Here is a 512,100-nt window from a genome sequence, read left to right as displayed (position 1 = left end):
TCATGAAGATATCAGTATGGTACAGGGAAACATGTAAAGCCTGTTCGACAATATGAAGAATTAGTATACAGATATGATGTAGCAATATCAATACTCCCATTTCATCTACATCCTCTTCCATTTCCATAATATTGTCCTCAAGTACATCGCCCTTGTATAGACCTTCTATATACTCCTTCCACCTTTCTGCTTTCCCTTCTTTGCTTAGGACTTGTTTTCCATCTGAGCTCTTGATATTCAAACAGGAAGTTCTCTTTTCTCCAAAGGTCTCTTATTTTTCCTGTAGGTGGTATCAATCTTTCCCCTAGCTTCTACATCTTTACATTTGTTCTCTAGCCATTCCTGCTTAACAATTTTGCACTTCTGGTCAATCTAATTTTCATGTCCATGAAACTTTGAGATGATTCTGCCTGTGAACATCGTACGTAAAGTTGCCATTGTCTCTCACGTGGCACATGCATCACGCTGGAAATAAAACAGTCATATCAGTGCCGTGTCTATGTAATTTTGGAATCTGGAAAATCATCAGTGGGCCTCTGTAATGTTCTGAATTGACTGTGGCTGTGTTTGGTGTGATTCTAAAAAACCTCAATTCCAATAATCCTGGAGGTCGAAACACCACACCAAAACGTATCCTCCTCACTGTGGAGGATATTTTATTTTATTTATTTATTTATTTTTTTTTTATTATTATTATTTTTTTTTCTCACTGAGCATATTTTGCCTGTTGATATGGTTTGTCAATTCAGAATGTGCCTGATCTGACACAATGAGGTTGAGAAGAATGTCCATTTTGTCCAGTAGGGTGATGTCTGTACTGAATTGTCTCAAGTGGCACATCCACACCCAGATAGTTTATGAGTCATCTGCATTTTGCACAGATGATAAGTTAAATTACTCTGGCGAATGCAACACACACACTTCTGTATGAAAAAATATGAAACTACAGTACGTTTGTTTACTGATTGCCTAGGACTCCTGTCAATAGGATTACGTATCCACTCAGTGTTTTCTGGTGTCCACACTGTCCTCACCCTTCCCGCTGGCTCCTTATCGTAACACTTGTGGTAGCATAAAACTGATCAATCGACTTCCAAACTGTGTTCCATCCTGGTACTCTTCCATGTTTCTCAATGTTGAATTGCTATCGAAACTTCCACTGCGTAGCTATGATATTCGTCTGGTAAACTTCTGGAGAGTAATTAATTTCTGAAAAGAAACAAAATCCTCCATGATGCACAGTTTGGCTTCAGGAAGAACAAAATCACAATGGCTGTTATATACAAATACATACACTCTGCCCAAGATGCTCTAGACGAAAAGCAATTGGGGTGTTTGATGTCAGAGACCATAAAATTCTACTTGACAAACTGCAGTCCTGTCTCATCAGAGGCACTCTCTGAAATGGTTCAGCTCACATTTGACAAGCAGGAAACTGAAAGTAGCAATAAAATACAAAGATCTCAGGCATATCAGAACTTACTACTCTGATTATGGAGACATTGCACAGTGTGTGTCCCCAAGGTTCAAAATACTTGGACCTATTTTATTTCTTCTCTACATAAATGACTTACTATTGAACTAGTGCTTCAGTACTGGTACACTCTTTACAGAGGATACCATTATCCTTCTGAGCAGCAGAAGTAACCATAACACAAATAAGATCACCTTCCTGAACTTTCATCTGAGAACCAAAATCTTTATGCCAGACATGAAAGTACATGGGTCTGAAATATCCTCCGCATCAGAGACAAAACTTTTAGGCCTGTGGACAACTTGAAACAACAAATGAACACCAGAAAAACTAACAGCAAGCTGAATAGTGTGACCTTGCATACTGCAAAAGTCCAGAGCCTGTTCACACTCTTTACTATGCACAGTTTCATAGCTTAATACAATATGGTATCATATTCCAGGAAGACTCCCCACATAACTCATTCTCATTCAGTAGAGAACTTTGGGAATAATGAACAATGAAAAGCCAACTGACAGCTGTAGACCTCTCTTCCAAAAGCCACTCATTTTACCTCTTGCCAGTCTGTACATGTTAGTAATGTACAAGTTCGTAAAAAATGTGTAAGTTTGTAAAAAATAATGTTGCAAAATTCAGCAAAAATGTGAAGGTCCATGATCATGGCACAAGAAAGAAAATGGAAGTACATGTTAATTGTACCTCTGACATTACGAATTCACGGTCTAATAAAGTCATTCAACATTACAACAGACTGGCAGCAGAAATAAAAAAGGCACAAAGTCTCTGTCTTTGTTTCATGGGGATCTAAAAACCTTTTTGCTTGATCTTTTCTTTTATACTGTGTCTGAATTTTTGGTCCATATGCATGTGAATAAATATGAAACTAATTGCAGGAATGATTTTTGTGAGAGAAATAAACACTGCTGCAAAATATGTGTAAAATTTTTTTATGTTTGTACTATCTGCAACTATGCCAATTGCATGCTTTACTTTAAGTGTTGTGTGTGTGTGTGTGTGTGTGTGTGTGTGTGTGTGTGTGTGTGTGTGTGTCAAACTAAAATATCATTGTAATAAATAATACCTTCATAAAATGATGTAATTTCTCATCACATAACCTAATGTCATCAACTATCACGTTATACTATGACTTGTCCAACTTCATAATGTGTGTTTGTGCATCACCACGTGTACCTTTGTACAAGAATAATTCAGAGGACAAAATAAAATAAGTAAACGCTTTGAGTACACTGATGGGAGGCCAGTATATTCCACAGAAGAGGCTAACTCAAAATCAAATTTATTTACAATTGTGGCAGAAACAGTTTTTGAAAGTGTGTTATGTAAAATGACATACAAGGTCCAACCTATAAAGTATTATTAAAAAGCCGAATGAGTTTCCCTGGTAGGACTAGGTTCTCCCCGAAAATGAATTCTGAGATAGTTCCCTCTAAGTCAGGCTTGATAGTTGAACGGAGGCCAAGCAGCACCCATGGAAGTGCTTTGGACCAGAGGCAGTTGTGGCACCCGAAGGAAATTTTCAGAGTGCGGTGCCACCGTTCCACTAACCCTTTGCTTTGTGGGTGGTAGGCTGTGGTGTGAATTTTCTTTATGCCACAGACGTTACATAAAATGGTGAACAGGGAAGACTCAAACTGCTGAACCTGGTCGGTGGTGGTGGTGGTCGGACAACCGAACCTAGCAATCCATGAGGAGATAAAACCCTTGGCCACGGTCTCGGCAGTGATTTTAGGTAAGTGAACTGCCTCTGCCCAGTGGAACATTTGGTCAATTGTGGGTAGAATGTATCTGTGGCTCTTCAATGGTGGAAGAGGACCGATAAGATCGATATGTACGTGCTGAAATCGTCCTGGGGGGATGTTGAACTTGCCCAGTGGTGGGTGGTGTGGCGGCCGATTTTGTTGCATAGGCAGGGGCACAGCTGCATGCTCAGGTCTGACGGTCCCGTTTTATATTTTTCCAAACAAAACGCTCGGAGACGAGCCGTGTAGTGGCGCAGATGCCAGGGTGAGCGAGGTTATGCAGAGCGTTGAAGGCCTGCTGGCGCAGGGGGGAGAGTAATGGGCGTAAGGTACCAGTAGAAGAGTCGCACCACACCTCATCCACAATGCCGGGGAATTCAGCTTTAGTAAACACAAGAGATGTTTGAGGGTCCATGAGGAGAGCTCGAGATTCCTTGTCGGGGGCTTGTAGGGTGGCCAGGTTGGATGTCAATGATGTGTGAAATAGTATTGATCTGTGAGAAAAAATCTGCAGCAACGTTGTCTGTGCCTTTGATGTAGTGAACATCGGTTGTGAATTGGGAGACTAAATCAAAGTGGCGGAAACGCCGACGGGGTGGGTCCTCGGGAGGGAGATTGGGGGGGGGGGGGGGGGGGGTTGCAGAAAGCGTCTACCGTCTACTAGTGGTTTGTGATCCGGGAGGATGAAGAACAAATGACCCTCCACGTCGGGGCAGAAGTGTTTGACGGCCCCATAGACCGCAAGGAGTTCTCTACGGAAAGCGGAGTATTTCTTCTGAGCTGTTGATAGTTTCTTAGAGAAGAAATGAAAAGGGGAAACCGTGTCTGCCTTGCGTTGCTGTAGTACCGCTCCCATTGCAAAGTCACTGGTGTCCTTAGTGATGAACAATTCGGCCGAGGGGTCGGGGTGGGCGAGTGTCACGGTGTGAGCTAAAGAAGTCTTTAATGCATTGAAAGCCTCCAGCATGAGTGCAGTCCAGCGAATGGGTTTGAGTCCTGTAGTCTGTTTACCTGACAGTGAGTCTGTCAGTGGGGCCTGTACAGTGGCGGCAGAAGGCAGGTGACGACAGTAGTAATTTATTGTGCCCAGGAAACTTCGGGGTTCTTTGTAAGTAGTGAAGTGACGGCCTGCACATAAGATTTGGGAGGCTGTATTCTGTCGGTGGAGACGGTGTAACCCAAGAAAGTGACAGAAGGCTGGCGCAACTGGAATTTGTCTTTGTTGACCTTGGAAGTCGTTGGAATTCAAGGTCTGGAGGACTATGGATAAATGATATTCATGTTCCTCAGCTGACTTGCTGAAAATGAGTATGTCATCCAGATATGCAAAGCGAAACTCGAACTGTCTTAAGATGGAGTCAATGAAACACTGCCATGTTTGTGCCACATTTTTTAGGCTGAATGGCATGAAGCTGTTTTGGAACAAACCAAGAGGCGTGATAATAGCTGTTTTAGGGATGTCTTCCAGCACTACGGGAACCTGGTGGTAGACACGTTTACAGTCAATAACATTAAATATTGTAGCACCCGATAACATATGAGTGAAATCATTTATGTTAGGCATGGGGTAATTGTCCATGATGGTACAAGTGTTCAAATGTCTGTAATCACCACACATTTGGAAAGAACCGTCATGTTTGAGGACGAGGTGAATCGGTGAAGACCAATTGGTGGCTGACGGTTGCAGGATAGCTGCCTCCAAAAGTTTGTTAATTTGCTGCCGAGCCGCAGGCAACTTAATAGGTTTGAGCCGCCTAACCTTGTGCCTAATAGGAGGCCCGGCAATGGTAACTAACTGCACGCCAAACTTATCATTGCCCTGACACGAAGTTTTTGGACGAGTAGGGTGTGACGGGGCATAGCTGTTAGCAGTCTGAAAGTCACACGCCTAGTACATGAGCGCGGCGTGCACTTGTTTGGAGAGGGTGGCTGCGAATGCAGTGCGGAGTGAGTTGGAATGCGCGGAGACTGTCTGCTGTCAACCTTGCACTTGGTAGCCGGTGCAGGTGAAAGTGACGTTGGCATCGCACATAGAACAGCGATGGCCGCTGAGTCACGTGGCTGGTGCGCGAGAGAGGGGGAATGATTATCAACAAGCGGGGTGGCTGCCTGCATGGTGGGATTGGTTGTATCGCGAGCACAACTGTCATTATAGGCACTGTTTAAAATGCGTGGCACTGAACGTGGTGAATGCGTCGGGGTTGCGGAGTCTAACAGATGCGAATCGTCACACGCAATTAATGTGTTTGGACTAACCAGATGAGTATCCGAGGTTCTGTCTGCTGGAGAAGCTCGATTAGGTGGTGGAACTGTGGACTGCAGTTTCAACAGCGAGGTACGAGCCGCGACAAGCTCATTGTAAGTGTGTGTTATGCGTTGTTTCAGCTCTTCATTTTCCTGATAGAGTTGTGCCGCCGAGTCGTATTCTGAAAGTAGGTTAGTGACACAGGTCACAATATTGCCTGCGAGGGCAGAGCACTCGCATACTAACTCACATGTCACGAGAGTAACAGAGTGTGGAACATCAGTGTGGGAGCACCGTATCTGAGTGTTAATGGGACAGTGTAGCACTGAGCCCTCAACTACGTTTGGAGAGGGTTTGTAATGGGACAAAAAGTCCGTACCGAGAATTGGTTTACAGATGTCGGCAATGTAGAAAGTCCACGGAAAACTTAAGAGAATGAGATAGGTGCACTGTAACTTTAACGGAGCCTAAGGTTTGTAATGTTGACACGTTGACAGCTCGTAGAAGTGACCTCATCGGTGAAAAGACGGGGGCCGCCATCTATGTATGTATGATGGACACGTCAGTACCAGTGTAGACTAGGAAAATGATCCGTGAGAAAATGTCAGTCAAGTACAAACGACCGCTCGGCAGGGTGGACGAGTAGACAGAGTGCAGTGTATGAGGACGCCTGCGAGGTTTTCCGCAGGACTCGGCGTCTTTTAGGTCCTGCGGTCGACTTGGGTGCTGCCAAGGTAAGCAGCACTTCTTAGCATTATCGCCAAAAACCTTATGGTACCAGCAGTATGGATGAGCTGGATGTGGTGTTGGTGGTGACTGCGGCAGCAGAGGAGACTTGTCCTCATCGATTTGCTGTGGTTTGTATACCGGCACATGTGGTGTGTGGGTGATCCTGGAGTGCTCGGACGGTAGAGAGAGTGAGCGGATGCTGCCAGGTGATGTAGAAGCCATGGAGGCAGAGCGAGCCCTGCCTATGCCAGCAGACGGCCGGAAAGTGGGAGCAGTTGTGCCAACTAATGGTGAGTGGTAAGCTGGCTGGCATTGTCCTAGCAATGAATACAGTTGGCCTGCAATGCGGAGACGAGAGCCGATTGACTCGAAGGAGTGCGGTAGCAGGTGGATCTGTAGGTCAGTAGGCAGCTCGGCAGACCACACAGCCTACAGTGTGATGCCCGGCATGGTATGCTCATTCACAAGTAACTGAAGGCGGCACCAGAGTTGTGATGGGGTTTGGTCCTTGTACAAGATCTTGATTATTAATTCTTGTGGTGAGCAGGCAAGGCATTTTATGATCTTCTTCTTTGCGAACTCGTATTTTGGTGGAGGTGATGGCGACAGGAGTAGAACGCAAACTAAGTCCGAATGATCACTGAGGTGCATGACGAGGCACAGGAATTTAGAGTTGCCATCGGACCCGTTATACAACTTGAAAAGATGCTCGACAAGCCAAAACCATGACACTGGGTTGTCCTTGTATAAAGGTGTCAGCTTCGGCAGATGACCTGGGGGAGGGGACGAAGGCAGCTTTGGTTTCTCTTGGAAAACTGGCTGGTCTGCGACGGGAGAGACTATACAACAGGCCGGCACAGTAGGCGCAGGTGTGTTTCTGGTGAAAAGGTCCATAGCAATGGCAGGTTGCATTGTCCTTGATGTGTTGCAAAAACACAACGCGGTTGACACGGTCGGTACTGAGGGAACGAGCGGTTGCGTGGTAGGCATTGCGGTCCCGTAAACTGCGCCGTAGGCTACAGGCGCTGATTTGAATTGACCCACCCTGGAAATAATGCGGAGAGGCCGGTGTGGCAGACTCAGGCGGTGCTGTGGGTAAGGCGAGTGACTGAGTGGCCGCAACCGGGGCCCCCATGTGAGTGCAGGGGGGGGGGGGGGGGGGTCGGTAACTCGTATGACCAAAGCTTAAGTTGTTCTTCAATGAGCATGGAGAATTGTGCAAACTAAAATGTTCTTGATTAGTTTGCCAGTGAGGCAAAACTGGAACAGGTCACGGTTGATAGTAGCCAGGTGCGTTTTGCAATAATGGCGGTGCTGCACACGGCACGACAGTAACTGTTGTTTCGGCCCGTTTAGATTGAAAGTACGTGTGTGAATGTAGATTGCTTTGAGCATTATACGATCAATTGGTAGGGACACAGTTCTGAATATTATTCACTTCACACGTTCGCGAGCACAGTCCAGCGACATGAAACCCGAGTCCATTGTTTGTGTTAGCGGTGGAGCACTCGACCATTGTAGAGTGACAGAGTTTGAAGTTAACGTGGCTGGAGATCGCGAATCACTGTGAATTAATGTAGATCTAGTCGTTGGCAAAGAAATGAAGATGTCCGGCGATCGTTGTTGGGCTTCCAAATCTTTGAACAAAGCATTCGGTGATGTGGCCATGGCGGCGTGGGCATAACCTGTTGGTTGCGCGAAAGATGTACAAACTTCGGGGCCACCAGTATGGGAACAATATTTGAGTATCGGTACAAGGAATAAACTGTCCCCATTAATATCTGCACATACATATATTTCGACAATGACCATACACATGCACACAGGACAAGGTACAAGAACAGACTGACTTAACATAGCGGCTCGGATGAGTGATCTGAGTCCCAAAGATTATGTTGTTCGTGGTCGATATGACCTATTGACGCTACACAGTGTTTCTAGAATGTCTCCATGACCAAGTATTAGATTTCTATCGCCAAGGAAATGAGTGATTGGTGGAATGTTCTGACTGTTGCTTTCAGTGATTTGGTGACTATGTTGAAAAATGCTATCATGTATCTTGTCACTTTGGAGTGTTGTGCGGCATTCAATAGAAGTTACTTAGTGTAATTTTCCTAATTAAGTCCTGTAATACAAGTCCCTACCTGTCACTCCTATAAGGACCATGAGGGTGAGATTAGACAAAATCACAGCTCGCACTGATATATTTAAGCAATTATTCTTCGCACATAATATGCAAATGGAAGAGGAGGAAACCCTAATACATGATAAAAAGGAAGTATGTTTTTTCATGCACTTCACTGTGGTTTGCACAGTACCTATGTACAGGGTGACAATTATTGAACTATATGAAAAAAATTGGCATACCTTCTGAAGAGTTTGTGTTAGAACATTCAAACTGCACAATTGGCCGTGGGGCAAGATGGGAATTAGTATGCATGGTTTGGCAATGAAGCCCACTTTTGTTTTGATGGGCTCATCAACAAGCAAAATTGGTGCATCTGGGGCACTGAGAATCCGCATTTCACGATCAAGAAGTCTCTTCACTCTCAACAGGTGACTGTGTGATGTGCAATGTCCAGTCACAGAATAATTGGTGTGATATTCCTTGATGGCACGGTGACTACTGAACAGTATGTGAAGGTTTTGGAAGATGATTTCATCCCCATTATACAAAATGACCCTGATTTTGATAAGGTGTAGTTCATGCAAGATGGAACTCGACCCCATTAAAACAGAAGAGCACTTGGGGACCACATTCTGGGTCTGGGGTACCCAGAGGGCACTGACATGGGCCTCGGTTGGCTGCTATATTCTCCAGATCTGAACACATGCAATTGCTTTTTGTGGGGCTATATTAAAGACAAGATGTACAGCAATAACCCCAAAACCATTGCTGATCTGAAAACAGTCATTCAGGAGGTCATCGACAGCATCGATGTTCTGAGGCTTCAGCGGGTCACACACAATTCCGCACATGCCATAACCTAAATCTGAGTATCTGTAGGGACGTTTACATGTTGAATAAAGTGTGTGCACACCATAGTGTAACTAATTTACGTTTTTTTGTATAGTTCAATAATTGTCGCCCTGTACATGCAGATTAAAATTGTGTCAGATCTGGCTGTAAACTAGATTGGGGTTGTTCGGGGGAAGGAGACCAGACAGTTAGGTAATTGGTCTCATCGGATTAGGGAAGGACGGGGAAGGAAGTCGGCTGTGACCTTTGAAAGGAACCATCGTGGCATTTGCCTGGAGCGAATTAGGGAACTCATGGAAAACTTAAATCAGCATGGCCGGGCGTGAGATTGAACCGTCGTCCTCCTGAATGCGAGTCCAGTGTGCTAGCCACTGCGCCACCTTGCTCGGTAGCTGCCTTTCATGTGCAGCACTATTACTGACAGATGCTTAGACAGAACTCACAACCCACCCAAACAGCTCCTGCTTTCCATGTTTGAGTCCTGGTCCAGCACACAGTTTTAATCTTTCAGAAGTTTCATAACTGTACATATTGCACTACAGAGAGCCATTCTAGAAACAATTCCCTAGGATTTGGGTAAGTCACTTTTCCACAGTATCTTTTCTTTCAGGGGTGCTAGTCTCAAAAGGTACGCAGATCAACTGTGAGGTTTGCAAAGTAGGAGAGAAAGAGAGGCATGGGCAGAAGTGGAGCTGTAAAGGCAGTCATGAGTTGCGCTTGGATAGCTGTCAATAAGAACAGTGCTCATAAAAGGCAAGGTTCCTGGTTTGGTACCTGGCCTGCGTACATTTTCAATTTTCTATGAACTTCCATAACAGCACACACTGCTGCACAATGAAAAATTCATTCTGTAGATCGACTATATGTTTGGTGTCAAGGGCCTTTTGGTCACAACCTTTAATTGTTAAATTAGTTCATTCCTCAATAACCGTTCCTGTTTCTCTTCTAACTGTGCAGTATATTGTTTATACTATATTTTCAGAATTATTAATCTTTGATGTGCTTTGCAAGCTATTTTAATTTCTATTACTCTTCTCAAAAAAGAACAGAACCTTTTATAAGATGAAAGCGGTTTGCATGCCTATCCTTATGCTGGCCATTTTGTATTACCATCTCTTTCTGCTACATGATGTTTTAGTGCCTGGTGTTCTCCAACTTTCCTCTGATACATCACTGGTATCCCATACTTCACAGTTTTTGTTAGTGAAGAGCTGTTACAAGCAGAAAGAAATCTACTTACAAATGCAATGAATTTAAAATTTATATTCATTATCTCATACAGCTATCTGTTGTGAGCTCATCAAATAGTTTATACTTGACATGGAGTACTTATGTGGTTTATTATTGTTAACTGTCTATTGTAACCTACATCTACATTCATACTTTGCAAACCACTGTGAAGTTTGCGGCAGAGAGTACTTCCCATTGTACTAGTTGTTATCCATTTACAACTGTATGAAAATTAAATTTGTGCGTCTATTGTTGACAAAGGCCAATGGCCGAAAGCTACGTATGTGAAAGTCTTTTTGTTGTGTCTATCAGCGACTCAGCATCTCCACTACATGGTGAGTAGCAACTTTTTTTTCTCATAATATTGTTGAAAATTAAATTTGTTGATTTCATCCTCACATACAAAGATGTTGTCTATTAAGGTGCTACTTTCCTGCACAATTCTGGTGAGAAAGCTTATAACTGGGTTTAAATTGTAAGTATTAATTAAAATTGGTACGTAATGTTTTACTTAGGCTACTTCAAAAAATTAAATTGAAATTACCACAGATTATTATTTGTCTCTAAGACAGGCAGGTTACATAATACTGTTTCAGATTTTTGTAAGAACTTTTGACAGTTTCCAAGTGGGGCTCTGTAATAGACAATAATTATAATTGTGCCATTTGGAAGTATGACTTCACATGCCCATGCTTCTGTGTGGTGTTCCACACAAAAACTAGTTGTAGGATGTAGAAAAATTTCTGCTACCAGTTACAATAAAAGATTATTTATTCATCACATGACCGGTTTTGGGCTTGTTCCCATCCTCAGTTGTTTATACATTTATGTACACGTTTATATTTCTGGAAATCGATACAGATGAAGTACCTTTATTATAATTATGCTGTGGTGACAGTTTTTCTATTCAGTTGCACATTTGTTACCATTTTCATGTCCATGTTTCAATATTCTAAAATTTAGCTGCATATTTCACTACTGTGTCATGAACTTGTGATATACACTGTGTTTCCATTCAAACAAGTAAGTTATTGTCAAAGAAGAGGAAATTATTAATGAATCAAAAAATATAATCCGATCAGCCAGAAAAACTTACCCCACTTCCGGGGTAATGATCAGCGGAATGATATACAGGAGGTTGGTGAGTGACAATTACATCAATCAAATCAACTCCAGAATTAATGAGTGTTGTGACAGACTAGGTGCTATATTTATAAACTCAAGTTTTTGGGCAAGGAATGTCTAGCCAAGGATAGACCGTATCAAAACAGACTATATTCGATGACCTTAAGCAAAATGTTTATGGATGCTTGTAAAATCATTAAAACTAAGGGAAACTAATATTTACTGGAGAGGTAAAAGAAAAATGCCTGTTAACTGAAAAGAAAAATGCTGAAGAGTGTCTACGAAAGTGTATGCCTAATACCATTAAAACGAGTGAAAATTCTTATTTTATGCACCAGAATATAAATGGTTTAAATTCTAAATCTTCCAACAGCCTAAGCTGCAAACTCGGTGAGTTACAAATTCTTCTCTCAGAATGTAAAAACATTAAAATTATTTGTTTAAATGAACATGGGTTGGACCTAATACAATAAATATTTTAAATAAAATTTAAAATTTCAATGTTGCAAGCAGCTACTGCAGGGAGAAAAGATCTCACAGAGGTTTCTGCATACTCCTGGACTCTTCTATAAGCTATGAAGTGAAAACATATTTTAATTATTTAAATGAAGATTGCATATTTGAAAGTTGTTGCATAGAGCTTAAAGACCTTAATATGTTAATCATTTCAGTTTATAGAATTCCAGAAAGGGCTTTAGTCACATCATTCCTCTCTAAATTACAGTGCTTGCTAGATAAACTAAAGAAAGAAAAGAAGAAAAAATTGTAATAGCAGCAGATTTTAATATCTTGTTGTTGTTGTTGTTGTGGTCTTCAGTCCTGAGACTGGTTTGGTGCAGCTCTCCATGCTACTCTATCCTGTGCAAGCTTCTTCATCTCCCAGTACCTACTGCAGCCTACATCCTTCGGAAGAACTTTTAATATAAACACTGAAAATGGCAATAACGAATCAACAAAATTTATTGCTTCAATTAAAAAGTCTGGCTTTAAACTAAATTTTTCTGAATTCACCAGAGAAAATATTCACTCATCAACATGCATTGACAACATTATAACAAAGAAGTACTTTGATAATGTACATAAATTCTGTCTAGACTTCGGACTTTCAGATCACTCAGCCTTGTTTGTCTCACTGCCAAAAACTGATAAACATAATATAAGGAAAACGTGTATCACAAGAAGTTTCAACAGAACAAATATTGAAATATTCTGTGAGGAACTAAGTAAAATTAAGTGGTGTTTCGAGGATGGTGATTCAACAAATGAAAACTTTTAGTACATTCTTAAACAGTTTTCTTGAAGTAATTAATGAAAATTTTCCACAAAGTTCATATCACAACAAAACATCAAGTAAGATAAGATGAATCACACCAGGAATAAAAATATCCAGTGAGAGGAAAAGGAAGCTACACAATCAGCTGAAGTACAACAAAGATCCTAATTTTGTAAAATATGTTATACACTGTAAAACTATTTTTTAAGTTGTGAAAGCTTCAAAACATATGGCAAATAAAAAATTCATTCTAGGGCAGAAAAATAAAACAAGGGTAGTATGGTCTGTAGTGAAGTTTGAATTAGGTGTCCAAAATCACAAGCAAGACATTTCAAAAATCAAATTTAAGGAAAAAATCGGTTGTAAACCCAGCTCAAATATCTGAGTGCTTCAATTAGTACTTCATAATGTAGCAAAATCTGATTTAGACATAGCAAACTATGAGCAGAAAGTAAATAGTTTTGGGTTAAAAGACAATACTGAATGATGGGACCAGTCCAGGGCGTAGATGGACTCCTGGATGGACGCTACCAAAGGACGGTGAGGGTAGCACTTGTCGATAGCTTGTAGGCTGCTCAACGAGTCCGTACACAGAAGAAACGATTCCCCGGGGCTTGAACGGGTATACTGAAATGCACGAGAGATGGCCACCAGCTCTGCAGTGAATACACTGCAGCCATTGGGCAAGGAATGCTGTTCAAAATGACCTCTGTGGACGTAGGTGATGCCAACATGACCATCAGCCATCGATGTAAACCAATTCAGAGCCCTGGAACACATCAAGAATTGAGAGGAAGTGACAGTAGAGAGCAGCAGGAGTAACTGAGTCCTTAGGGTCATGCAAAAGGTCCAGGTGAGTCTATGGCCTAGGTGTACACCATGGAGGTGTATGCGGATGAACCTGGATGGGAGGTGGTAAAGGGAAGGACTCCAGTTCAGACAGAAGGGATCGTACACCAACCACAGTCATTAGCGCTGACCTGGGTCGCTGATGTGGGAGATGAACTGCCACAGGTTGAAAAAGGAGACAGTAATTCGGATGCTCAGGAGAATTATGAATGTGTGCAATGTGGACCAAACTCATTCTAAAAGCTCCTGTCGCTAGGTGAACACCACAGTGGTGCACTGAGTCGAGTACACACAATACTGAGAGCGCCGCCAAACCATAAACCAGACTCTCATAGTCAAGGTGAGACTGAACAAGGGCTTTGTAGAGCTGCAGCAGAGTAGAGCGATTTGCATCCCAGTTGGTGTTGCTCAGGCAGCGGAGGGCATTGAGTTGCTGTCAGCACTTCTGCTTAAGCTGACGAAGGTGAAGTAGCCAAGTCAATCGGGTGTCGAAAACCAGTTCTAAGAGTCATTATGTCTCCACGACAGTGAGTGGATTGTCATGAAGGTAAAGTTCTGGTTCCGAATGAATGGCACGATGCCAACAGAAGTGCTTGACACACTGGAAGTCATGGGCGAGAGCCCATGACTGCGCCTCGTGGATGACTCCCTGTAGGTGCCGCTCAGGAACACCAGTATTGGTGGAGCAGTACGAAAAGCAGAAGTCGTCTGCATACAGAGAGGGTGAGACAGGCAGCCCTACAGCTGCTGCTAGACCGTTAATGGCCACTAAAAATAGTGATACACTCAATACAGAGCCTGCGGGACCCCATTCTTCTGGATATGGGGGGAACTATTGGAGGCTCCAACTTGGACACGGAAAGTATGGAGCAACAGGAAATTCTGGATAAAAATTGGGAGCGGGCCTTGGAGACCCCACCCATATAATGTGGCAAGGATATGATGTCGCCAGGTGGTGTCATATGCTTTGCGCAGACCAATAAAAGACGGCAACAAGGGGTTGGCATCTGGAAAAGGCTGTTCGGATGGCAGACTCGAGGGACACAAGATTATCAGTGGTAGAGTCCCCTGGCGGAAGCCACCGTGATATGGAGCCAGTAGGCCACGTCACTCCAGGACCCAACCCAACCACCGACACACCGTACGTTCCAGCAGCTTACAAACAACGTAAGTGAGGCTAATGGGCTGACAGCTATCCACATCAAGAGAGGTTTTGCTAGTTTTGAGCTCTGATATGATGGTGCTCTCCCGCTAGTGTGATGGAAAGATGCCAATGCACCAGATCTGGTTAAAGATGATGAGGAGATGTTGCTTGTAAACAAATGACAGATGTTTAATCATCTGACTGTGGATCTGATCCGACCCAGGAGCTGCATCGGAGCAATGTGTAAGTGTGCTGAGGAGCTCCCACTCCATAAATGGGGCATTATAGGGTTCACTGTGGCATGTAGTGAACAAGACGACTTCCCTTTACATCTGCCGTTTGAGGGTGCGAAAGGTAGTTCTCCGAAGCAGAGGCTCGAGCATAGTGCTCAGCAAACTGCTCCGCAATTGTGTTTGCGTCGATACATAGCACACCATTGATGTTAATGCCAGGGACACCTGTTGGGGTCTGGTACCGAAAAAGATGTCTGTTCTTCATCCAGACTTGGGAAGGTGACATATGGCACCCAATGGTTGACACATACCTCTCCCAACACTCCTGTTTCCACTGTTTTATAAAGCTGGCGTACACAGGCATGGAGCTGCTTAAAGGGTATCAGATGCTCTAGGGAAGGGCATTGCTTATGTCACTGTAGAGATCACCGACACTCCATATTTGCCTCAGTGACTTCCGGCGACCACCAAGGGACTGTCTTTCGCCGGGGGCGCCCTAAAGAGTGAGAGATTGCATTTTCTGCCGCAGAAACAATTGTGGTAGTCACCTGTTCAACCATCACATCAATGTTATCATGGGGGGAGAGTCAACGGTGACATCAGAGGTGAAAGTTTCCCAGTCCACCTTGTTTAAAGCCTATCTGGGCAGGCGTCCGTGGGCCAGATGCTGGGGCAGTGACAGGAAGATGGAGAAGTGGTCACTACCGCACAGGTCGTCATGCGTTCTCCAGTGGATAGATGGGAGAAGTCCTGGGCTGCAGATTGATAAATCAATGGCCGAGTAACTAGTTTGAGCCACACAAAAATGGGTGGCAGTCCCAGTATTCAAAGGGCAGAGGTCGAACTGAGACAGGAAAGTTTCGACGTATCTGCCTCGGCCAGTAAGCACAGTGTCACCCCACAAGGGGTTATGGGCGTTAAAATCTCCCAAAAGTAGGAAAGGTTGAGGGAGTTGATCAAACAGTGCAGCTAATACATTCAGGGGTGCTGCACCACCTGGAGGAAGATAGACATTGCAGAGAGATATTTCCTATGTCATCCGTATTCTGACAGCCACAGCTTCAAGAGGGGTTTGAAGGGGCACAGGTTCACTACAGACTGAATTTAGGACATAAACACAAAGTCCACCAGCCACTTGATTATAGTCGCTATGGTTCTTGTAATATCCCTTATAGCCGTGGAGGGCAGGGGTCCGCATTGCCGGGAACCAGGTTTCCTGGAGGGCAATGGAGAAAGCAGGTGTAAAGCTTAACAGTTGTTGTAGCTCAGCCAGGCAGTGAAAAAAAACTGCCGCAATTCTACTGGATGATATCATTGTGAGACTGGGAAGGCATGGAACATTCAGTGAGGCAGTTTACACCTGATAGTCACCTGTTGCCAACAACTTTTTGCCTGAGCAGTCTATGTCCATTGTGTCTGAGGGTCCGGCGAGATCCGGGTCCTCAGCAGACGCCAGAATCTCCACCCCATCCTCAGACGCAGAGCTTGTACATAGCAGTGGTGTGGCTGCCACCGGAAGTTCCTTGTTCTTGGGGGTCTTCTTTTTCGATTTCTCGCACTGTTCCTTGGGTTTCCCTGGCTGGGAAGACTTCACTGAGTCAGTCTCTGCAGGGTTGTTGCTCCCAAAGTAGGTGGTGCGGGAGCAACAGGGAGGGAAGTGGTCTCCACCATCAAGGGGGCAGGTGTAGTCTCCCATTTTGGAGAGGCGACAGGAATTTGAGAACTCATAGTGCTGGCGTATGAGGTCATAGCCACAGGATGCAGGCGCTCAAATGTCCTCTTAGCCTCAGTGTAGGTCAGTTGGTCCAGGGTCTTATATTCCATGATTTTCCTCTCTTTCTGTAAAATCCTACAGTCTGGCAAGCAAGGTGACTGGTGTTCTCGGCTGCTGCACAGATGGGAGACAGGGCACATGAAATACTGGGATGCAATGGACGTTCACAATCTCGACAGGTGGGGCTGGAAGTACAGCAGGAAGACATATGGCCGAACTTCCAGCACTTAAAGCACTGGATCAGGGGAGAGATATATGGCTTGACATCACAGTGTTAGACCATCACTTTGACCTTCTCAGGTAATGTGTCACCCTCGAAGGCCAAGATGAAGGCACCAATGGCAACCTGGTTATCCCTCGGACCCCGATGGAACGCTCAGGACGAAATGAACATCTCACCTTCTCTGCCGCCACTGCCGACGATTCATAACTGTCTCTGCTGGTATTGGTGCCCTCCTCAGCAGTTAGGGTTCAAAGCGGGACCCAGCTCCTGTGCTGTCACACCCATGCCTCTGCCACTGTCACCTCCATCGCAGCCAGCATTGCTTTTTCAGCCATCTTTGCTTCAGCCTCCTTCATTGTTGTTGTACTTGGATGTGGAAATAGAAGCCATGCCAGCATCACCTGTCCTGCCATATGGTCACTCACAGGAGGGCAGGTACCACACCTGTCAGCACTCATGCCACTTCTGACCCTACGTACAAGAGACAGCACATTGCGGCAGCAAAGTGCTCACTTCTTTGCAAAGGAAGAGGAGTTAAAAGGAAGAGGAGTGCTGTAACTACCAGATTTGTATGTGTGCTGCTTCGTAGTTCATGCTTGAAGTTTGTGTTTGATTTGGCCACTACAGGCCACTCAGCCTGCTAGTACAATAGCAGTTGCAAGCGCAACCTGCTGGCTGCACCCCCTATTAGAATACAGTCCAGAGCACACGGATCTTCTGGCCACTTGTGTGCTGTCTGTTGTATGAACTGTGCCTCTAACGTTTTTATGTTTTTCCATGTAATAAAGTTACAGTGTTCTTGAGTTAGAACAAAAATGTTCAGGGAAAGACAGGATACAGCAGCTTAGGAATCAAATAAACAGGGGGTGCAAGAAAGCCAATGTGAAATGGCCGCAGGTAAAATGTGAGGAAATCAAAAAAGAAATAGTCGTCAGGATGACTGAATCAAGGTACATTAAAGTCAAAACAACCTTCTGTGAAATTAAGAGTAAAAATATCAACATTAAGATTTAAGCAGGAATTCCACAATTAAACCCAGAGGAGATTGTGTATAGGTGGAAAGAATACAGTGAAGGCCTCTATGAGGGGAAGGAACCAACTAATGATATGACAGAAGAAGAAATGGGAGTTGATATGGCTAACAGGGGATCCAATATTAGAGTCAGAGTCTGACAGAGCTTTGGAAGACTTGTGATCAAATAGGGTGTAAGGCATAGATAACATTCCATTGAAATTCCAAAAATCATTGGAGGCAAGTCTCAACCAAATAACTTTTCAAATTGGGTTGTAGAATCAATAAGCCTGGAGACATATCATCAGATTTTCAGAACAATATCATCCACACAATCCCGAAGACAGCAAGGCAGATAACTGTAAAAATTATCGGGATTACTGATGATAAAAATACACAGAAGAATCAAAAAGAAAAGTGACAGTCTGTTAGTTGATGATTAGTTTGGCTTCAGGAAAGGTACAGGCACCAGAGAGGCAGTTCTGGGTTTGCGGCTGATAATGGAAGCAAAACTTATGAAAAGTTAGCACACACGCATAGGATTTGTTGACTTAGAAATAGCATTTGACAGTGTAAAATGGTGCAACATTTTGAGAAAACTTGGAGTAACCTATATTGCCATAAATATGTCATTTGCTTCAAATGATCATGGAAAGGCTCCAGCTGTTATTCTGATTACATGTTTTTGTGCAATTAATACTATTTCCTTAATGATGAATAACACCAAAATATGATGCCATATGAAAGGAATGAATGAAAATAACCACAGTAAGCTAATTTACTGACACATTTATCAACAATCCTAATAGTGTAAGTAGCTGAACTCAAACATTTCAGTTGATCATCAATGAGTTTCTTCCAATTCAATCTTTCATCAATGCATGCAGCCAAAATTTTGGAATACTCTGCTTTAGCCACAGATTTCTGTTCAAACTATATATTTATTAAAGGTGTTACATCATTTACTGTACAGAACTGTATATGTTGTGTTTTTATTACAATTTAACAAGACACTATTTGTAAAGAACCAGTTGAAAGACATTATTTACATTTTACTCAGCTAATTCTTGTCTGTTGTATGTGATTATTGTACACTACTGGCCTTTAAAATTGCTACACCAAGAAGAAATGCAGGTGATAAACGGGTACTCATTGGACAAATATATTATACTAACACTGAAATGTGATTACATTTTCAGGCATTTTGGGTGCATAGATCCTGAGAAATCAGTACCCAGAACAACCACCTCTGGCCGTAATAACAGCCTTGATACGCCTGGGCATTGAGTCAAACAGAGCTTGGATGGCGTGTACAGGTACAGCTGCCCATGCTACTTCAACACGATACCACAGTTCATCAAGAGTAGTGACCGGTGTATTGTGACGAGCCAGTTGCTCAGCCACCATTGACCAGACGTTTTCAATTGGTGAGAGATCTGGAGAATGTGCTGGCCAGGGCAGCAGTCGAACATTTTCTGTATCCAGAAAGGCCCGTACAGGACCTCCAACACGCGGTCGTGCATTATCCTGCTGAAATGTAGGGTTTCGCAGGGATCGAATGAAGGGTAGAACCACAGGCCATAACACATCTGAAATGTAACGTCTACTGTTCAAAGTGCCGTCAATGCGAACAAGAGGTGACTGAGACGTGTAACCAATGGCACCCCATACCACCACGCCAGGTGATACGCCAGTATGGCGATGACGAATACACGCTTCCAATGTGTGTTCACCACGATGTCGCCAAACACGGATGCGACCATCATCATGCTGTAAACAGAACCTGGATTCATCCGAAAAAATGACATTTTGCCATTCGTGTACCTAGGTTCGTCGTTGAGTACACCATCGCAGGTGCTCCTGTCTGTGATGCAGCGTCAAGGGTAACTGCAGCCATGGTCTTCGAGCTGATAGTCCATGCTGCTGCAAACGTTGTCAAACTGTTCGTGCAGATGGTTGTCTTGCAAACATCCCCATCTGTTGACTCAGGGATTGAGACGTGTCTGCAGGATCCGATACAGCCATATGGATAAGATGCCTGTCATCTCGACTGTTAGCGATACGAGGATCCAGCACAGCATTCCGTATTACCCTCCTGAACCCACCCATTCCATATTCTGCTAACAGTCATTGGATCTCTATCAACGCGAGCAGAAATGTCGCGATACGATAAACTACAATCGCGATAGGCTACAATCCAACCTTTATCAAAGTCAGAAATGTGATGGTACGCATTTCTCCTCCTTACACGAGGAATCACAACAGCGTTTCACCAGGCAACACCGGTCAACTGCTGTTTGTGTATGAGAAATCGGTTGGAAACTTTCCTCATATCAGCACATTGTATGGTGTGGCCACTGGTGCCAACCTTGTGTGAATGCTCTGAAAAGCTAATCATTTGCATATCATAGCATCTTCTTCCTGTTGGTTAAATTTCGCGTCTGCAGCACGTCATCTTCATGGTGTAGCAATTTTAATGGCCAGTAGTGTACTTTGACCATCAGCAAGAAAACTAGGTCTGAACTGTTTCTTTCAGTGTTCTGCACTCTTCCAGTAAAATATTTATACACTGTCCCACTCATACAGTAATACTTACATTTATGTAGAAGAATTCCACCATTTACACAATCAAAAGCCTCTGAGAGATAAAAAAAAAAGTCCCAATGGATGATGCTTGGTTATTCAAAGCATTTAACGCTTGATCAGTGAAAGAAAATGTAGCATTTTCTATTGAAATGTCTTTCTGAAAACCCAACTGATAGTTGGCATTTTACAATTATGTGATACAACAAAAAAGCCTAAGAATAGTAAAATACTTAATAGCATATACTTCACAACAAAAAAGTACACCTACAAGCCATTGGCAGTTATGCAAATGATTAGAGTTGCAATTCTCTCTGACTGATAGAATGAACAGCAGAGTGCATTAATGTTGTTCGTGTTTCGTGTTGTTAGCAAGCCTGGAAGGGTATATTAGGGAACAGTGTCAGATGTTGAGAGACCACTGTGAAGGATACAGAGATGTTGCATATTTGTGTGAAACACTGTAATCAGAATATGACAGGGGCCTCACTGTGGGTCTCTTTAGCTCATTTGGACAAGTCATGAAATATCCAGATTTGTGGGGTATTCAGATGTGACAGCAGTCTGTTGTGAACTGCAAGGGAACCCGAGGGCAAGCATACTCCACGTCATGGTTCCAGTCAACTACACCTGACCACCACAGTGGAGCATTATTGTACTGTGCACCAAGCTCATCGTAACTCCTACACATGAGACTTTCCAACCAAATCAATGCATGAGAGCAAGCCAGGAGGTGCAACATCATACTGATACATACAAGAGCAAGTAATGGACTCCTTGCAACATTTTGTGCTATCCCACACCACTGATTGGAGAATAGCAGCAGCAGCAGGACTAGGGAATAATCAAACTTTGCACAGCCTGTCAGTAACACAATACAAGCAGCTGCATTTGGAGTGGTGCCATGACTGGAAAACATGGACTGCTAATGAATTTTGTTGCACTGTGTTCAGTGATGAATTGTGATTCTGCACTATCCTGGGTGACCATCGTCATGGGGTATGGTGTGACCTGGGGAGAGGTCCAATTCTTCAAATCTTTTGGAGAGGCACAGCAGGCACCATGGTGTGGGGAGCCATTTTGTATGATTTTGGGTTATAGATCGTAGTGATTGAGGGAATTCTGATGACACAATGGTACATCAAGAACATCCTGTATCCTCAGGCGTTACCTGTCATGAGACACTATGCAGTTTTTCAACAGAACAATGCTTATTTACACATGGCATGTTTGTGTATGAACTGTCTGTGTGATGTTGAGGTACCCCTGCGGCCAACGAGATCCCCAGACCTGTTCCCAATAGAACACTTGTAGGAATAGTTCAGGCAACTGCTCCACTCTAGTGCCAATATCTGGAATACCAAGGAGCATTTACAACAGCTGTGGCAGACCTTGCCTCAAAAGAGGCTACGGCTTTATGAGACTTTCCAACCAAATCAATGTGTGAGTGCAAGCCAGGAGGTGCAACATCATACTGATAAATGGGCTCATACTGCCAAGTTCTTTGTAAAATTTATTTGATTTTGTAATCACTACAGTAACATTAATATGCTCTCAACTCATTAAGTTTCACTTTGTTTCCTCCTCACCTTCTGGGTGCTTCACTTTTATTGTCAGATGGTGTATAAAGTGACTTTTCCAAGGACTGTGTTTCAATTTGTAGATGACTGAACATTTTAATAGCCACTTCTGTAAAACTGCCCCACGTCTTGGACAGTCAACAGCTCGGCAAGTCTGTGTTTGCCTTATTGTATGTCTTATAATCATCAATAGCATTTATGCTGCTGAATGTTTCATGGCTTTCCTTCATCTACATTATACAGTTGAAGACATACTGATAGAAAATCACCACCACCCTCATGTGAGGATGAGTTTACAGTGGCCGTGTTTCCTGCTTGATGTTATAAGACTTCCTGCCCCCCCCCCCCCTCCCCCCATTTTTCTTAGTAATAGTCCTTTCTTGCAGTCTGCAGAGCGATCCCATATAGGGAAAGACAAGTAATACAGAATATGTAATGTACAGAACCAAGAGGATTTGATAAGAACTTAAGATCAAGAAAAAGTGCTCAGATTAAAAAGGATGTAAGGAGAGAGTGTGTGTGTGTGTGTGTGTGTGTGTGTGTGTGTGTGTGTGTGTGTGTTCACATAGTGAGGAGGAAACCTATAAAATGACACTCATTCACCCATTCCCACTTCATTCACATTGACCCACACAATTACTCTATCTCACAGGCTTCAATATAATGGAGAAGGGTGAAAGGTACTGCACATGGGATTAAAACAGAAGTAAAACCACAGAAGAGCTAAAATAAAGGGAAATGTGACTGGCTGACAGCTTACAACAAACATGGGTGAGGCAGTCACCCTGTCAACACCCTAAAATTTGTGGAAACAAATTGTTCAGATCACAAAACCACATTCTTTTCAAGGTCACTTAAAATAGAGGGCAGATCTGACGGCAAATTTGTCACTGCCCTCTGATCCGAAAATAAAACACGGTCTAGTAAATTTGGCACACAGTGATTTGTATGCCACAACATCACACACTGGAGGGTCATCGCGCCGGAACAAGAAATCGTATATCAGAGGACTGTGACCTATGTGAAGGCAAATAAGGTGGACCTCATCTTGTCTTTGTGGCTGGAAGGAGGTATGCCATGGCCACACAGTGGGGTTTACTATACACAGCTTATTATCAATCACTTCCAGCCACTCAGCTTTACATCGACAAACAACTTTGTAACTCAACAGCAAGGTGATAGCATGCAGGGGGATAGCATGCCGAAATAACTGAGAATTGATACACGCTTCCTTGGCTGCTACACCTGCCCCTTTTGTTCTCCGCAATATCCATGTGTCCTCGTACCCATCAGAAAGACAATTCCTTTGCTACCCATTGTAGTTGAAGGAGGGTGTCCTAGATATTCTAGACTACTTTATCTGCTGGGTACAAGCATTGTAGAGAGTGAAGGGCACTCAGGGAATTGGAACAAACAAGGAATTTATTACTCAAAGTATGACTCATCTGATCCAGTGCCCACAGTAAAGTCTTGAGGCGGCTGGATCTTGAGGACACGACCAAGGAAAACAACAAAGCAACCACAGAGACCCCACCTCATTTCGACTCATCCGTAAAGGCAGCTGAAAAGGTTAAAATGTCAGAAAATAAAGTATTAAAATCATATGCAGGAGTGCAATCTCTCCTGTACGGCACCAAATCTAAAATTAGTCTGGGCTTCTACAGTAACCACATCGGCAGGTAGTTAAAACCCTGGATTTGTGGTTGTACATGCTCCATACCAAGTGACTCCAGCACATGCTGCATGCGGATCCCAAACGGGCTTGTCGCTTGTGGATGATTGGAGAAAAGGGATTCCAGAGGCAGGCAAGCAACAGTGTGGTATGCAGGTGAAGTCGGAGCTGCAAGGAACTTACATGCCTGACGCATCATGAGGAGCTGGCACCAGATGATGAGTAGCATTTCCTGCAAACACAAGCACAGGGGCAGTCCCGTGCTAGGAGTTTTAATTCCTCCACATTTGTCCTGAACCCTTAATGTTCCACTGCAGGATTGGAGCCATTTATCACAGGGGTAGCACTTTCATCCCGAATTACTGCTCTGGAGTGGAGCCTACAATGAGTGTAGGCTGTCTTTGGGCGAGATGATTGTCCCAGTCTGACATCAAGGTCCATTGCCGCTGAAGAAGATTCAAGTGAGACGTCAGATAGGATGACACCGACATCGTCAGACTGTGTGCTTCCTGTCACTGTCAATGAGCGTTTCTTCATCGTCTACTTCGACTTTTTTGTCTGAGGCAGCTGTGGAGCCACAACTCGAGATGTGTTGGCAGTGTTGGATAAGATGCCATTGACATCATTGGGACTGTGTACTTTCCATCTCCGTTAGTGAGCAATTCTTCATCTTCAACTTCAATTTTTTTGTCTGGGGCGGCTGCAGAGCCACAGCAGCGGAAGTGGTAGTGGCAGTGGTGGACAGTGGACAAGACTTGAATGATCTTTGGAGGGGCAGGAAGTTCCATAGTGTCAGAAACAACGGCCTTTTCTGAAATACTGGAGGGTATGAGGTAACGGGCGAGTTGTGGTGCCCTGAAAATATTCTAAGTTCAGAGTTGGCGTGGCCGTGCGGGGGCCTCTCGGTGGGCCGCAGCTCATCGGTGGCTGGTGGTGTAGAGCATCGGCCAAAGCTGGAAGGGTAGAACCAGCATGTGGTCCAGCCGAACCGCGTGGCTGGAAATTCCATGTTGACACTGTGACGAGGACTGTGCTTTGTGTCGATGAAGGAGATTTGTATGCTGGGAGTGCCACAGATGGCGGACTTTGTGAACACATAATGCCAAACATTTCACAGTTGATGTAGAAATTAATAATAGCCAGAAGAATCATGATATCTTCAAAAAGAAACATTTACATTACCATTACTTGCATGATGATTCTGATGATGCAATCGCATTTTCAATATCTTTATTAGTTTAAAGTTCAGTATCTGAGTGTAAATTATACAAGTAACACCCAGCAACAAATTTCCAAAATCTAAACAGTTCATCCGATTTTGTCGATCGACGTGTCTTTAGAAAGCTATTAGGTAAACCTAAATTGGTATGAACTACAGGCATATAACTTGAATAGGACATCAGTTATTGGAGGTTAAAGTCGAAAATTACTATTGATCACATCAGGCCATAAGTACTCCACAGTTACATGAAAAAAGTTTTGTTTATATCCGATATATAGTATTCATGAAGAAATTGGTTAAATATTTACTGTGTTATAGAAAGCACAGAGACATTAGGCTACTGGCCTACCTTTTGTTTCTATACCTTTAATATATGTTTATTTGATTTGTTTATGTATTTAATAATGCTTGTTAGAGCGTGTTTATGGTCCAGCCGTAGGAATATTTATTTAATTTCAAGTTATTTAAATGAAAATCCAGTATTTCGTATGTGTTTCAATATGTTTGTGAGTGTGCGTCGGCTTGAAGAAATGGTGGGAGCGCTCTAGCCAATCACAGCACTCGTTAATGGGGAAACTGGATGGAAGTGGAGTAAGAGTGCTGGATAGGACAAGGGATGCTGGACGGGTAGCAGGATGGTCAGTCGCAGGAACTACGTTGGAGAGTGGGGCAGTTCGTGTTTGGTCGCGGGAGATAGAAATATTTCTTAGTGCCGGCTTGTGCACTTGTGATATTTCCGTGGCTTCTGCAGTGAAGATGTAGTATGCGTTTAGAAGTGAATAGCGTGCAAGCTATGTTGTTGTTCATAACTAATTGCATGAAGTAGGAATCATTTTTTCCCTGTTATTCAACTTATATTTTATTTAATTGCTGGACCATCGACACTAATAAGTGTTTGCAGTAATAAACAGCTTTTTTAACGGTACTTCTGCTATCATACTCGATATTTAAAGTCATCAAAAATAGTACCTGCAGGTTTTATTTAATTGCAATCTTCCATTTATAAATTTCTATGTCATATTCAAAATTCGCAATTGCCGAGTGATAGGAACCTTTGACCATTCGGTTCATGTGTATATTCATATTGTATACTGTAGACTCAGCGGTATTTGGCTTGTACTGTGGCAACTACATATCCCAGCCCTTAGACGATGAAACCAGCCAAAACTTTCAATATTTTGACTCTGAGTCAGAGGGTACATAGTTGAGGGCCACCCATCACTTTTTCTATTTGAAAGTCTGCAGGGGTAGGACAAGCTTCGAAGTAACTGCAGCAACACAAGTGCACTAACAAACATGGGTACTAGTGCCGACACTAGCAACCTCCACTTGTGTAGCGGCATTGATTTTCTGCACTGACTGAGAACGAAAGCAAAGGAAGCAGAGAATGTGGGCTGCTGTATGATCTTGTATATCTTTTTGGCTTCACCATACGGGGTGTGCTTTGTTGTTTTTATCTCCTGGATCTTCCAGTCTCTAGGGAACACAGTGCAGTCACTACTCCAGACAGGGTGATCCCCAGAACAGTTGACACACTTTGGAGGAGAACAACAACCAACTCTGTAGAAGGCATATTTACCACATTTGCAACAAGTTGCTTCTCCTTTACAACCAAGAGCGTGTGCCCGAAGTGCTGGCATTTAAAACACCACATTGGGTTCAGGAAATAAGGCCGTACACTTGTGAAGGAAACGTCTCTTGACATGCTCTGGAAGTTTGGTGTTGTGAAATGTACGGATAAAAGAGTCTGATTTGACAAGATCGCCATCCACCCTTTTCATAATGTTTTGCAAATCGACAGTGCTTTCCCAGAGCCACTCAGCTTTCAGTTCTTCTTGAAGAAAGGCAACTGGACCCCTGGAAGTCAAAACACCTTTGCTGTAGTTCAAGGCGGTGTACTGTTTAGTTGCAATTGCAAACTCCCCGAGACATTCTGGAGGTTCTTGTTTCGACCAACAGGAGCCCATTGCACAAGAGTTAAACAGATTTTAAGAATCCAGCAATGCTCTCTAAACTTTTCTGTATGTAATATGGTGAAACCTTATCAAAACTGCCCTCTTTCTTTTAACTATTATAAACACATTCTGACAAACAGGATGTATTCTTTTATCACTGACTGAGCCCTCTTGTTAGAATGAGTGTCAATACTTTCCAGTGGTCCACTATTCCTGCTGAGAGGAGGAAGGGAAAATTTTGAAGGATTGTGTCTAGACAAGCCTTATACAATTGAGCTGACAGGTTCCCCAAAGATTGCCTGCTAATGACTGTTCCCTCTCAACAGCCACACATCTCATCAGCATGCAACACACCTTGTGGCTAAGAGGCTTTTACCATCCTCATGAATTGGGCAGTCAAGCCAAGATCCATGTTCACTGTGACACACAATGTTCCACTTCCACACTGCATGTGCTCGCTGAAGCATGCCCAGAGCTTGCAGTGACATAGGACTGGAGATGCTTACTAGTCCCTCTGCTCAAGAACCCCAGAGTCACCAAGCCCATGCTCAGCAAACAAATGCCGAGTCCCCGAGTACAAACATGTAAGACGGGGATGCAGTTTTATGCCCCTACTGTTAAATTTATACATCAAAGACACAATGACAAAAACAACACACACACACACACACACACACACACACACACACACAGTGAATCATGTCTGTGTAATCCTCTCACACACACACACACACACACACACACACACACACACACACACACAGTGAATCATGTCTGTGTAATCCTATGTCAATCCAAGAGCTTCACCCATTAGGTGTCTAACATTAAACATGCAGCTGTTGGTTGTGTACCATTTGTAAACCTGTCACAAATAAATAAGTTAAATTCTCTTCCTTTATCAATATACTCCTGTCACCAGCAATGTTTGGGCCCTTTATCAACACACTTGTTTTGTCATCATTTGTCGTCAATATTCTTTACACAAGTGGTCTGCAGTGGCTGTTTTTACCTGTTATGTGTACCTTGACCCGCTCCACATCCCAGAAAGACCTAATTGGATTTACAGATGCGGGAATTAATGATTTTTTGGGTACTAGCCTAGTTACGGCACGATTACCAAGAACAAATACATTGTCCAAACAGATCTGAGAAGGCTATTAATTTAAAACACGTACGTAAGTATACAAAAATACCGTTGGCATTTTATGGCAGTTTGCAGACAGTAATGACAGTTAACTGAAGACAAATTTAAGAGCGCCATCAGCTGCTGATGGTGTCTTTCATTAAACACATTTCAGCTATGGTGCACTATCTTGTATATTTAATTAAGAAACTCGATGCGATGATTTCAGTCCTCGATTATATTTGCGTAGCAGTTAAAACAAACAAAAAGTTTCAAACTGTACTTTTAAATAGTCTTTCGTGTCATGTTGTTAAGGCTAGCTCGCTGATTGAAATTCTTCGGATGGTTTCTTCAAGTGTCGCAACATAAGAAAGCTTCCTCGGCACCAAGTCAGTACAAACAATCTTAGCTGAATTTTAGACGGAGAAAACTGCAGTTATTGACATAGCGATATTTTTACCCATGCTTACCGTCCAAGACGGTCATTTACAAATTTCATATCACCCTCTCTTCGCAGTGCATATCGATACACATAAACATTCGTTATAGAAAGCACCCTGGTGTTCGTTACGATTTTGGCGCTTAGCATTGCAACCAACATTAACCCAAATTTAATCGCCCATATTTCAGTAATTTTGTATTTTTGTCGTATTTATAATGCGTGAAGAATTGTAGTTACGTTCATAAAATATTTTTATTATTTTTAAAACAAGTATTCTCGTTAGAAGGAAGTGATAGTGATGCAACAAATGGTGTATTCAAACTTCCCCAAGATATGGTGGTATTTCTGAACGAGTTCCAAGTTTGAAGTTGATTTAAACGTACTGCCGTGCTGGTCATTCTGTCGTGAAGAATTGTGCAAATTTTTGAGAGCAGTTCGACGTTTATTTTTGTTAAAATGTCTAGCAAGCATATTTATTACTCGGAAAAATATTACGATGATGAATACGAGTATAGGTGAGTGAAGTGAAATGTGTATATTATATCTCGTCAAGAGTGTTGGAAAGCGCGGTCGTGTAAGTTTTCGTAATGTTGTTTATAAAGTTTTAAAAGTATTAATTAACGTCAGAGAAATTCTATAGATAGATAGAGCCTATACTGTGTTATTGTATCTTTTATCAGCCGTCTTCGAACAAAGGGAAACTAATGGTTAATTTTTGAAGTTGCTTAGAAAGAATAGGCATCTTTCCAGGTAAAGACAACTTTATATTTGATATCGTGTCCGTTGTTCTGAAGCATTTATACAATTAATTTGATGTTATTCGTTGCGTACGAATATCATTTATCCAGCTACAGATAGCATGTCGAGATGTTTTGGTGTGCTGTTACTTCACTCATTGAATCTCGGATTTCGGTAGATATTAATCTTGTATTTATTGTAGATTCTGCTTATAAGTGAAATACGCATTAGATTTACTTAATACTCAGTATGGTAGATCGCCATAGTGTGTGTTGTACTCACCCCTAATAATAATAATGATAATAATCATTTTATGAGGTACCAGTAATATATTACAAGCTACGACATTGTCGCGAATAATTAGTTGCAGACATTGTTAGACTCCATTTTATTACAAATCGCACTTAAGAACTACGCAGTTTGTAAATCATATGGATGTATTGAATAGTGACTAGCAACAATAGTCATAGCTATATGCCAACGGCAGGCTTTTATTTGCACAGCAGGATAAAATGTAATCTGAAACTTCGATTTTTTTTTTTCCCTTAGTTTTGTATTATGTACGGCGAGAAGTTAAGTCAACTCTTGTTTTAGGATTATTAAATAGCATGCCAGTGTTACTTAATTAGTTCTCTACAGCATTTGCTGTTTACTAGTGTGTTGTAGTAAGGTCCTACTGTGCAGCAAATATCTCTTGATTAGTCGAAATTGATGTTAGAAGTGAGGCACTTTGTGTATTGTACGAACTTCATTTCTTCTTATTCACCAAGTTTGGGGCTGGGACACCTTGTTTGTTTTGTTACATCTTACGTATTATATTTGCTTCATTGTCTTTCTCAGAACATGTCTTATTTAGTGAGCATTGAGATTGGGTCCACAACTGTGACGAATTGTTTAAATGGTTTAATGCATGTGGCAGCTGGTGTTTAATTGTTTACTCTATCACTATTAGTTTGCTACATTTTTCCCCTGCTGTTGGTGGTATATCTAGTCCTGCTATTAGTGATATGTTCTCTGTTGCATTCTTTAATTGATGAAATGAATTTTCATTTCAGATTGTTCTTGTTTCACGAAGGTCTTTCTTGGGATCATGTGTCCCTAGCCATGTGATTCAGGAACTTATTCACCTTATATGATTATGAGTCATTTGGCTCTCTTTTCATTACTAATTTCAGAGTTCATTCAACAATGTTAATATTAACTGAGTTGATATGAGTGAGCCAGCTGTAAACATTAAGGAAAGATAGAGGGGGGGGGGGGGGGGGGAATGCAGCACTCTGTTTTGTGGTGTTAGAAACACTCAACACTCTCTCTCTTTGTGATAACAGCAAAAAAATTATAAACTGTATACAGAATTGATGAAAATTTGAGCCATGTAGTAGACCCCATGAAAACATTGAGGTTTGGTTAATTTTTGCTTTATTAAAAATAGCCAGATTTGGTGACACACAAATCTGTAAATTATGTAATTTACATATTTGCATTCACTGATGGCCTATAACTGAAATTTTGGGTTCACTCCTTAGGCAAAAACTATTTGTTGCAGAAAAGAAAGTAGCCACTAATTAGTATTAAGATTAGAGACCACACATGCACATCTTGCCGATATCTCTTTAAGCTATTGGGAAATTCAACAATTTTCGCAGCTCATTTATTGATGAAATATGTATCATACCAGTGCTTCTATTTGGAAGCAGAATTTTTGAAACATACAAAATATTACACACTTAAAACAGTGCAAATGATATGGGAGGATATTTTGACACAATTTCTATCTATATTCTAACCTGCGATTATATTATGCCAGTGTTGTACAGTGGATCATTGAACTCCAATAAAAGCAGGTCTGCATGAAATTGGGAAAGAAAGTAAAAATCGATCTCTCTCTCGGCTTCAGTCAGTCCATCTTGTCCTCCGACCCCAATCGATCTTGTTCTTCCCACGCTCTCTCTCTCTTCATCCTCCTCTTTGTCCATTTCTTCCTCCCCCTTGCCATCTGTCTCCTCTATTTCCCACTGGCCAAATGCCCTTTTCAAGGTTGTCAGACTGAGCGAGGTGGCGCAGTGGCTAGCACACTGGACTCGCATTCGGGAGGACGACGGTTCAATCCCACGTCCGGCCATCCTGATTTAGGTTTTCCGTGATTCCCTAAATCGCTCCAGGCAAATGCTGGGATGGTTCCTTTGCAAAGGCACAGCAGACTTCCTTACCTTCCTTTCCTAATCCGATGAGACCATGACCTCGCTGTCTGGTCTACTTCCCAAAACAACAACAACAAGAAGGTTGCCACAGGTTCTGGAAATCAGGGAAATTTGAAAAAAGTGGAAAATCTTGTTTTTGTTTCAGTAGCTGAAATGGTTCGTTTACTGAGATCACATGCATTGCTGGTGGCTTGGTATAACTGAGTACGTGCGCTGCTTCCCTACTCACTCATTACTACTGCTTCAACCATTCTCTTCAGCTTGCGTTCAGTGCTGCTACCACTTCTTGCCACTAGCCTAGCAGCTGCTGACGAGAGGCAGGGAGGCATGAACTGTAGTTTGTTTGGATGCGAGTCTCAGATTATAGACACAGTGGCCAGAGACACAGTTGCATGAGTTGTGTCTGAGTATTGTGTCAATCTGTGTGTGTTCTTGTTTTATGACAAACGCTATAGCTGAAAATTTAGTTGTGGGAGTGTGATTGCCTTTTCTGCATGCCTGCTTGCCGCAGTGGTAACACTAGTTCTCGTCAGATCACCAAAGTGCTGTCGGGCTGTGCTAGTACTTGGATGGCTGACCATCCGGTCTACCGAGCACTGTTGGCAAGCCGGGTGTACTCAGCCCTTTTGAGGCAAACTGAGGAGCTACTTGATTGAGAATTAGCGGCTCTAGTCTCGTAAACTGACATATGGCCGGGAGAGCGTTGTGTTGACCACATGCCCCTCCATATCTGCATCCAGTGATGCCTATGGGCTGAGGATGACACAGCAGCTGGTCGGTACTGTTGGGCCTTCATGGCCTGTTCGGGAGGAGTAGAATGTCTGCTACTCGGCAGTTATCTTTACAGTGAGTTGCTACCTATGCTCATTGTTATATTCTCAGAGTATTTGAACAAGTTATGTGTGGAATGGATTGATCAGAATGATCTCTTTTCGTCAACATGTCTGCGGCTTGTGAATAGCTGGCCACACAAGTGGATTTCCATAAAGGGCCAAAACCACAGGCCATTTCTGTGGGTATCTGTAATCGATTGGGCCTGCTGATCTGAAGCCCTTCAGTTCCAACTAAAGTGCAGGCCTGCCCACTGGATCTAGTCTCACCGATCTTCCTGCAGGCCAGGTGTGTGTGTGTGTGTGTGTGTGTGTGTGTGTGTGTGTGTGTGTGTGTGTGTGTGTGTGCAGACTTACGAAATAGGGATGCCTTTCAAATTGACAGAGGAATACGCCAATATGGTGTTTATTTATGGAAATGTGATGTTAATGCTACGGCTGCAGTATACGAATATCATGTATGTTATTCATAGTCGGTAAGAGCACACAATACATGACGACAAGATAAAGATATTATGGATGCTGTTCGAGGTAGCCCGGGTACCAGTACATGATGTATCCATCAACAGTAAGCCATTTCACAACCTATGGTAAGCCATACACAGAAGTACAATAATCTGTATCCTTACCGTAAACAAAAAGTGCATCATTTACTTGCAGGAGATCCTGCCCTTTGCTTGGAGCTGTGCAACTGGTTAAATACTAATCGGCAGTTGCACAAATACATTTTATTTACTGATGATGAGGCACAGTTTACAGGAGATGGTATAAACAATTTACATAACAAGCACATATGGTCTGAAGCAAACCCACATACAACAGTGCAATTCAATTTCCAGCAGTGATTTAGCATAAATGTGTGGTGTGGTATAATCAACACACACTTTATTGGACCATTCATTTTCTCAGGAGACTAACTTGCGAGACATACTTAACAATTCATTTCACGAAGAAATGCCCTGCATGCTCGAAGGTGTTGCACTTGCTACATGATTGCAAATATAATGTCATCATGATGGCAAAGCTGTTACTACACATTTAAATGAACATTTTCCCCAGGAACGGATTGGCCATGGTGCTACACGTCTGTGGCCACACAGCTTGCCTGATTTAACACCAATGGAGTTTTGTGTATGGGGATGGATGAAAGACATGATTTATGAGGACAGTTGATACACGTGAGGCATTACTTGCTTGTATTATGAATGCAATAGACGAAATTAAGAACAACCCTGTGAAACTGAAATGAGCAACAAAATCTGTTCATATACTTGCGGCCAAATGCATTGAAATCGATGGAGACTGTTTTGAACATTTATTGTGAAATTGTATGCACACTGTACAACATCCTTAACACTGAGCTTTGTTTTTTCTGGTTTACTATGAATTCACGTGTGCTATGGTATTAATAAAAGCAGATTATCTTGCACATTCATACAGTTTCAGTAAATGTTACTACCATCATTTTTTCCAAAATTAAATTTTCTATATCTTCTGTTGAAAACTTTGTGAAGTTGTCTGGAATTTAAAAAACAAATCGGGCGAAATTGTTAATAAATTAAAAATTCACGAAATTACATCTTTGCTTCTCTGGGTGTTCTGGGAAACTATGCAGACACTCGTTTGGGACATGTTTTATTAGATTCACTAGATCAGTAACAAAAAGTAAATGGAAATTGTGGTTTACCTTAACCCCGTACAGTTTTGCGATGGCCTCCTATTAGTGAAGTTTCTAAATTTCAGACAAAATCTTCTATTAGCTAGGCAACAATGCAAATCTATATAGAAGGCTTTTTTGTAAGTCAAGCAATGCAGTGTCAACCTGAGTGTAACAGTCTGTTCCCTTCCTCTGATTGAACATAGCACACTGAGATTGACATGGTCAGTGTTCATGAAAACCATGTTGCTTTCAAAATAAAAGAGTAGCTTGGTTTCTGGAAAAGTTCTCATATATGGGGAAAATATTGTTTTTCTGATCTTGAGTCTGAAGATTGGTTTGATGCACTTCTCCGCACAATACTATCCTGTGCAAGCCCCTTCGTCTCCAAATTAGTGAAACTTACGTTCATGGGAACCTACTTGCTCTATCCATTCCTTGGTCTCCTAAAATTTTTACCCACTAAACTTCCAACTGATACAAAACTGATGGTTCCTTCATGCCTCAGAATGTGCACTGTCAACCAATCTGTTCACAAAGTCAAGTTGTACTGTAAACTTTTCTCCCCAATTCAGTTACCAGTCTCCTTATTGGTTATGCAATGAACCCATCTAATCTTCAACTTTCATATGTAGCACCGTATTTCAAAAGCTTGTATTCTCTTCTTGTCTATACTTATTGTCCACGTTTCACGTCCCTGCAAGGCTAGACTCCAAATAAATATCTTCAGAAAGAAATTTATATTTGATGTTAACTAATTGTTTTGCAATTTCTAAGTGTGATGTTGCCTTGTTTATTGTTGCAAACAAAACCTTCATTGTGAATTGAAGTCACTTAAAAGGGAAAAAAGTTGATAGCTTAAATTTTTGCTGCTCGTGCAGTGAAACTTCATCATCAGGCATGACATTTTAATTTTAGTTCCTTACTAATAATTCTATTGGCAATGCATTCTGCAGATAGTCTCCATATATATACACTACGAAATGTATGTTCAAATTATATTATTGTATGTGTTTCAGGAGAGATGTCATAAACATTGAGATGCATGGAAAAACTAATTTCGCTTATAATGGAGAACAAATTACTCAGACTATATCAGATATTTAACACATTTTCTCATCTGTAGAAAGAGAGATTTGAAGCATATTTTATGTGCAAGCCTGATTCTTTAAAGAATAGGGTGTGGTTTTTGTGGTCTGTATCTAATAGGCTACTTCAGATGGAAAGATCTTTTTTCATCATAACACAGATTTTAAAATAATAGTAGTTTCTGATATGATATTACACTTAAATCTAAGACATAAAATTGCTTCAAAATATCCAACTTTTTCACAAGTCTTTTTTGTAATATCTACTATATCACCCCTCTTTATGGTCAAAGTTTTTGTTTTTGGATTCATGTTCAGGAATTTATCAACAATTTCTAACATTTATTGGAAGTTCCAACTGCCTGTTGTGGATAAGGCTATAGTAGAGTTTATGGGGTGTAGATTCTATTAGGCTAGCTAACTCCATGAAACCTGATAAATGACAGTGCTGCTCGGTATGCTTTCTGACAATTTCTGTTAAAACATATGGAGCACTTCAGTCAACAGTTGTTGACACAGGTAAAAATACGTAAATACAGATAACTTGTTTCACCCAATAATTCAGATTCATAGTATATTAATCAAACATAATTTTTTATGTAGAAGCACATGGGACAAAAAAATTATACCTCCTAGGAGATAGCATGCAAATACTGTATCACACCACCTCTAGCCTTTATAAAGGCTACTGTCAAACAAGGAAGATAGTCTGCAAGTTCATTCAGGTTTGACATACCCAGTTATCAGATCTTGTAGAGCTACCAGAAAGTGGCGATGTGGATTGCAGAGTTTAATCTGCTGATCCAAATAGTCCTAGATATTTTCTATGAGAATAAGATAGGATGATTTAGTAGGCCAGTTGAGATGCGGGTAGGGTGCCAGTGTGTTTGGCAAACTAGGAGTGTATTAATGCAACCCTGAACATGGCTGTCGTCACAGAAGTGACCACATCATACTCGCCATCAAGTGTGAAAGAAGGGCCAGTACATCATCACCAAGAATGTTTAAATATATATCCTGTTTCTTGTTCCCAGTAAATGGAATGAGTGGGTGCAAGTTATGGTATGAATAGCACCCTCTACATGTCACAGAACCATCTCTGGTCCAAACTAAACCCTCGACACACCAGATTAACAATCTCATTGGGCCTTCAGTGCACTTGATGCCTTGTATCATTTATAGAGAGGTAAAACTGTGGCCCATGGAACCACACTACAATCCCAGTCACCTACTCACCAGTTTCTGTGTTTGGCCGGCATGCAGCTTTGTGCTGCAGTGAGCAGTGGCCTGTTGCAAGTAATCAGATTCCATTGCATGCAATTCCTTTCTCAACATTTACTCGGGGAAATGGTTTAGATGGACAAGTGTTCATTGCCAGCCACAATTCTTGTCTAGTTTGAAACTGGTTATTCAGAACAAGGTGCGACACTCGTGTGGTCACCCTTTTGGTTAGCATATATGTGCAGCCACTGTTCCTAACACCTTGTTGCATATTTCCAAGTGGTACACTATTTTCTGTACACAATTGGACAGTCGACAGTGATACGTAAACAAATCTAGCAATGGGGTAATTCCATGCCAAATGGCGTAGAGGTTCCGGCATGAACATCATGGGTTTTGGTGAAATTTTGTGTGAACAGTCACACGTTTCCAATGAACATTGTGAAACAACGAATCATTAATTCACTGCTTCTGGAGATCAATCTTTTGTTTGACCCTATAGTGCAGCTATTGACAGTGCACCTGTGAGTTTACTTGTGGTAATATTCTCTTGAAAGAGACAAAACTAAATTGTGTCATACAGTTTTTGCACTCTTATGTGAAATAACGAAAAAAAGATTTTCTGAGTGATTTGTGTATGCTAATTTAAAGCAAAGTTGGCCAAAAAAAAAAACATGAAAAAAATAGTGAAGTTTTTTTTTACTTGTCCACAAGTAATTACAGGACACACCTAAAACTTTGAATGTAAGAACTTACCAGTATTAGGTCGTAAAGTATAAAAGTTCATTCTCCTACTGCTATTCAATAGTTTACAAGTTAAGGGCAAAGTTGAAGACTTAAAATAAAATAAAAAAAATTGATATTTTGGCCCAGTTTTACAAGTCTTTTGCAAACTCTTTTTAATCGTTTTCATTTGAAAGACCTGTTCTAAATCCCCAAAAAAATGTTTAGTTTTTCAACACGAGCTTATAAGACCCTAAAAACAAAAGGTGGAGGTGTATTAGACCTGTATTCTGTTAGTACTTTGATTAAATCTGACATCTTTTATGTTCTACGATTGTGTAGTATTCTCTGGGGAAGGAGACATCAAAAGCCTTGATGACCAGAAAATGAGATACAGGATGAGTAACTCCAAAAACTTGAGGAAAAAGGTATCTTTTGTCATGACTACTCATGACCTATTTCAGTCTGTTTTTCTGCTGTAACTACAGAATCAAACTGGTTATAAACTTCACAACGTAATTGTACATTACCAAGGCAGTGGATATCGTGGTAGTAAAATGGTTGCATAACAGCTGCAGCCCACATCATAAAAATAGCCTGCAGGTTTTACACCACTGTCACATTGCGAAAATTTTAGTAAAGTTCACAACAGTCTTCCTGTCATTTTATGGAATGGATTCATGTTATAGAGAATAATTAGTATATCTTTTTATTATGTAATGCTCTGTTGATATGCTACTGTAATTCTATTTTGAGGTACATTGTAGACCTGGAAAAAATGTATAAATGTTTTGGTATGGTTTGTAGTGGCTTAGCCACAGCTGGTTCCATTTGAAGTGAGAAAACCAGCATCCCCATCGCCGTGGGGCCACACCCGATAGTGCAACAGCAGCCATGTGAGAGTTTATTACAGGTTCCCAAAACCTGACAAAGGTTTCTTACACAGCATCCCAAGCACATATGTTTTTATAAGTATCAGAGGCCAGAGCTTAAAGAAGTCTCTTTTAGGATCTTAAACTTATTCAATTTTTTGTAGGTTTCATTTATTTACTGTAGGTCATGAGGAAAACCGTACTGCTGGTCAGATGATGTCACTGATGGTATTGCTTGGGAAGAAATTTTGGTAAGCTAGAACCCAAAAAATTACTTTTCAAATAAGATTACTTCAAATTATTAGAACCACAAAAAAGATAAACCATTTTTTGTTCGATTCCTTATTCCATTTACTTTTTTATAAAAAGTATTGTAGAGCTGAAAGCTGGAAAAAACTATTTACTTACAGTTTTTCACAATTGTAGAATGTAAGATGTCAGATTTAATTTTTAGTGCTAGTGACATATGGGCACATCTCAATGCATCTGTACCTTGTTCTTTTTTAGGGCCTTATATGCTTGCGTTGCAAAACCAGATCTAGTTCTTTAGGTGGTTTACAGTTTCATCTTTCTAAAGAAAACAATTTAAAAAGTTGGCAGAAGACTGTTTGTACAAATGGACCAAAAAATAGCCATTTTTGGCTTTCTCCTGAGCCAGTTTTTGGCAGACTTTGCTTCAAATTATTCATATACAAATCACTCGGGAAGTCTTTATTATTCAGCTTTAGTGAGCACAAAATGTTGTACACAGTAATCGAGTTACGTTGCTTTCGAGAAAATATTACTTGAGATATTATGTCTCAAAGTTGCTGAAAACTCAGTTGCAGTATTGATAGGTGCGCTAGGGGGTCAAACAGATGACTACATCTTTGAGTATTGAATTAATTATTGATGAAGTTTCACAATGTTCATTGGGAACATGTGTGAATATTCACACAATTTCAGCAGAAAACTGATGGTCATGTGGGAACTTTCCAAAATTAGACCAATTGGTGTGGAATGGCCCAGCTTCATTCAAGTTGTGATGAAGGTATGTCCAAATATGATGGCTTCTTTCTGTCACGTCTCCACGTTGACCCACGTTACTGCGTAAATCACAGACAACCGTCTGTCACAAGCTCTCCACTTCACTGCCATGACTTTCGTCAGTGGTCGAGGGGCACATGTCTGTCTCATTCCAGTTTTACATCATCTACTTTGGTCCATGTTGGACAGTGTGCTGTTTTAAGAGGGTAGCAATTTCGAGTGAACTGACATTAACTATGCTTCAATTCTTATTCTGTCATTTTTGTAGTTATTTTCATTTTTGTATGTTTCAGGCCTTATATCCACCATATATCATCCTGGTTCAATTAACATACATATTTCCATGTGAACAGAACTGGCAGTCTTTGGGGATTCTCGAATTCTAATTTAATCCACTGGATCTTGCTGAAAATTGGCCTTCAGTGTCATTTGAAATTGTAGAAATGGTGGTCGTCGTCGTCTTCAGTCCTGAGATTGGTTTGCTGTAGCTCTCCATGCTACTCTATCCTGTGCAAGCTTCTTCATCTTCCAGTACTTACTGCAACCTACATCCTTCTGAATCTGCTTAGTGTATTCATCTCTTGGTCTCCCTCTACGAGTTTTACCCTCCACGCTGCCCTCCAATGCTAAATTTGTGATCCCTTGATGCCTCAGAACATGTCCTACCAACCGGTCCCCTCTTTTTGTCAAGTTGTGCCACAAACTCCTCTTCTCCCCAGTTCTATTCAGTACCTCCTCATTAGTTATGTGATCTACCCATCTAATGTTCAGCATTCTTCTGTAGCACCATATTTCTAAAGCTTTTGTTCTCTTCTTGCCCAAACTATTTATCGTCCATGTTTCACTTCCATACATGGCTACACTTCATATAAATACTGTCAGAAACGACTTCCTGACACTTTAATCTATACTCGATGTTAAAAAATTTCTCTTCTTCAGACGCTTTCCTTGCCATTGCCAGCCTACATTTTATATCTTCCCTACTTCGACAATCATCAGTTATTTTGCTCCCCAAATAGCAAAATTCCTTTACTACTTTAAGTGTCTCATTTTCTAATCTAATTCCCACAGCATCACCTGACTTAATTCAACTACATTCCATTATCCTTGTTTTGCTTTTGTTGATGTTCATCTTACATCCTCCTTTCAAGACAGTGTCCATTCCGTTCAACTGCTATTCTAAGTCCTTTGCTGTCTGTGGCAGAATTACAATGTCATCGGCGAACCTCAAAGTTTTCATTTCTTCTCCGTGGATTTTAATACCTACTCCAAATTTTTCTTTTGTTTCCTTTACTGCTTGCTCAATACACAGAATGAATAGCATCGGGGATAGGCTACAACCCTGTCTCACTCCCTTCCCAACCACTGCTTCCCTTTCATACCCCTCGACTCTTATAACTGTCATCTGGTTTCTGTACAAATTGTAAATAACCTTTCGCTCCCTGTATTTTACCCCTGCCACCTTTTAGAATTTGAGAGTATTCCAGTTAACATTGTCAAAAGCTTTCTCTAAGCCTACAAATGCTAGAAACGTACGTTTGCATTTCTTTAATCTTTCTTCTAAGATAAGTCGTAAGGTCAGTATTGTCTCGTGTGTTCCAACATTTCTACGGAATCCAAACTGATCTTCCCCGAGGTCGGCTTCTACCAGTTTTTCCATTTGTCTGTAGAGAATTTGCGTTAGTATTTTGCAGCTGCGACTTATTAAACAGATAGTTCGGTAATTTTCACATCTGTCAATACCTGCTTTCTTTGGGATTGGAATTATTATATTCTTCTTGAAGTTTGAGGGTATTTCGCCTGTCTCATACATATTGCTCACCAGATGGTAGAGTTTTGTCGTGACTGGCTCTCCCAAGGCCGTCAGTAGTTCTAATGGAATGTTGTCTACTCCTGGAGCCTTGTTTTGCCTCAGGTATTTGAGTGCTCTGTCAAACTCTTCACGCAGTATCGTATCTCCCAATTCATCTTCATCTACATCCTCTTCCATTTCCATAATATTGTCCTCAAGTACATCACCCTTGTATAGACCCTCTATATACTCCTTCCACCTTTCTGCTTTCCCTTCTTTGCTTAGAACTGGGTTTCCATCTGAGCTCTTGATATCAATACAAGTGGTTCTCTTTTCTCCAAAGGTCTCTTCAATTTTCCTGTAGGTGGTATCTATCTTACCCCTAGTGAGATAAGCCTCTACATCCTTACATTTGCCCTCTAGCCATCCCTGCTTAGCCATTTTGCACTTCCTGTCGATCTCATTTTTGAGACATTTGTATTCCTTTTTGCCTGATTCATTTACTGAATTTTTATATTTTCTCCTTTCATTAATTAAATTCAATATTTCTTCTGTTACCCAAGGATTTCTATTAGCCCTTGTCTTTTTAGCTACTTGATCATCTGCTGCCTTCACTACTTCATCCCTCAGAGCTACCCATTCTTCTTCTACTGTATTTCTTTACCCCATTCCTGTCAATTGCTCCCTTACGCTCTCCCTGAAACTCTCTACAACCTCTTGTTTAGTCAGTTTATCCAGGTCTCATCTCCTTAAATTCCCACCTTTTTGCAGTTTTTTCAGTTTTAATCTACAGGTCATAACCAATAGATTGTGGTCAGAGTCCACATCTGCCCCTGGAAATGTCTTACAATTTAAAACCTGGTTTCCAAATCTCTGTCTTACCATTATATAATCTATCTGAAACCTGTCAGTATCTCCAGGTTTCTTCCATGTATACAACCTTCTTTTATGATTCTTGAACCAAGTGTTAGCTATGATTAAGTTATGTTCTGTGCAAAATTCTACCAGGTGGCTTCCTCTTTCATTTCTTCCCCCCAATCCATATTCACCTACTATGTTTCCTTCTCTCCCTTCTCCTACTCTCGAATTCCAGTCACCCGTGACTATTAAATATTCATCTCCCTTCACTCTTTTATCTCGTCATATATTTCATCAATTTCTTCATCATCTGCAGAGCTAGTTGGCATATAAACTTGTACTACTGTAGTAGGCATGGGCTTCGTTTCTGTATTGGCCACAATAATGCGTTAGCTATGCTGTTTGTAGTAGTAGCTTGCCCGCACTCCAATTTTGTTTTTATTCATTATTAACCTACTCCTGCATTACCCCTATTTGATTTTGTATTTATAACCCTGTATTCACCTGCCCGAAAGTCTTGTTCCTCCTGCCACCGAACTTCACTAATTCCCACTATATCTAACTTTAACCTATCCATTTCCCTTTTTAAATTTTCTAACCTACTTGCCCGATTAAGGGATCTGACATTCCATGCTCCAATCCGTAGAACGCCAGTTTTCTTTCTCCTGATAATGACGTCCTCTTGAGTAGTCCCTGCCCGGAGATTGGAATGGGGACTATTTTACCTCTGGAATATTTTACCCAAGAGGACGCCATCATCATTTAACCATACAGTAAAGCTGCATGCCCTCGGGAAAAATTACGGCTGTAGTTTCCCCCTTGCTTTCAGCCATTCACAGTACCAGCACAGCAAGGCTGTTTTGGTTAGTGTTACAAGGCCTGATGATCAATCATCCAGACTGTTGCCCTTGCAGCTACTGAAATGCTGAAATGGCTGCTGCCACTCTTCAGGAACAACACGTTTGTCTGGCCTGTCAACAGATACCCGCCCGTTGTGGTTGCACCTACAGTACGGCTATCTGTATCACTGAGCCACACAAGTCTCCCCACCAACGCCAAGGTCCGTGGTTCAAGGGGGGGGGGTACAAATGGTAGTATCGTTGAAAAGATGGCTTGTGGCTTGTAGTTCCAATGAAGAGCTTGCTTGACATAAACATTTCACACACTATTGTAATTAATAAAAAAAAATAAAAAAATAAAAATAAAAAAAAGCTACCTTAGCTGAAGGCGACATTTCTCAGAGTTTCAGCAGTTACTAGCAGAGTGAACAGTTGGCAATTTGACAGCTTTAGTTGAAATTGTATATTCATTCCTGAGTAATAGCATAACAACACTGACATACATATTGAATTGTAGCAGACAAATTTCTATTTTGCACTGAAGTCTAACTAATAATCTATTGAAATTCCCTCAAACAGCATATGAAGTTTTGGGTCTGCGTTCCTGAACAGAGACTACAAAGAAAATATGGATATTCACAGGAGCTGTGTGTTTAAGATATTATAGTATGTTCCCCATAAAACCGGTACACCTCATGTCCAAACAATGAACTGATTAAAAAAGAATAGATAATAGGACCAAAAAAAATCCTTCAGTTGTCTGTTTATATGAGATGCTTGAAGTGGTGGCCATTGGCATCCAAGCCACTTTCAAAGCAAATCAATTAGAGATGTTTAACCGGTACATGAGGTGTAACAGTTTTATGTGGGACACTTTTTACTTAGTGGTTGATTCTTTATTTTCTCACGACGTTGTAGCTGATCAGTGCAATGGGGGTGTACTGGTGGTTTATTGTGCCAGCAGATCTCTTTCAATGATAAGACGTATTGCTATAGTCCCACTGCTCGCTGAAATATTGTTCCAACTGGACACTATATACTAGCACTTCACCCATGTGTGATGTTTGCCTCCTTTATTTCTTCGTTGATTGTCCTTGGTGTTGAGGTACTGCGTTGCTATACTGACTGAAAAAATAGGGGGATGGAAGTTCAACACTTACTACTTTAAATGCTGTAGTAGACAGTTGCACGGTTGAGTTTCACTTCAGTCTCTACTTTTCCCTGTTCACCATCCCGCAATATTACAGAGTTAATATGGCCAGTAAACTATTGGAATATTTTGATAAGCCACATTAATAGGTTGCAGGCGAACATCAGCAGACTGCTACGATAGTTTACTGTTATACATCTAAGAGCAGTAAAAACCAAAGCACACAGCTCACAGCTCTTACAGAATAATACCCTACATATTGAACAGAAACTGTCATTGTTTTAACACACGACCTATTGGTGTAACACTTATTTCATGGTTAAGTTGAGGCATTGTTGTTGACCTAACCAGCACAGGTTTCTCGTCTGAAAATCTGCTGTGGACTGACTGACTAGAGCTCAAAACCGTGCCTTTATATATCATTATAATAATAGGTACTGAAACTATACATTGTTTGATGATTAATTTACAGAAATTACAATTAAAACATAACACATAAATTTAGCTGTGTACATAGAAAAAATGGGTTTTTAAGTTTCTTCTACCATGATGGTTAAGCCTAATTGTTTGTTTAAATGATGAAATTAACAGATATAGTTACGGAAACAATACTTTTCATGCTATAACAAAATATATTAACTAGGAATAGTCGAAATAAATTGGAAAATCAATTGCATGCATAGCACTAAACACAAAATTAGACTTGGTGCTATATCCTTTAAAACTGAAGGCCAGCCTTTCTCTTTTATTAAAATGCAGATTATACTTACTTATGTTAATGGTAATTAGTTAAAATGCAAAAATGAGTTTTAAGGAGGCAGATGGCAAAACAAGAGGAAGTAAAAAGATCACAGCTTGCTTCGTCTCATAGGGAATGTTCAGTCTACTGAATGGGTGCTAATTTTATATGCAAATATGAGTTGATTTAAAGTGTCATTACTAGAAAATACTTTCGAACAGGCTTGAAATGAGTCCTTATATTCCATACCTGAGGGAAGTATGTTCTTCTCTTGTATTACACAGTATATTACTCCTTGGAGTGTACAAATAATAAGCACACTTCACTCTCCTGTGTTCCAGTCCTATGAAGTTCCAAACCTCTTCCATAAGAGCCAGACTTTAACAAAACCCTACGGGTACAATTTGGCAACAAATATTAAGTGCTGTCCTCATCTATTGATAATGTAAAATGTCAATCCACATATAATCATATTTATTTTCTAGGCCAAACACACAGTTCTTGAGATGTTTCATGTTCTAGAAATTTGTTAAATTCTGCAATTTTCTGGAAGCTTCCACATTGTTGCAAAGACTGTAATATTGTTGGAAGGTTGTATGTAAAGACAGTCCAGAATAACAGCCGATTTAACTAATTGAGATGTGGTGTAATGAGTTGTTTTTATTCTGTTTTTATTTCATTACATTGGCCCAAGAGAGAGACTGCATAACTAATGTTGTATCTTCTCCTTTTCAGGATAAAAAGCTTCGGTAAATTTTTGAGACAGCAAAACTATTACACTAAAGAAATTAGGCACAAAAGTTAAAAAAAGAACATTGTGAAACTTGTTAACTGAAAAACGGTAGTTTTACTTTTCAGAGAATGTACTACTGTACGATACTAATCACAGTAAACGAGTAAAAATTTCTAGGACTGACAATTTTCACCCCCTCAAGGGGGCACATCTCTTTTGCATGTACACGCTTGGCCACCATGGGGCCCCAGCCATTGCAGCGCTTCTCCCCTTTCTGTGCTGCAAGACCATCCTTCTACTATTCCTTTTCCCCCCCTCTGCATTTCCATTGGTGCGAACTATGCTTGCATTTGGTTATGATTTTGGCCTCTTTTCTTATTCATCTTCTTCTTCCCTCTCCTGGCACTTAATACAACTTCTCATGCTTCACAGCATGGTCTTTATTGATGGGTCTGGCCTACCATTTCTCTTCCAAATTTTGCGAACTGCAAATCGTGCAGGGAAGGTAGCCCAACACGGTGCACATTCCATTTTTTTGTGCCCCTATTTGCACCCTTCCTTTCTGGCAAAAGTAATAGGCCCAAAACCGAACACAGTAGCCATCCCATTGGGGACCAGGTAACAACTTGATGGTAAATTCAGACCACAATGGGGTTTGCACTATTGGTGCATGTGCTGGAAACACAACACATATGTAAAAGAGTACGGGCAGTGGTTACCCAGCCAGATAGCTATTGCTGTAGCTGGGTGGCACGTATAGGGAGATCGCCTGTTTGGGGTGGGTAGCATCAAGGTGGAGGACTCCGTGAATAAAGCAGCTCAAACTTTCTGCCCCTGGTGACTGCAGGGCCCCAGCAGTATTTTCTGAAGGGAAGGATTACTGCAGTGCAGAGAAATATGACATTACAATGTTTCCCCCCTGGCTACACCATGGGAGGAATGTATCATTAAGAAACAAGGCCAGAAATACTCCTCAAAGTACTTAGTGTGCTTACTTGCTCTAGGACTGATGAGAATTCCTTTTTGGCCAGAGGTATTCTTCTTTATTGAGCACCATGAGGATATGTTTGGGAAAGTAGTTCAGATCTTATGCGAACAGCATCCCCTGCTGATAGCAGGTGCTGCTTACCTGTGACAACTGGGTGACATTTGTGTAACTATAACTATTCCCCGCCCCCCGTAAGTCCCAGAATGGTGCAGAGTATGGTCTTCCACTGTGACATCATTTTACAGACGAATGAAGAATTACATGCAGATTTGGAGTGTTCAGGTGTGCATTTTGTCTGTTGTGTGTACCAGGCCAAAATACAGGATGGAGCAAATCAGTGGCCCAGATGAGAGGATAAGATTGTATGTCTACATCTACATCTACATTTATACTCCGTAAGCCACCCAACGGTGTGTGGCGGAGGGCACTTTACGTGCCACTGTCATTACCTCCCTTTCCTGTTCCAGTCGCGTATGGTTCGCGGGAAGAAAGACTGCCGGAAAGCCTCCGTGTGCGCTCAAATCTCTCTAATTTTACGTTCGTGATCTCCTCGGGAGGTATAAGTAGGGGGAAGCAATATATTCGATACCTCATCCAGAAACGCACCCTCTCGAAACCTGGCGAGCAAGCTACACCGCGATGCAGAGCGCCTCTCTTGCAGAGTCTGCCACTTGAGTTTGCTAAACATCTCCATAACGCTATCATGGCTACCAAATAACCCTGTGACGAAACGCGCCGCTCTTCTTTGGATCTTCTCTACCTCCTCTGTCAACCTGATCTGGTACGGATCCCACACTGATGAGCAATACTCAAGTATAGGTCGAACGAGTGTTTTGTAAGCCACCTGCTTTGTTGATGTCCTACATTTTCTAAGGACTCTCCCAATGAATCTCAACCTGGTACCCGCCTTACCAACAATTAATTTTATATGATCATTCCACTTCAAATCGTTCTGTACGCATACTCGCAGATATTTTACAGAAGTAACTGCTACCAGTGTTTGTTCCGCTATCATATAATCATACAATAGAGGATCCTTCTTTCTATGTGTTCGCAATACATTACATTTGTCTGTGTTAAGGGTCAGTTGCCACTCCCTGCACCAAGTACCTATCCGCTTCAGATCTTCCTGCTTTTCGCTACAATTTTCTAATGCTGCAACTTCTCTGTATACTACAGCATCATCTGCGGAAAGCTGCATGGAACTTCAGACACTAGGTTATTTATATATATTGTGAAAAGCAATGGTCCCATAACACTCCCCTGTGGCACACCAGAGGTTACTTCTGTAGACGTCTCTCCATTGATAACAACATGCCGTGTTCTGTTTGCTAAAAACTCTTCAATCCAGCCACACATCTGGTTTGATATTCCGTAGGCTCTTACTTTATCAGGCGACAGTGCGGAACTGTATCGAACGCCTTCCGGAAGTCAAGGAAATAGCATCTACCTGGGAGCCTGTATCTAATATTTTCTGGGTCTCAAGAACAAATAAAGCAAGTTGGGTCTCACACGATCGCTGTTTCTGGAATCCATGTTGATTCCTACAGAGTAGATTCTGGGTTTCCAAAAACGACATAATACGCGAGCAAAAAACGTGTTCTAAAATTCTACAACAGATCGACGTCAGAGATATGTCTATAGTTTTGCGCATCTGCTAGACGACCCTTCTTGAAGACTGGGACTACCTGTGCTCTTTTCCAATCATTTGCAACCTTCCGTTCCTCTAGAGACTTGCGGTACACGGCTGTTAGAAGGGGGGCAAGTTCTTTTGCGTACTCTGTGTAGAATCGAATTGGTATCCCGTCAGGTCCAGCGGACTTTCCTCTGTTGAGTGATTCCAGTTGCTTTTCTATTCCTTGGACACTTATTTCGATGTCAGCCATTTTCTCGTTTGTGCGAGGATTTAGAGAAGGAACTGCAGTGCGGTCTTCCTCTGTGAAACAACTTTGGAAAAAGGTGTTTAGTATTTCAGCATTACGCGTGTCATCCTCTGTTTCAATGCCATCATCATCCCGGAGTGTCTGGATATGCTGTTTCGAGCCACTTACTGATTTAACGCAAGACCAGAACTTCCTAGGATTTTCTGTCAAGTTGGTACATAGAATTTTACTTTAGAATTCACTTAACGCTTCACACTTAGCCCTCCTTACGCTAACTTTGACATCGTTTAGCTTCTGTTTGAGAGGTTTTGGCTGCGTTTAAATTTGGAGTGAAGCTCTCTTTGCTTTCGCAGTAGTTTCCTAACTTTGTTGTTGAACCACGGTGGGTTTTTCCCATCCTTCACAGTTTTACTCGGCACGTACTTGTCTAAAACGCATTTTACGATTGCCTTGAACTCTTTTCATAAACACTCAACATTGTCAGTGTCGGAACAGAAGTTTTCATTTTGATCTGTTAGGTAGTCTGAAATCTGTCGTCTATTACTCTTGCTAAACAGATAAACCGTCCTCCCTTTTTTTATATTCCTACTAACTTCCATATTCAGGGATGCTGCAACGGCCTTATGATCACTGATTCCCTGTTCTGTACATACAGAGTCGAAGAGTTCGGGTCTGTTTGTTATCAGTAGGTCCAAGATGTTATCTCCACGAGGTAATTTTCGGATAGTGCACTCAGTATAATGTCACTCGATGCTCTCGACAGTTTACAATTACAATACAGATTGCTGCTTGGTCCCCACATGTCCTGACTTTGCCCCGCACCCTTTGAGGCTGTTGCCCTTTCTGTACTTGCCCGATGCCATCTAACCTAAAAAAACTGCCCAGTCCACGCAACACAACCCCTGCTACTCGTGTAGCCACTTGTTGCGTGTAGTGGAATTTGTGAATTTGTGGCAGTTTTAACTGAGGAGGTAAAGACCTTCAGTTACTTCCAACAGGATGGAGCAACTACCCGTACAGCTGGCCGAACCTGGAACACATTTACGCAGTCTTCATGCGTGACAGTTATTAGAGGTCAGTCTGCTTGCAGCCCTAGCTAGCTGTCCAGGTCTCCTGATCTGTCAGTGTGCGATTATTTGGTGTGGGGCGACCTCAGGTCTAGGGTGTATTAAAACTGCCCTCATATTCTTAAATAACTGCAGTAGAACATTTCAGATGAGATTGCAGCAATTCCAGCCGTCACGTCTCAATCCACCTTCAGAAACTTGCTTACCAAGGCCCAAAAGTGCCAAGAGATGAATGGAGCCATGTTCAACACTTGATATAGTCAGCTTAGTACTATATTTCCTATCCTCTGTTCTGTTTCTTTGTGCCCTTGAACTCTGTTGTCTTGGCCACTTTTATTTGCCTCACCCTGTACAATAGGGATGATACTGGGGCCTTCATCTTCACCTTTGAAGACAAGGTCAAGGTATATTGTGTTGATGCAATTGGTTCACCTCTTACTTTAACAACAGGCAACAAAAGGTCATTATTCACAGTGTTGAGAATGGTTGTGGTGTGGGGCATGATCAAATGGGAGTTGCCCCAGCGATCAGTGTTGGGGCCACTCCTGTTCCTTATTTATAAAAATGATATGTCCTCTAGTATTACAGGTAACTCTAAAATATTTGTGTTTGCTGATGACACAAGCTTGGTAGTAAAGGATGTTGTGTGCAACATTGGCTGGGTTCCAAATAGTGCAGTTCATGACATAAGTTCATGGCTTGTAGAAAATAAAATAACACTAAATCACAGTAAGACTCAGTTTTTACAGTTCCTAACACACTGTTCAACAAAACCCGACATTTTAATTTCACGGAATGGGCATATGATTGGTGAAACTGAACTGTTCAAATTTCTAGGTGTTCAGATAGATAGTAAACTGTCGTGGAAAGCCCACGCTCAGGATCTTGTTCAAAGACTTAATCCTGCCATTTTTACCATTTGAATGGTATCTGAAGTAAGCGATCATTCGACACGAAAATTAGTCTACTTTGCTTATATTCATTTGCTTATGTCGACCCCTGTTCACTAGTCTGGGTATTGTGACATTGGCCTGTACTGTCGTTTCTTGTTAACAATATCAGATTATTCCTAAGAAAAAGCAACTTTCACTCAGTTAATACTCGGCAGAACTCCAACCTGCATTTGGATCAGACTTCCCTAACTCTTGTGCAGAAAGATATGCATTATACTGCTGCATGCATTTTGTCATCTACCACAAGAATAAACAGTAAACCACTTTCTTTCAAATCGAAACTGAAGAGTTTCACATGGGTCACACCTTCTATTCTGTTGAGGGGTTCCTTGGAAAATTAAGGCGATTCTTATGTTACATTGTGGATTGCATTTACTTAAACTTAGGAGTGCTTGGCTTCTTTTTTTTTCCCACAAACATTTTATTTTTATTTGTTATTACTTTCATGTTGTAATTTCATGTACTGACACATTCCATGACCTTGGCGATTTGGTCCTATGGAACTCTATGTGTAACTAAAAAACTACTAAAATAAACATGAAAAACGAACTTTGAAGGTTGACCTTTCATAGCATTTGTTACTCTTTAAGTTACACCAATCACAAATGTGCCAATAAATTTTTAGTGGCATAAATGGCTGATCTCCCAGATCCGAAAGTTTTCTAAGCAGCTGGTCCTCAAAGTTGCTTGTTTCGAATGAGCTTCAAACTGTCAGTGCTTTAAGAAATTAGGCATTGATTCTTCCACATAATATCCCTTTTTACGTAAAAGGAGATTTACTTTGACAGTGATGTTTACCATACTACAAATTGCAATATTTTTCCCATGGCCTGTTAGAAATGTAAATAGTTCTGACGCCACACTCATCGGAACCAATTCGTTGTTACAAAGTAATGTGTAAAGCCCCTACACAAACCAATTAGCTGACTTGCAGGTTGTCTGAAAGACCAATTTTGTGGCAGCCTATGCAAGTACTGACTGACTGCACTTGAGCGATTATCGCGCCATTCTCTTAAGATTTGTTTGCTGTGAGTTGTTTATCTTGAGTTAATTCTGTTTATGTGCTATGAGATCCAGCTTGGTTTTACACAAACTGTCTTGGCTTCACTGCCTGCAACCTCTGGGGCCCCCCCTGCGGGTCCGGGGGTTAGAATAGGCCCGAGGTATTCCTGCCTGTTGTAAGAGCCGACTAAAAGGAGTCCCTCCCCCTCAAGGGGGTAGTTAGCGCCTGCGTCCGGAGACGGATGGTTCCGTGACCTGTATTTGTGGTCATTTTGGTTTTTCACTTCTCGTTTCTTCCTTCCTTTGGTTGGTTCTATTCTTTGTTCTTCTCCATCTCACTGTCTTCCTTACTCTTCTCCTTGCCTTCTTCTCCTTGCCTTCTTCTCCTTGCCTTCTTCTCCTTGCCTTCTTCTCCTTGCCTTCTTCTCCTTGCCTTCTCTGGTCTCCGCCTCGGCGTTTGAGACAGTCTGTCCTCTCCCTCTTCTTTTTCCTCTTCTTCCTTCCTCCCTGTGCGCACCTGAAGGCCGACCCACGCGTTCGCACGCGTAGCTGGTGATGGGGTAACGCGTAATTCTCCGCCCTGGGTAGACAAGTCAGGCACGCACGTACCCCCTGGTAAAGGCCAGGCCCAGGGAGGGGTGATTGCCTGAGCTGATACCTTCTGACCATGCCGGTTGGTCCCTCCGCCTGTTTCTCGGGAGGTGTGACCTGAGATGTAAACATTCACCTAAGGCGGGAGTGCCCTCCGAGAGGGTCCCCACAAGGAAGGAGCGCGCCATCGGAGACGCTGGCAATCGTGGGGGATTCCTCTGCAATGGATTTCTCGTCTTCTCTCTCGACTTCTGCCCACAAACGGAAACTTGACCAGCCACCAGTGACAAAAGTACTACCGCCTACCCCACAGTTCCTCGTCGTTTCTCAATCTGAGGACGGAAAGGATTTTTCCTCTGTCAACCCTTTCGTTATCCAGAAGGGCGTAGGTGCCATAGCCGGAACTGTTAGGTCTTGTACCAGGTTGCGTAATGGTACCTTGTTACTAGAAACTCAGAGCGCCTTTCAGGCACAAAAACTGCTTCGAGCCACTCTCCTGTACACGTTCACTGTCCGGGTGGAGGCTCACCGAACTTTGAATTCGTCTCGTGGTGTGGTTTATACTAGATCATTCGACGGATTGACTGACGAGGAGATTCAGTCTTTCCTCGCTGAGCAGGGCGTGACGGCTGTCCATAGGGTCATGAAAAAGGTCAACAATGACCTTGTACCGACCCGGACACTTTTCTTGACCTTTGATAGTGTTAAACTGCCATCGCGCATCAAAGCGGGCTACGAGGTTATTCCTGTTCGCCCCTATGCCCCGACACCTACGCGCTGCTACCAGTGTCAGCGTTTTAATCACACTCACCAGTCTTGTTCCAATGCGGCTAAATGTGTCACTTGTGGCAGGGATGCCCATGAGGGTGACTGTCCACCTCCGTCTCCTCGATGTGTGAACTGTCAGGGTGACCATGCAGCGTCCTCCCGCGACTGTCCCATCTATAAGGAAGAACGCTGTATCCAAGAAATTCGGGTCAAAGAGAGAGTGTCCAGCTCGGCAGCTCGCAAGCTATTTGGTAGTAGGAAGCCCATGCTGCTCCCAGCGGGGAAATACAGTACTGTCCTCGCCTGTCCTCGGACTACCAGGGAGGTGGCAACCCAGACGTGCGATCTGACCTTCAGCACCACGGTCGTCCGTTCGGCCAGTGCTAAGATCGCGCGGTCGACGTCTCCTCTTCCTCCCGTCACCACACAGACACAAGCCCCTTCATCAGCTTCTGCCAAGACGAAGACCCAGAAGTCAAATGCACGGGCCTTCAAGAAGGAACCGTCCCGTGCAGACTTCCTACGTACCTCGAACTCCCAGCCATCGACCAGTACTTCCACCAAACGACCTTCCAAGAAGGCTCATAGGAAGCACAGTTCTTCTCCGCCACGGCGCATTTCTTCTCCTGCACCACCCAGCGGTTGCCGCCCCATCTACTGATAGCGGCGGCAGTGCTCGCTCGAAGCCGGGCCCTCAGCGGCCTTCGAGGTGACCCCTTCTTTCATCTTCCTTTTCTTCTTAAGATGGCACTTTTTACTGGAATATTCGCTGCATTCGCTCCAACCGAGAGGACTTGAAGTTGCTGCTCCGCTTGCACCATCCGCTCGTCGTAGCCCTCCAGGAAACAAAGCTATGCCCATGCGATCAAATTGCCTTGGCACACTACACCTCTGTGCGTTTTGACCTACCCCTGTGGTAGGTATTCCGGCTCATGGAGGGGTTATGTTGCTGGTCCGGGATGATATTTACTACAATCCCGTCACATTGTACACCGGCCTGCAGGCAGTTGCCATCCGAATTACTCTCCCCACTTTTACATTTTACATTTGTACCGTTTACACTCCATCGTCGTCTGCTGTTACCAGGGCAGACATGATGCAAATTATTGCTCAGCTGCCTGCACCATTTTTATTAACTGGAGACTTCAATGCTGACCATCCCCTTTGGGGCTCTCCAGCATCCTGCCCGAGGGGCTCCCTGTTAGCAGACCTTTTCAACCAGCTCAATCTTGTCTGCCTCAATACTGGCGCCCCCACTTTTCTTTCGGACACATCTCATACCTATTCCCATTTAGACCTCTCTATATGTACTACCCAACTTGCACGCTGGTTTGAGTGGTATGCACTTTCTGATACATATTCGAGCGACGACTCCCCGTGTGTTATCCATCTCCTGCAGCATACCCCCTCTCCGTGCTCCTCTAGTTGGAACATCTCCAAAGCAGACTGGGGGCTCTTTTCTTCCAGGGCGACCTTTCAGGGTCAAACCTTCACAAGCTGCGATAGTCAGGTCGCACACCTCACGGAAGTCATTCTCACTGCTGCTGAATATTCCATCCCTCACTCTACTTCTTCTCCACGTCGCATACCAGTCCCCTGGTGGACCGTGGCATGTAGAGACGCTTTACGTGCTCGTCGACATGCTTTACGCACCTTTAAACGCCACCCTATAGTGGCGAATTGTATCAATTATAAACGATTATGTGCACAGTGTCGTCGTATTATTAAAGAAAGCAAGAAAGCCAGCTGGGCTGCTTTCACAAGCACCTTCAACAGTTTTACTCCTTCTGTTGTCTGGGGTAGCCTGCGCCGGCTATCTGGCACTAAGGTCCACTCACCAGTTTCTGGCTTGAAGGTCGCGAATGACATCTTTGTGGCCCCTGCGGATGTCTCCAATGCCTTCGGCCGCTTTTTCGCAGAGGTTTCGAGCTCCGCTCATTACCACCCTGCCTTCCTCCCCCGAAAACAGGCAGAGGAGGCTAGGCCACCTAACTTCCGCTCCTCGATTCGTGAAAGTTATAATGCCCCATTCACCATGCGGGAACTCGAAAACTCACTTGCCCGGTCACGGTCCTCCGCTCCAGGGCCTGATTCTATTCATATTCAGATGCTGAAGAACCTTTCTCCTGCGGGTAAAGGTTTCCTTCTTCGTACTTACAATCGCATCTGGATTGAGGGACATGTTCCCGCATGCTGGTGCGAGTCTATTGTTGTACCGATTCCTGAGCCGGGGAAGGACAAGCACTTGCCTTCCAGTTATCGACCCATCTCACTTACCAGCTGTGTCTGTAAGGTGATGTAGCGAATGGTTAACTCTCGTTTGGTTTGGCTGCTCGAATCTCGACGCCTACTTACCAATGTACAATGTGGATTTCGTAGGCGCCGCTCTGCTGTTGACCATCTGGTTACCTTGTCGACCTTCATTACGAATAACTTCTTGCGGAAGCGCCCGACCGCGGCTGTGTTCTTTGATTTGGAAAAGGCTTACGACACCTGTTGGAGGGCGGGCATTCTCCGCACCATGCATACATGGGGCCTTCGCGGTCGCCTCCCTCTTTTTATTTGTTCCTTTTTAATGGATCGACAGTTCAGGGTACGTGTGGGTTCTGTCCTGTCCGACACCTTTCGCCAGGAGAATGTGGTGCCACAGGGCTCAGTTTTGAGCGTCACTCTCTTCGCCATAGCGATCAATCCAATAATGGATTGCCTCCCAGCTGATGTATCAGGCTCCCTTTTCGTGGACGATTTTACCATCTATTGCAGCGCGCAGCCTACGTGTTTCCTGGAGCGCTGTCTTCAGTGTTCTCTTGACCGTCTTTACTCCTGGAGTGTCGCCAATGGCTTCCGTTTTTCTGCCAAGAAGACGGTCTGTATTAACTTCTGGCGCTACAAAGAGTTTCTCCCACCGTCCTTTCATCTCAGTCCCGTTGCTCTCCCATTCGTGGAGACAACAAAATTTTTAGGTCTTACATTTGACAGGAAACTTAGCTGGTCTCCGCATGTGTCATATTTGGCTGCCTGTTGTACCTGTTCTCTATATGTCCTCTGTGTTCTCAGTGTAATGTCATGGGGAGCGGATCGAACCGTCCTACTTCGCCTATATCGGTCGATCGTCCGCTCCAAGCTGGATTATGGGAGCTTCGTCTACTCCTCTGCACGGCCATTCATCTTACGCCGCCTCAATTCCATACAACATCGGGGTTTACGTCTTGCGATCGGAGCGTTTTATACTAGTCCCGTCAAGAGTCTTCATGCTGAAGCTGGTGAATTGCCACTCACCTACCGGCGCGATATACTGCTTTGTCGGTATGCCTGTCGGCTACTGTCAATGCCCGACCACCCGTCTTATTGTTCCTTTTTTGACGACTCTCTCGACCATCAATATGGGTTGTATGTCTGTGCCCTGCTAGCCCCTGGAGTTCTTTTTCGTCGCCTCCTTCAACACCTTGATTTTTCACTCCCTGCAACCTTTCGAGTGGGCGAGAGCCACGCGCCACCTTGGCTCCAGGCTCAGGTTCGTGTTCTCCTTGACCTCAGCTCGCTCCCAACGGAGGTTACCCCCGGTTCAGTATACCTTTCCCGTTTTGTCGAACTTCGTTCGAAGTTCATTAATATGACCTTCATTTATACAGATGGCTCTAAGACCAATTACGGGGTCGGGTGTTCTTTTATTGTCGGGGCACAAAGTTTCAAATACCGGCTCCATGGCCATTGTTCGGTCTTCACAGCTGAGCTCTTTGCCCTCTACCAGGCTGTTCTTTACATCTGCCGCCACCGACATTCTGCTTATGTCATCTGCTCAGATTCCCTGAGCGCACTCCAGAGCCTTGATCCAACGCTCTCTTCAGCAGCTGGTGGACGACGGTTCTCCGGTTAGCTTTATGTGGGTTCCTGGCCATGTCGGTATCCCTGGGAACGAAGCTGCAGATGCCGCGGCCAAGGCTCCGGTCCTCCAGCCTCGGACAGCTTCTTGTTGTGTCCTTTCATCAGATTGTAGCAGGGTCCTTTGTCAGCGCAATTTATCGCTGTGGCATGCCGATTGGGCTGCACTTATGGACAACAAGCTTCGGGCCTTGAAACCTCTTCCCACGGCTTGGCCGTTCTCCTCACGCCTTTCTCGGTGGGAGGAGGTCGTTTTGGCCCGGTTACGAATTGGACACTGCTGGTTCAGCCATCGCCATCTGCTGACGGCTGCGCTGGCGCCAGCGCTGTTCTGCCCATGTGGGCAATTGCTGACGATCCGCCACATTTTAACGTCCTGTTCGGATATTAACACACTGAGTCTTGATCTTGGCCTGCCATGTAGTTCTTTGTTTTATCAACTTGACAAACCTTTCTAAGGACATTTGATTATGCTGTTTTTCTAATCCTATGCCTGTCAGTCTGTCTTTTATTGTGTTTTCCCTTTTAGTTGCCGTTTTAAACTTGTGCCTCACGGTGCATTCCTAACGTAGTCTGGGCGCTAATGACCGTTGAAGTTGTGCGCCCTAAAACAAAACAAAAAAGAAACTGGGGCACCTGCTGCCCCCCTCCCCCTCCATTTGTATTAGGCTTACTCAGGCATGCAGGGCTCTGCCTGGGTCAACAGTTGTTTCCCTAGCATCTCTTGGGATCCTTATGGAACTGTCTCGTGAAACTACTGACGGGACGGGTGTACCATCAGGCAGCACCTACACCCACACCTCAAAGAAAGCTCGGTTGGTCAGTCCTCCTGAAAAGAAGCCTCAGAGTAATAGTAACAGGGCATTAGTATGCAATAACACTTCCATTGTAATAAAGTGAAATGGGGGAAGCTTTGAGAAGATATCCGATTTCTATGTTCACAAGGCATTGGAAGGTATTTCTGGGTGTCTGAAAATTGTCAAAAGACTTCATAATGGAACACTTTTAGTTGAAACTGCTAATTCCAATCAAATATCTAAGCTTCTGGGGCATAAGGTCTTAGGTGACTACCCAGTCGAGGATGAAATGCTCAACACCATTAACTATAGTAAGGCATTGTTACCTGCTCTGATATAATGGAGGTGGACCCTGCAGAGTTACATGAAGAGTGGAAGAATGTGGGCGTCACGGAGGTGCAGAATTATATGTGGAGAGTCAATGGCAAATTGGAAAAATCCGCAACGTTTATTCTAACATTTAGTACTCCCGAATCACCGGAACATTGCTGGCTATATCCGCCTTAAGGTTCGCCCGTTTGTCCCTAACCCCATGTGATGCTATAAAATGTCAAACATTTGGTCATACCACTATGAGATGTAACAGGAAGGCTACATGTGAAAATTGTGGAGGCTCCGCTCACTAGTCAGGGACTTCTTGTACACTTCCTCTGAAATGTGTAAACTGATCTGGGGATCACTCAATGTGGAGCAGAAAGTGTGGGGTTTACAACGAGGAAAAGAAAATTCAAGAGTTGAATGTAGAGAGTCGCATACCCTATGGTGAAGCTAAAAAGGCTTAGAAAGCCATGCAACCACCGGTTTTTGCTACTTCATTTGCATCAGCCCTTAAGACACCAATAGCTAAGTGTGATGACTCCACACGAACTCGGACCGCAGATTCCAGTATGAGCACATGCACTTGTTGATGTCCAATTGCTACTGGTGTCGTTCAGAAGCCGTTGGCAGTAGGCTTACCACCTAAGCCACATAAGACTCCCCAACATCAGAAGCCAACTAAGCCATCCCGCAACCCAGGCAGCCTCCTCCTACTGTCAGTAAAGAAAAACTTCCTTCAAAAAACCTTCGGATCGATGAGCTCTCTCACTATCTGATGGCGACTATGCTTTTGAGGATATGGGCCTCCAGTCGGAGGAACCAGAGAACACGGAACCGGCTAATGTCCCCCCTGACCTCTCTGGTAAATTACCACCTCTGAGGGAGAAAGAAAAGACCCACCATCGCTAACCAGTGTCTTCCATAGAGACTTCGGCGTTGCAGTGGAATTCGAATGGATATTGCTCACATTTGGAAGAACTGCAGCTGCTGGTCCAGGATAAACCGTTCTGCAGTGCTTACAAGAGACGCATCTTAGTCACACACACACACACCTGCATTACGTCCCTATCACATATACAGGAAGGACGATACTACTGGAGACAGGGTTAAATTTGGTGTGACTATTTTCCCTTGATGACTGATGCCACTCCTCTCGTGTCTCTCTTACCACGACCATGCAAGCAATTGCTGTGCAAGTTCTCGCACCTTTTACTATCAGTGTGTTTTTTGTACCTGCCCCAAGATTGCGCTTTGGATGCAGACGCACTGGCAGACCTCTTCCAGGCACTCCCACGCCCATTCCTCCTTGTGGGGGGGACTTCAATGCCCACAATGTGCTGTGGGGCTCGACTACAACTTGCTCGAAGGGTCGGATGATCGAGCGACTCGTCCATTCTGAGAATATCTGCCTTCTGAACGTGGGTCAGGTGACTCAGTTTTCCACAGTTACAGGGTCTTCTTCAGCTATTGATCTTTATTTTTGTTCCCCAGCTATAGCAGACTCAGCTCAGTGAGAAGTGGCTCCAGATTTACATTGTAGTGACCACTTCCCAGTGTGAATTCGTCTGCCACCTAGGACGGTGGCCAGCAGGAGATCACACAAGTGGCTGGTACAAAGGGCAAATTGGTTACAGTACACTTGACAGACTATTTTTGAATGAACGGATTGTGCACAGGAGGTGGTGGCCCATATCACTCACGAGATCCAAAGGGCTGCCGCGAGTCCATCCCCATGTCTAGCAACCACCTCACCCGACAGCCGATACCATGGGGGGTGGAATGACTACTATCGATTGGCAATCAGGGCCAGACAGACAGCTCTGTGGAACTTCATTGTCCAACTGCAGCCAATTTTCATGTCTTCAGGTCCGCGAGAGCACATGCAAGGTGAGTGATCAAAGAACAGAAGAGGGTTCCTTGAGGGAATTCACGATTTCATTAATCGGTCCACTTCCACTGTGCACACAGTAATCAATAAGACTGATTTCAGGCAGACTTGGTGGACACGCCAAAAGACATGGCTCATGTTTTAGCTAAACACTTAGTTACTGTTACTCTGTTATCCAGACAAGCTCCTGCTGTTCAGGTATTCAGTTGGACTGCAGAGATGAGGAAGCTCAATTTCTTCTTGCGTAATGACGAAGTCAACAACCTTCCAGTCTCCATGTGGGAACTGGAATCAGCTTTATCTGCAGCCAGAGTGACTGCTCCAGGACCTGGTGAGATCCGCTATACCATGCTTGCATCATCTGTGCCCTGAAGCGGAAGGTCAGCTCCTATCTTGTTTCAATCAGATCTGATTTGATGGACAGTACCCCACGACTTGGAAGGAAGCAATATTAATTCCGTTCTGGAAACCAGGCAAGGACCATAGTGCCCCTAACAGTTAACTGAGTGTTGCCCTTCTCAGTTCTATGGGTAAGACTCTTGAACGCATGGTCAACCACTGCCTCGTGTGGCTGCTAGAGTCCCGAGCTCATCCGAGCCGCTCCCAGTGCGGTTTCAGGTGGTATCGTTCCACTGTTGACAACTTAATTCTTCTGGAGACGGCGATACTGGAGTCCTCCTTACACCAAAAACATGTAGTTTGTGTGTTTTTTGACCTTGAAAAAGCATATGACACCACTTGGAGTTACAACATCCTTTGCCAACAACTTTGTTTTTGTCTGTTTTAAGTATGTACCATAGTTTTAGTGTTATTAATACAGATGGATCCCAGCAGGAGAATGCTCTCGGTTGGTCTGTGGTTTACCCTGATAGGGTTTTTACAGTGCGTCTTCCAGAACAATTTCCAATCATGATGCGGAGTTACATAGCATTCTGGTGGCACCTGAGAGGGTTCACAGACATCACCATATGAGTTTCTTGTCTGTTTCGACTCTTAGTGCACTGCAAGCACTTCAACAAATGTATATGGTAGACCTTCTGATTCAGCTCATCCACAACTCCTTACTGCGGCTCCAATGCCGTGGCAAGGAGGTGACCTTTTGTTGGGTACCTGGCCACATTGGGATACAGGGTAACGACATGGCTGACAAAGGTGCCAAGGAAGCATGTTGGGATGTTGTTGTCCATCAATGTTCCATCCCGTTGCACACCATTATCTCATTTTCTGACAGATGCATTATGCATCAGTGGGAGACTGAATGGTTGCAGGTGTCAGATAACAAACTGCGGTCGCTCAAATCTACCACAAAGGCTTGGTGGGCTTCGTGTCAGCCTCGCCACTGGAAGGAGGTTTTGCTTACCAGACTGTGCATCGGGCATGGCCCTGTCATGCATGGCTTCCTCCTCTGGTGAGCGGATCTACCATTCTGTGAAGTTTGTGGCATACTGCCTTCAGTTCAGCATATTGTGGCTACGTGTGTCCTGTATACTGATATTAGGGCAGCCCTTGAACTCGCTGGAGATCTACCCACCATTCTCGCAGATACCAATACCAGTGTTAACAGAGTGGTGAAATTTTTTTGAATTGTTGGGCCTCATCCTTACACTGGTGGGAAAGGCGGCAGACTTCAGTACGTTCTCAACTGCTCCGCATATGGGGACAGCCTTTGTCCCCACCCATGAGTCTTCATGTTGACTTTTCTTCAGGGCACTGATGACCATAGTGTTGAGTGCTCCCTCACCCCAAATAATAATTATTATAATAATAATAATCATCATCATCCAGGCTGTTGATTGTTAACATTGATACCCATTGGTGATTGTCCAGGATCTCCTTTCTGAACTCCAAGCTGGTTGTCTTTGTACCCCAAGCCCCATTGGGATCCTAGGAGATTTTTACCAGTTGGCTAAGTTTGCTATGAGGATGCCATATTGGAGGTTTGGGGGGGGGGGGGGGGTTACTGAACTGACTGACCTTTGGTTGTCACACTGGAAGCTTGAAATAAGGATTAGCGTGCCATGGTCTCTTCAGACTAACTGTTAGCAATAAAGGAACTACAACCATGTGACAACCTTCCTTCTGTGCTTCTTGTAGTGGATATATCGTTCTGTTCGATTCCTGTTAGCCACACGAGGATGACGTGGCCATATCCTATGATGTGAGGGTCCACCCCACTGTCAGTGTGGTGCCCACATCCTACTGGACTGCCCTGATTTAGCCTTCTTAAATTTGCTGACACACTCTGCCTTTGGTGTTAGTAGATGACATGAAAGTGACTGATCCGGTTTTAAGTTTTACCCTTGAATGTGGTTTCTACTCCTCTCTGTGAGGTAGGGCACTTTGGCACTGTGAGGATTTTGAGTGATGCATCTTCATCTTCTCTGACCCAGGGGGGCCCATGGCTGCCCTTGCACAGTGGTCTAGCCTGGCTCCACCCTTCCTACCTTTTAATTTTCTTAGTCTCTCCTTAACTTCTTACCCCGTGGTCATCCTTTCATGAGATTTTATCAAGTTATCTCTGTTAAGTTTCTTTGAGGTAATGGAGAGTGAGTAAAAACCAGCTGGACACAGAAGGTGCATCTCCCATCGCATAATATGCTCCAGGACCTCCAGTTGCGTTTTGGGCGGAGCAACTTGCCACTTTCACACTCTTACCCCTCTCATTTCTGCCTGCTTCTATCTCTGTTTTATTGATTTTGGTTACAATCAGGTTCATCAGCTTGTCCTGCGTCCTGCCTCTCTGAGGACTCTTCATGGCTTATAGGATCAAGGGACTGATAGTTTGGCCCCCTTATTCTCGTTGCTTCATCCATCCACTGACAATTTTTGAAGAAAAAAATTAGATTTTTAATAAAGAAATTAAATGGCTACAGCAAAAGAACTTGAGCGCATGTTCTCAGACCAAAGATACAGTTTTAATCAGAAGGTCTTTTAACTTTCAAGTAAAATATAAAGAAAACAGAATATTGATGTTGACTCATTCCAGAGACAGAGCATTTTAATATTTTCTCAAAGGTGGGGCTTCAAAATTATTAACAAAGGTGACAACATTGGCAGTGTGTGTTTCAGGCCAGTGATATGTTTAGGCAAAACAAAAAATACAGGTTTATTACTTTGTCATGAATTTCAACATGTGCTAAATGCAATAACATCTGAGGCTATTAAGATTTCCTGTCTCAATTGATATGGGCTTATTCATGATGAAACTGGTTAAGTGTTAGATTATCTATAATTACTGACAAACAGCCTGATGGCTTGCTGAATCTAGTTCTGTTACTGTTTGCTTTCTCTACCAGTTCAGGCACTTTAGCTTTATATGTAGTTTTGGTTTCCTGCATCTCATTCGCTTAGGTGTAGGGATTTAGCTCTTCACTGAATTTTTAAAAGTTGCATATTCTTTTTACTGAGTGGGATGTCAGAGACACAGCACTTTTTATCTGTGAAGAATGGCTTTAAAATTCCTTTTACGTTTCCTTGATCTTGTTTTCTGTAGATTCTCGGTAATTTAAGGCAAATAATTTTAATTGTTGTTATTTTGCCACAGCATCTTTGCAGCTGCTCAACAAATATTGTCTGTGTTTGTCCTCAGTATCTAGTGACCTCATTATGGACAGGATGTTGTTTCTCAAACCTCTTGGCCTCCTTCGACGCCACATTCTGTTTGAGGGAACACTTATTGCAAGTGTTGGTTTTCAGCTTTTGTGACTTGCTGGTTTTCATCTGGTAAACAGATGCTGTTTCTATCTTAATGCTGTCGTAAAGTGTATAAACAGAAACAGAAAATAAGCTACATAGGTTGGTAAAATTGTTAACTTATCAGATACACATCCTGTGTCAGTTTTTACAAATCACTGTTTCCGTGGGAGCAAGATCAGAAGAGAACACTGCAAATATTTATGTATTATTAAAATAACATGGCTGGCTGTACATATTAAATTAAAACTATTCCTTCAAATCTGCTTAAATAATATTGTATTTAAATGTATTTTATCTTATTTAAAAAAGAATTTGTAGTTTTACTTGCTCATTATTGTTGTTTCTTTGTCAGTTTCTCCTAATGAGTTTCTGTAATGTTTCAGGCATGTAGTGCTACCTAAGGAAATAGCAAGGCAGATTCCAAAGACACACCTATTGTCTGAAGCAGAATGGCGGAAGTTGGGTGTGCAACAGAGTAAAGGTTGGGTTCACTACATGACGCATGAACCAGGTATAAGTGCTTTTATGTTTGCTTTAGTTTTAAGGAAACCAATGTTTAAGATTGATAATGAAACTACAGCTACAGGTGTTAGTAAAAGTGTTTGTGTACCAGTTTAAAAGTGGGATTCCCCCCCCCCCAAATAGGTTTGCACCAAAATTGTTGTGAGGACGACGAGAATCCTTAAAGTTGGGCCGTGATTGTAATAGATAAAGGTTGTGTGTGCTGTTTAGATAACTTGTGGTGGTGAGATCATTGAAACCAATGCACACCTGTGGAGATATTTAGTGTCTTATTGCATTATCACTTAGTGACAAAGACTGGCAGGGAGGCAGTTCATTGTATTAAGCAGATTAGTCATTGTCAAGTTAGGACTCTTTATTGGTAGGTTGAATGTATACTAAAATAAGGTGAATTTAAAAGATGGATGGAAGTGATTCATATAAGGAAGGGCCATGCATATGGTAGCAGATATACCCGATTTAGATGTAGGAAGAAATTTGTTTCCATTTCCTTTCTAATTGCTTGTTACTGCTCCTCCTATCCCCACATTTTGTTCTTTCTTTTCCTCCTCCTCCTCCTCCTCCTCCTCCTCCTCCTCACATACAGTATTTTTCCCTATTCCACCTTGCTATATTGTTAAAAGCATTCATGATCTGAATTTTTCAAAAGAAATTGTTAGAGGACTTTGCTGTTTAAGTGTGTAGGTTTTCGCTATAATGGGGCACTGATTTTCAATAAAAACTTGTATAGGAAAAATTTCCCTCTGACGTGATTTCAGATGATACCAATGTTTCTTTAAATGGCTTTCAAATGATACAAAATCTGTATGATTCAAAATTTCTATGTGTGTGCAGCTATTTTGTGGTGGGAGAATGTCCATTTTAGTGCTCTGCATATTATTTTCAGTGTCACTCATGGAGTTAACACAGGAGCATTTCTAGATTAAAAATTTTCAAAATGTCAGATAGGGTCAGTGTGTGAATCAGTTAATAAGGGGATTGTGTCCAGCATTTGTGGAGGCTTCTCCTTGTCGTGTCGTTGACTCACTTAATTCTAACTTCACAAAAACCATCTTCGTGGTGGTCGATTTAGGAATCCATCAACTGCTGCTACTAATGAGTTTGTTTGTGGTTCAGAGAATGATCAAACACCACATCCACCCTAGTGTAGGGAGTGAGGTGTAAGTTCTTAGTAAGGAAATTTTGAGATGCCATAGTTTACAAATCAAACATAAGATTAAAGTTCTGCCAATATATACTTAATTAAATTCTGGAAAGTCAGAACCCATATTTGACATCATACATTGTGGTAAAATGTGCGTGACTCAGTTTTAACTCTGGTAAGAAGTGACTGTTGTACCTCTAGATGTTTTCCAAATAGCCTTGGCCAGTGAAAAAAAAATAAATAAATAAAATAAAATAGTGTGAATCCAAGGATAGTGTGTACATTCTTCATAGCAAATGGGCACTGTGACAACTTAACCATTCCTTGAGAAAGTAGGACATTAACTACAGACTAAAATGTTTCTGCATATTTAGTAGAAATAGCCAAAGCTGAGCCAGGGTGCTATTTCATTCCTTCATAACATTATGCAGATTGCAGTGGAGTCAAAATAAAGATTTCTTGAAGAGCACTGAATCCACTCACTTCCATATTCCAGATCTTTTCCTTCAGAATATGAAAGAAAGCCATAGCCATCATTTCAAGACTCTAGAAGCATCTGATGTCCAGTGACCATTTTTACTAATGAGGAATTGGAGAGGATACACAAGTGTGGACAACTTTCAGGAGAAGACTTAAGAAAGCTATGTGATTAAATTGTAACAAAAGCAGGAATTTGCATTAATTTCTGAAAATCAACACTGAACCATATAGTTTTAAATTTTAGAAAGAAGGATTCTGAATTGGTAATACAAGGTGTTTTAATGGCATAACTGCTTTCAAATCAACTATGCATTACTTTGTAATTCACAGATTTAAAAAGTAATTCTTATTGTTTCACACCACATACATTTATCTCGGCCATAGATATTGTTTTGAAACTGATAAAATGAAACGGATATTTTCATTTTGACCATTGATGAAATGCTGAAATTTTCTTTTTGATAGGTGCTCATGAACTTTTTGGAACTGGACTCTGGTCTGATAACAGAATGTCATCTTCTGGTTTCTGTACAAACATTTATTAATTTTATAGGCTCACTGATGTCTTCACAGTTAAAATTTATTAGTATTTACTGCACTTACTGTTGTCAAATAGAAATGGCATTACATATGCATGTATGAAATTGATGACAGCACATTATTATCTTATTGCATTCAGAATGGCTGTTATATTTTGTTAACACATGAAGCATTGTAGTCCTAAATTATACAGATACATCTTGTTTCACTGTTCCCTCTTCCTCTCCCCTGGGTCTGTGTCACCACTGTTTCAGAATATCAGCCATACAACATTGCTTACAAAACAAGTCATTTGATATCGAGATATTAACATACAATTAGTTGTGAGGGATTTTGTTAGTTTATGAGAGAAATTTTGATGTACAACTTGTTGCAGAACCACACATACTACTATTCAAGCGGAAAATAACTACGCCACCTGAAGAAAGAGTTCAAATCAATGGTGACCAGTAATGGGAGAAGATAACTCTATGCAGCTGGCGGGTTGAACTGTTTCTTGTATAAATGGTACTGCTGTTGTTGCTCTGTGAGCCTCGTTATAAAGGTTTGAAGGACGAGACTGGTGTTGTACAGTGGATAGTACCTGCAGGCTATGACTGTGTGTTTCATTTCTTTTCGAGGTGGAGTTTGTGTTTTTATTATGTTTCTTTAAATTCTGTACTCGCAAGTTTGTGAAATTTAGTAGGAATTAGTAATTGTTGAACTCCATATTTGACTGGAATGCTTTTAATTCAAATGAATTAAAGTTCTAGCTGCTTTTAAAGCAACTCTCTTTTATGGGTCTAAAAAGACCATAGTAACTGCATGACCATCAGTTTTGAAGCAGGAAGTGTTGTGGTTCCTTTAATCTATGAAGATTTTATAATTGTGTGTAAAGAATGTAAAAACCAGATCAGATGTGGAACAACAAATTGTTGGCTCTTACATGCCTTCACCACCTATGGGCTGTCAGATGTGTTGTCTGCATGAAAATAGTTTCAGTTGTATTATAATTATGTGCTTAACAAATTTTATATTAAAATCTGTTATGCTGTGTTTTAAAGTACAGCATTCTTGAATAATTTTAAAATAAGGGGATGATAATGAAGTGGTAAATGTCTGTATATTTTTATTGTAAATAAAATGAATCTCATCTGGAAAGTAAACTGCTTCAGTGTACCTATTTATTCAAGAAATGCTGTACTTCCATAAAAATATTGTTTTCTGTTCATAGTTTTTAATATTCATAGATAATTATTTTGTATCTTCTTGTGCTGTCATAATAAAAAAGTTGATGGTAAACTTGACTATGATGTTACTGAAGTGGGAAAGAGACCAAAGACTGACTGATTTAGTCTTTATTATCTTAACAGAACTAATAGATGTAACTGACATTTCATGGGATAATGAAAAATGTAAAAGCAGAGTTTTTTGCATGTATTATGTTCACATGTCAATTGTAACTATGAAAGCTATTGATTGTGCTTTACCTGGCAGCATCGCCAGGCAGATAAGTCTGTTTCCTTTCATATTAAACACTGACTGTATTCACAATGAAATATATTAACTTATATCTTCATCCATCCATCAATCAATCATGAGGGAAACCTTTGACTCAGCTGAAACTGCTACTTGGCAAATACAGTTGCAAAACATTTCACAGTATTGTGATGTGTGTGTGCCTCCTGTCATTCAGTTAACGGTGATTGGTTAGCATCACTCAGTTTTCTCGTCCTGGGATTTTCATTATCATAATATCACAACTCATTTTGACATAGTATTGAATACGACAGAAGAATGGTTGTAGTGGCATTATCAAAGGCCTCAGCTGACTGTTTATTTGAAGTACATGCACACAAATCTGTGACCACTGGGACAGATGAACCCTTTTTCTTCCCAGTCATCAATCTTTTGACTAGTTTGTAGCAGTCCACCAGTTTCCTCTTCTGTGCATCTGCCCTAACAGTGGCTGTGATTATATGGTCAGTCAAGGCCATAAACTGAAGGATATTGCTGTTCTGCTGTGTGCCAGAGTGCTAATAAATTAAGGATGCCTGAATGGCTCATAATGTGACACAAAATGTTGTCTCACTGGATGGTAATATCACTTTTAGCTGAGAAGATAATGTGTTGGTTGAGGATAATTGTTTGTAAGAACTACAATCTGGAAACAAAACCTTGTCATCACTTCTTTGTCATTATAAGTGGCAAGTGAGACCATGGAAGAGTGCTAAAATTTGAAAGTGTGTGTGTGTGTGTGTGTGTGTGTGTGTGTGTGTGTGTGTGTGTGTGTGTGTGTGTGTGTGTAGGGGAGGGGGGGGGGTAGCAATTGTTGTAGATGTACGTCACTTGTAATCCAACATACAGATGCTGTTTTATGTGCAGTGAGTAACAATTTTCCACATAACATAGCACCTGTTTCATATATGGGTTATTAATTGGTAACTGCTACACACTAAAGTCTTCTACTAACACCTTCTGAAGTATATCAGATAACATGGTTGTCACAGTTTTCGGTAAGAGCTAATTTTATGAAACTATATTTTTTGCTATTGTCCATTGCAAATTGAGAAGTAAATTTGGTTGTTTTATTGGGGGGGGGGGGGGGGGGGGGCAGACACACTTTCATTCCACTTACGCATGATCAAATATCGTCACACCACAAAACCATCCCATTGCTCCCAGTGTATTTCTTCCGTTCTTCTCATTCAACGAACTTGCACTGTGTTATCCAGTTCTCCTTAAAACCACCTAATGCTTTCACTCGCACATCATCCTAACTGATGGCAGGTGAACTACTGTGCCCATACCCTCCATCCAACAGTTTCCACTTGCTCTCTCCTGTTACTGTCTCCTAATTCATGCCCTCAGGTCACCTTCAGGGTGTTCCACTTCTACCAGCTGCCAGTGGTGCCAGCCCATGTACTTGTCACTTCTTCCGCCTGCATTCCTAGCTGGCATACCGGCTATCTCCCTGAGCCATCAGCACCCAGTACCTCTCCCTGCCTCCCTCTCCCTCTGTCCACCCCATCGACACTATCCAGACCACAACCAGTACACCTGCCAAAAAAATACTATTGGCACTGTTCATGTATCCAGCACCATGTTAAGGCCATAGGTGTGCTCACTTGAATGCATGTTACTCTGTTGTCAAAGAATAACTCCAAACACCAGCAAGACTTTCCTGTCTTTTGTGCTTGTCTACAGACAACTCGGAGCTGCTGCTTTTCAGTTAGTGGTCTCCTTTAACCCTAAAGTATTCAGAGCTATTAAGGTAGCACAGGATTTTGTTAACCAGAATATAAAAACTTGTTTTATTGTACTTTGTAATGCCGTATACAAAAGTTACACTTTTGAATCGTCTACAGTTGATGACATTTTCTTTTCCAAAGCATCATTCACTTAATTCTTCAGCAATACAGGGCGGTTGTAATTAAATTTTCAGTGTGAGCCAGTTTAGACAGAAAACTATTACCATAAGGGTACCCAGCTTTATAGGAACAATTCCTGTGTGATATCATGGGCTAGAGTAGACCTGTGGCTATTCCTTGGCTACTGTAAGTGGTGACTAATAGCCTTTTTTCTTTAGTCTTGATTTTACCCTGGTATTTTGACTATTCTTTGGACTTATGAAGGTTTTTCACTCTTCTTGCTTTAACACTTTTTTCCTTGCTCTTTTTAATTCTGGTCCCCACTTTGGGTATGACCCCCCCCCCCCCCCCCCCCAACTTTCCAAATTTTACAGAAGTGTGGGCAGCTTGAGGAAGAATTTCTTACTGTGGTGCATTAACTCTCCACTGTGCACTGTTATCTTTTGAACCTACCAATTAAGTGGCTCTATTTTTGCACCTGAAATCCAGTGTGGTAACCATTTCACAGTGGTGGGGTTGTCATGTCCCCTCTGTGGTAGCCCCCCTTACAGTGCAGGGATTGCACTGCCGATGCCCCAGCTGTAGCTTCCCTGTGTCAGCTGAGGAGTAGGTACCTATTCACTTCGGGGTACCAGGACTCGGCAACAGCTGCTGTACCAGGTGGCCTTTACCTTGGTGGGGTGGTGCCCACAGGGAGACCCTCTGATCAGAGGGGCATACGGGCAGATGATATGCATTGAAATGGATTACACTTAATGGTGACGGTGCCAACACTGCCCTTTCAGTAGTGAGAAACAGTGATTTTAATGCAGAGGTTTACAATCCTATGGCATTTCAGTCCTTGACCATGCCTCAAGACAAAAGGCAGGTAAGGAGAAATGGAAGTGGACAGTTTCCTGAGTCCTTGGTTTGTTCCCAAACTGACAGCAAATGTTTCACAACAACGAAGCCACTGTTTTTCGTTGAAAATATTGAAGATCAGTTTGAAGAGCTTGCTGCAATAGAGAAGTTCAGAAGGGGATCTTTTATGATAAAAAAAAAAAAAGGGCATGCTAACCAATTGTAGGCACTTCAAGCCTGTGTCGAGGTAGGAGATGTACCAGTTACAATTTCTTTTCATAGCAAGCTCTGTAGAATTCAGTGTTATTTGACATGAGAACCTTTCGCTACAAACTGAAGAGGAGCCGTGTACTAATCAGGTGTGGTGTGGCGTCCATTTTGTTTGCCGCACCCAGAGGGGACCCAAGGATAATAGTGGACACTGGAGCTTTTGTCCTAGCCTTCGAAGGCAACAGTGTGCATGAGAAGGTTGTCATGGTTTATAGGTATGATTTTGGGCTTTATTTTTCTCCTCCGATGAGATATTTTAGGTGCTAAAGATTTGGACACATGTCCTTCCACTGTTCTAACCAGGCTGTATGTAGGGCATGTGGACAGGTGTCCCATGAGGGCAGCTCTTGTGACCAACCCCACAATGTGTCAACCTCCTAGAACTGCACCCTCCTTGTTCACCGCAATTTTCAGTGTTCAAGAAGGAGAAGAAAATTGAAGAGTATAAAATCCTTGACCTCCTGTCTTCTCAAGATGTAAAGGAAAAAGTTTGAAAGACTTTATCCAACTGATATGGCCTCAAATTTTGCGACTAGTGTCGAAATCCGTATTGACAAGGTCTCGCATGACACGTCCTATCCCTGGTCATATTTCAGGCATGCTCTACAGTTGGGGAAGGGAAAGCACCCGCACGTTGTACACATGCACGCAGTGGTCCCACTTCTTCCAGTGCGGCCAGAGATACCCAGTCATCCTCACCGTCTTCAGGTACAAGGACACCTGTCAAGATACAGCCTCTTAAAACAAGGGCCAGCAGCCAAAGGCTGGGGGCCGGAGAAAAGTACGGTCCTCTGCTCCCAGAAGGTAAAATGGGGAAATCTTCACAAAAATCAGTGTCACAAGGATAAGCAGAAAGATAAATTACTTTCGGAGGCTTCAGATGTTCTGCTGCCCATTCCTCCAGAGGCCGAGCCGATGTACACTGACTGGTTCACACCATCAGGTGGACTGCGACATGGCAATGACGCAATCGCACCCCTATTTTCCATATACCCTATTCTCAGACGTGACTCCAACACTCCTTCAATGGAATCGTAATGGCTACTATTGCCATCTGACTGAACTAGATTCATTTAATAGCTACTTACTCCATAATTGGCATAGCACTATGGAAACACTGTCTATCGCAACACATCTCCCTGTTCTGAAGAAGTACAAACTGTGCTGTACTAATCGTGTTAATGTCGAAAGGCGTCATATGGGGGTGGGGGGGATCTGTACCTTCATACACTGTGATACTTCTGGGTGGCAGGTGCCCCTTACTACTGCCCTCGAGGCTTTGGATAAATTCTAGTGTCAGATACCATCCTTCGGCTTTGACCAATGCCGTCATACGTAAGGCAAAGATGCTGCAATGGACAATCTATGAATGAATGGAACGGATCATACTGGTAAACAAACGTATGTAGCATGCCATAAAAGAATACATTTAACATGACTATTATTTACCCACGAATTTCATTTAAATGAGTTGAAGATGACTGAAATAAATAAAAACAAGAGAGCAATTATGAGTGCATATATTATATTACATTTTCCACACGGGTGCAAAAATGATCTAAATAATGAACCATCAAATAGTTGGAATCGGTAACTAGAAGCAACCTATGTAAGAGTTCATTTCTAGTTACTGATTCCAACATTACTGTTTCTTGCGCAAGCCTGGAACCAATAACTATACTACACGGAAGTCACACCGTATACAGTAGCTCCAAAACAACACTCAGTAAAAGTGATACATCAGGAGTGAAAGTAAAATTAAGAGCTTTATAGCAAAAATATCGAAAAGGAAAACAAAAAGTGGCTGCTTAAAAGGAACTTACTGCATATGAGCTTCCAAAGGAGTCAAAGATTGAGGCAGACAAGAACGAAATAAGGAGGTAACAAGAAATAATGTTACAAGGTCCTTCTGTAACAAAAGAAGCAAAAATCAGAATAACTAATGGAAAAAAATAAGAAACACGAGGTATCACCCAAATCAGTTCTTCCTTACCACCTGCCCTCAGATGCAAAATTTTAAAATAATAATAATAATACCACAAGTCAATCACATAAACCCTCCGGCAAAGACACAGCAATACCCTTTGGCCCACCATTATAACCAGAAAATATCAAACCGACAGACAAACCTTCCTCCAGAGAAATGAAAAAAGTAGCACTTGCACAATACAGTAACATAAAGAAAGCAACGTAAAATGAGGAAAAAACTATCAGACTCACCAACATCTAACAAACTAAACGAGGCTTGTACATTTTGCTGACTACTTTCATAAATGCAAGAACTAAACAATAACCTTTAGGAATACTTTCTTCCAACAGTATTCATCTAAATGGCCTTGCAACACTGAAAACCACCTTTTTCCCTGCGTGACAAAATTTTACAGCCCCCAATACCCTACGGTAGTATTAGTACATGCCCCCGTCTTATAATCTTTAAACTGAATATTGTGATTCATGACCAAATGATGACAACCTTTCACCCAACCCCTTGTACGAAGCAAACCCATCCGACATGACTACAGAACTTTCTTCCACATATTATTCTATTAAAGATGTCAAGACTTCCTTTGTCCGATTTGGTACAACCCTAAATACAACATCAGCACAATCTCCTCCAGAAACTACTACTCCAAAGCCCAACAACCTCGTGCCCCATTTCGTACTTTCTCTTTCCAAAATGTGACTCATCTACTTAAACTATAACCCCAGCCCCCACCCACCCACACAATGACCCCCATACCCAGCAGACTTCTCTACAAAATGAGAACTGTCGACTGCAGTGCCACACGAAACCCCTGCTTCACGCGTGACAGATTTGCAAGAATATTCATAGCATAAATAGTAGGTTAGCATGACAATTACTTCTAAATTCAGCCTCGATCTTTGAACCACATTCCCCTGCATATGTATCTCCGTATGTTATTTTTTTCTGCTCCTCCACAAGTATTCGTCGGAAGTTCGTGATGACGCAACCTTCGTCAAAGCCATACAATTATCACAGACACTGCACTTGCAGAATTCAGCAGTGACTCCGAGTGATTGCAAAAATTTACAGTTGATTTACGGTCACTCATTTTCTGAAGCAGAATTTTCACAGTAAAAACAATTGACTCGACCATAACGAACAGCGTGAGAAATCAACACTTTATAAATCAGGACTACTTTCATAAACAAAAGATGCCGAAAACAAATTACAAGATGAAAACAAAACAATCTACATCGAATTTTTAATATACGCGTGTAACGAGGAAAGCCAGAGAAATCATTGAACGTTCATGGACAGCAATCTGCAGCACAAACAAAATTACATCACACATTATGTCATTTGTCAAAGCCGACGAGTGGTATCGGACACTAGAATCAACCCGAGGCCTTGGTCAATTATGTCTACCTGTCAGTTTGTACGACAATATGTAAGGTTTGGTTAACCCCAATTGGACCTTTCCGATATCACAAGCTGTTTGAGTTAGTGGAACAGCTGCATCCTCTTTCCTCCTATTGGGGGACTTGAATGCCCATAATCCTCTGTTGGGTGGCAACACTGTCTTGCGGAGCCTGAGTACTAGAACACCATCTTTCGAAATTGGAAATTGCCTACTCAACATTGGAGTTTCAACACATTTTAGTGTGGCCCACGGAGCATACTCGGCTATTGATGTCTGAGTTTGTAGCTCGATGTCTTGCACCTGATTCAGTGGCTTGTTCATGGTGATCTTTGTGACGATGGCCATTTTCTAACTTCTCTCCCTCTTCATTCACGAACATTTAGAACATGCTCCATGTTGGTAGCTTCGGAAAGCCGACTGGCAGGCTTTCTCCTCTACAGCCACTTTTGCACCCACTTGTGTGATGGATATCAGCAAAGTGGTTAGGATATTATTGATATTATTATTGATGCTGCAGCATCAGCAATGATACCCTATTCCTCCAGCTCATCCCAATGACTATCATGGAATGCTGCAGAGTGCTTCAGTGGCACAAACACCATCCTTCTATGGATAATTTAACAGCATTCAAGAGACTCAGAGTGAATGTGTGGTTTTTAATAAAGAAAAGGAAGTAGGAGTGCTGGGAGCAATATGTATCATCTATGCCACACCACACCACACTCCCTCGTCCCAAGTATAGACTGAACGCCACTGCATTTGTGGCAGTCTACCGTCCACAGTGGTTCCTAACATCCTTGTCAATGATAACATATGTACTGATTCTGTGGTACATGTCGAATGTTTCAGAGCACGCTTTGCTCAAGTAATTATCATGAAGTAATTACCTTCCTCATTTCCTGTCCCAGAAACACCTTATTGAGCACCACCTGCTACCCCTCCATGCACCCGGCTCTCTCTCTCTCTCTCTCTCTCTCTCATATAATGTCTCTTTTATTCAATGGGAGCTTTGTAGCGCTTTGGCAGTGTCAGGACACTGCCCTTTAACCCAAAAAAATCCATGGCCAAATGCTCAAGCATCTTCATGCAGACAACAAATATAACATTGTCGTGCTTTTTAATCATATTTGGCGGGAAGGAGAATTTCCCTCTCAATGGTAAGAAGGTATTATTATTTCTATCCTGAAACTGGGAAAGAACCCACATATTTTAATTAATTACCAGTAAATCTCTTTGATGAATGGGCTGTGTAAGCTATTCAACCGAATGTCCAACTGCCGTCTTTGTTGGTGCCTTGAAGCCAGAGGGCAAATGTCACGGTTCTAGAGTGGCTTTTGGGCTTTCCAGTCCACCGCACATCGTCTGGTTTGTCTGGAATCTACAGTGCGCAATGCTTTCGCCCATTGTGAACACCTGATTGCTGTCTTCTTTGACCTACAGAAGTTGTACAATGCCACCTGGTGACATCACATCCAATCTACACTGCACGAGTGGGGTTTCCAGGGCAGTTTACCCATTTTTATCCAGAATTTCCTATCTCTCTCCCTTTGTCAGGTCAAGATAGGTTAGACTCTCAGCAACCAATATTACCGGAAACGGGAGTCCCTCAGTGATTGGTTCTGAGTGTAACGCTGTTCGCTATCGCCATCAGTGGTATTTTGAATGCAGTGGGTCCTACAGTCTCTCCATCTCTGTATTGGGTGATCTTTGCGTGTATTATGCCTCTGCATCACTGCGCACTGTTTAGTGCCAACTTCAGTGGCCTGTCTGGAGAGTGTATGACTGGGCTCTGAATCATGGCCATCAGTTTTCTCCTGCAAAATCATGAGTTGTGGTTTTTTTGCCAACTCCGGACTGCGCACCTGCACCCTGAAATTTGCCTTGGTGACCAGTTACTTTAAGTCAAAACTTTTTCAGTTCTTAGATATTTAATTTGACAACAAGCTAACTTGGCTGCCACATGTCTGCTGTCTGAAGGCAACTTGCATGAAGAAACTAAATGGTCTCCATTTTCTTACTAACTCCTCGTGGGGTATGGACTTCATAGTCCTGAGATTTTACAAAGCATTGATTTTATCCCACCAGGACCATAGATCCTGCCTATGGATCAGCAGCACCATCCATACTGATCTTGTTGGATCCTGTTCACCACAATGGCATGTGGTTGGCAACGGGGGCTCCCTCTCTACACCTTCTGAGGTCTGTACCCTGTCATGTGATTTGTTGGCCTCTTTTGTGGCCCCAAGAAGTATGCTGATCCTACCCTTCTCAGACATCTTTTTTGTTTGATCCTCCACAATTATTCTAATAAGGTATGCATCTACATGGACAGATGGCAAGTCAACAACAGGGTCGGTTATGCTTTTGCACTTGCAAGGTGACACGAGAAGCACACTCTGCGAGTGCCTGTAGTGTATAGACTGCAGAGTTGGTCGGCATACCTCAGGCTTTGCAGTACATCAGATCCCTGGCCATGATGAACTTTCTGATCCGTAATGATTCCACGAGTTGTTTAAAAGGCATATCCCTGTGTTAATCCCAAAACTATTTTGGTCGCCAACATATAGGACCTACTGGTTGACCTCTACAGCTCTGGAAAGACAGTTACCTTCATCTGGACACCGAGGCACATAGGCATTCCAGGAAAAGAATTCACTGAGTGTGTGGCAGATACAGCGATGTAGGGTTTGGAACAGGCATTACTGTGCCTTATAGCTGGAGACTGTCAACGTATGTCTGGAGAAGGTGAGCACGGCTTTACTCATAAAGCCATTTTATCACAACAGCAGCAATAGTGCTGCTGCTGCTCTTTGAGAGTATTGATGTGTTAAAGGAATATGGAGAGGTCCTCTTTCCACACTGGGGTTGAAGAATGTGATTTGGATGCTCAAACTAACTGGTGATTTGGGAATTAGTTCTGGGCAAGGCCAATAGTCAACAGTTACATTGTTGAAGTTACGTTGCCATGGTTGAGAAAGCTGGATGCAATATGCTATCAAGCAGTGCATGAGCTTAGTCAAGACAGCTGAACACTCCGTGGTCCACTGTTTTGGGCAGCAGTAGAGCGTGGTCATAACAATGAGCAATGTTCATAACCTGTAATGTAAACGTGTGCAGTTAACTAATGTTAAACCCGTGTGTGAAAATTAAAATGTATTTCTTTCATGGTCACTCGTTTGTCATTGGGGCCCTCTCAAGTAGTGAATATTTAATTACAAGTAACCTGTATGTTAACAGAGCAGTATAAAATATCTTTTAGTGTAAATTTTACTCTATGATTATTTGTCCACCAGTGACACCCAAACATTCTGGCATGCTCTGTAGAAAAATCTTTCCATTGATTATTTTGTTACGAAATAATTTTTCCTATTGTGCGTGTGTTTTATTTGTGGCCTCATAAGTGTTAGCTACACATAATCAAGACTTGGCAAACTTAAACCAGTTCTGTCAGTTGCATATTCAAGACAGTATTATTTTCAGAATTTAGATATTTAGACAAATGGTAGTGAGTGTACTGAAGTATTGCTAAGTGTCTCCCCATCGTCTTTCTTAAATTGGTGGGGTAAGTGGCTGAAGGCTGAATGGGAAACTGGTTCTGAGAAGTACGAAGTGTTGTAACAATGTTTTGGAGGCACTTTGTGTCACACAGAATTGAGATTGGTATAACCATTTCAAAATAGACAAGAATCGACTGATGATGACTTGACATTTTGGTTTGGTGTCAACTGGCCTTACATCAGAAAATACATGCAATCAAATTACTAGTGTTTGAGCACTTGTTTACCCACTGTGAAAAGTCTTACATGAAATTAAAAGTATTTGAAGAATTTGGTATAATTTGGCTCCACATATTTTCTTAAATTGTGGTTCTTTCTGCAAAGGTTTTACTGTGACATATCTCTGTACTTGGAAATTGTTTCAGTTAATTTGCAGTGCCCTTTATGACTTTTTGGGGCAAGTTCATTGAGAGCAATTGCTGTAGACAAGTTAAAAATTTGGAGAGTGGGTTTAACATTGTTTGTAATGAATATAAAAACAAAGATTTCAATGTCAGTATGTTACCACGTTTTAATAATTTGTTTCTCAAGTATGTGCAGTGTTGTCCTGCTTAAATATGACATCGGCTTTTTGGTAACTGTGATGATGTCAGAAACAACTCCAATGACCTCTTATTCTATTTTCTCGCAGGTGACGGTGACCTTCCTAATGAATACAAACAAAAACTTAGCCTCAGTAGTAGAATGTGAACTGCAACGTGGTACTGTATGAATTTACTTTAGATGCATGCTCAGTGCCAGAATGTCTTGGGTAACAGTATTAGCACCACTGAAATTCAGCTTTCTAAATGTACTTCACAGATAAGAAGAGGCACTATGTGATCTCCAGTGACTATAAACTTTTCAGGAGAAATAACTTGGAAAAATGTTGGATTGTCCTCTGAGCTGATACTTATGGGGAAAAATTACTATGGAGGCAAGACAATATTGCAGGGCTTTATGATGTTAACACAGCAGTGCTTCTTAGAAAATTGTATACGGGGGAAATAAAGTTAAACAATGAACAAAAGATTGTTTCACATGCATACCTTGTCCTTGTTTTGTAATTCAACAAGTTGTCCAGTTTAAGATGGCGGATGTTACAAATGGCGAGGGTGAAAAATATGTATAATATACAGATGTTGCGGTTTTTATAGTGCTGCTAAATGTATTGTGCATCATATTATCACAAAAATAGAGGAAAGGAGGAAGTAGAAACAGTTTAAACGTAGTGAACCGTAACCACTTAACAGGCTGTATTGCCTGTGGACCGTGAAGTCGACCAGTTTCAAGATGCATTTGATACATTTCATAGTATAGATAATGTTGATAATGTGACAGTTCCAGAAGTTAAATCTGTGAACACTAAATGTGATATACAACAGTACATCCTAATACGGAAATATATCACACAATGGCCGCCTGCAGTAACGAAAAATAGAGTACTTTTCTTCAAGTATGTGAACAAACATGGAATAAGCCCTGTTACTGCAACAAAATAGCAAGAAAAGGTGTAAGTTGTACAAAATGTAAGCGGAAATTCCATTACTCGTGTACTATTACTACAAATAGAATGAAAACTTGGAAATGCATCCAGTGTTTTCATAATGAATATCACGATCTGGACCCCACGGAAACCTGTGACTGTGAATGCGAAAAATTAAAGAAGGTGCTCAAAACTGTACAAGAGGAATTTATGAAGGTGAAATCGGTGATATGTACACTAATGACCTACAGAGACAAGAATCGTGTAGTGAACATGTTTACAATAGTGTAGAAAAGGGACAACTGAGCATAAACAACAAACTAGAAGTGTCTGTACTAAAACACGCTCTTCCACACAGAGTGCATAACGCTGGACAATGGATACCGGTAACCACAATCACCAATGAAAGCAAGTCTACATGTGCCTCCTTGGAAAAGCAATCATAGTCGCAGAAAAACAGTCACTAAGGCGAAAACCGAAAATATACATTGCCTCTGATAAGTCATGGCAGAAAATATGCTGAAAACACGATAAATCTAGCTAGAAATGATTACTAAATTGAAGGAAAGGTAATGCCTGGAGCCCCAATGAGTGAGATACTTAAAAAATGCAGTGACTTACATAAAACTGAATAAAGAAGACTATGCTGTTATCTGGGCTGGTGCTAATGATGTAGCCAACATGGCACTTCATTCACTGCAAAAAGCACTGTCAGACCTACAAAATACAAATGTGATAGTAGTGGGAATTACTCACAGACATGACCCGGCTGATCGGTCTTGTGTAAATCAAGAAATCAACAGCACAAATAGAAAATTAAAAAAAAATAAAATAATAATAATACTAGGCTCTCAAAATGCAAAATTCATTAATACACCTAATAGCAAAGAGCTATATACCTCACATGGGCTGCATTTGAATGCAACAGCCAAGGAACTTATTGCAAAAACGTTTCTAGAGGTAGTTAACCTGAAGAATAAGGATAACAAACCAGTGATTGAGCTCAAGTGGAAGAACATAACTGTAAATAATGAGGTAATGACTGTAGCTTTAGCAAATAAACCATCAGCATGTGCAGCTGAAAAGAAGACATCCCACAAGCAGCCAATCCAGATAGCAACTAAAGAAAAAAATCTCCCAAAGATCCCTTAGGAAATGGAAACACAAATATGGACACTAAATAAACCTGCAGTATGTATAGATGAAAAGAAGACTTCCTACAAGCAGTCAATCCAGATGTCAGAAAGAAGAATCGAGCACGAGCAAAGAAAATTCCAACATGCTGTGTACGTAGATCAACACGAAGAAAGCAGTCACTGCAGAGAAGTCAGGATTTTTGGTGGGATCAGACTTGTTGCAACACCATGTAAAGGAGACAGTGAAGATCAATGCTCAGGCAAGTACTACATCATCATCTTACATGTTAACAAGCAACTAAGGAGATGGTATCAGTGGATTAAAGAAAGTGACCAGGCCTAATACTCCAAGCAACTGTGTGAGGACAAAGAGTCCCCAAATAAATACATATAAAGACAAAATATTTACTTTTTTACAAATCAACATCTATTGCATTAGAAATAAGATTTGAGAATTAGAACATTTTTGTAATGATTTGTTGGTGGTCGTTATATGTATATCTGAACACTGCTAACAATTGAGCAAGTAGACGTAGTTATCCCTCAGGGGTATGTTGTGGCTGATATGTGTAGAAAGCAGAGAAAGAATGGTGGTGCAGGTATTTTTGTAAGAGAAGGAGTGAAATTTTCTAAAATTGATGTAACAACTTATAGCTCAGAACTACATGCAGAGTTCAGTTGTGTTAAGCTGCTGGATGATGACATAATAGTAGTTAGCCTATATAGATCCCCAGATGGTGATGTTAATCTATTTATTGAGAAATTTGATTTATTAATTAAGAAAATTTTGAAATTTAAGACAAAAATTGCTGTCTGTGGAGATTTCAACATTGAAATGGCTAACACAGACAAACAAGTCACAAAAATATTTTTGAATGTACTAAGATCATTAAAATTATGCTGTACAAATAAGTGTCCTTTTCGTATGGATGCATGTTTGGACAACATTATAGTTAATTTCATTGAGGAAGATTTTAGAGTCACATTTGCAGGATTCTTGGGTTCTGAAACTTTATAAGAGGCAGCCAATTAAAACTACCGAACCTAACTCTGTACTGTTGAGAGAGGACAAAAAGAGTAGTACATTACACTGTTTATTGATAAGTTAAGGAAGGAAAAGTGGGACTGGCTACACAAAAGTCAACCAGGAAAATTGGGAACAGAAATAGCCTTTGATAAATTTTCTGAGAAATTTGTAGAACTATGGTATTCTTGTTCTCCATTGACAAAAGCTAGAAATACAAGGAAACCTAAAAATAAAATGCTTAACTGGTTTACCGAAGAACTTTCTGAAATTGGGAAAACTTGCACACATTACACTGGATTTACAAGCATGCTTGTATTCACGGGACTGAGCAGAGAGAGAGAGAATTTATAACTAATATACCAAATCCAAAAATTTCTACAGAACCAGCTCCTCCTCGCAAAAAAACTAGCATCTGGAAAGTACATAGAAAGTGCTCCCAGTAAATGCAAGGCAGCATGGCAAATTATAAATAAAGGTCTCACTCCCAAACACACTCAAGTGCCTTTGATGGATCCTGAGTTACTAAATAACTTTTTTATTAATTCAGTTAAGGAAGTAACAAACAGTAGTAAAGAAACAAATTCTTCCGCAACGGACCTGCTGGCTACGCCTCTGCCCAATGAACATGTATTTCACTGGAATCCTATCACACCTACTGATATTTTAAAAACTGTGGTCAAATTTTCAAATTCAAAAAGTATGGGTTGCTACTGGATGTCCAGTTACATTATTAAAAAAAACAATACACTTAATATGCTCACCATTAGCCAGTATTTTCAATAAATGCATAGAATTTGGAGTTTTTCCTAATACACTCAAGATATCTAAAGTCATCCCAGTTTATAAAAAGTGGAATAAAAAACTGCCTGAAAGCTATCGACCAATTTCAATTGTGCGTATATTGTCAAAAATATGTGAGGCACTAATGCACAACCAGCTTACTTTGTAACTTTCAGTTTGGATTTTGCAAGGGAAAAAACACAACTGTTGCTGTTTTAGAAATCATTGATCGAACATTGTTTGCTATTGAGGAAAAAAAAAAAAAAAGTATCACTTGTATTATGTGACTTAAGCAAGGCAGTTGATTGCATTCCTGTTGACACCCTACTAAAGAAATTGGAATACTATGGGTTGCAAGAGAACACAAGCCATCATCACTTCTTACTTGAACAACCGGAAACAATTTGTTTCAGTCAGGAATTTGCATTCTTCCTTGTTACACAGATGATAATACACTGTTAACCTCTCATCAGAACATCTCTGAACTCAATCACATAATAAAAGAATCTCTTGACATAGCTTTGGACTGGTTTACTGCTGATAAACTTTTACGTAATCCCGATAAAACATAACAGCTTATACTAGGCACGACAAAGGATATAGAAACTAAACCAGTAAAACTAATAGGTATTCACATTGACTCAAAACTTAATTGCCAAGAACATATCAATCATGTCTGCAAAAAGATATCTCAGGTATCATTTTTCTTTTCGAAATTAAGGGACATGGTAAGCAAGGGTTACCTTCGGACGACATACTTTGGACTTTTCCAATTGCATATATCATATGGCCTTATTATATGGGGACATTCTTCCCATGTCGATAACATTTTAGTTTTGCGTTTAATTCGTAAGACAAGTCATTTGGAACATTGTCGTCTGGAAATTCTCACAAAGTAAACCCAACTCAGAATTTTCAATAAGTTACCAGTCTTTGCTCGGACTACGGATATAATTGGTTTTAAACATAAGTGGTACAACTGGTTAACAGATCACCCTTTTTATAATATTAAAGAATACTTTGCTTTACCAGATTATTATATTAACTTTTAAAAACTGTTACTTTTAATTGTATTATTAAGTACTGTGTAAACTTTGTAGAACTAATATTTAATGCTACACTTTGTACTACTGTGCGTTGTATATATTTTATCTTGTATCAAATTGACAAAACCCATATCATTGTGAAATGATTTATGGTGAATAAAGATTCTTGATTCTAATAATATCACAAAAATGGCCCTTTGTTTGCAAAAAATGAGGTAGAAGATTTTATTCTTTTATCTTGTGTATAAAGCTGAAAGGATATTGAATCCATGTTTTTGACCTATGAAACCATCGGGACAAATTTTTGTGGCCAAAAAACCAAGAAATTTTGACACTTTTTTTAGGTTTTCGCCCATTACTCGGAAACTATGTATCATACTGAAAATGTTAACCCTACCAAAATGAAAGAGAATTAAATTTTGCATCAGATGACCTACTTAAATGTAAAAAACGGTGCAGCCATTTGGCTGCAGTCAGTTGTCAAAGTTTGTTCCTTTTTAGCAGCTTAGTTAAAAAGTTGGCTCCAATGCCTGTAACTTAAAAATGGCTACTCGAAATGAAGAATGTCAAGTTATCAGAGTTGTAGAGCATGAAATTTAATGTTAAAAATCATCTAGTTTTCAGTTTTATGCACTATTAAGCATTCATTTACTTGCAAGTCAAAGGAATTCAGATTTATTATTATTATTATTATTAGTAGTAGTAGTAGTAGTAGTAGTAGTAGTAGTAAAATGAATTTTCCAATAGGAAGACATAAATCTGCCCTACCTTTGGTATGAGGTCTCTTTAGATCTTCCTTGATTGACCTGACCGAGCAAGAGGCATGCAGTAGTTAGCACACTGGACGCTCATTCAGGAGGACAGTGGTTTAAACTCATGTCCAGCTATCCTTCAGGCAAATGCTGGGATGGTTCCTTCGAAAGGACACAGCTGACTTCCTTCCCTAATCCAATGGGACTTATGACCTTGCTGTTTGGTCCCCTCCCCTAAATCAACCAACTGACATGTTGTAAACAGCAGAGACTGCCATCCCCTGCATGCCTTTGTTATTGTATCCACTGTTAGCGACGCCTAGTCATCCTGTGTTGTGTGAGGGATGCATTCAAAACTCCTTGTGTCTTGTGAAATTTCCATTCCTCATTTCAGCTTACTTTTGTTGTGTGTTCAGTGCAATTAAAATGAATACTCCAAATCAGATGGTGGTGTCTTTTATATGTGGTGGCAATTTGGCAAATGGTGATGTGGTTCAAGTGAAACAGAAAGGACTGGAAACACTATTACACTCCAGTAAGGATAGAAAATTGCAGCACTTCGTAAGTTATTAATGGGTCTGGCTGAAGTTGAAGTGTTCAGTGCGTGTCAGACTTAGTACAGTAACAAAAACTGGTTAGATCTTTGGCAAAAGGCCCTGCACTGTCAGTGTTGAATCTCCAATTATAGAAGAAGGCATTTGGTTTTAATAAAGACTGATTTTATTGTGGTGAGGAAATTGATGAAACTTAGCAGACTTCCCTATGCAAAGCAAAATATTGTTCATAAAGTGATGAAACTTGAATTAACAGTAGCTATTATTCGGATCGCTGAAAGGCGAGGCGATGACTTGGCTTGCAAATTGTTGGAGCGTATCTGTGATGAGGACCTTGCTAAAATGCTTGGTGTCATTGGTTTTGTCAGAGGGATTTTTGCCCTCCAATAAGGGGTGGAGGAAAACATCCTAAGGAAGTCTTGGATCCACACAGATAGATGAAGCAATTGTAATGATTTCTTCCTACATCAAACAGCCAGAAGAGTGCCAGTTTACTTTGCAGGAGTTAGAGGATCAAATCATGAATGGCTGGGAGGAAAATGTAAGGACCATAAAAATCTGACTGTTCTGGAAGTATGATGATGAAATAGTGATTGTTGGCAGACATAAAGAGTACAGTTGTGTGTTTCAAAAGTACAGGCTATAAAATACTGCCTGTAGCAAGCTATCAAATTCTCGAGAAGAGTGTCTGAGAATTGTATGTGCCATTACAGATGTACTTCATGAGGACCTCTCCTCACAGGTCTCTGAAACATCACAATACCATCCCCACCCCCCATCTGATGATTTCTTGCCAGATGTCCCATCGGCAATCACTGAATCATTGCTCCACTTCTTTGAGTCTTTGATTTTGAAAAACAAACGATGAACTCGTAGAGAAATGGCAAAAGTGTGTTGTTTGTCATGTGCAGTGATTTCTGCAGTAAGGCCATTGTCATTTCTATCTTCACTATTGAGTGGGCTCAGTACATTCATGTACTAAAGGTTCAGATCAAGACATACTGTTGACCTTCTTAGTGCAGTTGCATTTGTAGCTCCATATATGGAAGTTTCCCTATTTGAGATCACACAACCTGAGCATCCTCACATAATCAGTGAAGGATTTATCCAGATCATCTCTGATAATGCTGATTTTTTAACATCTGCGCGATTGACGGGTTGAATATTTTCCATTCCGTGTGAGGAATAATGGCAGTGTCTCCTTGCAAAGCTATGGAGTCTGACAAGAACATTGATCGGGAAAAAAGACATTCAGCTTCATGTCTACTTAAGTGATGCTTCACAAAGGGGAACAAAGTCTTCTGAAAGATCTCATCATTTAAAGACGCCAGGTTCTTAATCAGATATTTTTTCGATGAATATACAGGTGCTGCAGTCACACAGAAGTTTCTCGCAAATAAGAGCAACAAGAAACACTATATTTTTATGCTCAAAGAAAATTTGAGGATAGACATACTCAAGTGCTACTGGAAGAAGAAGGTGCGTATTCCTTAATTGTGGAAACAGCTATTGCCCAAGTTGCTGAGTCTGGAAGTGTGGCAATCGTAATTGAGGATATTGAGGTGCTTGTTCTCTTAATGTGGTGAGGAAACAACTTGTACTTCTATAAAACAGGAAGAGGGAAATCAGCAGGAGTGTGGTACTCTGGTAATTTTTCAATTTCGATCCTGCATTTGCCCTTTTCAGTACTTCCTTCACAGGACATGATACCATATCCATTTTTCGTGATCAAGGAGATGGGAACTTAATAAACCTTATGGAGCAACAACCACACCTCAAAGTGCTGAATCTGTTAAACCTCAGTCTTTCAAAGCTTAATAGCACAGGCAGGAGAACAACTGATTTTAGCAGTGTATGGGAATTACAACTGCACCAATTTAGGTGAGCTCAAGTACGAGCTTTGTGTAAAGTCTGCCCTGAGAAAATCTTTTAAACGTGAAAGGTCTTACCAACATCGGACACAGCAAGGTTGCACTCATTGCGATGCTACCATCAAGTGCAATCTTAGCTGGAGAAGAGAAACTGATCCATGCCAATGGGGTTGGACGAGAAACTTATCAGGCTTGTTTCCCATAACGATGACAAAAGATGCTGCACCATACATGCCACTGAAAATGGTTTCTGGCACATGTAAAACAAAATTCACAGCAGTATGTGGGTGTCTCAAATCTGGACTGAACTGCTGCTCGTTGTGCAAACACTGTTGTGGCTTACCTTGTGAGAATGTCCCCAAAGTTGGGCTTGACAAGGACAAGGATAAGGAAGAGGTAGAAGGTATGTTCGAGGATGAGGAAGGTGGTGAAGATGCCGCAAATGGATCCTGAAATTTGGATGCTGGATTGGGAGATACTGCAGTCTTCCTAATGACCTTGATGGAATCGAAATTTGATAAAATGTTAATATCTTATTTAAATTGTTTTTTTAAAGCTCTCATGCCCTTTTATTGCTCATGTGTACAAATTTATTGACTATCACTGTGTTCTTTGTTTTCATTTTAGCAATCTACTCTTACCAACTAAGGCTACTCTTACCAACTAAGACATGGATAAAAACGAATAAAAATACACACGAATGAAGAAAATAGAAAAGATATACGTAGAGAACACATATGTGCTCATTAGAGAGCAGTCTTCCCACTGGAAGCCTCATTTCATTGAATAATTTTGGCTTAAAAGAAAAACAACAAAATGGAATAACTTTGGCTTTCAAGTACATGAATGCTTAATAGTGCTTAAAACTAAAAGGCTAGATGATTTTGTAACATGAAATTTCATGCTCTACATCTTTGATAACTTGACATTTTTCATTTGGAGTAGCCACTTTTGAGTTACAGGTGTTGTAGCAGACTTTTGAGCTAAGCTGGTAAAAATGAATGAACTTTGACAGCTGCTTGTGACCAAATGGCTGCACCAATTTTGACATTTAAGTAGGCCAGTTGATGCAAAATTTAGTGCTCTTTCATTTTGGTATGGGTAACATTTTCAGTAGGATGCATAGTTAATGAGTAATGGGCAAAAATCTGAAAAAAGTGCCAACATTTCGTGGTTTTTTTGGCTACAAAAAGTTGTCCTGAGGGTTTTGAAGGTTGAAAACTTGGATTCAACATACTCTCAACTATTTATACACAAAAAATAAAATCTTCTGCCTCGTTTTATGAAAGCAAAAAGTATCTCATTACTGGACTAAAGCTGATTTGCTCTGACAAAAATTTTATGTGTGGCTATCTTACGTGGCTGCTGCAGTTAAAGGCTTTTCAGTAATGTATTCACAAGACATAATTTTTCTCAGTACTGCGGCCATTTTCAAAGTTAAACTAGTGCAAATGATCATCTATGACTGGAAGATCTTTACTTCCCACTTTGTTTGCCTGTACATTGTCAACGATAGTCCACACAACCAAATGATCACCAATAACTAGATATCAGAAAATATTAGGGTATGGAACATCTTTCACAGTTGAGAGAGATGTAATGTTTGTTATTCTGAACTAGCCTTTTCCAGTGTGTTTCACATATCTCATACCACTCAGAGACAGCAAAGGACTTGGAAGAACAGTTGAACAGAATGGACACTATCTTGAAAGGAGGATATAAGATGAACATCAACAAAAGCAAAACGAGGATAATGGAATGTAGTCGAATTAAGTTGGGCGATGCTGAGGGAATTAGATTAGGAAATGAGACACTTAAGTAGTGAAGGAGTTTTGCTATTTGGGGAGCAAAATAACTGATGATGGTCAAAGTAGAGAGGATATAAAATGTAGACTGGCAATGGCAAGGAAAGCGTTTCTGAAGAAGAGAAATTTGTTAACATCGAGTATAGATTTAAGTGTCAGGAAGTTGTTTCTGAAAGTATTTGTATGGAGTGTAGCCATGTATGGAAGTGAAACGTGGACAATAAATAGTTTGGACAAGAAGAGAATAGAAGCTTTTGAAATGTGGTGCTACAGAATTATGCTGAAGATTAGATGGGTAGATCACATAACTAATGAGGAGGTATTGAACAGAATTGAGGAGAAGAGGAGTTTGTGGCACAACTTGACAAGAAGAGGGGACCGGTTGGCAGGACATGTTCTGAGGCATCAAGGGATCACAAATTTAGCATTGGAGGGCAGTGTGGAGAGTAAAAATCGTAGAGGAAGACCAAGAGATGAATACACTAAGCAGATTCAGAAGGATGTAGGTTGCAGTAAGTACTGGGAGATGAAGAAGCTTGCACAGGATAGAGTAGCATGGAGAGCTGCATCAAACCAGTCTCAGGACTGAAGACCACAACAACAACAACAACAACACATCCCACTCAAATCACATGTCTCAATTTACACAGTATTCACATCCTCACTTTGAACGCTTATTCCCTCAATTATCGCATCTTAAGCTGCCAGTTCTCTAACTGTTGCCTATGATCTTCAGGATGTTCTTCCTTTGATGTAAGTATATGCAGAAGGCAGCCAGGGATTGGAGTGGGAACTGCATCAGAAAGTCTCCTATAATTACTCTTCTACTATGGCTGATCAGCAATATTCTTCATTCTATGAAGCTGTGAATGTTTCCACTAATAAAAGCAGTACTGTGAGAGGGGTTGTAGTAATAACCATAGGGGCCTGATGTTTATCAACTCTGTTTATTATAGGTACAGTAGTTTGATACTTAAAACTAATAAATAATCATACAGCATTTGCTAAAGTCATAGTATTGTCTTCTTGTGGTCAGCAACATAGTACTACATTTGGCTTAACTAGAGGTTTTGTGGAATTGTGGGAAATCACTTCTAGAAGTGTGTGAGAATTTGTAATCACTAAATACACCATACTCAAGAGATTCCAAAAAGGGAGGGAGGGGGATCTAGTGTTCATGAAAAGTTACACTAATTCCCTGGGTGCTGCAGTGTTTTCACTGCTTATCTGCAGTCAAAATGGTTACAAACGTTTAGAGAACCATGCTGAGATAGTGTCCTCAGTATTTCCTGTTGCTTCCTCATTCAGCCCTTACTGACCTGCAAGATTCTATTGCCGATTTCAGTTTCCCAATGCACAGACATTAGTGCAGTATATGTGCCCGTCATCGCTCTCAAATTCCCAGGAACCCCCTCCCCTTCCCTCTCTACTCAAAATGCAGTGAGATCACAATAGTAGTGTACGGTTTGTCTTTGAAACAAGAAAACCAATAACAGCTAGCTGATTCTGAATTCACTTCTACGTGATAGAGGTATTGTAGTACACAGCCTTGCTATAATGTAGGTGTGTACATCTACATATAATCCCAAACACAAGCTGAGAAAAGAAAACACCAGTTTCTGTGCTAGAAAGGAGGAGAAAAAGTATGAAATTTCTAGTTTGGAATAATATGCTTTCTATGATTGAGATCTTCTCGAAGTCCAAGGGCCTAAATCAGAGCCACAAGTATATGTATAATAATGTAACAAACTGGAGAGATGAGGATTATCTTGGTGCAATCGCAGGCTGCTGAAAGTTGATTCAGTTTGCAGATGTTTTTGGAGCTTTCCCACTTTCATCTAACCATATTTTGACTCTGGGCTACACTTTAGCTAACCAATCCAGAACACACAGCTTTCAAAATACATGTTATTCAACTTCAGCCATGTCAGTTGACAATAAAAAATATAAATCGTGAAAGTGGTGCAGTAATAAAGCCATTCATGTGAACAGATGTGAAGTCTTATAAACCAACAGTACTATAAATGGAAAAGTTGAATATGTCTTTCTTAAAGTTTATTTCTTGTTTCTCCACTTCAAGAGGTATTAATGTGTCATTTTTTTGGTATAATTGAGTATGTACTCAGTCAATCTGACTCTTTTCCAATTTCAGATTTTTGATATTCAATTTACAACTAACATTTTCGGAGTATGAATAAATAATTTTGTTAATATTTTCTAGCTTTATTTTATAACTTGTTGGATAGTCTGGATTGAACCATATGAGGATGTAATTTGAGATTGTTGAATATTAATAACACAAAAAGATGTACTTTGCATTATTGAAATATGCTTGCCGTTTAGGTGCCTAAGTAATCTACCTTAAGATAACTAAGATTGCTGCTCCCATTCCATGGGACAGTTGTATTCCGGTCTGAGCTGCTGGAGTTGGCAGTCATGTACACATAAAGTGTGTTTGGTTGTGTGAATGTCTGGTGTGTGTTTTTATTTTGCTGACGAAGGCTGTGGCTGATAGTTTATGTCTTTTAATTACTCCTGCCTGCAATGTAATGTTTCATCTTTGTGGTAAGTAGCAATCTATCTTTTCCTACATTGTTGATATTCCAACCTGGAAGTTTCATTGTGTTTTAAGATAACTACTAACATTTTGAAATACAACAAGTTTTCTATACTTCTTGTCAAATTTAGTTAATGGGGCAAGACACATTTTCAAATTCATTGTGTTAGTTATATCAAAATTGACAAATTTTGAATCTTGACCCCTCTTGGAAAAATTTCTGTGGGTTCCCGTGTTCATAACACATGTACCCAACAATTTTACATAAGCTCATTACCAAATCAAGAAACTAACATTTCTTTAGACAAGGATGGTATAAGGTGCAGACACTCGACTCAAGTACCTCAGTTCCTGAATGAGATTTTCACTCTGCAGCGGAGTGTGTGATGATATGAAACTTCCTGACAGATTAAAACTGTGTGCCGGGCCGAGACACAAACTTGGGACCTTTGCCGGAAGTGTCACCTCAGTTCCTACTTTCCAAACTTCACAGAAGCTCTCCTGCAGACCTTGCAGAATTAGCACTCCTCGAGCAGCAGCAGGGTCTTACAGGTTGCTATCAGGAACTTGTAGGCTTCCATGCCGTTGGCTTATCTGCCATTCTTTTTCCTTACGACAGTTTGGCTGGAGAGTGAGAGGCTCACGAGAGCGGCTTCGGCAACACTTCCTCGCTTTTGTGTCACTAATGCAGACATGTGTAAGGCTTTGTTCCTTTCTTGGATTTCTCCTTGGACCTACCAGTTGTTGTGCCAGTTAGCTCTGCTCCAAGAACATGTGTTGCTTTCATTCGACAAAATGTGTAAACTGTTGTAAAATTATTACCATTAATGTACATGTCTTTGCCATGCATGTAGAGTTTTATTGATGTCATAAACAGCCCCCTCAGTCTTACCAGGCTTGGGTGGCTGAATTCTGCGGCCTCAGTTGCAATTGTCAGTTTGTTACTGATGCTCATCACGATCCCTATGCTGATTCTATGGTCAGTGACATCATTTGGTTGACTTCTGAGAGGGGGTGTATCAAAGGACACTACAGTTCGAGAATCCATCTTTCGCTGAAGTGTTAAATATTGCTCAGTATTTTGAGGTATCTCATTCTGCTGGTGATCAGATGGCCACTTGGAGTGACATTGCTACACTGGCTCATGCTCATGGTCGTCAGGCTTCAGTCAGTTCCCAGGGAGGACAATGTGGCTGCCATACAAATGTGGCCTCCGAGCCACACTGGACAGTAAGGTGACAAACAATAATAAACACATAATTAAATTTTCACTCTGCAGCAGAGTGTGTGCTGATATGAAACTTCCTGACATTAAAATTGTTTGCAGGACTGAGACTCAAACTCGAGACCTTTGCCTTTTGCAGGCAAGTGCTCTACCATTTGAGCTACCCAAGCACTTGCCCATGAAAGGCAAAGGTCTTAAGTTCAAGTCTCAGTCTGGCTCACAGTTTTAAAAACCTTTTGGTCAGCTTTGCCTCTGTGACGAATTTAAAATTTCAGTTAGTGCTCAATCTATCATTGGCACCTGCTCTTCGCCCTGTCCAGATGACTTATTGGCTGAACTTGCTTTGGGCCAGTTTTCTCCAAAACTAATTTATATGAAGCCTATTTACTGGTTTCATTGGATGAGGATTCTAAGTGGCTTCTCGTGATTAGATTAACATGTGCTCTTCAGGTTGTATCGATATCACCACTTACATTTGGTGACGCTAGCACCTAGGTGATTTGTTTCACTTTTTTTAAAACAATTTTTGATGTCCCTTCCGAGCTGCGATGACATTATCATGACAGGTGCATCCACACAAGAGCTCTTATATAAGTTAATGAGTCCGGAGCCGTGCTGTTGCTACGGTCGCAGGTTCGAATCCTGCCTCGGGCATGGGTGTATGTGATGTCCTTAGGTTAGTTAGGTTTAAGTAGTTCTGAGTTCTAGGGGACTGATGACCACAGCAGTTGAGTCCCATAGTGCTCAGAGCCATATAAGTTAATGCACCTTGTTCATGGTCTGACATACTACTTGGTTGAAATGCAACTTGGCCAAGTCACAATTTTTTCAGCCATCGATTGTGTATTTGGGGTTTGAGGTTTTTCAAGATGGTGTTAAGCCTTTATGCCGTCATGTTGCCACTGTCACAGCTGTGCTTTGCCCTACAGATGTCAAAGAACCCCAAGAATTTTTTGGTAAAATTGCTTCCTATCACAAGTTTATTCTGGGTGCAGCTGCGTTGGCCCACCCCCTCTCCAAGTTGCTCTGCAAGAACATTCCTTTTTAGTGGATGCTGGCCTGTGAGTGCGCATTCATGCTTTTGATATCTAAATTACATTCTGCTCCCTATTTGGCTACTTTCCATCCTCACCCTTGCCTTATTTTGGCTATGAATGGTTCCGAACATCTGGTAGCTTATGCGCCAAAAATGCTCAACTCTGCTCAGCAACACTACTCCTAAGTTGAAAAGGAAGTGCTTGCTATCGTCTAGGCCTTCAAAAAGCTTCATGTATTCTTGTGTGAGTCTAAGTTCCACCTCATTAATGACCACAAGTCCTTGCTTTCATAGTTTAATCCTTCTGCTCAATTGTCAAACGAAGCAACACATTGGCTGCATCAATGGGCCTAGTTTCTATCTCACTATAACTACAAAATACATTTTTGGCCTACCATTCCATATACGAATGCTGATGCACTGTCTTGGCTTCTTCTGATACTTTGCATAACTATTTGCTCTTCTTCATTGCCTTGCAGTATTTGATGGCGTTCTCATAGCTATGTATGGACTATCGTCCAGGGTTGTGATCTCAGTCACTCTATGGCAAGATATGCTCTGACAGCTACATCAGGGACATTGGGAGGTCTCGCATACTGAGTTATTGGTACATTGGCACATTGGGTATCTTGTCGCGGCCTGCTGTTGTTGTGTTGCCCAACAGACAGTAGTGCAGGCGAAGCTCTCTCCGTGGCCCACACCGCAGCATCACATATCTTATCCAATGTCCTTCTATGACAGCCATGGCTACAATTCAGGCCCCCCTCTAAAATTCTGCCCATTGAAGCGCTGCCTTACGTGCTTATGGCAGATAACAGTCCACAGTTTATATCTCAGATGTTCCACGATTCCTGCACCCCTCAAGACATTTGCCATGTAACTGTTCCTCCTTTCATCCCTAATGTAATGGTGAGGTGGAACATCTTGCCCACATGTTTGAGTTTCAAATTAAGAAGTATGTTGCGAACTCCTCTACACCGTGACACACTTCTGGAGATCCTACAGTTTTACACTTGTGAGGGGTCGGAGTCTGGCCAAGATGCTCCACAGTTACCAATCACCCACCCTCCTACATCTGCTCAAGCTGCCCCAACAATGCGCCAGCACAGCTTTCATCGCAGTTCACTTGTGGCTCCGTGGTGTTGGCTCGGGGATGTGGCCACTGACCACAGTGGTCCACAGCTGCTGAGGCTGCTGCCTCAGTAGTGTGCACCAGTGATGGGCTGGTGGCACACCGATATGACCAGCAGTGTCCTTGTGCCACAGTGATGGCTGCTGGCCGTCCACCTTTGCCTCCTCCCTTAGCACCTGTCCCAGCCTTGTGGCGTGTCCCTGCTGTGGCAGCAGACACACCCTCCTTGTGGATGTTGCCACCTCCTATCTTTCCTCTAGGGTCCAGCTCCCCTGGTGTCTGCTGCCAGGCTTTCCCGATGGTTCTTCAAGTCCTCCCACACTGGTGCCCCTGACCGAGCAGCTGGTGCCAGAAACGTCAGCACAGTTTCACCATGTTGACAAACTGGACATCCAGATACAATTAGCACCCTTATCACCAGTCCTCTCTTATGGTAGTTTGCAAGGGATCAGCTGCCACGTGTGTCCATGGCCATGCCACTTCTTCCCCCACTCAGTTCTGGCGCTGCCATTGTCACCTGCAGCGTCCGCTGCAGATACTGTGGATGATTCAACAGTCACCCCAAAACCCTCAGCAGATGAGTGCCCTTTCCCCAAGGAAATAAAGATACTACAACCCTGTATGTAATGTTCAGATACATGCTGGCACATTACACTTCGAATATTCTGCTGATAGCATCTGCGTGGGCCAGCCACCAAAGGCCACTAGCAGTGTGCCATATGACTTGTGCGCAGGGCACAGCATCTGCTGCATCATTTACCAAGCCCTCCTCTTTATAAGTGCAGTGCAACAGGCACTTGTTCACGTGTTTATATTTATTGTCAGCAACTGTTTTTATCATTACCTGGATTGTTTCAATGTATGTGTCTGTGTTCTGAGCTATTGTTTGCTTGCATGTGAAAGAAGAATAAACTTCAGTTCGTTGTGGTTGTGCTGTTGTTTGTGTCTTTACAGTATATACAGACCTGTTTCTTCCTCTACTTGCCCCACATGAAGCAACAGCTGTCCCGCTGTATTCTCTTTTGTGCAAGCTTATTGATGACTCAATGCATCTGCTATTTGAATGTCTCCTTTACTCGTAAATTATTTAAATTCTGTTAGAACTTTCCTTACTAGATTAAAAGTGAAGTTTGTTTTTATTGTTTTCTTCAAAAGTCTTCAGTAGTGGTTTTCTTAACAATTTTTGTGACTGTACATAGCTTGATTTAAGAAGGGGGAGACGAAGACCTCTCTTAAGGATGATGTGTCACCATTAAGCAGTTTAACACAAGGTAGCTGAAGTAACAGTCTGCAGCGTGAAACAAGAGAGTAGTTGTAGCTTATGCATAGAACACCCTTTCTGGACTCAAGAAATTAAATGTACTCATTGTCACAATCTTAGTGAGATTACAAGAAAAAAATCAAATGCATTTTGCCAGGCTGAATTAGTAATTGATCAGTTGCCAAAAATAGCTGCCATGTGCAATAAGATCAACTGTCACTTATTAAGTCTATACACCCTTCTGCATGGATTTGCTTCAAATGTGAACAGACTGTAATAAAATCTAGTTCACTAGCTTTGGCAAGGCTCCCTTCATGGATGTCAAACACAGGAAGCCTGTTTGAATTCCCATTGAATGTGCATTGCTTGGTTTTAATTTATTTTATTATAGACTTTTTCTGTGGAAACTTGCAAAAATACAATAAATAACTTTGTATTTGCGACATGTTTCAATAGGCAAGAACTAGCTTCTAAGGTGCATTGAGAGGGGCTAGCCAGATTTATTTATTTATTTTTTGTCAAAGACTGTAGCACAAGTATTGTTGGCACTAGTGCTATAGAGACACAACATGGGTATTATTACGGAAATATCAGGACAAATTATCTGAAGCTAGATTTATAAAGTTTTATATTATGACTGATGTTTCTGTAACAGAGAGTAACACTGTATTTGGTAAAAGATTAGGTAGGTAGTTTGACAAATTAGAGTGGTTCAGAACAAAAATAATGTATCAGACAACTGGATGGAATAAAGTTTTATAGAAAAGATATAAAGACCTTAAAAAGGCGTTAATGCACACTATGTTTGATTTATCACATGTACATCATTCACTAATTTTTCTGCAGATATGCTCCATTTTAAAATCATGACAATAAATTACCCATGAGAAATACCTGTAGGGTTTCAGAGTTAAATATGAGCTATTAGTAACAATTTAATGTTTCTTCCACAAAACTATTTTTTCTTTTTATAATGAATGTTCCACGTTATTATGTGTCAGTAAATGGAAGAATTTTTTTCATTACTGATGTTAGTTCATGGAACCTTGTCACTGTAACAGTCCCATCAGTATTTGGCAATGGATGTGCGTTGCTTAATCACTTCATTCCTGTGCTTCATTTACAACACTGTCAAAGAGTTCATCTTGAGCACATTGCACACAAAACAATTATTTGACTCCATACTCTGAAAAATCTTACGTTTCTCATGTTTGAAGCACTATTTCTCATGAAACAGTCATCTCACAATTTCACACTCTTTCTTCATGTTTGGGGTGGCCTGCTCGTATCAACATGGACTTCTTGTCGGAGTCGTGGTGGCAGTTCCCTGTATATTGCCTCTGGTACATTATCTGTTAAACGAAAAGAAATAAAATTAAATGAAAATTACAATTACACATCTCCATAACAGAAGATGTTCTAAGGAAATCATTTTATTGCTGTAAGGTATTGATGGGACCAAGAATCTGAAAGAGGTGGGTGGGGGTGGGGGGGTGGGGGTGGGATGTGGGGGGGGGGGGATAGCAGAGGCCATTGCCATTTGTCTAATTTCATTTAACTTCCGTTACAGGAAAGCCATTTTCTTACATAATGCCAACTACCATATGTTTTCCTGTTGTGTGCTACTAACAATATTCTCGTTTACGTTTTTAAGTAGGTGCCAAGGAAAAGGATGACATATCTGAAAACGAGTAATTTCTTCAAAAGTAATTTTCTTTTGGCGTACTACAGTCAGGAAAATTCAATGACTGGTTTGTAGTATGTCTGTAAGTGCATAAAAAATCGATAGCTGAGAGGGCTTATTCACGACGTTCATTCATCATTTCTTTTCAAGTGCTTCCCTCTGTGACTTCCTTCAGTAATCTTCATGACTTACATTTGGTTACTTAATTTAAAGACCTTGATGTCATTTTGATGGTGCAAATGCAGCTACAAGTATAATCTCCATGAAATATTTTTGAGTCCACAAAATTCATTTTTGTCTTCTTGTACTGAATTTAAGTAGTGTTCAAATACTTCCATTTATGCTCAGTAACATACAGAAAAGTTGGGATGGGTGTAAGTAGTTAATTTTAAATTAATGGAAGAAGCTCAAAAATATAAAATTCTATGTTCTGGATGAATTCACTTTGCTGATAAAAGCTATCGAGCCCACAGCAGGCAATCATAAAGATAGTGCAGGTGAATCAACATAATGATGTTTTTTGTAACATGATTGTGGAATGGCAAACAAGAGCAGTCTCAAATCCGCTCATAGCTGCATTGAGAATATCACACTTAAGAAAGAGTACACCATATTCTCCGGACTTTTTATCGCCTTATTGCTCCACTTATTCCCACACCTGAGGAAACTTGCTGCTGGAAAACTTTTTGATCATATTAACAGGTTATGCAGTCACAGATTAATGTTTTGTGGACTTTACATAATTGGCCTTCAGTATTTGAATCTCTCTACTGGACAAAATCCGTTGACCTAAAATGACAGTACACTGAGAAATAAATGCATTTTTGATCTAAAAATACAGTCTTTTTCACTCCAGATTGAGAACTTTTCATCTACATACAACTTCCAGGTTGTACGCCTAATTTTAAGACTAACATAACAAAAAGATTTTGTATGAAAATGGAAATTAATGTTACGTCTTGAGTACAGATCAATTCTAAGTGAACTCAGTCATATGGAAGCTGGGTTAGTGATTTCATTTTTCAATGTTACTTAATATTAAAATTACAAGTTCATGGATTTTTAAATCAAGACAAAAATTCTGCCAAGTCAGATTTTGCTTTGTGAGTACCTGCTAAAAATGCTTATTGACATATGTTATGGAGCCATGCTGTCCATCAATTTCAGGCTTTTCGTGTCTGCCATGTCAAAGTTTTGACTGTCTTAGTTTACTGTTTTCCCAGTCTGATTAGCTAGGGCTAATTTTTTTGTAAATTATCTTCGTCTATCCAAGAAAATCCCTATTTTATGTTGTCTCAACACTTCTTAAATTATATGTTTTCCTCCATGGTATCACTTATTTTCTGAGCAGTGCATATAATTAGACTATTGATAAAACTATACACATTTTCTCAAACATCAAAATCAATCTTGACAAAGTAAGCTAACCTCAAAAAATCAGTAAACTTTTGTTTCTTCCATTAAATTAGTGTATGGCAAATTTATTTGATTGGTTGAGTGCAATGTTCAGTTCACCTGCTCACATTGTAGTTTTGAAGCAACAGCTTTTGGCTCTCCATGACTTTGTTGTTTGATTTCAAGTGTCTTGATCTTCTGTTCTGAGGCTTTTTCACGTGACTTGGCTTCATTTAAAAAATTATAATGATTTAACACAGGTAACATGAAGAACACATCATCAGATCTGTTTCTGAGTGTGAACACCAGTGGAGTCTGTGCACTGTACAACCTTGAAACTCAATTTTACCATTGTTTCTTAAAATCAACATTTTTCTGTTCAGTTTATAATGCAGTCTTCCCACAGCAGACATTAAACACTTTTTATCCTATTTGGTTGTGCGCGCATGTGTGTGTGTGTGTGTGTGTGTGTGTGTGTGTGTGTGTGTGTGTGTGTGTGTGTGAGAGAGAGAGAGGAAGCAAATATTTCTACTCTGATAATTGTGTTGCTACTGACTTCATAAGAAGCACCTTTAAGTTACTTCTGGACAAAATAATAGTATTTTGCGATACTGTGATAAGTTAGATTGCTACATAATTTAGTTTCGAGAATTAATTCCTGCTACAGAAAGCATCTTCACAAATATAATTAAATATATTTAAGGTAAGTTTTTTTTTGTTATTCCTTGCATTTTTTGTCTTGTTTGATAGCTACATAAAAGGGAAATATTGACTTAACTTACCATTGCATCTGTACACGAGATCTGACCATATTATCATTTCTTGAGAGAAGCAGAAAACTCCTAGTCTTCCACCCTTTAGAGATGAGTCGTAGATGTTTCCAGAGTCTGCTACCATATGCTCTCCTTCAAATATACGAAGACGGATGAGTCCTATTCGTGGACGGTGAAGCAGCAGCCAGCGATATGCTACTTTCTCTTTCCAACCAACATTTCTTGGATCTTTCCACAATAACTTCACCTGTTAATTAAAACCATGACAATATAATCTAATTGAAAAAGTTTTTATTCTAATGCAGTAAGTGGAGAAATATCTTCCTAGTGGTGTTTGATGTCAGAGAACTCAAACTAGTTAACTGGAGTTCATTTATACAAATTGTGCTAAGTTAATGAGCTCTGTTATATACATTAACTTTTTGCTTTCGTGTTCTTGTGATTAAACTTCAGTGTATACAGAGGTGAGTGTGTTTTAAAATGTCCGAAACAGAAACATAAGTGCTACAATTTGATAGAGAATGCGTCACACACTTCTTGCTTTCAGTGCACACGCATGCATGTGTGTGACAGTTGCATACAAAACCTACAAATTTAGTTAAAAAATCTTGCTTAAATGAATTTTTCACAGTAGCTTATACAGTGTAGTTAGCCAATAACTATTTTAGGAACATGCTAAGACTTATCACCAATTTAAGGAGTCCAGAGACCATGCAGATTTTAAAAATTTGTACCAATATCGTCTCATCATGACATGAAATGCAGGGCTAATCAGTGGAAAAATCTGTGTATTCTCTCTTGTCAAGATATGATAGGTTTAGTTAAACTTTAACTTTTTGACACAGTTATGTGACATGGTTGGTGGTTTCTGTCAGAGGAGATACTATTTGTAACCAGAAGCTCCCCTATTCAGATGAGTAAGAAAGACATCCATCAAAGAACAATGGGTTTGAAAATCACAACTTGTTCATTGGTCACAGCCTCTCATCCTGCCACTTCCAAGTATCTTTACTCCTCATCTGTGTAGAATGAAATACAAGATTATGTCAACTGTGATGATATTTGGTCCCCAAAGCATCTTTAGATGCTGTATCAGCTGGTTCATTTGTCTAGATTTTCACATGTCTTGTCACCTAGAAGAAAGAGATCGACCTAACCTGTCCTTGCTGAAGAATGAAAGCATCTCACATGTTATGAAACACTTACTGTGTTAGTTACACCTGACTAATAATGCAGTGGCACTTACTGAATCAGAGCAAAAGTATTTACACTGCTCAAAATTGATGTGCCACCAGTGCCTAGGCATGTTGACTGTGACATGGCTAGCAGGCCGCAGCCGATGCACACCCCTGATGCCGTATGACTGCTGCTGGCCACGGCAGAGCCTTACACCTAATGCCGTTTGCCTGGGCTGCTGATGAAACATCCAACACTAAGTGTGCAGTGAAGCAAAACTGCTGAACAGTCAATATGATTCCCTTGGTTAGACTCATCACTTTAAGTGTTTGTTAAATAATGGTGCTCCATTTAGATGTAAGATCTGGATTGGAAGAAAAGGTATCTCATTCACTTTCCTGTTTTCCATGAAATCTAAAAATAACTTGAAGGCTATCAGTAGTTACTGGTCATTTACTCACCTTGTAACATTATAAAATGTTCCTATGAAGTGATGCTTGCATAGAAAAAACCTCTTGTGAGGGCACCTGCTGTAGGATCATATGAATAATTGTGGAGTGATACCATCTGAGGTGAGATTGCTTGTGTGAATGAATGATGTGTGTTTCTCTTTTCCTGATGAAGGCTGTGGCCCATAGCTTATGTGTAAATGTCTCTTAAGTGTACCTGTCTGCAACTTAGCATCATCTTTACAGTAAGCAGTAATCCATCTTTTCCTGAAGTGTTAATATTCATACCTGGAGTTTCCATTGTTTGATATATTAAATTTAGTTATGATTACTATGCTTGAAGTCAAAGTGCTATGGTCTAGATGGAGGTAAAAAAGCGAGTATATGAAGAGATTTAATATGAAACTGTTTTGTGTAGATGATCTGCTAAACAGGCCATTTTCTGGTAGATCTTTGGAGGAGAAAGTGATGTTTAAAGAATTAGGTAGATCTCCTTAAAATGTAAATCTAACAACTAAGGGGTGTGGGAGAAGGCTTGATGATTTGGCTTACATAACACTGAATATTTCAAAATAATTGCAAAATAATTTTGATCGGCTTCTTCATTGTCTAGAACTAATCTATAAGCTTGAATACTAAAACCCCATGAAAATCTTAAAAAGAAAATGTTTGAGAAAATTGGAAAACAGAAAAACTCCCAAGAGGGTAGAAGGTGGCTTTGATACATCCACATCATAACAAAGGTAATAAACGAGATGTTTACAGCTACAGAGGAATTTCTTTGCAATCTACATCTACATGTACATCTATACTCTGCAAACCTCTGTGAAGTGCACGGCAGAGGGTACGCCCCATTGTACTAGTTATTAGGGTTTCTTCCCATTCCATTCACATGTGGACTGAGGGAAGAATGACGATTTGAATGCCTGTGTGTGTGTGCTGTAATTATTCTTATCGTGTCCTCACCATCCGTATGTGAGCAATACATAGGGGGTTGTAGTATATTCCTAGAATCGTCATTTAAAGCCAGTTCTTGAAACTTGCTTAGTAGATTTTCTTGGGTTAGTTTACACCTGCCTTTAAGAGTCTGCAAATTCACTTTCTTCAGCATCTCAGTAACACTTTCCCACAGGTCAAACAAATCCATGACCACTCGTGCTGCCCTTGTGTGAATACATACAATATCCCATGTTAGTCCTACTTGATGTGAGTCCCACACACTTGAGCAATATTCTTGAGTGGATCACACAAATGATTTGTGAGCAATCTCGTTAGTAGACTTGTTGCACGTCCCCAGAATTCTACCAATAAACCAAGGTCTATCACCTGCTTTACCCATAAATGAGCCAATGTGATCATTCTATTTCATATCCCTACAAAGGTTACACCCAGATATTTGTACGAGTTGGTCAGTTCCAACTGTGACTCCTTGATGTCATAGTTATAGGAAACTATGTTTCTTTGTTTTGTGAAGTGCACAACTTTACATTTCTGAACATTTAAAGCAGTTGCCATCCTTTGCAACACTTACCAAGATCTGACTGGAAATTTATGCAGCTTCTTTCAGACACTACTTCATTATACGTCATCTGGAAAACATGTGAGGTCACTGTTATTGCCTGCAAGGCCATTAATATACAACATGAACCACAAGGGTCCCAACGCACTTCCCTTGGGCACACCTGAAGTTACTTCTACATCTGATGATGACTCTCCATCCAAGATAACATGCTGCTTCTGCCCTACAAAATGTCCTCAATCCAGTCATAAATTCCACTTGATACCCCTTATGATTGAACTTTTGACAGTAAGTGTAGGTGTGGTACTGACTCAAATGCTTTTTGGAAACTGACAATATTGCACCTACCTGACTGTCTTGACACAAAGCTTTCAGTATGTAATGTGAGAAAAGTGTGATTGGGTTTCACATGATTGATGTTTTCGAAATCGATGCTGGTTAGCGCTGAGGTCATTCTTTTCAAGATATCTCATTATGTTTGAACTCGGAGTATGTTGTAAGATACTACAACATGTCAATTTCAGGGATATGGAACAGTAGTTTTGTGGAGGACTTCTACTACCCTTTTGTAGATGGGTGTGACCTGTACTTTCTTCCACCTACTGGGCATGGTTTTTTGTATGGGGGATCTACAGTAGATCGTATTTAGAAGAAGGGCTAACTCATCCACAAATTCAGGATAGCATCTGATAGGAATTCCTTTGGACCCTGGAGCTTTGTTCAATTTGACACAATTTCAGCTGTTTCTCAATACCACTGACACTAATACTGATTTCACTCAGCTTTTCAGTGGTATGAGGATTAAATCGGGGCTATTCTCCTGGGTTTTTCTTTGCCAAGGAACATTTGACAACTAAGTTCAGCATTTCAACTTTAGCTTTGCTACCCTCAATTTCAGTTCCTGTGTCATTCATTAGGGGCTAGACACTAACTTTGGTGCCACTAAAAATCTTTACATATGACCAGAATTTCCTTGGATTTTGTGAAATGTCATTTGACAATATTCTGCTACGGAAGTCATGAAGGCTTCACACATTGCTCTCTTGAAAGCCAAACATGTTTCTTTCAGCATCTCTCTGTTTATAGTTTTATGCTTTGTTTTACACTCATTTTGCTGTAGTCTCTGTTTCTTTTAAAGTTCCTTACAGTGACTACATACCATGGAGGGTCCTTCCCATTATGATATGTTTTACTGGGTACATATCTATCTAGTGCATGGTCGACCATTCTTATAAACTTGAGCCATAATTCTTCTACTTGCTCCTGCGCTGTACTGCAGGTTTCAAGTTCCTCACTGAGATATGATACTACTGATTTTTGTCTCGTTTACTGAACATATGTACCTTTCTTACTGTTCCATATATGCCTTTCTTATTGTTCCAGAACCACGTCTGTTCCCTGTGCAAGATACTACTACTCTGCATTACCTGAAATTCTGAAATTGAATCTCTGGCTCTCCAGTGCTTGGAGGAGCATTACAGACACCATCTTCATAAGTTATCCAACCTATTGACATCCTACTGCCACACCGGGGCACCACTTCCAACCCTTTTTGTACCCACAGTGTTCCTCCTTGTCCACCCCTCATAGCATCTAAACCCTATGTAGCCATCCTTTTCAACTTGCCCATCCCCCAAAATTCCCTACCAGCTCTCCACAAAATCCAGAGCCAAAACATTCCCATTACACTGTTTTTACCCTTCCATCAGAACCCTCAGCTCCACGGGAGTTTCAGTCCTATCAAAAGGCCTCACTTTTAGCTCTCCACCCAAATTTAACTATGCTGAATTTATCAAAGACTTACCCTCCTTCTCCCAGTCCCTGCAATGGATACAATTCTTTGTTGCCAATCCCTCCAATCAAATCCACCATAATTCCAACATTGAACCCTGCCTCTTCCAGTTCATACCAGCATCCAACCATGACCCTCCCGCCCCACTCCCTCCCTCCCACCTAACCACCTGCTGGTCACCTTCCAGGAATTCCTTACCTCCAACATAGCCTCATCATCCTTCCCCAGAACACCAACCTTTCAGTAGAAGAAAGAACACCCATGTACAACCTCAAAACAAAGTGTGACGTAATCATACTACCCACAGACAAAGGTTCCACCACTGTTGTTACGAATCGCAGTGACTGCCTAGCAGAAGGCCTCTGCCAGTTATCTGACTTCTCCACCTATAAACTCTTGCCAGAATGAACCCATCACAAAAGTCTAACACAACCTCCAATCCCTGCTTAAAGCCTTAGGCCCTTCCCAGAACATCTCCCCTGAACCCATTTCCCTCCTCAACCCTATGACACCCTGCACACCCACCTTCTACATGCTCCCCAAAATCCACAAACCCACCAATCGTGGACATCTCATTGTGGGTGGTTATTGTGCCCCCACTGAAAGAATTTCGGCCCTCATTGACCAGCTCCAACCAATTGTCTGTAATCTAGCCTCCCACATCAAAGACAAGAACCACTTCCTTCACCGACTCTCCACCATCCCCATCCATTTACCTCCTGGATCCTTACTCATCACTGTTAACACCACCTCTCTATGCACCAACATTCCTTGCGCCCATGGTCTTACCACTATTGAACACTGCCTTTCCCAATGTCCTTCAGACTCCAAACCTGCTACCTCATTCCTCACACACCTTGCTAACTTTATCGTAACCAACAACTATTTTTCATTTGAAGGGAAGGTATATAAACAAATCCGTGGCACAGCAATGGGCACCTGCATGGCACCCTCTTATGCCAAAATTTCCATTGGCCATCTAGAGGAGACCTTCATATCCTCCCCAAACATCAAACTCATAGTCTGGTCCACGTGAAATGATGATATCTTCATGATTTGGAATTGGGGACAAGACACCCTACCTCCTTTCCTTCACAACCTCTACACCTTCTCTCCCATCCATTTCACATGGTCCTCCTCAACCCAATGTCCCACCTTTTAGATGTTGATGTCCTCCTCTCTGATGGCTCTATCCACACCTCTGCCCACATTAAACCCACAAACCACCAACAGTACTTGCATTTTGACAGCTGCCATCCCTTTAATACCAAAAAATACTCTCATGCAGCCTGGCCACCTTGAGACAGTGTATCTGCATTGATGACAACTCCCTTGCTCAATATACTGGAGGTCTCACCAAGGCCTAAACGGATAGGCACTATCCACCTGTCCTAGTCTGCAAACAGATCTCCCATGCAATTTCTCCTCACACCTGCAATCCTCCCACCACCCCCAAGAACCAGCCACAAAGGAGAGTCCCGTTCATCACCCAGTACCACCCCAGACTGGAACAACTGAACCACATCATTCACCAGGGCTTTGATTAGCAATCATCATGTCCTAAAATGAGGCACATCCTACCCAAGGTACTTCCCACCATTCCTAAAGTGGCGTTCCATTGCCCACCCAAAACTGGGGCCAAGAGCAAAGTTGACCACTCTGCAGCACAACATGCAGCTGAACATAACACACTTGATTTCAATGGCTGCTTCACTATCCGACCCATCAGGATCCTTCCTTCTACCACCAGCTTTTCTGAACTGCGCAGATGGGAACTATTGTTACAACATAGTCTCCTCTCCCGTAATTATTCTTGCCCCAACCAACAGTAATATACTGCCCCCACACACTCCACTCAGCAGTTTCCACCACTTCTGTCCTACATCTCCTCCCCAATCTCATCTGCCACCTGTTTATTTGCAGCCCTCTGCTAATGCATCCACCTGTATTTCCCCACTCCTCTCCTTTTTTGCTCCTTTTCTATCCCCACCTCCCTGTCCCCAAACCTTCTGATGCTGTGCCTGTTGGCATTCTAGTCCCTGCACACTCCACCAGACAGTGTTTGTCTCTCTCCCCACCTGTACACTATTATCCCCACCTCCTCCAGACTGCTGCTTGCTTCCCACATGATAGTTGCATTCCAATCAGAGATGCTGGAATTGGTGGTCATGTGTGTGAGAGGTGTGCTTGCTGGTGTATGTGAATAGTGGGTCTCTCTCCTGACTGATGAAGGCTGTGGCCGAAACACTATTTAATTGTGCCTGTCTGAACATAACATGTCTTCTTTATGGTAAGTAGCAATCTGTCACTTTCACATTGTTGACTTTCTTGTTGTTTTAGTTGTCCTTTGTATTTTGGTAATCACTGTTGTCATAACTGCATCATAGTCACTAATACCAGTTTTGATGTGGACATTCTCAAAGAAGTCAGGTCTGTTTGTTGCATTAGATTCAATATATTTCCATCATGAATGGGGTTCCAAACTATTTGTTCTAGGTAGTTTTAGAGAAGGCATTTATTAATGTTTCATATGATGTCTTATCACACCTACCAGTAATGAAACTGTTATTTTCCAGTTGATTGTTGGATGATTAAAGTCTCCAGCAGTGATTACAGTATGACTGGGAAACTTAAATACAATTGAACTGAGGTTTTCTCTAATGTTTTCGGTTACATCAGGAGATAATTCTCGTGGGTAATAGAAGGATTCAGTTATTTTATGTCTATCCCTGATACTGAGTCTTGCCCAAAGAATCACACTTGCTGCTTCAATTTCTATGTTGATGGATTTGAATTTCTTCTCTACTACGACAAATACACCACCTCCATTTCCCTCTAGCCTATCCTTTTGATATATGTTTAATTTTTCTCCAAAAATCTCACTGCTATATATTTCAGGTATCAACCAGCTTTCTATACTGAGTATTAGGTGAGCTTGACTGTTTTTACGGAGCACTTCGAACTCAGGCACTTTGTTGTGAATAATTCAGCCATTAACCAATAGATTTTTAATACTTTCACCTGCAGGAGGCATTTCTTTTGATCTTACACTGACAGTCCTGGTTTTTCTACAAGTGTCATTATCTGGATTAGATGGAGAGTCACCTAATCTAAAAAAAACTCTTGTGTGCTCCCACACACAGTCCACTACCTGGATAGCAACCTCTGAATGTAGCACACACCTGATTCATTTTGGGGGAACCTCCAGTTCTTAACTGTTTGCCACAAGTCCATGAAGTCACAGCCTCGCTTGTCACAGAACCTTCAAAGTCTCTGGTTCAGTCCTTCCACTCAACTCAGAACCAAGGGGCCACAATCAGGTATGTGGACAATGGTGCAAATTGTGAGCTTGATTGAAACCCTGTGTGCAAGGCAGATCTTCTCAACCTTGTCTGCCAGTCACTGGAATGATCCAAGTATGACTTCGGAGCCCAGATGACAGGCATCATTTTTTCTGATGTGTCCCACAATCTGCAGTTGGTTGCATTCTGTTACCTCAGTGGATGCTGGAATAGCCTCTTCAACATGTGGAATGAGGCCCCCGGGCACACACTCTGAGTGCATCTAGTGTCCTTTCCTGTCCCTTGTTGCCATTTCCTAGACAAGTATGATCATTCACTGTACATTTGAACTACCTTTTTGCCTTTGCCTCCATTTGACACTGGATGAAATAGATTTCTTCAAAACAGTTGAAGTCCACTGGCTCCGTTTCAGTCAAAGACGGTACCTTGAACTTGTTGGTTAGGTAGTTGCATGTAACATATTTTCCATCATTATACTAAACAGAGTATTAACAACACTGGAGAGCAATTTAGGTGAATATCAGGGTGATTTTAGGAAGGGCAGATCATGTTGTGGACAAATATTTAAACTGAAGTCAATCGTTTGCCACAGATTACTGAATTCAAAAGCTTTTTGTTGATTTTCCAAAGGCCATTGATTCCTTTGACAGAAACTATAAGTAAAGTAAAACTATATGAGTGGAAACAGGTTGATACCCCTTGCAAGTTCCTATAATATATTGCCTGAGTGTGCCGTAGGAAAATGAAAAATGCTCTCTAAAGCTTTGCGCATGGAGTACGAGGGATTTGTGGGAATTGGTTTTTTATTACTCACAATGTTGAACTATTAATAACAAAATTTAAATATATTTAAACAGTTCAATTTATATTCATAAAATCAATATATTCAATTTAGTTACAATTATAATCCTTGTTAGTGAAAAGGCTGTAGGCCACCACATTGTAGCAAATTGGTAAAATATTGCATGAGCCGCTACTGGTTGACAGCAATCCATTCATAAATACATTAAATTTATAATGACATCTTTCACATATGCACCTCTCTCCAGTCAGCTTTTTGCAGGAATACCTTGAAACTGTTTGCTGTCTGTCCATTTGTTACTCCGGTTTCCATATCGTTCACTGAGGTCAGATAAGTTATTTGGTGTGGCTAGTTGTGCATGTTCACCTATCAAAATGTTGTATATAGTTGTCCTACTTTCTTGGGTATTTAGGTGGGAAACTTAAAAACGGAACTCATATTATAAGTGATAAGTAACTTTTTTAAATTGTTTCTTTTATCTGAATGTTTCAGGAAATTAATATTAAAATCTCCACAGTTTATAATTTGCTTTTTTGTATGCTAAGTAGTTTAATAATGACTAAAAATTTTTCTATGAATATTTGGAAGTTTCCCAGTTGGGATCCACATTCTATAATAATTATAAGTTACTTAAAAGATAGCAGCAATTCACAAACACGTGCTTCCAGTTGTTAATCTAAGCAGAAACTACTGGTTTCAATAGATCTGAACTTGATTTTGTTTTTTACGTGTATCTCAACCTCTCCTTTGTCCATATGTCCCATATGGAAATGGGATGCTAATTTATAGCTGTACATGGATTCCTGTATTTACACAGTGCTCAGGCAGAAATACTATATCAAATTCCTTTAGGTGTTCTAGAAGCTGTAAACAGATAAGAAATTCATTAACTTTGGTTTTTAGTCCTCTAACATTTCATGCATAGCTGGGAGCTGCTTCACAGTTTTCTTTTGTACGTGATACTTCATTTTTCTTAATTTCCTTTAAAAACAAGGGTAAATGTGGTATTTAAACTAAGGGAAAGCTCACCTCTCATAATTGTAACCACAGGAATTTTAATACTGGTGATTTTCAGCTGACAGTTCAACAATTCATAATTCATCTTTCCCTTTCTGATTATAGTTTTTAATTTATTTATTTAAAAATTTCCAACATGATGAAGTTGAAGAAAGCTGGGAACAAATTAAATGTGGTGTATATAAATCACCAGAAAAGATTGTTGGGAAACTAAATCCAAAAACAAGAGGTAACGGACTACGGAAGATGTTATTCAGCTTATCAAAAAGAGAAGGCTATGTAAAAATGCAGCTGACCAACAAGGAAAAGGTGAATAAAGAGGGCTATGGAGTTTATCCAATAGATAAGCTACAAAAGCCAAAGAAAGTTTTCTTGAGGAAATGTTCAGAGCAGTGGAAGAAAATATGCTAAATGGAAGAAATGATATAGCATACAGAACAGATTTTTTAAATTATTTATTATTATTATTATTTTTAACAAATGCAAAACAATACTCTCAGGTAGAAGACAAAGAGGGGAAACTGCTGTTTGGTGAAGGCATGGTGCAAAGATGGAAAGAATACATTGAGCAACTGTGTATTGGAACACCTTTATTGGAGGATGTAATACAAAAAGAAGGGGAAACTGGTGAAGACAACAAAGGAGATGACATTCTGCAAGAAGACTTTGAGAATTTTTTATTGATCTACAGGAGAACAAGACAATGGGATTAATGATATCCCTGCAGAACTAATCAAGAATATTGGTGTCATTTGAGTTCCAGAAAAGCATCATGGTTCCTACACTAAAGAAGGTCGTAGCTACAGAATGTGAACAGTACCAAACCTTAAGCTGAATATTGCATGCATCAAAAATTCTCATAAAGATAATTCTGAGGAGAACTGAAGAGAAGTTGAAGATCAGATTGGATTCAGGAGGAGACTAGGAACAAAAGAGGCGATTCTGCCACTGAGGCTTCTTATCGAAAAGCAAATACAGAAAAATAAAGCACCTTATACTGTCTCTATAGACCTGGAACAGGCATTTGATAATGTTATCTGGCAAGAGATGTTCAGAGCGCTGAAGAAAGAAAGTCTAAAATACAGAGACATGTGGTTGATACTCAGATTTCATAAGAATGGAGTGGCTATGTTTAGCAGTTTTCATCAGGAACAAGAAGCAAAAATTAGAGAAGGCATGAGACAATGATGTGCAATCTCTTCTCTTATTTTCAATGCTTACATCCAAAGAGCTATAGACTAAGATTGCAAAATTGCTGAGGCGAGGATCAAAATTAATGGGCAGAAGACAGACATACTGCATTATGTAGAGGATATTGCTATGATCACAGAGACAAAAAAATCTCTAGAGAAGGTCCTCAGTACAATTGAAAGGCTTTTTCATAAATAGTTCAATAAAAGAATAAACAAGCAAAAGAGTAAAGTGATTGATGGTATGCAGTAATGAAGAAGAATATGAACCTTTAAGAATATGAATTGGAAGAGAGGAGCTAGAAGTGATAAAGAGTTCACCTATTTGGAAAACAGGCTCACAAGGGATGGCAGAAGCCAAAAGAAATTGTGAGCAGAATACAACAGGCCAAAAATTGCATTTAATAAGAGAAAAAACTTACTCAATAGTGAGAACATCATTCTTGAAATAAGGAAACAGCCATGAAAGCATTTGTTTCGAGTGTGGCCCTATATGGGTATGAAATCTGGACAAAAGGAAAACAAAAGAGAAGAAAAGGACACATTTTCAGACACAACAGCATCAAAGGAACAATAACAGAAGGAGCTGTTGAGGGAAGGCATTACCGGGGCAACTAAGGAAGACATACGTGCAGTACATTATGTAGGATGTCGGATGCTCTACACAGGTGGAAATAAAGAGGATGGCAAACAGAAGAGGAGAATGGCATGCTGCTGGAAACTAACCTCAGGGCTGAACACTAAAGAGAGAGAATAAATTTAACCAGTAAGATTAGGCCTTCTCTTACATCTAGCTAGGCATTCTACAAATTTTAAATTACATTACAAAAAAGCATCTAACATAGAATCCAACATTCAGAAATTACTATGACACAAATAACACAAAGGGAGCACAGATTATATTCCTTCATGCGAGGTACAACAATGAAGGTAGATTTAAAGCAAGCAGCAATGGGCATGAGAGAAGGATGGAATCAGGAGAGAAAGAGGAACTGGATGAAACACAGTTAACGAAGATAGCAGAAAAGGAAGTGATGTCACTGATTGAGAAATGAAAAGAGAAATGAGCATACTTGAGAAGATGTGTGCATTTACTTTACTGTTTTAGCAGAGGGATACTGGCCCTATATGTTGATTTTCTGGGGAAATGTTATGAGGTTGAAAGAAGGAACTGCTTCAGCTGCTTGTTAAAGACAATAGGGTATTGAATTATGCGCTGAGTGAATGGTAATTGGTTCCAGAGGTAGACAGCTGTAACAGACAGGGAATTTGTGAATGTTTTTGTTTTATGGATGAACACAGCTAGGTCACCAAATAGGTGAGCCCATGTGCTTAGATCATGATAACATGACAGGTACTCAATCTCTGATGTGAGATACTGTGATTCAAACACACTGAGGAGCTCCTATCACCTGGCCAAGGCTAGCATTAGATTTTGCACCACTAAACAATTATTTCTTGTATTTGCTAAAATATTTAGTTACTCATATAAGAAGTAAGGGAAATTACTGTCAATCTAAACAGAGCCCACATATCTGGCCATACCAGATAAAACTTGGATGTGGCGGTACCCCAAAAGTTCCTTGCTATTAGCTGGTTTACCTTATCAACTGTCCACACCATTGGCAAGCAGCTTACCTTTTGCAACAATTATTTTTATCCCCTGCAAATCCTAATGTTTACCATCCTGTCGATGTAAGTGTCAAGATAAGATCCTTACTGTCTCCAATGCTACAATTGGTTGCTTAAGCGAGTCCAGGACTTGTGGCATGAACATTCCTCCAGCTTGGAAATCCTATTTTTTTCCCCATAACTCAAACCCAGCTAACAACTCAGTGAAGGGGCTCCCTTAGGTGCTTGGGATTTGGCACCAAACAGGGGCACATGTAGGTTTTGAAAATTATGAATGTAGTCAATGCTATTCATATTGTGAACAGGCTCCCCTGATCTTGATATAAAGATTCGACGAACATAGTTGCTCATATTATAAGTGCATTTTGTAGGAAGCTTAATGATTTCCAGCTAACCAGGTAATGAATTTCTTCCTGAATACAAAACAGAATATAGATAAGGAATATGCAAATAGCAGCTACTGGAGGGAATCTCAGGTGCACTTAAATGTATGTAGGGCCTAAGAAATGATAAATTCTTAACTTAAATTTCATCTGTTTCCTAGAAACAGAAGCTAAGAACAATGGATTGCCACAGCAGATGTTCCAGATTTCAAGAACTGTATTTATTTAACTAGAATTCAGCATGGAGCAAAAATTTTATTCAACTGAGGTATAATGAAGAATTTTAGTTTTCAAAGAACACGGAACTTTTTTCTTCACTTAAATTGTTATTTATTTATTTTCACTACTGGATGTGGCTTATGAAGCCACTGTATAGTGAATATTTGTACAGAAAGGCATACTTACATTACTGATACAAAATACAAACTCGATGGTGTGAAGGTAAATAAGTGGAAAAAATAATTAACTTTAAATTTGCCAATTTTCTAAATTGGCAGGATCTTCACAATCTGTGTCTCAATTTGTGTTGGTTTACAAGCCATTAAAGGTGATTTGACAGTCTTGACTTTTATTTTGTCCATATAAGGTGGAAAATATGCCCAGATATAATGATGACCCAAGAATAATCTCTGTGTATATGTAAAGACAGAAACTAACAAAATAAAATAATTAAAAGATACTATGAAATGAGGAGTCCTAAAACTTTCATTTCAGTTAGTGTGAAGGTAATATGAATAATTTTATCTGCCAGTGTGGAAATATAATGAGTAATCTTAACTTGTATTGGTAACGTAAGTATGCTTTTCTGTACAGATAATCACAGACAGTGGCTTCATAAGCTGAAACTGGTAGTAAAAACAAAAAAATAAAAAGCTGCCTAAATGAAGAAAAAAATTCTGCATTTGTTCAATAAATATTTGGTCATGGTACCCTCAATGAAGAAGATGTGAAACAAATTAGTTTTCTCGGGAACGAGATTTTATTGCAGTAAGACAAGGAAATGTGTTGGATCAAGGATCAGAAGTGAGGAGCTATAGTTCTGACAGTATGGTTATAATACCATTACTAACCTGATTTTCTGTGTCTCCTGTATGCCAGAGTGAGTTCCTCAGCATCTGTCCTGGTCCTGTGCTGGAATCCACCAGTTTCAGCTGAATACCTGGTTCCGCAACCGCTCGGAACGGTGTAGCTTGCCAATATGTCTGTGTATTCTTCTTCCACATGACTGTATAAAATTTGTGATTGTTCTGATAACTGAAAAAGATCATTAATTTGTAATGAAAATCACAAGTAGGAGGAGTTTGTTGGATGAAACTGACTGTTGGGTTGAATCTCTAGATTTTAAAAATACGACAAAGATTTTTTTAGGTTTTCAAACTATGACAAAGATTTTGTATGTTCCCAAAATCCAGAGAGATTATCACAGTCCACTAATTTCTCCTGTCAAAGTAATTTAAAATTCTGCAACTCAACTTCTGAACTTATTTTTAAATTTCCAAGTCTATGTGCCCTGCTCCCAAAGTTCCTGTATTGATGGCTTGTAGGCGAATTACCCTCTTGCAGAAACATTCGTTATTTACTTTAAGTTTCAATAGATTAGTATTATTACAGAATACATTCATTTCTCTGATTCGTATTTCTTTGCCTGAAGGATTGAATATTTTTGGTAATGGAATACTGTTACACTAAATTCTTAGAGAACAGCAGCTTCAGAGGTTATTTCTTAGTACCATACATCGTTCTGTCACTCTGCCCATGCCTGAATGCATAAGACTGCTTGCTGTAGAGGCAGTCAGTCAGTCATGCCACGTAGACAGTTCGAAAGGCTATAAACTGTTTCTACAAAGTGCTTCTCACTGAGAAGTTAGTTATGAACTAATAAATAATAATAATAATAATTATTATTATTATTATTATTATCATTTTCTGGAACTGTTTTCTCCCATAGTTGATTCCATTTGGAATATAAACTTCACCAGCTAATCCTGTTCTCCCACCAGCTTTCTGTGATTACTCTGGTTCAGTTCTCATCTCTTTTGTCAACACACTCCTTCACACCTTTCTTTTGCCTCTCTATCCCTTTGTCTTCCCTTCACATTTACATTTCATTTATATTCTTGGGAATCTCCTTGTTTTCTGTTCTCTTTAAGTGTCCATGCCATTCTAGTCTTGATGTTTCTGTTCTGCTCTTGGAGGGTCCCTCTTTCACTATTTCCCTTACCCTTTCATTCCCCATCCTATCTCTCCTTGTTACTCCTAATCTACTTCAGAGGAATTTCATTTCATATGCTTGTAACCACGCACATGACACTTTGAAAGAATGGTTTTGCCTGTATGCCGCATTCACTGATTCTTTTATTTCTTCCATTCTCCTCTATCACACTTCCCAAGTACTTGACACTCTCCACCTTCTTGAACTGTTCACTTCCAATCCTTATTCCACTAGTTGCTTTATGTTTGTTTTTAGTTGCAACCAGAATCTCACATTTGTTTGCATTAAATTTCATTCCAGGCTTTCTCACAGTTTCATCCCTAGCATCCAGCTGTTCCTGATTCTCCTCCTCCCTGTTAACCCAGATCATCAAGTCATCTTTGAGCACCATCACTTTCATCTTGTCTTCTTCAGTCTTTTCTGCCACCTTAGTCATTATCTTATCCAAAACCACAATGAAGAGGATAGGTGACAAACCTTTGTTCAGATTCTAAAAAAACTAAACTCCACCCAAACAGGCCATGAAGTCCCAATAGTACCAACCAACCTCTTTGTCATCCTCAGCCCACAGGCATCACTGGATGTGGATATGGATGGGCGTGTGGTCAGCACACCGCTCTCCCAGCCTTATGTCAGTTTCCGAGGCAAGCCACTACTTTTCAAACGGGTAGCTCCTTAGTTTGCCTCACAAGGGTTGAGTGCACTCTGTTTGCCAACAGTGCTTGGCGGACTGAATGGTTACCTGTCCAAGTGCTAGCCCAGCCCGACAGGGCTTAACTTTGGTGATCTGATGGGAACCAGTGTTAACACTGCAGCAAGGCCATTGGCTTGTTCAGACTTTGCTTTCCAGAATACTTTCACAGTGTGGTGTCAGTGTGACTTCCCTGTAGTTTCTTCAGTCCCTTCCTCCCTTTCTTGAACTTAGGGATGATTAGTGCCCTCTTCCAATATTCTGGAGTCTTTTCCTCATTCTGCAACCAAACTTACCACATGATACAGCCACTGTTTCCCAACCTCCCCCTCCTGCCTTCACAATTTCAGCATTTACTTCATCCATTCCTGGTTCTTTTCCTCCTTTGATTTTGTACAGTGAAATTTCCATTTCTTTCTATGTCAGGACCTTCACTCCCCACTCCCTCCTTCCCAGAGTTTACTTCTACCACCACTGTTATCATCATCTCCAAGTCTGTTCGGATTTAGCAAGTGTTCAAAGTACACCTTCCACATTATATTCAGTATCTCTTTGTTATAAACGTCTTTCCCATTTTTATCCATCATTGCATCCTCTCCTCTTACTTTTGACCTTTCCATGTAACTCTTTCTTACCTCTGCTGCTATTTCCTCCCATCATATTTGTCCATTCTTCCATCCACTTTCTTATCTCCTCAGCCACTGTCTTATTTGCCTCTTTTTTCCTTTTTCTTGTACTCCTCTTTTGCTAATTATGATTTATGAATAAATCATCTCTCTGAAATAAATATGTTTTGCAGCTTAGTGTATAAAGTAACCTATTGCAAAATATTCATTATATTATTACATTTAAGCCTTGTAAACAAATCAGAATCGGTATTTCTCTCATGGCAAACCTTATAAGTATTTGAATTGTTAGAGGCTTGCAGTCTCGTTTTTTGTATATATAAACTGTCTTTATGTGCACATGTATCTCTTTTTAAGTTTCTCCAAGCTTTTGTCAAAATACGCTGTAGCTGAATGATGCTCATTTGATAACTATGTGCTTATGCTGCACTGATCAACTTAAGCTTTACTTTTTATTTTTCAAGTTCCAATGCAAATAAGATGACATTAACTTTAAACCAGGTCTACCTCATGTTCTTGACACCTCCTCCTTCGTTCTTGATTTGGAAGACAAGACATCACAGTTAAAGAAAACTAAAATTAACAGCATTTAAATTTGCAGCTTAACAATAATGGGCACATTATGTAACAAAGAAAATTGTCTCACTGACCTGAAAATGAATCCAACATAATCATCATCTATTTCTGTGTCAATGAAGAATGTTCCTTCAAAATCTACTCCGCCAAATTCATCAAATCCTGTTAAGGGTAAATAAGAAATCCACATTAGAATTCAAATGCTTCATGTGTGCTAGTCATTAAAATACTGAGCAAAAGAATACCTAAGTATCACTGTAGATTCAGGACATTCTGAAATCATCATTTTGTGCACCAGACGCATACATATATGACCTGATGTTTTCCCATATATTTCTTGCTTGTAGACTTCTCAGGTGTTCAAATGGGTTATGTCATAATTACTTCCCAATATTTTAGCAAACAGACTTCTTGCCATCTTCAGGTGGTCCCTGACGAATACTGCTCGGCTCCTGTCAGTGCCCCTGTACATGCCTACTGTTACCCCCTCCTCCACTCCTATTGCTATCTGTGTGGCTATCTGTGTGGCCACTGTAGTGGATGGTGATGGCAGTGGGGGTATCTCCCTGGATGGAGAGATGTCTGCTTGTGGCTATGATGGATTGATAGGCACATAAATGTCATTTACCCCTAACCCCTCAAACCAAAATTTTTAATTCCCTAACAATCAAACAATGGAAAATCCAAGATGTAATGGAGGCAGTGTGGTTTCAGTTGCCTGGGACTGCAGTCGTGTGTGTGAGTTGCGTTTGCATTAGTGTGTACGTGCGTATGTGTTTTGACAAAGGCCATTGGCCAAAAGCTCTTGCTATGCTTATCTACGACTCAGCATCTCTGCTATATGTTTAATTCCCTAACACATTTTCTATGAGTCACATGAGTTTGCAATGTGTGGTATCGCAGATACCTCTTGGCATGCTGCACTTGAATTTACATTACATAACAAAGCTGTTATTTAAAAACAGAAAATTTAAGTTTTAGTTACAAATATGTATGTGTGTAAATGTACATGCCGTAGCTAAAGTAAACAGAAAAGGTTTGAACAATGTAAATTTAACACTGGCAGCTCTTTCAGAAATAGGAGATTCTTGTTCAAGGTATGGGACAGTTACTGAAGGTTATAAGTACAGAACTATGGATTATGGATTATGGATGGGTAAGTGTCAGACTAGAAATCCAAAGGTTCGGGTTAAGTTGTCAGTAAGTCCTAGGATTTTTTCCATCTCTTATTGCTTCTCTCATCTCTGGTACATTGATTTGTATGTGTGAAAAATACCAGCTGAGCTGTAGTTTGGAGTCCTGGGAAAGGTATAGGTCTCCTTATTGCATTAATTGATCTAGACAGTATTGTTGACTTAAGTTAATAATGATTGTAGGCTCATTTTAAGAATTTATTTCTTCTGTTAATATATGGAGAGTTTAGGTTACCGTCAATAACTGCTGGTAGTTAATGCAGTATGTATGGAAGCAATTTCTTACATTTGATTTGGTTCACTAACAATTCTAAAGCTTTTGGCCACTTAGCTTTTTATGCCATAGTTGCTCTAATTTCTAAGTTGTTTAGCATCGAGCTTTACTCGCATAACCTGTACGGTCTGCACAATTCTTTTTTTTTTCTCTCTTTGATCAAATTTTTATGCTGTTCACAAACTGCAACAACTTCTAAACTTCTCACGCTAATTAAGGCCATAGCAACATGGTGTTTTGCTAAATGTACTTCTGACCAGAAAACGATTCTGGGGTTGGAGCCCAAGATTTTTGTTAATCATGCCTTTTGCATTCTTATGGTGATATTTCCTTGGAAACTTTCATCCCCTGACATATTCTAACTGGGAAGTGAAGTACCAGTTTTCATAGATTTATCTTTAATAATTCTTTAATGTAGCAAAATATTTTTTTAAAAATTTTCACCCTCTATTTCACCCCCTTACAGGCTGAATTTCTAAAAACATGAAACATGTATTTTTATTTCTAACAGAGAAGCCAAATACAAATTTTCTTACGTTTAGCTTAAAAAATGCTTGCATAATATAATATTTCGATAAAAACTTTCGTCCCCTATTTCACCTCCACAGAGACTGATGTTCCAAAAACTGTGAAACATATATTTTTTTTATTTTGAACTAAGAACCCAAGTTCAAATTTTTATAATGTTAGCTTTAAAAATGCCTTCATAAAACTTTTCATCCACTATTTCACTACCTTTGGGGATTGAATTTCCAGAAACAGTGAAACACATATTTGTTTGCTTCCGAACAAGAAGTCAAATGCCAATTTTTACAGATGTAGCTTTAAAAATGTTTTATTAGTTATTTAATAATGATTTATTTTCGAAAGAAACCTTCACCCGCTATTTTGCCCATTTAGTGATTGAATTTCCAAAAATGCAGAAACACATATTTTTTATTTCTGACTGAGGAACCAAACACTAATTTTCATAATTCTAGCTTTTAAACTGTCATAATAGTGACATATTTTCAAAAAGCCTTTCATCCCCTTTTCAACTCCTTAGGCATGGAATTTTGAACAGTGCATTCTTAAATCATACCTACAGTACAAGACCAACATCCACTTCAAATTCCTTAGTGGTTTGGGCTGGGCAATGATGAGTCAGTGAGTGAGTCAGTCAGTCAGGACATTGGCTTTTATCTATAGAGATTATTCAATTTTTAACGGGAAGAAATAAAGAAAGGTCATCTCACTTTACATTTGCAGTTAGTTGTTGTGCTCTTTCTCTCTGTCCCCCTATCAGTTTGATTTATCTGTCACAATCAAGCATCTTCCTGCTTCCTACCCATTGGGCCAATGAAACAGTTTGGGTTAACTTGTGTTTTAATTCCTTTTCCCCAAGATAATAATCCTATTCAGCTTTGCACGGTGAACTGTAGTTTTACATCCTTATCTTTGGTCATAAAAATGCTATGGTTCCACATGATTCAAATTTGTTTAATTTTTTTATTAACAGTGGTATTATATAACTCTAAAACAGTAATGTATTTAGTAAAAAAAATGAGTGTGCTATCTATCTGACTGCCTGGCATATACAGAACTAGCAATAATATCTGGACTGTAGATTCAACATATGAACTCATTCTACATCTTTCAAGACTCTCTTTCTGGCTACGATGAGCGAGACGGCACTAACAAACAGCTGAATCAGACCTCTTCCTCGTAGTCTACGTTACACATTTCTGATTTACAGTGGTGGATGGTAATGGCAGCAAGCATTTCACAAGGCCCAGGAAGCACTGGAGAGTCATGTTCTTATGTGGCCACTCAACAGCTGCTTACAATTCAAAATCGGCCCTTGATCCAGTGCACAAACCACCCTCCTGACAATTTTCCTGACATCTATATAGTATTTCTTGAACCACCCAAACACAATCCAGATGTAATAGAGTGGTCCAATGCACAGCTAGAAGCACAGATCTCCAGCACACATACACATAAGGGTGCATGTGATCCATTAAAAGGTTCCATTGTGTAACAGTGTACACTAAATTAACCATGACTTATTACAATTCCATACAGTTCTAACATGGAGCAACAATCACACAAGCCAACTGTCATTTTATGATGATGAAGTTAATGAGCATGTTTTGAATTTATTTCTAAGTTTCCAGCTATGTTTATAGGTGCAGAACATTGCTTGAATGAATATTAGCTTACAAAAGATTGCATCATAAATTCTATTAATGAGTAAACTGTAGCTTTTGTAAAAGTGACAGAACTTGTGAAGGATTCTGAATAATTTTAAAGTTGTGTAAAATTAAAGGGACAAAATACAGGATAATTCAAAATGAATATGGTGGTTACAAATGACTATAACTGTTTAACACATAGCAATACATCAGTAAGAATTACACAGAATTTAAAGGAAAGTTCAATGCTTTGGATAACAGCAAGGAATCAGAAGCCGGTATGTAGATACACACATTTTCAAATCACCACCTTCAAACATGTTGTCTTGGTCACACTGGATGTGACAATGCTGTATTCTGCTCTTGGCCACATGGATCTTCGGATCTGACACTCATGGGTCTCTTTGTATGGGGTTGTGTGAAAGACCTTGTACATGTGCCTCTTTTCCTGAAAACATTTCTATGACTCAAAAAGTGAATTTCTAATGTGGCTGCATTGGTGACATTGAATATGCTTCAGAATGCATGGCCTGAAATGGCATATCCTAGTGACCAAGGGGAGTCATACAGAACACTATAAATTAAGTAAAAAATTTTCAACTTTCTCTTAAATTCCCTGTTACTCTTATTCATTTATCACTGTGCACTGAATAGTTATAGCCATTTCTAATTGCCAATTCATTTTGAATAGGCCTGTATTTTGTTTGCAATGGGACACTTCTGTTCGACGTCAACTACTGCTGATACAACAGGTACATTGTGAAATTAAATTTCTTAAAATAAAATTGGGGTGATGGAATATGTATTGGACCATTAAAGCACTATTTTATCCACAGTCATCAGTTAACCATTTGAAGAACATATCTCAGAAACAGTGTGAAGTATGGAAAAGTAAAACCATTATACAGGGTGTTAGGGATGTAAGTGTAGATGTTTTTATTGATGACTAAGGACAGTGCAGTGAACAACATTACATCACTATTTACTTTGTTTGTAGACTAAGAATTGTAGTCACTATGAGACGTAAGCAATTATTGTTTATTTTTCCCAAGTCAGCAGGTCAGATACTGAAGTGTGGATGCAAAATGGATAATCTATACTGACATGTGTAGTCCACTCTGCAGCACAGTTACAACTGTGCAGAAAACACCAGGTAGTAAATTATGCGATGAGTATGTGGGAAGACTGTTAGATAAAAGGAAAAAAGTAACTAACACACTGAAGGGGGTACACATTAAGGTACCAGGTATCACAATATCTGTACTACGTCCATAACACTCTGTGTTTTAAAAATGTCAAACTTAAGGAACTATTTCTTTCCTTCTTCTAACAATGAAAGGTTGTTGAAATCTGACTTCAAAATCCCTTGTAAAGTCCAGTGTAATCTCAACAAGAAGCAGCTGGCAGAGTAGTTAAGGCACTGGACTGACAATCAGGCGGAGAGCATTTAGCATTACTATCTTGCCCACCTGGTTTATGTTTCACTTGGTTCCTCTGTATGTTTAAGGTTAACACTAGGATGGTTTCTCACATAAGGCCACAACTGAATGTAATGCCTCTAAATAACCCCACTGTCAATGAAGCATTAAATCTTCCTCTTGTATATTCACAAAATCAGTCTGGCTTTCAGAAACATAAAATTACAATATGTTATCAGCAAAACTGTTGCAAAAATTAATTTTTCTTTAGTCCATGGACATTAAAGAAAGTGTGTATGATCTTATTAAGGACAGGTCATGCTGTGAAGAGTCCTTGCTGTTCTATCAATTGCAAAAGTAAAGAATAAGGGTTGTCCACAACAACTGTTTGTATTACTTCCATCAAGAATGGGTATAATATTCAATAGAGTAGATTTTTTTCCAGTATATGGGAACATAGTAATGCAGCTACAATGCTAGTGAGAATATTAAGGAAAATAAATACTAATGAAAGCCTTGCTATAATAAGAGATTTGATACTCAATAGTTTTGAGTTTACTTAAATAGGTCCCTCTGATTCCTGCCAAGGAGATGATAAACCAGCCATGCAGATGGACAGGACTTTGTGTAGTTATTTTTTATGATCCATAAAACAAAAGCTTTTTTCTTAAATCTGGCAAAACTTCACTAGGAAAACATAATATGGATAACTTCAAGTATAAGCCTTTAAAGAATCAAACGGGATAAACAAGTATGCTGTAGCCTGACACAGGACACTCAAAATTTTTGGAGAGACTCCAACAAGTGGCACTGTGGTTGGAGAATATTTGCGTATCTACTTTTTCATAGATGGTGAGCTCCGTTATGAATATAAGTCTTTCAGGAAATATATTTTGTATCACAGATGAATTCCAAAGAAAACTGTTGATGGCTGGAAAAACTGTTTTGAGCTTAGTAATTTATATTAAGAGTATTTTTGAAAGTGATCTCCTTACTAGTAAACGTATCTGCATTTAATTACCATTTTTCTCTTGAGGCTTTTGTTTCCAGCACCAAAAAATTGTTAAACTTAGTGACCAGTAATTTTTAACTATGTCTAGCTGTCTCATTATTGTTTTGGAAGTGAATTTTATCTGTGCTGAAATATGTGGCTTCTGTTTTGTGAGCCCCAGAATATTTGTGCTCCATGTTTGTAGCTTATTCGGACCTCTTTTGGGCATATAATTTGCTTTTTCCCCAACTGTATTACCGAGTAGAATGTGAGTGTCACAATATTAGTTGTTAACAGTTCTTTCTTCCCCTCTTTGACTTTTTGGGATTAATGCTAGCCAAGATATATGGACAAAACCAAGAAGATGGACCATAATGAAAAATAAATAAAGAGGTTTTAAATTCACACAAAGAATGATGCAGTTCCAGTACAGTCTGTAGATATACACAAAAATCATTCACAGTATTGTTCTTTAATTTATGTTTACCCTCTGCTGGTTACCACACAGTGTATGACAATGGATATTTTTTGTTCCACTATCATCATCTACCTTCCCATCCCTACTTTCCTGTTCCAGTCATAAATTTTACACACAATGAGCACATACTGTGAAGCCCCTGTATGGGCATAAATTTATGTGGTTTAAGCATTGCGGCCATTTCAGGAAATATATCTGGATTGAAGTATTAAACAATTACTAATGTTTTGTACAATTTTTATGAACACAAATAATGAAAGGAGTTAGGGTAACGACTCACTATATAGATGAGGCTTTGAATGGTCAAGAGACACATAAACAAGATGGCTGAAAGGATTGCTGACTTACTGGACAGTGTCCTTCTTCTTCTCTCTCTCTCTCTCTCTCTCTCTCTCTCTCTCCCTCCCTCCCTCTCTCCCTGCCCCCCCCTTTCCCTTTCCTCAGCACTTCAGTTCACTTTGGAGGAGCTGTGTTGGCTGGAGTGAGAGAGAACAGATGTGGAGGAGGAATGAAAATTGGCTGAGAGTTGAGAGGGACAAGGATCAGGATGATAACATAGCATTTGTGGGCCTGCTCTGGAACAAGGATCAGGATGAGAATGTGGCTTTGGTGAGCCTGCTCTGAAACAGGCAGGTTGTGTTGCAAGTGTCACATGATGAGATGAAGGAATGTTTGGTAGGGGGCAATAGAAAAGAGGAGGACAGAGACTATCGAGAGGAAAATGTCTGTGGATGATGGGATGAAGTGGGAGGCTTGGGGACAGGAGTGAAGGTGGATGTGGGCAGGAAGTGGTAGAGGTAGAGATCGAGAGGATTTTGGGATTGAAGGATGTGCTTTAGGTACACTTCCTGTCTATGTATTTCATGGAACCTGTTATTGGAGGGTAGAGTGACATGGGATGCATACTCAAGTAGCCATTGATGTTGATCATATTTTGCTCAGCAGAACTCCGGTTTTGTCCACAATCTGATGATGGCAGTTAATTCTGATGGACAGCTAGTTGGTGGTCACATCCACATAAAGGGATGTAAAAAGTTAGAGGGGCACAGCTGGTGTATGACATGGCTGCTTTGACAGGTGGTTCTGTCTCAGGATGTGCTGGACAGGTACATAGTACAAGTCCTGCAGCAGGTTCTTTCACAGAAGTATGGGCCCATGTGGCAAAGGGTTGGTATTAGGCACAACATAGAGATGGACCAGGGTATTTTGTTAATTGGGTGGACAGCAGAATACCTCTTTTGGAGGGGTGGGAAGAAATTTTGGTAAGATGTTCCTCATTTCCAAGCATGGTGACAGGTAGCTGATGTCCAGGCAAAAAATTTGCCTAAGTTGTTCCAGTATGGAGGCAGTGCTTTTGGAGTTGGTTTATGGTGATGGTTGGAGAATTAGGGGCTTGTGTGAAAATATTATGGGAGATATGTTCACAGACTAGTTTTGGAGGATAGAGCCTGTAAAGGCCTTAGTAAGATCTTCAGCTTACTGGGGAAGAATTGCTTATCATTACAGATTTGATATCTGCAGTTGGCCAGACTATGGGAGGGACTTTTTAATTTGTAAGGAATAGCAGCTATCAAAATAGAGGAACTGTTGGTGGTAGGTGGGCTTGATATGGGCAGAGGCTCTTATGGAGACACCGGAGAAGTGGAGTTCAGTTTCTAGGAAGGCAGCATGCTGGGCTGAGGAGGACCAGTTGAAACAGATGCAACAGAAGGTGTTGAGGCTGTGGCTCTGGTTTTGCTTTTGTCTTGGCCATGTGTCCTGGTCATGAAGGTACCATCTATGGACCTGAACAAGATGGGAGTGGAAGCTCCAATCTCCATCCAGCCATTATGGAATAGGATTCCATAGTTTTTGCTAAAATACTTCAGGCAAATGCCCATATGGTTCCTACTACAAAGCCACAACTGACTGCCTTTCTGATTCTTGTCAAACTAGACCTGTAAGCACATAAATGGCTGTATATATAAATTACATCTTTTCCCCTTTATTTAATATCCTTTAATAGTGGTCCACATATGAATATAACTACTACCACTACTATTATTAAAGAGAAGTATATGGTTAAGGATGTAGTTGGTCAGGTGTACCTGTATGAGAAATGAGTGGTACTTTTGAAGTTATGTTGACTTTGCTGACAGTTGTGTTCTGCAGCTATGTACTTATTGGTCTTCTACCTTTATATTAATTTAATATTTGTTTTATCCTTGATTCATGAAACTGACTTTCCCTGGTCACTCTCAGGGCTAACTTAGGTATAGAAAAGTGTCCAAGAAAAAACTTGTCTGCTGCTTGGAGAGTCATCGTGATGCAGTTTGTGTTAATTCTCTTTGAGTATACTAACTCACTTACTACTGTATTTAAGACTCTGTGACTTACATAATTTTTCTTTATTGTATAAACCTGCTTGCTCAGGAATCATGAGGTATTTAATCCCTGCAAGCTCCCATCACCCACACAACCACAAACATGCAGCTTTCCTTTCAGTGGTGTATTGCCTCATATCTGTTCCATCATCTGAATCAGCCTTTTGAACAGAACTACAGACCATCAATTATATTGCTTCTAGCAAAGGCCATAGCTTTGCCTTGATTGATAATATATTATGAAAAAGGAAAATGTCTAAAATTACACCACTTCTGTACACTGGCCAACAGCAATTGGTAAGTAGGTATAAAGCCTGCTGCAAAATCCCATATATTGGCAACATTTCAGACAACTTTTCAAAGAAGTTAGTCTCACAACTGAAGACCTGCATTTCATAGTACCAATAGCATATTAAAATTTTTATTCAGTAGTAAAGACAAATTGCAATATTTGGCATGGAGTGGAATGTGTAAAATCACATGCAAGCAGTGTGAAAAAGTATATATTGGTTGGCGAGGCAGAACTGTGGTAACTAGGCTATCTGAACATGCAAGAAGTTGGAGATTAACAAAGAAAGGTTCTAGCTTTGCCAGTCACCTTTTAACAGAACACCATTCATATGTTGTAGAATGTGAAGTTTTATGCTCTCTTACAAAAAGCAGAGACCCTACTGGAAGTCAACAGACACGTGATCACGTGATACATATAGCTAGCTTAGCATTAAATGATCAGACTCAATTTCCCTTTTCCCCTTTGTTAAAATAAGTTTTTGTTACAAATAATGGATTCTCATTGTCAATTAATCTTATTTCTCAACAGTTGTTAAATGTATCTCCACATAAAAACTGGATTCCCCTGTTTTTTAGTTAATAGTGTATAATCATTTCTAAGTGACAAAAAATGTAATGTTTTCTTATGTAAACACTCTGCCATTTTTGTATCTTCTGTGCAAATAATATCTGTGTAAGTTGCACATCATGTTTAGCCATCCTTTTGACATACAGCTAGCTGTCTCTTGAAGGTGGCCTAAGAAGCTGAAAGCCAGTGCATGACCAAATAAATGTAATTTTGCAGAAACATTGTGAAGTGTTTTCCTTTTTAATATTATCATCATGTGGTGCCAAGCACCAACAAAAAATTCAGTTAAGATCCTGCCCACAGTACTATTCTATAAGACAAGAAAGGATATACCAATCCAAAATACACCGTTCAGAGGATTTCAGGTGTAAGGTATCTAACGATTAATCTCTTTAAAATCTATAGCTTGTTGCAGACATGATCAACTTGCTGTTACCATGAAAGTCTGCCATCTTCATGTAAAATGAAGACCTTACACCCTGAACAAGCTTTTGACAGGATTTCATCATTCGCAGTATTCTATTTGAATCAGTATGTTTAAAGTGGGTAATATTTGTTTTTGCTGCATTAACTTTAAAATTATCACTTACAAATTGAACTTTTGATTTTTAATGGAGTTTTGAACCTCCTCACTAAAGCTGGGCTCATTGCTCATCCAAAGCCCAAACATTTCATTATCATACATAGTAAATGGAGCCTCATTGCCTACACAACTTGGAAAATCATTCACATAACAAATGTAAAGGAATGGCTCTAAAATGGAGACCTAAGTGACACTAAAATTTATGTTTCTTCTTCTTGGTCATCTTCTCTCTCTCTAGTACTTCTCTATTATCACATATAATTCATGTACACTGCTCATCTTTTAAATATGTTTCTAGAAACTGTATGGGTTTTCCAGTGACACCACTCATTGCAAGATTTGATGAAAGTGGATCTACTTCTACTTCTACATCTACATCTATACACCTCTGTGAGGCCCAATTGTACCAGTTATTAGGGTCTCTTCCCGTTCTATTCATTTAGGAGCAAGGGAAGAATGATTGTTTGAATAACTCTGTGCCTGCAGTAATTATCCTATAATCTTCTCCTCAGAATCCCTATGTGAGTGATATGAGAGATACGTGGATACATGGGGGGTTGGGGGTTATAGTATATTCCTTAAGTAATCATTCAAAGTCAGTTCTTGACACTTTGTTAACAGACTTTTTTGGGATAGTGTACATCTATTTACAAGAGTGCTCCAGCTGTTTCTTCAGTATCTCTGTGACACTCTCCCATTTATTAAACAAACCTGTAATAGTTCATACTGTCCTTCTCTGTATACACTCAATAACCCATGTTAGTCATGTCTGGTACAGGTCCTACATACTTGAGCAATATTCTAGAATCAGTCACAAGAGTGATTTGTAAGCAATCTCGTTTGTAGACTGACTGCACTTTCACAGTATTCTGCCAACAACTGAGCCTATGTGATCATTACATTTCATATCCCTACAAAGTGTTAAACCCATGTATTTGTAGGAGTTGGCCAGTTTCAACAGTGAGTTATTGATATTATAGCATACTACGTTTTTTCATTTTGTGAAGTAAAAAATTTTACATTTCTAAATGTTTAAAGCAAGGTGTCAATCTCTGCACCACATTGAAATCTTATCAAGATCTGACTGAATATTAATGCAGCTTCTTTCAGATTGTTCTTCATTATAGATAACTGCATCATCCACAAAAAGCCTGATTTTACTATTAATATTGTGTGCAAGGTCATTAATATACAAAATAAACAGCAAGGGTCCCAACACACTTCCTTGAGACACACCCAAATTTACTTCTATATCTGATGATGATGCTCCAGCCAAGATAACATGCTGTGTTCACCCTACCAAAAAATCCTAATCCAGTCACAAATCTCACTTGATACCCATTACAGTCTTACTTTTAACAATAAGCATAGATGTGGTACAGGGTCAAATGATTTTTGGAAGCCAAGAAATACTACATTTACCAGACTGCCTTGATCAAAAGCTTTCGGTATGTTCTGTGTGAAAAGTGTGAGTTAGGTTTCACATGACTGATATTTTCAGAAACCATGCTGGTTAGCATTGAGGAGATCATTCTATTCAAGATATCTCATTATGTTTGAGCTCAGAGTATATTCTAAGTCTACAACAAATCAACGTCAAGAATATTCAACAGTAGCTAGGGGATCACTTCTACTACCCTTCTAGTAGACAGGTGTGTTCTGTGCTTTTTTCCAAGAACTGGGCACAGTTTTTTTTTTTCTTCAAGGGATCTACAACAAATTACAATTAGAAGACGGACTAATTCAGCTGCAAATTCAGTATAGATTCTGACAGGGATCCATTGGGCCCTGGAGCTTTGTTCAGTTTTAACGATTTCAGCTGTTTCTTAAAACCACTGACACTAATACTTACTTCACTCATCTTTTCATTGGTATAAAGATTAAATTGGGGCAATTTTCCTGGGTTTTCCTTTGTAAAGGAACATTTGAAAATTGAGTTACGCATTTCAGCTTTTACTCTGCTACTCTCAATTTCAGTTCTTCTCTCATTTGCTAAGGACTGGACACTAACTTCTTAGGTGCCACTTACGACCTTTACATATGACTAGAATTTCTTTGGATTTTGTGAAATGTTATTTGACAGTATACTGCTATGGTAGTCATTATAGGCATGGCGCATTGCTCTCTTGAGAGCCAAAAGTGTTTCATTCAGCATTTCCCTATTGGTAACTCTAAGCTTTGTTTTATGCCTAATACGCAGTAATCCCTCTCTCTTTAGAAGTTTCTGTACAGTGACTATATACCATGGAGGTTCCCTCTTATTATGAACTGTTCTACTGGGTACAAAGATACATCCCGTGTGCTATCAACTATTCCATCAAAAACTGCTTGTTATATTATTGTGTTCCAAGATGCTTTTTAGCATTAGTCTCTCAGTCACCTACCTGAATGTTGAGATTAAGGTAATAGATCTTTTTTGTGTTAAGGTTTGACAACAGCCATTTTCAAGTTGTCAGGAAATACACTTTCTTCAAGCACACAGTTTAGTAGATGAACTAATGGTTTCACTAACTCATGTTTACACTTAGTCTGTAGAAATGGAGTAATTTCCTTTTAGCCTGTTGACTTTTTATTTCTGAGTTTATCAATCAGTTGCAGAAAATCATCTGTACCTAATGCAGTTCTGTTTGCTAGCTGTTTCCTTCATGTGGATACTGAGTGTACTGTTTGATTTAGACATCAATTTCAGTGATATCTATGAAGTAATCTTAAAAATATTGGTAGCTAGAAAGGAATCATAAATGTCACCATTATTAGTAATTAACTCTATGTTATTAATATTAATTTGTATTGCATTCCTCTAATTTGATTTAGAGTTGACCAACAAGGCTCCAAAATGTTACCTGAAGATTGTATCTGTTGGCTAATACTTTCTGTTTTTAATCTCCAGGTCTTTTTGTGAAATGATATTTTCACTGCTTGTAGTATTCTTTCCATAACTCAGTGCAGTCAATAGTGTATACTCAATTTAATGGCACAGGTTTTAATCGTACATTTGGGTTTTTATGGATGTTAACTTTTTTTGTATATGAGATGGTACTGTTAATGAGTGCAGCCAGAACTTCCAAGCGAGTGTTTCATTTATTGTTGGTCCAAATGGTAATAATTACAGAGTATGAGATTCTGCATGGAGATGGTATTCATTTGTACTTATAAATTTTTATTGGTTTCAATCAAGTATTACATTTGAGTTCAACATAAATGATCTGAGAGGTGACCATTTATAGTGTCGGCTGCAAGCAAGGGGAAAGTAGAGCATTAATTTTTCCTGAGGGCATGAAGCTTTACTGAATGGTTAAATGATGATGGTGTCCTTGTGGGTAAAATATTCCGGAGGTAAAATGGTCCCCCATTCAGATCTCTGGGCAGGGACTACTCAGGAGGACGCTGTTATCAGGAGAAAGAAAACTGGCGTTCTATGTTTCGGAGCATGGAATGGGAAATGGATAGGTTAAAGTTAGATATAGTGGGAATTAGTGAAGTTCAGTGGCAGGAGTAACAAGACTTCTGGTCAGGTGAATACAGGGTTGGTAAATACAAAATCAAATAAGGGTACTCCAGGAGTAGATTTAACAATGATTAAAAAAACAGGAGTGTGAGTAAGCTGCTACAAACAGCATAGTGATAGCATTAATGTAGCAAAGATAGAAACGAAGCCCACACCTACCATAGTAGTACAAGTTTATATGCCAACCAGCTCCGCAGATGACAAAGAGATTGATGAAATGTATGATGAGATAAAAGAAATTATTTAGATAGTGAAAGGAGACAAAAATTTAATAGTCATGGGTGACTGGAATTCAATATTAAGAAAAGGAGGAGAAGGAAAAGTAGTAGGTGAATATGAAATGAGAGTAAGGAATGGAAGAGGAAGCTGTCTGGTGGCCATTTTCACAGAGCATAACTTAATCATAGCTAACACTTGGTTCAAGATAATGAAAGAAGGTTTTATACATGGAAGAAGCCTGGAGACACTGGAAGGTTTCAGATAGATTATATAATGGTAAGACAGAGATTTAGGGACCAGGTTTTAAATTGTAAGACATTTCCAGGGGCAGATGTGAACTCTGACCACAATCTATTGGTTATGAACTGTAGATTAAAACTGAAGAAACTGCAAAAAGGTGAGAATTTAAGGAGATGGGACTTGGATGAACTGAAAGAACCAGAGGTTGTAGAGAGTTTCAGAGAGAGCATTAGGGAATGATTGACAAGAACAGGGGGAAAGAAATACAGTAGAAGATGAATGGGTAGCTTTGAGAGATGAAATAATGAAGGCAGCAGAGGATCAAGTAGGTAAAATGATGAGAGCTAGTAGAAATCCTTGGATAACAGAAGAGATATTGAATTTAATTGATGAAAGGAGAAAATGTAAAAATGCAGTAAATGAAGCAGGCAAAAAGGAATATAAATGTCTCAAAAATGAGATCGACAGGAAAAATGGCTAAGCAGGGATGGCTAGAGGACAAATGTAAGGATGTAGAGTCATATATCACTAGGGGTAAGGTAGATACTGCCTACAAAAAAATTAAAGAGACCTTTGGAGAAAAGAGAACCACTTGTATGAATATCAAGAGCTCAGATGGAAACCCAGTTCTAAGCAAAGAAGGGAAAGCAGAAAGGTGAAAGGAGTATATAGAGGGTCTATACAAGGGCGATGTACTTGAGGACAATATTATGGAAATGGAAGAGGATGTAAATGAAGATGAAAGGAGATATGATACTGCGTGAAGAGTTTGACAGAACACTGAAAGATCTAAGTCGAAACAAGGTCCCGGGAGTAGACAACATTCCATTAGAACTACTGATAGCCTTGGGAGAGCCATCCCTGACAAAACTCTACCATCTGGTGAGCAAGATGTATCAGATAGGCAAAATACCCTCAGACTTCAGGAAGAATATAATAATTCCAATCCCAAAGAAAGCAGGTGTTGACAGATGTGAAAATTACCAAACTATCACTTTAATAAGTCACAGCTGCAAAACAGTAACACGAATTCTTTACAGACGAATGGAAAAACTGGTAGAAGCCGACCTCGGGGGAGATCAGTTTGGACTCCATAGAAATGTTGGAACATGTGAGGCAATACTGACCCTATGACTTATCTTAGAAGATAGATTAAGGAAAGGTAAACCTACATTTCTAGCATTGGTAGACTTAGAGAAAGCTTTTGATAATTCTGATTGGAATACTTCTCTTTCAGATTCTGAAGGTGGCAGTGCTCAGATACATGGAGCGAAAGGCTGTTTACAATTTTTACAGAAACCAGATGGCAGTTATAAGAGTTGAGGGGCATGATAGGGAAGCAGTGGTTGGGAAGGGAGTGAGACTGGGTTGTAGCCTATCCCCAATGTTATTCAATCTGTATATTGAGCAAGCAGTAAAGGAAACAAAATAAAAATTCAGAGTAGGAACTAAAATCCATGTAGAAGAAATAAAACCTTTGAGGTTTGGCTATGACATCGTAATTCTGTCAGAGACAGCAAAGGACCTGGAAGAGCAGTTGAATGGAATGGAGAATGCCTTGAAAGGAAAATATAAGATGAACATCAACAAAAGCAAAACAACGATAATAGAATGTAGTCGAATTAAATCGGGCGATGCTGAGGGAATTAGATTAGGAAATGAGACACAGTACTAGATGAGTTTTTCTATTTGGGGAGCAAAATAACTGATGATGGTTGAAGTAGAGAGGATATAAAATGTAGACTGGCAATGGCAAGGAAAGCATTTCTGAAGAAGAGAAATTTGTTAACATCGAGTATGGATTTAAGTGTCAGGAAGTCGTTTCTGAAAGTATTTGTGTGGAGTGTAGCCATGTATGGAAGTGAAACATGGACAATAAATAGTTTAGGCAAGAAGAGAATAGAAGCTTTCAAAATGTGGTACTACAGAAGAATGCTGAAGATTAGATGGGTAGATCACATAACTAATGCAGAAGTACTGAAAAGAATTGGGGAGAAGAGAAATTTGTGACACATCTTCACTAGAAGAAGGGATCAGTTGGTAGGACCTGTTATGAGGCATCAAGGAATAACCAATTTAGTATTGGAGGGCAGTGTGGAGCGTAAAAATTGTAGAGGGAGACCAAGAGATGAATACACTAAGCAGATTTAGAAGGATGTAGGTTGCAGAAGTTATTGGGAGATGAAGAGGCTTGCACAGAGTAGAGTAGCATGGAGAGCTGCATCAAACCAGTCTCAGGACTGAAGACCACAACAACAACAATTTTAACTCATGGCATGCAGAGAACAGATCGTCGCTCGTAACTGCAAAAAAATTCGTTGTGTATAATTTGTGTGCTCATAATTTGTTATAACATGGAAGTGAACTTCCTTGTATTTAGCTATTCCAGTGGTTAAAAGTGCAAGTAGATGTTTTGTCAGCATCTTTCACCATAATGACAAGACATATATTTTTATTTGTTTCGGGATGTCATAACTTAAGTAACCAGACAGAATGTAATAAATATTGGTATTCTAAAATGTCTTCCTTACTTTCATAACATACATACCTACAGCTAGTCCAGGATCACTGTTCATTGTTTGTACAATTTCTGCACCTTTATTATATATTACCCAGTTTGGATCTATTTGTGAGTCACCTTCAGGGTCCAGAACCACTGTTTGATATGTCCTGGAGAGAGATATAGTTTTTTTTTTATTTCCATGGTTACAAATAGGAAAAATTACTAAAAAATTAATTTAATGTCATTGTTATAAAAAATTCATTTATTTTTCATGAACATACATTAGCTTTATTGGTAGTGAAACATTGCTAGATATTATGTGTCTGTAACTGAGAAATAACTATAAAATAAAACAAAAAATAGTTTATTTTAAATGAGTGAATAACTTGTGTACTTGAAACCTGGCTCAAAGGAGAGGTAACCTGACAGGGTTGTGGTGTGGTGGAATAGTAATGAATAATAAATATCAATTTATTCATCTCACGATATACATTATTAATCATCTGATTAATAATTCATTTTCATAAAATTATAGCTAATGAAATGGAACACTATTCTTAAATTTTTGAGAATAAATGATTGATCAATCAAGTTTGATGTATGATCTGTGAAAGTGTTGTTTATTCATTGTCTGATTTCTGGTTTGCTTGTTGATAAATTGCTTTTTTCTGCAATAAATATGATTATCATTACACAAGAAATTAGCGTGGATATTTATTTGCGAGTGTTGATTTTGCCTGCATTAATGGTGACCCTGATATAAGAGTAGTTTTACGGTACACAAGTATTTTCTGCATCTCGCAAAATACGATTTTGGCACGGGGGTGCACATAAACAGTTATACACCATTGGCAGTGGAAACCACCATCAACAGCAAGAGATTTAGGATTTGGAACTCTTTTCACTTGCATAACACTCAATGAATGCAAGGCCATGAGTCAATCCAAACTTGGAGCAAGAGCAGTCATACATTTTGAGTACCCACACTATGCCTGGAAGCGACATCAAACCAGATCTGACAGGTTACTGATTCCGCTACTCTCATCTGTGTCATGGCCACACACAGGTGTTAAAGACTTTCTCCCCACCAGCTTGTGCAGTTCTTCTGCATCATGATTACAATTACAGGCCCTGCCATTTTCACCTGCACAACCGGAAACATGGTTCATGCTTGTGGAAAATGTTTTTGTTCATTGGTGGGTCACTGAAGACTATGAACAGTTTACACTGATGATCAGCAACCTGGGCTAGTATGTGACCACTTTAATTTCAGGCATTATTTTGCCCCCACCTCACCAATGATCCTACCTTGCTCTCAAAATGGCTAAACTATCTCATGGAGAGGTTAAACAAATGCTGTATCATGAAAGGCTTCATGAGAGCTTTGATGATTTATTGTAACATGCATGGCAAGAACAGGTGCCTTCACATATTCAGCTATCTTTGAATGTGCATGAAGGGCAACCCTTACATAGGTTACTGCAGGTTGCTGATTGGGTGCATGCAACACAAGATTTGACTGCTATGGTGGCCATGGCGTCAACAGCTACCAATGTTCCAGCCGACTACTACTGACAACTGCCAAGCTCACATGAAGACATGACATCTCACTGTGCCGTCACCTCTTACTGACACTCAAAGACCGTAGGTGAAAAATTCTGAAGTGTAAGTGCCATGGTTGAGACGATGACCAAGCAGGTTGTTACAACTATGGACTGGTCTTAATGAAAGCTCTAGTTCACACCATTCTTCCATTCCGCAGTCTCAAGATCACAGACAATTCCAAGCTAGTTCTACTAACATCTGCTGGTATCTAGACATCTTGGATCTCATGCTATGAAGTGTACAAAGCTGTGAAACTACTCATTTGTGACCTGGATTTGGCACAACAGATCGCCACACCTACAAATAACACTACCACCAAAAGGAGTGTAGTCTCATGGCTGTAGTCTCATCGGCAGATATGCCACTTCTAGCAGTACAGCATCTGCTCAGACAACTAAAGCACTACCACCTCCTGTGCACATTACAACATGACAGCGGGTACACATTTTGGACAAAATTTCTGGTTTGGTTTTCTTGATTGACACTGGCTGCGAGGCACCTACTTCATGTGCAACTGATGTAATGTCTGATGAGTTTCTACGTTTAATGGCTATAAACAATTCCATTACCCTCTTTAAGCCAAAAGATCTGATGATTGATATTGGTTTTGCTTCCCATTTCAAGTGAACTTCTGCAATTGCCAACAATGCTGTCTATCTTAGGTGCTGATCTTCTTTCACATTTTGCATTTACTGTGTACTTGACAAATGCGTGTCTAATAAATGGGTCTGTCAGTTGCAAAGTGATTGAGCTCAGGGTGATTCTGCTGTTGACATGCTGAATATAGTCGACATTATAAGCACACAGTTCTCTCAGGGCACTATCATTGTGCATATGATGGAGGTTTCATTGGTGCCACAGAGGCTGATGCAGCATTGCAGAGTTAAGCACCATACCATGCACCATATACAGGGTGTTTAAAAAATGACTGGTATATTTGAAACGGCAATAAAAACTAAACGAGCAGCGATAGAAATACACCGTTTGTTGCAATATGCTTGGGACAACAGTACATTTTCAGGTGGACAAACTTTCAAAATTACGGTAGTTACAATTTTCAACAACAGATGGCACTGCAAGTGATGTGAAAGATATAGAAGACAACGCAGTCTGTGGATGCGCCATTCTGTACGTCGTCTTTCTGCTGTAAGCGTGTGCTGTTCACAACGTGCAAGTGTGCTGTGGACAACATGGTTTATTCCTTAGAACAGAGGATTTTTCTGGTGTTGGAATTCCACCGCCTAGAACACAGTGTTGTTGCAACAAGACGAAGTTTTCAACAGAGGTTTAATGTAACCAAAGGACCGAAGAGTGATACAATAAAGGATCTGTTTGAAAAATTTCAACGGACTGGGAACGTGACGGATGAACGTGCTGGAAAGGTGGGGCGACCGCATACGGCAACTACAGAGGGCAACGCGCAGCTAGTGCAGCAGGTGATCCAACAGCGGCCTTGGGTTTCCGTTCGCCGTGTTGCAGCTGCGGTCCAAATGACGCCAACGTCCACGTATCGTCTCATGCGCCAGAGTTTACACCTCTATCGATACAAAATTCAAACGCGGCAACCCCTCAGCGCCGCTACCATTGCTGCATGAGAGACATTCGCTAACGATATAGTGCACAGGATTGATGACGGCGATATGCATGTGGTTTACTGACGAAGCTTATTTTTACCTGGACGGCTTCGTCAATAAACAGAACTGGCGCATATGGGGAACCGAAAAGCCCCATGTTGCAGTCCCATCGTCCCTGCATCCTCAAAAAGTACTGGTCTGGGCCGCCATTTCTTCCAAAGGAATCATTGGCCCATTTTTCAGATCCGAAACGATTACTGCATCTCGGTATCTGGACATTCTTCGTGAATTTGTGGCGGTACAAACTGCCTTAGACAACACTGCGAACACCTCGTGGTTTATGCAAGATGGTGCCCGGCCACATCGCACGGCCGACGTCTTTAATTTCCTGAATGAATATTTCGATGATCGTGTGATTGCTTTGGGCTATCCGAAACATACAGGAGGCGGCGTGGATTGGCCTCCCTATTCGCCAGACATGAACCCCTGTGACTTCTTTCTGTGGCGACACTTGAAAGACCAGGTGTACCGCCTGAATCCAGAAACAATTGAACAGCTGAAGCAGTACATCTCATCTGCATGTGAAGCCATTCCGCCAGACACGTTGTCAAAGGTTTCAGGTAATTTCATTCAGAGACTATGCCATATTATTGCTACGCATGGTGGATATGTGGAAAATATCGTACTATAGAATTTCCCAGACCGCAGCGCCATCTGTTGTTGAAAATTGTAACTATTGTAATTTCAAAAGTTTGTCTGCCTGAAAATGCACTGTTGTCCCAAGCATATTGCAACAAACGGTGTATTTCTATCGCTGCTCGTTTAGTTTTTATTGCCGTTTCAGATATACCGGTCATTTTTGAAACACCCTGTAGGTATGACTCCAGGCCCACCTGTTTCACAATGCATCTGCAGGATTGTACCAGAATGCCTAATAGAGACTAAAGCAATCTTTGAAGAAATACTTCAGTTGAGTTATACATTGTTTCAACAGCCCAAGGGCATCTCATGTACCTGGTCCAGAAGAAGGATGCTTTGTGGCATTCTGTGCTGAATAATGTGAAATGAATGCTAGCAGTTTATCAGACAGGTATCCCATACCTAATACCAAGACTTTTCATGTACTTTGGCAGGCATAAATGTTTTCATTGTTCTGAATAGCCTCAAGGCTTGTAATCAAATTCTGGTAGTGCCTAGTGAAACACCAAAAACAGTAATGATTATGCATTTCGATCTTTTTGAATTCTTGTTAAAGACATTCAGAATCAAAATCACTGCTAACACTTGGCAACATTTAATTGGCAAAGTTTTGCCAGGACTAACATTTTGTTTTACATATTTGTATGCTGTTCTATTATTCTCGTCTAATGCTCAGTTACACAACAGAGATGTTCATGAAATACAACAGAGACTATGAAGCCATGGCATTGTATTAAACGAGGATATATGCATCACACGCAAAAGTGAAGTAGCTTTTTTCATCCATAGGGCCTTGGCTCATGGTATCTACCCACTACAAGAGAAGATACCCATTTTACATGATCTTCTGAAGCCAAAGGATTATGAATAGTTGAGATGTTTTCTGGGCATGGTGAATTTTTATTGCTATCATCTTCTGGCAACATTTTACATTCAAAAACCTTTGATGAACTCACCTCCAGTCACAACACCAAGGACAAACGAGCACTAACGTGGACTCCAGAAATGGACAAAGCTTCCAGTGATCTCATGGAAGCAGTGCTACTTGCACACACTGTACCCTCTACACCACTGGACTTTGTTGTAGATGCTAGCCAAAGTGCAACTGGAACCACTCTATATTAAAAATTCTAGGACCATTGGCAGCTGTTAATATTGTTTTTGAAAAAATTATATCCAGGACAAAGAAAATGGAGTGGTTTTGATAGAGAGCTGTTGGCACTTTATGAGAGCATAAGGCATTCCCATCCTCAAATTGGAGCTTGGCCAATGATGACCTATGCAGGCCATGTTAGACATCTTACAGAATGGCAAATGCTGCAAGGTATTTATCAAGAGAGGGAAACCAATATGAGTCATACCGTCACCACCTTTGGATAGCATACCAACAACCACAGTTATGCAACACCCTGACACACCCATATGGACACTCACAACTACAGTGTCAATGTCCAGTTGCTCACCACTGACCACACTTTTGACTACACCTAAGTTTGCATCAGTGCTCCAACCAACTGCCCATACAAGAGCCAGATGATTTTTCCCATAGTAAAAGTGATGATCATCATACAAAAAATTAGCACGGCTACTTTAATTGGGTATTAATTCTGCCTACAAATTAATGTAATTTTTCTTAAGAATGATCAGTTATCATTATAGAATCAGGCTAACAACCTATGAAATCCTGCTTAAATTATCAGTTGATCCTTCATCAACTCTTCCACTGAGTAGTAACATTTATGAGTATCAGAGTATGTACGTACATGGCACCCTCCTATGTCAGCTTGTTTATGGGGCATCTAGAGGAAACCTTCCCAGCCTGCCAAAACCCAAACACCCTGGTCTAGTTCAGGGTGGCTGGTCATATCTCCACGGTTTGGACTTAGGACCAAGAAACCCTAGCCTCATTCCTTCACAACCTTAACACCTTCCTCTTCCATGCACTACACTTGGTCCTCCTCAGTGCAGCTTGCCACCTTCCTAGACATTGACCTCCTCCTCTCTGATGGCTCCATCCACACCTCTGTCCACATTAAACTCACGAACCACCAACAGTACCTGCATTTTGACAGCTACCATCCCTTCCCTTCTCGCCACCCAACTGGCCTTAATTTACATTAATTTCTTCTGTCTCAGCATTTCTTCACTGTAACTACTCTTTGATTCACTCAGTTTTAGTTTTCTACATCTGTCATTAGCTTTCCCGTCTATTTTTCACTGCCCCCTTCCCACCTCTGTTATGTACAATGCACTTAGCTTTTCCCTTTTACTAACCCATGCATGATGTTTAAGCTGTAATCTCTGTCTGCATATTACCCTGTCTTCCATCTTTAAGCTCTCAGGTATTCAAATCTCATACAATGCAGTCCCCAGCAATCAGTCTTTTCTTCTCATCCTGTATGGTAAGTCTCCCCTGACCTGTGGTTCTGGGTGACTTTCTCAAAATCTACCCCTTTTCCTAGACCTCTCTAGTCCTCTTCCTTCACCCCTATTCCTTTCCCTTCAACCCTTCTGCCTCAAGAAGGAGACACTGGCTCCGAAAGCTTGCCAATTACATCCGTCTTTTATGTGTGTATTCTGCCAGCACTTCGAGAGTATATTTTTTATCTATCCCATTAAATGACATTATTATTGTTGTAATCTTCAGCATTCTTCAGTAGTATTTCAAAAGCTTCTATTTTCTGCTTGTCAAAACTGTTTGTCTTCTGTGTTTCTCTTGCTTTCAAGGCCACGTTCCAGACAAATACATTCAGAAAAGCTCTCCTAACACTTCAATTTATGTTTGATGTTTATGAATTTCTCTTTATCAGAAATTCTTTTCTTCTTATTGCCAGTCTGAATTTTATATCCTCTCCATTGCGGCCAATTTCTGTCATTTTGCTGCCCAAACAGCAAACCCCCATGTGCCTCATTTCCTAATCTAATTCCTGCAATATCATTTGATTTAATTTGACTACATCTGTTACCATTGTTTTACTGTAACTGATGTTCATCATATAACCTCATTTCAAGACACTATTCATTTTGTTCAACTCATCTTCCAAACCTTCTGTCATCTTGGTAGGATTAAAATGTCATCAGATTACTTTCACTTCAGGTGATCTTTATTTTGTACCAAAATCATAGATCACTTACTGTGTGGCATACATTGTATAATAGATGTCAAAACTAAATTTGAAAGCAAACTAAAAGTTTGCATGTGAACAATTTCTTCTATTTCACAAACAGATTTATTTTGATATTTAATGTATGCAGTGCAAATAATTGTATACTTGCTTTCATTACTGAACTAATTTTTTTTTACTGCCTTATACAAACACATCTGTAACTGATAATATTTAAATATGAGTTTATTCCATTTTATATTGTTATATCAGACAACTGGGACATGGAACACTCAAAATATATAAATTAACCTAAGGGAACTGAAAGAATTGCAAATGCAGGAGTGTGGTGCACCCTGTCATGTAACCCTGCTGAAAACTGATCTTGCTGCACAGCAGCCTAACTTTGGTGTTGACTGTGTATAGTTAGTACTCCCTATGGTTTCAGATTGAGCAGATGTGCTGTCTTGTTGTGTACCATTTTGAGCAATAAAGTAATATTATTCCATACTGTATTTTGTTGTACGTCATCTGCACCGTACCCACTGTATGGATCTACATTGGTGACCTGCTATGACTGCGAATTATGGCAAGTATATGCTAAACTGGATACTTCACATCAACAGTCCAGTCATTGTGTAATTATTGTGCATTGCAATTCACAAATTACACAAACAAGTGCAATGCCATAGTATGCAATACTGTAAACTGACTTCCAAACAAAGTGTATTCTTGAAAAATGACTGTGACACTCACCAGTGAAGTGTGTCGACAATTGCTGACAACACCAAACAATGGTGTACTGTGATTGACTTATTGTGGGTGTGATTATGTTGCACCCCAACTGTGCAAGCAGCCCATACTGACCAACTAGTATCTGACCGACTGTACTCACGATCACCCACTATGAATGATGACTTTTCCATGCCATGTGAACTGATTTTTGATCCAGTGCCGATGCGGCTGCCTACACAGACACACAGTCTGCCTGCATTACCACGCCCCTACATGTACGGAAATGGGACTTTTGCCTATATTACCACTACTAATTCTTCCATGGCAAAACAACATGACCACCCACAGATGTTACCTTCAACTAAATCAAGTGTTCACCTCAAGCTACTGCCATTTCATTCTGATCAGCCCTTCACATGGTTCCTCTTATTGGGCAGCATCCTTGCCACCCATGACGTCACCAGTGATGTTACAATATTCATCACGGTACTCAGACACTTGGGTGAACCTGCAGATGTGATAAGCATCATCCTTGCACTTCCAGTGTACAACAAAAATTCTTCAATACAATCAGTACTTCTGCAATGCCTCTCCAGGGCACTAGAAGAACAACTGCAACAAATGATCTATAATGAACAATTAACAAGAAGGATCTTGTGCGATGTGTTACAGAATTGAGCTTGTCCCCTCATACCTCAACCATTTTGGTAGATCATATTCAGCCACCTGCACAACTTGTCACATCCTGGTGTTCAAACACGCCTTATTACAAATAATTTTTTATGGCCAAACATGAAGAAAGATTGCAATGACATGGACATGGCAGCCAACATGCCTTGTTAGAAATAATTTTTTATGGTCGAACATGAAGAAAGATTGCAATGAGGTGGACATGGCAGTCATCAATCACACCTATCCCTGACAGTATCCTCACAGTCACCATTCCTAGAACTTCACACCTGTCCACCACTGCAATTGAGGACCATGAGGTCAAATCCTCACTAGCTGACCCTATCGGAATGCCCCCAACAACAGATATTCCATAACAGTCCTGCTACGGCTGGACAGTGACCACTTACATAGCAAGATTACCGCCTTGATGCTATGCAATGGAAACCAGGCAATCACACCTTCAACACCTATAGCTCAGATGCTGTCCTGTCAAGTGACCATGCACATCGCCCACCACCACACCGTCACACAGATGTCATCTTATCGCACTATCACCTGTCTCTGGCAATTGCCTTTCCCCAGTACTCCACACTACAGGGAAAAGGGGGGTGGGGGTGGGAAGGGGATGCTCTGTGGGGATGACACACTATGTAACCCCTTTGACAACTGATCTTGCTCCACAACGGACTGTTTTAGGTGTCGATTGTGTACTGTTAGTATGCTCTATGATTTCAGATTGAGCAGACATGCTTACTTGTTGTGTACTGTACCATTTTGAGCAATAAAGTAATATTACTCTGTACTGCATTGTGTTGTATGTCATCCACAAAATACCCCATCATATGGACCTACAGCAGTAAGCATAAAGTTGTCTATGTATATTATAGCACATAATATGTAATCCTATATGATTGACTGGTAAGATCAATGTAACACTCATAAGATGATTAATTAATTTCAGTAAATTACCTGAAATCAGTTGAATATATTTTTGAGTTATTTGGGCAGTTATCTAAGTAGTTAGGAACACTGTCATTATCAAAGTCATCTTGACAGATATCTCCAATGCCATTTTCTGTAAAGTAAAAGGAAACAGACAAAAATCATTATATTAGAAAATATTTCTTTCTAACACCTTAGGTAGAATGGCAAGAATAATGTTATGAGAAAATTAACTGCATCAGGTTACTAACTGTCAAGATCTTCCTGATTTCTGTTTGGAACCAGAGGGCAGTTGTCTTCATTGTTGGGGATTCCATCATCATCTTTGTCAGGATCGCATTCGTCTCCCCGGCCATCTCCATCTGTGTCTAGTTGATCACTGTTTGGTATCTTAGGGCAATTGTCCACATTGTCTTGAATACCATCTCTGAAATAAACAAATGGGGCATTTGACTGATGGGTATAAGATTTTATTAGATTTAGTTGAACAGTGTTTAGCCTGCCTGAAGACATGAGGGCTTATTTCTCAGACTTCAAACAAAACTTTCTGGTTAAATTACCTTGAAAAGTTTCATTAGCAAAGCCATCATTTACACAAAATACCTCAATTCATATGTACAATATCAATATTTCGTGAGTGTTTTAGAATTTCAAAGTGATAATCTCACTAACTGGGTATGAGACAAGTATTCTGTATTGTGCATGTGTACAGCTGTTTGTGAAAATTGCAGTTCTTAGACTTTGCAAGAATTGAAGCATTAGATTGATATGGTTCATTAAGATCTCTAGATGATTACTTTGGCATCAGTACTCAAATCATTGTATAGCAAGTAGTAACTGTGAGCAAGTACTAAGTACAAGTAGTGAAGAGTGAACTCTGAAACTGGAGGAGTGATTTCCAAAGCTGTACCATGTCTCTTCACGGGCAGCAAGTGCATTAGGAAAACACTGCATGAATGTAAATATCTTGTCTATTCTACTCCTGCTATATGATAAACTGACAGTTGGGAGTGTTAAAGTGTCATATGATGCGGCATTTGCAAAACTGAACTTATAAACAGGCAATCTATCACAGATCATTTAGTCAACTACTCTATACTGCTGACTCACTTATTCATTCATTGCGTTTTGTAGATGCAATAATGAAGAACAACCTTCAGGGATGTGGAATGAGTTAATGAATATAGAAACAAAGTGAAGCAGAGTTGTGGACTGCATTGGTAATCAATTGTTAAACTGTAGTAAGCTATTTGTACTACTCAACTTACATTTTACATGCTAGAATTAATATGGAAAAATGCTACTTTCTCATTTATATTAAATAGCTGCTGCTTAAGGTCTATGTGACAACATTGGTATTTGTCTTAGAAAAGCATTTATAGACAAGGTGTGATCAAAAAGTAATGAGAATTTTTTAATTTCAGGAGCTTTATACACCGATTTTCAATTTTATATTTGTATATATTTTTAAATCTTGTTGGTACACATGTTCCTGATGTATGTTTGCATTTTCAGCTGTTTTGAATGTTTAGTTTATTGCAGACAGTCAAAAAGGTTTTACGTATTTTCAAGTGCTCAGTGAATTTTGGCTTTGGAAAAAAATCGATCAAAGAATTTGCATTAAATTTTTCTTCAAAACAGGAATAAAGAGCAGAACCACATTTGAAATGTTGATTGTGGCTTTTAACAAATCTGATATGAGTAAGACAAGAGTTTACAAGTGGTATAAATGTTTTAAAGAAGGCTGAGAAGACATTGAAAACGCTGACTGCCCTGGATGCCCTAGCACATCAGTTACTGACAACATGGAAGAAGTAAAGAAAATGGTTGTGGAAAGTCACTGAATCACTATCAGAGAGGTTACTGATGATATTGACATATCCTTTGGCTCACGCCAAACAATTTTTTTTATGTTTTTGGCATGAAACATGTAGCACCAACATTTGTTCGAAAATTTTTGAATTTTGACCAAAAATTACATGGCATAGACATCAATCAGGAATTTCTGAATGAAATCAACAGTAATCTGGAATTTCTAAAAAAGGTTATAACAGGTGAAAAAACATGGGTATATGGGTATGGCATCAAAAGTGAGGCCCAGTCTTCCCAATGGAAACTGCTTGAAGAGCCAAGACCAAAAAGTTTGACAAATTCAACCACATGTGAAGGTTCCTCTCACTGTTTTATTTGAATACAATGTAATAATGTATCATGAGTCGCTGCCTTATGGTTGAATGATCAGTAAAGATTACCAATGGTGAGTTACATGCCATTTTCTAGCAGCAGTCTGAAGAAAATGACCAGAATTGTGGCAAAATCACTCATGGAAATTGCGTCAAGATAATGGTCCCACTCACACCTCAATGCTTTTTCATGATTTTGTGCCAAAAAACAAAACTGCCATCTTGCCTGGCCACCATATTTCTGGACATAGCATCCTGCTGTTTCTTTCTATTCCCAAGGCTGAAGAGAACCATGAAAGGGCATTGTTTTGCCATAACTAATGAGATAAAATAGGATCACTGAAGAAGTTGAACACCACAATGAAGAGTGAGTTCCAAAAGTGCTTCCAAATATGAAAAAGTGATGGCATAAGTGTATTATATCTGAAGGGGGATTACTCTGAAGGTGAAAAAGTTGACATTGATGAATAAATGAAGGTTCTTCAAGAAAAATAAAAATTTCTGTTACTCTTTGATCTCACATCGCACTTTCTGTAAGACTAGAGGCCTGATTACAATGAGCATTGCTACTTGTCATGTATCTAATGGGGAGCTTCAGGACTTCAGCCTAGATATTCACACAAGTAGCAGAAGTGGCTAATAATGTATGATTTTACTTCTGCATTACACTGGTTAAGTTGTACTGACAGAGTTAGTGATTTCCCAGCAACACTACTCCACAGGATACTGCCCAGTCTCACATCAATCCAAATTATTGTAGAAATTTTCTGTGGCTGGTCGATGTCATTCTTTAGCATTCACTTATTTCTGATAAGTCTTCTGTTTAAAATCTGCTATCTCTTAGGACACTGACATCCGTAGGAGTTTAAACTCTAATTTTTCTTCCTTCCCTTGTTTAGCACATATTGAACTTGACTGCCTCAAGACTGTTCTGACAGAATCCACAGGGAATGAAGTGGGTTGCACTGAAGGAATTACAGAGTGAGGAGAAAACTAAAAAAATTCTCAGATAATGCTATGCCATGTTCAGGGTCATATTTCTACTTATGATCACTGCAACAAATTCCTCAGCACAAAATTATTGTTTAATGTCAAGAGGAAAGTGAGCAGATTTTGTATTACAAGTAATCTGCATGATAAATTTTGATCCCTTGCTTCAGTTTTCTCATAAACTAGAGTATATTTATATGTATAGAGAAACTGAACTCTAGATGGACTTCCAGCAAAGTGATCTTTCAGCCTTTTTCTTGAAGCGTTTGTGAATATAATTTTGGAATAGTAGTAATACCTATGTACGCATAAATTTATTTACTTTATTTATTTATCAGGTTCCATGGTACTGTGTGAGCCAAAATTACTTGCTCTCGTACTATATAGAACTGATTAGACAATTTACCAGGTGCATTCAAAAATTATCAAACGTCCTTCTTTTTCATGTAAACCAAAGAAGCACAGGAGACTTTCTTCCGAAGAGATGTGATAGGGGCATTTATGCACAGTCATGAATTTTTGTCCACCAGCAGAAAGCATCATATGCTGGCCAAATAGAAACGATTTGCAAGATTCAACAGGCTTCCAGAAACAATGCCACGAATAAGTTGTGGCTAAAGGAGTGGTATAACTGCTTCAAAGGTGGCCCCATATCAGAGGGCAGCAAACCATAATCAGGTAGACCCTCAAGAAGTGAAATGATGATGTATGCACTAGACAGCCATACCATCACAAAAGAACACAACCAGAAAGTCCTTCAACACCTTCATGAGTCTTACAGTGCAAACTACTGGATCCGTGAGCAGTGAAAACTTGGTAGCACCATCATGATAACGTATTTGCCCATTCTATACACCTGATTCAGACTTTCCTCACCAAACACTAAGTTCCTGTGATTCATGAAATGTGTTTGCAATTATATGGACAACCATCAGCTGTATAATTTAATAATGACAAAGAAAATTTGTGCTGGACTGGGATTCGAACCTGGATTTCCCACTTATTGCAAGCAGTTGCCTTATTATTAGGCCATCGGAGCACACTTCATGGCCAGATCCAAACTTCCATATGTCCCGTGGCAGCATAGGTATACATTCTGGGTATTCATAAATTTTTAAATTCAGATAAATATGAGAGTTTGAAATTAATAGCATGTGCTTTATAACAGTCATATTTATCCAGATATCACACAACTTCAGTCAATAATAATAGTAATAATAATAATAATATGCACAACTTGTCAGAAAAAAGGAAGAATTGTTTATGTAGAATTTTTTGTTTTGTACATAATTAAGTAAAATTTATGGCAAGAACAAAATAATGTTTAAGCTTTTGGCTACTCTCCATTTCACATTTTTGAGTAAGTGGGAGTTTTTGTGCTTTTTTATTTTTTTAGTACAAATGTACAGAATCCATAATTCACATATTAGTTAAAAAATTAACTTCCATGCTGAAAATCAGGTATGCTTCATGTTCAGCCCATAACAGCAACTTACAATTATTATACACTTCTTTGTTAAATGTTCGCTTGTAGTCACACTTATTTGATTTTGTCACTTTCTCAACGGATCTGGTCTGGGAGGCCCTACTTCCTTTGTGGCTAACTTTTCTTGGTAATTTTCTTTTCTGTTAGCACTTAATACAGGTTCAACAGAGTTCATGTTGATGGTGCACAGGAAAGCTGATTTCTGCACAGTAAACAACCAACTCCAAACACAACCTTCCGTTTGTGGAAATTATTAAATTCTAGTAGTACTATCTGTCAACAAGGTCACTTGACTAGAATACAAATGAAGTCCTGAGAGCCGTTAAGGACCAAAGCACACTGTCTTTGACCCCCACATTTAAGTGAATATCAGAGAAATGCATGAGACAGCTTTTCGGGGAATGTTCAAATATGTGTACAATTTGGGTCTACAGTACAGATAAACCTGACCTACCATAAGCTCAACAGATGGCAGAAGAATGAACAAATGCTACAGCCTAACACTCAGCAATGATGTGCTTTATGGTTCTCAGTGCCTCAAATGGATTACAGTATGATAAAATCAAAAAATTAATATACTATATCTCATTGAGAATCCCACAAAATAGATTTTTCTGTCAGTATAACTATAAGATATACTGATGTCTGATCTAATTTTACTGCATAGTGAGTGAATTGGCATATCTGTGGACTGTGCTACCACCTAGTGGGATTTATGCCAAGTGACCGTGGTTGAAAGTCTGTTGCAGTGTGCTACCACCTGGCGGCATTGACATGAACTTGTAGTTGAGTGGTAAGGGCTAGCAGTGCATTCCATGAACCATGCACATTGTTTATAAAATCCATTTGTGTTTGGTCAAAAGGCAATTACATCATGCCAGTTGTACATGTGCCGAAGCTTTTTGAAGTGTGCACAAGTGAAGGTGTGCTCGCGACCCTGATGCCAAGTTCACTAAGTCTAGAGGAGTAGTGTACACAGGGTGGTAGATTTAGTGCTGTGTATTTCAGATTACTGCATCTACATAATGTTTAACAGCATTCATAGAAAAATCCAAAAAATCTGCAAGGTGTCAAAAGTTAGGGTGTTCTTGTACTATTACACAACAGCCGCCACTGTATATATCACCAACCACGTATCTACAACCTACACTTGTACATCCATTAAGTATACTCCTGTACAGGGGAGACATTTTAATTGAAAGTCGCTTTCTTAGTGTCTGTGGATAAATACAATATTGCAGTGCCTGTATTGTTCAGAAGTACAATGCAATGTTCCTTCAGACATGCATACTTCTGAACAACACAGGCCATCTGCTGCGTGATCTGATCAGTTTAGGGTGCAATAGTGTGTTAAAGAATGGATTCTGCAAATCTCACTGATATTTTCAAATCACTAAATAAGAACACATTACCAAACTTAACAATTTTGCCACAGGGTTGATATCTACATATGTGTGTGACCAGATCTTTTCGATCAAAAAGTAGGGGAACTCTGACTTTCTTTTGTGTATGATGAATTACTATTTAGACACAGTTCAACTGTACAAAAAGTATGTTTTATTAAATTGATATTTAAATAAATTTAAAAGGATTTTTTAAACTGTCTATGTTGAATCTTCTTACAGGGTTGATGCCTTTACAGAAATGACTACCCAACTCTATTATGCATGGCAAGATTCTATTTCATGGTGTAAGGCAATCACCTCAGCTCAGTTGGAAATTGTAATACTGCACCCTACACTCTTGGCATGAGTTGAATAAAACCAAAAGAAAGGGGTGATGAATCACACAGACAAGTTGACTACACAACAGGTCCTGCTTGAACCATATGATGCTCTCCAACCTTAACTATTAATATCATTCTTGCATCAACATTGATGACCACACAACAGGTCCTGCTTGACCCATATGACCTTGACTATTAATATCATTCTTGCATCAACATTGAAACATACTGGAGCTTTATGACACTGAAGCCAGAGGCTGTTGTCTACAGCAAAAAGTACTGCATCCAGTGGTGCCATTAGTGTGATATGAGGATTATCTACATTTCCACCTAAAATCAGTAACAGAAGCTTCTGTTGATGAGATCTAACAGCAATCATATATAGATCCTCATTGTGTACTTTGAAGAAGAATAAATTACTGTAAAGATTTATAACATACTGTGAAATCAAGAGATTCTTGTGCCTGTACTTTCTGAAGATGGTAAATGTGTAGGGTGTATTACTACAATACTGAATGTTCTCATAGCATTCCTCCCAACACCAACATGCTTTAAGCCAATACTCTCTGTTTTTTGAAGGCTTTGATAAAGCACAGCAAAGGTACTGTGTTCTGGAAATACCCTGCTGGGAAACTACTGCTTGTAGTTATGACAAGTATCTACTCAATTGCCCTACACTTCACCATAACATGCACTGATGAACCACGACATTATGACCACTGCGTACTGCAAAACTGAACACTGGTTATTGGTATTGCAAGCATATAACACAGTGCAGAAAGTATGTAAGTAGAGCAGAGGTATGTGAGGAATCATTCAAACAGCAATACAAACTATAAACAGGGAGACCCACTGATGTAAGCAACTATGATAAAGGGCATATTGTTATGGCTTGCCACCTAGGAACCAGCATCTTGAAAATGGTAAAGCTGGTCAGCTGCTCATGCACTAAAGCTGTTAGTGTCTATGTAAAGTGGTTGAAGGATATTTAAACCACAAGTAGGTAACAAGGTGGACATCCAAGTCTCACTGCAGAACATGGAGGTCAGAGTCTTGCCCACTCTGCAAAGCAGGATAGGCAACGAAAATGTCAAAACCAAACACACAGCATTGCTGCTGCATTGCATTCCAAAGGGAGATCAGCTGAATACTAAACAGCCATAATATTTTGGATCATCAGGGTACTATTATCTTAATACAATACCAAAAAAATTGTGGTTGGAAAACAAATAATGAAAGGGAAAACGTAATCATTATAGCAGCATAGTATAGTACAATATAGGAGAATGAAAGATTTTAGCAGCAAAATACATACAATATTCTACTTTGAAATCTAGACAATGATAAAAATTTTAAGCGGCAATTTCCTTCATACCATGTCTTGTTGTTGTGTGCACCATAGTTCACACAAAATTTTCTTTAATGTTAATCTCGAATTATGCAAACATATCAATCCCTCATTGTAAACATGCTAAGGTCCCAGAAGAATTGTCTGTAACATTGTCCTGGCTGCTATTCTAGAATGTGTGCTTTATCAATTTTTGCTGTGTTATCCCATAATATTATAGGGAAAATATTTCTTTTCTTTTCATGATTAAGATGTATTTATGTCTTGTGTTGGTGACATGGTATTCAAAATGGAGATAACCATTAAAACTCTGCAATTTTGGAACATTTATAGACAATTAAGAATACTTAGAGGATAAGGCATTCTACTTGAAGTGTTCAAAGAACAACTAATGTCCAGAACATAAAAATTTCAAGGTCATATCTGAATATTGGCAATTTCATGGATTCTCCAAATTATGAGGCTAGCCATGGTGCTGCATATACAACTTAGTTAGCAGGCAAGAGGCAAACTCAGCTGAATTTACAGAAAGGAAGAAAAATTGTGACACTAAATCATGCATATAACCAAAAGATGCCATGGAGGTCTTGAAAAATTAAATAAATGAGTTCCTTGTGCTGTGAAGTCATCAACAATACTCATCTATGCTATTGACATTTCACTAAGAATTCTGTATCAACTTATCTTTTTACTATTCACTTGCTGTTTACACATGGGTACTATAAATAAGTCATCTATTTTCAAAGCTCTATATTTTGCAGAGTATTACATGTCTAAATGTTCTATGAGTGGCCTTCTGGTCACACAACATCCAAGTGGCAGTCAAGTTCAACCCTCACCTTATGTAGCAATGTCCTGTCAGTTTTAATCACAGCAGCACTGATGTTTTCTTGGGCTGTTCTAGAGTTCTTTGGAGTGGGGATACATAAACAAGGTCCTTAATGTACCTCCAAAGGAAAAAGTCACAAGGCACTAGGCCAGGCAACCCCATGGCCAAGGGAACAGAGCCACATCACTTCACCACTACACCCAAACCAACGATGCAAAAGTTCATTATTTAGGTAACGGCAAATGTCAGTGCTGCAATGAGATGGTGCCCCATTCTGTAGAAAGATGAAATTCTTCTCACAGAAGAAAAATGGCCTGTACAGCTTCATCTGTGACTGCACAGAAAACATTACCCTTTGGCAAGTCTCATTCATGTGCCACAATTTTATGAGGATTTTCACTGCCCTAACTCTCACATTGTGGCAATTAACCTTTTCAGCTAAATGGAAGATTGTTGTATCGTTGAATATCCTCCTGGAGGTGAAACGTTCATTCTCAAGTGCTTCCTGCATTGTGATGCAAAATTGAAGGCATTGACCATAATCTTCCAGGTTTAATTCTTGTGCAAACTGTAGATAGTACGGTTTGAAATGTAGCCACGATCCCAAAATCTTCCACACAGTTTGTTGTGGTATTCCAAATTGGTGGCTTGTACAGACTATTGTTTTTTTTTTTTTTTTATTTACAGAGACAACCAGTATCCATCAATTGTCAAAACCAGTGTATCATGCTCTCCTTAAATGACAGTTTTTTCCCTAATTCCTTCTGAATGCACACTGCACCATTACAAAGATAAACATCTTGCATATTTCAACCCAAAAATCTCTTTTCTTGCTTTGTTACCAGTTTATCAATGCACTGTACTCGTTAATGCTAACTAGTGGACACAAAGCAAACTTGGTGAGTTTATAGTTCTGTTCATGTATCAGTCTTATTTGTACACATAATACTTTGGAAACCAGAGAACTTTGAAAATAAATGAATCATTTGTAATAGCCCTGTATAACAAATGATCCTCACATTCACAGGTTTTACATGCTTTTTTTCATAAAAATGTTTTTACTTGCATGCTGATTATTACCTTCTTCCATTCCAACGTTAATAATGGAGTACACATTGTTACAATAATGACACGCCCTGAATGGAAAATAGTGATGATTATTATAACAGACCACAAGTTATCAATAATAGCAATAATATGGGTTACTAAGTGATGGATAAGTACAAAAAAAGGAAAAATTATTGTCAGTAGGGGAGGGGGGTGAAGGGTACCAGCAGTATGTAGACAATCTAGGTATTACATCTATGGAGTTGTTTTCACCAATTACATCAATAACTTTCAGGATTTCACTGGATTTTTTAAAAAAAATATCCACAATGACACATAATTCTATGAAGGAATACATGTAAGTTATTACCTGTCTCTATCTATATCACTGTCACACACATCACCAACAAGATCTTTGTCAGCATCCATCTGATCTTCATTTGGAATTTTAGGGCAGTTGTCACACACGTCACCAATGCCATCACTATCTGAATCCCTTTGGTCTGAGTTTGCTTTCCTGGGACAGTTATCATACTGGTTTGGTATACCTGCAGATTAATATTTTGCCTTTAACACAGTTGTATATGATATATCATCTACAGCAACCAGTGCAGGCATGAAAATGTTTATCATTTGCTTCAGATTCTTGAATATAATTTGAAAATTTTAATTTGGATATCTCAAATTTCATATTTTTCTGAGAGAAGACAGAGCACACTCCAAGAGCCCTTTCACAAAATTAATCATTTAATGTGAATAAACATATAACTTCACTACTTTATCATAGCTCCTTTGTGCAAGCTATTCTCATTTGTTCAGGTGACATATAATAATTCAGAGAACTGTAGTTTCGATAATCAAATACTAATACATCAGCCAGTTTTTCTACATTTTGTTTATAATGTTATTGTAGTATATAACCAAATGAATACCATCATTATCCATATCAGCATCACAAGCATCACCAATGCCATCTTTGTCCACATCTTCTTGGTCATAGTTTGGAATTGTGGGACAGTTATCACAAGCATCGCCCTGCTTGTCACCACCATTTTCTTCAGAATCTTCCTGGTTGGGATTTGAGACCAGTGGACAGTTGTCCTAAATTTAAGCAAATGAATGAGTTTTTCTACAATACTTACTATAGAATAAAGTTATAGGCACAAGTAAAGTTGAAAGGAACAGTCACTGCTCTGTTTCTGATTGTACATCATATTCATGAGTGTTGATTTTCAATTGAAATGATAATGAAGAAGAAGAAGAAACTATTTCTGTCACAGTGATTGGATACAGTTTCTTCTTCACTTTTATCAGCAATTAAAATCAACATTAATGAATACATCTTACAGACGACAACACAGTTATATTTGAAAATGATTTATCTGTTTGCTTTACAGACATCAAAACTTAATCTACCACAGGAATGAATTTGTGTGATCTTAATGTTTTAAAAAATTTCTGTTAAATGTGTGAATAACAAATGTTCATTTTTGGCACCTAACTATATCTGCCCATGTCATAACTGATAACATAATGTAACTGGATAGATTAAAAAAATCTATTCACCACACGGTGGCAGGAGAACATACACAAAAAGGTTTAACTTATGTAAGCTCATAGAGCCACCTTTCTGTGTGTGTGTGTGTGTGTGTGTGTGTGTGTGTGTGTGTGTGTGTGTGTGTGTGTGCGCGCGCGCGTGCGTTTTCTCCTGCCACTGCTTGTTGAGTAGAATTTTTTATCTATCCAATTACATCATATTGTCAAGAATTGATTATTTTCATTGTTACATTATCCCATGTCATCACTGAATTTTTCCAGAGTTGCAGCTATTTCTGTTTTATGAAAATGTTTCTAACTTACGTATTGCAAATTTTCATTAATGTCACCATCAGTACTCATAGCTGTGCCTTACAAGCTATAATACATTTTAACATGTTATTCAAGCATTAAGATGTGTTTGGTGTATTAATAATGACAAATTACATACGGGGCTGTTTGGAATGCCGTCATTGTCAGCATCTCTATCACATATGTCTCCTTCACCATCACGATCTGCATCTTCTTGACCAGAGTTAGGAATGCCAACACAATTGTCCTGTTAACAAGGTAAATCACTATATGTAATAACCATGGCATTATATCTCACTAGGTGTACATAGAAACTAAAAAAAAAAAAATGCTATACCTTTCGGCACCTGGAATCTGGGCAACCAAGGTCATAATCTGGCCATCTATCAAGATCAGCATCAGGGCCACACACATACCCATCTCCAGCCCATCCTATCTTACACTGAAAAAAATGGAATATTGCATTTCATTAACAATGGTTTGTCAAGAACATTGTCAGAATCTCTTAAAATAATGGTGCTATTTAAAAAAATGAAGACAAAAATGGAAACTTGGATCAAAACATTGCAAGGCAAAGATATTAGGCATCAACTGTTGAAATTACTATAATGATTAAAAAAACTGTTGACTTTGTTTTACCAAAATTGTTTCATTATAAAAGAAAATTTTACTGTTCTCCGTACATATTATCTTAGATACTCATATTTAGTTTATGTCTTTAAATATTACGTAACTTGTGAGAAAGTATGAAAAGTTCAGTAATTTTTGAAACTGAAATTATGAGATCTATTTTATGTATCTGGTAAGGTGGAAGTAGGAGAGGAAGGAAGGATGGTCAGAAGGAAGGAAGAAAGAAAGAAAGCAAACATGCATTGATATTATAATGATGTAAAGGTCAAAATAGAGCAATTGCACTTACTGGAGGATGGAGGAAAGTATTGAAGGAACTGTCTCAACATTCACATTAAAAAAAAAACGTAAATCAGGATGATCATGTGGAGTTTTGAACACGTCTCTTACCGAAAATGAATAAAGTAGCAAACCATACTGCAACTGTAAGAGTACATGTCAATGGAGAAGTGGAATAGAGTTTCTAATGCAGATATATAGTTCCAGCAGTCATTTTGAGTTCATTTGCCAGCAGCAGTAGCAGTACCTGTTTGTAAATAATGTTCAGGTATACTTCTGTGAAAAAATGAATAGTATCAATATATTTATTTGTGTTGGATAGTGTGTATTGACTTTTTCTAAGTGTCTGTGTCTGTTTAGAGCATTTGTATTGATCAATCTGACTTTTTAGAACAGTGATACGCAGGAGTAGCATTGCAGCAGTGTGTAGATTGATTCTAGCAAATGTTTGATTTAGTGTTAGATTTCTTCTTGTATAGATGAACTCTGGTTAAGGATTAGTAGAGACTTTGTGAGTGGATGCAGGGAAAACCGACCACTGTCCAGGAACAGTTGGATGCTGTGTTCACTACTGTTAACTTCTTTCAGGCTGCTGCCCATGGCTGCAGTGACATTGAGGCCCTGAGGCAAAAGCTGTCGGACATCTGGTGCCTATAGCTTCACCTGGATCTGTGAATTCACAAAACTTTCTGATATGCACTACTTGGCCATTCCATATTCACTGTAGTGGTCAGCATGTGAATCTCTGGGTGGAAAGCAAAATGGGTACTGGTGGGAGGGCTCCCATCTTACATCTTAAAAACATGTTTGAGGTCTTGTCCACTGCAAAAGTATATATTTGAGCCAGTATGGAACATTTCACCTGTTGGGGTCTGGGGCTGATCTTCCTATAAGATAAGGAGAAGTGCAGAGAGTGGATTTGCAGTTCACTGGGAGCTCCAGTATTAGGTGGGTGATGGAGACCTTTAGGGAAAAAGCAGGAACTTTGAGAAGGAAAACCAGTGTCCAACCTGTTTGCTTGCTGGGCATCTCATCCAAAGAACTGGAGTCTCCACCAGTGGCTATTCAACATAGTGGGTGAACTCAGCTGCAAATCATGGCTCATGTCTGCACAAATTAGCCTGCCTCATAGGCAGTGATTAAACATACAAGGTATGGGATACCTGTTCCTCTACAATGTTGGGAGGGTAATTTTGGTCTGTGAAGGCCTCAGTGAGACCCTTGGTATATTTGGAGAGGGCTGCTCATCACTAAGTAACAATGGCCATGGGTGACTAGGCCACATGAAGGGACTTCTTAGTATGGAATGGGTGGCAGCTATCAAAGTGGTGGCATTGCTGGTTGTTGGTAGGTTTGATATGGGTGGAGGTACCAGTGTAACCATTCTTGAAGTGGTGGTCAACATCAAGGAAGGTAGTTTGTTGCATTGAGGAATTCTGTTGAGGAGGACTAGGTGAAAAGAGGGGGGGGGGGGGGAGGGGAGGAGGAGAAGGTGTTGAGGTTCTGAAGGAATGTTAATAAGGTGTCCTGACCTTCAGTCCGTATCACACAAATGTCATCAGTGAATCTGAACCAAGTGAGGGGTTTGGGATACTTAGTGGTTAGGAAGGATTCCTCTGATGGCTCATGGGTAAATTGGAATAGAATGATGTCATGTGGGTGCCCATTGTTGTACCACTGATTTGTTTGTAGGAGGTGCCTTCAGAGCAGAAGTAATTGTGGATGAGGATATTGGTGCCTGAGGATACTGAATATGGTGACGAGCAAGGAGGTTGTAGGTTTGGAGTCAGTTGCACACTGGGAAAGGTAGTGTTCAATAGCAGCAAGGCCATGGGCATTAGGGATGTTAATATAAAGGAAGGTGGCATCAATGGTAATGAGCAGGGTGCTGTGTGATAAAGGAACAAGAATTGTGGAGAGTTGGTGGAGGAAATGGTTGGTGTCTTGTATAGGAGGGTAGGTTACAGTTAATAGACATAAAGTGCAGGTCCATGAGAACAGAGATGCTCTCAGTGGGCGCACAATAACCAGTCACAATGGGGGTCCTGGGTGGCTGGGTTTATGGACTTTAGGAAGCAAGTGGAAGGTAGGAGTGTGAGGAATGGTACAGTGAGGAGAAACATAGACTCAGGGCAAAGGTTCTGGGATGGGTGTAAGGATTTGAAGAGAGTCTGAAGATCCTGATGAATTTCTGGAATGGTACCACAGTGGCAATCTTTGTAGGTGTGTGAATCAACAGCTAGTGGTGTCCCTCTGCAAGGCAATCTCTGCAGTTTAAAACCACAGTGGTGCAGTTTTTGTCATCAGGCAGGATTATAAGCTCATGATCACCTTTTGGTGGTGGATTATGCTTATTTCTTCATATGTAAGGTTAGTTCCTATGTTGAATGATTTGGGGAATGATGGGGAGACAAGGTTTCAGGTTAAGAGATTCTGGAATGTTAACAGGGTTTGATGTGTGAACAGTGAGTGTGGATTGCGATTAAATGGAGGAGTGAATGAAGTCAGGCATGGCTCAACATTGGCTTTGGGTTGAGTCTGATTAGTAGGGTTCATGATAGAAAAGTTTCCACTGTAGGGACCGGGAGAAGGAGAGAAGGTCTTTAACAAGCCCGGTATGACTGAATTTTGGAAGTGGGGCAGAAGATAAGCCACAGGGATTATCTGGCAGAGGAATGCCACCAGCTGTCACATTCTCCCACAAAAGTATCTGTCCATTCCAGAATTGCTTAATCTTAGATCAGGATCTCCAACCAGTTTGGAGAGTGGTTTTGGTCCGTTTCAGTGAGACCCATGACATATTTGGAGATATACAGATGGACAGCTTGTCACTAAAGATGCAATAGCCATGGATGGCTAGGCTGTATGGAAGGGACTTCTTGGTATAGAATGTGTGGTGGCTGTTGAAGTAGAGATATTACTAGTGGTTGGTAGGTTTGATACGGGCATAGATACTGATGTAGCTATTCTTGAGATGTTGGATTCATCCACCTACAAACAGTGTCACAGTGATCCCATTCCAGAAATTCTACAGGATCTCCAGTTCCTCAGATCCTTTGTAGCTGGACAGTGAGAATATGGGAGGTGGTAGGTGACTACAGAGACAAGGCACAGGAGACTGGACTGGAGCAGACGTAGAAAAATTCTTGAGATGGAGTTCACAATCTGGGAAAGTGGCTTGTTGAGCTGAGGACGACCAACTGAAGTGAACGGAGGGAAGGCTTTTTGGTTCTGGAGGAATGTAGATGGGGTATCCTCACCCTCAGTCCAGATCACAAAGATGCCATCAACTAATGTGAACCAGGTGAGAGGTTTCGGATTCTGGGTGGTTAGGAAGGATTCCTCTAGATAGCCTAAGAAAAGGTTGGCATATAATTGTGCCATATGGATGTCCATTGCCATACCACAGATTTGTTTGTTGGAGATGCCTTCAAAGGAGAAGTAATTGTGGGTGAAGATATTATTGGTCATGGTCACCAGGAAGGAGGTTGTAGGTTTGGAGTCATTCACACCCTGTGAACACTAGTGTTCAATACTGGCAAGGTCATCAGCATTAGGGATGTTATTATAGAGGGAGGTGGCATCAATAACGGCAAACAGAGTTCTATGTGATAAAGGAACAGGAACTGTGGAGAGATGATGGAGGTAATGGTTGGCAGCTTATGTAGGAACGTAGGTTACAGGTAACAGACTGGAGACGTTAGTTCATGAAGGCAGAGATTCTCTCAGTGAGGCACAGTAACTGCCACAATAGGGCATCATGGATCTTTGGGTTTATGGACTTTAGGAAGCATGTAGAAGGTAGGAGTGCAGGGAATGGTATGGTAAGGAGAGACATAGACTCAGGGGAGAGGTTCTGGGGTGGTTCTAAGGATTTGAGGAGAGACTGGAGATCTGTTGAATTTCTGGGATGGGATCATTGTGGCAGGCTTTGTAGGTGGTGAATGTGACAGCTGGTGGCATTCCTCTGCCAGATAATCCCTGTGGTTTAAAACCACAGTGATGGAGCCTTTATCAACAGTTAGGATTAACTGGCACCATTATATGCCAACCTGTCCTTGGGCCATCTAGAGGAATCCTTCCAAACCACCCAGAATCTCAAACCTCTCACCTGGTTCAGATTTGTTGATGGCATCTTTGTGATCTGGACTAAGGGTAAGGACACCTGATCCACATTCCTCCAGAACCAAAAAACCTTCTCCTCCATTCAATTCGCCTGGTCCTCCTCACCCCAACAAGCCACCTTCCTTGATGTTGACTTCCACCTCAAGAATAGCTACATCAGTACCTACACCTGCATCAAATCTACCAACCGCCAGCAATACCTCTACTTTAACAGCTGCCATGCATTCTGTACCATGAAGTCCCTTCCATACAGCCTAGCCACCCACGGCCGTCGCATCTGTAGTGATGAGCAGACCATCTCCAAATATGCCAAGTGTCTCACTGAGACCTTGAAAAACCAAAAATTACTCTTCAAACCTTGTACAGAAACAGATATCTTGTACTGTGTCTCTCCAGTCACCTGCCACCTCCCATATTCCCACCATCCAACCACAAAGCAGCACCCAGGACTGGAGCAGATTTAGAAAATTTCACCTGGTGGCAGTCTTCAGCAATCCATCTTCCCCTTGCATCTTGTGTGATAAGTCTCCCCTGACCCAGTATTCTGGTTGAGTTTTCCATGATCTTCCCATACCCTAAACATCATCAGTCCTTTTCCTTGATCCTCCTTCCTTTCCCTTCAGTCCATCGAACAGAAGAAGGAGCCACTGGCTTTGAAAGCATACATCTTTCCATAGCTTTTATATGTGCTTATTCCTGCCACTGCTTGATGAATAGATTTTTTATTTATCCAGTTATAATAAAAATGCAATTTCTGGATCATAAAATTTAGAACAACAAAATTTTAACCTCAGTTGTTGGATTTAAAGAAGCTTAGAGATCAAAATAGCAAAACAGTCTTCTGCAAGGTAGAAATTTTGATTAAAAATAATTTTTGAAATAGAAGGTTTTCTGAAAAAATGAAATATTTACAAAAAAGAGTAATTAAAGCACTTTTTACAGAGGTACATTATTTTACAAACAAATAGCTATTTGCTAATTGGAAATCCATGTGTTCTGTAGGGATCAAAAATGACTGTCTAAAAACAATTTATTTAAGGTATTGAATAGAAATTCTTTTGCATTTAGAAATCATGAAAGTACTTAATGAACATTGAAATTTCGTGAAGATTGGCCTCAATAAGAAATTTTATCTTTTCGCATAACTGTGGCACGTGTATTATACATGTGAATGGAAAAAGAAAACTGTATTTAATGAGTAGGGATGTAGCAAATGGAGGCACCACCATCTTTCTACATTTCAAGTGGCATGCTTAAATTCAGGCTTAGACAATTATCTGGTGATTGTGTGTGTGGATTTGTTGACGACTGATATCAAGTGGAGAACTGTAGTACCTCTTGTAATAATCAGGCATGCACTACAAGCTGCACTTGGTTACAGGAGTAACAGAGTACAAGTAGCATTCATATGTTGGTTTCTTAAGATAGAGAGATTCAATCTGCAGCCCTGATAAGTTACATTTTGATTTTGCAGAGGAAAGGATATCAGATCATTAACTACAGAGAGAAATATTCATTGTAACAGTTTGGAGAAAGAGAATGTTAGTATAGCATTAACTGCAGGAATGTCCATGGAGAGGTCTCAGAACTAGCCTCACTTATAAAGTAGTAACAATGAGCACATAGTTTTAGGGACAGAAAGAAGGATGGAACCAGACCTCAATAACAATGAGACTGGCATGTATATTACAAAGCTAAGCTGGAAGTCAATGGTGGAAGTGGGTTTATAGCTGCAAAAAATGTGATAAACCCAACACAAATACTTTGGTGAACATAAGCGTTAAAAGATGGATCAAATATGGTAATCACATGCTTTTATAGACTGTCTGCCTCAGGAGCAGCAGTGGCAGAACATTTTGGGGAAAACTTTGAGAATGTTGCATGAAAAATTTTCTGGTCATTTTACTGTGTTATGGAGCTGTATGCAGTAGGAAATTCATGATTAGAGTAAGTAGACAGAAAATTGTGTGAAATTGTTGTAAATGCCTTGACTAGTTAATCAGAGAACTTGTGAGGGTAACATCTTAGATCTCCTGATTACAAACAGGCCCAGACTTTTCTACTTACTTAACACAGACCAGGGATTCCATGATTATAATGCCATTATGGCATTAGTGACTATATTTGTATATAGAAATATGATGAAAGGTAGGAACATGTTTCTGCTTAGTAAGTACTTGAAGCCAGCCATGTCAGAAAGCTGCTCCAAAAGCTAAGAGAACTTCACTCCAGGTTGAAGCATAGCCAATATCTTGTAGACACATAAAAAGTGAACAAAGCCTAGATTAGTATTAGGAGAGCCTTGTGTGGAGCGTTCAATGAATTCAAAAGTAAAATTGTGTCTGCTGATCTGGTAGAAAATGTTTTAAGAAAAAGACTTGGTCTTACATTAAATCAATAAGCAGATCAAATCCATCTGTTCGGATACTCTGTGGCCACTCATCAAAATGAAGGGTGACGGAGAGACTACCAAAACACAAAATCCCTTGTTTTGAAACTGTTTCATTGAGGAAGATTGTATTGCACTTTCACATATGAATCATTGCATGAATGTTAAAATGATGGGTATTGAGCACATGACAGGAAATCAACTAAAATTGCTCAACAGAGGTAAAGCTACTGGACCTGATGGGAGACCTATACAAGTTTACATATAGTATGCAAAAGAACTTGCTGCTCTTGTAAATGGCACTCTACCATAGAGCACTGGAGGAACAAAGCATTCCTGGTGATTAGAAAAATATGCAGGTCATTCCCACTGTCATCAAACATGTGCATGAGACTGATGTAAGTCTGCTCTGGAAGCTATTATGGTTTTTCTGGAGACCAAAAATCACCTGTAGGAATCAACACAGATTTCACAAAGAAAATCAAGTCAGCTTGCTCTGTTCATTGATGAGACCTAGAAGGCAATAATTACTGGTGATGCCCTGTTCCTTGACATCTGGAGGGCATTTGAGTCAGTTCCAAACTGTTGCCTAATGAACAAAGCATGAGTATTGAGAATATCAGACCAACTTTGTGACTGAATTGAAGTGTTCTTAGCAAATTGTACTTAGCATGTTGTTCTTAATGAAGATAAATCTTCAGACATAATACTAACTTCAAGTGTACCCAGACAGAGTGTCATAGGACCATTATCATTCACTATATGTACAAATGACCTTCAGGATGATATCAGAAGCTCCATGAGGCTATTTGTCAATTATACTGTTGTTGAAAGAGAAGTCACAACACAAGAAAACTACAGTGAAATGGAGGAAGACCTACAAGGATTGACACCTGACGCTCAGATAGGCTGTTCACCCTCAACTTAAGCAACCTCTAATGTAGCACATAAATACAGTACTACGGAAAGGATATATTGCTACTCACCACATAGAGGAGATGTTGAGTCGCAGACAGGTAGAATGTGTGTGTGTGTGTGTGTGTGTGTGTGTGTGTGTGTGTGTGTGTGTGTGTTTTGTTGATTTCTGACAAAGGCCCTGTTGGCTGAAAGCTCACTTTCCAATGGTCTTTTTTTTTGTTGTGCCTATGTGTGACTCAGCATATCCGCTATATGGTGAGTAGCAACTATCCTTTTTATAATATTGTTACATTCCATGGAAATATTGAGTGGATTTCTGCTGATACAGATTTAACAACAATGATCTTTTTTTACCCTGAGCTGTTGTACATATCATCTTACCTCACATTCATAGCCATTACTGCGCTTCACGCAGTCTGCATTCGCATCACACCTTGTGGAATCAGGACATACACCAGGGGCTAGGTGACAGCCCATTGTCTGGTTTCCTATATAACCTGGATTGCATTCCCCACACTGGAAGGAGCCCTGCAATAAAAAATAATATTTTCATTGTGTTTTTTACATTTCTTAAAAATAAGTAAATACTATTGCCTAATGAACCTAGTCACATTTTTTGTAGGGAATACATTTAACTACTACATCACAAGAGGACTGTCTCAATGGGAACATTACACACTTGTTGGTTGATAAAAAAAGAGATCTAGCAGAGCTAATGAATAGGCAAGTTTCCTTTTTTACCAGTGGTGGAAATATTTTACCGGATTTGTGAAGATTGTAGAAAAGAGGAAGTTTTGCCAGATGCTGTGGCAGTTTGTTCTGACTATTTAAAATTATCATTAAGGATTATACTCAGATCTCTTTGATGGAGTACCACTGAGTAGAATGGGAGTCTTTCCTTCAAAAAACATTGATCAGATGGCATGCATCTGAAGTGACTGTAATACTGTAATCTGATGTTCACATTACATTTCAATGGTCTACTGCTGGGCTCCGCACACCTCCCCTCCCAGCCCCCCACGTCCCCCCCCCCCCCCCCCCACTCGCACACAAACACAACACAAATAAACAAACCAAGAAATGAATGAAAAAAATCTTTTTTTATCTTGTTGTAGATGCATAATTTTTTTATTACTTTATAGTAATTGTTTTGATTTAGCACACTTGCCTGTGTGTTAGTGCAGACAGAATTGGGTACACAACCACCATTGTTACCATCTGCACATTCATCAATGTCCACACAGCGCTGTCGCCGTTGGTATGCTTCATCCAGTCCAAAGCCTTCCCAGCCAGCACTTCCAGTCATGCCTTTCGGGCAAGGACCACAGCGGAAACCTCCAGGTAGGTTGTAGCACCTGGCATGCGGATCACATGGTTCTGCCAGGTCACACTGTAATAACAAAATTATTACAAATGTGCTGACTGACAGTATGTAGAGTGGTATAGTTCACTATTTTACAAAATACCATAAACTGAGTTTTTAGGTACTGTGTCAGCAACAGGTAACAGAATGAAACAACTCAAGATATTAGAGCTTTATACAGAGTGCTTCAACAGATCTAATTAATCTACAATAATGAAAATTGGTAACTGCTGTAAACAAATGTATGAAATTATTTACTTTTTCTCTCTTTCTCATCATAGTATTGCTGGGATAAAAATATTTCCATTGTTATTCCAGATTTTACTGCTCACAGAAGCTAAGGATTGTGATAATATTTTATCTAGAAAGATTTTATGATTTTGAAACTGCCAGTCACTTTTTAAAGATCACATAACAAAACCAAAGAAATGACAGAAAAAAACTGAAGACTGACCATAAAAGGCCATAAATGTACTATGTAAAAAATGGAAAAAAATCTTTATAATTAATGACAAGAAAAAGCAACTACATAAAAAATTATGTGAATAAATGGAAAGCAAAGTAGAAGAGAAAGGGTAGCAAGATAGGACATGGAGGGCAAAACAAATCAGCAAACAAAATAACAGACAAGTAGATAGAAGGGCAGTACATTCATTCAGTCTTCATGTCCTGCAGATCTCATCATAAAGGACACCATTCAGAGATGTAGAACAAGTGACAGTACACATTAATAAAAAGAAAAACTGTCAGAAAGAGCTTTAATAACTCATTATTGTCAAACTGATGCACATTATTTGTACTTATTCAAACTAAATTTAACACAGTAGAATTTATAACTGATCCAGTGCTTCAATAAACAGCAGATTCTCCTCTCTCATATTAAACACTTGCCATTTGTCTCTCATTCTTGGCTTAATATCTACATTTGTGAGCTATTCCTCTCATGACCCGTGTTTACTAATTACTCAAAGAGTGTACAAGAGAAATGTCAGCACTTGTATTGTAATTAGGCTACAGTGATATCAAATTACAACTACAGAGCTAATCATACAACAACAATTTGGAATTTATTTTTCTGTTTTCTGTTGCTTTTGTGTAATTCACAGTTCAACTGAAACTGATTTTTATTGTTAGCAAGAAATACAAATGTGTTGTAAGAACTGAGGCCTAAGGTATATTTTTTATCTTATTTAAATTCATAGGATTCTCAGTTTATTCCTTTGTATCAGTGGGAGCTAGTTGAATATTTTTGCACCATAATTTAAAATTATGTTCTGAACCATAGGTAAGGAAGCACAAAGTATGCTGAAATTACTTTTTTCTGTTATTATTGTGTTTGTGTAAATTGCAATGAAACTTAAACTGAATTTTATTGTTAGCAAAAAATGCTGTTGAGGATTGAATCTACTGAGAAGAGAGTGCAAAAAAAGAAAACTCCTTGAAGAGATCTCACAATATTTGCAGTTATCTACTTCAAACAGCATTCTTATCACTTGCATTATCTAAAATAATGCTTTTTGAGCCACTGTGGCTCTCTGGTTGTTGATTCTCCACTTAAGTGCATGGTTTGTCCCTGAGGGTGTGGCAGATGGGTATTAGCGTGCTCTGGCAGTGATTGGAGGGAATCAGAAAGTTAAGTCCCGATTGCGATGAAAAAATCAACATGGAGAGGAAGCGGATTGCTTTGTGGTTGGGGGCAGAGAGAGAGAAAGGGGAGCTGCTTGTTTGCCATGAATCCAGCAGTTAGTACCTTATGTCACTGAAGTACTGCTGTTGGTTTCGGTAAGATTGCTACATGTGGAGCCAAAGTCACATGTTTAGGTAAAGTTGATTGCTTCTGTTTCTAGTGACATAAGATCTTACCTCTGACTTATACCTGCAGTGGACTTGTCTCTAACATAATAGCAAACTTCTGAATAAATCATTAGTTGTATGCTGCAAAGGGTAAAGAAAGTGGGTGGTATGTTTGTCTGTTCCTGTGCAGTGACGTCAAGTGATTTGTCATTCTATTAAATTTCTGCTTGTCATATGCTGCCATTTATGTGCTTCTCCTGCTCAGAAGCCCCTTGTGGACAATTATTGTATGTAACATTTAATATAATAGATTAAGTGTTGTATGCATTCAATTACTCCAAATTCATAAATCTTGGCATTTGTACAGCTCTGCAGTAAGCCAGGACAATAATCAAATCTGGTCATTTAAGTGTTTTTAAAGTTTGGTTTTGAATTTATATTTGTATATTGTACTACACTAGGTCAGATGATCTCACATGGGGTTAAATTTAATGTTTTATTCTATCTGCCTTTGTGTGGAAGCATAACTTCATATTAATTATAATATGGTTCATGTGTATTCACGTGAAAGCACATATTTCTTCTCAGCTTTTGGTTTGAATTTGTGGTCATTTGTAAGTCAGTGGGTCGGGCTGGCAAAACTGCTGAGCCCTAGCCCAGACTGGTGGTTGAGCATCTTGTGATCACCTTTCTCTATGCATTTCCTTTCCTGTTTGGTGTTTTGTGGCCAGCCGGATGCAATATGACTATGATGCAGATGAGCTTTGCCCACACAAGAGGTTCCATGGTCCTGGGTTCGATCGCAGAACTTGTATCCAAGCCATGCTATCATCCGGGAGTTCTGAGATAGAAGTTAAGTTACTTTTTGGATGTTTTTCAGATATTTTGGCACCAGCCACTAGAGTCCAAGCACCGAAAGAGTCTGCTAGTCCTAATGTATCAAGAGACCAATCAATATTATCGCCATTAGTTTTTGTACCCTTATTGGGCCCACTGTTTACCTTGTTCTTTCCCTTTGTGGCAGTTGTACTGGCGATCTTATTATCCTGTTGATTTAATAGCAATGTAACATTCATGTACTGCTGAGTGTTTGTATACCAGAAATTGTTCCGCCTTGCTGCTTATGCTATCATAAGTTTAGACCTTACTTTGTTCTGTAAAGAGGTTGAAGCCTTAAGTTCTAATTTTTTCTGATAAAATTCTTTTCTAGATTCTTACCAAAGATTAAATTAACATTATAATTATAGTTAATAAATTGTTTTTTTTTTTAATTTTTTTATTGGGATTTAAGTACTTTATATGTCGACTGATTGTTTCTTAACTCAGAGCATGCAAAATCTTTGTTCATATTTATTAATATTGTAAAATTGTTTGATGACCATTTTGCCAAAGATATTTAATCACTGAGTGAATTGTTAAATTGTGTAATACAAGGGTGAATGAAGGTTTGTAAATCCCTGGTCCAGCCCTTCCCAAAATTCCTGCTAGTCACTATTCACTTTCTTTATTTTTGCCATTATCACACTCTGGTTTTCTGTTATGAAGACTGATCTACAGAGTATCATGTAATGAACTTAGCTTCAGATCATTTATGATTTTCTTTTGAGAATTCTACATCAAAATTAAACTGATAGATAGCTAGCAAGTTACTCTATCACTTCTATACATAATAATGTTTATTTTTGAAACTAATGAGTGTTGATATGTAGACAGTTCCTGATGGAGTAAATCTAATGCAGCTATAATGAGGCTCTATGAAAACAGGGGCGGGGGGCTGTGTGGAGGGGAGCACTACCCCAGAAGTCAGTACCACTACAAGGGGCCCGGATGTCTCTGTTATAAAGTAGTGGAAAGGTCACATGGGGCACTCAATTATGCCGTGTGGATTTCTTTCTTTTGCGAGTTTTCCTCCTTTTCATAATACTGAGTTCACTGCTATACTGTAAAATAAAGGAAGACATTTCACAGCTCACAAAGGGCACTTGCTGACAACAAGGATTTTTGCCAGAATGATTTTCTGCTAGCCAGTAGAGAAAAGTGTACATCCTCTGTCACAAGTCCCATTTAAATTTTGTGCTTTTATTATGCTGCATGAAGAACTGTGATAGGTCAACAAAGCATGTTATTTATTAGAATGTTGAAAGAAAATTTGACAAGCTATTGGCACTTTTAAGTACTAATCTGGAACATAAACACACCAGAATATGAAATTGTATTCCTCTCCCTGAGAGGCAAGCTGTGATGCCTCAGTCAAGTACACAACTGAAAACTACTTGTTAGAATACATTTCTTTGCTGTTAAAAAGGAGCATAATTTGAAAAAGGTCCTGGAAAACTAAATTAAAACACAATAAATTACTTTTACCTATCTCAGCAAGTTAAAACTACCCCCTTTTCACCCAGTCAACCACAATACAAATGAATCTAAAAACAAAGATGATGAGACTTACCAAACAAAAGCGCTGGCAGGTCGATAGACACACAAACAAACACAAACATACACACAAAATTCTAGCTTTCGCAACCAATGGTTTTTAGATGTATTTTTCCCACGTGGAATGTTTCCCTCTATTATATTCATAACAATACAAATGAAAATATTCAATACTGATATGAATTAATGCATTCCACTAACACTAATGAAAAGCACCTGAAATCGCATGTACTTATGTTTCCTTTAACAAAAGAATATCTATCTGTTATTAGATGCAGGACTTGTATCAGCTGAGGCTTATGAGAGTTCAGCAAGGGAATATATTGAATGATCACACTGTAAATTCTTCCAAAGCAGGTGATCCATTCTTGTGTTTTTCAGCTATGTATCCTGAACCAGAGGATTGTTCATTGCTCTACTAACACAAGTAATATTTGACAGTGAATAATTGAGTTCAGAACTCACCACTTATGTCAAATGGAATATTGATTTTCTCAGACTTCTTTCTAACCTTCCTATGTGTCAAGCCAATAAGCCACCTGACAAGGTCTGAGTAACAGGCAGGAATGTATGTGGTGATCAGTCCCTGCTCCTTGGTATTCATTACTACAAATAGCAGACACAGCACCTTCATGGTGTGTGAAACACCATGTTTTACTGCACTGTTGGCCAAAAAATGCAACCCAATTTTGATGCCTCTTTATGTATAAAAATGTCTTCTATCAGTTGTCTTTCTTGCATGGCCTCTGCATTTCCTTCATTCCAGTCCATCCTAGGTCTACTTATTATCTGCCTTCCTGGATGTCTCCATGCACCCCACACTTTCTGAGGTATTCTGTCACCATCCATACATCTCATGAGCAGAGAAACCAGCACAAAGGACATGAACAGTTGAGACTTTTTTCTTTAGCTTCCAATGAAGGAAACTCTCAACACCAAATGATTAAGATTCTAATCTATCTTATACCATCTTTGCTATTGTTGCAGATTCTTCAGATTTTTTTTATTTTCATTTGTTTTTTAGTGAAAAGGTTCATGGGTCGATATGAAAATGTGAAACAGCATGTCCCATTCTAAAGGAAGTGTCACTTTCTCTCTCTCTCTCTCTCTCTCTCTCTCTCTCTCTCTTTCTCTCTCTTTTTTTACATAAATAGTGCTCTGTAAGACAAATAATTCTAAAGCCAGTACAAGAACTTGTCTGATTTGCCTTCATATTACAATGAATGAAACAACACTTTGGATCTGCAATCCTTATGGCACTGAACTAATTTATGCCATTAAAGAAACATTCCTTAAGCAGAACAGCTCTTAATGACTTCATCCACAAAAGAAAAATGATAAACATTGTGGTTATTCTTAATAACTATTGCCAATGCTCAATACTGTTTGCTTTCACGTATAATATCAATTTTGCTGTGAAGCCACCTTTATTCAATGGCAGCTGTTTGTTAATCATATCATAAGTGACAATCACTGGTGTAAAATAGACATGTTTCAGACCTTACGATTCTATGAAATGCAATAAAAGTGATAATGGAAAACCTTTGGTAGAATATGAATAATGGAAAAAGTAAATGGCTCAACTGTATGTTACCTTCATTTCTTCTATTATTCAAATGCTTTAAATGGGAAGATAATCTAGTATTATCAACTATATTGTGTATAATGATATGCCTCACCTCATCAACATCCACACACAAACTTCCATTACCAGTGAGTCCCACTGGGCATGCTCCACAACGGAAGTATGGAGGCTCTTCCCAGTTGACACAATGCACACCTGAAGTAGCAATAGAAAACATGAAAGTTTATTTATCATGCATTAAGTTATACTAAAGTAAGTAAAGGAATAATTTGCTTTGGTTGGTTCATTTATCTTAGTCTACTTCTCTTCACACCAGTAATTGTTCCAAGTACAAAGTGTTCCACCTCTGTGTTTACTATGAGTTATTCTGGAAGATTTGTTTTTAATCGTATGATGATTTTATACAATATACAGTTGATATAAGGCAAATGGTTTTATACAATATACATATGATATAAGACAAGATTAAACTTTAGAGTCCATGTTTTTCAACCAGTTAATTAAGCTGGGTGTGAGAGTGAACAAGTCATCGGGAATTCCAGGGTATGAATGAAGTGGACTGCATTGGACTAAATGTTCAATTGTCTGCTCTTCTTGATTACATTCACACATCGGTGAACTGATCCAGCCCCATTTGTACCTGAAGTAGCTACAACAACCATGTCCAGTCCTTAACCTGTTGAGGTGGCACCAAAGTTTCCTCGGTAGGTCAAAACCTTTTGGCTTCTTTGTGGGATCAAGGTGATGGGCTCTTGTTCCCAATGTTTTTGTTGACCATTCATGCTTCCAGCTTCCAGTTAGATCAAAACCATCCACAATGAGTTGTCCTGCAGTAACACTTGCTGGTCTTTTTGATCGCAACCATTGCTGTAGCGGATGACAGAATTCCTGGTGCAGTGGTAGAGAAGGTGATGCATAGATTTTCTTGGCCCCCTCATTAGAGCTTGTTTCTGACTTAAGTGAGGTGGAGGGATGTGATTCAGTACAGGTAACCAGTGGCATGGGGTTGATTTGAAGGAACCAGTAATGCAGCGCATTGTGTCGTTAAGTTTTGTGTCTACCTTCACACGACTGATGCCAGTTAAACGCAGACAGTCAACAGAGGTTCCCCAGGTGGTACCACTGAGCTTATGTAGTATGTTGTTTCTTGCAGCAACTTTATGAGAAAGCTTGATGATGTGCTCTTTGTAGCTCAGGGTTCTATCTAGAGTGATTCCGAGATATTTTGGGAAAGGATTGCACCTCAACATTTGTCCATTGAGCAGAACTCTTGGTTTGTAGTTCACCACACGACTCGCTAGATAGAAACAAGAGACTTCAGTTTTTCATGTGCTTGGGATCAATCTCCAGGTCTTAAAGAAAGTTGACATCTTCTCCAGATCCTCCGTAAGAATTCGTTCACCATCTTCGAAATTATTGCTCTGTGCTACCAGTTCAGTGTCATCAGCATAGATGAATTTAGTTGATATTGTGGTTGGTAAATCATTAATGTATAAATTGAATAGTGATGGGGCTAAAACAGATCCCTGTGGTAGTCAATTATTTAGTTTCTGTTTGTGGTTTTTAAAGCTGCCTAGAAACTCTTCAAATTGCCTTTCACTAAGCATGCTGGATATTAGATCCACAATTTCTCGACTTGGTACAACTTGCAGTAGCTTGTAGATCAGTCCCTGTCGGGCAAGAACTTGATCGGTTCAGCTGCGTCCTTGCCTGAAGCCAGCTTGTTCAGGAGGGGTAGCAGCCTCTGGAAGATGCATCTGCTGTATATATTGCAAGAAATATCTTTGTATTTTGCCTCATGCCCACATGAGGAGAGGGGGCAAGAAAAAATGGTGGGAGAAGGCAGTACATGATTAGGACAGGGGAGGAGTGGTGTGGACAGAAGAGAGAAGGGGAAAGGTAAAATGAGACAGTCGGAAACAAGTTTATGCCAGGGAGATTGCCAGAGTGCAGGATATGCTGGAGAGACAAATCCCATCTGCATGGTTCAGAGAAAATTGTGCTAGAAGGGAGTATCCAAATGGCTCACACAGTGAAGCAGCTGTTGAAGTAATTTGTGCTGTGGTGTGCAGCATGCTCAACTATTGACTTGTCGAGTTTGTGGGTTGTCACAGTCTGGCGGGTCCATTCATGTAAGTAGACTTGTCATCCTTACATAGAATTCAGTACAGTAACTGCTGCACACCTCATACACAGCATGGCTGATTGGACACATGGTCCTGCTTTTTGTTTTACAAGAAATCCCTGTGATTTTGGCAGGGCATAGTGGGTGAGTGTATGGGGCAGGTCTTGCACCTGGGCCGACCAAGGGGGACTGACCCGTGGGGTGCAGGGTGGTGAGTAGGACTCAGATGGACAAGGGTATTCTGCAGGTTGAGTGGGTGGCAGAACATTACTTTAGGTGATGCAGATAGGAATTTGGGTAGGCAAGACAAGAGCAGATGAGAGATAGTCAATGCACTGATGAAGAATGTGGTTGAGCTTTTCAGGGCCAGGGCAATACTGAGTGGTCAGGGGAGTACTGGCTGGTGGCTGGTTAAGAGGAGGATATGACATGGGAGGTCCGTTTATGGATGGACTGGATAAGATACTGTCCTTCAATAAATGTTCTGGTAAGGTTATTGGTATATTTTGAAATCTCCATCTTTCACTGCAGATGCAAAATCCACAGACAGTGAGGGGTGTAAGGAAGAGACTTTTTGACATGGAACAGGTAAAAGCTGTTAAAGTGGAGCTCTGTTGGTGGCTGGTGTGGTTGATATGAACAGACATATTGAGTCTGTCATGTACCTTACTCCATGAAACACTCTGCAGATGTTTGGAATTTAATGCAGCACACAGTTTCGAGCTCAGGAACTGTATGCTGTCATATGACTGGAAACAGGTCATTGCTCCATGAATACTGTGACTTGGCTAAAAGCCAAGGGGAAACTTAAGTCATTACATTTATTGAGAACATGCAGCTCCACTGTGTAATATAATGATGATTAGCATACTCCTGTACAAAATATTCCACAGGTAAAAATCTCATGTTCTATGGAGTGGTAAATCCTTTCATTATGCTGGCAAGTTGAAGACTTGAAAGGAGAAATGGATAGGTTGAAATACGATGTACTGTGAATCAGTGAAGTATGGTGACAGAAAGAATAGAATTTTGTGTCTGTTGAGGAGAGATTTGTCAACACTAAATCAAACAGGGATAATGCAGGAATAAGTCTTATAACGAACAAGAAAATAGGAATGTGGGTGAACAGGGCCTGTTTGAGAATATTTTTCCACACAAGCAATAAACCATTGCCCCATCTCCCCCCATTTGCCACTCAGGATCTTTAAAAATAAATATAAATCTTGTGAGCATGGAACTGGATTATTCTCAGAACTAATTATGATACATCCTGCATACAAATTTTGCACTAGGGATGCCTAAGGTGCCCTCTCAGCTTGGTACCCCAAATAGCCACTTGTTATCTACTATGAACAATTAAGTATCATATCTAAGTTAGAAATGAAGTTGTGAAGCCCTACAGTAGTAAAAGTAAATAGGCCTATTAGCTCTGCAGATGACAAAGTAAAATAAATTATTCCACAAGTTAATGAAGACAAAAATACCTCCCTTTCATAACCTTAAACTCTCAAAACTGCAGTTTGATTTCTCAACAAGTTGCACATGACTTTTTGTGCCCTGTATTTTATCCCTGTTATCTTCAGAATTTCAGACAGTATATTACTGTCAACATTGCAAAAGCTTTTTCTTAATCTAAAAATGCTACAAATGTTGGTTTACCTTTCTTCAATCTATCTTCTAAGATAAGTCGTAGGGTCAGCATGGCCTTGTGTTTTCCTGCATTTACAAGTATTTCCATCCTTCTGTAGATAATTTGTGTTACTATTTTTCAACCATGACATATTAATCTAGTGGTCTGGTAATACTCATACTTTTGTGATTGTTACATATTTTGACAAAAATTAACTGTAATACACTCTATGGACATCAAAGTTACCAGGGATGAAACACACAGAATGAAAGGGTATCAACAAATTGTTCAGAAACCAGATTCCAGTTCTAAGAATCAAAGGGCATGGAAGGGAGGTAGAAACTGAGAAGGGAGTCATGCAGGGTTTTAGTGTGTTCCCAATGTTATTGATACTGTACACTGAACAAGCAGTGAAGGAAGTTAAGCAGAAATATGGAAACGAAGAAGATAAAGTCTTTAAAGTTTGCCGGCTTCATAATTCTATCAGAGATGGCAAAATGCTTGGAAGATCAGTGGAACAAAATGGATACTGAAGTGTGATGAAAGGAGATTACAAGTACCTACATAAGAGGAAAACAAGGGGACTTGGATTGAGTGTAGTTGCATTAAGTCAAGTGATACTGAAGGAGGTAAATTAGGAAATGCGATGCTGAAAGGGCAACAAAACAATTGACAAGAGCAAATGTAAGGAAGATATACTGTAATAAGTAAACTGACAATAGCATGAAATGTATTTGAGAAGAAATCTGCTAACAGTGAATATAAATTTGTGTTAGGAATTATTTTCTGAAAGTACATGTTTGCAGAGCAATCTTATTTGGAAGTGAAACGTGTGATAAACAGTACAAACAACAAGAGATTGGGAGATTCTGAAATCCAAGTTCTTTGTGATGATCATGATTTTGTCTTTTTGATATTGATATTTAGTGTTACTGAGTTACTATGCTGTAGGTCACTGGGGATTGGCATTGCACCATCATCATAGCAGATGGTGATGATCCAGTTTCAGTTCTACTTATTTTCCATTTACATGTACTCCAAAGCCTTTTCAATCATTGCATCTGCATAAAGGTTGAAGTAAAAGTGGAGATAGCATGCTTCCCTGCTTCAGTTTGATTAAAGTTGCCACCTTAATTTGGTTTTAAGTTTTCTTCCCTCCATTACCAAATTAACTACTTCATGATGCCTATTCTCCATATCTTACAGATGTATTATTAGAGTAGCAGAAACAATCCAATTCCAAAACCAACTTTCCCCTGTTTAAATAAAAAAATGACTTCACCTGGATGACAGGGGTTTGAATCACAGCTTCCCCGAGGTTTGCATCTCTGACCATCACCTGTGTAGCCTCGTGGACATGAGCCGCACCGGAAACCCTCTACTGTGTCTACACATTGAACACCTGAAAACAAGATTTTTACCTTATTTCTAGTATTCAAGTGATGGACAAATAATATTAAGCAATGTATAATGATGGTTTACTGTTAGTACAGCATAGATATCAATTTTCTAAGATTTGCTATCTTTAATTGTGTGTGCCAGATTTGTTTCACATCCCCAAAGGTTCTTTTTCTTGATGAGGTACACATCTACATCTACATCTGCACACGTGAGGTGCATCACAGAGGATACTTCCAGCTGTGCCAATTTTTTGGTTTCCTTTCCATTCCATTCACATATGGAGTGTGGGAAGAATGATTGTCTGAATGCCTCTGTACATGCAGTAATCTTTCTAATCTTATCCTCATGATCCCCATGTGAGTTATATGTAGGGGATTGTAGTATACCCCATAGAGTCATCTTTTAATACCGGTTCTTGAAACTTTGCTAATCGACTTTCTTGGGATACTTTACGTTTATCTTCAAGGGTCTTCTAGTCCAGTTCCTTCAGTAAATCTGTGACACTCTCCCAAGGATCAAACAAACCTGTGACCATTCATTGTGTCCTCTGTATATGTTCAATTAGTCCTATTTGGTACGAATCCCACACACTTGAGCAATGTTCTGGAACTGGGTGCACGAATGAAGAGTAAGCTATCTCCTTTGCAGACTGATCGCACTTTCACAGTATTCTACCAATAAACTGAAGTTTACCATATGCTTTACACATGACATATTTGTATGAGTTTGTGACGAAGCAAGCTGGGATATTTTTACTTCCCCTCTTGTTTTGCCATCTGCCTCCTTAAATTTGTTTTTTTCACTATAAACTAATTACCATTAACATACATGAGTATAATCTGCATTTTCATAAAGGGCCTGAATTTTGGTCCCTAGACAGTCAGTCCATGGCCGAGTTTCAGACAAGAAACCTGTATTGGTTAGATACTTGGCAGTATGTGGCAGCACAATGCACCTAATATGAAAAACATGTGATTTTGGGGGTGTTCGGATACTTTTGATCACACAGTGTATGTAAGATATTTTAAAATATACTGAAACTTTATAATTACATTTTATTAGCCTTATTCATGTACTGAGCGAGGTGGCGCAGTGGTTAGACACTGGACTCGCATTCGGGAGGACAATGGTTCAATCCCAGGTCTGGCCATCCTGATTTAGGTTTTCCGTGATTTCCCTAAATTGCTCCAGGCAAATGCCAGGATGGTTCCTTTCAAAGGGCACGGCCGACTTCCTTCCCCGTCCTTCCCTAATCTGATGAAACTGATGACCTCGCTATCCCCCCAAACAACCCAACCCTTATCCATGTAACCTGTATATGGTACATGATGATGATCATGATACCATCAGAAAAATGATAATAATAATAATAATAATAGCTTTCAGAATATAAGAGTTAAAAGTAAAGAGATGTTTGCAAATATCAGTTATTGTTTAACAGCTTATATTATGCAAGGTCAAAAAATAAAAATAATTTACTTTTCCCAGAAACAAATACTAGATATACACAATATACAAAATTTCTTACTGTCCAAGGTGAAAATAAATCTCAAATAGAATCTACAAACTGATAAAAGGGGGAAAAAGTTAAATGTATTTTATTTTTGTTACAAGTATGAACAATTTGCCAACATGTGGACACACTACCAGCAAATTCTGACTGCATTTGACCATTTAGTGTCTCATGGGACAATTTAAATAATATAGGAATTAATACTGAAGTATATATTGTGCAGAAGTACAGTACAGGAGTACTGTGGGAAGCTGGTAATGAAACCTCACTCAGACACTTAGACAAACACATATTTTCTCATGCCATTATATTGTATTCTTAATGTTATTTACTTTCAGAAATAAATCTTAGATTAAATAAGCTGTTACACACACACACACACACACACACACACATATATATATATATAAAAACAAAGATGATGTGACTTACCAAATGAAAGTGCTGGCAGGTCGACAGACACAAACAAACACAAACATACACACAAAATTCAAGCTTTCGCAACAAACTGTTGCCTCATCAGGAAAGAGGGACGGAGAGGGAAAGACGAAAGGAAGTGGGTTTTAAGGGAGAGGGTAAGGAGTCATTCCAATCCCGGGAGCGGAAAGACTTACCTTAGGGGGAAAAAAGGACGGGTATACACTCGCACACACACACATATCCATCCACACATATACAGACACATGCAGACATATTTAAAGACTAACTGGAGATCTGGTATGAAAAAATGCGAAAAAGTGTTGGTTAAGTTGATCCTGTGGTGAACTTGGGTTGGTAGACAGCGATGTGCATGAAGGTTAGGTGGTTGTGTTGCCGCTAAAACACGTTAAAGGACGGAGAAATTCGGGAAAATTTCGAAAAAAACGTGTAAATGTATTAAAAGGCGTGGTGTTGTGGTGAAAGATTACGAAAATGGGGCTAACAATTGTAAATAATGACGTTAAAACCTGTGGAGAGCGGCTAAAAATGATCAGTGATGTACGAAAAACGGAAGTGGAAATAAAGTAAAAGTTATTAGAACTAGCCGAAATGGTTGTTTAATACGTGAAGGCAGCTGTTATTGAACTAGAAACGGTTAACGGTATTGTCGAAAGCGCGAAATAAAAATTTTTTGGTTATGGTTTGGCAGTGGGTTACGTATTATAGAGTATATATAGGCGGGATAAATTTGTATTACGGTAAAAAGGGAAGGTGAATAGAAAGTGAGACTACTGGTAAACGCAGAAAGAGAAAATAAAGAGAAAATAAGACGACAGGAAAGATTTCAAGATGCAACAGCGACAATAACAAACGTAATTGTTGGGTTCAAATTAATGATATGGTTATAATAGAGGGAAACATTCCACATAGGAAATATATATCTAAAAACAAAGATGATGTGACTTACCAAATGAAAGTGCTGGCAGGTCGACAGACACAAACAAACACAAACATACACACAAAATTCAAGCTTTCGCAACAAACTGTTGCCTCATCAGGAAAGAGGGAAGGAGAGGGAAAGACGAAAGGAAGTGGGTTTTAAGGGAGAGGGTAAGGAGTCATTCCAATCCCGGGAGCGGAAAGACTTACCTTAGGGGGAAAAAAGGACGGGTATACACTCGCACACACACACATATCCATCCACACATATACAGACACATGCAGACATATTTAAAGACGATAAATATGTCTGCATGTGTCTGTATATGTGTGGATGGATATGTGTGTGTGTGCGAGTGTATACCCGTCCTTTTTTCCCCCTAAGGTAAGTCTTTCCGCTCCCGGGATTGGAATGACTCCTTACCCTCTCCCTTAAAACCCACTTCCTTTCGTCTTTCCCTCTCCTTCCCTCTTTCCTGATGAGGCAACAGTTTGTTGCGAAAGCTTGAATTTTGTGTGTATGTTTATGTCTGTCGACCTGCCAGCACTTTCATTTGGTAAGTCACATCATCTTTGTTTTTAGATATATATTTCCTATGTGGAATGTTTCCCTCTATTATAACCATATATATATATATATATATATATATATATATATATATATATATATAGAGAGAGAGAGAGAGAGAGAGAGAGAGAGAGGGAAACATTCCACGTGGGAAAAATTATATATAAAGACAAAGATGAGGTGACTTACCGAACGAAAGCGATGGCAGGTCGATAGACACACAAACAAACACAAACATACATACAAAATTCAAGCTTTCGCAACAAACTATTGCTTCATCAGGAAAGAGGGAAGGAGAGGGAAAGACGAAAGGAAGTGGGTGAATTTTGAGGTTTTGGAGGGAGTGGAGCTGGAAGTGGGAGATGGAGTAGATGGGAGAGACTGGGTTTGTGTGCAATGAGAGGTGGTTGAGGTTTGCTGGAAAGGTTGTGAAGGGTGAGTGAGTTGCCTTTCCGGAGGTGGGAAACCAGGAGATTGGATAGTTTTTTGAGGTGGAGGGTGGCATGCTGTTCTAATTTACGGTTGGCCTGTAGGAGGATGCTCTGAACAGCCGGTGTGGATGTGGGAGAGGAAAGATTAAGGACTTTTATTAAGGATAGGAGTTGACGGGTGTGTTCATTGGCTGAGTTGATGTGTAGGTGAAGGATTAGGTGGGTGAGGGCAATGGATTGTTCAGTTTGGAACTGGTATAGGGACTGATGGAAGGAACGGTTGCAGCCAGAGATGGGAACTTTAAGTGTGAGGCCTTTGGGGGTAATGCCAAATGTCAGACAAGCCTGAGAAAATAGAATATGGGAGCGTAATCTGGCTAGGGCAAAGGCATGTTTGCAGAGGGAATGTAAATAAAACTTAATGGGGTCGTTGTGGGGGTGTTGTGAGGGTGACTTGGTATTAGAAGGTGGAAAGTGTAACATGAGGTGAAATGAAAATAAAAATATATGGGGAGAGATAAAGGTGAACCGGAAAGTAACTGGAGATCTGGAATGAAAAGAGGCGTTAAGGTGTTGGTTACAGCTGGGCTATGTTGGACTTGGGTTGGTAAACAACGATGTGCATAAAGGTTAAGTGGTTGTGTTGCCGCCAAAACACGTTAAAGAACGGAGAAATTCGGGATAATTTCGTAAAAACTGCGTGTAGTATATTAAAAGGAGTGGTTTTGTGGTGGCAGATTATGAAAATGAGGCTAACAATTGTCTGACTCGTCTTTCCCTCTCCTTCCCTCTTTCCTGATGAGGCAACAGTTTGTTGCGAAAGCTTGAATTTTGTGTGTATGTTTGTGTTTCTTTGTGTGTCTATCGACCTGCCAGCGCTTTTGTTCGGTAGGTCACCTCATCTTTGTTATATATATATATATATATATATATATATATATATATATATATATATATAAAACAAAGATGATGTGACTTACCATACGAAAGTGCTGGCAGGTCGATAGAAACACAAACAGACACATACATACACACAAAATTCAAGCTTTCGCAACAAACTGTTGCCTCATCAGGAAAGAGGGAAGGAGAGGGAAAGACGAAAGGAAGTGGGTTTTAAGGGAGAGGGTAAGGAGTCATTCCAATCCCGGGAGCGGAAAGACTTACCTTAGGGGGAAAAAAGGACGGGTATACACTCACACACACACACACACATATCCATCCACACATATACAGACACAAGCAGACATATTCAAAGGCAAAGAGTTTGGGCAGAGATGTCAGTCAAGGTGGAAGTGCAGAGGCAAAGATGTTGTTGAATGACAGGTGAGGTATGAGTGACGGCAACTTGAAATTAGCGGAGATTGAGGCCTGGTGGATAACGGGAAGAGAGGATATATTGAAGGGCAAGTTCCCATCTCTGGAGTTCGGATACATTGGTGTTAGTGGGAAGTATCCAGATAACCCGGACGGTGTAACACTGTGCCAAGATGTGCTGGCCGTGCACCAAGGCATGTTTAGCCACAGGGTGATCCTCATTACCAACAAAGACTGTCTGCCTGTGACCATTCATGCGAATGGACAGCTTATTGCTGGTCATTCCCACATAGAATGCGTCACAGTGTAGGCAGGTCAGTTGGTAAACCACGTGGTTGCTTTCACACGTGGCTCTGCCTTTGATCGTGTACACCATCCGGGTTACAGAACTGGAGTAGGTGGTGGTGGGAGGGTGCATGGGACAGGTTTTACACTGGCGGCGGTTACAAGGGTAGGAGCCAGAGGGTAGGGAAGGTGGTTTGGGGATTTCATAGGGATGAACTAAGAGGTTACGAAGGTTAGGTGGATGGCGGAAAGACACTCTTGGTGAAGTGGGGAGGATTTCATGGAGGATGGATCTCATTTCAGGGCAGGATTTGAGGAAGTCGTATCCCTGCTGGAGAGCCACATTCAGAGTCTGATCCAGTCCCGGAAAGTATCCTGTCACAAGTGGGGCACTTTTGTGGTTCTTCTGTGGGAGGTTCTGGGTTTGAGGGGATGAAGAAGTGGCTCTGGTTATTTGCTTCTGTACCTGGTCAGGAGGGTAGTTGCGGGATGCGAAAGCTGTTATCAGGTTGTTGGTGTAATGCTTCAGGGATTCCGGACTGGAGCAGATTCGTTTGCCACGAAGACCTAGGCTGTAGGTAAGGGACCGTTTGATGTGGACTGGGTGGCAGCTGTCGTAATGGAGGTACTGTTGCTTGTTGGTGGGTTTGATGTGGACGGACGTGTGAAACTGGCTATTGGACAGATGGAGGTCAACATCAAGGAAAGTGGCATGGGATTTGGAGTACGACCAGGTGAATCTGATGGAACCAAAGGAGTTGAGGTTGGAGAGGAAATTCTGGAGTTCTTCTTCGCTGTGAGTCCAGATCATGAAGATGTCATCAATAAATCTGTACCAAACTTTGGGTTGGCAGGCCTGGGTAACCAAGAAGGCTTCCTCTAAGCGACCAATGAATAGGTTGGCGTATGAGGGAGCCATTCTGGTACCCATGGCTGTTCCCTTTAATTGTTGGTATGTCTGGCCTTCAAAAGTGAAGAAGTTGTGGGTCAGGATGAAGCTGGCTAAGGTAATGAGGAAAGAGGTTTTAGGTAGGGTGGCAGGTGATTGGCGTGAAAGGAAAGTACAATTTTATCCCGCCTATATATACTCAATAATACGTAACCCACTTCCAAACCATAACCAAATAATTCTTATTTTCCGCTTTCAACACTACCGCTGCTATGAAATCCACCATTTCTAGTTCAATAACAGCTGCTTTCACGTATTAAACAACCATTTCGGCTAGTTCTAATAACTTTTACTTTATTTCCACTTCCGTTTTTCGCACATCACTGATCATTTTTAGCCGCTCCCCACAGGTTTTAACGTCATTATTCACATTTGTTAGCCCCATTTTTGTAATCTTTCACCACAACACCACTCCTTTTAATACATTTACACGTTTTTTCGAAATTTTCCCGAATTTCTCCGTCCTTTAACGTGTTTTAGCGGCAACACAACCACCTAATCTTCATGCACATCGCTGTCTACCAACCCAAGTTCACCACAGGATCAACTTAACCAACACTTTTTCGCCTTTTTTCATACCAGATCTCCAGTTACTTTTTAGTTCACCCTTATCTCTCCCCATATATTTTTATCTTTCATTTTCATTTCAACCTCATGTTACACTTTCCACCTTCTAATACCATGTCACCCTCACAACACCCCCACAACGACCCCATTAAGTTTTATTTACATTCCCTCCGCAAACATGCCTTCACCCTAGCCCGATTACGCTCGCATATTTTATTTTCTCAGGCTTGTCTGACATTTGGCATAACCCCCAAAGGCCTCACACTTAAAGATCCCATCTCTGGCTGCAACCCTTCTTTCCATCAGTCCCTATACCAGTTCCAAACTGAACAATCCATTGCCCTCACCCACCTAATCCTTCACCTACACATCAACTCAGCCAATGAACACACCCGTCAACTCCTATCCTTAATAAAAGTCCTCAATATTTCCTCTCCCACATCCACACCGGCTATTCAGAGCATCCTCCTACAGGCCAACCGCAAATTAGAACAGCATGCCACCCTTCACCTCAATAAACTATCCAATCTCCTGGTTTCCCACCTCCGGAAAGGCAACTCACTCACCCTTCACAACCTTTCCAGCAAACCTCAACCACCTCTCATTGCACACAAACCCAGTCTCTCCCATCTACTCAGTCTCCCACTTCCAGCTCCACTCCCTCCAAAACCTCAAAATTCCAAGCAACACAATCTGGCACCACAACACCCTAATTCAGTAGTTAACCTTTCCTCCAAACCTCTCTCCCAATCCGAAACCTCTGTCCTATCCAAAGGCCTCACCTTCAGCCCCACTCTCAGATTCAACCAAACAGCCCTCGTCAAAGATTTACTGTCCTACACTCGTACTCTCTGCTGGAAGTATCACTTTGCCACGAAGATAAATGATCCTAATCCTACCCCTAATGATCCAACTCCCCAAGACACTATCCAAATTGAACCCTGCCTGGAACAGTTCCGTCCTCCGTCACAGCGGGACCCACCTCCTCTTCCTCAAAATCACCCTCTCCAAACCTTCCAGGAATTTCTGACTTCCAGCCTTGCCTCTCAGTCCTTCTTAAGAAACCTTAATCCTACTCCCAACATCACCACTGCTGAAGCCCAGGCTATCCGTGATCTGAAGGCTGACCGGTCCATCATCATTCTTCCGGCGGACAAGTGTTCCACGACGGTGGTACTTGATCGTCGGGAGTATGTGGCTGAGGGACTGCGTCAGCTTTCAGACAACACCACATACAAAGTTTGCCAAGGTAATCCCATTCCTGATGTCCAGGCGGAGCTTCAAGGAATCCTCAGAACCTTAGGCCCCCTACAAAACCTTTCACCTGACTCCATCAACCTCCTGACCCCACCGACACCCCGCACCCCTACCTTCTACCTTCTTCCTAAAATTAACAAACCCAATCATCCCGGCCGCCCCATTGTAGCTGGTTACCAAGCCCCCATAGAACGTATCTCTGCCTACGTAGATCAACACCTTCAACCCATTACGTGCAGTCTCCCATCCTTCATCAAAGACACCAACCACTTTCTCGAACGCCTGGAATCCTTACCCAATCCGTTACCCCCAGAAACCATCCTTGTAACCATTGATGCCACTTCCTTATACACAAATATCCCGCACGTCCAGGGCCTCGCTGCGATGGAGCACTTCCTTTCACGCCGATCACCTGCCACCCTACCTAAAACTTCTTTCCTCATTACCTTAGCCAGCTTCATCCTGACCCACAACTTCTTCACTTTTGAAGGCCAGACATACCAACAATTAAAGGGAACAGCTATGGGTACCAGGATGGCCCCTTCGTACGCCAACCTATTCATGGGTCGCTTAGAGGAAGCCTTCTTGGTTACCCAGGCCTGCCAACCCAAAGTTTGGTACAGATTTATTGATGACATCTTCATGATCTGGACTCACAGTGAAGAAGAACTCCAGAATTTCCTCTCCAACCTCAACTCCTTTGGTTCCATCAGATTCACCTGGTCGTACTCCAAATCCCATGCCACTTTCCTTGATGTTGACCTCCACCTGTCCAATGGCCAGCTTCACACGTCCGTCCACATCAAACCCACCAACAAGCAACAGTACCTCCATTACGACAGCTGCCACCCATTCCACATCAAACGGTCCCTTCCCTACAGCCTAGGTCTTCGTGGCAAACGAATCTGCTCCAGTCCGGAATCCCTGAAGCATTACACCAACAACCTGACAAAAGCTTTCACATCCCGCAACTACCCTCCCGACCAGGTACAGAAGCAAATAACCAGAGCCACTTCCTCATCCTCTCAAACCCAGAACCTCCCACAAAGAACCGCAAAAGTGCCCCACTTGTGACAGGATACTTTCCGGGACTGGATCAGATTCTGAATGTGGCTCTCCAGCAGGGATACGACTTCCTCAAATCCTGCCCTGAAATGAGATCCATCCTTCATGAAATCCTCCCCACTCCACCAAGAGTGTCTTTCCGCCGTCCACCTAACCTTCGTAACCTCTTAGTTCATCCCTATGAAATCCCCAAACAACCTTCCCTACCCTCTGGCTCCTACCCTTGTAACCGCCCCCGGTGTAAAACCTGTCCCATGCACCCTCCCACCACCACCTACTCCAGTCCTGTAACTCGGAAGGTGTACACGATCAAAGGCAGAGCCACGTGTGAAAGCACCCACGTGATCTACCAACTGACCTGCCTACACTGTGATGCATTCTATGTGGGAATGACCAGCAACAAACTGTCCATTCGCATGAATGGACACAGGCAGACAGTGTTTGTTGGTAATGAGGATCACCCTGTGGCTAAACATGCCTTGGTGCACGGCCAGCACATCTTGGCACAGTGTTACACCGTCCGGGTTATCTGGATACTTCCCACTAACACCAACCTATCCGAACTCCGGAGATGGGAACTCGCTCTTCAATATATCCTCTCTTCCCGTTATCCACCAGGCCTCAATCTCCGCTAATTTCAAGTTGCCGCCACTCATACCTCACCTGTCATTCAACAACATCTTTGCCTCTGCACTTCTGCCTCGACTGACATCTCTGCCCAAACTCTTTGTCTTTAAATATGTCTGCTTGTGTCTGTATGTGTGGATGGATATGTGCGTGTATGCGAGTGTATACCTGTCCTTTTTTCCCCCTAAGGTAAGTCTTTCCGCTCCCGGGATTGGAATGACTCCTTACCCTCTCCCTTAAAACCCACTTCCTTTCGTCTTCCCCTCTCCTTCCCTCTTTCCTGATGAGGCAACAGTTTGTTGCGAAAGCTTGAATTTTGTGTGTATGTTTGTGTTTGTTTGTGTGTCTATCGACCTGCCAGCACTTTCGTTCGGTAAGTCACCTCATCTTTGATTTTATATATAATTTTTCCCACGTGGAATGTTTCCTTCTATTTTTTTAATATATATATATATATATATATATATATATATATATATATATATATATATATATATATATATATATATATCAGTATGGTTTTCCTTTTTTTAAGTATGGTATGAGAATCTCTGGTAGAATTTACAGTATATATAAACAGAGGTGTTGAGTCACCAAAATGCACACAAACATGACTAAAAATTTGGCTGTCTTTTGGATGAATCTTTTTCTGAGCCGTGGAGTGGAGAGGGGAGATAGGTGGCTGGGAGTGGAAGGAATTTTGAGGAAGGGAAGCTGGCAGTTGGGAGGTAGATAGCAGTTGCATAAGAAAGGAATGTGGGTATGAGTGGCAGCAGATGCGTAGCATAGAAATATCTCACAGGTACCACCACAAGTGAATCCATGCAGTGCACAATGATGGAGATGTGACAGTGCCGAGGAGGAATGGATTGGGGTGGGTGACAGAACAGAAGAAGGGGAGACTGTTAGGAAGAGGGTATGGGTAAATGATGAGTGAAAGGTGACATTGTGGAGGTGGGTATGAGACAGGGTGCTCCCAGAGATTAAGACCAGGAGGATTATGGGAATGAAGGATGAGTTGCAAAGGTAACAACCATATATGCAATTTAGAGATACCATTTAGGAGGGGAGGATCTAGATGGTACACACTGTGAAATAGCCATTGAAGTCAAGCATATTGTGCTTAGCAGCATGTTCCACCACTGGGTGATCAGCCTTGTACTTGGCGAGTTTGCTGGTGCCCATTCATTCGGGTGGTCACAGTTGGTGGTTATGGCCACATAAAATGCTGCACAGAAAAGGCAGCAAAGTTCATATATGACATGACTGCTTTCATAGGAGGCCCTGCTTCTGATGAGATAGGATAATCCTATGACAAAACTGGAGTGGAGTGTGCTGGCTGGGTGTACCAGTTAGGTCTTGTGTTTGGGTCTTAAACTTGGGTACAACCTATGTGGCAAGGGTTTGGATGTGGTTGTGGATCAGGGATGTATCAGAATATGGATTGGGTGGGCAGCAAGTGGTGGGAAGGGTTGTGGGTAGGATGTTCCTTGTTTCTGGGCACAATAGTAGTCAGTAGCTCTGATGAAGGATATGGCTCAGTAATTCCGGCCCAAGGAATACTTACTTGTGAGGAAGGTGCTCCCGCGCAGCTGGTTCTTGGGGATGGTGGGAAGATCAGAAGTGTGTGAGCATATGATACAAGAAATCTGTCTGCTGGCATCCCCCATGCCCATGATCTTGCCACTTCTGAACCCTTTCTCAATATCCTTCTGGCTCTAGATCCAGCATCTCATTTCTTCTACATCTAACTAATTACACCATCATACATAAATGTTTCTCCTTTGAGGGGATGATATACAAATAGTTCCAAGGTGTGGTCCTCTCATGGCACCTTCCTATACCAACCAGTTTATGAGGCATCTAGAGGAAACCTTCCGAACTTCCGAAAACTCCAAACGTCTTGTCTGGTTTGGGGTCAGTGATGAGATCATGATTTGAACCCAGGGCCAAGACACCCTAATGTCATTTCTCTACAGCCTCAACACCTTCTGATCCAAGTGGTCCTCATCAGCCCAATGGGCCACTTTCCTTGACATTGAGCTCCACCTCCCTGATGGCTCCATCCCTATATCTCTGTTCATATCGTATTCACTAACCATCAATAGTACCTGCATTTTGACAGCTGTCATCCCTCCCAGACTAAAAACTTGCTCCCTTTTATCTGGCAATCTGTGGGCAGCGCATCTACAAGGACAAGAACCCCCAGCTTGCTATGCTGAAGATATCACTTAAACAATCCCTGACAAGCACTATTACCCAGACCTAGTCTACAGACAGATTTAATTTGCTGTATCATCACATTCCCCTAATTCTCCATCCAACTCCAATAACAGCTGCAAAGGAGCACCCCCATCATCACCCAGTATCGTCCCAGACCTGAAAAACTGATCATATCCTTCACCAGAGCTTTGGCTATTTATCATTATGTCCAGATCTGAGGAACATTCTACCCACAGTTCTCTCCATCACTCCTTAAGTGGTATTTATGCAGTATCCTGGTCCATCCCCATGAAATGCCCAGTTCCAATCCCTTGTTAATTATGTCACACCCCTGTGGAAGACTGAGTGCAAGACATTTCTGATACACCCACCCAGTAAGTTGTATTCCAGACCCATCACTGGCTTGTCATATCTCATCAGATCATCAGAGGCAAGACTGTCTGTGAAATCAGCCCTATCAGCTTTGCTGAAACTGGTGCATATTTTATGTGGGTATGATGGCCAACCAGCAGTTGACCTGAATGGAAGACTACTTCCAAACAGTGGCCAAGAACAGAGAAACCACACAGTGGTGGAACACACTGCTGAGAACAACATGCTTGATTTCATATGCTGCTATGTATATGGAAGTTGTCTTTGCAAACAATGCTTTGTTTCCATAATCCTCTTGGTAATCTCTGCTAGCTTCCTGCCCCATACACACCACTGCTCTGCTCTAAAACCCTAACTTTACTCATCTAGCACCCACAGCTTCTTCCATGAAGCCTCCTCTTCCTCTGTTCTGTCATCCTCTCCCAACACACTCCTCCATGTAATCATCAGGTCATCATCATTATGAGCTCCTTGAACTCACCAGGGCCAGTATCATTGTGGCATTCATATCCCATGCACTTGCTGCCTCCCTCCCAGCCATCACAGCCACCAGACATATTTTCTGAACTTTGCCTCTTGGACGTTACCTTGACAGATTTTCTGCTGTAGCTGATTCTCTCTAACCAGCATTCCATATGAGCAATCTATTTGTGACTTTGCCTGATGTTGCTCACACCTTAGATAATAGGCCTATGCATAGCTCAGTTTAAAAGAATAGCTAAATAATTTCATAGAGTTGAGTCACACATTTCTGCTTTCATGCCCATCAGCTAATTCGCTGCAAATAATAACCTAGAGTGTGATCCTGCAGTCAAATAGTCTATTCATTGACTAGAATGGTGAATTAATAAAATAAACAAATATAATTAAACAAAAAAAGGTAAATGAATAATTAATAAAAAGGTTTCTGTTCTAAAATCTGTAAATGATGTAAACAACATCAGAGAACTGTGTTGAATAGTGTTTATTCAATAAAGTAAATCTCAAACAAAAAGAAATTGGCCATATGATAACCAGTTATCATACAGACTGAAAGATAACCTTATAAAAGCCAATAAAGCTGCACTGAGAGTATTATGAGAATGGTAGCAGAATCCCCAAGCCAAATAGTCATCCAAAATCAGCGAAAATTTAAGTTCCATTCCATGAGAGCACCACAAGAAATATTCACCAGTTCAAAATAATTTGGAGTTCAGTATAACATTTTATACTGACTACATGAGAAATAATGAGTAGGAACTCATACCCTGTCTATTCTAAATTCCTTAATGTGAGTGGAAATGTTAAAGTTCTGCATTGGAGCACATTCAGGCCTTGCGAAAGTTAGAGTCCCTTCAAAAGCTGATACATTTCAGAGGCCAGTCACCACCCAGAATCAATCACCTACATGATCAAGTAACCCATGTTACCACAGACAGGTCTGCCTTTCTCCAGATCTCAACGTAAAGTGTCAAGAATTGTTACCTTGACCCCGCCCCCCCCCCCCCCCCCCCCTGCTAAATTGCGTCTGCCGCTGCTTGATTCCAGTAGTGTTCCATCACTGCCTGCTTTCCCCACAGGCTGATGGCTGTCCCCGTCATAATAAATCATTCTTGTGTTGTACAGACATGCATTTGACTCAGCTTGACTGCTTTCTGTACTAAAATAATACATTGTAGTGATATTTAAATAAAGAAAAATTACAACTATTCTGTCACACCAGACTATTTAAAACATGCATAAATAAAGGTTTCTTTGTAAATGAAGAAACCAGAATTCTTGCACAAGTATGTGCAAATGACTACAAACTGTTGTAAAAAATAATTATTTATATCTGCTTGATAGAAGTGTATAGTGAATATTTGTGTCAGGGAACATATGTGGCTGACCACTTCTAAATTACACTGCTTTTTCATATTGACTGTAATTACTTTTACTGGAGTTATTGGCAATAATAATAACATATTCCTTAAAAAAACTACACAAGAACAAGATATAGGTATTCATCCTGTTTGCAGTTGCTGTGTTAATATGGAGGACAGGATGATCTCACAAACATTTACATAATGAAAAAGATATAAAATGTGCAATAAATCAATAAAAAATAGTTACAGATACATAACTTTCAGTGATAATAGCTACAGTGCACTGCTATCATCATAAAGATGATACATTGAGTTGTAGACAGACACAATGAAAAGACTGTGACACATTTCGCTTTTGACCAGAGCCTTCTTCAGAAAGGAAAACACATTTACACAAGCAAGCACACCTCATACACCCATGACTGCTACAGGGTGTTTCAAAAATGACCGGTATATTTGAAACGGCAATAAAAACTAAACGAGCAGCAATAGAAATACACCGTTTGTTGCAATGTGCTTCGGACAACAGTACATTTTCAGGCGGACAAACTTTCGAAATTACAGTAGTTACAATTTTCAACAACAGATGGCGCTGCAAGTGATGTGAAAGATATAGAAGACAACGCAGTCTGTGGGTGCGCCATTCTGTACGTCGTCTTTCTGCTGTAAGCGTGTGCTGTTCACAACATGCAAGTGTGCTGTGGACAACATGGTTTATTCCTTAGAACAGAGGATTTTTCTGGTGTTGGAATTCCACCGCCTAGAACACAGTGTTGTTGCAACAAGACGAAGTTTTCAACGGAGGTTTAATGTAACCAAAGGACCGAAAAGTGATACAATAAAGGATCTGTTTGAAAAATTTCAACGGACTGGGAACGTGACGGATGAACGTGCTGGAAAGGTAGGGCGACCGTGTACGGCAACCACAGAGGGCAACGCGCAGCTAGTGCAGCAGGTGATCCAACAGCGGCCTCGGGTTTCCATTCGCTGTGTTGCAGCTGCGGTCCAAATGATGCCAACGTCCACGTATCGCCTCATGCGCCAGAGTTTACACCTCTATCCATACAAAATTCAAACGCGGCAACCCCTCAGCGCCGCTACCATTGCTGCACGAGAGACATTCGCTAACGATATAGTGCACAGGATTGATGACGGCGATATGCATGTGGGCAGCATTTGGTTTACTGATGAAGCTTATTTTTACCTGGACGGCTTCGTCAATAAACAGAATGGCGCATATGGGGAACCGAAAAGCCCCATGTTGCAGTCCCATCGTCCCTGCATCCTCAAAAAGTACTGGTCTGGGCCGCCATTTCTTCCAAAGGAATCATTGGCCCATTTTTCAGATCCGAAACGATTACTGCATCTCGGTATCTGGACATTCTTCGTGAATTTGTGGCGGTACAAACTGCCTTAGACGACACTGCGAACACCTCGTGGTTTATGCAAGATGGTGCCCGGTCACATCGCACGGCCGACGTCTTTAATTTCCTGAATGAATATTTCGATGATCGTGTGATTGCTTTGGGCTATCCGAAACATACAGGAGGCGGCGTGGATTGGCCTCCCTATTCGCCAGACATGAACCCCTGTGACTTATTTCTGTGGGGACACGTGAAAGACCAGGTGTACCGCCAGAATCCAGAAACAATTGAACAGCTGAAGCAGTACATCTCATCTGCATGTGAAGCCATTCCGCCAGACACGTTGTCAAAGGTTTCGGGTAATTTCATTCAGAGACTACGCCATATTATTGCTACGCATGGTGGATATGTGGAAAATATCGTACTGTAGAGTTTCCCAGACCGCAGCGCCATCTGTTGTTGACAATTGTAACTACTGTAATTTCGAAAGTTTGTCTGCCTGAAAATGTACTGTTGTCCCAAGCATATTGCAACAAACGGTGTATTTCTATCGCTGCTTGTTTAGTTTGTATTGCCGTTTCAAATATACCAATCTTTTTTGAAACACCCTGTATCTCTGGCCATTCAGGTCAGAATGCAATGGTTGTGTGTAAGACACAAGCAGAATTCTGATGTGGGGCAGGGAAGGGGGAGAGATAAGATGATAAGATGATACAGGAGGCAGGAGACAGAGCTGCCTGTAAGAGTATGCAAGGACTAGATGGCAGCAGGACAAGGCTGCTAGGAGCAGTGTTGGGAGGCTACGAGGGAGGGTTAACAACGAGAGGGGAAACAGACAGCAGAAAAGAGAGGGGCAGAGAACTGGGAGGGGGGGGGGGGGGGGGGTGCATTAGCAGACAATGATGCACAATGAGGGTGCGGGGGTTGTGAACTGAAATGAGGTGTAGGACAGAAGTGATGGAAACTGTTGGGTGGAGGGTGTGGGAATTGTAGGTTACTGTAGTGTGAGGCTAAGATAATTTCAGGAGGAGAGAATGTGTTGTAAGGGAAACTCCCATCTGCGCAGTTCGGAAAATTTGGTGGTGTAGGGAAGGATCCAGGTGGCCAGGGTTGTGAAGCAGCCACTGAAATCCAGCATTTTATATTCATCTGCGCATTGTGCCACAGGGTGGTCTACTTTGCCCTTGGCCACAGTCTGGCAGTGGACATTCATCCTGGTGGACAGCTGCTTGGTAGTCATACCAATATAAATAGCTATGTAATGATTGCAGCAGTGCTGGTATATGACACGGCTACTTTCACATGTTGCCCAGCCTCTGATGGGGTAGGATAAGCTTGTCACAGGACTGGAATAGGAAGTGCTGGGTGGATGGATTGGGCAGGTCTTGCTTCAAGTCTTTCACAGGGATTTGATCTTTCTAGCGAAGTGTTGTGACTAGGAGTGGCATGGGGATGGACTAGGATGTTTTGGAGAATGGGTGGGTGAGGGAACACCACTTTAGGAGGAGAGGGAAGGATCTTGGATAGGATGCCCCCCATTTCACAATGATAGATAATCAATGCTCTGATGAAGGATGTGGTCCAGTCAGGGGGTTTTTGGGTAAAAAAGGGGCACTCCTTTATACCTGGTTCTTGGGGGGGGATTGGGGTTGGTGATATGTCACAAGAAATCTGTTTGCAAACTAGATCTGTGGGATAGTATCTCTCCGTAAAGGCTTTTGTGAGACCTTCACTGTACTGAGCAAGGGAGTTCTTGTCACTGTAAATACACTGTCCCCAGGTGGCCCAGCTATACAGAGAACCTTTTGGCATGGAAGGGATGGAAACTGTTGAAATGTGGGTACAGTTGGTGGCTTGGAGGTTTCTGTTACCCACCCAAACCTCCACAACATCCTAGACCATCACTATGTCACTCCCAATCCCAGCCCCTTGCCGAAAGGATCATATCCCTGTGGAAGACCCAGGTGCAAGAATTTCCCAATCCACCCACCCAGTAATTGCTATTGCAGTCCTGTCGCAGGCTTATCTTATTGCATTAGAGGCCAGGCTACCTGTGAAGGTAGACACATCATATGCCAGCGCTGTTGCAATCATTGCACAGCTTTTTTATTGGTATGAGTACCAGCCATCTGTCTACCAGGGTGAATGGGCACTTCCAAACTGTGACCAAGAGCAAAGTGGACCACCCTGAGGCACAACATCCCTCCCTCACAGCTTCCAAATGCTGTGCCTGGCAGCCTTGTCCTGCCGGTATCTAGTCCTTGTGCGTTCCCCAGACAGCACTGACTTGTCTTTCCCCACCTGTACCCTGCTGTCCCTCCCTCTTCTCTGCTCCACTGTGGATTGCTGGCTCCATTCAGTCAAACACTCTTGTGTTATGGCTGGAGTGGTTGGAGACAGCAAAGCTGTATGTGTGATGTGTGCTTGCTTGTGTAAATATGTGTGTGTGTTTTCCTTTCCAAAGAAGGGGTTGGACCAAAGCTCGACATGTAACAGTGTTTCTGTTGTGTCTGTCTGAAACTCAACATTTTCAAAACTGGTCTTATATAGGATGAAATCTGTCACAAAGAAATAACAGGTAAATAAAAGTTCATTTCGAGGAAGAAAATCTCCCATGCAAGTCAAACAGAAACTAAAATGCATATAATTATCAATACCAAAACAGAATGAACTGAATAAAACAGTTAGTAGATGTTGGCAAGCATATTGTCAATGAACAGCTCTTCTGTCTTGAAAATGCATGGCCTGACAACTGCTGAGAATTTTCATTTCTTGAGCCCTGTACACTTAGCTAAGCAAAGTTGCATCAGTGGTAAGGTGTTGAACTTGCATTCAGAAATAGTGAGGCCGACATCCTGCTTAGCCATCCAGATTTATGTTTTCCATGTTTACCGTAAACTGATTAAGGTGAATGAGAGGATGAGCCCTTTGGAAAGGACATGATCATTCTCCTTCCTCATTATGGTTATATCTAACTTTTTACTTGATTTCTAAGGAACTTGTCACTGACAGGACAGTAAATCCAAATAAACTTTTCTTCCATTTTCCTTCAGTATTACACTGAAGTATCAGTCCTTAGTGCTCTGATTGTCTTCCTGTTAGCTAATGATTACTGCACTTTTGACAGCTGTATGTAAAAATTATGTAAAAATAGATTATTCACATATCTTCCTGTTAGCTAATGATTACTGCACTTTTGACACCTGTATGTAAAAATTATGTAAAAATAGATTATTCACATAGCTATCAAAACCTGAACGGCTTCCTTTCTTTCTTTATGGGTAGTTTAGAATTGTCATTTTTATTAAATCATAGGACTGACAGCCTTTGATTTTTGTAATTCATAAATCACTTACGAGCTCATAGTAGACCTAAAATTTTCTACTTTTTGTAACAGATTACATCAGACTGAGCTGTAAAATTCACATGCCCACTCCATTAATCCCTTTACATTTTTCTGGCGTTAACATTTGTGGATCTGATGGTTACATCACTATTTCTCTTTCCATTAAGGCTACTACTAAAAGCAACATATGCACTTCTACATTACATTATTAATTCTTTCACTTCCAGCTTTGAATCACATAAGAAAAGCACAATATTTATAGCTCCTGTAATTTAACCCTAGTAGGACAACATCCTGCACCCCCTCTCCACTCCCTCAAAAAACCCTCCACTATCACCCATTGGCAAACAGGGCAAGAATCTCTCTATTCTCTTATGAAGTTTTTCACTAACAACTGCCTACAATTCCCGAAAGACAGTAGACATCATAAAAATCATAAAAATGATGTAGCCCTGTTTTGGCACATAAAGAAATGAACTGTGCAGTTATAAAACTATTCTACTTTCTTCCCAGGGAATTAAAATTACTGGTAGACAATAGAAATGATTACAGAAATAAACTGCAATCAATTTTGCTCAGCTTCTCTTTCTACTCATGAGATAAGTTTTATTTTATCTTTTCTCCACTGATCAAAATTTTTAATTTCTTTGTACTTTACATGAAAAATAACTGCTAGAGCATATCAAATCTACAGTTAACGTTTTAGTTAAAATAGCTATTTGTTTTCTAACAAAGCTCCAAAGATGATATAGGAAAGTGCGATATAGGTAAGTGCATGAAAGTTTTTTTACACTTTTTGTAAGCTGCAAATTAATGGGAAGCTAATTTCACCAAAGAGGATTGTGATACAGAGAAGCATACCATCAAAACATGTAGTTGAAGGATACTGGTAATCCTGTGAAATTCTTGATGCCAAATATAACATGTGGCATTTAAATGCTTAGTTTAGATTTAAATATAAGATATTATCATTTTTGTGGTCTACAATCTGAAGACTGGTTTGATACAGGTCTCAACACTAGTCAAACATGTACAAGTTTCTTCATCTTTGCATAATTATGGCAACCTACATCTATTTTAAGCATCTCATTGCATCCAAGTCTTGATCTGTCTTGATCCCTCTCCCCCAAATATTCCTCCAAGTTTTTTTTCCCTAAATTTGATTCAATTTATCTTCATAGGTATTCATTCTAACTTTCTAATTTTCAGCATTTTTCTGTATCATTACATCTGAAAAGCTTCTATTCTCTTACTGCCTGTAATGTTCACAGTCCACATTTCACTTCCACATAAGGCTACATTCCAGACAGACATTTCCAGAAAATACTTGCTAATACTTAAAGTTATATTAGATGTTAATATATTTCTTTTTTTATTAGAAAAGTTTTTCTTCCTATTGCTAGCATAAATTTGATGTCCACTTTACTTATGTCATTGCCAGTTATTTTTCTGGCCATTTAACAAAATTGATCTACTGTTTTTAGTGTTTTGTTTCCTAATCTACTTTCCTCAGCATTGTCTGGCTAATCTGACTACATCACGTTGCCCTTGTTTTACTATTATTTGTGTCCATCTTGTAACCTCTCTCTGAGACTGCTCATTCTGTTCAACTGATATTCCAGGTCACTTGCCATCATTACCAGAATTACAATATAATTGGCAGTCCTAATAGTTTTTATTTCTTTTCCCTGAACTCTTAATTCCTTTCTCAGATCTCTCCTTTGTTCCTTTTACTGATTCTTAGGCACAGATTGAATAACATGGGGAACAGGCTACATCTCTGTTTCACTCCAGTTTCAAATATTAAAAAACTGTATTGTATCTGCTTTCAGTGTTTTATATTTGTCAGTACTACAGGTATAAAAGAAATCACTGCAAAGGTGACATTACAGATATCATTACCAGTAGTGTTGAAAAATATCACTCCAGCTATCAGAAATACAGAAACAGAACATCATTAGAATTCATAGTGTTGTCCCATTTTTGCTGCATATGTATCCTGGTAAGTTGTGCAGAGCTATACTCAAGAGCTAAAATGTAAGATTATTTCTGCCTTCCCCTACCCCCAAATACATTTTAGTGTCACTCCAACTTTTAATGAGCCATAGACACTTACATTTTTAATAATAAAATAGCTCCTCTAATAGTGCACCCTTCAGACTAACTGAGACTTCTCCATTGAATCATTCTGGTGGAAAATATATGTATGATGCTGCATCACACCTACACTAATGTGCCTTCAAATGCATATCCCAATATGCCACAGAGCTCATTCAGTTAGGTGTCTGGAGATTTTTGGCCACACAATGTCATTACCAGTTTATCAAATTACATGTTCTTTGGAAGTAGAAAAAATAACTCTTTCATATGATCAGCCTATGAATAGGTGTCCTTTTCTGGCTGGAATGTTATGTGCTGCTTTTCTGATCATAGTCCCATTCACATGGGCAAGCAACTGAAATGTATCCCTTGTAAACATTGACTGTAGTTTTCTAAAACCTTCACCTTAAAGGGACACCAGTTGTTTCTCCTTTTAATATTTGGCACTGGAATAAGATTCAGGGAAAAGGGGATGGGTTTGAGGAGGGGAGCAGTATCAAAGGATATGTTATGTTTGTGGGAGAATGATCACCAGCTGCAGTGGGTGTGAGGGTATGTTGACAAACCAATTTTACATTACCTTCTGTTAGCAATGCAATGCAAATAATTTCTGTCAACAATGTTATGGCACAGGTTTGTAACGCTTAAAGAAAACTAATGTGTCAGTTGGAGATATGTAATATATGGTTTGATACTGCAGAATTACAATAAATTGAGTCTACAAAAGTTAGAAAATATGTACAATTTTATTCCAGTGACCTACACTGCTCGACAACTTGTAAAGAACAGAGATATTGTTGGGCAGAAATAATCACAAGCAATGATGGATGACATGAAACAGCACATACATAATAGAGATGGAGTGATATATTTATAATGAAATATGGTGTGGTACAGATTTCACCATATGAGAACGCAGGGCAACAGACATAAATAACATTCATGTTTGACATAGGTCAGATTCCCGACATAAAGTTTGGTATCACCTCTCAGTAAGGAATACAATCTCTACCCGTTATTCATGCTAGTTATGAAACAGTTGAGGTCTCCTTGGGAGATGTTGTCCCATTCCTCTCTCAAGGCGGTTTTTAGTTCTTGCATGGTTCAGAGTGGGGTGTGTGATGAGAAACACATCTGCCAAGAGCATCCCATGCATACTCTACAGGTTTAGGCCCAGAAAGTAAGCAGGCCATTCCATGAGTTCAAAACTTCACATTCCATGGTGTCAAACACTTCCATCATTCCCATGTGGTTGGGCACTGTCATCTGCAATCAGAAAATTGGGACCTGTCGCACCCCGAAACAGATGGACGTGTTCCAGAATACTGTCCCTGTAGTGTCGCTGTCCTTTAATTGTACCTCGCCCAAATATATACAGCGGTTATCGGCCATTGTGCGTAATGCCTGCCCACACCATGATGCCTAGGCCAAACCGGTGATGTTCATGAACATTCTGTGATGTGTAATGTGTTCCATTCTTTCTCCACACTAAGTGGTGGCCAGCATCACTTTCCAAAGTGAAGTGATATTTGTCAGAGAACATCACTCTGCACCACTGCTGTTGACCTCGGCCAATATGCTCCCTAAAAATAAAACCAATAAACTCTTTCATGACAAAAGTGTGGCCGAAGTGGGATGCATTTAACAAGCTTCTGAGCAAACAAACAAGCCTGATTTAATTGCCACTAAATGGTAATGGTAGAGACATGTGTACCAATAGTGGTTGCAAGGTCTACAGTGATCTGACTAGGAGTGAGGTGTTTGTTACTTTGCTCATCCATGATCATAAGCACTCAAATGACATCTTGCAGAAATGTTGCCATACCACACAGAATTTTGCACTGAGCAGTTCCACAACAACCTTTGTCAAACTCTATACAGGATGAACTGTCAAATGCAAATGGAGTGTTCGTGCACAGGCTTCACTGCAGTTAACATGTCCTGCCCTCTACATTTGCTTTTACTACCATTGATCAAGTGTTCTATAGCAGTTGTTGGTTGTTCTGTAGCAACCGGTAGTTGTTCCTTAGCAAAGGTCAGTTATTCTGTAGCAATTGTCAAGCAGTACATTATTTCTAGTGCTGCACAGTCACATGCGCACAATTATAAACAGTATTATTACCTTCAATTCAAAACTGCTAATGGTTAACTTTCTTCCAGAGAATCAGGCTGTGTGGCTGCAGGGCTTGTAGTATGTGCTACGTGGATAAACCAGAAATGGAAAATACAGACTAATAGGATGAAGGAGAATAAGGAGGCCCAAACCAAAGGGAATGACTTAGACTGATCTCTAAAGGTAGGCATAGCAGGCAAAGCCTAAAACATGAGTGCTGTACCTGGGTAGCAGGGGTTCTGGTCGCAGGTGACGCCAGGCTTGCAGGAGCGTCCATCACCGACGTAGCCAGAGGGGCAGCGACCGCAGCGCACGCCCTCCTCCGTGTCGTAGCACTGCACGCCCGGAAAGCACGCCTGTGGGTTGCTGGCGCACGTCTCCCGCAGCTTGGCCGCTGTCAGCAGTACACAACACACTGTCTGTCAGCCTTCAGTACTTCTAATACTCTACTTAAGTTACAAAATCTCTCACAACATTACTGCGTACTTAATAGTAATTTTACAAAACTTGTATTTCCACTGCCTTGTAATCTGTATATATGATGAAATACAGCGTAGATTATCACTAGCCTTAAATACACCAGAATATCACCATCTCGTGGAGATAAGTTGGAAATTTGAAGTTTTGCAAGCAACCTCAATTTGAATAAAACTCTTGACGTTTTGACATGTATATCAACATCATCATGTGCATACATTAAACTAAATCTACATCTGCATTGCAATAAATAGTGCCAGTGTGGAACTGTTATAATGAGTGAAAATATGTGTTCTATCATGGTCTTCAGACAGACATGATTACGAGTGTTAATTAGGAGATTGACTCGTTCTACATCTATACTCTGCAAGCCACCTTGTGGTACAAGCAGGAAGGTACATTGTCTAACCACTGTCACTTCTCCCCTTTCTTGATCCAGTCCTGATTGGTGTCCTGGAAGCAAGATTGTTGGTAAACCTGTGTGTGAACTCAAATCTCTCTCATTTTACCGCCATGGTATTTTTGTGGGTTGTACATAGAAAGAATAAACTGACTTTTCTAGGATGGTATGTTGTCAGAATTTAAACAGCAAACAACATGGTGGATCAAAACTACTCTCTTGCAATATGTGCCACTGGAGTTGAATAAACATCTCCATGACATTTTCACACCTACTAGACAAACCTGTGATGAAATGTGCTGGTCTTCTTTGGATCCTCTCTATTTTCTCTATCAATACAGTCTGCCAAGGATCCCAGAATGACAAGCAATCCTCAAATAATGGTCAAACGAATGTTTTGTAAGGTACCTCCTCCTTAGTGGGCTACAGTTCCTCATGATTCTTCCAGTGAAGCTCAGTCTCACATCTGCCAATCCTACAATTAGTTTTTATGGTCGTTTTACTTTAAACAGCACGCAGCATGTCATTCTCAATGGAGAGAAGTCTTCCGAAGTAAGAGTGATTTCAGGTGTGCCGCAGGCGAGTGTCATAGGACTGTTGCTATTCACAATGTACATAAATGACCTTGTGGATGACATTGGAAGTTCACTGAGGCTTTTTGCAGATAATGCTGTGGTGTATCAAGAGGTTGTAACAATGGAAAATTGTACTGAAATGCAGGAGGATCTGCAGCGAATTGACACATGGTGCAGGGAATGGCAATTCAATCTCAATGTAGACAAGTGTAATGTGCTGCGAATACATAGAAAGATAGACCCCTTATCATTTAGCTACAAAATAGCAGGTCAGCAACTGGAAGCAGTTAATTCCATAAATTATCTGGGAGTACGCATTAGGAGTGATTTAAAATGGAATGATCATATAAAGTTGATCGTTGGTAAAGCAGATGCCAGACAGAGATTCATTGGGAGAATCCTAAGGAAATGCAATCCGAAAACAAAGGATCTAGGTTACAGTACGCTTGTTTGCCCACTGCTTGAATACTGCTCAGCAGTGTGGGATCCGTACCAGATAGGATTGATAGAAGAGATAAAGAAGATCCAACGGAGAGCAGCCTGCTTCGTTACAGGATCATTTAGTAATCGCAAAAGCATTACGGAGGTGATAGATAAACTCCAGTGGAAGACTCTGTAGGAGAGACGCTCAGTAGCTCAATACGGGCTTTTGTTAAAGTTTCGAGAACATACCTTCACCGAAGAGTCAAGCAGTATATTGCTCCCTCCTACGTATATCTCGCGAAGAGACCATGAGGATAAAATCAGAGAGATTAGAGCCCACACAGAAGCATACCGACAATCCTTCTTTCCGCGAACAATATGAGACTGGAATAGAAGGGAGAACCAATAGAGGGTCTCAGGGTACCCTCCACCACACACCATCAGGTGGCTTGCGGAGTATGGATGTAGATGTAGATGTAGAAATCAATCTGTATGCATATTCATAGATATTTAGTGAATGAGACTACTGGCTGTGACTATTTGGAAGCCGTGTACTTGCACAAAAATTGGTCTTTCCACCTGTTTACATGCAGTATGTACATTACGTTTGTGTATTTTGAGAGTCAACAGGAAATCCCTGCACAAAGCGTCCATCCTTTGCTGGTCTTCCTGCATTTCACTACAATCACTCTCATGGTGCTTCCGACATTTTCCGATGGTGATTTATGTGTATATTGAGAACAATAATCATTGTACAACACTCCCTCGGGTACGACTGAAGTTACTAATATTACATATGATGACATCTCTCTGTTAACAATGATATCTTTGCCCTGTTAGCTACCACCACTAATACTGAAATTGCAGGTTGTCTTTATACATATGACACAAAGCAGCACAGTCCACAGGTTTTCGAATGTACAGGAAAGGCTGACCAATCGACGAGCTTCCCAAATTTAAACAACAGCTCAAACAGTATTTATTAGATACTTCCTTCTATTTTGCAGAAGAATATTTCAGTAGAGTTAACTGTAATTGATTTTTTCATTTACTAATTTGATGTGCTATTGTGCATTACGATACTCACAATCACTGTTAACATTACTTTGTCTTTCATTTAGCTATTAAGATCTACCATATTTTTTAATGTAATTTTTCTATACCTATTAATGTGTATGTTGTCTTATACCAAATATCCTCTTGCAAGAGGTACTTTTATGTATTCCTTTTGTATTATTTGTAATAATTCTGACACATCCTACATCCATGTGAGTGCCTCGTAGTATTGGATTTTTGGGATATAAATAAATAAATAAATAAGTAGTGTGTGCCTGGCAGTTGTGAGCCACTCCAAGACTGCAATGGTGCCACAGAGCATGACAGGCCAGCATTGTTCCAAAAACTGTCATGTCATCCTCTTTATAACCATTGAACACCGTTTATCTTATTTGCTCGGAGTAAAATCCCCACTAAGTGTACCTCTGATTTCTATTTTGTGCAGTTGTTCAAAACCACCTTCATTTCCAAATAATCAATAACTTCTCGTGTGGACCAATTTACATGATTCTTCGAATTATGTTTTGTGTTGCCCCACAGGCAATTTGTCTACCTACATTTGTTTTATGCGGTGTACAACAACAGTATGATTGTTTTGTCCTCCACAAATACAGCCACATTCAGTGGGAGTACTGAAGAACCCACCTGGTACTCTAAGACTTACGAGCTCTTGAACAGTATGTAATACACAATAAGACAAAAAAGAAGGACTCACCATGAAGAATTATCTGAATAGATCGGAAATGGGTAGAAGTCACATACATGTACAGACAAACGAACGATTACGATTCAAGAAAAATTGGATGATTTATTCAAGAGAAAGAGCTTCACAAAGAAGCTAGTGAATAATGTGTTGGTCCACCTCTGGCCCTTATGGAAGCAGTTATTCGGTTTGGCATTGATTGGTAGAGTTGTCCTTCTGAGAGATGTCATGCTAAATTCTGTCCAATTGCCCCGTTGGACTGTCATGATCACAAGATGGTTGAAGGGCTCTCCCCATAATACTCCAAACGTTCTCATTTGGGGAGAGGTCCGGTGACCTTACTGGCCAAGGTAGGGTTTGGCAAGCACAAAGCCAAGCAGTAGAAACTCTCGTCATGTGCGTGTGGGCATTATCTTGCTGGAAATTAACCCTGGATGGCTTGCCACGAAGGGCAACGAAACAGGACGTAGAAAATCGTTAACGTACAACTGTCCTGTAAGGCTGTTGCAAATGACAACCATATGCTATGAAGTGAAATGGAACCCCAGACTGTCACTCATGGTCGTTGGACCATGTCTTGGGCGACAGTCAGGCTGGTGATCCAATGCTGTCTGGGGCCTCTCCAGTCATGTCTTCATTGGTCATCGGAGCTCAGTTCGAAGCAGGACCCATCACTGAAGACAATTCTACTCTGGTCAATGAGATTCTAGGCCGAAGATGTGTCTGGAGATGCCTCACACAGCGATAGGATACCAACTTAACCGTCGCCCGCCATAAGGCCCGACAGGCAGGAGTGATGGTCTGGTGCCATTTCTTTTCGTAGCAGGACTCCTTTGGTGGTCAACGATATTCTATACCCTGTTTTGTTGTCCTTCACACAAAGCCATCCTGGGCTTACATTTCAGCAAATCTAACACTCGCCCGCACACATCAAGAGCTTCTGCTACTTGTCTTTATGATAGTCAAACCCTACCTTGGCCAACAAGGCCCTTGGATCTGTCCCTAAATGGGAACGTTTGGAGCATTACGAGCAAGACCCTCCAAGCATCTGGGGATCTTACAATCTAACGCGCCAATTGGACAGAATTTGGCACAGTTTCCATCAGGAGGACATCCAACAACTCTATCAATCGATGGCAAGTCGAATAACTGCTTGCATAATAACCAGAGTTGGACGAACGTGTTATTTACTTGCTCAATTTGTGAAGCTCTTTCTTTTGAATAAATCATCGCATTTTTCTTGAATTGTACTCAGTTTGCCACGTGGAGTGGCCCCGCAGTTAGAGGTGCCACGTCACAGATCGCGCGGCTTCTCCTGCCAGAGGTTCGAGTCCTCCCTCGGGCGTGGGTGTGTGTGTTGTTCTTGGCATAAGTTAGTTTAAATAGTATAACACTAACGACCCTTCGGGATTCACACACATTTGAACATTTTTTAACATTTGTAATCATTTGTTTGTTTGTATATGTACATCACATCTACCTATTTCCGCGGCATTTGGATGATTCCTTCACGGTGCATTGTCTTTTTTGTCTTAGAGTGTATTTTCCGAATCTTTAGATAGGTACTGAACGCTGGTTTCACTGCACACCTGTAGAGAACATGCCTAGTACACTACTCATCAGCATGTGTTTTCCACGGAGGCAAGAAGTGCCCTTCGCTTTTTGTATGTGAAAGTGTCCGGGATTGTTTGTATCTGCAACGCTTTTCATTGTACATGAGTCTTAAAAATGTCCAAATTGGAGATGATCATAGTTGAAAATGGTCCTGTATGAGGATGTGTTCAAGACACGTTTATTTTGAATAGGGCGACCGAAAATTTGCATATAGGCATATATGGCATAACCATGTAAGCGAGAGAAAGTTAACAAAAGGTTTGAAATTATCTGCAAAATTGAAGTGCTCTCATTATGAAACACTGGATGAATATAGTCTGGGTAATTTGTGCTTTGTTTTAACCAGAAGCTGGTTTTACACGCATCTCAGCGTTTATGACGCCATATCTCCCAAACTATGTGTCATATAGTTATGTAGTTTTGCAGGTACATTCAGTGGTACAGGTGGATGCTGTCTGCAAAATGTGTTATGAATACAGGTAGTAGTCAAACTTCATGCCTGATGCTGCTATTTTACTGCATGAACAGCCGAAAATACAGTAAGCGATAAAGGTTTTTCCTTTCATCACTTAGCACTGGGTGTCAGCGAGAAGAGGTTTTGTGAAGATTTGCAGTTGTGTGTAAAACTTCTTGTAAGTTACTAAATGCTCTCGTTCTCAAATACTGAGTGATTACATTGCGCAACATAATCAAGGGTCACTCTTTTGAAACCATGTAATTGACCCCCGTTGCAACGTGGAAGTTTGAAATTTAGCTCAATGGTACATACAAACTTCCTCTGTAATGGTGGAAAAGCATGATGCTCTGCGATGTCACCCTCAGGCTCCGCGGCGCTTCAAAAGTAAGGTGTCGACACACGTGAAAAAACGACCAAAGTTGAGAAGCTTATGCGAGGTGTAAAGTGGATTAATGATATCACAATGGCTCCAAATTTCACCACAATTCTGCCCAACGCCACCGTGGACGTGTCAAATGGTGGGAAAGCCAACACACAGCGTCTTGCCCACATTTTGACGCCTCTTCGATGGATGTCAGAACCGTGATGATGCCCAGCGGTGGAATCACGCTGTTTCATTATGGGTGGCCGAGGAAAACATTTCAGACACACTGCCGCTCAGAATCAGTCACTTTGATTAATGCACTTGGTGTTTCCTGAAGCTTGAGTGATATTTGTGATGTATATAACCTTTAAGATACTTTGGCAGTTGCTCATGTTCTACGAGGGGCGTTCAATAAGTAAGGCAACATATTTTTTTCTCTGCCAATTTCAGTTGAAAAAAATGTGAATTTGCTTTGGAATATCTTGGAATATTCCCTTTTCTGCCCCTACAGTTTCCGGAAGTTCCGATAGGTGGCTGCACTATAAATGGCGTCTGCAACAGAGGTCGTTCCAAGCAGAGTGCTGTCACTGAGTTTCCTTTAGTGGGAAACCAGACCATCACAGATGTTGTGAGTCGTTGGCCGAGGCGTCTCTTATCATCGCAACAAGGTCGCGCAAACCTCTCCCCCATGTGCCGGCCGACCGCACACTGCTGTGACTCCTGCGATATTGGAACGTGAGAATACTCTCATTAGATGTGATCTACGGATCACAATCAAACACCTCGCTGCCCTGCTGGGCAACGCAAGGCCTCACACAAGTCTGCGCACGCGAGATGAGCTCAGAAAACTTCAATGGACTATTCTCCCTCATCCACCCTATAGCCCGGAACTTGCACCTTCTGACTTCCGTCAGTCTGGCCCAATAAAGTGTGCTCTTTGCCAGAGGCACTACTTTCATGATGGAGAGGTTATTGAGGCAGCACGACATCAGCTCTAATGTCGACCAAAAACTGGTACCATGTGGGCATTCAGCCCCTCCCAGTAAGGTGGCTTAAGCCTGTCGCGTTGAACAGAGGTCATGTTGAAAAATAGTATTTTGTGGCCAAAAGAGGGGGAATAATATGATGTATTGTAATCCTGAATAAAACCACCGTGCTTTCAGAAAAAAATTGTTGCATTAGTTATTGAACGCTCCCTGTGTGTACATCAAGGTTTTAGAGCTGAGATAACACAAATAATATGTTGGTTGGCTTGTGGTCGCCTAATGATTTTGGGCTCTCATTTTTGGATATTGGTCGAATTAAGCTTTTTAGTTCTCATTAGGATATGTATCATTAACGAGAGAGAGAGAGAGAGAGAGAGAAACTGAAGATGTTTGTGTGAACTGGAATAATAAGTTACGGTCAAGTATATTTTCTTGGTGATCCCAACGTTTCATCCCCATCTGTGGAAACATTATCAGAGGGATCGTGGCTTTGATTTACTGCAGACAGTGACTGTTCAGACTAAAAGATTTCTTTCTCAACATTAACCCTGAGTCCGTGGACAAGCAAAAACTCCCTTCCCTCCACATCCTTTCTCTCAGAGGGGCCAGTTTTGCTACATGGTGGGAGGGCCTTTCCAGAGTTTTGAACACAAAGGAAAGAAGCCCGAGATAGAGTGAAGGTCTTAAATGGTCCATGAAGCCTGCTCGAATGTCATCTACATCTAAATGGATACTCTGCAAATCAAATTTAAGTGCCTCGTCGAGCGAACGGTTGTATATGATTGTTAAGTATGGAGCATCAGCATACTCCGAAAGGAACCTAACTGGTATACAGTCTGGACCAGAAGACTTGCATTTATTAAGTGATTTAAGTTGCTTCACTACTCCGAGGATATTTACTTCTACGTTACTCATGTTGGCAGCTGTTCTCGATTCGAATTCTGGAGTATTTATTTCGTCTTCTTTTGTGAAGGCATTTCGGAAGACTGTGTTTAGTAACTTTGCTTTGGAAGCACTGTCTTCGATAGTATCTCCATTGCTATCGCGCAGAGGAGGCACTGATTGTTTCTTGCCGCTAACGTACTTCACATATGACCAGAATCTCTTTGGATTTTCTGCAAGGTTTCGAGACAACGTTTCGTTGTGGCAACTGTTATAGGCATCTCGCATTGAAGTCCGCGCTAAATTTTGGGCTTCTGTAAAAGATCACCAATTTTGGGGATTTTGCGTCTGTTTTAATTTGGCATGTTTGTTTCGTCGTGTCTGCAACAGTGTCCTGACCCGTTTTGTGTACCAAGGAGGCTCAGCTCCGTCGTTTGTTAATTTATTTGGTATAAATCTCTCAATCGCTGCTGATACTATTTCTTTGAATTTAAGCCACATCTGGTCAATACTTATATTATTAATTTGGAATGAGTAGAGTTTGTCTCTCAGAAAGGCGCCAAGTGAATTTTTATCTGCTTTTTTGAATAGGTATATTTTTCGCTTATTTTTCGAGGAGTTGGGGATTACAATATTCAGTCTCGCTACGACAAACCTGTGCTCACTAATCCATGAATCGGTTTCGATGCTGGTTATTAACTCAGGATTATTTGTTGCTAAGAGGTCACGTGTTTTTTCACAACCGTTTACTATTCGCGTGGGCCCATGAGCTAACTGCTCGAAATAATTTTCAGAGAATGCGTTTAGCACAATTTCGGATGATATTTTATGCGTACCTCCGGAATTAAACATGTATTATCGCCAACATATCGAGGGTAAATTAACGTCACCACCAACTATTATCGTGTGAGTCGGGTACGTGTTTGAAATCAAACTCAAGTTTTCTTTGAACCTTTCAGGAACTGTATCATCTGAACTGTGAGATCGGTAAAAGGATCCAATTATTATTTTATTCCGGTTGCCAAAAATGACCTCTGCCCATGCTAACTTACAGGAAGTATAGTCTGTCGGTAAACTGAAGAGCGAGCGCGCGTGTCCCCACTCTGCCTACCCTGCTACGTCACAGGGCGCTTCTACAGGCTGTTTGACCACGTAGTACAGTCCCTCCCGCGGCGCGCGCTTTAAATCTGTGGCGACGCCGTGTACAGATACGTCCCGGCTGCGTTCATTTTTAGACAAATGCTTTGAGAGTATAAGGAAAGCAAAAGACGATAGCTTCTTTGAAACAAAACTTTTTAGAGTAAATAATATTAACATAAGAACGGAAGTGATTCTACTACAAACATAGAACCAAATGCCTATTCATATGAATGTATGTTCCTTTATTCGTAAGATGAACCAGATATGGTGCAATCAGTCTGTAGAATTTAAGGCTTATTCTTACTTTGTGTTTCTACTAAAAGGTAGAAGTTTTCTTTGAAGGGCTGCATTGAAACTTAACAATTCTTGCAACATGAAGAGTGTTCAAAAAGTAACCAGAAATTTATAATTTCGTGTGTTTTATTAGTTCGATTCGCACTGCTTTTTTTGGCACAGTCTTCGTAAACATGTCTGAAAAGTATTTCCAGGTAAATCCCATTTCACGCAATGTTTTGTGTAAAACATCTTTCTGCAACGAAAATGTATTTTTTGTTGCACGCCAGTAAGTAATTCCCGCAATGTGGCCACTATTTTTTTGTTTATTTAAAAAGTCCTCCATCGTTTGTCGAATGACCGATTTTGTGAAACTGTCTATAACGATGGGTTTCCTCCCTAAATTATTAGTTTTTCTTCGCGACTATTACAGTAAACCATGAGCCTTGTTTTCGGGTTCCTTCCTTATGCGTCTTATTGTGGCGAGGCTGACGTTTGCACAAACGATTGGGACTGGTAATATTAGCGAACAGTTCTTTTTGTGTAGCCTCCTTAACACACGCTGTAATAACGTTAGAGACGATCGAACGCTCGTTCTCCGCAAATATCTAGTCTTCTTCGTATTCTGCACATTTTCTTGCAATTCAGGGCGATTATGCATTACTTCCGGATACTGAAGTATATCAGTGAGTATACAAAGTTAGCTGACTGAGATTGGCAACTGAGATGCCACGAACAGAAACGACGTATATCACTGCACGCCGAACTACACCGCTGGACAGGTAACAGGCAACTGATTTTGGGTGGCCCTGTGGGCCAGTGGCAGGTTTCTTCCGGGAAGGGCCACTTCCCCCACCAAAAGCGCTGCTCGCTCTTGAGTTTACAGACAGACTATATCTGCTTCAATTTCGCGACAAGTTAAACTACTTCTAACAGCAACAGACACGCTACCGCCAACCGTGTTTAGCCCATCATTTCGGAACACCGTTAGGTTCTTCGCAAAAATTTCGGCTGAGCTTATATCCGGCTTTAGCCAGCTTTCAGTGCCTGTAATGATTTGAGCATCAGTGCTTTCTATTAGCGCTTGCGGCTCTGGTACTTCCCCAACACAGCTACGTCAATTTACAACTGTATCTTCGTTCTTCCTGTGTTCAGCCTGCTCCCTTTGTGACTGAAGCCCTTGTTGTTTTTCCGAGACCCTCTAACCTAAAAAACCGCCTGGTATAATGCTGCCCACGAAAGGCAGAGATCCAGATGTGAATCGGACACCGCCACATCATTTTAACCTGTCACGCATAAGCCGGCAGAAGTGGCCGCGTGGTTCTGGCGCTGCAGTCTGGAACCGCGAGACCGCTACGGTCGCAGGTTCGAATCCTGCCTCGGGCATGGATGTGTGTGATGTCCTTAGGTTAGTTAGGTTTAACTAGTTCTAAGTTCTAGGGGACTAATGACCTCAGCAGTTGAGTCCCACAGTGCTCAGAGCCAAAAAATGTCACGCATAATCAAAAGAAATATTGCATGTATTTAATCCATGTGTGCTGTTCAGTTGGGGTGCCGATAAACGCAAATGCTGTATCACAAATGGGAACGACAGTAGTCATGTTGTGGGGATGAATACAACATATGAAGAGAGCCTTATAGGGTTGTGACAACCAATGAGGGCAGTGCAGAGAGGTACTTACAGCGTTGGCAGATGTCGCAGTGCTCCAACAAGCTCCGCAGGTACTGGATTTCCGTCCGCTGCAACACACATTCCATCATCACTTTGTTGCCATGGACTATGATAACATACTCACCTGTCAGTTCACGCCTTGATCAACTCCTTGCATTTTCACGGTCACCTGGTGTAAGTATGAAACAGTTTTAGAATGTGGTAGCAGCATGTTTACTTCCTCTCAGAGAATTTAGTAAATTGTGTTCTCACGTATTTTGCTTCGTTATTGTATCTAGCTCTTTTGTGTGTGCTCCGTGGGGACAAGTGAGCCAAAGCTGCTTGGACATGGAACGACTCACTACATATCATTCCATGTAGGCTTTCAGGGCCGGCGTCTTTATCAGTAAACACTTCCGGGCAAGTTGCCGTGGTCGATCTGTAGAACTTCTTCTCCCTGACGTTTCGTTCTCAACTACGGAGAACATCTTCCGAGGTGAGTCGACGACTGGCTGCTAGGAGCTGGGGCCGCCGCTTATATAGAGATCGTAGGGGGCGCCACCACACGTCACGTGGCGTCGATGTGCAGCTATCTCTGGCTATCGTCTGTTCTCTCGATTGCAGGCAATCGATTGTCACGTGATTGATGCAACGTCGACCGCCATATCTTATCCAATTTTAATCCTTCTTCTTTACGATTAAAATTGTATTGATGTTTGTGGATTTCAATTGCCTCTCTATACATACGTGTATAATAGTGCGACGTCCTCGCTAGCACGCTTGTTTCACCAAATTTTATTTCGTGATCTCCATCCTTAAAAACATGTTCCGCTACTGCCGATTTGTCGATATGTCCCAAGCGACAGTTTCTTTTGTGCTCCGTCAACCGTGTATTGATGCTTCTTTTTGTAGTTCCTATGTAAACCCTGCCACAACTACAAAGGTACACATACTGATCGCTACCGCCATAAGAACTCAAACCACGACCCTAGGCAAAAGAGGGGAGTCATAAAAACACTAGTGGATAGGGCCAATAATATTTGTGAACCAGGCTACTTACAAGAAGAACTAAATCATTTACGAATGGCCTTTGCGAAAAATGGTTATACGAAAAACGAGATTAACCGAGCACTTCACCCAAATAGAAAAATGCCTAAAAATAGGAGACAGCAACAACCATCAGCTGGAAAAGTATTTCTTCCGTTCATCCATAATATCACGGATCGAATTGGAAAAGTACTAGCCAAGTTTCAGGTAGAGACCATTTTTAGACCTACTAAAAAAATTAGTGAATGCCTAAGATCAACAAAAGATGCTCGTCACCCCCCAGCCACCCCAGGGGTATATAAAATTCCGTGTAGTTGTGGCAGGGTTTACATAGGAACTACAAAAAGAAGCATCAATACACGGTTGACGGAGCACAAAAGAAACTGTCGCTTGGGACATATCGACAAATCGGCAGTAGCGGAACATGTTTTTAAGGATGGAGATCACGAAATAAAATTTGGTGAAACAAGCGTGCTAGCGAGGACGTCGCACTATTATACACGTATGTATAGAGAGGCAATTGAAATCCACAAACATCAATACAATTTTAATCGTAAAGAAGAAGGATTAAAATTGGATAAGATATGGCGGTCGACGTTGCATCAATCACGTGACAATCGATTGCCTGCAATCGAGAGAACAGACGATAGCCAGAGATAGCTGCACATCGACGCCACGTGACGTGTGGTGGCGCCCCCTACGATCTCTATATAAGCGGCGGCCCCAGCTCCTAGCAGCCAGTCGTCGACTCACCTCGGAAGATGTTCTCCGTAGTTGAGAACGAAACGTCAGGGAGAAGACGTTCTGCAGATCGACCACGGCAACTTAGCCCGGAAGTGTTTACTGATAAAGACTCACTACATAATTCACAGACTGCTGATACAGTCACACACACACACAGGAAAGAAACAAGATAGGCTGTAGTACGAGGTGCGTGTGCTGAGATCTCCGATTTTTTGTCAGGAGGCACGAAACGCGCGGTTTGCCTTAAAACACGAGAGCACTCTTTGTGTATGATGACAGCGCTGTTGTAGCACACTAAACTTGCATCAGTTGCGGCGACAGTGAGTACTGATTTTGGTGTTTGAAACTGCGACGTCTTCATCACAAGAACACGATGTAATCACTCGTTTTCTTCACTATCGTGATGTGACACCCATTGAAATTCTTCGCCAGTTGGCTGAGGCATTTAGTGGTGGTGTCATGAATCTGAAGAAAGTGCGTTCGCGGGTGTGATAGTTCAAAGAAGACCGAGCGTCGTGTGATAACGAACAAAAACGACCTCGGTTTTATACCAGTCACGCCGACAACATAGTCACACGAATGGCGACAATTGATTTAGAGGGTTGCCGATGCGATATGAAAGATGTCGCCTCCGTAGTTGGCACTTCCGGGATCTGTGCACACAATCCCCTCTGTTGATAAGAAATACGTGAAGTGTTCTTCAGGTGAGTGTCGTTGCCACGAGTGCTGGCTGACGAGCCGAACGCTGAGCGCATGGCAGTCTGTAATTTCTTTTCGAAAACTTTTCAGATACAGTCCCTTTAGGGGTTGGAAGATATGTCAAATGTGTTTTTGGAATTCTTACTAAAGAGTTCAAAGTGTGTGCTCAACCTTCGAATGTATCTCCAGAATTTGCTGAAGACATTATAAAAACTTGCTCTGTTTAGCACAGTCTTGCTCGGTATCGACACAGATACAGATTCGAATACATTCTGAGTAACTGTGTGTAATGTGGACATACCAACAGACCCAATACAAGCGGAACGAAACGTAAGTGATGCTCGCCAATCGTCGTCTTTTCTGAAGAACGTCTGCTTTAATTTTCTGCTAGTTATCTGAATATTTCTCACACTCCATGTTGCATATCGATGAATGTTTTCAGCTTCAAAGACGAAATCTTCTGTATAGACTTTCATCTCTGGCTAACTACCCTACTACCAAATGAGAATGAGCAGCAGTCCCAAAACGTCACGGGCCGACAGTTAACGTGCGGCTTTACCCGCTACTTGGCCGGCCATCGGCACCACCGAGTGGCGTCCTGTGAAAGTCGCGTTTGGAAGCAATGTTACGCCAGTGGTAGGCCTGTGCCGCTTCTGCGCCACCGGTGGCGGGAGTGCACCACTGAGCGCCATAGAAGCGCGGTGGCCCTCGCTGCACGTCAGACGGTGCCTAGTTAAACAAATGAGAGAAGTGCTACTCAGTGAGAAGGCGGGGCAAAGAGCAGGCTCTCTGGAAACCAACAGTTATTCTACAGTTCTACCTGGTGTTAGGCGTCGAAAACAGAAGCCGGACTTCCTTTCCCAATTCCAATTGTCGCCCTTGAAGAGGACGTTCTGGACAAAGAGTAGCCCAGCCTACACCTTTCCCAGTTTGGGCCTCCTGTACCATTCTGTCAGCGCTGAATACTCCAATGAGCTCCCTATATAATCATAAATCACGAGCGAAGCCACTCCCTATCCGTGTTTTCGGGAATTTCGAAACACGTTACTCAGAGCACAGGAAGTTCTGTCAATAAAGCAATAACTAAGCAAAGCTGAAGCCCTCCCCGTTGGCCGTGCGGTCTAATGCACGGCTTTCCGGGCAGGAAGGAGCGCCTGGTCCCCGGCACGAAACCGCCGGCGGATTTGTGTCGAGGTCCGGTGAACCGGCCAGTCTGTGGATGGTTTTTAGGCGGTTTTCCATCTGCCTCGGCGAATGCGGGCTGGTTCCCCTGATTCCGCCTCAGTTACAAAAAACATAAAAACATGGGGGTTACACTCGTCTGCTGTGAGACGTTACGGGGGGGGGGGGGGGGGGGGTCCACCGGGGGCCGAACCGCACAATAACCCTGGGTTCGGTGTGGGGCGGCGGAGGGGTGAAGTGGACTGCGGTAGTCGTCGTGGGGTTGTGGACCACTGCAGCTGCGGCGGGGACAGAGCCGCAGAGCCTCTAGGCCCTCGGTTAACATACAATACAATGCATACAAGCAAAGCTGTCTTGAAGCAGTATATTCATATCATATATAATGCTTTTAAATAATTTAACGTTTTACGTTTCCACTAGTACAAGATTACTCACTGCATTGAAAAAGTTATTGTGCTACTAATTGCAAAATTTTTACACTTACCTGCCGCTCGATTTCGTCTCTAAGCTTCTTAATTAGCGTTGCGAGTTCGGTAAGTGTTTCAACAATTGCTGAAAAAGTGAAAGAAACATGTGACTGACTAAGGAATTGCAATACCGATAAATAACTATTCAAATATTGAGATACTACATTTAAACTTATATAACAACGTTACAGTATCATCTAAACTGATTTGAAATATTACGTATGGGATCCAATTTCTCGCATCTTGTTTTTCTCAGAGAAAAAATACGGTAAGGATATGTTAAAATTTGAACAATGCCTATGTTGGGTTGGTGAGCTGCAGTACAGATAATGCATCATTCGATCTGTGTGAACTGAGAGCGGGAAACACAAGAAGCTCAACAATAAACTTAAGGAGTATGATAGGGAGTAGATTAGAACAAGTTTCAAACAGCATCCCGTAATCTCTGAAGTGTCGATCGATTAGGGCATGACTTAATTTACAAGATCTTACCTCATGTGTTTCACTACATACCAATATATTGCATATTGTCTCTTTTTGCATTTACATAACTAAACAAAAATATATGAAGTAAATTGACCTCTTGGTGACTGCCTCTTAAAATAGCATTATCGCATTTCTCATACATGTTCTTTTGGAACCGGGTTTTTTGCTCGAACCATAATGAAAATGTTATCCAGGTCATATTTTGAAAACCTGCACCATAAAACGCAGTGGAAGCTTTTTCGTTCAGAAGATGATTTTGATTGCTAACTGCTGTGGTTGTTTCAAGAACTACTACTGTTTTCTTTTAATAGTTGTAATTGTTGGTAGAACTACTGATGTTTTCCAGGCACCTCTTATCTCGGTTTTCAAACAGCGTAATAACGTTCATGAACAGCACAGGATCATCATGTTTATCTTCAACAGCTTTCCAATTTGCAATTTTTCTGTTCGTCGGCGACATTAACTTGAACAACCAGAAAATTGTGTTTACAGAATGCAGCTGATACGGAAGGACTTAATTGTTGCTGAATTAATTTGATTTAAAAGGCGGAAACAGAACGGTCTTTCATTTTAACGCCATGTTCTGGTCTTTTACTTTTCTCTTAGCTTCCCGGCAATGTTTACTTTTTTCTCTTTGTCAAAAACATACAGTTTTACAACAGGCTCAATGGAGACAGTTGGAACACGTTAAATTATTGTGTTCAACGACTTATGTGAGAAGAACAATGTGGTCGAAAATTGTTAAATGGTTTCTGAGAAACTTCAGAATATGAGCCACATGAGGCATGAATGTAAATTTTTAACATCTTCGTTACATTACATCTCAAATTGCTCAGATGTAAAATGAAGCTAAGAATTGAAAATAGGTACTAAAATGTAATATGATGTGGAATTTATAACTCTTACGCAAATCTATTATGAATAAAGAAAACTCAACATGACAGTAAAATCGGGAGAAAAAAATCACTCAGTGAGAATTGATCTTGTGGCCCTGGAATTTGAAATCGAGTATTCTATCAACTCCGCTACCCAGAAACATGTGCTGTCCTTGTTAAATAATGTTCCTTGTTAACTACTCCACAATAAGATAAATGTCTGTTTACTTCACATAGGCTAGCAGAGCAGATGTCCACAGAAAAATTGATACGCTTTTTTAGGCTCTTAAATTAATATAACATGAGTCTGTATGTTTCACACACCCTTATACACTAAGATAACAGCTAATTAGATCAATTCTCCCGCTTCTGTCACATGCTAGTTAGGTCCAAAGTGGTTACCACGTAAGACGAGACGTCCAACTGACCGATGGCCGTACTCAACTGTCGGCCATCCAGATGCAAAAGATTGTCGCTACTTTCTTTATTTAGCTTTAGGTTCTGTAGGCATGTGAGGAGACAAAAATCTTCAGAATATGAAACATCAATGAACAATCTGAGACACTAGTAACCAGAACTTCCGAAGCACCTGAAGTGATTTCTAAAATGTAGGACATCAGAGCATGAAAACGTATTGTTGATTTTAGTGCAGACTGAATCCTGGACAGTTTAACGGAATTTCATTAGTAAATTGTGAAATACGTAGACTAAGGCCTTCCAGTCAGTTTACTGACCCAGAATAATGGTGAACACAAGGGTTTCCAACACAAATCTGCTGTGTTGTTGTCCTACTTTGTGCGACTTGTGTTTGTCATCTGTTGGTACTCAGGTATTATGTTATCAAAATTATTGCTTCAGCTGATAAATTGCGTAGAGCAATGTCCCATTAAACTTCATAAGTATCTGTGTGAAAACAGCTTCCCAAATTCAGTGTTTTTACTTCGGCAGTGTCACGGAGTCCAAGCGAGCAACATGGAAGTACCAAAGGGGGGGGGGGGGCAGTTGATCAATATGCAGGCCAAAAATGACCTAGATGCAGTCATTTAATAGTCACCAGTAAACCCCCGATTCTTTAAAGAATCGAACTCCCATTTGTAAAACAACACCAACGTCTTAGTACTTTACAAAGGGCTTAATGTGTTAAACATTTGACGTTAAGAATGAAAGAGCGAAAAAGTTTGAAAAAGGTTGAAATTGTGCTTGAAGTTCGTTGGAGCTTGTTAGGTGTTCTCATTATGAAATACTGGACGAATAGAGTCTGGGCAATTTACGCTAGTTTTTCACGCATCTAAATGACTATGACGTCACATCTGCTGAACTATGCGTCGTACAACGATATAATTTTGCAGATACATTCAGTGGTACATGTGAATACTGTCCGCAAAATGTGTTGAAAGTAGAGTTGGTAGTAAAGATGTGATAAATTAAAATGTTATTTCTGGTGCTAACGTTGTACTGCATGAACAGCGCCGGCCGAAGTGGCCGTGCCGTTAAAGGCGCTGCAGTCTGGAACCGCAAGACCGCTACGGTCGCAGGTTCGAATCCTGCCTCGGGCATGGATGTTTGTGATGTCCTTAGGTTAGTTAGGTTTAACTAGTTCTAAGTTCTAGGGGACTAATGACCTCAGCAGTTGAGTCCCATAGTGCTCAGAGCCATTTGAACCATTTTTTTGCATGAACAGCGAAAATGTACTAAACGATAAAACTTTTTCTTTTATCATTTTGTGGAGCGTGTGTGTGTGTTTGTGTATGTGTGTGTGTGTGTGTGTGTGTGTGTGTGTGTGTGTGTGATTTTACAGTCTCCTCAGGGAGGTTTAACAGAAGTTCAGAGAAAACGCACAATGAAGCGAAACCTGTGCATCTGATGCTGTTCATGCAAGGCAACTGCTCATTTCTCGATGAAGAGTGAAACACGCCGTGTGAAGAGGACCTTAATAGCCTGGCGACTGCAAGAGAGATTGAGAAATAATTCTGTTGAAATACAAACACTCGCTCTGCACCTAATCTATTGTTCCAGATAAGGGATTTTTTTTTTTGTTCATCATAACCTAGATTGTCACGTAATAAAAACTGGTTCTAGTATAGCATAACAGACAGTTCTGGCCATAACATTAAATTGATTGAAATCGTCTGTCTCTTTTCATGCGTATCGTTTTACTTCAGTTTGCTCTATCAGCTCTCAGTCTCTGCTTTTGCTTTCCTTTTTAGAAATTATGTTAAGCATTACACACATTTATTGAAGGTCAGAAGCAGCAGTTACTTGTAATGACATAACAGGGCTTGGAGGGGATAGCTTCCTTGAACTAATTTCACCAAGCGTTCTACGAAAGTGCTGTTTTATTTATTTTGTTACACTTTGTTTAAAATCATAAAAAGAAGTAAGGAATCTTGGTCGAAGTAAAAGGTCAAAATATCTCGATACATGGACTAGTTTCATTTATAAGATGGAGTTGTAATGAATAATATACATATATTAAAGTGGGTGTATGTGTATGTTTGTGTGCTCCACATCTCCTCCTAACTCACTAGATTGATTTCTACAAAATTTGGTACACATACTACTTATTGTCTGGGAAGATGTACTGTTGGTGTAAGAACCACCTAGCTCTAATAGGGCTTGGGATGGAAAGGTTGGTAGCCCCTGAAATCTAAGCTGTCCTGCATAACAGGTATGTTGTGTGGGTAGCATCAGAATGTGTTCCAGGGGCCTATGCAGATGGGTATGGTTGAATAGGGAGAGGGTGAGGAGGAGGTGGGTACTGAGAGGGAGAGGACGAGATTGACAGAGAAAGGGCAGAGAATGGATAGACTGATAGAGGTGGTAGCAGGGACGGACAGAAAGAGAGAGGTGGGAGTAAGAAATGATCACAGGCAGGGAGAATGGGGAGATGGACTAATAGAGGAATAAATGCCTGGGGTAGTCCCAGGTACTCAGCTATTATTAATTAATCATCACATTAATAAAGAGAATGGAGAACTTTCAAAATACTTTGCCTTGACAAATTCATACTTTCGTAAGCACACATAACTATTTGATATCCGTATCTGCTTTCTGTTCCATTTTATTTTTGTAGTGAATTTTGTTTTTGTGTCTTTAGCCTTTCTAGAACTGGTAACCTATGATGGTCCACAGTAGCTATTTTGATGAATCTTCCACAAAATTAGCCTTCGTCATAATTTGAAAGTATGTAGAACATAATTTGGATTAAAAGACTTGTTGTAATTGAGACATACAGTGTTGTTGATGCCATAACAATGATGTTACACACCACCATTGCAAAAGTGCTGTCTCAGTTGTGCTGAAGAGTATGGGCTATATCACTTCAAACTGAGTAATGATATGGTATGTTGATAATAACGATTTTGTTAAGTTTTTCTTTGTTATTGAAATCTTAATTTACCTCACACATTAAAGGAAGCTGCGGACCTGCAACTGTGGACGAAACTACATCAGATAAGGCAAGATTATATACAGAACTTGTGGATTTAGGTATATACTAATAGGGGCTCGATTAAATGTCAGAAAATAAACGTAGGTAAATGTCAAGATGTAGGTGCGTGATTACAGTCAGAAATTTGTGTACAATCAACATTGATGTTGGTCATCAATAATTACAAGTCACTGAAGAAGAAAATAGAGACACTGAAGTGCCGAGTTTTTACTTTTGTCTGTCTTTCTCTAAAGGACTGTTCTCTAATGACATTTGAATCTCTGCATAAATAACGCATTCTGCTGCCTTTTACACAAATATTTTCAGCTACTTTCGTACACCGTGTCATTGCAACATTGGCGAGAAACAAATACGCAAATTAGCGTATTTTGTGTATGTTCACCCAACAATACCATAGGACTATGTTCTGTTTTCAAAGTACAGAAACATGCAGTAAGAAAATTATTCCAGTGCTCGCCCAAGTTCGTCATGAGAAGAGCTTTCTTTAGAGTCAGTTATTTTAACGACCGTGTTACAGTATTTATATTTTTCGATAACATATGTTGTATACAATCGGTTAGGATTTACAAGGAATAATTATATGTACTATTAAAATACAAGAAGAAAAAATGCAATCAACCTTCATTCAAACTGGCTTTAGCTCAGAAAGGGATTAATTATGTTGATAACAATCTTTTATGATTTAACTAATGGTGTATAATGACTGACGGATAACAAAGCAAAATTTGAAAGTGAGCTATAAAAGTTCCTTTTAGGGAAATTTTTCTATTTCATTTTTATAAAGGAACTTGTACTTATCTCTGTTAGTAAACTAAATTTTTTATATGTTAACTGGTCTGAAAGTGGTCAGCATTGAGCCACATTTAAATTCAAATTTATTGATGTGTAAACTGACTTATTACACATCATTATCATACATCATAAAGTAGCCTATAAAACATCTAACTAACTAACTAACTAATGACCAATTCCGCCAAAACGGCAGATTTGAAAAGTGAGTGGGTATTTCATTTTCATCACTTAACGATTATGTAAAACAAATTGTAAAAATGCTTACCTCTGTCATCACAGTGCGATATTGGAATGTCACCTGAAAAAGAGAAAAAGAAATAATTCAAATGTCATATATACTTAGTTAATTTTGCTGCATAAATTAGGATACATTTCCACAATAGAAAGTTATTTGTTTGGGACCAGTTCACATTCTTGATAGCTATAAACTGATATAGTGATATAGTGAGAATCGTGGTAACTTCACTATAATTATTGTCTCTGAATAAAACTTCTTTCCAGTTTGTCTCACTGCTTATTTCTTTCAGTTACCTTTTGTACTATACTGTCGGAGTATTACCATTTATGGTCCAAATTTCATTGAGCTATGTTACTTGGCAGTGACACGTCATAAGAAAATTACTTTTGTCCTCATGTTCTGCACACGTCTGTATTTTGGCACTGGTGGGAATGGCTACCAATGCAAATCAATCATGTTTTGGGTTGACTATAGCACTTTGTATAAAGAGGGAAAAGGAAGCAAAATGATGGTCCTTGGGATGGTTGAAACTGAGAGATAAATATAACCACGAAACTCGGCTAAAAAAAAAAAAAAACACTGCAGTCAAAACCTAATGATCACATCAACTTTCTCGGAACAGGCAAGCAAACCTTTAATAACTTGTTAGAGGTAATTCGTCCACACAATCTAAAAGAATACAGCTATGTGAAAATCTGTTACAGTTTCTCAACGATTATCCATAACTTTGAGATGTCTGCCAACTGGAACAGAGTTCGATGATGTAAAATTTTATGCTGCATTGCACATCATACACTTAATTACATTATTGTGGAATCTCGTAAAGCAATAAATGAAGTATTAAAAGACAATATTATTTTTCTGCACTTTCGCATATATGTCGTGCCTAGAATATTGATTTTTTCATTATGTCTTCCTGTTTAATATTTGGATGAGAAAGATGCAGATGCCATTTTGGTAATGGCCTTTGAACTTTGGTTCGCATGCATTTAGTCTTTTGTTCTAAGTTTAAAAAATTGTAGAAACTCTCGACAGAAAGAGATAAACTGCCGTAAGAGTCTTTTTAGCTCGAAATGCATGGCGAATTAACAACATTGGTACAATCTGTCGTCAAGAAGCAAGCAACTGACTGTTGTTGACAACTGCAAGCGTAAATGGTAGAACTTGTTTTTCAAATCAGCCTTTGATCAAAATTTCTCTCAAGCACGTCATAGGTCTTGTTTGACAAACACATCAAACAAAGCAACACAATGCCAAATAATTAGACAAACAAACGAAATTTGTTTGACAAATTGTTTGATCGTCATCGGGGGGGAGGGGGGGGGAGGGGCTTTTCAGCTGTGTGGTTTGTGCTTAGGTCGGTATTACACTATCACATTTCTTTGTCAAAGATTTTATCAAAGATGTGATCAAATATTCCGTCAAATATATTTGACAAAGATCTTTGACGTAGCGCTAGAAGGGGTATCACAGTCATCATATTTTTTGTCAAAGTTCAAGATGGCTGACAACAACAACTTGTTATTAACCGCAGCAGTTGCACGTACCACAATTGCACTGTGTGCACATGCGAAAGAGAAGCGGTGGAAAACAAGGAAACATACCTGGGTGAAGCCGTGGGTTTTATGACGACACGATAAAAGCATTCAACAAAACTTATTACATGAGCTTATAGTGGCGGACGTCAAGTCGTACATCAATAACTTAGGAATGGATGAGAATACATTTCTGTATGTGGTCAACGAAGTGTATCCTCATATCACAATGAACAGTATTCACTTAAGAACTGCAACATCTGCAGAAGACAGGCTCACTGTAACACATTACAGGAGAGGGTTAGGTTAGGTTAGGTTAGGTTAGGTTAGGTTAGGTCAGGTCAGGTCTTCAATCTTCGTAATCTATTTTTGTATTCAGGGTGCCTCACGTTGTAAAGCGCCTTATCAGCTTCATACATCTCTATTAATTTTGTAGTTGTTGGCACACACCAATTGTATTTACTGGCAATGTTTATAAAAACATTACAGACGACAGAATGCAGCGATGCAGCGCTCCATGTGGTAACATGTCACATTGCAGTGAACAGAAGACAAGCGACTTCTTTGATCAAATCTGCAGCGAGGCCCTAGATTTGATCAAATATTGGACGACATTTGAGAAAGTTCCCTATTGCACCATCATATATCTTTGACAAAGATATTTGACACCAGAAATTTGATAGTGTAATACCGGCCTTAGCGACAGTCAGCAGTGGGAAAGACTTGGCGCCGTATACTCACTGCGTCGTATGATGTTGGGCGTGATGTCGTTGGGCACCGGCTGGATGGCCTGCATGATGTTGGAGGCCTGCTGCTCGGGGCAGTTGTTGCGGTTGAGCGCCGAGCGCAGGCCCATGCTGTCGTCCACCTCCAGCACGTAGCGCCGCTCCCGGAACTGCACACACCAGTCAGTCACAAACTGTAGCAGGGCAGCTGGCTGTTTGTCTTTATTATTGGCGTTTGGTGTACATACACTTAGGTGACAGAAGTCATACGATAGTGATATGCTCATATACAGGTGGCGGAAGTTTTGCATAAGCGAGACGTAAAATGGTAGTGCACTGGGGGAGCTCTCATTTGTACTAAGGTGATTTATGTTCAGTCCATGTCAGAAATCTTTACGAATTTCATTATTTCAAGATCCACAGTGTCAAGAGTGGGCAGAGAATAGCAAATTTCAGGCATTAGCTTTCACCACGACAACGCAGTAGCTGACAACCTTCACTTAACGACCGAGAGCCGCAGCGTTTGCGTAGACTAGTCAACGTTAACAGACAAGCAACACCTACATCTACATTGATACTCCGCAAATCAAATTTAAGTGCCTGGCAGAGGGTTCATCGAACCAGTTCACAATTGTCTATTATTCCAATCTCGTATAGCGTGCGGAAAGAATGAACACCTATATCTTTCCGTACGAGCTCTGATTTCCCTTATTTTATCGCGGTGATCGTTCCGCCCTATGTAGGTCGGTGTCAACAAAATATTTTCGCATTCGGAGGAGAAAGTTGATGATTGGAATTTCGTGAGAAGATCCCGTCGCAACGGAAAAACGCCTTTCTTTTAATGATTTCCAGCCCAAATCCTGTCACATTTCTGTGACACTCTTTCCACTTTTTCGCGATAATACAAAACGTGCTACCTTTCTTTGAACTTTTTCGATGTACTCCGTCAGTCCTACCTGGTAAGGACCCCACACCGCGCAGCAGTATTCTAAAAGAGGATGGACAAGCGTAGTGTAGGCAGTCTCCTTAGTAGGTCTGTTACATGTTTTCTAAACCCATGTTGACTGTGTGTCAATAGATCGTTTCCTTCGAGGTAATTCATAATGTTCGAACACAATAAATCCTGCTGCATATCGACGTTAACGATATGGGCCTGTAATTTAGTGGATTACTCCTACTACCTTTCTTGGATATTGGTGTGACCTGTGCAACTTTCCAGTCTTAGGGTACGGATCTTTCATCGAGCGAGCGGTTGTATATGATTGTTAAATATGGAGCTAATGCATCAGCATACTCCAAAAGGAACCTAATTGGTATACATTCTGGACCAGAAGACTTGCTTTTATTAAGCGATTTAAGTTGCTTCACTACTCCGAGGATATTCACTTTTACGTTACTCATGTTGGCAGCTGTTCTCTATTCGAATTCTGGAATATTTACTTCGTCTTCTTTTTTGAAGGCATTTCGGAAGCCTGTGTTTAGTAAATCTGCTTTGGCAGCACTGTCTTCGATAGTATCTCGATTGTTTATAGCGCAGAGAAGGCACTGATTGTTTCTTGCCGCTAACTTACTTCACATACGACCAGAATCTCTTTGGATTTTCTGCCAGGTTTCGAGACAAAGTTTCGTTGTGGAAACTGTTATAGGCGTCTCGCATTGAACTCCGCGCAAAGTTTCGAGCTTCTATAAAGGATCGCCAATCTCGGAGATTTTGCGTCTGTTTAAATTTGGCAAGTTTGTTTCGTTGCTTCTGCAACACTGTTCTAATCCGTTTTGTGTACCAAGGAGGATCAGCTCCGTCGTTTGTTACTTTATTTGGTATAAAACTCTCAATTGCTGCCGTTACTATTTCTTTGAATTTAAGCCACATCCGGTCTACACTCGTATTATTGATTTGGAATGAGTGGAGACTGTCTCTCAGGAAGGCGTCAAGTGAATTTTTATCTGCTTTTTTGAATAGGTATATTTTTCGCTTTTTTCGAGGATTTGGGGATTACAATATTCAATCTCGCTACGAAAACCCTGTGTTCACTAATCCGTATATCGGTTTTGATGCTGGTTATTAACTCACACACTGTGTGAAATAACCGCAGAAAGAGAATGCGGCGAAATTTTGCATTAATGGGCTTTGGCAGCAGACGACCAACGCGAGTTGCTTTGCTAACAGTACATTGCCTGTATTTCCTCTCCTGGGCACGTGACCATATCGGTTAGACCCTAGACGACTGGAAAGTAAGCTCCATAATGGTGTTGGCTGTGTTTACGTGCAATGGACTGGGTCATTGACTGCATTCCCCATTCATGGGGTTCATATTCCCAAATAACGATTGAATTTTTTGTGAATGATAATGACCCATGTCACAGGCCTCAGTTGGTTTGAAGAATGCTCTGACAGTTCCAGCGAATGATTTGGCTACCCATCGAGCCTTTATGGGACATAAACGAGAGATTATAACGCTTGCCTGTTTTATAAGTCACTCTTCGCTAACAACCGAACCTTATTAAGTCCTGTCATGGGAAAAGCCACATATGACACTAACTTTACACGTATGATGAATAAACGTACCGTGAAACAAGCTAATGTTACCCTCTGAGAGGATTTCGAATTTTGACTGAGCCTGTATCTAATGGACAAAGGTATTGTACTATAATTTTGAGTATAGTGAAATTAACAGAAAAACTAAACGGACTTTAACCTTGGAAGTTAATGAAAGTGGTAAAAATCATATGTGAATGAAAAAACGAACGGTCGCCAGCCAAATTAGGCACATTAATTTGGAAATATACGTTTAAGAAAATTGAACATTGGTTATTTAAGTTACTTCCGTTGATATTTCCCTTTGAATAGTGCACAGGATGCAAACTGACTCAGGGCACTTTGAGCTGTGAGTAGCAGCAGTTGTCAATAACGCACACACCAGTAATTATGGAATGCAAATTCGCACCAAGCTCGTACTAATAACAGCTACGCTCAAAATCACTACTTAAACCAATACTGAAATGTTACTGCATGAAGAGTAGAACTAAATTTGGACATGAGGAGCTTCTATCTCAACTGACGTGAGGAAAACACGAATAAAGATACAGGTAAATAATGTCATAAATACACTGCTTATACTCCTCTTCATATATCAGTTTTCCTTAGCATCAGTAATAGTCCAATTATCTTTCTAATATGTGGAGAATATGATGGGGACCCACAAACTAGTATACTGTCACTAGTCAAAGTCTATGATTATTTCAGTAAAAAAGACTAATTCAAACAAAGCTACTCCTTCACTTCACTTGGAGTAGTCCACAATTTACTTTGCAGGACAAAAAATCCAACACTGAGCTCAATTAACTTCGGAAAAGGAACCATTCATGATAGAAATCAAAATACTACTACCTTTAAAATGAGCTTAATTTATTTATCTTATTTACCACCTATGAAGCAGGTATTTTAGACAATAACATTTACACAATCTGGCACTGTATTCCTGCAAAACTCTACTTTGCAATAAACTAAGAGTACTTTAGAAAAATCCTATCTAACTCCACTTTTGTGGTTTTACCTTCAACTTTTACTATCCCTTTTACATTTAACAAAAAAAATCTCTTTGAAACACTTGAATACAAGAACTGTTCATTTAAAACAGGATACTCGGTTTTAGTAGTACTTAGGAGAGGACCCTGCATAGGTTCGTGATCAGGATAGAAGATATGGTTCCAGACACAGATTTATAGTATTTGGATTATTATTAAAACCACGCACACACAAATTAACTGGTCCACGCACATATACATAGATGTATGTATGAAGTTAGTAAAGCAGTGGCGAAGTTTTGGTGGCAGGCGACATGGCGGCTAATTGTACTCATGGCTCTTGATGTTTGAATGCTCTATAAAATCTCTTCTTGGCGTGGGATTTTCAACATATTAGAATCATTCCTACTTCTCGACAATACCAAATAATGGCCAGATCCACATCCCGGACAAAATCCTTTGCAAAGCGGCTTCCAGTTGTCTCTCTTAGCACCGTCGAAGTGTGCCGTGCTACTGCTAGCCACATACTGCGTACCGTTCACACCAAGAAGCCGCCCAGTTCGACCGCCAAAACCACCTTTGACATCGCGCCATGCCACTTCCGTTGCGGAGGGACTTCCCTACATCTTTTGTATATATTACAAATACAGATACAAATGCCCTAAGCACGAACCAGCTTCCAATAAACATTGTCTTTCTCATAAACATATACATATTATAAAAATTTATTATTTTAACAAATAATTATAAAACTCTAAATTTCCTGTCAGAAATCAATGACTTTAACTAACACAGAGCACACACTCCGTAATTGCAGATATAGCAGATACACAGTTACATAGTATAAACCTACTTATAATCGATATAAGTGTTACAAGGTCTCTTCATTGCACAAAATGCTGCACCGGCAACACTTTCTCAATTATGAAATGGTATAGAGTCAGTGTGGCTCAGTATTTCTGCAGGTGACTTCCAACAACTTGTTGAGTCAAGTTGAGTCAAGTTGCTGCAGTACAGCGGCCAGAAGGAGGCCCGACACAATTTTAGGAGGTATTCCATGAATTTTGTCACCTCAGTGCACAATGCAATCGCTACCCTATCAAATGTCCGGTATTTCTGCCGATTAAGATAATGCACAAGAACATACAGAGCACATAGCATCTGATCTCATATCACGGTAAAATGTTATCATAATGGGCAACAAATGCAATTATTTTACAATTCAGCCTCGGGTCACTCAAATGGTGTCACTACCAGTTTTGTCTTATAATAAATCATCATCGGATGATTCGATAAAAAAAGAAAGAAAAGGCGGAGGAGTAGTAAAAAACTTGGAAACTAGATTACAAATCAAATTAACGTCTGCGAATATACCACTGTACCTACCTGAATACGTTACATACTGATTCGAATAGGTACCCACAGCATAACTATACATTTCTAAATTTCACGTCTATGATCAAAAACTTGTTAGATCCTCAAACTACCGGTTTTGGTCAGCTATGACCATCTTCAGATCTGTTTTCAAAACATGTCCTGAACAGTAGCACTATTAATACGATGACTCTAGTACATACTATATATATATCTGTGACGATGCTGGCGCTGATTTTGTGTTTATCATTTGATGATGTCAATATGGCTCCATTACATTAGAACATGTTTATAACAGATCTGAAGATCGTAGTTGCTGACCAAAGACGTTAGTCTGAGGACCTAACAGGTTTGTTATCACAGAAGTGAAATACAGTAATTTATTCTACACTTTCTGGATCACTGTTCTATTTGCGAGCATGTAGTAGCTTGTGAAACATAACCATACACTACCTCATCAAAAATATGCGAACACCATAATGAGGTGTGTCTCCACTTCTCTTTTTTTGACGGCCTGCAGTGTGCTTGGAGAAAAGGCAGTTCAATCTTCCTCAAGAACCGCAACCAGAAAAGGTAGTGATGTTGGATACCAAGGTCTTGAGTGAAGTCGACGTTCTGACTCACCTTGCAAGTGTTCCAGTGGTTCAGGTCAGGACTCTGGACAGGCTAGTCCATTTCAAGAATGTTACTGTCCATAAACCAATGTCTCGCAGATGGTGCTTTGGGGGGGGGGGGGGAGGGGGGGGAGGGTCGCTGCCCCTCCCACCCATTGCCTCCAGGGTGCAGCTCAGGGAGTGATGGACAGGTACATGCTGGGAATTCGTGGGAGGGAAAGGGAAAAACAAGCAAATGGGTGAGCTAACAGACTGGAATGGTAGACGAGGTTATGACTACGATGAAATTGAAGTGGAGCCGAGAGGAATATATAACCATATTAATGGGCCGCACAGGTACGAAGGAAGTTCTCTAGTGATTGTGAGTTCCAAGATGTAAGAAAATATCGAGACGCAGACGTAACAGAAGATAAGCAGATGACATTATAAGCCACACAGGAGACGAAATGGTTGTACATAGTCACGGACCGTTAGGTGTGGAAAAGTCTAAGAGAGATCTTCATGCAGCAACAGATGTCAAATGGCTGATGACGATAAATGTTGAAAGATGAAGTCGAACCTGTAAAATTTACTCTGCATCAAACAAACCACACCTGAACCATTCATATACCTTCGGAAAAGACTTCCTAACACTTTAATTTATTCGGATGTTAACAGATTTCTCTTATTCAGAATGCTTTTCTTGCTGTTGCCAGTCTGAATCTTATATTCGTTCTACTTTGGCCATCATCGGTTATTTTGCTGCTCACGTAGCGGAATTCATCGTCTACTTCTAGTGTCTCGTTTTGTATCTTAATTCCCTCAAGATCACCTGATTTAATTCGACTACGGTCTACCCTTGATTTACTTTTGTTGATGTTCATCTTAACGGTTTTCGAGACATTATCCATTCTGTTCAAATACTCTTTATAGTCCTTTGGCATCTTTGGCAGAATCACAAGGTCACCAGCGAGCCGTGAAATTTTCATTTGCTCTCCCTGTACTTTGACACAATGTTTATATTTTTTACTGGCTTTCTTCCGACAGACTGAATAACATCGCGGATAGGCTGCAAGTCTGTGCCACTCCATTCTCAACTACTGCTTCCCTTTCCTGTCCTTTGTCTCCTACAACTGTAATCTGGTTTCAGCACACGTTGCAGACCACCTTTCGCTCCCTGTAGTCCTGCTACCTTCAGAAGTGAGCCATTCCAGCAACTTCTCTGGCTGTTTATGTCAGAGAGGCATGCCGTGAGTGCGGCGTGGCTGTTGTTATCTGTGGCTAAGGAGGATATCTATATCTGCACTGCGACGTCGGCCGGTGTGCAGTGTCGCTGAATCTGCCTGAGGATGAGGAAGTGAACACACTGTCGGCTAGAGAGCGTCGACAAGCAGAGAGCACTGATCGTCGAAGGCAGTGCCGAGCTACAGGCAAAGACTGGACTGCAGGCTGTTTGCCTGCTACTTTTCGCTGCCGTGTACGGGATACGACGACCGGATTGATGCAGTGAAGCTACAGGCAACGATTGCAGGCTGCCGCTACTTCTCGCATCTGTGTACTCAGGACGGCACCCGGGTTGATACTACGCCTTTCAAAAATGGCTCTGAGCACTATGGGACTGAACATCTGAGGTCATCAGTCCCCTAGAATTTAGAACTACTTAAACCTAACTAACCTAAGGACATCACACATATCCAAGCCCGGGGCAGGATTCGAACCTGCGACCGTAGCGGTCGCGCGGTTCCAGACTGAAGCGCCTAGAACCGCTCGGCCACAGCGGCCGGCACTGCGCCTTTCACGCTCCGACAGGGATGCGAAAATGTCTTGACCATGTTAGCATGGTGCTCAGCTGTGGTAGCAAGAGGATAGATGGCGACCAAACCAGTAATCGCTGGAGTGATATTGTCTGTTTTTCATGGTTCACCTTCTGTCTGTTTTCTTGCTTACTGCTACATGCTGCTATAGCAATGTGATATTTACATAAAGTCTGGTTCATCAGACGTTGTTTAGAAGTCCTTGACACTGATTAGTTCTTTGAGAGACAGGGAGGTTCAGTGGCATATTGTAAGGTGCCTCTTTCGTGAGGAAGACATTTTTACCAGTTTTAATAAATTATTGTCTCTTATTGATGTATTCACGATAGTTAGGAAGTGCTGTAGTGCGTAGCCGGCGATGATTCGGAGAGCATTTCCCACACTGGCTGGTTAGGTGACGAAGCAACCATATGTCATGCGTAGTGGGGTGGGGTTCGGCGCTGGACCGTAGCAACAAGCGTCAGCCTGGGAAATATGCGTGACGGGAAGTTCCGCCATCTTGGCGCCAAAGTCACCGATTTTGTTTATTTATATTTAATAATTAAAGTCATTTATGACAACATGAATACTAGGAAGAGCCTCTGGATGTTTAAAACTATTTATCATAATTTTTCCTCGTTAAAATTCACACCAGTTCATTAACAAATGCATATCTTAGTAAGTACTAACTTAGTCGGAAATCCACGAACTGTGACGAAACTAGTAACAGATACGGACTGCGCGCCAAAGTCAGCAGTCGGCGTTAAGAGCTCTTCCTGTCTTGTTCGATGGTAGCCGTGCACTCGGTTACGAGTAGTTTGTGACATGAGTGTTTCATTATTGATTTAATAGGAATAAAAGTGATATTACGGCATTCTGAATGTTAATTTAGAGTAAATAGATACCCCAAAGTTGATCGACAGCAATTTCAGATAATTAGCTTCCATCGACAGAGACATCCAATGCGCCAATGAAGAATCTGCACGAGACGACATTTACGAGAGCTGCACCCCGCACAGGTAGGAGGAAATCCGACGACACGACCCACCAAGGCGGATCAAGGAAGGTCCGACTTACACTCGCAAATTCCGGGTGTAAATGCTGACCAGTTATACTGTACGTCACATATACCACCCTCTACGGACTCGCGGCTAAGCTCAGTAATAACAGTATCAGTTTAATCGAGGAGATCTTGCAATATGAATGATGTTGTTTTAAGTTATCATTGTGGTTTGTTAAGATGTTGTCCTTTCAGTTGTGTCTTTTGTCATATTTTATGTCATGCATTCTGTCGCCTTAGTCATACCTCTTAGCATGAACTCGTACTTTGTGGTACTACAAATGTCAGTCCATTTGTCTTTGGTACGAAGGTAATCCCAAAAGTAAAGTCTCCTATTTTTTTATAAGTACATAGACCTGTTTATTTCTACAATGGTTTACAGCTTGAACATTTAGCTATTTTTCGACATAATCACCATTTCTGTCGATACATCTTTGTAGACGCTGTGGCAGTTTTTGTGTGCCCATGTCATACCAGCTCGCCGCCAGCTCCCCGGCTTTGGCGAAGAAGGATGCCGCCACTGGCGTAATTATTGCTTGGTCTTAGGTGTAAAGTGGTATGCCCAGGTTTCGTCACCCTGGCAAATGGTTCAAATGGCTCTGAGCACTATGGGACTTAACTTCTGAGGTCATCAGTCCCCTAGAACTTAGAACTACTTAAACCTAACTAACCTAAGAACATCACACACATCCAAGCCCGAGGCAGGATTCGAACCTGCGACCGTAGCGGTCGCGCGGTTCCAGACTGTAGCGCCTAGAACCGCTCGGCCACCCCGGCCGGCCGTCACCGTGACAATTGAGTCCAGAATGTTGTCCTGTTCGGCTGCAGAGCGGTGAAGAAATGCGCGGGAAGCATCAACTCTTTGCCGCATGTGGTCCTCAGTCAGCATGTGTGGCACCCATCTTCCGGTAGTTCAATGTTTCCTTTCAAATTCTCTGAGCGCTGCTTCGGGAAGCCTCAGGAACCAATGTGCAGAGATCATCCAGGGAGATCCGCCAATCTTCACGCATGCATTGCTCAACCTTCAACTCTATCTCCTCAGAAATTGATGGTCTCCCGCTCCTTTGTTCGTCGTGAATTTCGGTCCGACCAGCTGGAAATTCTCTACACCCTTTACGAACATTTTTGACATCCATGCACAACTCACCATACACTTCCGTCAATTGGCGATGGATTTCAATCGGCACAGTGCCCTTTGCGTTCAAAAACCGGATAACTGCGCACAACTCTCACTTGGCAGTAACATCCAATGGGAACTCCACTCTTAACGGCTGCCAAGCCAAGAGTGAGCGCCCCAGCGCGGCGTGTGCTGCTGTTTACACACAGCACGTGAAGCACTCTTCACAACAGTGTGACCAACTGCCACACAGAGTTCTGTACTTATAAAAAATCGGAGACCTTACTTTTGGGACTACCCTCGTATTAGTAAGGCCTTTGTTTTGAATACTAAGATTTCTTTTGCCCCTTGTGTAAAAGTTTAGCTTTTACTGATTACACATGTTGTAGCTGTGTCCTTTAAGTGACGTCAAGGAATCTCATGTCTGATTGGATGTTTAATTTATGAAGGTTGCCACCACTTGCTTGCTTTTAAATATTTATTGCGCAGTTAATGCCGAAATCGCTTGGCAGATGGTGAAATATATGTGACAGCTACTGATGCAAGATTTCCCCACTTAACTGTTTTGAGATTTAGTGCTCTAGCTGTACTTAGGCACTGGGAAAGGTTTAATGTATGTGAGGCCTACTGATATATGTTTGTATGTATGTTTTTGGAGTGGCGTGTCGAAGAGTGGCTTTAAAGGAAATCGAGTACTAACTTCTAAACTGTTCTAGTGACTTCTAAACCGAAATAGCTGCCTTTGACAATTACCAAATGCGATGAAATGCAGGTTGCTTTTAAACTGTGTTGTGATCGACGATGGTGTAACTCCTCTTACAATGAAGTGTCATACGACGATGTGTTAATCAGTAAATGACAACTTGAAATTTATGTCCTATAAAACAATCAGCACACTCCACTGCGTATTTATAAAGTGAAGTTACTCATAGAAGTCCAGTGTGGGTTGTAATTATCGTATGGCAACGAAACTTTATAGATATTCTAATGCTTTAATGTAGAACCGATTTAGCCTGAAAACAAAAATAGTTCCAATTTTGGCCACCAGTTGGAAATCTGCTGCTGTGAATGCTAGAAAGATGTACAGAAATGTTTCCGCATGTAATGGATTAGGAATGGGACGTGCCAAGAAAATGTCAAATAAGTGAGAAAGGCATACTGTTCATGTTATTATTGACTGCCATTTATATAATTTGTTCAACAGGAGCAATGGAGACGTCAACGAGATATTGTACAGCGCCACATTTTCATCTGATGGCCAAAATTGTAACTAATCTTTTTCCAGAGTACGTCGGTTCCGCATTAATGCATTATAATATCTACCAAGTTTCGTTGGCACACGACAATTACAGCCCACACTGGACATCTGTGACTAGTTGCACTTTAATTATAACCATCCTCTAGAAATGCTGTCAGTGAATCTTCTAAGCTGTTGGGGCTACAGTTTAGATCATAGGTTAATTCTGCTATGATTGCAACTATACAGTGAAAGTGTGGGTTGGAGTTTCCACTTGCAGTGGGAGAGCTAGAATATGTTGTAGTTGACAGGATGAATTAATGACTGGAGTGGGAAGGCGGTTAAAACTGCCCTGGGAAAGGGTATGGAGTATGTGGAGGGATAAGGAAGGTGGGGCAAGATGATACTGGCACTGAAGCAGGCTAGGGTTTTCGAAGATAGATGTTACAGTGGGGGGTCGGGAAGATAAGATTGGCAAATCTATTTCAAAATCTGTCATATTGATGGCTTTTTATGAAAACTGAAAGGAGAAATTATGTTGTTAGTTTTGGCAATGGGGTGTTGTTTTTCCATAAGGCATTTGATGTTACTTTTGTGTGTAGATCTGGTCTGGGTGCTGATGGTAAGCACATAGATATTTATGAAATGTGACTTGGTGTCAAAAATTAATTGAGTAGTCTTGTTACTTAATTTTAGGTAAGCCACATGCATATCTTAATTTAGCTGTTCCTTATAAGATAGTTTACTCTTCATTTCTCGTTGGAGCCATAATTTTGCTGCATATTGTCTGATGTGAGGTACCAGCATTGGTTCTGCTGAAATATTCATGTTGACATAGGCTGGGATGAGTTTCTTCTGTAAACAAACCATACTGAATTTCACACTTTCGATGGCTTATACCATTTTCATTGTTATCCTTACCTATTTCAGCGAGTTACCCATATTGGTGTATGACATTGAAGTCCATAATATTTGTTCTTTGGGGCCCACTGTGTAAAATATGTCTTTTAATGACATCATTATTATGAATAATAGCCAGGTCCTCTGCAATGTAAATGGTTTCTATTTTATATCATTCATTTATATCATCACACAGCTATGTATGCTGTTCGGTATCCTGGACGATATCATCCAAGTGTCCGGACCGATCGCCGGATAGTTGCGTTATTTAAGGAAACAGGAAATGTTCAGCCACATGTGAAACGTCAACCACGACCTGCAACAAATGATGATGCCCAAGTAGGTGTTTTAGCTGCTGTAGCGGCTAATCCGCACGTCAGTAGCAGACAAATTGCGCGAGAATCGGGAATCTCAAAAACGTCGGTGTTGAGAATGCTTCATCAACATCGATTGCAGCCGTACCATGTTTCTGTGTACCAGGAATTGCATGGCGACGACTTTGAACGTCGTGTACAGTTCTGCCACTGGGCACGAGAGAAAGTAAGCGTTCTATTTGGCGAAGAAGCGTCATTCACCAACAGCGGTAACGTAAATTGGCATAATATGCACTATTGGTCAACGGAAAATCCACGATGGCTGCGACAAGTGGAACATCAGCGACCTTGGCGGGTTAATGTATGGTGCGGCTTTATGGGAGGAAGGATAATTGGGCCCCATTTTATCGATGACAATCGAAATGGTGCAATTTATGCTGATTTCCTACGTAATGTTCTACCGATGTTACTACAAGATGTTTCACTGCATGAGAGAATGGCGATGTACTTCCAACATGATGGATGTCCAGCACATAGCTCGCATGCGGTTGAAGCGGTATTGAATAACATATTTCATGCCAAGTGGATTGGTCGTCGAAGCACCATACTATGGCCACAACGCCTCACAACATGCGTCAGCGCATTGTCAACGCATGTGCGAACATTACGGAAGGCGAACTACTCGCTGTTGAGAGGAATGTCGTTACTCGTATTGCCAAATGCATTGAGGTTGACGGACATCATTTTGAGCATTTATTGCATTAATGTGGTATTTACAGGTAATCACGCTGTAACAGCATGCGTTCTCAGAAATGATAAGTTCACAATGGAACATGTATCACATTGGAACAACCGAAATAAAATGTTCAAACGTACCTACGTTCTGTATTTTAATTTTAAAAAACGTACCTTTTACCAACTGTTCGTCTAAAATTGTGAGCCATATGTTTGTGACTATTATAGCGCGAAAAAAGTGGTCCAACTAAAACATTCGTATTTCTTTACGTACTACACGAATATGTAATAAAAAATGGGAGTTCCTATTTTCAAAAAAAAAAAAAACAAAAAAAAAAACGCAGTTGATATTCGTTTGACCTGTGGCAGCGCCATCTAGCGGGCCAACCATAGCGCCATCTGGTTTCCCCCTTCAAGTTAGACAAGTTTCGTTCTTTGTAGTTTTTTCATTGACGCTTATTTCGTGAGATATTTGGTCCGGTCACGATCAGTGGACCACCCTGTATATATATATATATATATATATATATATATATATATATATATATATATATATATATATATTGATCCGGCAGCCATTATGGATTACATACAAAAGAATTACAGACCTTGACTGTGAGCGGGCATTGAGGAAGCTGTTAATTTGTTCCGGACCAGGATTCGAACCATATATAAGTGAGGACGGCCAATGATCTCTTCAGTGCAGATGCACATCTGTCTCGAATTCCTACGGGAGTTGGCAAAATGCCGCGAGTAATGAGGATAATGGGCAAGGGGCATTACATTAGTAATGTGGCGGATAAGGCGAGAATTTGGCGTGCTGGGGTAGTTCGTGTAATTGCAATGACCACTGTGTCTGGATGGCTTAGTGGTCAGAGTGTCTGCCAAGTAAGCAAAACACACGGGTTGGAATCGCGGTCCTGCATAAATTTTCAATTCTCTCCATTGATTTCAATCAATCCCCTCTCCCTACCAAGATCTTTAATTCCTCCATCATGTTTGTACTCCAGGAAGGTAGGGACACGTGGGAATTTCGTTAGATATGCAGGATACGAGCACAGATGTCGCACCATTGTCGATAATACGCTAGTAGGCAGTGTGTCACAATAGTTCACACAGAGGAAACGCGCCCGTACACACGTACACACAAACAGACACAGAGCGAAGAAACAAAAGAATGTGGGGAGTACTCACGACGGCGAGACGCGGGCTGCGCTCGAACATGTCCCTGAGGCTGCGCGGCGTGGAGACGATGCCCAGCGAGACGCAGTCGACGAAGAGGGCGACGTGCGCGCCGGGCTGGCGCTGCTGCACGTCGAGCACCACAGAGCGCAGGATGGCGCCCTCGCTGAGCGCGTCCACCGTCAGGTGCTGCGAGCGCGCGCGCCCGTCCTCCACAGTCTCCACCACCACTGCGGGCACGCGACACCACGTCAGCGCCGCTCATCCTCACACTATCACGGACTGCTCAAAATATGTCAACGCCAAAATCACAACACATTACTATTCCTTATACAGTGTAACGATCAGGTTGGCATGTTGTTGTTGTTGTGGTCTTCAGTCCTGAGACTGTTTGATGCAGCTCTCCATGCTACTCTATCCTGTGCAAGCTTCTTCATCTCCCAGTACTTACTGCAACCTACATCCTTCTGAATCTGCTTAGTGTATTCATCTCTTGGTCTACCTACGATTTTTACCCTCCACGCTGCCCTCCAATGCTAAATTTGTGATTCCCTGATGCCTCAGAACATGTCCTACCAACCGGTCCCTTCTTCTGGTCAAGTTGTGCCACAAACTCTTCTTCTCCCCAATTCTATTCAATACCTCCTCATTAGTTATGTGATCTACCCACCTGATCTTCAGCATTCTTCTGTAGCACCACATTTTGAAAGCTTCTATTCTCTTCTTGTCCAAACTATTTATCGTCCATGTTTCACTTCCATACATGACTACACTCCATACAAATACTTTCAAAAACGACTTCCTGACACTTAAATTCATACTCGATGTTAACAAATTTCTCTTCTTCAGAAACGCTTTCCTTGCCATTGCTAGTCTATATTTTATATCCTCTCTACTTCGACCATCATCAGTTATTTTACTCCCCAAATAGCAAAACTCCTTTACTACTTTAAGTGTCTCATTTCCTAATCTAATTCCCTCAGCATCACCCGAGTTAACTCGACTACATTCCATTATCCTCGTTTTACTTTTGTTGATGTTCATCTTATATCCTCCTTTCAAGACACTGTCCATTCCGTTCAACTGCTCTTCAAAGTCCTTTGCTGTCTCTGACAGAATTACAATGTCATCGGCGGACCTCAAAGTTTTTAAATGGCTGAATACACGTCCTGTGTCAAATAATTTGAAGCCGCATTAACCATTAATAGACCGCGACTGTTTCAAAAATATGAAAAAGTTTTCAAATATCACCACTAGGTGTGATCCTGAACATCAACGTAGACAGAAAACCGATAAATACAGACTCTGTCATTAATGACTCTTCCGCACATCCAAACTCACATAAGCAAGCTGCATTTAGATCCTGCTTAAACAGAGCACAGGAATTCCCACTTAATGCTGATGACTATGAGACAGAAATAAACACCACCAAATACAATGCCCACAGCAATGGCTATCGCGAACACGAAATAGATACAAACAACCTTGCAGGTAGGGCAACCACAGCTATGAGTAATCATTTTGGGTATTAATAAACCGCTTCAGCTGTATTTTGTCCTTTATTATTGGATCACTACCGGTTTAGCGGCACTGAAAGCCACATCTTCAGGAGAACATACAACTAAAACAGAGCTAAAATGCTCAGAACTTTGTTCTGACGGACAACGAATGTTAGGTACCAAGTTCCGAGTTTTTAAGCTCTATATGTTTACCTGAAGATGTGGCTTTTACTGCCACGAAACCAGTACTGATCCAATAATAAAGGACAAAATACAGCTGAAGCAGCTTATTGTTACCAAACATGAAATAGGTACACTTTCACAACCCACAGCTAAAAACAAAAGCATACAATATAATTGCGTAGGCTTCCGTGGCCAGAGTCAGTCGACATAAAAGTTTTCTGGGTTTGGTACCGCGTCATAATGTAAAACCTACTACAGCTGGAGAAAAACCAACGTTTCCGCCACGATTGCAGCGGCCTTCTTCTGGGTCTAATGGCCAAACCCAGAAAACTTTTATGTCGAAAAGCAAACGAACTAACGTTTCTATCATCCGTCTCCGCGGCCCCCGCCACACAGGACACAAAAACCTAAGTATGTAACGACACCATATTAAGGAGTCATTTCAGACAAAACAGCCAAGCTATTAGAAAAGACAGATATCAGGATCACTTTTGTCACCAACAACAACTTTAGAAAGAAAGTGGTCCATGACATGATACAACCTAAAGAGAAAATCAGCAAATCAGGAATTTATAAAATTACATGTAGTCATTGCAACAGATACTATATTAGCCAAACGGGAAGAAATTTTAAAACCCGTTTTAAAGAACACATTGACTGTGTCACACTGGATAAAGCTAATAAATTAGCTGTAGCATAGCATAAAACTGAAACAGGACACAGTATTGCAATAGACAATGCCCTCAAAGCAGGAGAGCAGGAGAATAGATATCTTGGAAGAAATCGAAATATTCATCCATGGCCATAAGACGAAAATCGAGATCCTAACTGAAATGACCAAAAATCCACATTTCTTAACGAGTCTAAATTCAGTTCTCTTAAAATAGCAAGGACATGACATGACGATTATTTGAGTACAAATTCCATAAATATTTTTGTAATTCTTAGAACAAAAAACTGTCACAGTCGCACACTTTGGCAACCAAAATCACTGATACGACAGCAAGACATGAAGAAGACATTGCCACTCACAACACTAGGACCGACATATCGATAGTCAAATCGAAACCAGCCTTGTTTTGATCGCCATCTTGTTTTGTGCACGGTTCATTTGTTTTGTGCTAGCGTGTTTTAAAGTCACACCTGTGTAGTTTGTGAACAATAGTGAAGAATTTCAAGAGAGCCATGGAAATAGCGATACCTCAGTACTTCACAAGAAGGCTGCCACGCCGCAAGAACAAAGTAAGTGATTGTTTTTTACATCTGCATCTACGTGATTACTCTGCTATTCACAATAAAGTACCTGGCAGAGGGTTCAATGAACCACCTTCAAGCTGTCTCTCTACCGTTCCACTCTCGAACGGTGCGCGGGAAAAAACGAGCACTTAAATTTTTCTGTGCGAGCCCTGATTTCTCTTATTTTATCGTGATGATCATTTCTCCCTATGTAGGTGGGTCCCAACAGAATATTTTCGCAATCGGAGGAGAAAACTAGTGATTGAAATTTCATGAGAAGATACCGTCGCAATGAAAAACGCCTTTGTTTTAATGATTGCCACACCAATTCACGTATCATGTCTGTGGCACTATCTCCCCTACTTCGCGATAATACAAAAGGACTTTTTCGATGTCATCCGTCAGTCCCATCTTATGTGGGTCCCACACCACACAGCAATACTCCAGAATAGGGCGGGCAAGCGTGCTGTAAGCAGTCTCTTTAGTAGATCTGTTGCACCTTCTAAGTGTTCTGCCAATGAATCGCAGTCTTTGGTTGGCTCTACCCACAACATTGTCTATGTGATTGTTCCAATTTAGGACATTAGTAATTGTGATCCCTAAGTATTTAGTTGAATTTACAGCCTTCAGATTTGTGTGACTTATCGTGTAATCGAAATTTAGCTGATTTCTTTTAGTTCCGGTACTCATGTGAATAACTTCACACTTTTCCTTATTCAGGTTCAATTGCTACTTTTCGCACCATACAGATATCTTATCCAGATCATTTTGCAATTCGTTTTGGTGATCTGATGACTTTACAAGACGGTAAATGACAGTATCATCCGCAAACAATCTAAGATGACTACTAAGATTGTCTCCTATGTCGTTAATATAGATCAGGAACAACAGAGGGCCTATAACACTTCCTTGGGGAACGCCGGATATATTTGTAAAAGTTTTCATGTGAACAGCAGGCGAATATACAAAGTGATATCGCCTCTTACTAGGTTATCCTTCTCTCTCCCCGCATGATGATCACAACAGTTATGTAATGAAAATTTAATATTTGTATACACTGATGTTAAATGTTTTTGCGTTGCCACTACAGCCTGATGATGAGGTAAAACCTCGAAACATGTAACTTCCTGCAAAATAGTGGCAAATTAAGGTAACGATGACGGAAGTGGGTAGCGATCACGTACCCTGACCACAGAGGCTCGACATTATTGAGACCTGGCAACTGTTGAAAAATGGCTCTAAGCACTATGGGACTTAACATCTGAGGTCATCAGTCCCCTAGACTTAGAACTACTTAAACCTAACTAACCTAAGGACGTCACACACATCCATGCCCGAGGCAGGATTCGAACCTGCGACCGTAGCAGCAGCGCGGTTCCGGACTGAAGCGCCTGGCAAGTGTGATGACCGGGGGAGAGGCGGCACGTGGTGCTCACGAAAGCAGCACTGGTCGATGTGAACAGTGAGAACACGGACTCGGAATACGGCATCACCATTCGGGAATACACATTGTACCATGGGTCGGACCTCATCCCCCAAAATGGTCCCAAATTCCTTGACAGTACTGCGACCGGCAGAGTATCTGTGGTGGTCGATGGAATACCACGACATGGCTGTCCAACGCATCACTAGGCCCCTGTCGTGATTCATTATTGGCACGTAAACTCGACCAAAAGTTGAAAACACTGTGAAACAAGACTCATCCGACCAAATGACACTTTCCCACTGATCCACAGTCCAGCTTCTATGGCTTCGACACTACGTTTTCCTGTTATGGGCATTTGCATCACTGATGTGTGGTTTTGGAGTTCCAGTTCACTGCAGTTCCCTTGCTTATGCAGCACCCTTCATGTTGTTTTGGCGCTGACAGGATTCCCGAGTGCGACATTCAGTTCTGCGGTGACTTGCGCAGCTGTCGTCCTCTTAGTTTTCGTCAGAATCCTGTTTAAAGACCGTCCGCCACGATCACTCAACACTCACTTCCGTCTGCGTTGTAACTTAGCGGAGATTGTTTTTCCGCTTCCCTGTACGCAGTATAAATCTTCGATATGGTGCATCTTGAAACGACAAACACTTCAGCTCGCTTGGTTACGGAATCACTAACAATACGAGCACCAGCAATTTTCCATCGCTCGAATCCACTTAGCAGCGGCGTAATGCACTCATAACTATACAGAAGACTTTTCTGACCACTATTGTCACATGCAACGCACTGAGGTCGTTGCAGAGGTGCCGTTCGTGGTCAGAAATGGCTCTGAGCACTATGGGACTTAACTGCTGTGGTCATCAGTCCCCTAGAACTTAGAACTACTTAAACCTAACTAACCTAAGGACATCACACACATCCATGCCCGAGGCAGGATTCGAACCTGCGACCGTAGCGGTCGCGTGGTTCCAGACTGTAGAGCCTAGAACCGCTCGGCCACTCCGGCTGGCCGTGGTCAGACACAACAGCGCAAGCGGCAGGTTTGGCTAACTGTAGCATTTATGCTCAACCATGCTTTGCTGCATGCCATTGTTGTGTTCCATGTGTGGTGAAACTGATTTAGCCAAAAACTAATTCGTTCCATTTCACAATTAGAAAAATCGACGTGTTTGTCACATGAGACACTCAAATTTGCATATAATGAAAGCTTGTTATTTATAATAACCTGCCAAAACATTACATGTATATAATCATAGCTACGATCCGAGAGCTTTTCTGAAAATATAGGTCGCGAATGAAAATACAGTATCATCATTCATTTCATTGCCACTGGGACTATTTCAAAATATCCACGTCAAGATACCAATTGCACACAAATGTTCCACCCCTCATCCCATTGGAAAATGAAATGGCGGAGATTTTTTTTCGTATTGTTTCTGCTGACGACGACGTTAATTAAAATAACCGTTGATGACTGCCCGTCATTCTGATAAACGTTGGTAGCGAACGGGTTAAACCTAGCATCTTTTCCAGTGGTGCCACTTTTTCGTAACATCGCCATTTACAACCAGAAAAGAAGAACTAAGAAACAATTTAATCCAGAGTCAATCGTTCAAATTGTAGTGGAGTGTGCGCTGTTATCTACATCTACATCTACATCCATACTCCGCAAGCCACCTGACAGTGTGTGCCGGAGGGCACCACTTCCTTTGTTTTCTGATTGCATTTCCTTAGGATTCTTCCAACGAATCTGTCTGGCATCTGCTTTACCGACGATCAACTTTATATGATCATTCCATTTTAAATCACTCCTAATGCGTACTTCCAGATAATTTATGGAATTAACTGCTTCCAGTTATTGACCTGCTATATAGTAACTAAATGATAAGGGATCTTTCTTTCTATGTATACCCAGCACATTACACTGGCAGATTCAGACTGTGTGCAGGACGAGATTCGAAGTCAGAACGCCGCCTTTCACGAGCAACGTACTTCCAGTGCATGTAAAAAGACCCTTCCCAACTTCCCCCCACCAATTAAAGCTGAATAAAACCGAGACGGGTCGAACCAGTCGATGTATCGATAAACACTCGTAATTTCGTCTGCCTGGAGAGAGAGACAAAACACTCATTCCCAGTCGATAAGCACTGCCTCTATTTATTGCAACTACACTGATGCGGAAATGGAAACTACTATTGTGTTATTCCCCACTCTTTTGGCTCCACAACCATATTTTCCAACATAATTTGCGTTCAATGTGACGGCCTTACGCCACCTGGAAGCCCGCAACGTACCACTCTACTGGTCGATGCCGGAGCCCACGTCTTTCTGCATCGATAACCTCCCAATCATCCACGTACTGCTTCCCGCAGAATGCATCCTTCATTGGGCCAGACAGATTCAAGTCGGAAAGTGCAAGATCCGGGCTGTAGGGTGCATAGCGAAGAACAGTCCAATAAAGTTCCTCTCTGGTGCACGGACTTGTATGAAGCCTTGCGTTATCATGGAGGAGAAGAAGAAATTCCTTCAGTTTCCAACAATGCAGGAGCAACAGTTGTGTGCGACCGGTCGATCAGGGACAGGTGGGACTGGTTTGCGCCACCGTGTTGCGATGATGATAGACCCCTCACCCAACACCTCATCGTGGTTTTCTTCTTCACTGCCAGATCTCCATAGACGTTCTGCAACCGCCTATGAATATCTACATCTACGCCTCGCAGGGTAGCCGAGCGGTCTCGGGCGCCATGCCACGGTTCGCGCGGCTACCCCCGTCGGGGGTCCCAGTCCTCCCTCTGCCATAGGTATGTGTTTTGCCCATAGCGTTAGTTCTTTCAGTAGAGAGAAGTCTTCCGAAGTAAGAGTGATTTCAGGTGTGCCGCAGGGGAGTGTCGTAGGACCGTTGCTATTCACAATATATATAAATGACCTTGTGGATATTATCGGAAGTTCACCGAGGCTTTTTGCGGATGATGCTGTAGTATATCGAGAGGTTGTAACAATGGAAAATTGTACTGAAATGCAGGAGGATCTGCAACGAATTGACGCATGGTGCAGGGAATGGCAATTGAATCTTAATGTAGACAAGTGTAATGCGCTGCGAATACATAGAAAGAAAGATCCTTTATCAGTTAGCTACAATATAGCAGGTCAGCAACTGGAAGCAGTTAATACCATAAATTATCTGGGAGTAGGCATTAGGAGTGATTTAAAATGGAATGACCATATAAAATTAATCGTCGGTAAAGCAGATGGCAGACTGAGATTCATTGGAAGAATCCTTAGGAAATGCAGTCCGAAAACAAAGGAAGTAGGTTACGGTACACTTGTTCGCCCACTGCTTGAATACTGCTCACCGGTGTGGGATCCGTACCAGACAGGGTTGATAGAAATAGAGAAGATCCAACGGAGAGCAGCGCGCTTCGTTACAGGATCGTTTAGTAATCCCGAAAGCGTTACGGAGATGATAGATAAACTTCAGTGGAAGACTCGGCAAGAGAGACGCTCAGTAGCTCGATACGAGCTTTTGTCGAAGTTTCGAGAACATACCTTCACCGAAGAGTCAAGCATTATATTGCTCCCTCCTACGTATATTTCGTGAAGAGACCATGAGGATAAAATCAGAGAGATTAGAGCCCACACAGAGCTATACCGACAATCTTTCTTTCCACGAACAATACGAGGCTGGAATAGAAGGGAGAACCGATAGAGGTACTCAAGGTACCCTCCGCCACACACCGTCAGGTGGCATGCGGAGTATGGGTGAAGATGTAAGTCTAGGGACCGATGGTCTCAGCAGTTTGGTCCCATAGGAACTTACCACAAATTTCCAATTTTTACATGTACATTGACACTTCGCAAGCCACCGTACGGTGCAGGGCGGAGGGTACACTGTACCACTGCTAGTCATTTCCTTTCCTGTTCTACTCACAAATAGAACGAGGGAAAAAACTACTGTACACCCCTCTGTATGCGCCCTAATTTCTCGTATCTTATCTTCGTGGTCCTTAGGTGCAATGTATGTTGACGGCTCCATAATACTTACGTGTTGTTCGAACCTACCGGTAACAAATACAGCAGCCTGTCTCTGAATTGCTTCAGTGTCTTCCTTCTATCTGACCTGGTACGGATGCCTAACACTCAAGCAGTACCCAACAACAGGTCGCACCAGCGTCCTATATGCGGCCTCCGTTACAGCTGAAGCATTCTTTTCTAAAATTCTCCCAATAAACCGAAGTCGACCAGTCGCCTTCCCTATCACAGTTCTCACATGTTCTTTCCAGCTCATATCGCTTTGCAACGTTACGCGCAGACATTTAAACAACGTGACAGGACACTAGTAATACTGATACGAACATTAGAGCTTTGATTTTCCTACTCATCGGAATTAAATTATATTTTTCCACGTTTAGGGCTAGCTGCCATTCATCACACAAACTGGAAATTTTGTCTAAGTCGCCTTGTATCTTCCAACAGTCACTCAACTTCGACACCTTACCGTACACCACGGCGTCATCAGTGAACAACCACAGTTTGCTGCCCACCCTTTCCGCCAAATCATTTGTGAATATACAGAACAACAGCGGTCGTATCATACTGACCTGTGGCGCTCCGGACGATACCCTTGTCTCTGATGAACACTCGCCGTCGAGGACAACATCTGTGATGCTCTGGTTTTCCGCCAAAACAAACTCAATGACAGCTCTCTGCTTGGAGAGCACCTCCTTTACAGTCGCCATTTTGAATGTTAAGTATAGTACCTATCGGTACTTCATGAAACTATAGGGGCTGAAACGGGAGTATTCCATGATGTCCTACAAGAAGCACCGCATTTTTTCAACTGAAATTGGCCCAGAAAGAACGTGTTGCATTACTTATTGAATGTCCACCTTAGTTCTACACGTTCCCATATTGTTTTGGTCAAAGTACTTCAGAGTTGATGCCATATCAACTAACTAGGAGCACGTAATAACAAACTCTTTAGTTAAATCAAACCAAGTGAGAGAGTTAAAAAGTATACTTCTCATTTAGTACTGCTTCCCCGTTCAAGCCAATAAATTTGATTTTCTATGCCAATATTCTTCTGATGCCAGAGAGCGAGTATGATAACTACTGTGTCCTGAAATGACCTCAAGAACGTTAAAGCACACTGCCAGTAAGGAAATCCACGCTAACTGCGTACATTGCTTCTCTCTGTCTCCCTGCCTCTCTCGGTATGTCTCACTTCTTCTTATTGTCTTTCTCTTTCTCTCTCTCTCTCCCCTCCCTCGCCCTCTCTCTCGCTCTTTCCCACTATGTCACTCCCGCTCCTCTCTCGTTGTAACGGGGTTTAGCTACGTCGTAATTCAATTTGTTTCGGGAGTAATTGCATTTGAAACACACATCAAACAACACTAGCGAATGACGCAATGACAAACGTATTTCATACTTTGTATACTTTGTCGTAGACACCAAGCGAAGGGCCGCGCGGGATTAGCCGAGCGGTCTGATGCGCTGCAGTCAAGGACTGCGCGGCTGGTCCCGGCGGAGGTTCGAGTCCTCCCTTGGGCATGGGTGTGTGTGTTTGTCCTTAGGATAATTTAGGTTAAGTAGTGTGTAAGCTTAGGGACTGATGACCTTAGCAGTTAAGTCCCATAAGATTTCACACATACCAAGCGAAGGGGCGCAGTGGGAAGACACTGGCCTCGCATTCCTGCGGATGGTGATTCACATTACCTTCCGCTCATCCAGAGTTTCGATGTTTCTCCAAGTAGTTTAAGACATGTGCCGTGATGATGCGTCGGAAAAGAGCTTCCCATCCTTTTCCATCCTAGTTTTGGCTCCGTCTCTAACAACCTCGACGTCGACGCGTCCCGAGGATCTTTCTTCCTTCCTTCCTTCATCGCATGCATGCATGTCAATGATTTAATCAGTGATTCAGTTCCCCCCTCGATTGTTTCTTTCAGATACGTACGAAGTAATCCTCCTGGCCTGTAATACTTCGGCGGGCCAGCATGTGCCGGCGTGGATGAGACGGATGTCAGCGGACTCCGCTAACGAGCCCGACGTGACATGCCGGGCCTGCGTTCTTGGCTGAGGTCACGGCCGGCAACTGCAGCGCCGCTGATGGAGATAAAACGATGCCCGCCGAGGTTTCCAGCTTTTTGCCAGAAGCGAGTGTTTTGTCATCCCGTGACGCCACTGCCATATTCTGCACACGGCCGCAGCGACGCCGCTGGGCCAAACGCGGACTGACGACTTGCCCAAGCAGGGTGCCCCGTAGCACTACCGACTCCTTCTGAACCACGTAATCCATTTGACTGACAAACAGAACTTCCGTAGTTTGCCGTGGATTATCTTAGGTAAGCTTGTACTACGCTAGTTTCCCTACTAACTTGCCGGCCGCGGTGGTCTAGCGGTTCTAGGCGCGCAGTCCGGAACCGCGCGACTGCTACGGTCGCGGGTTCGAATCCTGCCTCGGGCATGGTTGTGTGTGATGTCCTTAGGTTAGTTAGGTTTAAGTAGTTCTAAGTTCTAGGGGACTGATGACCACAGATGTTAAGTCCCATAGTGCTCAGAGCCATTTGCTTTGAACCTACTAACTTTGGTCAGTTAAGATCATAACTGCATTACCTGTACGTCAGGTGTGTTGCATATCTATCGGGCGTTACCTCATTCCAATCGCTTTTCCTGCGTATGCAATCAGTGTCTTTCTGGATTCCTATAGAAACTGAAAGTGGTGAACTGTCTAGAAGCTAAGAGTGGGTATACAAAGAGCAGTGTAAACTATGGAACATTTTTGTTCTTCATTGTTATCCTCGTGACTGATATTCAAAAAATATCAGTACTTACAGGAGTAGACATGTTTGATTCAGGTTTTATTCGAAAATTGTTGATTTGTAACGGGAAACAAAAAAGGTGTTGTAGAAATTTTTTTAAAAAATACAGATTTATCACGTAGTATTAGAAAACGCAATTTCATCAAAAACAGATAAAATTAAAAGAAGACAAAAACATATCAGAAATTGCTTAAATACTTCCGCGAGCTCATATAAAACATGTTTCTGCTATTGCTAAACACTTTCGTATTTATCAATATAATAGGAAACGCTTCCCTTCGATCATGACGAAGAACGTTCTGTTGACTACAAAATAACAACAATAATTATATACATTTTTTGCTTTTGTGCAAGTAAACTGTACTTGTATAAAAATAATCGTTTTGGTTACATAAAACGGCAAAAGTTATGGGAGTAGGAAATTTCATATGTACTTATAAAATGCAGTTTATATTTTGTAAGGATGTAAAATAGACACTGCACTAACACTGAACCATGTAAGGTTCTAATCATGTGCAAAACAAGCTATCAAAAAATAGTTCCTTTCTCACACGTTCATTTATGTTTCTTTTTCTACCAGTGCCACCATTACTACGAGTAACCATACCACTTACTACATCATTTATGTAGTGTGCCAAAACTACCGAACTCTAGTTTTGGTAGAGGGCAGTCCTTTTGGAACCTTCAAGTGTGCACAAAACAACGAGAGGCACAAAAAGTGCTACTTTTTAGTAATCATTAGCCTCTTAATAGACAGGTAAACTGGGTAATGGTCTAGCATGTCTAGCATCCACGTGGTATGACCACAAACAATAAACGAACTATCTAAGAACAAGGGCAACAACCAAAACACTGACATACTCATAAATTAATCACCCTCGGTTCTAAATTTGGCCACACTGGAAACCAAGATTCAGCTGAAGTTTGGAAAATTTTTATTGTGATTACTGGTGGAGATCCTAAGTCCAATTCTACATAGTTTGTGAACTGTAAATTTTCAAATAATTCGTTTGTGTAAACACTTGACCCACTTCTTTTGTATAGATCCTTGTAGAATGACGCATAGTACAGTAAATGATCCATCCATTCATATGTTCAGCCTGTCATTCTATTGATTGTGTGTGTCATTTTCAATCTAATCTAGGTAGATTCCAATGAATTTGCCTGCCCAATGAGGTGGTCTTCTATGACCTCCTTCGTCGCCACTAGCCATTCCTGTCAAGATGTCTTATTCCAAGAAAGAGCTTCTTACGGTGCAATGAAAAGATCTATTTTCAACACCCTACCTTGAAGGCTAATACCACCACCGCCTCCGAATTATACTGTTGGCACTACACGCGCTGGCAGATGACTTTCACCGGGCATTCGCCATACTCACACCCTGCCATCAAATCACCACATTGTGTACCGCGATTCGTCACTCCACATAACGTTTTTCCACTGTTCAATCGTCCAATGTTTACGCTCCTTACTCCTAGCGAGGCGTGATGTGTGGCTTATGAGCAGCCGCTCGAGCATGAAATCCAAGTTTTCTCACCTCTCGCCTAACTGTCATAGTACTTGCAGTGGATCCTGATGCAGTTTGGAATGCCGGCCGCGGTGGCCGAGCGGTTCTAGGCGCTTCAGTCCGAAACCGCGCGACTGCTCCGGTCGCAGGTTCGAATCCTGCCTCGGGCATGGATGTGTGTGATGTCCTTAGGTTGCTTAGGTTTAAGTAGTTCTAAGTTCTAGGGGACTCATGACCTCCGATGTTAAATCCCATAGTGCTCACAGCCATTTGAACCCTTTTTTTCAGTTTGGAATTCCTGTGTGATGGTATGGATAGATGTCAGTCTATTACACATTACGATCCTCTTCAACTGTCGGCGGTCTCTGTCACTCAATAGACGAGGTCGGCCTGTACGCTTTTGTGCTGTACGTCTCTTTACGTTCCCACTTCACTATCACATCGCAAACAGTGGACCTAGGAATGTTTAGGAGTGTGAAAATCTCGCGTACAGACGTATGACATAAGCGACACCAATCACCTGATCACGTTCGAAGTCCGTGAGTTCCGCGAATCGCTCCATTCTGCTCTCTCACGATCTCTAACGACTACTGAGGTCGCTGATATGGAGTAGCTGGCAGTAGGTGGCAGCATAATGCACCTATTATGAAAAAACGTACGTTTTTTGGGTGTCCGGATACTTTTGATCACATGGTGTAGCAGCAAATAAAATATAAAACAGTATCTCTCGTGTATTAATATTAGAATAATGTGAATTTCATACAATTTGTTGAGGCTGCAGGACAGCATACAGAAGAATATTCAGTGTAATTTAGCTCCTTATGTCATGAAGTATATTCGTAATATTCGTCATAAGATTTTCTGTGAGGAGTTTTTATTCCATACTGTGTTATGCACAAAGTGAATAGCAACAACAGTTAAATGAAATTCGGTTTCCAGTTTTGTAGACAGCGTACTTGCCATGAACTTCGTGAATTTCAGACTGCTGACAGAAAATTGTTAGAATAAAAATGCAAGAGAGAGGGAGAAAGAGGTCTTTTACCACTTTTTCCTTCTTTTAAGGAATATAGCGTTTAACGTCCCATCGTCGACTATGCAATTAGAGACGGGGAGGAGTAGTGAAACAGACGAAAACGTTTTCGTGTATTATCTTCTCGATTACTTGCTTATTGAGTATCGAGAGTTGAATGTTTTACTGGATTTAATTATTTGAATATCACTGTTCTGTCCTTTTGGGAACAAAATGTGTATAAGCTTTATGCTTTAATGGTTTATTTCGAGTTAAATGTGGGAACTTGTAAACGGGGAGACAGAGCTGCTCAGAAGTAAAAAAAAAGGTGTTATATTTTATCTTCCCTTTGGCAAATCCACCAGTACGCTTCGCTTCCCATTAAGGAGTTCTCTAAAAGACACTCAAAAAATATTACTGCATCTACGTTAGACACATGTTATTCATTTTATCCACTATGCGTATCAACATTTACACTGTCCTATGGTAGCGTGCCTTGCCTGATAATGGTGGTACACTGTCGAAACGTACTGTGGATGAAATAAAAACTTGTCACTGACACAGATACTACAGTATTTTCGTTCAGATTAAGAGTCGCAGTCCCCACAACACAACTCATAATGGATGAAATTGGCATTAAGCTTATTATAGCTGAAAACAGTCAAATGCAGCTTCTTCTCGCAGGCTGACAAAACATTGAAACAAAACAGGCAACCCCTTCATATGCCTTGTCCTAACAAGTGCGACGAGTTCTATGATAACGAGTGTCTGTAGGTGGCTGTAGCCGTTAGAAAACTGCTGACGAAAGGGAGAGTCATTGCTTCAAACGATAGGTGGGCAGTACGGTAACGTGGCGTGAGAGATCGCGAGCTGAGATTCACTTTGGGGGTAGTGCCGCCTCAATGCACCGCCTGCGTCTTTCGAGTAACCAGACCTCGTCACCATTTCTAATACATCTACATCCAAATCGAACCACCTTCACAATTCTCTATTATTCCAATCTCGTATAGCTCGCGGAAAGAATGAACACCTATATCTTTCCGTACGAGCTCTGATTTCCTTTATTTTATCGTGGTGATCGTTCCGCCCAATGTAGGTCGGTGTCAACAAAATATTTTCGCATTCGCAGGAGAAAGTCAGTGGTTGGAATTTCGTGAGAAGATACCGTCGCAACGAAAAACGCGTTTCTTTTAATGATGTCCAGCCCAAATCCTTACCATTTCTGTGACACTCTCTCCCATATCTCGCGATAATACAAAACGTGCTGCCTTTCTTTGAACTTTTTCGATGTACTTCTTCAGTTCTATCTGGTATGGATACCAGTAAGGATACCACACCGCTCAGCAGTATCCTAAAAGAGGACGGACAAGCGTAGTGTAGACAAAAAATGGCTCTGAGCACTATGGGACTTAACTGCTGAGGTCACCAGTCCCCTAGAACTTAGAACTACTTAAACCTAACTAACCTAAGGACATCACACACATCCATGCCCGAGGCAGGATTCGAACCTGCGACCGTAGCGATCGTGCGGTTCCAGACTGTAGCGCCTAGAACCGCTCGGCCTCACCGGCCGGCGTAGTGTAGACAGTCTCCTTAGTAGGTCTGTTACATTTTCTAAGTGTACTGCCAATAAAACGTAGTCTTTGGTTAGCCTTCTCCACACCATTATCTGTGAGTTGCTCCCAATTTAAGTTCTTCGTAATTGAAATACCTAGTATTTAGTTGTATTTACGGCTTTTAGATTAGACTGATTTATCGTGTAACCGAAGTTTAACGAGTTCCTTTTAGCGATCATATGGATGACCTCACACTTTTCGTTATTTAGGGTCAATTGCCACTTTTCGCACCATTCAGATGTCTTTTCTAAAGCGTTTTGCAGTTTGTTTTGATCTTCTGGTGACTTTATTAGTCGATAAACGACAGCATCATCTGCAAACAACCGAAGACGGCTGCTCAGATTGTCTCCCAAATCGTTTATATAGATAAGGAACAGCATAGGGCCTGTAACACTACCGTGGGGAACGCCAGAAATCACTTCTGTTTTACTCGATGACATTCCGTCAGTTACTACTAACTGTGACCTCTCTGACAGGAAATCACAAATCCACTCACATAACTGAGACTGTATTCCATAAGCACGCAATTTCATTACGAGCCGCTTGTGTGGTAAGGTGTCAAAAGCATTCCGGAAATCCAGAAATACGGAATCGATCTGAAATCCCTTGTCAATAGCACTCAACACTTCATGTGAGTAAAGAGCTAGTTGTGTTTCACGGGAACGATGTTTTCTAATCCCATGTTGAGTGTGTGTCAATAGACGGTTTTCTTCGAGGTAATTCATAATGTTCGAACACAATGTATGTTCTAAAATACTGCTGCATATCGACGTTAACGATATGGGCCTGTAATTTAGTGGATTACTCCTACTACCTTTCTTTAGTATTGGTGTGACCTGTGCAACTTTCCAGTCTTTGGATACGGATCTTTCGTCGAGCGAACGGTTGTATATGATTGTTAAGTATGGAGCTAATGCATCAGCATACTCCGAAAGGAACCTAATTGGTGTACAGTCTGGACCAGAAGACTTGCTTTTATTAAGTGATTTAAGTTGCTTCACTACTCCGAGGACATTTACGTCTACGTTACTCATGTTGGCAGCTGTTCTCGATTCGAATTCTGGAATATTTACTTCGTCTTCTTTTGTGAAGGCATTTCGGAAGACTGCATTTAGTAACTCTGCTTTGACAGCACTGTCTTCGATAGTATCTCCATTGCTATCGCGCAGGAGAGGTACTGATTTTTTCTTGCCGCTAACATACTTCACATACGACCAGAATCTCTTTGGATTTTCTGCCAGGTTTCGAGACAAAGTTTCGTTGTGAAAGCTGTTAAAAGCATCTCGCATTGAATTCCGCGGAAAATTTCGAGCTTCTCTAAAAGATCGCCAATCTTGGGGATTTTGCGACTGTTTAAATTTGGCATGTTTGCTTCGTTGTTTCTGCAACAGTGTTCTAACCCGTTTTGTGTAGTTCTCTTTCTGTACAGTGGGATCTCAAACAACTGTGAACCCCTTTGTGCTCGACAGCATCTTCGGAGTATGCTGACGCATTAGCTCCATATTTAACAATCATATACAACCGTTCGCTTGACGAAAGATCCGTATCCAAAAACTGGAAAGTTGCACAGGTCATACCAATATTAAAGAAAGGTAGTAGGAGTAATCCACTAAATTACAGGCCCATATCGTTAACGTCGATATGCAGCAGTATTTTAGAACATACATTGTGTTCGAACATTATGAATTACCTCGAAGAAAACGGTCTATTGACACACAGTCAACATGGGATTAGAAAACATCGTTCCCGTGAAACACAACTAGCTCTTTATTCACATGAAGTGTTGAGTGCTGGTGACAGTAAGAATTTTCCCCAGTTTGGTCGTCAATAAGCGTAGACAGCGGCAATGGGTGTCACGCTTCACACACACACACACACACACACACACACACACACACACACGCACACTCAATTGTGAGAAGTCGTGCAACAAGTGTAGCGTGTCGCGCGCGCATGCTGGGTCCTCTCACCGCCCGTTTAACACGTTCCGTCAGCGCCAGCTAGATCGCACACAATTGCCTCCGACGTCACGGGTCCCATCGCCACCCGAGAGGCAGGCGGGAACTTCTTGCATTCGCGAGCAGCCGCGACTGATGAATTGTCTCATCGAAGGCAGGCTGACCTACAACCTCCCTTCCTGTTTTGCCAGCAAGAATGGGGTCTAGGCCGGTACGCATGGCCCGTCGTAAACGTCCCGAGCATTCCTGCTACTTGTACTGCCGTTAGTCAGTCAATCTCGGCCTCGACTTTATTTACACGTTATCACTGACGTACATTCGAGAATTTGTGGGAGTCCGGTTCGAAAGTCAATGTCATTTCGTTATAGACTATTTTGCTGTTATCTGTTTCTTAGTGCCGTCTTTTATAGTCGAACGATGTGCGAAGAGGGATAGAGAAAGGATTATCGTCAACGAATACTTAGATCTTCAAGATGGTTTCCGTAGGTGTTCTACTCGCCCAGTTCTACAATTCAGTCGCACGAGTTTGTGCCTTTTTCAAATAAGAATTAAAAAAAAAAATCCATTGTCGTTTTGGCGTCATGTTTAAGACGCTGCTGGCAGTTAAAATTGGAGCATCAGAAGGATAGCAAATAGCGAGGTTTTAGTTTTTGTGCTTATACGAACCGTATACTAGGAAGAATAGATGGTTAAATTTGTAGGTGGTCTGATTTAGTACACACAGTATTACCAATGGACCTAACCCGGCTGGGGACGGAGTTGAACTGAGCTTGGACGACGATACGGGTATCTACACCATTCCGTGTAGCTTCAGCTCTATTTCAGAGCTGATCAATCAGAGTAGCTGGCGATTGGTGGCGCGCCAGTCTTTCAGTAACCCAGGACTTGATGTTCACGTGCTGGCCAGTGTAATGGTTCTTTATTTACGTGACCATTACGGCACTCCAACCCCTGTTCTCGATACCAGTAATATCGTACTTCTTTTCCGCGAAGTAACAGACATATTTCTGTGATAATACTCACATTTGGTTTTATTAATGTATAGGTACTCCGATGTATCTATATATTACAGTGATATGGTTCTTGTGTGTATTCATTTCTGTGATACTGTTGAAATCTTTGACTTACTTGTAACCGTTTTGGCGCGAATGCGCACAGAGCAGTCTTCGTTTCACTTTGCAGAAGTTAAGTTGTTATTTCGCTTTGTAAAAGAACAGTCAAATCTTGTGTTTGGTTGAAGTGGAAATTAAATATATGAAGATTGACACAAAACTGTTTTCTTGATGATGTGACAATTAAGAAGAAGTATATGTCATTGTTCTGATCTGGGATTGTTTGATCATTAAGAATTTCCTGAAAAACGCATTTGTTAGGTCTTCAAATATTGCTAAAATACAGATCTGGACCTTCTAGCAGTTAAAGTGGAATCACCCTCAAATCAACAAGATGAGCCACAACAACTTCGACGAAATGTACGTGGGAATCCATTCAAGATAAGTGCCAAAATTAATCACTTTTTTACAGTGACTTCATTATTTCCATTCTGACGATACCATCCACAGTCAATAACCTTGTTGTTGCCCGATAAAGCGAACATATACTGCGTGAGCAACATTATTAATCTGATTTCTACTTTGCAGGTGGTGGTATTGTTAGACCAGGCAACGATCGAACACCCTTTGTATTGAGATAGGTGTGGGCAGCATGGGCGACATGCGGTCTTGTTTTATCTTGTTAAAAGATAACGTCACGGGGACGTGGAAGACAGGCACTAACACGTCGCAAATGTAAAGCCTGCTGTCATAGGGTTCACATCGGTTTGCTGCAGAATTCTTGAAAATATTCGATTCGAATGTAATAAATTTCCTTGAGGAGAGACAGCGTCTGTCCACAAAGTAGCACGGATTAAGGAAGCGTCGTTCGTTCGAGACTCAGTTCACTCTTTTCTCACATGATATCCTGCGAACTATAGATGAAGGAAAAATAGGCAGATTCCATATTCCCAGATTCCTGGAAAGCATTTCGCACAAGCCTCACTGCTAACTGTTAGCGAAGGTGCCAACATACGGAATATGGTCGCAAATGTGTGAGTGGTTCGAAGACTCCTTTAATTAATAGAATCCAGTACGTTATCTTCTACAGCGAGTGTTCGTCAGAGGCCAGAGTATCGTCACGAGTGGAGCAGGGAAGTGTGATAGGGCCGCTTCTGTTCTCTATAAACATCAATGATTTGAGAGACTGGGTGAACAACAATCTCCGGCCGTTTGCTGATGATGCTGTGGTGAACTGGAAGGTCTCGAAGTTTCGAGATTGTAGGAGGATACAAGTTAGCTTAGACCAAATTTGCAGTTGGTGTGACTAGTGGCAGCGTATTCTAAATGTAGAAAAGCGTACGTTAATCCAGATGGGTGTGAAGAACAGTCCTTCAATGTTCGAATACGGCGGCAGTAGTGTGCTGTTGGACACAACCACGTCGATTACATATCCAGGCGTAACACAGGAAAGCGATATGAAATGGAACGTGTGCGTGGGACGGTAGTAATGAAGGCGAATAGTTGATTTCGGTTTATTGAGGGAATTTTAGGAAAGAACACTACTGCGACCAGTTCTTCATCTACATCTACATGATTACTCTTTAATTTACAATTAAGTGCCTGGCTGAGAGTTCATACAACCACCTTCAAGCTACTTCTCTGCTGTTCGACTCTCGAACAGCGGACGGGCAAAACCAACACTTAAATCTTTCAGCTCTGATTTCTCTTATTTTACTATCACAATCATTCCTCCCTACGTCACTGAGATGAAATAAATTATTTTCACACTCTGAGGGGAAAGTCAGTGATTGAAATTTCATGAGAAGATCCTGCCGCATCCAAAAACACCTTTGTTTTAATGATTGCTACTCCAATTCGGGTATCACATCCGTGGCACTCTCTCCCCTATTTCGCGATAATACAAAACCAGCTGCGCTTATTTGAACTTTTTCGATGTCCACTGTCGATCCTTTCTGATGCAGATCCCACATCGCACAGCAGTACTCCAGAAGAGGACGGACAAGTGTAAGCAGTCTCTTTAGTAGTCCTGTTGCATTTTGTAAGTGTTCTGCCAATAAATCGCAGTCTCTGGTTTGCGTTACCCACAACATGTGATCATTCCAATCTAATTTATTCCATTCAAATTTAATTTATTCGTAACTATTCGTGATTTATCGCGTAACCCAAATTTAGGGTATTCTTTTTAGTAGTCACGTGGAAGATGTCACATTTTTTATTATTTGGAGTCAACTGCTACTTTTCACACGGTACAGATATCTTGTCTAAATTGTTTTCCGATTTGTTTTGATCATTTGATAGTTTTATAAGACGAGAACTAACAGCATCACTGCAATCTAAGAGAGCTACTCAGATTGTCACTTAAATGATTTATGTATATCAGGAACAGCAGAGGGCCTATTAACACCTCCTTGGGGAACGTCAGATATTACTTCTATTTTACTCTATGACTTTCCGTCAGTTACTACGAACTGTAACCTCTCTGGCAGGAAATCACAAATATAGCCGCGCAACTCAGTCGATATTCCATAGGCACGCAGTTTGATTAGATGTCGCTTGTGAGGATCGGTATAAGAAGCCTGCCAGAAATGAATAATTCTGGGATCATTTTGACATTTCCTGTCAATAGCACTGATCGAAAAAATGGTTCATATGGCTCTGAGTATTATGGGACTTAACATCTGAGGTCATCAGCCCCCTAGAACTTAGAACTACTTAAACGTAACTAACCTAAGGACATCACACACATCCATTCCCGAGGCAGGATTAGAACCTGCGACCGTAGCGGTCGCTCGGTTCCAGACTGAAGCATTGATCACATAACGAGAATAATGAGCTAGTTGTGTCTCACAATAACGATATTTGCTGAATTCGTAGTGGCTGTTTGTCAATAATCATTTACTACGAGATAAGTCATAACGTTCGAACATAGTCTGTGTTCAAAAATCCCGCTTCAAATTGACGTTAAAGATATGGGTCTGCAATTCAGTGGATTACTCCTATTTCTTTCTTGGATACTGGTGTGACTTGCGCAACTTTCCAGCCCTTAGGTAAGGATCTTTCAACGAACGGTCGGTTGTACGTGACTACTGAATATGTAGCTATTGTCCCAGTACACTCTGAGAAGAATCTGACTGGTAAACAATCAGGACCGGAGACCTTGCCTTTATTAATTGATTTAAGCTGCTTTGGTTCACCTAGGACATCTACTTGTGAGCTACTCATGTTGGCTATTGTTCTTGACTCGAATTCTGGAATATTTACTTCGTCTTCTTTGGTGAAGGAATTTTGGAAAAGCGTATATAGTAATATTGCGATAGTGGTACTGTCATCAGTAATATCACCATAGTTACCGCAGAGTGAAGGTTTTGATTGTGTCTTTCCGCTGGTGTATGTTACGTACGACCAGAATCTCTTAGGTTTTTCTGCCAGATTTCAAGACAGAGTTTCGTTGTGGAAACTATTAAAAACATCTCGGACTGAAGTTGGCGCTAAATCTGGAGCTTCTACAAAACTTCGCCAATCATGGAAGTTTTGCGTTATTTCTAATTCGCCATGCTTTTTTCGTTATATCTGCAACAGTCTGAGTACTGCTCGATTGTTCGGGATCCCTTCTACATTGGGTTAAAGTACGACATCTAAGTTATTCAGAGGTGGATGGCTAGGTCTGTTACCGCTAGCTTCGACCAACACGTGAGTATTTGCGGAGGTGTTTGGTGAACTCAAGTGGGAATCCCTGGAGAGAAGACGGCGCTCTTTTCGCAGGACACTACTGAGAAAGTTTAGAGAAATTGACCGTAGAACAATTCTATTGCCTCCAAAGTACTTTCCGCGTAACGACCACGAAGACAAGGGAAATTAGGGCTCGTACGGAGTCACATAAAGATCTGCTCTATTTACGAGTGAAACAGGAAAGGAAATGACCAGTATTGGTAGAAGGTACCCTCCACCACGCACTGTACGGTGGCTTGCGGTGTATGTACGAGGGGCGTTTGAGAAGTCAGTGCAAAGTGCGAGAGATGGTACCACCGGCGCTTATCGAGGTCATGTTTCGTTAGTAGCATCTTTGGAAAGAACGAACACCAAGTTTCAGCCATATTGGTCTATTTCTTTGTGTTTGGCATTCGTGTGAATCAAGGAAGTCGAGTGATTGTCAAAAAATGGATCAAAAAGAATTTCGTGTGGTGATTAAACATTACTTTATGAAAGGTAAAACGACTCAGGAGACTAAAGAGAAACTTGATAAACATTACAGTGACTCTGCACCTTCGATTAGAACAGTTTATAAGTGGTTTCAAAATTTTCGGAGTGGCTATATGGGCACAAGTGAGGCTCAACGTTCTGGACGCTCTGTGGAGGTTACGAAATCCATGATATGGTGATGGATGACAGAAGAGTTAAGGTGCATGAGATTGCTAGTGCTGTAGGCATTTCGAATGAACGGGTACATAATATTTTGCATAAAAATTTGGACATGAGAAACCTATCCGCAAGGTGGGTTCCGCGATTGCTCAACTTGACCAAAAACGGAATCGTGTGAAGTCTTGCAAGGATGGTTTGCAGATGTTCAGCAGGGATCTGCAGGACTTTAAGCGTCGTTTCGTCACTGTGGATGAAACATGGATACATTACTGTACTCCTGAGACCAAACAACAATATAAACAATGGGTCACCAAGGGAGAATCTGCACCAAAAAAGGCGAAGTCCATTCATTCGACCGGAAAGGTAATGGCGACTGTCTTTTGGGATTCGCAAGGGATAATCCTCATCGACTGTCTGGAAAAGGGTAAAACTATTATAGGTGCATATTATTCATCGTTATTGGACCGTTTGAAAACCGAGCTGCAAGAAAAACGCCGGCGATTGGACCGCAAAAAAAGTTCTTTTCCATCACGACAATGCACCAGCTCACACCTCAGCAGTTGTGGTCGCAAAATTAATGGAAATAGGATTCCAATGCGTTTCACATCCCCCCTATTCTCCAGACTTGGCTCCCTCTAACTGCTATTTGTTCCCCAATTCGAAGAAATGGCTGGCGGGACAAAGATTTTATTCAAACGAGGAGGTGATTGCAGCAACTAATAGCTATTTTGCAGACTTGGACAATTCCTATTATTCGGAAGGGATCAATAAATTAGAACAGTGTTGGCGAAGCGTATAAGTCTAAAAGGAGACTATGTCGAAAAATAAAAAAGGTTTACCCCAAACACGTACGTAGTTTTTATTTTTGCCCGGACTTTTCAAATGCCCCTCGTATGTAGATATAGGTCTCTTAATAGTTAGCTATGCGAATCAGAAATGTCATTACGCCAGGCGCATAGCCCGTATGACTTTGACGATACAATCTGGCACGTTTCCTCTCCTTGGAGACTTCACAACTCGATGCGTCCGCCGCGATGCTGTGCGCAGAGCAGGGACGCGTGTGTCCAGTGTTGTTGCTGTTGTGCTCACCGCTGTCGGCGCAGCTGTCTCTGCTGCCGCGTGGAAGGAAGCCACGGCAGTGGCCGCCGTGTTGGCAGAGCGTCGTGCCGTACACAGCGTTCTCAGCGCTCACGGGAAGTGTGAAGCACTGAGGAACTGCTTCTTTTGCGCGACTCCGCTCCATGCCTTCCTGGGACGGAATTCCCTCAACAGCGGCCGATCGGGAACGAGTCAGTGAGTGAGGGGCGGGGGGTCAGCACTGACAAGCTGCAGCAACGTCAGTCTCTTAATGAGAGAATTGTGAGTTACGAGGCGGGTCAGACACCGACGGTTCCCTTTGCGCGGAAGAGGGTTGTAAACAACGTTGTTTTTGGCCGGTACTCCAATGACAGAAGGCTTTGAGGAGTGATGAGTCGAGATGGGCCTTACATGGATATTTGTGATCCTAGCAGACGCCTAATGAGCCAACTGTGTTAGGCCGAATGAAAAATTTGGTGCAGATGGTATGAAAGTCTGCGCCTGTGTTTCCTAGTTAGTGTTACTAACGGTATAATGTGTGCAAGTCTTTATAAGAACGTTTCACAGAATAAAGTTCTCGTCTCATTCAAATGAAATGAGCCGGCCAGGGTGGCCACGCGGTTGAAGGCGCTACAGTCTGGAACCGCGCGACCGCTACGGTCGCAGGTTCGAATCCTGCCTCGGGCATGGATGTGTGTGATGTCCTTAGGTTAGTTAGGTTTAAGTAGTTCTAAGTTCTAGGGGACTGATGACCTTAGAAGTTAAGTCCCATAGTGCTCAGAGCCAAATGAAATGATATGGTTTCAGAGACATTTTCAAGTCTCAGACATTAATGATGTATATATGCAGACTGAAGCGACGAATGAAAATTTGTACCAAGGCCGGTATCCGAGTGTATGTCTCCTTATTAGGGAGACTACTAACCAATACGCCACCCTGGTATAATGGGTTTGCACAACTGCACGGACTACCCTAGCACGCCTCCGTCCTCAATACAAATTCCCATTCATGTCTCAGCCCATTTGGTATTCTCCCTAACTGTAGCGCATGCAGCTGTGCAAAACCATTGTGCCAGGGTGGCGTAGTGGTTAGCACATTTGCCTAGTGAGCAGGAAACCCGAGTTCGAATTCCAGCCTTGCTACAAATTTTCATTCGTCATTTCACTCTGCACGTTGTTCACGCTGCTGTCTGAAGAGTGCCGGCCGCGGTGGCCGAGCGGTTCTAGGCGCTTCAGTCCGGAACCACGCGACCGCTATGGTCGCAGGGTCGAATCCTACCTCGGGCATGGGTGTGTGTGATGTCCTTAGGTTAGTTAGGTTTAAGTAGTTCTAAGTTCTAGGGGACTGATGACCTCAGATGTTAAGTCCCGTAGTGCTCAGAGCCATTTGAACCATTTTTTTGTCTGAAGAGAATTATATGCATTTCGTTAAAACCCTTCTGCGTGTTCTCGCGCGTCACCGTACGAACAAAATACCACAATCGGCGAGAGCGTAGTGGTGAACGTGGCAAAGTGAGGGTCCTTCACCTTACAGAACAATGCGACGCGCGACTAAACAAACTGTACAGATGGGTCCTGCTCGAAGGATAATACGTCCCCTCAAGACTTTTGTGCTCTACCAATTATTAGCAAGCTTTTTAGTGTACGAATAGTCTCCCTTATTGCTTCTCCTTCTGTTTTATGACCAATCAGTGGTATTTTACGGACAGTAAAAGCTCAAAACATAGAGGTCAGAGGTCTTACAGCACCCACAGGAATATATCGAACTACTGACTCGCGGTAGAAACAGTAGTTCTGTGTCCTTCATTAAGGATGGGAAGGCATTTCATCTTAGGACTTTCAGAAACTGTTTCTCCATTGGCAGAATCACACAAGATTTCAAAATAAATTACTAGTTTAGGCCATACTAATGTTAACAAGATCTAAAATAAAACTTAAAATAAGTAAAAATGGAGTTGCACAACTCCTGTATAAAAGACAAGCATGTAATATACAGTGATAGCGTTTTTGGCTGAAAAAGCAACTGATTACTGACGAAAAATACTAAGGAAGCCACATTTTCAATGAAAATGTTTTAATGGAGCGTGTAAGCGTACCATACCTACCAACGTCGAGTTCTCTTAGAACGTGACATAACAGTTATTGGGTGTCGTAGTGTTGACAATGCGACGATGCGTTTTGAGATAGTGTGTCGTTTGATTCGCTTGGACGTAGTCAGAGTTTTGAATTGGACAGAGAGGAATGGCGTTACGTCAGATAGTAATGAACATAAAGTGTCACATTAATACAGACGATAAGTAAAGCAAGAGAAGTTTGATAAGAGGAAAAACATTAATTTATAAATGCACTGAAAATATAATAATATGGAGATATTACAGAAGCAGTTTTCTTATTAAAACTGGCACTTAAAGCCAACATTGACGAATGAGTAACAAAAAACAGTAATTTCATACACGACGTTTCAACAACATTTGGGCGACAATAGACAACGATACTAGCCACAGTAAAAAAAAGTACATTATTGTAACAATAGAGACAAGTGCAAGTGCTAACTGGAACTGCTAGGGTGGAAACAATAAAAATCAAACTGACTGTAAATCGAAACAATAACATGTGATGGATACTAGCCGTATGGTCCCAACTCTTAAAATTTCCGTGTTTACTTAGAATATAAATTCTACCTTCCAACTAAATTAATTCCTAAGACTTTTAATTAAAATTGCTAGCGCTAATGTCTATAAAATATAGGCCAAATTAGGGGGTAGAAGCTGCACGTCACATGTGGCCTGTGATTGAAAAAGTGCCATGATGATCTCTCCACTGGCAAAAGATTCCGGAATAGTCCCCCATTCGGATCTCCGGGAGGGGACTGCCAAGGGGGGAGGTGACCATGAAAAATACGTTGAATAACCAACGAAAGGATGTATTCTACGAGTCGAGGGGCGTAATGTCAGAAGTTTGAACGTGGTAGGGAAGCTAGAAAAATCCGAAAACGGAAATGTTATGGCTCAATTTAGATATAGTGGGGGTCAATGAAGTGAAATGGAAAGAACACAAGAAGTTCTGGTGAGATAACTACAGGGTAATATCAACATTAGCAGAAAATCGTATAACGAGAATAGGATTCGTTATGGATAGGAAGGTAGGGCAGGGAGTGTGTTACTATGAACAGTTCAGTGATAGGGCTGTTGCCATCTGAACTGACAGCTAGCCATCACCGACAACGATAATTCTTGTACACATACTTATGTCGCGAGCTGAAGACGAGACGGAGAAAATATATGAGGATATTGGACTGGTAATGCAGAACGTAAAGGAAGATGAAAATGTAATAGTCACGAGGGATTGGAATGCAGCTGTAGGGGAAAGAGCAAAAGAAAAGCTTTCGGGACAATATGGTCTTGATACTAGGAATAAGAGAGGAGAAAGTCTGATTGAATTCTGTAATAAATTTCAGCTAGTAATAGCGAATAGTCTGTTAAAGGATCACAAGAAGAGGAGGTATACTTGGAAAAGGCTGGGAGATACGGGAAGATTTCAATTGGATTACATCACGGTCAGGCAGAGATTCCGAAATCACATCCTGGATTGTAAGGCGTACCCAGGAGCAGATGCAGACTCAGATCACAATTTAGAAGGGATGAAGAATAGGCTGAAATTTAAGAGACTACTCAGGAAGAATCAATACACAAAGAAGTGGGATACGGATGCACTAAGAAATGAAGAGACACACTTGAAGTTCTCTAAGGCTGCTGATACTGCAACAAGGAATAGCTCAGTAGGGCGTTCAGTTGAAGAGGAATTGACATCTCTTAAAAGGGCAGTCACAGAAGTTGGAGAGAAAAAACACAAGCACAAAGAAAGTAATTGCGAGGAAACGATGAGTAACAGAAGAAATATTTAAGTTGACCGATGAAAGAAGGAAGTGCTAAAATATTCAGGGAAATTCGGGAATACAGAAATACGAGTCACTCAGCAATGAAATAAAGAAATCGAAAAACAAGTGAATGTTGGAAGGACTGACTCAGCATATAGGAAAGTCGAAACAACCTTTGGTGAAATTAAAAGCAAGATTGGTAACATTACGATTGCAGTGGTAAATGAAGAGGAGAGGTCACATACGTAGAGAGAGTACACTGAAGGCCCCTACGAGGCGGAAGACGTGATAGCAGAAGAAACAGGAGTCGATATAGAAGAGAAATGGGATTCAGTATTAGAACCAGACTTTAAAAGAGCTTCCGAAGACTTGAGATCAAATGCGACAGAAGGGATAGACAACATTTCATCTGAATTCCTAAAAAGGCTATTGACGTTGATGTGTAGCATATACGAGTCTGGCATATACCATCTGACTTTCGGAAAAACTTCATGTACACAACTCCGAAGAGCTGACAAGTACAGAATTATCGCACAACGAACTTAACAGCTCGTGCTTCCAAGTTGCTGAGAAGAGTAAAACACAGGAGACTGGACCGCATCAAACCTGTCAGAAGACTGATGATACAAATAAATGTAAAACTTGCGAGCGTCACGTGAATATATGCTAAGCGCGTAATGGGCAAATGATGAACTGTTACGCATTAACTAAACATATGTAAATGAAATGGTAACAAACAGAAATAATTTTTGGCATAGTAACCACTTAAAACTGCTCTAAAAATCAAGTACGATAGGATACTTTAGTGGAAGATGATACGTGTTTCTGACAAGAGGCTACACTGCACACAACTGCTTAACACCTGTAATTAAAAATCCATGCAGTGCAGAATATGTGATGCAGTCTTTACGTGATAACTTAAAAAATAAAAATATTTACGTGTGTACTTGTAACTATTTAGTTCACACACACCCAACTTATGCGAAAAGCACATGCACAGTTTATCATTTATATATGCAGTTCTCGACATTCAGTTTTGTTGACGATGTTATTTCCTCTGAGTAATCTGCTACTTTTTTCGGTGTGTTATATTATCGCAGAGTTTTTCTTTTCTATAGTTTTGACGGAAGATCGTTAGCTTCAGTTTTACTAATTTCCATTTTTTACTTCTTGTAGATGTGAAATATAGGTCAGGACCATCTGAAGATTATCGACGACGACAAAATGCGGTAATTTCTGCCCAAAATTGTGATTGAGTCACTGAATAACCAATCTTTTTTAGAAACGTTTTATAAATCACAGACCAGTCTCTGTTACGAAAAGTGGTGTATCAGAATTTAGTGGAATGGCTTCTGAGAAGAAGAAACTCTGTAATAGCACCAAAAGCTATTAGCTTCGCGACAGTCGTCTTTGGAGGCGAACAGCTCTGGAAATTTCTGGCACGTGCTGCAGTTTGGTAGTAACACGTGGCGCGTTTCTTTCGGTTGCAGCGGTGCGCCTGCCGTAGCGACCGCCCTCCAGACACTGCTGCTTTGCGGCGCCGCGCCGGCCGGGCGCTCAGAGCTACCAAATTCCTCGTGGGAGACCACTTCCCTGCTTGCCGGCTTCTCGCGGCTTCGAGTCTCGCCTCGGGAATCCGTTTCGTCTTTCAATGCGCCTTTATCACGTGTCCATGCCTACGTACGAACGACAGGGATGAATATCGTCTAGGGCCAACTTTGGAGATGCCTGGGCAGCCGAAAGGAAATTTTTTAAAGAAAAAAACCAGTTTTGTTTCGGTCTTCCCCTGTTGACGCTCAGGACAATCTTCCATGCTTCGTATCTCTTGTGTTGATCATTCTCTCTTCGGAAATGACAATTGTAAATTATGAAAAGAGAAACACCCGCCTTCGGTGACAAATCTGGTTTTTAAATTAAAGGCGAAATGCATTTCGAGTTCTAAAGGCCCAGCTTTAGGTGCTTAACATCATTACGTCTTCAGTATTTGTGCATAGCAGTGCCTGCTGGTTCTATTAGATAATTCTCTATGTTCTGAATGACGCTGCGTTTTCGACGTACATATTCGGTGTTAAGAGGTTGAAGGCGAGATTCGCCTGATGAAGGATTAACGTACATTTGTTGTGCAGACATGTTATGAATTCTTATGAGATTAAAAAACACCTCTGCAAGGAAAAACACAAATACAGCAATCTTCCTTTGCGAGAAAACGGCCACACTCTTTTCGTTTTTGAAACTTGGAAAGAAGGAAAGAGAAAAGTTATGATTTCACACCGCATCGACGACAGGTGCATTAGGGGCGAATCAAAAGCTCTGTTGGGGAACGTTCGGGGTCTTAGAACCAGTCCGAGCACTCATGTTAATAGATTTGTGGAAACCACGGTGAACATTAATCACGATGGTCTTAGATGTATTTTAACCGAAATCCTCACGAAGGTGAGACTAATCTGCTAACTATTTTGGCATATCGTCGTGGAAGGTTATCAATAGCGGAGCACGAGACAATGGGGCAGAAATCCTTACATACAGTCTCACTTTGGCGCTTGGTATACAGGTTGCAGATCGTTAACGTCAGAGCAGAGTAGGGAATACGAACCGAACCAGGCAAAATCTGACCAGCACGCGTAGGTCGGAAATGCACAGTTGTGGAACTTGGACCATAAAACGTTAGGCAATGAGTTAAGAGCGCGGGGAAATGTATCGGTTAAAAAAATTGCTCCACGTAAAACCTGTAACGTCGAAGAGTGGAGCTACGGATGGTTAAATTAGCTCAAGTTACTTGTTAAGCTCAAATGGTTGGCGACTGGAATCTTTAAATTCCTATCCATGGTTGGTTTTGGCAGGGGCAATCTCTCTTTGACGTTCACCACATGGGGCCTGTCTACGGATGAACTGCTTTAGAAGAAGCATTGCAGCGAGGTAGCTGACATTTGGCACGGCAGGAGCAATGTCTTTAACACCAAAATGCTTTTATTTTTGTAATGTAAACAGCATATTCATAAAATTTACTTGACGAAGTAGGTCAACAACTGATGATAAAGAAAACAGAAATTACATCTTAAACATTCTCGCTGTGTCAGATGCCATTTTTTACAGTGAGTGCTCTATATTTTTGCCTCCAACATTGCTATAAAATTGACATTCTCAAAGAAATGATGTCATAGAAATACTCAACAATCCTCAGTTGGGAAGCTGTAGGAAAAAGTTGTGCGTCGCGAAAATGCACAATCTGAGAACGTACGACGAGACTTTGACAAGTAAGTTACACATTATTATGTCAAGCCAAGTAACTTTTATTGAATGCTGCAATGTACTTGAAAGTGATACAGATACATGGCACTATTTTTTAACATAATCGCCAAATCACTGTAAACAATGGCCAGAAAGTTCTTCCAATCGCTCAGTTCCTCGATGATAGAAATCCGCTCCTCGGTCACGGAGCCATTCGAGAACTGATGTGTAACCGTCCTTGTCGTTGGAAAATGGGAAATCTCTTTCTACCGCCCCCCCCCCCCTCTGATATTCTTTCAGCTTGCCGAAAAGAAGGAAATCTCACAGTGCAGGATGTGGACCGTGTGGTATGGTGGATCAGCATCAGCCACACATGCGCGGCCGCCGTCCAACTGCTGCCACTGTTTGACTAAGGCTGTGCGCGACATCGCATTTCGCCGGAACTTTGCGGTGAACCTGTGTGTGCAGTTTAGACGTTTTGCCCACAAGAACCGTACTGTTCTCCTGCGTACTTCAGCTTTCGAATGTGTTTCCAGTTGCCGCTCCACTTCAGTTGCACATTGCGATGCGCTTGTTGTCCGTACCGCAGTAGGATCACCTCTGCCGGGAACAAGGAACATACGAGTATATACTCTCTCCTGACAATGTGACACTCCTGTTGCGCAATGGCCTAAGCGTGGGACGACATGAGTAACTTACTTTATTAAGTCATGTCAAGAGAACGATACTTTATCCTTCCTACAGTTCGCATAGTGACAACAACAACAAAGTTAAAATTTAGCGGTGTACTGAGACCATTCATTCTTCGTGTACTCCGTCCACGCAACAGGATGGGACTAAATATGCATAATATGCCTCGCTATAGTGTTTGTTGGGGTAGCGTGTGTGAACGTCTTCGGATATGGAACAACTGAATGAATCCTTCTGCCATCCATCAAATCTTTGTCTCTGTTTTTAAAGCCAGAATTAGCCTATTATTCTAGCTAGGGAGGGGAAGATATGAACTGTTGTCTACACAATGTGCACTTAAGTAACCAAGGAGTGACTATTAGTTCTAAACAAACACGAGTAAATGTCACTTATGTCGAGTAATGAAGACGGAGAGCGTGTCAAGTGAACAAGTGCCACAGGGGATCATGTTGAACTGCAGTGTGATGTCACTCAGAGCAGAGGACATTTCAGCTCCGACATGACGCGCACAAGATTTGTATCTCATTTTCTGGTAAGAGGGTTAGCAGTCTACGCCACATCTGCCAGTCATTTGCAATTATTTCCTCCGTGACCAAAGCAAGATTGAGCGGAAAAAATACCCGCTTAATCTTAAAAGTTTCGAGACTGGATTAATAAAAATAGAGAAAAGTTAAGATGGTGGTTTTAATACGTCACGTATCTGGTTTAGGAATGCCGACTGTATTCCATTATTATTTTAGTGGTATTTTACTGAAGTAACGAATTTAATTAGAAATTTATTGGGTGAGATGGTTTAGGACTAGGTTTTTATTAGTAACCAACCATATTTTCAGCTGATCATTCAAAACTGAATGATTCCCTGAACTGAGTTTTTACTTGAAGTATATAAACTGCCATTTAGGTGATCAGGTGTACTCTTTCTCATATCGTTTTGCTCAAAATACTTCATAAGTGATGCTTCACCGAGGATTTAGACAAATGTGATCACTGTCAAATTGATTTTGCCGATTGGAATGAATCATATCATTGATCCACTATATATCTCTACACTATTGGACAGATCGGGATTTAATTCAGAACAATGGCGCCCGGTATTTCTGTCAGAAATTGTTAGAGCTGTGTTTTCCCGCCATTGAGGGCTACGTACTGGCCAAGAACCAGGATTCGGACGGCCTATTCTTCAGTTGTAGCACACTCGCACTGTTAGATATTGGAGCACATTTATGTTCAAGCCGTGCTAAACGACCAAAGCGCCAGAAGACGTCGAAGGGTGTAGACAGTATTTCCTTAGGTGTGTTTGCATTGAAGGTTCAACTTGAACCACCGTTAGTAACCGAGCATCGAAACGAATGTTCATACTCCTTGATTAAGTTTTCTTCGTTAGCATCAACTCTAGTTAATAGTGAAATAATTGCCAGGCGCGTGTCGTAGGACCATAAAGACAATGAACATCAAAACAGAACAAATTTTGGAAATAAATGGCAGTTAAAATGAAAGCAACATGTAACCGGAAAAGTTTATTTTCAGTGCAGTGATTGTAATGAGTGACCATTAATTTACAATGGATTCTGACATTAATGCAATTTGAGCAGATCGTGAGTATACGCGACCGTTTAATTCTCTTTTCCAATTAAAGTGGAACTACGTTTCACATTTATTGACTGTGCAGTTATTTGTCCTGTAAGACTGTGTTAAATACGAGGGTTGAATGAAAAGTAATGCGCCGACCTTCGTTAGTTGGGTTTGGATGGGAATATTTTAATAAATCAAATGCAGAAATAATCCTTAGAATGTGATCTTTGATTACCAATATTCACTTTTCCACATAATCACCAGACAATTGGATAATTTCTGCCAACGATGAACAAGTTTTCTGAAGCCGTCAATGAAGAAGTCGACACTCTGTTTCCGCAAACACAGTCTCACAGATCTCTCAACGACTTCATCAGAAGCATAATGATGCCGCCGCAGATCATCTTTCATCATCGGGAACAGATGGAAGTCAGACGGTGCTAAATCTGGAATGTATGGAGGCTGCCGTACGGTGGTGCACTTTCATTTCAGGAGCCAGCATCTGGGGTGCCCAATGCGTACAGATCTTCCGATAGCCAAGTAAAGCAATATCGTGATCCACACGTTCTTGTGAAATGCCGACTGTGCTTTCAATTTCTCTCCGAGTGATACGACGATCGTCCTGAATCAATCTGTCAACATTTTGCTTGTGGAACTCGGTGGTTGCGGTCACAGGCCGTCCAACTCTTTGTTTGTCACGCAGGTCAGATGTTCCCGCCTCAACACCTTTAAACTTACCCAACGACGCAAAGTCCTCACATCAACAAAAGCACCATAGACTGCTTTCATTCTCTGATGAATCTCCCTTGGGGTGACACCGTCTGTTGTTCAAATGGTTCAAATGGCTCTGAGCACTATGGACTTAACATCTGAGGTCATCAGTCCCCTAGAACTTAGAACTACTTAAACCTAACTAACCTAAGGACATCACACATATCCATACCCGAGGCAGGATTCGAACCTGCGACCGTAGCAGTCTCGCGGTTCCGGACTGAAGCGCCCAGAACCGCTAGGCCACCGCGGCCGGCACCCTCTGCTGTCAAGAATTCAATGACTGGACGTAACTTAAATAGCATTGACCGACCATCTGCGCAGGGTTCCATACTTTACACTGTAACAACACAACCGTTCACTGCTAAGGCTTCCCGCCAACTGGAGCTGTAGAGAAGAGGCTATGGAACAAGCAGGTACCTGCCGCATACCAATGCTGCCAACTGTTGAAGAGTTACGAAGGTGGAGGCATTACTTTTCAGTAAACCCTCGCTTCTTCATTAATTTCTAAATTATGCAGGAGGCAGATGTATTTAATAACATCCAGACAAACAGAAGTGTTTATTGCTACGGCTAATATTGTCCATTTAGAATAATCAATACCAAAAGCACTTTTCACGCTCATAATAGCGTTGAAGTATCTCAGTCAGCATCTCAGTGATATCTTCCATAAGATTGACAAATTAGGCAGTAGATAAGCTGGTTTACCCCGAACAACGAAGGTTGAGTTAAATCGAAGATTATTAAAATATAGGTGTCTGAAATTTTGAGCTTCCGTCTGACAAATGCAAAAAGAAAGTTGAAGACTTAAATTTTCAACGATCAGTTTTTTTCTGTAACCATCTACATCAATGAAACTTCCTGGCAGATTAAAACTGTGTGCCCTACCGAGACTCGAATTCGGGACCTTTGACTTTCGCGGGCAAGTGCTCTACCAACTTCTTTTTTTCATGTTTTTTTATTTTCTTCATATTTTCTTTTTTCCCCTTTTTTTTGACCACTTTTTTCCCTTAAAAAAACCCCGTAGGAAAATGGAACTAAAAAAAAACCTAAGTGCCACCGCCACTTTTCATCCTATAACAAAAAATCTGATCCACTTCAGGCGTTGGCTCCTGAGTGAACTCACCCCAGAGAGTTGCCTATATACCAGGGGAAATATAGGAAATCAAGGTTAGGGCTATCCTTTGCCACTTCTTTTTTTTTATACATGATTACATTTGGGGAACGTGTACAAATGAGAATTCTAGTAACTAAGTGTTACCAGTAAGTGTTACAACAACAAAGGTGGCATAAAAGAGCAATCAAGAAATAAAAATATAAATCACTGATGTAATTCCAACTAAAAGGTTCTTCAATAATGTAACTGGTTCCACTTGGAGCCTCGCCATCGTTATCTGATATCTCCAATAGCGCCTTTGAAGGGCATCTGCAACGGAGGCATTCTGCTTCGCTAGTGCCTCAAGGAAAACAGTATCCTTGCAGCAGCTTGTCTCTTCCTTTGCTCATGGCTGACAAGGCAGAACGTTGAGCCGTTAGTGTGATGCGGCACAGAACATTAACCGCAGCTTGGCACTCCCCAGCTGAGTGGGGGGTTAACGAAAACGCTGCGTAATTAATTTGCGAAGAGCGTACGGTATTTCGGTGTGCGTTCGAGGGCATTGTGAGCATTTTGTAGGAACCACCAGTAATCAAGCTGCTCTTTCTCTCCGTCGCTAAAGATGTAGGCGACGGTAAGTCCTTTGAACCATGTAAGCGCATGATATTTTGCAGCCGGAAAGTAAGTTTCATCGGGACAGAGTAGGGTCTGAGGGTCAATCATATCAGGTGTGACCCGGAGGTAACAAGCCAATATCTTCTGTGTTAGTCGCCAAACTCCGGACGATGATGCGCAAGTAAAACGATGTTCATCGGTATCCAAACGGTGACAATCTGGGCAATAAGGGGAGTCTGCCAGTCCAATAGTGTGAAGTCGCTGTCGTGTGGAATATTTTTTGTTGGCGATCTGATACCACTTCGAACGCACCGTGGATGACAGAAAGTTGTGGTGTATCGTTTTCCATACTCTTGGCCAGTGAACCGTAGGGTACTTTTTTTCCACCACGTTATGGGGAACAGCCCACAGAAGGTTGGTATAAAAATCTTTCGCCTTTGGTGGACGTGTGGCGGAGAGGTTCGAGCTGACATAGCTGTAATCAAGAATGAAGGTCGATACATGGGAGAGCTGTGGTGCGACGTGCGCAACCGACATCGGCGGGACGCTAGGGACTAGCATCAGAACCTGTAGTAAACGACCCGTGAGAGAGGTATATTGACTTTTCCATCGTTTCCTCATGTTGCTCATGTAAAGGGCAGCTGCTCTCGCCCTGACGTTGACCAATCCCAGCCCTCCTTTGTGCACTGGGAGGGTAAGAGTGTCGTATTGTACTTTAAAGATATGACCTGCGGAAACGTGGTAACTGAAGGCCGCTTGAAGCCGGCGACCAATCTGCAGCGGTAGTGGGAGGACCTGTGCCACGTGGTTGAGTTTTGATGCTACGTAGAGGTTCAGGTATTCAACACGTTGTAGCTGATTCAAGTCCCGGAGCAGGTTCTGTCGCACCATTGCGCGTATGATCTGTAATAACCGTCGGTAGTTTGCTGCGGCTGTTTTACGTACATCTTTCTTGAACGTGATTCCCAAATATCGCAGATCAGAAATTGGTGGGAGGGGAGCGAGGGCTTCCGGTCCGAGACCACGCCCAATATCCAACGCCGCCGACTTGTTGATGTTCAGAAGACTGCCTGCGGCCTGTCCGTATCGCTCAATCCAGATTAGTACGCTTTGAACTTCGTCATTGGAACGAACCAGCAGTAGCAGGTCGTCAGCGTATGTCCTATAGCGAAAGGTGACGTCCCGCAACGTGATGCCAGATAGGCGGTGGTTAAGGCCCCCTAGGAGTGGCTCGAGTGCGATTGCATAAAGGTAGGTAGAAAGGGGACAACCCTGTCGTAGAGACCTCTTAATGGGTACTGGTCCTACCGTCCTTCCATTGACCTGGACGTGTGAGCTGGCTGCGGTTCAAGACGCCGTAGGGTGTCGATGAGGCCCGGGGGTAATCCCATACAGTCCATCACTCGTAGGAGGAAGTTGTGGTGCACTCTATCAAAGGCGCGGTTGAAATCGACGGAGACGATCGCCGCTCTCAGACGGCACGCAGAAGCGATCGATATTAAGTCTCTGCAGTCACCGGTGGCCATGTGTATGTTGGCTTCTCCCCCCTGCGACGTCTGTTCTGGAGCGAGGATCATCGGCAAAGTCGTCCTAATACGGCTCGCCATAATCCTGGTGAAAATCTTGTAATCGGCGTTCAGCATTGTAAGCGGCCGATAGTCGTTAATCGATAGTCGTTAATCGATAGCCCTCCACCTGGCTTGTGTACCGGTATGAGAAGACCTTCTACAAACGCTGGCGCCACAACACAGTCTGGAGACATAAGTTCGCGGAACATTATAACCCAGCGAGGTATCATGATGTCACGGAAAGTCCGGTAGAATTCGATGGGCAATCCATCAGGTCCAGGAGACTTATTGGCCGCACCTTTGTCCACGGCGTCTTCGACTTCCTCGAGTGAGATTTCCTGTGTTAGTGCATTCACGGTAGCCTCGTCGATAGTACGTGTTACCTGCTGTAACACTTCAGTAGTGGCCTCGTCATCGACGGTTCTTTCCTTGTAAAGATGACGAAAATAATCCTCCACCGCCTTTACTATGGTTGCTTGGGTCGTACATAAGCGACCGTCGTGTGTCCTGAGTTGTGTGATTAAATGTTGGCGTTGTCGGCGCTTATCCGCCACAACGTGGTGCATAGTGGGTTCCCCTGCAACCGTTCGGTCGTGCCGTCGCGAGCGGACTACTGCACCTTCTAGTCGGCGCTTCGTCAATGGTAGTATGTGAGCCTTGATTCTGCTTTGGTCATGTTGTCTCTCCGGGGAAGGGGGTAAGGCGTCGAGGTCCCTGAGTGCCGCGTAGTAAAAATCGAGGGTCTGTCGATGCCACGCAGTCACGTCCTTGCCATATTGCATAAGTGTCCTACGGATTGCTGGTTTGGCACAGAGGAGCCACCACTCCAGGGTCGAGGTGTATCGTGGGTGGCGGCGTTCACAGTCAGTCCACGTTGCTGCAACTTGCCGACGGCAATCCAGGTCCTGGAGACGAGTTATGTTGAGCTTCCAAAAGCCATTGCTGCGCCAGACTTGTTGGGGGCGTAGGTGCATAGTGCAGATATAGGCACTGTGATCGGAATAGGCTTGAGGCCATAATTCGGCGTCCACCACACCTTGTGTGAATGAGATTTTCACTCTGCAGCGGAATGTGCGCTGATATGACACTTCCTGGCAGATTAAAACTGTGTGCCCGACCGAGACTCGAACTCAGGACCTTTGCCTTTCGCGGGCAAGTGCTCTACCAACTGAGCTACCGAAGCACGACTCACGCCCAGTACTCACAGCTTTACTTCTGCCAGTATCTCGTCTCCTACCTTCCAAACTTTACAGAAGCTCTCCTGCGAACCTTGCAGAACTAGCACTCCTGAAAGAAAGGATATAGCGGAGACATGGCTTAGCCACAGCCTGGGGGATGTTTCCAGAATGAGATTTTCACTCTGCAGCGGAGTGTGCGCTGATATGAAACTTCCTGGCAGGAGAGCTTCTGTAAAGTTTGGAAGGTAGGAGACGAGATACTGGCAGAAGTAAAGCTGTGAGTACCGGGCGTGAGTCGTGCTTCGGTAGCTCAGTTGGTAGAGCACTTGCCCGCGAAAGGCAAAGGTCCCGAGTTCGAGTCTCGGTCGGGCACACAGTTTTAATCTGCCAGGACGTTTCACACCTTGTGTGAGATCTTGTGACACATATATGCGGTCAAGTCGGCTGGCCGAATGACTGGTAAGATGAGTGTGGCCAGAGCGGTTACCGTGGACTTTTTCCCACGTGTCGCACAAGTGAAGTTCTTGGATCATCGCACCCAGTTCCGGACAAGGCATGTAATGTGGGATTTGGTCCTTGGGGTGAAGTACGCAATTAAAATCGCCGGCGAAGACGCTGTGGTCGTATCGTCCAAGGAAAAGGGGAGCGACATCTGTGGAGTAGAATCTGGCGCGGTCGTGACGTCTTGTGGTACCCGACGGCGCGTAAACATTAATGAATCGGGTGTTGAGTGCCGTAAATGCTATTCGTCGCGCGGAGGGAAGAAACGTGACGTCGGTAACTTCAATACCTTCACGCACTAATATTGCCACTCCGGTGTCTGCAGGGCTACCGGGCGTCACATGTGTGGCGTAACCGTAAAAGTGCGGAAGTGCAGTCGTTTTCACTTCTTGTAGGAAAGCGAAGTCAACTCCCATGGCTCGTATGGTTTCTTTCAGAAGTTGGATCTTGACAGGAGAACTGATCATGTTGATATTCATTGTCGCCAGGCGGTAAGCCTGGCAACGCGTTGTTTGGGCGCGGTTATCCATGTTGAAGTTGGAGAGAAGCGAACATCGGAAGTGATGTCACGCCCCGCCGAACGCGGTCCTCCTTGTGCTGCTTATGCTGCATGATCCGGCGGCGCCTCAGCTGGCCGCGGATCGGGATCTTGTGTCTCGACGTCCTCCGCCCACGAAGCGGGCGCGGATGTCTGTTCATGTTCCATAGCCTCGGAATGTTTGATAGTAAGGGACCGGGCGACTTCGCTGCCTGCACTGGTACCTTCCCGCTGCTCACTGTTTCTGTCAATGGGCTCATGGTCGAAAGCTGCATGTTTTTCTGTCTGTTCTGCAAGGTTGGAGTCGGTGGAAACAGCCTCAGCTTCGCGGCTGGCTTCTTGAGTGGTCAGTTGTTCTTCCCCGGCCGAGTGCGAACCGCTGTGTTCCGGCACGGTCCGACGACGGCGCTTTCGGCGTTTCGGTGATTGCTGTTTCCGTACATGGCCTTCATTGTCAGAAGACGGCACTGACTCACGCTCCGCCGGAACAAACGCTTCGGTCGGTACAATAAGGGAATCAATTGCCATCTTGCCGGCGTCAATGTCTCTCGCGTTCGGTAGCTCCAGAGTCGTAGTACTATTTTCCACCACTGGCCAGGTCGGCGGATCATCCAGGTTTTTGTCCGTGGAAAGTATTCTTGTACCGCTGAAGCGGTCGGCCGTGTCTGTTGTGTGGAGAACGTCGTGTGCGCCGCCGCGTAAGTCACGGGTAGAATAGTCTTCGCCGCTGGTGGTGCAACGTCCTTCGGTGGGAGTTGTGTGATCCGACGCTGGAGGCACTCGGAACGAAGGTGACCTTCCTTGCCGCATGCGGAACACGTCTTCGGCTGGCCGTCATAAATAACTATGGCTCGGCGTCCTCCTATCTGTAGATAGGATGGCACGTGTCGTTGGAGATCTATGCGCACTTGGCGTACTCCATTGAGTACTGGATACGTCTTAAACTGGGTCCATTTTTCAGCCACGTGTTCGTGTACCGTGCCGTAGGGGCGGAGCGCCACTACAACTTCTGCCGCCGGGAGTTCAGATGGAAGTTCGAATATGCGTATAGTCCGCAGTCCCATTGCGGCATGGCCGACCTCGACGTTGCCAACATTGCCATCTGCGTGGCAGAAGCGGAGTTCTTGTTTCATCTCACGAAGCACCTTGTCGCATGTAGATTCGTTTATGAGCTTTACATAGACCGTGCTACTGACGATCGAAAAGTGAATGCCGACGATGTCGGCAGCCGGGATCTTGGCTTCCTCTTTTAAAAAGCGTTCGACTTCGAGCGCCTTTGTTCGGGTAAAGTCGTTCCGAAATGTAAATTTCAAGGTTGATCTTCTGTATTGGTTTGCCATGGTCTTGTAGCGCTACGGCGTCACGTTAGTGTCGGCCGAAGAAAGTAAACAAGGCGCGCGGGCCCTCTCTGACAGCGGAGAGCACACACCGCACGTCTGCTTCGCTCGGCTGCGAGAGCCGCACTGACCAACTGAGCTACCGAAGCACGACTCACGCCCGGTACTCACAGCTTTACTTCTGCCAGTACCTCGTCTCCTACCTTCCAAACTTTACAGAAGCTCTCCTGCGAACCTTGCAGAACTAGCACTCCTGAAAGAAAGGATATTGCGGAGACATGGCTTAGCCACAGCCTGGGGCTGTAAACGTACGGTGCAGTTAAAATTAACCATTCGCTATAATGCAATGGAACAATAAAGTTTGCAGTTACCGAAAATGAAGCTGCAATGGGCAAACGTAGACAATTTTACTGATACGTTGAGCAGGAAATTAGTAATCACCGTGCATACTTTCAGTTAAATAATAATAATTAGCACTAGAAATGAGGGCATTTTTTGTTCGTCGCAAATAATTTACCTTTACTGTCTCCGTTAACACCGTTGCTAGGGCCCCGCTTCACGGTGTTATAAAAACTCCGTCGTGGGTGCCTCATAACAGTTAGGACGCAAGCTTCGCTTTATTCGCTGTTCTCATTATCGTTTATCAGAGTCTCAACATTAATGTATTCTTAGTTACAGCTGCGGCGAAACTGAACAAGGGAGTATACGCAGGTGAAACTCATTGACCTCAATTCGCCATACTTCCTGCTTCATTATTCGTAGGCTAAGGTGTTTTGCATGTGAGCTGACAATAACGTATCTGTGCACGTATAATTTCTTTCGTCATTTATACTTTTTGATGGCAACTTGGAAATGAACAGCGTGACGAAACCAACGTCAGTTTTAATGTTGATGTTCTGCTACTCAAGCGTGAAATCTGCAGCAACAGAGCTACGTGTGGCCGTCTCGTCGTTGTTTTTCGGTGTAAACGTACGGCTTCCTGGGCGCCAGGGGCCGCTCTGGTCTTGAAATAACCGCAAGTTGCAGTCACGACGCTGTTGGCAGGCCGCTTGCGGATGGCCGCCGGAATTTTATTGTTCTGCGGCTAATTGTTTCCGAGGCCATTGTGGGGAGCTGCACGCCTCTGGGGAACGATTATGACGCGAGGCAAGCAGAGCAGCACGCGGCCAGTCCGCGTATTGTCTGCCAGTTCCTCTGAACAATGGCCTGGTCCTGTCTGTTCTTTTTGACCACAATTACTGTCTTGTAGAACTATGTTCTGTTTTGTAGAGAGTCACACTCCACTTATTTCTGTATTAATTCGATCTTTCTGTCGTGTTTAACAAAGTCGGTGTGGCACCAACATAAAAAGTAGCCTTAAGAAACAAGTCCGTAGCATATCTGTGTAAACAAGGTCTTGTTACATTTTCCAATCTACAATGAAATTTGGATGTTGTTGTTGTTGTTGTTGTTGTGGCCTTCAGTCCGAAGATTGATTTTGTGCAGCTCTCCATGCTAGTCTATCCTGTACAAGCCTCTTCATCTCCGGATAACTCCTGCAACCTACAGTATATTCTTTTGAACCTGATTTCTGTAGTCAAGCCGTGGTTTCCATCTATATCTTTTATCCACAATACTTCTTGCCATTACCACATTGACGATTCTTCGATGCCTCAGAATGTCTCCTACAACTGCTCCCTTCATTTATTTAAGTTATGCTATAACTTTCTTTTCTCCCCAGATTGAGTCTTAACTTCGCCAATAGTTATCCAAACTATCCATACAAACTTGAGCGTTCTTCTGTACTGTTTATTGGTTCAAATGGCTCTGAGCACTATGGGACTTAACTTCTGAGGTCATCAGTTTCCTAGAACTTGGAACTACTTAAACCTAACTAACCTAAGGACATCACACACATCCATGCCCGAGGCAGGATTCCAACCTGCGACCGTAGCGGTAGCAAGGTTCCAGACTGTAGCGCCTAGAACCGCTCGGCCACTCCGGCCGGCTCTGTACTGTTTATCGTTCATGTTTTACTTCCTTATAAGCCTACACTCCAAATACCTTCAGAAAATACTTCCTGAAATTTGAGCCTAACCTAAACGATTAAAGGATCTATCATTCGACGCTCCATAGAAAGGACAGTTTTGTTCTTATTGATGACAACATCTTCCTGAGTAGTTCCATCTGGAGATCCGAACGTGGGATTACTTTACCTCCGAGATATTTTACGCAAGTGCATGAGAGGATACAATCGTCATTAAGGCCTACAATAGAGCTGCATGTCCTGGGGAAATTAAGAACTGTCGTTTCCTCTTGCTTTCTGCCATTCGCAGTACGAACATTGCAAGGCCATGTTGGCTAATGTTACCATCAGACAGTCATCCAAACCGTTGCCACTTTAACTACTGAACGGTAACTGCACCTCTTACAGAGTCAAATTTTATTGTGGCCTCTCGAACGAAGTTGCACGTTGAAGTAAGGGAGTCACCCCCAACCCGGGGAGGTTCATCGTTCGTCGGGGGTTGGCCGCTGTAGTTAGTTACAGTTGTTTCACTTTGTGGTCTAAGGCAAAACCACGAATTTCGTACGAGAAACATGTGATAAGATTCGCAATGTAAAGTAGAAAGGAGCAGGTAATGTAGCAACAGTGCTGGTAACGCAGAAGCTCTCCAGGACAAAGAGGAACAAGGGAGGAGATACGTTTCATAGCTGCCACTGCGAAAGACTATCCGCACCTGAATGCAGCGTCAGCCCTCGGCAGCATGTGGTCTATATTAATTACTCGAATGAGGCTGGAGGCTTTTTTTTTGTAGCAAAAATGTTGACTTTATGCGGTTCTTCTGGCCTGTACCACTGCCAGATATTCTCTTCATACACCTTGCGAATCTTCCCTTCCACCATCACTTCACTACAGTTTTCAGCTGAGCCATTCTACGTATGTCGGCGATACACTATTTTCTATATCAGTTATTTTTTTTTCATTGACTCGTTGTAGAACATCTTCGTTCTTTACATGATGAATTCATCTCATCTGCAACATTTTCCTGCGAATTGTTACCACACACGTAGCTCCAAGATCGAAAATCACGATAATTGTCTTGTGCAACCATGCACAAATATTCTTCGTCTCCACATAGTCAAATCATTCTTGTAGGAGCACCAGTTTATGCTTAGAGTGCATGGAACACGGTTGAAGCCGATTTGTTCGTTTTGATCGGCTTTGCGGTGGTGACACGAGAAAAGAGCTACAGAGAAAAACGTTGTGTGTGGGACCAAAGATTAATAAAAAATGTTCAAATGTGTGTGAAATCTTATGGGACTTAACTGCTAAGGTCATTAGTCCCTAAGCTTACACACTACTTAACCTAAATTATCCTAAGGACAAACACATACAGCCATGCCCGAGGGAGGACTCGAACCTCCGCCGGGACCAGCCGCACAGTCTATGACTGCAGCGCCCCAGACCGCTCGGCTAATCCCGCGTGGCAAATGATTAATAAAACGAAAAAATTATTATTACATTAAGCTACACTGAGCTGATCATATACCTACAACGTTGGTATAATTACCCCAGCTGACAATAAAAGTGAAGCACCCAGAAGACATGGTCTGATGTCAGTGTACTTCCTACACGTACACACCATCGGCGGGTATGTAAATGATTAGCGTTGCAGTTCGCTGTGGCAAATAGAAACGTCACCAGAGTGCAGTGTTTACCAAAGAAAAATCACCAAACAGCGTATGTTTTCAAAAGTTGTTATTTTAGTAACACGAGCAGTTTCGGCGTCTCATTAACGCCATATTCAGGCCCCTGTGCATTCCATGTATAGAGAAGCAGATACGTATATCGGTGCATGCGTAACAGGAGCAATCAATACCTGGATTCCGCCAATTTTTTGTGAAGCGTGTACTTCGAAGACTTGCCAACGAGAGTGGTTGCCAAGTCTTCAAAGTACACGCTTCACAAACGGTTGAAGCTGTTAAAGTTCTAGTCGTCTCCCAAACACACCGTCAACAGGAATCAGATCGGTGAGGGGAAATTCGTACGTTCCCTTTGTGAGTCGTTGGGCAGGCATGGAGTACGCACCCTCTGGCGGCAGCAGGGACACATCGCGGCTCCGTGCTGTGTCGTTGCAGTTGGCTGATGAGAGTCGAGTTCTGGACTCCGGAGTGCGAGCAGTATGTCCTGTGCGTCGCAGTACAGACTTGGCGGTTTAGAACGTATGGTTCGCTGGTGAAAAGTGTTTGTGATTTCTGACATGTTGGGCACGGCACCTTATTGAGGGAGCCGCTACTAAATCTGTTTAGCAAGCGTCTAAAGACGCAGTTCTACCAGGTACTGTAACCTAATGTCTGATAATTCTGCCGTTGGCTGCAGTGATAGTGCTATTTTAGTTCCATAGAAATCTGTTAAGACCTGTTGTCTCTTGTGGCTAGTTTCAGGTAAATATTTTAATGGTTAATTGTGATGTAAAGTGATGTAAACTATATAGGGTGAGGAGGATTGTTTGTTTATGAGTCAGCATGATAATGGAAACAGGCAGATATTAATACCAGCTAACCTTAAACAATTTTGTCTGGGATTCAGACCTGGAGCCATCGATGATTTTTTTTTAAAAAGAAGCTATTGTCCTGAATTTCTAAAATTGTGCCAGTTTTTCAATTATTTCGTAGCTCTGCTTTTGTTGCAAATTTTTTTTGGGAGCTTGTGTTTACAGCTGCTGATGTGCTCCTCTTGTTTCTGTTACAAGACATTTTTCGTATTGTAGTTAACTGTTTAAAGTTGTTTGTTTATTTGAGCTTGCGACTCAAAGGTATTTCATTGCGTTGCTCGAAAGGGCGATCTGGTAAGGTTTGGTGTTTTTTTATTTAAACAAATGTACAAAATTTTATAATTGGTAATTCAGCTCAGTCAGTAATCGATCTTGTCCTTTCATCCTAGTGCTTAGTACAATGTGCCATCGTGAGTGAAATTCACGTCCGTCATAACACCGAACTGAGCATCACGTTGAACTGTCTGGTTACAAACTTCGCGTTTTGCAACTACGTGTGCAGTATGCCAAGAGTTTCTTTGTCTCATTAACTGTAACTAGTTAGTGTTATAGAGTTTTAAGATCCCTGAATACCGTCTTGGGATCAGAGAAGGTAATAGAAAGCTATATGTGACCCAGATAGCACAGATACCATTCCATTGTGGCACACTAATGTAAAAAATGGTTCAAATGGCTCTGAGCACTATGGGACTCAACTGCTGAGGTCATTAGTCCCCTGGAACTTAGAACTAGTTAAACCTAACTAACCTAAGGACATCACAAACATCCATGCCCGAGGCAGGATTCGAACCTGCGACCGTAGCGGTCTTGCGGTTCCAGACTGCAGCGCCTTTAACCGCACGGCCACTTCGGCCGGCCACACTAAGGTAGCTGGGAGTAAAACATGATTCTATATTCACATGCACGGCTCATTGTGGGGTAGCGAAAGTAAAGGTGCGTGCCTGGAGTAACATCGTCTGCAATATTACTGGTAGCCGTTGCCCTATGCCTCAATAAAGTAGAATACGCAGCACCAGTCTTGAGGAATTCCACTCATACCAAACTGACACTTCCTTGAACGACACGGGGCACTGTTTAACCCTAAACTTGCCACTAGCTGTATTTACTGTGGTACGTCTTGTCAAGTGCGTAGCAATTTTAAACGATGTTCTGTTAAGATTAGCTCACAACGAGTTTTGACACTTAATACAGCATATGATGCTGAAATTACTTGGCAAAAAATCGCACTTAAATCGTTTCAGACCAACACTAAACTAGATTACGTAGAAGATGCTTTATAATGCGACGCAACGAGTAGTACAAAATTATTGCGTTAAACTGTGTAGGGTGATTTCAAATTATTTACTTTTTTACGGAAGGTGCAATGAAAATGTGCGGCCTTACTTTTAGGAAACTTTCGTCATACACGAAAGCATAAAATATCTTATACTGACGTGGGCCTGGAAATGATTATTTTGAGTATCAAAATCCTTTGTTACAACTCTTCATGTCATTTTTATCATGTAAAGTAAGCAGGAATAGAATGTGCCTACATACCATATGAAACTCTTTCTTAACGAAATTCCAAAATACCCATCCTTGACACTTACGTATGCATCAATCTGGCTTTGTATTGAATCCCTCACGTGTTGAATATCCTTGGAATATTGATACGGTTGCGCAGTTTTCCATAATACGGGCACGAAAATTGTTTGCAGACTTGCACCGGAGTCTGATACACTATAGCTTTCAACTGCTCTCAGGAGTGTAAGTATAATGGGACGAGTCCGTAGAATGCATAGGCCACGGAACTGGTCTACTTTTTCCTATCCATCAGCTAAAGAATCTCAAAAGCCGAACTGAGGAGGATTTCCATCGTGCATGAAATGCATGTTTCGTCACACAGATAAAAGCAAATCAGGTAGAGTGTTCTCAAAGAAAGTAAGTTCATCCGTTGACCTGGATTGAATAACATGAGACTAACAAAATGGATAAGCTAAGGCAGTCTGTGGTACAACAAAGAAGCTCTGATCAAGTGCTAATGTGCTATAGCACCCTGTAAATGTCGCACTTAATTTATGCTATTTCTCTTCGAATGTGATCACAGAAATCGCATTAAAAGTACGCCATTTCTCTTTTGAATTCGTGCTGTTAATCAAATAAAACGGACGAAGACGTGTTTTCCAGCGCTCCCTCTGCGATATCTAAGACCGATTCGGAGAAGAAACGCAGTTAACGTTTTTCGAGTGCACATGCTCTGACATGACGTCATCCCTTCCGGGACCACGAGTGCTAAATTTCTCATACCACCAAGTCAGTATTTTTCTCTGAAAGTGCGTGTAAAGTATTATGCAAGCATAAAGGTTTTTTGAGGAGTAGTTGATACAGCGGTGCTGTGCCCCAGTGGTAACCGGCACGGTAGCTCAGCGTGTTTGGTCAGAGGGTTAGCGGCCCTCTGTAATATAAAACCGAAGTAAGTGGATCAATGATGAACTTGAACAAGCGTCATGGGACATCCGCACCGGACAATATGACGACCAATCACAAACAAAATTAGGTAAAAAGAGTGTAAGAACTAGCTATTCGTCGGTGTGAGTTCGATTGCCAATGCTGCCATCTTTTCTTAAAAAAAATATTTATTTATTGCAATGTTAAACTGTTAATTATAGAATTTAAAAATATTGAAGCAGATCAATTTATATACCTCAAATTAATGTAATCAATTTAGTCACCTACGATTACTATCCTTGCAAGTCAAAAGACTATAGGTTGTGGTAAAACAAAAGTGAGTATACGAGGAAATTTAATATGAAAGTATTTTCTGTAGATGATCTGATTAAGAGGCACATTACCAGTTGATATTTGGAAGAGGAAGTGAAAGAGTCAGGTAGATTTATTTCAAATTTAAATCTAACAACAGGAGGACATGGAACGGGGCTCGCTGGTTTGGCTTAGGCTGAATAAACAGAAACAGGCAGAGGCCCCTTTCAAGTTACTAGAATATTTGTCATGAGTTGGCAGTAGCAGAACGTTAAACGCTCTCTAAACATTTGCGGGTAGAGTACAAGGGACTTCAGAGCAGCAGCCAGCGCATCACTGATGTGCGCAAGTGGTCAAGATACTGACTGACATTTCCTTGGCTTGGGTTCGATTCCCACTATTACCAACACCTTTTTTCATTAAGTTTTATTCCTCACAATGTTAAATGATTAATTATAAAATTTAAATCAGTTTATACACTTAATATTAATATATTCCATTTAGTTAGGTTTACTAACCTTGTACGTGAGTATACGAAGAAATTTACTATAAAAGTGTATAAAAAGTGTTGGATCTGCAGGTGTGATGTGCGCAATGCAATTTTTGGCTTTCCATATTTGTTATTCGGGAACAGCGTCCAGAAAAAGTGAAAGATCTAGGATATATTAATGCATTACTATAAAATCATAGCGTATATCATAAACATATAAAAAACTTGATGTTAGTGCATTCGGTAACGCTAATGACGCAATAATATTAAGTCGTGCCTATCATGGCGACATAGTGAAACACAATCTCTTTGTTACTGTAGTATTGTAGCACACTGGTAAAATTTTGCGGGAGCAACTCGATGCCAGTGCCATTCTCGTGGGCAGCAGCAATAGACAAATGCTTGAGTGCGGTGTGAGACCATGTGACGTCGCCTGGGCCCCGTTACGTCCCTGGCCGCCAGCAGGGGCGCCTGGACATGTAACTAGCAGTTGGCTTCAGGCAGCAGTGTACACAGTTCAGAGTACGAAGAACTGGACTCAGCCAGTGGACAGTTTGAATCCGCTACAGAAAGTGAACAGGTCATGGTTGTGTGCTATTTCGGAAAATATAGTTTTGACTGTCTGGATGATTTGAAAATGGGTGCAGGTAATTCGAAATTTGTCATCAATTAAGGAAAAAGTGAATGTTGCTGCTTCGGCCGTTTCCATATCATGCTAGTTAACACAAGTTGCTGTCCTACAGTTAATCGAACATGGTGGAAATCCAGACATAATTTGCATTAATTTCTGCTGTAATGGTATTACGTGATAGATTCAGTTCTCGAAATTGCTGGAACTTCTTGTAAAACTGATTTAACACTTAACTTATGTAAAATGGCTACCAGTGTAGAAACTTGCATCTGAGTTCAACATAACTTGAGAGAGCGCATACGAAATTGTAGCGTTCTGAGACAGTTTCAATGTTCGGCGAAAGAAACTTGGCTGTGAGAAGCAAAGATGCTGCCCATCCACAAATATATTCCAGTAATTGTGATCCTTGATAAATAAACCGCGGTAGCTTTCGTCTTGAACGTGACAGCGAATATAAAGATGTAGTTAATGTGTAGTAAATGATGCGTGCCGTCTCCTTGTGTGTTGAAGCGTCGGTAGCCGACGATGTAGAACTAATGTAATCCGTACGGAATGACGTAATGTTAACTGATGCCACTGCTTGCAATAAGCACTTTGATAACTATTCGAACATTGCAGTTTTTCGTGTGTGTTACACATTTCACTCAGATGGAAACCCAGTTCTTAGCAAAGAAGAAAAAGCAGACAGGTGGAAGGAGTATATAGAGGGTCTATACAAGGGTGATGTACTTGAGGACAATATTATGGAAATGGAAGAGGATGTAGATGAAGATGAAATGGGAGATACGATACTGCGTGAAGAGTTTGACAGAGCACTGAAAGACCTGAGTCGAAACAAGGCCCCAGAAGTAGACAACATTCCATTGGAACTATTGAGAGCCTTGGGAGAGCCAGTCCTGACAAAACTCTACCATCTGGTGAGCAAGATGTATGAGATAGGCGAAATACCCTCAGACTTCAAGAAGAATATAATAATCCCAATCCCAAAGAAATCAGGTGTTGACAGATGTGAAAATTACCGAATTAACAGTTTAATAATTTCAAATGGTTCAAATGGCTCTGAGCACTATGGGACTTAACTTCTGACGCCATCAGTCCCCTAGAACTTAGAACTATTCAAACCTAACTAACCTAAGGACATCACACACATCCATGCCCGTGGCAGGAACGAACCTGCGATCGCAGCGGTTGCGCGGTTCCAGACTGTAGCGCCTAGAACCGCTCGGCCACACCAACCGGCAGTTTAATAAGTCACAGCTGCAAAATACTAAGGCGAATTCTTTACAGACGAATGGAAAAACTGGTAGAAGCCGACCTCGGGGAAGATCAGTTTGGATTCCGTAGAAATGTTGGAACACGTGAGGCAATACTGACCTTACTACTTATCTTACAAGAAAGATTAAGGAAAGGCAAACCTACGTTTCTAGCATTTGTAGACTTAGAGAAAGCTTTTTACAATGTTGACTGGAATACTCTCTTTCAAATTCTAAAGGTGGCAGGGGTAAAATACAGGGAGCGAAAGGCTATTTACAATTTGTACAGAAACCAGATCGCAGTTGTAAGAGTCGAGGGGCATGAAAGGGAAGCAGTGGTTCGGAAGGGAGTGAGACAGGGTTGTAGCCTCTCCCCGATGTTATTCAATCTGTATATTGAGCCAGTAGTAAAGGAAACAGAAGAAAAATTCGGAGTTGGTATTAAAATCCATGAAGAAGAAATAAAAACTTTGAGGTTCGCCGATGACATTGTAATTCTGTCAGAGACAGCAAAGGACTCGGAAGAGCAGTTGAACGCAGTGGACAGTGTCTTGAAAGGAGGATATAAAATGAACACCAGCAAAAGCAAAACGAGGATAATGGAATGTAGTCGAATTAAGTCGAGTGATGCTGGGGAATTAGATTAGGAAATGAGACACTTAAAGTAGTAAAGGAGTTTTGCTATTTGGGGAGCAAAATAACTGATGATGGCCGAAGTAGAGAGGATATAAAATGTAGACTGGCAATGGCAAGAAAAGCGTCCGAAGAAGAGAAATTTGTTAACATCGAGTATAGATTTAAGTGCCAGGAAGTCGTTTGTGAAAGTATTTGTATGGAGTGTAGCCATGTATGGAAGTGAAACATGGACGATAAATAGTTTGGACAAGAAGAGAATAGAAGCTTTCGAAATGTGGTGCTACAGAAAAATGCTGAAGATTATATGGGTAAATCACATAACTAATGAGGAGGTATTGAACAGAATTAGGGAGAAAAGGAGTTTGTGGCACAACTTGACAAGAAGAAGGCATCCGTTGGTAGGACAGGTTCTGAGGCATCAGGGGATCACCAATTTAGCACTGGAGGGCAGCGTGGAGGGTAAAAATCGTAGAGGGAGACCAAGAGATGAACACACTAAGCAGATTCAGAAGGATGTAGGTTGCAGTAAGTACTGGGAGATGAAGAAGCTTGCACAGGATAGAGTAGCATGGAGAGCTGCATCAAACCAGTCTCAGGACTGAAGACCACAACAACAACATACACATTTCAGAGCACGTGCTCGACAGTGAAGTCTTGTCACACGGTAAACCTTTCTTTCTGCAGTTATTGCTTTCATGTTTCTCCACGATATACCGGGTAATTCAAAAAGAAGAATCAGATTTCAACTGATAATTTCAGACAAACAATGAAAGATAGAAAGTCATTGCGCTTGTCACTGGATAGAGGAACGTTCAAAGACAGTATATCATACACTCAACATGAGTACCATGCGTTGGTCGAGAAACATCGAAATGATAGTCCATTTCATCTCACACGCGAATCATCAGTTCCCTGTTTATTGAATCGACAACTTCAACAATTCGGTTTCTCAGCTCTTGGAGAATAGCTGCCACAGATGGGACAAAGACTGTCTTTTATGTACCCCCACAGAACAAACATAGCAAGGTGTGAGATCTCGTGACCTGGGAGACCAAAAGCAATGAACAAGATCTTATTGTCCACCTCTTGCAGTCAAACGTTATGGGATGATGTTAATAAGATACCCCGGCACCTCAAGGTGAAAGTGGGGCAGGGCGCCGTCATGCATAAAAATGAAGCCATCAAAATCTTCGTGAAGTTGAGGAAACAACCAGTTGTGCAGCATGTCCACCTATGAATGGTCCATAAAATGGTGAACAAAAACGACACGAAACATATTCAGATTCGGTGAGTGTCTTTCATGTACGACGACGACGGTAGGATTTCGTGACGCCCAAATTCTTGTATTATGGCGGTTATCTTTACCCGACGATGAAACTTCGATTCATCGGCAGAGATGAATCTTTCGGAAAAGTGACCTCTGCCATATCCTGGAGAAATGAAGTGCACAATTAGTACCCTCTGTTACGGTCGCCGGAACGCAATTGCTGTAGTAACTGCAATGTGTAAGGCTCCATATGTAGGTGTCATTTCAGAACACACCACACCGTTGCATGAAATTACTGGCTTATCGGTCTCGTAAACTTCCGAGGGCTCTATGTGAACGCATTTCGGATACACTCGACATTTTCATCAGACGTGCGTGGTCGAGCAATGCTCTTCCCTCAGCATACGCAACCAGCTTCAGTCACAAATCTGCTTGTGCAGAGGCGGCTTCTTGCTCAACCAACGGCGGAATGCACGCTGAACTTGAACAGTGGACTGACTTCGCGAAATTTCAACACACAAAATGATTTCTGCTGTGATGTAGCCGCCGTGTTGCTACAAACGAACATAAGCGCTGCTATGTCAAACCTTTGTACCTTCCTCGGTCCAGTGACTTGCGCAATGTTTTTTTTTTATAACTTGTGTCTACTAAACAACTGAAATCTGTTCTTTCTCTTCATTTTGAATCATCCGGTAATAGTTCACGATAGGATGCACTTGCACACTGGTACACAGTTCAAAGTAAGTGCTCATTATTGGCCGGCCGAAGTGGCCCAGCGGTTCTAGGCGCTACAGTCTGGAACCGCTAGACCGTTACGGTCGCAGGTTCGAATCCTGCCTCGGGCATGGATGTGTGTGATTTCCTTAGGTTAGTTAGGTTTAAGTAGTTCTAAGTTCTAGGGGACTGATGACCTCAGAAGTTAAGTCCCATAGCGCTCAGAGCCATTTGAATCATTTTGCTCATTGTTGAAGTAAACTAACTCGGTAAATCCGCCTTTCTACAGTCACTGCTTTCATATTTATCCACAATATATCGTATGATGATGAAACGCGTATTGACACGTGGCAGTCCGTGTAGCGCCTATTAAACGGACCCATTAATAAGTGTGTGTCTGCACTATTCCAGTGTTGCAGCCCTTATAATCTAGCGCGAAAAATTAATCCATGAAGCATAACATTTAAATACACTTTGTCCATTATTTTCACACTCCGCTATACGCCGAAAAACAGTTTGTACATCCGTAGTTACACATTCGCCAGCCATACGCACAAATTCGCCATCCATACACGGAAAGCAGCCAACAACCAACCATCTCCAACTGCCGTCCCCCGATTGTTACAGCGAAACACGCTACTTATCGATACACATCTAAACTCTCACTTTTGTAGGAAATTATCAAAATTAAATCTTGCTATACGTTTACAATTTAGGCGTAGAGTAGGAAGCTGGGTAAAGTAGTCATCCTAAAAAAAAGTGCCGCTTTTATCCGACGCCATGTCATAAGTGAGCCTATGAAAAATATCTGTATAAACTGCATATATTTTGTAATTATAAAACAATTATATTACTGTACAAATCCATCTTTTGCAGTAGATAAGTGAGTTTAAGTGAAAGTTTGCAAGATGGTCACTTTGCCCGGTAGGTAGAGCAAAGTGCCCAGAGACAGAGAAAAGAAAAATTAAGTCAGATGAAGTAGAATCTGGTATTATAAGGGGTTATGTTTGGATTTCTCTTCCTAAACCGCGTCATTCAGTCCTGGCCTGCTATCTTTTTTGCTGAAGGGGTCTGATAGATTCTTCCACTCAGCAAGCTGAAACGCCATGTGGCGTAAATCAGATAATGATATGTCAAATTTTCTTCGTTCCATGTCAAAATAATGGTTAAGAAGCTCTTCCTCTTGCTATTGGCAGAATTCACATCTTGGAGTTGCCAAGAATATTCTTGTATTCAGCAGCATCACGTTTATTTGAAGAACTCTTCTTTTAAGTGTGTTTCTTGAGACACTGAATAGTTTGGTTGCTGTAGAAAACCGTATATTTTCTCTTCTTACAGCTTCCAATGCCTGTTGCACAGCTTGAGAATCCAGTGAGCCGGCCGCGGTGGCCGAGCGGTATTAGACGCTTCAGTCCGGAACCGCGCGCCAGCTACGGTCGCAGGTTCGAATCCTGCCTCGGGCATGGATGTGTGTGGTGTCCTTAGGTTAGTTAGGTTTAAGTAGTTCTAAGTTCTAGGGGACTAATGACCTCAGATGTTAAGTCCCATAGTGCTCAGAGCCATTTGAGCCATTTGAATCCCACGAGTGTTGTTGTGATTTTCTTAAATAGTTTGATGGCGTCATAACACACACCTGTAATACGAGAACATAACTTTTCACTAAATTGTTGATACACTAATTGCTTTAGTAGACTTATTTTAAGGAGGAAGCACCTAAGTGTTGACTACGTGGTTGAGAGGGGGATGAAACCGCACCACATTTAATCTTCCAATGTGAAGTACGGGAAGACAAACGACACAGAATAATTACTGACTAAACTGCGTAAAGGGTCCTAAACGTTCATGAACCAGGCTGCAGCAAACTCCAAGAGAATAAAACGAAAGTGGTCACCACTACATTACAGTGCAGTATTAATGTACTATGTTGACAGGTTTAGAGCGTTTCGTTCACGGTACCGTGCGATTGGTGTCACGTGACGTAACGCGTCCAGCCAGTGTCGGTCGCCCGGCTGTGAGAGCGAGGTGTCAGTGGGACATCACGGCGCTGCCGCGACCCCCGCAATTGTCGGCCGATGGGGAGCGCAAGGAACTGGGCCAGCCGGCACTTATATCGAGACAGGGCAGGCACCGGCATCCACTTTGCTGGAGGATGGCCTCCAGCTACAAGAAGCGGTTTCAAAATTTGCCAAACCGTTCTGTTATCGACTGCAAGGTCGGTCACGCATATACCGTCTGAGCACGATCGTAAATATTGCTTCTATTTATCCAGACTAGGCGAGCTGCCTACGGGAAATCCTCTTATCGTATCCTACAGCTTCAGGTCACACAAACTGTGTCACGATCGGTCTCGACTTCTCAGTAAGTCATCATCAGATGTTCTGTTTTAAAGGAATAGTCGGGGAGCAAAGTACTCGGAATCTAGCATCAAACATACATCTAGACACGAGTGGAAGCACTTGAAACCTGTACATAACAACTCGTCAACTGAACAGGCCGAGAGGCGGTCAGAATACGAACACATCTGCTCTGCGATTGTTGGAGCTGTTGTCTGCAGTTAAGTACGTAGAAGTATTCAGATGGTACTTCTTGAATCAGACGTATGGAATTAAAAGTCAAAAATATTCGGAGAAAAAGACTTCGGGAAGTGAAAAGTAATGTCTTTTGGTGTGGTAAGCTAGACCTGCACTAGACATAACATACACTACTGGCCATTAAAACTGCTACACCAAGAAGAAATGCAGATGATAAACGGATATTCATTGGAAAAATATATTATACTAAAACTGACATGTGATTACATTTTCACGCAATTTGGGTGCATAGATACTGAGAAATCAGTACCCTGAACAACCACTTTTGGCCGTAAAAACGGCCTTGATACGCCTGGTCATTGAGTCAAACAGAGCTTGGATGGCGTGTACAGGTACAGCTGCCCATGCAGCTTCAACACGATACCACAGTTCATCAAAAGTAGTGACTGGCGTACTGTGACGAGACAGTTGCTCGACCACCATTGACCAGACTTTTTCAATTGGTGAGAGATCTGGAGAATGTGCTGGCCAGGGCAGCAATCGAATATTTTCCGTATCCAGAAAGGCCCGTACAGGACCTGCAACATGCGGTCGTGCATTATCCTGCTGAAATTTAGGGTTTCGCAGGGATCGAATGAAAGGTAGAGCAAAGTGTCGTAGCACATCTGAAATGTAACGTCCACTGTTTAACGTGCCGTCAATGCAAACAAGAGGTGACCGAGACGTGTAACCAATGGCACCCCATACCATCACGCCGGGTGCTACGCCAGTATGGCGATGACGAATACACGCTTCCAATGTGCGTTCACCGCGATGTCGCCAAATACGGATGCGACCATCATGATGCTGTAAACAGAAGCTGGATTCATCCGAAAGTCTGGAACCGCAAGACCGCTACGGTCGCAGGTTCGAATCCTGCCTCGGGCATGGATGTTTGTGATGTCCTTAGGTTAGTTAGGTTTAACTAGTTCTAAGTTCTAGGGGACTAATGACCTCAGCAGTTGAGTCCCATAGTGCTCAGAGCCATTTTTCATCCGAAAAAATGATGTTTTGCCATTCGTGCACTCAGGTTCGTCGTTGAGTACACCATCGCAGGTGCTCCTGTCTGTGATACAGCGTCACGGGTAACCGCAGCCTTGGTCTTCGAGCTGATGGTCCACGCCCTTGCAAACGTCGTCGAACTGTTCGTGCAGATGGTTGTTGTCTTGCAAACGTCCCCATCTGTGGCCGCCCGATCCGTTACAGCCATGCGGATAAGATGCCTGCCATCTCGACTGCTAGTGATACTACGCTTTGGGATCCACTACGGCGTTCCGTATTACCCTCCTGAACCCACCGATTCCATATTCTGCTAAGAGTCATTGGATCTCGACCAACGCGAGCAGCAATGTCGCGATACCATAAACTGCAATCGCGATAGGCTACAATCCGTCCTTTATCAAAGTCGGAAACGTGAGGGTACGCATTTCTCCTCCTTACACGAGGCACCACAACAGCGTTTTACCAGGCAACGCCGGTCAACTGCTGTTTGTGTATGAGAAATTGGTTGGAAACTTCCCTCATGTCAGCTCGTTGTAGGTGTCGCCACCGGCGCCAAACTTGTGTGAATGCTCTGAAAAGCTAATCATTTGCATATCACAGCATCTTCTTCCTGTCCGTTAAATTTCACGTCTGTTGCACGTCATCTTCGTGGTGTAGCAATTTTAATGGCCAGAACTGTACTTGGCGCCCGTCTGGAGACGCAGTTAATTGTAGCCTTCCATTCCAACAATCAGGACCTAAGTTTGCTCACACTGCGAACACTTCTCTTGTCTCCTTCAGTTGACGACTTGCTATATAATGTACAGTTAGTTAGATCTACAATTTTGTTTCCTAGTGATTTACTAGTGGCGACTGCCGCAGCGGCGGCCAGACCCCAGTTCCGGGGAGGTCTGGTCTACCCACGTGCATACCGGAAGGCGGAAGCAGCCTCTTCTGAACTGTAGAGGAACACGCCTGCGTGTTCAAACTCATCCCACTTTCCTATTGCCCTCGTCAGTACTGAGAAATCCGTTGTTTAGTGAACGTCCATTGTAACAGTCCGCGCAGTATACGGTGTCCGACGGGCAGTGACAACTTTCCGTCCAGTGTGCTGGGCGAATTCATTCGTTTGTTCTGAAAGGGTGGCAAAGGAGTGTTTTCCACCTTTCGGCCGGTCAGTGACGACAATATCCAGACGCACGCCCTCCAATCTTTCTCAAACGATTTTACAGGAACTATTCGGTGAAAAATTAATTTTTGCTTTACTTATACCTCTACATGTCAGGTTCATGATGATGTGCCCATTATCTCGAAAATGGTTGTGATGTTTACGTGGGAGTAAGACACTGCGTGAAATTCGGAAAAGTTTGCAATGCAAAGTAGAGGTCGCTATGACTTTGAGTTTGGAGCATTTCACGTAATATGTCGTTGCATATGAAATTTAGCTAACATACTGAATTTTTCTTTAGACTTGGATAGAGGTATCTGTCTGTCACCCATCTCGAGAAAACTAACCTGACGTGGCACACTCATTTGTGATCGCGCCGCGCCAGTGATAAAGCCAGAGTGAAACATTCACAACACTCAACATGGATATCTAAATCAGATTTTTGCAATGATATCATGTAAACAAGAGAGTATTTTACCGTATCCTTATTATGTAAAACTTCATTATCTACCGTGTTATTCCACTAACTACAGACTTTTTCGATGAATGAATGTATTTTTTAAGGACCGTCGATGGCTGATGAAACGAGAAATGATACGGGTTTTGGAACAAAATAAATGAACATTACACATTTTTTTGTACCAAGGATGTGCTTTTTCATGAGCTACTGACCTTACTTTTGCTCAGTTCATCACTTAATAAACTTAATAGACCGCTATTTCAAAATTCTCGCACAGTTGTGTCTGCACAACATGTTAATGTGGTAAGACAGTGAAAACTCCGCTGTGTTTTAGCAAAAGAAACAAATTATAACATGGCAAACGGAGAAATGTGTAGCTTTTGCTCAAAATTCACCACTCACGACGCTTCTCTGAAAGATACAAATGGTCAACAAGCCAGGCGAAAATAAATGGCTGCATTTTCGGCGGTACTCTTTTTAGATACAAACCAAAGCAGAGGTGACAGCAGATCTTTTTGATAGGTCACTACGTAGGTGTGGACGTGGAGGGCCCCGAATTAATATTTACAAAAATGTGAGCGTAGGCTTCTGTTCGAATGGCACTTCCCCTCCACTGCTCGGCATTTCCCCTATAGTGGCTGTTCATACTCGTAGCCCCCGCGACCACCGCTCTCCAGACGTGTACCCTGCCGTCTTCGCATCTACCGGCCACGGCATTTTGTGCGGACCCGCACATACAGCCTCGTGCGTTTGTAGTCGTTTCTTTCCGACGTGAATACCGGGCTAGTCCCACGTCCCGCATCAGTTAAACAACTAGCAAACTTTTAGAAAACGCTCGCACACTTTGACGCAGGATGAGACTAGATACAAAAATGGTTCAAATGGCTCTGAGCACTATGGGACTCAACATCTGAGGTCACCAGTCCCCTAGAACATAGAACTACTTAAACCTAACTAACCTAAGGACATCACACACATACATGCCCGAGGCAGGATTCGAACCTACGACCGTACCAGTCACGCGGTTCCGGACTGAAGTGTCTAGAACCGCACGGCCACCGCGGCCGGCAGACTAGATACAAACAGATGGGACACGGGTTGGGGTGGGGAAGGTGGTGAGAGGGGGGGGGGGATGACAACAAGGGCATCCGGCCACCCTCTACCGCAACATTGAAAAAACCAGAAATTAACATGCCGGCGACAGGACAGGAAAAAGAAGAAGTAAACGTCCGTTGTTCCTAGCAATTTTCTACTCTCTTCAGGTAATTTTAACAAAACTGTTGTAATGTCAGTTAAAATGAGCATAAATTAAGTATAAGATGACGTTCCTTTACTAACGAAACTTACCTATATTTTGAATAGCGGTAGCCATGTATGGAAGTGAAACGTGGACGATAAATACTTTGGACAAGAAGAGAATAGAAGCTTTAGAAATGTGGTGCTACAGAAGAATGCTGAAGATTAGATGGGTAGATCACATAACTAATGAGGAGGTATTGAATAGAATTGGGGAGAAGAGGAGTTTGTGGCACAACTTGACAAGAAGAAGGGATCGGTTGGTAGGACATGTTCTGAGGCATCAAGGGATCACAAATTCAGCATTGGAGGGCAGCGTGGAGGGTAAAAATCGTAGAGGGAGACCAAGAGATGAATATACTAAGCAGATTCAGAAGGATGTAGGATGCAGTAAGTACTGGGAGATGAAGAAGCTTGCACAGGATAGGGTAGCATGGAGAACTGCATCAAACCAGTCTCAGGACTGAAGACCACAACAACAACAACAACGACTTTTCTTAAACCGATCGTGCTGCTCCAGTCTTGGACACTACTTTTGTGCCCACCCCCTGACATGTATTCGGTTCCACAGACCAGACTGCAGCTGTCTCTCATTTTTCAGACGTTGCTGACAGAATGTCTATTACAAAGAAATCAAAATGAGGGGACAATGAAGGAAGCAGTCATGGCGTATTACCTGAAAAAATTCAGCACCAGGGAAGCAGCAGGGCACTTTTCTGTCGCTCAGAGCTCAATAGGAGCTCCTGTCGTCGGCCTTAAAGAGCGGAAAGCACGACAATAGCACCTTCTTCGGGCAGATTTAGAAAAACTTCGCTTATTAACTGGTAGGTGACCTAATCGAACATCTTCAACATTCAGGGATCTACGTATTTTTTGCCTTTAAGCAAAACAGAATTTTCAGAATTAGTTTGCGATATACTGTAGCGGAGCATTTGAATTTGCTACATGAATTCATCAGGAACAAGAAAACGGCAGGCAATAATTTTTTTCAGAGTTTCATGAAGTGGGCCAAGGTTGTCAGCCACCGAAGAGAACAAGATTTCAAAAGGGAGCAATGGGTTCTATCTTTGAAGTAACATGACAACACTGATACTACCGTTCTGTTTAATTTTATTTCCTTCTTCGTGTTTGCTGTGCTTTGTTACCCACGCAGTGTGTCCAGCATTGGGAACAGACAGTTGAAGCATATCGTTTCAAGCACTTTCTAAAATGTAATTAACGATATTAAAAAATGACTTTTTTATTTTGCGATTTTTAATATTAATGTCGTATATTTATTTTTACAGCGAAAGACTTTATTGTTATCCGGTTAAACAAAAGATTCTCATGAAAGCGCAGAGAGGTTTCGTGTGTCCGTAGTGGAACAACTTCCCCTGTACCCTTTTCTTCCCTTTTGAACGTATTATCTGTTGAAGACTTACTAAAAATTGGAAATGGGTCACGACAGACTACTACTATTTATGTGAGCCGAAGCTGGGAAATGCAGCTAAAGAATTTCGTTACTTCCGTTTCGTTTACTTGTCCAAGAGCAGCCTGTTCAAAGAAACGACGCATAATAGTTCGTTTATTATATACCGTAGGAAACTTGTCAAAGAAGCTTTGATTTACAACTAGACGCTGTACAGGTGTTGAGCTACACTAGCTTTGTCGTATTTTCAGTTGCGTGAGAAAGATAATTTTCATTTCAGACTCTCGACAAATTTCTGTCCTATTTGGATTTCAGCATGTGGCAGAACGCTGGAGTTTCCATCAATTTGTGGTTGATAATACGGGAGAAGTGAAGCCGACGCACGCTTACTTGGAGAGCGAAAGGATGGGCTAGAGGGGCAGGAATGACACTGCCTATTTCTGTTACGTGTTTGTCAGCCTATAACTCCAAAAGTTCGAGTCTAAACTTATCGTAGGATTTTTAAAGCAGTTCAAATCTCAAAGGAAGTCAAAGGCATACGACCTCCAGTGGAACCATGCGTAAGAAAGCACTGCGGTGTTCAAACCGACAGGGAGGCTTACGACAGCTTTTGTCACGAAGTCTTAAGTTTTTACTGACAATGAACGCAAATAAAGGGTGTAACAAAGACAGTGGTTTCATTTCAAACGTTATATTTAAGCGCCAAGATTTAGAACAACGAGCACATCTCGTTAGCACGCATTCCTTGAAAGAACAGTTTACAACGCCGTTAGTCAGAACTTCCTAGAAAGCCCTCTACCTCGGCAGTTGTGCTGGTTAACTCCATCGACAGCACTGGGTGTGGGACAATCGGTATGGAACGCTGGTCGAAAGAACATCGAGCTTTTGCAATTGAAAAGCTTTGAAATGTGGTGTTTTTCGGGAACCTTCGACGCCGACCAGAATGCACAAGTTTCGCCGCGGAATGCAGTTATGAGATGAGCCAGGCACGTCAGAGTAACAGTATATCCTTAAAGCAAACTAAATGCTACGCTACGTGCAGTTGACGCCCTATGCAGATGTGTGCGGGGTATTGCATCTTCCCTACAAGAGGTAATAGAGCAACATTTAGTGCTCGCTTATCTGGAGGCACGTCGAAGTCTAGATTCTGTAATGAGCTTCTGGTGATAGGAAAAGAAGTGATCTTAGGGTGTTATTCTCCAGGAGACTCCATCTTGGTTGCTCAGCCACTTTGGAAACTAGGGCATATATAAAAAGCAGGCCACAAGTGGTCCATCGGGCTCTCCCGGTCGTTATGATGGTTTTCTTTGACCGGAGCCGCTACTATTCGGTCGAGTAGCTCCTCAATTGGCATCACGAGGCTGAGTGCACCCCGAAAAATGGCAACAGCTGGTGGCGGCTGGATGGTCACCCATCCAAGAGCCGGCCACGCCCAACAGCGCTTAACATCGGTGATCTCACGGGAACCGGTGTATTCACTGCGGCAAGGCCGTTGCCGCGCATCTACAAAGATGAGATAAAATGATTAAGACAGCACAAACGCCCAGTTCCCGCGCGAAGAAAATCTTCAACCTGGCTGGAAATCGAACCCGGAACCCCGCGAAGTAGAAGCAGTGATGCTAACTATTAGGCTACGAACTGCAAACTTTGGTGATAGTAAAACACGTACCCAATTTCATAACATCTAAAGAGGTCTATTTTGATTTGTACGACTACGAACACTAACAAAATTCTCGATGTATGGCATCTAGTAGTCCACATAATCACGATGACAGAACTATCTCTTTATAGAGAGAAAAATAATACTCTGTAATAACGATAACACCTTCACCTGTATGCAATTTATTGACGACCAGTGTTGGTGAAACAATCTTCAGGTCCTCTACAATGTGTAGTGACCAAGTAGTCGGTGGCAGAAGACCATATAAGACCATTATGCTTTTAGTTTGGCCCGTAACGATCAGCGTCTCTCGTCAGTGGTGTATACCGATGTAACACATCTACTAAGAGTCAAGTTGATGTGATGCAGCCGTATACAAAATAGGCGAAAGACACTGATGGTGATGGACTTACACCAGCAGCATAACTCTGTTTTTCGACTGAAAACGTGACCACGAGAGGAACTGAACATGGTGAATTGTACCACCGAAACCGCTCATAAATAAGTAAAAACTAATACATCCAGCTGAAGGTATTATCATCACTGCACATAAACTTAGAAGCTGTTGCCCCAAGAAGTTGGGTGTACACAAAAATTTTCTATGTCTTTCTACCTGCTGATTGCAGTATTCTTGGCCACAAATTTTTACGACGAAGTTGGCGACGCTGTCACAGTAACGTCAGATCGTTATGTTGTAACAATTTGTTACGCAGCAAATGAGCCGCATAAATATCCACATGAAACTTTTATGGTGTCTACAGGACCGTAAAATTACTCATACACCCAGAAAGCCTTTGAAAAGCCAAAGCAGAATGTTTACAAAGCACTTTCTTTCGCGCTTTTGTCATGCAAACTAGCCATCCGCTTCGCCCGATTACCGGGCTGACATGTTTTCTTTTCTGATTCCTTAGATTTAAATGCACTTTGCGGCCTGTCAGTATTCAGGACTTGACAATATGCATACCGAAGCGACAACAGCAAGAAGCGACAAGCCTCATGACTTTATGGCGAGTGGGCGAGCTCGCGCAGTAGTGGTTGCCTGGTATTCATATACGAAAATGACACATGTAATAGATATTAGTAAGTACACTACTGGCCATTGAAATTGAAACACCAAGAAAAAATGCAGCTGATAAACGGGTATTCATTGGAAAAATATATTATACTAGAACTGACATGTGATTACATTTTCACGCAATTTGGGTGCATAGATCCTGAGAAATCAGTACCCAGAACAACCACCTCTGGCCGGAATAACGGCCTTGATATGCCTGGGCATTGAGTCAAACAGAGCTTAGATGGCGTGTACAGATACAGCTGCCAAAGCAGCTTCAACACGATACCACAGTTCATCAAGAGTAGTGACTGGCGTATTGCGATGAGCCAGTTGCTCGGCCACCATTGACCAGACGTTCTCAATTGGTGAGAGATCTGGAGAATGTGCTGGCCAGGGCAGCAGTCGAACATTTTCTGTATCCAGAAAGGCCCGTACAGAACCTGCAACATGCGGTCGTGCGTTATCCTGCTGAAATGTAGGGTTTCGCAGGGATCGAATGAAGGGTAGAGCCACTGGTCTTACCACATCTGAAATGTAACGTCCACTGTTCAAAGTGCCGTCAATGCAAACAAGAGGTAACCGAGACGCGTAACCAATGGCACCCCATACCATCAAAAATGGTTCAAATGGCTCTGAGCACTATGGGACTTAACATCTATGGTCATCAGTCCCCTAGAACTTAGAACTACTTAAACCTAACTAACCTAAGGACAGCACACAACACCCAGCCATCAAGAGACAGAGAAAATCCCTGACCCCGCCGGGAAACGAACCCGGGAACCAGGGCGTGGGAAGCGAGAACGCTACCGCACGACCACGAGATGCGGGCCCCATACCATCACGCCGGGATATACGCCAGTATGGCGATGACGAATACACGCTTCCAATGTGCGTTCACCGCGATGTCGCCAAACACGGATGCGACCATCATAATGCTGTAAACAGAACCTGGATTCATCCGAAAAAATGACGTTTTTCAATTCGTGCACCCAGGTTCGTCGTTGAGTACACCATCGCAGACGCTCCTGTCTGTGATGTAGCGTCAAGGGTAATCGCAGCCATGGTCTCAGAGTTGATAGTCCATGCTGCTGCAAACGTCGTCGAACTGTTCGTGCAGATGGTGTTGTCTTGCAAACGTCCCCATCTCTTGACTAAGGCATCGAGACGTGTCTCCACGATCCGTTACAACCATGCGGATAAGATGCCTGTCATCTCGACTGCTAGTGATACGTGGCCGTTGGGATTCAGCACGGCGTTGCGCATTACCCTCCTGAACCCACCGATTCCATATTCTGCTAACAGTCATTGAATCTCGACCAACGCGAGCAGCAATGTCGCGATATGATAAACCGCAATCGCGATGGGCTACAATCCGACCTTTATCAAAGTCGGAAACGTGATGCTACACATTTCTCCTCCTTACACGAGGCATCACAACAACGTTTCACCAGGCGACGCCGGCCAACTGCTGTTTGTGTATGAGAAATCGGTTGGAAACTTTCCTCATGTTTGCACGTTGTAGGTGTCGGCACCGGCCCCAATCTTGTGTGAATGCTCTGAAAAGCTAATCATTTGCATATCACAGCATCTTCTTGCTGTCGGTTAAATTTCGCGTCTGTAGCACGTCATCTTCGTGGTGTAGCAATATTAACGGCCAGTAGTGTATTTTGTGAACAATATACACGTAATAACATGTGGCTGTAATTCGTCATACTTAAATATTTCCCATTCGGGAGGACGACGGTTCAATCCCGTCTCCGGCCATCCTGTTTTAGGTTTTCCGTGATTTCCCTAAATCGTTTCAGGCAAATGCCGGGATGGTTCTTTGGAAAGGGCACGGCCGATTTCCTTCCCAATCCTTCCCTAACCCGAGCTTGCGCTCCGTCTCTAATGACCTCGTTGTCGACGGGACGTTAAACACTAACCACCACCACCACTTAAATATTATGTCTGGAGTGGGACACTGTTTCTGCTTCACCCTCTGCTCTATACACAACGCACTGCATCTTCCGTCTTCACCACAACGACGGGAGTTGGGAGTTTCTACAACAGTTTTTAATGCACTCGATGTGAAGCCCAAGTGTCCGGGCGGTAGTAGCCCTCTCGACAAGTTCTCGTAATGTAAGAGCAGTATCCTTTTATCATCTTTACGAAATAATTTTTAATGTGGTTTGCGAGCCGCTTCGAGTCTGGGAGCGTCTGAGCTGCAATACAGGGTTATTACAAATGATTGAAGCGATTTCACAGCTCTACAATAACTTTATTATTTGAGATATTTTCACAATGCTTTGCACACACATACAAAAACTCAAAGTTTTGTTAGGCATTCACAAATGTTCGATATGTGCTCCTTTAGTGATTCGGCAGACATCAAGGTGATAATCAAGTTCCTCCCACACTCGGCACAGCATGTCCCCATCAATGAGTTCGAAAGCATCGTTGATGCGAGCTCGCAGTTCTGGCACATCGTGTCTGTTCACTTCACCATTAAGAAAAAATTGTTCTTTCATCACTGAAAAGAAGTTTCGCACTGAACGCATCCACTTCCATGAGCTGTTGGAACCGCGCCGAAAATTCAAAGCGTTTGACTTTGTCATCGGGTATCAGGGCTTGTAGCAATTGTAAACGGTAAGGCTTCTGCTTTAACCTTTTCCATAAGATTTTCCAAGCCGTCGGCTGTGGTACGTTTAGCTTCCTGCTTACTTTATTCGTCGACTTCCGCAGGCTACGCGTGAAACTTGCCCGCACGCGTTCAACCGTTTCTTCGCTCACTGCAGGCCGACCCGTTGATTTCCCCTTACAGAGGCATCCAGAAGCTTTAAACTGCGCATACCATCGCCGAATGGAGTTAGCAGTTGGTGGATATTTGTTGAACTTCGTCCTGAAGTGTCGTTGCACTGTTATGACTGACTGATGTGAGTGCATTTCAAGCACGACATACGCTTTCTCGGCTCCTGTCGCCATTTTGTCTCACTGCGCTCTCGAGCGCTCTGGCGGCAGAAACCTGAAGTGCGGCTTCAGCCGAACAAAACTTTATGAGTTTTTCTACGTATCTGTAGTGTGTCGTGGCCATATGTCAATGAATGGAGCTACAGTGAATTTATGAAATCGCTTCAATCATTTGTAATAGCCCTGTACTTCTTGCTGTATTTGAGCGATTGGCGCCGCGAAGCTGCTAGCCCTTGAGAGTAGAGGTATACAGAGGAGTTGCTTATTTATTCCCACTCCACCGTCGCTTATGACTCCGGACCATCCGAAGGCATCTTTATTTCTGAATGAGGAGGTGTCACGCAGTGCGTGAGTGGGAGTGTCTTGTTATTTGCCACGTTTTACGATTGGTTCACTACCTATCGCGGCTCAAGACTGTCCGAGTAGTATGGCTACTACATCAATGCCTCTGACCCGACAGAATTTGTCTTCCGGTTTTTTTTCCCCTAGGGCGGCTGACGTTTCTACGCCCGTAGAGCCCACTCAGATGCAATTTTCTGTGCGGGTTTACTCCCTCAGACAAGGGCTAAGCTGCCTCCACGCCAGCACCGCCGCACTCGCCATCCGCCTACGCCCCTGCTGCCGGCGAAGTGTTCACTAAAGGGAAGGGGCGTAAATAATGAGTGGTATTAAGCAACACAATATGAAACGTACAGGGTGGGCAAACACAAGTGGCCCCAACGAGTGGATACGGTTGGACGTGAATGTACGCGTATAATGTGTGCGCCCACGACACAATCCACCCCGCTTCAGAGCGTAGTGCGGACTGTGACAGTGTGAGTGGACCACTGCAAAGGGGACGATGGCACTCACAGTGGTGCAGCGTATGTTCGTTGTAGAAAGATATGTGACAGCGAACTCGTGGAAACGGTGTGCTCAGTTGTGATCAAAATTCTTCTGGGTATTATGCCGCGTCATTGCTAAAAACTAACAACAATAATAAACTAAAACCGACGTTTCGGCCTAATTGCAACGGCCTTCCTCAGGGCACGCGGCATAACACCCAGAAGAATTTTAATCACTATGACACCAGCCGCGGAAGCCTACGTTCTTATAACAGGTGTGGTCAGTTGTTTGCTGAGAAGTTTAATGGTGTCAAGTGACAACAAAGAATGCCATGCAACGCTTAGTCCAAAAATGGCGTCAGACAGAATCTGTTTTGAACAAGTAAAAAAAAAAAATCCGAAACGTACCCGCACACCGCAAAATGTGGCTGCAGTTCACCAGAAAATGCTTCATAGTCCTACCAAATCAACCCGACGCCGTTCGCAAGAGGCCAGCATATCACGTCGATCACGCAGATGAATACTCCACCTGTACCTGCACATGCATCCCTACCGAGTGTCTACTGTTCATGCATTAAAATCAGCAGATACTACTCAGCGCCTCCCGTTTTGTGAGTGGCTGTTCACTGAGATAACAATGAATGGCTTGGACGTGGATCTGTTCTTCACGTCTGACGAAGCCTGGTTTCATCAGAGTAGTTATGACTGTTCACAGAATCACAGGTCCTGGAGAGCGGAGTATCCGCCTAACTTCCATGAAACCCCATTGCATGACTAGACGGTGGGGGTTTGGTGTGCGATGTCTGCATGCCGCGTTATTGGTCCTATCTTTTCATCAGCCGCTGACTTCGGCGCGTTGCATTGCCAACATTTTGAGACCATTTATGGCAGCATTAACGGTAGGCTTAAAATGTGATGGGCATAACAATAATCTCTATAGACGGAATTGGCAGTTAGCTTGTTCCCTGGAAGCGAAGGAGAAGAATACTATGATGAGCTTCTGTTTGTTTTACGGGGAGAGGAAATAAAAGCTTTGAGGTTTTGCGAAGAGATTGTAATTCTGTCAGGGACGACAAAGGACGTAGTAGAGCAGTTGAACAGGATGGATAGTGTCTCGAAAAGACGCTACAAGATTTACGTCGGTGAAAAAAAGAATGTGATCGAATTAAATCAGGCCATTCCGAGGGAATTAGATTAGGAAATGGGAGACTAAAGCTAGTGCATGAGAGTTGCTATTTTTATAGAAAAATAACTGACGATGGCTCAAATAGAGAGGATGTAAAATACGGACTGGCTGGAGGAAGAACAATAGTTCAGTATAAATTTGACTGCTAGGGTGTCTTTTCTGAAGGTATTCGTCCGGAGTGTAGCCTTGTACGGAAGTGATAGGAGGACAGTAAGTGGTTCAGACAAGAGCAGAAAAGAAACTTTTGAAATGCGGTGCTACAGAAGTATGCTGAAGGTTAAATGAGTATATGGAATAACTAAGGAAGAGGTACTGAATCGAAATGTAGGAAAAGAAATGTATGTAACAGCTGGACTAAAAGAATGACTCAATTGAGAGAACACATTCTGAGGCATCAGGGAATCGTCAATTTGCTAATGGAGGGAGGCGTCTAGGGTAAGCATTGCAGATGGGCAGCAGCGCATAAACACAATAATCAGGTTCAAATGGTTCAAATGGCTCTGAGCACTATGGAACTTAACATCTAAGGTCACCAGTCCCCTAGAATTTAGAAATACTTAAACTTAACTAACCTAAGGACATCACACACATCCATGCCAGAGGCAGGATTCGAATCTGTGACCGTAGCAGCCGCGCGGTTCCGGACTGAAGTGCCTAGAATCGCTCGGCCACCGTGGCCGGCCAAGAATCAGGCTCTAATCGATGTAGGTATCAGTAGTTATTCAGAGATGAAGATGCTTGTACACAATAGACTAACGTGATAATTGATCAAATCTGCCTTCGGACTGAAGATAACAACAAGACGACCGACGTGGTTCGTTGAGACAAAGCATCTCTATTATGTCTCTATAATTTGGTCATTTTACGTTTGAATGACAGGTAATTAGTTCTGTGTACCAGTCATTTGTGAACTACGGATGTTAGCGATAGCTCCGTAAATATTGGTTTACCTGAAAAAATTTAACGTAACATTTTGATTCCTTTCTGCGTTATCTGTACATCGTTCGGTTTTGTGTACACGCCAGAAAGTCAGCCTGTACGAACTATATGGGGGGCAATACCCTCTTTGATACTCGATCAGTTAACTGAATCACTCTCCCATTCTATGTACTCGTAATTTATCACATGTCTTGCGTTGCATATGGACTTTGTTAATTCCTGCCTGCATTACTGATTTACGTGTCACATGGTTGTGCATTGGCAAGAACTACACATATATCTATCTGCATGGTTTTGAATTAACTGTGAAAACCGTATATTTTCTTTCCTTTAAACTTCCTTGGCCATCAATTTGAAATGAGATAACTTTTATTCTATCGGTGTTACATGATAGTGCATTGCAAAATGCAGTCTTCTACCCTACAACTGAAACTATTGCTACCCTTTGGGTCACATTTCAAGTCTCAGGTTTTCTCTCTGGCACTGCCCAGGTATTTATTTACCTTCCAATCCTCCATTAGTTCATCTCTTCCTCTCTCTTATGTCTGTCCTCCTCTCCACCAGTCTCTCCAGACCCATGGCCGCTAGTCCACACACCGCCTGCTATGCATTCCGATACTACCTGCGGAACACACTGGTCCTGCAGGAAATAGCCCAATAGCCCACTCGATTCCCTGTGAGGTTCACAACAAGGAGGAACTAATTTTTAAACCCCCTCCCCCCCACAACTGTGGGAGGAAGATGTCCTCATCCTCACGACACTTCTTCCCAGACAGTAAGTGATATGTGTGCCAAGTCTGGATGGAATTGATCAAAGAGTTTAGCTGGGTATATTGAACGTACGAACACATAAATTTTTGTAATGTACAGATAACTGAGTACCTGGCGTTCCGTGGGTACGCATTTATTCCACTCTTCTATTGGTCCATCCCCTTCTTGCACCTCTCTGTCCATCTCCTCTTCTCACCTTCATCTGCCCATTATCCTCGCCCTCTCTCTGTCCAACTCCTGCTCCCCCTCTCTCTGTTCATCGCCTCTTCCTCTCTCCCTGTCTTTCTCATCCTCCCCCTCTCTCTGTCCACCTCCTCCTCCCTGTTTCTCTACTCATCCCCACCTCCCCTCTGTCTCTGTCCATGTCCTCCTCCCTCCCCTCTCTCTCTCTCTTCAGCGCTTCCTCCCCTTCCCTCTATCCATTTCCTCATCCAACCTATCTGTTACCATCTCCTCCTTCCGTCTGTTTTTCCATCTACTCCTCACCCACATTTCTCTGTCCGTCAACCACACCCCAAGAGGGCATTGTTGGTTCTTACTCCCAAAATACTTATTTCCGGATAGTAAGTAACATGTGTACCGTTCTTTGTCGTTCCAGGGGTTCAGGAGAAGATTTGGAACATACATACACGCATACATATATAGATACATACAAGGTGACAATTATTGAACTATATGAAATAAAATCGTCATAACTTCTGAATCGTTTGCACTAGGACTTTCAAACTGCAGGGTTGGCAATGAGCAATGATGGAAATTGGTATGTGAATATGGTTTGGCTTAGCGACGAAGCCCACTTTCATTTGGTTGGGTTCGTCAATAATCAAAATTGGCGCATTAGGGACTGAGAACCGCTTTTCGTGATTGAGAAGTCTCTTCACCCTCAACGGGTAACTGTGTGATGTGTAATGTCCAGTCACCGAATAATCGGTGCGATATTCCTTGATGGCACTGTGACTACCGGACCGTACATGAAGGTTTTGGAAGATGATTTTTTCTCTGCCATCCAAAGTGACACTGGTTTTGACAATATGTGATTCATTCAAGACGGAGCTCGACTCTACCTAAGCAGAAGAATGTCTGATGTCCTGGGGGAGCGCTTTGGGGACCGCATTCTGGCTCTGGGGTACCCAGAGGCCCCTGACATGGGCCACGATTGGCCGGCCACGATTGGCCGCCATGTTCTCCGGATATGAACACATGCGACTCTATTTTGTGCTGCTATATTAAAGATAATATGTACAGCAGTAGCCCCGAAACCATTGCTGAGCTGAAAACAGCCATTCAGGAGGTCACAGGCAGCATCGATGTTCCGACACTTTAGCGGGTCATGCAGAATTTCGCTATTCGTCTGAGGCACATCATCACCAACGATGTCACGCGTATCGAATATCTGTAGAGACGTTTAAATGTGGAATGAAGTGTGTGCACGCCATAGTTTGTGACTAATTTATCTTTTTTTTTTTTTTTTTTTGATACTGTTCAATAATTGTCACCCTGTGCATACATCCATTTTTATAATACAGGGTGTTTATAAATGAATATCGGGGTTTTAACGCTTTATAATATTTATCACATTAAACTTATAGTTATAAATGATATGTCAAATGAAAGAGCAACTCAAACAGTTTTACCATGATGGTGCGACACCTCACTGGCGTAGCAAAGAACGCGATTGGTTGAACTTTACTGTACCCAAGCGCCGGATAGGCCGCAAGGGGCACAATGACAGGGCTTGCTTTGCATAGCCTCTACGTTCACCCATCCTAACGCCATGCGATTTTTTCCTTTGGGGCTTCATCAAGGATCGTGTGTACGTGCCTCCGCTAGCAGCAGACCTCCCTGAATTAAGAAACTGCATTGAAGCAGCTGTTGCTACAATCACTGAAGACACATTTATCAACGTCTGGGAAGAACTTGACTACAGACTTGATGTGTGCCGTGTGACAAATTAAGGTTCTGAGTAAAACTGTTTGAGTTGCTCTTTCATTTGACATATCATTTATAACTGTAAGTTTAATATAATAAATATTATAAAGAGTTAAATCACCGACATTCATTTATAAACAGCCTGTATGTGTGGATAGAAAAAAATGGCTCTGAGCACTATGGGACTTAACATCTGAGGTCATCAGTTCCCTAGAACTTAGAACTACTTAAACCTAACTAACCTAAGGACATCACACACATCCATGCCCGAGGCAGGATTCGAACCTGCGACCGTAGCGGTAGCGCGGTTCCAGAGTGAAGCGCCTAGAACCGCTCGGCCACACCGGCCGGCACGTGTGGATAGAGATAGGTTCCCATCCCGTACAGGAAATTTGCAGTCTGTCGCAGTTGCTGCTCTGAGAGACGCTGTACAAGTTTGTGCAGAAATATATCTAATCATTGTACAACCAGCCTCCTTGAGAGTGATTTTCGCAATACTTCCTAATAAGTTTGCTACGATATTATCAACGATTTTTCAGTAATACATGGTTCAATTAACGGCACTATGTTTGCTTTCATTACGTTTTGCGATTTTCTGTAACTGTTTAACTGTGTGTGAAATCTTATGGGACGTAACTGCTAAGGTCATCAGTCCCTAAGCTTACACACTACTTAAATTATCCTCAGGACAAACACATACATCCATACCCGAGGGAGGTGTCGAACCTCCGCCGGGACCAGCCGCACAGTCCATGACTGCAGCGCCTAAGACCGCTCGGCTAATCCGGCGCGGCGATTTTCTGTAACATTCTATGTTTTTTGCTATATCGCCCTTAGAATTTACGTGGGTGATTATTGGATTCATTATAAGGCGTTGTTTCTTCTTTGAGGGCAAGACAGGTATACCTTGCACTAATAAAATCGAGTTTAAAAAGCACTAGACACAAATTCATGAGGGTCACGTGTGTCCTCCTGAGTGTTGTAAATTTCGCGAATATTGTAGTATTTTATTTTTCGGTATAACATTGTCTTCCACTCGAAAGGACTTCAGGCTGCCATAAACGCCTGCAGCGGCAGGGGCAGTGGTACGGTAACCCCGTGGCTGCAGGGGCTCTCGAAGCGGCCGGTACCTATACTGGCGAGGCTGTAAAGGTGGACGGCCTGTCCGCGGTGCGGCTCTGGTGGGAGGGCCGGGGTGACGTTTACTGCCAGGAGGGGGCCGGCGCCACCAGCGCCAGGTTTACGACGCGCCGCCCACGCAGGCAGCCTCTGCCTGTCCAGAGCCGGCGCGCTGAGTTACGGCGGACGTCGAAAGGGACGGCCGGGGGACCTCAAACGACCAGCTGCGGTGCTGGTCGCGGAAGTCGCACCTCAGTCAGCACGCTGAAAATCAGCTGGCGGGCTGGTCCACTGCCTTTGTGCACAATAGTCCGATCCCATGTTCTTGCACGTAAACAAGGCCCAGCAATAGTCACATCAGTAGTGGCGGAATTGCCGTCTACGCGCCCCTCACCGCTGCATTGTCCGTACATCTGCATCTACACGATTACTCTGCAATTCACGAATAAGTCCCAGACAGAGGGTTAATCGAGCCACCTTCAAGCCATTTGTGTACCGTTCCATTCTCGAACAGTACTCTGGCTCTGAGCACTATGGGACTTAACATCTTAGGTCATCAGTCCCCTAGAACTTAGAACTACTTAAACCTACCTAACCTAAGGACATCACACACATCCATGCCCGAGGCAGGATTCGAACCTGCGACCGTAGCAGTCCCGCTGTTCCGGATTGCAGCGCCTAGAACCGCATGGCCACCGTGGCCGGCCTCGAACAGTGCGCGGGAAAGACGAGCGCTTAAATCTTTCTGTGCGAGCTCTGATTTCTCTTATCGAGATGATCAGAGCTGTTTCACAGAGGAAGACCGCACTGCAGTTCCTTCTCTAAATCCTCGCACGAACTAAAAAATGGCTGACATCGAAATAAGTGTCCAAGAATTAGAAAAGCAACTGAAATCACTCAACAGAGGAAAGTCCACTGGACCTGACGGGATACCAGTTCGATTCTACACAGAGTACGCGAAAGAACTTGCCCCGCTTCCAACAGCCATGTACCGCAAGTCTCTAGAGGAACGGAAGGTTCCAAATGATTGGAAAAGATCACAGATAGTTCCAGTTTTCAAGAATGGTCGTCGAGCAGATGCGCAAAACTATAGGCTTATATCTCTCACATCGATCTGTTGTAGAATTTTAGAACATGTTTTTTGCTCGCGTATCATGTCATTTCTGGAAACCCAGAATCTACTCTGTAGGAATCAACATGGATTCCGGAATCAGCGATCGTGTGAGGCCCAACTCGCTTTATTTGTTCATGAGACCCAGAAAATATTAGATACAGGCTCCCAGGTAGATGCTATTTCCTTGACTTCCGGAAGGCGCTCGATACAGTTCCGCATTGTTGCCTGATAAACAAAGTAATAGCCTACGGAATATCAGACCAGCTGTGTGGCTGGATTGAAGAGTTTTTAGCAAACAGAACACAGCATGCTGTTCTCAATGCAGAGACGTCTACAGACGTTAAAATAACCTCTGGCGGTAGCGTTCTCGCTTCCCACGCCGGGTTCCCGGGTTCGATTCCCGGCGGGGTCAGGGATTTTCTCTGCCCTGTGATGACTGGGTGTTGTGTGATGTTCTTAGGTTAGTTATGTTTAAGTAGTTCTAAGTTCTAGGGGACTGATGACCATAGATGTTAAGTCCCATAGTGCTCAAATCCATTTGAACCATTAACCTCTAGCGTGCCACAGAGGAGTGTTATGGGACCATTGCTTTTCACAATATATATAAATGACCTAGTAGATAGTGTCGGAAGTTCCATGCGGCTTTTCGCGGATGATGCTGTAGTACACAGAGAAGTTGCAGCATTAGAAAATTGTAGCGAAATGCAGGAATATCTGCAGCGGATAGGCACTTGGTGCAGGGAGTGATAACTGACCCTTAACATAGACAAATGTAATGTATTGCGAATACATAGAAAGAAGGATCCTTTATTATATGATTATATGATAGCGGAACAACCACTGGTAGCAGTTACTTCTGTAAAATATCTGGGAGTATGCGTGCGGAACGATTTGAAATGGAATGATCACATAAAATTAATTATTGGTAAGGCGGGTACCAGGTTGAGATTCATTGGGAGAGTCCTTAGAAAATGTAGTCCATCAACAAAGGAGGTGGCTTACAAAACACTCGTTCGACCTACACTTGAGTATTGCTCATCAGTGTGGGATCCGTACCAGGTCGGGTTGACAGAGCAGATAGAGAAGATCCAAAGAAGAGCGGCGCGTTTCGTCACAGGGTTGGTAAGCGTGATAGCGTTACGGAGATGTTTAGCAAACTCAAGTGGTAGACTCTGCAAGAGAGGAGATCTGCATCGCGGTGTAGCTTGCTGTCCAGGTTTCGAGAGGGTGCATTTCTGGATGAGGTATCGAATATATTGCTTCCCCCTACTTATACCTCCCGAGGAGATCACGAATGTAAAACTAGAGAGATTCGATCGCACACGGAGGCTTTCCGACAGTCGTTCTCCCCGCGAAGCATACGCGACTAGAACAGGAAAGGGAGGTAATGACAGAGGCACGTAAAGTGCCCTCCGCCACACACCGCTGGGTGGCTTACGGAGTATAAATGTAGATGTAGATTTCTCCCTATGTAGTTGGACGCCAACAGAATCGGGGAAGAATTTCACGAGAAGATCACGCCGCAATGAAAAATGTCTTCGTTTTCATGACTGCCACACCAATTCACGTATTATGTCCACAGAACTTCCTTCCCTATTTCGCGATAATACAAAAGCTCCTGCCCTTCGAATTTTTTCGGGGTCCTCTGTCAGCCCCAACTGATGCGGATCCCACACGGCATAGCATTGTTCCAGAAGAGGGCTGACAAGTGTGGTCTCTTCAGTACACCTGTTCTGCTAGTAAATCGCAGTCTGGTTTCCTTTCCCCACAACATTACCAATGTGATAGTACCACTTATTCGTAATTGTAATTTCTAAGTATTTACTTGAATTTACATCCTTAGTTTTGTGTGATTTATCGTGTAATCCAAATTTATCGGATTGGTTTTAGGAAGCATGTAGATGACTTCACATATCTTATTATTTAGAGTCAATTGCCACGTAGATATCTGTTCTGAATCATTTTTCAGTTGATTTCGATCATCTGATGGATTCACAAGACGGTAAATGATAGCATCATCTGCAAACGGCATAAGAGCGCTGGTCAGATTGTCTCCTATGTTGTTTATGTAGATCCGGAACAGCAGAGTGCATTCGCCTACGACACACCTGTCCCCTACAGAGCTTCATGGTGTGGGGGGGGGACATCAGTTACAACTTGAGGTCGCTATTGTTTTTTGTGACTGGTAAAATAACCAGTGTCAGCTCCATTGTGCAGGCTGTTGTCCCCGCGCTACTGCCATTTCTTCGATAAGAACGCGTTGTGCTTTATCAGCAGGACAGCTCACGTCTACATACGGCTGCTGCGGCTCAACGTGCTCTACATGGTCTACAACTGCACCAGTCAGCAACGCCACCTGAATGATGGTCAGATCGTGCAGAAAGTGTCGTCACTTCTGTCTCTATGCTGTTCATTTTTGGAACGCAACCTACGACCAGCTTAGAGACAGAAGTGATGACACTTTCTGCAGGACCTGACCATCATTTTGCAGGACAATGCTCAAGCACGTACAGTGCAAGCTGTTACTGATTTGTTTGACTGATGGGGCTGCTAAGTGCTATACCACCTACTGCACTCCCCTGACTTAAGCCCTCGTAAAGTTCAACTCGATTTCTAAACTGAAAGAAACAAGAAACACTTCACGGCATTCGCTTCAGAACTGCTACAAATTCGTCGGGCAATAGACCGCGCCTCTCGAACTGTTACACAACTGGCACTGCTAAGAGTATCCTACGCCTTTCACAGCGCTGGCAACTGGTTATACACAATGCTGGTGACTACTTTGAAGGTCAGTATAACTTTGAAACACGTATCTATTTTGTACGAGCTTAAATAAATAGTTGCCACTATTAAAGTTCGCCGGCCGCGGTGGTCGAGCGGTTCTAGGCGCTTCAGTCCGGAACCGCGCGACTGCTACGGTCGCAGGTTCGAATCCTGCCTCGGGCATAGATGTGTGTGATGTCCTTAGGTTAGTTATGTTTAAGTAGTTCTAAGTTCTAGGGGACTGATGACCTCAGATGTTATGTCCCATAGTGCTCAGAGCCATTTGAACCATTTATTAAAGTTCCAACCCTTGTATATACGAATAGTGTCTATTTCATATACAAAGATTTACTGAGAGTATGATGCTGATGCAGGCACAGGTGTTTCGGAATACACCATCCAGCGAACGTTGTTGAACATAAGCGACCCTTATGTGTTCCAATTTTGACCCAACAGCATCGTCACACCGTAGCTGTGAGCACAGGATCATCGAGCTCGGACTGTCGATCCATGGAGTGGAGCCGACCTGTGGGATCAATAACGTTTACTTCTCACACTAGGTCGATGATAGTATCAGTCGTCCAGGCGAACGGCCTGTTGAAACACGCTCACTGGCCTGTGGGGGTGGTACCACGCTTTGGCGGAGACTCATCTGGGCGTCCATGAGACGATTAGTAATCATAGGTACCTCGACAGCTATGGACTATGTGAACATTATTGCGAACAAACTGCATACCTTGACACTTGATGTCTCGCATGTAACAGTACGCTCTAAGACCAACACAGGTAAGATACTTGTAACTCGCTACCGTCATTGAAAACTATGCTTGTAACTTGATACTGTCATTCAAAAATCCACATTTCTATGTTCAGTTTTCCCAAAAATGATTATATAAGCCATTAAAAAGGTAATGATGTCTTCAATCTGAAGACTGTTTTGAACACCGCAGAGCTTTAGTAGTTATGCTCAGGTTCGAGGTGGTATGCCATTTTGACTTCCTACGAGCTCTGAACTAACTTACCCGACCTTGTACCCAGCCAGTATAGATGGACCTAAAATTTAACGTCGATTCCGGGCCACAGTGCAACTCAGCGTTTTTCACGTCAACAATTACTCCCAGAGATGAAAGAAGTGGTAAGTGATAGATAAAAATCCTATGATTGACTGGGGATCGAAACCGAGACCTTTGGTTTTTTTTCTTTATTGTTAAATCATTTGTTGTTGTTAATATTAAAACTGCAAACTTAGCTGCCATACAGTTCATTATTTTTATGTAACTATATATGTCTTCGTAACCTCAAAAATTAAGTGCCATCATCCTCTCGGATATGATTGCTTGAATATATTAGTTGTGTGTTGTAGGGTTCTCTGATAAGTTATGTTAGCGAAGTATTGAATTCTGTTATAGTTTTGTGATAGTACGTCTGGTATGAATGATATGTTAACTTTACCAAACATTTTATTATTTGCCCTTTCAGTAAGAGAGTCAGTACCGCATTGTATCCCGATATCTGTACCACACAAACGAAAGAAAGGACACATTTTTTTGACGGAGCAGCTGGAAAATAATATATGTAATTCATGCAATCTTCTGTTTTATTCCGATCTTGACGAAATTTTACACGCTTTACCTTCAAGACAAGAGGAAGATCACTGTTGAAACATATATGTATGTAATGTATAAACGGATAAGGTTATCTCTAAAAGTTCTTGGCCGATGTACTTCAAATTTCTAGACGATCCCTAAAGAACATTTGAGCGGACATAGGCTATGTATTGCTTTAATATAAAGGAGAACTTTGTTAGCACACTGGACTCACATTCGGGAGGACGACGGTTTAAACTCGCTTCCGTCGGTCCTGATTTATGTTTTCCGTGATTTCTCTAAATTGCTTAAGGCAACTGCCGGGATGGTTGCTTTGAAAGGACACGCCCGACTTCCTTCGCCATCCTTCCCTAGTCAGATGGGACCAATGATCTTACCGTTTGGCCTCCTCCCCCAAATCAACGAACTAAACAACGTTGTTACCAAACATCTCGAAAAGTTCTTGACCGATTTACTTCAAACTTCTTGGCCGATTCAGTTTTCTTCCATCAGATGAAACAACGAAGAAACGTAATGGAACACTAAATGTCTAACAAATGAAATATATCGCGGTAAACTGACTGTAATCCCTATGCGAAAATACCGTACAACGGTGAAGGTAGTACCAGCAGGCGTCACAAGATCGCGGGACGAGCGAAGGCTGGAGAATTTGAAAGAAAGGTGATTTCATACTCTTATTTATTGATTAGTTGCCGCTGTTACATACGAAATACGCCCTAGAAGATTATTTAAATTCCACAGTGCCGTACAAACGCCAAGGCAGGTCCGGATATACTACCAACAAGTCGCTAGACCACGGGCCGATCAAAAGGTCGAACAGAGCCCGAGTTTTCTCGAACTGTGATGTAAACTGTTCGAGCATTTCGAGTCGTTTTCAAACACAGCCCTGCAGTATTGAAGGTTACTGTTGACACCATGTCCTTTGAGTGATGTTTGAAGAGTTTTCCATTCTCAGTAGTGTTTTAGATGCTAAAAGCTTTTTTCATGCTTCGGTAACAAATGGTTCATATGGCTCTAAGCACTATGGGACTTAACATCTGAGGTCATCAGTCCCCTAGACTTAGAACTACTTAAACCTAACTAGCATAAGAACATCACACACATCCATGCCCGAGGCAGGATTCGAACCTGCGACCGCAGCAGCAGCGCGGTTCCGGACTGAAGCGCCTATAACCGCTCGGCCACAGCGGCCGTCACCATTGGTAACAACTTGTTAAGTCATACAATGAAGGCTTTCACGACCGGATGATATAGCTGCTGGTAAGCCTTTCGAAATATCAGGAACAGAAGAGTTCCTTGGACCACGACCTCACATCACGAAAGGTTTACCAGCAACTTGTAAAGTCTTTTGTCGGGTTGGTCTTTCTCTAAAAAATCCAAGTTTACTCCGATTTCATTTAAAGTGCTGTAAGGTATGAGTATCAATGTGGCAAAAGGCCAGTCGCTTTGTGTGGCAGATATTAAGCATCCGGGCAATACTGGGCATTGCAGCTAGTTAATGTATGTTTTAAACGACACAAATCCTTAAGACAGAAACTGGTAGTAGATAATACTTTTATTTCTCAAATTCAGAATATGATGAACATATAACTGACAGACATTGCTTTCTTATGCGCAAGTAAGTTCTGAACTTGCTGTGAAGACTATTTCTCAGGAGGAGCTGATTCATAAGGTGTTCCTTATAGTAATAACTTCCGAAATACTGATTCTATCATCTATTAGGATGAGTTGACCCTGTTAATTTGTCAGTCCTGCCAGAATTATAAATTGTTTCTCACAGAGTATATTTTATGTACTAAGTGCACCCGTATATAAATTCTACTGCACAGTATCAAAGAACAGGTTTTGAAAAATTAGGTGGTCGACAGTCCGTTACTATGCTTTTAGCTCCATTTTGTGAAGAGGCTTCATTACAGCGTATTTATGTCTGCCTGGGAAACTACCACTACGAAGAGATTTATGACCTAAGTAACTTAATATCTGAAGGCAGTGACTTTTAACCTCCTCTGGTACAGGCTGCAGCCCGGAGACCCATGGTAGTGACCTCACATATTTCCCGGCAGAACGCGTTTACGGACTCGCCGACATGCGTCTGTGCGAGAACACGCTGCGTGGCAGAATAGCGCCGCACAAGTTTCCCCACATAGTTCAGTGGCGCCAGCTTTCCCCGCCGGGCCGCCACTGACATACGTCACCCACATCTGAGCTATCGAGTTCCGCAATGCGCTGCTAATTAGAACCGGAGGCCTGTGACTCAGGGCCGTCAGAATCCCTTCCATAAGACGGCGTACACCGCACGGCCACGCTGTGTTCCTTTGTGGGGAAATCCTGCACAGGTGTTCGCCGACCGGTTTGTCTCTAGGACTGCGTACAAATCACGACTTGTCTCTCATACGGAAGGGCTGATTATGGCCGTAATTTGTGGAGAGAACGAATACTCCGCAGTGAAAATTTGCGCGTTTGAAAACAATAGTTTCAATTTTTTAGTAAGCAGCGAGTAACGTAAATTATGTCATTGGTGAATACAACGTATTTTTTTAATCTCTAACCTGTGGTCTAAACCAAACTGTTTCAATTAATATACTGAGGTGTAGCAAGCAAACTGGGCTCAGCTGTCTTTGAGGTAGATTGTCTCTTCGTAGTTTGTTGTAATAATCTACGTCTACATTTACATATGTATAGTACGAACCCAAAGTTCAGGACCAACCGACCGCCATGTCGTCCTCTGACAGTGACGTCATTTTGATGCGACACGGAGGGTCCTGGGATCAGCTGACAGCTCTTTCGGTTGTTGTCGGCTTACTTTACCTGTGAATGCGCTATTTCTCAACCATGTAGCTCATTACTCATCAATTAGCATCACGAGGCTGAGTGTACCCTGTTCCAATCCACACCAAGAAAAAATCCCTGGCAGTACCGGGAATCGAAACTGAGTCCTCCGCAAAACAGTAGACACGCTCACCATTGAGCCGCTGGGGCGAACTTATGTGTACTCTGCCAGCCACATTACGGTGTGTGGTGGAGGACACTTCGAGTACCACTATCTTTCTCCCCTCTCCACTGATCCATCCACAAAAGGTCCGTGGGCAGAACACACTGAGGTGACAAAAGTCATGGGGCGCCTCCTAATATCGTGTCGGACCCCCTTTTGCCTGGAGTAGTGCAGCAAGTCGACGTGGCATGGACTCAGCAAGTTCTTGGAATTCCCCTTCAGAAATACGGAGTCATGCTGTCTCTACAGCCGTCCATAGCTGCGAAAGTGTTGCTGGTGCAGGATTTTGTGCACGAACTGATCTCTGGATTACGTCCCACAAATGTTCGATGGAATTCATGATGGGCGATGTGTGAGCATAAATAATTCGCTCGGGGTGTCCAAAATGTTCTTCAAACTAATCGCAAACAATTGTGGCCCAGTGATACGATGCATTGTCGTCCATAAAAATTCCATCGTTTTTTGGGAATATGAAGTCCTTCAATGGTTGCAAATGGTCTCCAGGTAGCCGAACATTACCATTTCCTTATTTGGATACGGTTTCTGTTGTTTCTGACATGTCCGAAAGAACAGACACCTTATCCAAATAAGTATAAAGTCCTGGTAATACCGGCCATGACCTTCTTCTTCTGTGCTGACGCACACTTATTCGCCGAACTCTTGCTGGACTTGGTAAGAAGAGTAAAGAGTGAGTTGGGGTGGGACACTACGAATGCAGTGTGTGGATGAAAGGTGAGAATGTGGGTCTCGCGGGAGGCGTGCGCGCGATAGTCCCTGTAGTCGCACTATCCTCTGTGCCCTCGGTGGCTCAGATGGATAGAGCCTCTGCCATGTAAGCAGGAGATCCCGGGTTCGAGTCCCGGTCGGGGCACACATTTTCACCTGTCCCCGTTGATATATATCAAAGCCCGTCAGCAGCTGAAGGTATTAAATCAATTCTAATTATCATTTCCAGTGAGTGATCGGTTCAGTTGGACCAGAGGACCCAGTCAATGCCATGTAAACACAGTCTACATCATTATGGAGCTACCACTAGCTTGCACAGTGCCCTCTTGACAACCTGGGTCTGTGCCACACTCGAACCCTACCATCAGGTCTTACAAACTGAAGTCGGGTCACGTCTGACCAGGAACCTGTTTTCCAGTCGTCTAGGCTCCAATCGATGTGGTCACTAGCCCGGGAGAGGACCGCAGGCGATGTCGTCCTGTTAGCAAAGCCACCCACATCAAGTCGTCTGCTGCCACTGCCCATTAACGCAAAATCTCGCCGTATTGTCCCAATGGATACGTTCGTCTACGTCCCTCATTGATTTCTGCAGTTATTTTACCCGAGACACAGCTGGCCCTCTTTATGCATGATATACAACAGGCTCTAGATACCGGCTCCCAGGTTGACGCCATACTTCTTGACTTCCGAAAGGCGTTTGACTCAGTTGCGCACTGTCGCTTGCTACAAAAAGTGCGCGCTTACGGTCTATCAAGTGACATATGCGGTTGGATAGAAAGTTTTCAAACAGACAGTGAGCAGTATGTCGTTCTGAACGGGGTAACTTCAACAGAAACAAGAATAACTTCAGGAGTGCCCCAGGGCAGCGTAATAGGTCCTCTGCTTTTTACGATTTGCATAAACGATCTGGTTGATGGTATTGACAGCGGCCTTAGACTGTTTGCCGATAATGCTGTGGTCTACAGGAAAGCAGTATCACACGAAAGTTGTGAACAAATCAATGAGGATTTGCAGAAAATAAATGCGTGGTGTAATGACTGGCAGTTATCTCTCAATATTAGTAAGTGTAACCTACTGCGTATAACAAGGCGAAAATCCCCATTATTGTATGAGTACAAAATAAATGATCAGTCTTTGGAAGCGGTAACATCAGTCAAGTATCTGGGTGTGACAATTCGAAATGATCTCAAATGGAATGATCAGATTACACAAGTAACGAGTAAGGCGAACTCTATGTTGCGGTTTATTGGTAGAATACTGAAGCGATGCAGTCCTTCAGCAAAGGAAATAGCTTGCAATACGTTAGTTCGTCCAGTCTTAGAGTATTGTTCGTCTGTGTAGGACCCTTACCAGTTGGGTCTGACTCAAGAAATTGAGAAGGTCCAAAGAAGAGCGGCAAGTTTCGTGACTGGTACATTTAGCCATCGCGAGAGCATTACAAATCTAATAGAAAGTTTGAAGTGGGATACACTTGCACATAGACGACGCGCTAAACAGAAGGGACTGCTTACTAAATTCCGAAATCCAATCTTCACCGAGGATGTAGAGCATATATTATTATCACCAACTTTCAAATCGCGTAATGATCATCATTCAAAGATAAGGGAAATAAAAGCTCGTACTGAGGCGTTCAGACAGTCGTTTTTCTCTCGTGCGATCCGCGAGTGGAACAGAGGGAGGGAAATATGACTTTGGCGCGAATTGTGCCCTCCGCCACGCACCGCTTGGTGGCTAGTGGAGTACATATATGTAGATGCCGATATGTAGATGTAGAGTGTTGCTTGTCTATTGACACTGACAACTCTGCGCAAACGCCACTACTCTCATTCGTTAAATGAAGGCCGGCGGCCATTGCGTTGTTCGTGGTGAGAGGCAATGCCAGAAATTTGGTATTATTGGCACACTCTTGACCCTCTGGATCTCGTAATTTTGAATTCCCTAACGGTTTACATAAATCTAGCTCCAACCACCATTCCGCGTTCAAACGCTATTAATTCCCGTCGTGCCAGCCATAATCACGGCAGAAGCCTTTTTCACGCCTAACACCTGAGTACAAATAATAGTTCCGCCAATCCAATGTCTTTTTTTACCTTGTTTACGCGATACTACCGCCATCTATATATGTGCATGTCGCTATCCAATGACTTGTCACCTCAGAGTAATTGTCGGTAAATCTCCGTGTTAGATCTAATTTTTGGATTTTCTCGCTCGTTATGGTCGTTTCGTAGGACGTATGAGGAAGAAAGTAATGTGTTGCCCAACCCCTAGGAACTCAGTATATCGATATTTTCCCTTGACGCACAATAGCATTTTTGTGGCGTCTGTCACTGAAGTTTTTTGAGCATATCTGTAACGCTCTCGCATCGACTAAACTACATTCGTATATCTGTAACACCCTATCGCTGACTAATCGATCCCGTAGCGAAGTGTGCCGATCTCCTATAGGTCCTCTCTATTTCTCCTACTGATATAACCTGATATGAGACTCAGCTGATGAGCAATACTCGAGAACCATTCGAACTAGTGTTTCGCAAGCTAATTCTGTTGTGGATGCTATACATTTCCTTAAGTTTCTTCTAATGAATCTCATCCTGGCATCTGCTTTTGCTGCAGTATTTGGCCATTCTGCTTTAGGTGGCTCTCGATGGTCCTAGGTATTTTACGAAAGTCACTGTTTGGTTAAAATGGCTTTGAGCACAATGAGACTTTAACATCTGAGGTCATCAGTCCCCTAGAACTTAGAACTAGTTAAACCTAACTAACCTAAGGAGATCACACACATCCATGCTCGATCCAGGATTCGAACCTGCGACCGTAGCGGTCGCGCAGTTCCAGACTGAAGCGCTTAGAACCGCTCGGCCACAACGGCCGGCAAAGTCACTGTTTCCAGTGATTGGTCTTCAGCGGTATAATCGTACATTAATGGATTTCGTCGCCAATTTATGTTCACTACGTTACATTTATTTACGCTCAGGGTCAACTCCCAGTCCCTATTTTAATCATTGGTTTTACGCAGGCCTTCCTGTAATTCGCTACAGCCTTCTGGCGTGGCTGCCTTCTTATAGCCGACAGCATCATCTGTGGGCAGCTTCATGGAGCTTCTGTCGTTATCCACCAGATCAATTACACTACTGGCCATTACAATTGCTACACCACGAAGATAACGTGCTACAGACGCGAAATTTAACCGACAGGAAGAAGATGCTGTGATATGCAAATGATTAGCTTTTTAGGGCATTCACACAAGGTTGGCGCCGGTTGCGACACCTACAACGTGCTGACACGAGGAAGGTTTCCAAACGATTTCTCATACACAAACGGCAGTTGACCGGCGTTGCCTGGTGAAACGTTGTTGTGATGGCTCGTGTAAGGAGGAGAAATGCGTAACATTACGTTTCCGACTTTGATAAAGCTCGGATAGTAGCCTATTGCGATTGCTCTTTATCGTATCGCGACATTGCTGCTCGCGTTTGTCGAGATCCAATGACTGTTAGCAGAATATGGAATCGGTGGGTTCAGGACGGTAATAAGGAACACCGTGCTGGATCCAAACGGCCTCGTATCACTAGCAGTCGAGATAACAGGCATCTTATCCGCATGGCTGTAAAGGATCGTGCAGCCACGTCTCGATCCCTGAGTCAACAGATGGGGACGTTTCCAAGACAACAACCATCTGCACGAACAGCTCGACGACGTTTGCAGCAGCATGGACTATCAACTTTGAGACCATGGCTGCGGTTACCCTTGACGCTGCATCACAGACAGGAGCGCCTGCGATGGTGTACTCAACGACGAAACTGGGTGCACGAATGGCAAAACGTCATTTTTTCGGGAGAATCCACGTTTGGTTACAGCATCATAATGGTCGCCTCCATGTTTGGCGACATCGCGGTGAACGCACATTGGAAGCGTGTATTCGTCATCGCCATACTGGCGTATCACCCAGCGTGATGATATGGTGTGCCATTGGTTACACGTATCGGTCACCTCTTGTTCACATTGACGGCACTTTGAACAGTGGACGTAACATTTCAGATGAGTTACGACCCGTGGCTCTACCTTTCATTCGATCCCTGCAAAACCCTACATTTCAGCAGGATAATGCACGACCGCATGTTGCAGGTCCTCTACGCGCCTTTCTGGATATAGAAAAAGTTCGACTGCTGCCCCGGGCAGCACATTCTCCAGATCTCTCACCAATTGAAAACGTCTGGTCAATGGTGGCCGAGCAACTGGCTCGTCATAATACGCCAGTCACTACTCTTGTTGAACTGTGATATCGTGTTGAAGCTGCATGGGCAGCTATACCTGTACACGCCATCCAAGCTTTGTTTGACTCAATGCCCACTCGTATCAATGCCGTTATTACGGCCAGAGGTGGTTGTTCTGGGTACTGATTTCTCAGAATCTATGCACGCAAATTGCGTGAAAATGTAATCACATGTCAGTTCTAGTATAATATATTTTTCCAATGAATAGCCTTTTATTATGTGCATTTCTTCTTGGTGTAGCAATTTTAATGGCCAGTAGTGTATATACTGTATAAACACTAACTGTCCTATCACGCTTCCTTAAGGTACTCCTGAAATCACCTTTACACCTGTCGATTTTGTTCCGTTAAGCGGGACGTGTTGAGTTCTAACTGTAAGGAAGTCCTGAATCCAGACGCCAATCTTGTCCGATATCAAATAAGCTCGTGTTTTGCTCTCTAAAAGTTAATTGTCACTTTTCCCCTGGTTTTAGTTATTCCTGTAAGGGTCTTCAAGTGTCCCTGTAAGTTACTGTTCGCTTTGATTCTCTTTAGCTTCATTATGTTGAACGATCGATGATGAGTACATTTTAGTGAAGCAGTCTCTTTCAGTTTTACTTAGTACGCGGAATGAAGCTTTTACTATGCAAACGAGGCTGACGTTGTTGTAAGACTGCCTGACACGTTAAAACTGTATGCCGTACTGGGACTGGTGTTGGGACTCTTGCGCTTCGAATAACCACCTCATGCGGATGATAGGCTTCCTTGTTGTTCACAAGTTTCATTATTTTTAGAGGGATAAACTAACGCAACGGTGTTCATCTTTGGTACGGCAGTGTAAAAGGCGTCATGAAGTAGACTAATAGTTTCGCATTTCTGTCCATGTCGTTCATGCTCGCTAATCTTTAGGTTCCCGCTGGAAGTCGGACGTAAATGTGCATCCGCACTTAAGCTTGCGGATTCATTGCCCACTGAGGCGAATCAGTTATATGAATTCATGACGTCTGTTCTTCTGGACTTGTTGATACATGTAACACTCTACATAGACCATATTCTGATAAGTACTCCCTTACGGGAAGAACATTTAGATATTATCTGCCGAGTGCTAGGAGCTTTTAGAAGAGATGGAGTCACAGTCAACTTGCATACATCAGAGTTCGTCAAGTCTCAGATTAAGTTCCTTGGACAGGTAATTTTTGGCGCGGAACTGACCCGACTAAAATGGAAGCTGTGAGAAATGATCCAGCACCAAAGTGTCATAAAAAAATGAAATCTTTTCTCAGTTTCTGCAACTTCCATCGTCGCTTACTTCCTGGACGTTGTCTGCCTGCACCTATACTTCTCGAACTTTTATAGGATACCTGATGGAAATGGAATAAGGAACATCAAGAAGCGATTGAGTTAATTAAGAGACAACTGTGTGAGGCATCAATACTTCATCATGCTGATTTGAGCGAAAACTTCCATCTTGATACTGAATCTAGTGATCATGCGCTGCATGCAGAATAGTAACAGTTAAATGAAGTTAACAGAGCCACTGAACATCGTGCTGTCGCATTCGCGAGTCACAGACTTACTGACTGGGAAAGAAAATATATAGACACGGAAAGAGAAGCACTTGCCATTGCACTAAATTGTTACTAAATTGTAAACTAATGCACAGCAGACTAACCCGTTGAGTGTAGCACTTCAGGAGTATTATTTAGAGATTTAGTGTGTGTGAAATCTTATGGACTTAACTGCTAAGGTCATCAGTCCCTAAGCTTACACACTGCTTAACCTAGATTATCCTAAGGACAAACACACACACCCATGCTCGAGGGAAGACTCGAACCTCCGCCGGGACCAGCCGCAGGAGATTTAGTATATACATTTTGAATCGGATGCTCTTTCAAGACTGTCAGAGGAATTCGAATCAATTCGTGTTGCGCATCCCAAGCAGAAGGAAGTGAGAACTCATTTTATGAGATCTGTAGAACGCGAACGTTTTATACGAAAATTCTTACATAACATCAGACGTGAGCAGGAGGTGCGTGAATTCTTAAAATGATTACAGAAAAAATATGACATTCCTGGCACAGAGGCTACTGACAAGATACACAATTATTTAAAACGTGACGATGTGTTATGGAGGAGAACTAACGTGAATTCAACTAATTGGAGGATGTAGATGAACTAACAAAGTATGTTTACATTAGGTACATTCACTTTGGGCTGTGCAAGTGTGTGCTGAAGCTACAAGAGAATGTTATTTTCATCAACATGGTTGAGAAAATCAGATCGATCCAGATGCGTCGTAATCTGTGTGGGCCTTTGCCTCGATCTAAGGGAAGCTTCACCCAAGTTCTGGTTGTTATGGACGTATTTTCAAAATTTATACGACTCCACCCACTCAGAAAAGCCAACAAACAACAAAATTATAATTGAAAAACTGAAAGTGGAGTATTTCGTCAGTATAGTTGAGCCAGAGAGCGTTTTGTCACATAACTGGCCACAGTTTCCTTCAAATCTATAGACAGATTTTAAGCAGTAAGAAGGAATTCGACACATTGCGATATATTTTTATAGGCGAGCCTCAAAATCCTCAGAGCGGATTATGCGTGAGTTGGGACGTCTATTCCATGTGTACAGTGGAAAAAAGCATAAGAAACGGATTGAAAGATTAGGCGATTTTAAAGCACTTATCAGTAGTTTGTCATAATATTGCCAGCATGCGCCTTGTTTTGGTAAGAAACCTGAAAATATTTTCAATGAATACATTAATTTTTCACGGAAGAAAGAGATAACGCAGAAAGAACGACTTAAAATCGCGTCAGAGATGATGTCAGAAAGAGCAGAAGAGAGGATAGTTGCACATGTTAAAATAGTAAATCCAGTTGCGTACGAAGTAGATGACTTGATCCTAATCCGAATGCAAACGAAATCATCTAGCATGAATAAAGAAATAATGAAGTTTAATCACTGCTATCATGGACCATTCAAAATTAGGAACGTCGTTCACCCCAATTCTTTTGAAAAGGAGATGGCAAGATCTGGAAAAATCACAGCCTTCAACATGTCAAAAACATAAAGTTGTAGCGAACTGTAGTTTTTAGCCGCAGTGAGTTAAGTGCTATGTGACAATTTTGAATCAATGTGTCGCCTAACTGCGCGAGACGATGCAGCAGACAACAACAGTGGCTCGTGTCGCGAATGTGTTGTTTACGTGCAGGGAGATAGGAACGTGGTGCATTACGCACGCATCATGACTGTGTTTGGTTCTCAGTGCTGCCGTAAAAAAATTTCTGTGCATTCATGTTGACGAACTGTCCAATGGAACGCCGTTGTGGTGGCACGCAGAACTGTGGGAGACTGACGAATGGCTTTGTCAACACGCCAAGATGTATGACGAATCAGCGACGCTGGAGATCTTTCGCTGTTAAAACTACTGTAACATGATCTTCAGTCCACTGCGGCGTCGATGCCGTAGCCCATTACTTTGAGAAACCACATAATTGCATGTGAATTACAATTCAGCATTTTGAATGGTTTTAAAAAGGCAAAATATCCAGTGAAGTGTTTATGACGATTTAATGTGATCTTTAGTCCCCAGCGGCGACAATGTAACAGCGTGTCAAGTACGGCTTAACAAGTACGTGGGGAGCAAAAGCAGACAGCCTAATGAAATGGTTAACATCAGTTCTGTGAAGTGCAATAACTATCGGTGTCTCATAATGAGCAATATGATTAAATTTTTGTCAGGTGTACCACAATGGATGATCATGCCAAGTCATGTGCAAACGTGTCACTACTACTGGGTGAGTAGATTGCACACTGTGTGCCAAGGTAGTTAATTTCTTTTATTGTATGACAGTTTTAGATGAATATCTGCCTTTATTTATGACACTAATAAGCTTTTATAGGGTAATAATACACACATTTGCTAGTGTAAAATTTCCTTTGAGGTGTTATAGTAGCGTAAGTAACAATTATTCGTGTTTATACTTACTTATTTGCAACAACGCATTTCTTATAAATCTAGCATGTACACAGCCTCTACACTTATTCAGTAGGCATATGCTAGTGTTTTACGCAATTCTAATATCTGTTTACTTGGATAATTTTATCTGTATCTACTCTCATTTATGTAAACGGTGTTATTTCTCATACCATTTTAATTTCATTATAGTGTATGTGGTAAACCGTGAACTTTAATGGAGCATTACGGTATATTAATAATTTTTACTTATGGACCGTCTGACAGCAACTTTATTCAGTTGCTGTCAGACGGTCCATAAGTAAAAATTATTAATATACCGTAATATTACACGCATCTGAGGAAGACAGGACTATAAAAGTTTAATGGAGCAATTCAAAATGAGTAACACGACTTGCCAATTACATATAGTTACAGCACCGTTTGTTACTTATGTACAGGATACTTGTTCTTCCTTTGCTTATTTGTTAATTAACACAAATGATTTTGTAGTGAAATGAAGATTTGGACAAATCGTCTAATATTTTTTTTACTACTAATTTCATTCATAAGCATGCTTTTATACTTTGATGTCATATGGGTTAGCTACGGCGGACATACGCAGTAATAATATACAAAGCGTATTACCCATGTGAGAGACATAAGTTAGTTACAAGAATGCAAAATTTACTGTAATTAACATTATTTTCGTCAGATAACTTACTGTTTTCTCATATTCTGAAAATGAGTTGTTCTCATAATTTCTAGTATCATCTCTGATGAGAATTAATGCTGTAACAGTGCACACTTGTGTCCTTATTAAATAGTTAGTCAATCATATTAACAGTAAGGATCATTAATATTTTCATTGCACTTAGCATGAAACTTGTTCATACGAACTGACACTTATCTGTGCCACTAATTACTGTTTCATTAAAGGTGATTAATTTATGAGATTTATTAACAGAAATTTTTATTTGATTTTTGAAAGTTTTGTCTTTTTCTCTTCTTCTTAACTTTCAATACAAATTTTGTGTTACCACTAAAGTTAAAGTTTTAATTTTGGTACGGATATGTAACAGAACAGTACCCTTACGTGTTGGTATATAACATCGCTGACTCCAACAATTCGCAATGGAGTGCGTGGCGTACAAAGATGAGATGTGAATTAGCTATGATGGAGGTAATAGCAGTCGTGAGCTAGCTGTGGTGTAGCAAGACGGCTCTCATTTATGGCACATAGTTCGCAAAGTAAAGTGTAAGTTCTAAGGTGAAGCCGATTTCAAGTGAATTTATATGAATGAATCGTATTTCACCTTTATGGGGTTCACTGATTTGGTTAGATAGATAACCTGATTCACCATAATTAAGATTATTGTTCAACAAAGCTAAGAATCATAATCGTCAGAAATAAAATCAAATCATGTTAGATATAACTCTGTCATTATCGATGGAGATGGGCAGAACGAGGTTATAATCTGTTTTTAAAAATTGATATAAACTGATGGCAAGCACCTGAAAATTAACCCTCAAGGTTCGAAATGCATAGTGCATTGAAATAAAAATCACGATTAGTTACTGAAGACGGTATGTTTTCTTGTTTTAATCAAATACTGCAGTCACGATGACAACATGGACAACAATGCACAATGTCAAGATGTATTTTTGTGCCGGCTATATTTGGGCGGATGGAGATACCTGGGTGGCTATTGCTATCAAATGTATAGGCTTGAACCTCTCAAATGGTTCAAATGGCTCTGAGCACTATGGGACATAACATCTGAGGTCATCAGTCCCCTAGAACTTAGAACTACTTAAACCTAACTAACCTAAGGACATTACACACATCCATGCCCGAGGCAGGATTCGAACCTGCGACCGTAGCAGTCCCGCAGTTCCGGACTGAAGCGCCTAGAACCGCACGGCCACCGCGGCCGGCTGAACCTCTCACACAAGAAGGTAAGAAAGTAGAGCTTTTTTGAACAAAGGATAACGCCATTTCTTCCAGACAGCAGGACAAACTGCAATTACATCAAATGTAAATCAATTTCATGCACACAACGACGCCTCCCAGACGCCACTCTCTACGCCTTTTACACGATACTGTAAAGTTTTCAACATAGGAGTGCAGCAAATGGATTCTAGAGACTGTAGAACAGCTGGAGAGAGAGGTGTGTGGTCCACTGAGTGAGAAAAAAGGTACTCACCACGCTTGGCCCGTCGGTCGAGCAGCAGCACGAACTTCTGCATGGAGCCTGGGAAGTCCACGGCTAGCAGCGTCTCGATGGAACCGCGCGACCTCTTGCGGGGGCGTATGTGCTTCAGACTGATCACCAGGTTGTCGCTCTTCACGACCTCCGTCAGCTGCCGCGTCGCCTCTGTAACACCAGAGCACACCTGTCGTCAGACCGGGAGACACACAAAGGCGCAGCCGCAGAGTCGTCCACCATCACCCAGCCATGGTACGACCAACAGCACCGCCTGTAAGGAAAGCCAGCAAACAGCAGGTCATCGATTTTGCTCATCCTTCATATGCATGTGCTTTAATACGATGATCCTGTAAAGCGTTTTCCATATATTCTCTTTACGGGAGCTGCAGCTGTCGAAGAGTTGCAGTAGCGCAACCAGCTAACCTGGTAGACTAGAATTCTGCAGTGTATTTCATTCGAGTCACGTCATTATTTTACTAGTCTTCCATCAAGCACTTTCAACGCTACAACGAAACATGTAAATATGTTTTTGCGGAAAGGAACAATCATTGTGTTACATTCTTGGTGAGGTGTAATGACTAATCATGATGAAAAGAACATTTATTTATCGATACATCCACGCGCCTATCACAAATACGGTGTACGTTATTCAAAGAAGGTATGGCCAATTATAACTTTACTACAATAGGCGCATTACTTGCATATAAAGTGTAGACTACGGTATAACAATAAGGAATTGTGATTAAATTATTTATTTATCGACAGATCCGTACTCTTATAGTTTTATTCAAAGCACGTATAGCCCTGGCTGACTTCCACTGCCAAGGGCCTTGCCGCAGTGCAACGCCGGTTCCCGTCAGAGCACCGAAGTTAAGCGCTGTCGGGCTGTGCCAGCACTAGGATGGGTGAGCAACCGGTCTGCCGAGAGCTGTTGGCAAGCGGGCTGCACTGAACCCATGTCAGACAAATTGAGGAGCTACTTGATCGAGAAGTAGGGGCTCCGGTCTCGTAAACTGACATACGGCCGGGAGAACGGTGTGCTGACCACATGCCCCTCCACATCCGCATCCAGTGACGCCTGTGGGCTGAGGATGACACCGCAGCCGGTCGGTACTTTTGGGCCTTCATGGTCTGTTATGGTGGAGTTTAGTTTTTTATGATTTCCACTGTATCACACTGTAGCCGCTAGACAAACTGATACTTGAATCGACAAGGCACGTCTCATTCGGGTGTGTGATTACACGTGTCGTCTCACAACTTGCCAGAATATATGTGAGCCCAGTGTCGTCGTATGACATCTTCCACTGGTAGTAATTAGCATTTCTGTGAAACTCTCGCGTCGGCCAAAGGAACTCATGGTGAATTGGCCAGCTCTTCTTTTGATGTTCCTCGACTTCTATCAAAGTTGGTATAGGTTCCAGACTGATGAACAGTATTCAATAATAGTTCGCATGAGAGTGTAGTCAGAGGTTACGTTTGGGCATGAATTACACTTCCAAGTAAAGAACTTCGAATGAATATCAGTCAGAGATCTACACGAGTCACAGTTTTTGCATGGGATCGTCAGGTCTGTGGTCGCCATTTTCACCATTTACCGTTTCTGAGATGTACGAAGTACTGTCTAAAAGGTATGGAATACGGATTGAGTGTAAATTGAAGAAAGATGAAAATAATGAGAAGTAGCATAAATAACATTACTGAGAAACTTACTATCAAAATTTGAGGCCACGAAATATATGAAGTGAAGAAATTGTGCTACCTTGGTAGCAAACAATAACACACGACAGACACAGCCAGAAGGACATAAAAAGCAGACTAGCACACGTAAAGAAGGCATCCCTGGGCAAAAGATGCCTACCAATATCAAATATCGGCTTTAATTTAACGATGAAATTTTATGAGGATGTACGTTTGGCGCACAGCGTTGTATAGAAGTGAATCTTGGACAGTGGGAAACCGTAAAAGAATGGAATCGAAACATTTGACGTATGCTGTTACAGATAGATGTTGAAAATTACACGGACTGATAAGGTAAAGAATGAGGCACAAAAAACATTGGCAAGAAGATACAGGCTGGTAAGAAGTGTGTTAAGACACCAGAGAATAATTTCACGGTACTAGATGGAAGCATAGAAGATAAAAATGCAGGATAAGACGGAGGTATGAAGCTGTTGGCAAGGAAGAGGCATTCTTGTCGGCCCTCAACAAACCAATCACAAGATACGTTGCCCATTACTGTAATGATGCATTGGACATGTAGTACGTGTTCGAAAGGTAAGCTACGGCAATCCATAGTGCTTGTAATTTACTCAAACTGCAGTTCGGTATTTCCCTGTCGGTGCATTCACCAAAGAGTATGGGAAAGACACTTTGATAAAATATGTAATCCATATTTAAATAAAACTTTAAATGGTTCAAATTATTCAGCAGCCAGTCCATGTGGGAAACATGAGAAGACGCTTTGGATTTCTTCGATATCTGCAATTATCATGACTGGATCGAATGCGCTGACATCTGCATATCCACAACACTTTCTCACAATTTTCCCAATAACTCTGGCAGGCAGCGAAAGACTTCACGTGGGGCCAATAGTAGGGCTTCTCCGGTTCGTTTGACTAACAGGTTTCGGGCGTTATCTGTGGCTGACAAAGTGTCTGAGCCAGATGCAGTCGTCCACCCTGTTCCATCTGGAACCGTGCGACCGCTACGGTCGCAGGTTCGAATCCTGCCTCGGGCATGGATGTGTGTGATGTCCTTAGGTTCAAAATGGTTCAAATGGCTCTGAGCACTATGGGACTTAACTACTGAGGTCATCAGTCCCCTAGAACTTAGAACTACTTAAACCTAACTAACCTAAGGACATCACACACATCCATGCCCGAGGCAGGATTCGAACCTGCGACCGTAGCGGTCACGCGGTTCCAAACTGACGCGCTTAGAACCGCACGGCCACACCGGCCGGCTGTCCTTAGGTTAGTTAGGTTTAAGTAGTTCTAAGTTCTAGGGGACTGATGACCTCATAAGTTAAGTTCCATAGTGCTCAGAGCCATTTGAACCCTGTTCCAGAGGAAGCTTTTCGGTCCGCAAGGTCTGGGTACACAGAGGGTGGGTTTCCTGGTAGTTGGGAGCTCTAACGTTAGACGCGTAATGGGGCCACTTAGGACATGGCTACCAAGGAGCGGAAGGAAGCCAGTGTGCACTCCGTATGCATAACGGGGGGAGTCATTCCGGATGTGGAAAGGGTGCTTCCGGATGCCATGAAGAGTACAGGGTGCAGCCAACTGCAGGTGGTAGCCCATGTCGGTACCATGGACGTGTGTCCCTTTGCATCGGAGGAGATTCTCTCTGGTTTCAGGCGGCTAGCGGAAATAGTAAAGACTACCAGTCTTGCTTCCGAGATTACGGCGGAGCTCACCATCTGCAGCATCGTCGACAGAACCGACTGTGGTCTTTGGTGCATAGCCGAGTAGGGGGTTTGAACAGAGGCTGAGGCAGTTCTGTGACCGTGTAGGCTGCAGATTCCTTGACTTACGCCATCGGGTGGTGGGTTTCCGGGTTCCGCTTAATAGACCAGGAGTCCACTACACACAGGAAGCGGCTACACGGGTAGCTGGGGCTGTGTGCAAGGAACTGAGCGGTTTTTTAGGTTAGAGGGTCTCAGGAAACCACAGAAAGGGCGTCCGTCTAAAAGGGGGCAGGTAAAACACAGTAAGGTAGTTGTACAAACGATCGGTATTGTAAATTGTCGTAGCTGTGTTGGGAAAGAACCAGAGTACCAAGCCCTAATAGAAAGCACTGAAGCTCAAATAGTTATAGGTACAGAAAGCTGGTTAAAGCCGGAAATCAGCCGAAATTTTTTCAAACGACTTAACAGAAAGGATAGATTAAATACAGTTGGTGCTGGAGTATTTATTGCTGTCAGAAGTAGAAGCCTTGTAGTGAAACTGAAGTAGATAGTTCCTGCGAAATAGTATGGGTAGAGGTTATACTTGACAATCGGACTAAACTATTAATTGGATCGTTTTACCACCCCTCGACTCAGACGATATAGTTGCTGACCAGTCCAAAGAAAACTTGAGTCTCATTTCAAATAGGTACCCCACTGCTGGAAAAATTATACGTTTAAAGCCGGCGGTAGGCATAAAACGTCATCCGAAATTGTACTGAATGCTTTCTCAGCAAATTATTTTGAACAATTAGTTCATGAGCCCACTCGAAGCGTAAATGGTTGCGAAATCATACTTGACCTCTTAGCAACAAATAATCCTGGACAAATAGGGAGCATCATGACGAATACGGGGATTAGCGACCACAAGGCAGTTGCTGCTAGGCTGAATCCAGTAACACTCACAACCATCAAAAGGAAACGCAAAGTATATATATTTTTTAAAAAAAGCTGATAAAAATGCTCTTAACACCTTTTTAAGAGACAATCTCCACTCCATCCGATTTGATTACGTAAGCGTAGAAAAGACGTGGAATGATTTCAAAAAGACAGTATCGACGGTAATTGAGAGATATATACCACATAAATTAATAAGTGATGGTACTCATCCCCCACGGTACACAAAAAGGGTCAGATCGCTGTTGCAGAAGCAACGGAAAAAGCATGCCAAATTTAAAAGAACGCAAAGTCCCGAAGATTGGCAAAGTTTTGCAGAAATTCGAAATATAGCGCTTGCTTCAATGTGAGATGCTTTTAATAATTAGCACAACGAAACTCTGTCTCAGAATCTGGCAAAAAAATCCAACGAGATTCTGCTCACGGTTTCACGAGTCTCTGGAGATGATTTTACAAGACGGTAAATGACAGCATCCTCTGCAAACAATCTGATACGAACTGTAACCTTTCTGACAGGAAATCACGAATCCAGTCGCACAACTGAGGCGATACTCGGTAGGCACACAGCTTGGTTAGAAGACGCTAGTGAGGAACATGTCGAAAGCCTTCAGGAAATCTAAAGATATGGAATCAATTTGACATCCCCTGTCGATAGCACTCATCACTTCATGAGTATAAAGAGCTAGTTGTGTTTCACAAGAACAATGTTTTCTGAATCCGCGCTGACTATGTGTCAATAAATCTATTTCCTCTACGTAATTCATAATGTTCGAACAAGGTATATGTTCCAGAAGCCTACTGCAAATCGACGTTAGCGATGTAGGCCTGTAATTCAGCGGTTTCTCCAATTTCCCTTTTTTGTTATTGGTGTGACTTGAGAAACTTTCCAGTCTTTAGGTACAGATCTTTCTGTGAGCGAGCGGTTGTAAATAATTGCTAAATATGGAGCTTGTTCTTGATGGAATTCAGAAACATTCACTTCATCTTCTTCGGTGAAGGAGTTTCGGAAAACCGTGTTTAATAACTCTGGTTTAGTGACACTATCATCAGTGACTTCGTAGTTGTTATCGCGCAGTGAAGGTATTGATTGTGTCATTGGTGTGCATTTTATATGACCTGAATCTCTTTGGGTTTTCTGCCAGATTCCCAGACAGAATTTCGTTGTGGAAATTATTGAAAGCATCACGCATTGAAGTACGCAAACATCGAACTTCTGCAAAACTTTGCCAATCTTGGGGATTTTGTGTTCTTTTCAATTTGGCCATGACAATTTACAACTACAATACCGATCGTTTCTACAACTACCTTACTGTGTTTTACCTGCCTCCTTTTTGCCACCTGCCCCCTTTTTGACGGACGTCCTTTCTGTGGTTTCCTGAGACCCTCTAACGCTGTAGATACTGTGATAAGGAACAGCTCAATAGGCATTTCAGTTGAAGAGGAATGGACATCTCTAAAAAGGGCAATCACAGAATTTGGAAAGGAAAATATAGGCACAAAGAAGGTAACTGCGAAGAAACCATGATTAACAGAAGAAATAGTTGAGTTGATCGATGAAACAAGGGAGTACAAAGATGTTCAGGGAAATTCAGGAGTACAGAAATACAAGTCGCTTAGAAACGAAATAAAATGGTAGTGCAGGGTAGCTAAGACAAAATGGCTGCATGAAAAATGCGAAGAAATTGAAAAAGAAATGACTATTAGAAGGACTGACTCAGGATACAATCTTTGGTGGAATTAAAAACAAGGTTGGTAACATTAAGAGTGCAATAGGAATTCCGCTATTAAATGTGGAGGAGAGAGTGGAGAGGTGGAAAGAGTACACTGAAGACCTCTATGCGGGGAAGACGTGTCTGATGTGATAGGAGAAACAGGAGTCGATATAGAAGACATAGGGCATTAAATATTAGAATCAGGTTTTGAAAGTGCTATGGAAAACTTAAGGTCGAATAAGGTAGGAGAGATAGATAACATTCCATCAGAATTTCTATAATTATCGGGAGAAGTGGCAAGAAAACGACTACTCACTTCGCGTGTAGAATGCATGAGTCTGGCGATACACCATCTAACTTTCGGAAAACTATCATCCACACAATTCCGGGACTGCAAGAATTGATAAGTGCGAGAATTATCGCACAATCAGCTTCTCATGCATTCAAGCTGCTCACAAGAGTAATATAAAGAAGAATGGAAAACTTAATTGATGATGTGTTAGATGACGATCAGTTGGCTTTAGGAAAGGTAAAGGCACAAAAGAGGCAGTTCTAGCGTCGCGGATGTTGATGGAAGCAAGACTAAAGAAAAATCAAGACACGTTAACAGGATTTGTCGACCTAGTGTCCGACAATGTGAAATGGTTTAAGATTCTCGAAATTCTGAGGAAAACAGGGGTAAGCTATATGGACAGACGGGTAAGATACAACATGTACAAGGGCCAAGAGGGAATAATTAGAGTGGAAAACCAAGAACGAGGTGCTCGTATTGAAAATAGTGTAAGACAGAGATGTAGTCTTTCGCCCTTACTGATCAATCTGTACGTCGAAGAAGCAATTATGTAAATAAAAGAAAGGTTCAAGAGTGGAATTGAAATTGAAGGTGAAAGGATATATATTATGAGATTCGCCGATGACATTGCTATCGTGGGTGAAAGTGAATTACAGAATCTGGTGAATGGAATAAACAGAGTACAGAATATGGATTGAGAGCAGTCTTAATAACAAAGTATTGAGGGGTAGCAGATATGAGAACAGCGAGAAACCTAACATTGGGATTGATGGTCAAGTGATAGATGAAGTTAAGGAATTCTGCTGCGTAGGCAGGAAAATAACCAATGACAGACGGGGCAAGGAATCAAACGCTGACTATCATTGGCCAAAAGGGCATTCATGGCGAAGAGAAGTCTACTGGTATCAAACATAGGCCTCAATTTGACAAAGAAATTTTTGAGGATGTATGTTTGGAGCACAGCATTGTATGGTAGTGAAACTTGGACTGGAGGAAAGCCGGAAAAGAAGAGGATCTAAGCATTTGAGATGTGGCGCTACAGATGAATGTTGAAAATTAGGCAGAGTGATAAGTTAAGGAATGAGGATATTCTGCGCAGAATCGGAGAGGAAAGAATATATGAAAAACACTGACAAGAAGAAGGACAAGAAGGATAGGACTTACGTTAAGACATCGGGGAATAACTGCCATGGCACTAGAGGAAACTATAGAGGGTAAAAACCGTAGAGGAAGACAGAGATTGGAGAACATCCAGCAAGTAATTGAGAACGCAAGTTGAAAGTGCTAGTCTGAGATGAAGATGTTGACGCAAGAGAGAAATTCGTGATGTGCCGCGTCCAACCAGTCAGAAGACTGACGACTAAAAAGAAAGAAAACACCTTCTCTATTCTGACTGGGAACTTGGGCACGCGGAACAGTTCTCTGTCGTGATTGGGAACATGTTCACGCGGACTGTGAATTTCACTTGTGAGCCTTGATCTGGGGAGTTGCCGACCAGCATTTTTCTGCTGAACGCCGCTCTGGTGGACTCGCCAATTTGTCACCATGAGCTGTAGGAAGACTGTGCACGCCGCATGGGTCCCGCAAAAAAGGGATGATAAGTGGAGGGAGTGGTCTGCAGTAAGTCAATGGCCGTTTTAGAACCAAGGCCAAGGTCAGTCAAAGCTCGCTTCGCACAGGACACTGTGCTCAGCCCATTGACTTCTCGGAAAGCAGGTGGAATGGGAAACAGTTTTAAGAGATTCCTGTCTCCTGATGCACAGAGGGAAGATATTCAGCTTTGTTTACTGCGTGTCCGGTCTCCCGGAGAGAGCAGGTTGTGTCAGCCTGATACTATCCATGGTGGTATGACGATTTATTCGCCAAAAGGTTGGAGGTGTTCTTATTGGGCGTTCTCGAAAAATACTCTAGAGTTGGAGACTAGGAGCAGACTTTCTGGACATTTCCACGCTGGAAAACAAGAGATTGGCGCACTAAAAAAGAAATTTATGGTGTAGGAGAGAACTTTTTGCAATGGTTCTTTGGTGGGAGAACAGATAGCGCCTTAACAATTACCTCAATGGCCAGAATTTGACGCTCTTTTTTCCCTTGGAGGTTTGTATGATATGTGGCGAGAACACTGCTCAGAGCAACGACAGGAGACGCGGTGGAGATTTACTTACAATTGTGATAGGACTGGGAGGAGAAGACTTGGTGCTAAGATTTCGGAGAGTATACTCGTTCCGAGTTAAGATTGGAAATTTAGAGGTTTCAGGGATGAGATGCAGAAGTGAGCGAAACTTTCTCTCTGAAAGTCAGCCTTTGTGCTGTTTGACGAGTGGCGGTGGTAGCCATTGGGAAGGTACGTGGCTCGCGTCTCTACACGCCGATTATGGTGAGATTATCTGGTGGCATCGGCTGTTTACGTAGCAGTGAAGATGCGGTTTTCATCAACCAAACTCATCTGGGGTCATACACGACCAGGCGAGCGGGAGTAGTTGCATGTTTGTTTTCCAGTCTCCATTCCCTACAACCACTGTGTAATCATCAGAGGCAATGTTTGCCGCTCTTAAGTTGTTAGTATATTAATTATTTCTGAAGTCCCTAATTCCTTTTCCAAGAACTTTGCCAAGTTGCAAAATACTTCTTGTACCTCATTTATTTGTCCTAATTAACTGTTGCATTTGTCGTGTACCCAATTAAGATTCATGTTAGTGTCACGTTTGACATATGCACACAGAATGGTTACAATAAACGTAGATTCATTTGGCCCAAGATTTTAATTCTGTGGTTACTCAACCCCTTTTTCCCAGCAGTACAACTTCAATGATTTTTGCCAAGCCCAACCCCCAGGACTTATTTATCGGGACTATCGACAAATCCGTTGCGCACGGTTCTTAACCCTGTATCTGAGTTCTTTGGAGAGTGATCTGCCTTTCAGTAGGCCAGAGGATGCAGATCCCTGTAGCAGTTGGAAGGCTCCCGTTCGTAGCTCGGTAGTGAAAATGGCGGTGTCAAGTTCCTAATCAAAAGAATTTGTGCCAACGTCCTGGATTAAATGCCGAACCTACCTGCAGTGACAAATGGAGAGAGAATATGTGACGGTGTTGACGGTGATCAGTCAGTTGTATGAAAACGATAAGTTAGGCGATCACTTGGTGTTATTCGAGAGGAGTAGGCAATGTGCCGGCACCGGGTTTGTTTTCCTTATGCACTACATTATGCGGATATTTTATCTAAACTGTTCTGAATTACCCTAAACAAACAAGAAACATAATTAATAGATGCAGTAAGATAAACGACATTCATCCGGAAACTTGTTGATAGTAGGCTGCTACACCCCAGATGGTCCGTACTTCTGCTGTGGCACTCTGTCTCTAGGTTGGTGAACATGCCTGTCCAGAGTGGCATAAATCCACCCAAACGAAAGAAGTAGTCGTAGCCCTAAATGAAACTGCAAGGCTGATTACTGGATATCGGAAACCGCCTCGCATTCATAAACTGTACTGTATGAACGCTTTGCTCGTCCTGTCGTTCTCCGGGAAACAGCCGCAAATATCGAAAAAAGGAAGTCGAGGAAAATGAGTTACACCTACTGGAATGGGAAACAGTTTTAAGAGATTCCTGTCTCCTGATGCACAGAGGGAAGCGAAGATATTCAGCTTTGTTTACTGATCGTACTTCTACAAGACCATGGTTGAGGTCTTAGGAAAAGCTTTTTTAAAGTCATCATTTTCACTAAACACATCAGCCATGAAAATGAGGGATAAACTGTGGGCAGCTAAAATAAATCATCTCTAAGTAGGAGTAAAGCCAGCAGAGTGGTTACTAGCCGGACACAGCTTGGACTGGATCACATGGAGATCACTGAACAGGTTACGAAAGAGCCGGTGGCAAATGTAGGGACAGTCTATATAAATACGAATACTTAAAAGGACCAACACGGTGTCAATGTGTAGAATCACAATCAACGAAACATCTGTGTCAGTGTTTATGTTGCCTTCATTCTTGCAAGGAGGACCAGTTGGTCAAGATACAAGAAAATGATGCAGCAGTTGTCCATTTCTGGGCAAAGATGGTTCGACTTCAATTTTGTTTCTGTGTGTAAGTGTAAATTCCTCCTATTTCCTTTCCAGAAACTGTAAATCTATAGAATCCTACATGTATGACCTGAGTAAATAAATTAGTGACTTTAACAAAGCGTTAAGAAACCGAAACACAGTCTCATTTTACGCCTCAATGTTTAGTTCTATATAAACGAAAATACCGTAGCTATTGACAAACCTTACCCAAATAGCAGCTGTACTGCAGATGACAGACAGTTAAATAGCCAACATAATCTGTGTGCTATTAGATCTATATTTTGTTAAACGATTATGAATATAATCCCAAAAATATATTTTATGTATTCTCACGTAACATTTTACTTGTTATTATAATTGCGTAGGCTTCCGCGGCCACAGTCAGTCGATATAAAAGTTTTTTGGTATGGTACCGCGTAATGTATAAAACTACTGCTGCTGAAGAAGAACCAACGTTTCGGCCACTGTTGCAGCGGCCTTCTTCTGGGTCTACTGGTGCTTTCTGGCTATGCAGTGTCTCTTATATTTTGTTGTTACTGTTCACTGCGCATGCCCTTGGCCGGTGTAGCCGTGCGGTTCTAGGCGCTTCGGTCTGGAACCGCGTGACCGCTACGGTCGCAGGTTCGAATCCTGCCTCGGGCATGGATGTGTGTGATGTCCTTGGGTTGGTTAGGTTTATGTAGTTCTAAGTTCTAGGGGACTGATGACCACACATGTTAAGATGTTAAGTCCCATAGTGCTCAGAGCCATTTGAACTGCGCATGCCATTACGTCATAATTTTAGAAGATAGTTCGTTTCATTGGTCACTTAAGGAAGAAGGAGAGGGAACTTTATTTTAATAGGTTATTGTGGAGGAGGGAGAACGTAACCTCTGTTGTCTATTGGCTCTTGTGTTATGTGCCATGATTGGTGGTCACCGTCGAATGAGAAGTTGGCTGCTGTTTACCAACTGCTGGACGTCGGCCGCGCGACGGCAGTTACTCGCCGGTAGTGCTCGTGCCTCGTGTTGACAGTGCGGTGTGTTGGACTCTGATTGCTGGCAGCCAAGATGGAGCAAGCCTGAGTCCATCCTCCCTGTTCATGTTGTTAGGGTGTTTAAGTATTTCGATGGCCTCTCTGGTTTTGCGTATAGTCATAATTGGCTGCCGGCCGGAGTGGCCGAGCGGTTCTAGGCGCTACAGTCTGGAACCGCGCGACCGCTACGGTCGCCGCAGGTTCGAATCCTGCCTCGGGCATGGATGTGTGTGATGTTCTTAGGTTAGTTAGGTTTAAGTAGTTCTAAGTTCTAGGGGACTGATGACCTCAGAAAGTGAGTCCCATAGTGCTCAGAGCCATTTGAACCATAACTGGCTGCTTGCCCAACATACAGGCTTCGCTGAATTTTATTTCTTTTCCGCAGTCTTGCTGATGTTCTGCCCCTGCAGATTTGTTATGTTGCCCTAGACGAACATAGCGCAGGTGTTCCCGAATGCGCGTTGCTATTGGCCTGACAGTCTCGCCGATGTATGCCTCTCCGCATTCGCATTCCACCTTGTACATGCCTGCAGTGTGTAATGCATCCACCTTGTCCTCAGTGGAGCCTAGCACGTCCTGGATCCTGCGACCACTATAGAAGACAGGCTGCACCCCAACCCGGCGAAGGTGTTTGTCTATTCGGTCAGTAACAGAAGAAGACCGCTGCAACCGTGGCCGAAACGTTGGTTTTTCTCCAGCAGCAGTAGTTTTATACATTATGACGCGGTACCATACCCAGAAAACTTTGATGTCGATTTTACTTGTTGTTCGAGAGACAAACAAAGAGAAGCTACTGATGATTTTGAAATGTCACCGCAGTATGTACGTGTGAAAAAGGAAGAATATTTCTTCAAAAACTGTATATTTACTGAAGCGAAAGCTGACATAAAAAGTGAGCTTTTACCTCAAGGTGAAGACTGTAATAGTATTATGTGATGTCTCAATGTAGGTCAACTGAACGGCCGTTCGCATGGGGTTGTGTGTTTGCACAAGCAATAGCCCGAGCGGTCTCGATGGAGGCAAATTGCTCGCCAACTACCAGCCGCAGATGGGCCGTGACCCCGCGATTACTGGGCGGCAGCTGATCTGTTCGGGGACTCACGATGCAGACTCGGAGTGTGATTTATGGCGCTCCCTGTCGCATGCGCCCCTGTGGCCCCAGTCTTGTTGTGAGGGGTGGTACGAACGAGATACATCGCCCAGGCACCGCCCTACCGACACGGGGGTCACCGACAGATTGCGCCTGCCCTGAACCCTAATCACAGCAAACTGATCCCTCGCCAGGCGTCCTACAAAGCAGCTGTTTGTCGTTTTCCTATATTCTGAAGCGTCGTCGTTAGGATAAACAGCTTTTTTATTTATACAAGGTTCTTCAGACCTATCGTAAGGCACATTTTATCGGAAACGAAGCCTCCGATCTTTTTCGTATGGAACGACTGTGAAACAGACTGATAAGGCCGAATGAAATGAACTTTTCTAGCTCTGAGATTGATCCAAAATATTGACAGGGAAAGGTACTGTTTTATAAAATTTTGTTGGTACGTCCTATCTGGATATTTTGTTTAGTTTTCGACAGATAGTATGGCAGATATTTCCAAATTTCTCTAGTTTCGCGTGAATAAGTTTGTCGCTACTACGATGAGCTTTACTTCCACAAGACAAACTGCAGTCGGTAGCTGCCGTATAAGGTGGTCCCACACTATTGCAGAAGACAGTGCGTTTCAGTATATTTTACCTTCATTTCCACACCAGCAACGGCAATACAAGTATAAGGTCACTTTCGACATTCACTCTTCACAGTGGTCTCCATTGCGAGTTACACCTGAAATCACACAACGTGATCCAGGGTTCGGTTCTGTGGGTAGGGAAGGGGCGCGTCCACTGCCTTATTGCCCTCCTCCCCTAAATGTACTGTGTGTCTCAGGAGGAACATTCAGGGATATCACAGGAATGATCATTCGAAGCAAAAAATTCTACCAAATATGGGCTTTAAGATGCGTACCTTAAGAACTATGAGCATTTGTCCATCTTCGCTTGTGTGAAACACATCTTTTCTACTGAATTAGCGCTCATAGTTCATAAAGTGCGCATTGTAGAGCTCATGTTTACTAGAATTTTTTGCTTTGGCTGATCATTCATCTGCATCTCTCCTGTCATATCTCTGGATACTGACCATTCCTCCTGGGACAGCCCTTATAACGACGCATCGATACATGAGATTTGAGTAATGATAACAATAAAATATGTAACATGCTCTCATACATTAACCACGACAATAATAATAGTAATAACAATAATAATTTGTTTACATCAGTGCTACATACCATGCTTTCCAAAAAACTGCGTGTCAGAGAAAAGCATATTTCCAAATACGAGGAGCGTTCAATAAGTAACGTAACACTTTTTTTTTCTCGGCCAATTTCATTTGAAAAAATGCGGAATTTGTTGTGGGACTTCGTGGAATATTCCCGCTTCAGCCCCTATAGTTTCATGAAGTTCCGTCAGGTGGCAGCCCTATACGTAGCACTCAAAATGTAACGGATGTGCGTTTCAAGCAGAGACTTGTCATTGAATTTCTCTTGGCGGAAAATTAGAGCATTGCAGATATTAATGGGCGCTTGCAGAATGCCTACGGTGACCGGGAAGTGAACAAAAGCACGGTGAGTCGTTGGGCGCAAACCTGTCCCATCTCCCGCGTGGCGGCCGGCCGGCAGCACACAGCTTTGACTCCTGCAATGTTGGAACGTTCAAACACTCAGTGTGCAGACACTGTGATTCGAGGTGGTCGACGGATCACAACCAAACACCTCGCTGCACAACTTGTCTCACACAAGTTTGCGCACCCGAAAGGAACTCAGAATATTGGACTGTTTTTTCTCATCCACCCTACAGCCGGAACTCGCACTTTCCGACTTCCATCTGTTTGGCCCTACGAAGGATTCACTTCGCAGTAAGCAGTACGCTCATGATTGGGAGGTTATAGATGCAGCAAGAAGATGGCTCCGACGTCGACCAGCATAGTGCTACCAGCCGGCCATAAGTGTCCTCCTAGTAAGGTGGCGTAAGACGTCGTATTGAACGGAGATTACGTTGGAAAATACTGTTTTGTAGTCAAAATAGTGGGGAATCGTATGGTGTTTTGGAATCCTGAATAAAACAAATTGCCTTCACAAAAAAAAAACGTTTTGCATTATTTATTGAACACCGCTCGCATTTGAGAAATGCTTGTGCGACGCAATTGACTTAAGAATTATAACAGTAACAAACTATCACACCTTTATAATTTAAACGGAATGAAATGACAATATGCACGCAGCGTTATCAGTTTTCGGTTTAGCAGTAGAACTGGGAATACAGGTTTACACACTACGGCTAAGCGAGAATGCAAGCGAGGAAATGCTGTATCTTTGTGTCGTTTCCACCTTCTGTCATTTTATTTTCCTAGTGAATTCTCCTTCTCCTTCAACTTGGTGTGTCCTCCGGGACTACATGTGGACTCGTGGACCGTTTCGGATCTGTTGTCGACAGCAGATACTGTCAGGATGTGAATCAACGCCTTTTCGTGCCTGGGATTTTTCCTGCGTCCAGTGAGACCGCGAACCAATCCACATGGACTAGCCCTCCGGGGAGCAAGCCAAGAGTATGGTTCATTAAACGAAGCTTACGTTCTTTTTTTTTGAATTTCTGCCAGTTTTGACACTTAGTTTCCAAGCTACTTCGCTTTCCAAAAATTATCTGAAAAATTGGAAACTAATATAGATAAAAGTACGCCTTAAGACAAAAAATGGACACACCACAAAGGAATAACCCGAATGGGACGGAAATCGATATATGTGATGTATGTGTACACACAAACAAATGGTTAGTTTCAGAAAATTGTTTGATTTATTCAAGAGAACCGTCTTTACAAATTGAGCAGTCAGTGACACGCTGGTCCAGCTCTGGCCCTTATACAAGCAATTATTCGGCTTGGTACTGTTTGGCAGAGTTGTTGATTGTCCTCTTGACGGATATCGTGCCAAATTCTGTCCAACTGGCGCGTTACATCGTGAAAATCCCGAAATGATAGGAGGGCCCTGCCCAGAGTGCTCCAAACGTTCTCAGTTGTGAAGAGATCTGACGACCTTGGTGGCCGAGATCGGGTTTGGCAAGCACGAAGGCAAGCAATAGAAGCTCTCGTCGTGTGTGGGCAGGAATTATCTTGCTGAAATGTAAGTCCAGGTTGGCTTGCAGTTAAAGGCAACAAAACAGAGCGTAAAATACCGTCAACGTACCGCTGTGCTATAAAGATCCCATGGATGACAACCAAAAGGGTCCTGCTATGAAAAGAAAGGGCGCCGCAGACCATCACTGCTGGCTGTAAGGCAGTATGGAGGGCGACAGGCAGGTTGGTATCCCAGTGCTGTCTGGAGGCGTCACCAGACACGTCTTGGACCTGGAATCTCATTCACAGGAGCAGATTTGTCTTCAGTGATGAGTCCCGCTTCGACTGACTCCCGATGACCGGTGAAAACGTGTCTGGAGACGCCCCAGACGGCGACGGGAAAGCATCCTAGGCTTACATTTCTGCAGGACAATACCTGTCTGCACGCAGCGACAGTTCCTACTGCTTGTTTTCATGCTTGTAAAACGCTACCTTGGTCAGAAAAGTCGCCGGATCTCTCCCCTGTCGAGAACTTTTGGAGCATTACGAACAGTCCCTGCACCCAGCTCTTGATTTCCAAGATCTAGCGCGGCAGTTGGACAGAATTAGATATGATTTCTCTCAGGAGGACATCGAACAAATCCATCAATCAGTGCGACGCCGAATAATTGCTTGCATAAAGGGCAGAGGTGGACCAACGCGTTATTGACTTGCTCAATTTGTAAAGCCCTTTCTCGTTCAATTTTTCTGAAATTGTAATCATTTGTTTATCTCAGCATCACATCTACACATTTCAGTTCCTCCGTGGTGCGTTATGTTCTTGTCTTAGAAAGTATAAAGTCTATTAGCGAAATGTTGTTTGCAGGGGAGGTCCATGATGTCCAGGTCACCCTCTTGGATCCACGGCTGAAAACGTATGATGACTACACGATGGCAACGAAAAGTCATCTCACAGTTGGGACTGGACATAATGTGAATTTCCGCCAGCCTATTTAGAGAGACAGGAGAGAAGGAGAGAGAGAGAGAGAGAGAGAGAGAGAGAGAGAGAGAGAGAGAGAGATGAGGTGGTCCTTGGTGACGATCGCGTGACTGGACAGACGAGAGCGGGAAGTCGCGTACGAACAGTGTCCTGGCCAGTCGCCATGACTTCTCCCGGTAACCTCGAACTGGTGTGCAGATAAATATGTCGTGAAACACAGCCGCCCGCAAACAACGGTATGATGAAGTCGGTTTGTGTTGCGTGTGATACACTGGAGAAGAGGGCGTAGGATAAGGACATGTCCACAACAAACCGGAATACGGCGCAAGCCGCGAAGTGGCCATAGAGCTGCGAGCGGCCAGTGGGCTGGCAACAGTCCCCGCTCCACAGTACAGAAACCTTGTCCAGCAGTCAGCTAACGGAACAGGCCGCTGTCGCGGCCCACAGATACCTCGCGCCGTGAATCATTTGCGAGTGGCGAGGGAGTTTCAATAACAGCGGCGTGCGTGATCTATGAGCAGCTCTGAGCTACCAGCGTGGACTCTGGAAGCACCGATGATTCATAACCCGTCTCGCGTTATTTACGTCTCATATTCCATGGCCCATGGAAAGAGCTAAAATTTAACTTACTGAGTAACTTACTGAGTAAAAAAATAAAAAAAAATAAAATAAAAAAAATACGTGTTACATCGTAGCGGTAACCTTGTAGATTCTGTCACGTCATTTAAATACCTAGGGGTAGCAGTATGAAGCGATCTGACACTACAATAACAAGTTGTAATGTACCAGAGGGCAAATCAGATGGAAGCATGTCACTAGCTTATGCGACTGCACTAAGAGGCCAAGTCATGAGATGTATGTGTTGTCAGTCGTTGGATGCTCAAACCCGCCCGCCCTCCCCACATATTTTAATGAGTCATCTTACTAGTTTGATGCTGTTCGCGACGAATTCCTAGCCTGTGCCAAACTCTTCAATTATTTATTAGATGAATTCCAACTTCCGTCTCCCCCTACACTTTTTATCCTCTATAGCTCGCCCCAGTACTGTGGAGGTCATTCCCACATGTCTTAAAACATGCCCTGCCACCATCTCCCTTCTTCTTGTCAATCTTTTCCACTTATTACTATCCCCGTCAATTTTGCAGAGAACCTCCACATTCCTTACCTTGTCAGTGCATCCTGCTACAGCACCACGTCTCAAACGCCTCGATTCGCTTCGACCAGCTTTCCCAACAGCGCATGAATCACATACAACGCTGTGCTCCAGGCGTCTTCCTCAAATTAAGCATACAAGATGCGTTTGTCTTCGTCAAACAAACTATAACTTTTCAGCTTGACAATTATTTTTATATTATAATCGAATTCCTTAACAGATATTATAAATGTAATTGAAATTTCTGGTAGGGACTATGAGACCAAACTGCTGACGTCATCGCTCCCTATCGGTCCCTAAGCTTACGCACTACTTAATCTAGCTTTAACTTACACTAAGGACCTTCGACCGGGGGAGGACAAGGCGCCTCGCTTCGCATGGCTAAGTATAATGATTGGCTACATTTATCAAGTTTTCTCACTGATTAAGATGAAAGTAAAAATAATGTTACGTAACTGGACAACATGTAGCCATGTTTTAAAAGAGAAAATTTGAGCTACAACCTACTGACACATTTCACATGATAGCTAATTGTGGCAAATACAGTCCACAGAATACGGAAATAACTAACAACGTTTCTGATTGTAACGGAAATTTAAATCAATGTATCGGATAATCCATATTTGAAAGTAGCAACAATAGTTTATCATCCTTGCGGAACATTCTTGTCTTAATTCTCGGTATGAAAAAGGATGCAATCCCTACAGTAAGTATCGACTTGAGCCCTGAAGGACCGGAACCTGTGTTGAGTCCGGCGACGCCTGATAGTTAAAGCGGCCTGCAGGGTGGGGCCACGCCCTGTACTGTATGTGGCTTCGCCCGCTTCCGTCACAAGTGAAGTGGGCAGCGGATGTGGAAGTGGTCTGCCTTAGCTGGAACACACAGGCTGCAGAAAAAACGAGGGACGGATGGCGCACTTTCCGCGAAATGTTTACTTGGTATCAGTAGGAAAATCCTCGCATCTTAGTGGGTAAGTAGGTGTTAGCAGCCGAGAAGTACGGTTAATCAGCGTCCTCTAAGAGGTTCGGCATTGCTGTGCAGACTTCCTCTCGACGTGTCGATCTCATATTCTAAATAAGGTTTAGCTACCGGCATGACGCAAAAGACAAGCCCGTTTGCCTAGTCAACTGATCTTCCGCACTTTTTGAAATAGGGTTGCAGCCTGTTCCGTTTCTTCACGTTATCTTTCCAACTCTTTCATGGACCTCTTATGACTTTTCTACCACTTGGTTTATAATTAACACCACCGTCGGAAAACCTTATGTTGTCTACCCATTCAGCCAACTTGCACAAAATATTTACAAATTATATACACAAACCTTCATCATGTATCAGTCCAGCTGTTACTGAAACATGTATCTGAATCAGCACAGTGGTTCCTCAGAATAGCCTTCACATACAGACAGAATATTCAATTTATTAATATGTAGAGATTTCTGGATTTTGTTGTCATTTTCAAGACAGTTGTCGTGCTACTTTGTTGTCCGAAAGTTATTTGTGAAATGTGAAAATCGATATTTGTAAAAATATAAACGTTCTACAGTTTTTTGGGATGAAAGTGAATCTTGACCCTCACGCCATTTCGCTACTTCACCTGGTTTTCTTCCTGGAAAAAAATCTTTACTTAGGAACGCCCGTCCTTTCTTTTCATAGCTATCTGGAGGGGCCAACACACAAAGTGTCCACCACAGTGGCTCTCTTGTTTTGCGTCAGTCTTGAACGAGAGCGCACGTACTCGAGGAATAGTAAGCACCTCAAATATACAGATCGTGATGTTAATCACGAGGGAGGTACAAATTCTCTTCATTATTAATGATGAACTGCCGGCCCGCAATCTGTAGTTCTGCGTCGATGTGCTGCCTACAGCCTACGCAACAGGTTAGCCAACTTGCCGCCTTGTTCCACTCTTCCGCTCATTGTTCGCAGTTCCCTCTCTCACTCGTATCTACATCACAGAGCCTGTCTAATTATCAGAAGACATTAATTCTGTAATACTTGATACCTTTGTTCATCTCTGAAACATGGTGATCATTCTTTGGTGAAATGTTAGAACTCTGACACAGGTGCTAATTATTTGTTTCAGTAAATATACAGGTTTTGTGTAAAATTATCTAATAAAACTAGAAATTGTTAGAAAAGTTTATTTAGCGAATATAACTGTGCTGGGTTAGAAAATACTTGCTTTTTTTTTGTGGAATTCGTAAGTAAAGCTCTGGATCTTGAGTTTCAGTCATAATATTAAAACAAATTACTAATTAAAAACAAATTGTCAAGAAATATCTGTTGAGCTGAAATAAAATACTTTAAAAAAAGAGCCGTTAAAAATAATTTGGCTGAGACTGCAGTCGTTTGTGTGAGTTGCGTTTGCGTAAGTGTGTGTATATGTCTGTCGTCTTATTTTCGACGAAGGCCTTACTGGCCGAAAGCTATATTTGTAACAGTCTTTTTGTTGTACCTATCTGCAACTCAGCATCTCCGCTATATGGTGAGTAGCAACTGTCCTTTTCATAATATTGTTACATTCCATCCTGAATTGACCAGCGTTTGATTTAATTAAAAAATCGTGTTATGTAAAGCACAGGGAGCAGAAAATCAAACTAGTCCCGTTCTTAAAGAAGTATCCTTACTGAATTATTTTCGGCGCAGAAATGCGCTAGAGAAGGGTAGAGCTCTGCTTTAGGGATGTACGATCCACGTTCTAAAATTATCTGCCAATGCGTAGCACGAAGTTGTTGGATACGTTGTTTATTCACAGATCGTAAACCGGATGCTGATTTAATCTTGCCAGGAGATATTTATTGCCCCTGTTGCAGTAGCAACTTAATGAAGCTCTAACTCGAGTGCCACACAATGGACTTCACGTCTTAATTGTTCGTTATTTATGCAACGCCTTCCAGCTCTGTCGGCGTGGAGCGTGATTAACTGCTTTATCAACGATACTTTTGTAGTCCGAACGGCGCCATGAATACTGAGTGAAATAGAACAAGACGCACAGGTTTTGTTCCGTTCACAGAAAAAGGATAAAGAGACAGCAGTGAGGTTCGAGTTTACATCCTGTTGATATCGAGGTCAATAGCTCTGATGGTGGAATGGAATCGGCAATGATTCGGCAACCATCCTGGAACTTCTGAACGTTTACGTTTGTCGTGAGTCGTGTTTGTATAGCTCAGTAGGTAAGACCACTGCGCACCAAAGGCATTGTTCCGGATTCTAGACCTGAATTGTCACACTGTTTCGATCGGTTGGAAAATTAAAAATATAATATGTTGTGGGCGCATTTCTTAGAATCGATAAAACATCGTCCTGTTCATAATAGTCATAACGAAACTAGCAGAACGTACTACTAGCCTGTTTCTTTATTTCAGTAGACTAACAACGTATTCTAAAGTAAAACTACAACCATCACATAGCAGTCGTGGAAGTATATAATGTATTGCGTACAGGTCGAAGTGTTAAGCCGTTGCCCTTGACGAGCTACTTTCCGTGCAAAAATTAACTTAATTATAAACAGCGATTAGGAAACAGTAATGAACTGGGCAGTGTCTAAGTACCTTGCACATATGTCCGGAGCGCGCAATCATGTCCGAGTCGAAATATGAAAACCCGCCTCATTGTATTACTACGCCCCTATTGAGATGGTTTTTCCTTTATCCTCCTCCAGTTAGTTTCGAATTGGAGGCATTGAACGACGAAAGACTTCCTTCGAAATGTCATCTATCTGGTCAAAGGTACCTGGACACCTGTTGGTGGATATAAATATGGGATGTGTCGACCCTTCGTCTTTGTGTCAGCCTGATCTATGCTGGGGACGCTTTCAGTGTGGTGTCTAAATTTCTGTGGAGGAATGGCAGCCCATTTTGCCGCGAAACCCAGAGAAGCGATGTTAGACGATGGGCTCTGGAGCTAAGTCGACTGTCTGACTCATCCCAGAGCGTTCGACTGGGATTGGGTTGGATTGTTTGGAGGAAGAGACCAAACAGCGAGGTCATCGGTCTCATCGGAAAAGGGAAGGACGGGGAAGGAAGTCGGCGGTGCCCTTTCAAAGGAACCATCCCGGCATGTGCCTGGAGCGATTTAGGGAAATCACGGAAAACCAAAATCAGGATGGCCGGACGTGGGATTGGACCGACGTCCTCCCGAATGCGAGTCCAGTGTGCTAACCACTGCGCCACCTCGCTCGGTGGTTCGACTGGGTCCAGGTCAGGACTCCTGGGTACGCCATCCATTTCAGGGACGTTACTGTCCACAAATCACTGCCTCACAGATGCTGCTTTATGACACGCTATATTGTCATGCTGATAGAAGCAGCCATGGACTTGGTACTGTTCCTCTGTTGCAAACAATACATAACGCTGTAGAATGTGTTCACATCCTACTCGATTAAGAGTTTTCTTAAGTGCAACAAGGGAGTCAAGCCTTAACCACGAAAAACACCTCCATACCGGAAACACCAGCTTTTCTGTACTTCACTGTTGGCACTATGTATGATGGCTGGTAGCGTTCTTCAGACATTCGCCAAACCCAGATCTTCCATCGGATTGCCCCACGGCGTATCGACATTCGTCGTTCGAAATCGCTCGTTTCCAGTCTCTCCACTGTCCATTTACACCACCTTAAGCGTCGCTTCGCACTTACCACAGAAATGTGTGGCTTCTTGAGGATTGTACCCCATTCGTCTTTCACTTAGCTGCTAGCTGGTATGCTGGCAGCACTGTGGAGCTCCCGAGTCATTCCTTCCGCTCATTTCATACGATTTTTTTGCAATCACACTCCGCAATGCTCGATGTTCCTTGACTGTCTGCACATCAAGTCTGTGTGGTCTTCGATTAGCTGTGGTTGTTCCTTTGCATTTCCACTTGACAGTCATATCACCAACAGTCGATCTGGGCAGCTTTAGTAGGCTTCAAATGGCCCTGATGGATTTGTTAGTCAGGTGAGATCCAGTAGCTGGTCCACTTTCGAAGTCACTGAGCCCTCGTGACCGGCCCATTCTTCTGCTACTGCTTCTCTCTGATAACAAAGTAGATCTCGCCTCCTTTTACACTGATGGGTCTGCCTCCCGTGGCATCTAGCGGTAGATTCCGTATCACGTAGTGGTGTCTGGATACTTTTGATCAGATATTATATGCGACATAAAGTAAAGGAAGTTGTATGGCATATTTGGCTCAGAGGTCCCGAGAGGTAGGTCAGCCACATTAATCGTAAATGGTTTTCTGCCTTCGCGCAAAATATTAGAGTTGTGTTTTAACTGTATCTGTTGAGTTTAGCTGTACTGAATATTTGTGTACTGTGTTGTCATGTGTCCGTTTTGTCATGATAAAAAGAACGGAGAAACTGAAGCCTGATTCCGATAGATAACTTAATTCTTTCGGATAGCGCCAACGGGAGCTCCGTTCTTTAAGTATCTTTCTAACGGACTGATCGCCTCCAACAAAGTCACAGGTCCATGCTCCACGTGACACTGCTGAAACGTTTGAAAAGTTGAAAGTTTTGTAATTTAATCTCGGATATTGGAAACCAAGTCCGGTATTAATGAATTTGGCATCGAAATCTTTCCTCTCCAAGCCAACCAAGTACTGAGAGTAAAAACTTCTTCCACCACCAGGATTCAAACTGCCTATCTCCTAGCTGAGCATCATCGCACGGCACTGCGTTAACACCTCGGATACGAACGCAGGTCGTATGCTAGACGAGTCGGAAATACAACTATATTGTTTCTGTAACTTGTAAGTAGTGTGACCGACTGTTGCTGTGTTGGGTGGTTGTGGATGAGAATCAAGTATACAGAATAAGGCGCTTAACGTTTTCGCCTCAGCTGACTTTCGATTCGTTCAGCTAGGCGGATCAGAAGCTTGTGAAACAAAGATAAAATTACGTCCCTCGCCCAGACAGTAATTGTGTCGTGTCATTACCTTCTTTAAAGAGTTGCTCTGTTAAGGGGAAGTAAAGGGGAGGCGCCCCTTTGTCCTCTTATACAGCCGGCATAAGGCGCTGAGTGTGCAAGGGAAAAGCGAGGACAGCCCTTTTCTGTCTGCCGACTGCCCGGCAGCAAGAACCGCCATAAAAGACTTCTGGGAGCGTAGCCGACTGCTTGTGTCTTTCTTTTATTCTCGCTGTGCGACCCCATTTCCGCACGTGGCCTACATATACACAGCAACTGAGTCTGAATTTTTTTTTAGACACTGGGAGGTATAACAAACTGAACGGCACCAGCTTGAGGGTGAGTTATCCAAAAACCCTCACTTTTCTCTGCTGTACGCTTAAAACTCTATATTGGAGTGCCAAAGGAACTGGTATAGGCATGCGTGTTGAACTGCTGACATAGGTAAACAGGCAGAATACGGCGCTGCAGTCGGAAACGCCTATATAAGACAACAAGTGTCTCGCACAGTAGTTAGATCGGTTACTGCTGCTAGAATGACAGGTTATCAAGATTTAAGTGAGTTTGAATTTTGTATTAAATTTGGCGCACGAGCGATGGGTCACAGTATCTCCGAGGTAGCGATGAAGTGGGTATTTTCCCGTACGACAATTTCACGAGTGTACCGTCAATATAAGGAAACCGATAACACGCCAAATCTACGACATCGCTGGGGCCGGAAAAAATCTGGCAAGAACGAGAGCAACAACGACTGAAGAGAATCATTCAACGTGACTGAAGTGCAACCCTTCCGCAATAGTTGCAGATTTCAATCCTGGGTCAGCGTGCGAATCATTCAACGAAATATCATTGATTTGGGCTTTCGGAGTCGAAGGTCCACTCGTGTACCCTTGATGACTGCACGACACCAAGCTTTACGCCTCGCCGAGGCCCATCAGTACCAATATTCGACTGTTGATGACTGGAAATATGTATCTGGTCGGACGAGTCTCGTTTCAAATTGTATCGAGCGGATGGACGTGCACGGGTGTGGCTACAGCCTCATTAATCCATGGAACCTGCATGTCAGCAAGGGACTGTTCAAGCTGGCGGAGGCTCTGTAGTGGTATGGGGCGTATGCAGTTGAAGTGATACGGGACACTTGATACGTCTGGATACGACTCTGATAGGTGACACACACGTAAGCATCGTATCTGATCACCTGCAATCATACGTGTCCTTTGCGCCTTCCGACGGACTTGTGCAATTCCAGCAGGACAATGCTACGTCCATAATTGCTACAGAGTGTCTCCAGGAACACTCTCCTGAGTTTAAACACTTCCGATGGCCAGCAAATTCCCCAGGCATGAACATTATTGAGCATTTCTAAGATACCTTGCAACGTGCTGTTCAGAAGAGATCTCTACCTCCCGCTACTCTTACGGATTTATGGACAGCCCTGCAGGTTTCATGGTGTCAGTTTCCTCCAGCACTACTTCAGACACTAGTCCAGTCCATGCCACGTCGTGTTGGGGCGCTTCTGCGTGCTCGCGGGAGCCCTACACGATATTAGCCAGGTGTACCGGTTTCTTTGGCTCTTCAAAAATGGTTCAAATGGCTCTGAGCACTATGGGACTTAACATCTATGGTCATCAGTCCCCTAGAACTTAGAACTACTTAAACCTAACTAACCTAAGCACAGCACACAACACCCAGCCATCACGAGGCAGAGAAAATCCCTGACCCCGCCGGGAATCGAACCCGGGAACCCGGGCGTGGGAAACGAGAACGCTACCGCACGACCACGAGATGCGGGCTTTGGCTCTTCAATGTATCTCACTATGTTAATTCGCAGGTGGGATTGCTAGTATGGCTTCTTTATGCCATAATGTATTGTTATACAAACTGTATTTACTTTACAGAAACGAGCAATAAAAATATTGTGTAATGTCGATAAACGAATGCCTTGCAGATGCCGCTTCGGAGATCTAGGGAGTTTTACACTCGCCAGCCAATACAATTTGTTCCTAATGATCTTTGTGATTATTAACAAGACTTAACGTAGTTTAAACTATGAAATTCACAACTACAATACTAGGAGAAAAATAATTTCCGTGTAGAATTTCGTTCCTATCTACGGTTGAGAAGTGAGTTTTTATTTCGCGCAAAAGTCGTTAGACATCGGACTGAAAACCGTAGATATTCAGAAATAAAGTTTATCTCATTATCCTGTCTTTCTATATTTTGTCAGATTATTTGGACTGGGGGATTTTCCAGTATGTAGATATAGGGGTTGGACGAAAACATGAAGCACCGAGATAAATGCACGCGCAACGTAAACGCGGGTGCTAGCCAAATCTACAAGTTGCGCTGTTGTACCAGTATGTCCTCAGAACGTCGCAGTGTCAGTCGAGGTTAGAACAGTGTTGTGTGTAGTCGTGAGTGGATTATGTCGGAGCTAGGTGAATTTGAACGTGGGGAAACTGTTGCTGCTCGGGCGGTTCCGTTACCAAGGGAGCCGAATTGCTTGGTGTTTCAAGAGGCACATCGGAGGTTTACACTGCGTGCAGGGAAACTGGAAAAGCTTGATCCGCTAATAACGCAGACTGAAGTAAGCGTTGAGTCATGGCTACATCATTGAGAAGGACTATGACGAAAAATAAGACGTCAGCTGCAAAAATCTTTGCAGAGCTGAATGTCGCACTCGCAAACTCTCTCAGCACCAAAACAATGCCGAGGAAGATCTATAAACAGGCAATCGCATGGCAAGCTGGAATTCCAGGACATCTTATCAGTGATGTAAATGCCCTTAACAGGAAACGTGGTGCCGCAGCCACGAAACCTGGACTATGGCGCAACGAAAGAAAGTCATTTGGTCGGATGAGTGTTGTTACACATTATTTCCAACTGTAGCCGAGTTTACGTCCCAAGAGTGAAACATGGCAAGGGATATTTGTATCTTACTTCTAGCCTGAGTTATCAATTTATATAATCAGGGAAAGACTTTTCGGACACCCTGTACATTTCGCCTAAGGACCGCGAAGACAAGATACAGAAATCAGAGCTCGCACGGGTGCATATAGACAGTTCTTTTCCTTGCTTCTTTTTCCAGGTACCATGCCTTATGCATCGTGCGGTGATTTGCGGAGTACATACACTGTGATCCGCTTTCTCCCACCTAAATGAAATTCTCGAAAACCACACATTTCGTAGCTCGGTGGCTACGTGAGAGTCAGACTAGAAGGCTACAGCGTTCGATACGCAACCGGTTCTAGCATTATTTCTGTTGCTTATTGCTTTATTCACCCTTGACAAAGATTCTTAAATGTGAAAAATACGAAATTGCATCGTATTTCGGAGCCCTTGTCGGGCTGTAGGTCTCACTGCAACTGCCTGACAAATCAGTTCGAAGGTCGGAGCAAAGCATCGGCGTAACACACCTAACAGGGCCATGCCTAGTAAAGGTCTTATGTTCAAACCAACTTATGGGTTGAGGGCAGCTTTAGTACATACATAATCCGGATTTCCCAGGGCGTATGAAATCAAAAGTTCAGCTCGAATTCGAGAAAGCCTGCGTTTTCAGTTTCCAGTAGCTTTACAAACGCTGTAAATGCATATTTTGACCAAGGAGATAACTCTGTAGGTAAATATCGAAATTTTATCTTCCTCTAATGCATTTTTTTATTTTACGATACAAATCACTGTTTACTTAGACGCACTTTTCATTTGACAACAAAGTCTGATCTCTCTCTAAGAGCAAAGGCGATTAGACGGATGTGGTATTTCTCAACTTTCGAGAACATACGATTTAGTATCGCTCAGATGCTTTTCAACGGAAAGCAAAATCATGTATGGTACCAAATAACAACTGTTACTAAACTGAGGATTTCTTGGTAAGGAGGGCGTCGAATATTATGATGGATGGAGGGTCAACATACTCGTATGTCGCAGTGAGTGCGTTAGGAAAGTGTGTTGAGGCCTTGATTTTCACGTTGTGTTTTAATGACCTGCCAGACAATATTGATAGCAATCTAAGGTTTTTTTTGCAGATTATGCCATTATATACAATACAGTACTGTCTATATTCAGTTATATTTTTATAATATTGCACACAGATGATAAATTGTAAACTTGCTTTAAATGTTTGGAAACGTAAAACTGTGGGCTTCACAGAAGCATAAAAGTAATATCCTATGGCTACTAACGCCAACAAGTCACAGTTGGAACCAGCCAACTTATACAAATATCTGTACGTAACAATCTGTGGGGAAATAAAGTGCCATGTTCATATAGGATAAATCATAAATAACGTAGGTGGCAAATTTCGTTTCATTGGTGGAATATTCAAAAAATGCAGTCAGTCTACAAAGGACATTGATTGCAAAACACTCAGATGAAACATCATAGAATAGTTGCCTAATGTGCCAGATTCATACCAAAGAGGATTAACACTGGATATTGAACGGATGGTCACATGTTCGTTTGACTTGCTCAAGACCGTCACGGAAACAATGAAAACCTGATGCCTCGTCTATCTCATGTAGGCCTACTAACAATTTTTCAAGAACCAATAGTAAGCGATGAATTCAGAAAAATGCTACAGCAATCTTCTGCCTCAGCTGCAGGTGTTGCAAAGGCATTATTAGACTAATTACAGCACACACGTTGACATTTAAACAGTCATTCGTCCCGTCCTTAACGCGGGGATCAATAAGGAACACCTCCTATCAAGAACTTCACAGTGGTTTGCAGAGTTTGGATGAATATGTATATTTTTACAGCGTTATTGTCCAGTACTGTAATTTGGCGTCTGTCTGTCCCCCGCACCCTATCAAGCAGTAAAATAAGAGCTTCAGGGCCTTCAGGAAAGCATGAGTGAATAACCTCTGAGTCGAATGGAAGTGAATGGGTAACAGTGTCTGCCTATCAGTTTGATGTTGAAGTCCTATAGAATTAGACGCCTAGTTGCAGTCCTGTAGCGATTGGTTCATACCGGGTCTCCAAGGCTGTGTACAGCGCAGCGCAAACATCGCTCTGGACCGCGACAGTTGTCCCGCCAAGAAAGAGTGTACGACGAGCAGGGCCTCCAGTGAAGGCCACGGCTGGAATATGGAGGCTCCAGCAGCCTGTCCGGTTCTCCCACGGGGATGCCGAATGCCGACAGCCGACCGCCGACCACGCACTCGCGTCAACGACTCGCGCCCCACATCCTACGGAGCATTTCTGGTTTTAGTTGTCCGAAATACCACGCCTCAGATGTAGACATTCTCCAAGTTTCTCAAGCGTTAACCGCATTGCTCTATCGTGTACGTTCTGGGTGGTACGACACTCATTCTCACAACAACAAAATTCTTCCTATACTAACAAGAGGACCGCACGGCAATCATATTTTTTAGTTTTTTATATTTATGGTACGTGAAGTTCAGAACACAAACATACCTCTCCCAAAGCAATTCGATGCAAAAATTCCTAATAAAACCGACTTTGAAGTTTCCGACCAAGTTAAATATACTAAAATAAGGTAGAGTTTTTTATTTTTATTTTCGACAATCAGTGTGGCCCTGTGGTAGAGTGTTCTGTCGCTGTGTGTTCTATGAGTATTTAAGCGAGGCGTGAAAACAAAAAGATAGAAAAAATTGAAATGGTAATTTTTTTAAGTTATGCACCCTTGATTAACCATATTTTATGCAGAATTAAGAATTTTTGTTTTCAATATAAAACCACAAGTTACAATACGTACTTCTTTCATAAAAATGGCATTTATATGTGTTAATTAGCACACATTTGATGAATTTTGTGTTTAAATGATATAGGTATTCGAATTGAACAGAAAAAAGGAAAATGGTAATGACCGAAAGGATACTCTATCAAGCGATTGCCATTCTCGTGCACGTTATATATTCTACACTCAACGGAAGTGCTCGAAGAACATGGACCTTTGTTTAAAAATTTTATTACACGTGAAATCGACCTCAGCCCCCCGCCCTCGCTCGCAGCGAGCGAACACTGCAACAGAGCCACACTGGTTCTAGAAAAATATCTCTTACATTAGCATGATAAACGTGGTCGGAAAACTTCGAAGAATTTTTGATAGTTGCACCGGACTTACTTGGGAGAGGTAAATTTGGATACTGAATTAGAAGTGCTATAAAATACGATTGTCGTGTAGTGGCCTACCAAGTGCATTTTATAATAAAGAGCTTCAGTGCATGCGTTGTGATATAAGCGAAGAACATGGGTCGTTTGGAAAAACATGGCATACTGTCCACGGAAATTCAGTAACTGATTAGGTTCTTAATTATGCTCATATAGTTTGTAGTAAAAAATTAAAAAAAAATAAAAGAACAAGGGCATTGGTAGTACGTAAACAACCTCTTTGATAAACGTCGAAAGAAAGAAACTGGATGGTGGTGTGTTCGTCGGTCATGGCCAATCACTTTAACTACAGAACTTTTTCCAGGCACCGCGCGGGATTAGCCGAGTGGTCTGGGGCGCTGCAGTCATGGACTGTGCGGCCGGTCCCGGTGGAGGTTCGAGTCCTCCCTCGGGCATGGGTGTGTGTGTTTGTCCGTAGGATAATTTAGGTTAAGTAGTGCGTAAGCTTAGGGACTGATGACCTTAGCAGTTAAGTCCCATAAGATTTCACACACATTTGAACATGTTTTTTTTCCAGGCGTCGACAATCCAGTTTTGCCAGGTCGTTGCACAGCTTGAATCATTTTCGCATACGAATCGAAGGGATGAGCGGGTGACGTTGTTAGTATCTGCGAGACTAGACCATAAATACTCGCGTACGAACCGTCTGCGGTGTCGATCACTAATGAACGGGATTGTCACCGGACCCAAAATGATCCATGAATTGTGCGTTCATTCAGATATGCCTTACAAGGTAAATCTTTTTTTCTCTGTAGCTGCAGCTTTACGGAACAGTGAATCAAACGGCTATTGTCTTAGGTTTCCGTATAACAATAAACGAAAGAAAGAGAAGGACTGGAATTTTTCCATGACAGACGCATTAATTGTGGGCTGCCAACATGGTGTGAGGAAGAAAACAAAGACTGCATTATGTATGTTTGAAACAGTCGTTATTATTGCAGTATAAGTATATGGTTCAAGTAGTAGAGCGAAATATGCCAAGGAAATTCTGTGACTACCATCAAACGCAAACTGCTGTAATAAGAGTCAAGATTTATGTGCGGTAGAGCACCCTCTGTGTTTTACGCGTCATAGTGTAGCGTTGCGTATAAAGGCTCGAGATTAGCCAATTACCTTTCATCAGAGGGGCGGTAGCAGTTACATAAATAGAATAAAGTCCCCTCGATTCTCGAGCCCCATCAAGTGAGTTATCTAATTCTCGAGTTTCGACTGTTGTCGCCGTCATCGTCTTGAGAAGTTGTAATTATTGACTGCCGGGGATTTAAGGTGTCCTTATATGCACGAAGCAGCAGAGTCCGGAACACTCCAGAGGTGGGACGAATTTTTGTACGCACAGGAAGGCAGCGGAGAGACTCTTTCAAAAATCAGGGTTTGGCACAATTGATGTACATCACTTGTCTATTAAAGCACTACCAGTTTACGGACTTTTTATGTAAAGATATGACGTAGAGCTATTGTGCCAAATTATTAATTTTGAAAAGTATTTAAAAGCTGTAAATCGTCTCTTCCAGAAAACAGCTAAATTATTTTATTTTGCCGTTGCTGCAAAAGACTTCGAGGATATACAGTTAGGCCGGTAGCGAGTGCTAGCTTGTTCGAACCACTTAGACCACCTCGATTTATTGGTGGTACGTATGTGGTGAATGAAGTTGTGATTACATTAGATATAGCTTTTATTTGGCTTCTTGGCCATCCTTAGTCCACTCGCTACTTGGACACTCACTTTCCAGAGAAACAGCCTAAGACTGCGACAGTGACAACACCACAAATCTGCTGCAAAGGACGCGAACCGAGAACTTGCTGTAACTCAATTGATGCTCGTTGGTTAATCACCACGAGGGAACGTCCACGGTCTGCACCTGAGAACGCCCTCCAGCCAAGCAATATGGGGTGCCGCGACCTAAGCCCAGTTTTCTGTCGGGACGTCACAGTACTGACAGTTAAGCTCAGCGCCAGAGTCATGTACCACCATCTTGCTGCGTACCGCACTTGCGCTAATGATTTGGTCATTTCTCTGTACTGTCAGCCCCGATGCGCTTTCGCTAAGACACCTGTTAAGAACTGAACAAATGCGATCGACTGGGGCATCAATGTACTAGGCTTTCAGATATCAACTGTTCATTATTTGCCAAACATTATTAAAACGTCGCGTTTACCAATCATGTTTCTTTAGCACGAAAGTTCAGTGAATGAGAGGAGCAATGAATCGTTGCAACGGTCATGCGTGCAAGTATACAGACGGAAAAAAGTCGCAACACCAAAAAATAATTAATGTAGAGTAATGAAATTTTGAGAATGCATTTACCTACATAACATATTTAATTGATTTACATGCAAAAGCACAGGTCAATGTAAGCACGAGATAATGTGAAATGCTGGTGCATTAATAACCGATGTAACTGCCAGAATGTTGAATCCAAGAAAGCAAACGTGCACGCACTGTGTTGTTAAAGTGCCGGACGTAAGTTTGTGGGACGTAGGTCCGGTCGATCAGTATAGGGACGGTTAATGCTGTTTGCGGATGATGCTGGAATTGTCGTCCGATGATAGAGCTCGACTGTAGACAAACCTGGTGATAGAGCAGGTGAAGGTAACATGCTGACACTCCGTACAGCATGTTGGTTACAACAGCGATATCCTGTTGAAAAGACCTCCGCCCCTCCCGGAATGCTGTTCATGAATGGCAGCACAACAGGTCGAATCGCCACTCTGAAGAACAAATTTGCAGTCAAATAGCTCCTGCTGTCATACAAAATTGCACCACAGATGATAATTCCAGGTGTATGTCCAGCGTGTCTAGCACAGAGACAGATTGGTTGCAGGCCCTCAACTGATCTGCTTCTAACCAAGACACGGCCGTCACTGGCACCAATGCAGAACCAGCCTTCATCAGAAAATGCAACAGTCCTCCATCCTACTCTCCAATGGGCTATCGCTTGACACCATTGGCGGTGAACTGTGGTCAACGGAACGCACGCTACAGGGCATCTGGCTCAGAGCTGTCTTCGAAGTAAGTGATACCAGTTCGTTGTGTCACTGTGGTCCCAACTGCTACCTAAGTTGCTGTTGCAGATGCATTACGATGCGACAGAGCCATGGTCTTCCCTCACGGCAATGCCACATGCCCAGTCTCCTTCTCGTGATCACCGCAGCCAGCAATCATGTACAGTGGCTACATTCCTGCCAAGTCTTTCTGCAATATCGCAGAAGGAACATACAGCCTCTCGTAGCCCTACAACATGACCTCATTGAAACTCAGCGACGTGTTAATAATTGCGCCTTGTCGCCTAAAGGCATTCTTGACTAACTTCAACTCACCACGTCGAGCCTCAAAGGTAATTACCTGGCGCCACTCTTATGCGATTAGTGCGAAATTTGTATAGACACCACCTTTCAGATGTAGAAACACGCCTAGCACCTTTCTTTTATAGCGCACAAACTCCTTCTTCGTGTAGCGATTTTTTCCCGTCAGTGTGATTCCATGACTGCTCAGTGCGTATGCAGCCATCTGAAGCACAGTGGCTGTAGCTGTTGAGTCACGTGGTCAGCTGAACGGGCCGCTCTGCCCTGGATGGCCGCCAGAGGTTGTCTACGGTAAAAACTGGACTCTCCAGAGGTCGTTTGCTCCTTCCCGCAGCTGGACGCTCCTGTCCTCTGCGAAACGAGGAAGCCGCTGCTTACTCTCTGGTTTCAGTGTCAAGGAAGTTTCCCCTAACTTCTGAGCTCCTCCGAGAGTATAATCTATTTATTTTTCCCATAGTATCCGTTCTATGACGATGGACCATAATGTTTCATTAGATAATAAAAATAACACAAAACTCTCCTTTTCTACGAAAAAGACAGTGTTGCCAACTATCTGCGTCGACATCGTATGCTGCTGGGTAATGGCTTCCTCTAGACTTTAACATGCATTCTGATATTCAGCTGTACGTTTACTTGCTGATCTTGCTAACGTCATCTTCCCACCTTCCATTAGGTCATCGACTCGGTGTTTTATTTATCTGTTGGAATCCTGGGTCCAATTGCTTACGTAAGTGTTGACGCTACTTCCATTTCATTTTCATTATAATCTAATTACGTCTTTCACTTCAGTCTGTCCCTGATCAATATGATTGTTTTCCTGTCGCTTTTAGCAATTCCTAACATGTGACTCCCAGTAACTTGAATGTTTATAGCATTAAAAGTCCATGTGGCTCCCTCTTTCGTTTCTAAGACTGAACTGTGACCGAAATTTGGAACAAATATTTTGTGAGTTGAATTTTATGTTGGGTTCAGTGTGAGATAAATCTAGATACCGCGCATGGAACTTCATATATCAACAACTACACACTTATTCCCCGAAACTCTGCGCACTGCGTGGTGGAAAGTATGATTTACCATAGCTAGTCCTTTTTTTAATCATTTCTACAAATGGAAGGGGGAAGATTGGGGTTTAATGTCCCGTCGACATCGAGGTCATTAGGGACGAAGCACAAGCTTGGATTCAAGAATGGGGAATGAAATCGGTCGTGCCCTTTAAAAGGAACCGTTCTGGCTTTTGCCTGGAACGATTTAGCGAAATCTCGTAAAACGGACACGGGCTTGAACCACCTTACTCCCGTATGCGAGTCGAGTATTATAACCACTGCGCTACCTCGCTCAGTACTGGAAAATGGAGCACGGGAAAAAAAAGTACTTGTATGCCTGTGTACGAGCCCTGATTTTCCTTATTTTTTCCCTTAATGCTCTGAGTGTGGAAGACAACAGAATCGTTCCGCTTTCTGTCACCGAGCAAGATGGCACAGTGGGTAGCACACTGGACTCGCATTCGGGAAGACGACGGTTCAAGCCCGTGTCCGGCCATCCTTATTTAGGTTTTCCATGATTTCCGTAAGTCGCTTCAGGCACATGCCGTCATGGTTCCTTTGAAAAGGACACAGCCGTCTCTCTTTCCCATCCTTCCCTAATCCGATGGAACCGACTACCTCGCCGTTCGGTCCCCTCCTCCAAATCAACCAACTCTGCTTTTTGTCACGAATGCCAGTTCTCTGAACTTCCTCACCAGTGTTTGGCGAAAAGAACTTTGTCTTCCGTTCTAGGATTCAAATCTAAGCTCAAGGACTATTCCCGTAACGTCTTCACACTAATCGAACCGACCGGTAACAACTATAACACACCTCTCTGAAACACACATAGCAGTTTTGTGGATTCTCTTTTTCAAAGTAGATATCAACTCTGTAATAGGGACGCGAGTGAATTAATACCACTTTCGTAAAGTATCTATTACCTGTACTAAAGTAAATTTCGAAAAATCTCTTCAGCGCTGATTTAATTATTAGTCTCTTTTCCTTCAAAAAATTGGCCCAAGCGCAAAGAAAAGAGTTATTCGCTCGGCGAAGATATATTTGAAATTTTTGACTGTATAAGACGTTCTTCATACTGGAAGCTGTGTAGATTTCATTGATGAATCTTGTCACGCATATATTCGTACAGGTAACCGCTACTTATATGGGAGAGTAGTGTAAAGGAAGAACTGTCTTGAGCTAAGTAGATGATGTAGATGTAGATGTAAATGGATGCAGACAGCGTGTTTCTTTCTTAAAGATTACAGCCGGCATACAGCGTACGCAAACCGCCTCGTTTGTTTCTTCCTCTCCTCTGCAGCAATTACTTGCTCCAAGAAATGGCGCTCATAATTCTGCCATTGTATGAATCGGTGCTAAACGACCGCACGGTCAGCTTAATTACTTGACGGGCACCAAACTGGACTCATTCGTTATTCGCCTAACCTTACATTCTTCGTGGAAGCAAACAAGGCCTAATTCATATCGACTGTTACCAGGCGAGAGTTGTTGTTTAAATTACCAGCCCTCTATAAATTCCATTCCTAATGAGTTTTGGTTTTATAGCGATGTCTGGACGTATAATAGATTCGCTACTTGTTTACTGAGAAATGGACATAGAGAAAGACTCACTAGATTCCACATTCACTTAATCAACGCAACGTTTTTATTCAGGGAATAAAAGAAAATGCAAGACTTTGGTGCTGAGGATCTCATGAGTTATTTCCTCGTTAACGGTTTTCATATCTACACACGGGAAAGATGCGTTACTTACCTTTTATGAGAAATTTCAGCGTGCCTATCTTATGTTTGGGTGCCAATGAAAGTGAAACTGCGCTAACATTACTGAGCAGTGTCACAGTTAGCGCAATTGCCAACTGTTTCTGCAAACATTAAGAATCGTTATACCCAGCAACTAACGATTGCCCTTAAGTAAATGTCGTCTGCCTGCCAGCTCGGCATTATCCTTTCTACTTGACGCCCCTTGGGCGGTTTACGTGTCATTTTAACTGATTTATTCACCCAAGAAAGATCCTTTCTATTTGACGCCCCTTGGGCAGTTTACGTGTCATTTTAACTGATTTATTCACCCAAGAAACTAGATTGTATGACATCACGAGTCTGTGAAGAGACCCATTCCGGACTTTTCCTCCCCAGAAATACGAAGGAGGTCAAATGGAATCGAACCACGAACATGCGTGTTAACAGCCGGTTGTATCCAATAGGCGCCTATCGATAATGATCAAAAAACTTAAAAGGACAGAAAAACATAATACAGACGCTTCTACAGGGCTATTACAAATGAGTGAAGCGATTTCATAAATTCACTGTAGCTCCATTCATTGACATATGGTCACGACACACTACAGATACGTAGACAAACTCATAAAGTTTTGTTCGGCTGAAGCCGCACTTCAGTTTTCTGCCGCCAGAGCGCTCGAGAGAGCAGTGAGACAAAATGGCGACAGGAGCCGAGAAAGCGTATGTCGTGCTTGAAATGCACTCACATCAGTCAGTCATAACAGTGCAACGACACTTCAGGACGAAGTTTAACAAAGATCCACCAACTGATAACTCCTTTCGGCGATGGTATGCGCAGTTTAAAGCTTCTGGATGCCTCTGTAAGGGGAAATCAACGGGTCGGCCTGCAGTGAGCGAAGAAACGGTTGAACGCGTGCGGGCAAGTTTCACGCGTAGCCGCGGAAGTCGACGAATAAAGCAAGCAGGGAGCAGGGAGCTAAACGTACCACAGCCGACGGTTTGGAAAATCTTACGGAAAAGGCTAAAGCAGAAGCATTTCTTAAACAGGAGATTGGAAATCCGATGGATCGGTCGTGGTGGAGATCAGGATCAACAATTCATGTCATTGCCTCCACGCTTTCCCGACTTAACCCCATGCGATTTCTTTCTGTGGGGTCATGTGAAAGATTCAGTGTTTAAACCTCCTCTACCAAGAAACGTGCCAGAACTGCGAGCTCGCATCAATAATGCTTTCGAACTCATTGATGGGGACATGCTGCGCCGAGTGTGGGAGGAACTTGATTATCGGCTTGATGTCTGCCGAATCACTAAAGGGGCACATATCGAACATTTGTGAATGCCTTAAAAAACTTTTTGAGTTTTTGTATGTATGTGCAAAGCATTGTGAAAATATCTCAAATAATAAAGTTATTGTAGAGCTGTGAAATCGCTTCAATCATTTGTAATAACCCTGTATATAATATGTATAAATAAACACGTTCAGTTTTGTTCCATCATCTTTCGGGCGTGCACTCGGGACAGCGACAATTCGTCTTGCGATATTTCGGCTAGAAACCTCCCATCCATCTTCAAGGCGAGTCAGAGACTGAGTTCGTAACTGCACTGCACTGCAAATCTCTGGTTTCATCTACCAGGAGGAGGGACAGGCTAAGCAGCGAAGCTGCTGTTCCTGTTTGGACCTCTAGAACTGTTGTGTGGCCTCACTGTTGGTTTGGCCTATGTGAGCGCCCGCGTGAGGGCGGACTCTGCGTCAAAAGCGTCATAGGGGCTGCGGGAGAAGCTACTCCCGCAGCAGATCAGGCCAACGCGTGGTTGGCCTGCGGTGGACTTGGTGCCCCAGTCCACGTATAAGATGACTTCCAGAGTGTTCTGCAGAGGCATAGAACACCCTGGCGGACTGCCTGATGCGATCCCGTAGCAACGGGACGCCAGCTTCCTCATGAAGCAGTCTCGTGGAGTACCGAGGCGGCTTGTGAAGAGCGAGTCGCAGCGCCCGAGTTCGTAACGTTTGCGCGTGCCTATTTATATGGAGAGTCACGTGATACAAGGCTGCTAAGGATTGAAAGCGCATGCGTCAAAGATATCAAAGTCGCCACTACTGCGCTAGTCATAGATAAGATGTATATAGCAAAGATAAACATACAAGCGCAGAGTGCAAACAAAATAGTGCTGCTGCGAATCCACCGTGCTTGTGAATAAATAATTAATCTTTAAAAGTGGTAACATCTGTCGGAAGTGAAGATGTATAAATTCTTTCCGAACGAAGGTGTGAAATAAGCGGTTTCCAAGCAGTGTCAAGATGAAATCCTTCGTCACGGTTTAGCATGTTGTCGGCTAGTTGTATTTCTACAGCTGCCTTATCAACTGAGTCCCAGAAAGATGAAGCAGTAGTTAAAATCTTAACATCTTTATAATCCACGGCATGGCCAGTAGAAATGCAATGTTCGGCAACTGCTGATTTGTTGGACTGATGAAGACGTGTGTACCGCTGGTGTTCGACGCATCGTTCCTGTACAGTGCGCGTGGTTTGCCCTATGTAACGTTTGCCACACTCACGAGGGATTTCATAAACTCCCGCCTGAGCATGGTGTAAAAATGTCAAGCGAGACATGAGCTGATTATTGCAGTTCGGAATACCACTGTCGCAGTGAACAGAATCAATGAGACAGACTGTAAAGTATTACTTCCGAGCCTGTTGCAACAAGAATTTGGAGGAATAGTTCCGCGATTTCGATTTTAATTACGACAGGTTTCTTTATGGGTGTGACCCGACACGCAGCAACGTCATAAGGCGAGATCTAACCATTAGGGATGGCGGCAGATTCTGGGGGGCCCTTGAGCTACAAATTCTTTCTGTGAGACCAGGACGTGGTGGGTTGGTTTACTCTAATCCACATAAAGTTCAGGCTTGTAATTCATGCGGAATGTTGTGGTTGGCACTTGCTAGGGTTTCTTAAGGCTTAGAGACTTTGCCATGAAGCCGCATGTTTCTCCGATACCATTTAAGTCCGAATCAATATTGTGTAAAGTCCTTGAAGGAGGTAGACTTGTCAGACACTCGCCGCTAGCAGGAGAAGACGATGACAAATGTGCCTGTCCGCGTTTGAGTCAGAAGTCAATCATTCTGGGCCTCAGGCCTGACCTTAATCCTGCTAAATGCGTTGTGGGCGGACCCTACATGGCTGGCTTACAGCTCAGTGATCTCCCATGGTGGCCAGTGTTTTGCGACAGCCACTGTAAAAAAAAGTTACGAGACACGGCATCAAGCAGGACCTTACGGAAGAACTGTAAGTGGGAAGAGGAAATGCTCAATGAAAATATGTATATTCGGCTCCCGATTATGACTGGCTGGAAGGGATAAATGGTAGATAATTTTGTCGAGCGTTTTGGCAGCTTGCGAAATCCGAGTGGGCCGACAGCCCTCGTGGAGCGCATGAAGCTAGTTCTTTGCTCTCTGGGGTTGAGGTAGTGTTTCGAGTGTATTTTGGACGTTGGTAGTCTTTAACAGTGGAGCAGTTCTCCCCGTGCGAGAAGAATCGAACGGTGCCTCACGTGTACTGGCGAAATTACTGGCATAGTCCTTTGCCTATTTTCAAGCCGGGTGTCGCTGTTTATTGGGCGCACACGTAGTCTATATTAACAGTCTGCATTGCACTGCGTGTACCTTTCTGCTCGCTGGAGATGTTGTTTAAAGAGGTGGATACGGCGAAGATTATTAGAATACAGTAATAAATTATGTTTTGCTCTAAAGCAAATTTGAAATGTGGCATTCTTTTGTCTCTTCTTATTCTGTTTGACTTTCAGCTATGATCCTGTGTTGTTTACGGAGGAGCTGGAAACCGAGAGGTGCTCTTTCTCCAGTGTAGTGGGGTCTGACCTGAGTGTCTTTTGAAAGTAGCTGGATTGCTGGTACAAAAGAAGTGACTATTTTAACCTTGTCTCACGGATCAAAGTGAGGCTGGCGGTCGTTATGTTGTCTGTTTATAGGTATAAACCTAGAGCGCCAGCAAACGTTTCGAAGGAAATCTACGGAGCAACAGGTCACGTACACTACTGGCCATTAAAATTGCTACACCACGAAGATGACGTGCCACATACGCTAAATTTAACCGACAGCAAGAGGATGCTGTGATATGTAAACGATTAGCTATTCAGAACATTCACACAAGGTTGGGACCGGCGGCAACACCTACAACGTGCTGACATGAGGAAAGTTTCCAACCGATTTCTCATACACAAACAGCATTTGACCGGCCTTGCCTGGTGAAATGTTGTTGTGATGCCTCGTGTAAGGAGGAGAAATACGTACCATCACGTTTCCGACTTTGATAAAGGTCGGATTGTAGCCTATCGCGATTGCGGTTTATCGTATCGCGACATTGCTGCTCGCGTTGGTCGAGATCCAATGACCGGTAGCAGAATATGAAAGCGGTGGGTTCAGGTGGGTAATACGGAACGCCATGCTGGATCCCAACGGCCTCGTATCACTAGTAGTCGAGATGACAGGCATCTTATCCGCATGGCTGTAACGGATCGTGCACCCACGTCTCGATCCCTGAGTCATCAGATGGGAACTTTTGCAAGACAACAACCGACTGCAAGAACAGTTCGACGACGTTTGCAGCAGCATGGACTATCAGCTCGGAGACCATGGCTGCGGTTACCCTTGGCGCTGCATCACAGACAGGAGCGCCTGCGATGGTATAGTCAACGACGAACCTGGGTGCACGAATGGCAAAAAGTCATTTTTTTCGGATGAATCCAGGTTCTGTTTACAGTATCATGATGGTCGCATCCGTGCTTGGCGACATCGCGGTGAACGCACATTCGAAGCGTGTATTCGTCATCGCTATACTGGCGTATCACCCGGCGTGATGGTATGAGGTGCCATTGGTCACACGTCTCGGTCACCTCTTGGTCGCATTGACGGCACTTTGCACAGTGGACGTTACATTTCAGATGTGTTACGACCCGTGGCTCTACCCTTCATTCGATCCCTGCGAAACCCTACATTACAGCAGGATAATGCATGACCGCATGTTGCAGGTCCTGTACGGGCCTTTCTGGATACAGAAAATGTTCGACTGCTGCCCTGGCCAGCACATTCTCCAGATCTCTCACCAATTGAAAACGTCTGATCAATTGTGGCCAAGCTACTGGCTCGTCACAATACGCCAGTCACTACTCTTGATGAACTGTGGTATCGTGTTGAAGCTGCATGGGCAGCTGTACCTGTACACGCCATCCAAGCTCTGTTTGACTCAATGCCCAGGCGTATCAAGGCCGTTATTTCGGCCACAGGTGGTTGTTCTGGGTACTGATTTCTCAGGATCTATGCACCCAAATTGCGTGAAAATGTAATCACATGTCAGTTCTAGTATAATATATTTGTCCAATGAATACCCGTTTATCATCTGCATTTCTTCTTGGTGTAGCAATTTTAATGGCCAGTAGTGTAATTTGTCTCGCGCATCGCATCGGCACACTGGACGAGTTGGCTAACGTCGACGTGGCGATCTACGAGTTTTGTGACGTCATTTCCTACTATTTCACGTCACATTAAGGATTCATGAAAAACGTGCCGTTCCTGTTAGGATTTTTTATAATTAAATGTAAGTTAATAATATATTGGCGATTAAAAGCTATAGGAGTCTATAAGATAAAAATCCAAAGTCTCCTATAACGAGGCTACAGTTGAGCGTGGTGTGCAGATGCACAATGTTACGGTGTACAGATTAGGTCGGTATAGGGTTCAAATCTTGTTGTATCTTTTTTTTTTTTTCAATCCCACGTTTTCTAAATGGTTATGGGACTTCCTTGCTAAATTAATGGAAATAATTTCTGTACTACTTAATGTTAATCTAAATATAAGGGCATTTTCTGTCAGAGATGAGTTCGTTCGATTTAGTGATTTTTTATAAGCTGATCTCCTCACTGACCCGGACATGTATCTTTCGTTTTTCTCTTATTAGATGTTCACCGATATTTAAGTTTTCATTTTTGTATACTATAAATTATGCGTAGTCGTGTTGGATGTCAGATCTGGAAGCTGGAGAGATGTTTAGAGATTGAATAAGAGACCCTAACCGTTCTTTTCACCAACCTGTCGACTTCTAAAGTTGTGTCCCCAGCGCAGAAGACAGCTCATCGGTCGTGGGGTCTTCTCCGGGGGAGGCTGCTATGCTGTCACCTGGAACTTGAACCTGTGTTTGTGCTTTTTTTTATGGGATGCCCCTTGCCCAGGTTAGTCTCTGTATCTGTGGTGTCACCGCCAGACACCACACTTGCTAGGTGGTAGCTTTTAAATCGGCCGCTGTCCATTAGTATACGCCGGACCCGCGTGTCGCCACTGTCAGTAATTGCAGACCGAGCGCCGCCACACGCCAGGTCTAGAGAGACTTACTAGCACTCGCCCCAGTTGTACGGACGACTTAGCAAGCGATGCAACACTGACGAAGCCTCGTTTAATTACAGAGAAGATAGTTAGAATAGCCTTCAGCTAAGTCAATGGCTACGACCTAGCAAGGCGCCATAGCACTTGATAGTTATCGTATGAAGCATGTCTCATCAAGAACGATGTATACAAATGATGGATTAAAGTTAAGTATTCCAGAAGCTACGTACTTATCTTTATAGCATTCATTACGTATCCTGTTTCAGACCTCACGCCAGCCTGCGTGAGTTTAACGCGTGCATTTCGGCCTTCTCTAGCTATACAACAGTATCTACAGGCGGCAAAATCTGTGGCACTGACAATGGTGGTAGGCGACACCTATCATTAATGTATCCTGTTTATATTTTAAAATATCACTTTTTATACTGTCTTCTACAACATTCGACATAGCTTTCTTAATAGTCTTTTCTGATAACTTCCGATACAGACATGTCCGTCCGAAACAGAGATACACGTCCGGCTCTGAAGACCACCCGAAACAGAGGGACTAGCGCAGCCGAAGTACTTCGTCTCCCAGCCTCGTCAAAGCGACCCGAAGGGGTCCGAAGCACTTCGGTTGTAACATCATTACTCTTGTTTCTCAAAACTAGTAAAATGTAATAAGCGAAAACGGTAGACTCGTAGGATAACCATGAGAGATTGTCTTACAGAAAACTGGGTTAATGAGTTAAATACAAAGAAAAGTATGTGAACAATTAATAAGAGAATTTGGGTGTTTTGGCGCCTAACACCCAAGTGTACCGAACAATCAGAAGCAAGTTCAGTACAATTGGCGCATTCTGCCACGGGAATGGTACATACTGTACCATCTGCTGCTTGTACCTCACTCCACTTTTGTACCATAAGCTACTCCACGTGTATCAAGCTGCATGAAGGCGAGCTTCTAGCAAGACAAAATACTGGCCGTCACAGCCAGGAATATCACAATACCACAGACAGAACAACACGACTAGCATGTGGACAAGGGAGAAAATGTGCGTTTTAATACAGCTAACGTAGGAATTTTACGCGCGTCCTTTTTCGTGAACAGACTGTATTGTTTGCGAGACAAACCGAGCTGACAACTGCGATGGACAGCGCTGAGAGCGCAAAATCACGTTAACCAGATCGTACCGCGGGGCGACGGCGTTGTGTCTCATAACGTTGGACGTCCCGTGTGCGTGCACGTCAACGTCAGCTGCCGACGGCCTTACACAGTGTGTGCACTTTGGCCGAGGCCGCGAATGGAACTTCGCTAGACGCTACGGAAGCCGAGACGACAGTCGAGAAACAACCCTTCATTACTTCGCAGTGCAAATGGTTGCTGAATCCAGGACTTGGTGATCCGCAATTGTCGGAAAACTTGTTCTTGCAGTACAGAAAACTTATAAAAGAAAATCGGACGTGCTCCCCCAGTGCGCGGGCGTGGAATTCCGATTCGTTTTACAATTATTTACGGGCGCAAATTAGGACAGATGAATGCATCCGTGACTGACAGGTAGAGACCTCGTACTAGCTCGTGGAGATTAGCTGACTGGAGGTAGTGGGATCTTCTTCGGCGGAGGCTGCTATGCCGTCATCTCGAACTTGAACTCCTTACAGGAGGAAACTTGCTGGTTTTTTACTTCAGTGTTGCTCTCACCTACGTAGCTTTGAACTGTTATCGTGAGAAATTTTTTTGCTGAAGTTGCAAGGAACCAGTTGGAAATATGTGTTGACTTTTAGTGGTATATGTCGTCCAGCCCAGTGGTCGAATTTCGGAATCTTTGAGGATGCAGTTAGGCTGCCACATATACATATATACCACATTACGGTGTGTGGCGGAGGGTACTTTATGAACCAACGTCACCTCCCCTTTTCCTATTCCAGCCGCTTATGGTTCGCGGGATGAACGACTGCTTGTAAGGCTCCCCGTGGGCTCGAAACTCACTAATTTTATCTTCGTAGTCTTTTCGCGAGCGATACATTGGCTAGATATTTTAGGAATGTACCCTCTCGGAAATTTAACAGTAGACCACAACTTATATGCGGAACGCATCTTTTGCAGCCTCTGGCACTGGAGATGGCTGAGCATCCCCGTGACGCTTTCGCGCTTGCTGAATGAACCTGTAACGAAATGTGCTCCTCTTCTCTGGATCTTATCTATTCCCCCTATCATTGTCATACCGACGAGCAATCATGATCTACATCTACATGTTTACTCTGTAATTCACAATTAAATGCCTGCCAGAGAGTTTATCGAACCACTTTTAAGCTAATTCTCTACCGTCACACTCTACAACCGCTCGCGGAGAAAATGACCGCTTAAATCTTTCCGTGTGAGCTTTGGTTTCTCTTATTTTATTATGATGTTCATTTATCCCTTTGTAGGAAGGCGCCAACAGAATATTTTTGCAATCGGAGGAGAAAGTTGGTGACTGAAATTTCATGAGAAGACACTACCGCAGGCCACCCAGTGGTGTGTGGCGGAGGGCACTTCACGTGCCACTGTCATTACCTCCCCCTCCTGTTCCACACGCGTATGGTTCGCGGGAAGAACGACTGCCGGAAAGCCTCCGTGCGCGCTCGAATCTCTCTAATTTTACATTCGTGATCTCCTCGGGAGGTGTAAGTAGGGCGAAGCAATGTATGTTTTACTGATAGCCACCCCAATTCCAGTATCATGTTCGTAACACTCTCTCCCTCCCCGCACAAAACGAACTTGACCTTCTTTGAACTTTGTCGATGTCCTCCGTCAGTCCCATCTAATGCGAATCCTACCCAGTACAGCAGTCCTAATGCGGATCCTACGCAGGACAGCAGCACTCCAAAAGGGGACGGACAAGCGTAGTGTAAGCAGTCTCTTTACAAGACCTGTTGCACTTTCTAAGAGTTCCGACAAAAAACGGTCGTTTTTGGTCTGCCTCCCCCACATCGCTGTCTATGTGGTCACCCCAGATTTAGTTATTCGTAACTGTAATCTCTAAGTATTTAGTTGAATTTACGGTCTTTAGATTTGTGTGATTTATCGTGGAACAGAAATTTAGCGGATTTTTTAAGTACTCATCTGGATGAATTCACGCTTTTTATGGTTTAGAGTCAGCTGCCACGTTTCACACCATACAGATATCTCGTCTGAATAGTTTTGCAAAATGGCTCTGAGCACTATGGGACTTAACATCTGAGGTCATCAGTCCCCTAGAACTACTTAAACCTAACTAACCTAAGGACATCACACACATCCATGCCCGAGGCAGTATTCGAACCTGCGACCGTAGCGGTCGCGCGGTTCCAGACTGAAGCGCCTAGAACCGCTCGGAATCGTTTTGCAATTGATTTTAATAATCCGATGATTTTACAAGGCAGTAAATGTCAGCAACATCTTCAGATAATCTAAGAGGGCTGCTCAAATTGTCTCATATATCGTTTATGTAGATCAGAAACAGCAGAGAGCCTATAACACCTCATTGGGAAACGCCAGGTAATACTTCTGTTCTACTCGATGTTTTTCCGACAGTTACTACGAACTGTACACTTTCTGACAGGAACTCGCAAATCCAGTCATACAACTGAGTCGATACTCCATATGCACGCAATTTGATTAGAAATCGCTTGTGAGGAACGGCGTCAAATCCTTCTATAAACCTAAAAATATGGAATCAATTTGACATCCCCTATCGATAGCACTAATTACTATGCAATATTGAGGTATTAGTCGAAGGAGGGATTTTTAAGCTAATTCCTTTGTTGTTGAGCACATTTCCTTATAGTTTTTCCGATAAATCTCAGTCTGACATCAGCCTTACTGGCGATTAATTTTGTATGGTCGCCCCATTTCGAATCGTTCTGTACGCTTCCGCCTTTGTATTCGCACTCTGTCCATAGAATATTTATTAGTGATTTGCACTAGTTACGATTTTAATTATTTCCTGGATCCGAGAAGGGCTGGTGATACTTACCAGGACAGTTTACGAAGTGTAGCAGTGCCGAGAATTAAACCAAGTTCGTCGATAAACTCTTCCTCGTCAATCAGTGATGGAATAAGTTGCGTATTTTTCTCGTCCGCCGCACGTAGTGAACGGAGTTTAATTCCGGACGCGGCTGCCAGTGGACTTCGCGCGATACCACGGCGTCTCAGAGAAAGAATGGAAAGCGAACGTTCCAAACGGTGATATGTGAGTTTAGTACATGAAACATTATTTTCTAAGGTAAGCGTAACAAACTGTCGAGAAACAGCGCCGAAAATGATCGATATGCAGGATATATTCAAGGTAATACGCTGAAGCGCCAAAGAAACTGGTATAGGCATGCATATTCAAATACAGACATATGTAAACAGGCAGAATACGGCGCAGCGGTCGGCAACGCCTATTTACTGTTGCTACAATGGCAGGTTATCAAGATTTAAGTGAGTTCGAAAGCGACGTTATAGTCGGCGCACGAGCGATGGGACGCAGTATCTCCGAGGTAGCGATGAAGCGGGGATTTTCCCGTACGATCATTTCACGAGTGTACCGTGAATATCAGGAATTCGGTAAAACATCAGATCTCCAACATCGCCGCGGCCGAAAAGAGATCCTACAAGAACGGGACCAACGACGACTGAAGAGAGTCGTTCAAGGTGACTTTAGTGCAACCCGCTGCAGATTTCAATGCTGGTATATCAAAAAGTGTCGGTGTGCGAACCATTCAACGTAACATCATCGATATGGGCTTTCGGAGGCGATGGTCCACTCGTGTGCCCTTGATGACTGCACGACAAAAAGCTTTACGTCTCGCCGGGGTCGGACGAGTCTCGTTTCAGATTGTATCGAGCGGATGGACAAGTACGGGTATGGAGACAACCTCATGAATGCATGGACCCTGCATGTCAGCAGCGGACTGTTCAAGCTGGCGGTGGCTTTATAATGGTGGGGGCGTGTGCAGATGGCGTGATGTAGGACCCCTGTTACAGCCAGATACGGTTCTGACAGGTGACACTTCCTGTCTGATCATCTGCATTCATGTCCATTGTGCATTCCTACGGACTTGGGCAATTCCAGCAGGATAATGCGACACCTCACACGTCCAGAATTGCTGCAGAATGGCTGCAAGAACACTCATCTGAGTTTAAACACTTCCACAGGCCACCAAACTCCCCAGACAAGAACGTTATTTAGGATATCTGGGATGCCTTGAAACGTGCTGTTCGGAAGAAATCGCCACCCCCTCGTACTCTTGCGGATTTATGGACATCCCTGCAGGATTCATGGTGTCAGTTCCCTCCAGCAGTACGTCAGACATTAGTCGAGTCGATGCCACGTCGTGTTGCGGCACTTCTGCGTGCTCGTGAGGGTCCTACACGATATTAGGTAGGTGTACCAGTTTCTTTTACTCTTCAGTGTGAGGGGACAAATCTCTTAAATCGAAATAAAATGAAAACTTTATGTCAACAGGGATGTTGTAATATTTGATTTCCTAGACAGTGAAAGTCAATTGTGGCTCTTCTCTCATACATGTTTCAATTGATTCCTGAAAATTCACAAACTACAAATTGTCTGATGCTTGAATGACGTAACACTAGTCGTACGTCGAGCAATGTTATCTGTTTGACAGCGTCCTGCACATAGCAGAGCGAGTGGGCTTAATGCACATTACTCTCGTCAACGAACGACAGACGTGGACCAATTCGTTGGTCTCCACGTTCACCCCAGTTAAAGACGTTTGAATTATTTTTGTGTGGTTGTATAATGTAGGTAATCTACGAAATTTCTATCGATGACGAAGCATGTCTCCTTTCGCAAGATGTGAAAGCCTCTGAGTCTGTAAGTACTTTTCCAGTAGTATTAAAAGGATTATAGCTTGAATACAGCAACTAATCACAAGTAGGATACAGAAGTTATGTTTGCGTTTAACTGTTACCCGTTTCAGATTTCATTCAAAATCCATCCTCAGATGGCTGTTGCAAGTTTTCCGCTCTGAGTCTTGCTTTGAGTTTGTGAATGGTTTGGTGATCTACGATAAAGAAAAAAAAGGAAACTTTTATTTCAGAGCGACAAACAGCTATTGGGCATAAACACAAAGCGAGGACTCACCATGAAAACTTGTAAGAGCCGTCTGACAATGGATTTAAAGGAAGATCCAAAAGTGGTAATGGTTAAACGTAAATGAACAAGCTGTCGTATTCCTCATAGTTCTACTACATCCACGTATCTCAATGTAGCGTATACCAGTAGTATTCGAGCTCTTTCGGAACTGACTGCAGTAGCGAGATGGCGTTTGTATTCAGACGAAAGGATCTCTTTCAACGCTCTGTGTAAGCATCGCTAACCATTCGTAAAATGAAGCAAAAAACAAATGCAAAAACTGTTGTGTCAACTGGAACACTATGCCCGACAACCTCATAACTCAAAAACTCACTATTTTCTACACAACGCAGATAAAGTACCTGCGTGTTCAGAAATATGAGCAAATTTTGTTGCTCAAAACGTTCTTGCACTGCCCTTCCGAGTACATTCCTGACAACAGCACGGGAAAGCTCGAGTCTGACAAGAAACCGGCCACCGAACTACCGCTAGCGAATTCAGTGGAATAGCGTTCACGTAAGAGACTGATCACCAACAGAGGGACCAGGAGAGGGCGTCATGTGGGTGAGCCTCCAGCCCGCCGCTTTTAGGATGCGTGTATTGTGCAAGAAGTGCGACCCAGTCCGCTGACCAGCCGCAGGCACCGGGAGGCGACGGTAAACAGGCGTCGTCCAGGGTGGGCGGCTGCGTGGGGCCCGCGACACGGCCGTGAACCCTGCCCGCTGCCGCCTTCAGTTCAGGCGCGCTCCAGCACACGTTTACGGATGAATCACGCCGCTAGAAATTTGTTGTCACGTGCAAATTAACAACACTCTACGGGAAATGACCTGCAGAGCACTGCCAACAATGGCAAATAATCACATCGGAACAAAAATTTAGTCACCCTAAGCAGACATTATAGCCAACGGCCCTACGGCAGTGGTAACACCGGTTCCCGTCAGATCACTGAAATTAAGCGCTGTCGGGCTAGGCTAGCACTTGGATGGGTGACCATCCGGTCTGTCCAGCGCTGTTGGCAAAGCGGGGTGCACTCAGCCCTTGTGAGGCAAACTGAGGAGCTACTTGACTGAGAAGTAGCGGCTCCGGTCACGAAAACTGACAACGGCCGGGAGAGCGGTGTGCTGACCACATGACCCTCCATATCCGCATCCAGTGATGCCTCTCGGCTGAGGATGACACGGCGGCCGGTCGGTACCGTTGGGCCTTCATGGCCTGTTCGGACGGAGTTTAGTTTAGTTTAAGCAGACATTATGCTAATACAGTGTAACACCGGCTCTAGCCTTCATAAGAGCCACAATTCGGCTAGAGAAGGAGCCAATAAGGTTCTTCAGGTATGTTATGTCCAGATTAAGCCACTCCATTATTAGATCCCGTAGAACTACGAATATGGACGAGATTTTGATCACTACGTTTCACACGATTTTCCAAATAGTCCCAGACGCTTTCTTTTGGGAAAGGGGGGGAGTGAGGTGTCCGGGGATCTACATCTACATCTACATTTATACTCCGCAAGCCACCCAGTAGTGTGTGGCGGAGAGCACTTCACGTGCCACTGTCATTACCTCCCTCTCCTGTTCCACACGCGTATGGTTCGCGGGAAGAACGACTGCCTGAAAGCCTCCGTGTGCGCTCGAATCTCTCTAATTTTACATTCGTGATCTCCTCGGGAGGTGTAAGTAGGGGGAAGCAATGTATTCGATACCTCATCCAGAAGCGCACCCTCTCGAAACCTGGACAGCGCGATGCAGAGAGCCTCTGTTGAGGAGTCTGCCACTTGAGTTTGCTAAATATCTCCGTAACGCTATCACGCTTACCAAATAACCGTGTGACGAAACGCGCCGCTCTTCTTTGGATCTTCTCTATCTCCTCTGTAAACCCAACATGGTACGGATCCCACACTGATGAGCAATACTCAAGTACAGGCTGAACGAGTGTTTTGTAAACCACCTCCTTTGTTGATGGACTAGATTTTCTAAGGACTCTCCCAATGAATCTCAACCTGGCACCCGCTTTACCAACAATTAATTTTATATGATCTTTCCACTTCAAATCATTCCGTACACATACTCCCAGATATTTTACAGAAGTAACTGCTACCAGTGTTTGTTCCGCTATCATATAATCATACAATAAATCATGGGGGCATCAGTCTTCTGATCGGTGCGATATAGCCCGTCACGAATTCCTCTCTCGTGACAACCTCTTCAGTAGCACCCTATGGCCTCAATTTGTTGGATATATTCCATGCTCTGCTTCACTTACATTTTTATTTTCTAAAACTCCTTCAAGTACCATGAATGTTGTTCCTTCATGTTTTAAGACACGTCCTATAACCCTATCCCTTCTTCTTATCAATGTTTCCCACATGATCCTCTCTTCGACGATTCTGCGGAGAACCTCATCATTTCTTGCCTTATTAGTACACCTAATTTTCAACATTCTTCTTCAGCATGACATCTCAAACGCCCCGATTCTCTTCTTTTGTGGTATTCCCACAGGCCATGTTCCAATATCACAAAAGTCCATCCTAAGTACTATCTTCCTATAATTAATGCCGATGTTCGACACAAGTAAACGTTTTTGGCGAAGAATTCCCTGTCTTCCTGTTCCAATTTGCTTTTTATGTCCTCCTCACTTCGTCTGTCGTGTGTTATTTTGCTTCCCAAGTAGCGGAACTCCTTCACTTCTTTTATTTTGTGATCAACAATTTTGATGTTACGTTTGTCGCTAATTTCATATCTGATACCCCTCATTACTTTCTTCTTATGTTTGGTTTTTATCCATATTCTGTAATCATTAGATTTATCATTTCATTGAACTAATCCTGCAATTCTTCATCGCTTTCAGTGTGAGGATAGCAGTTTCATCAGCGTTTTTTACTACTGATATCACATCATCCTCAAATTTAGCACCATACCTGAACCTTCCTTTTATTTCCTTCGTTGCTTGTTCGGTGGGTAGATTGAGCAGTAGGGGTGAAAGACAACGTCCATATCTTATACACTTACTAATCAGAGCACTTCGTTCTTGGTATTCCATTCTTATTGTTTCGTCTTGGTTCATGTACACATTGTATAGCACCCGTCTACTCCTATAGCATAACCCTATTTTCCTCAGAATTTCGAACATCTTACATTGTCGAACGCTTTATCCAGGTCGACAAATCCTATGAACGTGTCTAGATTTTTCTGAAGTCTTCCTTCTGTTATCAACCGCAACGCCAGAACTGCCTCTCTGGTGTCTTACCCATTTCTGAAGCCAAACTCATCATCATGCAACAGATGTTGTCAGCAACTTGGACGTATGAGATGTTACACTGAGTATACGATAGTGATCACAGTTATCTGCTTTTTCCGCCGGATCAAGATCGGATGATTTAATTTGAAAGGTATGTGCTAAACTGACATTATTCAAGTCAAGATATAATTTCATTAAATAAACATCAGGGCCAAAAGTTAATTTTCCAGTGCCATCTTAATGCCATTGCACAAACGGCATTATTCTCTTAAACTTGCTTGCTGAGTCAAATACATGTTGTAGTTCTGGCAAAATGGAGGAGTGCAAGAAACAAGTTCATAGACGCAGTCAGATGCAGGTTTGTTGAATAATTAATTTAGAACAATCTTATCAATGATACATTCACAATAAAAAAGGATACCATTCTTTTTAGGTACTTTCAAATTGGCCAGTTGAGGGGCAGCAGGATGTCTGAATGTTGGTTAAACCAGCATTGTATGCATGCATCTCTGTCAACACGGCTGTTGTCATACTGGATAACGAGAGTGACTACAGCATACTCTTCATGAAGAAATAAAGAAAGGATAACACTCTATCACCTTGAGTGTTGAGATAAACATCATGCTAGTAGTGTAACATAGTGTTATTAACTGCTTGTCCGTAGGGCATAGTAAAATGTCTATGAATGCGTCTAAAAGAAAAGCAAAAAATATTTGCTAAAATGTAACTGACCAAATAACTCCACTGCTAACAGAAAAAAGCGAAGTTGCGTCTCCAGCTACTGGGAGCTGGCATATAATGTGCAGAAGCGAGGACGCGTCGCCGGCGGAAGATGGTTTCGGAAGCGGCCGCTGCATCCGCCTATTATTAGACCGCCGTCAAGTGGTCCACGACCGCAGCGTCACGCGAGCAAACAGGTTTCCAGTTGCGGATGGACCGCCGCAAGCGACAGAGGAGAATTCCGCAACGGCGGATATCACTGGTGAACCGCGCGTCCGCTGTCGCCACTTTAACGATTAAGAGACACACAAAAGTCTTTCCGAGAAGTGGGCGACACGCCGGGGTTTCGTGTGAAAACACTGTCCATCAATGCTCACCCACCAGTCCGTCTCTTGACTACTGGCGCTTTATCATGACTCGGAAACAGCTCACTGGCTGTCACTGCCACCTTCGTCAGAGGTGCGGGATTGACGCGTTTCGAGCTCTTTTTCACGACAGTAATTCCTGTCTGAACGTCATTGCTGCTAATCGGTAGTCAAGCTAGTGATCTTGCCACCCGAAAGTAGGAGCCATGTCAGCCGGCCCGTGTGGCTGTGCGGTTCTAGGCGCTTCAGTCTGGAACCGCGCGACCGCTTCGGTCGCAGGTTCGAATCCTGCCTCGGGCATGGGTGTGTGTGATGTCCTGAGGTTAGTTAGGTTTAAGTAGTTCGAAGTTCTAGAGGACTGATGACCTCAGATGTTAAGATACATAGTGCTCAGAGCCATTTGAACCATTTAGGGTCCGCAGCTCGTGGTCGTGCGGTAGCGTTCTCGCTTCCCACGCCCGGGTTCCCGGGTTCGATTCCCCGCGGGGTCAGGGATTTTCTCTGCCTCGTGATGACTGGGTGTTGTGTGATGTCCTTAGGTTAGTTAGGTTTAAGTAGTTCTAAGTTCTAGTGGACTGATGAGCATAGATGGTAAGTCCCATAGTGCTCAGAGCCATTTGAACCACTTTTTTGAACCATTTAGGAGCCATGTGAAAAAGTCTCACTCGCTCGAATAAAGAAAGCTAAATCGTTCTTAATAGTTGCCGTTCCCGCCAGAAGTAGTTGTTGTTTGTTCGAGAATCATTGTTCTGTATACTGCGACGTTTCATCCAGTTATGTCTCATATTTTCCCATTTTTCGTTACGTCTTTTGATGGAAATTCTTTATTGAAAAGAACTTCGACGGCTCTTGAACACAGTGCATCATCCTGTTTTAGACATCAGAAATGAGCTCCAAACCCGCCAGCGGGTCTTGTGACGTCATCTCCTATCTCACCGTCTGCCCCTAGACCCGACTCTTGAGTCCCCGCCGCAGCCCAGTCGTCACCAGGGTCTATTGTCGGCTACAAGAGGACTCGACTCGCTCAGAAAGGAGAGTGAGTACACAGGTTCCCAAGTGTAACCGCGGACTCGCGGCATTCCCGCTACATACGCAACCATTTTGAAAGAAATTTCCGCCAATTACTATGCGTTTATTTCGCACAATCAAGATTTTGGCATTATAGGCATCTCAAGTGCAAGTGGAAATGTCACAAAATGTCAGCTTGCCTAAGTGACAGAAGCAAGTCATATACCAATGCAACGACTGGTAGGTTATCAGTGGATATTATTCTGGAATGAGATTTTCACTCTGCAGCGGAGTGTGCGCTGATATGAAACTTCCTGGCAGATTAAAACTGTGTGCCCGACCGAGACTCGAACCGGGCGTGAGTCGTGCTTCGGTAGCTCAGATGGTACAGCACTTGCCCGCGAAAGGCAAAGGTCCCCAGTTCGGGTCTCGGTCGGGCACACAGTTTTAATCTGCCAGGAAGGATATTATTCTGTTTATACATACATTTATAGCCGGTCGATGTGACCGAGCGGTTCTAGGCTCTTCAGTCCGGAACCGCGCCGCTGCTACGGTCGCAGGTTCGAATACTGCCTCGGGCATGGATGTGTGTGATGTCCTTAGTTAGATTTCAGTAGTTCTAAGTTCTAGGGGACTGATGACCTCAGATGTTAAATCCCCTAGTGCTCAGAGCCATTTGAACCACACATTTATAGAGACAAAATTTTTTCGAAGAGTGTTATAAATTTATTTTAATATGAAGCATCTATTCAGACAATGTTTAACAATTTCGTTGACGTATACACCATTTCGTGGCGTTACCGAGTTTGTATCGACAGCACCAGAAAACATGACATGAGGATGAAATGCAATCTCTAAATGATAATTAATTACTAAAATAAATAACAGAAATGAATGATAAGATACACACGTCGCTTTTAGCCCAGAAACGCAAGTTGCCTTGGCCAAATGAATACAGAAATAGCGCGCTTTTCTATCGCGGAGATGTAACAGTGACGCTGCTAGGTGCCCAGTTTTGGTTTGACGCAGCACATACGTTTTCTCATAGTGGAGGTGGAATAAATGAGGATGCAGCCATTTTATTTGCGTTGGACGAAAATTGTGTGATTTTTGTCCGAAACGTGGACTCTAATGTGTAACTTATTCCACATATCGCTCCACCTCTAATGGAACACGTTTGCAATTCTATACTTTGCACCACTTAATTTTCGTCTTCCATCCACAGACAGGCAAAACACAGCTTTGTTAAAGGCCATCGGATTCCGGCAATCGGCCATTTCGCCTTGTCGGTTCTACTTTACATCAGCGAGATCGGACACTCATCTTCTGTACTAACAAGAAGTTGCGACTAACTTTACAGTTCTTCGTGCCTCAGTAAGAGAGAACGAGCCGACGAGTACTCCTAAGAAGCGACAGCAGCGCCACAGTTCTGAGACTCGTCATACTCGAGGAACTACAGCGGGAACGAAGGAAGCCTCTTACAAGGAAACCCTCCCATCGCACCCCCCTCAGATTTAGTTATAAGTTGGCACAGTGGATAGGCCTTGAAACACTGAACACAGATCAATCGAGAAAACAGGAAGAAGTTGTGTGGAACTATGAAAAAATAAGCAAAATATATACAAACTGAGTAGTCTATGTGTAACAGGCAATATCAATGATAGCGGTAGCTCAAGAGCGCCGTGGTCCCGTGGTTAGCGTGAGCAGCTGCGGAGCGAGAGGTCCTTGGTTCAAGTCCTACCCCGAGTGAAAAGTTTAATTTTTTATTTTCAGACAATTATTATCTGTCAGTCCGTCCGTCCGATGCGAGGTAACTGCGCCGTAGTATGGGGACGCTACACCTAAACAAACATCGAAACACACGTCGTCAGTCGACAACAGCGCACGGAAGGGAGAGTATTCCTGCTAACGAGGATCCCTCCATGGCTGGCAGTTGATACGTGAGATGTATTCCGTGGGCAATATGAATCCAGCAAATATAGCTCGCGACTTCAATAACAATCGCACGGTTTTGCTGTGCGGTCGCAAAACACAGACACTAAACTTATTACAATGAGACGTCAATAAACGAACGGACAGGTCATAGCTTTGCGAAAATTAATAATGTAAACTTTTCGCTCGAGCGAAGACTTGAACCTATGACCTCTCGTTCCACAGCTGATCACGCTAACCACGGGACCACGGCGCGCCTGAGGTCAGGCTGTCCTTGATATTGCCTATCTTGCACATGGACTACTCAGTTTGTATTTTTGCTTATTTTTTTCATAGTTCCACACAACTTCTTCCTGTTTTCTCGATTAATCTGTGTTCAGTGTTTGAAGGCCTATCGACTGTGCCAACTTATAACTAAATCTGAGGGGGTGCGATGGGGAGGTTCCCTTGTTAGCACTAACAGCGGCGCCTTGATTTGTGAAGTGTGCAACCCGAACATTGAACTAGAGTTCGCAACGTTTCTGATTTCTGCCCTATTTCCGCCTCCACAGTGGAAATCCGGTTTAGCATCTGACAGCAAGATTGCTAATTTTTCCGTGACCACTCGTGGACTGACTACCAGGCTCTAAACCTATAGGAACGGCAGAAAAATTCTTGTCATGGGCAAAGACCCTTAAGTTCGACTGGTCCATGTTTTATTGTTAAGTCCATGCTGCTTCACTCTGGTTGGTACTCGAGTGCAAGAGAGAAAGAGTTCATGACGTATGAATTACAAGTCCGGATGAGAAGAGGATATTGGAAGTGTCTTTTTCGAGCGAACCTTCACGATACTGTCTTACCCGACGTAGGGAAACCATGAAAAACTAAATCTGGCGAATCTGGATAGTCGGACAAGGATTTCAGCTGTTGTCATCCCAAATATCACTGCTGCACCCTGCTCGGTTGTTTGTACTTGACAGCCAGCTTAGACAAACCAGTATCTTCGAGTCAAAAAGTGTGATGATTCTGTCATGATTAAGTTCTGTTACGCACTGTAAAATTTATTATTTGTTTCCGTATTGTGTCATTTCTTACGCATTCTACACACGTACTTACCTCAGCTAAGATATTCATTTCAATTGCTTTAATTCTACTTTTCTACTTAGTTTTTCTTATCCAAGAATCACTGCCATGTGAAAGCATATGTGTGGCCATCATTTTACAAATTTCGTGTGGTTTTACTGTTTTTTTAAGGTTTGTATTATTTTCCTATTCTTGAAACATTTAGTAGAAAGACACAAAAAATGCAATGACAACTTGGCAAACTTACGAACTGACATCTGTCTTGCACTATGGGATATCCACTTAAAGCAGAAAACAGGAAAATGAAGTTAAAATCTTCTGGGTTATTAGGCCGCGTCATGTTTCTTCTAAAATGTTCGCCGTTTCGACCCCTCTGCTGGGACCTTCCTCAGGATCTTGGTGTCCACTACTGCTAGAACACTGTCAGAGATGAGTGAGAAGTAAACAGGCGGCCGCGGTGTAAACAACGCGCTGCAAGTCACCTCGGCGGACAATAATATTTTGGATAAACATTCCCCCTCTCTTGCTCTGTCCGTTTCGAATCTAGTCACTGATGACGACCAACCAATAGCAGTAGCAGGCATTCCAAGCAATAACCCTTCTCCAGCATAAGTGTGGAATAGTGCCTTTCTGTCCAATGGCGATGACCGCCAATGGCATCCACAGGATGTGAGCTACCAACGCCCTTTCTTCTGCATTAGCCTATGGCTATGGCCCACCAATGGTAGCTATGACTTTTAACCAATACTATCTCTACTCCCTTTATAAGTGGACGCGACACTCGTCTCTGACAGTGTTCTAGCAGTAGTGGACACCAAGGTCCTGAGGAAGATACCAGCAGAGGGATCGAAACGTCGAACATTTTAGAAGAAACATGACGCGGCCTAATAACCCAGAAGATTTTAACTTCAGTAACAATGGCCACGAAAACCTGCAGACTTACATAAACAGGAAAATGTTATATGTTTTGTCGATTTGGGACACTACAGCCGTCACATCTGAAAAGGATGTAATTATTGCTCCACCTTGCTGTACAGTATTGTCTTTATTCTATTTGCTTCGTAAAGTTAGGTATTTCATCTAACACCTAGATTGAAGTTAGCTTTGCACACCGTTTAGGATATTTGTAAGTTGTGAAGCACAGTCGATATTGACCGGCCGAGGTGGAACAGTGGTTATGATTTCAGAGGAAATCATTTGGTTTGCTTCTGCAAGATCTGATGAGGTACGTCTCTACTGCACGCGCTGTGGTCTGCTCCTCACTGCAGTGATGTGGGGAAAGCATAAGCATTGAACGAGATGGTTCTGAATTAATACAGGCCGTATTTTTATGATGTGCCCAGGAACACTCCTGATGCCATGCAGTGCTGCGATAAGTATTTCCTCTAAAACTGTTCAAAATGGCTCTGAGCACTATGGACTTAACATCTGAGGTCATCAGTCCCCTAGAACTTAGAACCAATTAAACCTAACTAACCTACGGACATCACACACATCCGTGCCCGAGGCAGGATTCGAACCTGCGACCGTAGCGGTCGCGCGGTTCCAGACTGAAGTGCCTAGAACCGCTCAGTCACACCGACCGGCTCCTCTAAAGCTGACCTTGCAGATTTAAATAGTAGTATTCTGCGCGGGACGCATTATTACTAACATATCTAAATCGATGATGGTTCTTCATTTTCTAATATCTTTGCTTTTTGAAGCCAAGGAAGGGAAATATAGCTTTAAACTGAAAGAAGGTAGTTGTGTGGTGGTTTAACTATACTATCCACCAATCTTATAATATAAGATTTTGTGGCAGACAAGATAAGCCGTAAAGTAAAGAAAAGAAGAATATGAGTTTTGGATGATATTGCTTTAATCTCCAAGTTCTTGAATGACTCGAATAGATATTTCGTAAATACAATGTTCTGTTTAAAATAACGCTAGAATGGTTTGATTGGTTGTTTTTGGGGAAGGAGACCAGACAGCGTGGTCATCGGTCTCATCGGATTAGGGAAGGATGGGGACGGAAGTCGGCCGTGCCCTTTCAGAGGAACCATCCCGGCATTTGCCTGGAGTGATTTAGGAAAATCACGGAAAACCTAAATCAGGATGGCCGGACGCGGGATTGAACCGTCGTCCTCCCGAATGCGAGTCCAGTGTCTAACCACTGCGCCACCTCGCTCGGTAGAATGGTTTGACTTTTCGTTGTGGTGGAGGAAGATATTTTCACATCGTGTGCTGAGTTTCATTCTAGCCAGTTTGTTTTCCAAGTGGAATGAACGTGGGTTGGAGTAAACACTTACGAAAGCATTCTATCACAGTTTGTATTGTTAAGATCTCTTCACATAACTCCATGCATTTTCGTTGTGTGACTAAGACCATTTCATCATTTTACACGAAATTTCTAGACATCAGTTGTGGCCTACAGGTTAAAAAGGTTTGGTTCCGGTATTTGTCTGCAGCTAGACTCAATGCAGCATGTAATGGAGGCTGCTTCGTATAGCTCTATCGTTTTTCAGGTTTTCTTTTCCATCCGTGACAGAGGTGGGAGAGAAGACCATCGATTAACTTACATATGAAATCGAAGTCCTCGGATATTAATGTAATGATCATTTTGTGAAATAAATGTAAGAGGGTATGTTTTCGAAATGTTAACAGTGAACTCCCCCCCCCCCCCTCCCCTCCTCTCTGTGAGGCACAATGCCTCTCCTGTAGTGTCTGACACTGGGATTTGCTGAGAATTTCCATGAAAGTCTCGCGCTCGTAGAAGTCCCACCAAAACGCTTTGGTGTTCTTTTGATTTAGCCTACACTGTAAGTGTCTCAGGCTGAAGAGTAATATTCAGTTCTGTCTTGATCCATGTTGGCAGACTGATAACACTCTCCACAACCATTCACAGTATTGAACTACTGAACTACTGAGCATATTATTTATTAGTGGAACAGCTGCTTTTTTTTTTTTTTTTTTTTTTTTTTTTTTTTTTTTTTTTTTTTTTTTTTGCAAAGGGCTTGGCTTATAAGTGAACAGTGATTCCTCTGTGTACTGCGCCATTAGCTACCGGAAGTTCAATGAATACCCTATGATCCGAGGTTTGCTTGAATCTCAGCTTTAATGCAAACACTAAGAAACAAGATTCTATCGACGTATTTACGTTGTAGTTGAAAGCCCGCGTACTCAGTGGAAATCATCAAATCATCTCGATCAATAAAGTACCAGTAATTTTCGAAAAACATCTGTTCACTAACTTGTAGCTCATAAACAACACTGGTGGTGGTGGTGGTTAGTGTTTAACGTCCCGTCGACAACGAGGTCATTAGAGACGGAGCGCAAGCTCGGGTTAGGGAAGGATTGGGAAGGAAATCGGCCGTGCCCTTTCAAAGGAACCATCCCGGCATTTGCCTGAAACGATTTAGGGAAATCACGGAAAACCTAAATCAGGATGGCCGGAGACGGGATTGAACCGTCGTCCTCCCGAATGCGAGTCTAGTGTGCTAACCACTGCGCCACCTCGCTCGGTAACAACACTGGTCTGAAGTGTTTTGCGATATCAGCAGATTTGTCTGGTTTTATTAGGGCTGTTATCACCGAGTCTTACCACGCTTTGGGCTCTTTAAGAATCGCATCTGAATAAATGAGAGCATCCAGTTTTGTTTACTCACACTTTGGGATTCTTAAGCCCTCGATTTGGGCTTACTGTGGGTTCTTACCGTGTATCGGCAACCTGCTCCTGCTGAAGGAGGTATTTAACAGGATATCCTCCGAAGACAGCTTCTAATAAGTGTTCCTTCCCGGAAAGGCAACGGGGAGAGCGCGAATGCTATTGGAGCTGGGGATGCGGATGGGGGTGGGAGCTGGGGGTGTAGACGAGAGAAAGCTTTTATCATTCAAAAAGGTAGCAACAGTAATAGTCGTAGTTGTGTAAGTAGTAATTTTGGTACTGGTATGTTAATGGTGGAGGGGTAATAGCGTTTGCAACAGTGGGAATTTATTGACTATACTGCTTATTGTAGATGGTAATACCAATTGCTTGAAAGTACAATAACACCTGAGGAAAAATTTTCAGTCTACAAGTACAAAAAACATAGTACAATATTACGGGATGATATTGTCCATTGTGGTTATCTAGGTAGGAATAACTAAAGAAATTAAAACAGAATAGCACAACTCAAACATAGAAGCCTGTAACGCAGTAGATATACTCTCCGTTCTACAGTGCGTAAAATGTTTCTGTTTCGATCTGGATGAACAGTTTGTTCCATGTACTACATTTCATCTGCACTGAACAGATTGGAAACTACACCCCCTGTTGCCTCATTGTACTGCTCCACAGGAATTAATAGGAGGGGTCAGATTCGGCGACGTATTAGAATGTTTTCAGCAGGACTGAACATTGTGGAAATAGCGGTATGCTTCCGTGACTGAGGTGCTCTGCACTGGCGTACGAGGAGGGACGCAAAAGTAATGACAATCGCTCTCCTTTCCGTGGAAAGACCGTTCTTTTGCTAGGTGCCTGTACTGCACACTGTTTTGAATCAGGTGACCACCCGTCAGCAATGGAGAAGCATATGATATGTCGGAGTGCTTGCTTTCGTTAGTGCTGTTTCACGTGTTCGTCGTGTTTGCAATTATGTCGCTGTATCTGTCGCTCCACCTCGGTAGCAGTACATGGGGGAATGATCGATCCAGAAAAAGTGGAAGACTGCTTCATCTTCACGACCAAAGAAAGGAACACAAATCAGAAAAAAATGAGCAAACAGTACTGTTTTTTTTCCGACATGAAGAGGTATCTACTCCTCCAAGGTACCGTTGTTAACGAGAATTACTACCTCTGAGAATTAAAGTGGTTTTATGGGACATTTCGAAAAAAGGGCATTGTAGCTAACAAACGATTACTTCTCAACCTCGACAAGACTTACGGTCACACCTCGAATGCCAGTCAGTTTTTGACCAGAAACAAAATTACTGCATTTTTGAATCCACCTCACTCATCTATTTAGCCAGCCGAGCGTGGTAGCCGCGCGGTCTCGGGCGTCTTGCCACGGTTCGCGCGGCTCTCCCCGTCGGAGGTTCGTGTCCTCCCTCCCGTATGGGTGTGGGTGTGTTCTCCTTAGCGTAATTTAATTTAGATTAAGTAGTGTGTAAGCCTAGGGACCGACGACCTCAGCAATTTGGTCCCATAGGAACTTACCACCACCACCGTCACCATCTATTTAGCCACCTGTCATCTTTTCCGCTTTCCTACGATGAAAGGGCATACAAGACAGCAGCATTTACATGAAATGGAATACGGAAACAAAAATCTGCGAAAACTTTAACTCCAACCTAAACGACTTAACTTCACAGATGACGATTTGTCAACTCACTCAAAATAGGGATAGAGGAAACATATAGCAAGACACGTCATTAATGATCCTTTTCTTCATTTGCTTGTGCTTTTGTCCCTCATAGGCGCAGGGTCGGTATGGTTATATACAGATTTGGCATGGCTAGTTTAAGGGGTGGCCGGATGCCGGATACCCCCTCCGGCACCAACCCTTTAACTCCAAACCCCCCCTCCTACGTAATACATGTACCCTACTGTGTGAGTGTAGAGTTTGTAAGTAAGCTGTTTAGGTTTTTATGTTGGGAACGCCACGTAGCGCTCTATATGAAAATCACTGACTGTGCTGTGTGAAGTCGGTGGCTGGTTTGCATTTTTGGAATATTTGCTATTGTAGTGTTGGGCAGTTGGATGTGAACAGCGCGTAGTGTTGCGCAGTTGGAGGTGAGCCGCCAGCAGTGGTGGATGTGGGAAGAGAGATGGCAGAATTTTGAGAGCGGACGATCTGGACGTGTGTCCATCAGAAAGAGTAAATTTGTAATACTGGATATCATGAACTGATATATACATGATCACTTTTGAACGTTATTAAGGTAAATACATTGTTTGTTCTCTATCGAAATCTTTCATTTGCTAAGTATGCCTATCAGTAGTTAGTGCCTTCAGTAGTTAGAATTTTTTATTCAGCTGGCAGTATTGGCGCACGCTGTATTGCAGTAGTTTGAGTAACGAAGATTTTTGTGAGGTAAGTGATTCATGAAAGGTATAGGTGTAGAGTTAATCATGTGGAAGTGAGCGAAAATTTTCTGAATGTTTGCAAATCGTGTACGTGAGGCGGGACGTGGGTCTCAGCCCGGTAGTCACCTTGTGAGATGCGGGAAACAGCCTAAGAAACACCATCCAGGCTGGCGAGCACACCGACCTTCGTCGTTCATTTTTATTTGGTGGAGGATACGGTCCGGGACCGGCGCATCTCCCCGGCCCGCAAATAGCGCTTTAGCGCGCATGGCTGTCCCCGCGGGTGTTATTACCGTCCTCTGTCCAGAAGTAAGGACTTCTCGCCACACTTGATGCTCCCTCGAACAACGTTATACTTACAGTCGTGCTACGAAACAAAGCAGGTCTTATTAAAAGAAAAAATACCAATAAACTACCCAGGATAAACTGTCCAACTGTTGTTGAGGTGTTCCGCTGTTGGTTAAGAGCAGAACGTAAAGATAGAGCCGTTTATGTCCTGACAAGAGTTAAGTGTGAGCACGTGATAGGCAGGAGCTGCGAAGCCACAACTAGCGGATGGTCCGGGAGGACGCGGGGTGTCGAAACCCGACCGGGGGTCACTCCAGCAGATGGCCGCTGCTCCCTGCTGGCGTCACTCGTCTTCCGGCTAACGTGCGTCTGCAGCTGAGCACTTGTTGCCGGCATGCAGCCGCCGCGGGGCATTCGGTAAACACTTTGTTTTCCGCGCGGTAATCGAATGATATAACTCTGGCCGCGCCTCGCTGACATTTCCTAATTCAGACTCGCGACGAAAGAGAAAAAAAAGGCGGTAATCAATTGACGCAAACGACTTGTCTGCATACACACGGCACACGTCTTCCAACATGAGAACTGGCGTACTCTCCCAACTCCTCTTCGGAAGCAGCGGTCAAAGCGGTAGGTGGATCAAAACAAAATGTCCAGACACTCTGTGACCAAAATGGTACTGAAACAGAGGATGATAGACTAAAGGCCGAAATACTAAATGTCTTTTTCCAAAGCTGCTTCACAGAGGAAGACAGCACTGTAGTTCCTTCTCTAGATTGTCGCACAGATGAAAAATGGTAGATATCGAAATAGACGACAGAGGGATAGAGAAACAATTAAAATCGCTCAAAAGAGGAAAGGCCGCTGGACTTGATGGGATACCAGTTCGATTTTACACAGAGTACGCGAAGAACGTGCCCCCTTTCTTGCAGCGGTGTACCGTAGGCTAGGCGCTCAGTCCGGAACCGCGCAACTGCTACGGTCGCAGGTTCGAATCCTGCCTCGGGCACGGATGTGTGTGATGTCCTTAAGTTAGTTAGGTTTAAGTAGTTCTAAGTTCTAGGGGACTGATGACCACAGATGTTAAGTCCCATAGTGCTCAGAGCCATTTGAACCATTTTTTTGTACCGTAGGTAACTAGAAGAGCGCAGCGTACCAAAGGATTGGAAAAGGGCACAGGTCATCCCCGTTTTCAAGAAGGGACGTCGAACAGATGTGCAGAACTATAGACCTATATTTCTAACGTCGATCAGTTGTAGAATTTTGGAACACGTATTTTGTTCTGTAGGAATCAGCATGGGTTTCGAAAAAGACGGTCGTGTGAAACCCAGCTCGCGCTATTCGTCCACGAGACTCAGAGGGCCATAGACACGGGATCCCAGGTAGATGCCGTGTTTCTTGACTTCCGCAAGGCGTTCGATACAGTTCCCCAGAGTCGTTTAATGAACAAAGTAAGAGCATATGGACTATCAAACCAATTGTGTGATTGGATTGAAGAGTTCCTAGATAACAGAACGCAGCATGTCATTCTCAATGGAGAGAAGTCTTCCGAAGAGTGATTTTAGGTGTGCCGCAGGGGAGTGTCATAGGATCGTTGCTATTCACAATATACATAAATGACCTTGTGGATGACATCGGAAGTTCGCTGAGGCTTTTTGCAGATGATGCAGTGGTTATCAAGAGGTTGTAACAATGGAAAATTGTACTGAAATGCAGAAGGATCTGCAGCGAATTGACGCATGGTGCAGGGAATGGCAATTGAATCTCAATGTAGACAAGTGTAATGTGCTGCGAATACAAAGAAAGATAGATCCCTTATGATTTAGCTACAATATAGCAGGTCAGCAATTGGAAGCAGTTAATTCCATAAATTATCTGAGAGTACGCATTAGGAGTGATTTAAAGTGGAATGATCATATTAAGTTGATCGTCGGTAAAGCAGATGCCAGACTGAGATTCATTGGAAGAATCCTAAGGAAGTGCAATCGGAAAACAAAGGAAGTAGGTTACAGTACGCTTATTCGCCCACTGCTTGAATACTGCTCACCAGTGTGGGATCCGTACCAGATAGGGTTGATAGAAGACGTAGAGAACATCCACCGGAGAGCAGCGCGCTTCGTTACAGGATCATTTAGTAATCGCGAAAGCGTTACGGAGATGATAGATAAACTCCAGTGGAAGACTGTGCTGGAGAGACACTCAGTAGCTCGGTACCGGCTTTTGATAAAGTTTCGAGAACATACCTTCACCGAAGAGTCAAGCAGTATATTGCTCCCTCCTACGTATATCTCGCGAAGAGACCGTGAGGATAAAATCAGAGAGATTAGAGCCCACACAGAAGCATACCGACAATCCTTCTTTCCACGAACAATACGAGACTGGAATAGAAGGGAAAACCGATGGAGGTACTCAAGGTACACTCCGCCACACACCGTCAGGTGGCTCGCGGAGTATGGATGTAGATGTAGATGTAGAAGCAGCCTCGATTCACATCCCTGTCCAGATAGCCAGTAGTTTACTTAAACCACTTGAGGCAGAGGTAATGGCGCTTCCTGAAACTAGCTATGACTCTATCCTTTTCACATTCTCGATCAGATGAGTTCAGGGGCTTTTCCTTTCTACATAAAGTCACGGTTGGTGTACTATATTGAGGCGAAAGTCATACAGAAGGACCACGCAGTCGTATTAAAACGTGGTATCGAATTAGATATACATTCTGGAGCAAGTGAACTAAAGATATGTATATAGTAGCCCAGAACACTCATTTCGTCCAGGTGAAGGGGAAAACGGTCGTGATATGGACACGACAACAAATCTAAAGCATTGGGGGAGCCATCCTCATCCGTGACCTCTCAACTATTGACCACAGATATGTAGACGGTGTAGTATTTCGGTTCCAAAATGGGTGCGAGGAACTGCAGATGTCTTCAAAAGACATAAATAAATTACACAAATTAAAACGAAAAAGTAACGAATAAAAACGTATCTTCATGTGAAATAATTGATTAATTTTTGGAGTGCCAAGCTCTAATTAGCCAATTAACTGTAATAACTGAAAATTACCGGAACAGCTAATCACTTCAGTGCCCTGTTCATTATGTTTACTTTCGTCCCATTAAGTGTGACATCGATGGCGAATTGATTTAATTCAATAGTTATGTTGCAAAATTGTGCAGGAAAGTCGCTACGAAAATCTGAATGAGAAAGAAAGGGCGTCAGTTATGGTCGCTGGCCGGAGTGGCCTTGAGGTTCTAGGCGTTTCAGTCCGGAACCGCGCGACTGCTACGGTCGCAGGTTCGAATGCTGCCTCGGGCATGGATGTGTGTGATGTCCTTAGGTTAGTTAGGATTAAGTAGTTCTAAGTTCTACGGGACTGATGACCTCAGATGTTAAGTCCCATAGCGCTCGGAACCATTTGAACCATTTTTGAGTTGTGGCCATTAGGCGTAGAGATACAGTGTTTCCCGGCAGCCCGGCGCCAAGAATACAACACTCAAACGTGTCCGCTGCTTCCGGCACTATGTAGTCGCACCGTGGCAACTGTGGTAGATGCTTGCCCTTTGCTTGTGCAAGGGAACAGTCGGGTGTGATTCCTTCAGTTCACTCCTGCTTGAGATGATATTCTGAATCAGAAGCGGGGAGGGGAAGAGATCTGCTGAATGGACAAATTTGAACGACAGATCTGTTCAATGGACAAATTTGAACGACGAAGCTGCGAATCTGTCAGTGTCCTGTCGTTAAAAGAGAAGTTACTCGATCGCTCTCAGCCCATCTCTATCGACCCTTTGAAAATCGCGGTAAAGAGTAACTCTATAATTATCCGAAGTACAGCATATGATCTACTCGTATAAAAGACGTCCGAATTGCTTGTGCAAGGGACAAATGCTATTTACTGCCGTAGGAGTGGGAATGACTTTGCAGTACATCAATACCTTACGGAAGGCTCCACCACCAGCTCTCCATCTAGTCCCGTGTTGCCGAAAATTCGATCAAAAGTGCGTACATCTCGCTCAAAGGCGTCCCAGATGTACTCAGTAGGACTGAAATTAGATGGTGTGAGGGATGTTTGTCTGATACAGTTCAGAAGTGATCTAGCGATGACTTGCGTAGCAAGTCAGCTGTGCGGTGCTGTACGTGAACAAATCGATGCACGTGGTTGAACAGTAGACCCCTATGTCGCTTTCCAGGGTGAGACGATATCAAATGTATCGGAGGCTCCATTGTTAACCCGCATAAATGTCCCCCACACGAGAGCATGTCCACCACCTGCCTGAACGGTGCTTTGTCAGCAAACAGAATACATCAGCCTATCCACACCAACGTGCACGCGACGTATCAGTCCAGTCGACAATCTTACATGCGTATAGCAATCAGTGATGGTATTCCTACCCCCTCGCCAAGCTCTGTTTCCTGTGATATGCCGCGGGCAGAGATTCGCAGGATGGATAGTAGGCCTATCTGCTGTATCGCAAAGCGAAAAAGTGGTACGGGATGGCTTGGCAGCTCACGGACTGTTTATAGGCATTTTACCTATCCGCGAATGCAGTCGATGGAAACTCTGACTTCAGTTTGTTGCCTGCGGTAGTTGACTTTGACGACGTCTATATTGCACGTATCGCAAGGCACATTCCCGAAATATTGGTGCCGGGAAAGCCACGTGCCTGCAAGATCTTATACGATAGAGAGCCCTCTGTGACGACACACACCGCCTCTACGCGATCAGATGTGCAGGTACCGCGTATCCTGCACACCTTGCGTCGCACGGCCAGCGTCAGGCCTGAGACGCCCCAGGCATGCGACACGTCTAACTGGTTCCCTCGCCAACTCTCTGAGTCGTTAATGTTAATGGTGCTATCTCGGGAACACATTAGAAACTGGTTAATTATAGTTATCATTAAGAAGAAAGATACTCTGAACAGGCTTTACCTGATGTGACTCTATTTCGATTTCTCGGCTGCCATTTTTGTCAATAAAATGTCTGTAACATAAAATGTGATAACCCAGGTAGTAATTCTCGAAACCGCGCAATACACATTATCCACACATCAAAAAATGTTTTGCATCACCTCGGTTCCGAGAGTTCCGGAACCTGTACAGAAAATTGGAATAGAGATCAACATAAAAATCATTTCCGCTCTTTTTATTGCTCATGAAAACCACACATTGCATGTCGTCCCATCATACAGCGAGACCTTCAGAGGTGGTGGTCCAGATTGCTGTACACACCGGTACCTCTAACACACAGTAGCACGTCCTCTTGCATTTATGCATGCCTGTATTCGTCGTGACATACTACCCTCAAGTTCATCAAGGCACTGTTGGTCCAGATTGTCTCAATCCTCAACGGCGATTCACGGTAGATCCCTCAGAGTGTTTGGTGGGTCACGTCGTCCATAAACAGCCCTTTTCAATCTATCCAAGGCATGTTCGATAAGGAGAACATGCTGGCCACTCAAGTCGAGCGATATCGTTATCTTGAAGGAAGTCATTCAGAAGATGTGCACGATGGGGGCCCGGATTGTCGTCCATGAAGAAGAATGCCTCGACAATATGCTGCCGATATGGTTGCACTATCGGTCGGAGGATGGCATTCACGTATTGTACAGCCGTTACGGCGCCTTACGTGACCACCAACGGCGTACGTCGGCCCCACATAATGCCACCCCAAAACAGCAGGGAACCTCCACCTTGCTGCACTTGCTGGACAGTGTGTCTAAGGCGTTCAGCCCGATCGGGCTGCCTCCAAACACGTGTCCGACGATTGTCTGGTTGAAGGCACTCCTGAACTGGTCTGGCGTGTCCAGAGTCGTCGGGATGAGTTAGAACGGAGAGTCCGCTATAGACTCTACTATCACTACCTTATCTGCTTTCGGCTCTTGAGGTAGAAAATGGTTCAAATGGCTCTGACCACTATGGGACTTAACATCTGAGGTCATCAATCCCCTAGAACTTAGAACTACTGAAACCTAACTAACGTAAGGGCATCACACACATCCATGCCCGAGGCAGGATTGGAACCTGCGACCGTAGGGGTCGCGCGGTTCCAGACTGAAGCGCCTAGAGCCGCTGGGCCACAACGGCCGGCTCTCGAGGGAGAATAGGCTGCAATTCCAACTCAGACAACTCATTGAAAGTGTCTCCAGCAGAGTTCAAGCCGTCACAAAGGCGATATGTAAAGTCTACTAATAGACCAAATAGTGCAAACAGAGAACAAGAGCTGTGCTGTCACGCTTCCCTGGGGCATTTCTGAAGAACAGCGTTGTCTGGCAGAAGTAAAGCTGTGAGAACGGGGCGTGAGTCGTGCTTGGGTAGCTCAGTTGGTAGAGCACTTGCCGGCGAAACGCAAAGGTCCCGAGTTCGAGTCTCGGTCCGGCACACAGTTTTAATCTGCCAGGAAGTTTCATATCAGCGCACACTCCGCTGCAGAGTGAAAATCTCATTCAGCGTTGACTGTGATGAACACTCGCCGTCCAGGACAGTGTTCTGGACTCTATTATTGAAGAAATCTTCGATCTACTCACATATCTCATAACCTATTCCGTAAGCTCGGATGTTCGATAACAGATACCGTGGGGCACTTTGTAAACGATTTCCGGAAATCAAAACAGAATGATAAGGAGAAAATTTTCTTGGGTATCTACCAGAACAGTAAAGGAGCAAACAGCAGGACTCACAGGAAGAACACGTGGGCGAGGCTTGTGTATCTCTGGCGCACTGTTTTAGCTAAGCGAAGCAGGACGTGTTGTTGGCGCGTGGTAAGGGGGTGGGGGTCGGAAGCTGGTGTGCGTCCTCTCTGTGTCGCCCACAGCGTGCGTGGCATCTCGTATACTTGCGTGTGCGTGTGCGAGCGACAGAACCGGTATGCGAGGACACGCTGCCCAGCCTACATGCTATAGTGGTCCCAGTCGCTCCGCGGATCTGTCCCACCGGGGAAAATGCCGCTCTTCAAACAACTGCCCCCTTACCACCTCGCACCTCTCCCTCTCCTCAAAACGTGTTGAAGCTCCTTTGTTTCTTATCAACTGTGATCTGCTGTCCTGATTAAAAAGTCCATTCGAGAATCGACAGTCGAAAGAGCTGTTTGAACACCATTGTCTTTTAGAAACCACGCTCATGTTGCAAGTGGTATGCCCCTTCCCTTCAGGGAATCGTCGCCGCTGCTCAGTTACGAGCAGGACTATCGAAATCACGAATCGTGACTCATAAAACCGCGGTACGTATTCGCAGAACAAAGCACCAGAAAAATGCTGGACCGAAGTAGGTACTGAAACTCGAGCATTGGGATTTTCATTATAGCTAACTATACCCACTGTAGCCAACTCGAAAACTACAAACAGTAGCACTCAGAAAGTAACCGCCTCACTCACGCTCTCCTTAGACGAATCTGTCTTAGCGTTATTTCTGAGGGTGGACACACTGAATCCTATCTCAGTAAGTCATATTTTCTTCTGTCGTGTCAGTCCACGATTTAAATTGTGTTACCATGCTTACGTTCCACATCATACAGGGTAGACATTCACTATAGACACAATCGCTGTGCGGTAATTTCCTGGGAAAAAAACCACTATATCGAATAATAATTCGCTACGTGAAATACCGACATTTGACCACTGTCCCTTCAAATGATTTTAACCGACAGCCTAAATAAAATGAAACAAAATTCGGTGAGTGGCGCTCGTAGGGAATGTTATGTGCCTATATTTACGCAGACGTGTGGTGTGCATTGCGTTACCGATCAGCCACACGCTAACGCAGCTTTCTCGTCACGTAGTTCATATGGTTCAAATGGTTCTAAGCACTATGGGACTTAACATCTGAGGTCATCAGTCCCCGAGACTTAGAACTACTTAAACCTAACTAACCTGATGACATCACACACATTCATGCCCGAGGCACGATTCGAACCGCAGCGCGGTTCCGGACTGAGGCGCCTAGAACAGCTCGGACACAGCAGCCAGCCGTCACGAAGTATGGCCCTACCTCTGTCAGTAAGGAAGGACAACACTCCACAACAACCGGGTGAAAGTAAGCATTATTTACAGAATTGTTCTTTCATTTCATGCAGGCCATTTGAAGTGTGGATTGTCAAAGGTGGTTACTGCTGTTACGAGTTGTTGAACGAGGTTGATTGACCAACTTTTTCCATACCATTTGCACAGGAAAATACTTCACAGTATCTGTAGTACGTAATATGACGGTAAATATAGGAAAGTCAAAACCGACGAGAATAAGCAAGAAGGAAGCTTCAGTTAACTTGTTCTTACAAGGAAAAAGGAAGAAGCAAGTAAAATTCTACACTACTGGCCATTAAATTTGCTACACCAAGAAGAAATGCAGATGATAAACGGGTATTCATTGGACAAATATATTATACTAGAACTGACATATGATTACATTTTCACGCAATTTGGGTGCATAGATCCTGAGAAATCAGTACCCAGAACAACCACCTCTGGCCGTAATAACGGCCTTAAAACGCATGGGCATTGAGTCAAACAGAGCTTGGATGGCGTGTACAGGTACAGCTGCCCATGCAGCTTCAACACGATACCACAGTTCATCAAGAGTAGTGACTGGCGTACTGTGACGAGCCACTTGCTCGGCCACCATTGACCAGGCGTTTTCAATTTGTGAGAGATCTGGAGAATGTGCTGGCCAGGGCAGCAGTCGAACATTTACTGTATCCAGAAAGGCCCGTACAGCACCTGCAACATGCGGTCCTGCAATATCCTGCTGAAATGTAAGGTTTCGCAGGGATCGAATGAAGGGTTGAGCCACGGGTCGTAACACATCTGAAATGTAACGTCCTCTGTTCAAAGTGCCGTCAATTCAAACAACAGGTGACCCAGACGTGTGACCAATGGCACCCCATACCATCACGCTGGGTGATACGCCAGTACGGCGATGACGAATACACGCCTCCAATGTGCGTTCACCGCGTTGTCGCCAAACACGTTTGCGACCATCATGATACTGTAAACAGAACCTGGATTCATCCGAACAAATGACGTTTTGCCATTCGTGCACCCAGGTTCGTCGTTGAGTACACCATCGCAGGCGCTCCTGTCTGTGATGCAGTGTCAAGGGTAACCGCAACCATGGTCTCCGAGCTGATAGTCCATGCTGCTGCAAACGTCGTCGAACTGTTCGTGCAAATGGTTGTTGTCTTGCAAACGTCCCCATCTGTTGACTCAGGGATCGAGACGTGGCTGCACGATCCGTTACAGCCATGCGGATAAGATGCCTGTAACCTCGACTGTTAGTGATACGCGCCCGTTGGGATCCAGCGCGGCGTTCCGTATTACCCTCCTGAACCCACCGATTCCATATTCTGCTAACAGTGATTGGATCTCGACCAACGCGAGCAGCAATGTCGCGATACGATAAACCGCAATGGCGATAGGCTACAATCCGACCTTTATCAAAGTCGGAAACGTGATGGTACGCATTTCTCCTCCTTACACGAGGCATCACAACAACGTTTCGCCAGGCGACGCCGGTCAACTGCTGTTTGTGTATGAGAAATCGGTTGGAAACTTTCCTCATGTCGGCAAGCTGTAGGTGTCGCCACCGGCGCGAACCTTGTGTGAATGCTCTGAAAAGCTAATCATTTGCATATCACAGCATCTTCTTCTTGTCGGTTAAATTTCGCGTCTGTAGCACGTCATTTTCGTGGTGTAGCAATCAATGGCCAGTAGTGTATCTGCACCTGGGAAGTCGGCATCGAACGGGAGCTGTGCAAAAGAAATACGGAGGGGCTTATCTATGGGAAAGCTGAAGTAGTTACTAGCATCTAGAAGAATTCGAATGGAGCTGAGGAAAAGATTTGCTAAATATTATGCCTGACGTTTAGTGTTATACAGCAGCGAATCATGGACAGATAAGAAGAAAGTACACAGATATTAAGAATGTTCTGAAATGTGGCTATAGAGAAGAGTGCTGACGGTGAAGTGGACTGACAGATTTAAGAATGAAGGAGTAACAAAGAAAGTAGCTGAAGACAGAAGATTATTAGAATGGATCAGAAAAAGGAAAAAAATCGTGGTTGGAACATATGCTGCGTAGGAATTGCCTACAACAAAGAATTGTAGAGGGAAAAGTGGAAGTAATGAGAGGAAATGGTAGGAAGAGAATTGAAATGATGGACGACATTAGAAAATGGACGAACTTACAAACAGATGAAGGAAAATGCTCAGAAAAGGACATGGTGGAGAGCCTCCAGTTGAAACCTGTCTTAAGACAGATCCGCTGAAGGAGAAAAAAGACCTATACTTCAAGTTCTCATCACGCATGTTCCAGCACAACACAGCGTAATTAGAGAAAGCATGTTTGTTTTTTAGCATACTCTCCAATGAAGCAGTCCGTATGACATATTCATTCATGTTATTTACATGTACATGCTGTCGACCATAACGCCTTCTTTGCTATGAAGTATGACTATACCTTTCAGAGATGCAGTCGTATCACTGTGCAACCATAACACTTCTGAGTATTGCTGCGCGTTCCCAACTAACAAAGTGATACGACACTGTGGAATTTTATTCAGCGCTACGTGCGGTGCCACGCTGTACTATTAACACCATATTTTCGGAAAGCGGTCTTCGATTGTTCTGAAGGTGACGTATTACGCGTGCGAACTTGTCGGATAAGCAGTTGCAGAATTTATTTTCGAAATAATGCCTAACGACTACACAGCGCATTACTGCACGCAAGAAGCAATAAAACTAAGAATATTATTTTTTTCAAGAGAGTACTGTTTTACTGATCGTCTGGGGTTACATTATTTATATGAAAGCTTCGGACACTGTCGAGAGACCATAAATATAATGTTAGTGCGCTGTACTCAGAGGTAATAAAGTTTCAGGCTATAACTGCTAAGCGCTAACAGTCGTAATTTCGTGATTTCCTTACTCGCAATCGTGTACCACGCCATCTTCTTGACTTCCGAGAACATGGCGGAGATTTATTCAATTTCCTTCACTCTGGTCGCGGTGTTGCCTCTCTATGGTATTCTGTCTCTTTGCACCGTAAGCTATTTATGATGAGTGCTAGGGCCGAAACAAGTAGACCGAATATAACTGTAACTCAGACATTTTTCTAACACCATGCATTGTCGCCAACAAATATTTCTTTGATCGACACCTGCGCGTGTTTCAGGATTAACCCATTATAAACAGACAGTTGTGAAAATGTAGCAGCGCTTATGCTGCTGCCAGCCCGCCCCAGATGGGGCATTGAATTACAATAAAGGAAAAAAAGTACAGAATTAACAGTATTTAAATACAACTTCATGGTACAAGTACTTCTTAACTGTCTTCCACTGACAAGCCATACAGGTCGCCACATATTTAAGAACACTGCGTTCGAAATGAGCCTGGCTGAATAAATTTGTCACTAGTTGCTGTTATATTAGCAACAATTAATGTACGAAAATAGTACGCCAAAATAAAGTACCATCAGTACTTTTGATTAACATCCATATGTAAAATACGATAAGTCGGTTTCTGTTTCCGATTCGGCATTAAATTACAGACGAGTTCGTTTTCTTGAGAAGAAGTAATAAGAACTTAAGTTCCGGACGCTAGCCTATTTGTAGGGCATCCAGCTGCCGATCAACCACTGGTTGATCCTGTACCTAAGGGCGGCCCCGAGGATCGGTGACACCAGCGCTCTTTAGATTTCGTCGTTGCTCCTGTGGCGAGGACGCTCACCGCCAGGAAACGCGTAATGGGAGCGATGGGCGTGTTGGTACAGTGCTCCATACTGCCCACAGTGGCCCGAAGGTCGTTCTGTCAGCGACAGCGGTATCATAAATTAATGGCAGCAGTTGCAGTTTGATTCATAATAAAGAAGTAAATCTTCTGGTGACTAGTTGGAAACCTATAGAAAGACGTAATAAATACTGATCAAGTGTGTTCAACATTTAATGAATTCAGAATAATTTCCTGTTATTCCCTTCTCGATTTCTTTTCTTTTTCTTGAGTAAGACAGTCACTTCCATCGCTATTAAAATGCACTTATTAATACAGTCACCTTCAGAAAATGGTTTCAAATCAACAGATTGCTTATAGAACATTCTGTTGTCGTTTTTTACAGCAGGACTTATTTCTGTATGATATGCATCCTGAAAATAATGGGACACTTTTAACGTATCGCTTATGAAAGCTCAACAAACGAAAACCGCAGTTACTGTTGAAATGAAATTGAATTTATTTAATTTTTATGTCACTGTATTACAAAAAATATCTATTTTTAAATCAAATGGTAACTTAATTCGTTTGAGAAGCTGGTCAAGGATTACTGCCTTCCTCTTATTCTATTCCGCTTGATTTCCGACTGTAATCTGAATTTCTTGATGTGGTTTTTTATGATCAAACGAACTACAATTTTCCGGCCATAACTGTGGGTTCTTTTCTTGCTCTGCGAGATGACTCATTGGAACTATAAGATATGAAATATTAGTTCAGTTTATTATATAAATGGTGAAATGATTTATTTAACCTGATACAGTCCTTTACCACAGAAGTACTTGATAATTTACGACTGTCACTGACTGTTAATCCATTACTTGATACACTGATTATCAAACTGTTCTCTTGAAGAACAGTGTTCGACATTTGCAAAAGTACATTTCTGTGGTGTCACCGCCAGACACCACACTTGCTAGGTGGTAGCTTTTAAATCGGCCGCGGTCCGGTAGTATACGTCGGACCCGCGTGTCGCCACTGTCAGTAATTGCAGACCGAGCGCCACCACACGGCAAGTCTAGAGAGACGTCCTGGCACTCGCCCAGTTGTACAGCCGACTTTGCAAGGAACGTTTCACTGACAAATACGCTCTCATTTGCCGAGACGATAGTTAGCACAGCCTTCAGCTACATGTGCTACGACCTAGCAAGGCGCCGTATTCAATTGATATTGAGATTCTATTAATGTATCATCAAGAGCGATGTTCTACAAATGTGGATTAAAGTTAAGTATTCCAGAAGCTACGTACTTTTCTTTATAGCATTCATTACGTATCCTGTTTCAGACCTCACGCCAGCCTGCGTGAGTTTAAGCGCGTGCCTTTCGGCTTCCTCTCATTGTGTCTAGGCTGTCTTGTCTAGACACAACAATTTCCATCTAACAGTCGTATAACACTTTGTTCCTACTCGATGATGTTGACTGCTTCAGGTCAGGTGACTAGCTGGGGCAGAGCACGTCCATGCTCGGCTCTGTATTGACCTCTGTACATGGGTGTTGCTGTGCTGAGAGTGAGGTTGTGTACTTTATGGTTCACTAAACATTTCGCTTAACCATCACACTCAGCAACAAGATACAGATCCTCCCATAAAGCATTAAAAACAATTGGCGAAGGTCTGCAATCGAAATAGATGACAGAGGGATAGAAAAACAATTAAAATCACTCAAAAGAGGAAAGGCCGCTGGACCTGATGGGATACCAGTTCGATTTTACACAGAGTACGCAAAGGAACTTGTTCCCCCCCCCCCCCCCCCCCCCTTCTTGCAGCTGTGTACCGTAGGTCTCTACAAGAGCGTAGCGTTCCAAAGGATTGGAAAAGGGCACTGACGTCAAGAAGGGACGTCGAACAGATGTGCACAACTATAGACCTATACCTCTAACGTCGATCAGTTGTAGAATTTTGGAGCACGTATTATGTTCCAGTATAATTACTTTTCTGGAGACTAGAAATCTACTCTGTAGGAATCAGCATGGGTTTCGAAAAAGACGATCGTGTAAAACCCAGCTCGCGCTATTCGTCCACGAGACTCAGAGGGCCATAGACACGGGTTCCCAGGTAGATGCCGTGTTTCTTGACTTCCGCAAGGCGTTCGATACAGTTCCCCACAGTCGTTTAATGAACAAAGTAAGAGCATATGGACTGTCAGACCAATTGTGTGATTGGATCGAAGAGTTCCTAGATAACAGAACGCAGCATGTCATTCTCAGTGGAGAGAAGTCTTCCGAAGTAAGAGTGATTTCGGGTGTTCCGCAGGGAGTTCAAAAATGGTTCAAATGGCTCTGAGCACTATGGGACTCAACATCTGAGGTCATCAGTCCCCTAGAACTTAGAACTACTTAAACCTAACTAACCTAAGGACATCACACACATCCATGCCCGAGGCAGGATTCGAACCTGCGACCGTTGCGGTCACGCGGTTCCGGACTGAAGCGCCTAGAACCGCTCGGCCACACCGGCCGGTTCGCAGGGGAGTGTCGTAGGACCGTTGCTATTCACAATATACATAAATGACCTTGTGGATAACATCGGAAGCTCACTGAGGCTTTTTGCGGATGATGCTGTAGTATGTCGAGAGGTTCTAACAATGGAAAATTGTACTTAAATGCAGGAGGATCTGCAACGAATTGACGCATGGTGCAGGGAATGGCAATTGAATCTCAATTTAGACAAGTGTAATGTGCTACGAATACATAAAAAGAAAGATCCCTCATCATTTAGCTACAATATAGCATGTCAACAACTGCAAGCAGTTAATTACATTAATTATCTGGGAGTACGCATTAGGAGTGATTTAAAATGGGATGATCATATAAAGTTGATCGTCGGTAAAGAGGACGCCAGACTGAGATTCATTGGAAGAATCCTAAGGAAATGCAATCCGAAAGCAAAGGAAGTAGGGTACAGTACACTTGTTCGCCCACTGCTTGAATACTGCTCAGCAGTGTGGGATCCGTGCCAGATAGGGTTGATAGAAGAAATAGAGAAGATCCAACGGAGAGCAGCGCGCTTCGTTACAGAATCACTTAGTAACTGCGAAAGCGTTACGGAGATGACTCTGCAGGAGAGACGCTCAGTAGCTCGATACGGGCTTTTGTTGAAGTTTCGAGAACATACCTTCACCGAGGTGTCAAGCAGGATATATGCTCCCTCCTACGTAAATCTCGCGAAGAGACCATGAGGATAAAATCAGAGTGATTAGAGCCCACACAGAGGCATACCGACAATCTTTCTTTCCACGAACAATACGAGACTTGAATAGAAGGGAGAACCGATAGAGGTACTCAAAGTACCCTCCGCCACACACCGTCAGGTGGCTTGCGGAGTATGGATGTAGATGTAGATGTAGATGTAGATGTAGAATCAAGCAGGTTGCCTAAACTGGCATCTCGCAGTGCACAGACAACTGGAGATAACAGCGTGCATGATTGTCAATGTTCTTTCTGTTGCTCTCTCCTCGGCTGCTGCTCTGTGTGCATCACTTGCCTCGGCACTTTGAGTCAGCCTCGCTGAACGGCCACCAGCGATCTGCAGCGACCCTAATGCTGTCCTTCAGAAAATCGCTACCGAGTAGAAATGCCAAGCTTTCTCGATGATGGAACTTGTGTCCTTGGTGTGACGGTCGGATACGCCAACCACTGAGCTACAGGGGCCGATGAAAGAACAAAGGAAATAACCCGCATGTAAGAGGACCGTTGTTGTGATATTCAGTCCAAAGACTGGATTGTTGCAGCTCTTTGCGCTACTCTATCCTGTGCAGGCGTCTTCATCTCCGAATGACTGCTGCAACCTACATCCTTCTGAATCTGCTTACGGTAATCATCTCTTGGTCTCCCTTTACAGTGTTTATCCAACATACTCCCTTTCAACACTAAATTGGTGATTACTTGATGTCCCAGAACGTGTCCTATCAACCGATCCCGTCTTTTACTGAACAAAGGTGTTTTTCGTTGCGACGAGATCTTCTTATGAAATTTCAATCTCCAGTTTTCTCCTCTGATTGCGAAAACATTCTGTCGCCACTCACCTACATAGGGAGAAATGATCATAAAGATAAAATAAGAGAAATCAGGGCTCGCTCAGAAAAATTTAAGTGCTCGGTTTTCTCGCGCGCCATTCGAGAGTGGAACGGTAGGGCGACAGCTTGAAGGTGGTTCATTGTACCGTTTGCCAGGCACTTTATTGTGAATAGCAGAGTAATCACGTAGATGTAGATAAGACATACATTTCATTTATCCCCATTCCGCTTCAGTACATCCTCATTGGTTATTTGACCTGCCCTTCGAATCTTCATCATTCTTCTGTAGCACCACATTTCAAAAGCTTCTGTTCTCTTTTTGTTTGAACCGTCGTCATGTCACTTCCGCACAAGGCTACAGTCCAGAGATATACGTTCAAAAAAGCGTTCCTAATGCTTAAATTTATATCTCATGTTAACGAATATCTCTTATAGATGTCGTCTTCTTTGTTTTTCGGCCTCTTTTTTCCGCAGTTGCACACATCTCTTCTTCAGAAATGCTTTTCTTGCCATTGCCTGTTTACATTTTGTATCCTCTCTACTTCAGCCATCATCAGTTTTCTAATGCACAAATAGCAAAACTCTTCTACTGCTTCTAGTGTCTCATTTCCTAATCTAATTCCCTTAGCGTCGCCTGATTTAATTCAACTACATTCCATCACTCTTGTTTTGTTCCTTTCATATTCATGTTATATCTGCTTTGACCGAGCGAGGTGGCGCAGTGGTTAGCACACTGGACTCGCATTCGGGAGGACGACGGTTCAATCCCGTCTCCGGCCATCCTGATTTAGGTTTTCCGTGATTTCCCTAAATCGTTTCAGGCAAATGCCGGGATGGTTCCTTTGAAAGGGCACGGCCGATTTCCTTCCCAATCCTTCCCTAACCCGAGCTTGCGCTCCGTCTCTAATGACCTCGTTGTCGACGGACGTTAAACACTAACCACCACCACCACCACCTCTGCCTTTGAAGACATTGTCCATTGCGTTGGGATGCTCCTCCGAATCCTTCCCTGTCCCTGACAAAATGTCATCGACAAACCTCAAAGTTGGATAAAAAGTTCTCGGTTTACTTCCCACGCCAAACTCGAATAAAATCCCGAGCTTTCAACGACCCCAGCCACCATCATCGTCAGGGGCTACGTCTGACTGTCGTAAAACTGGCGAGGCTCCTACTGATAGGCTGGATTACGCCGTGATGACATCACGGAAGTGGTGCGTACTTCGGTGATGTAATCATGTTTGCTCTTTCCGCCGTCGCTTGCAGCACCATAACTCGATCGGGCGGTAAATTACCCAGTCTTCCTCTGTGTTCTTTCTTTATTAAGTTCACTGTTTCGGTCAAGGGCGACTCGCTTCAGAGATTAACCATCTGCAGACGGTGTTCAGAAGGAAAGGGTAGTCTATCCTTGATACTACGTGAACGGCGGAAGAGACCAAGACGCGCCTCTGTTCAACCAACCCAGGAGGACAAACACATAGCGCGGCTTCCATTATGCGGTGCAACAAGTAGTAAGACAGGTAGAGTCCTAAACAGGCAAAGAATCAAACGGGAGGAGGACAAACACATAGCGCGGCTTCCATTATGCGGTGCAACAACTAGTAAGACAGGTAGAGTCCTAAACAGGCAAAGAATCAAACGGGTCTTCTGGCCACCCACAAAAATCAAACAAATGTTGCGATCCGTTAAAGATAATCTCGGCGTCAGAGTACCAGGAATTTATAATATTTCTTGTGAGTGTGGCAAAAGTTATGTGGGCCAGTCCACACGCACTGTTCTCGATCGCTATGCTGAGCATCAGCGGCACCTGCAGTAGAGGAATTTCGAAAAATCAGCGGTGTCCGAAAACAACCTATTAAATCAGTAAAAGATTTTGTTTGAACAAACAAGAATACTCGCTCGCGCGTCGCACCGTTCGGACTCTGTGATCAGGGAAACAGCTGAAATTAGACTGTATGGAAGCAACTTTAATAGTGATACCGGTTTGCACGTACGAGGAGAACACGGCAGGTGCCATAACCAGATTACCCAGAAACTCCGCTCGGGGGAAGAGGAGTCGAAAAAAACGAAAACGTGTTTCGGCTTGTCCGTATATAATCGACCGTTTCTGAGAAAATGATGGTGAAAGTTTTCAAGCCAATTTATGTGAATCTGAGAGAGTGAATGTTTCAACCGAAGCGGTGGCACACTTTTGCGCCCCGTGTTCGAAACCCGATTATTATTTTTACTTTTCGGTTTCTTCCCATATCTGTAGAAGATTACTACACGTATGTTTTCCAGTGCATATTGAAATAATCTTGTCGCTTGTCATCTTCTAGTAGAACGTCTTGTAAATGAATTTAAAAAATAAATGAATGAAAACACAGGAGTGTCCATACAATACTCGTCATGAAAATTCAGAAGAAATGTCAACACTTGACCACTGAGAATGTTGAAATAACTATTCTGGTTTATACTCACGGCAACTTGAATGAGCAGGCCCAAGTCATGATACGAAAAACGCTTCCAAAATATCACAGAACCACCTACGGCCTGAAACACAGTCTCTACATGCTGCGGGCTGACGACAGACTCGACACATTGCATCATTCGAAAAAGAGTTAAAATTGCTACTCTCCGGGCTACGCCACGTTCCAGCAATGGGACTCAAAAATCCATTGCAGACAGTTCCCGTCGCAGTGTTCACCCGGAAACGGACAAAGTGCGGCGCTCCTCTCCGGTCCCTATCGGTCAGATTTATTTAGGCCACTGTACTTAAGCCATATTACATGGCTGCGAATTCGTTGTAGACACGTTAGGCAGTCAGTGTTTATACAGCAGTTAATAGGCCAACTTCATCATTTTGTTGTCATAGGCAGGCTCAAACGCGACAACTCCTTTTTTGGCATTCTGTCCCGTCTCCAAGTCCAACCATCTTAGGCTACGTTCTCAGTGGCACCGACAACGGTCTAGAGACGCCGCCGCCAGAGGTCGCCCGACAGCTTTATCACGGTGTGTCCGATCTCCTTCGTCAGTTTTTGGCGGAATAATGGATGTTAGGTTGGTATGATTAGAATCTATTCTATTAAGGAGGTTAGATTTTAACCTCCTTGGGTGCAATGATGGCACGGCGCGTCTGTGCTTCGAGACGAGTGGTGTACTGATACTTTTGCTATTTAGCAGACGCCGAATTCTTGTGAATGAGCTATAGCTATCTCGAAAATAATGTGGCGAGTACTGTACTGATTTTAATCCGTTACTGGGATAACCAGAAAAGTTTTACGAATATATGAGGTGAAGAGAGAAACATCCTACTATATACTATAGGTGATTCGTAGTGACACTGAAAACCACGATTACAGTCTGCACAACTTCAAAAAAATTCAGCAAAGCTGACGTATATCAATTAACCTTCAATGACTGTTATTCAGCATATGAGTGAAAGATAATTATAAATTTTAGATTAAGAAACTCTGACACATAAAGGGCTGATAAGTGGAAACACATACATCACATTTGCAAACCACCTGATAAAACAGAATCACTACGTTGCTGGCTTAAAAACTCCAATAAGCAGTAATAATAATTTGTAGACAGCTAATGCCCATCTACCACAACGCCAAAAAAGATCCACCACAGTAACTTCAAGCATAAGTTTCGCCACCCTTCTCAGTTGAACAAATTATTTTTTTAATCTGATCTGATCTATTATAAATGGATTATTTTTTGAGGTTGTAGTTAACCCCTAAAATTTTCGATAATGATTTTGCCTAATTGTCGTTTCCAATAAAGCTGCGAGTTTAGTCGATAGATTCCGATCTGTATCCCATTTACGATACTTTTCATCCTCAGGATACCACAAACACCTTTCTCGGAGTAATCTTATCAGTTTCTCACCATATTACGTGTGTGAGAACTTCTGCCGATTCAACCGTTGAAAAGTACTGATTTGAGTGTCATCGATTGTCGGACGACGTGTGTACGTTCGGGAGATGAGAACGGCCGCATATCGATTTGAAGAGATCGGCCGATGTCGGTCGTTGGCGGAATGCACAGGTGTCGGTGCCACTGTGACCGCAGCGTTACTGCTTTCGTTCCATACAGTCGATTGGCAAACACGGTACACTCCACTGCTATGCGCCGGCGGGTCACACGACGACCTGGTACCACTTCTATACCAACCACACCGCTCCCATGCGACCACACGTAGTACTTTTTTAAGGGGCGATTAATATTTTGTCCGGTCAACTTACCTAAATTTATATTCTATAGTCACGTAGTTTATAGCAAAGCCACTGTGAACAAAAGGTATTTATATTTATTGTCCAGTTACTGGTTGCAGGCTGGCTTATCTTGTCTTCAGACAGAGATACCTTTTATGAAAGTTATTTTAAGGTTCCTTACATCTAGAAAGGCATTTGACAATGTGATTTGGGACAAGCTGGCGACTATAATGAGGAAAAAGAGTGGACTGGAAAACCAGAAGACTTGTAATCTTAATCAAAAAGTTTCAATCAAAGTGAGACGAGAAAGTGCAAACTGGATCGGGTTAGGAAAAGGAGTAAGACAAAAAAAATGGTACAAATGGCTCTGAGCACTATGGGACTTAACTGCTGAGGTCATCAGTCCCCTAGAACTTAGAACTACTTAAACCTAACTAACCTAAGGACATCACACACATCCATGTCCGAGGCAGGATTCGAACCTGCGACCATAGCGGCCGCGCGGTTCCAGACTGTAGCGCCTAGAACCGCTCGTCCACTCTGGCCGGCAGTAAGACAAGGATGCTGTCTATCACCTTCTCTTTTCAACATCTACTTGGAAAATATGATTGACCAATGCTCATTAGATGACAAAGGCGTAGAAATTGGAGGAAGAAGAGTAGGGTGTTTGAGGTTTTGCTGATGACATGGTCCTTCTAGTCACAGGGGAAAAAGAATTACTGGATTTGCTGGACACCATTGAAACTAACGGAAAAAATATGGAATGAAAATTAACACAAATAAAAGTATTGGCACTAGGAGTAAATAAGCAAATAAAAATTATGCTGAATGGAGAAATACTAGAACAAGTGTAAAATTTTAAGTATCTTGCAAGCAGGATAGACACCGACTGGAAGTGCACCACAGAAATTAAAACAAGGATAGCAATGGCAAAAGAGGCGTTTTATAAGAAAAGGTGAATTTTTTGCATCGGTCTGGACAGGGAACTCGGGAAGAGACTCATAAAATGTCTTGTATGGAGTGTTCTTCTATATGGCGCTGAAACATGGACTATGAGGAAGAAAGACAGAGAAAGGCTGCAGGCTTTTGAGATATGGACATGGCGAAGGATGGAAAGAATAAGTTGGATGGACAGAGTAAAAAATGAAGAGGTACTGAGAAGAGCGGGAGAGAAAAGACAGTTACTAGATGTAATAAGCAGAAGAAAAAGAAATTGGATTGGGCATATATTAAGAAAGAACGACAGACTGATAAAACCAGTTTTAGAAGGTTATGTAGAAGGGAATAGGAGGCGAGGAAGGAAGAGATTCCAGATACTGGATGACATGATGGACGGTACAACATACAGCAGCCTTAAGAAGGAAGCAATGGAACGTAGAAAATGGAGAGGCAAAGGACCTGCTAATATAGCAGATAACTGATGATGATGAAATAGCACGTATGTGATGTACGTTATGAAGCATACAGATGGTTTGCATTACTGAACTGGTCTGATTCCCGTTCCAGACAGCTCAAAATATTCATGGGAGAGATTACAGAAACGGTACAAAACTATTCCTTCAGGCTAGAAATTGAACCAATAAACGAAGAAGTGAAACAGAAGGGCTCGATAACTGCTTCATTCAATCTATTGTGCTTTCAACACATTTTGTACACATTTGACGTGATGTTTGTGACCACAATCTGAAGTGGGCAACAACGACCGTGATCTATTTATCGCAGACAAAGGAAAGAGGTGAATAGGAAGTAGAGGTGTCGGTAGCAGGGACGTGGGTTTCCTTGTCGCTGCCGTGTGCCGAGTGGAGCGACAAAGAAGAGGCGAGACAGGCACGCCGGCGAGAAGAAAGAGCCGCCGGCAGACCGCGCAACACGTGTGGCAACGGCTGCAGCCACCACGGCCGCCGCCCGGAATGGTAAGCTCTCTGAGGCCGCTGCACCGTTGCCTAAGGCAGTTTACTGCAGAAATGCACTTGCAAAACTGCTGCAGGAAGCGGCCGAGATCTGGAAAAATCCACCCTAAAGTGAATGCCGTAAACAAATTGTAGCTTATTACCGAACAAATAAAGTGATGTGTCCATGGATAATCCGCCATCAGCAATATTTCTAGGTCCATTGAAAATACCAGTGGTGAAAATTGGTTCAAATGGCTCTGAGCACTATGTGACTTAACTTCTGAGGTCCCCCAGAACTTAGAACTACTTAAACCTAACTAACCTAAGGACATCACACAGATCCATGCCCGAGGCAGGATTCGAACCTGCGACCGTAGCGGTCGCGCGGTTCCAGACTGTAGCGTCTAGAACAGCTCGGTCACCTCGGCCGGCCCAATGGTGAAATTTGCGTGACCGAAGTGAGGCGACTTCAGTATGCTTTACAGGCGATGTTAGGTCTAAAGTGTTGAACAAAACAAATGTACGTCAGCATAGAAAGACAAAAACGGAAAATAAGATTGCTGAGTTGAAACAGCATTTCATCAGCTATATCCGTTCAACGCCACATGTGAATATGGTCGTCTGACCATCAATCGATGTTTCGAAGAAGGAAAAAAAGTACATGCTTTCCCTAAAACTTACGTTCACATTTTCTGAAAGTGGTCTCTTTGCAAATGGGTGCACCAATGTACGGTTAGATAATAATATTTCTAAAATATTCGTAAAGGCATCGTAAAGACATATAGCCTACAGAATGTTCAGAAATTCCCTCCCGCCGGAGGTTCCAGTCCTCCCTCGGGGAATAGGTGTGTGTGTTGTTCTTAGCGTAAGTTAGTTTAAGTAGTGTGTAAGTCTAGGGACCGATGACCTAAGCAGTTTGGTCCCTTAGAAATTCACACACATTTGAACATTTTGTTCAGAAATTCAACACCCAAATCGACACATGTCATGACGGAGACAGCAAAAAATATATTTCGTTAGGCAACTAGGTATCAAAACGCATATTGAGTGTCCAATAAGCATGTTTAAGAACGCACGGTTCTGATGACGAGAGAGACATATACAATTGTCATAACTCATGCGTAAAGGTGGATGAAGAGCGGTAGTGTTGTCAGAGGTCATGGGCCCCGTGTTTTGCCTCTTCGCCACAGGTGGCTAATGAACAGATTGTCCGACGTTACTGGAGGTGGTCACCTTACGTGTCAGAGCGAGGGTGTGACTCCAGCATGGATGTACTTTGCAGGAACAGTACGTGCGGCGTTAACCTGTGCTTGCGGCAGCTAGTGGAGCGACTGGGGAGGACCTGTACTTTAGCCAGAGAGATCCCCCGAAGCTTACACTAATAGACTTCTTCCACTGAGGCTACCGGCTCTGAGCTGAAGTTGATGGTGCTCATGTTGAACATTTACTGTAACACTGATCAGAACAATAAAGGATTCATGCAGAATGCCTCTGGGCACTCCGAGCCCGGTCAATATGCATTTTCGACACCTGGTATTTTAACGAACCCCATACCGTACCTGTTAGTTTCGGCATTGAATTTTTCTACATCCTGTATGCATAAATTGAACTGTTCGCTATTATGATGTCAAAAAAATGGTTCAAATGGCTCTGAGCAATATGGGACTTAACATCTGTGGTCATCAGTCCCCTAGAACTTAGAACTACTTAAACCTAACTAACCTAAGGACATCACACACATCCATGCCCGAGGCAGGATTCGAACCTGCTACCGTAGTAGTCGCGTGGTTCCGGACTGAGCGCCTGAACCGCTAGACCACCGCGGCCGGCACTATGATGTCTTGTTGAAATCTGGGTAAGTACTCATGTAAGATCATAACCATACACATTAGTGATAAACAGAGTCCTTTTTGGCGTTGGTTTCCTTTTAAGACGAAAAAGCAAAATGTAGGCAACCTCCATTCCAAAAGTGTGCCTAGTCCTAAGTACAGATGTCGATGTTTCATTACTCAGCGCATTGTCTCGTATAAGATACCGTTCGACCCTTTATGTTTTTCGTAACATTTCAAAACTTTTTATTGCAACTACTGCAACAAATGCCATCCCCATCCTCCGTAAAATATTCTCATCTCTGCACCTTCCGTTTTTGCATCTCCATTGGAATTTAAGCCCTCCCCCACGAACCATGGACCTTAACCACTGGTGGGAAGGCTTGCGTGCCTCAGCGTACAGATAGCCGTACCGTAGGTGCATCCACAACGGAGGGGTATCTGTTGAGAGACCAGACAAACGCGTCGTTCCTGAAGAGCGGAAGCAGCCTTTGCAGTAGTTGCAGGGGCAACAGTCTGGATGATTGACTGATCTGGCCTTGTAACATCAACCAAAACGGTCTTGCTGTGCTGGTATTACAAACAGTTGAAAGCAAGGGGAAATTGCAGCCATAATTTTTCCTGAGGGCATGCAGCTCTATTATATGGTTAAATGATGATAGCATCCTCTTGGAGTAAAATATTCTGGAGGTAAATAGTCCCTCATTCGGATATCCGGATGGGGGCTATTCAGGAGGCTGTTGTTATCAGAAGAAACAAAACTGGCATTCCACAGATTGAAGTGTGGAATGTCAGATCCCTAATCGGGCAGGTAGGTTAGAAAATTTAAAAAGGGATCTGAAAAGGTTGAAACTAGATATAGAGGGAATTAGTGAAGTTCGGTGGCAAGACGAACAGGACTTCTGGTCAGGTGAATACAGGGCTACAAATAAAAAATCAAATAGCCGTAATGCAGGAGTAGGTTTAATAATGAGTAAAAAAAAGGAACGCGGATAAGATACTATGAACAGTATAGTGAACGCATTACTATAGCCAAGATAGATACGAAGCCCTCACCCACCACATTAGTACAAGGTTATATGCCAACAAGTTCCGCAGATGAGGAGGAGATTGAGGAAATGTATGATGACAAAAGAAATTATTCAGATAGTTAACGGAGCCGAAAATTTAACAGTCATGGGGACTGGAATTCGATAGTTGGAAAAGGAAGAGAAGGAAAAGCAGTAGGTGAAAATGGTTCAAATGGCTCTGAGCACTATGGGACTTAACATCTATGGTCATCAGTCTCCTAGAACTTAGAACTACTTAAACCTAACTAACCTAAGGACATCACACAACACCCAGCCATCACGAGGCAGAGAAAATCCCTGACCCCGCCGGGAATCGAACCCGGGAACCAGAGCGTGGGAAGCGAGAACGCTACCGCACGACCACGAGAAAAGCAGTACTTGAATATGAACTAGGAGGTAAGGAATGAAAGACGAACCGCCTGGTAGAACTTTGCACTGAGCGTAATTTGATCATAGCTAACACTTGGTTTAAGAATCATGAGAGACACCAGAAGGTTTCAAATTGATTATGTAATGATTAGACAGAGATTTAGGTACGAGATTTTAAATTGTAAGACATTTCTAGGGGCAGATGTGGGCTCTGACAACAATCTATTGGTTATGAACTGCAGATTAACGCTGACGAAACTGCAAAAAGGCAGGACTTCAAGGAGTTGGGACCTGGATAAACTGAAAGAACCAGAGGTTGTAGAGGGTTTTAGAGGGAGCATTAGGGGTTAATTGACAAGAACCGGGGAAGGGAATACTGTAGAAGAAAAATAGCTAGCTTTCAGATATCAAATAGTGAAGGCAGCAGAGAATCAAGTAGGTAAAAAGACGAGAATTAATAGAAATCCTTGAGTAACACAAGACATATTGAATTTCATTGATGAAAGGAAGCAGTGTTTGAGAAGGGAGTTGTAGCCTGTAACCGATGTTATTCAATCTGTATATTGAGCAAGCAGCAAAGGAAATAAAAGAAAAATTTGTAGTAGTAATTAAATTCCAGGGAGAAGAAATAAAAACTTTGAAGTTTGCCGATGACATTGTAATTCTGTCAGAGACAGCAGAGGACTTGGAAGAGCAACTGAACGGAATGGACAGTATCTTGAAAGGAGGATATAAGATGAACATCAACATAAGCAAAACGAGGATAATGGAATGTAGTCAAATTTGTATCAGGCGATGCTGAGTGAATTATATTAGTAAATAAGACACTTAAAGTAGTAAATTAATTTCGCTGTTTGGGAAGAAAAATAAGTGATGATGGTCGAAGTAGGGAGGATATAAAATGTAGACTGGCAATGGCAAGAAAAGCATTTCTGAAGAAGGGAAATTTGTTAACATCGGGTCTAGATCAAAGTGTCAGGAAGCCCTTTCTGAAAGTATTTGTATGGAGTGTAGCCTGTACAGATGTAAAATATGTACAACAAACAGTTAGGAACAGAAGAGAATAAGAAGATTTTGAAATGTTGTGCTATAGAAGGATGATGAATATTTGATGGATAGAACAGGTAACTAATGAGGAGGTACTGAATAAAACTGGGGAGAAGAGAAATTTGTGGTACAACCTGACTAAAAGAAGGGATCGGTTGGTAGGACACATTCTGGGGCATCAAGGGATCACCAATTTAGTACTGGAAGAAAGAGCGATAGGCAAAAACCGTAGAGGGAGACCAAGAGATGAATATAGTAAGTAGATTCAGATGGATGTAGGTTGCAGCAGTTACTCGGAGATGAAGAGACTTGCACAGGATACAGTTGCATGGAGAGCTGCATCAATGCAGTCCTTGGACTGAAGACCACAACAGCAACAGGAGTTTTAGAATTAACATTTTTAAACGATATAGCAGAAATCAATTATCCGCAACGAATTTTTCATCCAGTAGTACAGTGTACGCTGTTACAATATTTGCTGACGTTTTAAAATTATTTATCACACCGCGACTTGAATCCAGAGTGTTGCCTCCCACGTGCAGTTCTCTTACCAATTCAGTAACGCCGGCACGACACACAATGCTGTATCATAGCTTCAGTTCTGCCAGTACCCCTCATCTATTTTATATATTCATAGATTGTCTGTAAATCTTGCTGGACTAGCAATTATAGAAGAAAGACAAAATCAGGAAATGCACGCATGTTTGCCCTGGGAGCAAGGAAAGTACCTTGCAAGAAGAAGGCCCATGGCGGCGAAATAGAAAACGTTTTAAGTGCCAAACCTGACATTTGTCAGGAGAACGAGAAAACAAACTGTCTCTGTTTGTACATAACTATTTGAATAGAAATTGAGAAAGTGTGCCGGCCACTGTGGCCGAGCGGTTCTAGGCGCTTCAGTCCGGAACCGCGCTGCTGCTACGGTCGCAGGTTCGAATCCTGCCTCGGGCATGAATGTGTGCGATGTCCTTAGGTTAGTTAGGTTTAAGTAGAACTACTTAAACCTAACTAACCTAAGTATAGGGGACTGATGACCTCAGATGTTAAGTCCCATCGTGCTCAGAGCCATTTGAGAAAGTGTGCCACAGAATTATTCTGCTCTCTGCAACATAGCAAAAATAATTAGAATGATTATAAAATAAAAACTTGATTAAGAACGTCCTACGTGCCATACCAGGAAACTGACTGGTTCTAAGTGCCAATGGGAAAGTTTTTCCAAGTTGATCTTGCAAAGGAGGAAACGGCAACCAGTTACTGTTAACAATACTAAACCGCAGAGTGTACGACAGTTCTCACTGGCAGTCAGGACATACTGAGCACTTCTGCTCACTCTTAAAACATAGTTCTACTTCTGTTGACGACTTGCTCAAACGTGTTCCACAAGATCCGGTACGACACTGGATGGCAATCGCCAGACATTTCATGAATTCAGCAAGGATCTAGATAGTATGAAACCGAGAAAGGCACCCGGACCTCAAAGCATCCATCTGGAGAGCATTCAAAATGGTGGCTTGCCTCTAAAAATCAGACTCTTGTCCCAAACAGCTTTGGTAATTGCCGTGGCATATCCTTGATCTCCGTGATTGGTAAAATATTAGCTGGAATTCTGTTGAAACACCTCCAGTCTCTTTTCGAGACCGTAATTCTCGAATCTCAGAGTGGACTTCGCCCCTGCAGAGGAACTATTGATTTGATGTTCTGTGAACGACAACTGCAGGAGTAGTGCAGGGAACTACACAAGCCTTACTATTAACGTTCTATTACCTAGAAAAGTTCTTTGATACGGTGCGCAGAAAAGCTATGAGGAAGGGCTTAAAACGTTTCAGCTGACGTCAACGCTTCGTTGGACCGATTCAAGCTCTCCGTGATGGCATATCTAGGCACATGCTACATCAGATTGACACATCTGATAAATTTCCTATTACTACTTGGCTCAAACAAGTATGTGTGCTCGAGCCAACATCATTTGTCTTGTACCGTGCAGCCATTCTTTACGAGAAAAAAATGTTCAAATGTGTGTGAAATCTTATGGGACTTAACTGCTAAGGCCATCAGTCCCTAAGCTTACACACTACTTAACCTAAATTATCCTAAGGACAAACACACACACCCATGCCCGAGGGAGGAGTCGAACCTCCGCCGGGACCAGCCGCACAGTCCATGACTGTAGCGCCCTAGACCGGTCGGCTTTATGAGACATCGCCTGTAAACAATACACGAGTAGAACTTAAATGCAGATTTGACGGAGGTTTATTAGTCAGTCCAGACTCCATTCTAAAAGGTTCACATGTTTCAACTGGTTACTGAACTGCATTACGAACGTGACAATGCCTCTTCAGCTCATACACCCGCAGAGCTGTCACTGTCGTAACTGTTTCTGTTGTGCATGTGAAAGGTTTGGTCTGACCATCAGCATACCAAAAGCAAAGGTACTAACATTGCCTGCTCCTGGAACTGCCTTTCCTGAATTCAATATCTCTATTTCCAGCACATATTTGGAACAAGTAGATCAGTTCCTCTATCAAGGAAGCATATTATCAAATAACTGTTCACCGGGAAAGGACATGAAGAACAGAATACATGCTGTCCATGTTGCTTTAGGACATATCACACATCGAGCGTTCCTGAATAAGGCTCTGAAACTAATCTCCAAACTGGTGGTGTATCGAGGAAGTCGGTCTTTCTACCCAGCTCTATGGTTGCGAAACCTGGACGCTATATCGTCGTGATCGTAAGAAACTAGAACGCTTCATCCAACAGAATCTTAGGTACATTATGAACATCAAATGGATGATTGCCTTCACATCAAATACAACGGCTCTTGGAAATATAGAAGCCACCGTCATCGATACATATCCAGCATATGAAAACGGCCGACTTCCTCAGCAAAATTTTGTATAGAGGTAGAGGACTCCGTGTTGCTCCTCTTAACTGCTATAAGGATCAATTCAAAAAGCATCTAAGAGTCTCAATATTGAACCGACCAACTGGTGGACCACAGCAGAAGATCTTACTCGCTGGCTCACAACTACTTCAACTGCTATTTTACATTCTGAGAAGTAACGTCGAAAATTGGAAAATGAGAAACGTCAGAGGTGCAAACTATGTCACGGCCAACTATGTACGGCCTGTATTATGCGTAATCTATGTCTCCGGATGTTCATATCAGGACTGGTCTGCTAAGTCATCAAAGACATCTCCACACATGAACTGCGACGCAGTAAAGGAAAGGCAGGAGATAATGAAAACTCGGATGCGAGCGTCAGCCGACGAAATAAACGATAATAACGCCGTCTGCATGGGACAATACAATTGAATGTCAACTGGAGACGGACTGGCGGGAATGTGTGCCAACTTGATCGTTACAGTTGTGTTTTGATGGCGCCGGAAGCCATAAGTGGGAGTCACTCGTGACGATGTCGACAGACGTATGCAGCGGCGGAGATAAGACGCATTCCTCTCTGTGCGGAGTTTTTGCAAATCTTTCGCCGCTCTGGAGGCTGACGAGATATGCGATAGCCGAGAAATTCCAGTCGAATTACTTCAGTGACAAGGATCCGCGAAGGCGAAATAAAAAAAAGAAACAACAAAGAAAATAAACTGAGGCTGTGAGGCTGTCACCCGACGCCGTCGCTTTTACCGTGTAGGGTTCAGAGGGCAGTGTGTGTCAGTCAGGACCACATCCAAACTGAAATCTAGCATCAGCCACGCAAATCGATATGGGGACATGTGTTGACTGACAACATCGTTTTTAGACCAAGGTGTATTCTTCCCAATAAATCTTGGTAAACAACTGGACTACCGGTTCATGTACCCAAATATTACTACAAACTACTGTGCGTAGAAACCTTCGCTACCGAGTGATACCTAACGCTGCATTACAAGAGCCGTAAATCATCACAGCGTCGCAGCGAAATGTTAATGATAACTGAACTTATTCTTAAACCGCTGCACTTAAGATCCGTTTCTATATTTCCACACCTAACTTTCGGAAAAAAGAAACGATAGGTCACATATTAATGAGTGGTGCATGAATTTGATTTGAGGATCCAAACAGCGGGGTTATAGGGGTCCGTTTAAAAAGAGACGCGAGTAATTAAAATATTTAAAATTAGCAAGCAAATAGCAGCGAAGCTGATCATTAAAATGTTGCATAATCAGTATCATTTTAACCGCCACCTCGTTTCCAGTGCTCAGGAGAGTTGACTGTGAGGTCATGTTTGAAGTATCCTTAAACAAGTTTATCAACAATGGTTACAAAAATTCCACAGAGCCACAACAGTTGATGTAACTGAATACCTCTCAAAAGACAGACATTGCATGCTAAGACTGCACACAATAAAAAAAAAAGGTTCAAATGGCTCTCAGCACTATGGGACTTAACATCTATGGTCATCAGTCCCCTAGAACTTAGAACTACTTAAACCTAACTAACCTAAGGACAGCACACAACACCCAGTCGTCACGAGGCAGAGAAAATCCCTGACCCCGCCGGGAATCGAACCCGGGAACCCGGGCGTGGGAAGCGAGAACGCTACCGCACGACCACGAACTGCGGACTGCACACAATAACTTAATGTCTAAGTGTACTTTTGTTAAATATTTCTGTATTGCCATTGTAGCCTGAAGATGAGGTTCTACCTCGAAAGATTGAAATAATCAATAAATTTTCTGGCAGGTAGGACCCCTTGCAAAAGTTTTCCCAAGCTTTCTACACATTAAAAACGACCTGTTGAATAGCGATGCTACCCGAAACCATGGGGGTTAGTGAAAAAAATGTAAAGGTCGTATGGCATTTTTGGCGTCGACATCCCACGGAATATGTTGAGCCGCATGTCGGTACATTTGTTATTTTCCTCGCCGATATGTGAGAGCAGGGTGTAGGTGAGTGTAATGGAAGTGTGTGCAGTGTAGTGTTATGATTATGTTGTATGATGACGACGACGATGATGATGATGATGATGATGATGATGATAAGATTAGAGAAGGGAGAGGGCGGAACGCAGTCCCAGCACATAGCTTACTCCTTTCGAATAGCACCAAGGAGCCCGCCGAGTTTAAGGTCCTTATCCGATGGACGGATCACTACGAACAGTGCCGGCCGGTGTGGCCGTGCGGTTCTAGGCGCGTCAGTCTGGAACCGCGTGACCGCTACTGTCGCAGGTTCGAATCCTGCCTCGGGCATGGATGTGTGTGATGTCCTTAGGTTAGTTAGGTTTAAGTAGCTCTAAGTTCTAGGGGACTGATGACCACAGATGTTGAGTCCCATAGTGCTCAGAGCCATTTGAACTACCAACAGTGGCACATGCCCTCACTTCGTGAGACACTGCTGAGCGCTTTGAAATTCAATCCAGGACATTGGCGCAAGGACTGGTGATCAGGAACTTTAAGCCACCCTCCTTGCCGGGAGTTTCATCCATTACTAAGCTTCGAACTGTCTTATCTCCTAATCGAGTGCCATCGCACAGGCGCGCGTTAGCGACCTCGGCTACGGAGTCGGGTGGTGTTAAGGAAGACAGAGTTCTCACTCATATGACGGGCTCTATCAGCTACGTTTGAGGCATCGTGCGCTTCTTGCTGCACGAACTGTTACGGTTAGTCTGCAGGCTTGGGGAGAATCTTGTGGCCGCTGCCGGAGCGGGGTCCAACCTCCGCAGCCGTGTGACACGCCTACGTTCCGGCAGCAGGCGGCTGTGTCCTCATCAGCATTCAGGTCGCTAATCAGCGCCGTGGGCGGTCCACGCCCGTAGATGCGTTTCTTCAAATCGCACCAATTATGCAAATATAGGCGGCGCCGCGCAGTAGCGGCATTTAGGATGGAATGAAATGAAAACAACGCTATTATCTCCTAAACCGTATTAACGTGTTGTGCTTCCGCTGAGGAGCGATCGTTTCGAATTCTGGTCATGGAATGAGTATCCAGTGCAGAATCTTAGCAGACAAGGCAGCATGTCATTCTCAATGGAGAGAAGTCTTCCGAAGTAAGAGTGATTTCAGGTGTGCCGCAGGGGAGTGTCGTAGGACCGTTGCTATTCATAATATACATAAATGACCTGGTGGATGACATCGGAAGTTCAATGAGGCTTTTTGCGGATGATGCTGTGGTATATCGAGAGGTTGTAACAATGGAAAATTGTACTGGCATGCAGGAGGATCTGCAGCGAATTGACGCATGGTGCAGGGAATAGCAATTGAATCTCAGTGTAGACAAGTGTAATGTGCTGCGAATACATAGAAAGAAAGATCCCTTATCATTTAGCTACAATATAGCAGGTCAGCAAATGGAAGCAGTTAATTCCATAAATTATCTGGGAGTAGGCATTATGAGTGATTTAAAATGGGATGATCATATAAAGTTGATCGTCGGTAAAGAAGATGCCAGACTGAGATTCATTGGAAGAGTCCTAAGGAAATGCAATCCGAAAACAAAGGAAGTAGGTTACAGTACACTTGTTCCCTGCTTGAATACTGCTCAGCAGTGTGGGATCCGTAGCAGATAGGGTTGATAGAAGAAATAGAGAAGATCCAACGGAGAGCAACGCGCTTCGTTACAGGATCATTTAGTAATCGCGAAAGCATTACGGAGATGATAGATAAACTCCAGTGGAAGACTCTGCAGGAGAGACGCTCAGTAGCTCGGTACGGGCTTTTGTTGAAGTTTCGAGAACATACCTTCACCGAGGAGTGAAGCAGTATATTGCTCCCTCCTACGTATATCTCGGAAAGCGACCATGAGGATAAAATCAGAGAGATTAGAGCCCACACAGAGGCATACCGACAATCCTTCTTTCCACGAACAATACGAGACTGGAATAGAAGGGAAAACCGATAGAGGTACTCAAGGTACCCGCCGCCACACACCGTCAGATGGCTTGCGGAGTATGGATGTAGATGTAGATGAAGTGGAGACGTTCGCTTCCCCGTCATCATTCCGTGCACCGGTGACCTGCGGTGAATATCAGTCCTTCATGAACGGCTATATTTCATAATTTTCCCTTACCTGGTCTATTAACCAGCGTTTTTTAAAACTTTTCCTTTACTTTAACTCAGAGAACAACAGTACATACCAATTTGTGTATTAGAAGCAGCAGTGGTAACCGATACGATGATCACAAGTAATATTGTTCGTGAATTAATTTTTGTAAGAACTCCGAAACTCAAAAAGAAAAGCCAGAAGCAATAAAAATTCGGATAATCAGGAAAACAGTGTATAGGTAGTAAATTAGTATCGTTGCAGAAAGATGGTGTATTACTGGTACAGCTGCGTCCTCTCTTTTGTGATTAAAAAAATGGGGGACAGCATTATACCTAGCTCTCTCTTGAAAGAACTGTCAAACAAACTCGAAACGTAAAAGTAAGTACCAGAGTGCCTTTTCTGCATCAAACTACGCAACATCAGCATGTGGGAGAGTTCCAGAGGGCAGAATGATCTGTACTTAGGAAATGTGTACCTACAGGGCACACTGCTACGTCGGTTCTCCTTCCGCAGTAATAGATGAGAAATGTGCCCAATGCGAAATAATGTATGTGCAGCAAATTTTCAGTTCCGTTATCCGATTTTTACGTGGCACCGGAGGTGAAACCTCACTCGATGACCGCTGGAGACTGTTCCCGTTGTGTCAATTGTAAGAAGTAAGAAGTGTTGATTACACGCATACACCTCTGATTTTCATGAGCTGTTTCAAAAACTTTCTCTCTGAAAAATATGAAGGCGCCAATTATGTGAAATCTTGGGAGAAGACATTTATATACATGAAGCTGACCTTAATAAAAGTGGTGTTGATTAGAATAGCAACCAACGTTATGCTGATTGTGCCGTCTCTAGTAATAGATTCTACATGTGCTGAAACATATTTAGTACAACGACCACCTCTGAACACTGCACACTTGTTGTACCCACAGCTGTAGTCCGCGAATAGTGTATCAGTATCTTTACTTTCTGTTTCATTTTTGAATCACAGATGGTGCGAGACCGTGTAAACATAAATTTTCTATTTTACATGGTCACTACATGAGACGTTTGTAGGACGAACTAATATGTTTCTAGGCTTTGCATGGAACGTATTCTCATGAAATGAGAAATTAAACCTTCCTGGAGTGCAAAAGATATTTCAGAAATTCAGGTATTTCTGTGGCTCTCTCGCCCTGATTAAATCAACAGCTCTTCCGTAAAATCTTTCACGTCTTCTGACAAATAATTTGTAATCAACCCATGCTAACAAACAACACTCAAGAATCGATCGGATGGAAGCTTTATAAGCGACGCCATTTATATATAGCGTGTATCCGAAATACCAATCCGGTATTCTTTTACACATGGTTTCACGTCACATTAACTTAATACACAGATGACCCAGTGACTGTTACCACAGAATCAACAACACGCTTCTGAATTAAATGTGCCTTGTGGCTGTGGTCTGAATGACAGAGAAGCGATATTTGAACTTGGTGTAACATTGGTTTCTACACGTCACCTGGACACCTACCTTGGAGTCTGCGACCACCTGTAACGTAAAATCTCTCGTCGCACCCGTGGGGCTCGTCCTCCTTGATATTATGGGCACCAGGGTGAGGGAGGAGAGGAGGGGGGGGGGGGGGGTCGGAATGAGACGTTGCGTCAGCTTTTCTGTAATACATCTAAAAGGGGTTTTGATCGGCCTATTCCGTTGGCTTAAGAATGAGAGACGTTTTGAAGGTGTCAGGTGTTTTCTCAGCACTTGTTGGAAACAGACTTTTCAAGACTCTTGACAGGTAGTTACACTCTGCAGAGAAGTAGTAGTAACGGGAGCAGGAGATTTCCAATGAAAATGCCTGCCTTCCGCCCGTGAGGCTAATTGATTGGAAGTTATAGATATAAAAACGTTTCACGGAGCTGCTTGGAGCTCGCGGAGTTGAAAGTTGTCTGGTAGACCTCATGAGTGCAGAACGTAAGTCGTGGGCGCTGTGGGGCGGAGTCGACGTTTCACGTTGGTTGCTTGTACGATGTCGGGACTGAGTGATGCTCAGTGATCGAGAAAGTTATACTGCTGGTGCAGAATTCCAAAGTGCGTTACCGCGGGCAGACGTGGACATCGGGTCAGTCATTTTCCGCGTTTCTTGGCTATTTAGCGAGCGACAACGTGCTCGCTAGGAGGAGGGGAGCGTGGAGCCATTGGCTGGCTACAGATAGCTGTCCGATACAAGTGAAAATGGTTCAAATGGCTCTGAGCACTATGGGACTTAACAGCTGTGGTCATCAGTCCCCTAGAACTTAGAACTACTTAAACCTAACTAACCTAAGGGCATCACACACATCCATGCCCGAGGCAGGATTCGAACCTGCGACCGTAGCAGTCGCGCGGTACCGGACTGCGCGCCTAGAACCGCGAGACCGCCGCGGCCGGCCGATACAAGTGACGAACTTTGTAAGGTGTAATGGTAGTCAGTAAACTATACTTGTTTCCGTGAAATCTCCAAGACTGACTTTTTGGCGTGACTTTTCTGTAGTTTAGATTTCGAACTTTAATCATGTTTTGTAGGAAATTTTAGGTGAGGTTTGCGAGAAACCATTTGGGGGCACAGCATAGGGCGACACTGTGATGATGTTACAGACTTATTTATCGACTTGAGGTAAGGGACCCTAGTCTGGAAACTGCCGATTCGTTACTTGTAAGCGAAAATCGTTCTGATACCTCTCACAATGCGATAACATGTACCGGTAGTGTTGTCGCTAAGACTGTAGGACAGGCGAGTTTCAGAGGCGCGCAGTATGAACCAAAACGAAAGAAAAATGTCTAGTAAACGTTGGCTCTAAAATCGATACTTTAAGAGCTATGAGCACATTGGATACTATGAATCACATCTCTTCTACTGCTAGCTCTTTGGTATCTACATTACTGGCCATTAAAATTGCTACACCACGAAGATGACGTGATACAGACGCGAAATTTAACCGACAGGAAGAAGATGCTGTGATAGGCAAATGATTAGCTTTTCATAGCATTCACGTAAGGTTGGCGCCGGTGGCGACACCTACAACGTGCTGACATGAGGAAAGTTTCCAACCGATTTCTCATACACAAACAGCAGTTGACCGGTGTTGCCTGGTGAAACGTTGTTGTGATGCCTCGTGTAAGGAGGTGAAATGCATACCATCACGTTTCCGACTTTGATAATGGTCGGATTGTAGCCTATCGCGATTGCGGTTTATCGTATCGCGACATTGCTGCTCGCGTTGGTAGAGATCCAATGACTTAGCAGAATATGGAGTCGATGGGTTCAGGAGGGTAATACGGAACGCCGTGCTGGATCCCAACGGCCTCGTATCACTAGCAGTCGAGATGACAGGCATCTTATCTGCATGGTTGTAACGGATCGTGCAGCCACGTCTCGATCCCTGAGTCAACAGACGTTTGCAAGACAACAACCATCTGCACGAACAGTTCGACGACGTTTGCAGCAGCATGGACTATCAGCTCGGAGACCATGGTTGCGGTTACCCTTGACACTGCATCACAGACAGGAGCGCCTGCGATGCTGTACTCAACGACTAACCTGGGTGCACGAATGGCAAAACATCATTTGTTCGGATGAATCCAGGTTCTGTTTACAGCATCATGATGGTGGCATTCGTGTTTGGCGACATCGCGGTGAACGCACGTTGGAAGCGTGTATTCGTCATCGCCATACTGGCGTATCACCCAGCGTGATGGTATGGGGTGCCATTGGTTACACGTCTCGGTCACCTCTTGTTCGCATTGACTGCACTTTGAACAGTGGACGTTACATTTCAGATGTGTTACGACCGTGTCTCTGCCCTTCATTCGATCCCTATGAAACCCTACAGTTCAGCAGGATAACGCACGACCGCATGTTTCAGGTCCTGTACGGGCCTTTCTGGATACACAAAATGTTCGACTGCTGCCCTGGCCAGCACATTCTCCAGATCTCTCACCAATTGAAAACGTCTGGTGAATGGTGGCCGAGCAACTGGCTCTTCACAATATGCCAATCACTACTCTTGATGAACTGTGGCATCGTGTTGAAGTTGCATGGGCAGCTGTACCTGTACACGCCATCCAAGCTCTGTTTGACTCAATGCCCAGGCGTATCAAGACCATTATTACGGCCAGAGGTGGTTGTTCTGGGTACTGATTTCTCAGGGTCTATGCACCAGTATAATATATTTGTCCAATGATAACCCATTTATCATCTGCATTTCTTCTTGGTGTAGCAATTTTAATGGCCAGTAGTGTATATTTCTGGTGGAGGTGATATGGACGAAAACAAGAAAAACTGTCGAGTAAAAAAGGCTCCCAAAGTGTGCGTACCTTAAGAGCTGTGAACATTATTTTTTCGCCTTCGCTATTGTGAAACACCTCTTATAGTGTACAAGTGCCCATAGCGCTTAAGTATGCATTTTAGGGCCCATGTTTACTTGAGAATTTTTCTCTGAAAGTTGCCTACCCTACAACCTTAGCAGCAGTACCGCTACGTGTATTCCACTGTCAGAGGTATGAGAACGGTTCTCGCTTATAACTTTCGTTTCCGGTACAGGGACCGTTACCTCAACCCGATACATCTTCTTCATCGTCGCTGAAAGTTTGTTAACATCATCAAGGGATCACGTTGTATATTTGGCGCGCATATTTGCCAATCGTGCTCGAGTCCGTGAATCCCTCTGAAAGCGGTTGGATTGTTGCTGGGCATTTACTAGTGGTATGAGAGTAGTGCATGTTTTAGACCTGTCTCGGGGGTCAAGGCGAGACTGGCGGCCCCTATGTAGACTGGTTCAGAAGTGAATCAGTGCACAGCATTAATTCGCTCCCCCAATAAACGTTTTCGAGTGTACCTGCGAAGCAATGCATCGCACACTGTACCATAGCTCATGAATCCTCCCGAGGCCGCGAGGTGGACTTTTCGCGACGCCTTGGAAGCCCCATTACGAGGCGTGAGGAACTTTTCACACCCTCTTCTGTCTGCGGGCACGGCGGGAAAGACGAGCAGTGACGTTTATTGTCCGTTCCTAAGGCCCTCTGCACCAGCCCGTCCCAGACACGACAGTCTCGCATCTGGGAGCAATACCGTTGCCGGGTAAATGTAATGAAAATTGTAAAGTACTGAAAATATCTTCGGAAATTAATTTAAATTTCACTCATATGTCTTCCGACAATATAAAGTAACAAATGTACTAAACATTTATTTAGTATTACATACATAAGATGTCTGTCGTAGGAGTCGTCAGGCGCATTTTGTCTCGTGCTTCGGCAGATGTTTGCAGTTTTCTTTTTCCCAGCTGGAGTCAGCGCAGACAAATGCTGCTCATCGCGTCTTTATGCGACGCCCAGCGTCGATAGAAAGCGTTGGTTTGTTTTCCGTTGCCAAACAAAATCACTTTTAAATCGGAATTTTACGCGTCCATTCGACGAAGCGGTCACATATAAGTCTAGTGCGATACTAATTTTACAAGTATGTACTAACAGCGACAGTGTCTATGTACTAACAGGGACAGTAAGACACGAGGAATAACGAGTACTCCAGCAGCGGCTGACTGCTGCTACCGTACAGAAGCGCGCTGCTCACCCGCTGCTGGAGTACCCGTTATTCCCCGTGTCTTACTGTTTCTGTTAAACATATCGATAAAGTGAACGTCGCGATGGACAAGTCTGGTAGCGCTCTATAGAATCGGCACTTAAAATTACGATTTAAAATTTTGTTTGAAACGAGAAACAAACCGACGCATTCCATCGGCACTAGGCGTCATCTGAAGCATGTGATGAGCAGTATTAATTTGGGCTGACACCAGCCACACCCTTCCAAAACGATTTTGCAAATATCTGCCGAACCACTAGAGAAAATGTGCCTGAATATATTGTGGCATCGAATCAGACTGGCCTCATGTACAGGAATGACATACTTGATGTCTACTCTTCAGGAATAAACTCAGCGCTATTGAATACTGGACGAGCGGTATGACTAATGACAGATCGGTGATATCCAGTATGGCACAAGCAGATCACGGAAAGAAGTAGTCTGGAAAATTCTGAGTTACGTGAACGAGCATTCTATTGAGACAGTGCGTTTGAGAAATTGCATAACTATGCGTTTTGCGACTATTCTCATCAAACTGTCAGTGTTTACTTTATCCGTGACTATCTCCAGTTAGGATCGACCATGATCGTCAAAGGCTCAAGGACTACTACGCTACGCATTGGCCCATTATGATCCTGGAAGTTGGTGTTTACCATTAGTATCTCACGCACTCCCTGTCATAATTGTAGATCAAGTTAACGCAAAACTCGTCGGAAAATACGCTTTTAGGGCAAACAATGAACCTCTGTTCATACCACACAACTCACTGTATCTTTGTTTTGGCTTTATTGCTATCGTCCACAGAGGAATCTGCACATGCAGTGAGTGGGGTTTAAGACGCTGGTAATCTGAGATAGTAACATACTATTACCAGTGCCTTGACATTGACAACACTGTTACAGGAACGAAACATCGCAGTCCATCATTGCACAGGGCTGAAGTACCTGTAGTCTTAAGCTGTGCCACGTTTGCAACTGTTAGAGTTCCACTTTGAATGGCCCAGTTGTCATACTTGACAACATTTCACGAAGTGCGAGGATTCAGTTCGCGCCATAGTTCAAACTTCGCGACCTACAAGGGAATATTTGTAAAATTGTTGTAAGTTCTTATGGGACAAAACTGCTCAGGTCATCGATGCCTAGCCTTACACACTACTTAAACTAACTTACACTAAGGACAACACACACACACACACACACACACACACACACACACGAGCGCGCGCGCGCGCGCGCACGCGCGCGCCTACACACACACACACACACCGATGCCCGAGGGAGGACTCCAAACATCGGGGGGAGGGAGGGAGGGGGGGGGGGTGGGAAGAGGAGCCTCGCGAACCGGGACAAGGCGCCTGAGACCGCAAGACTACCCCGCGCGGCAAACTTACAAGGGAACAGACCAACTTCATCTCATATTTTAGGGAGAAAAAGCACTCTGGCATGATATCCGCCCCAGCAGTCGATCCCGTTCGAAAATTTGGGTTACAATTCTGACAGTACGCAGTTATGACCTTCTGAAAGTACAGATTTTAAACTTTCGCTCTCGCCGGTTGTCTGTCACACACTACGGAATAATACTCGAGCCCGAAGTACTGCGCAGTGGAGTGACAACCTGAGCCGTCCTATTCTCGGGATGTCCACCCAACATGTTTTGAACTCTTCTTCGAGAACACATATTATTGCACACGAAAAAAGGTAATATGAGTACATAATATAGGTACCTCAACTTCAGGTATATATATGTTCAATATTATCCATACGAACTATAAAAATGGTTGCATGTATGTGTGCATGTGCGTGTGTATGTATGTTCCTTATTTCCTTTTAAACCTCTGGACCGACTTCAGCCATACTTGGTATGGTACAGGGAAAGCGGAAATAAATCATCCGCTAAGTCACAGCGCGGGTGAAAGTGTGCGTTGAGTGATCACGACAAGCGGTTGTTGAAGAAGATTGTGACGGTAGATAAGATGACAACAGCTGCAAAACACACTCCAGAATTGAATGTCACACTCGCTAAAACTGTCTGCAACAAAACAGTCGAAATAAGGAGCATAAGGTCGTAACTGCAGGGCGAACTGTAATTCCAAAGCCACACATTAGTGACACAAATGTTCGTAACAGGAAAACTGTTTTCCTGCACCGTAGACTACTGGGACGCAGCAGTTTCACTCCCATTTTCTTGTAGACATAACATAATGAGACAAGCTCATTGACGCGGTAGCAATACCCATCACATTCACCACATTCCCCGTTCCTTTTAATGAAATACACACATCAAAAACAGTTTTGCATCATCCTGGTTTCCAGAATTCCTGAATGCAGACGTTGACCGTGGATATTGTACCACAGACACAATCCCTGTGACTGTTCAGAGATGGCACTAAACCCGCCCAAAGATGTAAACAACCATGTATGAGCAGCACCTATTAGACGGAGAGTGTCAGACAGCCGATCAGTTCCAGTCATTCCATCAGGAAGGAGGTATACGGCTCGTGTTGTCTGTAGTTCAGCCTTGCCTAGACGGTCAATACCGCGGATCGATCACAAGGGAGGTGTCCAGGCGTCTCGGAGTGAACGAAAGCGATATTATTCGGACATGGAGGAGATACATACAGAGAGACAGGAATTGCAGGTGACATGACTCGTTCAGGCCGCCCAAGGGCTATTGCTGCAGTGAATGACCGCTACCTACGGATTATGGCTCGGAGGAACTCTGAGAGCAACGCAACCATGTTGAATAATACTTTTCGTGCAGCCACAGGACGTCGTGTTACGATTCAAACTGTGCGCAATAGGCTGTATGATGCGCAACTTCACTCACGACGTCCATGACGAGGTCCATCTTTGCAACCACGACACCATGCAGTGCGGTACAGACAGCATGCCGAATGGACCGCTCAGGATTGGCATCACGTTCTCTTCACAAACGAGTGTCGCATATGCCTTCAACCAGACAATCGTCGGAAACGTGTTCGGAGGCAACCCGGTCGGGCTGAACGCCTTAGACACATTGCCCAGCAAGTGCAACTAGGTGGAGGTTCCCTGCTGTTTTAGAGTGCGTTATGTGGGACCGACGTACGCCGCTGGTGGTCATGAAAGGCGCCATAACAGCTGTACGATACATGAATGCCATCCTCCGACCGATAGTGCAACCATTTCGGCAGCATTTTCGAGGCATTCATCTTCATGGACGACAATTCGCACCCCTATCGTGCATATCTTGAGAATGACTTCCTTCAGGATAACGACATCGCTCGACTAGAGTGGCCAGCATGTTCTCCAGACATGAACCCTATCAAACATGCCTGGGATAGATTGAAAAGGGCTGTTTACGGTCGACGTGACCCACCAACCACTCTGAGGGATCCACGCCGAATCGCCGTTGAGGAGTGAGACAATCTGGACTAACAGTACCTTGATGAACTTGAGGGTAGTATGCCACGACGAATACAAGCATGCATCGATGCAAAAGGACGTGCTTGGGTATTAGAGGTACCGGAGTGTACAGCAATCTGGACCACCACCTCTGAAGGTCTCGCTGTATGATGGTACAAAATGCAATATGTGGTTTTCATGAGCAATAAAAAGGGCGGAAATGATTTTTATCTTGATCTCTATTCCAATTTTCTGTGCAGGTTCCGAAACTGTGGGAACCGAGGTGATACAAAACTTTTTTTGATTTGTGTATTTACAACTGTACTCGTGTTGTCAAGATATGACGAGTGCGAATAAAAATAAAAACTGTATGTCTATCATAATACCGCAGTGCATGTATTAAACGTACGCCGTCCGAAGTGGCCGTGCGGTTAAAGGCGCTGCAGTCTGGAACCGCAAGACCGCTATGGTCGCAGGTTCGAATCCTGCCTCGGGCATGGATGTTTGTGATGTCCTTAGGTTAGTTAGGTTTAACTAGTTCTAAGTTCTAGGGGACTAATGACCTCAGCAGTTGAGTCCCATAGTGCTCAGAGCCATTAAACGTACAGGAAAATACTTGCTCCTTTGGAACTACAGCTGTTAGAAAGCCACATTTTAATACCTTGAGAAATTGCAAGGAAATCCGAGGCACATAAGATACGCTTGCGCCTTTCCCAGAAGAGGAGTCAGGCAGTACATTTGCGTGAGGTTGGCAATGCGCGCTGAAAACAATGTACAATTCATTTGTTTGTGAGCAGGATGCGATAGCTGATTCCGACTGTAGATGCGGTTCGCAGAACCCAGTTCACCTTTGTCTCCCGCGAGCCGTCCCACGTCGTCCGGCTGAGTCAGTCCGACGCGGTCCCGTGCCCTAGTAAGGTCGCGCAGCCCGCTCTGGGCTGGCGAGCGCGCAGTCGGGCGCGGGCAGCGCCGAAGCTCGGCGACCGGGCGTTACCTCCGTCACGTGCGTCAGTGACGGTGGGTTAGTTCCTGTGAGATTTGTATGTTCGCCTGGTAACAAAACAGTTTGTTTTCCTCCAATTATATCTATGTAAGCTCACAGCTCGAAGAACTCTGCCGGAAAAAAAAACAGAGGTTTCCAAATCACGCAAGATCTAATGTTGCAATAGCGTATATCGACATCTACATCTACATTTACATATACATGATTATTCTGCAATTCACATTTAAGTTCTTGGCAGAGGGTTCATCGAACCACAATCATACTATCCCACTATCATTCCACTCCCGAACAGCTAGCGGGAAAAACGAACATCTAAACCTTTCTGTTCGAGCTCTGATTTCTCTTATTTTATTGTGATGATCATTCCTACCTTTGTAGGTTGGGCTCAACAAAATATTTTCGCATTCGGAAGAGAAAGTTGGTGACTGAAATTTCGTAAATAGATCTCGCCGCGACGAAAAACGTCTTTGCTTTAATGACTTCCATCCCAACTCGCGTATCATATCTGCCACACTCTCTCCCCTATTACGTGATAATACAAAACGAGCTGCCCTTTTTTGCACCCTTTCGATGTCCTCCGTCAATCCCACCTGGTAAGGATCCCACACCGCGCAGGAATATTCTAACAGAGGACGAACGAGTGTAGTGTAAGCTGTCTCTTTAGTGGACTTGTTGCATCTTCTAAGTGTCCTGCCAATGAAACGCAACCTTTTGCTCGCCTTCCCCACAATATTATCTATCTGGTCTTTCCAACTGAAGTTGTTCGTAATTTTTACACCCAGGTACTTAGTTGAATTGACAGCCTTGAGAATTGTACTATTTATCGAGTAATCGAATTCCAACGGATTTCTTTTGGAACTCATGTGGATCACCTCACACTTTTCGTCATTTAGCGTCAACTGCCACCTGCCACACCATACAGCAATATTTTCTAAATCGCTTTGCAACTTATACTGGTCTTCGGATAACCTTACTAGACGGTAAATTACAGCATCATCTGCGAACAACCTAAGAGAACTGCTCAGATTGTCACCCAGGTCATTTACATAGATCAGGAACAGCAGAGGTCCCAGGACGCTTCCCTGGGGAACACATGATATCACTTCAGTTTCACTCGATGATTTGCCGTCTATTACTACGAACTACGACCTTCCTGACTGGAAGTATATGGAGTACACGAAATGACTGCACTTACAGACCAGTAGCACAAGAGTTCTGAGGTACTAGGTATTGACCCATGCTGAAACACCCATATTAGTACGTACCATAGCCTCCACGGGGGGCAATGCAGGAAGGGGTGGGGTGGGGGGGGGGCAATGCAGGCGCTAATTCTGGCATCCAGTCGATGGCACAGATGATGATTGTTGTCTTGTGATACGACACGCCACGCCTTGGTCGACCTGTTCACCTAGTTCTGTAAGAGTTGTTGGTTCACGAGTCGCACGAGTTACCTCTCGTCCCATCATATCCCACACGTGCTCGACTGGAGACAAGTCCGGAGATTTTTGCGGCCAAGGAAGTTGCTGCACGTCTTGGAGACCGCGTTGAGTTTCATGGGTAGTGTGTGGGCGATCTTTATCCTGTTAGAACATCACCTTCCTGTTGCAAGAACTGCAAAAGAACAGTTCTAACAACATTCTGCACGAATCGAGCGCTAATTGGCGTCCCCTCCAGAAACACGAAAGGCGAACCAGAGTTATACCTTATCGCACACCAGACCATAAGGCCTAAATCGGGCCCAGTGCGTCTTGGACGAAAGCACTCTACGAGACACTGCTCACCAGGTCTGCACTTGCGTGCAGGCAGAAACTGCTTTCATCGCTGAATTTCACGGCGCGCCATTCCATCTTCCAATTGATGCTCTTAAGGCACCGGTCGAGCCGTGCACGTCGATGCTGTGGCCTGAGTGGAAGACGCACTAGAGCTGTGCACCCCCTTGTCTCACTGTTAATAAACGGTTCGCAACAGTTCGTGACGCGTCTGGGCTCACAAGCCCTCTTACCTGTGCTGTGGTAGCTGTACGTTCTCTCACTGCTGCCCTTACAACACGACGATCCTGGCGTGCTGCGTGAACGTCTAGAAACCCGTCAATGGATGTGAGAATGTTCGAGTGAGCACTGATACAGCATCGTTGCACCACTGACGCTGCACGTCCAACTTACGTGGCCGTTCTCTGAAAGGACCATCCCACCACTCGGGAGGCCACAATTTGACCCCTTTCAAACTACACTCCTGGAAATTGAAATAAGAACACCGTGAATTCATTGTCCCAGGAAGGGGAAACTTTATTGACACATTCCTGGGGTCAGATACATCACATGATCACACTGACAGAACCACAGGCACACAGACACAGGCAACAGAACATGCACAATGTCGGCACTAGTACAGTGTATATCCACCTTTCGCAGCAATGCAAGCTGCTATTCTCCCATGGAGACGATCGTAGAGATGCTGGATGTAGTCCCGTGGAACGGCTTGCCATGCCATTTCCACCTGGCGCCTCAGTTGGACCAGCGTTCGTGCTGGACGTGCAGACCGCGTGAGACGACGCTTCATCCAGTCCCAAACATGCTCAATGGGGGACAGATCCGGAGATCTTGCTGGCCAGGGTAGTTGACTTACACCTTCTAGAGCACGTTGGGTGGCACGGGATACATGCGGACGTGCATTGTCCTGTTGAAACAGCAAGTTCCCTTGCCGGTCTAGGAATGGTAGAACGATGGGTTCGATGACGGTTTGGATGTACCGTGCACTATTCAGTGTCCCCTCGACGATCACCAGTGGTGTACGGCCAGTGTAGGAGATCGCTCCCCACACCATGATGCCGGGTGTTGGCCCTGTGTGCCTCGGTCGTATGCAGTCCTGATTGTGGCGCTCACCTGAACGGCGCCAAACACGCATACGACCATCATTGGCACCAAGGCAGAAGCGACTCTCATCGCTGAAGACGACACGTCTCCATTCGTCCCTCCATTCACGCCTGTCGCGACACCACTGGAGGCGGGCTGCACGATGTTGGGGCGTGAGCGGAAGACGGCCTAACGGTGTGCGGGACCGTAGCCCAGCTTCATGGAGACGGTTGCGAATGGTCCTCGCCGATACCCCAGGAGCAACAGTGTCCCTAATTCGCTGGGAAGTGGCGGTGCGGTCCCCTACGGCACTGCGTAGGATCCTACGGTCTTGGCGTGCATCCGTGCGTCGCTGCGGTCCGGTCCCAGGTCGACGGGCACGTGCACCTTCCGCCGACCACTGGCGACAACATCGATGTACTGTGGAGACCTCACGCCCCACGTGTTGAGCAATTCGGCGGTACGTCCACCCGGCCTCCCGCATGCCCACTATACGCCCTCGCTCAAAGTCCGTCAACTGCACATACGGTTCACGTCCACGCTGTCGGGCATGCTACCAGTGTTAAAGACTGCGATGGAGCTCCGTATGCCACGGCAAACTGGCTGACACTGACGGCGGCGGTGCACAAATGCTGCACAGCTAGCGCCATTCGACGGCCAACACCGCGGCTCCTGGTGTGTCCGCTGTGCCGTGCGTGTGATCATTGCTTGTACAGCCCTCTCGCAGTGTCCGGAGCAAATATGGTGGGTCTGACACACCGGTGTCAATGTGTTCTTTTTTCCATTTCCAGGAGTATATATATAGGAAGCACGAGTGCGTCTCCATGGCCTAGTTGCCTGCTTGCTTCACACGTTTGCACTATCTGTTGGTGGACGAAGTTGAAACCATAATCAGAACAGCTACTACCTCCCCCCCCCCCCCCCCCAGGTGCAGATGCCGTCATCGGATCAAACTCTAAGTCCTCTTTCCAGGTGTACGATTTTTTCTGCCAGCGTCTTAGCCACCCCTTTAAAAGGGCACAATTAATCTGTGAAACTGCAATTTTGATGACTTAAATAAGTTCTTTAGGTAAACGCATTCCCGAAATTTCATTGCTCTACATTAATTACTTTCTGGTGCTGCGGTTTTTTCCCCTCATTGTAAATATGTGCGTGATACATAATAACTAATGTTGCTGAATAATAGCTACTCACAAACGGAGCAAAGAATTGGATAGAGCTTGGACTCGAACCCATATTCCCGCTTATCGCGAGCGGTCGACTTAACATTTTTAATTTTATTTTATTTTTTATTTATTTAATGTTTTACCTATTTATTTATTTTACCATTACCGATCATGGCAGGAGACCGACGTCGCGAGGAAGAGGGAGCGGCAAGTTGCCACACTTGGTGGGACAATCGATGCGTTGTTTTTCGGAGAAGAACATTCCAGTGACCAGAGAATTGTCGGTACTAAGAATGGAAAAGGCGTGCATCCACTCCTCGTTGCAGTAACACCTCAACTCCGGGGTGGGTTAAGAAAGACAGTACAAAGAAAACAGGAGAAAAATTGTCTGTATTTGGGATTGCGGATAACTGCACAACGTTGTTCATTAAGGAAGTGCCAAAAATGAAGGACATCTTTCTCGCCATCAGCAAACATGTAGCAAACTGCGTGTCCACAAATCCACTTCACAAAGTTCGTCATCGTTTGTGGGAGTGAGAAGCTACATGTCGAGTCTTGCGGGTAAGTAAAGCTAGCATCTGCCGCCGATCGTCCGTGTCCAGAACATCACAGGCGACACCCAACTGGGTGTCTGCAAGGTGAATTACGTGGAGGCCTGACCGGCATACTTGCCCACTGACCGTAAGGTACCATGCAACCATCAAACTATTCGAGCACGACTCACTGCCAGACCCAGATTTCCGTATCTCGTCAACCATGTGGCTACAACTTGCATAGCCGGCCTAGGTGGCCGAGCGGTTCTAGGCGCTAAACTCTGGAACCGCGCGACCGCTACGGTCGCAGGTTCGAATCCTGCCTCGGGCATGGATGTGTGTGCTGTCCTTAGGTTAGTTAGGTTTAAGTAGTTCTAAGTTCTAGGGGACTGATGACCTCAGAAGTTAAGTCCCATAGTGCTCAGAGCCATTTTGAACAACGTGCGCACATTCATTATGTATATTCCTGTGCAGGAAAAACATTTTAATGAAAGTCGCTCGCCAAGTATCGGCGGGTAAATACGATATTGAAATGCCTGTGTTGCTCAGAAGTACAATGCAAACAAAGGAACTTTGCATCATACTCTTGAACAACGCAGGCATTACAATATCGTACTTACTATCCTTGGCGCTCAGCACACACAAAAAAGGAGAGATTAAATAATACATGATATCGTGCTTCTGTATTGAATTTGTCGTGAAGTTGCAAACCACAAACAAATTGTGCACTGTGTAAATGGGTTTTTCAGAGGGATTCAGGATGACCTGCAGTGCCCTACTGGTGCACTGGTTCAAGCACTGATCCCACTCACGGTAGGAGAGAGATTAAAAACTCCGCCCTGCCCTCTAGATTTAATTTTTAGTGGTTCCACCAAATCGTTTGAGGCGAATGCCATGGTGGTTCCTTCGAGAAGGCCCGATACTCGTCCAGTCCAAGCACGTGCTCCGTTTCTAGGAGGGACGTTCAGTAAATAATGCAACACATTTTTTATCGGACAATTTCGGTTGAACAGTCGAAAAGATCCGGAATTTGCTAAGGGAAATCGTGGAATTTGCAGCTTCGTGCCCCTATAGTTTCATTAAGTTATGATACGGGGCGGTGCTATACGTATCTTTAAAAATGGCGTCTGTAACTGGAGGTGCGTTCCAAGCAGAGAGCTTTCATTGAGTTTCTTTTGGCGGGATACCAGAGCGCTGCAGATAATCGCTTGCAGAATGTCTACAAAAAAGTTCGAAGCCGCGCTGCCTACCGGTAAAGTCATGACGATTGTCTTCTGGGACGCTCAAAGCGTTATTCTGTTTGATTGTTCGCTCATCCTGAAGTGTAGTATTCTACCCCCAAGTGGAGAAACGATTTCAGCGAGTTTGGCACTACAAAAATTCAAACGATCTTCTTCACCATGACAACGCACGGCCTCATACAAGTTTGCACAAGCGAGAGGAGCTCTCAAAACTTCATTGGACTGTTCTTCGTAATCCACCCTACAGCCCGGATCTCGCACCTTCCGACTTCCATCTGTCTGCTCTAATGAAGGATGAACTCCACCGGAAGCACGTGGATAATGGGGAGGCTACTGACGCTGTAAGACGTTGGCTCCGACTAGTAGAATGGTGCCGTGAGGGCATACGTGGCTGTCGCACTGAAGGGTTTTGTAATCAAAAATGTGGGGAATAATATGATGTATTGGAATCCTTAATACACTACTGGCCATTAAAATTGCTACACCAAGAAGAAATGCAGATGATAAACGGGTATTGATTGGACAAATATATTTTACTAGAACTGACATGTGATTACATTTTCACGCAATTTGGGTGCATAGGTCCTGAGAAATCAGTACCCAGAACAACCACCTCTGGCCGTAATAACGGCCTTGACACACCTGGGTATTGAGTCAAACAGAGTTTGGATGGCGTGTACAGGTACAGCTGCCCATGCAGCTTCAACACGATACCACAGTTCATCAAGAGTAGTGACTGGCGTATTGTGACGAGCCAGTTGCTCGGCCACCATTCACCAGACTTTTTCAATTGGTGAGAGATCTGGAGAATGTGCTGGTCAGGGCAGCAGTCGAACATTTTCTGTACCCAGAAAGGTCCGTACAGGACCTGCAACATGCGGTCGTGCATTATCCTGCTGAAATGTAGGGTTTCGCAGGTATCGAATGAAGGGTAGAGCCACGGGTCGTAACACATCTGAAATGTAACATCCACTGTTCAAAGTGCCGTCAATGCGAACAAGAGGTGACCGAGACGTGTAACCAATGACACCCCATACCATCACGCCGGGTGATACACCAGTATGGCGATAACGAATACACGCTTCCAACGTGCGTTCACCGCGATGTCGCCAAACACGGATGCGACCATCATCATGCTGTAAACAGAACCTCGATTCATCCGAAAAAATGACGTTTTGCCATTCGTGCACCCAGGTTCGTCGTTGAGTACACCATCGCAGGCGCTCCTGTCTGTGATGCAGCATCAAGGGTAACCGCAGCCATGGTCTCAGAGTTGATAGTCCATGCTGCTGCAAACGTCGTTGAACTGTTCGTGCAGATGGTTGTTGTCTTGCAAACGTCCCCATCTGTTGACTCAGGGATCGAGACGTGACTGCACGATCCGTTACAGCCATGCGGACAAGATGCCTGTCATCTCGACTGCTAGTGATACGAGGCCGTTGGGATCCAGCACGGCGTTCCGTATTAGCCTCCTGAACCCATCGACTCCATATTCTGCTAAGTCATTGGATCTCTACCAACGTGAGCAGCAATGTCACGATACGACAAACCGCAATCGCGATAGGCTACAATCCGACCTGTATCAAAGTCGGAAACGTGATGGTACTCATTTCTCCTCCTTACATGATTCATCACAACAACGTTTCACCAGACAACGCCGGTCAACCGCTGTTTGTGTATGAGAAATCGGTTGGAAACTCTCCTCATGTCAGCACGTTGTAGGTGTCGCCACCGGCACCAACGTTGTGTGAATGCTCTGAATAGCTAATCATTTGCATATCACAGCATCTTCTTCCTTTCGGTTAAATTTCGCGTTCGTAGGACGTCATCTCCGTTGTGTAGCAATTTTAATGGCCAGTAGTGTAAAATCAATTTGCTTTCAGAAAAAAGGTGTAGCATTACTTATTGTACGCGCTCGTAGTAAAATCATTGTCACGTACACGTTAAGCCGTAATCTCCTTGAAACTTCTTGGCTAATTAAAGCTATCCTTCAGACCGGAACTCGGACCTGGGAGCTTTGCCTTCCGAGGGCAAGCGCTCTACCGACAGAGGCAAAGGACCTAGGTTCGAGTCGCGGTAGGGCAAACAGTTTCAATACGCCAGGAAGTTTCAAATCAACGCACACTTCACTACAGAGTAAAAATGCATTCTCGGAATATCTTCTTCCTTTCTTCTTTTACGATAGCTAAACGAAGTAAAATAAAATTATCCGGTCGCATGGGCAGTTGGGTATGAGAAATGTTACTAGCAAATTCGCTGTCGCTTGTTGCTGTCAGCAAGTATGATTGATTACCATTGCAGTTAACGTGTATATAAGACAAGAGGGAAATTTAAATTGTTAAGTCCCCCCAGCGCGTTGTAGAAATGTGATCATCGAAGCCACCAATTTGCATTCTTACTAGCGATTGGATGCCGATTGCTGAAAGTTTATGTGGCGAAGCAGCACCCCGCACGGGCTCTGGTGGAACTGTCGGACGGGAAGTGGCGGATAATGGATGGCAGCTATTATGCGTGACAGCGCGCGTCTGTCCGGCTCCTCTGTTTGTTTGCTTGTTAGGAATAAGACGAGGCCTCCTGCTGTCCTGTGACACTGCAACGTTAGCAGGGAATGTCTGGCGTCGGCGACTTGTTTCAGAGCGAACCTCTATATCTTTTCTGGAATCGGAGCCACACGCGTAACATTATTGTATTCTGCAGCTTTTCACTCAAACTAGCACCTGGCAGCTTCTCATCTGGTTTCGCTTAAGGAATTTAACTAGCGTTTAACGTCTCGTCGACGAAAAGTCATTGTAGACAGAAAATAATGTCGTATAAAACAAAGATTACAAAGGCAGTCGGATGTACGTATGAAGTGGAACAATCCGGTTATTCTCCTTAATCGAGTCAAGGAAACCACTGAACACCAAAATTTGGATGGCAGAGAGAAATCAGTAATAAAAAAAAATTATAATATGCGACCGGTGGCTATTAGTCTTTACATTAATTCCGAATGGTCGCAGTGTCTTCTAGAAGCGACGCCTGCCTACTCTAAATAATGTTATTTAGCTCCACATTTCATTCCAAGTGCTCCATTCACAACGGTTGTTCGAAAGGACTTTCCCCAGTCTTTATGCAGGCATGACGCACACTCATAAAGTTCTGTTGTGCTTATGCGAACCCCCATTTTTTAAAAAATGTCACAACAGTGAAAATTCTTATCAGGCGACCCATGTCTGACTCGATAGCTGCGTCGCACAATGAACTTTTGACTTGACCCTACACATAGAACTGGTATGGAGTCAGATCTGATGAACGAGCTGGCTACGTCATATGAACTCCTCTTCCCACCCACCTTCCAGGAAACTCTAACGAAGGAGTTCACTAGCAAGATATCCAGAGTAGGTTGGGATGGGGTTGTTGTGGAGGAGGACACCAGACAGCGAGGTCATCGGTCTCATCGGATTAGGACGGGGAAGGAAGTCGGCCGTGCCCTTTCAAAGGAACCATTCCAGCATTTGCCTGGAGCGATTTAGGGAAATCACAGAAAACCTAAATTAGGATGGCCGGACGCGGGATTGAACCGTCGTCCTATCGAATGCGAGTCCAGTGTGCTAACCACTGCGCCACCCCCCTCGGTCCTCCATAGTGGGTAGCATCGGTTTGGAAGACCATTTGGGAAATATTCTAAGGGGATATGAAGTATGTCTCAGAGAAACAGTTGTGCACTGGTGCAATTAAGCGATACAAAAGCAAATGCTGAACAGTTGACGAATCATAGCCCTCTCATGTGCTCACTACAAATCCTTGTTGATGGCTCTTCACATCCGTAGCGGGGTTTTCAACGGTCCACGCACGACTATTGCGATTTCTGAGCTATTCGCTCTACTGAAATACCGTCACCCGAGAAACGTGCATACGCAGGAAAGCGAGGATCGGCGATACTGCCCAATATGACCTGAAGTCTGAGCTCAGCATGCGTTAAAGCGTCTGCTTTTTCTGACTTGTTGACGCGTAGCTGCTGTTCCCGTATTACTTTCCACACACATTGTTGTGTGCAGTTCCCATAACACGTCCAATTGAAGCCTGATCACCGACGCACGTAGACACTGCTCCGACAAAAAGTCTGGTGTCCTTACACGTCATTGCCCTCCCACAGCTGGAACACGGTGTGCAGGCAGTGCTTGAGTTCTAAAATTTTAGGTGCCAGAACGCACCTCTTCAACCATACAATCCCCCCCCCCCCTCCAACCTAGCTATAACAACCGCAATTTCAAACATTGTGATAAAAATTACAATGAGAAATAATTGTTTACAAAATACTGTTGTGAAATTCAGCTTCTTAAAATAAAATTTCTTATAATCAAAACAATAAAACTCCAAGATTTAATACAAACAACAGATGCTACCATCTGTCCCCGTAGCAGTGGCACATTGCTCCTCAGTTCTGCTCGGAACATATCGTCACAAATAGACAGTCTATTGTGACGTCATGTTTTCAACTGTTGCCAGCCACAACGTTCAAACGGTAGCCTTGCACCCCCTCGGTGAAAGTGTGTTCGATATTGATTAACAAATCATTTCCCAACGAATCACGATGGAGATATTCCTGGTCTATCGGGGTCACACACAGTTCTGACTTCTCGAAGAGTTTGGAGAAACAAAACACGTTGTGACGTGACACATAAGATACAGAGTTGGATGTTCAGCAAATGCTTTAAATGTCATTTATCTTCTACTCATTGAGTTACATTACAACTGGACTGATTTAAGTTCATATTCATTATTACAAATAAGCATCACATCTGAACAAGAAAGTTCATATAACACTTCACGAAACGTCAATTCCGCCCCCCCCCCCCCCCCCCCCCCCACACACACACAGACGCAGATAGTACCTTGCCCCACGCCGTCCATGGCATCGCGTTGATCACCCATTGTCAAATTCACTGGTGCCGGCGCAGCACCATATTATAGTTATTATAGTTACGATGTAATGTACGCGTATTATTTTAAATTACCGCTGCCAATTTGTTCCTGGGAGTTAAATAAAAAACAAAAACAAAAAAAAGAAATCTCCCTGGGAGGTGCCGGAACGCCGTTTCGGCGCATTCCGGTCGAAATGAAGCTCTGCGCTTCGGATGTCTCCTGCGTGACTATGTGCTGCGATACAACTTTAATGTTTCCATTTCCTTTTCCTGGCACGAAAATCACGTCTGTTAATTGCGTAACGGGGTACAACGACTTTTCATTACAGCTCATCAACTCGAAAACACATTGCAGTCTTACAAACCTCTTCATCAAGGCTGATCTTATCATTCGCAATATGCAAACAGCAATGAACTAGTGAAGTTCCCTGACGCAATCCTGCTAGGTTTGCCTCTACGGTCGGTCGCGGTTGCCTACCTTGCAATGTTAACAACTACATACGTTACAAATCAGTTTATTGCATCATACGAAATACGGCTCGTAGATTCTGGTATTCCACTGGCGGAATTTATCCCACAGTACTTTTGGCTTCAAATAATCTTGATCATTTTGTTCTCCGCAGCTGATTCATATTTTAAGAACCACCACAACTGTAATAAGGTACCTATATTATGTCAAACGGTTTTCGTTCAGTGAACATCATCAGATGACATTGCTAGCAGCCTTCGTAATAAATTCTCAGAGAATTCTGTCGCTAACATGATTCAAGAAGTCTTGAAGAGTAGTGCAATCAGATTTGAGGTCAATTACCCACTTCTTTACTGTTGAAAAAGAAATTGCAGACTATTTATGATCTGTCAGTTTTGAAAGAATAAGGATGTAACCATCGTGCTGGAGTTCTTCGCATATCCTTGGCTCCTCTTGTTAGTTAAATCATATGTAGCCCGTACAAGTGAGAGTCCTAATAGGAACGCAGAAATGTTTTGTAAGCAGACCTTTTTGTAGAAGATATGTACTTTTCCAGCGTTTCATAAATGCTCCATCTACAACTGAGCATATGTAGTCGTTCCACTTTACGTATTGGGAATCACGATACGTAGTGTTACGTAGGAGATTCAAGAATGCAACACTGAAAGCAGGTTGATTTTATTCGGGATTTCAATACACCGTATTATTCCCTAGTTTTTTGCCTACGATACAAAATTTTTCAACAAACTCCGCTCAACGCGACTGGCCTTACGCCGCCTTTCTGGGATGGCCTATGTAACCGCATGGTACCACTCTATTGCTCGACGTCGGAGCCAATGTCTTGCTGCACAATAATCTCCCTAAAACCTCCCCACCGTCCACATACTGCTTCACGTGGTGTGCATCTTTCATTGGGCCAAACAGGGGGAGGTCGGAAAGTGCGAGATCTAGGCTGTAGGGTGGATGAGGAAGAACAGTCCAATGAAGTTTTGCGAGCTCCTCTCTGGTGCGCAGACTAGTTTGAGGTCTTGCGTTGTCATGGAGAAGAAGTACATTTGCATTTTTGGGGCTACGAACATGATTAAGTCGTTTCTTCAGTTTCCTGAGGGTAGCACAGTTCTATGCGGCCGGCTGGCACGCGGGACATCGGACTTGTTTGCGCGACCTTGTTGCGATGATGATAGACGCCTCGTCCAACGACTCACCGTGCTTTTGTTGACTGCCAAGTGTCCGTAGACATTCTGCAATCCTCGGAATATCTCCGATGCTTTGATTTTCTACCAAAAGATACTGAATGACAGTTTTCCGCTTGTAACGCACCTGCGTTATGTTACGTATAGCGCCCCCACCTATCGCAACTTCCTAAAACAATAGGGCCTTGAAGCGGGAATATTTTACGATGTCCCCCTCAAATCCCGCATTTTTACAACCGAAACTGCCAGAGAAAAAAATGTATTGCATTACTTATTGAGCGCCTCTCGTAATTTCATTGCTGACCATTCTGACTTATATTTGCTTGAAGTACATATATTTTTAGAGGGAAGTTGCTGATGTTGTATTTAATAAGAAGCACTACATTTCAGATTTGTGGGACGTGAGATCTGACCTCCGACCGCCGACTTGAAGGAGGTCCGTGCATAGCCTAGTCTGTCCTGTGCGAAACGCTGTAGGCACGACGCATTATGTCCCGGTGCGTTGGCCCCAGGTGCTGATGTAGAGCTGGATTTATGAATATGGAGGAGTGGGGTCGCGCCTGGCACGCGAGGGTCGGGCAACTTTGAGCAGAGCCGACAGCATTCACCAACACTCGCCGTAACGGTCGCTGCTTTTTCCCCCTCAGCTAATGTCGAACTTAACCCAGTAATGCATAGGTTATGTTAAGAATCTAAGTTTAAAAGTAGCCATATCGTTACGGATAGTTACACGTTCAGATGAAGAATTTTGTGTTGGTGTTGCAAGCATGGAAAGAAGACGAATTTAGAAAAGACCAGAGTGATGAGAATCAGCAAACATGAAAGCCCCATCAGAATACCTTTGGAAGGGAAAATCGTGGACTAAGTAAGACATTTTAGGTACTTGGTGAGAGAAAGTGGTATTTATGTGGACAAAATAAAATTATAGAACATGTTTTAGCAAAAGAATTCTTATAAATGTGAAGGGTTGTTAAACAAAAGGAAGTCTGATGAAATGAAAAACGGGCTTGGCCAAGTGTTTTGCCTGGAGTGGAGTCTTGTACGGCAGCGAAAATGGTTCAAATGGCTCTGAGCACTATGGGACTTAACTACTGTGGTCATCAGTCCCCTAGAACTTAGAACTACTTAAACCTAACTAACTTAAGGACGTCACACACATCCATGCCCGAGGCAGGATTCGAACCTGCGACCGTAGCAGTCGCGCGGCTCCGGACTGCGCGCCTAGAACCGCTAGACCACCGCGGCCGGTACGGCAGCGAATCGGGCTGCCAAAAAGAAGACGAAAACCACTCGGGTAGTTTAGAAATTGGCTCCGGATAAATAAGCTAGAAGTAAAAGAGACTGAGACAGTGCTGAACTAAGAAGTACTTATAGGAAACAGAGAGGTGAACTGGAACGTGTACCGCGGAGAAATTGAAGGTAAGATTGCAGAGATGAGAGGGAGGGGTTGAAGAAAGTGGATGACATTAAAAAATGAGAAGTTAGCAGCAGATTAAAAAAAGGAGCACATATTAAGGTAAGTGGGGACCGTCCACTCGATGCCTTACGACAGACGCAGTAGAGGACAGTGCAAATATTGTCTGGCCCTATTCTTAACGTCGGTGATTCTTTTCAAACAAACACTGTCCGCACAGACCTTGAAGCCCCAACGGTACCGACCGGCCGCCGTGTCATCCTCAGACGTTAGGAGTCACCTAATGCAGGTATGGAGGGACATGTGATCAGCACACCGCTCTCATGGCTGTTGTCAGTTTTCGTCACCAGTGCCGCTACTTCTCAATCAAGCAGCTCCTCAGTTGACCTCACAGAGGCTGAGTGCCAGCCAAGCCTGATAGCACTTAACTTCCGGGGACGTGACGGGAACTGGTGTAACCACTGCGGGCAAGGCTGTAGACTCGGTGGGTCTCTTGGAGCGAGGAAATCAAAAGCACTTAACTATAGCACTAAGGCAAAAAATGGGTATAATTTCAAACAAAATGAGTACCTCTCGTACTCATATTAGGCCTCTGATGTTTTACATACATAGTCCAGTCACGTTAATGTGCCCACCGTCTATGTTCGACATCAACGTGGAATAAGTACTCACAGACAGCAGGGTGGCAGTACTAACAGTGGAACGTATAAAAAGCGTGTCAGAAGGTGACCGGGGGGGGGGGGGGGGCGGAGTGTAGGGGGCGTGGACAACAGTGAGGTCGTGTTGCAATGCCGTGACGGAGCGTTTTATCTGATGTACAAAAGGGCGTGATCACTGGCTTTCAGCGCAAGCTCGGAGACACTCAGAAAGGGATAAGTATGGAAACCGTTCGCGTGTCGCCGCCCTTAAAGTACAAGGTGCATGGCAAAATAGCGCTACCCAAAACCGGCGTCGAGGCAATTTTGGTGCACTACAGGCCACATACGACAGGAGCGAACAACAGCTTCGAAGAGCTGTACGGGCGAATAGACGTGCAACTGTTGAGCAGCTGACCGCCCGTATGAACCAAGGGGCTACCAACAGTGTCCCCTCAACGACTGTTCAGCAACCGTTGCTACATACGGCCCTCCGCTGCAACCCATCATTTCATGCACCATACGGTGGCTTGCCGAACATGTATATAGATATACAACAGGAAATTATTACAAGAGTGTTATACTCTATAGCGCGTAGAAAAATTTCCGCTACCAGTCACAGAAAAGGTTATTTATTTGTCACACGACCGGTTTCGGGCTTGCGCCCATCCTCAGGTGTTTATATATTCATGTACATGTTTATATTGCTGGAGATCACTGTATAAATCCAAAAGAATTATTTGCTGGTGACTAAACAGATACAAGTGGGACAATTGTAAGTGGCAAGCCAGCATTTGTCGAAAATATATCTGTACTTACATAAAGATGAACTTATTAAAACACAAAAAGCTATTCAAGGCAGAGGTATGTGAACTCATTGACCTGCTAGAACTAGTCCTATCACACAATTATTTTACTTTTAATAACAAAGTTTATAAACGGGAAGATGGTCTTGCAATGGGCAGTAGCTTGGCAGGAATACTTGCAGATATTTACGTTAACCACATAGAAAATAAATTTTTCAGATCAGCTAGTTCACTTGAAAATAAAATAATATAGTACAAAAGGTATGTGGATGATACTATTATCTTGTACAATGGTACAACTAAGGAGACTGAGAAACTAGCTAAAGGCCTCAGCAGCATGCACAACATCAACTTCACTGTAGAACATCATGTAGACAAAGGCATCAACTTTCTTGACCTTACAATATCTAATGTAAACAACAAACATGCCTTCCAGATTTACAGAAAACTCACCACTAGTGATGTTGCCATTAACAACTCCTCATGTCATCCAATACAACACAAAATGGTATTCTTCAGACCCACGCTTAACTGTATACATAAAATCCCATTCAGCTCCCATGATGAACAAAAAGAAATTAACATTATCAAAGAAATTGCACGTAGAAATGGATACAGCCCAGATGAAATCGATAAACTTAAAAACAAAATAAAAAAGAAACAATGCACACCTACTAAATCCGATTCACAAGAAGGAAAAAACACATTCGCCCGCACACCCTTTATAGGTAAAATTTCATACCAAATTGCCAACCTCTTTCGGAAAACTGGTATTCAAATTTCTTTCAGCACTAACAACAAGCTACAACAGTACAACAATACAACAGTAAGACAAATAAGCAATGCCACCACATATCAGGTATTTACAAACTTTTATGTGACAATCGTCGACAGTTCTACATAGGCCAAACTGAATGGAGTTTCACTATAAGATACCGTGAGCATGGATGCCTTCCGTTAAATAACTTTGATAAATCCACCTTTGCAATGCATCTAAAAGACCGTGGTCACTCGGCGACAACCATTACAGACAACCTACAAATACCACACACTGTGAACAAGGGAAAGAAAATGAACCTGCCAGAAATTTATATCCACAGCTGTAACTCACCAGACCTTATTCTCAACGAACAAGTGGAGCTTACAAACAAATCTTATCTCCACATATTTCATGAAATATTCAAAAGCAAAAACTAATTATCCTCTGATATAACAAAAAAGTAATATTCAACGGAAATACGATGTAGCAGTCACAAAACAGCTGAAGTGTCATTATCGTAATTTGTTAAAATCATATTGTAAACACAAGCTGTAAATGTCATTATATAATTTGTAATAGCTTTCAAAATTTCATGTGTGTAACGTCATTGTACTTCCTAGATCTAAGTTCTCTGACAACACTGTGGCTCAAAACAGTTCTAGCTGTCATTTTTTAACTTTTAATAGCTTTTAGTAGTTTCATATATATATATATATATATATATATATATATATATATATATATATATATATATATAACATCATTGTACTTCCTAGGTCTAAGTTCTTCGACAAAAATGTGGATCAAAAAATTTCATAATGTGCATCAAAAAACTTCGCAGTCTATAATAGCTTTTTAGGTTTCTATATGTGCAACACCCTTGCACTTCCTGTGGCTAAGTTCTTTGACCATAGCCCACATGTTTGTATGTAAACACAGTGTATTTCACGAGTGCACATCGTAACAGTGAAATATGCAGCTAAACTTTATAAAACTGAAATATCGACGTGAACTGTGCAAATAAGTGGAAAAACTGTCACCACAGCGTAACTATAATAATGAAGCTTCATCTTTATGTAAGTACAAATATACTGTATTTTCGACAAATGCTGCCTTGCCACTTACAATTGTCCCACTTGTATGTGTTTAGTCACCAGCAAATAATTCTTTTGGATTTATACAGTGACCTCCAGCAATATAAACACGTACATGAATGTGCTGCAGTCTGGAACCGCAAGACCGCTACGGTCGCAGGTTTGAATCCTGCCTCGGGCATGGATGTTTGTGATGTCCTTAGGTTAGTTAGGTTTAACTAGTTCTAAGTTCTAGGGGACTAATGACCTCAGCAGTTGAGTCCCATAGTGCTCAGAGCCATTTGAACCATTTGACATGAATGTAAAAACACCTGAGCATGGGCGCGAGCCCGAAACTAATCGTGTGACAAGTAAATAACCTTTTACTGTGACTGGTAGCGGAAATTTTTCTACGCCGTATAAAGGAACAGTCACGGAGTTCAGCAGCATCAACCATGGATAAAATTCATTTAGTGTTATACTCGTCGACAAATCATGTGACATTATGTGAGGCAATCAGCGGAATGCACAGCGTGCGACGCACGGGCGCTAAATCACTGGAAGGGACGCCAAGGCATCGTCGCAACAGTGCAAGGTGGCTTAGCACGTCGAGAACGGTGCCCGTGACTGTGAAAGACGTCGAAAGATATGGGAGCGCTGTGGAACTATTGAGCTAATTACGAATTCTTAGATGGAATATGAGTGCTTTTAGTTAGGCGTGACTAATTAACAACAAGTTACCGCACAAGCTCTTTATTTTTTGCAGCGAAGTGATGAACAAACTGGAATAATGTAATTCAATATTACTGTATTATAACAGCTCTTGCCCTAAAACAAATGGGAAATAATAATTTACAGCTCAAAATGAATAATTCCAGGTACACAATTTCATTTCATCGTTTACCAACGATTCAATATCGAGAAAGGTGTAAAGTTTTCCTAATTTATTTTTGGTACGCAATGAGAGTAAAGTGAGCTCTATTTTCATCCGAGGTGTCATACTTCATATCTATACTCTGGATATTTTTCAAACAGTAGTCTCCAATAGTCGATATGTTACGCTAAAGATGTCCTCAGTAGAAACACTGCGATCTTTGATTGTCAGTAGCATTGTCGTTGCAGTAGCATTCAGTCAGTAGTAGGTGGGTGAGTCGGCTGTTGGCAACACTACCGAGCGGTCTGGAAACTGATAACAGAGGTTGTTGAATTTTGGAAGTACGATTTAGTAAAGCTTAATTTGAGAAGAGTGAAGTTTCCTAGGTAATGGTGTTGCTGCATTGCTTGCTCAAGCTTAATATGCGATGCATTTGGAAAAGAGAAAAGTTTAGTGGGATTCTTCTTTATTGGTTCGGGTTAGTTCGATTACTGAGACGTGATTAAGGAAAGTTATCTATTCATAAGACTTGTACTCGGAAGTTATAAATTTACCGCTCCGTTATCATTCTATTAATTAATTTCTTGGCAGGGTCGTATTTTTAATAAGAAGTAATTTTTATAAAGATGACTGTAGTTATTAAGGAAGAATCAGAGTTTTAATATGACTTTTGGATGCTAGTCTCTTTTCAGTCATTTAGTTCACAGAATCAAAACATTAAATTCATATTCATTACAAAGGATCGACGCACTCATGCTGTGCTCACAGGGGAACCTCCCATCGCACCCCCCTCAGATTTAGTTATAAGTTGGCACAGTGGATAGGCCTTGAAAAACTGAACACAGATCAATCGAGAAAACAGGAAGAAGTTGTGTGGAACTATGAAAAAAATAAGAAAAATATACAAACTGAGTAGTCCATGCGCAAGATAGGCAACATCAAGCATAGTGTGAGCTAGGAGCGCCATAGTTAGCGTGAGCAGCTGCGGAAGGAAAGGTCCTTGGTTCAAGTTTTCCCTCGAGTGAAAAGTTAACTTTCTTTATTTTCGCAAAGTTATGATCTACTCGTTCGTTCATTGACGTCTCTGTTCACTGTAATAAGTTTAGTGTCTGTGTTTATTGAAGTCGCGGGCTATATTTGCTGGATTCGTATTGCCCACGGAATACATCTCACGTATTTAATGCACTCTCGTCCAAAGTAGCGAACAGTCAACTGCCAGCCAGGGAGCCTCGTTAGCAGGAATACTCTCTCTTCCGTGCGCTGTAGTCGACTGACGTCGTGTGTTTCGATGTTTGTTTAGGTGTAGCGTCCCCATACTACGGCACAGTTACCTCGGATCGGACGGACAGATAATAATTGTCTGAAAATAAAAAAATAAACTTTATACTTTTTTTTTCGTTGTTGATCGTTGGGTTTGGTCGATGCGGACGTCACATGACATCCGTTAAAGTTCGTTTGTTGACCTTTCCACTCAGTTTTTTATTACAGAGGTCACACGGCTCTCTGGCCGAAAAATATACTTGAGGGAAGACTTGAACCAAGGACCTCTCGTACCGCAGCTGTTCACGCTAACCACGGGACCACGGCGCTCCTAACCTTACGCTATCCTTGATGTTGCCTGTCTTGCGCATGGACTACTCAGTTTGAATATTTTGCTTATTTTTTTCATAGTTCCACACAACTTCTTCCTGTTTTCTCGATTGATCTGTGCTCAGTTTTTCAGGGTCTATCCACTTTGCCAGCTTATAACTCTAAATCTGAAGGGGGGGGGGGGGATGGGGGGGGGGGGGCGGTTCCCTTGTCAGTATCTTCTTACAGGTAACACAGAGCAGAGCGTAAGTATGTGTGGCATTATACTTCTTCAAAGTAGAAGATAGTTAGGACACTGTTTCAAGACAAAGACTCGGGATTTCAGATATAGAGATTAAAGTCTGCAAGTCACAGATTGTCTTACTAACATTTCATTGCAATCAGTTTACACCATACGAACGAATATAAAAATTCGTTACGCGAACAAACCTTTAAAAAGTAACAAAAGTTCGTAAACAGTGAAACACAGAAGTAGAAACGTTATATTTGGCTTCCCAAGTCGGGATTATAACAGATAGAAAGAGAATAAACAGCAATAATTATAAGGCGCATCATACACTACTGGCCATTAAAATTGCTACACCACGAAGATGACGTGCTACAGAAGCAAAATTTAACCGACAGGAACAAGATGCTGTGATACGCAAATGATTATGTTTTCAGAGCTTTCACACAAGGTTGGCGCCGGTGGCGATACCTACAACGTGCTGAAATGAGGAAACATTCCAACCGATTTCTCATACACAAACAGCAGTTGACCAGCGTTGCCTGGTGAAACGTTGTTGTGCTGCCTCGTGTAAGGAGGAGAAATGCGTACCATCACGTTTCCGACTTTGATAAAGGTCGGATTGTAGCCTATCGAGATTGCGGTTTATCGTATCGCGACATTGCTGCTCGCGTTGGTCAAGATCCAATGACTGTTAGCAGAATATCGAATCGATGGGTTCAGGAGGGTAATACGGAACGCCGTGCTGGATCACAACGGCCTCGTATCCCTAGCAGTCGAGATGACAGTCATCTTATCCGCATGGCTGCAACGGTTCGTGCAGTCACGTCTCGATCCCTGAGTCAACAGATGGGGACGTTTGCAAGACAACAACCATCTGCACGAACAGTTCGACGATGTATGCAGCAGCATGGACTATCAGCACGGAGACCATGGCTGAGGTTACCCTTGACGCTGCATCACAGACAGGAGCGCCTGCGATGGTGTACTCGACGAGGAAACTGGGTGCACGAATGGCAAAACGTCAATTTTTTCCGATGAATCCAGGTTCTGTTTACAGCATCATGATGGTCGCATCTGTCTATGGCAACATCGCGGTTAACGCATATTGGAATCGTGTATTCGTCATCGCCACTCTGGCGTATCACCCGGCGTGATGTTATGGGGTGCCATTGGTTACACGTCTCGGTCACTTCTCGTTCGGATTTACGGAAGTTTGAACAGTGGACGGTCACTTCTCGTTCGGATTTACGGAAGTTTGAACAGTGGACGTTACATTTCAGATGTGTTACGATCCGCGGCTCTACCCTTCATTCGATCCCTGCGAAAACCTACATTTCAGCAGGATAATGCACGACCGTATGTTGCAGGTACTGTACGGGCCTTTTTGGATACAGAAAATGTCCGACTGCTACCCTGGCCAGCACATTCTCCAGATCTCTCACTAATTGAAGACGTCTGGTCAATGGTGGCCGAGCAACTGGCTCGTCACAATACGCCAGTCACTACTCTTGATGAACTGTGGTATCGTGTTGAAGCTGCATGGGCAGCTGTACCTGTACACGCCATCCAAGCTCTGTTTGACTCAATGCCCAGGCGTATCAAGGCCGTTATTGCAGCCAGACGTGGTTGTTCTGGGTACTGATTTCTCAGGATCTATGCACCCAAATTCCGTGAAAATGTAATCACATGTCAGTTCTAGTACAATATATTTATCCAATGAATACCCGTTTACCATCTGCATTTCTTCTTGGTGTAGCAATTTTAATGGCCAGTAGTGTATTTTCTCCGTGCTCCTAGTTATCGTTTGGAGGTGGTATAGAAGTGCAGTGCGAACGGCGGAACGGGAGCTGCATCCGGCAGAGTGCAGGCAGACAATTGCGGAACGGTGTCGGCGCCATTATTTTTAGGCTCGCAGTCAGGGCCAATTGACACTCGGGGACAAGGCCCGCCCGGCGGGAAGGGCAAGCGGCGAGGCGGCGACGCTAGCGCGACACGCAGCACGCATCTGCATTAGCATTGCATGGCGGCGAGCGGCCCACGGCCAAGGCGCGCCCCGCCCAGCTCCGCGGGGAATTAGACGCCGCATAAACACGGCCCGGCCGGGCCCGGCTAACTCGTTTCCCGGTAGCCGCCCACGCCGTTCCACAAAACGAAACACGGCAAAACAAGACGCGGCCGACCTCCGCGCACAAATACACGGCTTTCCGCGTTTCATCGTACTCCTAATTAATGCAGCAGTATGACATGTGGTGGAAAGTTGGTTTACTAACTGCATTGGTAATATTATACGTCTACATTTACACTACACAAGCTGCTTCTTGGTGAATGGCGGAGGATTCTTCGCGTGCCACTGTCATTTCCTGTCCTACTCGCAAATGGAGCGCTGGAAGAACGAATCGCGTTTAGCTTCCATGTGTGTTACAGTTTCTCTGGTTTCATTCTCATGCTCGTTTCGTCAGATAAATGTAGAAGTAAGGAATGTTGCCTGACTCCTGCATTGCATTTTCTAGTAATGTCAACAGTATTACCTTTCCGCCATGTACGAGGGTGAGTCAAATGAAAACCTTAAATATTTTTTAAATATTATTCACTGTACAGAAGTGGTACAAATCTGTATCACTTTACAACATAATCTCCCCCACGCTCAATGCAAGTCCTCCAGCGCTTACAAAGTACATAAATTCCTTTAGATAAAAATTATTTTGGTAGTCCGCACAACCACTCATGCACCGCGTGGCATGCCTCTTCATCAGAACGGAACTTCTTTCCTCCCACTGCGTCTTTTAGTGGTCCAAACATATGGAAATCACTTGAGGCAAGGTCTGGTGAGTATGGTGGACGAGGAAGACACTCAAAATGTAGGTCGGTGATTGTTGCAACTGTTGTACAGGCAGTGTGGGCCCTTGCATTGTCATGTTGCAAAAGGACACCTGCTCACAGCAATCCGCGTCGCTTTGATTTGATTGCAGGCCGCAGATGATTTTTTAGGAGACTGTGGTCCCTCTAGGCATGTAATGCTCCAAAATGACGCTTTTTTCGTCCCAAAAGAGAGTCAGCATAACCTTCCCTGTTGATTGTTCTGTTCGAAAATGGTTCAAATGGCTCAGAGCACTATGGGACTTAACGTCTGTGGTCATCAGTCCCCTAGAACTTAGAACTACTTAAACCTAACTAACCTAAGGACATCACACACATCCACGCCCGAGGCAGGATTCGAACCTGCGACCGTAGCGGTCACGCAGTTCCAGACTGAAGCGCCTAGATCCGCACGGCCACATCGGTCGGCGTTCTGTTCGAAACTTCTTTGGTTTTGGTGATGAGGAATGGCGCCATTCCTTGCTCGCTCTCTTCGTTTCCGGTTGGTGGAAGTGAATCCTGGTTTCGTCCCCAGTAACGATTCTTGCAAGGAAGCCATCACGTTCTCATTCAAAGCGCCGAAGTAGTTCTTCACAAGCATCAACACGTCGTTCTCTCATTTCAGGAGTCAGCTGCCGTGGCACCCATCTTGCAGTCACTTTGTGAAACTGGAGCACATCATGCACAACGTGGTGTGCTGACCCATGACTAATCTGTAAACATGCTGCAATGACATTCAGTGTCACTCGGCGGTTTTCCTTCACTATAGCTTCAACTGCTGCAATGTTCTGTGGAGTCACAACTCGTTGTGCCTGACCTGGACGAGGAGCATCTTCCACTGAAGTCACACCATTTGCGAACTTCCTATTCCATTCGTAGACTTGCTGCTGTGACAAACATTCATCACCGTACTGAACCTTCATTCGTCGATGAATTTCAATATGTTTCACTCTTTCACTAAGCAAAAACCGAATAACAGAACGCTGTTCTTCCCTGGTGCAAGTCGCAATTGGGGCGGCCATCTTTATACTGATACTGCGACGGTGTGTGTGCATCTGCACTATGCTGCCACCTACAGGGCATTCTGCACGCTGTTTGTAGCACTCTTACCAACTTACAGGATAACAACGGGAAATTTCGATTTCTTAATACAAATTTAAGGTTTTCATTTGACTCACCCTCGTACAATACCTGTCTACTCTACCACTGGACTTGGATAGACATACCTGTGACGTTTCCGCGGTTACCAAACGCACCCGTGACGAATAGCGTCACTTTTATTTTTATCATATCTGTCTCTTATATCATTCCAACCTGGTGAATAACCCAGACTCCTGAACAATGTTCAAGCTTTGGTGGAACGATAAATTTGTGAGCTAATCCCATCATCGATCTTATTAGATTTTGTTCAGCTACAAAATTGACAGATACTCCTAGATATTTTTTGGTACTGACGGCTACTAGTGAACGATTGTGTTACCGATGCAGCAATCGGAATACCGTCAGTATAATTATAACCACGCGGTAAATAAGCTGCCGACTCGGGAAGACAGATGCCTTGCGTCTAGTTTTTGAAGGGGGCCGCCGTGCGGAGTACTCAGACAGTAATCGATATGGAGGAGAAGATACTTGAACATGTGGAAGAACAGCCACCAACAACCGTGCGTACAATCGTTCATACCATGGTTCTGTCTCAAAGTATTGTGTGGCGCGTCCCACATGATGACTAGTTACACCCTTATCGTCACCAGTGATTCCAGCTTTTGGAAGGGCATTATTTCCGACACAGAGTTCAGTTTTGTGAATGCATTGTTCTTCGTTGCGAGAGTGAGCCAAGACTCCTTAGCAACGTGTTGTTCACAGATGAGGTACAGGCAACCGGAGATAAGTTATTTTACTGTCGTAACAGTCAGGCAGGTTGCAGCACAATCTCCGCGTCCCATTCGACCACCACCTCCATCAGCGGTTTCCGGTGAATTTATGGAATACTCTTATCAGAAATTACATGGGAATACTCTTATCAGAAATCACATGATCGGGCCATGCCTCCTGCCATAACAGTTGAATGGAATGAGGTACAAGGTCTTCAGCGAGTGAGTTCTTCCTAAACTGTTAGAGGATGTACTACGTAAGGCGCGTCGTCAGATGTGGGTATAGCTAGACGAAGTAGGCAAGTAGGTGACGTATTCAGTGTCGCATATCACAGGCGTTCGATACAGAGGGGAGGTCCAATTTCATGACTACCTCCCTATCCTGATTTGGCGCATCTCGATTATCGTTTCTATGGGGAAGCACCAAAGTTTCCGACGAAGATACACTTCTCGCAAGGATATTTGCATTGCCCGATGTACTTGGCAGAGATCACCAGAATTTTCTACGCAAACATTACGCCTGTATTGAATATGGTGGTCGAAATTGTGAACACATTTTGTTACGGTCAACATCTTTGTGAGCTCGAGACGCGCATTCTTTGGTTGTCCTTGTTGTTCCTGGCTTTCCCAAGCTTACACTGGCTCGGGATTACTTCCAAGAGCATAAGTTTCTATTCCAAAGTTGTATTTCGACTTCTCTATCAGCTCCTTCAGTTTGTGCTCAGCCTTTTGAATAAACCAGTATGTGTTTTTCTTCTAATCCTTCAGCATTTGCCTCGTCAAGGCAGTGGCCGCTAACCATGAGTAACCTTCCAGCCATGAGTCAGCAATTTTTCTATTTTAATTCTACGCCTGGATGTCTTCGCTGTCGCAGCATTTGCCATTTAGTCCAACGAAGGAAAGTTGTGTGTGTGAAAGCTCGCATCATTTGTGTGCCGAGAGCAAACAAATCTTCTTTTCACCCATACACAAGTCGGTGATGTTTCACCATGGAAAAACTAAACCTACTGACAACTGAGCATGTATGATGCAAAAAATTGGCCAAATGCGAGTAGGCCTCGCGCTTTGGGGATTCCGTACAGCCGGCCGCGGTGGTCTAGCGGTTCTGGCGCTGCAGTCCGGAACGGCGGGACTGCTACGGTCGCAGGTTCGAATCCTACCTCGGGCATGGGTGTGTGTGATGTCCTTAGGTTAGTTAGGTTTAAGTAGTTCTAAGTTCTAGGGGACTTATAACCTAAGATGTTGAGTCCCATAGTGCTCAGAGCCATTTGAACCATTTTTTTGGATTCCGTACAAACTTAGTTATGGATACAGGCAGTTCATCCATCCCTGGAGTTCAGAATCTCAACGAATTTTTCCTGTTCTCGACATTGATACTGACAAGACATCAGTCTTGGGAATCCCAAGCATTTCGAGAATGTTTAATTTTAAGTTTGAAGTCGGTTAACAAATGATAAAAGAAATATTTTTCGTGTGTTGTAATCATAAATTAACAATTTTTTATTTTTTCCCCTTTACTTGTATTATGAAAACTTGCTTCTATGCAAATTTCATGATTCTAGTTCAAGGGGCAGTACCTTATACTTTTTAATGACTGAGTTTGCAAGTATCAAAATATGTTCCTTTTCATCGCATTGACTTAGTAGCTTACATTTATTACGTCGCTAAGGTACTATAGCCTTTAGCATGCCACATAAATTTCAACTTGATACGTGTACCTGTTCCTGAGAAAACGAGGTCTTAACAGGCGGACAGACACAGAATCTGATAACGAAGGACAAAATAACATTTTTTCTTGTCATGCAATTACAAATTAACTGTTTTAGTATTTTTTTACTTTAGTTGTACTGTTAAACATTGCTTATTGCCGAATTTCATGATTCTATGCCAACGGAATGTACGGAATGTGCCGTGTCTTTTGATGCACTGACTTTGAAGCTTGCATTTATTACACGCTAGGGGACCGTAGACCAGTTCCTGGGAAAAAGGATGTTTTACTGTCGGAGAGATACGGACGGACAACAAAGTAAACCTACAAAAGTTCCGTTTTTCCGATTGATGTAAGGCACCCTAAAAAGAAGAAACTGGTTTTGCCCAAGACATTTTCACCCAAGATATTTTTCAAAACGTACTTGAGTGTACTATTTTCTTTGAGAGGAATGTAAACTTTGATCTATGTTTATTCGTATTTTATATGTTTCCGTGTTGTTTTTTCCAAGTCGAAGTTAGGGAATCAAATAGGCATTTGACCGAACACCCAGGTTGGCCAGCTTGTTAGATCAGATTTTGTTACTAAGGCGCATCGATTCGATCCAAGTCGAGTTAATCTCACTGGCCCCTAAGCAAGCGTTGCGCATTACGATAAAGGAACAGATCTACTCAATATTTGAACTGTACATATGTAGAAAATTCCCGCAAATGACAATTTACATGTGGTTTTGGTAGCCATGTGTGCAGAGCGACCTGAACTCATTAGCAAAGGAACTGTACGTGTGGGCTGGCCGCCAGTACAGTGTACATAGACCGTTATCGAACATTTCACCACACGGCGAGACCTTGTCTCTGTGTCTAAGAGGACAACGCGCATAGTCTCTCTAAATTACCCTCAGTGTGTAGGAAGCCAGGGGCGGTGACGGTTATACGTACTGTCCTCCATCCTGATCGTTTCTGCGCAGCGTGGCACCCAAGCCCACTCTGCGTCGTGTGTGTGTGTGTGTGTGTGTGTGTGTGTGTGTGTGTGTTTGTGTTCGCCTACGCAGCCGATACAAGGCAAGGACGGCCGCAAGTTGTACAGGTCAGATCCACGTTCCAGACAGCGGTGTCCGATTCGAGTAGGCAGCTATGTGTACACCCCACGGTGTGTGAGAGGAGTCCTACTAACCATCCTACTGGAAATGTGAACATGAGTTCGAGACCATAGCGTACACCTAAATCTCGTCTTTAGCAGCTGTTATCTACCAACGATCCGAAGGCATCCCATGACCGACAATTGCTTTCTCGTACATAGCGCCTATGGTGAGTCTTGGTGACAGTGTAATATTCGTACCCCTACAGCCCCTCGTCTCTTCAATGACTGGAATGAATTCGATAATGAAGGATCCTGTATAGGACACTGATATTGAGATCACGGACGTTCCTTTAATTTGTTCCTTTGTCATACAGTCTTGCGTGACTATTCACAGTAAAACGTAATATAGTGAGAGCAACGAGATACTACCAACACTTTTCACGCCGAAATTCTAGATCGCTGGCTTGTTCCCGACGCTGGATATTATCTGACACGCTGTCACGTACGTGCCATTCATAGCTAGCTAGAGTCCGTACGGGATAGTAAGCATACAAAAATACAAAAATAAGCTCACATCTACATCTAAATGATTACTCTGCAAATCACAGTTAAGTGCCTGCAGATGATTCATTGAATCACCTTTAAGCTATGTCTCTACCATTCCACTTTCGAACAGCGCAGGTGAAAAAGAACACTTGAAATCTTTCCGTGCGAGCTCTGACTTCTTTTATTTTATTATGATGATCAATTCTCCCAATGTAGGTGGGTACCAACAAAATATTTTCAGACTCCGAGGAGAAAGGTGGTGATTGAAATGTCATGAGAAGGTCCTGCCAAACCGAGAAGCACCTTTCTTTTAATGACTACCACCCTAATGCGTGTATCATATCCCTGGAATTCCCTCCCCTATTTCGCGATGATACAAAACGAGTTGTCCCTTGGAACTTTTTCGGTGTCCTCCATCAGTCCTATCTGATGGGGATCCCACACCGCTCAGCATTACTCCAGAAGAGGGCGGACAAGTTTAATGTAAGCAGTCTCTTTAGTAGGCCTGTTGCATTTTCTAAGTGTTTTCCAATACAACGGAGTCTTTAGTTTGCTTTATCCACGACATTATCTACGTGATCGTTCCACTAAAAGTTATTCGTAATTGCAATCCCGAGGTATTCAGTTTAGTTTACAGCCTTTAGATTTGTGTTATTTATCATGTAACCGAAATTTAGCTGATTCCTTTTGGTACTCACGTGGATGATTTCACACTTTTCATTATGTAGAGTCAGTTGCCACTTTTCGTACAGTAGAGTCATCTTGTCTAAATCATTTTGCAATTCGTTTTGATCATTAAATAGTTGTATCCGGTAGACGCAATAGGGTAGATAGCTCCTACAAACCCCAATTTCAAATATTCTTTCGTCAAGGAATGTATCCTCTTGACAGCAAATTTCTTATCTGTGACTCTACAGTTGCCGCCAGGAACCATTTTCCCGTAACGCCGTACCCGCTCGCCCAACCTCCTCCTCGCCCGTAATAACTAACCTTGTTGGTGTCTCCATGATGCGTTTGAAACGTTGCCTGTCAGCTGAACGAAGATATATCTGTCACACTTGACACTTCACCTGACATCACGATTTCAATTTCAAACGTTCTAAGTCCCTCAACATGTGCTGATTACTTCCTTATAGGCATCTTCATGGTAAGGAGCGTTGTTTACGTTATGGTTTCAGTCTAGATCCGGGCTTCCAACAAAACAGTGAGTTCACTGTTGCGCTCAACTACGAGAAATCATAGATATACTAGCTTAATGAACCTGGTATATGCATAGCAATGTGAGGGAACAGACTGGAACTATTCGCTTCAGTCAGCAACTCGTCTCCTCAGGTTGAACTAAAACAGAAAAATGGAAAACAGTAAATTGCTGCAAAACGAGAAACCTCATCGTCTGTTAAACAGAATGTCCAAACTGACTAAAAGTAATGTTATGGCCATGGATAAGATTTTGTTACGAATCGCTCCTGCACGAGTCCTTCACTCACTAATAATACGCCAAGACATGAACTCTGCGAGGTACTGGAATCGTTCCAGAGACATTTATTCATCTATCTTGCACAGCTACCCAGAAGTGGGTAGTTGCTTCTTTCGTAGATCTTGCACTTTATCGATAACACTCCATAAAACTCGACTGCAATAAGATCGAGTGAAATGACAAGCCACGCCATGACCATGATTCCACTGGAGTGTTCATTAAGCCAACTGCGTGCAACCAAAGAGCGGTGACGTCACAGTGTCCTCTTGAAACATGAAATATCCATCAGAGTGCACAAGAGACAGATTCAATTTGTCTAAATGAATGTCTACATAACGTATGCCAGTCATTGGTACCTCCAGTAGGACAGTGGGGCCTATGTGGTACCATGTTAACACAGAAAGTTCTAGAGTCACCTCCTGTCTGACACTACCTTGTCGACACGCAAGATTCATAGTTTCATACAGCGTATGCCACACTCGAGCGCACGTCTGCTCGTTGCAACTGAAACCAGGATTCGTCGGATCTTGCTGCACGCCGCCACTGTTCCAGGGTCCAATGACATTATTTGTGGACCCGTGTCTCACGATGAGCTCTGTGTCGAGATATGATGGGTCGCTGCTAAGTCCTATGAGGCTCTTTGCTTCCATACAGTTCCGACGAAAGGGTGTTCCTGACGCCCCACATACAGCAGTGAAGTATACTACTGGCCATTAAAATTGCTACACCAAGAAGAAATGCAAATGATAAACGGATATTCATTGCACAAATATACCAGAACTGACATGTGATTACATTTTCACGCAATTTGGGTGCATAGATCCTGAGAAATCAGTACCCAGAACAACCACCTCTGACTGTTTTCGATTGGCGAGAGATCTGGAGAATGTGCTGGCCAGGGCAGCAGTCGAACATTTTCTGTATCCAGAAAGGCCCGTACAGGACCTGCAACATGCGGTCGTGCTTTATCCTGCTGAAATGTAGTGTTTCGCAGGGATCGAATGAAGGGTAGAGCCAGGGCTCGTAACACATCTGAAATGTAACGCCCACTGTTCAAAGTGCCGTCAATGCGAACAAGAGGTGAACGAGACGTGTAACCAATGGCACCCCATACCATCACGCCGGGTGATACGCCAGTGTGGCGATGACGAATACAGCTTCCAATCTGCGTTCACCGTGATGTCGCCAAACACGGATGCGACCATCATGATGCTGTAAACAGAACCTGGATTCATCCGAAAAATGGACATTTTGCCATTCGTGCACCCAGGTTCGTCGTTGACTATACCATCGCCGGCTCTCCTGTCTGTGATGCAGCGTCAAGGGTAACGCAGCCATGGTCTCCGAGCTAATAGTTCATGCTGCTGCAAACGTCGTCGAACTGTTCGTGCAGATGGTTGTTGACTTGCAAACGTTCCCATCTGTTGACTCAGGGATAGAGACGTGGCTGCACGATCCGTTACAGCCATGCGGATAAGATGCCTGTCATCTCGACTGCTAATGATACGAGGCAGTTGGGATCCAGCACGGCGTTCCGTATTACCCTCCTGAACCCGCCGATTCCATATTCTGCTGACAGTCATTGGATATCGACCAACGCGAGCACAAATGTCGCGATGCGATAAACCGCAATCGCGATATGCTACAATCCGACCCTTATCAAAGTCGGAAACGTGATGGTACGCATTTTTCCACCTTGCACGAGGCATCACAACAACGTTTCACCAGGCAACACCGGTCAACTGCTGTTTGTGTATGAGAAATCGGTTGGAAACTTTCATGTCAGCACATTGTAGATGTCGCCACTGGCGCCAACGTTGTGTGAATGCTCTGAAAAGCTAATCATCTGCATATCACAGTATCTACCTCCTTTCGGTTAAATTTCGCGTCTGTAGCACATCATCTTCGTGGTGTAGCAATTTTAGTGGCCAGTAGTGTGGATCGTCTGTTCAAAGTAGAACGTCGATTGCCCCATACGGATCTGCGAAAGTGACGTGACGCCCGTTCGCCAAGCACCTGTGGGCATTCTGTGCGGCGGTTCAACGTACGGAAAGATTCTCTCTGCGATACTCAAGATCCACCCTAGAAACTACTTCGCAAACGCGATTTTCCGTACAATCTCCATATGCTATGACTCATGCATCTTTCACCGTTTATCACCCACGTTGAAAGTTGGTTAAGTCGCGACATTCTGTCATGTTCACTACACACACATCTGTCTGTAGCAGACCGCACAGATATCGTGTCTACATTCTCTCCACATGCTTCATCTAGTTTCAACATGTAATCGTCGTACACGGTGCGTCTTCGAACGGGTCAGTTCTTTGCGTGACTTTTGCCACATCTAATGTTCCTCCATAAGAAACAATGACAAAAAATTATTACTGTAGTTCGTGTGGCGGGCTGATTTATATTGCTCGTCGCTCGTAGCCTCCTAAATACAGAGAAACGCTAGAATATAACTCTTCACTTCCGTTACTACTTATCAGTTTTCTCTGAGAACAAAGAATTCTAAGTGATTAGTCCGGATAAATAATTAACAGAACAAGAGTTTAATGTATCTTTTGGGTTTTATAATTTGAGCGCTTGAGTTACCGTAGTACCAGGTACGTACTCCTGTAATGACGACAAATAATTAGGACGATAGTAATGTCGGCCATTGGCAAGATGTCGGAGTTTTACATAAAAGCTGCTAGAATAATTAACCGATGGACGAGGACTGCCCTCTCTGGTACTGTCTCCGTCTGCGTAGAGAAGATAACTGGATGTCCAGAGAGTCAAAAAATATACTGCTGCCTTATTGTATATATGCAGAGAGCAGCATCTATCAATCATATAGTAATAAAATAAATTAGTTGCGCTGGAGACGTAAAAATAAAACCGAGCTACTATATCTTCAGTTTACGTGCCTAGTTATGCACATTGGTGGCAGACAAAATCTTCATGCACTTACGAAATTCTCTGTGAAATGAACGTCAAAGTATTCAATAAAGCATCGTCAATTAGCCACTGAAGTCTTCATCTATCCCTAAACGTCTGGCGGACACACGGGACTGATGACCTCGCCGTTTAGACCCATACCCCCCCCCCCTGCCCTCAGTCAATCAATCAATCAATCGTGGACGAATATAGCTGCAATTATTCAGTGAAAGCTAAGACACGACTACGCTTCACGAGAGCGTACAACTTCATCTGATGAAGCGACAAGCGGGAAGATGCAGTGTGTCACAGTAGTTTGGATCAACACACTACACGCCTATCCGCGATGTTGCTCCAGTTGTGGCTTGTTATAAGTCTCGGGGCGACTAGGAATGATCTCCTGAGATACTGACAGACGTTGCCTTTCCGTTGGTCGCAGCAAACTGAACAGGTGAACTGATGTCTTCCTCTGCGGTTGCTTGGATCAGTGCCCCTGCTTCCAAAAACCACCAAAGCAAACAGTTTTCATCTTACACCAATAATAGTACGAGCAAGTAACAGATAGTGCATCTACATCTACATATACTCCGCTAGCCACCAAACGGTGTGTGACGGAGGGCACTATTCGGCCAAACTCATATCATATACCGCGAGGGAAAAACGACTGTCTGAACGCCTCATTACGAGCTGTAATTTATCTTATCTTTGAATGGTGATCATTGCGCAATTTGAAAGTCGGTGGTAATAATCTATGCTCTATATCCTCGGCGAAGATTGGATTTTGGAATTTACTAATCAGCCCCTTCCGTTTAGCACGTCGTCTACCTGCAAATGTGCCCCACTTCATTCTATGGAATTTGTAACGCTCTCGCGATGGCTAAATGTACCAGTCACGAATCTTGCCGCTCTTCTTTGGACCTTCTAAATCTCTTGAATCACACCCAACTGGTAAGGGTCCCATACAGACGAACAATACTCTAAGACTGGACAAACTAACGTATTGTAAGCTATTTTCTTTGTTGAAGGACTGCATCGCTTCAGGATTCTACCAATATACCGCAATCTAGAGTTTGCCTTACCCGTTACTTGTGTAATCTGATCATTCCATTTGAAATCTTTTCGAATAGTCACACCCAGATACTTGACTGATGTTACCGCTTCCAAAGACTGATCATTTATTTTGTACTCATACATTAATGGGGATTTTCGCCTTGTTATACGCAGTAGGTTACACTTACTACTATTGAGAGATAACGGCCGGTCATTACACCACGCATTTATCTTCTGCAAATCCTCATTGATTTGTTCACAACTTTCGTGTGATACTACTGTCGTGTAGACTACAGCATCATCGGCAAACAGTCTAAGGCCGCCGTCAGTACCATAAACCAGATCGTTTATGTAAAACGTAAAAAAGCAGAGGACCTATTACGCTGCCCTGGGGCACACCTGAAGTTACGCTTGTTTCTGTTGAAGTTACCCCGTTCAGGACAACATACTGCTCCCTGTCTGTTAGAAAACTTTCTATCCAACCGCATATGTCATTGGATAGACCGTAAGCGCGCACTTTTTGGAGCAAGCGACAGTGGGGAACTGAGTCGAACGCCTTTCGAAATTCGAGGAATATGGCATCAACTTGAGAGCCGGTATCTAGAGCTTGTTGTATATCATACACAAAGAGGGCCAGCCGTGTCTCGCATGCCTTCTGTTTCCTAACACAATGCTGATTTCTGCAGATGAACTTGTCAGAGTCTAGAAAGGTCATTGTTTCTGAACACAAAATATGTTCCATGATTGTACAACAAATCGATGTCAGTGAAATTGGCCGGTAATTATGTGCATCTACCCTTTTTATAGATTACTATGACCTGGGCCTTCTTCCAGTCCAGTGGAACTTTACGCTTTTCCAATGATCTCTGATAGATGATGGATAAGAATGGTGCTATATTTGTAGCATAGTCAACATAAAATCGTACGGGTATACCGTCTGGGCCAGATGCCTTCCTGGCGTCTAAGGATCTTAACTGTTTTACAATCCCAGATACACTAAACACTATGTCAGCCATCCTTGCGTTTGTTCGATAATTGAAAGGGGGAATGGTGTTGCAGTCCTCTACCGCAAACCTGTTTTTGAAAGCTAGGTTTAGAATTTCGGCCATCTGTTCATCATCATCCATTATATTACCCGTACTGTCAGCAAAAGAAGGTATTGAATTATTTGTAGCGTTCATAGATTTTACGTACGACCAAAATTTTTTGGAGTTATTTTTAGCATCTGTAGTAAAAATATTGCTTTCAAATTCTTTAAAAGAATCTCTCATTGAGATTGATATGTAGATGATAATAGAACCTGTAGCACAGCGCATTGTAGGTGAAGATTTGAATATTCTGCATTCCGAAAGTTCCTTCCTGCAGATTGTACATCACAGCTTCGGTATGGCTTATATTAGGCCACTTGTCGTTTGAACAACTTATTGTTTCGAAAAACGCCTCACTGAATTATGCTGCAAATTGTATTGCCGGCCCACCACAGCAGCCCAGAGGTCACTGTTTCAAACTGTCACACAGAGGACGCAAGTTCGATCTCCGTTGTTATCAAGAATATTTACTTGATGTCAGAAGTGCTGTTACGTCCACTGAAGCAACTGAAGAGTTACTTGGAAATGAGCAGCGGCTCCGATTCTGAAAAATGCCATTAATGCATAGGAGAACGGTGTGTTGACTACATACCAATGAAGTCAATGATGGTTTCGGCACAAGATGAAATTGAAGTAATCTGGCATTGCGTGATCACTGAAGTTGGTTGACTTTTGTAACAAGTGACGTACAAAGGGGAATCAAAATAAACGAATTGTGGGCGAAATATTGTTAGTAACATGCATCGAGTACTCCCTGATCGATCGCTATCTGCGGAGAAGCGCATGTTAGATTGAAGCACTTCTTTTTGTAAATGTTGTGTCAAGCGATTTTGCAGGTGCGGAAACAACGAAAAACAAAAGTGCTATCAGATTTTGTCAAAAATCGTTACAGACGAGGAGACATATTGTTACAAGTATGACCAAGAAATCAAGCAACAATCGCGTCAGTTTATTTTATAGTATTCTATATTTCGTTTTTCATCGCTATTTGGCATTCATACCATGCAGCCTGTGCCATATTACATTAATAGCACATCTGATGATTACAAAGAATTTAATCGTACTACATAGAGAGCACGCAGTAGCTGATAACAGATTACAATACTAATGTCTGCAGGTGACGATCTCTTAAAAAGTTTATGATTATTTTGTAAGTTTTCTGAATTTTCTGCCGTGTGGGTATTGGTGATGCTGGTGAGAAACTGGTGTTTTAGTTTGCTTAGTCTCTTGCGCGAAATTGATTGATGATAATTGGCATAGCACTAACATAAAACGAAAATCTATTGGAGTCACTCTCTAATGTTGAGTTTCACGAAAAGACTGGGGAGACTAGCTGCTATGGAAATGCGTCCTAATCAGTGGCATCACGTATCTTCTACCACATGTCCATTCCGTAAATCTTAACCGAAGATGGACGGTAAGTAAGGACCAACGGACAAGCAAGTTACATTTTTTTCGGCACTTGGATAGTCTATCAGGTACCACAGTTAACAATATTTACTGCTTCCAAGTGCTAAAATGATAGTGCGGGGTACAGCGGGAAAAAAAAAACAGTCTGCAGTATGATGATCAAAGGATTTACTCCTCCCTCGTCATATAACACTGACTGTCGGTAGTAGTTTGTGGCCAAAGACGGTCACCGGTTTCATTCTCACATCACTGATCAGATCTGCCTCCTTCCCATCCTCCACGATTTTCTAGTGACCTACAATAAATGTGTACCTAAAAGGAAGCGTGTTCGGGGCACATGAAACGCGACACAAAATTCGTTGGATGGAATACGCAGCATAACTGCGGATGACCCTAAATACCGTTTCATCAATGGGTGAAACATTAGGAGACATGCATTAGAACCGATGGACATGATTCTTAAGTACGTCCTCGGATTATTTCACAGCAGTTTATTCATGACGTGGCTTGAAAACTGAAAAAAAATTATTTTGTGATCGAATAAATTTTGTAAATGTCCTGCGGAATACAAAATGTGTTGCTTTCCATCCCCTTCCCTTCTCCATCCTATCTCTAAACCTCCGTATTTACGTGCATTACAACCCCGTGCACAGTGCAAGCCGTTATACCACCGTTTAACAAGTACCTACGCTATCTGGAACCGAGTTTTCGGCGCTGACTCAGTCTTTGTCCAGTTAGGAGAGAATCTGATCTCACGCCTAACTTGTAGCTCTCCGCCTCTCTGCAGCTCTGCCGATACCCCAGAGAGATCGTCCTCCCTTCCGAAGGCGTAGAATCAGTTTTTCTCGCTCCTAATGCCGCTCCTTTCGTTTTTCGCATTTCCACACCCAAACTCACGAACGAAACGAAGATCTCAGCAGCAATGGATAACTGATACGGCAGAATTCTATAAGTTACCTTCAGCCTATAATCTCTCTCGTGGAGATTGTGTGTCAGTAAACACATTTGTCCGGGATAGGAAATATAAGAGGGGGAAATATCGTGAGTTTCACACAGTTTCTTCCCGACCTCTCGAATGGTGTGCTAACGAAATAAGATACAAAGTACGAATTGATATAATTTTATTCAACGTACAAGAGCATCATCATGTTAAGATCATCTGTGGTTTCTTCTGTGTTGAAAAATCAGTGGTTTGGTAGCAAGGGGGCAGATGAAAAATGTTTCGCAACAAGACAGTATTGAACGGAGAAGTTGTAGCCTCGGAGACAGCAGGCAGAACAAGTTTCCCGCCGGTCACGTCACAAAGCCGCACCGAGGCCTACTTTCCTGCACGCAGAATGGGAATACAGGGGCTGTCGTTTCCTAGGAAACGCGACAGCTGCCCGTTGGTCTCTTCACAGCTGCTGCCTTGATCACGAATATTTCCAACATTATATTCACCATTATCCTGACAACTATAGAAGATAGTACCACGTAACATTTTGGGCTAGCTAGAAAACTTAGTATTTTGTACCATAGATTAACGTGCCATCTGAAACTTACTCGTTGCTCGCTACTTTCAATGCCGATCGTCATTTTGTGTAAAGCCTCTGCCGCGCCGTTATCACTGGGCGGTATGCCCTAGGCGTTTATTTACGTTGAAGAGCTCAACAAGTAATATGTACATTTCAAAACCTTGTTAGTAATGATTAGCGTACATTTCGTATGTTCCTAAATTGTTGGAACCTATGTATTACTGACGAATAATAGTATAAACTAATGGAAATTTCTTATCTTAGAAGCTAGATTAAGGAAAGTCAAACCTACGTTTCTAGCATTTGTAGACTTAGAGAAAGCTTTTTACAATGTTGACTGGAATACTCTTTTTCAAATTCTAAAGGTGGCAGGGGTAAAATACAGGCAGCGAAAGGCTATTTACAATTTGTACAGAAACCAGATGGCAGTTATAAGAGTCGAGGGGCATGAAAGGGAAGCAGTGGTGGGGAAGGGAGTGAGACAGGGTTGTAGGCTATCCCCGATGTTATTCAATCTGTATATTGAGCAAGCAGTAAAGGAAACAAAAGGAAAATTCGGAGTAGGTACTAAAATCCATGGAGAAGAAATAAAAACTTTGAGGTTCGCCGATGACATTGTAATTCTCTCAGAGACAGCAAAGGACTTGGAAGAGCAGTTGAACGGAATGGGCAGTTTCTTGAAAAGAGGATATAAGATGAATATCAACAAAAGCAAAACGAGGATAATGGAATGTAGTCGAATTAAGTCGCGTGATGCTGAGGGAATTAGGTTAGGAAATGAGACACTTAAAGTAGTAAAGGAGTTTTGCTATTTGGGGAGCAAAATAACTGATGATGGTCGAAGTAGAGAGGATATAAAACGTAGACTGGCAATGGCAAGGAAAGCGTATCTGAAGAAGAGAAATTTGTTAACATCGAGTATAGATTAAAATGTCAGGAAGTCGTTTGTGAAAGTATTCGTATGGAGTGTAGCCATGTATGGAACTGAAACATGGACGATAAATAGTTTAGATAAGAAAAGAATAGAAGCTTTCGAAATGTGGTGCTACAGAAGAATGCTGAAGATTATATGGGTAGATCACATAACTAATGAGGAGGTATTGGACAGAATTGGGAGAAGAGGAGTTTGTGGCACAACTTGACAAGAAGAAGGGATCCGTTGGTAGGACAGGTTCTGAGGCATCAGGGGATCACCAATTTAGCACTGGAGGCAGCGTGGAGGGTAAAAATCGTAGAGGGAGACCAAGAGATGAATACACTATGCAAATTCAGAAGGATGTAGGTTGCAGTAAGTACTGGGAGATGAAGAAGCTTGCACAGGATGGAGTAGCATGGAGAGCTGCATCAAACAAGTCTCAGGACTGAAGACCACAACAACAACAACAATGGAAATTACTCATGACCTTACACTTTGCAGTAAATAGTAATCTTTTCCGCCTGGCAGCTACTGCGATTAGTTCCTACTGCTTCCACGGCTACACTTTCGTCGAACGACCTGTAAATATTTTTTTTTAATCTAAGACGTAAGCCGCTATTTATATGTCTCATTTTTATAAGCATTGACGCAAACAGGCAGATAAATTTAGATCGCCGACAAAATAAAACTATGTTAAGACTGATCTACCTTTCTATAGTATGCACGTAAGAAACGATATTCAACTATCTAAATATTCTTTGCCACTACAAATGCTGTCATTAACGTATATAACGCCTTCTACGTTCCGTAGCCAGGTGCGTGCGTCGCATGAGCTAATTCACGGAAGTAACAAGACGCATCTGAGAGTAACGAGGTGGAAATAGAAAAAAAAACTAACTCACCCAGAGTCCGACACGAATTTGCAAATGGAAAAGGAAACACGCGAATGATGGAGTGCATAAGCGAGTTAGTACCAAATCGTGACTCCAGATATCTGTGGTTGTTTAACGATGCTGCTGTGATGTACAGGAAGATGTCATCGTTGAGTGGCTGTAGGAGGATAGAAGATGACTAAGTCAAAAGAATTCTACTGAGTGTGATGAATGCCAGATCACTCTACATCTAGGAAAAGGTAAGTTTATGCAGAGTAGTAAGAAAAACAATTCCGTTCTGTTCGAATACATTTTTAGAAGTGTCCTGTCTGACACCGTCAAGTTGATTAAATATCTAGACCTGACTTTGCAAAGCCGGCCGCTGTGGCCGTGCGTTTCTAGGCGCTTTAGTCTGGAACCGCGTTACCGCTACGGTTGCAGGTTCGAATCCTGCCTCGGGCATGGATGTGTGTGTCATGTCCTTAGGTTAGTTAGGTTTAAGTAGTTCTAAGTTCTAGGGGACTGATGACCACAGATGTTAAGTCCCATAGTGCTCAGAGCCATTTGAACCATTTTTTTTTACTTTGCAAAGAGATATGAAATTATCAAGGGCAGGCAAATGGTCGACTTCGGTTTATAGTGTGAATTTTAGGGAAGTGCGGTTCGTCCGGAATGGAGACAGAGCGTAGCACACTGGTGTGACTCATTCTTGAGTACTGCTCGAATGTTTGTGATCCAAACCAGGTCGGGTTAATGGAAGAGATCGAAGCAATTCAGATGTGGGTTGGTAGATTAGTTACCGGTTGGTTCGATCAACAGGCAAGTATTACGGAGATGCTTCGCGAACTCAAATGGGAATCCCTGGAGGGAAGGCGTTCTTTTCGCGGAACATTGAGAAAATTTAAGGAAACGGCATTTGTAGATGACTGCAGAACGATTCTACTGCCGCCAACGTACATTTCACGTAAGATCTACGAAGATAAGAGAAACTAGGGCTCGTACGGAAGCATAAAGACAGTCGCCTCCACCATGCACCATACGGTAGCTCCGTACGGTAGCTTGCTAAGTATCTATGTAGAATACCCACGTTTCAATCTCCATTACATACAAAAAACCTCGTCACATCCGGGTTTGTCGCATTTGAAACATACGACAATTTATTCAGTTCAACGTAGCATGTGTTTCGGTTCACGGAACTCTCACCTGGAGCTTCTCATTGAATATATCCTATCAGAAATCGATTTCAATACGGCTGGAGGAGGGAATCAGCTACGTCATCCTCTAAAGTGGGTCAAGGGGACCACAGAAAATGGCAGATCTTAATTGGACCTGAGGCTCAGAAAGTAGGAGCCAAGAACCTTAGCAGCTGCGTCGTCTGATAAGTTAGGACTGGAGGTACATCACGCGTGTGTGTCAAGGAGATTACTTTTGAAACTGCATGTGGTTTATACCATCGCAGTTTCCATAGTAAATGCCAAATATTTAATGCTACGCCAGTGATGACACTAACTTACAAAATGCTCGTCAACACCTGCTTCGTGACAATCAAACTAATCATGTATCCGCTCGAAACATTCAAAATGAATATGTGCCCCTGACCACAAATGGTAGATGACGGAGAAGTGCTGACTCTGCACAACTTTTTGTGATAGGCTGGTCTTGCTCGTATGCTGAAACAGCAGAATGGAAGGAACTCAGGCAGTCAGTTGTCCACGAGCGAGATAGTCCAGTGTATTGAAAGTGAGGGCTCAGACAGGCCACGCTTCGAAGTCTTCTGTTCCGCTCTGTCTTTGCCGATCGTGCGATACAAAAACATCGACATGGATATAGAGAGATATTTTTGTATCGCACGATCGCTATAAGACGGGGCGTATCCCGTCTGGGCCCTCACTTTCAACGCACTTGATTATCCCGCCTGTGGACAACTGACAGTCTGGGTTCCCTCCATCCAGCTGTTTCACTGAACGAGCACAACCAGTCTTCCACAAACGTGGCCCTGCGTATCTTAATCACTCCAGGCGTCTTGGAACCATTCCGCCAATATTCGCCATGGCACTCTGCCGCATCCGACTGGCCTGCGTATTTTGAACCCCTAGTGTAATGTTCGTGCCTTAGTAATCTTGAAAGGTTCTGTACGTCACGTCTGTACTTATAGGACATTGAAGATCAGTTTGTGTTCATTCTTATGCATTTTTTGACCATTGTTAACCATAAAAAGAAGTGACTGAATTTGGTTTATAGAAACACTAACACTACCTTTTAGTAAGACTGGGAACGTACTCAATAAGACATATGCAAAATGACCACTCTCCGAAAAACGATATTCAGCAACACAAATGCAACATATTGGCCAATAATACATTTTACAATCGGTGTCTTTTAGACTACATACTAGCAATCATTACGGGCTGGCTAAAAAGCCACCTGTAATTTTTGTCCTTCTTTTTTTTACATATATCAATGTAAGTATTCAAATATACACAAATCCGTATTTATACTAAATTTTTTCTATTTAGACCATACTGACTGTAGTACTTATCCATTTTCACAAAAGATCTGTAGATACCAAGAAATTATGGTGCACGTCAGTGTGACTAAAAAAAGAACAATAGTATTTCATGTTTTTCAGAACTTCGTGAATTAAATTTTGTTTTTGAAAACCAAACTCTGATAAATATATAAGAGCTATAAGCTTCATTAAAATGATGTCTACTGAGATCCCGGTACCGTGTCTCCGATGTTGCTTGCGACTTGAGCAACCGACGATACAGTGACAGGAAGAATTTTCTGATTACGTGAGTCAGCACACACAAACAGTTACGGTAGTACACGTAACACGTGCACGTGTATCAACACAGAACTCCGAACAGATGTTCGCTGTGATCATAGTATACGACGACTGCATGATTCCTGATGAATCACGACTCGTGATGTAGCTAAGCAGGATAGCCTCAAGGAGTTAGGCATTTTAACGGAAGCATAACAATACACATATTCGCTAGTAAAATTGTCGTAAATAAGGCATAACAACTGAGAAGAAGAATGCTGATGTCCATATATACAACACTAGAGGAAAAAAGACCTTTATTATCATTATTAAAGCTAGCAGTGGGTCAGAAGGAATCCAATACGCAGCAACAAAATTTTTCATTTTTTATCCGATAACATAAAATGTCTGAAAGGTAGCAAAGCAAGTTATAAATGTAACCTAAAATCATTTCTGCTGGACAACTCCCTCTGTTCAATGGACGAATTTTTATTTAAAAACTGATATCCGATATTAAAAAAAGAAAAAAGAGACATGCTGTTATGAGTAGTTGTATCAATCGGGCTCAAAAACATGTTATTTGATGTTAACATTAATCAAGTATACATATCCGGTAAACTGACTCGCTTTACATCCTTTCGACAAAAGACCCGTTCAAATGATCTATGGAACACGTAAGTAACTAACTAGTTATTTCCTTAGCATATTTTTCACATTTTCATTAGAAAGTTTTCTACTTTGTCAACATTTACAGGATATCCGGGGGTGTATGGTGGAGATGGGGGAATTTCGAAATGCTGAAAACTTTCATGTCAGTCCTTCTGTTAGCGCAGAATCGTCAGTAAAACAAAAAAGTTAGAAACAAACTGCAACTCTTTTTAGTTCTTTGTATTGTAACACCAATACCCTGAAATTTATTATTTTCAGTTTCCAATGAATAATGTTTTGCCCTTATTTTGTGTAAATTTTGTCAATATTTACATTTATTTATGATTTTGTACCGAATATGATCTGCGAAATTATTATATGATTTATTGGTCGACGTATAGGATCCATAGGGTAGGAAAAGGTGGAGGGAAATCCCTCTGTGTTAATGAGACCAAAGCACGCCGATGGAAAAAGTGGAGAGCACGATAACAGGGCGCCAACCGGGAACAAATCCAGTCAGTAGTCAGTCATCATTGTGAGCTCATCCTTGCATGGATACGAGGCTAAAATCTACTTTGGGTATTATTTCATTCAGAACTAGCCAGATTAATTTCGTACTGTTAATGTGAAGGTGGCAAGGATGTGTCACAGTAAGGTGCGTAATGGAATAGTTAATGAAGAGACTTACTGCTCTTTCAAATTTTAGGTTTACATATTACAAACTTCTTGTCCATTAAAATGTAGGTCCAATTAGGACTGGTCACCCTATTACTACCTTGCTACAATTCTTAACTGTGTTTTGTGTATCCTAAAAGAAACCATTTGCAATCTGCATTGTTTTTCACGCTGATCATCGTATTTTTTGGATACGAAGAATTAACTCTGAATTCTATCGTCTAAATGAACCATTAACAACATGCTCATGGTCCAAATTTAGTAAAATGACAATACAATGACTTGTATGGAAATGGGTAGCAAGCGGTGTTATGGTAGCCATCTTCAGTATCATAGTTACAATAGTGCGGACCAGATATTTCGCACAGATGAAGAGTACTGGTTCACAATTGATCAACATAGAGTCATTTGAATAACAATAGCCGCCTAAAAACCCTCCAGTATGTAGACTTTTCATTAGTCTTGTGTGGCTCAAATGATTTTTAAATACAAAGATCTGAAATTATGTCTAAAATTACAATACTTCATGTCTGACTAATAAAAAGGGTTAAGAAACCAATACTTACGGGAAGCTTACATCACAAATATCAATGGAACAGTTCAAATGATTTAAATGGCTCTGAGCACTAAGGGACTTAACATCTGAGGTCATCAGTCCCCTAGAACTTAGAACTACTTAAACATAACTAACCTAAGGACATCACACACATCCATGTCCGAGGCAGGATTCGAACCTGCGACCGTAGCAGTCGCGAGGTTCCGGGCTGAAGCGCCAAGAACTGATCGGCCACCGCGGCCGGCAATGGAAGAGTTAATAGGTAGCACCACCACTAGTACAAATGCAGACTAAATTTTTTTTTCAATTTGGCGCCTGTTGTTTACGTCGGGTTAGCCATTTGTCAAGTACGTTAGATACAATTTTCGCTACCATCAATAAACAAATCACGTAATACGAAAATGTCAGGTAAGGTGTGTAACTATATTTTAGAGTTCTTAGCAAACACACACCAATGCATGCCTCAGAAATAAGAATTATGGTCAAATGTGAATGCAGCATACCACGGGCCTAAGGGAAGTTTGATAAGGCCATTATGATACACGATATACATTGTAACGATGAGCATATCGTCAATAATGCCCTGTGGCAGTCGTGGGTGACGATAATTGTCACAAATTTATTTCGGAGCACAGGATCAATTATAGGAGACCGTGGTTGATAGGAAGGCTGATAACTAACCAACAAAATAACGGAATGTAAGATAGAGCATACCAAAAGGAAGGAGGCTGCACTCCGCTATCGCCGAACTTTCGCAACCGTCGTACATGCATGTGGAACGGTCGCATCAATTCCGTAGAGGGTTACGAAGAAGGGACACGTATTCGTTGGAAGAATATTGAAGAACTGCGTTTCATTCATGAAGAAGTCGCTAGCAAAATCCTCGTCCAATAGTTTCTTGAGTACTGATTCTTAGTGTGCGGGTTACATAACTAATTCGATAAAGAGAGACAGAAAATTAAAACAAGAACCGAGCAATTAGTCAAAGGTTTGTTTGAACAGCTTGAAAGTATCACAGAAATGTACAACAATAGCCAGTAGATTACTGTCAGAACGAGACCAGGAATTTCCAAATGCGACAGGAGCTACTTTACGTCTTCCCACAAATATTCCGTTGGATGACAACGGGGATATACATATTAGTGCTTACAGGACTTTCTGTCATGGCCAGAGAATGGAAAAAAGCATCAGGTCCAGCTTCTCTACCCCAGATTGCATCCCAAAAGTGCCTTATAACATCTCCAACAAACTTTGTCTGCAGCGTTCAGGAACAGGGTACATCACGGCAATAACATGTAGCGCCTACTATTACGTTAGGGCACTCATAACTCGCAAGATACTTAACGTGGTTTTTGAAATTTTCGCAGTAAAATAAATATTTCATGAGGTTTCGGGGTTGGAGCCGGAAGACGTCAACTTTTGCCATGATATTTCAGCTTACGATCATTCAGCCATTTGTGTGTGTGTGCGTGAGAGAGAGGGAGAGAAGGAGAGAAGGAGAGGGAGAGAGAGAGAGAGAGAGAGAGAGAGAGAGAGAGAGAGAGCCGAAATACCGTGGCACAATGTCGGCGTCATCCGGCTGCAAGCACGAAATTTCATGGAAGATACTTCATGTTATTTGAAGCCTCCATCACGTCCTGATTTATAGAGATTCTCCTCAAAATGCTGAATCCTTTCATATTTATAAAGGAAACAGACGTGACATATCAAGCGTGTCCACACACCTTTGCAGATTGTCTCTCTACCCCCGCCCCTCCCCCCCCCCCCCCCCCGCCCGCCTCCCTCCCTCTCTCTCACTCTCTTTGTCTCACAAACACGCAAGCACACGTACACGTAGCACGCAAATGCACGTCTTGCAGTAACTGTTCTGTAGAATTGCTTAAGCTACAGCCGTGCTCGTGTTGCATTGAGTGAGCGTTGCAATAAAAGAGCGTCAGCGCAACCGCTAAACGCTGTATTCGTAATCGGGACAACCGCAGTCTGAACTGTCATCTGACCAACTGTCTCTGCGCTCTCCGCGGTGTTCCAGTTCCCTCTCACTCAAGCTTCGGCCGACAGCATTCTTTACCACTCTCAGCTGTCACCAAGTATTCTGTAGCAGGTCCTCCACTATCATCCGTACTTCACAGACAAACCAACTGAATCATGACTTGGGTAGGTACTCGCAAGGTTTATCCTCACGTTTGTACGCATAGTGATCATGCACGCTATAGTAGGGTAGGATTATTTACGTTTCCATACTTGTAATTCACCATTGTCAGTTGATCATAGTAGTGTAGTAGTGCTATTGCGGTTGTGTGAAACACTAGTTGCAATAGGCTACACAGTAATTTACCTGAAACCAAAATGGGAGATACCATTGGATAATGGGGCTGTGTGAACAGTGCTTTTTTTTCTGAGAAATCAGCGGACTAGCAACAAGTATGTGACAGTACTGGAAACTATTTCGACATGGTCAGGCACGAATTCGTGTGCTTGCACATGAGTTGGCAATGAAAACAACGGGAGTGTTGTGTTTCCGCCACTGAGAGTAGAAAGCGACACTGCGTAAAATCGACCTGCTCAGCGTAGTTCTGAAGTCAGCATTCGCTGTATCTCTTTCGGCTAATGTTTCCTCCCACGCACACTTTACCTTCTAGTTGTAACACGATAATCCGCTTGAAATCAGACTACTGAAGCACGCTAACGTTTGTCATCGACGGATGACAAGTATATGCTGACATCGCCGAATCACTGTTTCTATAATTTCTGTTTGAAAATTCTTTTATTGCAGAGCATGGCTCGAAAAAACTGGAATAATCATCGTTTTAGCGTATTTGATCATCCCTTCAACAAGCAAAGCAAGAAAACATCCAGAGAGCAATTCGCCTTATCTCGGCAAGTACCTCTCTACTTTTGGAATCCTTTTTTCCTCTCATGTGTGGGCGGCACGCGCAAACAAGGCTTCTCAACATAGGTTTGTTCAAATATTTGCTTTCTTATACTGCAGTTAATTCGGGACTCCGTGATATCTACATAAATATTTAGTTCAGTTACCTGAACACCTTCCAGGGGAGTGGATGATGCACGCCATATGATGTAAAGTGTGTCTCATTCAGGAGGAACACTCTTGCGGACTTTAGAAGAAACCGCTCAAAGAAACCCAAACGTATATCCTCTCTCAGTGGCATTCCATGGAACAGTGGAGCAAAACAGAAGTACTAAATTATTTAACCATTTTTCTTATTAAAATGCGTTGTGAGATATTAGGTACATTTATAATTCTGTGATGAAGGATATACGTGGAGCTTTGTCACAATCTAGAAAAATAATTTTAAAAAATCTGTTAGCATCCTGAGTATATACACAGAAAACTGACGAACGGTGGTTTGGTACAGATTAAAGTGAGATTACAGTCTTATAGAAATCAGGTCATTATAGAAGGAATCTAATAAGTGAATAGTTCCTAATTACTTATCGAAAACTGTCACACTGACTGCGAGGTGAAAGTAACGTGTGTATTTTATTTTATCTGACTCGCATGCTAAACACGCTAAGCGACAATACACACACACACCATCAGTAAAGTGACCTTTTCAAAATGAACAATCAGTTTCGAAATTGCGTGGCGCCACAAAAAGTTATACATTTTTTGCTACTGAAATTATCGTAATTATTTGATGACGTGCTGTTGTTGTTGTTGTGGTCTTCAGTCCTGAGACTGGTTTGATGCAGCTATCCTTGCTACTCTATCCTGTGCAAGCTTTTTCATCTCCCAGTACCTACTGAAACCTACATCATTCTGAATCTGCTTAGTGTATTCATCTCTTGGTCTCCCTCTACGATTTTTACCCTCCACGCTGCCCTCCAATACTAAATTGGTGATCCCTTGATGCCTCAGAACATGTCCTACCAACCGATCCCTTCTTCTGGTCAAGTTGTGCCACAAACTTCTCTTCTCCCCAATCCTATTCAATACATCCTCATTAGTTATGTGATCTACCCATCTAATCTTCAGCATTCTTCTGTAGCACCACATTTCGAAAGCTTCTATTCTCTTCTTGTCCAAACTATTTATCGTCCATGTTTCACTTCCATACATGGCTACACTCCATACGAATACTTTCAGAAATGACTTCTGACACTTAAATCAATACTGGATGTTAACAAATTTCTCTTCTTCAGAAACGCTTTCCTTGCCATTGCCAGCCTACATTTTATATCCTCTCTACTTCGACCATCATCAGTTATTTTGCTCCCCAAATAGCAAAACTCCTTTACTACTTTAAGTGCCTCATTTCCTAATCTAATTCCCTCAGCATCACCCGACTTAATTAGACTACATTCCATTATCCTTGTTTTGCTTTTGTTGATGTTCATCTTATATCCTCCTTTCAAGACACTGTCCATTCCATTCAACTGCTCTTCCAAGTCCTTTGCTGTCTCTGACAGAATTACAATGTCATCAGCGAACCTCAAAGTTTTTATTTCTTCTCCATGAATTTTAATACCTACTCCGAATTTTTCTTTTGTTTCCTTTACTGCTTGCTCAATATACAGATTGAACAACATCGGGGAGAGGCTACAACCCTGTCTTACTCCCTTCCCAAACACTGCTTCCCTTTCATGCCCCTCGACTCTTATAACTGCCATCTGGTTTCTGTACAAACTGTAAATAGCCTTTCGCTCCCTGTATTTTACCCCTGCCACCTTTAGAATTTGAAAGAGAGTATTCCAGTCAACATTGTCAAAAGCTTTCTCTAAGTCTACAAATGCTAGAAACGTAGGTTTGCCTTTCCTTAATCTTTCTTCTAAGATAAGTCGTAAGGTCAGTATTGCCTCACGTGTTCCAGTGTTTCTACGGAATCCAAACTGATCTTCCCCGAGGTTGGCTTCTACTAGTTTTTCCATTCGTCTGTAAAGAGTTCGTGTTAGTATTTTGCAACTGTGACTTATTAAGCTGATAGTTCGGTAATTTTCACATCTGTCAACACTTGCTTTCTTTGGGATTGGAATTATTATATTCTTCTTGAAGTCTGAGGGTATTTCGCCTGTTTCATACATCTTGCTCACCAGATGGTAGAGTTTTGTCAGGACTGGCTCTCCCACGGCCGTCAGTAGTTCCAATGGAATATTGTCTACTCCGGGGGCCTTGTTTCGACTCAGGTCTTTCAGTGCTCTGTCAAACTCTTCACGCAGTATCATATCTCCCATTTCATCTTCATCTACATCCTCTTCCATTTCCATAATATTGTCCTCAAGTACATCGCCCTTGTATAGACCCTCTATATACTCCTTCCACCTTTCTGCTTTCCCTTCTTTGCTTAGAACTGGGTTTCCATCTGAGCTCTTGATATTCATACAAGTCGTTCTCTTATCTCCAAAGGTCTCTTTAATTTTCCTGTGGGCGGTATCTGTCTTACCCCTAGTGAGATAGGCCTCTACATCCTTACATTTGTCCTCTAGCCATCCCTGCTTAGCCATTTTGCACTTCCTGTCGATCTCATTTTTGAGACGTTTGTATTCCTTTTTGCCTGTTTCACTTACTGCATTTTTATATTTTCTCCTTTCATCAATTAAATTCAATATTTCTTCTGTTACCCAAGGATTTCTACTAGCCCTCGTCTTTTTACCTACTTGATCCTCTGCTGCCTTCACTACTACATACCTCAAAGCTACCCATTCTTCTTCTACTGTATTTATTTCCCCCATTCCTGTCAATTGCTCCCTTATGCTCTCCCTGAATCTCTGTACAACCTCTGGTTCTTTTAGTTTATCCAGGTCCCATCTCCTTAAATTCCCACCTTTTTGCAGTTTCTTCAGTTTTAATCTACAGGTCATAACCAATAGATTGTGGTCAGAGTCCACATCTGCCCCTGGAAATGTCTTACAATTTAAAACCTGGTTCCTAAATCTCTGTTTTACCATTATATAATCTATCTGATACCTTTTAGTATCTCCAGGCTTCTTCCATGTATACAACCTTCTTTCATGATTCTTAAACCAAGTGTTAGCTATGATTATGTTGTGCTCTGTGCAAAATTCTACCAGGCGGCTTCCTCTTTCATTTCTGTCCCCCAATCCATATTCACCTACTATGTTTCCTTCTCTCCCTTTTCCTACACTCGAATTCCAGTCACCCATGACTATTAAATTTTCGTCTCCCTTCACAATCTGAATAATTTCTTTTATTTCATCATACATTTCTTCAATTTCTTCGTCATCTGCAGAGCTAGTTGGCATATAAACTTGTACTACTGTAGTAGGTGTGGGCTTCGTATCTATCTTGGCCACAATAATGCGTTCACTATGCTGTTTGTAGTAGCTTACCCGCATTCCTATTTTCCTATTCATTAATAAACCTACTCCTGCATTACCCCTATTTGATTTTGTGTTTATAACCCTGTAGTCACCTGACCAGAAGTCTTGTTCCTCCTGCCACCGAACTTCACTAATTCCCACTATATCTAACTTCAACCTATCCATTTCCCTTTTTAAATTTTCTAACCTACCTGCCCGATTAAGGGATCTGACATTCCACGCTCCGATCCGTAGAACGCCAGTTTTCTTTCTCCTGATAACGACATCCTCTTGAGTAGTCCCCGCCCGGAGATCCGAATGGGGGACTATTTTACCTCCGGAATATTTTACCCAAGAGGACGCCATCATCATGTAATCATACAGTAAAGCTGCATGCCCTCGGGAAAAATTACGGCTGTAGTTTCCCCTTGCTTTCAACCGTTCGCAGTACCAGCACAGCAAGGCCGTTTTGGTTATTGTTACAAGGCCAGATCAGTCAATCATCCAGACTGTTGCCCTTGCAACTACTGAAAAGGCTGCTGCCCCTCTTCAGGAACCACACGTTTGTCTGGCCTCTCAACAGATACCCCTCCGTTGTGGTTGCACCTACGGTACGGCTATCTGTATCGCTGAGGCACGCAAGCCTCCCCACCAACGGCAAGGTCCATGGTTCATGGGGAGGGGGGGGGGGGATGACGTGCTAGTAAACTTAATCTCCAACTAACCATCTGCCTGCAGGGGGCACAGATAAACTTCAGAAACAGTCTTTACCAAACTGTATGAGTCACACTGCAGCACCTATTTTCTGACGTATTCAACTGCATCATGGGGTAGCAGAAACCGTCTGCATGTAACTGCTTGGTTTTCATCTTATGGTTACACGGACCAAGAGACGTTTCATGAAAAGAATCGCGTGTACTGGTGCAGGCGTCTTCGTGCACGTTATATAAATGTGAGTAACGTAGATCGTCTTTTCTAAGATTCCGTTCCTGGAGAGTTTATCATTTGGCAACTAACCCCCAAACCGGGAGGAATATGACGCTGCTGAACGTGGCCGTTAAACGCAAGACACGTTTAACTGCAGCTCACGATGACGTTCACTGATTAAAAGAACCAACTGAATTATGGCTGGGGATCTATTAGCACAAGATTAGCTCACATTGTTTCAGGACACACTTCTAACGTTAGTCATCCATCATATCGCATGCATTAGGTCCTTGCCTGGTAAACAAGCCTGATGCACAAACAAACTTAACGATGTTGTTGTTGCTTTACTACTTGCTTTGCTGCACAAGAACAAGCTTGTAACTGCAAAATAGGAACTAAGTCGCCTGCGATTTGTTGGGAGAAGGCTAGCATGGAGTGGCATATCTGTTGACAAAAGTATCGGTTCAGCAATAGTAGTATTTGGCATTGATTCAGAACTGGGATATCCCTACATGTGAAGCGGTAGAAATCTCTCTTCTCATAGTAGACACCACTGTATTGCACCTGCGATGAAAGGAAGTCCATCTGTGACACTGGATGTAAGGGCCCGAATCTTCCTGAGTGGGATTAAAGTCCATTCGCTGGTGCGGGCCAAGTTTTCATTTGGCGTAGGTCTGGAGAACCATACGATTTTCAATGTTTTCATACAGTGGTTGAATCAAAAATGTCTTCGTCACTGTGAGCCCATCTTTTTCAATAGCCCGTGCAGCACTACGTGGTTTTACGTTGCATGCGATGTAGAATGCAATTTTCAATACTGGACTGTCAGCGAGACAGAGAACTTAAAATACGCAGGGAATTATGACACTTCTCGCGATTGAAACAAAGAATTTTGCATTTGCAACGTCAGGCGAAAGAATGAACGAAGGTTGCGTGCGAAAATTTCTTTCTAACGAACACAAGACTGATAGAGTGGGTTCGGCTTTCAGTTTCCCGCTAAGGTACACCGACGGAGATGGTATTCTTGCTTACATAACGACAATTGTTTGAACATGGATTTCGTGTGTGAACGTCGAGACAAAATTGCAGTCTAGCGAGTGGGCTCACATCGGCTCACCGCGGATGTTTATTTTGGTGCAGGAAAGGCTTACTTGTGGTTCGGCTTCTGGAATCAAGCACAATAAATATTTTGGCAACGTGCAGAAAAATACTGAAGAACTAAAGAGCAATTAAAAACAAACGACACTGCTGTGCACATCTCCACGATAATTTGAGAGTTTGACAAGTCTGAAATATCAGCTATTTCACCATCTTACGTAACGCTCTGATATGTTCGCCAGTGATTACCACCTCATCCCGAACAGGAAAAGAATAACTACCGCCACAGGCTTTCGCAAACTAAATGTAGCCATTGAACGTGCTTGAAGGCACTTGCAGCAGAGGTTAGAGTCGAGGGTGTACAGTAGATTGTCCACGAAGAAACGAAACACCTCATGTTACCCTGAAAAGTAGCTTAAGCTTGTAGCTTTAGCAGTGATATATTTCAGTATCAACTGAGTAACTACGAAAAGTTGTTGTGATGAATATTTATTTCCAGACTAGTAGTCCTGGTCAAGAGCCAGCTTCCACTCACCTATAAAACATATGATATTTGTATGGAAACAACTTTCTACACCCACGTCTGTTCTCAGCGAAGATCTTCGAAACGGCGGAATGTGCAAGCCAGTGTACCATGTATCACGGTTGGATCCCGTTCTATTCGCGTATGGAGCGCGAGAACGATTGCTTAAACGCCAGTACACGTGCTGTAACTGGTTTAATTTTGTCTTCGGAGTCCGCTCGCGTGGTGTATGTAGGAAATCGCAGAATATTCCTAAATTACTCACATAACAGTGCTTTTTGAAGCTTTGTAAGTCGGCTTTCGCGTGACATTTGGCATCTATCGAACGCGGATGGAAGATCAGGTTTTTCAGCCTGTCCGTGACACTTTTTAACAGATATCTGTAACTATTCGTGCAGCCCTTCTTAGTAAGCTCAATGTCCCCTGCTAAAGGTATTTAGTACAAGTCCCACACACCTGAGAAATATTCTAAGGAGGGTCGAACAAATGCCTTGTAAGCTGCCTCCTTCGTACATCGATGCATTTTCCCTGTATCCTGGCAATGAACTGAAGTCTACCACCTGATTTATCTACAACTGATGCTATTTCATCACTCCGTTTCATATTTCGACAAAATGTTACGGCGAGGTATTTGTATGAGTTGACTGATTCTAATTGTGAATCGTTGATACTGTAGTCATAACACACTACATTTAAATTTGCGAAGTGCACAATTTTACAATTCTGAAAATTTAAAGTAAGTTACCAGTTTCCACAACTTATCAAGATCTGACTGAATCTTTGTACGGCTTCATTCATGCAGTACTTCATTATAGGTAACTGCATGATCTGCAAATTTTACGAGGTTACTATTAATAAGTCACTGTCTGCCAGGTCATTAATACGCACTGAGGTGACGAAAGTCGTGGGATAGTGATATGCACATGTACAGATCGTGGTATTATCTCGCACGCGAGGTACAAAAAGGGAAGGGAAGGTGATTCATCGGAAAAGGTTTCCGACTTGATTACGGTCGCACGACGGGAATTAAACAAACTTTGAATGCGGCGTGGTACTTGGAGCTAGACGCTTGGGACATTCCATTTCGGAAATAGTTACGGAATTCATTATTCTGAGATCCACGGTGACGATAGTGTGCCGAGAATACCAAATGTCAGGCATTACGTCTCACCATGGACAACGCAGTGGTCGACGGCCTTCACGTAACGACCGAGAGCAGCGGCATTTGCGTAGATTTGTCAATGGTAACAAACAAGCAACGCTGCCTGAAATAACCGCAGAAATCGACGTCGGACGTACGGCATACGGTACCCGTTAGGACAGTGTGGCGAAATTTTGCGTTAATGGGCTACAGCTGCAGACGACCGACGCGAGTGCCTTTGCTAACTGCACGACATCACCTGCAGCGCCTCTCCTGCGCTCGCGACCACATCGGTTGGACCATAGACACTGGAAAACCGTAGCCTGCCAAGATGAGTGCTGATTTCAGTTGGTACCAGTTGATGGCAGGGTTCGAGTGTGGCGCAGACCCCACGAAGGCATGGACCCAAGTTGTCAACAAGGTTCAAAAATGGTTCAAATGGCTCTTAGCACTGTGGGACTTAACTTCTTAGGTCATCAGTCCCCTAGATCGTAGAACTACTTAAACCTAACTAACCTAAGGTCATCACACACATCCATGCCCGAGGCAGGATTCGAAACTGCGACCGTAGCGGTCGCGCGGTTCCAAACTGAAGCGCCTAGAACCGCTCGGCCACCCCGGCCGGCTGTCGACAAGGCATTGTGCAAGTTGGTGGTGGCTCCATATTGGTGTGGGCTGTGTTTACATAGAATGAACTGAGCCCACTGGTCCATCGGCTACGTGGAGACCATTTGTAGCCATTCATGGACTTAATGTTTCTGTCACGCACTGCGCGGCCCCTCCCGCCGGAGGTTCGAGGCCTCCGTCGGGCAACGGTGTGTGTGTTCGTCTTACCATAAGTTAGTTTAAGTTAATTTAAGTAGTGTGTAAGTCTAGGGACCGATAACCTAAGCAGTTTGGTCACTTAGGAATTCATACGCATTTGAACATTTGAACTTAATGTTTCCAAACAACGTTGGAATTTTTATGAATGACAATACGCCATATCACCGGCCCACAACTGTTTGCGATTGGTTTGAAGAGCATTGTGGTCAGTTCGAGAGAATTATTTGGTCACCCAGATTGCCCGTCATGAATCCCATTGAACATTTATGGGACGTAATCGAGAGGTCAGTTCGTGCAGAATATCCTACACCGGTCCCACTTTCGCAATTATGGACGGATGTTGAGGCAGCGTGGCTCAACGTTCCTGCAGGGGACTTCCAAAGACTTGTTCAGTCCATTGCTGCATTACATCTACATCTACATTTATACTCCGCAAGCCACCCAACGTGTGTGGCGGAAGGCACTTTACGTGCCACTGTCATTACCTCCCTTTCCTGTTCCAGTCGCGTATGGTTCGCGGGAAGAACGACTGCCGGAAAGCCTCCATGCGCGCTCGAATCTCTCTAATTTTACATTCGTGATCTCCTCGGGAGGTATAAGTAGGGGGAAGCAATATGTTCGATACCTCATCCAGAAACGCACCCTCTCGAAACCTGGACAGCAAGCTACACCGCAATGCAGAGCGCCTCTCTTGCAGAGTCTACCACTTGAGTTTGCTAAACATCTCCGTAACGCTATCACGCTTACCAAATAACCCTGTGACGAAACGCGCCGCTCTTCTTTGGATCTTCTCTATCTCCTCCGTCAAACCGACCTGGTACGGATCCCACACTGATGAGCAATACTCAAGTATAGGTCGAACGAGTGTTTTGTAAGCCACCTCCTTTGTTGATGGACTACAATTTCTGAGGACTCTCCCAATGAATCTCAACCCGGCACCCGCCTTACCAACAATCAATTTTATATGATCATTCCACTTCAAATCGTTCCGAACGCATACTCCCAGATATTTTACAGAAGTAACTGCTACCAGTGTTTGTTGGCTCTGAGCACTATGGGACTTAACAGCTATGGTCATCAGTCCCCTAGAACTTAGAACTACTTAAACCTAACTAACCTAAGGACATCACACAATGCCCAGTCATCACGAGGCAGAGAAAATCCCTGACCCCGTCGGGAATCGAACCCGGGAACCCGGGCGCGGGAAGCGAGAACGCTACCGCACGACCACGAGCTGCGCACCCAGTGTTTGTTCCGTTATCATATAATCATACAATATTGGATCCTTCGTCAGGCAAAAGGCAGTCCAATACTATGTTAGGAGGTATCCCATGACTTATGTCACCTCAGTTTATAACACGAACAGCAAGCAACTTGGGGCACTACTTCTGTAGATAACGTTCCAGCCACTGTGTGTTACCTACCAAGAAATTCCTAATCCAGTCACAAAGTTTGGTTCATATGTTGTACGATCGTCTTGTGATACACTGAATCTGTGTACAGGAAAATAATTCGTTATGTTAGTGAGTGATTAATTCGTAAATGGAAGTAACTCTGCGAAAAAGCCGACGCAATTTCTCCGTGTAATGGCGCAACTGAGCATAATGTTCCAGTAGCCCGCACTGCAACATCGGGCACAGTGAGCGAGATGGGTAAGAGAAGGCGGCGGAGCGACTGGTACACTGGTGTGGGGTACTCGCCTGGGTCCATGGAGATGGCGGCGGCGGCGCCGGCGGCCGCGAGCAGCAGCACCAGCGGCAGCAGCGGGGAAGCTGGCGGCGCGACCATCCTGCAGGCACTGCCGGCCCGCCGCCGCTGCGCCTTCTTATAGCCTCGCCTCTCCTCCCGGAGGCTGCGGCCGCGGCGCGACACGGGAGGGCGCCCAATGCGACGGGCACGGCCCGCGATTTATTGAGGGCGCCGATCGAATCAAGGCCGGCCCAATCATCGCTGCACTCTTGCAGTGTGTGCGCCAATGGCATTCCTCTATATCGGTCGTGAACATAATTTTTAAGCAGCCCCTCGAGCTCCGATGCCTGTCTCCGCCATCTTCGTCAGTAGCGGAGATAGCAACGGAAAGCTCGAGAACTTCATTCTAATTGACGCGGCTCAAAATCAAGTCATGTTATTCATACATACCACCAAGTCAGACGCCGAGGACGTATGTCTTCATTTTTGGAAACTACACTACTGGCCATTAAAATTGCTTCACCACGAAGATGACGTGCTACAGACGCGAAATTTAACCGACAGGAAGAAGATGCTGCGATATGCAAATGATAAGCTTTTCAGAGCATTCGCACAAGGTTGGCACCGGTGGCGACACCTACAACGTGCTGACATAAGGAAAGTGTCCAACCGATTTCTCATACACAAACAGCATTTGACCGGCGTTGCCTGGTGAAACGTTGTTGTGATGCCTCGTGTAAGGAGAAGAAATGCGTACCATCACGTTTCCGACTTTGATAAAGGTCGGATTGTAGCCTACCGCGAATTGCGGTTTATCATATCGCGACATTGCTGCTGGCGTTGGTCGAGATCCAATGACTGTTAGCAGAATATGGAATCGGTGGGTTCAGGAGGATAATACGGTACGCCAAGCTGGATACCAAGAGCCTCGTATCACTAGCAGTCGAGACGACAGGCATCTTATCCGCATGGCTGAGGACGTTTCCAAGACAACGACCATCTGCACGAACAGTTCGACGACGTTTGCAGCAGCAAGGACTATCAGCTCGCAGACCATGGCTGCGGTTACCCTTGGCGCTGCATCACAGACAGGAGCGCCTGCGATGGTGTACTCAACGACGAACCTGGGTGCACGAATGGCAAAACGTCATTTTTTCAGATGAATCCAGGTTCTGTTTACAGCATCATGATAGTCGCATCCGTGTTTGGCGACATCGCGACGCCCACTGGAAGCGTGTATTCGTCATCGCCATACTGGCGTATCACCCGGCGTGATGGTATGGTGTGCCATTGGTTACACGTCTCGGTCACCTCTTGTTCGCATTGACGGCACTTTGAACAGTGGACGTTACATTTCAGATGTGTTACGACCCGTGTCTCTACCCTTCATTCGATACCTGCGAAACCCTACATTTCAGCGGGATAATGCACGACCGCATGTTGCAGGTCCTGTACGGGCCTTTCTGGATACAGAAAATGTTGGACTGCTGCCCTGACCAGCACATTCTCCAGATCTCTCACCAATTGAAAACGTCTGGTCAATGGTGGCCGAGCAACTGGCTCGTAACAATACGCCAGTCACTACTCTTGATGAACTGTGGTATCGTGTTGAAGCTGCATGGGCAACTGTACCTGTACACGCCGTCCGAGCTCTGTTTGACTCAATGCCCAGGCGTATAAAGGCCGTTATTACGGCCAGAGGTGGTTGTTCTGGGTACTGATTTCTCAGTATCTATGCACCCAAACTGTTTGAAAATCTAATCACATGTCAGTTCTAGTATAATACATTTGTCCAATGAATATCCGTTCATCATCTGCATTTCTTCTTGGTGTAGCAATTTTAATGGTCAGTAGTGTAGTTCGCTGGTGACCAGTCTTTTTTTAAGAACCGTGCGTTATAACTCTGGCAAAATTCCTGCATTTATCTAATTGGGTACATCTACATCTACATGATTACTCTGCTATTCACAATAAAGTGCCTGGCAGAGGGTTCAACGGACCACCTTCATGCTGTCTCTCTACTGTTCCACTCTAGAACGCCACGCGGGAAAAACGAGCACTTAATTTTTTCTGTGCGAGCCCTAATTTCTCTTATTTTATCGCGATGATCATTTCTGCCTATGTAGGTGGGTGCCAACAGAATGTTTTCGCAATCGGAGGAGAAAACTGGTGACTGAAATTTCATGAGAAGATCCCGTCGCAACGAAAAACGCCTTTGTTTTAACGATTGCCACTCCAATTGACGTATCATGTCTGTGACACTATCTCCCCTATTTCGCGATAATACAAAACGAGCTGCTCTTCTTTGTACTTTTTCGATGTCATCCGTCAGTCCCACCTGATGCGGATCCCACACCGCACAGCAGTACTCCAGAATAGGGCGGACAAGCGTAGTGTAAGCAGTCTCTTTAGTAGACCTGTTTCACCTTCTAAGTATTCTGCTAATGAATCGCAGTCTTTGGTCGGCTCTACCCGCAATATTATTTATGTGATCGTTCCATTTTAGGTTATTTGTAATTGCAATCCCTAAGTATTTAGTTGAATTTACAGCCTTCAGATTTGTGTGACTTATCGCGTAATCGAAATTTAGCTGATTTCTTTTAGTACTCATGTGAATAATTTCGCACTTTTCTCTATTCAGGGTGAATGCAACTTTTCGCACCATACAGATATCTTATCTAAATGATTTTGCAAGTCGTTTTGATCATCTGATCACTTTACAAGACGGTAAATGACAGCATCATCTGCAAACAATCTAAGACGGCTACTCAGATTGCCTCCTATGTCGTTAATATAGATCAGGAACAATAGAGGGCCTATAACACTTCCTTGGGGAACGCCGGACATTAATTCCGTTTTAGTCTATGACTTTTTGTTTTATGGGTTAAAAAAAAGGTCTACGTGGAGAATTAGGACTACTGTGCCCAAAAGAATTGTGGGTAAACTTGCTACTAATCGGTATCCGTTACACCTCCGGTACCTCAGACTGATGCATCTGTGTGTGCGTTGGGAGGGAGGGGGGGGGGGGGGGGCATAATGCCCATGTCAAGCCAGATCGCTCACCGCAACTCTTATCTTCTCAACGCTGGGCACACTCATGCAATACATTAGGGTCATTCAAAAGAAACGAACCGAAGACTGTATAATGAAAACTGATGAAGAGATGGTAGTGCCATTGCTACGAAGTAAGGTGTGATCTCTGTGACAGCGCTGAGGCCCCAAACTTGCCGCTCGAGGGACATCAGCGCACAACACCCACGTGGTGACAGAGAAAGCCCGTGCACACGTCGTTCGTCCACTGCGCTCAGTCGCCACGATCACAGAACTCTTTGTGCCTTTAGACCTGACATTCCTTTACCAGTCTGCCTCGTTCACGGTTTTGTGCTCACTCGACAGTGAAAATATTTATGGCGTAGACTCTTTTGAGCTGTTTGCTTTGCACATCCAGGATAATGTTCTCTCTGTGAACTCCACTGTGCCTACGGACAGGGTAACTGAGCTTTATGCTGAATTTAGTGACTTTTCCAAGATGGCCTAGGCAAAGCTAACAAACTTGAGGCTCACATTACCATGACGGACAAAGCGCAACCACGGTTTTGCCGAGCACGATCCGTCCTTCGCGCTATCGGAGATCGAGAGGCACAGGAACTGTTAGCTTGACAGGACAACGGTGTGATTTTTCTTCTAGCAGTCAGTCAGCGTGCGTTGCCTTTGGTGGTTATCAAGAAATCATCAGTCAGACTACTATTATGCACAGATTTAAAGGAAACGGTAAATCCACAGACTATGATCGACTGTTTTCCTTTGCCGTGGCCTAACATACTTACGGACAACCTTGGTGCTCGTCGCTTCTTTTCTAAGATTGAACTTCGCGAGACTTGTTTTTCAGTTTTCTTTAGATCAACAGTTTCAACGAGTTTTTTTGATCAACATCCACAAAGGGTTTTTAAGTTTCTGCTGTTGCCCTATGGCAGCACGTCCACATCTGTAAATTTTCAATCTTACTTAGAACATTTGACTGCTACAGCCCCATCTTGTATGAACTATTTGGACGACATCGTAGTTTTGGGTTGCACTCCTGAAGAACATCTCTCCGATAATATTCTTCTCGGGTCTGCAACTGGATCATGAAGTTATCTTGACGCAATATTTCCGCAGTGCACCTCGGCGAGATCGTACAACAGCATACTCACGTGAAGATGGTGAGCAAGTGGACCGCGGAAATATTGTGTCAAGAAGACTTCATGATCTGGCTGCAGACCCGAGAAGAGAGACTATACAGCAACAGCTTTCCGATCTCAGGAAATTGTTTCAAGTGCTCTCAGACGCTGGCTTGAAGTGTAATAAAGCCAGCGGTCCTCCTTCCGCCAAGTGCTCCTTCTCCCAGGCTGAGATGCAATATTTGGGACACGTTATCAACGTTAGGTGGGTAGATCACATAACTAATGGCGAGGTACTGAACAGAACTGGGGAGAAGAGAAATTTGTGGGACAACCTGACTAGAAGAAGGGATGGGTTGGTAGGACAAATTCAGAGGCATCAATGGATCACCAATTTAGTACTGGGGGAAGCATTGGGAGGTAAAAGCCGAAGAGGGAGCGAAGAGATGAATACAGTAAGCAGTTACTTGGAGATGAAGAGGGTTGCACAGGATAGAATAACATGGAGAGCTGCATCAAACCGGTCTTTGAAATGAAGACTACAACAACAACAACAACATCAACAGTCAGTATCAACCATTCTTTGCCAGGCTTAACTGTGATCTGCGACTTCTGGCTTCCCAGAATAATGTTGAAGTCTAGGCTGTGTCGTATAAACTCCCTCACTACATTTGGTTCATTCCACATGCTGCGTAGATTGGAGCTCCATTGCATTGTCTTCGACGACAAAATGTTCCATTTGAGCGGATCAGCAAGCGTCAAGTAGCACTTCAGAAACTGATGGATGTTTCATTGAATGACCGCTGTTTGGTACATTTTGTTCCCGCTAAGCCGGCTGTGTCAGCAGTTGCATTCTTTTATGAGATAGACACCGTTCTCTCGCACCGAGATCGGTCACTGGACAAGCCAACTGCCTTCACATTCAAGCTCTTAAACAAAGCACAATGCAACTATTCACAGAGTGAGAAGGTAGTTCTTGCTGTGACCAAATTCCACCGATACTTGAACGGCAAGAAATTCTGCTTGATGATGGCGCACACCTCATTATTCATTCCTTCAAAGGTGGTCTGTCTGCACGTGGTGTAAACTCTGCGGCGCTGATCTCAGCGTATCAGCTGATATCAGCATGAAATTGGGTCCAGACCAAAGGCTAAGCATTCTACTGTGGTCGATCCCGGCGTTCGATTTCTCAGAACATTCTTGCTTTTATATTGTTGTCCACGACAATAAAAAACGTGATGGTTTTCCCATCAACCACCACACGGATTACTAAGGCGACAGGTGTGGATCCAAATCTCAAGACTCTATTGCAGTACTTCCGCACCAGTTGGCCAGATGTATTTAGGAAGATTAGTAATTCGGTCGTAGGTCGTTATTTTGTGCTTTGGCACAGTTTATCTGTCCAGGAAGGTGTCATCCTCTTACATATAGACAACGATCAGTCCCCTGTGGTTGTGGCACGGTTGCTTCAGAAGGAATTTCTCCACCTTCTCCGTCGTGACCGTTGGGGGATTGTTCCCACTAAGCAGCTCACCTGATACCATTGCACGTGGGGCTGCGTGGACGCTCAAATAAGACAATTAACCTCACAGCGTCTGGCAGGTTCAGAACACCAGGCTGCTCCACCACAAAAATTTTCGACTGGTCCTAGCCCAGTGCCCCCTGTCAAAGACATCAAATGGACTCTGCGGGTCCCTGACGGATCTCCAGTTAGCTTCTTGTTGTAGGTACCTTTAGCAAGTTTCCGTTCGCGGTGCCCATGTGCTCCACCACAACAGTTAGCAGTATCAGTACTCTGACATCAGTCTTTTGCATCTAACGTTTACCAGAAGTGCTGGTTTCGGACAATGAACCAAAATTCACATCGGCAGAATTTGAGCAGTTTTGGGACGCCAAAGGCATCAAGCATGTTATGACTGCACCATTCCAAACACAATCGAGTAGTGAAGCGGAACGCTTCGCAACATCTTTCAGGCAAGAGATGAACAAGTTATGCGCCTCCCGTACATGGGAGCAAGCTTCAGTGCTCTTTCTCTCGTCTTGTCGTTCCCAGGCACACGACGGCAAATCGCTGGTTGAACTTTTCCATGGCTTCAGCCAGGCCCAGCTTAAGACTACCGCTATCACATGGTGTCCAGTGCTCGGAGGGGGAGGGGGGCGCAATGAACCCTGTAAATATTTCTTCTTACCCAATAAAGTCTGGTTTCCCGTTAAAAGAAATAAATTTTTAATATTTATAATGTTATCAGGCTCCATTCACGCTGGTCCCGTTGTCAAGAGCATCTTCATTATTGATTCTATTTCTTTTATTTTGTTTTTTTAATCTTAAAGCTTTGATGAACACCGCGGCAGTCGTTTTGTCAGTGAACCGACGAAAATAGGTGTCTCCATTTCTGCCTCAGTCTGTCACCGACCTGTGCGGAAAGAAATACCGGAAACGTTTGATGCCATTGACCGGCGCGGTACGCCTTGCCTGCTACTGTGCACAAAGTGCGCTGTGTAGGCCAGCAAGCGGTTTAGGATATCCACTGCTAACCCTCGAGCGGGCGCTTTCTAATAAAGGGCCTTAATGTTTCCAGTATCTTGGTTCAGCAACTCAGATTTGAATCACGCAGGCAGTCTGTGGCCTATATCTGGTTCCATCACAGCCTTGCGATTTGCTTTATGCTACAGTGTAGAATGGATCGTGGCGAAACAAGCGCTGTATCATTGTGAGAAATACAGAGGCGAGCTAGTGTGCTGGGACGTACCCCAGTTCACTATTACTAGGGCCACGTCATCATAATATGCCTGTGTGTAGCATACAAAGTATTGTGCCACAATCAAAGAACGACATTAAAAATTGAAATAGCTTTTCTACACTTTGTCAGTATATGCTTCAGTTTAATAATGTTATGATTGTTATGATTAAGAAAAAGTAAGTGGCCCTAAATAATGCAGCTTGAAAACTAAAATTTGTTTACAATGTGCAAATGTATGTCACAATCAAAAGTTACAAGTTTTGATCGGTGCAATATTTTGGTCAAAATCGGCGTTTTTGCGATGATTGAAGGCGCTAAATATTAGAGTGAGAAAGATGAAAATTCTTACGTAGCCTCAGTTTGATATAAAAACTTTAAGTATGTGAGTGACTTCATTGCGCTATCTCTATTAGTTTTCAAGTAATTTACTAAAAACCAAATATGAAATAGAAACGTTCCTATTAATATTAGATTAAGTATCGTTTGTAATTGGTATAGAAAGTTCTAATTGCAGCACTCGATAACATTAAGGAAATAATGCATCTGTGCCAAGTTTCAAGAATTTAGCGTAAATGACAGTGAATACAAGGGCTCTAAAAGAGATAGTTCAGAGGTCATGTTTTACTGTCGGTTGCGTTTTAAAATTCCTAGCTGGCACAGCTGGAATACAGTCAAGCTAAAACTTTTTCAGTAACAAAAGCCAAAAATAAATAAATATAATATAAACATTTACTCGTACAAAAATCATGAAGATTGTAAATTGTTACACGACAGAGTTATTAAATAATGTGTTCGAGAAAACGGCCGTTTAGATGCTGCTACCTGTGCGTACAGCGGTTGATAGCAGATGTAAGAGGAGACACTTCGCACCGAGCTATCAATCTGCTCTCTTCGGTAAAAATAGGAAGCGAATTCGCGAGGACTGTAAGCCGTCCTGGATCGCTTATCTTTAATGGAAGTAACTACTTGTGTGCCGCCCGTAATGTCGACAAAACCACGTGGCAAGTGCTGAGATTATTATCTACTTTCGTGGAGAGCAATTAACTTTCATGATTAGAAGTCAGGACGATAGACCATTTTACTTGATGGCTCAAATCACTCTAAGCACTATGGGACTTAACATCTGAGGTCATCACTCCCGCCGGCCGTTGTGGCCGTGCGGTTCTAGGCGCTTCAGTCCGGAACCGCGCTGCTGCTACGGTCGCAGGTTCGAATCCCGCCTCGGGCATGGATGTGTGTGGTGTCCTTTGGTTAGTAAGGTTTAAGTAGTTCTAAGTGTAGGGGACTGATGACCTTAGATGTTAAGTCCCATAGTGCTCAGAGCCATTCGAGCCATCATCAGTCCTCTAGACTTAGACCTACTTAAACCTAACTAATCTAAGGACATCACACACATCCATGCCCGAGGTAGGATTCGAACCAGCGACCGTAGCACCCGCGTGGTTCCGGACTGAAGCGCCTAGAACCGCTCGGCCAAAGCGGCTTACTAGAAACTTACGGTAGAGGTCGCCTCTGAACTGCTAATAATGCTGTTTCTGATAGGGACATTATTATTGTTATTATAAGAAATATCATTTTGTATGTGTGTGTGAACTTTTATTGAATATAGTAATGAGTTACAATTCAAAACTTATTTAGAGTCATAGTTCCTGATCCCGTTGAGTAAATAGCTAGTACGAACGTCTTTCTTTCAGTGAGCACAAGAAAAATGGGCACAAGCAAACTGGAGATTACGGTCATTATGTTCTCCATCGCTTTCTGGCTGACCGCAAAAATAGTTTCTTCTAAACGACGGCGAAGATTATTTAACTTGCCGCACCACAAATGGTTTTTAAAGGCCGGGAAATTGAATAGTGAAAGTAATCCGTACAAAATAGGGAACTCGGTAGGCACTAACTGGATGCCGAAGTGAAATATACCGAAACCAGTGCGACAACAATACTAGGACTTGCTCGTGAGTTTGGAAACTAATCTGTGAACGCTAGCCACAGTAAACTTGATTCTGAAGGAAGGACTGAAAAAGGCGACACTAGATCGCAGCTACCACAGGCGCTGGAGCTTGAAGAAGACTGTGCATCATCACAGGACTCCGTGGACTTACGAGTTACCCGCAAGCTACTTCGCACGCTCAACAGTGCTCAGCGCACTGGCGCTACTGCAGTAGACGGTATCAGCCGCCATCTTCACCGCCGCAGCTGCTGCTGTTGCTGCCTGCATTACGTCGCGACCCGTCGCATCGGGTTTGCTGGTACACCACGCCGCTCGTCGAGGTCAAGCAGTTAAGAACATTTAAAATATTTGTTAATTTCTTCTAACAGGCTATTAAAAATGTAATCAATTGATAAGAGTAACGTGAAAGGTAAGATGGAACCAGTCTCTGACTATGAATCCTCAGAATTAGAAACTGAAATTAATGAGGATGGATCCATCAAAGTAATAAATCCAAAATCGGAATGTACTTTGTCAAAAGTGGCATCGGAAGTAAATTTCATTGCTACTGCAAAGTTAGAACCATTTTCTGATGACAAGGTAATAGAAGTTGAGGTCAGAAAGGAAAAAGTAGAATTAACAAAATTACGGTCGCGCGGGATTAGCCGAGCGGTCTAGGCCCCTGCAATCATGGACTGTGCGGCTGATCCCGGGGGAGGTTCGAGTCCTCCCTCGGGCATGGGTGTGTGTGTTTGTCCTTAGGATAATTTTGGTTGAGTAGTGTGTAAGCTTAGGGACTGATAACCTTAGCAGTTAAGTCCCATAAGATTTCACACACAATTGAACAATTGAACAAAATTACCAGATAATTAAACTGACTTCAGTATTTCTGAAATTCAGCTAAGTCAGGGAATGCTAGAATCTCCTTTAAAACCGGTGGAAATACCAAGTGGCGATGTAGTGGCACTAAATTGGATGCAATTTCTATTTTCTAAACCTGAATCGCACCATAAAGAACTGAATAATAATATGGAATCCAACAGTAAACAGTTGAACCGTAAAATTGACTCTAGTATTACTACTAGAGTCTTTACTACTGTCCTTTAATTCTTTACCAATATCCTTTACTTCTTTACTAAAGAATAGTAGTAAAGAACTAAAAGATGAAATGAACTCAAAACTGAATAGCTTAAATTATAAAACTGATTCTAACCACCATGATTTGCAGGTTAAAGTAAGGCAACAGCTAACTAAATTGCATAAAAATTGCTTAAATTATAAAACTGATTCTAACCACCATGATTTGCAGGTTAAAGTAAGGCAACAGCTAACTAAATTGCATAATATTTTCAAAACCGAGATTTGCGAAGTTCGCAAAGAATTCAAAGACGCAGATGAACTATGGAAGGCAGGTTGTCAGAAGCAATAAGCAATGAATCCAAACTTTGCTCTAATGGATTTGAAGAAGTAACTACTCCAGTAAATGATTGTCAAAAGAATATTAAGAAAATAGAGTGACCTCTGGTAGCTCTTATAATACTGCTGTACAACATGTTGCTTCGGCTGTCGCCGCTTTCATCGGATGTCGTCAGTTTTTGATCTAGACAAACAAATTTACGCATTAGAGTTCTGGAATGATTTTGAGGATGTTTTGCCTAACGCAAAGTCAGAACGAGATAAAATTTCTTTCATGACAAATCATTCGCCAGGAGACGCTTTGCGATGGTCAGCTGGCGTAATGATCAAATGCAAAACTCTTTCTGAATTTAAAAGTGCATTGAGGGAATTTTGGAGAAGTAAAAAGTTTACTCCAGGTCGTGAATCAGTTGAGGAGATCGCTAGAAAATGAGTTTCATGGCCGTCACATCTGACAGAAAAGATGAAATAGGAAATAATTATCATGGGACTGGTAATGCAGAAAATGATCATTTCCGCACCTAGAGATAATGTGGATAGGTTCACGGAATATTTGGAGAGAGTAGAGAGAGTGGGTGCTGCTGAGGAGCATGTGCAAAATAATAACAGGTCTTCTAACAATGAAGTAAACAACAGAAATTTGGAACGTCAATCTTAGAAGTATGGAGCTTCAGAATATACGACCTAATTATCATGGTCAACGCCGTGGCAGAGCAAGAGAGGGTAGACAGCCACCGCGCTTTCGAAGTAATTATTATGACGAAAGCAGAAATGTGAATAATGTGCTGTTGAGACAAGACGGAGAGCAGAATGCTACCCGCTCTGATTCTGAATCGAATGAACACAACAGGTTGCGTGTGAGAAACTAAGTCCTGTCTATGAGGAAACTGGCGCCCACCAGGAGGAAACGCTACCACAACCAATAACAAAAACACAGACCACAGTCAGTCAGGACACGCAAACCGGTAACAGCGATGATGAAACAGGAACAGAGAGTAACAGTGATGTGCTAAACCACTCGCGTTATATAGTTGACAGCATTTTGGACACATTAGAAAAATGGGTCGAGAGGAGAAATAAAACGCCACACTGAAAAACGAAAAAAAATGGTACACCTGCCTAATATCGTGCAGGGCCCCCGCGAGCACGCAGAAGTGCCCCAACACGACTCGACTCGACTAATATCTGAAGTAGTGCTGGAGGGAACTGACACCACGAATCCTGCAGGGCTGCCCATAAACCAGTAAGAAATTCGAAATTTGTGGTAAGGACTATGGGACCAAACTGCTGAGGTCATCGGTCCCTAGGCTTACACACTACTTAATCTAACTTACGCTAAGAACAACACACACACCCATGCCCAAGGGAGGACTCGTACCTCTGATGGAGGGAGCCGCGCGAACCGTGACAAGACGCCTGGACCGCGCGGTTACCCCGCGCGGCTAAACCCACAAGAGTACCAGGGGTTGGAGACCTCTTCTGAACAGCACCTTGCAAGGCATCCCAGATATGCTTAATAATGTTAATGTCTGGGGAGTTTGTGGCCAATGGAAGTGTTTAAACTCAGAAGAATGTTCGTGGAGCCACGCTCCGTATTGTCCTGCTGGAATTGTCCAAGTCCGTCGGAAGGCACAATGGACATGAGTGGGACGCAGGTGATCAGACAGGATGCTGACATATGTGTCACCTGTCAGAGTCGTACCTAGACGTATCAGAGGTCCGATATCATTCCAACTGCACACACCCCATACCACTACCGAGCCTCCACCAGCATGAACAGTCCCCTGCTGACGTGAAGGGTCCATGGATTCATGTGGTTGTCTCAATAACCGTACATGTCCATACGCTCGATACAATTTGAAACGAGACTCATCCGACCAGGCAACATGTTTCCAGTCATCAACTGTGCAATGTCGATGTTGACGGAGCCAGGCGAGGCGTAGAGTCCTGAAGTGATCAAGAGTACGCGAGCGAGCTTTCGGCTCCGGAAGCCCATATCGATGATGTTTTGTTGGATTGTTCGCACGCTGACACTTGCTGATGGCCCAGAATTGAAATCTGCAGCCATTTGCGGAAGGTTTGCACTTCTGTCACATCGAACGATTCTCTTCAGTCGTCGTTGGTCCTGTTCTTGCAGGAGATTTTTCCGATTGTAGCGATGTCGGAGATTTGAACTTTTACCGGATTCCTGATATTCACGGTACACTCGTGAAATGGTCGTGAGGAAAAATCCCCGCTTCATCGCTACGTCGGAGGTGCTGTGTGCCATCGCTCGTGCGCCGACTATAGCACCACGTTCAAAATCAGTTAAATCTTGTTAACCTGTCTTTGTAGTAGAAGTAACCGATCTAACAACTGCGCCATACACTTGTTGTCTTATATAGGCGTTGCCGACCGCAGCGCCGTATTCCGCCTGTTTACATATTTCTGCATTTGAATATGTATACCCATATACCTATACCAGTTTCTTTGGATGCTGAATGTAGTATAGTGCAAGGAGATATGCACAATACCAATTGAACCCCTGGAATTATGTGCAGCCGATCTTTTTGCCCTTTTTGCCCCCTCCGGACGTCTAAAGGAGGATGTACCCATGTTTTTGAGATGGTTGACGGTTTTAGCAAGTATGTCAAACTATATCCAATAAAGGGAGCTATCGCCAAAACGCTGGTATACAGGCTAGAAAAGGACTGTTTTGTAAAGATTGACAACGGTAAGAGTCTCTCATAGGATAACGGTCCTCAATTTGTATCTGAAAAATTTAAGGCATGTCTTGAAATGGCCGGAATTCGCCACATAAGGATCTCGGCGCATTTTCCGCAGGGAAAAATGAGCGAGAGGGTTATGTGTGAGTTAAACAAATTGTGTAGAACTTACAGTGCCAGTAGGCATTAAACTTGGGCCGATCATATCAAAAACTTTGAAGAAATCATCAGCAATTTTAAACATGATGCCACAGGCTTTGCTGCTTGTGAACTAATGTTTAATCAGGAATCCTATAACATCCTTTCTAGCATGGTCGATTTTCCAGTCCTAGCTATAGATGAGAAGAAGTCGCAGGCTAGGGCAAAAATACGTAAAATCGCCTTGGACAGAAAAAGAAGGCATGACGCAAAAGCTTCCCCCATTAGTTTAGCAACGGTGAACTAGTGTTTGTCAAAACTAAAGAAAAGTCTAAGAAAATATCAGCGGAAACAAAGACATTTGAGCAAGTTTATCAAGGACCATTCAGGACAATAAGTAAGCCTCATGCAAACGCAGGTCTGTGAAACATTGCAGATCTAAAGCCTTTCAAAAGTGACGATAATTAGATTCTGTAGGGAGTCTGCCACTCTTTGGTGGATACACAGTTTGGCGTACTGTGTACTTCCAGCCGGATGAAACTTTACTTCTCTTTCAAGTTTCCTTCTCTTCTTATGTTCTGTCTATAGTCAGTAATGAATATATGTCTTCATGTTGTACACATGCTATTACTTTGTAATGTCTTCCTAGTGAGTAAGAATGATTCCCGAAAACGGTTATACCCGAATGATGACTTACGAGAGAATGTGAGAGGCAATTTGCAGCATTAAATTCTAAATGTGGAAATAACAACTGGTAACTTTTGAGCACGAATGATAGGGAAATAATGGATGAAATAAATAAATAATAAATGAGATCTACAAGAAGGATCAGTAACAGTAAAAATAGAGAAGCTTTGTGGTAAGAGAAGTAACTGAAGTTGAAAATTTCTAAAATCGGAAACAGTAAACTCTGCATAATTTTCAGTTGGAAGTAAGATTGTCTGTAGGGAAGAGAGGGTAATAAAATGGTGGCACTAAAGGCAAGCCAGAGTGTTTTGATATTAATTAAAGCAGATGTATGGAAGCGGTGTGAGGGTCACACCAAAAATATATGTAAATAATGAGGCCAGTAGGTGGATGAAGATAAAAGGGAGAAAGAAGCGTTAAAATAAATTGATAAATATAAGTAGAGAGGAACAGGAAGAATGAAGTCAGTATGCTGGCGTATAGGGTAAAATAGTGGAAAACCGGTGAGTAATTCCCTCACGTCTCATAAAAAGGTTAAGAAACGCGTAATCGTGCTTAAGACAGATGATCATTTAACAGATAAATATTGACACATACAGACAACAATAAAGATAAAAAATGTGTTAAGAAATGCAGATAATAGCGTGTCAGTATGTATTAATAAAAACAGCTCTCTAATTATGTGTGTAACAAACAAAGTAACTGCTGTCGAACAAATTACTTCTTTAGGAAACTAATCCGTAGCATAATTGAGCCATATGAAGATAGAAATTACAAATGTTATTCAATTTTCTAAGAAAAGCGGCATCTAGAGTAATAAAATAAATTCCAAACCAGCCCAAAACGTGGATATTTAAAAACCTATGTTGCTGCGGTTAAAAAACAATTGCTAAGTTTGTGATTCAAGCTTAATAATGAATTAAAATGTCACCATTTTATGAAGTGATGTATTGCCAATGACCATTTTGAAAAAGTTAGTAATAGTAATAGTTTTCCAACTTATAAGTTTTAAGGAAAAAATGGGAAGAAAATTCTTTCTGGTAACTTCTCAGTTAGTTATTCAAAAATATTGGACTGTACACCAGATTTAAGTCACAAGGAAGAGTTAAGCGTGGTATTAAGAGTGGGGAATGTGTTTTCCAAACCAGGTACAACTGAATACCTTTTTGCTTTCTTTTAAGTTAGACTACTAGAAAATGTCTTACAGAACTGTTACTTCAGATACTACATAACTTTGTCATATTGCTTGCAGATTGTAGCGAAGAATCTTACGACAACGGGAGCAACATGTTCTTATCATCGAAGAAAATCCGAGAGCTCATTATATCCTCTGCTGTGCTCATAGCCAGATCGTGGATGTTAGTGATGCAGTTAAGTCATCTAGAACTGCGCTACATTTTTTGGTGTAGTTTAAAGACTGTTCACATTATTTGCTGCCTCTAAGAAGCGATGGGAAGCACTCGAGAATAACGTAAACCTCACTCTGAGATACAAGATGGGGGGCTACGATTGCAAGTGTTCGGGTCGTAAGATCTGAGGTTGATAACGTAAGACTTGCAACGACAGAGTTAAAGTACCAATGCATAAATGTTGCAGTGTGTTTGAGTGTAGTATCCAGTCTCTTGAAATAAATATGAGATTTTAAGTTTTCTTTGTGTGCCGTGATATGGCATAATGTCTTTTGTCATGTCAACAGAGCAGATGAGCAAAAAAGTATGCAGCTAGACACTACACCAAAATTAATAAAATCAACACTTAGTGTTTTCTAAGAATATAAAGCCAACTGTTTTGAAAACGCTATGAGAGAAGCAGTGGAATTGGTTGTATTTTTAGGAAAAGTTGCTGAGTTAACGGAATCCAGATATGCAACTATTAAAAGGCAGTTTTCATACGAAATAAGAACCCATTCCAGGGGAAGAGAACCGCTTAAGAGCAAACTTCTTCTACGCTGTGGCAGACAGCGCTATTACGTGTTTGAAGGGAAGGTTTCAGCAGCTCAGTAACTGCTGTGACGTCTTCATTGTTGTTTCTGAGTTTAAGAACTCGGCAACAAAGAAATACGATCTCAACAGAGAATGTAGAAATATTCTAGAAGCTTCGAGAGACCCTAAAATGCATTCAGGAGACCTAAATTCGCAGGATCTTGCAAATGAATTGGAACTGTTGTCCCCTGTGCCTCCACAAACTGCCAAAACAGGTTTAGAACTACTTCACTACATATTCGATATGAACTTAAAAGACGTTTTCCACAAATGTAGCAACCGCGCTAAGAATATTTTTGTGGATTCTTCTGTCCGTAGCTTCTTCAGAACGTAGCTTTTCGAAGTTTAAGATCATTCAAAACTATCTCAGATCTTCAATGAGCAACGAGCGGCTAAGAGATCTTGACGTAACAGCGGTGGAAAGACATTGCACGTTCACTCGACATGAAGAAACTGGTGAAGGTCTTCGCTGCTAAAAAAGCAAGAAAAATGAAGATTTAGTAAGTAATTTTTAAAATAATGGTTTAAAATTTAGTAGGCTTTTCCACGTTTTATTTATCGTTAGACAGAATCTGTTACATCATTTACCTAATTGTGCATAGTTATAGCGGTGCATGTTAAAGTTATTATTACCAAGTCAGCCGGGCGTCACTGTAACTATTGTGAACTATTACTACGATGTGGTCATCAGTGATAAGGGATCTCGAAAACATAATTAAAGAATTCACATAAATAAATTCCATTTCTACGAGAGATCTCATCGGCTGCTAGTCTTGAATGTGAAAACGTATCGATTTGTCACGCAGTGTGGAAACCCAGCCTCGAACAAGCCGTTACTGCTTCTTAAAAAATAAAAATTGCGATTAAACGCTCAGTCGTTACAGCCGCTGCAATATCCTTAGTAATCTGTGATTCCCTCAGTTTATATGAAGTACTGTAAGTTTTTCAGTACATTTCAAAATCACTGTATACTGGATTTCTGTTAAATTTGTTAGTTAAAGAAAAGTATTATATCAGGCACTACGATTCCGGACATATTTTTCGAGGCTTATTTTGCAGGCGACATTGCAACAATGAAGTTCTCCTTCGTACCGTAATGTGACGCAGACGGAATTTTTCCAAATGTGAAAACTAATTTTGACAGATGTAAGAAAGGCCTTTCTGAAAGATTTGAAAAAAGAATAGTAATTTACTGTAATAGACATAACTAAAACCAGCTCAGAAATGGTTCAGTATTACTGTAATCTCAGAAGCGTCTAATAAAACTTTAGATTCCTGTTTTTCCAATCCCATTTGGTGTTGGTTTCTGGTGCAGGTTCGTTTATTTTAAGGGCATGTCATATTAGTATATTCTTGGTGCATATTTTTCTGGTGTTAATGTACTGGGTGATCAAAAAGTAGTATGAATTTGAAAACTTGATAAACCACGGAATAATGTAGATAGAGAGGTAAGAATTGACACACATGCTTGGAATGACATGGGGTTTTATTAGAACAAAAAAAAAAAAAAGTTCACAAAATGTCCGACAGATGACGCTGGACAGCAAAACGTCATGACTATCGTGTATAAAAGGAGCTGTAATGAGAGAGAGAGAATCAGATGCGCCAGCAGTCGCACCATGTTGACGTTACCTGAAAAGGCGCTTTTAGTGAAGCTGTATTTTCAGAATGGGGAATGTGCTAGTTCAGCGTTACGATCCTATCGCTATAGGAAGGGAATTCTAACGGGCAAAGGTTCGTTGACAAATGCAGCTGTGACGAGAATGATTTCGAAGTCCGAAGCCACGGGTTGTTTAAACGATAGACCCCGTAGTGGCCGACCGAGCACAAGTCGTAATGCTGCTGAGACAGTTCAGGAAGAAATGGAGACTGTAGCGGGTTCGTCTATGCACGGGAAAGTCAGCCCTCGTGCAGTCGCACGTCGCACCGGCATTCCATACACTACTGTTTGGTTGGCATTGAGGCGTACCCTACGATGCTATCCGTACAAAATCCATCGGCATCATGAACTGTTACCTGGCGATTCAGTGAAGCGGAGGGCATCTGCGGTGTGGGCGTTTCAAAAGATGGCGGAAGATGACGATTGGTTGAGTAACGTGTTGTGGACCGATGAAGCTCATTTCACGCTCCGAGGATCTGTCAACGCCCACAACTGCAGAATTTGGGCTACCGAAAATCCTAGAACTGTCGTGGAAAATCCACTGCACGACGAGAAAGTCACGCTATGGGTTGGATTTACCACATCTACCGTTATCGGGCCTTTTTTCTGCGAGGCAATGCGTGATTCTGGTTTTGTAACTGCTACTGTGACGGGTGAGAGGTATGCCGATATGTTACAGAATCGCATCATCCCCAGCCTGGCTGATAAACACTTGCTGGAACGTACGATGTTTATGCAGTGCAGTGCAGTGGAGCACCCCATATTGCTATACGCGTGAAAGATCTCTTGGCGCGTCGTTTGGTGATGATCGTGTGCTCAGCCGCCACTTTCGTCATGCTTGGCCTCCCAGGTCCCCAGACCTCGGTCCGTGCGATTATTGGCTTTGGGGTTACCTGAAGTCGCAAGTGTATCGTGAACGACCGACATCTCTAAGGATGGTGAAAGACAACATCCGACGCCAATGCCTCACCATAACTCCGTACATGCTTTACAGTGCTGTTCAAAACATTATTCCTCGACTACAGCTATTGTTGAGGAATTATGGTGGACATATTGAGCATTTCCTGTAAAGGACATCATCTTTGCTTTGTCTTGCTTTGTTATGCTAATTATTGCTATTCTGCTCAGATGAAGCGCTATCTGTCGGACATTTTTTGAACTTTTGTATTTTTTGGTTCCAATAAAACACCCTTGTCATTCCAAGCATGTGTGTCAATTTGTACCTCTCTATCTACATTATTCCGTGATTTATTCAGTTTTCAAATTTATACTGACTTTTTGATCACCCTGTACATTTCGGGTATTTTGAGCATATTTTAATACATAAGTGCTTACATTTAACACGGCAAAGCCAATTGACGGCGTAGCCTGGGTAGCAGCACTGTCTGTTTACATTATAAGAAAGATGAACGGGGATATTGCAAACACTTACATTCATAATAATCATATTTAATCACAAAAACCATACAAAGTTAAAACAAAATTACATTCGAGAAAAAGGACGGAGGCCCCAAACTAAGACTTCGCATGGACTCCAAAATTCCTTTAACTGGCCCTGCTGCCAACACGGGATGCTGCCTCAGCTGTTGCATTCTTTGCAACGGTCGGCCCTTCATCCACAGCGTTCTACGTTTAATGTGCTTAAGGGGACCACACCGTGGTTCAGGTCGAAAAAAATCGATTTTCGGTTTTCATCATATTTCGAGAGATTAAGGTTTTATTTAAGTACTCTGAAAAGGATTTTGCTGAAAAAAATTTTTTTTCGGGCATTAAAAGAGCATTTTCCTATCACGTGTGTTCATGTGCCACGCGCACTTTTCTGTCACCCACTGTCAACCCATCCACTGTCAACTCTAAGCCATATGGAGATGCCATTATTAGCAAAATAGAATGTGTAGGCCATGTTCAAAAACGATTGGGAACAAGGCTTAGAAAACTAACTGTTAATATGAGAGGAAAAAAAGTTAGAAGATGGAAAATTGTTGACCGGACAGGGTCGGTTAGCTAAAACTCAAATAGAAAACTTGCAGGTATACTATGGGCAGGCAATTAGGAGAAATAAAGACAATCCGGAGGCAATGAAGAGAGATGTTTGGCCCATATTCTTCTATAAGTCCTCTACTGATGATAAGCCATGTCATGGATTGTCTCCGCCAGGAAAAAATTTGTGGTGCAAATATAATAGGGCTCAGGCAACTGGAGAATCTTATTCTCACCAGCATTCTCTTCCTGCTGCTGTTATTACAGCAATTAAATCTATTTTCAGAGACTTGGCTCATCCTGACGTTCTAAGGAAATGTCTGCATAGGCAGACACAGAACCCAAACGAATGTTTCAACAGCATAATTTGGAACCGCCTTCCTAAAACTGTACTTATAGGCATGCATACAATGAAACTAGGAGTTCATGATGCTGTTATTACATTCAATTGTGGTAATAATGGAAAGTGTTGGTTTTTTCAAAGCTGGGAATTAGTCCTGGTGAAAATATGATCACTGGGCTGCAACACTGCGATAAAATGAGGATGGCCGATGCAGACAGGTCTGCATCTAAAATGGCCAAGAAAGCAAGACAAATATCCAGGAAGGCGAAAAAGAAGCTGGAAGACCTGCTAGAGGGCAAAGAAGGGCCATCATATGCAGAAGGACAGTTTTAATTAACTGTAAGTAACAAATTTCAAAAGTTTTTTTCTTTAAAGTCGATTTCCCGCAAACTAAAATTTTCAGTACATATGCCCCATTATATCAGAAACTATCATAAGTAAATGAATGAAATTTTCAAAGACTCTGAATAACATAAAAACCCACCTCTGGTACTACATTCATTAATATTCCCCCATTAAGAAGTTCACAAAAAACATTTTCTGCAGAAAAAACTTAATATTTTTTGTTAATAAATCTAAAAAAGTATTTCTTAAAAAACTATAAAATGGATAAAGTAGATTTTAGTAAAGTTGACTATTAGCATCATGTAACATACAGCAAAAATATTAAGGTCCTGCATCAAGTAGTTTTTTTAGAAATGGGTCAAATACTTGCCTCAATTAACATGGGTTAGATATGCAGGGTGTGGTCACCTTAATATGGTATTTTTAAGAGTTTTTTGGCAGACACAGGCACTGAGAATGGGGCATTACCACCAAGTCTTGAGGCACTTCCTGTATGCTGTACAGGTCCTCACTGGGCTACAAAAGCGCCAGCCAAACCAACTTTTTCTATGGGATGCATAATCCTGCCGCAAGTCGGTGCCCGCGAGGACCCCGCAGCCTCGGCCATCGTCACCTCCCTCGAGCCCTGCGCCACCAGCGCCAGACATGGAGCCACGGAGGTCGGCACAATGCTGTCGCCTTCACTGCAGCCCCAGCCGCGGGGGCTGGGCCCCTTTACCATTTCATTTTCTGGTGGCCTCCACTGACAGGGGAAGATGCTGCGTCCCTGAGCATGGGTGGGCAACCTATAGCTGGTTTTTCAGCTGATGTTCTCAGCCATTCACAAGACTAACGTCTAGGTGTGGGCAGGAGACTGTCATCAGCTGAAGTTCCGGCTCCTCCCTCCTCAGTGGCACCTGTGCCCAGACCTCCCCACGCCGTTGTTTCCGTCAGCTCTGCTACACATGACAGCGATGAGATATGCGGGGGGAGGGGGGGGGGGAATGTGGTATCATTTGCCATCGATACTAGACGAAGCCAAACCACACCCGAAGTTGACATCAACCACATGATTGTTCCGCAGATCTGTGGGCACCACTGAGACACATTCTGACAGCCCACGCAACCAGTACTTGCTCTAATCATGATACCTCGAGACACTCAGCCTCTGCTAGTACTCTGTACGTACAGGTTTGCACTTGGCCTGCCTTATGGATTTGTATTGTTTACTGATTTGGACCAAGTTAAGTAAACAAAGTTTATCACATACTACTCACACTTGCGAGTCTTATGTGTTTGCTCTTTGTCATAATAACAACCTACTCCTTGGTGTACACCGAAAGATAACCAAACACACAATATTGGTGCAACTTACAGTGTTTCTACACCTTTACTATTTACCAAAAATATCTAAGTACACACACACACAAATATGCACAGTGTTACTTTGACGTCTGAAATACAAAGAGATATTGACGATACCGGCGCAACATCTAAAATATCTGTGTTTTTTAAAAATACATGAGCTTTCCAAGAACTCAATAATTATTGTGTAACGTGCAGGTTAAGATACTCTTTACGCCTAAAGCTTAACTGTGTTCTCTCAAACTAAGTGCTTCAATGCTATTTCCATATCAATATCGTCTGTATTATTGTTCTATAATAGCGCAAAACACATTTGGCTAAAATAACGTGCTAAGCAGGCAATGAAGCAATACAAGATGCTTCCTCTTAGACTTAAGGGGCTCCGGAACGCCCTATACTTGCAATGTTAAAATAACGCTTATAAATTACATCTCTCCTCACAAAGTATTTGAGGTAGGAAGTTGAACTTTTTACAGATTATTTATTGGAATATGGGCTACAACTTAACACAGGGATTTTACAAAATTTTAGTTCAGTTACTAAAGATGATTTTTTTTTCAATTGTAATGAAAATTCACAACATTTTTTTGCAATTTTTTATTTATATATTCAAAAATATACAGTTTTTTGGAAAAAGGCTGTGTTAAATTATGCAGAAGGTACTGTGTAACATTTACTGAAAGTTTGAAACAAATATGTTTGGAAGATCCTTACAAAACATGTAATTAGTATGAGAAAATAAAAGTTTTGGGAATCGAGCGACAAAGATTGGATTAACTTTTTAGTGCATTCCAGGTCCATAGGATGGATTATCTTCATCCTCTGCAAACTCCTCCTCCAGCTTCCTCTTGTTCCTCCTCCTGTTTACTCTTGCTTGTATTTCTAGTCTCTTTACAGCCCTGTCTGCAGCCCGAAGGCGTTCCTTGTCTAAAGCAAGCATCGCTCGTTGTTGTGTTCGTAGATTTTGCTACCATTTTCTTCAGTTGCAGTTACTGCAGCACTGTTCCAAAAGGTGGTCATGTATGAACAC

At 42.5% G+C, this 512,100-nt stretch overlaps 2 protein-coding genes, 1 non-coding gene and 1 pseudogene across 3 annotated transcripts; 3 read left to right on the top strand and 1 right to left on the bottom strand.

The window, feature by feature from the left end:
- Nucleotides 1-28,965: 28,965 nt before the first annotated feature.
- LOC124615810 (cyclin-dependent kinases regulatory subunit) lies at nt 28,966-66,895 on the top strand. The gene is made up of 3 exons (XM_047143950.1): nt 28,966-29,143; nt 63,312-63,439; nt 65,991-66,895. The coding sequence occupies exons 1-3, from the start codon at nt 29,085-29,087 to the stop codon at nt 66,065-66,067; spliced, it is 264 nt and encodes an 87-aa protein (XP_046999906.1). The 5' UTR covers nt 28,966-29,084; the 3' UTR covers nt 66,068-66,895.
- Nucleotides 66,896-95,404: 28,509 nt separating this feature from the next.
- On the bottom strand, nt 95,405-489,731 carry LOC124615417 (cartilage oligomeric matrix protein). The gene is made up of 23 exons (XM_047143289.1): nt 489,652-489,731; nt 327,421-327,591; nt 234,528-234,745; nt 220,702-220,855; nt 218,453-218,485; nt 212,601-212,668; nt 208,476-208,533; nt 197,667-197,837; nt 174,028-174,147; nt 169,085-169,185; nt 162,984-163,205; nt 162,197-162,343; nt 153,812-153,916; nt 153,614-153,721; nt 152,559-152,727; nt 151,997-152,174; nt 142,269-142,444; nt 142,045-142,150; nt 132,732-132,853; nt 115,958-116,045; nt 112,849-113,032; nt 98,526-98,763; nt 95,405-96,016 (listed from the first exon to the last, which is right to left on the bottom strand). The coding sequence occupies exons 1-23, from the start codon at nt 489,659-489,661 to the stop codon at nt 95,928-95,930; spliced, it is 3,036 nt and encodes a 1,011-aa protein (XP_046999245.1). The 5' UTR covers nt 489,662-489,731; the 3' UTR covers nt 95,405-95,927.
- On the top strand, nt 317,080-317,154 carry Trnat-ugu. Its single transcript has one exon. It is a non-coding gene; the product is annotated as a tRNA-Thr (tRNA).
- Nucleotides 376,598-376,715, top strand: LOC124617349 (annotated as a pseudogene).
- Nucleotides 489,732-512,100: the final 22,369 nt, after the last annotated feature.

The sequence above is a fragment of the Schistocerca americana genome, chromosome 5 (assembly GCF_021461395.2).
Source record: "Schistocerca americana isolate TAMUIC-IGC-003095 chromosome 5, iqSchAmer2.1, whole genome shotgun sequence".
NCBI classification, from domain to species: domain Eukaryota; kingdom Metazoa; phylum Arthropoda; class Insecta; order Orthoptera; family Acrididae; genus Schistocerca; species Schistocerca americana.
The sequence above is the reverse complement of the archived record's forward strand: the minus strand, read 5'-3'. Positions and strand labels throughout refer to the sequence as shown.

Bases quoted from the DNA above. Each gene is read 5' to 3' on its own strand.
- LOC124615810 (XM_047143950.1), top strand. From the start codon at position 29,085: ATGTCTAGCAAGCATATTTATTACTCGGAAAAATATTACGATGATGAA. The intron at 29,144-63,311 runs GTGAGTGAAGTG...GTAATGTTTCAG, and splicing joins GATGATGAATACGAGTATAG to GCATGTAGTGCTACCTAAGG. The intron at 63,440-65,990 runs GTATAAGTGCTT...AACTTGTTGCAG, and splicing joins CTACATGACGCATGAACCAG to AACCACACATACTACTATTC.
- LOC124615417 (XM_047143289.1), bottom strand. The intron at 220,856-234,527 runs GTGAGTACTCCC...TGGTGTGTGCAG, and splicing joins GCAGCCCGCGTCTCGCCGTC to TTCCGGGAGCGGCGCTACGT. The intron at 132,854-142,044 runs GTAATTTACTGA...ATCTCTCTCCAG, and splicing joins ATATATTCAACTGATTTCAG to GACATATCAAACAGTGGTTC.